General features: G+C 44.6%; 2 protein-coding genes and 2 pseudogenes across 10 annotated transcripts; 2 read left to right on the top strand and 2 right to left on the bottom strand.

Moving 5' to 3' along the window:
* The first annotated feature begins 18,393 nt into the window (after positions 1 to 18,393).
* On the top strand, positions 18,394 to 297,911 carry MYLK (myosin light chain kinase). 9 transcript variants are annotated; one of them, XM_059888917.1, is made up of 32 exons: positions 18,394 to 18,608; positions 107,050 to 107,217; positions 153,227 to 153,434; positions 171,921 to 171,969; positions 173,085 to 173,250; positions 174,165 to 174,330; positions 176,381 to 176,399; positions 177,065 to 177,600; positions 178,116 to 178,322; positions 183,862 to 183,996; positions 187,052 to 187,204; positions 200,903 to 201,040; positions 202,567 to 202,764; positions 203,446 to 203,695; positions 209,466 to 209,537; positions 209,969 to 211,584; positions 218,508 to 218,624; positions 228,348 to 228,440; positions 244,345 to 244,395; positions 245,129 to 245,256; positions 247,204 to 247,357; positions 254,794 to 255,099; positions 265,345 to 265,377; positions 265,473 to 265,566; positions 267,008 to 267,211; positions 272,948 to 273,165; positions 274,754 to 274,877; positions 282,902 to 283,054; positions 285,700 to 285,823; positions 291,607 to 291,736; positions 293,206 to 293,337; positions 295,867 to 297,911. In XM_059888917.1, exons 2-32 carry the CDS (start codon positions 107,053 to 107,055, stop codon positions 296,115 to 296,117), a joined length of 6,390 nt encoding a protein of 2,129 aa, XP_059744900.1. In that variant the 5' UTR covers positions 18,394 to 18,608; positions 107,050 to 107,052; the 3' UTR covers positions 296,118 to 297,911. The 9 variants fall into 9 exon arrangements, with proteins under 9 accessions (XP_059744900.1, XP_059744905.1, XP_059744877.1 ...); XM_059888922.1 differs by lacking the exon at positions 18,394 to 18,608 and adding an exon at positions 76,111 to 76,253 and having other exon boundaries at positions 293,209 to 293,337; XM_059888894.1 differs by lacking the exon at positions 18,394 to 18,608 and adding an exon at positions 76,119 to 76,253.
* Positions 164,078 to 164,810, bottom strand: LOC132345642 (large ribosomal subunit protein eL21-like; annotated as a pseudogene).
* A 965-nt stretch (positions 297,912 to 298,876) lies between the features above and the next one.
* Positions 298,877 to 299,226, bottom strand: LOC784415 (histone H4-like; annotated as a pseudogene).
* Positions 299,227 to 325,762: 26,536 nt separating this feature from the next.
* On the top strand, positions 325,763 to 412,326 carry HACD2 (3-hydroxyacyl-CoA dehydratase 2). Its single transcript, NM_001130757.2, is given in 7 exon segments — positions 325,763 to 325,996; positions 328,957 to 329,074; positions 339,677 to 339,695; positions 384,040 to 384,128; positions 405,256 to 405,377; positions 407,202 to 407,380; positions 412,100 to 412,326. Coding segments are annotated over 7 exon segments (765 nt in total). The 5' UTR covers positions 325,763 to 325,841; the 3' UTR covers positions 412,183 to 412,326.
* The last annotated feature ends 23,720 nt before the right edge of the window (positions 412,327 to 436,046 follow it).

Here is a 436,046-nt window from a genome sequence, read left to right as displayed (position 1 = left end):
ATTTGCTCAAAGCCCCACAGCTAACACCTTGAATCAGGTATCGTGATTCGCCGTTTACTTTCTGCACTATGCTGTCTTCTTGATACCAGTCGAATGTCATGACCACTTGAACCCCTAGGGCCTCAAATCTCTCATTGACTCTGTATGCCATTCTCTCTCTACTGGCATGGTCCAAAAATAAGGAATTCCTTCTGTAATTTATCATGAGGACTGAGTAAGATAAGTGAAAATGCTTTGCAAACTATTGACACTATAATAGTTGGTAATGATCACATTACATGTAGTCGGTGTACATGTATATATGTGTGCATACTATACTAGACATTTAAGGTTCATTTTTGCTTTATGAAAGACACAATGTTCTTAAAGTCTGCTTAACATGTAGCATAATGCTAGTAAAACAATTTTCCCACCTATCACTTGGCCATTTCCATCAAAGGTCATTATTTAAACTTGTTTTTAAAGTAGATGGAAGAAGTTTCATTGGGTTTTCTCTCAACAGCACTGGCATTCACAGTGAGTTTGGACATTATCAGGACCCCAGCACTATCTTCTTCTCAGCTGAAGAGAAAGAGAGCTCATTTTCCATGGAGATCTCAAGGAGACATGTAGAAGTATCACAAGCTATCAAGGAGGAAAACATGGTCCCCTTTTAAGCCAGAGACTTACACAATTGTTCAAATCTAAAATAGAAATGCTGTCCACTGCTCAGTAGGGAGCACACAGCCAAGGTACATATTTTCATCCCACCATCCTTTCCAGATTATTCTTTACTTGGCTGTGAGCTGAGCTCCAGGCCCAAAATGGGGTTGGAGATCAGAACCAAGTATTTTAAATTTGGCAGTTCCAAAACAAGCGAAACAGACCTTTTTGGAGGGTAGTAGTTTGTGGTTTGGCAAGAAGAAAGGAGTAAATGAAAAATAAAATTTTCAATCCAGAGCCTCAATGGATGGAGAGAAAATTAATCTTTTTTTTTTTTTAGGTCAGTACTATCAGACTTGTTGTTTTAGAATAGGGAGATAGATTGATGGAAGATGAGACACAAAGTAGAACAAGCCAGTAAATATTTGAGTGAGTAGGTCCTCACCATTTAGAACAGTGACCTATATGCCACCTCTCCACCCTTCCCCTGCCACAAAGCTAATGATCACTTTTTTCACTGGAGGCTTAGAGCACTTGTTATCACCTCTCCCCACCCCCCCCACCCCCCCCCCCACCCCCACCTCCCCCCACCCTCCCCCCGCCAACCCTTGCCTCCACTCCTTTCCCAACTGGTCTAAAAGCCCATGTGGTTAGATTTCTGTATTAGTGGAAGACTAACACATAAAGCATCTCCTCTTGTCCCCTAACTTATGCAGAAAGAGCCTGAGAATTTAAATTGTAGTTTTGTGTTCTTGGCTAAAGTTTGAGAAAAGGTCATGCTTTCTCATTGATGAATATAAGACACTGGAACAGGCAGTGTTCTATGGGATATGTTCAATGTTCAAAGGTCTATGGGATAGTTCATTTTAATGATGGTGCATTAGAAGAGAATGAGCCCTGGATTGGGAGTCAGGTGATGAAATGAGTCTGTCTTCATGGTCTATGTGACCTTCAACCAGTAATATATTAGCTCTCTGGTGTGTGCCACACTGAGCATTTAAAGACAAGATAAAGTGTGCCTCTGAAGACCTAGAGCCCCAGGACCTGCCGAATGAGGAGATATGATCTCAGAGACTCTTTCCAACTCAAAATGCCATGGCTTCCAAGGAGGAGGTTTGCAACACCAAGAGAACTAGACACACAGCCCTGATGGACATTCACCCCATGTTGGGGTCACACAGAATTTTAGTGTGGGATTACTGTTCTTTCTCTTTTCCTCTAATACTCATCTCTGAGTACCCTCTATATACACTTTCTTCTAGATGAGAACACTTTCAGAGAGCATTTTTGTGTTGTGACTCTCTGAGGACGTGAATATTTTTATTTCACCATCACATTTAAACAATAGTTTCCATTGGATTTCAATGTGAGGATGGAAATATAAGGTTGTCTTTTCCCTCTTTGTAGAAATCAAAACTGACAAAAGGAGTACAAACGCCATTCGTGGGGAAAACTAGGAGATAGAAGTTTTGACTAAATATTTGACCATGAACTTTTAAAACTGATTTTAACAACTATTTATTCAAATCAAGAGCATTGAACAGGGAAGCAAATACTTAGGGACAAGGTGATGAGGCAGCAGAAGGAAGTGAAGCAGGAGCTGGGAGAGTTTAGGCAAGAGATGGAAGGAAAACATTAGGCCACCTCAGAAATGAAAGCAAAATTGAAAGTAAGGGAAAATCAAATTTTTTTAATCAAATAATTTTTGAGGGAAAATCAAATTTAAAACATAGCAGTTTTGATATAATATCCTAGATTTGAACTTGCTTTCCTTCAGTGCTTTGCACAGTACACCATTGCCTTCTGGCTCCCAGAGGCTATGAAGAAGACTATCATGGAGCAGGTCCTTGTTACTTTCAAGGTGATAACAGTTTTCTCCCTGGAAGCCTTTAGAATTTTCTCTGGCTTTGATCTTAAATTTCACTCTAATGAATATTACAGTGTTTTGTTTCTGTTCTTAATGTCTCCTGTTAGTGCTCTATGAGTTCTTTAAATCAGTGATCTTACATCTTTTTTTCTAATTCTGGAAAATTATCAGTCATTATTTCTTCAAAGTTTTCCTTGTAATTTGTTTTTCTCTCTACTTTGATTCATTTTAAGCTTTTACTCCAAAGTTACCTGTCACTTAACTTTTTTCTTACTTTGAACATTTCTGCCTACTCTTAACTCTCCTGGGGAAGGTTTCTTGACTTGATATTACCATTTGTTTCTCGGTTATCCCCTTCTCCTGATAAACTGGACTTCCCTGGTGGCTCAGTTTTAAAGAATCTGCCTGCCAATGCAGGAGACAGGAGACATAGGTTCAATTCCTGGGTTGGGAATATCCTCTGGAGGAGGGCATGGCAACCCACTCCAATGTCCCTGCCTGGAGAATCCCATGGACAGAGGAGCCTGGTGAGCTTTAGTCTACAGGGTCACAAAGAGATGGACACAACTGAAGTGACTGAGCACACATGCACACTAATAAATTAATTTATTAGATTCTTAATGAACTGTTACATGAGTAACATAGTTCTTTTATATAATTGTTTATCTCTGCTTCATATTTCCAAAACTCTTATCTTGTTAATCATATTTATTATGCATATTTTACATTCTTGTCTGTCTGGCCCATTGGTTATTTCCTTTAGCATGGACTGTTAAGCATATGTACCTTGTTTGTATCATTCTTTCCCCCTGAAAGCCCATATTACCTTGGGAATATTAGCTACCAGACAGGTCATGTATATCTGGCTGAGGTGACTAAAGTCCAGCCTTAGACTCTCATTAGTTCACAGATGATGTCTGGTGTCATAGAGTGGTATAGCAGTAGGAAATATTCCCTGCACTGATGACTTCTGTTGTTTTAGTCTGGACTTGATCACTCCCTACTTACCTACCCACGTTAGCTGACTTTTTCTGTATTTCCTCTCTCAGCTCTGCTCTTTTACAAAAGCTTCCTCATTGGGATTAGAACAAGAATTAGGGCTGCTCAGAGTTACAACACTGATCTGCACCTGTTAGCTGCTCCCCAGCAGCCAGATTCCAGCTCTGCCATATGTTGTATGTATATCCAATGGCACTGTGCCGGCATTACTCTTCCTCTCCCCACCGAAGTGATGAGGTGAGCAGTGACTTGCCCAGAACAGTGTGTGTGTGTGGGGGGGGTGGGCAAGAATGTATAATGAGACTATACTGCTACACCCCATCCTCCACCTGCCAGCTTCTATTCTAGACTACCAGTTCCCATATGCATTTGAAACACAGCCACTTCCTGTCTTCCTCAATGTTTCTTGTTTTTATATTATATTATGTTATTCGTTGACCTACCAGTGATTTCTGTAGCAGTTCTAGGGTGGATTCCGAAAGGAGGCCAGAAACTCCTGTTTGGCTGCTATCTTGTCCTCCCCACTAATGTATAACGTCACCTCTGTCACTCACCAGTTCCACAATATATGTGGGTGAATTGCTTCTGTCTCTAGTCTATTTCATTTATGTATTATCTGCCTCTGTGCAATACCACACTGTTTTAATTATTGAAAATTCTTAACATCTTTTAAGAGATGTTATTGGAATATAGTCGATTTACCATAACGTCTTGATATCTGATGTGGGGATCCTTTCTTCTTATTCATTCTGTAAGTTGTCTTGGCTATTCCAGGACTTTTACTCTCCTATGTGAACTCAAGGATCAGTTTATCAAGTTCTATGAAAAATCCTCTTGAGTTATAGGTGAATTGTTCTGAATTTTTAGGTTGGTTTAGGGAATTGCCATTGTTATTATATTGAGATCTCTAATACATTAGTATTGTATAAAGCTCCATTTATTTTCTCCCTAAAGATCTTGTTAAACTTTTGTGGGATTAAGTCCTAGGTGCCTTATAGCTTTTGTTACTACTGTAAGTCATTGTTTCTTTTGCTTTTTTCTACAATGAAAATACCTTTTTTTTTCTGATCATATAAAAAGTGCTCATTGGAAACATTTGATTATTATATAAAGAAGAAAGTAAATCCCACCCATCATACTGAGGTTACATTGCTGGTTATCCTTTCAAGCATTCTTTATGTATGCAGTATACATACCCCAATAAATTTACATACATAGGATCCTGTCATGCTTGCTTTTTTTTGAACATTTATTCTCTACCTCCTCTCCCCTTTTTTATGCCCTAGCCACACACCTGTTACCTATATTCATAACCAATATTTGCTCCATGCTTGTGAAATCCTACATAGATCCTTGTATTGATATTTATAGAGATTTCAGGGAGTTGATCATTGTTTTGAAAAAAATGGGTCATATTATACTCATTTGTACTTTCATTTTCTCACACTTAGAAGTACCTTTGAAAATCTATGTGCTACTACTATAGATTCTACTACGTCATTTATACGGATCCATGATCTGGAGATGCAATACTATAATTTATTCAATAATATGGATCAGTTGTATCTAGCAGGAACTAATTATTTTAAATAGAAAGTGATTTAATACAGGTAATTTGGGACTTAACCAAATCCTTGTGAAAGTGTTAGTCACTCAGTCGTGTCCATCTCTTTATGACTCTAAGGACTGTAGTGCTCCAGGCTCCTGTGTCCATCCGATTCTCCAGGCAAGAATACTGGAACGGGTAGCCATTCCATTCTCCAGGGAATCTTCCTGACCCAGGGATTGAACTCGGGTCTCTGGCACTGCAGATGGATTCTTTACTGTTTGAGCCACTGTGGAAGCCCAAATCCTTCAGTTCAGTTCAGTTCAGTTGCTCAGTCGTGTCAGACTCTTTGTGACCCCATGAATCGCAGCACACCAGGCCTCCCTGTCCATCACCAACCCCCGGAGTTCACTCAAACTCATGTCCATTGAGCCAGTGATGCCATCCAGCCCTCTCATCCTCCGTCGTCCCCTTCTCCTCCTGCCCCCAATCCCTCCCAGCATCAGGGTCTTTTCCAATGAGTCAACTCTTTGCATGAGGTGGCCAAACTATTGGAGTTTCAGCTTTAGCATCAGTCCTTCCAATGAACACCCAGGACTGATCTCCTTTAAGATAGACTGGTTGGATCTCCTTGCAGTCCAAGGGACTCTCAAGAGTCTTCTCCAACACCATACTTCAAAAGCATCAATTCTTCGGCGCTCAGCTTTCTTCATAGTCCAACTCTCACATCCATACATGACCACTGGAAAAACCATAGCATTGACTAGATGGACCTTTGTTGATAAAGTAATGTCTCTGCTTTTGAATATGCTATCTAGGTTGGTCATAACTTTCCTTCCAAGGAGCAAGCGTCTTTTAATTTCATGGTTGCAGTCACCATCTGCAGTGATTTTGGAGCCCAAAAAACAAAGTCTGACACTGTTTCCACTGTTTCCCCATCAGATGCCATGATCTTAGTTTTCTGAATGTTGAGCTTTAAGCCAACCCTTTCACTCTTCTCTTTCACTTTCATCAAGAGGCTTTTTAGTTCCTCTTCACTTTCTGCCATAAGGGTGGTGTCATCTGCATATCTGAGGTTATTGATATTTCTCCCAGCAATCTTGATTCCAGCTTGTGTTTCTTCCAGTCTAGCGTTTCTCATGATGTACTCTGCATATAAGTTAAATAAGCCAGGTGACAATATACAGCCTTGACGTACTCCTTTTCCTATTTGGAACCAGTCTGTTGTTCCATGTCCAGTTCTAACTTTTGCTTCCTGACCTGCATACAGGTTTCTCAAGAGGCAGGTCAGGTGGTCTGATATTCCCATCTCTTTCAGAATTTTCCACAGTTTATTGTGATCCACACAGTGAAAAGCTTTGGCATAGTCAATAAAGCAGAAATAGATGTTTTTCTGGAACTCTCTTGCTTTTTCGATGATCCAGTGGATGTTGGCAATTTGATCTCTGGTTCCTCTGCCTTTTCCAAAACCAGCTTGAACATCTGGAAGTTCACGGTTCACGTATTGCTGAAGCCTGGCTTGGAGAATTTTGAGCATTACTTTACTAGCATGTGAGATGAGTGCAATTGTGCGGTAGTTTGAGCATTCTTTGGCATTGCCTTTCTTTGGGATTGGAATGAAAACTGACCTTTTCCAGTCCTGTGGCCACTGCTGAGTTTTCCAAATTTGCTGGCATATTGAGTGCAGCACTTTCACAGCTTCATCTTCCAGGATTTGAATTAGCTCAACTGGAATTCCATCACCTCCACTAGCCTTGTTTGTACTGATGCTTCCTAAGGCCCACTTGACTTCACATTCCAGGATGTCTGGCTCTAGGTCAGTGATCACACCATCAGGATTATCTGGGTCATGAAGCTCTTTTTGTACAGTTCTTCTGTGTATTCTTGCCACCTCTTCTTAATATCTTCTGCTTCTGTTAGGTCCATACCATTTCTGTCCTTTATCGAGCCTATCTTTGCATGAAATGTTCCCTTGGTATCTCTAATTTTCTTGAAGAGATCCCTAGTCTTTCCCATTCTGTTGTTTTCCTCTATTTCTTTGCATTGATCTCTGAGGAAGGCTTTCTTATCTCTCCTTGCTATTCTTTGGAACTCTGCCTTCGGATGCTTATATCTTTCCTTTTCTCCTTTGCTTTTCACTTCTCTTCTTTTCACAGCTCTTTGTAAGGCCTCCCCAGACAGCCATTTTGCTTTTTTGCATTTCTTTTCCATGGGGATGGTCTTGATCCGTCTCCTGTACAGTGTCACAAACTTCCATCCATAGTTCATCAGGCACTCTATCTATCAGATCTAGTCCAAATCCTTAGAGGGACCCAAGTACCAGATTCTGGCTGGGCCTCCAGTGATGACTCCCACAACAGTTCCATGGAACCTGCCACCCAAGAGAAGTGCAACATCCATCACAGTCAGGAAGTTGATGTCCCAGCTGCTGGTTCCAGAGTCATGCCACCCTAGCTACAACCTGGGGATTCAGGAAGCTACTATCAGAACTGTTGACTCGAGACCCATATCATGTCTGTCAGAGCTACACTTGTACATCTGACTGGTGAAATTAAATCACAGTCTAGAACACTAGCTTCAAGGGCGTCTGGGAATTATGTCTTTAATTTTTCAGACTCTGCAAGTAGACACACAAGAAAAAGGTTAACTAGAGGGAGAGTGGACCAGCCTACCCAATGTGCTGTATACTGTACGTTGCTGCAGATTGGGTTCCCCTACAAACAGTTTCACAGTAAACATATCTGTAATGTGGCCTCATGGGTTCCTACTTATATTCCTAAGGAATAGGGTCCCAGGAGTAGAATTTCTGGAACAAAGTATATATGTATTTTAAAAAATAGACCTTGCTAATTTGCCTTCTGAAAAAATTGTAACACTTTACATTTCTGCCAGCAATGTGTGAGAATTACCTTCATTCATACCACACAATCAGCAATAGGAATGACGGTTTGGTGTTTGGTGTGTGTCTGTGTGTTTGCTTATTGTGGAGAATTTCCAACATGCACAAAAGTAGGCAGAGTGTGTAATGAATTGCAATGTTCCTATCTGGAAGCCTCAACCACCATCCATGCATGTCTGACTCCGTCACATCTACTTCCAATGTTTTATATTATTTTAGAAGAAATTTCAGATACCGTATTATTTCATTTATAAAGATAAGTGTATTTCTAAAAGATAAAAACAATATTATTACAATATCTAAAATATTAACAATAATTATTCATGAACTAGTCAGCCAGTGCTTCCGTTTTGTTTGAGTAAAGATTCAAATGGGCTTCCCAGGTGGTGCTAGTGGTAAAGAACCCACCTGCCAATGCAGGAGACTTGGTAGATGCGGGTTTGATCTCTGGGTTGGGAAGATCCCCTAGAGCTGGAAATGGCAACCCACTCCAGTATTCTTGCCTGGAGAATCCCATGGACAGAGGAGCCTGGCAGGCTACAGTCTATACAGTCACACAGAGTTGGACACAACTGAAGCGACTTAGCATGCAAGATTCAAACAAGGCCCACAAATTGCAACAAATTAAAGTGTTTTGTGTCTTTTAACTTACAGCCTCTGCCTCCATTTTTTTAATTCCTCACAATTTATTTGTTAACAGAACCAGGCTAACGACGCCATGAAGTTCCTTGCAGTCTGAGTTTTCCAGATCGCATCCCTTTGTTGTAGGTGGAATGTTGTCCTAGTTATTTCCTGTGAATTGGGAGTGGAATCCAGAGGCTTGGTCAGACTCGAGTCTGACTTTTATGACAACAATAATGCAGATGGTGTCTGTTTCTCCACTGGGACTCACATAATATCTGGTTCTCTCTCCCTTGTGATGTTAGCAATCACTCGTGGTCAGTGTCCAGATCCACTAGGATTACAGCACCAGCTATCCTTTTTCATCTGTGACATAGAACACATCTATAAAGAAAAATGTCCTCCACTCTGCTATTTGATTACCCGAGTTCATTTACATAAGAAAAATGCTTGATTGTTTCCAGTTTTTTGCCAGTTTTCAAAATAATGAATTGGTTCCCTAGCATCCTCAGTGGTGACTTGTTTTTTTAGCATCACTGTGAATTCATGGATTAAATTTACTTGATGGGTTTCAATCCACTGTAGTTGTGACTCTCACAGATACTTTTAAATTGTTCCACCTTTGATCAGTGGAAGCTTTGCTATGATTGTGTTTGTTCTTGCCACTGTGATAGGTGTCAAACAATTTTACATTACTTTCATTTTTATTTCCCTGATCTCTAGTGAATTTGACCATGTTCTTATGTTTGTTGGGCCTTTTGGCTTTACTCACTAGAGAATTATTTGTATCTTTTGCACAATTTTCTATTCCCATTGTTGGTTTTGTCTTATCAGTTTTAAAGGGTGCTTTGTATAGAAAGTAATCCTTGGTGAGACTATAGTAGCACAGACATTTTCCCATACATATTGATTGCTATTAACTTTGTCTTAGTGAAGTGATGAAGTGATAATGAAGAATATAGTAGCACAAACATTTCCCAGACATATTGATTGCTATTAACTTTGTCTTAGTTCAGTTCAGTTTCAGTTCAGTTGCTCAGTCATGTCCGACTCTTTGCGACCCCATGAATCGCAGCACACCAGGCCTCCCTGTCCATCACCAACTCCCGGAGTTCACTCAGACTCACGTCCATCGAGTCAGTGATGCCATCCAGCCATCTCATCCTCTGTCGTCCCCTTCTCCTCCTGCCCCCAATCCCTCCCAGCATCAGAGTCTTTTCCAATGAGTCAACTCTTGGCATGAGGTGGCCAAAGTACTGGAGTTTCAGCTTTAGCATCATTCCTTCCAAAGAAATCCCAGGGCTGATCTCCTTCAGAATGGACTGGTTGGATCTCCTTGCAGTCCAAGGGACTCTCAAGAGTCTTCTCCAACACCACACTTCAAAAGCATCAATTCTTTGGCGCTCAGCCTTCTTCACAGTCCAACTCTCACATCCATACATGACCACAGGAAAAACCATAGCCTTGACTAGATGGACCTTTGTTGGCAAAGTAATGTCTCTGCTTTTGAATCTGCTATCTAGGTTGGTCATAATTTTCCTACCAAGGAGTAAGCGTCTTTTAATTTCATGGCTGCAGTCACCATATAGTTTCTTAATTCTTGGTAAGGAAAGTCTTCCCAAATCATAGATTGTGTATATAATCTCACAGACAGTTTTCTTCAAGTTTAAAAATTATTTTTCTTTTATACTGAAATACTTAATTTGCTTGCAATTTACTTTTGATTTTAGTGTAAGATAGTAGTCCATTTTAATTTTCTTTCATATTGGTAACCAGTTATGCCTGCAATTTTTTAGTAAAGAGGGTTCATCTTTTTCCCACTGAACTACCATTTTGGCACATAAACATTTCTATTAGTCACTGTAATAATGATCAATTATTTATTCTATTCCACAAATGCATTTTTATATACCCTTACTAATGGCATATTGATTTGAATACATAAACTTTACGGTACAGCTGATATCTTAGTAAGTTCTGTATATACCCACTCTTCATTTTCTTTTATTTTATAGTTGTATTAGCTATTCTTTGGCATTCTTTTGCTACTGAATTTTAGAATCATCTTATCTAATTCCAAGAAAAACATTGTTGGAATTCTAATCAGAACTACATTAAATTTATATATTAAAATTCCTGGAATTAACAGTTTTTTATTGTCTTTCCTTTAAGGATTTCAATTTATTAAAATCCTATTTTGTGTCTTTTAATAGTTTTTTTCCCCTTAGTTTGTTTCAATATAAATCCTAAGTCTGTCTTGTTAAATTTATTTATAAGTATTTAGCATTTTTGTCACTAACATGATTTGACTGGATTTTTATTAACAACATGAAGATTTTATAGGCATAAGAACTTTTTAGACAAACTGTTCAGTCACTGGAACTTGTAATTGAAGTGAAAGCTCCTCCTTATATTATTAGGAAGAAAGGGTAGATACACATCTCTGTAAGACGGTTAAGCATCTGTCTACAATGTGGGAGACCTGGGTTCGATTCCTGGGTTGGGAAGGTCCCTGGGAGAAGGAAATGACAATCCACTCCAGTACTGTTGCCTGGAAAATCCCATGGACAGAGGAGCCTGGTAGGCTACAGTCCATGGGGTCGCAAAGAGTCGGACACGACTGAGCGACTTCACTTAACTCACTTAAGACTATTTAGGTAAGGTCTTGCTGAGAGGTTGGGGCAGGGACCAGATGAGCCCTGGAAGACCTACAAAGAAGAGGAGTCTACAATGTTGCTGTTTTAGCCAGCCTCCTAATATCAGCCCTCATGTGAGGGCTCTTGACTTAGCCAGTTTTACCAGTGAATACATGGACATGTAGAAGACCATTATAAAACATGCTGGGATAATCTAGACTAATTTAATTCTAAATTTAGGACAATCTAAAAATTTCCCAAAAAAGTTTTTCTTCTGTTTTCTTTTTTTTTTTTCAAAATTCCATTTTGCTGTTATGATACAGTTTGTTTTGTTTTTGCAATGAATACCTTTTGGTTGTTGATTTCCCCAGGTAAACAATTACAATAAATGTACTCATTCATTCACTTTGTGTATACAAAAATAATAGAAAGAATTTTAGCCCACTGGAGTCCAGAGTTAATATGCTTTGCAGTACATCTTCTCATTCAATTTTCAAAACATCACCATGAAGTAGACTGAATTTATTTCGTTTGTATCTCGTTTTTAACAACTAGGAACTTAAGGCCCAGAAGAATGTGTTACTTGTCCAAGGTCACACAACTAGTTAATGACATAGCTTCCATGCCAACCAAGTGGCTGACTCAGAAGATCTTATCATTATAGTATTGTCCTTTCACAGAAGAATTTGAGGTAGAAATGTATGACTTAGAACCTCCATTTCTACTTCTACAAAACAAAGGATTTTTAATAGATGGTATCTGGTAGTAGATTCTTATGCAGAAAATTGAGTTTACTGAATTTGTAAATCAAGGGTTTTACATATGCTGCTGCTGCTAAGTCGCTTCAGTCGTGTCCAACTCTGTGCGACCCCACAGACAGCAGGCCACCAGGCTCCCCCGTGCCTGGGATTCTCCAGGCAAGAACAATGGAGTGGGTTGCCATTTCCTTCTCCAATGCAGGAAAGTGAAAAGTGAAAGTGAAGTTGCTCAGTCGTGTCCAACCCTCAGTGACCCCACGGACTTCAGCCTACCAGGCTCCTCCATCCATGGGATTTTCCAGGCAAGAGTACTGGAGTGGGGTGCCATGGCCTTCTCCGTCTGGTTCCTATGAAGCTGCCTTAAAACTTTCAACAAACCACCAAACCTCCCTGACTCTCAGATTTCTTATAACAAAATAATTTAGATGCCCCTAAGGCCCTTTGTGATCTGAAATTCTATGATTTATATATTGTACCACGTGTTCCCTATTTCCCATGTCTAATTCATTGAAAACACACCTCAGTCCTAGCTCCTTGTAAGTGCCCAATAAGGAGAGATTATTTGTTCAAGTCTGTGAATTTTCCAAGTTTTAATCTCTTGTATCACTAAAGTAATGTTCTGCTTTTATATAAGGTAGATTTTGAGTGTTGATTTGATCCATTTTACTAATGTTAATTGAGCACTTTACCACAAGCCAGGTACGGTTTTAGTTGCTCAGAATGGGAAGTGTTTAAGGAGAGCTGTATCAGCCTCTGAGGACTGGAGTATTTGGGATCCACAAGTCAGGCTGGGAGGTGGGCTGGTGGTTGTATGCCTGGGTCTTTGTCTCTAATTTGCCCTGACCTCTGGGCTTTCTTTTCCTCATCTATAAATAAAGAGCTTGGACCGATGACTCTGAAGCCTCTTCCTGCTCTAAAATTCCATGATTCCATGACATAAAATTTAAACAAGATTTTGGAGTAGAGACCTAGTGGCTTTATCGGTGTGCAGGCTATATGAGACTGCAGCCTACCAGGCTTCTCCATCCATGGGATTTTCCAGGCAAGAGTACTGGAGTGGGTTGCCATAAACACCTCAAAATTTTCTTTCCAGTATATAGTTTTCTCAGCTGTGATTTTCATGTGTTCATTTTCTCCTTAAAGGTGGTCTTTGCTTTACTGGCTTTTTATAGTGTTTCCCTCTATGGTTTCTAAGATAACCTCTACAGTGTGTTTGTGGAGGAGGGGAAGCAAATAGAGACCCTATAGGTTATTAGTAGTAGAATATGAGGAAGAATGATAGAATGTGAAATAACAGAATGTGATCACTTGAGTTCTTATTTGTCTATTCATTAAAAGAGTTGTTGCAATTCTTTCAGACTATATAAAACTGGAACCTGACCCCAGTCCCCTCTGCGTTCCCCTGTCACCTCCTTGGAATCTGGGGATTTTGCAGCTTTAAATCATTGGTTTATATCTTAAAATTGATTCTAACATTATAATAACCATAAGAACTTTAAAATAACATTTTGAACTAAATTTTAGAATTATTATTATAATAAGTGATATGATAAAGTAGCCCTTTCCTAAAAGATGCCCAAGAAATTCTCAATAGAGGATACTTGTGGGATTGCAGGGTGCAACTGTGAGGGAGATGACAGGTACTTTTTATTTTCTACCTTCTGTAGGGTTCTTTTCTTCCTTTCTTTATTTTTTATTTTTTAGCTATTATAATATGTAACTTTAATGATTAAATTTTGATTTAAACATTTTTTTCTTGAATTTGAAATGATATCTTCACTGATGGCTTTGTAGTCAAATGTTTTCCCCCAAATATAAGATTTTTCGATGATAAAATGACAGTGCATGACAAAATAGGTTTTAAAGTACAGAAAAGCAATTTATAGTAAATATTTACAGGAACAAACACATTCTGGAGTTTAGTATGTCTGTATTTTCATATGGCAATGACTCTGGACAAGGCACTTGTTTTTAAAGAAATCATTAGCCAAACAAAAGCACCGTTGGTTAATTTCTAAAGTGATCTTTCTGCTGTGGGTTTTATCTTAGCTATAAGCAGTTCTCAGCTCTGATCTCACATCAGAATTACTGGGGAATTTTAAAAAAAACATTCCCCAAGCCCCACTCCAGATCAACCAAATTGATTTCTGTGAGTGCAACCAGGCAAAAGTATTTTTAAAAAGCTTCACAGGTAAGTCCCACCTCTGGCCAGACTTGAGAACCTTAATCCACCAAAAATGATCTAGGTGGATTTAATGAATTCATAAACTGAGGTGAGCTATTTGTTATTTGACACTTGTCAGAGATTAATAAATTATGATATTTTACCTTCTCTTTTTTCCCTTTCCTTCTTCTTTGGTTTTCCTAACAAGGGCCCAGCAATGAAGGGGACCAGGCCAGAGGAGGGATCTGGAGACAGGAAGGAAGTGCAGAGGACACGCACAGACAGATGGAGGCTAGGACTTGCAGATTAAATTTCTTAGAAAGGCAGCAAAAATAAACAGGCACCCCCTCCCCACCAAGCAGAAGGATATTTTCTGCAACTAGTGTTTTGCTTTTGGGCAATGGGGTTAACTTGCATTATTTTAGGACATCTTAGGGAACAAACAGACATTTCTCTCAGAAGTGGATTTACTTAATCTTAACAAACCAGCCTTCATGCACTAGGTTTGTGTGCTTGGACCATGGCGTTTTTCAGGTTCAGTGATATATGTCCTGTAATTTCATGCAAACCCTCTTGATCTCTAGTCATTAGCCATGTTTATAGGGACTGGTACAGCCCAGCTCCCATTAACTCTTAAAAACTGGCCAGCCAGGATTCCCTTTCATGACAGGACTTCACACTAAGGATAAATTTTTGGAAGTAGAATAAAATTGACATAATAGGGCAGGATACAAAAATCAATAAACAAAAATCAGTTGCATTTCTACATACTAGCAATGATCAATCATAAAAGGAAATTAAAAAAACAATTCCATTTTCAATAGCATTGAAAAGAAAAAGTAGAAACAAATTTAACCAAGAACATGAACGATTTTTACAGCAAAAACTACAAAACATTATTAAAAGAAATGAAAGAAGAAAAGAAAGAAAAGAAATGAGAAAGCATCTTGTGTTTATGGACTAGAAGACAATATTGTTAAGAAAACTGTATTAACCAAAGCAATCTACAGATTCAATGCAATCTCTCTCAAAGTCTCAATGATGATTTTTGCAGAAATAGGGAACAAGAAGTCCTAAAATACATATGAGGACTCCCTAAAATTCATTTAGGGACTACTAAATAACCACAAAGATCTCAGAAAAGATGATCAAAGTTGGTAGTGAGAGAGTCAATTCCTAGGCAGGTTGATAAGAAGTCCGGGGGTCCCCAAGGAGAGAGGGGTTTGGAATTCTCAAGGAGGAGGAAAGGACAAACTTTTTTTTCCCTCTACATTCCTTAGGATTATATAACAATAATCTATCCTGCTTGAGGACAGTTTCTGGAAAAAACCTTCTGGCTAATCCTGTTATCTTAAAATGTAAATTATGGGAGTGGATCTAGTAAGGTCTTTACAACCTCCAGACATTCTTTTGATTCACTGTAATAACTAATTAAAAGTACATAACTTCATTGCTGACACTGGTGAGGAGGCACTCTCTGTCCCCCTTCTGATGTCTATGTCAGAAGCTTTCTCTCTTTTATACTTTAATAAAACTTTATTACACAAAAGCTCTGAGTGATCAAGCCTTGTCTCTGGCCCCGGATTGAATTCTTCTCCTCCAGAGGCCAAGAATCCCGGCGTCTTTCATGGTTCAGGAACAACCTTTCAGTAGTCTCACACTTCATGATTCTAAAACATAATACAAAGCTCCAATAAGCAAAACAGAGTAGGATGGTATAAAAGCAGACGTATAGACCAATGGACTAGAAGAGACAATGCAGAAATAAACACTTGCACACCAAAATGGCAAGATTAGAAAGACATAAGGAATCAATGATGAGCATTAAATATATATTTACCTATAGAACTAAGAGTAAATAAGGAAAATTATATTGGGTTGCCCAAAAAGTTTGTTCCCTAAGCTATTAAGGAAAAACCTGAAACTTTTTGGCCAACCCAATAGTATGCAAGACTAGGAGCTGACAACTATTAGAGCAGAACTATAATAAAATGCAGCCATGAAATTAAAAGACGCTTACTCCTTGGTAGGAAAGTTATGACCAAACTAGACAGCATATTAAAAAGCAGAGACATTACTTTGTCAACAAAGGTCCTTCTAGTCAAGGCTATGGTTTTTCCAGTGGTCATGTATGGATGTGAGAGTTGGACTGTGAAGAAAGCTGAGTGCCGAAGAATTGATGCTTTTGAACTGTGATGTTGGAGAAGACTCTTGAGAGTCCCTTGGACTCCAAGGAGATCCAACCAATCCATTCTAAAGGAGATCAATCCTAGGTGTTCATTGGTAGGACTGATATTGAAGCTGAAACTCCAATATTTTGGCCACCTGATGCTAAGAGCTGGCTCATTTGAATAAGACCCTGATGTTGGGAAAGATTGAGGGCAGGAGGAGAAGGGGATGACAGAGGATGAGATGGTTGGATGGCATCACCGACTGGATGGACAGGAGTTTGGGTAGACTCTGGGAATTGGTGATGGACAGGGAGGCCTGGCGTGCTGGGTTCATGGGGTCGCAAAGAGTTGGACATGACTGAGCGACTGAACTGACTGATAATAAAATGGATAATAGATGCAACAAAAGGAAAGTGCAAATGAAGAGACCAGGGAGCACTATGCAATATTTCATAGCAGATGCAAAGTAAATATTAGGCAAGAGGAAAAAAAGTTTTAAAGGTATCCTCTAAATCAATGAGGGATTCTTGACTCACGACAAAGGAAAATATCTGAGGAAACCTGAAGCTAACGTTTCAGAGTAGGAAGATGCCTGGAAAAAAAACCCAAACCAAAAAGCATCCTAAGGAGCATCCTGATTTTACACATTAGAAAACTGAGGCCCAGAGACAGTGAGTGACTCCGCAAGCTCCACAAAGCTAGCACCAGACCCAGGTCTAACACTTGGGTCTCACAATCTGGGACTCTCCACCACAGCACACGTCCTTTCTATTTAATTTTTTAAAAATAAGTAGCTGATTTGAACATTTTTAAGATTTCTCCAGAATATCCCATGATACCATTTCAAAATGTCTTCAAACTTGGATCTTCTGTGGGGAAGGTAAGGTAAGGTAAGTCACTTCAGTTGTGTCCGACTCTGTGCGACTCCATAGATGGCAGCCCACCAGGCTCCCCTGTCTGTGGGGAAAGAAGATACAGAAATGCTTTCACAGAGCTGGGTCTGGTTAGCCTCACAGCAGAGTTGGGTGGGGAATCCTGGTGTGAACCTTCCAGACTGTCTCTAATCTTAGGGCATTCTCTCTCCGCCTTTGATAGCTTCTTCCCCTCCTCTGCTTGCTGCTTGCCTCACCATGATCTAGTTGCCTCTCCCTTAAGTAGATATAGGTTATGTCTGTGCTCTGTGCTGTGCTCAGTCGTGTACACTTTGCAACCCCATGTACTGTATGTAGCCTGCCAGGCTCCTCAGTCCATGGGATTTTTCAGGCAAGAATACTGGAGTGGTTTGCCATTTTTTTTCTCCACAAGATCTTCCTGACCCAGGGATGAAAACCTAAAGCTGTGTCTTCTGTGTCTTCCACATTGCAGGCAGATTTTTCACCCACTGAACTGTCAGGGAGGCCCTAGATATAGATCATACTTGCACGTTTAAAAGTAACTCTGTTAGGTGCTATCCTAAGCGCTTTACCAGGCTTATCTCACTGAAGCCTTACATTCCTGAGGCAGATTTTGTGTCCCCATTTCAGAGACAAGAAAATACAGTAACAGAGATAAGTAACTTGCTCCAAATTTTGCAGCTAGAAAATAAGGGGTAGAGTTCTCAACTCCAGAATCCGCCTAATTTTAAGGACTACGTTATCCAGCCTGAACAAAATTGCACGTTATGCCCAATTCTGAAAGTGAGCACGTTTTTCGCGACACTTTGTCCGAAAACCAAAATTGCATTCATTTGGGGAATCTACTCGATTCGTTGCTGTTTTTGGTAGCCACATCAAAGAAAAAGACGATTAATTTTAAAGTCAACAGTTTTTCCAGTGTGTGGTCTTCTTTTGTGTATCGAGTGGTCTTCCAGGGGAAAACTTGAGAAAACACACTGAAGGCCACCAGCCTGGTGTGCGAGAAGGAGTTGGGGCGGGGCGAGGGAAGGGCTAAGTGGACCGGCGTCCCGCGCCCGGTTCCGCTCCGGATTCTCGGCTCGCGACCCCGGGAGGAGGGCAGGTGGGCGTGGCGGAAGGACCGCAGGTCCATTCCCAGTGCGCTATGCAAATGACATGCAAACCAGCGCGTGTGAGTCCGAGTCCGCAGTTTGAATCGGGATTCGGAGCGTTGGGCTCTGAGGGGCTCTCCCACTTGCTCGCGCTCTCGCTGGGCCGCTCACCCCTGCCCCGACCCGGACGCGCCTCTCCTGCTCCCAGTGCCGCCGGGTTGGCAGCCAGCAGCGCTTTGAGCGCTGAGCCCGCGCTGCGCGCCCGCGGGACGACCCTGCCGAGCGCTGTGCCTCGGCTCCCGGGCTGCCTTCGCTGCGCGGGTGAGTGAGCCCGCCCCACGCTTTTGTCCCGGCGCGGCCCCTGGGAGTCACTCCCCGAAGGCGGGGATCGCGAGGTCGGGACCCTGTATTGGGAGCTTGCTCCATGCTCCACTGTTGGAGAGGGGTTCCTGCGTGCGGCGGAGTTGGGCGCGGGGACGCATAAGGGGGCGACCCAGCACTTCCAAGCAGCCTCGGTTTTCTTTTGGAAGGTGAGGTGCCTGGGGACAGTGACGTCGTTGTCTCTATAGGGGTCATCCGAAAGGGATACCTTTGATTTGAGTGGTGCAAATAGCCGCTAGCCTGCAAGGAAGAAAGGTGGGCTCTTCTCCCAGCTCCCCAGCGCCCTGCAGGATGACTGGGGAACGACAGCTGCGGGGCGGGGGTGCCACGTGAAAGTCCTCCCTGTCTAAATGCAGCCCTGGAAGATATGGCAATGGGTGCAGCTCTGGGGTCCCAGACAAAATTGGGGCGCCAGGCGTTGCAGTCTTTCTCTCCCTCCCTGCTCCTCACTCAAGCCCCTCGCCTGCTGCTCTGCCTGTCTTCAGCCAGTTTTATGGTTGAAAGACTCTTGTTCTCAGATCATTGCGGTTGGAAAGTTTAGGCTAAACTAATTCCCAGGTGTTAGCTGTCAGTGGTTAAGGCAGAACTCCTCCATGGAACTTGTGGCTGCTTACACTCCTCAAGACCCAAAGGACTGAACTTCTAGGAGTGGTGTTGCAGATGTGAAGATGGCTGGTGGGGAGAGTTTTTCAAGCATTTGTTGTCGTTGAGGGGTGAGGAGGGCACATCCTCTAGATAGTAACCTGAAGTAGAAAGACCCAGCTGCTTTGCTGCCTAGCAAGGGTAAAAATAACCATTGCAATGGAAGGAGCTGGGGGGAAGTGGGGGCACACCCAGGCAGTGGGAATAGTACCAGGCCTCAGGCCACTGGTTTCTACCATCCCTCCTCTCCCTGAGTGCAAAGAACAGAGTATGTGAAATCTCCACTTGCCACCCACCCCACAACCTGACTAGTGCTGTGTCCCCTTTCCACCTGGGGCTGTGGGTTCCTCCCTGTTTTAGTGCAGTCATTTGTCAAAATGCACAGCTGGTCAAGAAGTTATTTGTAAATGGTGGGTTTGAGAGGACTGTTTAGGGGACCCTTCACCCTTTAAAGTGTGGGGGATCCACAGATCCAACAAAGTCTCTGGGGGAAGGGCTTCCCTGGTGGCTCAGAGGGTGAAGAGTCCCTCTTGCAAAGCGGGACACTTGGGTTCGGATCCGTGGGTTGGGAAGATTCCCTGGAGTAGGGCATGACAACCCACTCTAGTATTCTTGCCTGGAGAATCCCCATAGACAGAGGAGCCTGGTGGGCTACAGTCCATGGGGTCACAGAGAGTCAGACACGACTGAGCGACTAAGCACAGGGGGAATGGTAGGTGCTTCTGGTAACCTTACTGGCCACCTAAAAGGCATCTCAGGTTGTAGTAAAATAGTTTTGTTTTCTCCTCACTTTATTTCCCTCTTCCCCTCCATCTCTTTATTTTGTCTTAAATTCTCAACCCCCTTGCGTTTTCTCTTTGGTGATCCTGTCTTAGTCTCTTTCCCTTCCCTGCATACTGCAGCCATGTGGAAGGTGACGCTGCTGGCACCACAGTGCCCTGGGCTGGTATGGAATGTTCCTTCTCAATGCCCAGAGTGAGGTGGGCCTTTTGTCTTCCATCCTGACTGGGCTAAGAGCCTTCAGCCAGAGCAAGTGGGAGCCTGGGCACTGGGTCCTGGCAGACAGGGGTGGGGTGGCTGGATGCTGGCTACTGGACTGGGTAATGGGTACCCTGGGGACTTGCACAAGAGCCTTTTCACCAGGATGTGCATATCTGTTCCCTCACTCATGATGCACAAAGATGCTGGTCCTCAGGCACTACTAGGCATGAACCTGGAAAACTGCTCCAGGTGGCAAAGGATTTGTGTATTTGGTTTATTTTGTGTAGTATCTAACTAACTGAGGAGGGGGGAGCTGGGGTTAGGAGAGAGGCCCTTGCAGAGCCAAAGGTGAGAGAGGAGTTTTAATGGTAGCGGGGGGAGGGCGGTCTGACTCAGCCTCAGTGGAATAGATTGTGAATGCTCTGGGATCACCATGGCCTCAGTATCTATAAGATTGCCCTCTTGCTTCACACACATCCCTCCCTCCCCCCAAAAAATATGAATCTGAGTCTGTGAAACGGAACTAGTTGATTTATTGGCACTTTGTCTTTTAAGAGATTCAAGAGGTGGCAATTTGAGAATGCAGCCCTGCCCCGGTAGGGGTTCAGAGACCCAATGAACATGTGGACTCTTACTTAGTATCTTTCTGAAAACACTTCTTGGTGCTCTGGAAATATACACCAGGGCCCCTTGGCAGCCTGACTGCCCTTCCCCCAGTTCAAGCCAACACACTCTGATTGGGAAATTGTTCATTCTTATAAGCTTCCTGTCCTATCCTTTCTGTAATTGTGGAGAATTTTAGAGAAACACCCTTAGAAAGTAAACTTTCCCAACACAAGATGTTATCCTCTCCCAACCTGACTATTGTGTCCTTCTCCTCTGAACCCCAGGGAGTGTACCCAGGGGGCACGAGGTAGGACCATTTGCATGGAAAGCATACAAGTGGTGGCCTGGGGCTGGGAGTCCAGAGAGCAGCGCAGATGTCCCTGGAACAGGCTCCTGTGCCGTGTGACGTCTGCCCCCTTCCTTCCACTCCCCCAGCCTCCTGCTCCACAAGCACAGAAAGGTGACTGTGCGGGCTGGGGTCTGCTGTGTGAGTCACTCACCTCGCCCACCTGTGCCCTTCTGCAGAATTCCCTTGTCTGTCTGTTGAGTTCTGGCTTCACACTTCTCCATTTGTTTTAAGCCAGCAGGTTGAGCACCTGTAGCTCTTACAGCCTGAAGGTGGGTGGACCTCGGGGACTGTCACTACGGCTGCAGATGTAGCCCTCCTGCCGTGTCAGATGCTCCTGCTTGTCGGGGCCGTGGCCCTTGTGAAACGGGGCTGGGACAGGAGCAGAGCCTGGAGGAAGGCCTCCCTGTTTGCTGCTCGTGGGGCTAGGGCTGGACTTCCAGAGGCTCACACTGTCCTCCTGCTCACTGTCCCTTGTGTCTGAGGGCGAATGCTTGTGAGGGACACCCTGCAAGGGAGCTGTGGGAATTTCCATATAGATCTGGCTTCTCGAATATCCCAGTGCTGTCCCCTCCCCCCGCAGTTGCTGCTTTTGTCCCCCTTTCTCCTCTCCCCTCTTCTTTTGGGTCCTGGGTACAGAGCCCTCTGGAGAACAAAAGAAAGGGGTTGAGGAAAGGATCTCCTTTTCTTTCAGATCTGCTGCTTAATTTCCACCTGCTTCCCCTGACTCTGGGCCCCCAGATTGGATGGATGCTAATTTGTGAATGCAAGACTCTATGAGTTAGTTCACATAATCTTTCAGGAACCAAAATGCTTCACAGTTGAGCTTTCATCATCGAGGATGCTGTTTATCTGTTTTGTTTTCAGAGGTTGATATTTCTGTTGCAGAGCAGATCCCCTTAGGAGAGAGAGGAGCATGAGGGTAGAGTAGGCTCTTTGGAGTTAAGCTTGGGCTCAGAGCATCCTGTTCACTCACTGGCTGGCTGTTCTTGGGTATGGTATTTAACATCTGTGGGCTGAGTGCAGTTCCCTCGTCGTGAGGGTGTTTATATAAATGAAGTGAATGTGTGACTATAAAGAGGTATAAAAGAAGGAATAGCTATTATTCTATATATTGAATATTGTTCCCTAGGTCTATGGAATGACCTATACCTCAGCCAACAAGCGTGAATGACAGACCTCCTCTCCATCTAGCCCTGTGGAGGATTATACAAGGAAGGTACTATGCCCAAGGGACTTTGGGTTTTATGGGGAAACAGCGAACATGAATGCAGTATGTAATTAGAAAAGAGGGGTTAGTTCTGTGGTTCAGACTCAATTAGAAGAATTTTGGGTAGCAAAAAATTCAGAGGCTGACGTGACGAGGAAAGGCCGCAAAGCTTTTCCTCAGGGAGCAGGAGAGAGGGTGGTTTCTGGCCTGGAGAGAGGAAGGTGGGAATACATGTTTCTTGTCTCCAAAAGCTCTCCTCTCCTCCTTTGTTAGAACCTGGTGAAGAACCTTTGGCCCTGTGGTGAGCTCTCAACCATGCAGAACAGCTTGTCCTGAGATTTATTTGGGGGGAGTTTTCCCTCTGCTGCCCAGAATGTTCCTGGAACAATTTTGTTTTTACTTTATCCTGGGTCAAAAATTATAAGAAGCAAATCTACAGCCAGAGTGAAAGCCCATCCCACAAAGACTTCTGGGCTCCCAGGGCTCCGTGTTCTTTCCTCATGCTTCATTTCTGTCAGCCCACCTGCCAGCTGCATCATAGTGAGGTGGAAACCCTAGTCTAGGAGGCCAAGACGTTGGGTACAGAACTGAAAACAGCCAGAGTTCTTATCTCTTCATTCTGATGGAGGACGGTGATGGGCTGGGAAGGCCTGACTTTGACCAAAGTGAAAGTGAAAGTGTTAGTTGCTCAGTCATCCCTGACTTTGTGACCCCATGGACTGTAGCCTGCAAAGCTCCTCTGTCCATGGAATTCTTCAGGCCAAAACACTGGAGTGGGTAGCAATTCCCTTCTCCAGAGGATCTTCCCAACCCAGGAATTGAACCTGGGTCTTCTACATAGCAGGCAGAGAAATGGATGTAAATTGGTTCTCTCATCTGTCCTTCTGGTTCCCCAGAGTCTTTGAAGGCTGTCTCCTTTAGTCTGAGAGTGCCCTGGGAAGCAGGTTCCTTCCTTATCTGGCCCGACTCTGCCATCACTGCCATATGCCTGCTGCCAAGGCCCCAGAGTACCCTGTGTCTGCCCACGCAGCTCTCCCTGACCCCTGAAATCCCAACCCCCATCCCACCCAGTACCCAGAGTTGACACCTGGGGCTGGACCTGCCTTGACTCTGGAATGCACCATCCTTTGCAGGAATTTTCACCCCATGAACTGAACATGGAAGCTCTTGCCAGTCTCTACTGACCTTGGAAGGAAAGACTCTTCTCCATTGCCTGGGATGGACTAGGTAGAGGCTATGTGAAAAACCAGGAAGAGGCTGTGGTTTGGAGCTGTGTGGCACAGCTCCAGTGCTGTCCAGGTCTCTGCAAACACATATTTTACTGGAGAGGGGACCTTTTCTCTGCTTGCCTGAGGAACTGTGGGCAGATGAACAAGTGCTTGGTAACCTTTACTTGCGATGGAGTCATAAGTTGTGGTGTCACACTAGGCCATGAGCTCCTGAGGGTAAAGGCCATGGTTTATCTCCACGTCCTTGCTCTTAGTCCAGTAAGTAGTCTTAGTATCTGACACGCCATGGTGCCCGGTCGTCTGTGCTCAAGGCCTGGCTGGTGGGTGAGTTGGAGTGTTCAAGAAAGATCCTCAGGCATCTCCCCTCTGCTGCTCCAGGAGAAGGTACTTTCCCTTATTTGCCTCGCTCCTCCAAAATGTCTTCTTTCTGGTTAGGCATAACTGTTGTGTTTTTCTCCTGAACTCTGTGCATGTTTCCTGTCGAGTACTCAGCCCAACCAGAGAACATGCCTAAAATGCACCTGTTCCTACTGTTCCCCCTCATTCAGGTTAAGTTCTCATTCCACATTTTCGTTTTCATGTCAGCAGAGCATTTCCATAGTCACTTGGTTGGTAACACTGAGGAAGTGGACATGTTCAGGAGAAGACGACAGGCTGTTTCAGTGTACCTGTAACTGGCCTCTTACTACTACGGAAGCTTGTCTTCACGTTCACAGTAGGGCCTCATGCTGGGCATGAGACATTTAATGTAGATACTACTGATTCTACCCCACAGCATTTCAACTGAAGTGTTTTAGGGAGTCCAGGCTTTTTGTTGTGACTGGGCAGCCACCTCGGGCACAAGCTGGTTGCAGATGACCACAGCTGCTCAGCCCTTCTTCCTGTGGTTCCCCCCTCTACAGGTTATCCCAGGCAGAGAGAATCCCTGGGTTTTACTTTCATATTGCTATTGCTCGTGACCAGACCTTCACTACCTCACACTTGGACTATTAACTGTGGCACAAATACATTTTACACTTGACTGCTTTGTTAATCTTAAAGCCCAATCTGGCTGTGTCACTCCACCTTTAGAAACCCTCTGTGGCTCCCTGCTTCTCACAGGAGACCCTTAACCTGAAGCGCAAGGGCCTCTGTAATCTGACCTCCAAGGCAATGGAACTTGTTAATTTATTGTCCCTAAACCCAGTGTGCACTTTCCTGTCTCTCTGCCTATGTGAGCTTATCCTCTCCTGAAATATTCTTCACTTTCCTCCTTGATTGACAAGTCCTTCTATCCTTAAATATTTGTTCAAGGAATGATTAAGTTCCTAATACACGTCAGACACCGTCCCAAAATGGAGACTGCCTTAGACCTCCTGAGTTTCACTTCAGCTTCAAGTTCTCTTCCTCATTTGAACTTCTGTAGAGACTTTGAATTGGTCCCTGTAAATTCTTTTGATTGTGACAAGTCATACATTATTTTGAAAAGTTTACATGTTTAGTTTTATTTATGCTAAAATTTTTACATGTACAACTACCTTGAAAAAATTTCAGAGGGAAGACATGCCTAAAGCTTTTATTTCCTAGTAGCAGTCTTTCAGCTCAGTTCAGTTCAGTTGCTCAGTCGTGCCCAACTCTTTGCGACCCCATGGATTGCAGCACGCCAGGCCTCACTGTCCATCACCAACTCCCAGAGTCTACCCAAACCCACATCCATCAAGTTGGTGATGCCATCCAACCATCTCATCCTCTGTCGTCCCCTTCTCCTCCTGCCCTCAATCTTTCCCAGCATCAGGGTCTTTTCAAATGAGTCTGGTCTTTTCAAATGAGTCAGCTCTTTGCATCAGGTGGCCAAAGTATTGGAGTTTCAGCTTCAACATCAGTCCTCCCAATGAACACCCAGGACTGATCTCCTTTAGGATGGACTGGTTGGACCTCCTTGCAGTCCAAGGGACTCTCAAGAGTCTTCTCCAACACCACAGTTCAAAAGCATCAATTCTTCAGTGCTCAGCTTTCTTTATAGTCCAACTCTCACATCCATACATGACTCCTGGAAAAACCATGAGAAACGCTGGGCTGGAGGAAGCACAAGCTGGAATCAAGATTGCTGGGAGAAATATTGATAACCTCAGATATGCAGATAACACCACCCTTATGGCAGAAAGTGAAGAAGAACTAAAGAGCCTCTTGATAAAAGTGAAAGAGGAGAGTGAAAAAGTTGGCTTAAAGCTCAACATTCAGAAAACTAAGATCATGGCATCCAGTCCCATCACTTCATGGGAAATAGATGGGGAACGATGGAAACAGTGACAGAGGCGGACCTTTGTTGATAAAGTGATGCCTCTGCTTTTGAATATGCTATCTAGGTTGGTCATAACTTGCCTTCCAAGGAGTAAGGATCTTTTAATTTCATGGCTGCAGTCACCATCTGCAGTGATTTTGGAGCCCCCCAAAATAAAGTCTGACACTGTTTCCATAGTTCCCCATCTATTTCCCATGAAGTGATGGGACCAAATGCCATGATCTTTGTTTTCTGAATGTTGAGCTTTAAGCCAACTTTTTCACTCTCCTCTTTCACTTTCATCAAGAGGCTCTTTAGTTCCTCTTCACTTTCTGCCATAAGGGTGGTGTCATCTGCATATCTGAGGTTATTGATATTTCTCCCTGCAATCTTGATTCCAGCTTGTGCTTCTTCCAGCCCAGTGTTTCTCATGATGTACTCTGCATATAAGTTAAATAAGCAGGGTGACAATATACAGCCTTGACGTACTCCTTTTCCTATTTGGAACCAGTCTGTTGTTCCATGTCCAGTTCTAACTTGCTTCCTGACCTGCATACAGGTTTCTCAAGAGGCAGGTCAGGTGGTCTGATATTCCTATCTCTTTCAGAATTTTCCACAGTTTCTTGTGATCCACACAGTCAAAGGCTTTGGCATAGTCAATAAAGCAGAAATAGATGTTTTTCTGGAACTCTCTTGCTTTTTCGATGATCCAGTGGATGTTGGCATGTTGGCATGTTGATCTCTGGTTCCTCTGCCTTTTCTAAAACCAGCTTGAACATCTGGAAGTTCACGGTTCATGTATTGCTGAAGCAGTCTTTCAGAACCCACTAATAACAAAATTCCTTTGGGAGCGTTGTTGGCAAAATAAACCATGCCTCCCAGTCCCTGGCCTAGACTTGGGTGGGGTCAGGGAATCTCTTGTTTTTACAGGGCTCCCCAGGTGTTTACAGTATCAGCCAGAATTGAGAATCAATCTTCAATGCTTTTTTACTAGGTAATTATTTCTTTGATTTGTGTATTAGGAAGGAATCTTCAAAATTAGCAGAAACCAATTCAGCTAGTTGAAGAGAAAAAAAAAATGGTAATAGTTGTATAATGAAAAGAGATAACATTCTCATATTTTCTTGATTTCAAGTTACCATAGGCTATAAGATTTACATCACTTTCCAGATTCTTGGGGAAAAAACACTTCCTTTAATATATACAACTTTAGACAAAGTTTCAATGTGGTTTTAATCATACTGTCTTTCTTCAGTATTATCATAATCAAAGTATTCAGATCCTTCTGAATTGTGTTTTTCTATCAGAGTTATACAAGACTTCAAGATAAAATGCTATTTTGATCATCTGTGCTCATGATTTTTTAATGTTGAGCCATCCTTGAATTATTTTTTTTATTTTATTTTATTTAACTTTACAATATTGATTGGTTTTGCCATATATCAAAATGAATCTGCCACAGGTGTGGGCCTGTGTGTCAGCCCCTTTAGGATCAACAGAATAATTCTGAGGAATATTAAAGAATACCAGGGTTTTATCTACATTTCCTTTAGTTTATACTTTTAGTTCTGGTTTTTCTATAAGAAAATAACATTGCTAAAAGTTAAATATCTTTTTCTGAAAGTTAACTGGAAGCTTTGAAAAAATTATTCAGTACCCAACTTATCACATGTTGCATGTGAATTAGTAGCACCAACTTTCCCTACCTTTGAAAAGTATGCTTTATTTTGATAAATGTAGCAGTTTCTGTTGTCTTTTGATTCCATTGCTTGACAAGTGGTAGACATTGTTTTAGTTACACAATAACTTTTCTTTCCAATGTTGCATCATTATGGAATCTTTTTTAAAACTTTTTTTCACATTAGAAAAACCAAAGTATGATTTTTCTAAATTTTTCTATTTTTTCATACAGTAAAATTCAGTTATTTTAGTGTACAACTTTGCGTTTTGACAAACATAGTCATGTAAGTATTACCATAATCAAGATACAGAATATTTCCCTCACTTCTAAAAATTGCCTTGTGCACTGTCCTGGTCAAGTCTTCTACCACCTGAAGACCTTAAATAGGAATCGCTGATCTGATTTCTGTGCCTATGACTGTGCCTCTCTCAGAATGTCTTATGGTATGTGGCATTTTAAGTTTATCTCCTTTCATTTAGTGCAATGTCTTGGAGACTTATCTATGTTGTTGGGTATACCAGTAGGTCATTCCTTTTTGCTGCTGAGGGTTATGTCATTGTATGTGTTCTCTATTTGCCAGTTGAGGGATATTTGGGCTGTTTCCAGAATGGGGTGATAATGAATAATTCACTATGAGTATTTGTATACATGTTTTTATGTCAACATAGATATTTACACAAGTGAAATGAAAATCTAGGAAGGGATTGCTGGGTGGTATAGAAAAAAGAAAAAAAAAAGTATCTCCAATGCTTTCTTTAAGATGTTTATAGTTTTAGGTTTTACATTTAGGTCTAATCCATTTTGAGTTTTTTTTCCACATGGTGTAAGGTATAGGTAAAGGTTCTTTTTTGCATACAGACATCCGATTACTCCAACACTGTTGTGAAAAGATTATCCTTTCCCTCCTGAATTGCCTTTGTATCTTTGTTGGAAATCAGTTGAGAATGTATGTGTGCGTCTGTTTCTGACTGTTCTGTTCCATTGGTTTATGTGTATATCCTTTCAGCAATACTACACTGTCTTTTTGAAAATTAATTAATCAATTATTTTGGCTGTGTTAAATCTTAGTTGTGGCACAGGGGATCTTCGTTGAGTCATGTGGGATTTTTCACTGTGGTGCACGGATCTCTAGTTGTGGTGTGGAAGTTGTGGTGTGTGGGCTCTCTAGTTGTGGCATGTGGGCTCCAGAGCATGTGGGATCAGTAGTTGCGGCATGCAGACTCTCTAGTTGAATACTACACTGTCTTGATTATTGTAGCTTTGAGTTTTGATGGGAGAAATATCAATAACCTCAGATACTCAGATATCATCACCCTTATGGCAGAAAGCAAAGAAGAACTAAAGAGCCTCTTAATGAAAGTGAAAGAGAAGAGTGAAAAAGTTGGCTTAAAACTCAACATTCAAAAAACTAAAATCATGGCATCTGGTCCCATCACTTCATGGCAAATAGATGGGGAAACGATGGAAACAGTGACAGACTTTATTTTGGAGGGCTCCAAAATCACTGCAGATGGTGACTGTAGCCATGAAATTAAAAGATGCTTGCTCCTTGGAAGAAAAGCTATGACAAACCTAGACAGCACATTAAAAAGCAGAGACATTACTTTGCCGACAAAGGTCCATCTAGTTAAAGCTGTGGTTTTTCCAGTGTGGATGTCAGAGTTGGGCCATAAAGAAAGCTGAATGCCAAAGAATTGATGCTTTTAAACTGTGGTGTTGGAGAAAACTCTTGAGAGTCTCTTGGACTGCAAGGAGATCAAACCAGCCCATCCTAAAGGAAATCAGTCCTGGGTGTTCATTGGAAGGACTGATGCTGAAGCTGAAATTCCAATACTTTGGCCACCTGATGTGAAGAATTGACTCATTGGAAAAGACTCTGATGCTGGGAAAGATTGAGGGCAGGAGAAGGGGCCGACAGAGGAAAAGACGGTTGGATGACATCACTGACTCAATGGATATGAGTTTGAGCAAGCTCCAGGAGTTGGTGATGGACACAGAAGCCTGGTGTGCTGTAGTCCATGGGGCCGCAAAGAGTTGGACACAACCGAGCAACTGAACTGAACTGAGTGGGAATCTTTCAACTTAGTTCTTTTCCAAAGTATCTAGAATAGTCAAAACGATTCTGAAAAGGAAGAATGGATCTATAGATTCAATACAATACTAACAAACCTTCCAGCAGGTTTTTATGCAGAAGCCAATAAGATGATTTTGAAATATTTCATAATCAAGACAATGTGGTATTCAACTAGAAAGCCTGCAACAAAGATATGATGTAGCCAAATAAATAAATTAATTACCTAAGTTGATTCTCCAGAGAGCCCTGGGGCTTCTGCCTGAAAGTTGGATCGGTATGAGGGAGAAGCATACCTTGGACTGCTTTCCTTGTGGAAGGCAATAGCCTGGCCAGGCCCATAGGGTCTGGGACTCTGATGTTCATTCACATCTGCTTCCCAACCTGGTCTGTAGAACAGAGAGTAGAGGGAGTAGGAGTTGCTATAATTTTATGGTGAAAGGGCTTTCTTCCCAGTAATTTCAAGCAACAGTCAACAAAATTTTTCTGAAAAGAGTCAATAGTAAAAATTTTCAACTTAGCAGGCTATATATACTATGTCACAAGTATTCAACTCTTCCTTTTTTGTTTTTGTTTTTTTTTTTGTAGCATGAAAGCAGCCATAGATAATGTTAATGAATGGTCATGACTATGTTTCAGTAAAACTTTATTTACAAAAATAGACAATAGGCTGGATCTGGCCTGTGGGACATAGTTTGCCCAGCCCTGCTATAGTCTGTTCGGAGAAGTCAATGGCACCCCACTCAAGTACTCTTGCCTGGAAAATCCCATGGACCGAGGAACCTGGTAGGCTGCAGTCCATGGGGTCACTAAGAGTCAGACATGACTTGAGCGACTTCACTTTCACTTTTCACTTTCACGCATTGGAGAAGGAAATGGCAACCCACTCCAGTGTTCTTGCCTGGAGAATCCCAGGGACGGGGGAGCCTGGTGGGCTGCCGTCTATAGGGTCGCACGGAGTTGGACACGACTGAAGTGACTTAGCAGCAGCAGCAGCTATAGTCTGTTAATGTGGTGAATTACATTGATTGATTTTTAAATCTTGAACCAGCCTTGCATTCTCAAGATAAACTCCACTTAGTTTAGAACATCTGGTCTGCACCTGTCCTTGTCTTTGTTTCTTAGCTTGTCACTGAGGTGGGAGCTTCTCAGAAGCAGGGCCACAGTAATATCACTTCTTATCTCCCATCAAGCATAAAGTGGTGGTCAGTAAATATTGTGCCTGTGTGGGAAGAACTGTATATGTTCATGGTACCTCTGCTGACCTTGCTTTATGGTTCTCTCAGTGGCCTAGAGGAAATGGGGGTTGTGTGGAGGGTTGGGTCCAAGTGCTGTCACTGCAGGCACAGGCTGATCTTTCATTTCAGAGGCTATTTTGGAAACATGACTTAAGTTTGGTCTGTGGGGAGCTGCTTTCTAATTACTCTCTCCTTTTCCTGAGAGTTGTGGTTGGCACAAGAGTTCAGGCATCCAGATGCCAGCCCCAGTGCTGGTGTTCTGAAAGGGCTTGACTAACTCCTTTCAAGGGCCCTGGTCTCCTTTTACTGAGGGGTTTGCAAGTGTGTGGAAGAGTCAGAGCAGGAGGGGTGGGACAGTCTGCCTACTGAACGTGAGCATGGCTGACCATTGTGTCTCTGGGCAGCTGTGTATTGACCACATTGTGCCATGGCAACTCTGTGCACCAGACAGATTTTGTACAGGTACACAGATTCCATCTCAGCTACTTCTCATTGATTGGGACAGTGGATGTGTGGTTGATGGGAAGGGTCTGGGCTTTGCAGCTCTGCAGACCTGGGTTTGAATCCCACCTCAACAACTTACTAGATGGATGAGCCTGGGAAATTATTTAGCTGGTCTGAACTTACCTTCACTCATTTCTATAATGAAGATGCTCACAACCTCCCAGCATTGTTGCTAGGGTTACATTAAACATGTCAACCCTCTCCTGAGAGATGAGAGGGCACTCTGAAGGATATTAAGTGAGGAGTGGTGGGCAAGTCTATAGAGAAATGCAAAGCAAGTTTCAGACATGATGGGAAAATCCCGTTAGAAGTCTAGGGTATGGAGAGGGGCTATTGGTCGCTTTGTCCCACCTCAGATATTTTTTCCTGAAGGGGCTGAGTCTGAATTTTTTCTGGGGCAGGGAGTGGCTGACTACCTGGTGTGGGTGAGGCCTTGGGTTTTTTGGTGCTTTTATCTTATTGAGCCTGGTTCACTGGGATGGGAACAGGATCCTGAGATTGTGCCAGACCCTGGTTAGTGGAACCAATCACATAATTGCCTGATATTTGACAGTGCCAGGCCTCTAGGACCTGGTGACAGTCATAGCTGCCCCCACCCCACCATTATACATGTGTAGGCTTCACTGGGGGCATGACACATTTGGCCATCCTTACTGCTCCGTAGGCTAAGAGTGGGGTGAGGGGAGTCCCCCCGAAGTGCCGCTGGGACATTCCCACTCTTTGTGCGCTCCAGGGTCTCTGCTTTCCTTTGTTGGCATTCTAGATCCCTGGGTCCAGCTCTTAGAGGGTGAGGCCCCTGTGTTTCCTGCAGGAAGTCAGTGAATTAAGGAAACTGCTGCTTCCAGGCCCATTCTGCCCACACTATGGAGGAATCTAACCAGAGTTTTTATGAGAGCTCATAAAGTTTGTTGAGGATTGGAAATTAAATAAAGTTCCAGTTTTATCATCCTGAGATGATTTTCTATTATTGTACCTTAAGACAACATTAAAACACAGATACGCTTGTAATATCCCTGGTTAAAAAACAATGTTAATCTTTACTGCATGAAAGATAAAATTCTAACTGTTCAACTCGGCATGCAAAATAGACTACAGTTGGACCCCCACCACATAAGATATTCAGTTATCATTGAGTGGCTATAAGTACTTTTCATTTGGATAATGTTTTATAGTTTACTTAATGTTTCACACAGTTTGCATTTAATTTTTATCAGTCTTATGATGTCTTATTATTAATAATATTAGACTTATTAGGCTATTTAGACTTATTAGACTAATAATAAGTCTTATTATTCTTATTTCTGTTTTATAGTTGAGGATCTAAGGCTCAGGGAAGTTAAAAAGAACTTGCCCAGTTTCACATGGCCATAGTAAAGTCACTATTTTGAGCAGAGGGCAAAAAATAGTGGTTACTTGCCACTTCCTAGCTGTGTGACCTTGAATAGCTTTAGCTCTAAAATAAGGATGATACAACTTTGTCATAAGATTTTTGTGAGGGTGAAATGAAATAATCCAACCAAAACACTTGGCGTATTGCCTGCCATATAGTAAGGGCTCAGGAAATGTTAGGTATTATTATGATACTCTCTTTAAACTGTTCTGCAATTAACGTTTCCAGTTTTTAGTCCACAATTCTGAGTAACACTGCTATAAATATCTTTGTCCAAATGGATTTTTTTTTCTGTGTCATTTCCTTGGATTATATTCCAGGAACAGCATTACCAGGTTGAAAGGTATGATCTTCTTTTTTGGCTTTTTTTCCATATCACCCGAGAGCCTATTACTTGAACAATTTTCCGATTAACAGGCCACTCTTGGACCCATGAGAGTGATTCGTCTCCTGCGGATGGTACTTCCCTGTGACCTCTCTCTCAGCCTCTTAGAGGGACCATCAGTCATTGTTAATAAAGGCCAACAGATTCTAGACTGTTTGGAGCCAAGCTGTATAAAACAGGTTGTGCCCACAGCAAGACATAGACCAGGGTGTTCAGCAAACTGTACCCCAAACCCTAGGAGTGGCTGGCCTCTCGCCTGCTCCCTGCAGGCTGCCTGCAGGCTCCCTGGACAGACTTAGCATATGCACTGTTGGTAGATAGGATGGGTGAGGAGTGCTGTTGAGGGAGGTGGGAGCTGCTTCTGAGGGCCTTTCCTGAAATTGTAGGGAGAAAGCCTGTGTATGGGAACCATGAGTGCCTCCAGATTTTTTATATGTGAGGGGGTTACTAGCTTCTTAGGGCCGCTGTAAACAATGCATCACACACTGGATGGCTTAGAACAACAGAAACTTATCCTTTCACATCCTAGAGGCTTGTTGTCGTTCAGTTGCTCAGTTGTGTCCGATTCTTTGTGACCCCGTAGACCCCAAGCCAAGGGCGCCAGGCTTCCCTGTCCTTCACTATCTCCTGGAATTTGCTCAGACTCATGTCCATTGAGTCAGTAATGCCATCCAACCATCTCATCCTCTGTCATCCCCTTCTCCCCCTGCCTTCAATATTTCCCAGCATCAGGGTTTTTTTCCAGTGAGTCAGCTCTTTGCTTCAGGTGGCCAAAGTACTGGAGTTTCACCTTCAGCATCAGTCTTTTCAAAGACTGTTCATGACTGATTTCCTTTAGGATTGACTGGTTTGATCTCCTTGCAGTCCTAGGGACTCTCAACAGTCTTCTCCAGCACCACAGTTGGATAGTATCAATTCTTCAATGCTCAGCCTTCTTTATGGTCCAACTCTCATATCTGTACATGACTATTGGAAAAACCATAGCTTTGACTATATGGACCTTTGTCGACAAAGTGATGTAGTGGCTGGAAGCCTGAAATCAAGGTGTTGGCAGAGCCATGCTCCTTCTGAAGGCTCTAAGAAGCGTCCTTCCTTGTCTCAGCGTCTGATGGTTTGCTGGCAAGCCATTGGCATTCTTTGGCTTGTGCATGCATCCCTCCAGTCTCTGCCTCCATCTTCGTATGGCCATCTCTTCTGTGTCTCTCTATGTTGTGTATGTGTCCAATTTGCTCTCTTGTTGTACGGACAAGAGAGTAGTCATTTGATTAGGGCCCACCCTACTTCCATGTGAATTCATCATAACTTGCAAAGACTGTATTTCCAAATAAGGTTATATTCACAGGGTGCATGGGAAGGCGTAGGATTTCAACATGACTTTTTGGAGGATGCAGTTCAACCCACAACAGAGCAGTTAAGAAGGAAAAGTGGAAAATGTCCATTTCCTGTATCACTGACTGTGTTGTGGAGGGGGCTTGATGGTGTTATAGACAGTGGTAATGCTGTTGGTGGGAGTGCTGGCTGTTGTCTCAGGGTGGTGCTGCTTCTAATCTTGGACCCCCTCTACCCACCTACCACCCTGGTCTTGGACTGGTCTTGGACTATGTCAGTGACAGATGTAGAGATCAGGCGCATGTGGCTGGGGTGATGCAACCAAGGGCGAAAGGGCTTAGTTACCAAGGGAAAGTGATTTTCCAGTATTGAGTGGAGAATAGGAGGAGCTCAGGACTGGGCAGACATGCAGATCTCAGGCTAAGTCTCAGGCCAGCTGGAACACCATGGCTTCTGTTTCTCCACTGAAAGGTGAGGGGGTGAGACTGGATGGCTTCTGCAGGCCCTTCCTACTTTGTCATCATGTAATTCTTGTTTGAGACTTGACATCTTATTTATTTTTTTATTTTGGTTATACCACGTGGCATGTTAGTTCCTTGACCAGAGAGCAAACCCACACCCTCGGCAGTGAAAGCTCAGAGCCTTAGCCACTGGACCACTGAGGAAGTCCCAGAGTTGGCATTTTAGAGAAGCTCCTTGACCCTGAAGATTGTTGTGAGGTCTGTCTAGCTGATGGGGGTATCTGACATGGGAAGGGTGCTTAATAGGGGACAGCTTCAGGACCTGGTATTTCCCATCCAGGCCTTTCCAACAGGACTTTATTTGAGTCACCTTCTCCAGGAGGCCTTTTCCTGGCCACATTCTCTACAATATTAACCCCACCCCTGATATTTCATGGCCTCTCTCCTGGCTTTGTTTTCTCTTCCTTATACTTAACCCATATACAACATGGTTTATATATTCTTTTCTTGTCTCACATACTCTCTGTTTCTCCACTAGGTGGTAAGCTTGTGGAGGGCAGCGATTTTTATCCAATATTAAATAGTGACTGTCACATCTAGGCAATCAATACATTATTTGTTGAACATTGAATAATTGAAGGTATTATAAATTGGATAAATTTTTAAAGGGATGTACCAGTTATAATCTTTGAGGCATATGATCATTTGTCAGCTCCAGCCCCCAGCATTATCAGACTTTATATTTTAGCCATTCTGGTGAATATGTAGCAGTATCCCCAAATGGTTGTAATTTACACTTCCCTAATGGTTAATGATACTAAGAATTTTTTCATGTGCTTATTGACAATTCTATGTCTTTCTTTCTGAAGTGTTATTCAAATTATTCAACTATTTTGTCCATTTAAAAAAATTATGTTTTTTGTCATTTTATTATTGAGTTTTAGGAATTCTTTATTTATTCTAAATACTACTTACTTGTCAGGTATGTGATTTGCAAACCTTTTCCCTAATTTTGGCTTGCCTATTCATTTTCCTTTTTTTTTTTTGGTTGTGCTGTGTGGCATGCAGGATCTTAATTCCCTCAGCAGGGATCAAATCCATGGCCCCTGCATTGGGAACATGGAGTCCTAAACACTGGACCATTAGGAAAGTCCTCTATTCATTTTCTTAACAGTGTTTTCTGTTTTAAATTTTGAGATCTAATTTATCATTTTCTTTGTAAAGTTTTTTTTTCCATGTCCTAAGAAACTTTTCTGACTCCCATATTACAAAGATCATCTCTTATATTTTCTTCTAGAAGCTTTCTAGCTTTAATTTCTATGTTTAGATCTGTCATCCATCTTAAACTAATTTTTGTGTGCCATATGAAGTATGTATGTGTTTGCATGCTCAGTCGTGTCCTACTCTTTGTGACTCCACGGACTGTAGCCTGCTGTGCTTCTCTGTCCATGGGATTATCCAGGCAAGAATACTGCAGTGAGTTGCAGTTATGAATGTTGAGCTTTAAGTCAACTTTTTCACTCTCCTCTTTCACTTTCATCAAGAGGCTCTTTAGTTCTTTGCTTTCTGCCATAAGGGTGGTGTCATCTGCATATCTGAGGTTATTGATATTTCTCCCTGCAATCTTGATTCCAACTTGTGTTTCATCCAATCCGGCATTTCCAGTGAGGTACTCTGCATATAAGTTAAATAAGCAGGGTGACAATATACAGCCTTGACGTACTCCTTTCCTGATTTGGAACCAGTCTGTTGTTCCATGTCCAGTTCTAACTGTTGCTTCCTTCAATAAATGGCATGTTAGTAATTTTTATTAGGTTTCAGTATTTTAAGAATGCGGTTAGTTTCTGAAATATAAAAGACCCTCAGGGAAGCTTGCTGAATTTACAAATAGCCTCCAGAAACAGCCTTCTCCAACTTAAATTGCTCAACTTGGCAATTTGAGAACACGTGGTCAGGAAGTCAGAGTAAGGATTGTGAACTGGAGCTGGTCTCTAAATATTCCAGGTGGCATGGGAGCCAGTCCAGATGGCTGATGCTGAGCCAACAGGGCTAAGGCTTCCTGGGGAAAGAGCAGACTGCTTGCCTGGATTCTGCATGGGATCTCTGTGGGCCTGGAGCTCTACAGGGCGGGGAGGACGCTCCTGCCTAAAGCAACAAGTGAGTGAGAGAGCACACTGCCTGCGCAAGGCTGGCATCTTCTAGTGTTGTTGTCTGATGGATCAGAGACCCATCTCTGTCTCTGGTTTTGAATGGATCCTGCAAGATCTAGCTGCACTTCTTGAAAAACCCATTTAAATGGAGTTTGTATGATTAATTTTGAGTCCAGTTCATTCTGAACGTAAACAGCTAGCAGTGTCAATCAGGTATTTGCTGAGTGCTTGCTAAGTCGCTTCAGTCGTGTCCGACTCTGTGCGACCCCATAGACGGCAGCCCACCAGGCTCCCCCATGCTGAGTGCTTACTGGGGACCAAACTCTGCAGTATGTTAGGACACTGCTCCTGCCCTCCAGGAGCTCTCCATCTAGTTGTGGGGGGTGACACCCATACAAAGAGGTGTGAGATAAGTGCTGAATGACCTGACACATGAAGTGGCCAGAGGACAGCTTCAGCAGAGTGCATGAATAAATGCCTTCTACATAGGTTGTCATATTGATGATAGACATTCAAGCCCTTCAGCATCTGCTCTAACCCACCCCTTCTCTCTTCCAGAGGTGAGAACTGACATTTGAGTGCTTCCTTGGAGAGTGACACTTTAAATGGGTATACTCATTTTCCCCTTCTGATGATCTTAAGTCATGAGCTCTGTTCAGTTCAGTTCAGTCACTCAGTCATGTCCCACTCTTGGCGACCCCATGGCTGCAACACGCCAGGCTTCCCTGTCCATCACCAACTCCTGGAGCTTGCTCAAACTCATATCCATCGAGTCAGTGATGTCATCCAACCATCTCATCCCCTGTTATCCCCTTCTCCTCCTGCCTTCAATCTTCCCTAGCATCAGGGTCTTTTCCAGTGAGTCAGTTCTTCGCATCAGGTAGCCAAAGTATTGGAGTTTCAGCTTCAGCATCAGTCCTTTCAGTGAATATTCAAGACTGAATTCCTTTAGGATGGGCTGGTTTGATCTCCTTGCAGTCCAAGAGACTCTCAAGAGTCTTCTCCAACACCACAGTTCAAAAGCATCAATTCTTCGGCGCTCAGCTTTCTTTATAGTCCAACTCTCACATCCATACATGACTACTGGAAAAACCATAGCATTGACTAGATGGATCTTTGTTGACAAAGTGATGTCTCTGCTTTTTAATATGCTATCTAGGTTGGTCATATATTTTCTTACAAAGGAGCAAACGTCTTTTAATTTCATGGCTACAGTTACCATCTGCAGTGATTTTTGAGCCCCCCCAAAATAAAGTCTGTCACTGTTTTCATTGTTTCCCCATCTATTTGCCATGAAGTGATGGGACTTCATGGTCCCATGATCTTAGCTTTTTGAATGTTGACTTTTAAGCCAACTTTTTCACTCTCCTCTTTCACTTGCATCAAGAAACCCTTTAGTTCTTCTTTGTTTTCTGCCCTAAGGGTGGTGTCATCTGCGTATCTGAGGTTATTGATATTTCTCCCTGAAATCTTAATTCTGGCTTGTGCTTCATCCAACCCAGCATTTCACATGATGCATTCTACATATAAGTTAAAAATAGGTGATAATATACAGCCTTGATGTACTTCTTTCCCAATTTTGAACCAGTCTGTTGTTCCATGTTTGGTTCCAACTGTTGCTTATTGACCTGCATACAGCTTTCTCAGGAGGTATTCCCTGGTATTACCATCTGGTATTCCCACCTCTTGAAGAATTTTCCACAGTTTGTTGTGATCCACAAAGGCTTTGGCGTAGTCAACAAAGCAGCAGTAGATGTTCTTCTGGAACTCTCTTGCTTTTTCTGTGATCCATCGGATGTTGGCAATTTGATCTCTGGTTCCTCTGCCTTTTCTAAATATAGCTTGAACATTTGGAAGTTCATTGTTCACGTACTATTGAAGTCAGGCTTGGAGAATTTTGAGCATTTTGCTAGCGTGTGAGATAAGTGCAATTGTGCAATAGTTTGAACATTCCTTGGCATTGCTTTTCTTTGGGATTGGAATGAAAACCGACTTTTTCCAGTCCTGTGGCTAGTGCTGAGTTTTCCAAATTTGCTGGCATATTGAGTGCAGCACTTTCACAGCATCATCTTTTAGGATTTGAAATAGCTCAGCTGGAATTCCATCACTCCACTAGCTCTGTTAGTATCTCCATATTTCAGATGAGGAAGTGGGGGGACAGAGGTAGCAGGAGACTTAGGCAGGGTCGCTGAGCTGGTCCCATGGAGAGAACCCAGTAGCCTCGGTCCAGAGCCCACCTTATTAGGCCCACGGGGCACAGCTGACTATATTTATGACTCTCCTCTTTCAAATATACAGCAGGAAGGAGGATTCTTGACATTTCTTTCATGATTTTAACATGTAATCAGTGTCCAACCAGTTTTTCACTAAATATAGCCTCCTGTACATTATGCCCTGGCAGTAGTCAGCTGAAATATTCTTAATTTCAGAAGGGAAGGCAGCAAGACTGAACCACTGTGTTTACTGACCAATTTAGACTGTTTCAGGGCACAGCTTTGAGGATTGGAGCATGCCGTGAGTGAATATTTTAACAATCCATGGCAAGATGACAGCATCTTGGGCTCAGACACAAGAATTAGTTTCAGACAAGACTTTTTTCTCTGCCATAACTTTAACCAGCTGGAATTCTTTTTCATCCTATTCAACCTCCCAAAGTCAGGAATTTTGCCTTTTATTGGGAAATCTGCATTTCATTGTATAGACAGAACGCTATGTCCTTGGCTCAGTGGGTCTCGGAGAGAAGCTGGGTCTTTATTTTATTGCAGGCACTGGGTGTCCTGAGGGTTCAAATACCAGCAAGTCTGTTTTAAGCATGAGAGGCCAGAGACATAGCAATGCTCTGATCACAGGATGTGAGAGGGAAACTGTTCACCCTGGTGGAGTCTGAGCCTTGTACACTTGTGTGTGGGAAAGAGAGAGGGGGGTGCTGCTCTGAACCTCATGGGATCCACCAAGCCTTGGATCGGGACCCCAAGCTAGGCCTGCCAGGATGGGTGCAGCCATACCTGCCAAGGGGGAAGTACAGAGCTGGGAGAAGGGTGTCTGAGCCAGCACACCGGAAGTCATCGTCTAAATCACAGTAGTCCTCTTCAGAGAGTGTGTGTTATCACCTCTTCTTTGGGTGGTATTACATGACTCTAAATGTTTTTGGAACTTCAGTTTTAGAATAGTGATTAATAGGTTTAGAACAGTTCTTCCTTCTGAGGGAGAGTTCTGCCTTTTATTTAGCTGCATCTGAAAACATTGAAAATCCCATTACTTTAAAATGTATTTATGTATATCAATTTATTGTTTCTACTACCTGCAAGAAGTTACTGGTACTTTGATTGCCCACATCTTGCCAAAACCAGATGACATCTGTCATTTAAACTTTGGTCAACCTAATGGGTAGTAAATGTTATCTCACTGTTAATTTTTGCTTAACCTAAAGTAAGATTCGGAGAAGGCAATGGCAACCCACTCCAGTACTCTTGCCTGGAAACTCCCATGGATGGAGGAGCCTGGTGTGCTGCAGTCCATGGGGTCACTAAGAGTCGGACACGACTGAGCGACTTCACTTTCACTTTTCACTTTCATGCATTGGAGAAGGAAATGGCAACCCACTTCAGTGTTTTTGCCTGGAGAATCCCAGGGACGGTGGAGCCTGGTAGGCTGCTATCTATGGGGTCGCACAGAGTCGGACTGAAGTGACTTAGCAGCAGTAGCAAGTAAGACTGGGTTCATTGCTGTGGTTTTTGGCTATTTGTAAATTGTCTGTTCTTGTCCTTGGCTCATTTTTCTATTTAGTTATTTGTCTTTTTCTTCTTGAGTTATAGAAGCTCTTTATGTGATAGTGATATTTGGACAGTCTTTTTAACATCTTGTATTATGAAAGTGAAAGTCACACAGTCATGTCCAACTCTTTGTGATCCCATGGACTGTAGCCCACCAGGTCCTCTGTCCAGGCAAGAGTACTGGAGTGAGTTGCCATTTCCTTCTCCAGGGGATCTTCCCGACCCAGGGATCGAACCCTGGTCTCCTGCATTGCAGGCAGATTCTTTACCAATTGAGCTACTAGGGAAGCCCTTGTATTATGACACAGCTTCATCTTTTGAACAAGGGTTAGATTTCTGGAATTGGCTAGCATTGGGCATGCTTAAATCAGGATGAATTATATGTGATAATTTAAATAATAAACACAATTGGCAAAACTGGTTTTGGGGACAAGCCAGGTGACTCTTACAAACAGTTTCCCTGGAAGGAGCAGAAAGTGCAGATAGACTAGAGCATAAGCTAGTCGTCCTTGGAATTCAGTGTGGTGGCATCAGTCAGTCAGTATCTTGTACAGAGTGAATGGGGAATTGTCAAAAGGGTGATTCTGGTAGGTGGAGGTTATTTAAAAGAGCTTCTACTACAGCTAGCACTCATTGAGTGACTGCTATGGGTCAGATATGCTGTGGGCCAAGAGCCCTGCTGCCCCCTCCCAAATGAACATGCATCCTTCAGAAGACAGTGTGTGGAAAGGTCACAGAACTAGCCTTTTCACCTGTCAAAATATGGTGTTGGGATTTCTCTCGTGGTCCAGTGGCTAAGACTCCTCACTCCCAGTGCAGGGGGCCTGGGTTTGATCCCTGGTCAGGGAACTAGATCACACATGCCTCAGCTAAGAGTTCTCATGCCTCAACTAAAGAACCTGCATGCCGCAATGAAGACCCAATGTAGCTAAATAAATAAATATTTTTAAAAATGCGGTGTTGACCTAGTATTACCCAATCCTCCCAAATCTGTATAACTATTATTCATTATAGAGACATACATATTTTACATCCATCTTTTCTGGTTCTTACTATGAGGCTATTTCTGTAGTAGTTTAGTGTATAGCTTCTACATCAAACTGCTTGGTTTCGAATCCTAACTCTGTCATTTACTAGCTGTGTGGTTTTGTGTAAATTATAAGACTTCTCTGTCCCTGATTTTCTCATTTGTAATACAGAGACAATAGCACCTACACTCCTAGGATGTCGTGTGGATTAAATGAAGTAAGGCATACAAAGCACTCAGCATGTTTGTTCTCAGGATGAAGTAGGGAGAGATGTTTTGGTGAGTTCAGGCCCGTGGCTCTCCTAGGCTGTCCAGGGAATTAATAAACAGGACAAGGGGTGGGTGGGAGGTTAGAGCCCATGTGCATTTCTGGGGAACCAGCCCCACTTTCCTTTCCTTAGCGCTTTGAGGCCTTGCACTCTCTCAAGACCTCTCAGTTCTTCCAAGTCCCACTACATTTTTCTGCCTATTATATACCATCTTCAGGGCCAAGGCCCTTACCGCAGGATCTGGGAACCACTGCAAGTGGTAAAAATAAGCTCAAGAAGGAGGAAAATCCTCAGAGCTCCAGCAGCAGCAAAACCACCAAGCCTCAGGGCCCTGACTGAGAAGGGCCCAGAATCGAATGCCAGTAGTGACCCTAAAGTTCTTGCTGCCTCTGTCTGGTTCTGCCTGTAGTTGAGGGTTGTCGGGGCATAGACCCCAGAAGCACAAATGGCAGAATTGAGGTGGAGGGGAAAATGGATATATAAAGCCAGGTGACAGCCCTAGAGTAAGCTGTTTTAGGCTGGCCTTGCCTCAGTATTAAAAACTAGGGCCATAACCTGTAACACACAGTTTCTCTATAGGAAAGAACAGGTGTCTTCAGATTGTAATAACAAAAACATTATGGGTTTTGGAGTCATATCCAAAGTCAAGCTCTAGCCTGGGTGACTTTGAGAAACCACAGAACTTTTCTAAGCCTGTTTTCTCTATTGAAAAATGAACATAATGGTGCCAACTTTGAACGACTAGCTGTTGTGACAATTAAGTGGGTATGTAAAATGCACTGTCATGCATACAGATGGTCTCTATTAAATAGGAGCTGTTATTATCAGTAAATGCTCAATAAATATTTGAATGGGTAGTGCAGCTAAATGGAAAACTGGCTGTGTTAGGGTAGACTTGGCAAAAAGCAAAACCAAAAATAAGCACACAAAGTAAAGCCCTGGAAGTCAGTCCTGAAATTGATGTGCCTCATCTCATTCCCACCTGGTACCCCAGTGAGACCAATTCTGGGAAGTTCCCAGTGGATAAACAGATGAGAGAGTTGCAGTGGTATGCTACAGGAGGGTGCCAGATTGCGTTGTTCCAACAGAAAGTGAAATTTCTCCCTATATGCTCATAGGCAAGGAAGAAGTCCCTTTCCATGGGAAGGAAAGCTACCTGTGTTGTGTGTTTTCCTCTTATTGATTCCAGACTAAGTTATATCCCTTTATTTATCCAGTAACTATTTAAGGACAATGTCACAGACACTGGAGACTCAGGTGTCCATGCCCCAGCATAGCAAGTTCTATTCCAAAAAGTATATGCTATATCAAAATATTTACTGTATTCTCTTTCCATCCCATTCTTTCTACCTGAAGTTTTTACACTTGAATGACTGGGAAAGATTCTATGAGTCTTTCATGTTCTTTCCAAAGTCCTGTTCTGGTTTGTTTGATCAATAAATAGCTTAGATCTAAAAGGAGAAGTTCCCAAACATCCAGGGTAGCTGGAGGCCAAGAGCAGTGGGTCTCTTTGCCTTCCTCACCACACTGTCCTTCTGGACAAAGAAGCTTTAGTAAGTGAAGATCCTTCTCTGACTCCAGAAAGAAATGATAGGCATTCACATATGACCCCCTTGTCCTTTTTTTAAGTTTCATTTTGGGGGTACTTGCAACTTTGGGAAGGAGGACCAGGTTGCTAATTTACATTTTGTTTGCATTTTGGAAACTGCTTCCCTGAATTCATGTCTCTGAGGAACAAAAGGAAAGAGAAAACAAAAAATGGACATCGCCAACCTCAGATGTGAAGTAACCATCTCTGAGGATCACAAAAGAAGAGACTTGCAAAAAGGTGACCGGGGGCTGAAGCTTCTTGTGCTGTGGGTTGGATGGAGGCAGTGGCTGTGAAGAGTGTGGCTCCTATGAAATAAAGGGACAAAAAGTACTCTGCAGACATTGAGAAACCAGAGTAAGGCTTGAAGTGTTAGTCTCTCAGTCATGTCTGACTCTTTGCAACCCCATGGACTGTAGCCTGCCAGGCTCCTCTGTCCACGGGTTTCTCCAGGCAAGAATACTGGAGTGGGTTGCCATTCCCTTCTCCAGGGGATCTTCCCAACCCAGAATTTGGACCTGGTCTCCTGCATTGCAAGCAGATTCGTTACCATCTGAGCCATCAGGGAAGCCACAAGGCTTGAAGTCAGGGCCTTCTGTAAGAGCTCACTGGTCATGAAGGAAGCCTGGGTGTGTGAGAGGGAAGGGAGACTGTCAGCGTGCTGACTGGGACTTAGACGGGAATTGTGGACTGAGGAAAGCAAGGACAAGCGCACAACCTCGCTGCCGGAACTGAGCCCAGCTGCCCGCTGGTTCTATGCCTGCTGCTGCCATGTCCCCGTGGGGCTGTAACACCCACCTGCTTCTGCACTGCGGGCCTGGAGGGCCAAGAAGAAATGGGGTCAGAGAGAGGAACAAAATAACAAAAGTGAGAACAGACTCAGAAGGAACTCGCAGTTCCCAAACTGCAGATCAAGAAACACAAGTAATAGACTCAACTGTAAGAATAATAAATTATCCCAAATGAAATTAATTTTATAGAATAGACTAAAAAGGAAACTTTATAATAAGTAGGTAGAGATGTACCCTGTCCTTAAAAAAAAAGGAAAGCGTAACTTTCATTAGTAATTATGAGGACTTCACAGGAGTCACAGTGGATAAGAATCGCCTGCCAATGCCCAGGAGACAGGTTCAATACCTGGTCCAAGAAGTTTCGACATACCATGGAGCAGCTAAGCCCATGCACCACAACTACTGAGCTCACGCTCTAGGGCCTGTGAGCCCCAACTACCAAGCCTGCATGCTGCAACTGCTGACGCCCATGTGCCTAGAGCCTGTGCTCTGCAACAAGAGAAACCACTTCAGTGAGAAACCCGGGCACTGCAATGAAGAGTAGCCCCACTCACCACACAGAAAGAAAGGCCACACAAAGCAATGAAGACCCAGTGAAGCCAATAGTAAATAAATAAAATTATTAAAAAAAATAAGTAATTATGAAAAACACAAATAAAATAAGATCAGATGTATATATGAAGTGAAGTCGCTCAGTCGTGTCCAACTCTTTGTGACCCCGTGGACTGTATAGTCCATGGAATTCTCCAGACCAGAATATTGGAATGGGTAGCCTTTCCCTTCTCCAAGGGATCTTCCCAACCCAGGTCTCCCGCATTACAGGCAGATTCTTTACCAGCTGAGCCACAAGGGAAGCCCCAGGTGTACATAAAAAATGTGAGATGAAAAATGTAGTTATTCAAATAAAGACACAATAGATAGGGTACACTGATTCCTAGATACCACTGAAGTATGAGTTAACAGATTGGAGAACAGTACACAGAAACTTACCCTGTAAGTTTAGAGATATGAAAGATAAATTGACAGACTTCAGCTTTCTTTGATAAAAGTTACAGAGAGAGCAGAGGGAATGAAAGAGAAGTGATATTTAAATAAATGGCTAGTAATTTTCCTGAGTTGAGTAACTGTGAATTCTTGGATCAAAAGTATCTCTTAGTACTATGGCGGTTAAATAAAAATTGACCCACAATTACATACATTGTAGTGAAACTGTATAATATCAAAGACAGGAGGCAGACCAATGTATGAATCTGCTTGGGCTGCTATAAAAAAATACTATAGACTTGGTGGTTTAAACAACAGACATTTATTTCTCATAGGTTTGGAGGCTGGGAAGTCCAAGATCACACTGACTTATTGAGCATCAACCAGTGAGAAATCTCCATCACAAAACTCTGAAAACCACTTTTGACACATTCGATCAGTCATAGCACTTCTCCATATGCTGCCCAAATCTTTTCTTGTGTTTCAGTTGTGTTTTCACTTTTCTTGAAATGATAAAGCATAATATGCTGAAAATATTGCTTTTTTTCCTTCTATCTTTAATATTAAAATGGCTATACAAAAATTCAACAATTTTGAAAAGTTTTTTAAAAAGCATGCAATATGACAGCTCTCAGAATACAATCTAACAAAATTGTTTTGAATAAAGTTAAAGACAACTAAGGGACCTTCCCTGGTGGCTCAGGGGTTAAAGCGCCTGCCTGCAATGCAGGAGACCTGGGTTTGATCCCTGGGTTGGGAAGATCCCCTGGAGAAGGAAATGGCAACCCACTGCAGTATTCTTGCCTGGAGAATCCCATGGACGGAGGAGCCTGGTGGGCATAGTCCACGGGGTTGCAAAGAGTCGGACACGACTGAGCGACTTCACTCACTCACTCAAAGACAACTAAACGCTGCTAGAGCCATCTTATGGAAAAGACCAAACTAACTTTCTGGCTGACCCAGCGGTTTCTGGCGAGGGCTGTCTTCCTGAATGTAGATGGCTGCCTTCTCACTGTGTCCTCCTGTGGCAGGGAGAGAGAGAATGTGAGCTCTCTCGTGCCTCTTCTTCTATGTACACTAACCCAACCTGATCGGGGCCTTACTCTTATAACTTCATTTAACCCAAATTACCTCCATAAAGATCCAGTGTCCAAACATAGTCACATTGGGAGTTGAAGCTTCACCATTTTCAGGGACACAAACATTCAGTCCATAACAATGAAAAATCAGAGTTAAAAATATGTCGTATATAAATAAATGATAGCTCTTTCAGCAGCAGCAGAAGAAAACAGAACTTATGAGTGCTGGACCTAAAATACTATATGTAGATAAACTATCCTACAACAGTGAGAGAAAAATAAAGACCAAAAGTGTAAACTCAAGTCTCTCACTAAAAGAACCATTAAAAGATATTTTAGAAGGAAAAAATCTACAAAATCAAACAATGGGAAAAGATGCACAAGAAACAACAGCGAACACAGAAATTGATTAAATATGTGTGTTCATTTAAATATTGTTCTTCAGTTGTGTCCAACTCTTTGTGAACCCATGGACTGCAGGACACCAGGCTTCCCTGTCCATCACCATCTCCCAGAGTTTGCTCAGACTCATGTCTACTGAGTCAGTGATGCCATCCAACCATCTCATCCTCTGTTGTCTCCTTCTCCTCCTGCCTTCAATCTTTCCCAGTATTAAGGTCTTTTTTAATCAGTCAGCTCTTCACATCAGGTGGCCAGAGTATTGAAGCTTCAGCATCAGTCCTTTCAATGAATATTCAGAGTTAATTTCCTTTAGGATTGACTGATTTGCTCTCCTTGCAATCCAAAAGACTCTCAAGAGTCTTCTCTGGCACCTCAGTTTAAAGGCATGAATTCTTCAGCTCTCAGCCTTCTTTATCATCCATCTCTCACATCTGTACATGACTATAGGAAAACCATAGCTTTGACTATACAGACATTTGTTGGCAAAGTAATGTCTCTGGTTTTTAGTATGGGGTCCAGGTTTGTCACTGCTTTTCTTCCAAGGAGCAAGCATCTTTTAATTTCACAGCTGTGCTTACTATCTGCAGTGATTTTGGAGTCCAAGAAAAGTCTGTCACTGTTTCCATTGTTTCCCCATCTATTTGCCATGAAGTGATGGGACTGGATGCCATGATCTTCATTTTTTGAATGTTGAGTTTTAAGCCAGCTTTTTCACTCTCCTCTTTCACTTTCATCAAGAGGCTCTTTAATTGGTTTCCTGTCATAAGGGTGGTATTATCTCCGTGTCTGAGGTTATTGATATTTCTCCCAGCAATCTTGATTCCAGCTTGTGCTTCATCCAGTCCGGCATTTTGCATGATGTACTCTGAGTATAAGTTAAATAAGCAAGGTGACCATATACAGGTGACATACTCCTTTCTCAATTTTGAACCAGTCTGTTGTTCCATGTCCAGTTCTAACTGTTGCTTCCTGACCTGCATACAGGTTTCCCAGGAAGCAGGTAAGATGGTCTGGTATTCCTATCTCTTGAAGAATTTTCTGCAGTTTGTTGTGATCCACAGAGACAAAGGCTTTAGTGTAGTCAATGAAGCAGATGTTTTTTTCTGGAGTTCTCTAGCTTTTTCTGTGATCCAATGGATGTTGGCAGTTTGATCACATATTTAATATTTGATTTATATATTAATGTATGTAAAAAAAGTCCTGTGTTGATTTAAAAATATGATGACAATGAAAATTAAGCAACAATAGCAATATGGGGCAGGCTATTGCATGGGGGATGTTAAATCCATATTCAGAGTCAGGAAGATGATAATTATAGACTTTGTAAGAAAAATTATCATGGCATCAGTTGAGATTCGCTGCATAACAAACAACTACAAAACGTAATGATTTAAACATTATCTTATTTAGCTCTATCTTTGGGGTGACTGGGCAGTTTTTAAAATCTGGGTCAATTCAGCTGATCTTGACTATCACACACATCTGTGATGGGCTGGTGGATGGCTAAATGATCTAGGATAGCCTCAGTCCTGTTTGGAAGTTTACTGCCTGCATGCTGGGATGCCTTAGTTCTTTTCCAAATGCCTCTCAACTTCCAGTTTGCCTTCTGAGGCAGCTCACATGATAATCCATGCTTCCAAATGCAGCCAGAGAGCAAGCCTCCTTGTGCAAGCACTTTTTAAGCTTCCGTTTGTATCATATTTACTAATACTAATGTTCTGTTAGTCAAAACAAGTCATGCAGCTAAGTTCAGTTTCAAGGGGTGGAGAAATAGATTCCACCCCTTGGTAGGAGGAAAAGAATTTGTGGTTGCTTTTAGAATCTACCACAGTCTACTCCTTTGCCACAGATTATTCCCATTTCTCCCACATGTAAAGTTTGCTAATCCTCATTCCAGGTTTTCTGTCTCATCCTATTTATACCAACAAGCTGGAAGCCTGTGATCTCATGATCTTATCACATCAGGATGAATGAGGATTCTTAGATGTGGCTCCTTGGGTAAGGCTCCTCTTGACTCAGAGATCTGTGAATTAAAAGTGATAAGTCACCTCCATATGCACTTGACATACAATGGTGAGACAGAGGCAGGTTAACTGAATAGACACGTGACTTCAGAAGGGGAAGATCAGAAGATCTATAGCAGTCACTGGTCTAAAATTTCCCCTAGGCTCTTGATTAGGGCTCAGTTCTGCTTCCTGGAAGTGCCCTTCCAGTCTATTGTCCTCCAAGGCTCTAGACGCCATTCTTCAGTCCCTTGGTTCCCCATCTTGAGAAATCTTTCCTTTATTTCCCTAAGAAACGGCCGTGGTAACAATTCAGTAGCTGTCTCATCTGGCTTCCAGCCCATCAGTAGTTGCGAGCCTAGAGACCTCTCTGCAGTTTAATCAATTTTAGTTCCCTCTAGTTCAAGCTGATGGTGCTTTTGCTGGTATAGTTCTATTTATTTATTTTTAACATTTTGGGCTTTTGGTGTAACAGTTTATAGTCTACTTTATTCAACAAAAGCTGTACCCACAATTATTTTTTCCCTAGATTTATTCACTGTGATTTGGGATCAGGCTCTGTCATACCTTTTTGTCTAGCTGAGAAAGTATGCTAGGCACTTTCTTAAATCTTTCAGAGGTCTTAACAAGTGGCCATACCCTTGCTTTTCTCTTTGTCCTAAGGTCTCCTTTCACTTTGAGAATCTTTTACTTGAAGACTCTTCAGATATGGGGAGACTAGAGATGAGAGTTTTGTTTTCCAATGCAGCAGACCCTGGACCCTCTGTTTTCTATCTAAATTCAGGCTACAAACTGAACATTACCTTCTTTCACCTGTCCCTCTGTCTTGCCATCCTTTATCATATGTAGTAAAGAGCACCCAACTGGCACTTTCCAAATTCTCTCTGGAGATCTACTTAGCTATAACTGACATTTTCTTTCTCTCTCAAGGTACTGCCAACTTCAGGTTTACCAGATGTTCTTTCTGTACATAGTATGAGTCATAATTTTACAAATTTGCTGTAGAATTTCTGCCCCCCCGCCCCCCATTTTTTCGGCCTTTGCAATCTGTTTCCTTACTGAGTTTCTGGTCACTAAACTATTCCAAACCCAACACCACATGTTTTAGACTTTTGTTATGTCAGCACCCTACTCCTGAAATCAATTTCTGTATTAGCTAGCTTATGCTGCATAACAAGCCACCTCAAATTTAGGGACTTAAACTATGGCCATTTTCATTTATATCATTACTTTTTGGGTTGGCTAGGTGGTCTTTTTGGTTTAGACCGGCTCAGGTGATCTCTCAGTTTAATCAAGAAAGGTTTTCTTTCTTGTAGGTGGGTTATTTCAGCTATTTTGTGCAAGGAGTGGGGATTTCCAGGAATTGGGCTACTACCCACTTTTTGGCCTTTTTATGCTCAGCTTTAGAACTGTTATGGCACCTGTGGATGCATAAGTTAGCAAATGCTAATGTATTACAATGAGCATATAATGAGGCTCAAGGTCTACTGAAGTTTGAATGTTCCACCATCTTGGGCCTAATAGGTTCTAACTAGTTTATGTCATATTCTGTTCTTTTTTTTTTTCAATTGGAGGATAATTGTTACACAATGTTGTATTGGTTTCTACCATACACAAACATGAATCAGCCATATATATGTATGCTATGCTGTGCTTAGTCACTCAGTTGTGTCTGACTCTGTGGCCCCATGGACTGTAGCCCACCAGGCTCCTCTGTCCATGGCAATTCTTCAGGCAAAAATATTAGAGTGGGTTTCCATGCCTTCCTCCAGGTGATCTTCCCAACCCAGGGATTGAACCGAGGTCTCCCGCATTGCAGGCAAATTCTTAACCATCTGAGCCACCAGGGAAGCCCAAGAATACTGGAGTGGGTAGTCCATCCCTTCTCCAGGGGATCGTCCCTACCCAGGAATTGAACCAGAGTCTCTTGTACTGCAGGTGGATTCTTTACCAGCTGAGCTACCAGGGAAGCCTATATATATGTATACCTAAGTCATATTCTCTTCTTAATGGTTGTGCCATTCTTTTAATGGTTCTGAAACAGAAGGAAAGGGATCAGGACACAAACTTTACAAGAATGACATAGCCCAAGGACAAGACATAAACTGATTCGAACCAAATAGGTCCAAGATGGCAGACATCCACTAGACCTTGAACCTCAGTATATACTCATTGTGACACATTAGCAAGCTAAGTGACACCCACCAGTGCCATAACCGTTCTGAAGCCAACCATCAAAGATCAGAAAGTGTGTGTTGGGCCAGTTCCTGGAAATCCCCTCCCCTTCCCTAAAACGGCTGGAATAATCCTCCTACTCCTTAGCCTATGAAATTACCCAGCCCATAAAAACTAACCACACCATATTTCAGAGTTGTTCTCACCTTCTGAGATGAGCCACACTGTCTGTAGAGTGAATTTCTCTCTAAATAAACCCATTTCTTACCTTTCACTTTGTGTCTCACTGAAGTTTTTCTGCAATGAGACATCAGTAACTTGAGCTTCAGTAAACCCTGAAACCAGGTGTATGACCTTGTTAAAAAACCATGGGTTCAAGTTCCAATCTGAGATTCATGGTTTCAGCTGTGCCCTGCCCCTCTTCCCTCCTGTCTCAGAGAAACACAATTTTAGGAGGGACTTGATTCATTTGGAGGTAGATAGTTCAAAGCAGATATGGAGGTTCCATGTTGCCATGTTGACCCTGGCTCCTCTAACTTTTGACTCATTTAAACTTAGCTTTTATACTCAAACTTGCTGCCTCGTGGTTGTAAGGTGGCTGCTTTACTTCCAGTTTTATATGCACATTTCAGACATGATGGGGGGAAAATGACAGGTTATGAAAGAGGCATGTACCAACTGAGTTTGCTGTCTTACAATTCAGTTCAGTTGCTTAGTCGTGTCTGACTCTTTGCAACCCCATGGACTGCAGCATACCAGGCTTCCCTGTCCTTCATCAATTCCCAGAGTTTGCTCAAACCCATGTCCATCGAGTCTGTGATGCCATCCAACCATCTCATCCTCTGTTGTCCCCTTCTCCTCCTGCCTTCAATCTTCCCCAGCATCAGGGTCTTTTCCAATGAGTCAGTTCTTCTCATCAGGTGGCCAAAATATTGAAGCTTCAGCTTCATCATCAGTCCTTCCAATGAATATTCAGGACTGATTTCCTTTATGATTGACTGGTTGGATTGATCCTGGTTGGATCAATTGACTGGTATAGATCTGATTATACGTGTACTTGGCAAAGCAATGCCTCTGCTTTTTAATATGCTGTCTAGGTTTGTCATAGCTTTTCTTCCAAGGAGCAAACTTTTTAATTTCATGGCTGCAGTTACCATTTGCAGTGATTTTGGAGCCCAAGAAAATAAAATCTGTCACTCTTTAAATTCTTTACCCATCTATTTGCCATGAAGTGATGGAACCAGATGCCATGATCTTTGTTTTTTGAATGTTGAATTTTAAGCCTGTTTTTTCACTCTCCTCTTTCACTTTCATCAAGAGGCTCTTTAGTTCTTCTTTACTTTCTGCCATAAGAGTGGTGTCTTCTGCATATCTGAAGTTATTGATATTTCTCCCAGCAATCTTGATTCCAGCTTGTGTTTCATCCAAGCCAGCATTTCTCATGATGTATTCTGTATATAGGTTAAATAAGCAGGGTGACAATATACAGCCTTGACATACTCCTTTTCCTGTTTGGAATGTCTGTTGTTCCATGTCCAGTTCTAACTGTTGCTTCCTGACCTGCATATAGGTTTCTGAAGAGGCAGATCAGGTGGTCTGGTATTCCCATCTCTTTCAGAATTTTCCACAGCTTGTGATCCACATGGTCAAAGGTTTTGGAATAGTCAATAAGTCAGAAATAGATGTTTTTCTGGAACTCTCTTGCTTTTTCCATGATCCAGTGGATGTTGGCAATTTGATCTCTGGTTCCTCTGCCTTTTCTAAATCCAGCTTGAACATCTGGTAGTTCACAGTTCACATATTGTTGAAGCCTGGCTTGGAGAATTTTGAGCATTACTTTACTAGCTTGTGAGATGAGTGCAATTGTGCAGTAGTTTGAGCATTCTTTGGCATTGCCTTTCTTTGGGATTGGAATGAAAACTGACCTTTCCCAGTCCTGTGGCCACTGCTGAGTTTTCCAAATTTGCTGACATATTGAGTGCTGCACTTTCACAGCATCATCTTTCAGGATTTGAAATAGCCCAACTGGAATTCTGTCACCTTCACTAGCTTTGTTTGTACTGATGCTTCCTAAGGCCCACTTGACTTCACACTCCAAGATGTCTGGCTCTTTGTGAGTGATCGCACCATCGATCATGGTTATCTGGGTCATGAAGATCTTTTTTGTATAGCTCTTCTGTGTATTCTTGCCACCTCTTAATGTCTTCTGCTTCTGTTAGGTCCCTGCCATTTCTGTCCTTTATCGAGCCCGTCTTTGCATGAAATGTTCCCTTGGTATCTCTGATTTTCTTGAAGAGATCTCTAGTCTTTCCCATTCTGCTGTTTTCCTCTTCCTTTGCATTGATCACTGAGGAAGGCTTTCTCGTCTCTCCTTGCTATTCTTTGGAACTCTGCATTCAGATGGATGTATCTTTCCTTTTCTCCTTTGCCTTTCGCGTCTCTTCTTTTTTCAGCTACTTGTAAGGCCTCCTCAGACAACCATTTTGCCTTTCTGCATTTCATTTTCTTGGGTATGGTTTTGATCCCTGCCTCCTGTACAGTGTTACAAACTTCTGTCCATAGTTTTTCAGGCACTCTGTCATATCTAATTCCTTGAATCTGTTTGTCACTTCCACTGTATAATCATAAGAGATTTGATTTAGGTCATACCTGAATAGTCTAGTGGTTTTCCCTACTTTCTTAAATTTACATCTGAATTTTTCAACAAGGAGTTCATAATCTGAGCCACAGTCAGCTCCTGGTCTTGTTTTTGCTGACCATACAGAGCTTCTCCATCTTTGGCTGCAAAGAATATAATCAATCAGATTTCGATATTGACCTTCTGGTGATGTCCATGTGTAGAGTCGTCTATTGTGTTGTTGTAAGCAACACACTTGCTATGACCAGTGTGTTCTCTTAGTAAAACTCTATAAGCCTTTGCCCTGCTTCATTTTGTATTCCAAGGCCAAACTTACCTGTTACTCCAGGTATCTCTTGACTTCTTAATTTTGCATTCCAGTTCCCTATGTTGAAAAGAACATCTTTTTTTGGTGTTAGTTCTAGAAGGTCTTATAGGTCTCTATAGAACCATTCAACTTCAGCTTCTTCGGCATTAGTGGTTGGGACATAGACTCGGATTACTGTGATCTTGAATGATTTGCCTTGGAAACGAACAGAGATCATTCTATCATTTTTGAGATTGCACCCAAGTACTGCATTTTGGACTCTTGTTGACTATGAGAGCTACTCCATTTCTTCTAAAGGATTCTTACCCACAGTAGTAGATAATAATGGTCATCTGAATTAAATTCGCCCATTCTGGTCCATTTCAGATCACTTATTCCTAAAATGTCGATGTTCACTCTTGTCCTCTCCTATTTGATCACTTCCAATTTACTTTTATTCATGGACCTAACATTCCAGGTTCACATGTGATACTGTTCTTTACAGCATTGGACTTTCCTTCCATCTCTAGTCCCATCCACAATTGCATGTTGTTTTCACTTTGGCTCAGCCTCTTCATTCCTTCTGGAGCTATTTCTCCATTCTTCTCCAGTAGCATATTGGGCACCTACCAACTTGGGGAGTTCATCTTTCAGTGTCCTATCTTTTTGCCTTTTCATACTGTTCATGGGGTTCTCAAGGAAGAATATCTTTAATTACAGAGTATTACTGGAAGTAATACTGTGTTACCTACCCAGTAACTTCCACTTATATGTCATTGGTAAGAAGTATGTCATATGGCACTTCCTAGCTATAACGGAGTCTGAAAAATATAATTTGTTTGTTTTTTTGTTTGGCGTGATGCTTTCCAAAACTAAATAAGGATTATGCTAATAAAGAACGAAGGGAGAACACATACTGTGTAGACATCTATTATTGCCTATACATGTCTATCTCAAGAAGATAAACAAGAAAGGAAATTAACCTTTAGAAAAGTAGAAGTAAGGACACTAAGAAAACAAACAAAATTATATAGAAAGTAATTTAGGGGAGTTATAAAATTGATAAATCCCTAATTAAGTGTTTTTTAATTCAGAAAAACAGCCACAAATAATGTTTTGGAAGAAAGGGAACTATAACTACAGATGTATAATATATAATAAAAATCATAAGATTATACTCTGAAGAATTTTATGCCAAAATTTGGATTGGGAGAAGACATGGTTTTCTAGGTAAATATTTTTTTGCCAAAACTACTTCAAAAAATACAGAAAATACCAATAAAGCAAAAATCATTAAAGAACTTAAACTAATAACCAAGACTTCCTCACCCCAAAATATCATACTCAGGTGATTTACATCTGTACTGTATTCAACTTCAAAGGAATAGATAATCCTAATATTAACAAACTTTTAAAAAAATAGAAAATTAGGAAAATCTTCCCTGGTGACTCAGCTGGTAAAGAATCCGCCTGCAATGTGGGAGACCTGGGTTCCATCCCTGGGTTGGGAAGATACCCTGGAGAAGAGAATGGCTACCCACTTCAGTATTCTGGCCTAAAATTTCATGGACTGTATAGTCCATGGGGTCACAAAGAGTTGGACACAGCTGAGCAACTTTCACTTTCATTCACTTTTACAATGACAATATGACCTAAATACATGAACCAGACAAGAATACAAGAAAGGAAAATTACAGACCAATCCCATTTATGAACATAAATTCTTATGAAATATTTGTAAATCTGTTTCAAATATTTATATCCTAGGAAGAGTTTATGCATGAAATGAAGAATGATCCAACATCAGAAAATGTGTTAATGTAATAAATCATATTAGCCTATCAGTTAATACCTGTAATCTATAAGATACAGAAGAAGCAGTTGTCATAATTCAGTGCTTTATTCATGATTGAATAGACTTTTCAGGAAACTTAGAAGGGAATTTCCTTAACTTGATAAAGAGCAGCTATCAAAATAGTCCAGCAAAAAAAAGCCAAAAGAAGACTCTTGGCTTCTTTTCATTAAAGACACAAAAAAGATTAAGATGCCCTTTCTTGCCATTTATATTTAGCACTGTACAGGAGATTCTAACCAATGCAATAGAATCAGAAAAATGATGTGAATATTGAAAGGTATGTCTGTATTTGCATACAATATGACTTTCTTGAGGTCTGTAAGTAGAAAATATATAGTAAGAGCTTGCCAGTTTCCCTAGACACAGAATCAACATATCAAAATCTTATTAACCAGTAATAGCCTATTAGAAAAATTAATTTAAAAAATTCTATTTTTCAATAGTAATAAAAGCCTCAAGATGCCTAAACGTACGCCTAACCAAAATATGTACAAGAATATTTTTGGAGAAATTGCAGTTATTAAAAGGAAAAAAAAAGAGCCTTAATAAAAAGAAAGCTGCTGTGTTCTTGAACTGGAAGACTCATAAAGATGCCAATTCTTTCCCAATTAATTTATAAAATGAATGCACTTCCAAATAAGGATGAGGAAGTGGAGCAACAGACTCACTCACCTCTGAAAGGAGTGTAGATCAGTACAACAGCTTTAAGAAACAATTTGGTTACACCTTTAACCTAGAAATTCTAGTCCTAGATAGAGTCTTATGTGCATCAGCAAACATGCATTAAAGTATCTATTTCAGCAGCAAAAAAAAAAGAGAGGGGGGGAATGGTTTAAATGTCTATCAGTAGGTGTATGATAATAGTGGTGTACTCATAGAATGAAATACTATATATATTATGTACAGCAGTTGAAAGAACCATCATTTTATTTCCTAACAGATGGATCTCAAAACAATGTTGAATGAAAAAACAAGTTATGGAAGGATGCAAAAAGAATAATGTTTATGTAAGTTTTAAAGTCTGGAAAACAACACTATACAGTATTTATTATGTTTATATATATGTATATATTTAGGAATCCATGCAAATGTGCCTGGGAATGATAAACAATAGGTTTGTGATGGTGATTCTCTAGGGAGAAAGGAAAGGGCTTGAAAAAGGGAAGAGAGGGCTCAAAAAGAGCATCAAGTGTTTCTGATGTTCTTTTTACTGAAGTTCTGTTTGTCTCTATGTTGGAAATCTTTCACCATTTAAAAGATATTTTATCCTAAATGCAATGAGGTATCCTGGATTGGATCCAGGAACAGAAAAAAGGACATTAGTGGGAAAAGTGGTAAAATCCAAATAAAGTCTGGAATTTAGTAAATAATAGTGTACTAACATTGGTTTTGTAGTTCTAACAAATGTGCCATGGTAATGTAAGATGTTATCATTAGGGGAAATTGGTTAAAGGAACTCTTTGCATCATCTTAGCAACTTTTCTGAAAATCTAAAATTATTTCCAAATGAAATGTTTATTCTAAGAAGTGGGGGTTGATTTTAGAATACTCCTAGAGGGCAAGACCAGTCTCTCAGCAAAGTCTGATTTATTCCCATTTTATGTTTGGTACTCCCTTAAGGGCGATCTTAGAGTGGAAAGGGCCTGTAACGGAGCAACCTATCCAGCCGCTTTCCTCTGGGAGGTAAGGCGAAGGAGTTATCTAGAAAGAAACTCCTGGAGACTGAAGAGGCTGAGGAACTCAGTGAGCAGGGATGACGGGAACCCAGAAGTTTTGCCTCCTAGGATAATCTTTGTTCTTCACTGCTTCTCATAATAAAAACAGATGAAGTTGAACAGGTTCCCTTATTTGTTTGTTTTGAAAACTGAAGGGAAAGAATTACACATCAACCAGAAATGATTTAGGTGACCACAAAACAGAAGCTAGAGAAGTCAACGAGAGGTTGATACATCATTTTACCTTTGTGTTATGAGCCTTCCTAAGAGGTTGGAGTCTGCCTACGCCCTGAGGGGAGAGTGAGCTAGGCTGGGAAGGAACTAAGTGTGTAGAAGGCATCTGGGCCTCAGTCCTTATCATCAGACCCACTGGATAGACGTATTTGTTCCCATCTTACAGAGGCAGCAACAGGCTTAGAAAGGTAGAAACCAGCAATATTGCAATTATCCCCCAATTAAAAATAAAATGTTAAAAAAGGGTTAAATTAACTTCCCCAGTGTTATAAAACTATTAAGAGCTATGGGCTTCCCTGGTGGCTCAGACGGTGAAGAATATGCCTGCAGTGCAGAAGACCTGGCTTTGATCCCTGGGTTGGGAAGATCCCCTGGAGGAGGGCATGGCAACCCACTCCAGTATTTTTGCCGGGAGAATCCCCATGGACAAAGGAGCCTGGTGGGCTACAATCCATGTGGTCCCAAAGAGTCAGACACGACTGAGTGACTAAGCACAGTACAGCACTATTGTGATACTCTGATGTAGTAAATTTGTCATGTTTTCTGGAATTAGCTCTTAAAACCGTTGTAATTTCTTAAGTGCTAAGAGCTATATGCACATCTTTTGTTCCTAACTCCTTAAATAGCTCTAGAGCATAAAGATGAAATGGGTGTTTTTTGCTATTCATAACGAGCCTCTTTTGACCACAGAGCATATATTCATGAAGTGATTTTTGGAAAGCCCCTAGAAGACCACTGGAAGAGGACTAGTTGCCAGCAGAACCAGCCAGGTGATTAGAGTTGGAACTTTCAGTTCTACTTCCTGACCTCTGGGGAGGGGAAAAGGGCTAGAGAATGACTTAATCACCAATGGCCAATGATGTGATCAATCATGCCTATGATAGGAAGCCTCCATAAAAACCCAAAAGGATGGTGTTTGAAGAGCTCCTACTTTGATTCATCTATGTGCTAGGAAGGTGGTATACTCCAGACTCCATGAGACAGAAGCTCCTATGCTTGGGACTCTTCAGGACCTCACCCTATGTATCTCTTCATCCGACTGTTTATTCATGTTCTTTAATAGCCAATGTAATAAACTACTAATCTAATAGTTTAGATTAGTTTTATTGAGTTCTCTGAGCTTTCCTAGCTAATGATCAAACTTAAGGAGCAGGTGTGGGAACCTCTGACTTAGAGCCAATTGCTCAGAAGTACAGGTGACTACCCAGACGTGCAGTTGCCATATGAAGTGGGTGCAGTCTGTGGAATCTGATGTTCTTTCCAGGTAGAGAATGTCAGAATTGAGTTAAATTGTAGGACACTCAGCTGGTGTTGCAGACAGTTGCTTGGTGAGGGGCAAACCCATACACATGTGGTGACTAGAAGTGAAGGAAAATGATGTCATAGAGGAGAGAAAATAAAGGAAAATAAAGGAGAATTTTCTTTTTATGTCTATGTTATAGGAAGCCAAGGCTGACTCTAAGAACTCATAATTAAGGAAGACCCGTCTGAGGTCAGGGAGGATAAATTCCCCAGAGCTGACAGCCACTCTTAGAACAGCTGGGGCTGGGAATGATGTAGAATATGAGCCAAGTCAGAACAGCCTGGAACAGACTGAGAAGAGCTTTGAGGGAGTGGGCATCAGGCATGCCAGGGTTACAAGCCTCTGCAGATTCTTCCCTCTGGAAAAGAAAAAGTCATGCGGATAAACTTCCTGCCCTCCTACCCCTCCTTCCTGGGTCCCATCCCAGCTGCAGGGCCCATGTCTGCTAGCCTTCTGGGGAAGGGCTCCCTAAAACCAAAGGCCTTGTTTAGTTACTGTAGAAGAGGCTCATGTGACTTAAGAGGACCCTTCAGGCTTGATTAAGGTGATGTGGGTCAAAGTCAACTGTAAATCTCTATGTAAATGTGGTTATTGGGTGAACAGTGTTAAACCTGGGAGGTTTGTGAGGACAAGAGGGGGGAAAGTGCCTCTTGAGAGAGGTCTCCCAGGAGAATATGAGATTAGTTGAGGTTCAGTGCATTCCTTTGTTGCTCACTCAAGAAGCATATTTGAAGGGATAAGCTTCCTCACTTAGAGCAGAGCATCCCAGACTTGTCTCCATAGTGACAGTGATCAAACAGAGGCTTTGAAACCAGAAAACACCAGGTCAGAGGGATTCTTTTGGAGCTCTGCTTCTCTAGTAGAGGACTCAACTATTGTGTGCTATGGAGGAGAGGGACAAGGAGTTTGAATAGCTTCCCTTCCTTCCTGTCTCTAGCTCTGGGGCTTTTGTTTTGATTTTTCTCTCTGAATTGATGTGGCCTTTGGAAAAGGGCTGCAGAAGGAACTAGTCTTCTTTAAAACCTGTGTCAGAATCTGGAGGCATCAACAATGAACTATCTCAAAAAGAAATTAAGGAAACAATCCCACTTATAATAGCATCAGGAAGAGTAAATAAATAAATACATATGAATAAATTTAACCAGGGAGGTGAAAGATCTATACTCTGAATGCTATAAGACACCGATGAAAGAAATTAAAGACACAAGTAAATGGAAAGATAGCCTGTATTCATGGATTGGAAGAATTAATATTATTAAATCATCCATAGCACCCAAGATGATCTACAAATTCAATGCAGTTCCTATCAAAATTCCAATGACATTTTTCACAGAAATATCAGTAGAACAAACAATCCTAAAATGTGTATGGAACCACCAAAAACTCTAAATAGCCAAAGCACTCTTGAGAAAGAAGAACAAAGCTGAAGGCATTGCAATTCTTGATTTCAAACTATATTAGAAAGCTATAGTAATCAAAACAGCATTGTTATTGTTCAGTCAGTCGTGTCTGACTCTTTGTGACCCCGTGGAGTGCAGCACGCCAGGCTTTCCTATCCTTCACCGTCTCCAAGAGTTTGCTCAGACTCATGTCCATTGAGTCAGTGATGCCATCCAGGCATCCTCTGTCATCCCCTTCTCCTCCTGCCATCAATCTTTCCCAGCATCAGGGTCTTTTCCAATGAGTCAGCGCTTCACATCAGGTGGCCAAAGTATTGGAGTTTCAGCTTCAGCATCAGCCCTTCCAAAACAGTATGGTGTTGGCATAAAAACAGACATGTATCAATGGAACAGAATAGAGAGCCCTGAAATAAACCCATATGTAGATGATCAACTAATCTTTGACAAGGGTCCAAGAATACACAATGGAGAAAGAAGAGTCTTTTCAACAAACGGTATTGGGAAAATTTTGCTTGTCCATATGCAATGAAATGAAAAGGCAACCTATAAAATGAGAGAAAATATTTGCAAATCATATATCTAAAGGGGATTAATAACTAAAGCATATAAAGAACGTATGTATATCTAGCTCAATAGCAAACTGCCCCCACAAGGACATCAAGTAATTCAAAAAATGAGCAAGGGACTTGAATAGACATTTTTCTAAAAATGACATCTAAGTGGCCAAGAGATATTTGAAAAGGTGCTCAACATCACTAGCCATTCAGTTTGGGTCAGTCGCTCAGTCGTGTCCAACTCTTTGTGACCCCATGAATTGCAGCATGCCAGGCCTCCCTGTCCATCACCAACTCCCGAAGTTCACTCAGACTCACATCCATCGAGTCAGTGATGCCATCCAGCCATCTCAGCTCTTCGCATGAGGTGGCCAAAGTACTGGAGTTTCAACTTTAGCATCATTCCTTCCAAAAAAATCCCAGGGCTGATCTCCTTCAGAATGGACTGGTTGGATCTCCTTCAAAACCACATTGAAATATCACCTCAAACTTGTTACGATGGTTGTTACCAAAAAGACCAGTTCAGTCACTCAGTCATGTTTATGTCCAACTCTTTGCGACCCCATGGATGGCAGCACACCAAGCTTCCCTGTCTATCACCAACTCCTGGAACTTGCTCAAACTCATATCCATCGAGTCAGTGACACCATCCAACCATCTCATCCTCCATCATCCCCTTCTCCTCCTGTCTTCCATCTTTCCCGGCATCAGGATCTTTTCTAATGAGTCATTTCTTTGCATCAAGTGGCCAAAGTATTGGAACATCAGCTCCAGCATCAGTCCTTCCAATGAATATTCAGAATTGATTTCCGTTAGGATTGACTGATTTGATCTTCTTACAGTCCAAGGGACTCTCAAGAGTCTTCTCCAACCAAAAAAGACAAGAAGTAATAAATGCTGGTGAGGGTATGGAGAAGAGGGAACTCTTGTACACTTGTTGGTGGGAATATAAATTGGTTTAGCCATTATGGAAAACAATATGGAATTTCCTCAAAAAGTTAAAAATAGAACTACTGTATGACCCAGCAATCCTACTTCTGGGTATTTATCTAAAGGAAATGAACTCAGTATCTGAAAGAGATACCTGCATTCTCTTGTTCACTGCAGCATTATTCACAATAAGTCAAGCCAAGATTGTGAAACAACCTAAGTGTTGGTTGATGGATAAATGGATAAAGCAAATCGGTCACACATAGAGTGGAATAGTATTTAGCCATTAAAAAGAAGGAAATCCTTCCATTTGTGACAATATAGATGAAATTGGAGGACATTATGCTAGGTGAAATAAGCTAGGCAAAGAGAGACTTGTAGAGGTATTCCCCAGTTTTTGAAAGTTTCCTTTACACCACTTCTCTCCATGAAAGAACTACATTAGTACCTGTTTTTGCTAACCGCAAGAAATCCTAAGAGAATTTTTGCTTCTATAAAAAGTGAAAATAGCCCATGTTCGTTTTTCAGTGAACTGTCCAAGAGTCAGCACACACCCTGAGCAGTGAAAGTGGAAATAAGCTCCAACCCTGGGAACTGCACTCAGCATCTCAGCATCAGGCTGCTTTGAACTTTGTCTGTGAACATCTGTGCTTTATCTCAATTTATTTTTGTGCATCTGTTAGCAAGATGTGTTCTTAAGGTAATTGCTTTTTTTGCTTTATGCTTACTAAAGGTTTCATAGAAATGCTCTACTTTGAAAAAGTGGGGGAAACCTGTACTGTATGACCTTAATTATATGTGGAATCTAAAAAAGTCAAACTCACAGAACCAGAGAATCTTGGTTGCCAGTGGATGGTGGGGAGGGGGACTGTGTGGGAAAATGGGGAGATGTTGGTCAAAGGGTGCAAACTTTCAGTTATAAGGTGAATAAATTCTGGAGACCTGATGTGTAACCTGACTCTAGCTAAGGTACAGTGACTGTAGTTAATAATATTGTATTATACGGACTTCCCTGGGGCTCCAGTGACTAAGACTCCATGCTCCCAATGCACGGGGCCCAAGTTTGATACCTGGTCAGGGAACTAGACCCCACCTGCCACAAATAAGCGTTCACATGCCACAGTTAAAGATCCCAAGTGCTGCAACTAACACCTGGCTTGGCCAAATAAATATTAAAAAATAATAATACTGTACTATGTATTTGAAATTAGCTAATTTAAATAGATCTTAAATGTTCTCACCACAGACAAACATGTGCGGTAACTATGTGAGGTGACAGATGCGTTAATTGTTTGTGGTTATATTTTCACAATGTGTACATATATCAAACCATCATATTGTATAGTCCCCCAAAAGAAGCCGGAGGCATCTTTCTTTTTTAGGCCCTTTTCTTTCTTGGGTATACTGTTACCCTGATATTCTGGAACTGGTCTGAGTTCCCTGTGAAGCCAATCACCATGGCCCTGTGCCTGCTAGAACACGGGTCTATTTGCGGCAGGCCGTGTATACGTTCTTCCTTGTCCTGTCCCATAACTCAGAAGGCCCAGCTTTTTCATCCTGCCTCACAGGGAAGGGTAACAGAGCCTTATAACCATGCTAACATATGAGGTGTTGTCACTTACATATCTAGCTTCTTTAAATTGTACCCCAGTTTGCAAGCATGTATTAAGAGAGACGATTGTTTCTTCTAATCTTCTTGGCTTCAAGTACACTTGAAGTGGCCATTGCCACTGCAAAATGACCTCCCAGGCAGCGCTTCCCAGCTGGGGATGACTCTCAGCCCGTCAGCCCGTGTGTGGCTTCTCAGACGCCAGACCTCCAGGCCTGCTCCCAGGGCTTCAATTCCCGAGTCAGGGCTGGGTGTCTGTCTGCCCTCTGCAAGCCTTGCAAACACATTCTTAGGTCAGCGTGGTCCTGCCCATGGGGAAGGAGGCTGCAGGGGAGTAAGGACGCGTAAGGAGTGCATCTGAGGGGGCTGGACGCCATGCTGGGGTCACCTGGCCGAGGGCACCTGGCACCTCCCATGGGCCCCTGGCGAGGGGTGGGAGGCCTGCCCTTGGCGTGCCCAGTGCCGGAGCGGGGAGCAAAGCTAGCTCTGGCAGAAGGAAGCAAACAGCCACGGGAGGCCTTTGCAAGCAGTTGCTGGGCCACCCCGCATTAGGGCTCTCCAGGCGAAAAATGCCAGTTGGGGTCCCTAGGCCCGGGCTCCAGGTGGGCACCCAGGGTGTTCTGCCCGCAGGAGCCGAGCACAGTGCAGACAGGCCTAGGCTCGGGAGCTCTCTCCCGCAGAGCAAACGTGAGGGAACAGCCGTGTGGAGGTTGCCTGGATGTTCCCTGGGAGTGTGGGAGCCCTCCCTGGGCACAGGGCCCCAGGGGCCATCACCACTGCAAAATGACCTCCCAGTTAGCACTTCCCAGCCGGGGGTGACTCTCAAAAGCCCTTGACATTCATCTGGGCTTTTGCAGCTGTACTTTGATAATTTGGTTTCTAGACTCAGGTCTGCTTTGACCCTTGAGAGTCAGGTCTGCTTTGACCCTTGGATGGCTCACTGAGACTTGAGCTGTTAAACTGGCAATAGAGGAGTCTCGATTCCGTCACTCATTCTGGTCCCAAGTCCCTCCCTGGTGAGCCACGTTCCACTCCCACTACAGTATCCCAACACCATAACCCCACTTCAAATGGGGCTTTGCCCACAGGTCCAGTAATAGTGAAGCTCTTCTTTTTTCATTATAAGTCTGCCTGTATGTAACCAGCTCTATCTGAAACAACTATATTGTGAACATAATTTCATTGTGTATTTGAAGACTCTGCTAAGTAGCTGTCCCGTCATACTCAGTCTTCTAATGTCAGCTGATACCTTTCTTATAAGAGGACTTCTGGAACCCATCTGGTGTTTTGCATTCGGACTAAAGCTGCTGCTCAGAGCCATACATGGAATTTGAATTTTGTCAGGTGCTTTTTTTGTTGTTGCATCTAATGAAATGATCACCTAGTTTTTTTCATCTAGTCAGTTGATTAATAAATTATACTGATTGATTTTCAAATGTTGAACTAACCCTACATTTCTAGGATAAACCTCACATGATAATGATGTATTTCTATATTTATGTAAGTGTATATATATATATGTGTGTGTGTATATATATGTACACATACACACATGTGTTGTTTAGTTGCTAAGTCATATCCAACTCTTTGCAACCCCATGGACTGTAGCCGCCAGGCTTCTCTGTCCATGGGTTTCTCCAGGCAAGAATACTGGAGTGGGTTGCCATTTCCTTCTCCAGAATGTTCCCGACCCAGGGACCGAACCCATGTCTCCTACATTGGCAGATGTAGGATTCTTTACCGCTGAGCTACCAGGGAAGCCCATATATACACATACACATGTATAGATTTGAGGCTTTTCTTTTATTCTGATATTAGCATTTGATGCTATAAATTTCCTCCTAAACTTTAGCTACTTAAGCTGTATCTCCTCAAATATGATGTATTGTGCTTTCACATCATTCAATTTGAAGTGTTTTCAAATATCCTTGTGACTTCCTCTTTGATCTATGGGTCATTTAGAAGTGTGGTGTTTAGTCTCCAAATATTTGAGGGCTTTTTCAGATATCTTCTTGTTATTAACTTCTAATTTAATTTCATTATGCTCACAGAACATTTCTATATAATTTCATTTCTTTTAAATTGATTCAGTTCTGCTTGGTGGCCTAGAATATGGCTTCTCCTGGTAAATACTTCCTGTGTACTTGAAAAGAATGTGTATTCTGTCTTTTTAGGTGTAGTATCAATTTAGTCATGTAGGTTGATAGTGGTGTTCTATTCTACTACATCTTTACTTACTTTCTGTATACTTTTTTTCTTTTAATCAGTTACTGAGAGAGGAGTGTTGAAGTATCCAAATACAGTTAGAGATTTACTTAGTTCTCCTTTCAGTTCTAAGGGTTTTTGAATAATGTACTTTGGGTCTCTGTTGTTGGATGCATACACACTTAGGAGTGTTATAGTTAGTGAATTAACCTTTTCATCATGAAATCACTCTCTTTATCACTACTAATATTCCTTGTTCTGAAATCTACTTGTGTGGTATTAATATAACCATTTTAGTTTTCCTTTGATTGGTGCTTGAAGCTCTGGGAGTTGGTGATGGACAGGGAAGCCTGGCATGCTGCAGTCCACAGGGTGGCAAAGAGTCAAACACGACTGAGCAACTGAATTGAACTGCATTTTTAATATTTTTCCCTTTTGTTTTTAACCTATCCCTGTCTTTATAGTTAAAGTGGGCTTTTTGTAGACACCATATGATTGACTCCTGCTTTTTTATCCAATCTGATAATCTTTGATTGGTATGATTAGGCTATTGGTATTTAACATAATTCCGAGAAGGCAATGGCACCCCACTCCAGTACTCTTGCCTGGAAAATCCCATGGATGGAGGAGCCTGGTAGGCTGCAGTCCATGGGGTCGCTAAGAGTCGGGTACGACTGAGCGACTTCACTTTCACTTTTCACTTTCATGCATTGGAGAAGGAAATGGCAGCCCACTCCAGGGTTCTTGCCTGGAGAATCCCAGGGACGGCGGAGCCTGGTGGGTTGCTGTCTATGGGGTCGCACAGAGTCGGACACGACTGAAGCGACTTAGCAGCAGCAGCAGCATTTAACATAATTATTTATATGTGTGTTCATCACTCAGTCATGTCCGACTCTTTGAGACCCCATTGACTGCAACCTGTCAGGGCCCTCTGTCCTTGGGATTCTCTAGGCAAGAATACTGGAGTGGGTTGCCATTTCCTTCTCCAGGAATTATTGATATAGTTGGATTAAAATCTGCCTTGCAGTTGTTTCATTTGTTCTATCTTTTCTTTGTAATTATTTATTTTTATCTTCATTAACTTAATGATTATACTTCCTAAAAAATTTTTTTAGTCTGCCCTGTACAATATACATCTTTAATCACAGTCTACCTTCAAATAATATACCACTTATTGTATAAAAGTCTTAAAACACTATACTCCAAGTTCTTCCCTCTCAACTTTTATATTATTGTCATATGTTTTTCTTTTATGTATCCTATATATCTATAGTATATTACTATTGTTTTAACTTTAAACAATTATCTTTTAGAAGAACTTAGTTTTTTTTTTAAGTCTTTTATATTTACTTAGAGATCTTAGTTTATTTAGATCCAACTTCTTTTTAGTATATTCCTTCTGTTTGAAGAACTTAAAGTTCTTGAAGGACAAGCCTGTTTATAATGAATTCTCTCAGGTTTTCATTTATTTTTAAAAGTTTTTATTTTTCCTTTACTTTTGAGAGAGAGTTTAATGGGTGCAGAATTCTGGGTTAAAAGTTTTTTCTTTCAGTACTCCTAAGTTGTCATTTTGTTGTTTATTGATTTGCATTGTTTCAGATGAGAAGTGTACTTGAAAACTTAATTCTCATCCTGTGTAAATAGTATGTTTCTCCTTTTCCCCAACTGCCTTTAGGATTTTCTCTTTATCTTTTATTTTCAGCAGTTGGAATATGTTATATCTGGATGTGTTTGATTGTTTTTGTTTGGTATTTGTACTGCTTGGAATTCTTTGAACCTTTTGGATCTGTATATTTCATTATTTTTGTAAAATTTTTAGGCATTATTTCTTCAGATATTTCTTTCATATCAGTATCTATTTCTTCTCTTTCTGGGATTCCAATTACACATGAAAGTGAAAGTGAAAGTTGCTCAGTAGTGTCTGACTCTGCAACCCCAGGGACTATACAGTCCATGGAATTATCCAGGCCATAATACTGGAGTGGGTAGCTGTTCCCTTCTCCAGACGATCTTCCCAACCCAGGCATTGAACCCAGTTGTATGGCAGACCAGTTTGATACTATTTCATAACTCTTAGGTGCTCTATTCTTCCCACCCTCTTTATGTCTTTGTGTTTCAATTTGTGTCATTTCTGGTAGCCTATCTTCAAGATCACTAATTTTGTTTCCTCTGTTGTGTTGAGTCTGCGGATGAGACTGTTGAAGCTCCTTATCTTTCATCCACAGAAACAGATAGTAGATTGGTGCTGCCTAGAGCTGGGGGAATTTGAGAGGCTATGGGTAGTGACTGTCGATAGGTACAGGGTTTCTTTTTGGGTGATAAAAATGTTCTAAATGCATTGAGTTGATGGCTGTACAAATCAGTGACTGTACTAAAAAAAACAAGCAAACATTGAATTGTTACTTCAAATGGATTAATGATATAGTATGTGAATTATATCTCAATAAAGCTATTATTGATGACCTAGAGGGGTGGGATGGGGGATGAGAGGAAGTTTCAAGAGGGAGGGGATATATGTATACATGTCGCTGATTCACTTTGTTGTACAGCAGAAACTGGCACAACATTGTAAAGCAATTATATTCCAGTGGGTATTCATTGGAAGCACTGATGCTAAAGCTGAAACTCCAGTACTTTGGCCACCTCATGCAAAAAGTTGACTCATTGGAAAGGACTGTGATGCTGGGAGGGATTGGGGGCAGGAGAAGGGGACGACAGAGGATGAGATGGCTGGATGGCATCACTGACTCGATGGACATGGGTTTGAGTGAACTCTGGGAGTTGGTGGTGAACAGGGAGGCCTGGCGTGCTGCGATTCATGGGGTCGTAAAGAGTCGAATGTGACTGAGCGACTGAACTGAATTGAACTGAACTGAAAAAATAATAAATTAAAAAACAGAAATCTTCATGCTTTAGGTTCAAAGTCTACATTGATATGAATCTGGCAGGAATCAGGGAGGGATAAGACATCTTACTGATGGTGCTGAAGGACAGACAGAACAAAAAGTAATTTTGAAGGAAATGTTACTGTAACTGAAACTAGCAGATGGATAGAGATTACATATATTATTTTATCCTGTGTTGTGTATCTGATTCTAAGTGTTGAAAGCTGACTCTCCTAAGTGCTCTTAGCTAGTCCCTGTCTTTATCCTTTCATGTGTTTTGCTAGTTCCTGTGGATAAAATGTGACTTACGGCTGTTAGTCTTGCAGCAAAAGCTTCCGAGAGCTCTCGTGGCTTTGAGTTCTCCCTAGTATTTGAGCTCCCGTCTACTGTGTATCACAGGGTGTGTGACCCACCGGCTGCTGGTCTTATATGGTGGTGTTACTCATCCACTTTAATGACCTCAGAGTTTCCATATTGCCTCCTCCTTTATAAAACAACTTATAAATACAGCCCTAGTAGAGTTCTCCAAATGGAGAATTTTAGTACAATTTCTCTGTAGGGGGTTCACTGTGAAATTCACAGGAATCATATAATGGCCTAACAGATGCTCCTTCTCTTTAGGGAAGGCACACATGTCCCTGAGGTGTTATATGTTCTTAGACACTTGGAAGTCTTCTAGGTGGTTCTTGATGTGTTTAATATGGAATAATCCCCAAAATATATTAAGTGAAAAAATCAAGATACAAAACAGATTGTGTAATATGCTATCATTTGTTTTTAAGAAAGAAAGTGGGGGAAAAGCGTATATGTACATATTTTTATACATGTCCCTAAGAGACAATGACGTCACGGCTGGATCTGAGGGAAGGAAGTTGGAGCTGAGTACCTAGGAACAGGGGAGGGCGAAAGACCTTTTATTGCATACCCTTTGAATCTTTTGCATTTTGAATCATATAAATGTATTGGCTATTCAAAGAGAAGTACAAGTTTGATTAAAAGCAAAATTCTTCTACCCAGAAATAAACCCACAAGCCTGTGGTCAATTTATCTAAAACACAGGAGGCAAGAATGCACAGTGGAGAAAAGATAGTCTCTTCAGTAAGTGGTGCTGGGTAAACTGAACAGCTACATGTAAAAGAATGAGATTAGAGCATTTCCTCCCACCATATACAAAAATAAACTCAAAATGAATTAAAGAACTAAATATAAGACATGAAAACATAAAGGAGAGGAGAATGTAGACAGAATACTCTGACATAAATTGTGGCTGTATTTTCGGGGGAAATCTAGCTCCTAATGCAAAAGAAATAAAAGCAAAAATAAACAAATGGGACCTAATTAAATTTAAAAGCTTTTGCATAGCAAAGGAAACCATCAACAAGACAGACAATCTACTGAATGGAGAAAATATTTGCAAATAATGCAATCATCAAGGGGTTAACTTCTAAAATATACAAACATCTCATACAACTTAATATTTAAAAAAAAATCCAAACAAGAAATGGGCAGAAGACTTGAATAGACAATTTTCCAAAGAAGACATATTGATGGCTAACAGGCACATGAAAAGATGCTCAACATTGCTATTTATAAGAGAAATACAAGTAAAAACAGCAATGAAATACCACCTCACACATGTTGAGTTGGCTATCATCAAAAAGCCTATAAATAACAAATGTTACTGAAGATATAGAGAAAAGGAAACCCTCACACCTTGTTGGTGAGAATGTAAATTGGTGCAGCCACTATGGAAAACAGTACAGAAGTTCCTCAAAAAACTAAAAATAGAACTATCATGTGATCCAGCAATTCCACTCCTGGGTATATATCTGGAAAAGTATACTTTGAAAAGACACGGGCACCCCAGTATTCATAGCAGCACTATTTACAATAGCTAAGATATGGAAGAAACTCAAGTGTCCATCAACAGATGAATGGATAAAGAAGGTGTGAAAGATGTATGCAGTGGAATATTACTCTGCCATAAAATAATTAAATTCTGCCCTTTGCAATGACATGGATGGACCTAGAGAGTATTATGCAAGTGAAATAAGTCAGAAAAAGACAAATACTGTATGTCATCACTTATATGTAAAATATAAAAAATGAATAAAATACGTATAGCAAAACAAAAACAGACTTACCAGTAAAGAAAACAACCTAGTAGATACCAATGTGGAGAGGGAAGAGGGAGGGGCAAGACAGAGGTATGGCTTTAAGAGATGTAGACTGCTGCTGCTAAGTCGCTTCAGTCATGTCCGACTCTGTGCGACCCCACAGACGGCAGCCTACCAGGCTCCCCTATCCCTAGGATTCTCCAGGCAAGAACACTGGAGTGGGTTGCCATTTCCTTCTCCAATGCATGAAAGGGAAAAGTGAAAGTGAAGTCGCTCAGTCGTGTCTGACTCCTAGCGACCCCATGGACTGCTATGTATAAAATAGACAAGCAACAGGAATATATTGTACAGCACAGGGAATTATAACCATTATTTTTATAATACCTTTACATGGAGTATAATCTATAAAAATACTAAATAACTATGCTGTATACCTAAAACTAATATAATATTTCAATCAACTATTCTTCAATTTAAAAAAAAATACTTCTAGGATGATTAATCTGACTTGAGACTTAAATTGACCCTTGGTAATTCACTCTTTAGTCTCATTTCTCATCACTTAGGTCTTCCTTCTCAGACCCTCCACCTTGGATAATTGGCCTGCAACAGATATGTTGCAACATCCCCCTCCCTCTCAGAGTCTAATAGAGACTCTGCACAGAGGTGAGACAGCATTTCTAAAATATCTCTGGTGACCAGTTGCCATGCTACTGCTACCGCTGCTAAGTCGCTTCACTCATGTCCGACTCTGTTCGATCCCATAGACGGCAGCCCACCAGGCTTCCCTGTCCCTGGGATTCTCCAGGCAAGAACCCTGGAGTGGGTTGCCATTTCCTTCTCCAATGCATGAAAGTGAAAAGTGAAAGTGAAGTCGCTCAGTTGTGTCCGACTCTAGCGACCCCATGGACTGCAGCCTACCAGACTTCTCCGTCCATGGGATTCTCCAGGCAAAAGTACTGGAGTGGGGTGCCATTGCCTTCTCCGACCAACTGCCATGGTTAGCCCTTAACCTTCTAGATTGGTGGTTCTCAAACTTGAGCCTGATTCAGACTCACCTGGAGGGTTTATTAAAACACACCTGGCTGGACCCACTTTCAGAGTTTCTTGTCTTCAGTAGGTAGAATTGTCAACAAGTTCCCAGGTGATGCTAGTTGGGTACCACACTACCCAATTAGTGCTCTCGACTAGATTCTCCTGTGATGTGTTGATGTGCAGTTTTGGTGTCCCAGTTGTATCCTCGCTTACCAGTATGAAAAAATGAAAAGCAGGAGAGGTTTGTCCCTTTCCACAGGCATCCTTATAGCTCCCCATCTTCCTGCTGTCTCCCCAGTTAACAATATTCATCTGGCTCCAACCCCCTCACAGGATGGTCTTCGTGTCACTACCAGCAAGATTGACACATCAGAAGCCTGCATGCCCCTTCATCTGTAGTCCCAGAGCGGACATTCTTGTAATCTTTGCTGTCAGCTCTCTGAAGATTTCACTGGTATTTAAGGCATCAGAAGAGTCGTGCTAATTACTGATTCCTCTTCCAGTGTTTCTCAACGGGGCACAATTAGCATTTTAGATGAGACAATTCTTTATCATGAGTATTCTGTTTAATGTAGGATATTAGCATCCTTGCCTGCCCCCCCAACCCCGTCATTATAGCAGTTAATAATCCCACCACATTTCCTAGTGCTCCTCCACCTCAAACCTTCTTCTTCCCTGAAGAATACATGGTGAGGTGCCCTGAGAACCTCTGTGTCTTTTTTTTAAATTCGTCATTGCTGTATTGCTTGCACACAGAGATAATGCAGAGCGACAGAGAGGCCTGGAGTGCTGCAGTCCATGGGGTTGCAAAGAGTCAGACACAATTGGGTGCCTGAACAACAGCAATAACAATGTCACTGACACTTTATTTCTTTTTTAACTTTTTATTTTGTATTGGGGTATAGCCAATTTGAACTGTGGTGTTGGAGAAGACTCTTGAGAGTCCCTTGGACTGCAAGGAGATCCAACCAGTCCATTCTGAAGATCAGCCCTGGGATTTCTTTGGAAGGAATGATGCTAAAGCTGAAACTCCAGTACTTTGGCCACCTCATGTGAAGAGTTGACTCATTGGAAAAGACTGTGATGCTGGGAGGGATTGGGGGCAGGAGGAGAAGGGGATGACAGAGGATGAGATAGCTGGATGGCATCACTGACTCGATGGACGTGAATCTGAGTGAACTCCGGGAGTTGGTGATGGATAGGGAGGCCTGGCGTGCTGCGATTCATGGGGTCGAAAAGAGTAAGACACGACTGAGCGACTAATCTGATCTGATCTGATCTGATAGCCAATTAACAATGCTGTAATAGATTCAAATGACCCAGCCATACTTATACATGTATCCATTGTCCTCCAAACTCCCCTCCCATCCAGACTGCCACATAACTTTGAGCAAAGTTATATGTGCTAAACAGTAGGTCCTTATGTATGTGTCCATTGCAAACTCCCTAACTATTCCTTCTCTACTCCCTGCTCCCTGCGCTGGGCAACCATAAGTTTGGAGAACTACTCTGTCTTGTATTAAGCTTCTAGACCCTTGCCCAAACCATGTTGCTTTAGCTCCCTGCAAAAATCTCAAGTCATGTTTTAATATTTCCTTGCTTTCGTAAGTGTTGATATTTAAAAGGGGCCAAATAGTGAGTATTTTTTCTGAAAAGCCTATGGGTAGGGAACTTCCCTGGTAGTCCAGTGGCTAAAACTCCGTCCGAGCCTTCAACAGGAGGCCCAGGTTCGATCCCTAGTCAAGGAACTAGATCCCACATGCCACAGCTAAAGATCCCACATGCTGCAACTAAGACCCAGCGTGCATGTGTGTGAATTCATTTCAGTCACGTCCAACTTTGTGCAACCCTATGGACTGTAGCCTTTCAGGCTCCTTGCCAAATAAATGAACATTTTTAACAAGTCTATGGGTAGAATTGTCCGTTCTCTGCAGAGATTAGCCCTGGAAGGTCCAGTTTCTCTATGACATGCCTTTGCATCCTCACAGCATGGAGAATTATGTGACCCATTCTATTTCCCTTTTTTACTGTGAGTGTCATGAAACTCAGGGATAGATGTAATGCTTGACAATTTTGCATAATCCACTTAGGAAACCATTTTACTTGTATTATCAGCTTTTACACAGTTTCACTTTTTAAATATTCAGTTTAATTTTATATTTTCTTGTGAATGACTCTGGGTCCTTTCAGAAACAATCCTTGGTAAGGTTGAGTTGTGAAAGGATTATAGCTAGGAGTAGCCTAATCTGCTGGACAGAAGAATTAGCATAGAATGGGCTCCTCTGTGCACAGGGTAGGATGATGTGGTCTGAGGCACAGGAGGAGGAGGAGCAGGGGAGGAGGTGCCTCCTGCTGGCAGCCAGTGGAGGAGTGGCTGGTGAGGATGAGGTGTCAAGTGTGCTCTGGCTGGAGGTGGAGTCAAGGTCAAGTGGCAGGTGCCTGAGCCCTTTACCAAGGGTGGAGAATCCTTGAGGAGAGGGGCAGCAGATGGACCCAGCTTGCTTGGTTGAGGGAAGTTCTGCTGGGACTTACTGGCTTAGGCCATTAGAGACTCAGAAACTATTACTTACAGAAATGCTGTCCTGCTTCAGCTCCTACCTGGTCCTGAGGGCCACACAGATTATCAGGAAAGTGGGTTCAGATGGGGCCAGCACTCTTGGCATCAGCTTTCTGCTGAAGCTGCCTGTGCAGGTGGGAAAGAAGGTCTAGCCACAGGACTGTAACAGGGTGGGCATTCTACCCCTCCTTGGAGGGCCCAGTCGCTCCCATTTCCACTTCAAAGTACACCCAAAGTCGAGGGTGGGGCACCACCCTAGACTGAATGTTCACCCTCTAGATGTCCTGTGTGATGAAGGGATGTATAAGGACCTTTCCACCTGAAAGTACTTTCTCTGCTTAAATTCCCACCTTGACTATTTAATTTCCTTTGAGTTTACAAGTGAGCAAAGTGAAGTTGCTCAGTCATGTCCGACTCTTTGCGACCCCATGGACTATAGCCTACCACGCCCCTCCATCCATGGGATTTTCTAGGCAAGAGTACTGGAGTGGGTTGCCATTTCCTTCTCCAGAGGATCTTCCCAACCCAGGAATCAAACCCAGATCTCCTGCATTGTAGGCAGACGCTTTACCATCTGAGCCACCAGGGCAGTTTACAAAGATTCCAACTAATAGGGCTTCCTAGGTGGCACTAGGGGTAAAGAACATGTCTGCCAATGAGGCAGACTTAATAGACGCAGGTTTGATCCCTCGGTCAGGAAGATCCCCTGGAGTTGGAAATGGCAACCCTCTCCAGTATTCTTGCCTGGATAATCCCATGAACAGAGGAGCCTGGCAGGCTACAGTCCATAGGGTTGTACACAGTCGGACACTAATGCAGCGACCTGCACAGCTTTACTGATGCACCTTCTGGAAGGGCAGCACATGAAGGGCTCAGAGGTCAGTCATTTGTTCCTGTGATACAGTGGATTTACTGCATGTTCTAGGTATTTGTTTCTCTCTTAAGGAATATATGAGGTTTGCTGCTGGTGGGAAACAGGTTTCTAAAGTGGGGAGAAGGAGTAAGTTTCAGGAGCCTGGGTCAGGCTGAGGGGTGGGCCATGAGGGCTGCCTGCCTGTGGCGTGGATGTGGACTGGGTCCGGGGGCTGTCGGGGTGGGGACTCACTCATTCCAGAGGACAGTCTTCTCCCAGTTGTGGGTACTTTCTCCCTGTGCTGTCAGTAACTCTTCCCCTGGTCATGTCCCTCCAGAGGCCCCAACAGCCTCCCGAGAGGCGTCCCAGGTGGCCTTCCTCCCCACGCCTGCCATGGCCTCTCGCAGACCCTAAAGCCTCACCGAGCTCCATCCTCCCTGGCGTTCCAGCATCGGTCCTCTGTGGAGGAAGAAAGCACCTCGTTCTGGTTCTCCTCGTAACTATTGTTCCTGAACTCTAAACCCATAACCCCCACACACAGTCATAAAAGCAACTATTGTTGTCCTTGGGATGTTTCCACCAGCCACTCCGCTGATGGGCTCCTCCCGGCTGGCCGCTCCCTCTCCCTTTGGTGTGTCTGTCCCTGACTCGGCTTTTCCTGTGCTCCTTTCTGCCAGGCACTGCCCAGGGGGCTGCTAAATCGGCTGCCCCTGCTAGAGTTCAGAACTCTTCAGGAGCATCCTGGCTGAGGTTTCCCCAGCAAGGCAGCCCTCCAGGACTTCTTCCCTTGTCCTCCTGGCCCAGTTGCCACAGCAAACAGCAGAGCCGCCTGTTGGTGAGTGTGCAGTTTATGCTGTTGACTACTCCCCCTCAGCCCACCCTGAGGAGCTGCGGAGAGGGGAACTGTGTGCCTTCCTGGGCAGCCAGGAGGGACCACTGCCCTCAAGGTGAGATGACACCTGGCCAGGGGCCCAGGCAGGTGGCAGTGAGGGGGAAGTCAGGGTGCTTTAGCGCTATCTTCTGACCATGGCTTGGCTGGTCGGAATTCTAGAACCGGTCAGGTTGGTGGGAGCCATCAATGGAGCCAGCTAGGAATCAAGATTGATTAAATGCCCTGGGTGCCCTGGCCTCTACTCTGCTCTTCAGGCTTCCAAACTGCCCCAGACTTCCTCCTCTACTGCTCCAGGAGCCTGCTGTGTTGAGCTCCCCATTCGGTTTTGGTTTCCCCTTTGACTCTGTGGTTCCTTGGCAGGCTGCGCTTGTTGGGGTTGGAGCACAGGTGGAATTCTGCGTTAATGTGGGCCCAGCTATTCTAGGTCCTGACCGAGAGCACCCGTGGCCGCGCTGCACAGGCGTGGCCATCTCCAGTCTGCTCAGTGAGAAGTCCTGGGCAAGGGTAACAGTGAGTGTTTAAATGGTGCCTTCTTTGGACAGCTGTACAATGGTGAATAATTCAAATAACATCCCCAAATATATTTCTCAATAGTATTTCAAACATGTCGGTGATCTTTGCGGATTTCCCATGTGTGATGAGGGGTGGATGGGTTCTTTGCTTTCTGCAGCCAGTGAGGGAGATGGGTTTTCCACTGTCACCATGCTGAGCGTCAGGCTTGGAAGTACTTCAGGGGTCCTCGGCCAGTGTCGGCCTGGGACCATCCATTTGCTCTCCGTGCAAAGGAGGCTGACGGAGCCTTTAACCAATTATGGTGAAGCAAAGAGTGTGAGAAGGAAGAGGAGGGAAAAGAGGAATTAGTGAAAGGAAGCGTGGCCTGTGATTTTATAGAACTGATTGTTTCCCCCACCCCCATGATTCTAAAGCTCCTTTGACCTATGGACCCATCACTGAAGTGAGAGAATAGCCTCTTAGAATACTTGGAAAGACAAAAAAAAGAAGTATGTAGGTGCTGGTCTTTTGTTAATAAAACAAATCTCAAAACTTTAAAGGAATTAAAAAAAAATGACGTGAGGTTGGACTCTAAATTGGCTGATTAAAAAAAAAAAAAAGCTCCTATCACTGCCTGAAGGAAAATACAGAACCTGCAGGTGAGATGGGAGGCATTCTTTTAGGATTCAGGGGGACTGGATCAAAGAGAATACTCTGTATGTCTGAGCATGGCTCTCTTGGCAGGGAAAGCCTTAAAGCCATGACTTTGTGAAGTCGCAGAAGCAGAAGATCAAAGGTGGGAGAAATTAATGCAAGTCCCTTTATTTAAAGGCAGGCTTGCCTCAGCTAAAATAGGGCTGAAGGTAGAGCTACTGGGGCTGAGGAGCGGGCCGTGCACGAAGCCTTTTCCGTGCAGTTACCAGCTTTCTGCTCCAGACAGGGAAGTTCGCAATGACGAAAAGAGGACAAACTTCGGTAGAAGACCCACACCTAGTGTGGAAGGGACTGCAGAAACCATCCAGTACTCTTTTCCCTCCCTGACGAGGAGGGGCCTCGCAAATACAGCTGTGAACCTGATCAGTGCAGAGCACCCAGAACTTGGTGCTCTCCTCCGGGGTCCCTTAAAGTCTGAGCCACGGGGCCCCTCACAGATGATGCACTGACCTTTAGCAAACATTTCCTGATAGACTTCTTAAAAGGGGGAGTAATCTTTTGTAAAAAATTGAGGTGTGGTTGATTTACAAAGCTCTGTTAGTTACAGATGTAGAGGAAAGTGATTCAGTCATGCATTTACATATACATTATGTATGTATGTGTATTCTTTTTGTGATTCTTTTCCATTATAGGTTATTACAAGATATTGACTCTAGTTCCCTGTTCTATACAGTAGGACCTTGTTGTTTATTTTGTATATAATAGTATATATCTGTTAATCACAAGCTCCTAAGTTATCCCCCCTTCCTCTTTTGTAACCCTAAGTTTATATGAGTTTGTTTCAGAAAGTTCATTTGTATCATTTTTTACATTCTACATGTAAGTGATGTCATATGGTATTTGTCTTTCTCCATCCAACTCTCTTCACTTTGTCTAGATCCATCCATGTTCTGGAAATGACATGATTTCATGCTTTCTTTTTTAAATTTTTAAATATTTATTTCTTTGGCTGTGCCAAGGTCTTAGTCACAGCACACAGGATCTTCAGTCTTTGTTGCAACGTGCAGGATCTTGTTTTAGCTGTGGCATGTAGCACCTAGTTCCCTGACCAGGGATCAGACCAAGGCCCCCTGCACTGGGAGCCCAGAGTCTTAGCCACTGGACCACCAGGAAGTCCCTATTTCATTCTTTCATATGGCTGAGTAATATTCCATTGACTGGGTTCCATTGATCTGTACCTGTGGGGGTAACCAGATGTGAAGATCTGACCATCTCTGACTGAGGACAGTGTCTGTTGTGAAACAGCCTCAAAACCCCTAAGGGCTGGGCGCACTGGGAGATAATCTGTGTAGGGAGAGAGCTGAGTTTTCTCATCTCTCTGGGATCTGGGATAAGATTTGGATCCTGTCTGTTTCTTACACAGACATAGTAGAAACAGAGGACCTGTGGGATCACAGGAGAGCTTAGAAGCAGTTTCTGGTTGGGGCACTGTGAAAGCTTTGAAGAAATGGGAGGCCACACTGAGGAGGCAGGACCAGAAGCTGAGAGCCCTCCACAACACAAGGGAGACTCTGGGTGTGGGGTGAGAGTTTAATGTGGTAACAAGCCTACAAACCAAGGACCCATTCCATGGAGTTATCCTGGGAACATATTAATAAGTACTAAACTTTTCTGGGTGATCCCTGATCACGGGGCCTGATAAAGCCCATGCTGACTGCTGAAACGCTGTTAAGATAAAAGCTGCTTTTATTCATTTGGTGTCCATTAAGCCATCACAGATTAATTACTTTTTCAAAATAAAGAAAACTATGTCAGAGTTCTGCAAGTAACTTATGACCAGATGTTGAGGTCTTGGGATACCCAGTCACATGCTTAAAAATATTGTAAGAAATCTTCAGACAGTAAAATCTAAAAATAAAGCTCCCCAAATTAAAAAAGATGAATAAGAGAAAAGCACTGTAGTTCAAGAGATTTATTGGCTTCCTTGTTTTTTTATTTTTGAAAAGAATCATGGTATAATTTAATGCCAGATGCTGAGACCGAGATATAACCAGTTTTGTGGCAGAGAGGGAGGGTGCATATAAGATGCAAGAAAATATCCAAGAGAGAAAATGATGAAAATTCCCGGTCACTTATCTGCTTGGGGGTTTACAGTGTTGCCAGTTTTAAGCCAGATTTCCCAGCAGCCCGTGGGTGTTCTTATCTCTTCTTTCTAACCACACCACTTGGCGTCCTGCTGACCTTCAGCTGTGTCACATCCCATGGGTACACATCCCCACCTTTTAGAGGCAGAGGGGAGTTAGCATGAGAGGCCCACCCAGTGCTCTCAGTAAAGGGGGAAGGGAGATTGGAGAGCCTCCTAGGATGATGGTAGGACTTGCTGTGCTCTTGATCACAAATTGAAGGAAGGCAGAAGCTTGTCAGGAATTTTATACAGTTCAAACTGGTGTCTGGTGCTATGGATGAGAATCTAGGTTTAGAAGGAGGGTCTGCCTGCGCTGGTGGGAGAAGTGAGTGGAGCAGAAGAGACCTTGGCCTGCATTTCAGATAGGGGCGCTTGAAAAGGGGACCTTCAAGTTGGAAAGAAGCTTTAGAAGGACCTCAGTGAATGGAACTTTTGATTAAAATCAGGAAGATGAAAATCAAAATGAATAAATAAGGAAATAAAAATTCTTCACTTAGAGTTCTTTTCAAAATCAGACTAAGTATGGACAGACTGTGATAGGGTTGATGACAGTTAAGATCTTTACTGCAGGGTCAGCGGGGGAGACATTTTGTCATTGTCTCTTCTCTAGGTTGTAGTCAATAATCGTGGAGGGTCTGAGATTTCACCAACTGGCAAGCTAGTGAGTGAATTAGCTGCCGAGGTTTCATGAACACTGGCTAAAGGCGAGCTCTGTGAGTTAGGGACAGCACTTTATGATTCGCAACAATGCCAGTGACTGAAGTACCAGCAATTCCTCTCACTGGCTCTTTGAGCTTCAGTCTCCATAGGCTGACACCTGAACACACAATGGAGAGAAATTCTGAGCTTAGGGAACTCAAATCTTTTATAATGCACAGTAACAGTTGGTCTGCAGAGTTCTACAGGACTTGGCGACTGAACAACAAAGCCTGTCTGTGCTTTGCTCCAAAGGAAGACATTCTCTCTTCCAGGGTTATTTATGATACAAATATTCTTGAAAAAAAAGTCTGGAGCAAAGGTAGTCAGTTCCTGTGCCTGCAGGATATGCAGAATGTGAGATGCCCACGGAGACGGACTCTTAGATGCTGCATCTGTACCCAGGGGAAGGAAGCCAGAGTGTATGCGCTGCTGCTTATGCACAGGTGCTGACCAGGAACCCTCTCATGCCTTACCTCATCAAAGCTCAGAGGTGGTACTGTTGTTTTATGAGTAAGAAAGCTGGCAAGTAATGGAGTATCAGCTGCAGGATTTTTTTTTTCTAATTTATATATTTTAAATTGGAGGATAGTTGCTTTACAGTGTTGTGTTGGTTTCTGCCAGATAGCAACAGGAATCAGCCAGAGGTATACATATGTTCCCTCCCTCTTGAACCTCTGCATCCCCCACCTCCCACCCCATCCCACCCCCCTAGGTTGTCATGGAGCACCAGGTTGAGCTCCTTGTGTTATACAACTTCCCATTAGCTATCTGTACTACATATAGCCATGCATACATTTCAATGCTACTGTCTTAATCCATCCCATCCTCTCCTGCCCCCGCTGTGTCCATAAATCTGTCCTCTATGTCTGAGTCTGTATTCCTGCCCTGTAAATAGGTCCATCAGTACCATTTTTCTAGATTCTATATTAATATGGATTAATTAGGATATTTAATATGCATTAATATATGATATTTGTTTTTCTCTGACTTGCTTCAGTCATCTGCAGGATTTATATATACATTGCAGACATTAAAAAAATTTTTTTTGGTTGCACCGGATCTTAGTTGCATCAAATCTTATATCTTAGTTGTGCTGAATCTTACTGGTATCTTAGATATTCATTGCGGCATGTGGGATTTTTAGCTGCGGCATGCAAACTCTTAGTTGGGGCATGTGGGATCTAGTTCCCCGACCAGGGATCAAACCTGGGCCCCCTGCATTGGTGCAGAGTCTTAACCAGTAGACCACCAGTGAAGTCCTTGCATACTTCTTAGAAGCTAAGCATGGTGCTAAGAAATAGCTGAGACTTTATTAGCTGTTTATCACCTGCCTTGCCAGGCACAGTTACAAGTTCTCCATGAACTGACTTATGCATTTCTCATAACTAAGTTTATCAAGTGCTGCAGAGGAAGCTGTGAAGGAAATTGAGGCATGGGGAATAATGGCATGGAGATTCAAATCTGTGGTTTATTCACTGTGCTCTTGTTTTCTTTCTTTGGTCTGCAGGGTCACACCAAGGGGGTCCTAGTGAAACTAACATGAGCCCAGAGGATGTGGGAGGGTTTGGAAACAATGGCAATTAGGGAGAGTTGAAAGAGCCGAGTGTATTTTGTCTGTAGAAGGATAAGGGATAAATTATTGTCTTCAAATATTTGTAGGTGTGTCTTGTACAAAGGTAGAGTTTATCTGACTCCAGGGAACAGAATTGGGTTCGGTTAGGGGAAGCCATATCATGGCTCAGCAGATCCGACTGTACACAGTAACCAGAACTGTCTGCCCTGCCACCCTGTCCTGTCCCCTCTCTGAGAATTTTCCCCTGTCAGACATGCCCAGGAAAGGTTCCTGCTTGAGTCGGGTGGGGGAGTCCTAACTTTGGGGAACCCCAACCTGCCCTAAAGGGGCAGAAGGAGCTAGTCCCAGCTGCATCCTTGGTCCTGTAGCTCCCGGCATTCTTATGAAGGGACTCACCCTCCATCCCTAATGGGTTTGGTTGCATTCCTATAATCACCAGCCTCATGGCTCGGCCAGGTCCTGGTATTTGTCTGCAAACGTATCAGTCCCACCATTGCCCAGTTTGGGACAGAATAGGGTTCTTCTACTGGATGGGAGGTTGACTTAGAAGATCTCCCTGGTCTCTTAACTGTGTGGTTCTGTGATTTACTCTTTACTTGTCAAGAAGCCCACACTTGAAAAACCAAGTGGGATCAGTGAGTTGGGTCCAGCACTGCTCTATTAGGACCCAGCTCAGGACCCGTGATCACACCCCTGGTCTTGGGCAGCCCCAGTCCTGAGTGGGGCAGGTCTGGTCCAGATGCAGGTCCAGGAGGGAATTTGGGAAGACGGTGAAAAACAGGCAACTGGTTTAATGGCATCTGCTCCACTCAGCCAGAAACGTCTTCCATCAGAAGCTGCAGACACTGTAAATGTGGTCTCAATTAGCCTGTGCATATCTTTGCAGTAATTAATTCTCATCAAAGGGTTTTAGAGAGTGATGTTTAGCCCAGTGTAAAGAGCATGATCGGGATCTGATCTCTGATCCTGAAATAATGTCTCTACTCTCCCCGATGTCAGGAGGAACTAAAAATATACTTAAAACTCTGAGGAATTCTTGGTTTACTGGACCCATCTCCTTTTTCTATCAATCTCCCTCCAGAAAGCAAGAGAACAAAGAAATGAGTCCAAAAGCCTTAATTATCCAGTCTGCTGACATTATTTTATCTGTACCGCTGATATTAAATTTTACAGCATTGCATTTCAGTCACAGAGCTAAGAGCAGCTTCTGTAAGCATGGGCCTTTGTCCTGCTGCGTGTTGTGGCTAGTGCTCTGTTTTTACCCCCGTCCCACCCTCCTTTAGACTTAAATTCCAAAGCTCTCTGTGGCACCGGAAATTATCTGTCTGTGGAATGTCCATACTTTAGGAAAGTCCCTGAACTTGTATGTTTATCCCCTAGTTCCACTTCCCCCAACTCATTGTGACCATTTGTGGTTGAGTTCTGGCCTGTGCCCATCATTGGAGAAACCTGGATTGGTCAGGGGCTTTTTGCCATGTTTCTATCACAGACATAAATAAAATTCTATCAGTTTCTATCATTGGCTTATGGAGAAGGAAGAGAAAGTCTGGCTAGTTTGTTTTTTTCTTCCTTCATATACAAATTTAATTCTCCCTGTTATATCTTTAATATTTCTGGCCCTTCACATGTATCTTCAGTTTCAGTTTGGCTCTCTGGGCTGTGACCTTTCACCTGATTTAATGTTTCCATAATCACGTATTCCCAGATGGCTCAGTTGTGAAAGAATCTGCCTGCCAATGCAGGAGACATCAGAGACACAAGTTTGATGTCTGGGTCAGGAAGATCCCCTAGAGAAGGAAATGGCAGCCCGTTCCAGTATTCTTGCCTTTTTATTGCTACAACTAGGTCACATTTTGGGGCTTCCCTGGTAGGTCAGATGGTAAAGAATCTGCCTGCAATGTGGGAGACCTGGGTTCTATCCCTGGGTTGAGAAGATCTCCTGGGGAAGGGAACGGCTAGCCACTCCATTATTCTTGCCTGGAGAATTTCATGGACAGAGGAGCCTGGCAGGCTGCAGTCCATGGGGTCGCAAAGAGTCGGAGATGACTGAGTGACTTTCACAGGTCACATTTATTGAGAGCTTCTGGTGTGCCAAGGACTGTGCAGAGGGCTTCCATCTTCATAACCTCTTAAGGCAAGTACTGTTACAGTCTTACCCATTTCACAAGAGAGGGCACAGGCTGAGACATGAAAGAGTTTGCTGAAGATCTTACAGCAGAGCTGGAAGGAAGCCAAACATCGTGGTCCCAGAGTTGGCTGATTTCACACCGTCTTCAAACCACCCGCAGGCCCTCTGCTGGGAACACAAGTGTCCCCGTTAGTCCTCTGGGGATTGCAGTGTCTTTTTAAACCCCCTTTCTCAGCAAGTGTTTGATAAGAAGTGTCTGTGCAGGACACCGCCATGGAGATACAATGATGTCCCAACCTGAGTGCTGTCAAAGGGCGGTGCAGAGACAGAGCCTCCATAGAGCTCATGCTGGGCTGAGCAGGGATGCTGTTTCAGGTCCTCTCAGACTCATGGTAGTGATACTGTAAGCTGGAGATGTCTGGGGACACTCCCTGGGCCGTGCTACTTGTGACGACCCCCACAGACATTTCCCCACCTGGAGCCAATGTTGTGACTAGACCGACCCTTGTGGTTCTTATTAAGATTGCAAGACGCACCTCAGTGACAACCATCAGGGGACTTGGAAAAGACAAGGCTTATTACTGACAGGTCCTGGAGGGTGCAAGACTTGCTGGGGCCACACAGAGAGAGGTTGGGGGGGTGAGAGGACGGAGGGAGAGAGAACTGGAGAGTGAGCAGACCTGGGATTCTGTCTTTATGGGGTTGAGATGGGGATACCAAGGGTTTCGGGTGCATGCTCTTCATTGGTGAATTGAAAGCACAAGAGTAGAAATTAAAGCAGAGGAAGGGAAAAGCAGTCAGTCAAAGGTCAGTTATCTAGGTCTCCAGAGTTCTCTCTCTAAAAAAAAAAAAGGGGATGTACATGGGTGGGACAGCCTGCTGTTTATCTAGTCCCATAGCTGGCAGTGTATTTATTCGAAATGGATTTCTTTGAAGTGGAGGCCTCAGCAATCAAAAGCTAAATGTCAGGCACTTAACATCACAATTGAAAAAGCTAATTGTCAGGCGCCTTTGTCCCTTGCATTTACAGCTTGTCTCCAGGATCTAGGGTAGCACCTGGCAGGTAGTGAGCTTTCAAAACATGTGATGAAGGACAAAAAACTGAGATTAAAGGACGGCCTTTTAAATTATGTACAATGAGCTATATGAAAAACTCCAAGTATTGTCTTATTTTCTGTATTTCATCATGGATTGGAAAGCTTGTCCTAGTCGATGCTCAGGAATCCATGTCATAAAATCCTGTTGGGAAGGCCTTAGAGAAGAGGATACCTGAAGGTGAGGGTAGGACTCAACTGGGTAGAAAAGGCTCCAAGGTATCTGGGGCTCCCCCACTAGCAGGATTATAGAGGAGAGAGCAGAGGCCCCATGTTTTGCTTGATAACAATAGTTATTTTGAACTTCATGACTCAGGTTTGGACCCTTCCCTGTCTTGCTCAATACTTGCCTCATTCCCAAGCCTTGCCTTGGTCAGTTATCTAAGTGTGCATCCCTTCCACTGTGCAGGAATCCCTGGGCCTGGCTCATACCCGGCACCACATCAAGGAGCTCAAAGATCAAATTGGGGCTGAGGAAGGAGAGCAAAATAGTTGAGGAGCCATGAGTCACCCCAGGTGCTACATCAACAGAAATTAAGAGGACCTAGATTTGAGAGCCATAAAGATTTCTAACACTTTGACTCAGTAATCGTTATTCTTAAAATATATCTTGAGGAGATATGATCTAGGGTGCAGCAAAATTATGTTCTTGAAAGTGTGACTTGTGACATTGTTTGTTTTAATGAAAGTGGAAGCAACCTAAATGGCATATAAATAACAAGGGCATGATTGAGTAATGGTGGTTCATCCACTTGACGGAATATTATAAAGTCATTTAAAATGAGACTTAGGAAGAGTGTTCTGTAACCAGGAAAAAGGTTGTGGTTTCACTTGGATGAAAGTCTGAAGATGAAGGCAATGATAATGTATATGTATAATTTTTGTTTTAAAAGGTACATACATAGAAAGATACTGGAAAATGTATATAAAAAATAATAGTATTTATGTTAGAAAAAAAGTCATTTGCAACCCTACTTACAGCCAGACTATCAGCATATACTATTTATTATGAACAATGACAAAAGTGGATGGGACAAAAGAATTAGAGTGAGTTTAAAGTTCATGCAAAAAGTCAGCAACCAATGGAGAGGATGAGGAGAAAAGGGAACCCTCCTACACTGTTGGTAGGAATGGTAAAATTGATGTAGCCATTTTGGAGAGCAGTATGAAGCTTACTTAAAAACCTAAAAGTAGAGCTGCCATATGATCCAACAATCTCACTCCTGGACATATATCCAGATAAGCAAAAACTCTAATTTGAAAAGATACATGCACCACATTATTCATAGCAACACTATTTACAATAGCCAAGACATGAAAACAACCCAAGCAATTGGCTAAAGAAGAGTGGTATATACATACTATATATATATATATATATATATATATATAAGACTATCACTCAACATTATTACTTCAAATAATGCCAATTGCAGTAATTTGGATGGACCTATTGTTGTTCAGTCACTTAGTCATGTCTGACTCTCTGCGACCCTATGGACTGCAGCATGCCAGGCTTCCTTATCTTTCACCATCTCCTGGAGTTTGCTCAGACTCATGTCCATTGAGTTGGTGATGCCATCCAACCAAACCAACTCATCCTCCATCGTCCCCTTCTTCTCCTGCCTTCAATCTTTCCCAGCATCAGGGTCTTTTCTAATGAGTTGGCTCTTCTCATCAGGTGGCCGAAGTATTGGAGCTTCAGCTTCATCATCAGTCCTTTCAGTGAATATTTAGGATTGATTTCCTTTAGAATTGACTGGTTTGATTCCTTGCAGCCCAATGAACTCTCAAGAGTCTTCTCCAACACCACAGTTCAAAAATATCAATTCTTCAATGCTCAGCCTTTTTTATGGTCCAACTCTCACATCCATACATGACTACTGGAAAAATCATAGCTTTGACCAAATGGACCTTTGTCAGCAAAGTAATGTCTCTGCTTTTTAATATTCTGACTAGGTTTGTCATAGCTTTTCTTTAAAGGAGCAAGTGTTTTTTAATTTCATGGCTGCACTCACCATTGCAGTGATTTTGGAGCCCCCCAAATAAAGTCTGTCACTGTTTCCATTGTTTCCCCATCTATTTGCTGTGAAGTGATGGGACTGGATGCTGTGGTCTTCATTTTTTGAATATTGAGTTTTAAGCCAGCTTCTTCACTTTCACCTTCATCAAGAGGCTCTCTTATTACTCTTCACTTTCTGTCATAAGGATGGTGTCATCTGCATATCTGAGGTTACTGATATTTCTCTCTGCAGTCTTGATTCCAGGTTGTGTTCATCTAGCCCAGCATTCCGCATGATGTACTCTGCATATAAGTTAAATAAGCAGGCTGACAATATACAGCCTTGACGTACTCCTTTCCAAATTTGGAACCAGTCCGTTTTTCCATGTCCAGTTCTAACTATTGCTTCTTGACCTGCATACAGATTTCTCAGGAGGTAAGGTGGTCTGGTATTCCCCTCTCTTGAAGAATTTTCCACAGTCTGTTAGGATCCACACAGTCAAAGGCTTTGAAGCAGAAGTAGATGTTCTTCTGAAATTCTCTGGCTTTTTCTATGATTCAACAGATGTTGGCAATTTATCTCTGGTTCCTTTGCCTTTTCTAAATCCAGCTTAAACATCTGGAGGTTTTTGGTTCACATACTGTTGAGAATTTTGAGCATACTTTGCTAGCATGTGAAATGAATGTAATTGTGTGGTAGTTTGAGTATTCTTTGGCATTACTTTTCTTTAGGATTGGAATGAAAACTGACCTTTTCCAGTTGTGTGGCCACTGCTGAGTTTTCCAAATTTGCTGGCATATTGAGTACAGCACTTTAACAGCATCATCTTTTAGGATTTGAAATAGCTCAGCTGGAATTCCATCACCTCCACTAGCTTTGTTCATAGTGATGCTTCCAAAGGCCCACTTGACTTAACATTCCAAAATATCTGGCTCTGGGTGAATGATCACACCACCATGGTTATCTGAGTCATTAAGATTTTTTTGTATGGTTCTTCTGTGTGTTCTTGCCACTTCTTCTTAATATCTTCTGCTTCTGTTAGGTCCATACTGTTTCTGTCCTTTATTTTGCCCATCTTTGCATGAAATGTCCCCTTGGTATCTCTAATTTTTTGGAAAAGATTTCTAGTCTTTCCTGTTCTATTGGTTTTCTCTATTTGTTGGAATTGTTCACTTGGGAAGGCTTTCTTATCTTTCCTTGATATTCTTTGGAACTCTGCATTCATATGGGTGTATCTTTCCTTTTCTCCTTGCCAATGGCTCAGATGGTAAAGAATCTGCCTGCAGTGTGGGAGACCTGGGTTCCATCCCTGGGTCAGGAAGGGAATGGCAACCAACTCCAGTATTCTTGCCAGGAAAATTCCATGAACAGAGAAGCCTGGCAGGCTACAGTCCATGGGGTTGCAAAGAGTTGGACATGACTGAGCAATTAACAATTTAAGTTTAATAAATTCTCTTCTTTTCTCAGCTATTTGTAAGACCTCCTCAGACAACCATTTTCCCATTCTTTTTCTTGGGGATGGTTCTGATCACTGCCTCCTGTACAATGTTACAATCTTTCATCCATAGTTCTTCAGGCACTGTCTATCAGATCTAATCCCTTGAATCTATTTGTCACTTCCATCGTATAATTGTAAGAATGGACCTAGAGGATATCATACTAAGTGAGACGAGTCAGACAAAGATAAATACTATATAATATCACTTATATGTGGAATATAAAAAAAGTACAAATGAATCTATATATAAGACAGAAATAGACTCACAGACATAGAAGACAAACTTATGGTTACCAAAAGGGAAGAGGCATAAATTAGGAGTATGGGATTAACACATACAAACTACTGTACCTAAAATAGATAAGCAATAAGAATTTACTTGTTGTATAGGACAAGGAACTGTATTCAGTATCTTTTATTTATAATGAAATATAATCTGAATAATATACATATAACTGAATCACTTTGCTATATACCTGAAAGTGACACAATATTATAGATCAACTATACATCAAAAAAAAAAAAAGTCGGCAACCAAGACACTGATGGTCTAGAAAAGGAGTAAGGACAGATATGAGAACATATCCAAATATAACCCAGTGCATGAAATAACCTAACAATTTCCTAAACCAAGGGCATGTGAAGCATGTGCTTGGCCAGAACAGAGTGAACGTGGCCAGAGAAGACATCCTTGAAGTCATGTCTGATATTCAGATTTAGGGTAGAAGTGATTAGGGTGGTCATATGTAAATTTTGGTTGGTTCCCTTGGACAGACCCGGGGCAAGCTTTAGTAGCGCCTCTCTTTGTTTTCAGTAGAGTCCTGCTTGGGGTAATATGTCATGTGGTCACCCTAGTTTTTGAAAAGGAAGGAGGAAGATGTTCTAAGTTGATGGTAATTGCTCTGCTGGGTGCCTCTAGTGCTTAAGGTTTCCTGATGCTGAGGCAGGCCCAAGCTGTATGGAGAAGTGGTTAATTTGAATATAGCTCTGCTTCCTGATTAGTTATAGGACAATCAAAGGTAGTTATTCCCAAGCTGCCCTAGCATGTGGCTAGAATTCAAATTTCACTCTGACCTAGGAGCTCCTCTTCTACTTCCACCCTCCCACACCTATCCCACAAATTGAATACATGACCATTAAATTTTCCAGTGAGCAGAAGAGTATCTATAGTAAGAGTAGGTCATTTGCCTGCTGAGCCAGCCTCCTAATTGTAAATCTGGGAACAGTTCTCTCTAGAGAAGTTCTTAACTTTTAATAGACGAGCCTATGTATGGCTAGTGCAAAATATGTTCAAATGGTAGAAAATGATAGCTTGAAGTAAGTAGAGACTTGGCCTGGGTGGGCCCTGTTTCTTTCCTGGTGTCCTCCCCCGGTTCCATTGGCTTTGTTAAGGCTACCTTATTGGCACCTCCTTCCTGAGCAGAGCACTGAGTTGACCATTTCTGATTCAGCCTGGGAGCCTAACCTTAGGTTCAACTTGTAAGAAAAGTGGGTTTGTCGGGGAGGCCTCGGAGGCTTCTCCCCTGTGCCCACAGGATGATTGGTCTGACCCCAAGCAACCAGAGATGCCCACCTGGACATTGCAGCACTTGGGAAGTGGACACAGGGGACATCCTTCAGGCAGCATCTCGTTGGAGTCTCAGCTCAGACGGGCTTCCAGTCAGCAGGGAAACCAGACATGCAGCTTACTCTGTGTACGGTCGGACCAATGCTTCCAGGATTTCAGAAATGAAGAGATGGCCAGATCTTTTGTAGATGTTTTGTCCTGTTGTTTGGTTGTGGGTTGTTGTTTGGAGGTGGCAAAGTGGGAATAATCTCTTTGGCTTTCCCTGGGCTTAAGACATTATCTTCTGTCACCCTGGATACTATTTTATTTCTCTAGCTAAGAGATGCAGGAAGGGGTATGGGGAAGCATTGTCTCAACTAAGGTTCCTTGCCAGGAACCTGCCAAGATCAGTCGAGAGAGTGTAAGTACACGCTTGTGCCAAATCACAGCTTTCCAGAAGCTCACTTGGGCCTAGAAACCAAGAATGACAAAGCCATCAAAGAGACAGAACTCAGCCCCGGCTAACAGGTGTGAGAAGGAGCAGGATTCTTCAATATCATGTCCTGAATTTCCTGCATTAGACACTGGACTCTTGGAAAACCCAAGGGACTGCATTCTGTTAAGAAAAATCCTGAACTGGGTAATCTAAAAAACCAGAGTGAGAGTAAAACTGATTCTTACTTCAAGCATGAATGATACATTATTTCATTTGAACGCTTAGAAGTACATTATTAATGTAATGGTATATTTGGTATGGACAAGCACATTTAGTAGTCCCTTTTTGTCCTAATCCACCAACCTGGAGAGGGCTAGCTGGTTAGCTGTGATGCCCACTGGATGGAAGCTTAAATGTTCTAACAACTAGGATGGGCATTTCAAAGCTTTGCAGTGATGGTAAACAACATACTTCTCCTTAGAGTCCTGTTCCCATCTTATTACTGCAGGGGAGAGAGAACACTTAACACCCAATAAACACTAAGCCCACATTCCCCTCTAAGCCGAATACTAAGAAATGCTGATTTGTGTTGGTTGAGCGTCCTGAGCAGGGTTCAGAACTGTGGGGTTCAGGAGTGGAAAAATATGGAAGATTTAATGGCCTGTGAACACCCCAGGGCCCCACTAGCCACTTTATTCCCAATCCCACTTTCCTGCCCTGTGGTTACAGTGTTCTCTTGTGTTGACCTGGCCTCTCCAGGAGGATTCCAAGTCCCCTGTCTTCAAGATGTGTACTCCCTGTCTAGGTGTGAGCCCAGCTGACACTTGGAGTGGCCCTTCATCTTCCTGCTGGCCCCCTGTTCCCGAGTCAGGATTGGAGGGGCATGGGGCTCTTTCCTCCCAACTTGGGCCAGATGAGCTGGCACCTGTGAGCCGAGTCCTCTCTCCAGAGGGTCACACACATGGCCGTGTTCCTGCTGATATACCGTACTCTCTGAGCCCATCAGTTTTCTCCATGCCCTTTCCTCTGGGTTCCCAGGGGCCACCATTTTTCTCAACAGTGCCCCTCCAGAGCGGGTTTGGGGGCGAGAGAAGAGACGACGCATGTTAGCCTTGTCAGTATTTTCAGTGAATGATGCCTGAGGAGGAAGTGAGGTAGACATGATTGGTGGAAAAATTCATCAAGGGAGAAAATGCATCACTCTCTATTGTCATCCACTGTTGCAGTATGGTAAGAACCGGGTGTTCTCAGCAACATCCCTAATCCCCTGCTGAGATGGGGAAGCAGAGGGTGTCTGCTTTGGGAGGGAAGCAGGCTGTGGTGCAGAAGGGCCTCAAGCTATAGCCCAGCATGAGGGTCGCTGCAGAACAGCCGAGGCTCTATGTGGGTGCCCGGCCAGCCCTGCCACAGACAGCACATCTACACTTGAGTGGGTTCTCCTGCTTTCTCAAGGGGTATGAAAGGCAAGCTGAGAGGGGATGGTCTGCCAGCCTCTGGTGAGTGTCCTGGGTCCCAGAGCCTGTCTAGAGGAGGCGTGAGGGGCTCCCCTGTCAGCAGCTCCATGGGGTGTGGGATAGGCTGGGACCATCAGGTAGGGGCTGTGTGAACTTGAAGTCGCTCAGCTTTAAAGAGCCGCAGCTGGAGGAGACACTCCGGAACCTGCAGAGCCGCATGCTCCAGGGAGCAGCACCAGTGTGGGTGTGAGCAGAGTAGCTGGGTTGGGCTGGGGAAGAAGCAGGCAGGCAGCCATAGGTGAGCCACCTTCACCTATTAATTCTCCCGAGGGCTCTTCCCCAGCAGGCTGAGGTGTCCTGATGTCCAGGACCCTCCTCAGGGACAAAGTGAGGAGTGCTGACCCTCCAAAGGTGCTCCCCGAATCTCAGCTTTCTCTCTCTCCTGTTTCTCACTCCCTGATGCTCTGATTCCTTCCTCTGAAGGCATGAATCCTCATGGGGTCTGGGACGGAGCTGGGTAAACACACAGTGATGGGTGTGCAGACATACTGTGCATTCTGACCTCTCAGCCGGGGCCCCTCCTGCTCTGCAGGGAGTGCAGTGTTGATAAACCTGGCTTCATTGGCTCTGTATGGATACCACTGGTAATGTAAATATTCTAAGTAGTCACAGAGGAGTCACGTCTTTTCAGCCTGTTTTCTCTAGCTTTGGAGTAGGCTTTTGAGATGAACATCAGGGGCCTGAGAAGTTGGGATCTGGAAGAAGGTTCTTATAGATGGAATGAACCGCAGGAATGAATGAACTTCTGGAATTTCCTTGCTGAGGGGGGTGTGCGTGCTTGTGGCTGTGGCTTCTGGCTACTGTGTATACATTATGCATCCTGGCATACAGGGCTTAGCTAATGACTAGCAGCCTGGTTGATCAATTCAGAACCCAAGCGACTGGTAATTGTCAAGTTCCCTGAGCATGCCTCATCCAGCCCCCTGGCAAGAGGTTAAGTAAGGGTAGCTTGTCTGAGCTGCTGTCTGCAGACCAAAGGGAGTGAAGCCCCTGAGGTGCTCAGGCTCACAAAGGCTGACAGGATGTGTGTATCAGGTTATAACTGGTACATCCAGGAGTGATGTTAGAGGTCTTCTAACCCCAGAAATGTTAGGATATTCCCCCCGGGCCCACTGTCAGCAGATCCTGCCCCTGAAATTCAGTGGCTCTTGTCTTAAGTTAGATGCTTCTGTGTGAGCCTCTGGTTTTCTTATTGATAGTCTGAGGGTAAGCTAAGGCCCCCTTGTGTTCTGATGCTGTGTGTAATCTAGGACAAGACACCACCAGCCTGGACTCTGACCCACTCTCAGCTCCTCCCCATGGCGTCACTAACAGTGTGACATTGTCACCTGGCTCTGAACCTTGGAGTCAGAGGCCTGGGTTCAAATTCAGCTGATAAGAAGTAGCTGTCATTGGTAGCTTTGCGATTTTGGATAGATTGCTCAACTTCGGAGTCTCCTTTTCATCTTTAAAGTGATAATCATACCTCTTACAGAGTTGCTTTGAAAATGAAAGTTAACTTAGGCAAAACTCTCAGTACAGTGCCTAGCTCCTAGTAGGCATTCAGTAAATGGATTATTTCGATTGTAGACATTATGGTTTGTCAGCACTTCATTTGGCTGAGTCTGAGGTTTCCTTACTGTGTGATACTGGGGTTGGGTGGAACCAGTGCTTCTCTGACCCTCCCGTCCTCAAGAGAAGTGGAAAAATAATAGTATTCTAAAGGTAGGGGCTGGGAATGTAGCCTGAAGCAGCTTGCAGAAAGCAATCACATTTCTTTGAAGTCTTAGGATGACTTGTAAAATCAACTTATAATTGTCATTCAGTACACCAATGTGAATGCATTGGTTCTCACATAAAAATGCTTCTGCCAAATCTTTAAGTATAATTTATGCACAAGGATAAGTTGCTCCACTCTGAGGAAGGGGGTGTGAGAGCAGGATTTTTAAGATCCTTTCCAGCCCTAACATTCTAGGTTCCCAGGGTAAGTGAGTCTCCTCCACAAAGGACCTGAAATTGGTATCCAAGAATCCTGAAGGGACCTTGGGGAGGTAGGCTCCCCTGTGCCCCTGCCCCTCGTGAGACTGCACGGTGCCAGGGGGGTGCCACTGGTGGAGGAGGGAAGATGACGCAGCCCCTCAGAGTGAAGACTGAAGAAGCCTGAAGGAGGAGCAGGGCTGTGTCTGAGCCTGACTTTCCGTCCTTGGGCTGATATGTGGCTGAGTTGGGTTGGCAGCTCTCCACCACCCCAGGTAAACTTCAGGAAACAATAAACCATTGTTTCTCATCCAGAGCTGGGGGCTGTCCTGGAGACAGGACCTCCTGTCACGGGAGGGCAGGTGAGGGCAAGGGGTGAACTCCATGTGGAAGCACAGGGCTTGTCACACTGCCAAGGTGTCCTCTGGGCAGTTCCGATGCAACAGCCAAGGCCAACGTCTGGGGCTGTGCCTAGCCAGTGGGAGAACAGAGGGGAGTCTGGAGAAGAGCTGCATGCTCTGGGGGAGAACACAGAGATGTTTGGCCTGTGAATGGGAAAAGAGAGCCTCTCTGTGCATGGGGCGAGCTGTACCTACTGATGGTGGCTTGGGTCCTGCATAAACTAGCTGAAGATTACCCAGTAAGCATGGTCTTTCCCTCAGGCATGAGGGGTTGAAAAGAAGCCATCCTTTTGTTTGGGACAAATAATAAGGGGCTTTCCCTAGGTAAGGGCCTGACTACATTAGTCAAATTTGTACCCATCAGATATCATTCCAATTAAATCTAAAGGAATATCAACACAGTGCTATACTGAAAATTTCCTGTTGGGCATGGTGTTTATTATGATAAGATCGAAAATATCTTGCTAAATTCTCCCGGAAGATATTATTGAATTGAGCTAGGATTTGGAGTGAGAAGGACTGGACTCTAGTTCTGCCTTATTAGTTATGTGACTTTAGTCAAGTCACTTGGTCTTTGAGCCTCAGATTTTCCATCAATAAAATGGGATCGTCATGTATCTCAGTGTGTTGTGAAATTCAAATGAGATCTTGATTGGGAAAGCATCTCGTAAGTTGTCAGTATGTGGAAGTTTATTGTAAATCGAAAGTCTTTTGATAGCATTATCTAAGAGCATTACTACTTTCTAGGCCCTCTGCAATCTACTCTCAGTCAGTTTAATGACTATATCCTTCAGAACCTCTCTTGACCCATCCGTTTTCCAGGTCAGTTTCCTTGCTCTGAGACGTGCTCCACCATCTCCCCTGCCCAGCTCAGCTCTCTACCACAGGACTCACTTGTTTAGATGGTCATGGTTCATTCTCTCTGCCTTGCAAATTTCAGAGATCTCTGGCCTACTGTCTTTGAGGATACATAGGTCTATTTTGTATCCTGGGCCTGTTTCCTCATCTGTAAAGTAAGAGGATTGGCCTAGATGATCCCCTACCAACCCTCACCTTTTGTGATCCAACCACATTCCACTGTGGTAAAAGGAAACGTGAATTGAAATACATCTTGTCTAGCCAATGACAAGTAACTGATAAAAAGACATCAGTGTAGGAGCGTGAATTAGTAAATTACTCTCTGTGATAGATAAGGCAATGTTTGCAGCAATATTTCAATGAGCTTGAATGTTTAGGTGATAAGTGATACCTCTCATTGGTCCTCAGAGGTGACTGTTACCAGAAAGCTACCATTTGCTGAGTGCTCACTGCGTGCTGGGCATGGTTAGAAACTGCATTACAGTTACATTTTGTTGGGTACTTTAAGTATCTACTTTGTGTGAGATACTTGACCTTCCCTTTAATCTCCACAGAGCCCCACAAAACAGATATACAGATGGGAAAATTGAAGTTTAGAGAGATTAAGTAAATCACCCATGGTCACCCAACTATTAAGCAGCAGAAGCAGGCTGAGGTGACGTATGTCTGCCTACACAGCCTGTGAGAGATGGCTCACTCAAGTCCACTGGCTGGCATCACCAATGAGCTCACTCTTAGATTGTCACTTTCTTGTTCCTAGTGTCCCAGGACTAGCGATTACCCCAGCAGTGTTCTTGATCCAGTTCTGGGCTTGCCCTTAGAGTAGGAGCTGATCGTTGGAAAACCCCACCTGGATATAGCACCCTCCCTTCTCTAGCATGTTGGAGACACCCAGTCTTGGCTCCTTCCTCCTTCCCTTTCTCTATGCACCTGCCCCCTGACTCAGTGCTAACCAAGAGTGGAAGAGAAACTAGAAATCCATAACACTGTTGGCTGGGTGGGCCAGTGGCTACAGCCAGAGGAGACAGGTTTTGTCTCTGGGAGTAATTAGAAAACAATTAGAAAGCAATTGCAAATTTGAATATCAAATCCAGAACCTATAGAAGTTGGTGAGGCAAGTCAGCTTGTCTCATTTTCTTGTTCTGTGTCAGGGTTTGCAAAAGAAGAATCCCCACGCTGCTCAGTAAGGAAAGCTTGGGAGAACCGGGGATGTGCTCAAGCCAGTAGGGTGCTGCCAACTGCTCAGGCCTCAGGAGGTTCTGCAGGAGCTGCAGACACTTGCAGCCAGAGACAGTTTTCAGACTCAGCCCTGGTTCTTATCAGCGACCACATCTCTGCAGCTCCTCCTCTCGACAGTGCTTCCCACTCCCCCTCTCCCTGGAAGACACTTTTTCATTAATTTTGCTGTTAGTATTTGCTGCTCTGCTAAGGGAAGGCACCTTAAGTACTCATTCTACTCCTGACACCTAATAAGTGCTCGTTAAATAGATTCCTTTTTTCCCCTGGGATTTCCCTTTAGCTCCTTCAGCCCCAGTCCCTCTCTGGACAGACATCATAGAATCAGAAGCTGGACCTGGGAGGGGCCAGAGGCTGAAAAGCTAAGTGCATACACATTCATTCCTAACACAGGTCAAGTCTTCAGAGTCTTCATGGCCTGTGCCCATGTCCCACAGGTGTGCCCTGAGGACCAGGTGAAGGTGAAAGTCGCTCAGTCGTGTGTCTGACTGTTGCCATCCCATGGACTATACAGTACATGGAATTTCCAAGCCAGAATACTGGAGTGGGTTGCCGCCCTTCCCTTCTCCAGGAGATCTTCCCAACCCAGGGATCAAAACCCAGGTCTCCTGCATTGCAGGTGGATTCTTTACCAGCTGAGCCATCAGGGAAGCTCCTGTCTAATTCAACTGCCAGCCTGTGAAGCCCTGTGTGGCGGGCCTGGAACAGAAGCCTCTCCTTTCTCCTCTCCTGGTGTCCTGAAACATCTTTTTCTGCTCTGGGCTTGGCTCCCCCTGCTGGAACCTTTCCTACCTGCCCAGGTAGCCTAGCACAGCCTGCAACAGTCCTAGAGTCACAGGTGCTTCCTGTGAAGCAGGTTCAGAGAGGAAGGTTCAGAGAGGCCCTTCAGGTCAGAGCGAGAGAGAAGAACCAGAGACGGGAAGTGAGTTTCTTAAGGTCACACAGCTGATTAGGGCACAGCCACAGTGAGCACCGAAACCTCTGATTCTCCTGAACTATTCAACTGTCAGATGCCGCCTGCCGATTTCTCCTGAACTGGGCCCCTCCTTGGCCAATGCTGCTTCTATCCTCTGAGTTCTGTCATAAATCTTAAAACAACAACGACACTGCCATTAACAGTAGCCACCTCTATGGACTGAACACTTATCATGCGCCAGAGACGGGGCCAGGCTGCTCTTACATGCATGGTTGACCCTCATAGCAATCCTGCAGCTCTGAGAGTAGTAGCAGTAGCTCCACTTTACAGATGAGTAAACGAAGACTCAGAGGTTGTCCCTTTCCTCAGGCCACACAGTTTCACAGTGGAGAATGCATGTCTGACTACGTAGCAGTCTGCTGCCCGCTAAGGGGCATCCTGTGGGTGGGAGCCACGAGCACCGTTCCTCCTCCCCAGGTGGATTTCCTGCGTTCCTGCGGACGAGGTAAGGCTGCCTGAGTCCTCACAGTGCTCGTCTCACAGGCACATGAGTGGGGCTTAGCAGGATGGAGGGAGGAGGCCAGGTCTTTGAAAAGGGGATGGATGAATAAACTCTCCTGTGACCCCAAACTGACTTCTGCAGGGATGATACTGGTAATGAGCTGAGTGAACTTTAGGATGTTGCTAGACTGTGATAGGAATGCACATATTGCTAATTTAATTATAGTCAGGGGCTCTGGCTCAGGCTTTGATTTCTTTTTGCATGTGACTTTTACTGCAGAAAGCTTCTCTCAGCTGGTCTCATTAAATCTCAAATTAAGCAAGAATCCCAACAGGAAGAGAGCAGCTCCAGGAGACCAGACCTCACCCATTCACACTGTACGTTCGGTTGGCTGTGTTTATTTGGTTTGATCCCCTTTAAGAAAATTAAAAAATAACATTCTGCCAAAGATGTGGGCACTCAGGGTACAGCTGCTGAGTGGATGCCCTCCTCGCGCCCTCGGTCTGCTGTTCTGCTCATGTGGCCGGGCTGGTGAGAGCAGCTCCTCTGCTTGCAGAAGCCAGCCCTCCTTCATTGTGTCTTTCAAGAAGAAAGGCCCAGGACATTCTTGGGGAGGGAGGGGCTGTCGGTGGGTTCAGAGAAGAACTCAATTGTGGTGGGGTTGGGGGAGAAGTGGGCTGGCTTTGCCTGATTTCCCTTAGGAACCCAGGAACCCATCAGAGTCTTTCAAGGATGCCAGCAGGAAGCCCAGAGAGTGTACCCAGGGTGTGGTGTAATTGTGCTCACTTCACACCCAGCAAGCCTGAGAAGCTAAGTGGAGAAAGGATGTACGACTTCCATGCCAGGACTAAAGCCAGGACTGGCACCTGTGTGTCTGGAACCAAATGCCAGTAGGCCCCAGGGGATAGATTTTTTTAATTGTTGTGGCCTGCTCACCCATTCCTTTCCCTACATCCTTTCTCTCACACTCACATGTGCGCTCCACAACAAAATTAAGTAGCGCCTTAGTTTGGAAGTGATGGTTTTTAAGTGCTTTTTTTTAGCCCAACTTTCAATTTATTCATGTATTTCACAAGCACTTATTGAGAGCTTACTGTGTGCTCATCTGTATTCTAGGCATTAGGGATACAATAATGAATGCAACACACAGAACCCATGACCCGTTGCAGGAGCTTGTGTTCCAGTGGGGGAGACAAATGTTCATCAAATAACCACATGACTACATAGGGGCCAACTGTGATGTGTATGATAGATACACCTTCCACGATTTTGTCCAAATTACCATCCTTGGTTCTGTCCAGTTCAAAATAACTTTCCAGCCCTGTTGCCTTCCAAGAGACCTCTGTCTAGGAGACCTAGATCTCAATTCACCTCTGTTCCTCAGGGGTGAGTAGCAAGTGTTTTTTTTTTTTTTAATTCAATTTCTTCCTTTATTATCCATAAAATACTTGAATAACTGGCATGTGCAAAGTCTAAGGTCTTCCAGAGTCTGGGGTGCATATTCAGTCTTAACCAAGAATTCAGTTAACCTGAAGGTGTTACCTTCATCTGTCTCTGTCTTCAAATCTCTCTGGTCCACATGTGTTTAGCCTTTCTCCTTGGGAAAAAAAGATGGGATAGAATTAGGTATTGATTCACCTTCTTTCCCATCTGCCCCTCAAAGCCACACACCAATACTCCTATAAAACCTCTTTTCCCTTTTCACTTGTGTGCTTTTCAGAGGACAGAAGAGGAGATAGTGATGACGGAGTTGGTACAGGGGAGGCTACAGCAACAGTTCTCAAAGTGGGCCATGCAGACTTTGGGGGCCCATGAGGTTCTTTCACGGGCCCAGGAGGCCCAAAGGTTTTTTGTAATAAAATGTCATTTGCTTCTTTCACTCTCTTTATGTCTCAAGTGACGTTTTCCAGTGGTTGCAAATAGTGTGATGTTATAACTAGCTGGATACAGAAGCAGACATAAAAATCTGTCTTCTATTAAAGAAATAGAAATTACAAATGAAAGGAATTTTCAAAAATGAACAACTCTTCTTACTAAACTTTTTCTTGGTTTTATTTTAAAAAATATTTTTTTCTTTAAAAATTATTATCTATGTTAATATAATGAGATCATTATTAATGTTTTTGAATGAATTAGTATTTCTTTACTAATAGTACAGTAAATATGTAATACAGTTACTATTGATAGCAGCAATTCACACATATAAGCTCTTTGGGGTCTTCAATAATTTTAGGAGCATGAAGGGCCCTGAGACCAAAACATTTGAGAACTGCTGAGCAAGAGGCTAAGGAGTCAGCTAGGTGTTAGGAGAAGACCAGTTACTCAGGAATCAGACGTGAGCCAGCAGAACAGCTTGTGTGCATGCTAAGCTGTTTCAGTCATGTCCGACTCTGTGTGATCCCAATGATTGGTTCCTCTAATTCCAAATCCTTATTTCTGATTTGGACATCTGCAGTCTGTCCCAAGGTGTGAATTGTATAGGACGAAAGATTCCTTTGGAACTATGGAAATACATTCTCTCCTCCAGAGGAGAGGGACTGGTCTGGACATCACCTTGCTACCGTGCTTTAGAAGTATGCACTAGGGACCAGTTCTGAAGCTCTCCAGGGGTCGGGACCAGCACTGCTAGATCTTCTCAACATGAACACAATCTGTGGAGTGTGGGTCAAATCTCAGCCCAGATTATTTAAGATGGTTGCAACACAGGAGTCCCCTGTCCATCTGCTCTCTGGGCTTGCTCCCACTCCAGGGATCATAAACCAGGCTTCTTCAATTCAGGGAGGAGGGAGCTGGGTCTCAGGAGGCAAGGGTCCCACCAGCCTTGGGTAGTCATCCTAGACCACATGTTTCTAGAGCTGGGTTGTATTCCAGGCCAGATGTGGAGTTAGGGGTGGGTCCAGCCCTGCCAAGGATTCAGCTCTTGGCTTGACAGCGTCCTCCGTTTGCTCTACACTCGGATTGGAACGTGCAGCTCTGAACAAGTCAAAACCTGTGAGCTTCCACTCTTGGTTTCCCCGGGACTCCACTCAGAGCCTCTGCAGCTGGCAGCCAGGGGTTTCAAAGGTCACCCCAGCTGGGCGGATTGAAACAACAGATCTCTCTGACCGAGTGAAATTGGCTGCCCAGTGCAAGGCAAGTTGCAACATCTGCGAGCAGTCAGCCAAACGCCCCTTAACTTTTCAGCCTGGCCCTGGGTTCTGCGGCAGCCCTGGCTCTCCCTCACTGTCCTCCTTCTCGGACAGACCTTGGACAGGCATCTCGGCGGTACCTCAGTGGTGAAGTGGCCGCCCACGCGTATCCTGACTCCTGGGAGAGCTGCCCAGGGAGAGGCCACGGTAAGGCGCGTCCATTGTCTGGCTTGTGGCCCTGTCCCACTGCCTGCTCCCGTGGGTAATGGCAAGTCAGCGGGCTCAGCCCACAGCCGAGGAGCAGCTCGTTCCAGGATTAAGAGCGATTAGGGCATTTGTCGGGATTTGAGGGCTCTGAAGAGAGAGGATTAAGGTGGAGAGAGCGAGCTGTCATTGCTGGGGGCATTTGCACCTGGGTGGTTTGCTGTGTCTGCTGTGTGCCCGTGGCTGCGTGGGTTCATAGCCAACTGCCCGGCTTCCAGTACAGAGCCCGCTGGGAGCCCTTCCCTGTGGGGAAGGTATTATATTTCCAGATGCCTTGCTGCCAGATCAGGAGCTTAAGGACAATGAGCATTTGAAATGTGTGTACTTTGGGTGGGGAGGGGGCAGCTGGTTTCTCTAAACTTCTGCTGTATAACAGGATTCTTGATTTAAAAAGTCTGAGTCTTTGTGCCTCAGTCTTTTTGCCCTCTCTTTTGGCCGTCGTTCCATAGTTGAAAGGGTTCCTTTCTGGGTTCAAGAGAGAATTTGAAGTGCTTTTGATCAAATTAAAGTCAAATTAATGTAGTGCTGCTTTGAATGATGAAAAAACTCTGCTACTTATGAAAACCCTATTTGGAGGTGAGCTTTGGCCCATGCCTTGCGTGTGTGTGGCAGGGTGTGGCTTCCAGCTCTCAGACCACTGCTCTTCTGATCCCCTCTTCTTTTTTTTTTTTCTCTTCTTCTATTCCTTTGATCTGCATTTAACTCGTGTTGAATGGAACCCCCTAGCTAGGTGTATTCAATTCTAGTCACTGAGCACTGCTCTGCTGGTAGAGAAATTACTGCAGAAACCACCCAGCCCCGCTGGTGCTCTTGATTGGAATGTGGTCCCTGGGCTGGATGAGGGATTAGAAGGGAACAAGGGTGTTTTGTATTATTATTGTTACTATTATTATTATTCTGATCGAGCATTCCAAATATGTCAGTAATCGTTCACTGGCACTGTGGACAGGATCTGTTTATGTGGCTGATGGCAGGGGGTGGAGCGATAGGCTGAGCAGAGCTGCTTGGTGTACCTAACCCAGCTTGGGAGTGGGCTCTGGTTAGTAACCAGCCTGCTCACCCACCCTCACTCCTCACAATGCACTTGCTGCACTGACTTGCCTGTTCTAACCTGAAGCCAGACTTTCCCACCTGGCCGGGGATAGATGACTTACTTCTGTGTTCTGTGTTTGAGGCTGAGCATATTCCTTTTGCTGATAGCATCCAAGACCTTCAAGAGACCTCAGAAGGTCAGAATCAAGAGGATTAATAGAGAGGATTCTGAGCCTGATGTCACTACTCTTAGTTTCCAGCTCCCCTGAAAGTAGAGAGGAAGAGTCTTGTGTCTTCCAAAGCCAGAACTGAGAGCAGAAGGGAGTGTTACACTCCCCCTCCCACTTCCTTTGTGCAGATCCAAGCCTCTGCCTATCGCATCTCCCCATTACTGGGGAAAGCAGGAAATGCCTCCTCTGAGTCTGGGGCCCTCCAGGAAGCCCACAGGGTATGGCTGCGATCAGAATTCAGTTTGGTTTCCACTTCTTAGCTCTGTGACCTTGGATTACTTGGAGTTGACTTTCTGAGCCCTGGTGTCCTCATTTGTGAAAGGAGAATAATCAGAACTGCCTTGTAGGACCAGGGATTGAGCGAGATTAGGGCCCAGCATGATGTTGGGTGCCCGCACCCTGCCTCTTCATTGCTGGGACAAATAGAACAGTGTGCGGGGGCTGCCAGGGCCCCCAGTCCCTCCTACCCACCTTCTCATGGTCTGCCAGCTGCTTCCCACTGCTGTTATACAATAACCGCATGCAGATACCCTTGCTCTGAGGACAATCAGGCTGACCTGGGCTTGCCGTCCTTGGTGGAAAGGATCTATCCTACAGGGTGGGAGACTTGCTTTCCCTTTGGGAGCTGGATGATGATGTTGACAGCTAGCATTTACTAAGTGCCTCTTATGCTGCCCTGAGTGGTTTACATACACTCTCATTCAAATCCTCCCCTCAACCTTGTAAAGTTATTATCATTCCCATTTTACAAAAAGGGAAACTGAGGCCAGGAGAGTTGAAGTACCTTGCCCAGGCCACAGCTGAAACGTATCAGTGCCCTGGATTTGTGGCTGGGCATGACCCCTGTGACACCCGCCCTTACTCGACCTGATCACCGCTGTGCTGGCAGCCCAGTGTGTCTGCCCTCTCACTTCAGAGGCAGTGGAGGAGGGTAGATGGAGAAGGGCCCCTCTGGGGCATGGTCCTGGCAGGCCCTGCAGGATGTAAGAACCCCATTCCTCCTCTACCCCATGTTACCCCACTCATCACACACACGTATAATTGTGCACTGCTGTATCCCTTGTTACACAGCAGATGTTTAATAAATATATTTTAAATGAGTGAATGACTATATCCTGATTCTTGCCATTAAAATTATATCATGATTACTTGGAAATGGTTCTGCAAACACATACACAAACACAATGATATAAATATGGCAAAATAGTAACTGTTGAATCCAGCAATAGGTATTCAAGGTACTCACTTTTTACCATTCTTTCTATTTTCCCGTTTGAAGTTTTCCATTATGAAACTAATTTTTGGCTTAAAATTTCTATGTCAATCAATTCCTATTATTATTTTCCTTGTAAATATATACTCATATAAATGCCTGATATAGTTAACCAATTCTCACTGTTGGGTATTTAACTGTTTTTTTCTATTTCTGTTTAACTAGATTATTTTTCTATGTATTTTCCTATAAATAATGTGGTAAACATTCTTTTATGTAAATTTGGAACTATATCTCTGATTTGTTCTCAAAAACACATTTCTGAATGTAGGATTATTGGGGAAAGAAATGGACTGTTTTTTTCAGAATCTTTTTTCCAAATTGCTTTCTAGAAAGATTGCATCCGTTTATACTCCTCCAAAGCATATGAGTGGTATCCATGGTCTCACTAGTATTTGTTATCTTTCTTTTTAAATGTCAGTTTGGTTATTTTCTAAAAACAATGACTTCTTCTTAATTTGCACTCTTGGATTCTGGTTGAGGCTAGACAGCGTCCATTTGTGTTGTGGTCATTTATCTCCTGTGAACTGTCCAAGTGATGGCTTGCTCATTATGTCAGCTGTTTTCTTGTATATAAAGTATCCTAATCCTTCATTCTTTTTTGTTGTTGTTTGTTGTTTTTAAATCCTGGGGTGCTTTGTCACTTGTTTATCTGACTGTGTTGGGTCTTAGTGGCAGCACATGGGATCTTGGTTGCCTCATTCAGGGTCTTTTGTGCGGCGCCACAGGCTCTCTAGTTGCGGTGAGCGGGCTCAGTAGTCGCAGCACGGGAACGCCAGAGCACACTGGCTTCAGCAGCTGTGACACACGGGCTCGGGAGTTGTGGGGCGCTGGCTCAGTTGCTCTGCAGTATGTGGGATCTTAGTTCCCCAATCAGTGATGGACCCATCTCCCCTGCATTGCAAGGCAGATTCTTAACCCCTGGACTACCAGGGACGTCCCAGTCCTTTATTCTCCTTGAAAGCATTGTATCCCAGATCATCATTCCCCTTTTAATGTTGTCGATGGTATGCTATGACACACAGAAAGTCTCAGGTCTATGTGTGTGTGGTAAGAGATCTCCGCTTGTTCCTTTATTACCTCAACCTCAAACACCCTTCCCACCAGCCAACTCTGACTGCTTACAGGAGGCAAGAGGACCCAGTGGTTAAGAATAAGTGCCACACACCTGGGATCAAATGCCAATTCTGCCCCCTGCTAAATGCCATGGGTGCATGCTAAGTTGCTTCAGTCGTGTCCAACTCTTTGTGACCCCACGGACTATATAGCCCTCTAGGCTTCTCTGTCCTGGGATTCTCCAGGCAAGCACACTGGAGTGGGTTGCCATTTCCTATTCCAGAGGATCTTCTCAACTGAGACTGAAACCACATGTCCTGCGTCTCCTGCACTGGCCGGCAGGTTCTTTACCACTAGCGCCACCTGACCCTAAGCAAATTTCTTAATCTCACTGGGCCTCCATTTCTAATCTATAAAATGGGGGTGATGAGATTCTCTGTCTCCTAGTATTGTAAGGAGAAATGAACTATTGTTTATCAAGTGCTTAGAATAGTTCCTGGTATATAGTAAATGCTACATAAATTTGGGGGTTTTTTTTTGTTACTTACTGCAGTGAACCTGTGAGTCTTATCATTTTGAAAGGATTTTGTTTGCAAAGCTGATACCTCATCAGTGAAAGAGAAAGCTAGGTTTATCAAGCAGGGGATGTACCCATTACAAACAAACCTAGGTCTTTGCTATTTTAACTTGTACTTCTAAATACATCTCTCTTTTATTTTTGTTAGATGTTATTAAATTTAAAACTAATTATATGCCCAGACACTACTGTTAATCTCTGTCAGCTTGTCCCATTTGGCATGGGACTTAAGCCTGTGACTAAAGATCCCAAGAAAGTGAACAGAAAAATAAAAACTAGAAATACTCTTTAGTTTAGCAGGTATTTGTTAAATTGCAGTCCTCTGATAGGTCAGGTATGTGGATTCCATGCTGAGTAAGAGTGGACACATGGTCCCCAGTGTGGGTCCCCAGAATGGAACCATCCCAGCCTGGTGAGGCACCCACCTGGTTTAGAATCTGGAACAAGGATACTTGGGACACACTCCAGGGGGTGGCACGGGTGTCCAGCAACCTTGGCTGGGCTCTGACGACCTGGTTTCTCTCCACTGCTGCCTGTTTTCCCAGCGTGCTGCTCCAGCCTTCCTGTGGACTTCAACAGCTTTCCCACTCCCCATCTTTCCAACATATCCCTTCTCCTTTTATGAGACCCAGAGTCCATTTCTGAAGTTTGCAACCAAAAACTGGTTCACACCTGTTAATGATTCCATTTCTAGAACTAACCCGAAGGAAGTCCCTTTGTTCCAACTGACCTGCCAGCCCCCACAAACAGCGAGGCCCTGGACCAGGTTTTCTTGTCAGTGATGCCATCATTGTGCTTTGTCTCTTTGGGCGAGTGACTTAGCTCCTCTGGGCTTTGCTCATAAGTGGAGGAGTGAGCCTGGATAACCTTAAAATGCCCCCTTCTCTGATGTCCTGTGGCCTTTGAGGCTTTTTCGCAGTCTGGTCCGCAGAAATGGGATGTCCTCCCCAGCCTTGCTTCCTTCCCTGCTTTCAGCTCCACACTCTTGCCTCACCTCACCCAGACTCCTTGCCGTATTAACCTCAAACTCTCTCCTTCCTGGGAGTATGGATCCCATTTTTCTTTAGCCTAAGAGTCCTCACAGTTCAGGCAAAAGCAGCTTTACTTCCTACCAAGAGTGCCTAACGTGGATACTGATTCTGAAGATTGAATACTATTCGGCACTGATTTTAGATACCCATTGTAAGAGCACTGAGAACCATCTGGTTTTTCTGTTCCTGCCCCAGCTGCCCCTCTCCTGAAAGTTCTCCATAGGATTTGGGGGAGCCCAGGACACGGCCCTGGGAGCTGCTGTCTGGGGTGGGCTGGGCCTTACTCCTACAGCTTCACGAGTTGAGGATAGAGCCTCTGGTTCCCAGAGAGGAGCTCCAGGTAGACCCTGACCTAGTGAGTCTCCCCGTAGAACCCAACCAGCGCCCTGGGTACCCGGCCGCCTATAGGGAGGACGGGCTGTACTTTGTCTGACCAGATCTTCCTTCTTGTTTGCAGACCATGGGGGATGTGAAGCTGGCCGCCCAGACACACGTTTCCAAAACTTCCCTCACTGTGGATCACTCGAGAGTCAGCTCCATGCCCCTGACTGAGGCCCCTGCTTTCACTTTGCCCCCTCGGAACCTCTGCATCAAGGAAGGAGCCACCGCCAAGTTTGAAGGGAGGGTAAGCAGTGAGGCTGTGTGGGTGGCTCGGGCGGGGAGTGGGGCGGTGGAGGTGGGGGTGCTTGGGTGGGTAGGGGGGTGGGGAAGTGGAAGTGGGCTGGGTGGTTGCTTCTGTTCCAGCCTTCTCAGCCGGCTGACCTGGCAGAAAGCCTGCTTTCCTTTGGACCCTCATATAAAATGAATACAAGTCCATTGGCCCTATTTCTTCTGTTTATAATTGACTTTGGGTTGTGTTGGAGAATTGGGGGTTGGGGAGGGACATCGAGATGTGTTGCTATTTATGCAAGTCATGCTGTGGTTCATGCACCTGATTATAGAAGGGCAGTGTGATGGCAGGAAGTGTACAACTTGGGCTTAAGTGTATGTGTTAGTCTCTCAGTTGTGTCTGAATCTTTGTGACCCCATGGACTGTAGCCAGCCAGGCTCCTCTGTCCATGGGATTTTCCAGCCAAGAATACTGGAGTGGGTTTCTATTCCTTTTTCCAGGGGCTCTTCCCCACCCAAGATCAAACCTGGGTCTCCTGCATTGCAGTGAATTCTTTAACATCTGAACCATCAGTTTAAAGATGTGCCCTCAAATCTGGACAGTGGAAAATGAACTCTCACTTTTCTCTTACTTCCTACCTGGAAGGAGTATTTGGCTAACAACCTCTTGTGTATCAATCTGGTACATCCAAAGCAGTGGGGGTAGGAGATCATACTCCTCGTTTCAGTTCTGTCACCTTTTGCTAATAAGTATTGGTCTCTTGCCCTTACTGGGCATCCATTTCTTCCTCTGCAAACAGACAATGATATTTCCTTGTCCACCTTGTACTAGAAAGGAGAAGAAGATGGGAAGACTATCAGTAAGAACATTGAGGTTATGCCCAGCTGGACAGACCGTTAGTAAGCTGCTGGCTCAAGCCATCAGGAAGTCAGATCATCAGCTTGACTTGGAGATGCACATGGAAGTTAGGAGGTTTGCAAATAATATTTGTCTTGGATTTAACACAAGCAGTCTTCCCCCAAGAAATGCTTTAGAAGCTGGAAGGCTTTGAGCAAAAGACAGTTGAGATGATGAACTCACAGGTTGCACTTTGAGCCTACAAGTTAAGTCTGTGGATGGAAGGGGTCCTGGATGTTGCTGGGCCTTGTCTTTTGGCTGTGTGGTCATAGGTAGAGTATTCAGAGGTATGTTATGTTATCTATACAGGCCTGTCTAGTTAACTGTTTGCTGGTAGATCTGATGTTCCTTGTCATATTGTGTCTTTTACTTAAAGAAGGGGAATGTTGGTGATGCCGCTGAGGGGTCTGCTCTTCTCTCTGAGGTCTATCAGGATGAATGCTCTTTTCTGTTGCTCTGACTGTGGTCCCCCATACTCCCATTCCCATAATTGGAAGGAAAGAAACAACAGGAAAAGTCTCTGGGGATTTAGAAACATGAGTAAAGTTTTAATATATGATACAACATGATGAACACTGAAAATGAGCATGCTAAATGAAAGAAGCCAGACACAGAAGACCACATATTGGATGATTCATGTATCTGAAATGTCCAGAAAAGACAAACGTATGACAACAGAAAGTAGATGAGTGGTTGCTGATGGCTAGGGAGGAGGAGTGGGGAGTGACTGTTGAAGGGTGCAGAGTTTCTTTTGGGGATGGTGAAAATGTTCTGAAATTAGGTACTGGTCATGGTTGCACATGGTTGCATATGGCTGCACATGTTTGGATGGCATTATCAACTCCATGGACATGAGTTTGAGAAAACTCTGGGAGATAGTGGGCTTCCCTTGTGACTCAGCTGGTAAAAAATCCACCTGTAATGAGGGAGACCTGAGGTCGATCCCTGGATTAGGAAGATCCCCTAGAGAAGGAAAGGTTACGCACTCCAGCATTCTGGCCTGGAGAATTCCATGGACTATATAGTCCATGGGGTCACAAAGAGTTGGACACAACTGAGCAACTAAACAACATGGTTGCACAGCTTTTTGAATATGTTATAGAACACTGGATTTACACTTAAAAAATTAAAAGTGAACTTTTGAAAAAAATGGCTTAGCGAAATTGATCCATCTTAGCTTCTGTAGATGGAGAGGTGTTGTTTCATTTGCTGACTGTGGAGGTCATGAAGGAGCTGAGCCTTTGGGCTGTTTGATTGGAACCTTTGTAGAATGAACACTGACCCAGGAGTCCACACATTGGAGTTCTCTGTTGCTCAGTTACCCTCAAGTTGGCAGGTCAGACCTTCTCTGGACCTTGATTACCTTATCTGAGAAGATACAACTAGTTGTTTCTATATTTTCTGGCCTGTAGGGATGTGAAAAGAAAACAAATTGAGGAAGAAAATGGTAAAAGCAGTTCATAAAGTCAAAAAGTATAGTAGTAACAGTATTTTTTTAAATGAGGTAACATTCAAATATGTAAATTTGACTATCTTAAACAATTCAATGGCATTTCATACATTCATGATGCTGATTGCAGTATTCTTAAAGCAGAGCATTCTCTAGGTGAGCATTTTATTTTGCTTATATTGAGAAAATAGTTGACTTTGTATGTTACATGTGGGCTGTAGGTCAAAGTGAAAGTGTTTCTTAGAAGTCAGCCTGTGGAGCTCCGTTACCACTCATCAACTCCCTGGAATTAACCCAGAACACCACCATGACAGCATGCTGGTGCATAGTGGACACAGAAGGAAGAAGATTCCAGAGAGATGTTCGGCGGAGTGTCTGGGCTTCATCTGAGAACTTCCAGAGAAAAATACAGAGGGAAGGTCTTTCACAGAAAGTGCTTTATAAACTAGCGTGTTGTGAGTGTGTATTATCACTGTAGCAGAGGACACAAAGGAATGCCTTGCATCAAGGTAGAGCCATGTCAAATGACTCCAGAATGAGGAAGTGGTTGTTTCGATACCAAAATGCGGTTGCGCAGTGAATGCACCTGATCTGGCAGCCTCAGAGAAGGGAAAGGTAGAGTCTGAGTGACACGAGCAGGAATTTTCTGTTTTAAAAGACCGAGCACCAAATGGGGCCACCTCGTCATATCCTTTAGGCTTTTTCCACTTTGTGGCAGATGCTTTGGGCCAACATGTGACCCACAACCAGCCCCCTTCGCCCTTTGCTTTTCTGTTCCAGAAGCCATTGCACAGTTTGCCTTTGCAGCTTAGAGTGGCTCAGTGACACATTTGGCTGAAGTCTGCTTGTATATTTTTGGGAAAACTCTCGCTTTTCTGATTAAAACAAATCACTGGTTCTCTCATATTCCACCTCACCCTTGCTTCCTATCTTAACTGCTGATTTGATGCCTGGAGCTCAGGCAGTCATATTGAAACTATGAGGGAACAAGCCAGAATACAAAGGGTTGGTCAGTGTGGGCATGGGCAATGTGCATGGTGGTGGAGGGCACAGCAGTGGAGGGAGCAAAGACACAAAAGTCCTAAGGCTTAGGGAGTTTCCCAGATAGGATCTTTGACTATGGTCATTCACACCGGAAATTTTACAGAAAGTGTTCCTAACTGATAAACACCTAACGAGATGTACATGGAGATACTGTCTCTTTAAATGATGGGAATAAATAGGGGAGAAGACACAGCACAGAGAAGAACCAAAAAACCCTTTCAGACCCTTACCAAATCTACCAACAGTGAGGGAAGTACTTGAGTTGAATGTGCTGCGCAGATAAAGCATCCCAGAGAGATTTGCTCCTCCTTGGCTATGGCCATCTGGCTTAAACCAACAGGGTCTAAGGCTTATTAAGAGGAAGTCAACCATATGGTGTTAAGTGATGATTTAATGTCATTATAGAAAACTACTATTTGATCAGGGTCTACTGCTTAGGCCAAAGCTACCTACCCCCTCCTCTTTCTGTTTTGGCTCTGCCAGCTTAAGAAGATTGTATTTTCCCAGAACTCATTCAACTTTGGATCCATAGCTCATCAGTACCACATTTAGACAACCTGAACCCACATTGTAGAAACCTGTTTCGTCATCTGAACACACCGTCACGTAAGAGCAGGGCCTCTTGTCTGCCCAAGGGATGCACCCAGTGGAACCACGCCAACACTCACGTTCTGAGCACCCAGAACTCTGAAATTCTCTACCAGAGGGCCCTGAGCCCACTTCTAATGCCATCACGGGCCTCTTCCCGTGAGAAGGCTTTCCTGGGACTGAGTGGGACGATGGTCAAGGAGAGCGGTTTGCTTAGGGGACTAAAAAGGTAGATGAAACTCAGGTGTGGGGATCTGTTGTCCACCCACGGGCATAGGAGGGCCAACAGTGCAGACGCAAGTAGGGTGTGGTGTGCCGCTGCCTGCGGGGTGTTACTGGGCCCAGGGTGCGGGCAGCCTCCGTGGACAGGTAGCCAGGCGCCCACACATGCCAGCAGCTCACTGAAATGCCCCCTCCTGTTCTGCTGCCCATGAGGGCAGCCCAAGTGCCAGCAGACTGCCTCCCCCACACAGAGCCAAGTATGAAAGGAGTGAGATGGTAGGAGAAAATGCTGGAATTACTGGAGATTTATCCCCTTTTGCCCTGGAATTCATTCTTATCAGACAAAGCAAACATGTTGATAGGCCCTGGCTGTGCTGTGAATCAAATGAGCTGATATTTGAGTGCCTCTGAAGTACAGCCCAAATGAGGTTTCAGTCCAGACTGAGGGGCTCAGTGTTCACTGAAGGGGCTTCACAATAAAGGGCTGGCCTGGCCTCATCATGGAAGGTGGAGGAAGGGGCCAGAGAAGACTTGATCCATGACAACGTGAATAACTCCTCAGTTTCCACTTTAACCAACAGTGGTATCCTTCCCCCATTAACTTCTTCCCAGTTCACTTCTAACTCAGAAGCGCTCAACCACTTAGAGAAATCTGAAGGAAGCATCTAGTGTGCTTTCTGTCCTCAAAAATCTTTTTGGGGGGAAGGGGGGGCGGGGCTCAGCTTACAGAATTTTAGTTCCCCAACCAGCGATTAAACCCAGGCCGAGGCAGTAAAAGCTCCCAGTCCCAACCACTGGACCGTCAGGGAATTCCCTGTGCTCAGAAGTATGAGTAAGTTTTAACCACAGGTTCTTAAGAAAAACTTGTGTGTATAAAACAGTAGGATATGACAGTATAATTAAATGCATGAAATAGTACAATTAAATAGTTTGTACTATAGGAATTTAGAGGCGATTAAGATGAGGTTTGCAGTGGTTTGGAAACTGATTTCTTGCTTCCAGACTTCGGTCCTTCCACTTCGTCCTTACAGCCTTACAGGTCTGCCTGTCACTTCCCTGCTTAACATCCTCGAGTCTGCGATGAGGTTCCTCAGCGCTGCCCACAGGCCCTTCTGGTCAACTCCTGGCTCTCCAGCCCTGAGCCCTTTCCTCCTTCCTCCCTCTAGCATCGCTTGCCCAGCCCTGCTCACCCACACAGATGCAACATGGATACTTTGTTCTGCTATCACCTTTGTGAGAAAGGGCTAACAAGGAAGGCATTTTATCTTCCCTATTGATTAGGAATGGGCACAGAGTGCACCGGAAGGGAACCAGCATTTGTCATTGCCTTATTGGTGTCAGGCATGTGATCTTGGTCCTTTTGTCCTCATGGCAAAGTAGCTTTGTCCCCATTAAAAAAATTTTTTTTTAATTTATACAATTTTTAAATGTTATACTATGCTTATAGTCATTTCAAGATATTGGCTATTTTTGCCATGTTGTATAGTACATCTTGGTAGCCTATCTTACACCCAATAGTTGTACCACTTACTCTCCACCCCTAGAGTGCCCTTCCCCACCCTCCCAATTGGTTCAGTTCAGTTCAGTTCAGTTCAGTCGCTCAGTCATGTCCGACTCTTTGCGACCCCATGAATCGCAGCACGCCAGGCCTCCCTGTCCATCACCAACTCCCGGAGTTCACTCAGACTCACGTCCATCAAGTCAGTGATGCCATCCAGCCATCTCATCCTCTGTTGTCCCCTTCTCCTCCCACCCCCAATCCCTCCCAGCATCACAGTCTTTTCCAATGAGTCAACTCTTCGCATGAGGTGGCCAAAGTACTGGAGTTTCGGCTTTAGCATCATTCCTTCCAAAGAAATCCCAGGGCTGATCTCCTTCAGAATGGACTGGTTGGATCTCCTTGCAGTCCAAGGGACTCTCAAGAGTCTTCTCCAACACCACAGTTCAAAAGCGTCAATTCTTCGGCGCTCAGCTTTCTTCACAGTCCAACTCTCACATCCATACATGACCACTGGAAAAACTATAGCCTTGACTAGACGGACCTTTGTTGGCAAAGTAATGTCTCTGCTTTTGAATATGCTATCCAGGTTGGTCATAACTTTCCTTCCAAGGAGTAAGCGTCTTTTAATTTCATGGCTGCAATCACCATCTGCAGTGATTTTGGAGCCCCAAAAAATAAAATCTGACACTGTTTCCACTGTTTCCCCATCTATTTCCCATGAAGTGATGGGACCAGATGCCATGATCTTCGTTTTCTGAATGTTGAGCTTTAAGCCAACTTTTTCACTCTCCACTTTCACTTTCATCAAGAGACTTTTTAGTTCCTCTTCACTTTCTGCCATAAAGGTGGTGTCATCTGCATATCTGAGGTTATCAATTTGTTCTCTTATATCTGTGAGTCTGTTTCTTTTTTTGTATTCACTAATTTGTTGTATTTTTTTAGACTCTACATATAAGTGATATCATGAAGCATTTGTCTTTATCTGACTTATTTTAGCATAATGCTCTCATATCCCCATTTTTATAGAAGAAGAACCCAGGGGCTCAGAGTAACTACAGACGTTGCCAAGGTTATGTCAGTAAGTGAAGGAGGCAGTACTTTTGGGTCCAAATCTTGTATTCTTCTCACTGTATGATGTCATCCCTTTCACATGTGGCATCTGGTTCCTTGAACTCAGTGGTTGTTTCTTATTCATCTTTGTGCCCCAGGAGTAGCACAGTGGCTGCCACATGACAGGTGCTCAATAAATGTTTGGTTTCCTTGAGAAGGTGATAGGGTCTGACTCCAGACCTCTTGCCAGTCAAGTTCATAGGCATTTGGTCCCATGTTTCTTAGCGGCTGTTGTCCCCACCCCCATCCTCCATCCTGTTCCCTGCAGTGTTCCTGTCCATATCCATGCATCCCTGCTCCCTTCTTTACCTCAGGTCATGCCTTTATCAAAAATACCCTTCCTTCTCCCACACCATCTTATTCAGCATCAAGGTCTATTTAAACCCTACCTCCTTCAGGCTACTTTCCTTAAGTATATTTTATCTTTAAAGCATTTTATTAGGGGACAGAAGAACCATGGTAATAGGATGTAGAAAATTCCCAATAATCACATAAAATCTTTCGTGAGTAATAACCACAGGAAAGAGTTGACTACCTTGGCCTTTTAAAAATGTATTATTCATTAATCATCTCTGTGCTTATAATTTTATTATAAAGAAAATAATTATTTAAATGTTAAACTATTTTCAAAACAAGCATTCCAGCAAAAGTAAAAATGTTCTGTGCCTTGACCCTTACTTCCAGAGGTACACACTATTAACAATTTGGGTATCCTTCCAGAAATATTCCATGTAAATATAAGCATAAATCTGCATATGATTTTGCATATACAAATGGACCCATGCACATGCACTGATCTGCAACTTGCTCTTTTTGCTTAACATCTCTTGGCATTTCTTTTTAGATGTTAGCACATAGATCTACACCATAGGTAAATCTGAGCTAATTCTTAGCTTTCTAGCCCTCAATTGCTTCCCCCTCTGAATTCCTATAATACTTATATGACTCATTTTTTAAAATTAATGTGCAGCTTTATCAGTTATTGTTTATTGTCTTTTGCTTCCTCATTGCGAATGAGTTGTTTGAGGTCTAGAACTGCATTGTCCAGTACAAGAGCCACATGTGACTACTTAAATTTTCAGTGCTCAATATCCACATGTGGATAATAGCTACCGTGTTGGGCAGCACAGATTATTGAACATTTCTATCATCACAGAAAGCTCTATCAGGGAGGGCTGATCACGGCCTCTCTTGCATTTAATTCAGTCCCCATGTAACCAGAGATCCACAACTAGAAGATATATTGATAATAGCTGTTCCATTCATAGTAGAAAGTAGACATTAGATTCTTGAGAATTTTCTTAGGGCATAAAATTCATTCAAAGAAAAATATAATCCCTGATGAATGAATCTTTGTCTTCCACTTTCATTGAAGAGTGGTAATCTTGGTGTTCCAACAAGCTGAACATGTTCCCAAAATTTCTGTGGCCATCTGTTCCAAGTGATTCCAGAATTCTCATGACAAGGAGGCTGGAGGTGGGTTGCCTGGTGTCAGAGAGTTCCGGAAGTATTCGGAGAAAAAGCAGCAGAATGGAAATGACAGGACAGGTCATGCTGAAACTACAATTGTCAGTAGTTGGTGGCTGCTCTGATTCAAAATGTCAGGCTGAACAGATTTGTTAACTTCTCCTCCCTGCAAATATGCCATTGAAATGAGCAGCAAGGGTTAGAAACAGTTAATTTAGAGTTGTACGGAGAACAAGAGAGGGGAATTAGTGGATGAGGGGTGTCCATGCTGTAACATATGAGAGCCATATATTTGAAATGAAAGGATTTGGAAACTAAGAGTGAACTGTAGGGCAGGTATCAGGATGGCTAAGGGATGTTTGTTTAATATCTCTATGGAGAAAACCAAAGCTCATGGTGTGGATAGTAATCAGTATCAGAAAGTCTTTGTGCTTTGCCACCAGGTAAAATGTGTTGGACGTCCAGTTGCTGTCCAGTTACTCCATGCCCAGACACTCCAAGTGAAGCCCTCCAGTAGACATGCCCCACTCAGGGACATGGAGCTTGCAGTCAAGCCCCTCACTGAGGGAGATAAGACTACACCCAGGGGATGGAAAGCCTACATTTGGAAACTAGTTCATCAGTCATAGATTGTGAAGAGTTAATTCATGGCCACCAGATGTTTGAAGAAAATATCTGTACAATGTAATATTGCTATCAAGAACTTGTTCTTTTTGAAAAGTCAACCTTTAGACAAAGCTCAAAAGTGTTAGTTATAGTTACAGAACAGAAAGTAAACTCTGTAAGCTTTGGCAAGCCATAAGTAAAGGAATGGTGAATGGTAAGGTTGAGGAGAGGAGAGGAAGAGAAAACTACAAGGGCACTACAGTCCTCATCTTACATGGTGGGAAGTGAGATGCCATCTAAAACAGATGGATCAAATAACAGAGACCTGGGCGTATGACTTAAAACCATAATGATAGAGGTAGAAAATGGTCAGCCCATCGGCCATATTTGGCACACAGACCTTTTACATTTGGTCAGCAGTATTCTCAAAAAAATTTGAGCTAAGATTTACAAATGGAAAACTTACACAGACAATTCATTTCTGAATGGCTTTTCTCAAAAACTATCAGGCAGCACTTCCACGTGGCAACACTTGGTCAGTGGACACTATCCCTACATCTAAGCTCATCTTTGCCAGGTTTTTATAGTCTCCCCCCACCGCCCACTCCCAGTCATCTCCCAACATGGGCAAGAATCTGTTGCCAGTTATGACTTTGCTGTTTCCCTAATCACGTTCATGTTAATAGGGGAAAAGCTACAGATGGGTAGGAAGAGCCTCGTGACATTTCTTGTCCCCACTCACTTTCTATACATGTGTATGCTGCCCAGACTCTCTAGGCATTTGAATTTGTGATCTTGCCGTAAATGTACAATAGAAGACCTAAAAATCAAAAAATGATTGGTGAGAGGGAGGCAGTTCAAGTCATTGAAATTTCTCATTTATTGTAGGTATCCACTAAGTGCTTTCTAAATTTTTAGATCAAGAAATAGACCCAGAGTAGATTATCTAGCATTACAGAGTTTAATGATAAGAAGACTAGAAAGATTATTTCAATGGTTATATTTGGTAAGTGATACCATTGCAGGGAGGGCAAAGAGCGAGAGGGAAAGAAACCTTTCATCATTTTGTACCTTCAACTTTTACCTTTTACTTTATGCATGTTTTTATAGCTTGAATTTTTTAAATAGTAGGCAGGAATTACTTCTGTGATTTCTAAAGGGCACAATAAAATTGCCTGTAAAAAGATGTGGTACCTGAGTTCAGTGTCCAGATTCTAACTGATAAATGGTCAAAGATGAATACACAGTTTGCACTGAAAGAAACATAAAAATATATGTGGAAAAATGTATGTGACTTCCCTGGTGGCTCAGACGGTAAAGCGTCTGTCTACAATGCGGGAGACCTGGGTTCGATCCCTGGGTTGGGAAGATCCGCTGGAGAAGGAAATGGTAATCCACTCCAGTACTATTGCCTGGAAAATCCCATGGACAGAGGAGCCTGGTAGGCTACAGCACTGCATCAAAATACCCGACACTGCCTACAACTAGAACACTGGAAATTAAAATAACTTGAAAAATATTTATGTACCTGAAAAACTATTTAATAGCAACATATTAATGCCGAGAGCCCAGCGCTGGGAACTGAGGAAACAAGAAAGCATGCTGGGAGCACCCATTGTTGGTTTAGCCTTTCTGGGGCCCAGATTGATAGAATGTTACAGGCGCAATAAAACACGGATGTGCTTTGTCAAGAATTCTGCTTTTGACACTGTAAGTTAACTCTTGAAGAAGGAAAGAAGTAGTTTGTACAAAGATGTTTGAACCAAATATGATAAAACAGGAAGCAGTTTGTGCTCAAAAGGAGGTACTTAAACAAACACATCATTATGGGAGCTATGCCCATCAGTGGAAATGTGTGTGAATAACACAAAGTGGAGAGAGAAGTAGAGTGAGGAATCTGAGCAGTCTGATCACTGCCACATAAAAGCATGTATGTGTTCACTACCTAAAATTAGAAGAGGATTTGGAACCACGTAAATAGAATTTTTTGTTGTTGTAAGTTCTCTAAGTGTCTTGTGTTTTTTAATTTTGTGGTGACAGTTTACCTCTCAAGGAAGAGAATCTGAGTGCTACCTAGATACATCTGTCTCTACTAATAAGGCCTTTGGGCTTCTGTTATTTTAACATGTTTCTGATTAGTTGACTGTTTGCCTTGAAACGGAAATAAAATTGTGTGGCAAAATGAGCACTGAGAAATGGAGATGCCAGATTAGGGTTTTCTTACTCTCTGCTCACGGTGGCGTGGAGGGACAGGTGTGCGGTGCCAGTTTGGCGTTCATTAGTAGGGATCTACATGGGAAGGTCTGGTTTATTTTTTCACATAGACACAATGTCTGAAGAACCCCAAGGTGTTCACATTTCTTATAATACAAAACTTTCTTCCAACTTTAAATGAAGTTAACAATTAAGTTGGAACTTTCTTAAAAGTTGGCCAAACTGAGTCAAGTTTCCTCTGTACTCTAGATCTTGAGACTACACAGAAAAAAAATGGAATCAACATCATCAGTAAGCTTGCACCTAATGGATTATCAATTTTGGTAATGGAGAATTAAACTTTTCTCTGAAGCCTTTTCTAGCCCCTACAGTCCATTGTATTCTTTTCTATTGCCACAGTTTAGAAGGGTTTTATTCTGCACTCTACAGTTTAGAATTCAATGGGATGAAAACATAGTATGTGGTAGAAAGAACTCTGGACTAGGGTTCTGGTTCCTATGCTGCTGCTAAGTCACTTCAGTCATGTCCGACTCTGTGCGACCCCATAGACGGCAGCCCACCAGGCTCCCCCGTCCCTGGGATTCTCCAGGCAAGAACACTGGAGTGGGTTGCCATTTCCTTCTCCAATGCATGAAAGTGAAAAGTGAAAGTGAAGTCACTCAGTCGTGTCTGACCCTCAGGGACCCCATGGACTGCAGCCTTCCAGGCTCCTCCATCCATGGGATTTTCCAGGCAAGAGTACTGGAGTGGGATGCCACTGCCTTCTCCATCTGGTTCCTGTGAAGCTGCCTTAAAACTTTCAACAAACCACCAAACCTCCCTGATTCTCAGATTTCTTATAACAAGATAATTTAGATGCCCCTGAAGGCCCTTTGTGATCTAAAATTCTATGATTTGTATATTGTACCACGTATTCCCTATTTCCCATGTCTAATTCATTAAAAACACACCTCAGTCCCAGCTCCTGGTAAGTGCCCAATAAGGAGAGATTATTTGTTCAAGTCTGTGAATTTTCCAAGTTTTAATCTCTTGTATCACTAAAATAATGTTCTGCTTTTATATAAGGTAGATTTTGAGTGTTGATTTGACCCATTTTACTAACGTTAATTGAGCACTTTACCACAAGCCAGGTACGGTTTTAGTTGCTCAGAATGGGAAGTGTTTAAGGAGAGCTGTATCAGCCTCTGAGGACTGGAGTATTTGGGATCCACAAGTCAGGCTGGGAGGTGGGCTGGTGGTTGTATGCCCGGCTCTTTGTCTCTAATTTGCCCTGACCTCTGGGCTTTCTTTTCCTCATCTATAAATAAAGAGCTTGGACCAATGACTCTGAAGCCTCTTCCTGCTCTAACATTCCATGATTCCATGACATAAAATTTAAACAAGATTTTGGAGTAGAGACCTAGTGGCTTTATCGCTGTGCCCACCAGCTGACCCCAGCTACTACATGAAGCTGTGACACTCAGGAAGGCTGACCTGAGTGGGCTGTTTACAGGTGAATTCAGTTCAGTGAACAGTAGCTTTGTGCAGGCTGTTTGTGCACTGGGGGTAAAATGATGTCAGAGAGGATCAGGAGACTGTCTCTCCGTTCAGGAGCTTCATACTGTCAGTCAGCTGAGGCTGTGAATCCACTTCTCCACACCCAGTCCACACACACCAGTCCCGCAACCCGCCTCTGCTCAGGAGCACTCTGAACTGAGACTGTGTGGGGCACAGTGATGGTGAATAGATGTGTCCTGACAGGGCTGGCCGAGTGATATGAGAATAAGAAACAGGCTGTCATGTTCTCTGATGGGTGACACCCTGGTCCCTGAGCTACTTCTCTAAGAGACGCATGTCCGTTCCCCTCAGAAAACTCCCTCAGAAAAAAAAAAAAAAGAAAACTCCCTCAGGATTCAGGGCAGGCTGAGGCAGTGGGAGCAGGGTGGGGGCCTGTTGAGCGCTGGAGTGTGGATGGGGCTGTGGGAAGGGTTGTCTGTGGAGTGTGAAGGACTTGGCTCGGCTGTCCCCCCAGCTCTGGGAAGCCTGACAGGGGAGTGAAAAATGAGCCTGGAAGAGTTGGAACCAGAAAGGCAAGGAAAAGCAAATCAAACCTGGATCCCAACTTTAAAGGCGTGAGGCTGAGGGAGCCAGGCACCTGGACATACTTTCCACAGCCTGTCACGCTGGCCTCACCTCCTTGGTGAGCACTGAGGGGAAGTTGAGGCCATGGAGGCTGGTTCCCTGGGCTGCGGCCCCCACAGCCAGGCTTCTTAGAGACAGACACTACCCCAGTAAACGCCATACTCTGTGGGGCCAGAGGACAGGGACACTTGCCACAGTTTAGTCCAGAGAGGAGAGGGGAGACCTTGATTTCTGGAAGTGGGGCACATAATGACCTAGAACTGGTGGGTTCCTCACACACATGTGAGGAACTCTGGTGCCTGATTAATGACTTACCTGGGGCACAGCTCTTGTAAAAGCCAAGTCAGTCACCAACCCATCCCAACCCTTTCATTTTTAACAGCCAGAGCATGACTTTTTGGAGTTTGGGGTAAGACCTGGATACCTAGGTGCCTGAGTCATTGGTGGAGACCTTGTGTAGTGTAATAGTAGTAGTGAAGTTGCTCAGTCGTGTCCAACTCTTTGTGACCCCATGGACTATAGCCCACCAGGCTCCTCCATCCATGGGATTCTCCAAGCAAGAGTACTGGAGTGGGTTGCCATGTTTCTCAAAGTAGGGTCCATCAGAACCCAGCAGAATGCTTGGAAATTCCCATCCCAGCCCCACTGAGGTGAGACCATGGAATCCTCATCTGAGTACACTAGCCCTATACACAGGTTCTTCTCCAAGCCACTGACATGAGATTATTGGTCTCAAGAGATGGAACCAAAGGTTACAGCTGCAGGTTTGAGCTGTACAAGGGTGGCAGAGCTCCTGGGTGTGGCTGAGGCCATGAGACAGCAGGGGACTGGACTTGCATCTGCGTGTCATTTACTTCTGGGAATGATGCGTCTGACAATCTTGGGTCAAGGGAAGGTGTTCACTTTATTGCTCGAGCACAGGGCTGACTCATAGAGGTCAGTGGTTCTCAAGGATATACTCTTTCTTTATGAACTGTGTGTATATAGTGCTTTATACATATAAAGAGTATGATTTCTCTCCAAACCAATTTTCACCCCTTTAGGGGTGATATTGCCACCATATAAATTAAACTTTATAATGCTTCTAATCCTCTACTAGGGTGGAGGTGAGAGATCAGAAAAGAGCAAAGAGAAAGTATGGGGAGGGAATAATGGAACCTGGGTAAGATAAACACCAGAAATTCGTGGTGTACAGTCTTGTAGAGTTGATCAGGATGGGCTTCACATGTGACTATAAGCATCCTATCCAACCAGTCCAAGCTAAAGGAAATCATTCCTGAATATTCATTGGAAGGACTGATGCTGAAGCTGAAACTCCAGTACTTTGGCCACCCAATGCGAAGAACTGTCTCATTTGAAAAGACCCTGATGCTGGGAAAGCTTGAAGGCAGGAGGAGAAGGGGACGACAGAGGATGAGATGGTTGGATGGCATCACCAACTCAATGGACATGAGTTTGAGTAAGCTCGGGGAGTTGGTGATGGACAGGGAGGCCTGGTGTGCTACAGTGCATGGGGTCACGAAGAGTTGGACACGAATGAGCGATTGAACTGAACTGAACTGATAAGCTTCCTAAAGTCATGATGGTATGAGACTCATTTGTCCTTCAAAAATAAACTCATTCACTCAGGAGGTGTATTCACAGGACATAACTGGTAGGAGTTCTCTTATGCTATGTACTTGGGAATATGTGTACATTTCCTGTGCATAAATAAGGAGAACTTTCTAAATTTTAAAGCCAGTAAGAGATGCTATAAAATATAGCTGTGAAAAGAGATGTGAAAAGCAAAGGACAAAAGGAAAGATACACCCATTTGAATGCAGAGTTCCCAAGAATAGCAAGGAGAGATAAAGCCTTCCTCAGTGATTGGTGCAAAGAAATAGAGGAAAACAATAGAATGGGAAAGACTAGAGATCTCTTCAAGAAAATTAAAGATATCAAAAGAACTTTTCATGCCAAAGATGGGCACAATAAAGGACAGAAATGGTATGGACCTAACAGAAGCAGAAGATATTAAGAAGCGGTGGCAAGAATACACAGAAGAACTGTACAAAAAAGATCTTCACAACCCAGATAATCAAAATGGTGTGATCACTCTCCTAGAGCCAGACATCCTGGAATGTGAACTCAAGTGGGCCTTAGGAAGCATCACTACGAACAAAGCTAGTGGAGGTGATGGAATTCCAGTTGGGCTATTTCAAATCCTAAAAGATGATGCTGTGAAAGTGCTGCACTCAATATGCCAGCAAATTTGGAAAACTCAGCAGTGGCCACAGGACTGGAAAAGGTCAGTTTTCATTCCAATCCCAAAGAAAGGCAGTGCCAAAGAATGCTCAAACTACCGCACAATTGCACTCATCTCACATGCTAGTAAAGTAATGCTCAAAATTCTCCAAGCCAGGCTTCAACAATACATGAACCATGAACTACCAGATGTTCAAGCTGGATTTAGAAAAGGCAGAGGAACCAGAGATCAAATTGCCAACATCCACTGGATCATTGAAAAAGTAAGAGAGTTCCAGAAAAACATCTATTTCTGCCTTATTGACCATGCCAACGACTTTGACTGTGTGGATCACAACAAGCTGTGGAAAATTCTGAAAGAGATGGGAATACCAGACCACCTGACCTGCCTCTTGAGAAACCTATATGCAGGTCAGGAAGCAACAGTTAGAACTGGACATGGAACAGCAGACTGGTTCCAAATAGGCAAAGGAGTACGTCAAGGCTGTATATTGTCACCCTGCTTATTTAACTTCTATGCAGAGTACATCATGAGAAATGCTGGGTTTGATGAAACACAAGCTGGAATCAAGATTACTGGGAGAAATATCAATAACCTCAGATATGCAGATGACACTACCCTTATGGCAGGAAGTGAAGAAGAACTAAAGAGCCTCTTGATGAAAGTGAAAGAGGAGAGTGAAAAAGTTGGCTTAAAGCTTAACATTCAGAAAACTAAGATCATGGCATCCAGTCCCATCACTTCATGGCAAACAGATGAGGAAACAGTGGAAACAGTGTCAGACTTTATTTTTTTGGGCTCCAAAATCACTGCAGATGGTGATTGCAGCCATGAAATTAAAAGACGCTTACTCCTTGGAAGTAAAGTTATGACCAACCTAGACAGCACATTAAAAAGCAGAGACATTACTTTGCCAACCAGGGTCCGTCTAGTCAAGGCTATGGTTTTTCCAGTAGTCGTGTATGGATGTGAGAGTTGGAGTATAAAGAAAGCTGAGCACTGAAGAATTAGTGCTTTGAACTGTGGTGTTGGAGAAGACTCTTGAGAGTCCCTTGGACTGTGATGAGATCCAACCAGTCCTTCCTTAAGGAGATCAGTCCTGAGTGTTCATTGGAAGGACTGATGTTGAAGCTGAAACTCCAATACTTTGGCTACCTTGTGCGAAGAGCTGACTCATTTGAAAAGACCCTGATGTTGGGAAAGATTGTAGGCAGGAGGCGAAGGGGATGACAGAGGATGAGATGGTTGGATGGACATGAGTTTGGGTAGACTCCGGGAGTTGGTGATGGACAGGGAAGCCTGGCGTGCTGCAGTCCATGGGGTCACAAAGAGTCAGACACATCTGAGTGACTGAACTGAACTGAACTAGGAGATGCTATTGGGCCAAATTGTGAAGGATCCTGGCTCTGTTGTTGTTCTCTGGTCTACAATCCCTTCCTCCCCAGAACTCACGTCACCCAGCTATCTGTTCTCCTTGCTCCTAAACCAGTTCAATGCCCCCCTGCCCCTGCCAGTTGCTCCTCACCCCATCTCCCTGTGGTCCTGAGCTCTCTGTGCTATATATGGTGATGCTTCTTGAACCTCCCAGTGCCCACTAGTCAGGCATGATCTCTCCAAAGTTTCAGGGCTTAGAGGGATATGGGTCAGGAGATGGGACACCAGCTATGGCAGAGGGCGGGTAAGTGCCTCTGGGAGGCCTAGTTCATCTTGCCTTCATCAAGAAGCAATGGTCAGCCCAGTGCTTGTAAACGTGGCCTTGCCAGGGCTTAAATGGTCATAAAATATAGGGTAGGGAACCTTCGGGCCATAGGGCAATGGGAGGAGTAGAAAGGGCACAGACTTTGCAGCCAGGAAGTCGATTCTCTAAGCTCCATAGGGAGCTGGAAATAATAATTCCTGCTTCAAAGCATTATTGTTGGGAGGGTTGATATCAGTACATAGTAGCTCCCTAATAAAATGGTGTACATTACACTGGTAATATGATCAGGATTACTCATTTGTCCAAAGCGCCACTCTAAAAATCATTTATACGCTCCTAAAACCATCTATACATCATTTATACTGTTTTGCATCCTGCCTTTTTCCCCCCAACATATCATTTTTCAAATCACTCTGTCAATATAATTTTAATGGTCAATATTCCATTACATTTGATATGTTACAATTTACTGAATCCATTGGTGATTATCTAGGTGGTTTCCAGTATTTCCTTTTATAAATTAAATTCTGGTGAACATCTTTATACGTGAAGGTTTCAATTCAATAACTAATATTTTATTTTTGGAGTTGATTAGTTTGCAGTAGAGGGATTATGAGGACAAGGGCTTTGGGCATTTTTAAGCTCAAGTGCTTTCCAAAAGACTGTTTGGCTTGACATAGCTCCTTCGTCTGGGAGATGCAAACTCAGTTTGTCAATTTGTCTCCACCAGCTTCTTGCTGCCTCAGCTCACAGCCTGATTCCTTTCTGTATCTGCCAAATTGCTGTCTGAGCCAGGATCCTTCTCAGGGCCCCAGTCTGCATCTGCCTCTGCATTAACCTCCTGGTGCTGGCTTCCTTTTCCTGGTGTCAGACACAAAGGGATGGATTAGATCTCATAGTTTCAGGCTGGAAGATTCCACCGACCACACAGGGTCAGGCCTTGAACTTCTCCTTGCTTTTCTTTTTCTCTTCTCCACACATCGCTTTTCTTCTGGACTACATATTTACTCATTTTAATCTTTCACTTTGAATCATACCCTTATTCAGAGTATATTTGTCTTCATTGGATCCCAGAGGGGAAGACTTAGAGGTGGATACTGTCTGTTCTAGAAGAAAGGGGGCTTCCCAAGATAGGGGCTGGGTCATCTGTGCTGACTCTAACATAGGTGTACACCAGAAACTGGGGTAGCTCCTCGGCGCAGAAAGCACTGAAGACTCATTTCTTGTTCACCAAGCACTGGTGCAGCCTGATTAGGGTGGTGAAATGTGTGTGTGTGCACTTGCTTTCTAAGGTTTCCTATGTTGGATCTGTCTTCTCCATCTCCTCTCTGAGAGAGAGTTCTCCCTGAGACCAGACTAGTTCATAATCATGCATGTATCTCTTACAAATGTCTGGCACAGTACCAGGGAAGGGTGCCTTATAGGCCTTTGTCAAGTGAGTGAATGAACAAACCCTCCTCAGTAAATGAGACCTAATGCCCTTTGGTCAGAGTATAAAATACTACAAAATATGTAATAAAAGCTATTGGCAAGAAGCACTCAGAAGACCTCATGGAGAAAATGGGATCCATCCTAGATCATTCTCAGTTCAGTTCAGTTCAGTCACTCAGTCGTGTCCAACTCTTTGTGACCCCATGGACTGCAGCACACCAGTAGTCATGTATGGATGTGAGAGCTGGACTATAAAGAAAGCTGAGCACTGAAGAATTGATGCTTTTGAACTGTGGTGTTGGGAGAAGACTCTTGAGAGTCCCTTGGACTGCAAGGAGATCCAATCAGTCCACCCTAAAGGAGATCAGTCCTGAATGTTCATTGGAAGGACTGATGTTGAAACTGAAACTCCAATACTTTGGCCACCTGGTGAGCTAAGTCATTTGAAAAGACCCTGATTCTGGGAAACATTGAGGGCAGGAGGAGAAGGGGACAACAGAGGATGAGATGGTTGGATGGCATCACTGACTCGATGGACATGAGTTTGGGTAGACTCCGGGAGTGTATTCTAAGAGTCACTAATTTATTCTGTTACAAAATAAGTCTGTGATGCTTAACTTAACTGTGCTCTCAAGAATACCCTGGGAGTAGAGGGGTACTGGTGAAATATCTTGCCAAAAGACTAGATGGTCTTGTAATAGCTTTGTGATATCTGACATTTTCTTGCCTATAATCCTGTTTGACCTCCTTGAAAGGCTGTAGTGGAAAAATCATGAATCTGGGGACCTTGTGCAAATGACTTATCTTCTTTGAACTTCATTTTTATTATCTGTAAAATTAGCATAGCAGTGCTGACCTTCGGAGAAGGCAATGGCACCCCACTCCAGTACTCTTGCCTGGACAATCCCATGGATGGAGGAGCCTGGTAGGCTGCAGTGCATGGGGTCGCTAAGAGTCAGACACGACTGATCGACTTCACTTTCACTTTTCACTTTCATGCATTGGAGAAGGAAATGGCAACCCACTCCAGTGTTCTTGCCTGGAGAATCCCAGGGATGGGGGAGCCTGGTGGGCTGCTGTCTATGGGGTCACACAGAGTCAGACACGATTGAAGTGACTTAGCAGCAGCAGCAGCAGCAGTGCTGACCTTCCAGGGCCACTGGGAGGATTAAATGAAATGATATGTGTAGTGTGGTGTATACATTGTGAGGCGGAATGTCCAACCCTTCCATCCCTGTGTAGCAGGAACAGGCATGGCCTTGGGAAGCCTGTACTATGGTCTCTGCTGACCCTGCAAAAGTGCTTTCACCCCAGCATGACCTACTGGTAGGTTGCTTAGGAGAGGAGCTGAGAAGTGACAGGAAAAAGGTTTTGTGTGCAGTTCATGAGTTAAGAGAATATTACTTAATTGCGGGTTTGATGGAAAACATTATGTGAGGTTGGTTCAGACCTTTCCAGAGGTCTGCCAGCAACCTCAGAAGTGGAGCCTTATTGAAAACAGCTGGAGAGGAGGCTGGCGCCCAGCCTCCCCTCGCTTTTCCATGCCCAGAGCTGTCTCGCTCCATGGACAGAGCTCAGCCCCAGGATTCTGCCAAGGCCCTGGCAGCTTCAGCTGGGGACAGCAGTGGCTCTACCCAGATCCAGACTCCAGCTCAAAGGTTGAAACCAGTTAAGCCTGAGAGAGGAGTTGGCCAGGACTACCAGTTGCTATCTCACTCAGGGCTTGAAGTTAACCACTGATGTGCATCTTTGCAGGATGAGTTAACCAACGTGAGATTCTCTGGGCAGGGGTGTTGGGGTGTGTGCTGCCTGCTGGGCGAGTGATGGATGGACTACATAGTCCTTTGAAGTCCTTTCAGAGGTCCTGCTGGACACCAGCTAGGGAGTGAGGGACACTGTTCAAAGCTCCTATTCGGAAGCCTCTGCCCCTCTGCTGCGCAGGACCTTCTGTGAAGAATGTTGCCAGCTTTGCTACAGCCGAAGCCCATTTGGTCTTTTTTCTAGCTGGTCACCAGCCATGCCGATTTCAGCTGGATTTTCTTACAGACAAAAATGGCATGCCATCCCCTCAGTCTTCCTTTCTGAGTGGATTTCTAGTCATAACCATTCCCTTTTTTTAATTTATTTGCCAAAAGATGGCTTCCTAGAAAATCTGCATAATTCAAATTTCAGTAAGTTAGGTTTTAAAATATTTTTCATGTTATTCAAGAAAGTAAAAGACATTCACTTTGAAATTGGAAATATAGAAAAAATTGGAAAAAAAATAAAAAATATAAAAAATTAAAAAAATATTTTAAAAAATTGGAAATATAGAAAAGTATAGGAAAAAAAAAACAATCCCCCCACTGGAGATAGAAGCTGTTTACATTCTTGTATATTTCCTTTTAATTTTTCCTCTTTTATAACAGGAAGAATGTATATGGTTATTAAACACCATATTATACATATTAAATAATTGTAGTTTTATAAGTTGCCTTTTTATGTAGATTAATATTTAATTGATGTTTCCTCATGTGCCTCAAGATGATCGTTTTTAATAACTGTATAGTATTTCCTCCTATTGTACCATAATTATTTAATTTTAATTAATTTTTTAATGTTTTAGAAAAATTCTTGAACTAGATTTATTTTGCTCTCAGCCCATGATTGTTCAATTAAATTTTTCTTGTAAAAATAACTTACAGCAAGAGAATCGTTGATACACATTCAAAAATGACGCATGTGTGTGTGCTCAGTCGTGTTCAACTCTCTGTGGCAACACGGACTGTTGCCCACCAGGCTCTTCTGCCCACAGAATTTTCCAGGCAAAAATAATGGAGTGGGGTGCCATTTCCTCCTCTAGGGGGCTCTTCCCTACCCAGGGATCAAACCCGCATCTTTTGCATCTCCTACATTGGCAGGCGGATTCTTACCACAAGCACCACCTGGGAAGTCCCATTCAAAAATAGAATATCCGTATTCTTCAGTGTTCCGTGAAGGGAAAGTCTGGTCTAAAGAACAGATATGACAAAAAGTATGTTTTCAATTTTGGCTTCTCTGTTTTAATAAGCAAAGAAAATTTTTTGTTGTTTTCATCTTGGTTTTAGCATCCTATCCCTTTTCTTCCTCTAAATTGATCTGGCATCCAAAACTGATTTTTTACATTAAAAAAAAATGAACATTTCAAAGCTTTGCAGTTTCCTTCCTATAGACAGACTTCTCTGGTGGCTCAGATGGTGAAGAATTTACCTGCAATGCAGGAGACCCAGGTTCGATCCCTGGGTTGGGAAGATCCCCTGGAGAAGGGAATGGCTACCCACTCCTGTATTCTTGCCTGGAGAATCCCATGGACAGAGGAGCCTGGCGGGCTACAGTCCATGGGGTCGCAAAGAGTTGAACACGACTGAACGACCACACTACATCCATCCTCATGGACATCTTTGATAATTCCATAGGCAGATATTAGACTTATTGAATCTTTTAAAATCTTTGATAGCTATTTCCAGATTGTTAAGATCATCATTACTATGAAACTTAATAGGTAAGAAAAATGAAGTTCAAATTGTTACTCTCACATCAGCAATGTTTAGGAATTTAATTTTTAACTTTTAATTTTTCTATCCTCTCATAAGCACTGGTTATCACTTTAATTAGCAAACTTTAATAATGAATAGTATCACATTTGATTTCATATTTGCTTGATCACTTTTAAACTTCTTTTTATGTTTGGCTGTCTCATGAGCTTTGGCTGTCTCATGAGCTTCATACCCTTTACTTTTTTCTTTATGTACTCATTTTATTTAGTAATATAAATTATATATATATATATATATATATATATATATAAAGAGCTTCCACCTTTGTTTTCTACATATAACTCTAATATTTTTTGTTTACCTTTTAATTTTGGTCATAATTGTACTTTTGTACAAAAATTTTAAATATAAGTGCCTAAATGTCTTTATGGTTTCTGCTGTTGGTATCATACTTGAAATCTCTAAGCTTATAATATGCATGTCTTCTGGCCTTTGTTACCTTTAAAATTTTAATTGAAATGAATGTTTCTCTGTGTAGTATGAAGTAGGGACCTTAAATGTGATTTTTAAAAAATTATACATATTTACTTAATTCATTCTTTTATCATGCATTTTAAGGCACTTTTATCATATACTGAAGTCACATGTATGGAGATTACTTTTGGATTTTCTGGACTGTTTTATTAATCAATATGTATATTTTTGTATCAGAACCAAAATGGTTTTAATTATGACAGTGTTTTAACATTCCATATTTAATAATATAATTCCACTGATTATTTTTAATCTAATGACAAAGTATTTTTCTTTATTTATTCAAGAGTTGTCATATGTTGCTTGGAAAATTTGAAAGTTTGCACATCTTAAGTTTATTCCTAGATGAAGTGTGAGTGTGTGAACGTTTTCTAACTAGTAACAGCTACTAAATATGACAACAATCTTGCTTTTTGAGTAGTTTATAACCAGCTAAAGCCAATATCAGAAATATACTCATGTCTTTAATTTTTTATTATTGAACAAAAATATTAAATATTAATGAACCAAGCATTCAACTCACAAAATAAAATAATAGAACAAACCAAAGAAAATGATTTATTTATATAAAAGAAATGAGTTCATTATAAAGTAGAAAAATTATATTAATGAATATATTTAAGGGCTAGTCTTGGAAATAGGAAATAGCAAATCCAACCAGATCAATCAAAGAAGACCAGAAAATATAAATAAAATTTAGAAATGAGATTCTAACCACAGATCTAGAGTTGACCAAAATTCAACTCTGACAATATTTTTGGAAATTTTTTTTTTTTTTTTAAACTAATTCTTTTTAAAGAATTAGTTAATTTATTTATTTTTGGTTGTGCTGGGTCCTCATTGCTGTGCAGGCTGTCTCTAGTTGCAGTGAGCAGTGGTGGGGCACATACGTCGTTGCAGGGGGCTCGGTCATTATGGCTCTCAAGCTCAAGAGCTCAGGCTTGGTAGTTGTGGTACATGGGCCTAGTAGCTTCATAGCATGTGAAATCCACCAGGCCCAGGGATCGAACCCATGTCCCCTACATTGGCAGGTGGATTCCTATCCACAGGACTGCCATGGAGGTCCCCATTTGGAAATTTTGAAAGAAATATATATATTTTGAAGAAGATAGAAATTACCAAAATTGACTAAAAGAGAAATTGAAAGCATGAAATATTTAGTGGAAGAAATTAGAAGGGTGAGGAGATATCTCCTGAAAACATGCTGAATCCAGATAGTTTTGTGGGTGAGTTCATTAAATCCTCCAAGGAACAGATCATTCCAAGCTCTATATTCATAGCACAAAGGTATGCTATACAAAAAAAAACAGAATCTTTCTTTCCAAGTTCTCTCAACTTTATGCATTCAGCTCTGTTAAGTTCTTAGAAGACTAAGGTTTGGGGTGGAAGGCATCTTAGAGGGTATGAGGTTTCCCTTGACAAGATCCCAGCCCGATGGTCCTCCCAGCGTCCTTGGGAAGACCTCTGGGGATGGGGATCTATCATGTTACACTTGGCCCCTTTCATTTTTCAGGCATTGTTACCCTTCCTTGTATCAGCCTAAATCTGCCTAGATTTTGGACTTTTACACCCCTTTTCTGGAGCTATGCAGCACATAGATTCTTTTATATGAGAGCTCCTCATATATTTGAAGACAGTTATGTCCTCCTTGTGGTGCGTTTCATTCCAGACTAAGTATACCTGTTTCCATCAACTAGCCTTTATGTTCCTTCAGCAAACATCTGCTGAGCACCAGCAAGCTGCCTGCGGGGCAGTAGGCATGGTCATCACGCCACTAGATCATGAGCCCCTTTATCGGTGTCCAGCTAACCTGCAGTGCCTGTATCTGAGAGCATGCTGTCAGTAGCAGTCAGGCAGCATGGCATTGCCCTCTCCTCATTCACACACCATGCTCTGTTAATACAGCTCAAGGTTAAATAAAGTTTAAGGGACTCTTGCCCAGCTGCTTTTACACGGGAGCTGCCCCCGCCACTCTTGATTTTGTCTAGTTGAGGATTTAGAACCTTCGCAGTACTTGTTCTCTGCTAACTTTCTGCTTATTTGGACTTCTGTTCTCTCAGGATGTTGATTCTGTTAGCCTACACGTTATGCCCCTGGTATTGTTGCCGCCTTTAGTTCTCACGAGCAGCTTTGCAGTCTTCTTTCAAGGAATTGATTAAAATGTTGGTGTAAAGGAGAAATATGAAGTCCTGGGACTTACCAGAGAGACCAGGTCATTAATTTAAACATACTGTTTGATCACCTACTATGTGCCAAGAAGATAGAGTTGCTGATGAGCCAGATCTCTGTAGTTCTTTCCACACGCAGCTATGAGACAGGTGAAAGTAACTGCATACAGAAGAAATATGAACTGTGATGAGGCCCACTGAAGGAAGAACATGGGGTGCCCTGAGAGCATAATAGCATGACCTAGTTTGGGACAGTTGTAGAAGGCAATGGCACCCCACTCCAGTACTCTTGTCTGGAAAATCCCATGGATGGAGGAGCCTGGTAGGCTTCAGTCCATGGGATCACTGAGAGTCGGACACGACTGAGCAACTTCACTTTCACTTTTCACTTTCATGCATTGGAGAAAGAAATGGCAACCCACTCCAGTGTTTTTGCCTGGAGAATCCCAGGGACGGGGGAGCCTGGTGGGCTGCCATCTATGGGGTCGCACAGAGTCGGACACGACTGAAGCGACTTAGCAGCAGCAGCAGCCGCAGGACATAAAGATGGGAGAGGAGAGACATCAATCTACCCTCTACTCTGTAGTGGATTTAGTAGTCCTGCTGGACATGGAGGGAACTTCATAACAGGCATGGTGTCTAGGCTCCCCCTCTCAGATAGCTGACAGTCTGTCAGAGAGTTCTGCCGAATGTGCCTGGAATAAACAGAAACATAACCTGTGTTAATGGCATAGGTGCTCTCCTCTCAGATTGTTCTGAGCCATTCTGATTCAGAATATTCTCATTTTTTCCAGTTAAGTCATCCAAATATCCTTGGAGTTCCAGGATTTTGAAGTTGAGACTTTATAACACCAGCTCCTCCTTGCACCTGGAGGCTGCCCATGAATCTCCTGTCAGATAATGTGTCCTGATTTTATATGGAAAGTATGGTCACTGTGCTTGCTGTAGGGCAGAAAGAAATATGAAAGGTGATGTCATGGTGATTAGTTTGCCCCAGATTTTCTAGAACAGGCCTGATTTTAAACAGATAAATGTCTGCTGGTTTTTAAAATGTGGTCACTTTACAGAATACTGTAAGGGTTGAAAGCTGGGAGGTAAGAGAGATGAGAAGGGCCTGGATACTTGAGGAGACTCTAGAGGGAGAATGAGTGGTCTTAGAGGAGGTGGGGGGGAGGGTATCTCAGAATTGCTCCTTGCTTGGTCCCACTAGCTGCACAACTCTACGGTTCTTGTTTACCTAATGGTGTATGTGAGCATTTAAAAAATATTTTTATTTATTTGGCTGCCCTGATTCTTACTTGTGACATGCAGGGAATTTAGTTGCAGGGGTCTAGTTCCCTGACCAGGGGTGGAACCTGGGCCCCCTGCACTGGGAGTGCAGAGTCGTCGTCACTGGACCACCGGGGAAGTAGTCAGTGAGCGTTTTAAAAAGGAAAAAATCAGGATAAATCTGATGCATGACACATCCTACAGACAGACAGAAATGGAACTTTGCTGCTGGGAGATGAATGAGAATCGGTTGTATTGGCATTTAACATGGCTGGAGGATATTTTCTTCATCTTTTTTAAAATTTTTCTTTCTTGGGCTCACTTCACACCTCGTGGCTTGCAGGATCTTAGTTCCTTTATCGGGGATTGAACCTGCCTCCTCAGCAGTGAATATGTGGAGTCCTAACCACTGGACAACCAGCGAATTCCCTTTTTTTTCAACTTTTAGAATAAATGCCACCTCTTTAGAGGTGGAGCGCTGTCCCCAGCCTGCAGTCTACAGGTGTGTTTAGAAGTGGGTGTTCTGAGGCCAAGGTGTGGGGTGGGGTTGGGAGCATCAGTGGTCTGAGCCCTGAGTGGTGTCAGGGGTCTTTGCCTTAGAGAAGGCCTGGGAAGGTCACACGGGTCTGGTGTTCCAACTGCACAGTTGTAACTGAGGACTCTGACTCTGCCATGGCCTGCAATCGTGGCTTGCATGTCTACTCTGGGGGCAAACCTTGCCAGGGGCAGCAAAATCAGCTCCAGAGAAGCTGAGGGCCAAGGCAGTGCTGGGTTTTTCCGCTTCTCCCTGTCCAGCAAAAGGAAGGGAAAAACACCAGCCTTAGAAATGGAACCCTGACCTAATTAAACTTAAAAGCTTCTGCACAACAAAGGAAACTATAAGCAAGGTGAAAAGACAGCCTTCAGAATGGGAGAAAATAATAGCAAATGAAGCAACTGACAAACAACTAATCTCAAAAATATACAAGCAACTCCTGCAGCTCAATTCCAGAAAAATAAATGACCCAATCAAAAAATGGGCCAAAGAACTAAATAGACATTTCTCCAAAGAAGACATACAGATGGCTAACAAACACATGAAAAGATGCTCAGCATCACTCATTATCAGAGAAATGCAAATCAAAACCTCTATGAGGTACCATTTCACGCCAGTCAGAATGGCTGCGATCCAAAAGTCTACAAGCAATAAATGCTGGAGAGGGTGTGGAGAAAAGGGAACCCTCTTACACTGTTGGTGGGAATGCAAACTAGTACAGCCACTATGGAGAACAGTGTGGAGATTCCTTAAAAAACTGGAAATAGAACTGCCTTATGACCCAGCAATCCCACTGCTGGGCATACACACTGAGGAAACCAGAATTGAAAGAGACACGTGTACCCCAATGTTCATCGCAGCACTGTTTATAATAGCCAGGACATGGAAGCAATCTAGATGTCCATCAGCAGATGAATGGATAAGAAAGCTGTGGTACATATACACAATGGAGTATTACTCAGCCATTAAAAAGATACATTTGAATCAGTTCTAATGAGGTGGATGAAACTGGAGCCTATTATACAGAGTGAAGTGAGCCAGAAAGAAAAACACCAATACAGTATACTAAAGCATATATATGGAATTTAGAAAGATGGTAACAATAACCCTGTATACGAGACAGCAAAAGAGACACAGATGTATAGAACAGTCTTATGGACTCTGTGGGAGAGGGAGAGGGTGGGGAGATTTGGGAGAATGGCATTGAAACATGTATATTATCATATATGAAACGAGTTGCCAATCCAGGTTCGATGCATGATACTGGATGCTTGGGGCTGGTGCACTGGGATGACCCAGAGGGATGGTACAGGGAGGGAGGAGGGAGGAGGGTTCAGGATGGGGAATGCGTGTATACCTGTGGCGGATTCATGCTGATATATGGCAAAACCAATACAATATTGTAAAGTTAAAAAAAAATAATAAAGTTTTTTCTGACATTAAAAAAAAAAAAAGAAAAGAAATGGAACCCTGGCCCCAGCCCTGGACCCAGCTGAGAGTCTCTGGACAGAAAGTGGCTTGGGAATAAACACTGCTCTCATGCTTGTGTCCTGCCACTGGGAGCAGTGGGCTCTGGGCCCCAGGCATGCCCCTTCCTTCTGGGTTGCAGACTGGCTTGCCTTCCCTTGGGTTTTGGGGCAGGAATACCCTGTCCTGCTCAGGTGGGCTCCAGTGTTGGTGAAACACCATGGGAAGGTGTAGGTGAGAGGCAGAAAGAGTTTCCAGAATTTCCAGAGGCCAGGAGTTCCCTGAGAAGGTGTGTTTAGAAATAGGTGTGCTGAGGCCAAGGTGTGGGGTGGGGGTGAGAGCCCTGAGTGGTACTAGCAACAGTTAAGCTTCTCCAGGCTAAAGTGGGCTCTTAGGGGCACAATAAGTTTACAGACCCTTCTAGTATCCAACCTGAAGCTGACCCTTTTTGTAACGCAAAGTATGAGCCAGGCCATCTTTTTCAGCAGCCTGCTTTCCTGAAGGCACCCCTCAGGCACCATTCGTCTGTGTAAATTGCTTCTCCCTGCCACTTCCTGACACTCCCCAAGGGACTGGCAAACCCATTCTTACCTTTTCCCCATCCCTCAAGCCTGGAGGTGTCTATAGCCAACTTGTCTAATTCCTTAAATACCTTACTTATTAGGGTGACCCCTGTGTCTGTCAGCACATCCACTCCTGTTTAGCAGCTGTGTGAGCTGCACCTGGAATGCTCTGAGCTGGGTGGTCTGAGCAGCTACCTACAGTGAGGCCGCGGCCAAGCCCTGCCTACAGGCTCCTTGACTCCGTGCTACAACAGTGGCACCTATTGAGTTTCCTACAATTCTCTGTGATTAGAAAGGAAAGCAGATGCCCAGACTTTTTGTAGACTGTTTACCCTCCTCCTTTCACTGAGGATATTCTAGGACATGGGGAGAAGGGCTCTTTGGGCTACAAAACTTACAACACAGGAAGCCCTCAAGCTTCTCTTGGAGCAGTCTGGGAAATGGACTGATTTTGAATCTCTCTCAACCAGCCAGGGGTTGGTCTGCTGATGTCAGGCACACAACTTTTGGGGGCTGGGGAGGTATCCTAGCATCTAGCCAGTGATGCTGTGTATGGGGCTCGCCTCCTCTGGGGATGAACATGCTTGGTGCCAGCTCAGCTGGGGCCCAGCCTCCATGGATCCCTGAGGATCACATTGTTGAAAGGGACCTTGGCAGGAGAGGGGAAGGAAAGTTTGAGTTTTGTTTTTACTAAATAACTGGGCAACTTTTCCCTCCATTTTTCCAGATGCTTCTTCAGAAAAGAAATTTCAATGGCTTGGACTGGGAAGTCTAAATCTGCTTTAAATGTGTGTTTCGAAATAGGACTCAAACCTCTTTGGCATTCCCTGCCCCCAGCATGCCACCAACAGACACCCAGACAAGCACGGCACGCACAGGCTTGCTCACAATGGGACCTTCTAGGAGGGTCCTGGGATTTGCTTCTGCTCTCTTTCCTGTGTCCCCTGGGGCCCTGCCTTAGAATTCCTGAACAATATCTTGTGCAAGAGCTTCCCTGCATGCAACTCATTTGGCAAGAGTCATGAATCAGGCAGAAGTGGCCGAGGAGCATGCCCCGGGTGACACTAGGGTGTTTGTGGAGGGAAGTGGGAGGAGGGTAAGGAGCCCCAAGGCTCCTGCCAGGCTGTCCTCCCACTGCCCTGGCCTGCCATCCATCTCTGTTCACCCCTCCTTGAGCCCATCCCAGGTGGGGACCCTGAGGGACTGCCACGAAGTCAGCAGAGTTACCAGGAACCATCTGCTGTCCAGTCAGACTTGAGTGGCTGGTTCTTACACACCCAGCTCTATCAACCACCCACCCCCGCTCCCTGGGGGCTGATGCTGTACTGGAAGGTGGTCCCTGGAATCCTGCTCAACTCACCGCAGCAGCACCATATGGGGCTCCCGACATCCTCCCTGTACTCCTTCAATCCTCAGTCCACACCCCTTCTGCAGCCCTGACTATGTGTGCCCTGTCATCTTGCAGGCAGGGAGCCACTCCAAGACGGAGTGCCTGTTGTCTCCATCTTTTTCCTGGCATGGAGAAGAGGCCTGTGTGGCAGGGGTACAGTGAGCAAGGATGGAGCAGAGAGAAAGAGGCAGGGGCCAGGCCACCCAGGGCCTTGGGAGCCGTGGTAATTGGGCTTTATTCTTAGTGCAATGAGAAATTGTTGGAAATTTTTAAAATAGAGGAGTGACTTTGGTCTGATTTATGTGTTTTCAAACTTTTATTTCTTGTTTTAATACCTAACATAGAGCTATTGTACTAAAGGCAATGTAGTATTTGGCAGAGGGATAAACACACGGCTCATCGAAACAAAACAGAGTTCAAAAGTAGATCCACATATATTTGGCTCATTGATTTTTATTTATTGCTGTAAAATATACATGGCATAAAATTGACTGTTTTATCCATGTTTAAGTATACATACAGTTCAGTGGTATTAAGTATATTCATATTGTTGTGTAATTAAACTCCACCACCCATTTCCCAAACTTTTTCCATCTTATAAAACTGAAACTTTGTACCCATTAAACACTAACTCCCCATTTCCCTCCTTCTCCCACTGCTGGCAACAAGCATTCCATTTTCTGTTTCCATGAAATTGATTATTCTAGATCTTCATCTATGTGAGGGTTGGACCATGAAGAAGGTTGAACGCCAAAGAATTGATGCTTTCGAATTGTAGTCCTGGAGAAGATTCTTGAGAGTTTCTTGGAGAGCAAGGAGATCAAACCATTCAATCCTAAAGGAAATCAACTCTGAATATTCACTGGAAGGACTAATGCTGAAGCTGAAGCTCCAATATTTGTCCATCTGATGCGATTAGCCAACACATTAGAAAAGACCCTGGTGCTGGAAAAGATTGAGGGCAGGAGGAGAAGGAGGTGACAGGATGAGATGGTTGGATGGTATCACTGACTCAATGGACATGAGTTGGAGCAAACTCTGGGAGATAGTGAGGGACAGAGAAGCCTGGCGTACTACACAGTCCATGGGGTCACAAAGAGACATGACTGAGCAACTGAACAGCAACAGGTCCTTATCTAAGTGGAATCATACACGGTTTGTCCGTTTGTGCCTGGCTTAATGTCCTTTAGGTTCATCCATGTTGTAGCATGTATTATAATTTCCTTCCTTTTAGAGGCTGAATATATTTCATTGTTTGTATATACCACTCTTTGTTTATCCATGCATCTGTTGATGGACATGGGGTGCTTCTGCCTCTTGGATATTATATAAATAGTACTGCTCTGAACATGGGTGTGCAAATGTCTATTCATGTCCCTTCTTTCCGTTCTTTTGGGTTTATATCCAGAAGTGAAATTGTCAGTCATATGGTAGTTCTATTTTTAATTTTGGGGGGAAACCACTATACTGTTTTCCATAGCAGCTGTATCATTCTATTTTCTCACCATCAGTATACAAGGATTCCAGTTTCCCTACATGCTTGCTAATTTTTTTTATGCTACCCATCCTTAAAATGAGTTTTTATTAAAAGAAAAAGAAAACCTACAAGGACAAATAGAATGAAAGAGAGACAACAGATGAGTAGCAGATGAGCCATGTCAACAAATTGGTGGATGATGGAAAATGAGTAGATGATTGGGTGGCTTGGGTTTTAGCTTCTGTGTTGTGCTATACCCATATCTAATAAAAAAAAAAAAGTAAGCCTGCTTGTGCCAACACAGTTTCTATAAAAGCTGAGAAGTTGGTGGCAACACGAACTTTGAAAGTCTGGCTTGTGGACCTAAGCTGAAAATTGGAGGATTGGTTAAAAATGTAATAACAAGCAGTTAGGGTCTCAAATCCCCTCCCATACTCCATGTGTCAGGCCACTGCTCCTCTCTTGCACTGAAAGATCAAAGTTTATCTGAAGAGAGACTGAACTTAACCAACTCTCAACTCCTGGGCATGAGGTACAACTGCAGGCAGGAAGAGGTGTTGTACTCAAAAGGGAGAGGGGCTAAGTAGAAATCAGTGTATTGAAATGAGTCCCCTCATGGCCTTTCCTCAGTCAAAGTCCCAAATGCTGGCAGACAGACCTAATTACTGTGTCCAGACCACCACCCTCTCAGCAGGAAATCAGAAGTTCCTCTCTGTGGAACCTGATCGTCTCAAGACACTATACTGTTTTCCATAGCAGCTATATCATTCTATTTTATAGTTGAGCATTTTTACCCATTCACTCTATTGGAAGATCCAACAAGTTGACAAGGCCCCACTTGCATGAAGCTGTTAATTTCTTCACTCATATATGTGAAAAGTCAGTGACGGATCACTAGCTATTCCATGGAAGCCTCTGTTATTAAAAAGACAAAAAGAATCAAAAAAGAAACCAAGTAGGAACAGAAGACTACAGAAAATGTTGAAGAAATTTTGTCATACCTCAGAGATAAGAAGTTGCTTTCATTAAACAGAAAGGAGATTATTCAATGCAGTTTTTAAAACATTTGTTTATATATTTGGCTGCTTCGGGTCTTAGTTGCATCATGTGGGATCTTTCACTGCAGTGCACGGACTCTCTAGTTGTGGCATGAGGGCTCAGTATTTGGGGCACACGGACTTAGTTACTCTGAGGTATGTGGGATCTGAGTTCCCTGACCCGGGATTGAACCTGTGTTCCCTGCATTACAGGCAGATTCTTAACCACTGGGCCACCAGAGAAGTCCCCTCAATGCAGTCTTGAAAAACCAAAAAAAGAAGATTTTTTTGAAATTAATGATAGCCAAAATAATAACTTCAATAGATTGGTTACACGATAAAGGTGAAATCTCTTCAGTTCAGTTCAGTTGCTCATTCGTGTCCGACTCTTTGCGACCCCGTAAACTGCAGCACGCCAGGCCTCCCTATCCATTACCAACTCCCGGAGTTTACCCAAACTCATGTCTATTGAGTCGGTGATGTCATCTAACCATCTCATCCTCTGTCATTCCCTTCTCTTCCTGCCTTCAATCTTTCCCAACATCAGGGTCTTTTCCAATGAGCCAGCTCTTTGCATCAGGTGGCCAAAATATTGGACTTTCAGCTTCAACATCAGTCCTTCCAATGAACACCCAGGACTGATTTTCTTTAGGATGGACTGGTTAGCTCTCCTTGCAGTCCAAGGGACTCTCAAGAGTCTTCTCCAACACCACAATTCAAAAACATCAATTATTTGGTGCTCAGCTTTCTTTATACTGCAACTTTCACATCCATACATGACTACTGGAAAAACCATAGCCTTGACTAGGTGGACCTTTGTTGCCAAAGTAATGTATCTGCTTTTCAATATGCTGTCTAGGTTGGTTGTAATTTTCCTTCCAAGGAGTAAGCAAGTGTCTTTTAACTTCATGGCTGCAATCACCATCTGCAGTGATTTCGGAGCCCCAAAAAATAGTCAGCCACTGTTTCCCCATCTATTTCCCATGAAGTGATGGGACCAGAAGCCATGATCTTCATTTTCTGAATGTTGAGCTTTAAGCCAACTTTTTCACTCTCCTTTTTCACTTTCATCAAGAGGCTCTTTAGTTCTTCTTCACTTTCTGCCATAAGGGTGATGTCATCTGCATATCTGAGGTTATTGATATTTCTCCCGGCAATCTTGATTCCAGCTTGTGTTTCATCAAACCCAGCATTTCTCATGATGTACTCTGCATATAAGTTAAATAAGCAGGGTGACGATATACAGCCTTGACATACTTCTTTTCCTATTTGGAACCAGTCTGTTGTTCCATGTCCACTTCTAACTGTTGCTTGCTGAACTGCATACAGGTTTCTCAAGAGGTGGGTCAGGTGGTCTGGTATTCCCATCTCTTTCAGGACTTTCCACAGTTTATTGTGATCCACACAGGCAAGGCTTTTTGGCATAGTCAATAAAGCAGAAATAGATGTTTTTATGGAACTCTTTTACTTTTTCAATGATCCAGCGAATGTTGGCAATTTGATCTCTGGTTCCTCTGCCTTTTCTAAAACCAGCTTGAACATCTGGAATTTCACGGTTCATATATTGCTAAAGCCTGGCTTGGAGAATTTTGAGCATTACTTTACTAGCATGTGAGATGAGTGCAATTGTGAGGTAGTTTGAGCATTTTTTGGCATTGCATTTCTTTGGGATTGGAATGGAAACTGACCTTTTCCAGTCCTGTGGCCACTGCTGAGTTTTCCAAATTTGCTGACATATTGAGTGCAGCATTTTCATAGCATCATCTTTCAGGATTTGAAATAGCTCAACTGGAATTCCATCACCTCCATTAGCTTTGTTCATAATGATACTTCCTAAGGTCCACTTGACTTCACATTCCAGGTTGTCCGGCTCTAGGTGAGTGATCACACCATTGTGATTATCTGGGTCAAGAAGATCTCTTTTGTACAGTTCTGTGTATTCTTGCCACCTCTTCTTAATCTCTTCTGCTTCTGTTAGGTCCATACCGTTTCAGTCCTTTATTGAGCCCATATTTCCATGAAATGTTCCCTTGATATCTCTAATTTTCTTGAAGAGATCTCTAGTCTTTCCTATTCTATTGTTTTCCTCTATGTCTTTGCACTGATCACTGAGGAAGGCTTTCTTATCTCTCCTTGCTATTCTTTGGAACTCTGCATTCAGGAATATCTTTCCTTTTCTCCTTTGCTTTTTGCTTCTCTTCTTTTCACAGCTATTTGTAAGGCCTCCTGAGACAGCCATTTTGCTTTTTTGAATTTCTTTTTCTTGGGGATGGTCTTGATGCCTGTCTCCCATACAATGTCATAAACCTCCATCCACAGTTCATCAGGCACTCTGTCTATCAGATCTAGTCCCTTAAATCTATTTCTCACTTCTACTGTATAACCATAAGAGATTTGATTTAGGTCATACCTGAATGGTCTAGTGGTTTTCCCCACTTTCTTCGATTTAAGTCTGAATTTGGCAATAAGGAGTTCATGATCTGAGCCACAGTCAGCTCCCTGTCTTGTTTTTGCTGACTGTATAGAGCTTTTCCATCTTTGGCTGCAAAGAATATAATCAAAAATTCCTCAAAATTGAAAGATATGCATTATCTACAATGAAAAGACCTATTACCAAGGATCTAGTACAATGAGTGAATAGAGATTTACATACAACAAAGCACCTCATCATGGAGTTCTAGGCTGTCAGGGATAAAGAGAAGATTCCAGAAGCTCTGAAGCAAAAAACCCACACACATACACTGGGTCATAGAGGAAGGATCGGCATGGCATTATACCTCTTGTATCAACACTGGATGCCGACTTCAAATGCCATGAAGCAATACCTTCAAAATTCTGAAGGAAGATTTTCCACTATAATTCTTTTCCTAGATAAACTGCCAGTTGAGTATAAAGTAGACTATTGACACTTTTGGAAATGACTTTTGGAAACTTAAAGATTTAATCTTCCTTGCATTTGTTCATAAGAAACCACTGGAGGAGGACATGTTCAACCAAAGTGGTGGCGCCCAAGAGGATGGTAAAGGAAAGTCCCCAGAGCACTATGCACCAGGCCTAGATAGCATTGAGTTCAGATTTGGAGCACAGCAACAGAGTGTTCCAGGAGAGATCTCTCCAATGGAGGAAAAAATAAAAGTCACCGAGATATTTGACAATTGCTGAGATGACGCTTACTCCTTGGAAGGAAAGTTATGACCAACCTAGACAGCATATTAAAAAGCAGAGACATTACTCTGCCAACAAAGGTCTGTCTAATCAAGGCTATGGTTTTTCCAGTAGTCATGTATGGATGTGAGAGTTGGACTATAAAGAAAGCTGAGCACCGAAGAATTGATGCTTTTGAACTGTGGTGTTGGAGAAGACTCTTGAGAGTCCCTTGGACTGCAAGGAGATCCAACCAGTCCATCCTAAAGGAGATCAGTCCTGAGTGTTCATTGGAAGGACTGATGTGAAGCTGAAAGTCCAAAATTTTGGCCACCTGATGCAAAAAGCTGGCTCATTTGAAAAGACCCTGACGCTGGGGAAAGACTGAAAGCAGAAAGAGAAGGGAATGACAGAGGACGAGATAGTTAGATGGGATCACCAACTCAATGGACATGAGTTTGGGTAGCGTCCGGGAGTTGGTGAGCCTAATGTACTACAGTCCATGGGGTCACAAAGAGTTGGACACGACTGAGCGACTGAAGTGAACTGACTGAGATGAATTTTATAGTTCTCTTCAGAAGTTGCATTCTTAAAAAAACCAATCAAACCAAAAGTAAGGCAGGTATTAACTCCAGGGGAAAAAAATCTATTGATAATTGTAATATACTATGTAGCTTGTCAGTGAGCGAAACTAAAATAAAGCAAACACTAACACACTGGCATAATAGAAATTGTCATTAGTTCCTGGGAATAGGGGAAGAGCTTATGGGAAGGTTGAGAGCTAAAAGCTCGTGTTTCATATAGGGAAGTTAAGACATAATGTCTAAAATTTGAAAGAATAAAATAGTTGTGTAAGGTTGTTACTTAGAAACACTGGAGAAGAAAACAGAAGGAATGGCTAAAAGAGTTGAAGATGATTTCCTGAAGGAAGTGGAACTTGGGGGTGGGAGGGGTAGAGCAGAGATCTGCTTTTTTTTTTTAATGACTTACTTATTGACATTTTGACCACATACATGTCTTGGTGAGAGTGAAAACATTTTAGAAAAGCATATTGGGTTATGTTTTTCAGCCTGGTGGCCAGCCAGACACTGACACTGCACAGGAAACAACTTTTGATTTCTTATCTGGCATGATTCTCTATGCAGATGAGGGTGCCTTTGGGCAGTGAGGTTTGGGGAGAACATTCTGCTATTAAGTAGCAAACTCACACTGCTGCTGTCTGCTGCTGGTGCAGATATTTTTGACAGCATCACAGAGGCACTCTCCCGACCACGTTGATGCAGGCAGCCCCAGAGGTCCTGCCATCCAGGCTCCAGCTGCTCACCCCGCTCGCTCACAGCCTGCCACCTGGGAGAGCGAAGCGGAAGGCAGGCTTTGTGTGGCGATGTGCGTGCACGTGGAGCAGGTGGTCAGCAGCCGCCGGAGAGACAGCAAAGGTGAGGGAACCAAGCCGAGATGTTTTCGGTGGCGGGGACCCTCTGGTCACTTTTGCCCACCTTTGCTTTTAAATAGAATTGCCTCATATTCTCAGGGAGTCCTCAGAGGATGGGACCTTCCCAGGACAATCTGTGGCCGGATTGAGTCTTGTGCATTTTTGAGTCTCGTGGTGTCTGGGCTCTACTCTTTGAGGAGTCAGAAGCTGCTGCCAAGTGGCCTGTGTTGTTTGGGGAGAAGCCCTCTGCTCCATCTCTCCTGCCAGCAAAGTATGTCTCTCACTCTCCAGATTCAACTATGACAGGCCAGAAACTCCAGATTTATTACCCCAGATTTATTTCCTTCCCGAAACTTGCCCGTGCCCTTGAAATTCCAAGGCTGCATTAGTCAGTGAGGCAGAAATCAAGGGGATGGTCTGTGTCTTGAAGTTTCACATGATATTATGGAGTGGGATGATGGTACAGGCAAAACTACAGATGGGATATTTGTTTTAAAATGTGTTTTTTCATATTACATAAAATCAACAATCACTTTTCAAAAGGGGTTTACCCTTCAAATAAAAATAATAAGCCAGTTCCACTAAGGCAAAAGGTGTTCTCAGTTAAAGTGTTAGGTTTTTAATCTAATTAAGGGTGTGACACCTTGAAGTTGTCTATAAGAATTCGAGTTGTGTAAGAGGAGGCTCAGCAAGCCCAGAAGTTCACAAGTACTGATATTTCTTAGGGCAGAAGCAGTTTCATGCTGTCAAAGCTTTGAGCTGAGTGGATGCTGCTGCTGCTGCTGCTAAGTCGCTTCAGTCGTGTCCGACTCTGTGCGACCCCGTAGACGGCAGCCCATCAGGCTCCCCCGTCCTTGGGATTCTCCAGGCAAGAACACTGGAGCGGGTTGCCATTTCCTTCTCCAAGGCATGAAAGTGAAAAGTGAAAGTGAAGTCACTCAGTCATGTCCGACTCTTTAGCAACCCCATGGACTGCAGCCTACCAGGCTCCTCTGTCCATGGATTTTCCAAGCAAGAGTACTGGAGTGGGGTGCCATCGCCTTCTCTGGAATGGAGGCTAAGGTACCTTATTACAAGGAATCACTCACCTCAGAGAGAAGAGACAGAGGACCTAACCTTTTGAATTTCTTAATGCACTGTTGTACATGTTTTTTCTCATTTGATCATAAACTTATTCATGGAAATAGATACTGATATAGTTCCATCTTACAGTTGTATAAACTGAGGGCCAAGTAAGTTAAGTAACAAGGTCAGGCAACTGGTGATTTCTACAGCCAGCACCCACACATGGCTCTGTCTGATTCCAGATGCCATATACCTTCCTGAATTAGGACTCTTGTTTGCAAGTGACAGAAACCAAGTGCATGGGTTAAATGAAAGACAGGTATTGTCTCATATGACCGCGTGGATCCTAAGTCCACCGCAGCTCTGCCTGCCATGCGTCCATCTCCTTCCTTCTCCACTGTGTATGTGATGTCTTACTGTGCACATGGCTTGCTTCTCTTAGGTGGAGGCAAGGAAACAGAGGTGGGAATGGGGAAGGATGACTGCCCACAGGTAGCTTCAGGCTTACATCTTCCCAGCTTAGGATCGCTGTGAAGAGACAGTTTCAAAGTGAAAGTGAATTCGCTCAGTTGTGTCTGACTCTGCGACCCCACAGACTGTAGCTTACCAGGCTCCTCCGTCCGTGGGATTCTCCAGGCAAGAATACTGGAGTGGGTTGCCGTTTCCTTCTCCAGGAGATCTTCCCAACCCAGGGATCAAACCCGGGTCTCCTGCATTGCAGGCAGATGCTTTACCATCTGAGCCAACAGGGAAGACAAGAGACAGTTGGTTTAGTCTTGCTTTATTCTAATTGAAATTGTAGGGAAGAGTCCTGATTGGCTGACTTGGATCAGGCTCATTGTGGAAGCTTGAGTGCTTTGGCCAGAAGGCAGCTACTGATGCCTCTCCACTAGACTCACCTGAGGTGGGCAGAAGGGAAGGGAGCAGATCTTCAGAGGGGCTTACCCTGGGAAAGGTGGGCAGGAGATCCTGAGCACATCAAACAAAACCAAGCCACAGCGCTAATTTGCTAAACTTCTGTGACATCACGCACCTCTTATTAATATTTTAACACATCTGAGAGTATGTCTCAGCTCAGTATTAGAAACTGGAGGGTGAGCTTAGCTCCTGGGCCAGCCTCACCAGCTGGAGACGCTGGTTCCGTGGAAGCCTTTGTTAGGGAAGGTAGAGCCAGAACTCAGGGCTTTGTGCAGAGGTTCCCAGTAAGGCTGAAATCCCACAGCCATCCCACAGGGACTGGTCTCAAATGGAAGGACACTTGTTTTCATAGGAAAACCCTGAATTTGGAAGCACTTGGAAAACATCAGTGTCAGAGGTTCCTGATTACATTTAGAATTCTGTTTCTTTGTTAGACTGCGCCAGAGTTTTAAATGCTTGTGTCATTGAAAGGGAATCAAAAAGTTGCACACACTGATAAGCTTGAGCTAGATAAAAGGAAATCAGACTTCTTGTTTGAAACAGTCAGAAGGGCCTGAGGTATAACCTAAGGCTGCCAAGCTGTAACCTGTCTCATGCTCTTTGTGGAAATTACAGTGTGTTCTCTGTCTGGCAGGTGTGGGGGTGTGGGGGTGTCTGTGTCCTGGGCCAAAGGAAAAGAAAACTTGCCACAGGAAGTGAGAGCGGCTGATCACAGAGAGAGACTTCCGGCATCTTTCCTGAAGACCTGGGTGGCCTTCTCCAGGCCGGTGTGAAGAGTGCTTCTCTGCATTTTGCTTTTGTTTTTCATGGAAATGCTTCAGTTCCTGCTGTTTCACAACTTTGGACTTAAGGGCAGAGAGGGTCCAGCAATTTAAGCCTCTCACTAATTGCTGCTTTTAGCTGGTATGATCTCTTCCTGAAGATTCTGTGGGTTCAGTCAAGGCTTTTGACTGTTGGTAATGGGATTATTCAAAGCCTTAATTAAGTTCCTGCCCATCCAATGGGCCAGGTGCCGGGTGCTGACACTGACCCAGGCCCCTAAACTGTCATGTCATAACTATGGTTCACCCTTCACTCTTCACTCTCATAATATATCCATGATGTAAGTTTCATAGGCATTTTCTGTGGTCTAATTTGCTGGGAATGTTAATATTTAAATTCCTTCTGTGCATCCGTGTCCATTTATTATCTGGATGAGCTTATACTTGGAGATGGGACAGAAGATTCGTCTTCAATGAATTCCTCAGGATCATTGGTGTCTTTGCTATTATTTTCAGTTTTTAAATCACCAGCTCTGTCCTAGTCATTTATCCTAGGAGAATTTATTTATGTAGGAGAAGATGCCTTGAAATAGGGCAAGAAGTTCAGAGTGATGGGCTATAGGCAGGCTGGCAATCATAGGAAGCATGGAGAAAGTCGCGTTGCAGAATCAGCTTTGTCTGTCTTGAGGAGGGGGACATCTGTCCAGCAGGTTTCCTTAATTTCCCATCCTTCAGGCTCAGCCTTTCCCAGCATTGATTTTGGTTACCCAGTAGGATTCAAAGAAGTACTTATGGACAACCCCTTCATCTATTATTCCCAGCCCCAAGGATTTCTCAGCTCACTGCTCACATCTTCTTTGTGTATCTTTCCAACTCCCCAGTGTCCCGCTGAGCAGTCCCTTTTCACCCTGGCTTTAGTGTAACCCTGGTTTCTCTCTCTCTCTCTTTTTGGTCTCCCTCCATTCTCATCATGAGCAGAGCTTCAGTTTCATGTCTTGCCCAGCTCGGCACTGCAGCTGTGTGGCTTGGCAGTGTGCACACAGGGACAGGTCCACCCAGGTACAAAAGACATGCAGGAGATCATCAAAAACAGGAACATCACCCCCTTTCTACCTCTTACCAAGCTGAGAAGGCAGATGTGTAGCTCTGAGTCTTGGGGGTATGGCGGTCAGAGAAGCTGACTTTGCTCTGGGCTTACACCCTGGTAGCCTGTTCCAGGCAACCCGGAATTGACTGCAAGCCCTTCACACACATCAGAAAAAAATCAAAAGATAGGTTCGATTCCTGGGTCAGAAAGATCCCTTGGAGGAGGGCATGGCAACCCACTCCAGCATTCTTTCCTGGATAATCCCATGGACAGAGGAGCCTGGCAGGCTATAGTCCATAGGGTCGCAAAGAGTCAGACGCAACTGAAGTGACTGAGCACGCACACCCTTAAGAATGTTTCACTTTCAGTCATTAAGTAGATCTCTAAATAGCACCAGATTCTGAAAAACTTCCCAGCATGGCAGGCAGATGTGACACGGCAGCAAGCAGCCGCCTGCCTGCAGCCCAGCTTTCTCCTCACCAGCCAACACACGCAGAACGAGCCCCCACTCCTTTTAAAGGTCTTTTGAGGCCATAAAGGCTCTTGGGGACATTTTATGGAACTGAAGCACAGTTTTACTATTTTAAATTATTATAGGGGTTATGGTGACTCTATCTTTATTTTTATGACAAGTTGTCAGATATGCCCTTGATTTATTTGATCCCAAGCTTTTAAGAATACAACCTCCAATTAAATGTGGTTACTGTGGCAAAAAATATGATTCTCCTTAGAATGACCCTCTTTGGGGCCATTTCCAAAAACTCATTATGGTGAGAAGTCAGGGCTGCCTACTCATATTCACAGGCATCTCTCCTTATGGTTGCTCGGTTTTCCCTTATGGAGGATTAGAGAGTATTAAAGCTGTGGGCTGGGCCCAGGGGAGACTGAAAGGGGAAGAAAGAATCTTCCCCCAGAAGCTAAGTGGGTCATTATTTAATTCAGACTACTTCAGGGATAGAAGGACCTGAGGCATCAAGAACTGTTTTATCATCAATGAAAGGAAGGCATTACAACCTGAAGAGGTCAGGAAGCCAAGCCAGACCTGGGACACAGGCCTGGGTCTTATGTCATCTGTCTTCTCTGTCCCACACGGACTCTCCTAGGGATGTCTTGGGCACATGCATGGCACCCATCCTATCTGTCCTAGGCCGTTGGGTTATTTCTGCTATAATGGAAATACAATAGATGGGGTGGTTTAAACAACAGAAATTTATTTTTCACAGTTTTGGAGACTGGAAAGTCCAAAATCAAGGCCCCAGCAGATTCAGTGTCTGGGGAGATCCAGCTCCTGGTTTGTAGATGGCCAGCTTCTTGCTGTGTACCCACATGGTAAAAAGGAGTGAGGGAGCTCCCTGGAATAGCTTTTGTAAGGGCACTAATCCCATTCATGAGGGTCCCACCCTTCTGACCTCATCACTCCAAAGGGCCCGCCTCCTAATATAATCATATTAAGGGTTAGTATTTCAACATGAACTTTAGAGAGACACATTTAGTCTATGGCACTGTCCTTTGTTGCTCCAAGGAAACAGCCCTAGACTTGCTTTTAGCATGGCCATGACCATTGACATTTTTCCCAAGTGGGGAACAGATATTGCTTTAACATAGGGGAGGTTTAAGGTCTATAAGGGATAGACATTTATCAATGCTTTGGGTTCTATAGTATTTATCTTTCCAAAAACATAAATTTACAGTGAGGCACAGAGAGACAGCTACTCAACTGATAGACCAAAATTGTGGTCCCAGATCTGTCACTTGATCTTAAAGATAGCATATCGTTCACTTCTCCAGGCCTCTTTCCTTAGCTCTCAGGGCTTAATAATATGATTGTCCTTGCATGCTGTCACAGACACTCTTGGTACCCCACCCAAATCACCTTCACCAGGCTGCTACACCTGCTCCTAGTTGCTCTGAGTGTCAGTTAAGGGCTTGGCTTCCTGAATCCTTATCTCAGGTTCTGCTTCTGCTTCCCAAGACACCTCCATTATAGCACTGCAAGAATCAAATAAGATTCTCTATGTGGAAGACTCTGAAAACTGAAGTATCACTGGGCTTTTATTGCAGTTTTGACTGGGCTGTAAAAGTCCCAGCTGTGGCTTCTTGGCAGAAGGCCCATGATGAAGGCAGATAAGACGTCCAGGGAGGGGGGGGCTGTTGTCACACACCCAAGATTGTGGGTCTGGGTTTCTCTTCTTTCCCCACCTAGGAGCCCAAGATAGTGGGAAGACAATAAAAACGAGTTTACTTGAAGCTGAGTAATTTTTAGGTAAGGTTAGGTAGTGACTGAACAAGTTTTTCCATATCGGGAGGATAAGAATTGGAGCTGCGGATTATTCAGACCTTGGAACAGAAAAAGGTCATAGAAATTCCTGCTTTTGCTTCAGATACAGGCTGTATAAAAGTCCATTGCAAACTGCAGTTTTCTAAGTGGCACTAGTTTCAGCATTAAAAAAAAAATCCTTGGATACTTACTTTAAGGGCACTGCAAAGGTGGATTTGGTGGTGTGGGGTGGAGGGGAATGTCTATGCATATAGAAAATGAGAGGAAAATAGAAAGGGAAATAGGGATCTGTGTCCTCAAAATCTGGAGCACTTGCAATGTCCCCAGTTAATCATTGATGCCTCCAGCCCTGATGGCCCCAGAGCTGGCACCACTGCAGGGGGCCAGAGTACTTGCTCATGGAATGCTAAGGATGCATTTGGTGAAGTTAATGATTCATCACCTCCCCCCAGTCCCAGGGCCCTACATCCCTTTCTCTGACACTGACAGAAGCTTACCTGATCATTTTCTGGAGGTGAGGCTGGCCCTGCCTCTCACAAATTCACTGTAAGACCAGATTCCCAAGGGGCTTCCTTCTGTAGGAAAGTTTCTTTCCTTAGCTGTTTCCTGAAGATAAGCTTCAAAGAAAAAAAGAATGTGTTGCTAGAGTGATTGTCTGATATTCCTTGGCATGAAGTTTTATGCCAAGAGGGTACCACAAGATGATATGTTTTTTATATGGATTATGCATTATAAACATGCATAATGTTTATTTGTGTACCACTGTTAATTCCAATTCTAGATTTAGGTACCTTGAGGGGCTCCACAAATTAATAAATGGTTGTGCTATACATTTATTATGTGCATGTGTGTTAAGTCACTTCTGTTGTGTCTGACTCTCTGTGACTCCATGGGCTATAGCCCACTAGGCTCATCTGTCCACAGGATTTCCCAGGCAAGAATACTGGAGTGAGTGCCATGCCCTACTCCAGGGTATCTTCCTGAGCCAGGAATCAAACCTGCATCTTCTGTGACTCCTCAGTGCAGGCAGCTTCCTTACCACTGAGCCACTGGGGAGGTCATATATTCATTATACAGACACACTAATATGAAAGGAACACATATTTTCATTTAAATTTTTTTCTGTTTTACAAAGATCAAGTGTGTTATTTGCAAGAATATCAGAAAATGATAGTTAAGTAAAAGGAAAAGGAGCAACCCAGAGGTGATCTCTTTTTGTTTCATATCACAATAGACATTATAATATGCATGTGGTCCCCTTCAAACCCATCACCCTAAGATAGGATATGTGTGCTTGGCAAGGCTGCAACGGTCCAGGTGTGAGTGCGCAGCCACCTACCCTCCCCTTGCTCCCACGTGCTGATAAAGCATCCTCTCTGACCTCGCTGAGGCATGTGATGAGAATTATAGTTGCCAGTCACTGAAGGCTTTCTTTGTAAATGCAATTTGGGGTTATCCAGTGAATTTGGGTTTTGCTGCATCTGTACCCATGCTCTCTTGTCTTGGAAGTGGATACATGTGTAAAAGCTACCGCTGCCACCTATTTGCAACACCAACAGTTTCTTTCTCAGGAGGGTTCTATGATGTCTTCTGTGCATTTCCAATGCTAAAATCCCCCAATTCAGGGCCCCAGGGTTTGCACTGATGGGCCAGTCTGAGCCCTGCTTCTCTGAAGAGGAATCCATTCTGAAGGGCTGATTGAGTTTCTTGGTTTTCAGGGCCCTTGGGGAGCTTTTTCTGAAACTCAAAATGATTTCTTTTCTTGGAACTTATCTCTCCCTGCATTTCCCCCTCAATGGGGAAACAATTTCTCTCTGAACAAGTTGCTATGAGGCTCAGATATGTTAAGTATTTAGAAAAGTGCTTAACACTTAGCACTCAGAAGATGTTAGCTGCTAACAATTCGTAGAGAGAGTGGTCTCGGGTAGCACTGCCTGATAGACACATTGAGCAAGGCACATATGTAGGTGTACCTTTCCTAGTAGCTACATTAAAACACCAAAAAGAAACAAGTGAAATTAGTTCTAACAATATATTTTATTTAACCCAGTATGTCAAAGTTACTATCTTTTCAATATGTAATCAGTATTTCTAAATTATTGAGGCATTTTACATTCTTTTTCATACTAACTCTTCAAAGCCCCTTGTGTAATTTACACTTACACTTACGGTGTGACTCAGGATCAGCCACGTTTCAAGCATCTGGTCACCACGTGTGGCTAGTGGCCACCGTACTGGGCAGCTCAGATCTAGAACCTTGCTACCCAGGGTGAGTTCTAGGGACCAGCAGCCTCAGCAGCATCTGAGAGCTTATCTGAATGGCAGAATCTCAGGCCCACCCCAGACCTATAGAAGTAGAATCTGCATTTTTAAGAAGTATCTGTTGCTTGTTAGAGTGGGAAGCATCGGTCTAGAATCCCCATGTTCAGTCCCCACCCCTGGGGTTCTGATTTAATTGGTCCAAGGTTGGACCTGGGCACTGGTATTTGCTTTGAATCTCCTGCAGTGATTCTAATCATGTAACCAGGCTTGAGAGACATCTGTGTGGTGGGTTCTGAAGCCAGGATGCCTGACTTGGCCACTTTCTATCTTCAAGGCCTCAAGAAATCTACCAAAACCCTACATCTCAATTTCCTCATCTCTAAAATGGAGATGAAAGTAATATTTGTTTCATGGGCTGCTTATGAGGATTATATGAGTTAATACATGTAAAGTACCCAGAACAATATCTGATACATAGGAAGTGTTCCTTATATACACGCTCTCACCCTTTCTTCTTTTCCTTGAAGGTTCGGGGCTACCCAGAGCCCCAAGTGACATGGCACAGAAACGGACAACCCATCACCAGTGGGGGCCGCTTCCTGCTGGACTGTGGTCCCCGGGGGACTTTCAGCCTTTCGATTCGTGCTGTGCGTGAAGAGGACAAGGGAAAGTATACCTGTGAAGCCACTAACGGTAGTGGTGCCCGCCAGGTGACAGTGGAGTTGACAGTAGAAGGTGAGTCCCAGGAGGTGAAACCCCTGGGGAGAGATAAGCTGTCACTTTCCTGTGGCCTGCAGCTCCTGCTTCAGCCCTCTCTTGGGAGAGGAACCCACAAGAGAAAACATCCGCATATCCCTGAACTCAGGACCTTGTCGTCTGATGGGGGAAATGTGGTCCCCGGAACACGGAGGCATCCAGGAGACAATGTCGAACTACACATCACCTCACTCCCCAGTTTCAGCCTTCCCTTTGCTTCCCCTCACACTGAGACTGAGACTGGATGGACTCCTCATCATGGCCTTACAAGGCCCAGTGCACTCCTGCCTGGCTCTCCAGACCCATTTCCTTCCGCTCCTCCACTGTGCTCACTGCTTGCTCCACTGTGGTCACACTGGCCTTCTGCTTCTCCTTGAGCAAAACCTCAGGGCCCTCGCCTGCTGTTCCCTGTGTAAAGAAGTGCTCTTTCCGCAGCCCTGCCCCTGACTCGGCCCCTCACTTACTTCAGATCTCTGCTCAGACATCCCCTCCTTGGAGAACCGTCTCTGATGTTTCATCCCCAGGGCTCTCCCATCCTCTCACTCCATCCCAACTTTTCCTTCCAGGGCTATCACTGTCTCCTATTTTACTACTTCCTCCATCCAAATACCCCCTAACTGGAAGCTCTAGAGGAAGAGGGATTTTTATCTGTTTACTGCTGTATCTCCAGCATCTAGAAAACTTCCTGGCATGTGATACTGAACTATTTAGAGAAAGAACAATGTTTATTATCATCATTATAAAGTAATACATGCCCATCATAAAAAGCTTTGTAAAACTCAAAAAATATATAGGAGATAAACATACCAGCTTGTTAACACTGATTATTTTGTTGTTTTTCTTTTTCCTTTGTACTTAAAAAATTTTTATTAACTTCAAAAGTTCCAGGAAAACATTTGGCTGTAAGTAAAACTATTCCTTTGTGGCTGGTATATCTCCCACATGCTAAAGACACTCCACCAGTGAGAACATTTCCAGTTCAGGCCACTGGCTCCTGCTTAATGGCCTGACATCTTAAAGGATATGGGCATTCATCAGACCCTCAGAAGTATAACAAAATGTCCCTCCACCCTTTCTAAGGGGTTATAACCCAGAGGGTCAGACTCATTTTCTCCTTTCTCAGGAAACAGTCCTCCCAACCTTGATTTCAAGGGGCACTGTGTGCCAGAGAAGGTTTCAGAAGGGGGTGAGGTGTACCCAGGCCAGTGTTTTTCCTGTTTGCTTGCCTCAAGAAAGGACAGACAGGCTGTTTCACAGAACAGGATATGCATAGTTTGGATGCTTTCCCCAAATTCTTCAACTAATTGACTCATTCTTTTTAATGGCCTTCCAGTACCTGTGGGCTGGGGTATTCCATGTGGAAAGTGGTCCCTAGTCAGTCTCTGAATAGCCCCTATCTTGGCCAGTTCTGGTCCTGTATTTTCCCCTACATTACGCACCTTTCATGCCCAAACTTGAGTTGAGGCCCACAGATAAAAATTACTTTATCCTCATGTGTTACTCAGCCCAGGCTGCCATAACAAAATACCACAGACTGCATGCCTTAAATAACAGAAATTAATTTTCTCACGGTTTTGGCAGCTGGAAGTTCAAGCTCAGGGTCCAGCAGGATTTGGTTTCTGGTGAAGGCTGTTTCTGACTAGCCGCCTTTCTGCTGTGTCCTCTCATGGTGGAGATAACTCTGATGTCTCTTGATCTTCTTATAAGGGCACCAGCCTTATTGGATTAGGTGTGTGTATGTGTTAGTCACTCAGTCCTGCCCAACTGTTTGCAACCCCACGGACTGCAGCCCTCCAGGCTCCTTTGCCCATGGAATTTACTGGAGTGGGTTGCCATTTCCTACTCCAGGGGATCTTCCTGACCCAGGGATAGAACCCTCAGCTCTTGCGTCTCCTGCATTGGCAGATGGATTCTTTACCACTGCACCGCCTGGGAAGCCCTCTTGGATTAGGGCCGCACCCTTATGACCTCATTGAACCTTTGTCATGTCTTCAAAGGCCCTGTCTCCAAATACAGCCACATGGGGTGAGAGTGGGGGGGATTAGGGTTTCAATATATGAATTTGGGTGGGGACACAACAATGTTTAAAACATCCCTTTTATGATTTTCTTTTTGGAACCGGGGAAATGAGGAATCTGAGGTCCAAGGTTCTGGTCCCAACTTTTGCCAATAAATGTGTGACTTTAAATTCCATATCTCTGTTTCTGCAGAATAAAGGGTTTGAATTCTCTGGTCTCTACAGTCTGGGCTAGTCCTTGTTTTCTATGATCCATTTTAAAGGAATGGAGTTGGTAGAAGTGTAATGTGTGCTCAGTCATATCTGACTCTTTTGCAACCCCATGGACTGTAGACCACCAGGCTCCTCTGTCCATGGGATTTTACAGGCAAAAACTGGAGTGGGTTGCCATTTCCTTCTCCAGGGGAATCTTCCTGACTCAGGGATCAAACCCATGTCTCTCGAGTCTCCTGCACTGGCAAGTGGATTCTTTACCACTAGCGCCACCTGGGGAGCTATATACAACCCAGGTCACATGAAACCTTTTTTTTTTTTTTGATTCCCATCAGTGAGGACATTAGATCTGATGTCTCAACTAAGCAGGAAAAGTTTTATTAGGTCATGGTACTTGGGGAGGGGAAAGGAAAGCAGGAGAGCTGTTAACAGAAGGGGAAAACGCTAAAGCTCTCAACCCTGTCCCCTCCTCTTTGGCTTCAATATGGGGAGACCATTGAAGATGTTTTATTCCTTCTAACACTAGGAGATAGAGAATAACCTAAAGGCCATAGGCCCTTTGAATGTGAATGGCCTGTATTCCCTTTTGCTTCTACATCAAAGGCCAGTTTTGGCCCATGTGTGGTTTGGGACCACCCCATAGACCCCAGGCCTGAAAGAATCCGCTCTGGTCCCTTATGCCATGGATAAATTGTCAACAGTGCTATGCTAGCCCAAAGGGAATCCCGCAGCGCCCCCTGCTTCTCACCAGCTTTATAGCCTATGCTTTTTACTTATGCTTCATATTTAGAAAGAGCAGAGCTTCTGGAATTAAGAGTATGATTCATATGTGGAGCTTTTTAAACCACCTAATGGTGAAGTTTAGTTGGCAGTGTTATCCAATGGTCCTGGATTTTAGCTCCACTAACTTCTAACTATGTAGAAATTAACCTTTTAAACCTCATTTCCTTTCCCAGAAACAGATGCTAATGGCTGCCCCATGGACTGTGTAAGGATCAGCACAGCACTGTCAAATATCAGGCTCTCAGTACATGGTAGCTTTGTGATTCAAACCTGGCATTAACATCCTAAGAACTACTCGCAGAAGGAAATCCTTGCATGAAGAGTGGAAGAGAAAGCTTTCTCCTCTGATTTCCTTTGGTAACCAGGGCCAAGAAACATGCAGTATCTCCCAAGAGGGCAAGCATCTTAATGACAGGACCATTCACGACCTTGTGCAGTGGAATTAAACCCTAGGCTGAACCCTGGAAAGGGTCTGTGTAGCCAGCCCTGACGCTCACCCACCTCCAGACAGCTTGTCACAGAGCTTGGTGTAAAGCAAGGGAGAGATGTGATGCCTGCCCCCTTGGGAGCTTCTCTCTAATGGAGAGGCCATGGGCTGTTCTCTAGCCCCACACTGTCCAGAAAAATACAGTTGATTCTTGAACAGTACAGGTTTGAACCTTGCAGGTCCACTTATACAGGGATTTTTTTTTTCAGTAGTAAATACTACAGTACTACATGATCTGAGATTGGTTAAATCTGTGATGTAGAACTGCAGATACATAGAAACCGCATGTGTATGGAGGGCTGACTATAAGTTATACATGGATTTTCCACTGTGGGGAGGATGGGCACCCCTAATTCCCAAGTTGTTAAAGGGTCAACTATATAATACTGGGAAATCCCATGGACAGAGGAGCCTGGCGGGCTACAGTTCATCAGGTTGCAAAGAACTGGACAAGACTGAAGTGACTTAGCACACATATAATGTGAGCCACATATGTAATCTTATGTTTTCTAGTAGCCACATTTTTAAAGTTGAAATCAATTTTGATAAAATATTTTACTTAATACAATACATTCAAGATTTATCATTTCAAAATATAATCAATATGAAAATTATTCCTAAGATATTTTATGTTCTCTAACATTTGCAGCATATTTTGCATAGTAGCGCATCTTAATTCAAACCAGCTGTATTTCAAGAATTCAGTAACGACTGGTGGCTAATGGCTACCATGCCAGACAGCAGAGCTCTAGAAACTCCCACGTGAATAGGGATAAACAAGGTTTACATGGAGAAAAGAGAAGAGAAGCCCACAGGTATAAACAAGGTGGTGGCTTGTCCAGGGCAGTCACTCCATAGTGTGAACCTCGGGCGTGGGGTCGGGTGAGGGGTGGGGAGATATGCCCCTCACCCCATGCTGTGACTCTGAGAAGGCCCTTTGTGTCTCAGGGAACAGATAGTCACTTAAGTCATTTCAAGCAATAGACGGTTAATTTTAAGGACTTGAGCTCAGGAACCCAGGGAAAGCCAAACTGGTCAGCCCAGAGGTGATCCGACCTCAGAACTGCTCAGACTCACCCTTAGGCATGTTTAACGCAAATGCAAGGGCACCCAGATCACCTGGGGAATCTTGTGAAAACGCAGATTCTGGTTCTGTAGGTCTGGAGTGCTGCGCACATGCCTACAGTTCTAACCAATTCAGTTCAGCTCAGTCACTCAGTCATGTCCAACTCTGCAACCCCATGGACTGCAGCACGCCAGGCCTCCCTGTCCATCACCAACTCTCAGAGTCTACTCAAACTCATGTCCATTGAGTCGGTGATGCCATCCAACCATCTTATCCTGTGTCCGCTTCTCCTCCTGCCTTCAATTTTCCCCAGCATCAAAGTCTTTTCAAATGAGTCGGTTCTTTGCATCAGGTGGCCAAAGTATTGGAGTTTCAGCTTCAACATCAGTCCTTCCAATGAATATACAGGACTGATTTCCTTTAAGATGGACTGGTTAGCTCTCCTTGCAGTCCAGGGGACTCTTCAAGAGTCTTCTCCAACACCACAGTTCAAAAGCATCAATTCTTTGGCCCTCAGCTTTCTTCAGAGTCCAACTCTCATATCCATACATGACTACTGGAAGAACCATAGCTTTGACTAGATGGATCTTTGTTGGCAAAGTAATGGCTCTGCTTTTTAATATGCTGTCTAGGTTGGTCATAACTTTTCTTCCAAGGAGCAAGTGTCTTTTAATTTCATGGCTTCAGTCACCGTCTGTGGTGATTTTGGAGCCCCCCAAAATAAAGTCTCTCACTGTTTCCACTGTTTCCCCATCTATTTGCCATGAAATGATGGGACCAAATGCCATGATCTTAGTTTTCTGAATGTTGAGCTTTAACCCAACATTTTCACTCTCCTCTTTCACTTTCATCAAGAAGCTCTTTAGTTCTTCTTCACTTTCTGCCATAAGGGTGGTGTCATCTGCATATCTGAGGTTATTGGTATTTCTCCCAGCAATCTTGATTCCATCTTGTGCTTCTTCCAGCCCGGCATTTCGCATGATGTACTCTGCATATAAGTTAAATAAGCAGGGTGGCAATATGCAGCCTTGACATACTCCTTTCCTGATTTGGAACCAGTCTGTTGTTCCATGTCCAGTTCTAACTGTTGCTTCCTGACCTGCATACAGGTTTCTCAAGAGGCAGGTCAGGTGGTCTGGTATTCCCATCTCTTTCAGAATTTTCCGCAGTTTGTTGTGATCCACACAGTCAAAGGCTTTGGCATAGTCAATAAGGCAGAAATACATGTTTTTCTGGAACTCTGTTGCTTTTTCGATGATCCAACAGATGTTGGCAATTTGATCTCTGGTTCCTCTGCCTTCAAATCCAGCTTGAACATCTGGAAGTTCATGGTTCACATATTGCTGATGCCTGGCTTGGAGAATTTTGAGCATTACTTTACTAGCGTGTGAGATGAGTGCAATCGTGCAGTAGTTTGAGCATTCTTTGGCATTGTAGTTCTAACCAGCCGCTGGTGATGCCCGTGTGGCTGGTCCACAGGTCACACTTTGAGTAGTACGGAAGAATTCCATTACAGATGTGATGTATTTATCCTAGTATGAGTGATTCTCAAGGGTGAGCATGCATCAGAATCACCTGGAGGGCTTCTGAAACCACAAACTGCGAGGCTCTGCCCCAGAGTTTCTGGGTTAATAGCTGTAGGATGAGCTGAAGAGTTTTCATTTTAAAAGTTTCCTAGTGGTGTTGATACTAGGTTGATGCACACTGGGTCCAACACTTTGAGAACCAGTAGGCTAGTGCCTCTACCTACTATGTTAGTTCTCCAGAGAAACAGAATAGATCATATGTATATGTGTATAAAAAGATTCACGACAAGGAATTGGCTGTCACCATTATGGGGGCTGACAAATCCCAAGATCTTCAGTCGGCAAGCTGGAGAACCAGGAGACCTGATGGTGTCATTCCTGCCCAAATGCTAACACCTGAGAATCAGGACAGCGGATGATGTGGTTTCAGTCCTAAGCGGGAAGGCCCTATAGGTGATGGTTTCTGAGGCTGCTCCACTTGTCTCTGTTGAAAAGCAAAGACACATCCTGATCCTGGCATGTCTCCCAGAGCTGAGAGTGTGTCCCTCTGTCCACACAGCCTTGTGCACCACTCTGTCCCTCTCTGGGCCAGGCCCATTTCAGATAGGCTCCCCGCCCTCTCGAAGTTTACCTCCTACTGGGAAAGAGACTACAAATAGATAACCAATATAACTTGTAGAATTAAGTACTCCCTGACCATGTGTGAGAAACAGAGCCAGGTGGCAGGCCACCCAGAATGTGGCAGCAGAAGGGAGAGTGACCCCACGTCACGGAGTTTAAGGGGGAAGAGTGGCCTTAGTGACCGCTAGCCTAGCTATGCTGGGGTCGCTGACACCAGTGTTATCTGGTGATATTTGGATTTGTAGGAAATGCTTTTACACTATGTTTTGCTACTACCCTTTTTTCGGGGACAGATTTCTCAGATCCCTTTCATTTTCACATTGAATTAGATTGATGACAATATATATTTTGAGACTGTGTCTATTTGCAGTGGCTGAGTTTTAAAATTACTCTATTCCTCAAGAACGTCTGTTATGATTCTCCTTTTGTTGTGTTGTTCTCTTCTTTCATACCATCTTCTTTTACCGAAATCTTCTACCTCCTTTAAAGACCATAATTATATTTCTCATTTGTATTGTTTATAACCTCTTTTCAGTCCATAACACTCCCGATCACTCTCCTTTTTGTAGGTATATATGCCCTATTTTTTTTCTTACCCAGTCAGAATATTAAAATGCTCTGAATTTTTGTCCTTTTCTATCTCATCAAAGTTAAATATATAAACGTGGTAGAGATAAAAGTATTTTTTTTGCTCCTGCAGTCTCACTGGTAAACAGTTGTGTGTCAAGAGTGCCTTGGCAGAGGGCTCACGTGTTTACTACATGGAAAAGTTAGATGACAAAGGACTCAGTCTCATTCTCTTCTTGAAGGATGACTTCCACATCCTTGTCTCCCTTCCCTCAGCTGTTTCCACCTTCCAGTTTGCCTCCAAAATATATGCCAGCACTGCTGACTGGCCCAGTTTTTACTCCTGATGGTGCCATCTTTTCTCCTCATCTCTTACTCCTCCATCTGGTTCTCCCATCTCCACCCCAATCCCCCTATACTTTCCCGTTGCTTGTAGTCCTGGCCTCCTCTCCATTCATCAAGCTTTTTTGCATGTGCTAACTTTGTGCTGTTATCTAAGAGCAACAAGACTTGGTAATTGCTCTCAAGAGGCTGACTTTCTTGACCTCATATTTCATTGTTATGTGATGATTAGGCAACAACATCAGGATGCATTTAGGAAGTGCTGACTTTGTGTGGTGCCGTGTGGGAGACAAAATACTTTGTCAGATCCTTTCTGCAAGAACCTGGTTGGTCAGATAAGATCAAGACATGTTGAAAGCTAAGTCAAAACACAATCCCAGTCATAAGATAGCATTGGTTTATCTGCCAAATGATTGGCACTTCAGCTCTGTAAGCTTAGAGGAGGACGAGATCTCTGGAGGCTGAAATGGTCTGTGATGTCTTCTTGGTGGAGGAAGGACTTGGTTAGTCCTGGATGGATCAGGTCAGATGGATGCCATTTGGATGGCAGAATATGATACTAATGACAGGGATGGGAGAACAGTGGAGAGAATTAAGGCCTGGGGTGGAGGGCTGGGCAGGAGCAGAGATAGTGGGAAATGAAACTGAAGGAGAGATTGGGAGGAGACCATGGCAGGTCTGGAGCATGAGGCCAGGTGGTTTGTAGAGTCATATCCATCTCAGAGTATGAGTGGACAGTTCTGCCCTTCATCATTGCTTTTCTATTTTCATACTTCATGTCGCTCTCCAGGTGAAAGGAAAAGAACCCGAACTGTTGGAGCCCATTCCCTCTGAATTCATGGCCTGATGGGTGTAAAAATAAAGACCTGGACTATAAAAAAAAAAAAAAAAAGAATGAATGAAACCTTAAAAGAAGATAACATGGCAAGACAAGTTACAGACCACTGCTCCCCTTAGCCACAGCTAGGACAGACATACTATGTGCTTATTTCTGCTTCAGGAATCTTCTAACTTATTTTTATTTTTCTGAACGCATGGGTTTCTACCACACGTGATCACAGATTTTTCACATGTTCCGTGTTTGATACACCATCATTTTGCGTGATTCCAAGCAAAAATGGGTTGCTTATTAGTACAATGAATTTCTCCAGAACCATGTTTAAAATAACCTTCCCATACACTGCACTTGCCCACCGGGTGGTTTCTGATCAGACATCCATATAGTAGCTGCAGCCAAATTACTCCCACCACATCAGACCCACAAATGCGGAGGGGCTCAAACCAGAGGTGACTTTCTCTTTATTTCCTTTCGGATAAATTTTTATAAAATCAGTCTTTATGACTTAAGTACTAAAGGGAACACCTGCTACTTGGCTTGGTGTTTTGTGGGGCGGAATCACAATGGAAAGTAACTCTTGAGAAGTGAGCTGGGATGCCTGGGAGTTTTGGCCTCAGAAAGAAGACTGTAAAGGAAATAGCCATTTTCTCTCTTTAGAGGATCTAAATCCTTTTCAGAGTACTTATTTAAGACAACTTAGAGATCACTGGTTGCCATTTATTGAATTATTCCTCCCTCCAAAATGAAAACATTTGGTAGGATATGACTACCTTATCCATCAATGACTGGGAAGTAGTTTGTCTTCTAAGTGGTGAATATTTTATTTCAACCCCTTGAGGAATAATTGGTTCTTTAGTGCATCAGTTCCTGGGGACCCAAACAGAACTCCTGAAATGTCAACTTGATGTCCTTGGATGACCTCCTTAGCGTTATGGAAGGATGAACAGCTGACCCTTGAACAACACAAGTTTGAAGTGTGTGGGTCCACTTATACATGGATTCTTTTCAAGAAATAGTATTTTCATTTAATTAAGTGTGGGGAAAAGTTTGTCTTTGATTAGAGATCACAATAATCAAATCAAAAGAACTAGGGTTTGAGTCCCAGTTCTGTACAAGTCATTTCAACTTACTCCCCTTGGGTGAGTTGTGTATCAGTTCCTTCATTTTTGAGACAGATTAACAGTATGTGAATCTTCTACTACATGGGGTTGATGCCCCCAATCCCCATGTTCTCCAAGGGTCAACTACTTGTTATTGAGTGTCATTGTATAAGAATAATGCACACGTGTACCTTCTGTGGAGAATGCACTGTGGTGTGGCAGTGACCTCCAAAGCTCACTGATGGGAGGCAGTAGAGTAAACCATTTATATGGGGTGAGGCCCCTGCTTATACAGGGACAGGCAGCCCCTGGGATAGGCCTGTTAACATGTATGGTCAGGACTTTCATGACTCCTGGAAGACACAGCTAAGACCTTGACAGATGACAACACAGACCTTCTTGGGAAGGAAGGCAGCCCAGCCACCTCGTCATCCTGAAGTCCCCCCTCCCTCCCCTTCCCCAGTCCATCACCAGATTCTGCTGGGCCAGCTCATTTGTCCCCACTGCCACCATTCCAGCCCATCATCTCTGTCCTGTTGCATGGATTCCCAACTTGTCTCCCCAATTCCACACATCAGTCAGTCAGTTCAGTTGCTCAGTCACGTCTGACTCTTTGCGACCCCATGAATTTCCACATTGCTGCTAAAAAAAAAAAAAAAAATCAAACGTATTTTATCACTCCCTCCCTTCAAATCTTCCAACAAGGATTTCTACTTTTAAACTGAAATTCAGGATCTTCAGCAGGCCCTGCACTGGAATGTCCCCTCCCCTATCTTTGAAGCACTTTGTCTTTCTCTTAAGGCTCAAGTTTTATTCTGGCTTTTATTACACACACCAGTCTACTGGCTGGAGCTCTAGCTAATGCCTTATGCATAATAGGGACTGGATCTGCGTTTTAGTACAGATGAGGTCTCAAGGATCCCATGTCATTAGCAGAAAAGTGTTTTGACACCACACTTACAGTCATTTCCCCCATTTTTTCCACTTCTGTGGTCTGTCACTTGTCTTGCTATGTTATCTTCTTTTAAGGTTTCATTCTTTTTTTTTCTTTTACAGTCTAGGTCTTTATTTTTACACCCATCAGGCCATGAATTTATAGGGAATGGGCTCCAACAGTTTGGGTTCCTTTCCATTGATCCTCACAAAGTGTGCTTCTTTGGGTGGAGCAGGCTGGCACTTCAGATGAACCCAAGTCCCTTTCTTTTTGGCTTCCTTCTTTTTCTGAACATTTTCGTACACGTGTTTCAGGAAGCTATCTCAGCTCTTAGAGTGCTTAATATGCTTGATAGGCACATTGATTCTCTTGGCAAGAGTCTTGCCCTTAACTTGTTTGTTTACAATGATGCCAACATCATGGTAGGTGACACTGTAGACTCTCCCAGTTTTGCCATGGTCACATTTGTGGGGCAATCCTTTTTGAATAGTACCCATTCCCTTGATATCTACAATATCACCCTTCTCGTTGATTCACATGTATGTAGCCAAAGGTGCAACTCTGTGTTTTCTAAAAGGCCTAGAGAGGATGCAGCCCCTCCTCTTTCCCTTCGTGTTGGTCATTTTGGCGAATTACTGGAAGATGGCAGTTCCAGCCGAAAGGGCTCATTCTTTTTTTGTTTTCTAATATGTGTTCTGTTATTTATCCTAACACTACTTTTTCTTTTTGCTATATTTTTTTTTCTGCTTTTTTCTCTTTATTGAGATGCAGTTGACATATAACGTTGCTAACACTACTTGTTATTCTGGTGTCTACCTGTATACCTTTGTTCCTTTATTTCCATGACTACACAGTGTTTTGTGATCATTCACCTTTAAATCCAAACATGCATATGAGTCAGTGCAGGCATCTGTTTTGTTATGTCTTCTAATATGCCTGAGCATTTACATTTTGAAATAGTCATACTTGAACATCTGTTGATGTTCAATATTGAAATTTCTTATTGAAATAAATATTATTATAATTTACTTTCTTTTTATTTCTCCTTAATCTGTTACTTAGGGTTTTACATTCGTTTTCTCTTTGAAATTATATAGATAGATGGTTAGTTTCAAATATTGATTCAGCATGGCACAGGGGACCTTGCTAAATACATGTTATAAAAAGTGGGCACATGTTCTGATTGAGTGAAGAACCACTATTTTAAGCAATCCTCAGTATCTACTTTGAAGTTGCCTACAAGTAGGGTGACTGCTCCCTGGTTTGTCTGGAACAGTCATGATTTATTCCTATTATCCTGGCAGAATTATTAATTATGTCCCTTTCATTGTCCAGAGACCCTGTTTAGATAATAAATTGTATCACCACATGTTTTTAGAAGCATTTCTTCTTTTTACCATCATGATCATAGTATTTCCCTTTTCAGCAGTATTCTCTGTGTCTAGTCAGCCTTTGACAAAAAGTGCTAGGTCCCTCCACTATTGAACTTTTCACTCCTAAAACCTTCCAGTATTCTCTTTTACTCATCCTTGAAGAATCTGAAATTACTGTTTAAATACCTTTGGTGCCTTTTTTTCCCTCTCACTAACTTGAGCCTGTCTTCATCAATTCTCTTAACTTACTCTTCTATTTTTGGCATTTCTACCTTAATCCCCTTTCCACTTACTTTTTTTTAAACATAACCTTGCTGTTCTGCCAGATTTTCATACTTTCACAAAATTAATTTTGCCTTATCTGACAATTTGCAGCTTCAAATTTTTGCCTATAAATAGACCTTGTTAGCTATTTTAGTACAAATTCTCTTTTTGCTTTGATGTATTTCTTTGGTGTTGACACACATTAAAATAAGCATTCCTCAATTCCATTTTTAGCTGACTTCTTTATATGTTACCTTTGGATTGTACCATAAACTGCTCTTACTCTGATATACAAGTACCTCCAAACAGCATTCTTTTGTTACACTTTGAGGAAATGCCATATTTTTGCTTTATTTTCTTTTTTTTAAGGTGTAAAGAAATTTTAACTTTTGGATTAAGACATTTGGCTCCCAAGAGTTTTAAAGATGCTTAGTCTAACTTTTTTTTTATTGTGATAAAATACACATTACATTAAATTTGCCATTTAAATAATTTTAAAGTGTACAATTCAATGGCATTAAGTGCATTCACAATGGCGTGCAGCGGTCAGCACTGTCAAGCTCCAAAACTTTCCATCATCCCAAACAGAAACCCCACACCCACTGAGCAGTCACTCTCCTTCCCCCTCCCCCAGCCCCCAGCACATATTCATCTGCTTTCTGTCTGTGGATTTGCCTCTTCTGAACATTTCATACAAATGGAATCACATATTTTGTGTATGTCTGACTTTTTTCACTGAGCATAATTTTTCAAGGTTAATCTGTGTTGTAGCATGTGTCATCATTGTATTCCTTTGTACGGTTAAATAGCATTTCACTGTACAGATAGACCTTATATTGTTTATCCATTCATCCGTTGATCAGTCTAATTTTTATTAAGTCTTTACTACAGCATGAAATGAGTGGTACAGTATAGCATTATAAGTGCAGTGAATGGTACAGAGATATTTTATTTTAAACTTTTAATTTTAAATATGTATACAGCTGATTAACAATGTTGTGATAGTTTCAGGTGGAAAACAAAGTTACTCAGCCATATACAGGTATCCCTTCTCCCTCAATGGCACCCCACTCCAGTACTCTTGCCTGGAAAATCCCATGGGCGGAGGAGTCTGGTGGGCTGCAGTCCATGGGGTCGCTAAGAGTCGGACAAGACTGAACGACTTCACTTTCACTTTTTCACTTTCATGCATTGGAGAAGGAAATGGCAACCCACTCCAGTGTTCTTGCCTGGAGAATCCCAGGGACGGGAGAGCCTGGTGGGCTGATGTCTATGGGGTCACACAGAGTCGGACACGACTGAAGTGACTTAGCAGCAGCAGCATTCCCCCTCAAACGCTCCTCCCATCTAAGCTGCCACATAGCATTGAGCAGAGTTCCCTGTGCTATATAGTAGAAACTTGGTTATCCATTTTAAATGTAGCAGTGTCTACATGTCCATCCCAAACTCCGAAACTATCTCTTCCCCTCATTCTTCCCCCTGCTGGTAACCATAAGTTCATTTTCTAAGTCTATCAGACATTTTCTGTTTTGTAAATGAGTTCATTTGTATCGTTTCCTTTTAGATTCCACATATAAGGGATATTATATGATATTTCTCTCTCTGTGTTTGACTTACTTCACTCAGCATGACAATCTGTAGGTCCATCTAGGTTGCTGCAAATGACATCATTTCATTCTTTTTAATGGCTGAATAATATTCCGTGTGTGTGTGTGTGTGTGTGTGTGTGTGTGTGTGTGTGCTGTATCTTCTTTATCCATTCAGTACAAGGATATTTTAGATGAGAGTCTTAGTGGTTGACATGTGACTAATGCTGGGGATAGAATGTGTATAAGAGGTTATAACATTTGGATATATTTTCTTCTGGGTATTTTATATTTTTTTATGTTTGGGTCATTTTACTATGTTTGGGTATTTTATTTCACTTTTACCTGCTTATGATCACATTGATTAGAAAAGTTTGCATGCTGCCCCTTTTTACATAAAATTCATTTGTTTAACAAATATTTGAATGCCTATAATGTGATGGGAACTAGTGTGGTTACCTCTGCTGGATACAAAGTTCTGGTAAAGATATAGTTTGGAAGTTATCATCTTATGGGTATTATTTAAAGCCATAGGACCAAGACCTCCCAGGGAAGGGTCCATAGAGCTGAGGAGAGGACCCAAGAATCAGCCCTAAGGTTCTCTTGGTGATAAAGTTCCAGGAAAGAAGGAGGTTGAGGAAGAACAGGCAACCTGTTAAAAGCAGGAGAGTCTGGAGGAAAAAGTGTTGGAGGGAATGGCCCCTGGTGTCAACTGCTACTGAGTGAGATGGGGAAGATGTTGGACCACAGGGTTTAGCAAGGTGGTAGTCAGAAGGGAGCTCAGTGGAGTGGAGAGGATCACAGTGCAGCTGGAGTGTGCTAAGGAGCACATGATGTAATATTTTAACATAGTTCTGAACATTTCATATATTCTGAAACATAATTCAGTGGCAGAAAAATATTCTAATTGTACATTTTAACCACTTATTATCTCCCTATCAACGTGTGACAATTGCATCATTTACAATATTTACTATTACCAACAAGACCACAGTGAGCAGCTTTGTAAACTTTCTTTCCTACTTTTAGCATCATTTCCTTTGACTAGAGAGACAGAAGGGTAGATGCTGGTCTAAGAGCAGAGCAACTTTAAAGCTTACAATTCTCATGTGCTCAGATACTTTCTGAAAGAACTGACTAGTTGGCATTCCTCCAGTGTTATCCGGCATCTTGACTGCGATTGTCAGTTGAGGCCTCCCGGAACAGGTCTTTCCTTTTATCTGCCTATAACTTCTTTTAACCTTGAAAAGAGAATTTAATGAGAAGAACTAAACCCACATTATGGGGTGAAAAATATACACAGCTAGTTTAGTTCAGTTCAGTTGCTCAGTCGTGTCTGACTCTTTGCAACCCCATGGACTGCAGCATGCTAGGCCTCCCTGTCCATGACCAACTCCCGGAGCTTGCTCAAACTCATGTCCATTGAGTCAGTGATGCCATCAAACCATCTCATCCTCTGTCGTCCCCTTCTCCTCCTGCCTTCAATCTTTCCCAGCATCAGGATCTTTTCAAATGAGTCAGTTCTTCACATCAGGTGGCCAAAGTATTGAAGTTTCAGTTTCAGCATCAGTCCTTTCAATGAATATTCAGGACTGATTTCCTTTAGGATGGACTGGTCGGACCTCCTTGCAGTCCAAGGGACTCTCAAGAGTCTTCTCCAACACCACACTTCAAAAGCATCAATTCTTCAGCTCTCAGCTTTCTTTATAGTCCAACTCTCACATCCATACATGACCACTGGAAAAATCAAAGCTTTGACTAGATGGACTTTTGTTGGCAAAGTAATGTCTCTGCTTTTTAATATGCTGTCTAGGTTGGTCATAACTTTTCTTCCAAGGAGCAATGTCTTTTAATTTCATGGCTTCAGTCACCATCTGCAGTGATTTTGGAGCCCCCCAAAATAAAGTCTGTGACTGTTTCCACTGTTTCCCCATCTATTTGCAATGAAGTGATGGGACCAAATGCCATGATCTTAGTTTTCTGAATGTTGAGCTTTAAGTCAACATTTTCACTCTCCTCTTTCACTTTCATCAAGATGCTCTTTAATTCTTCTTCATTTTCTGCCATAAGGGTGGTATCATCTGCATATCTGATGTTATTGATATTTCTCCCAGCAATCTTGATTCCAGCTTGTGCTTTACCCAGCATGATATACTCTGCATATAATTTAAATAAGTAGGGTGACAATATACAGCTTTTATGTACTCCTTTCCCGATTTGGAACCAGTCTGTTGTTCCATGTCCGGTTTTAACTGTTGCTTCTTGACATGAATACATATTTCTCAGGAGGTAGGTCAGGTGGTTCAGGTGGTATTCCCATCTCTTCAAGAATTTTCCATAGTTTGTTGTGGTCTACACAGTCAAAGGCTTTGGCATAGTCAATAAAGCAGAAGTAGATATTTTTCTGGAACTCTTGCTTTTTTGATGATCCAGTGGATGTTGGCAATTTGATCTCTGGTTCCACTGCCTTTTCTAAATCCAGCTTGAACATCTGGAAGTTCACGGTTCACGTACTGTTGAAGCCTGGCTTGGAGAATTTTGAGCATTACTTTGCTACTGTGTGAGATGAGTGCAATTGTGTGGTAGTTTGAGCATTCTTTGGCATTGCCTTTCTTTGGGACTGGAATGAAAACTGACCTTTTCCAGTCCTGTGGCCACTGCTGAGTTTTCCAAATTTGCTGACATATTGAACGCAGCACTTTCACAGCATCATCTTTTAGGATTTGAAATAGCTCAACTGGAATTCCATCACTTCCACTATCTTTGTTCATAATGATGCTTCCTAAGGCTCACTTGACTTTACATTCCAGGATGTCTGGCTCTAGGCGATTGGTCACACCATCATGATTATCTGGGTCATGAAGATCTTTCTTGTATAGTTCTTCTGTGTTTTCTTGCTACCTCTTCTTAGTATCTTTTGCTTCTGTTAGGTCCATACCATTTCTGTCCTTTATTGTGCCCATATTTGCATGAAATGTTCCCTTGGTATCTCTAATTTTCTTGAAGAGATCTCTAGTCTTTCCTATTCTATTGTTTTCCTCTATTTCTTTGCATTGATCACTGAGGAAGGCTTTATCTCTCCTTGCTATTCTTTGGAACTCTGCATTCAAATGGGTATATCTTTCCTTTTCTCCTTTGCCTTTCCCTTCTCTTTTCACAGCTGTTTATAAGGCCTCCTCAGACAACCATTTTGCATTTCTTTTTCTTGGGTATGGTCTTGCTCACTGCCTCCTGTACAATGTCATGAACCTCTGCCATAGTTCTTCGGGCACTCTATCAGATCTAACCCCTTGAATCTATTTGTTACTTCCACTGTATAGTCGTAAGGGATTTGATTTAGGTCATAGCTGAATGGTCTAGTGGTTTTCCCTACTTTCTTCAGTTTAAGTCTGAATTTGGCAATAAGAAGTTCATGATCCGAGCCACAGTCAGCTCCCGGTCTTGTTTTTGCTGACTGTATAGAGCCTCTCCATCTTTGGCTGCAAAGAACATAATCAATCTGATTTTGGTGTTGACCATCTGGTGATATCCATGTGTAGTATTTTCCCAGCTAGCTAAACAGTTACATTAAGGGGAAGCACAGGTCCAACAATTGCCCACCCAGATGGAACCACGGTGTGAATGTGATGCCACTCTTGTTATTAACTCTTTTTCGCTGAGGTCTTGGTATAACCTTAAACCAGATATGGCTGAGGAAAGTGCTCAGCCATGAGCTTCGTCCTCCACTCCTATGTGCCTATGCATTCATGTAAGTGTGATCTGTGCTGGGATTTAAGAAAGTTTCCCCTTTTCCAGGAAACCCCCTGCAGATCTCCCACTGCAGCTGCCTGCTGTTATCAGGGAATGACTTCTACCCTTTCCATGCATGCTTTGGGTGGAGTTTTATAAACATTCCCAGCCTATCACAAAAAGATAGCAACTTTCAAGCCTATTGTCATCTCAAAAATTTCCTCCTCTCCCCTTCCCCATTCCTCAAAAATATCCTAACCACTTTGTGGCCACTTCCTGGTCACATTGTGAGTTGCTCCTACCAGCAGCAGCATTTAGATAAAGGAGGTGACACCAGCCACCTGGGTCTGCTATTTAACTGCTTCCTACCCAGCACAGCAGCACCACACCCAGGACCAGCAGTGCCCAGTGTCCTGCTGGTGCAGGTTCTGGGAGGTACCGGCATCACTGGAGCCCCTCTCCAGTGATCTGCTTGTTCCAGCTGGACAGATACTGCTGTTTGCTGGGCCTTGAGTGGGGCAGTGAGTGGGTCCGATGGGAACAGACTTGGCAAGAGTGATGCATGTGCATCTCCCTGCTCCATTCAGTTGGCTCCTTTTCTGGAGAGGTCCCAATTTCCACAGGGCATCCCCAAAGTGGAAGGTCCAAGAACATGTAACTGCTCAGCAGAATGGTGGAGTGTTCTAGAACAGGCAGATTGGGATGCTTTCTTGTACAATTACTGGCTCTGTGACTCAAGAGGGTGACTTCATATCTCTGAATCTCATTTTTTCCCACCAGCTTAAAAAATATAGAAGGATTATGTGATACCAGTCTCCTTAAATTATTGCAGGAAATCCATGCACTGATACATGTAAAGTGACCACCATAGAGCCTGACCCAGTACAGGCTCAATCAGGGTGAACTGTTACCGTCATTATCTCACCCCATACTCCTTGTTGACTCCCTGACTTTTGTTGCTCCAAGTTGGTAGCTCAGACTTGGCTCTTCAAGCCTTTCTCTTTGTTTTCTACTTGCAGGGAGCTTTGTGAAGAAGCCTGGTCAGCCTGTTGTTTCCAAAGCCTTGGGGTAAGTTCTGGGGTGTTCAACCCAGGGTAAGGGCTGGATTGGCTCCTGTTGCCTTGACACAACAGCCTGGGGAGCAAGTTTTCTCAAGCACCCCAGGTTGTAACTAAAGCAGGAGCCTACTGGGGTTTGACATGTCATTCACACAGCCCTCCCGACCCTGTGGCCTCTGTGGATCGCTCCTTTGGTCCAACTAAATGGAAGTGGGCTATATGGACATAGTCTGCAGGAGTCTCTAATAACCGAGACCAGAGTCAGAAGACCTAAAATAAACAGACTTAGAAGAGGCAATCAATATGTGACTTTTCTTATGGCAAGTAAACCTATATTGGCAAGGGCAAATAAAAATGGCTGCTGTAACAAACAAGCCTCTAAATCACAAAGGCTTAACACAAGCAAAGTTTCTTTCTTACTCAAGCAAAATCAGTTCATATTTTCTCAGACAAGTGGAGAACCTTCCAACCAAATTTCAGGGACCCAGGATCCTTCCATTTTGTGGCTCCATCATCTCTTCGGCAGAACCCTCTGCATCTAGCCAGAAGAGAATCACATAGGAGGTTTTGAATAGTCCAGCCTAAAAGTAGCACATAGTGCTTCTGCTTTCTGTTCACAGTCTGTTGGCCAAAACCTAGGCTTTGGCCAGAGTTCGGTAGAATTCAGGTGTACCTAAATTCACTGGACTTCCCAGGTGACTCAGTGGTAAAGAATCCACCTGCCAATGCAGAAGTTGCAAGAGACATGGGTTCAATCCCTGGGTCAGGAAGATTCCCTGTAGTAGGAAATAGCAAACCACTCCAGTATTCTTGCCTGGAAAATCCCATGGACAGAGGAGCCTGGCAGGCTACAGTCTATGGGGTCACAAAGAGTTGAGCATGACTGAGTAACTGAGCGGGAGGAGGAGCACAAATTCAAGGGGCTAGTAAATGAAGACTAGCCGAATGCTCAGGAGGTAGAGGAAATAGGTTTTGGTGCCACAGATATTTTCCAGGAATGTATTTGAGGCACAGAATTGGGAAGGTTTCCCTTTGCTGGTTTCTGAGCCCATCTTAAGTGACTTGGGTGGGAATAGACAGAAAAGGATCTGCATTGCTGTGGATTTCCTGCTGATCTTTTCCCAGGGACAGATTTGCACCCCCTGCCATGGAGACCCGTCCTAGCATCTGGGGAGAATGTCCACCAAAATTTGCTACCAAGCTGGGCCGAGCGGTGGTCAGAGAAGGACAGATGGGGCGGTTCTCCTGCAAGATCACTGGCCGGCCCCAGCCACAGGTCACCTGGCTCAAGGTAGGGTTCTGTCTGCCCTGACTCTGGGTGAGATCCCTGGGCTAGTGGGACTCTGTCTTCCCAATCAGTCCCTGCCACTTCAACTGTAGACGGCCCTCGAGTTTCTCCTGGCTTTGGTAGCCATGCCTCTTCTTGCCCCTGTGCACGTACTCTCCCTGTCACTCAGCCCACAATGTCCTGTAATCCACACGCTCACAGAACAGCATAAAACTTCTGAGTCAAGACAGACCTGACCATGTCAAGAGAGTGGACTTTGAAGTCTGGGGCTGATTTCAAGCCATAGCTCCCTGATTCACAGAGCATGTGATGCTGGGAAGACATTGGTCTTTTAGAACCCAGGTTTCCTTATCTGTGAGGCAGAGATAATGCCACCAACCTCAAAATACTGTTGGGAGGCTCCACGTGGGCATGCTTTATAAATCACTGGGGCTAGACACTGTGAAGACAGAGGTGGGAAGCAGGGGAGAAGGGGATGAGTGGGTGTAAACAGGGCAGCGAGGAGGTCAAAGCCAGGGAGAGTAAGCTTTTCACGGGTGGAACTCCTGGATAAAAATGAGCGATGGGTGCCTTTTCCCTGTGTCCTGATTCTCCTGTTCTGACCCTAGAACATCATTAAAAGGAAGAGGGAGGCAAAGGAGAACTAAAGCGAGGAATGTAGAATTTTCCACCTCAAACTCAGACTCCTTTCAAACAGGTTCCATGTACCTTCTCTCAGCTGGACAGAACACCACAGCGCATCCATAGAGCAGAGTCAGGGCCCTTGGGTGGCCCTCAGGCTGCTGTCTGAGATGACAGAGCCCAGAGAAGAGGGCCCTGCTGCCTACCTGGTGTCTGTCCCATGCTGATTGGCAGCAGACAGGACAGAGCTGAAAGGTGAGCAGTTTTTCTGACCAAGCTGCCTGTGCCATCCACAGGGAGATGTTCCCCTGCAGCCCAGTGCTCGTGTGTCTATGTCTGAGAAGAATGGGATGCAAGTCCTGGAAATCCACGACGTCACCCGAGATGATGTGGGAGTATACACGTGCATGGTGGTGAACGGGTCAGGGAAGGCCTCCATGTCTGCTGAGCTTTCCATCCAAGGTACAGTCCAAGCTCTCCATCCAAGGGCTGTGGGAGGGCTATTGCAGAGCTGTCCCTTCCGGGGTCCCTAAAGGACCTAGAAGGAGCTGCTCGTTCATTACACATCTGTGTGTTACATGTGTCACACTTATGTACTCAGGTATCCATCCCCAGGTCAGCATCTTGAATCAAGAATGGGTGGGCGAGTAGCACAGATGCAGCGAAGGAGGAAGATACTTCACCCGTGTCTGCACATCTGGGTTCAGTTTTTCCTTCTTGCTCAGACTCCTTTTTTATTTACATTTCTAATTGCCTTTTGGAAGAGTGCACATTGCTAGTGTCTTCCCATCACCTCGTATTTACCCAGCCTAAAATTTATCTCAGCGTCCTTCAGATCAGGTGCTCCCTCAACTTAACTCTTCCCTTCTCACAGGACTGGGCATTTCAGACCAGCTTTGGCCCCTGTCTCTTCCTTGCTACAGTCATCAGCCCCAATTAGCTCTTCTCTTGAAATCTCTCTGTGTATGATTCCCCATTCCATTCCCCTTGGTTCTGCCAAGTCCAGCCTGGGGAAACTGGGATGTGTGGACAGAGAGGACGACTGAGGTCACTCCATTTGAGTGGGAACCTTAAGTGGGTTGGTATTTATGGATCAGGGAGTAAGACAACCCTCACTTTCTATTCTTCCTTTCTTACCCTTATCTCTTGTATGACTTTCCTCTTCTCCATCTCCTTCCTTCCTCAGAAAGTATCCCTCCATGCTCTCTTCATGTTTTTGGCCCAAGTATTTTTACTACCCACAGAAACAAATTTATTCTACATTGCAACCCAGGATGTGTGTGTGTGTGTGTGTGTGTGTGTGTGTGTGTGTGTATGTGTATGCCTAGTTGCTCAGTCATGTCCGACTCTTTGTGACCCCATGGACTGTAACCTGCCAGGCTCCTCTGTCCTTGGGCATTCTCCAGGCAAGAATACTGGAGTGGGTTGCCATGGCCTCCTCCAGGGGATCTTCCCAACCCAGGAATCTAACCCAAGTTTCCCACATTGCAGACAGATTCTTTATCATCTGAGCTACCAGGGAAGCGATATATAAAAACATATACATATACAAATACATATACACATATATTACTAAAACCAGTTTCATGAAACAATCCTGAGTATTATATACAATACGTGCTGGCATTTTCTCTTCTCCTCTACTTCATTAAGGGGAAAAAACCCTTTTTCAGACCATAGGCTTTGGCTTCACAACTCACTACGGTCTCAGGATCCTACCGTTTTAGTCTCCCTCTTCTACTCTCCCCAGCACTGAATTAAAGAACTGATCCCTTCTGATGCAATTAATGCCAGAATGGTGTGTTTCCTGGGATGTGTTTGAAAATACTCCCAGAAAAAGTCCCTCAAAAACAAAACAGAGAGATATAGATAAGATTGGCAAAATGTTGCTATTTGCCTCACCGGGGTGTTGGCTTTCAGTGTTTGCCATATTCTTCTCAGTACTATTGTACATTTTGCAATTTTCCATAAAACATTTTTCAAAAATAATGTGGTAGAAAAATATATCTAGTAATAGTACGTTTTTTTCTTTGAAGAACTGAATAAAATTACACTTTTTCTGTACGTTTTAAAATGAAGCAGGTATTTGTCAAAAATTATTACCTTAAGGGGTTCTTTAGAGGGCCACATGCAAGTGGAACCGTGTGGGTTTGAAGTTTTGGGTAGGTGTTTATTTTTGTTTGTCTCTCCAATGGTTTTTGTTTCCTTCTTTGGGCTAGAGAACAGGAAGCTACTGTGCCCAGGGTGGGGCAGCAGAGGCTGTACATAGCAAAGGCCCAGGGCAACGCTGGTAACTTAAGAGTGTCTGCAGGGCTCAGAGGAGTTTATCAGATTAACCCAGAAGTTCAGGACCAGGGGAGCTGAAAGGAGAGGGGGCGGAGGGCCACAGAGGAAGGTGAGCGCTTAGGAAGCCAAACTCTGTCATAAGTGAGAGATTCTTGTTTTATCACTTCCTGTTCCTGGTGTATACAACATTCCACTAACCGTCTTTCTACCTTCTCTCTTTTTCCAGGTTTGGACAATTCCAATAGGTATGTGTAGGCTTTGTGACTGTCATCGGTCCATCTCGAAATGCCCTGTTATAGAAAAGAGGGATTGTAATCAAGAAATGCCCTAAATTTCTGAGTCATCATATAGTGGGGAGAACCGCCTGTTTGAGGGGCGTTGTTTTATTTGGAATGCTTCATTTTCTATTGTAATTTGCTGCCGAGGTTCTGGGCCAGGCTTGCCATCAGTATTGAGACTCTTGAAGGCCCTGCTCAGTATCTTTACTAGTTAGCCATCATTAGGAAGGGCACTGCTCTGCAAGCATGCCCTCCATGTTCAAGGCCAGAATCCACCTGCTTGTTTTCTGGCTGGAAACTGAGCCAACTGCAGAGAAAGACTTTCGCTCTTCAGTTCAATTCAGCTCAGTCGCTCAGTCGTGTCCGACTCTTTGTGACCCCATGAATTGCAGCAGGCCAGGCCTCCCTGTCCATCACCAACTCCCGGAGTTCACTCAAACTCATGTCCATCGAGTCGGTGATGCCATCCAGCCATCTCATCCTCTGTCGTCTCCTTTTCCTTTCTCTCTTACTCTGTCCTAATTAGTGGGCTTTCATAATTCCTGGAGCCCGTGCTTGTGATGAGTAACTAGATGATTGTTCTCTTCCTTCTTCTTCTTCTGCCCCACCATCCATCCCTCACCACCAAACAGGTCACTCGTGAGAGGAACAAAGGTGGCCGGTACGGACATCAGGAAGGAAGTGACCAATGGAGTCACTCAGGGGTCCAAACCGGATGGCCTGGATGCTGCTGCCGAGAGTAAGAACCGCCCCAGCACCCAGCGAGGCGGCTCCCCGACCTGGGCCACAGGGAGCCAGCCTCAACCCCCCAGGGAATCTGAGCTGGAACCACTGGGGAACTCCCCCAGAAAGGGCCAGAGGGCCCCCGTCCTGCAAAAGACCTCCAGCACCATCACCCTGCAGGCAGCAAAAGTCCAGCTGGAGCCCAGAGCGCCAGTCCCAGGCACGCCCTGTCCTTCCAGAGAAGAGATGGAGGGGCCAGCTGCGTCCCCTCCAGACACCCTCTCCACCAGGCGGTCAGGCCTGGGAAGCCAGGACACCATGGGCAAGGTTGCTACCAGGAAGGTCCCCATGGAGAGCCAGAGGGACACCATGTTTCCCAAATTTGAGAACAAGCCCCAGAGCCAGGAGGTCAGTGAAGATGAGCCAGTCGAGTTCAGATGCGAGGGTGAGTAGAGCGGCCTGAGGTCTCTGGTATGCATCTAGTAGCCCCTCGGGCGGGGGGCCACTCCCTTCCTTCAGCTCAGTGGTCGGAGCCTCCTGTATCCACCATCGCCTTGGACTAGAGTCCCCCACCCCGGCGAAGCACTTGATAGGGGTCTCCCCTCAGGAGATGCTCCCTGCAGTGGCCCATTGTTCATGGTTGAAGAGAGCACTGACCCCGAACCCTGATTTTTAGCCCCCACCATGGGAAACCTGTCACCACCATGGCCACCAGGAACAAACCCCAGGGTCCCCTTCTGCAGGCTCTGGCTGGTCTGGAGGCCTGGTGTGTCACTTGGCACTCTCCTCTCAAAGCGCCCCGGCCTCTGTCTTGGGGAGGAGGGGGAGGGTAAGCGAGTAGGTTCCAGCCAGAGGGCAGTGGCATACCAGCTGAGCCCGCCCTCAGGCTCAGTCCCTTCATCACCCACTCCACCCCACAAGCACTCTTGGGGGCCTCACGTCCTTCACCTGGCCATGTAGTTTCAGGGATCCCAAAACCTGAAGTGACCTGGTTCCTGGACGGTGTCCCCGTGAGGAGTCAGGAGGGCAGCATCGAGGTTTACGAAGCTGGGGGGACCCATTACCTCTGCCTGTGGAGAGCCCGGGCCCGGGACAGCGGGAGCTACAGCTGCACAGCCACCAATGTCCGAGGCCAGGCGTCCTGTCGCTGGACGCTCCTGGTGAAAAGTGAGTACGTCCCTCAGGGTCCCCTGGCTTCTCTGTGGGAGGACCTTCATGGGGTGCTTCACACATGGCAGTGATGTCATCTCCTGCAGTCCCCTGCCCAGGGGGTACCACCCAAGAGAAACCATTCCTGCCTACTGGCTAAGGTCAAAGGCATTGCTCCAAGGGAGTGATTCCTGATGGGAATTCACAGCAGATCACCTCAGAATAGACAGGCCCAGCCCAGCTGTGAGCTACCTTTTTCTAGTTCCTCAGGTGCCTGTCTGAGGGCGCACTTTGAGCCAGACAGACACACTTAGAGTGACGTGAGGTGATGTGGGTGCCCCTCTCTTCTGCTCATCGTAGTATCTGTTTATAAAAGTAGTGCATGTGCAGTGTGAGGAATTTAAACAATGTGCAATCGTATCGCTCGGAAATAAGCGTTTTTTTAATTTTTAAAAATAAATTTGGCATTATGCTGTTTGTAAACTGGTTGCTATTCTAATTTGTTAATGTTCCATAGGCATTTTTCAGTATTCTTTCTATACTTATTATGTCATTTGAAAACATGCTTTGTAATGACTATATATTTCCTAAAATGATGTCTAGCCATGGCCTTATTGTTGTTTCCATTTAGATTGTTTTGACTGTTTCCAGTTTTTTCCTACTGTAACAAAACTGTTTTCAATAGTCTTCAGTTCAGTTCAGTTGCTCAGTCGTGTCTGACTCTTTGCGACCCCATGGACTGCAGCATGCCAGGCCATGCTGTCCATCACCAACTCCTGGAGTTCACCCAAACTCATGTCCATCGAGTCGGTGATGCCATCCAGCCATCTCATCCTCTATTGTCCCCTTCTCCTCCAGCCCCTAATCCCTCCCAGCATCAGGGTCTTTTCCAATGAGTCAACTCTTCACATGAGGTGGCCAAAGTATTGGAGTTTCAGCTTCAGCATCAGTCCTTCCAATGAACACCCAGGACTGATCTCCTTCAGGATGGACTGGTTGGATCTCCTTGCAGTCCAAGGGACTCTCAAGAGTCTTCTCCAACACCACACTTCAAAAGCATCAATTCTTCGGTGCCCAGCTTTCTTTATAGTCCAACTCTCACATCCATACATGACCACTGGAAAAACCATAGCCTTGACTAGACGGACCTTTGTTGGCAAAGTAATGTCTCTGCTTTTGCATATGCTATCTAGGTTGGTCATAACTTTCCTTCCAAGGAGTAAGTGTCTTTTAATTTCATGGCTGCAATCACAATCTGCAGTGATTTTGGAGCCCAAAAAAATAAAGTCTGACACTGTTTCCACTGTTTCCCCATCTATGTCCCATGAAGTGATGGGACTAGATGCCATGATCTTAGTTTTCTGAATATTGAGTTTTAAGCCAACTTTTTCACTCTCCCCTTTCACTTTCATCAAGAGGCTTTTTAGTTCCTCTTCACTTTCTGCTATAAGGGTGGTGTTATCATCTGCATATCTGAGGTTATTGATATTTCTCCCAGCAATCTTGATTCCAGCTTGTGCTTCTTCCAGCCCAGCGTTTCTCATGATGTACTCTGCATATAAGTTAAATAAGCAGGGTGACAATATATAGCCTTGACGTACTTCTTTTCCTATTTGGAACCAGTCTGTTGTTCCATGTCCAGTTCTAACTGTTGCTTCCTGACCTGCATACAGGTTTCTCAAGAGGCAGGTCAGGTGGTCTGGTATTCCCATCTCTTTCAGAATTTTCCACAGTTTATTGTGATCCACACAGTCAAAGGCTTTGGCATAATCAATAAAGCAGAAATAGATGTTGCACCCACCTATCTCTCTGTGAGATTTCCCCCTACTTTAAATGCTATTTAGGGACCCTAGAGCCATGTCCTACTGTTGAGGAAATTAGTAAACCGCAGGGGTAGAGCCAGCACATTTCAGGCTGTTGGAAAACTTATGAGACAAATAACCTTCACTTACTTTTTCAGCAAGTAAGTTGCAAACAAAAAGGAAAGAAGGGACAGCCTGTAAGAAACTTAACTGAAAAGACACAGGAGACACCAATAATCACAATACCTGGACTTTGCATGGATCCTGATTGAGATACCTTAAAAAAATTTTTATAAGAAAATCAGGAAAATTTGAGCATTGATAAGATATTCAATATAAAGGAATTAGTGCTGTTTTTAAGATGTGATGATGGAATCTGTGGTTTTTTTTTCAAAGTCTGCATATATTAGATATATAAGTTGAGTTACTTACTAGTGAAATGATAGAATTTCTGATCATATCAGAATCCATGTGTGTTGAGACTTGGTGTAGGGTATGAATGAAGTGAGACTGGCCATTATGAAAGTTGAAAAACAAGTATATGATGATTCATTAGACAACTTTTGTATGTTTCTGTCTACTGTTGTGTGTGTTTGAAATTTGTTATAATAAATGTTTCAAAAAAAAAGAACCTAGTTCATTCACACAGTAGGATGCTGTGCAGCCAGTGGAACAAACGGGCCTGACCTGTAGACTCTGGTGGTGAGACCTGTCCAAGTGGGGATGAGCCAAGCGCAGAGAGGATCGTGTGTATCATATGCTGCTTGCGGTAAAGGGGGGGAAATCTATGTACACAAAGCAAACTGATGCTTGTATGTACATAAACATTTCTGGGGAGGCCCCCAATTTCCTTTAGGAAGAGAAAGTAGGGGTCTGTAGGAAAGGGTGAGAGAGAGTCTTGTTTTTCACTGTGTACTATTGACTTGCTTCTTAATTGGGAATTTTACTACATTTGTGAATTCCTTTGCAAGGAATATTGCCCATTCATTTGGAGGTGGAAGTGCCTGTAGGCAGAGGTCCCAGGTCAGGAAACCTGACCTTCATCTTTCGGGGCTATGTGTTAGGGTGGGGGACTCACTTGGCATCATGGCCACCAAAGGTTAAAAAAACAACAGGCTTTGGTTGGAGCATTAGCTATTATTATTAAATGGAAACTATGCATTGAGCCTGTACCTACACAAATTGGGAGTGGAAGACAATGTTGATTTTAAGCCATCACAGAGCTGAGGGAGAGGGTAGAAATTGGGCATGCCACAAAGCTTGCTGTTCTTACCAAGATTCAGCTGCATGATCGTTTTAGAATGAAAGTTCCTCAGAATGCTGCAAGTCTTTGGTTAATTTCCAGAGTTCTGAGAAAGCTGATGTTGAGTACTTTGCCAGGGCTCTTGCTCCTTGTCTGGTGGAGAACTTAATGGGAGTCCTAAGTCCTCCATCCCAGAAGTCTGGCTTGCCTGCCTTTCTCCTTGGCTGTTCTGAAGTCTCCAGAAGGCTTCACCAAGATGCAGGCATCTAACACCTCTTTCTCTTTCTTCCTATCACTGCAGAAAAGCTGCCTGCTTCCCTTACCAAGACTTCTTCCATCCTTCCCAGGCCCACAAGAAATCAGGTCTAATAATGATTGACCTTCCCACCATTTCTTCAGTCTCTCCCCCTCTCCTTATCTAGAGACCCCTTTCTCCTCCCTACAGGCATGATCTGGTCTCACCTCATCTAAAAAGGAAAAGAAAATCTTCCCTCTGCCTCACTGCCCCTTAAGTTCCCAAGTTTTCTACTTCTTTTACCCCAAAACTTGCTGCTAGTCCAGTCTCTCTGTGCCCAGCTTCCATCTGATGATAAGAGCTAACACCGCCCTGAAAGCCTGTGGAATGAGTCAGGCTTTATGCTCAGACTTTACTTGCATGACTTCATTTGGTAATCTCAACAATCTTAAGAGATAATCACAGTTACACCCATATTCCAAATGAGAATACTGAGCTGTAGTGAGGTTAAGCGACTTGCCCAAGGCCCCGTGCCTTGTAAAAAAAAAAAAAAAGCATATTCCTAACCCATGTTGGTCTGACACAAAAGCCCATGTTGTCTGCAGTGCCTGCTAAGGGGATTTCTCTAATGAGGGAAGTCGAGGCCTCCTGGGAGCAAAGGGGTAGAGGTGGTGTCTCCCCTCACTTGCCTAGGTAAGCTAGCATCCCTTCACCCTGTACCTGTCCATTCAGATGCGCCACATTCTGACTGTAGCTGTGTTCCCACTGCCTGCTCTCCTTTTAGGGTCCCCCTGGGCTAGAGGAGGAGGTGTGGATGTAGAGTCAGAGAACTGGGTGTGAAGCCTTGCTTCACCACTGGGCTTGACTGTGGGAAATTATTAACTTCATCTGTAAAACGAGCTAAAGATAGCAGTCTCGTGGCATTGTCACTGTCACCTCTGGAAAAGTACCTAGTAAGCCCTCGAATGTTAGTTTTTGCCCTAAAACCTTTGTACTCTCAATATAATAGAGTTTTCCCCTCATCACTGTATTGACTAGCTTCTCTGAAGAGTACCACTGGGCTATCGTCTCATCACAAAATCCAGTTGCCTTAAATCAGCCGCCTGGACTCTTCTGCAGCATGTTCTGGTTGTCGTAGAAAAGGTTTTCTATCCCCATTGCTCTTAATTATGGCCCCCAAGCAAAACGTTCTCCAACTCACCTATGCAGAAGTCTTCTGTAGAGTTCAGCTCAGTGGTTCTCAATGAAAATGTGGGGGATTGAGGCCCCCAGTGCTTCTGAACTACTGGTCTAGATTAGAAAACTAGAACTCGTGTAAGTCCTTGTCATTTGATCCTGTCTTGGACTTGAAAAAAAAATAACTATAATAATTTAAAATTGAAATGTCCTCACCAGTGGGCATGTGGTCTTTCCAAGTAAAAAGATATTCACAAGAGTGTTCAGGGTCTTTTTGTTACATACAATGTTTTAGTGTTCATCCTTGTATCTTTTGAGTAAACCATAACAGAATACTTCTAATGTATAAATACATTTTGGGGGATTTTTTTTGTTTTTTTTTAATACTTTAAATATATGTGGACCATTTCTAAAAGTTTTTATTGAGTTTGTTACAGTATTGCTTCTGTTTTATGTTTTGGGTGTTTGGTCACAAGGCATGTGGGGTCTTAGCTCTCCAACCAGGGATCAAGCCCATACCTTCTGCATTGGAAGGCAAAGTCTTAACCACTGGACTGCCAGGGATGTCCCTATAAATTGTTTTTTGAGTCAGTTTACGTGATTTATGTTTTCCTTAAAAAATCTATTTTATCCATGTTTTCAATCTAATGAAACATTTCAGCCAAGGATTTTTAAAATTTAAAAAAAAAAAAAGTGTGCAGGGTCTGATGGGACACTTCAACAACAATATAAGACAGGAGAAAGTAGAATAAGACCAAGATAAGGGGATGAAGGAGCTCGGTGGATGCTCCAGGACAGTGAAAGTCCAGACAAGACAGGAGGGACCCGCGTCCTGGAGAAGAGGCTGGCCTGGTCCTGAGTACTTCCAGACGTGGAGTGTCTTGTGATGATGAAAAAGACCCTGCAGTCACCCTGCTTCAGGCTCCAAGTCTCCACGTGGTGGTACTGCCTGCTTCCCTGTGTGATGATGGGTGAGGCAAAGCCAGGCCACTGAGAAAGCAAGCCCTGGGTGCCCAGAGCAGTGAGGTGGCTGGCTGTGGTCAATCCGCAGCCTGGGCCGGTGGTCATCTGAGATGGCCTGTCTGTCCTTTGCCCTCACAGAGCCAGCCGTGATGGAGGTGGCCCCGTCATTCTCCAGTGCCCTGAAGGACTGCACCGTCGTTGAGGGTCAGGACTTTGTGCTGCGATGTTCAGTGCAGGGGACCCCATTGCCTCGAATCACTTGGCTGCTCAATGGTGAGACCCCCTGCTCCAGCCCCCCGAGCCTTTGGCCTTGCCTGAATTCCTGCTTAGCTTCCCCATATATCACTCTGAATTATTTATGCATGAGAAAGAAGCATGGAGTATAGAGCGAGCATGGGACCTGGGAGTCTGCCAATGCCTGGCTGGGGACACCAGGCAAGTTTTACCCCTCTCTGAGCCTTGAGCTCCTCATCTACAAGAATGAGGCCACCTACCTTTCAGGGTGCTGATTGTGAAAGTCAAATTAGATTCCTTATATACAACAGTTGATGAGATGCCTGGCACATAGGTGCACAAGCAATTTAGCTTCTTTTCATACAGCCAGGCTCACAAGTAGGCTCTCAGTAAATATTTGTTGAGTCAATAAGTGAACAAAAAACCCACAAATTAATGAACCACACTAGCAGTTGCTCATGGGATCTTGCCTTTTATTTAGTGGCAGGTGGTTTAGGGGCTCATAGACCAGTAATTCTTTTTAACAATATAGTCCTATGGAAACATCTCAACTTTCTTTTTGCCAAGTAAAGTCCTTTGGACAAAAAAAATAATTATTACATATTATCACCCTTCTCTCTCTCTCTTTTTGTTTTAAAGAAAAAAGCCTTTAAGTTCCAAAAGTGTGTATGGGAGAACTCTATCACTAGGACTGAAATAGTCCATAAAATTGATGAAGTTGAATTGCTCTGCTTTTGGGGGACCTTAGGGGAGGCTGAAAGGGCACCTGCCCTTGTCCTCCTCTGTATTGAGTGGTTGGGTGACCCTGGATGCCCCACTTTACTGCCCTGGGCATCAACCTCTTTATTGGTGTGGAGATGGATTGGAACAGAGGTTTAGGGTCTCTACCAGCTCTCGCAGCTGATGGAATGAACGCTTTAAGGGGTCGGCAGCCCATCACCCGTGCACCAAATAGTCCCCGGGCATCTCTGCACTGTTGCCATGTTGTCGTGAACCTGCCTCGTCAGTATGGTTTGCTCAGGCTTTGCTAGAAATGATCTTTAGTCAGCGTAGGAAGTGGCCTTGGTGTCTCCCTATCTGTGGACTTCTTGGGCAGAGAGGTGAGAATGGGGGTCTCCTCCTCCACCCCTTACTACTGACAGAGCTCCTGCTGGATCCCACGACTGTCGGCACAGAGGTGGCCTCCTTGCAGCTGGAACACAGCATGGATGTTAAAGGCTAGGAACAGATCTGAACAAGAGCGTTTCCCTCCCGGCTTGGCTCAGGGTCCAGGCCAGGCGTCAAGAAACATTGTCTATAAAGGGCCAGATGGTAAATGTGTCCAGCTTTGCACGCCACACAGTCTCTGTCACAACTACTCAATTCTGCTGTCATGGCACAAAACACAGCCAGAGACCATATGTAAATGAACGCAATAAAACTTATTTATAGACACAAATGTGAATTCATATAATTTTCACACACGTCATGAAATATCCCTCCCTTGATTTTTTCCCAACATTTAAAATATGTAAAAACTATCCTTTACTTTCAGACTGTACAAAAACAGGCTTCAAGTGGGATGTGGCCTAGGAGTAGGAGTTTGTTGACCTCTGATTTACGCTTCTCCAGACTGAAAGACAACCCACCTTCTTCCTCTTGAATCGTGGTATTTTCACACTGATCCCACTAGAGGGCGATCATGCACAAGTCGGGGACCCTTGGCCGCCAACTCTGGTTTTACCAGTCTTGGAGCTGTGTCACCCAATTCTGAGTGCCCTGAGCCAACAACTCCTTTCTGGGGCCACCGTTGCACCCCATGCTTGAGGAGTCAAAATGAGCTATGCTCCAGTAAAAGGGGAGCTCTCAAACAGCTTGCCAGTACAGATTTCGACAGCAGAGGCATTTTGCTGGCAGTTGGGGAATATACTGGCATTCTCAAGAAACAAGAGCTTTTAGGGACACACACACGCACACACACAGAGCAGTGTTCAGTCCTGACAGTAGCAGGATCCTGGCCCCTTGGGTCTCCCAGCCCCCAGCCCCACCTCTGTGAAGTGCATCGGGCCAGCGGAATCTCTTCCCTCTGGCCCTGTGGCTGGCTTGGCAGTCTCTGTCTTGGAGATATGAGTGTTGCTATGAGCAGAAGAAAACACTGCATCGTGCAGAGAAGACCTCCTTCTGCCCTTTCTCCCTCTCCCGATGCCCACCCCTGTTTTACGAAGTGCAAACCAGGACCCTGGGGCTGACGGGAAGGAGCTGATAGCTGCTTCCTATATGGTGAATGGACACATTCCTGCTCTAAGGCCAGGACCTTCAGTAATGAAATTTTCTTTTTTCCTGGAAATGAAAACTCACATCCCGAGATAATAAAATCCTGGGAATGTATAACATTAAGGAAACCACTGAATTTCATGGCACACACTTCTGTCTCCATGTAGGACTTTATGGGACCTGAATAAAGGGCCTCTCATGCAAGGGACTCTTGGACGAAGGGGCCAGAGTTGTTTTTTTAATCCCCTGTCTTTATCTTTTCTGTGAATCCTAAAATGCAACTCATTGCAGCATTAGGTTGAGGGCGAAGAATCGCTTCCGATAAATATCTGCAGTGGGAAATAGGCTCATTGTTTCTGGAAACATCTAAAAAGAGCTGGGAGCCTCATGTGCAGTCTGGGTGAGGTCCATTCTGCCTGAGGCTGGGCTGTGGGCCAGGTGACCCTGTGAGATTCTTTCCAGGCTCAGAATAATGTGAAGTCTAGGATGTGTATCTGGGGACTATTTATTTAAACAGAATGCACAGAACTCTGTCCCTTTCCTGCTTGTATTCTAAATGCCTCTAGAATCTCTCCTCCAAGTCCTACCAGCCCCAGTCTTGTTCCTCCACCCTCACAATCACCCCTTCTCCTTCACCTCCCTGGCTCCTGCCTCTTTCTCTCCCCCTTGAGCTTCTGTCCAGCTGGCTGGGGGTGGTCCTAACACATCATGAACCCTCAGTGGGCCTGAGCAAGTGTGGGGAACCCCAGCGTCATGACAGCAGCCACCCTGCTGAGGACAGGACTCCCACCCCTCTGCCAGCTGCTCCCTGGCCTGAGACCTCCTGTGCTTCTCTCCCCAGGACAGCCCATCCAGTACGCCCACTCCACCTGCGAGGCTGGCGTGGCCGAGCTCCACATCCAGGACACCCTCCCAGAGGATGATGGCACCTACACCTGTCTGGCTGAGAACACCGTGGGGCAGGTGTCCTGCAGCGCCCGCGTCACTGTCCAGGGTAGGAGCCTCTGGGCAGCCCTCTGTGTTGGCAGAAACACCTTTCCTGCCAACACATCTGCTTTGGAGAAAGGGCACCGCACCTGAAGGCAGGCAGGTGGAGGCAATGGCCTCCAGGAGCTCACAGTGTCCAGGGTCTGCCACCAGAGACGGATGTGCAAGCCCAGTCCTCCACCCCCACCCCACTGTGGCTGAGGGAAGATGCAGGGGAAAGAGGCAAAGACACCCTTGGTTCTAGAGGCTTCCAGTCTGATAGGCAGAAAACCACACCCACTGAGAGAGGACGAGCTCCTGTAGGACTCAAGCTCTCACAAACGACCCCTCATGCACTGGGGGATGCGGGGACACCAGGTAACAGGTGCCGGTACTGAGGCTTCCAGAGAGCCCGTTTGTCCCCTGCTTCCTTCTGCCCTCCCTCCTCCCTGCCACCCAGGCTTGCTCTTGCACCTCAGCAGCCTGGTATCCAGTAATCTGATTAGCATGGTCATCATGCATTGATCAGTGCCAAATGTTTAGTCCCAGAAGTCCCGGGGGGGGGAGCCACAGACTCAAGACAGCTGTCTGGGCTGTGGCATTGGCGGGCATGGTGACAGAGCTGGAGAAGGTCTTCTTGGGCAGGGTGTTCAGGTAAGCCTGATTCCCCACCCTCAGCTGGGCCCGGGCCCCCAGGTCCCACAGTGACTGGGGACTGAGTGCTTAGACCGTGCCCTGCTTTGCCAGCAGCTCAGTAGGAGACACGCCATCTGGCTCTGTTCCCCCAGGCTCAGCCTCTTGGGGAGAGTCTTCTTGTATCTGAGCAGCAGCCTTCCAGGGGGACTTAGAGGTGGTTTCGCTGAAAATGGGGAGGGAAAATCATATGTTGGTTACCTCACTAGATACTGTCACCTCACCTGTATTTTCTCGATTCTCAAAAACCCCAGAAGCCGGGTTGGAGGGGGCAGCGCTCTTCCTGTCTTTCACAGAAGGGTCTGGAGGTCTCAAGAAGTCAACGTCACTTGCCTCGTGAGCCATACTGGCCTTTGGAACCCAGATCTCCAAGCCCCTGCTCACTCCCTGTCCTTTTCCAGAGGGCAAGTCCCCTGGCCCAGACTGGGGATGACCCTCACCCCAGGGGCTAGGCAGTGTCACCCCCGAGGGGTAAAGGAACGGCACTGACAGCCTGTCTGCCTAGGAGGGAGACACGCTCTCCAGCCTCTCTGATTTCTCTGTGATTCCTCCCGAGTGCCTGACATGGAGTCACCACCTGGGGACTGGCTCTGCCTCTTCCCAGGAGGCCCTCGCATCCCTGCCTGACTGTGGCCCCAGGAGCTTGTCAGCCTCATTGTAGTTTACAGTCCATCTGTTCTTTCCTCACGGATCTCGCTCATGGCTGATTGAGGGGTCTGGGGAAATCTTGGATCCAGGCCAGAGTTGCTGCTCCCACCTTCCCCCACCCCTGGGCTCTCCTTGGAGGTCCAAGAGGCCTACCCCAAAGTGGTAGTGGTGGAGAGGGTCAGAGAGGTGCATGATGCTTGTGTGGTCTGAGCCCCGCTGGCTGGCTTCAGCCAAGGGCCCTGCTGATCCAGAACCTGTCCTGGGCTGCCTGTGTTTAGATTGGATTAGAGGGATCCCACTGAGCTAACAGTCCCAGTGGAGGTGGGGGTCCCCAAAAGAGGGGCAAGAAGACTCTGGGGCCATCCTCCTCGCCCCCTAGGTCTGTGGGAGGAGTGGGACCTGGATGGTTGCCCATCCGAGCATGTTTCAAAGCAGAAACAGAGAGGTCCTGTCAAGGACTCTGCCAGAGCTGTTTGGATCTGCTCTGAAAACAGCCCTGTGTGAGCAGGACATCCCTCTAGCCCCCCCGCCCAGTGTGGGGTTTGACTGGCCTGTGAAGGCCAAACAGAGGCTCAACTACCATAAATGGTGAAGGAGGCTGTAAGACGTGGCCACGCTCTGGCCGCAGCGCTGGGCTGTCTGCACAGGATCGGGGAGGCCGAGCCTGGCACAGTGACACCCCTGGCTCCATGCCCAGGGCACCCGGGGGGCTCTGGTCCACGTCCCACACTGGCCTCAGCCATGGAGTTTTTCTTACTTTATTGGCAGCTTGTTTGGCTGCAGTCTCTGTGGTGGCTCAGAGGGTGGGAGATGACCGTAGTGGAGGAGTTTGTCCCATGCAGTGCCAACCACTGTCCTGGCCTCTCCCTCAGCTGCCCAGACCTGGCCTTTCTGTCCCCTCTGTGTGGCCACAGGCCACAGCTGAAGTGTGGACCAGGCTCCCTGGCTGTAAGTCCTGCCACTAGGCTGCTGCGTCCTGCGCTAGTGACGTGGGACGTGCTCAGGAGTCCCAGCCTTTAAGCAAGACGAACTCTTTCCAAATGGCAAGTCTAAGGAGCGGTGTTACCAAAGGATCAACTCTGCTGCACTGGGTGGTTGTTTTTCTGTCTGTCTGGTTGGTTTTGGTAAAAGGAAAGGAGAATCAGAATCAGAGAAAGCCAGTGTTGGGCCAGACGCTAAAGCCATAGTCTGAGCACCCTGTTCAGGGAATTCTGGCCACAAGAGGGTGCCATTCATCAATACCTCTCCCTCCGCTGTTCTTGTTTCCAGGGAGGAGGGGTTCTAGGGCAACTTTTGCTGGAGGAGAGTTTAGCAGATCCTGCTGAAGGCCAGACATGGTGCTTTTTCTCACCGCTTTAGCCTTTTGCCAAGGTTTTGGCAGCATCGAGAAGATGCTCACTCAGCATTCTGATGGACCTTCTGCACCCTCTTTTCCCTGCTCTGTTCTCTCCTCTGTAACCCCCTCCTCCCCAAATCTGACTAACTTCTTCCCACAAATGTCACTTCTCTTAACTGCTGTACCTCTCTTATCACAGTACTTACTTACAAGCAAATTTTTCCTGAGCACCTCCTTGGTCCCAAGCATTGTTCTGGGGAAGCTGCCATAAACAGAAAACAGGTCCTGTCTTCCTGCCTTTTACATTCTGATGGATGGTCCAGAGCTCGCTTAATCCAGTATTGACAAGTGCTATTAAGAAAATGGAAATACAGAGGCGGTGGAAGGGATCCTTTCTTAGGTGCGTGCTAGAGGAGACCTCCTGGGAAAGGTGACATTTGAGGGGAGACCTCATGAACTGGAAAAAAGACTGCTCCAGGCAGGTGGTACAGCAAGTGCAAAGGCTCTGAGTTGGGAACAAGAGCAGCCTATTCAAGGGCCAGTGAGGCTGCAGCCAAGGGAGTGGGATAGGGGCAAGTGGTAGAGGTTAGGTTCACCAAGAGAGGCAGGGGTACATCATGCAAGTCTCTAGAAGGGCAATGAGGGGAGAAAGCGTTTTGTCCTAACATGAAATTTCCTCTAAATGCCTGTTCAACTGCCTTTTTTGCTAACCTGTTAGCTCCCTGCAGGCAGGGACCATGTCTCATTATTGCATGTAGCACATGTCCTACTGTGTGAACATGTGTTCAGTGAATGGATGAAGGAAAAATGGAGGTGGGTGAGTCTCTGTGGTAGTGCAGGGGGCATTCCCTCCACCTCCTCTCTTGCCTGGTGGCTCAGGGCTCAAGGAGGGGCTCAGCAAACCTACACGCTAGCTCTCAAACGTCCCCCCAACAAATATTCCTGCTTTCCTCCTCCCGTACTAGGAAACAGTCCCCAGTAGTTAACCAGGCCATGAAAATCTTCCCTCCTGACCCAGGATAGAGCCTAAAGGATGATTAATCTAAATTCCTGCAGAACCCAGGAAGATGAGAGGAGAGTAAATATTTCAGTGTGTATGCATTGGTCATTGGTGCGGGGGCTTCCTTAGACTAGAATCTTTTTAATTTCTCTCACCTTGGAGTATCTTTGTCAAGGCTAAAATTCTTAAGTGACTATAGATTTATTAACCTGCTAATGTGCCCATTTAGACAGAGTGTCTCAGCCTAATGGTTTGTTTATTTAAGTGAAGGCCTGCTGGGCTCTTAAAGCACCAAAGGACATAAAATGTGGATAAGTTAAATTTTTAAAAACCCTGATTTCTAAAATAAAAAATGAAATGTAATAACCGTATTTACTAGAGTGTTTGTTTTGATAAAGAGCCTCTAATGAAAGTAATGGGCACCAGGGAATCAGCCATTCTCTGGACAGTGAAAGCATCAGTAAGAGCCCAGCTGGCTTTCAGATTAGTGACAAGCCCTCTGCGGGGCAGCTTGGAACACTCATGTGTGTGTGTGTGTGTGTGTGTGTGTTTAGTCGTGTCCGACTCTTTATGAATCTGTGGACTGTAGCCCACCAGGCTCCTCTGTCCTTGGAATTTTCCAAGAATACTGAAGTGGGTTGCCATTTCCTTCTCCAGGGGATCTTCCCAGCCCAGGGATCGAACCTGCATCTCTTGCATCTCCAGCACTGGCAAAGGGATTCTTTACCACTGCACCACCTGGAAAGCCCCTTGCTTTAAGCACTGACAGCCTCTTAAATGTACTAAAAAAGAAAGTTCTGGGGGCTGGTGGTAAAGAACCTGCATGCCAATGCAGGAGACATGATTTGATCCCTGGGCTGGGAAGATCCCACATGATATTGGACAGCTAAACTCATGCTGCACAGCCACTGAGCGTGTCACACCACAGCCTCCTTCTACAGTCACTGCAGGCCATCTGTAGCATTTTTTTACTTGGAGTCCTCGGTCAGGAATGCCATCCAGAATTACGGTTTTGTGTTCCTAATGGCAAAATGCGATCCGTGCTTTGACAGTGTGGTGGAGAGTGTGGTTTCCAGAAGTGCCTCCAGAGGACACATGGGCTGGTTTGGATGGTTTGCCTCTGCGTTTAGAGTTTGATTATAACTCCTAAGGCACTAAGAAGGCTGTGGTTATAATATAGTCCCACTTCCCATCTGGCAACCCTATCATTACTGGTCAGAGATTCTTTGGGAGGGGGAGGGAGGTCATATGTCGTTGTTTCCTTTCATTCTTTTCCTTTCTACTTCTTCACATTTGCTTCTTAGGGTCTGGAGAAATCAGTGGGGAGAAGGAAAACCAAAAGAGAGGGCACGGCTATGGAGGAAAGGCTTTCTTTTCATGCCCAACAAGTAGACCATTTGCTGACTCTCCAAGTCGGTTTATTTAGTTAGACAGACTTTTTTTTGGGAGAGTGTTCACAGACATCCCTGGAGAGGGATTTGTACTGTATGTAAATGCCCTGCCGATGGGGAGCGGCTGGGCAAAGGTAACCCTGATGAGCCCTTGAGTCAACAGTCCTGGAGCTTAGGAAAAGGAGGAGGCCGGACTGAGACCCCTGGACGCTGCTGGATTTTGAGCACCATATCAAGGAAGGAGGGAGGGTTGCGCTTCCGGAGCTGTCTTTCACTGGTGATTCACTGAATGTCCATAGTGTAACAGGGTGAATAGTATAAAAGTGTGTGGAGTGAATTGGATTTACTGTTGGAAAGATATTTTGCATTTTTATGACTAAACAAAATATTTCAATTTCAAAACTTAAGGAAAATCTTTAGTAGCTCAGAGATGAAGGCAATAATTTTCCCTCTCCCTAACTGCATCTTCAGGAGGTCCATGTGTATGCACACCTGAGAGGTGTGGGGGCAGGGGATGTAGGAAGTAGGGGAGGGCCCTTCCATGTCCATTTTTTTTTGGTGACAACCTGTGGATCCAGGGACATGGTGTCAGAGCAAGGAAACTGCTGACAGACAGGGCCTGAGGCTCTGACGGCAGGACTTAGTGAAAACTGTGACAGGCAGTGCTCCCTCTTAGGGGGAGCCCTGGGGAGCTCTTTAGATGGTAGAGAATTCTGTCTGTTTCATATTGGTGTCATCATCTGTTTAAACACTTAAAGGTGACATCCTTAATTTTTTATTTTAATCTGACACAAGTTTTGAATGAGCTGGGAACCTTCTAAGGGCCATTTTCAAGGCAAACTATTCATGTACATTTAATGTGAATTCAGTCCATAAACATGGGGCACTTTAGAGAGTGGTAACTTAGCTGGTAAAAGTTGACAGGTGGAAAAAACTTCCAAGAGAAAGTGTCTAAGGAGAAACTCGGAAGTGTTTTTCTTGCTAAACCCTTGTAAAGTGAGGAAGGATTCAGAAGGGAAGAACAAGGGAATGATTGCAGTACAAAAGAAGACACTTGGATCCACACCAGCACCATAACAAAGCTGTAGGGGCTTCTTAATTTTCAAGCCCAAGAAAGCCCAAGGCCTTGCTCATGTCTCCAGTTTTGATGAGCAAGTTTATACCAGTTGTTGTGGTTGTTCAGTCGCTCAGTTGTATCCGACTCTTTGCAACCTCATGAACTGCAGCACACCAGGCTTTCCTGTCCTTCACCATCTCCCAGAGCTTGCTCAAACACATATCCATTGAGTAGGTAATGCCATCCAACCATCTCATTCTCTGTCACTGCCTTCTCCTCCTGCCTTCAGTCTTTCCCAGCATCAGAGTCTTTTCTAATGAGTCAGCTCTTTGCATCAGGTGGCCAAAGTATTGGAACTTCAGTTTCAGCGTCAGTGTGACCAAAGTATTGGAGCTTCAGTTTCAGCATCAGTCCTTCCAATGAATATTTAAGATTGATTTGCTTTAGGATTGATTGATTTGATCTTGCAGTCCAAGGGACTCTCAAGAGTCTTCTCCAACACCACAATTCAAAAGCATCAATTCTTCAGCGCTCAGCCTTCTTTATGGTCCAGCTCTCACATCCATATATGACTACTGGAAAAACCATAGCTTTGACTGTCTAGGCCTTTGTCGGCAAAGTGATGTCTCTGCTTTTTTAATACACTGTCTAGGTTTGTCATAGATTTGCTTCCAAGGAACAAGTGTCTTTTAATTTCATGGCTGCAGTCACCATCTACAGTGATTTTGGAGCTCAAGAAAATAAAGTCTGTCAGTGTTTAAATTGTTTCCCCATCTATTTGCCATGAAGGGATAGGACTGATGTCATGATCTTAGTTTTCTGAATGTTGGGTTTTAAGCCAACTTTTTCGCTCTGCTCTTCACTTTCATCAAGAGGCTCTTTAGTTCCTCTTTGCTTCCTGCCATAAGGGTGATGTCATCTGCATGATATACTAGTTATTGTATGAGAATTAATGAGAAAAGTAGCAAATAGCACCTGTTGTGTGGATGCTTAACTTCCTCTAAATAGAGCTTTTCAAAACCTATAATGAGGATTATATAAGTTCCTGTAAGTGTTAAAACGAGACCATCAGTTATCATTTTTAATGAGGAACATTGTTTTGATAAATGATCTAATCAGTTAAAGCCAGTTTGTTTTGTTTAATTCCTGTAACGACTCCACACTCTGCTTTTGAATGAACTCCATTCTACAGATGAGGAAAACCAATGCTCAGACGTCAGGTCAGCAGCCACAATACGCCAGCTCACAGGCAGCCCCTCTAGGCCTCCAGTTGCCTCAGCCCACATGCTCATTGTGCTGCTCTGGGTCTCTGAGAAGTCATTTGTTTGATACTTTTGCTTCCCCAGAGCAAGAGTTTTATGTTTAAGTTCATGACTAGGGACTGTCTTCAGAAACAGTTTCTGATGAGTCAAAACGGAGCATAAATGGCCAAGGAGGGAAAACTTGGAGGGCTTGTGCTGTGCTTAGTCACTCAGTCATGTCTGACTCTTTGCGACCCCCTGGACTTTAGCCTGCCAGACTCCTCTGTCCATGGAGATTCTCCAGGCAAGAATACTGGAGTGGGTTGCCATGCCCTCCTCCAGAGGATCTTCCCAAGCTAGGGATCGAACCCAGGTCTCCCACATTGCAGACCATTTCTTTACCATCTGAGCCACCAGGGAAACCCAAGAATACTGGAGTGGGTAGCCTATCCCTTCTCCAGGGGATCTTCCCAACCCAGGAATCCCCCCAGGGTCTCCTGCATTGCAGGCAGATTCTTTACCAGCTGAGCTACTAGGGAAGCTCTTGGGGGGTCTATATAGGCTCAAAGAGTGGTCTCTCTCTCTGTCTTTGTCTCTCTCCTTCCTTCTCTCTCTCCATGTTCCTTTCTTCTCCCACCTTCTCTCTCCTCTCCTCTCATTCCTCTACCCCTTTCCTAAGTCCTGCTATAGTTTAATCTACATGACATCATTTTTTAGTTGTCAATAAACTGCTTATGGGGTTCCCTGGTGGGTCAGACAGTAAAGAATCTGCCTGCAATGCAGGAGACCCAGGTTCGATCCCTGGAAGATTGGGAAGATTGCCTGGAGAAGGGGATGGCTACCCACCCCAGGATTCTTACCTGGAGAATCCAATCAACGGACAGAGGAGCCTGACTGGCTACAGTCCATGGGGTCACACAGAGTTGAACGTGACTGAGCATGTGCACTTCTTATAGCCGCTCTTAATCTCAATTCTTGTCTTTCCCACCAGAGGACAATCCTGTTCCTTTTCCCTTCTCTCAGTGTGGAACAGAGCCCCCAACACCCGGGTACCCAGTTAATGGCAGAGAGAGCCAGTGAGCGAGTGGAGGGCCATTGGCTAATTGACCAAGTACCTGAGCAACAGACAAGTTCACTTCAGAAATTTAGTCCTAGGCCAATAAATCAAGGAGCCTCAGCCCGCCCTAGATTCCAAAGAGAAAGGGCCCTGTGGGCTTGGTCTCAGCAGACCAGAGGAAGCACAGCTGTGGGGGAGACCTGGGGTATATTTAATCCAGCCCCATTTGAGCTGGGTTGCAAGTCTGCCATTGCATCCCTCCTCCCTTGGTGTACCACAGCCAGAGTCTGCCCTCCCCAAATGAAAAAGGCTCAGGTTGCCTGAGGTGCTGTGACCCCGGGGGCCTCTTCCTTCAGACCCTGGTCCACCTACCCTGCCTGAAACCAGGACTGCACCAGGTGCCAGCTAAAGCAGGACTCCAGGAGAGTCTCTAGAGAACCAGCAACTCTGGGCAAGAGCACAAGGACAGAAAGCTCCCAGGGGAATCTAGCTGACTGGCCTTTGTTCTCAGGTCAGGAAGGCAGCATCCAGACCAGGACCCCATTGGCCATGTCAGCTTTTCTGCCAGCTTCCTTCTCTGAGTCCCAGCTCATTCTGCTGTAAAATGAGGGCACATTCTTCCCGACTTCAGAGGGTGTTGAACATAAGCTGAGAGCTGCGGATATTCTTTAGAATCGTTAAGTGCTGACCTTTGTAAGGCATTGTTATAATGTTATCTCAGTGGCAGCTGAGACCTTTCAGATCTCTGACCAATTATATGTGAATACCCTGATTTGAGAGGACACCATATTGTATCATTTCTCATCATATCAATAATTATTGTCGGATTGAGTTTGCCTAACCAAAAACAGTTGGATTAGGAAAGGCACAAAACATTTATTCTTGTACTTATTATGTGCCAGATATCCTTTAGCTGTTTTACATGTGTCATTTCTTTGAATCATCTGAAAATCCAGCAGTATTTATCATGCATTATACTAATGATGTGTGTATTACCCTTATCACTTGGGCATTATTGTCAGTAACTGATGATAACTGTATCCTTATCAGTTTAGAGGAGAGAACCCTGAGGCTTAGCTTGGGGGACTTGCTTCAGATCACACAGCTCGAGCTAGAAGCTCACAACATCCATTTCCATCCATCTCTTCTTATTGTATCTAAGTCCACGCAAGAGGGAGCATAAACTGATATGTGATCTATCGGCCACAGATGAGCCGGGATAAGTTGTGTATGGCTTTGGAATTAAATGACCAGCACACACCTTGCCCTTTGCCCTGACTTTCCCTGCTCTGTGTTAGCTCTTCTCCCTTGTCAGGTGTCTAGAATGGGGGTCCACATAGCACATCTGTCCTCATGGGGAGTCCAGCACGGCCATCCCTGCAGGTGACTGGCTCCCTTGGAAAAGACAATCTCAGAACACCTTGGCCTCATGGTCAGGAGGCCTGGGTTTGAGCTCTCAGTCTGCCTATCACTGGCTCGGGGACCTTGGGTACCTTTCTTCACCTGAGCATGTCCCAGCCTCACTCCAGTAAAGTTGGGTGGTGGGCTTGGGACTGGGGTTTCAGGATTCAAGTTAGGGCTGCTTTTCTGGGGTTGCCTAAGGAAGTTGCTTGCCCTAAAACGGACATCCTCATTGGCTCCGGGATCTGAGCCCAGAGTGTGTTTGTAGGGGAGGTTTGGTTGTTTTTCTCATTCTGTGAAGGCTCTGGGGCGGCAACTGGGGCTGAGCCCGGCTCTCTGTGGCTCTAGTCCCACGTGACCCTGAATGGCAGGCTTGAGAACAGGTTCATTCTGCACATTTGCTCCCTGTCACTTCCCTCTGCTCTCTGTTCTTGCTGTGGGGCCCTTGCTGGGGAGGCACCAACAGGCTCAGAGACGATGGGTGACACTGGAACTAAATGCCTGCCTGGGGCAGTTTCCACAGATTCAGACACTGTCACTCCTCTCTCTCTGAAGGAGTGCAGTGAAATTTTATTCTCAAAATTTAGATTTACTTTAGATATATCCATATTTTTAAGCAACACATTTGTATTCTTAACAGTATTTCCCTTAGGTGACATAAAAATGAGAATCTTTAATCCTGGGGTGAGGCTCCATTTGTTCTTCTGCTGCTGATATACCCACCAGGTAATTAAGCCCAAGAGGTAGATGTGAGTGAGCACTCATGCCAGCCTCACACACCTGCAAATGTGGATGATGGGTAGCTGGAGAAAGTACTTTCATATATTATCTCTTTAAACCCCCCAGGTCCTGTAATAGTACTATTATTCCCCTAAATACAGTTGAGGGAGTTGAGCTTTAGAAAGAGAGAGTGCCTTGCCCAAGATCAAGTCCCAGCCTCAGATCCTACATTTCAGTGGCTTTCAGAACCAGTGAGCTGTCACGTGGGAGGCAGTGCCCAGGACACCCTGTCAGGGCAGGGAGGTGCAGATAGGCATTTAGTTGCACTGGCTGAGACCTGTAGGGTGGCTTGGCTTTGCCAAAGCCCAGGCCTGGAAACTGAGCGGTAGGAAGACCTAACACATGGAGGGGTCAAAGAGGAGCTGTCAACTGCTTGCAGGAAAGGGAGCTGGAGGTTTTGATGTTCCTGAAGCATCTGGGAATGAGAGTCCATCTGCAGGGAGCTCTGTGAAGCTGGGACTCTGGCCAAGACAGTGGAGAGGCGGGAACTGGGAGGGCTCTGGACAGGCGAAAACATTTTGTCCTTGAGCCTTCTCGTTCTATGCAAGAGGAAATTCCTCAACTCTCCCGAGGCAGCCTGCTTGCCCAGGGAGATCTAAGCATTCCCAATATTGAGTCCCTCAAGCCCACCGGTTGGGCCTTCTGCCAAGGGTGTCTGACTGCCCCTGTCAGAAGGAATGATGCCAGAGCGTGGGTCCTGTGTCCCCTTGCACTCTGGCTCCAAGCCCTTCACACAGCCCCTGCCTTGGGGTAACTTGTCCTCCCACCTCCCTGGTCTTCCCAGCCTCTCCCACTCAGTCCCAGAGGCTGTGCTGGGCATGTTCTAAGTATGCCATATTTTGTTTTCATTTAGTGGCCAGTTTGGAGTTAGGCCTTTCCCAGGTATGTAAATCAGCCTAGAAATGTATTGTCATGGCCACAGGCTTCCAGGAGAAGATCTGGTTTGTGTGGCTGTGGGCTAAAAAGAACTCTAAATACCACAGTCTCCCTGCCCCCAAACTTAGAGTTTACCTTAGCGATACCATAACCTTCTTTGTCTCTACCCCTGCCCGCTTCAGACCCGCCACCCCCCCCCACCCCCACCAAGACAAAACCAAAAAGACTGAAAAAGTTATTACTGAAGATCAAGACCGTGTGGCTCACAGGACGAAAGGCAGGGTCAGAGACTGAGCAGCTGGGAGCTGTGGGAAACAGATACCAACTCACCTCTCCGCTGCCCCTTTCCCTTTGGCTCTCATGAGGCAGGTCAGAGCCCAGCTTAGGGAGGATTCTGAGAATGAAGGAAAGCCTGTTTATTACCCTACCTCCCCCAGAGAACAGAATGGGGGTGAGTGGGCCAGCCCTGAACCCAGAGAGTTGTTCTAGTTTCTGTCTTTGGCTAGCTGGGACACTCTTTCCCTCTCCTAGAGAGAGATTTTCTCCCCATTTTGGCTGTACGACAAACTACATATATTTATGGTGTTTACTTTGAACCTTCGTGCATGAAACCTTCACCACGATTTTAAGAAATGAACATCTCCATCACTCCAAATGCTTTCTTATGCCCCTTTACAATCTATCCCCCAACCCCTGCCCCAAACAACCTGTCGCTATATTTTGCTTTTTCTAGAATTTTATATAAATGGAATCATCCAGTATACTTTCTTGGTCTGCTTTCTTTCATTCAGTGCAATGTTGGTGAGATTTGTCCTTGTTGCAGTGTTTTTGTTAGCGCTGAGTAGTATTCCATTGGTATGGATACATCATAGTATGTTTATTCATTTACTTGTTGATGCGCATTTGGGTTTTTTCCAGTTTGGAGCCATTAGGAAGAAAGCTGCTATGAATGTTTGTGTACAAGTCTTTGTTTGGACATGTGCTTTCATTGCTCTTGTGTAAATACCCAGGAATAGAATGAATGGATCATGTGCTAAATGATTAACTTTTCAAGAAACTGTCAGATTGTGTTCAAAAGGGTCTGAACTATTTTGCACTCACACCAGCAGCGTAGGAGAGTTCTGGTTGTGCCACATCCTTGCCAGCATGGTACTTAGGATGATCAGTCTTTAATTTTAGTCATTCTAATGATGTAGTGTCTTTGACTTTCTTGAAGTGCTTAAAATCTCAGGCGATGGTAATGGAGCACCATGCAGTCATAGAAAACAATGAAGAAGCTCTCCAGTTCTGTTTTATGAGAGACATCTAGATATGCAGTTCTACCTGTGTACCTGCGGGTTCTGCATCTGTAGATTCAAACAACCGCATATCAAAAATATTTGAGAAAAAAAATTCCAGAAAGTTTCAAAAAGCACAATTTGAATTTGCTGTGCTGGCAACTATTTATATAGTGCTTACATTATATTAGGTGTTATAAGTAATCAAGAGGTGATTTTAAAGTATATAGGAGGATTTTAGGTTATATGCAAATATTATGCTATTTTTTTTTTATATAAGGTACTTGAGCAGCTGCAGATTTTGGTATCAGCAAGGGGTCCTGGAACCAATCCCCTGCAGATACCAAGGGATGACTGTATTGTTAGATGAAAAAGCAAGGTGCCAATCATTGTATATAGTTTGCTGTCAGTCTTTTAAGAGAAGACAAATAAAAGTGCATACCTATGTGCTATTGTGTGTTATACACACGGACCATCGTTGGCATGATGAACAAGAAGCTGGAAATTGGTGGCCTCTGGGGAGAAACATTTGGCCAGAGGACAGGGGTAGAAGGGAGACTGTACACATACTCTATGTACCTTTTGAACTTTATGCCATATGAATGTGTCTTATTCAAAAGAGTAAATAAAATTTAAGGGGTAAAAATCTCATAGGATGCCAAGCGTTGGCTCTCCCCCACCACTTCCATCCCCCAGAAGTGCTCCTGGGGACCCAGAGCCTAGGTTGGACATGGCTCTCCAGAGGCCTCATCCTTTCCTGCTGGGAGGCAAGAGCACCGTCATGCCATGCAGGGAAATGGGCACGCCTTGTTTTGAGGGGTCTCCTGGGCCTCCCACACTCCTCATCTGGCAGTAGTCGGTTTCTGGTGGGAACATGAGCCCAGCACGTTCACATGCTGAGTGTTCCTTTAGTCCGTGTCTGTGGAATGAATGAGTGAATGTTCACCCCACATTCTGTTTGCCACACAGAGAAGAAGAGTGAGGAGAAGAGCGAGTACCTCCTGCCTGCAGCCCCCAACAAGCCCGTCGCGCCCCTCTTCCTGCAGGGCCTCTCTGATCTCCAAGTCATGGATGGGAGCCAGGTCACCATGACAGTCCAGGTGTCAGGTCTGCCCCGTCTCTCTCCTCTGGGCATACGTGAAAATGGGCATGGTTGCAACATGGGCATTGCTCCCCAACATCCTGCACAGCTCATTGATCCATCAGAAAATCAGCCTGAAACTGTCAGTCAACGGACCTGCAGAAATGAAGCCTCTTGGCCCCTCGTTTCTGCTTTTTCTGGGCAGGATTTTCTGGACTCAAGGTTAAACGGTTCAGGGGGGGAAAGATGGCCATGCTAGAGAGGTGGGGGATTAATTGAAAACATAGTGTGGCCAGTGTAACTGGAGATTATAAACACTGGTCCAAAACCAGATGCTGTGAGAACTCCCAGACTCTCGAAAGATAGTTGCTGTATTCAAATGTTACGGTGAGAAGATGGAACAGAGGCCTTCTCACATAGGGATGGGATGGCAAGAGCATGGGATGAGCAGCCCAGTGGAAGACGTCACAGTCCTTGCTGGAAGCCAGCAAGCAAAGCTTGGGGAATCTCCTGGCACGGTCTTAATGACATAGACTTGTGCTGGCCTCTGATAAGTCCTGCTGACAGCCTGGAGGTCCTCTCTGGTTTTACAGTTTCTTTGGAGCGAAGGTGATAAGGACGAGCTGGGAGAGGACCCGTGGTCTCAGGGTGAACTCCCTGCTCCCAAAGGCTGGATGCAGTCCCTGGATAATACAGGCAGAGGCTGGGTCCCCTCCCCTGCACACACTCCTCAAGTTTAGAAATCAGAGGCCCCCTGGCCTCCAGACACAGGGTTGGCTACCCCATCGAGGCAGGTGGTGGTCTTCACTGTCCTTGAAAGAGCCTGACACCATGCAGCTATTCCCAGGGTCTTGCTCCCCTGGAAGCAGAACACCATGGCTCAGCTCTTACCACAGAGGAACTCTCACAGGTGGCTGGTGTTTTATGGCCCCCCCAAAAATTGCTAGAAGCTACCCCCAGGGAAATAGACTAGCAAAAACTGAAAATGCTATCCACCAAGAGCTGGGTCTGGAAAGCCTGACACCCATCTTCACCCTTGGACATTTGTATGGTACCAAAATGAAGTGCTGATGGAGCCTTTCCTTGGTGAAAACTGACAAGGGAGTTTCTGTGAAGGCCTGTGTGAGGTGTGCGGGGCAGGAAATGAGCTGGAACCCACCGATGCAGCTACCGCTCAGCATTATCAGTCTGAATTCTGATTTTAAAAGCTTTTATACCAATATGTTTTTCATCTCTGAAATTGTTTTGTTTTTCTTTTTCCACTTCTGGATTCTTTCTGGTTTCCCCAAATTTGTTGTTAAGCAATTATAATGAACATGTATTGAGTACTTTCTTTGTGCCAGGTGCTGCTCTAATCTGCTTTTCTGGTGGGCTGCTGAGGGGGTGGTATTAATTTATTTAACCCTCCCAGTAAACCTATGAGGTAGGTTGGGTTAGAATATTTATGGATGGGAAGACTGAAGCAATGCAATGCCACAGTACTAAGCAGAGTTGCCCATAGCCCAGGGAAGCACCTCTCTGACTAGCCCCCTTGCTGCTCCTCTCTGTTCAGGAAACCCGCCCCCGGAGGTCATCTGGCTTCACGATGGGACTGAGATCCAGGAGTCCGAGGACTTCCACTTTGAACAGAGAGGCACTCAGCACAGCCTGTGTATCCAGGAAGTGTTCCCAGAGGACACGGGCACTTATACCTGTGAGGCCTGGAACAGCGCAGGAGAGGTCCGCACACAGGCCGTGCTCACCGTGCAAGGTGGGGCTGACCTGTGACCTGGTGACCAGAAACAGGGCAGGGACGGGGTAACTATGTGGTTACGGTCTCTCCAAAGATGATCTGGAGGTGAGGAAACCATGTGGGCCTACTTTGTTACCATCTCCTGTGCTCCCTTGGTTCCATCCCAGCCCCAGTGGCCAGCTCTCCGTCCTCCATCTGAGGCTCTGGCTGAGTGGGGCCACCCTTCCCTGCCTTTGGAAGCTCCTGCTCTCCCTGGATTACTGGTGAGCAGCTGCCTAGAGTGCTAGGAGAGAAATCTCCTGATACACTAACAGTTGGCAGTGACAGCTTTGGAGGTGAGGGCCTATGAGGGCCCTTGCCTTTTGAGAACCCATATTTAAGAGGAGAGACAAGTTAAGCACACACAAGCAGGCGACAGCTCTTCATCACACGGATCACTGTCCTAGCCCAGTGCCCCTGTACATTCTAGGTGACCTCCCCTTGCTACAAGCTCATGTTAATTTTGCCCTCTGAGAAGCAACCAAGACAGATTCGCCATGAGAAGGAGGTGTTCTCCCTGAGTGTTCAATAAGAGTCATTTCTGGATAAGCTGTTCTTTGGGTAACATGCTGTCTTCTGACCTTCACCACCTTGGAGAGTTAGGTGGATGCTCTCGGCTGAAAGGCCTTCCTCTCTAATTCAACCCTCTGCTAACTTCAGAGCCGCAGGATGGCACCCAGCCCTGGTTCATCAGCAAGCCCCGCTCAGTGACTGCCTGCCTGGGCCAGAGTGTTCTTATCTCCTGTGCCATAGCCGGCGACCCCTTCCCCACTGTGCACTGGCTCCGAGATGGCAAAGCCCTCTCCAGGGACACTGGCCACTTCGAGGTGCTACAGAATGAGGACGTGTTCACCCTGGTTCTGAAAAACGTGCAGCCCTGGCATGCCGGCCAGTATGAGATCCTGCTCAAGTAAGTCTGCATGCCCTGCTGATTTCCTCTAACCCCTCTCCACCCAGTCCCTACCTCCTGGCAAAGTCGCTACTTGGGACTGGGAAGCCAGAGGAGCCACAGAAGAATGTGGGGCTGGGCTTCAGGGAAAAGAAAGAGCAGGCTTGGTGCTACTGACAAGCTTTTGTTCTTCCACCTCAAGACAGCAGAGGTTTATTGAGAGCCTTCCCTTCTGAGCGCAATTCCCCAGAGTCCTCCATCTTATTACATCCTTGTTTTGTTGCCCCCATTATTTGGTATATGAAGAACATGAGGAAAGATGGGTTAAAATTGGGAAAGCAGCATTATCTATTGTGAAGGGAATATGCTGTGCCAAGTTGCTTCAGTCACGTCTGACTCTTTGTGATGCCGTGGACTGTAGCCTGCCTGGCTCCTCTGTCCATGGGATTTTCCAGGCGAGTATACTGGAATGAGTTGCCATTTCCTCCTCCAGGGGTCTTCCTGACCCAGGGATCAAACCCTGGTCTCTGATGTTTCCTGCATTGGCAGGCAGGTTCTTTACCACTGTTGCCACCTGGGAAGTCCCATGAAGGGAATTTATTTGTTATCTCTCACCCCCATATTGCTTGAGACACCAATAATATTCTCACAGTTTCTATGGGTTTTGCCTCAGGCTTTTATACAAGGTTGCAATGAAGATGTCAGCAGGGGCTACTGTCTCTGAAGACTCGACTGAGGCTTGAGAGGGTCAAGCCTCTCAAGATGAGGGTCCACATCTATGATGGCTCACTCACTCACAAGGCTGTTGGCAGGAGGCCTCAGCTCCTGGCCATGTGGACCTCTCCCTAGGGCTGTTTGAGCATCTTCATGACATGGCAGCTGGCTTCCCCAGAGCTGGTGGTCCAAGGGAGACAGCTAGTTTCAGTCTCCTGTGACCATTCTTCGGCAGTCGTTACTTCTGCCACATTCTATCCATGAGCGGTGAGTCAGTACGTATAGCCCATATTCAGGCAAAGGGGAATTAAGTTCTCCTCTTGGAGAGAGGAGTATCAAAGAGTTTGTAGACATTTAAAACCACTAGAGGGACATTAACTACCCCCATCCATTTCTCCTCCCTTTCAAGGTCTTTCTAGGGAACATGGGAAGGTGAGCTCCATGAAGGCACATTGCTGTGTTCCCAGTGCCTAGAGCATTGTCTGCCTATAGTTGGCATTTGGTAGCTATTTGTTAAATGGATGTGATCCAGAAATATTTTTCTACCTTTAAACTGCTCTAATTCTTGACTCCATGTCCACCCTGGGTTGATGGGGACAGAACACTAGCCCCTAGGGTTGGTATTAGCACTGAAAAAGAGCACTTTTCTGTACCATGACTCTGCAAACAGATTTGCCACATCCTGAAGATGGTTGGACTGCTCTGGCTCAGGTGCCTGGCCTCTTTACAAGGGACTTGTTCTCCTGGATCATTCATTTCCCTGTACTGAGCCCACGGTGTTCAGGGCTCTGAGCTACAGACAGGCTCTGTAACCACATGCCAAAGCTACTGCCATGATGGAGCCTTGTTCTAAGTAAGGACAAAACCTAGCATGTGCTCCATCTACTTGGGTCCTTTCTGGGCATTGCTTTATACTTGAATTGTTAGCTTCTGCTGCGTAACAAACCATCAAACAAAAAATATTTGGTGAGTTTCAGTAAAATAGCCACTTATTACTTCTTGGGCATCTTTGGATCTGCTAGGAAATTCTACTTAGCTGGCAAACCTCACTTGAGGTAATACCACATCCGTGGCAGCTGATGAGATGGTTGTGGGCCAATTGATTATCCTATCACCATCAGCAATATGCTCAGAACACACTGATGGCCTTAGCCTTGTTCCTGAACTAGTTATTATCAGGAAGACCAATCTGCCTCCACAATAGAAAATAGTTTCTTCCTCTCAGCCGTGCAAATAATGGAAACTGATTCTGTGTTAGAATAGAGCTTGTCTGTATGAAAGGAATGATGCTTTGAGACAGTACTCATGTACTCAAGCTAGACATCCTAGAAAAGATGAGTTTTTGTGGGATTTTGAGGCAAATGAGGCAAGTCTCATTGGATAGACTGAATGTGAGAGGGTAGGAAAGAGCAAAGCAAGGCTGTGGGAAGCCTGCCAGGCCAGAGTGGAGGGTTGCACTGGGAGGTCGGCAGGCAGACTGTCTGGGCCCAGCTGGGGACAGTCATAAAACTTAGACTGTCTTAGCTGGAAGGGACCTCAGAAGTTATTGAACTGCCTCCTTGTTTAATAATGGGGGAAGCTGAGGCCTCAGGGTCATGGCCACCCAAAGGTGAGTAGCAGAGCCCAGACTGGAACTCTCGGCTCTGTCTTTAAACCAGATGTTCCTCCATTCTTTGTTTCAGTGCACTGGGAACTTGGGAAACCTGGAACAGGATGTCACACTGGGGTCCCCAAACTTGCATCCCTCACCCCTCTTCCCTCCCCTGCGTCCAGCCTCTGCATTCCTTTGGGAGGCTGCTTCCTGGCCTTGGCTTTTTCCCCAGTAAGGAGGCAAGTCCATGGAAAATTGCCCTGGGGAGTGTGTGCCAGGCCTGCCAGGGGCTCCTCTGACTTTTCTCAGACCCAGACCTAGAGAGAAATCAGACCTGTGCCCAGGACAGAATGCCTTTCAAGGACAGAGACTGGGAGGAAGCTGGGCTGAGGGCGGGAGTGGGACAGGTGCTGTCTGTAGCTGCGGGAGCTGGGGGCACATGCGTGGCTGAGTCCTGCCTTCCCTTCCCTAGCTCTGAACTAAATGGGCAAATGTCAAAAAATCAGCTCCAAATTCTAACTGAAATATTTGAAAGATTGATACTTGCCAGGAAATTAGTTCTTTAATTTTGCATATAGAATCCATTCTAGGGGTGGGTGATTCAGTGTGGGGCAGGGTCCAAGATTTTGTAACCAGAGAGTGGGCTTCTGACTCAGAGCTTAGGAGGTAGGGAACACAGAGGATTCTGTTGGGTGCAAAAGGTGTCACTTACAGAATGACAGCCCCATACCTCTGTGGCAGCACCTGGGCTGGGCATGGGGTTGGGGCCTCAGCCTCAGGCCTGACTTTGTAACTGAGTCTGTGCCGACACCAAAGAGGCCCCAAGCAGCTGATCAGCTGATTAGGTTATCTGGGATGTGGGTCCCAGGTAACCTGCCTCTCTGATTTTTCCACATGAACCCATGATTTGCCCTAAAAGTCTAGCCAAATATTTTAAATGGATAACCAACAAGGACCCACTGTATAGCACAGGGAAGTCGGCTCAATGCTATGTGGCAGACTGGATGGGAGGGGATGGGAGTTTGGGGGAGAATGGACACATGTATGTGTATTGCTGAGTCCCTTTGCTGTCCACCTGAAACTATTAATTGGCTATACTCAAATTGTTAATTGGCTATACTCAAATACAAAACACAAAGTTAAAAGAAAAGAGTCTCGCAGAGATTTTGGTGTGTGGCTGTAGAAATAGTGACCCCCAGATCATGCCAAGAGATGATCTCTTTAGTGGGACTGCTGTAGTATTCCCAATTCTGTCCCTTCAGACTGTCTGGGTGCCCCCGCATGAGGCCTGGAGAAGGGGTGGGCAGCAGGCTGCCTGCACCCCCTTCTTCAAGGCAGGTAATAGAAAACAACAGAAGCCCTTGCCAGCTTCCCCTGTGGGGAGCTGGCACTCACTTCAGCTCAGGGGTCAGGGCACCCGACCATTGAGAGCCTCTGAGGGGCTTGGTTGGGGTGAAGCCTGGCCATGTGGTCAACATCTGCTCCTAAATGTGCATCTGGGCTATGTTCTATTTGTGACAGGAGGAGACTCAGCAGAGACGTCAGAAAGGGCGCCCCGGAAAACATGGCCCCAGGGCACCCTGTCCTCATGCTCCATGCCCACCCCAGACCCTGCACCCTGTGCTTACAAGAAAAGTGGGAACAGAGTGGGCCCTACTAGCCAGCAACCTCGAAGATGCAGGGTGCTCAGGGGCGAGGCCTCAGCCACAGGTGACCCCCATGGCTATTCTGTGAGTCACCCGAGCCCTGGTAGTTTTCTGTGCTGAGTTCCCAGGATGCTTTGAGGGCCTGAGCCTTCCCAGAGCCTGGTGCTGAGAAGGCACCTAAGTGCTGTCTATGGAAGACAACCAGCAGGTACGCAGTAGATGAGAGAAGGTTAGGGAGCACGAAAGGCCAACCTCTCCTCTGTCAAGCGGGTTCCCAGTGTCGAGGAGCAAATAGTGACCCCCAGGACCCTCAAGGATCATCTGCCACACCATGGGCTGCCGGTGCCTGACCTGGAGTTGGCCCTGCATTGGGAGGGAGGCCATGCAAAGCAAGGTAATTGCTTGAGTGCATTGGCAGAGCCACAGGAACATGTGCTCAGCTCTCTGTCCATGTGGGGGTAACATACACATGTTCCCAATCATGGACTGGCAGGTACAGGTGCCCGTCAGGTAGATCCCATCTACATGTGGTCGATATACGCATGTACACATAGACACACACAAACACACACGTGTCCCAGGATAGATTTGTACTGAAGAGCACTGCAGGGTGGGATGGGAAAATTACAAGTCAGGTTCCAACCCTTTTCCCTACTAGCCAGCCCTGTGAGTTTAGGCAAAGTTACTTAACCTTTATAAGCCTAGTTTTTCTCACCTGTAAAAACAGTTGCTGACAGCCACCTCACAGATCTGCCATGAGTAAAGGAGATGGAATATATGAGATGGATTAGGTCTATGGTGGGACCTGGGGCAGGTGCCAGCCCCTGAAGTGCACACGACATGGACAAGTGCAGGAAATGAGTGGGAGACCCCAAGAGCCCAACACTGCATCCTGGAAACCCTGAGCCTCCCCTTCTTCCCTTTACAGTGGGCACAAGAATGCTGGCACAACCTCCCTGGGCTGTTGGGGCAAGAAACACAGTGGCTGTGAGTCATGATAGGTGGAGGGTGCTACATAAAGCATGGTTATTAGCAGGCAGAGTTACCTTTGACTATCACATCTGCCTGCACAGCTTCCCCCAGTCTGAGCAGCACCTTATTGGGCTCCTCAGAGCCCAGACCTGCCAGCAGATGGCAGCCTTGTGGGATCTGACGGCTGATCTGCTGTAAGCCCAGCACAGCATGGGTATGGTACAGCCCCTTTCCTGAGCCCCTTTCCCCAGCTGGTCATGGACAGTATTAGCAGTGGGCTAAAGAATCCCGAGCTCTCTCTTTGTTACAGAAGAAGAAAAAGGGTCACTTTGGTAGGGATTAGAGGGTGTTTTCATTTCACGAGCAGGTGAAGGGGACCCTGCAGATGGGGGCACCTTGTGAGTAGAAGGAATGACCACCTCAGTATTAAGGGGGCATGGAATGAGACTCAGGGTCACTGGGCAAGGTTAGTGGGGCCACACAGTCTAGACCAAGCAGCTCCATCACAGCCCTCAGCAGCTTTAGTCTTTACTCTTCCTTGACTGAGTGTCAATTGTATTATTTTTATGATATACTTACAGAAAAGTATTCCTATTTCTGGATGCCTACCTTAGCTGATTCTTTTTTTTTTTTTCCTTCTTAATCAAGAGCTGGAAAGATAAAGGGTGACCAAGGTCGGGGAGGGCCCTGCCTGAAACCTAGGTCTGGTGTGGGTGTGTTAGGGTCACAGCTCAGTCCATGGTCCCCTCTTCCCTGGAGCCAACCTGTGGCCAAGTTCCTGCCTGCCCTGCCCTCCCTACAGCCCTAGATCAGGCAGGCCCTTGGCCCAGAAAGCCCTTGATCTGTACTGATCCCTTGAATTCTTCAGGAACCGTGTTGGCCAATGCAGTTGCCAGGTGTCCCTGATGCTACAGAGCAGCCCGGCCAGAGCGGTCCTGCGGTGAGTGTCCCCCGGGGGTTGCCAGGCCAGACCCTGTGTCACTATCCACCCACCTTCCTCCTGGTCCCAGCAGGCCCAGCTCGGCAGCCCCAGATTGTTTGTATCCTCTAGCTGAGGCTGCCGGAGCCAAGACAGAGAGACTGGAAGGGGAATGAGGGAGGGAGAAGGGGGGGGTGGTAAATTTTTTTCTTTTTTTTTTTGCACACACCCTTATAAGGCTACTGAAGTCATTACCGATGTAACAAACCAACTAAGCAAGCAAGCGCCTCTCACCAAAGTTCCCTTCTATAAACACGGCCTGGCCAGCCCCCCTGGCCTCCCCTTTCCTCCGCCCTCCCTCCCTCCCTCGGGGATTTGCTCTCCCTGACGTCTCTTTCTTACCCGGCCCCTTTTCCTCCTGCTACTTTCCTTTTTCCCTTCACTGGTCGCAGGGGGAGGGAGCCTGCCAGCTGCGAGGGCCTCTGTGGCCGAGGAGCTGGTGCTGATGGTGGTGGTGGTGGTGACGGCTACGGGAGCCTGAGGCCTGGCTGGCCGGTGGCGAGAGGGCAAGGTGCCCCCGCAGAAGACGACGGCGAGGACGTGCGTGGGGTGCTCAAGAGGCGCGTGGAGACACGGCAGCACACGGAGGAGGCCGTTCGCCAGCAGGAGGTGGAGCAGCTGGACTTCCGCGACCTCCTGGGCAAGAAGGTGAGCACCAAGACCTTGTCTGAAGAGGACCTGAAGGAGATCCCAGCCGAGCAGCTGGACTTCCGCGACCTCCTGGGCAAGAAGGTGAGTACAAAGACCTTGTCTGAAGAGGACCTGAAGGAGATCCCAGCTGAGCAGATGGATTTCCGCGCCAACCTGCAGCGGCAGGTGAAGCCGAAGACCCTGTCAGAGGAGGAGAGGAAAGTGCATGGCCCCCAGCAGGTGGACTTCCGCTCTGTCCTAGCCAAGAAGGGGACTCCCAAGACCCCTGTGCCTGAGAAGGTACCCCCTCCAAAACCGGCCACGCCAGATTTTCGCTCAGTGTTGGGCAGTAAGAAAAAATTACCAACAGAGAATGGTAGCAATAACACTGAGGCCTTGAATGCCAAGGCAGCAGAAGGTCTCAAGCCTGTGGGCAATGCCCAGCCTTCAGGGTTCCTGAAACCCGTGGGCAACGCCAAGCTGGCTGATACCCCCAAACCCTTGAGCAGCACCAAGCCAGCAGAGACCCCCAAACCCTTGGGTAATGTCAAGCCAGCTGAGACCCCCAAACCCTTGGGCAGCACCAAGCCAGCAGAAACCCCCAAACCCTTGGGCAGCACCAAGCCAGCAGAGACCCCAAAACCCTTGGGTAACGTCAAGCCAGCTGAGACCCCCAAACCCTTGGGTAACATCAAGCCAACTGAGACCCCCAAACCCTTGGGCAGCACCAAGCCAGCAGAAACCCCCAAACCCTTGGGCAGCACCAAGCCAGCAGAGACCCCAAAACCCTTGGGTAATGTCAAGCCAGCCGAGACCCCCAAACCCTTGGGTAATGTCAAGCCAGCTGAGACCCCCAAACCCTTGGGTAATGTCAAGCCAGCTGAGACCCCTAAACCTGTGAGCAATGCCAAGCCAGCCGAAACCCTCAAACCTGTGGGCAACGCCAAGCCAGCTGAGACCCCCAAACCCTTGAGTAACGTCAAGCCAGCTGAAACCCCCAAACTTGTGGGCAATGCCAAGCCAGCTGAGACCTCTAAACCCTTGGATAACGCCAAGCCAGCTGAGGCCCCCAAACCCTTGGGCAATGCCAAGCCGGCTGAAATCCCAAAACCCACTGGGAAAGAAGAACTTAAGAAGGAGATTAAGAATGATGTGAACTGCAAGAAGGGCCATGCAGGGGCCACAGATAGTGAAAAGAGACCAGAGAGCCGAGGGACAGCCCCGACCTTCGAGGAGAAACTACAAGATCTCCATGTGGCAGAGGGTCAGAAGCTGCTGCTCCAGTGCCGGGTGTCCTCTGACCCCCCAGCCACCATCACTTGGACACTGAATGGAAAGACGCTCAAGACCACCAAGTTCATCGTCCTCTCCCAAGAAGGTAAAATGGCTGGGGCCGGGAGGAAGGGAAACCCTGTCCTAGCCACCGTCAGCTCCCAGAGCCCTGCTTGTTGACGGTGCTCATAGCCCAGAGCCGGGTGGGAATGGCCGCTTTCTGCGCCCCTCACCCACAGGCTCAGTGCCCACCCTGGGCCTGGGGCACACACTCCATTGCTGGCAGCCAGAGGCTGGAGTCTGGTCCCAGGGCACATTCCCAGACCTCAGCATCTGTCTGGCAGAGCCCCCTCCTGGCACCCCTAGGCGTGGCTCCTCAAAGGAGCCCTGGGTCTGGGCTGATACCCCATCTCTGGCCCAGAGAGGGCTCCAATCACAGGCTTGGACATGGGGGCACCAAGCTGGGGCTGGCCGGGGGCTTGGGGCTGAGAGCTGCCTTTGAAGCAGCATTTTCGGTTCAGGGCAGGGTTTGTAGTGATGGGATGTGATTTGAGGTCAACAACAACTTGAGTCTTGATAACACTGGATTTAAAGGGACCTGAAGGGGAAGCAGCCAGGCGGACAGAGCCACTCACTTCCTAATTTGGATGAGGCTTGTTTGCTGGTATTTCACATTCTTGGGTTGTGGAGAGAAGGGGGGTGGTGCATAAATCCTGCCATCTGGGGCCTTTCAGCATTTGGAATTCTCAGATGGGCCAGTTTATACCTAGAGAAGAGATGGGGATGAAAGGGTCTCTTCCCTGACCCCTCCATTTGGTTTGAAATGTTTTCATAAATTCCAGTCCTGAACGAGAGCTCCAAGGATAGCAGGCTTCCCACACCCCACTCTCGTGGCCGGCGCTGGAATAGAGTCTGGCCTGAGCTCAAGGCTGAGGCTGGTGGCCCTGGACGGGGCAGGGTACATGGCTCCCTGGGAAGTGGCACTTTACCCTTGGTGAGTAGAGGGCAGCCACCGCAGAGGCCCTGCAGGACAAGTCCTGTCAAATCCTGATCAGCTGAGACAGAAGCACTCCCCTGGCTGCACTGCCCTCCTCCTACCCTCTGACAGCACCCCTCTCCACCCCCTCCCTCACCCTTCATCTGGCTTCCTTCCTTCCTCTTAAAAACCCTAATGAAGTACTTGAAGATAGCATTATCCCTCTCAGCTCACGATAGAGTTTCTCTCTTCACTCTGCAACTCAGACAGCAAATCTGGGCTGGCTGAGCATTTTGAATCTAACTGCTGAAGGAGTAAAGAGGAAACTGGCCCAGAGAGAGAAAAAGGGTTTATTTTCTGCTAATGTGTTGACATGATAGCTTTTCCACGTGAAAATCCTCAGTTTGGTAGGGGCCTCCAGAAGTCATCTCATCCATCCCCCTGTCTCTGCTCATTCTGGCCGTCCACACATAGGAGGGCATGGGGGATCACCATGAGATGATGATGATGGGGGATTATCTGAGATGTCCAGAGCAGTGGATGCCAAGCCTTCCCTGCCACCTCTGTCGGCCTGTCCTGGTTGGAAAGTGTAGGCATAAGACTGACTCCAAACCTTGACCAGGAGTATTTCCCATCTTATCCTGTGGTGACCTCTCAGAGCAGGACGGAAAGTGAGCTGCTGCCCTCCTGGGGACAGGTGTGGTCCCACAGGTCTGCTCACGGTGAGGGGCATGGCTGCAGCACCCTTAGGGAAGCCGAGGTTAGGACAGCTGAGGACAATATCCACAGCCGTACAGCTGTTCTGGGACCTGCGTGGAAACTGCAGAGCCACCAAGAGTTGCTTGTAAACAATTCACTGGACGAAGCAGTGAAAGCAGACCTCAGCCCTGGTCTCAGACACACCCCCAAGCCCTTAGACACAGGCTGCTCATACCCAGGGTGCGGGGTGGGTCATATCTGCTGGGCACCGAGAGCCTGGCTACTACAGTATTGCCTCCCACAGAAACCACCTCAGACGGACAGTTTAGGTCCAAAGCTGAAGAAGAAGAAATGATTTTAAAAGGCCAGCACAAGAAGTTTGGTAGAGGGACAGGATTATAGAGATAGCCCCAAGTCCAACCTTTAAAAATATTCTAAATATTTGTAATTCCTCTTTGAAAAATAAGAATAGCTTGGATTAATTGAACACCACGTGCCAGACACTGACCTAGGCATGTTATTCTTTTCACTCATTTAATCCTCGTAACCAGTATACTGCCCACGTAACAGAGAAGTTAAGGGCTTTACCAGAGGTTGCACAGCTAATTAATAACAAAGCTGGTCTTGGAATGTAGGCAGTTGAGTTCCAATGCCTAGACCACTCTGCTCCATCACCTCTTAGTTATTATAATTCTTGTTAGCGTGTCAGCATGCTGGCCGTTCCCTAATCAACTTCCCCGAGATCATTGCCTGTGAAGGGAAAAGGCTAATGGCTCTTCATTCCTCCACACTGTCAACAGCTGTCAAGAGGCTGGAAGACTGGTGGTGGGCTCTGGGCTGGTGAGTTTTGGTGTTTTCACTGCAGTGGAGGAAGCGGACCTTGACACGGGCCTATTGCCTTGCCAAGGTAGGGAGGAGGCTTGGTCTCAGAACAGCGACTGCACTCTGTCCACCGTCCCTTCACTAGCGCTTCACTCTCCAAATCTTCAGGTGCCCAGGTCAAACGCAGACCCAGGAGAAAGCCTGGGGAAAAGCCTTGTCAGTGACCACTTCCACAAACCCCACTGCAAGGAGTAGGGCCTCTGAGAGGTGTGAGTGAATCTGCTCTCAATAGACCTGGAAGAGTGGACACAATCGCACAGTGATAAACCTCTTCCAGCCAAGTGCCGGTGATGAGCAGGAGGAGAGGGAGGGAGCTGAGTGCTGGGCCACAGGGAGAGGCTGGTGGTGAAAGGGCTGGACCTTGATCTGAAGCGTGGAGGCGGGCAGGGCTCCCAACAGGAGAGGGGGGGTGTGGGCTTCCCAGATGGAGGAGGCTGGCTCCCAGCTGCCAGCATCCTCCAGGCTGGAGAGGGGGGTGAGGTCCATTCCATCCTCTATCATGCTGAAGAACTCAATTCTAAAGACAGTAGGAGCCCTTTAAGAGTTGGGAATAGGAGTGGTAGACACAAAGCTGGGGTTTAGGGGCTTTGATTGATTCTGTGCCCAAAGACGAGGAAAGGGCATCCTGAAGAGGCTGCGGAGAAGTATGGTGGGGCCTGGACTGGCAAGGTAGCCATGGCCACAGACAGGAAATGACTGGTTTAATAAGCAAGGGCAGAGTTAACAGAACCTGGTGCCTAGGTTGAAACAGGGTTGAGGGGGCAGGGGTTTGGTAAGGAAGAGGAGGGTTTCAGGACCACTGAGTGTCTGTGTGGGGGTGACTGGGTTGCAGTGATGGCGTCAGTGGAAATAAGGAAGCTGGCATTTTGGGGTGTTTGTAGGGAGAAGGGGGTTGCTAAGTGGGTTCTCCATCCTTCCCACCCCTCTGAGTATCCTCTCCACCCCACCTCCCTGACTCAGCACCCTTCTTGCTCCTCTGCACTGAACCATGTGCTGTTACCTTGGCTAAGATCAAGGTTCCCTTCCTCCAAGCCTCACTCCCAGACTGTGGTCCCCAGGCCTTTGGCCATGACAGACCCCTGTGCTCTCCCGCCAGCAGTGTGCATGTCTGTGACCCGCTGCTAGTGGATACTGTTCATAGGTTTCAGGGAGCTTCTCTGAACGCTGTAGCTTGAATAGGGCTCGTAGCCCACGGGCCCCACAGAACATGATTATGTTCACTCCATCTAGTGCCAAGAGAGCAGAAGAGGTGTGCTGACAGTCAATTGAATAGACTGCATTCTTGGAGGGACATGTGGAGGTGTCCTTGCTTTTCCTGCATCTCCCAGAGCTACAGGGCAGACGGTGCTCACTTACAGCAGCTGGGCCTGCCCTTGGGCCTGCAGGGTGGCCTCACCAGGCCCTTCTGGAGCAGAGCTGCTCAGGCCTTGGCCCAGGACTGGGAGGCCCGAGGACAGACAGGGAGCTCTGCGCTGCTGCTGAGAATTTCTTTCATCTTTATGCCTTATTTTCTGTCCCCAGACCAGGTTTCTTCCCCCGGCAAACATTTCTCCTCATCTATTAATGAGGATTCATTTTTGTTGTGTTGTCAATGGGTGATTCATGTTTTATTGCCATCAGTGTGGGATCTTGCAAAGGCTTTTTAAAACCTGTGTAAGTCCATCCCACAAAACAAGGATCTACGCCACACTTACTATGTGCAAGGACGTATTCCAGCCCGTTTCATTGGATGCATAATCCACTTGAAGAATTCTGAGCTAAGAATTTCTTTCCCTTTTAGAAACCATATTATCTCTTTCAAGGGTCAGTTATGTTTGATTAAGTGTTCATGACTTTTTCTTACATATATCCTACCAGATCACCTGTTCCAGAAACTATGCCTTGGTCATTCTCAAAAAAAAATTTTTTTTTAACTGACGGTATTCCAGGCTCAGGAAAAACATTCACAATAGTCACAGGCACTGCCCTCCAACAGCTAGGGTGGGAGAGAGGCACGTGTTTTGTAATGGCCTTGGGAAGTGAACTCAGGGCATAGAAGAGGCCCATCCACGGCTGGGGGTGCTTCAAGATGGCCCTGTCCCTGAGGAGGTGACCCGGAGCTGAGTAGCACTGTCCTGGTGAGCCAGGGGCCCTGACACAGAGAACAGCCTCAGCAGAGCCTCTGGGGCTTGGGGCCACTCCCTCCCCCTCACACACCCCATCTCCCCTCTCCCCACACACTCAGAACCCAGGCAGGATGGGGGGAGGGCCTTCAGACTCTGTGACCTTGAGGGGCTCTCCCAAGGCGGGTTCTAGCTGAGCCATTCATTGGATCCCTGGTTCCCATCCCCCTCACCTTCTTCTCAAAATTCCCCACCAGTCTGAGGCTTCTCAAAAAAACTCTGGGAAATGGTTTTTCTTCTGGAGGTCAGGAATAAGCTGTCCCACAGGAAATACCAGATTTCTTCAATCTGGGCTAGCCCAGCCTCCAAGCCTGCCGGGGCCCTCCCCCAACCCACACACATGGCCAGGGGTCTAGGCTGTGAGCAGCTAGGAAAAGCTGCCTTTATGATATCCCACCCCTCCCCCCGCCTCCCACCCCAGCTCCCGCCGTGAAGGGCGAGGGCTGTGGTCTACATGTCCCACCTCTTCTGGGGTCTCACTACTGTTTTGTTCCATTTTGGTTTAAGGCTGAAGGCAGCTAGGGGACTGAAGTTTAGAGACAATCAGAGACTCAACCAGGAGGTTCGCTGGGAGTGGGCCTTAGCCTCAGACTGAGGAAAAACAGCAGGATGGGGTCTGTGTCTTCTAAGCCTCAAGTTTGGAGGCCAGAGGTCATCTTCTCATGCCCCTGCCTCTCGGATGAATGGAAACTTCTCTCTTTAGAAGATAGTTTCTCTCATTCCCTGATTTCTGTGCCTCATAGTTCTCACTTTCATGACAGAATTCCTGAAAATCCAGCCTAAATCCTTTCCGTGGCAGTTTCTGCAAATTCTGTGCCTAAGCACAGGGGACAGAGACCCTGAGGCATTGCGGTACCATGTAGGAGAGTGGAGGGAGGCCCTGCTGAGGGATGGGGTCTAAATGAGAGTGTAGGAGGGGGTGCAGATCAGCCTGCCCCAGGGACTTGGTAGAACTGAGGTTTCCCTGTTGAAGACTTCACCCAGGTGCCAGGAAGTAAACAACGCTTCTATCCTGCTTTCTCCTGCAGCCTTGGTAAGATTCTCTGTGCAGAACAGATGCCGCCCTTCCTGTCTCCGAGTGTCCTTGTATTTGTCGGTCCAGTCTGTGTGTCTGTCTAATGGGGGCGCAGGTACTTTTTCCATCAAAGGCCGTGCCTCTGCACATTCACACCTGGGACGCACAGAGCTCTGCCAGCTCAGGACCAGTGATTTGTGCCGAGCAGTGTGGTGGAGAGGGAGGTGGCTGGAGCCAGTGGCTCTAGATGGCAGGATGCACACGGCTCTGGCTGTGTCCTCCTCCTCATGTGATGACAGCTGCCATGACAACAGGGCAGCTTCGAGCAGGATGTCGTGCGGCTGGCCTGTGTGTGTGTCCGATGGCAGGAGCGAGGGCACTGCTGCCCCCCTGCCTGGCCCAGCAGGTCCAGTCCTCAGGCGATCTCTCCCCACACCCTCAGGGAAACTCCCCAGAGGGGCCCTCAGAGAAGGAGCCAGCCCTGGGATGAGAGAGCCAAGGTGGTCAAGGACCAGACTCCCAAGTGTACACCCAACCTGACCCTTCTTTCCCTCAACCAGGCCGGAAGAGGCATGCTGGGGCAAGGGCAGACCCGTAGAAAAGAGAGCTGTCCCATCCCTCTCTGAGGGGACCAGAAGACCCTACCCTGGGGGAAGCAGCCCCGAGGTGCCCCTCTCCCAGCCCAGGGCCCCTCGTCAGCCAGGAGTGTCAGCTCACATACCATTCCTGAAAAGCCAACTCCAGAGTCTCTGGCTGGTCTCTGTCTCCTTCCAGCAGGTCTGCCCACAGGCCAGTGTCCCTGCTGGGCAGGGGTTTCTGCCCTCTTCCACTCACCTGTTTGTTCAGAACGTCCTTTTCCAGAATGCATTCCCAAAATCATCACAGTCAGCTGGTGGAGCGTACTCACCTGCCTCTGTCCCTGCCACAGTCTGGGGACCTGAACTTGTCTCTCTTGGTGATGTCCAGTGCGAGGGCCTGGTCCATCTGCCCCTTGCATTGTGCTACTGCTCTCCAAGGTCAGGGGCTATTTCTCCCTCTTCTTCTTACCTTGCTATTGTATATTTCTATGAGAGAACTCACTAGAAGCGGGGGTTGGGTGTATTTAGGGATCAGTTATTTTGGATCTGGGTTATCTGTGGGCTTTGATGAGGAGAGTGGGTTGGTTCCCACAGGACCTCTGACTTCTGGGCTCCTGAGGATGCCTGTGTGAAGCGCACTCGCTGTGATACTCCCAGTGCCAGGCAGATGTTGGGCTCAGACCTGGTCCACTCAATACATCTTCCTCCTCCCCACAGGCTCCTTGTGCTCCGTCTCCATCGAGAAGGCACTGCCCGAGGACAGAGGCTTATACAAGTGTGTAGCCAAGAACAGTGCCGGCCAGGCTGAGTCCTCCTGCCAAGTCACCGTGGACGGTAGGTGGTGTCCACCCAACACAGCCCCACACAGAGTCCCACTTATCAGCGCCCACCGTCCCTGAACAGATCTGCCCCCAAAGCGGCCATCCCCACCAGAGGCATTCTCATCGTGGATGAGAAACCATCTTTTGCAAGACGAGGCAGGAAGGGAAACAGCAGCTCTGCTTGATGGTTCCTCGTGGCCTTGCAGCCCTGCCCTCAGCTGGGAGGAGGGCTGCTCACCTTATGGGCCCCCTCCCCGGTCCTAACCACACTCCCATGCTAGGCAGGGAAGCTGGACACAAGACAGGAGGAGAAAGGAGAAAAGACACACCCACAGGAAAATGACTACATAGTATTTTACAAGCCGAAACAAACAAGTGTCAGTGCTGGCTGGACAGACCCGTGAGGCGGGAGCAGAGTGGGGTCCAAGTGGGGGCACTTCTTCCAGGAGGTGAGTCGGGGGCTGAGGGTTTGGGTAGAGGGGCCAGGCCTGCCTCTGTGATTTGAGAGGAATAATCATAATGTAACAGAGGGAGGGGATGAGAGGCGTGAGGGCAGAGCGTCCTGCCACGGCTGAGTGGAGCTTCCCGTGAGGAGGGGGAGAGTCCAGTCCTGTGGGGATTTGTCCTAAAGACACGCAGGTAGCGTGTGTGTGAGTCTCCTGCTCTCCTCCGCGTTTTGGAAGGAAACTAGATGGTTTAGGCCCCCGCCTCCACTTGACGTGACAGGACACCGGGCTCCCAGGGAAGGGAGAGCGTCCCTCGTGAGGTTTGCTGCTCTATTAGGGCCAAGCTAGGGCCGGAGTCCCATCTGGGGACTCACAGTCCAGGGCCCATTCTTAGTATTTTGTTACTTGCCTGCAATGGCCTACAAAGGTAGTTTGGGGAAACAATTTCGTGCCTTTGAAATGCCTGGCTAGTAACTATCAGTGACATGTTAAAAGCTAGTGTCCAAATAAGGCATCTTGAAGACCAGCTTTGTTGTTCCTCTGCCTGTGAACACGATTGCTTGACTTCTAAACTCCTAACCTGTTTCACAAGATGTGGAATCGTTGTCTCTGTTCTGGATATTGTAATGTGATTTCCTGATCATGAAAGCCGAGATCATGATACACAATGAGCGGGAGAAAAGGAAGGAGAGTCTTAACAGCCAAAGTCTTTAAACACACACACACACGCATACACAATGGCAACACAAATTAAATTGTCAGTTGCCAATAGTAAACCTGAGATTGTAAAATGCTGTGTGTGTCTCCCTGGAGTTCTGTGAATGTGTTTGTCACAGATATTCTGAGTTCAAGGGAGAAGATTCGATGGGTCAAAGTATACAGTCAGTTCAGAAGGGGGTTTGAAGCACGTGTTTTGAGACCAAGGGGCTGCTGCTCCTGATTCCTCTTGTCACCCACCCAGGTCAGATCCTGTTTCTTTCTAGACAGGTGCTGTAGAATAGTGTTCCTGGAAACTTGGCTTCAGAAGCCTATTTCTAAGAGCCCATACTTGGGAGCCATGCTGATTTCCGAAGGAAGCCCCTCTTGCTGATGAGGTTATATGCTTTTGGAATCCCTGGCCTCTTTGGGTCCTATTCACATGTCCAGCTGAAGGCAGGACAGCAATTCATTCTTATCTGCAAAGTGTCAACACCTTCTCCAGAAAGAGCAAAATGGTTTATTTTTAAAACCAAACTTTGTTTTCAAAGTAAAATGTCCTTTTTCCTTACAGAATACATTTGGGGATATTTTTAAAGGTTTGGGGAATTCATCCTGCAACTCAAGGCGCTTTTGTTGCCCCTAAGTTGGTCTTCTTAGTAGACTCCCTTAGGAGACTAATAGACTCCCTTGCTGTCTCCATGAACGTTGACCATCATAATTTATCTGTGGTTCCTTTGGAGAGACCCTTGCAGGGTTTGCCCTCCAACTACAGATTGGGAGTTGGGTCTTAGGAGAAGAGCTAGGAAAGGGATCAGAGGGAAACCAACTGAGATAACAGCGCTGACTCCAGGTTAACTGGGTTTCAGTTTATATTTTTTCAAAGAGAAAAAAGGGCAGCCCCTTCCACACCCACTTTCTTTTCCCTGTTGCTACACATGGAGATATGTTCTTGTCCTGCATGTGAGTTGCTTTCTTGCCACATTTAGCTTTATCTTTCCATCAAGAGCCACCTCTAAGCACATAGTTAAGGACTGCAGACTTCTGAGCTGCTCCCTGGCCCCCTTTCAGCATCTCTCCCACTGTGCTTCTCTCAGCTGAATAGGCTTTGAGTCCTGCTCTGTCCCCCGATCCTCTCAGCTCTCCCCACTCCCTTACTCAGTAAGACCTGGTGGTAGTACCCAATGGGTCCACGAGCCCTTTGATCTTATAGGCAAATTTCTGTGTGTTTGTGGATTAGAGCATTTTTTAAAAGATAGAGTCCATAGTTTTTAACCATATTCTTAAAATGAGTCATGAATTAAAATAGAGTGAAGAACCACTTGCCCTAAGAAGTAACCTTGACTGAACTTTTAAGCCCAGTCATTGTGCAGGGTCTTCCATTTCTCTCCATCTGCAGCTTCCCGCTACACCTCTGGATAAGACATGTCTTGCATCCCTCCTAAGGGGCTGCAAGGTCCCTCTCCACTAGGGGTGAGGAACACAGCTGCTGCTGATGTCAGACTGGCCTCGCCCCCGACAGTCACTCACCATCACTCGGGTAGCCTGTGCTGGACACCACTTAGACTCTACATCTGTGGCCAATAGAATGATATATTTCAAGACCTCATGAAAATGACTTTGGTTCATTGGCTGTTCTGTATTAGCCACACTGCTGCCTCCCTCAGAGGGAGGTAGCCTTTATATTGCAGCACATCTGGCTCATTTAATCCTGCTGCTTCGGTTGTTTCCATAAGAAAAAGGGTGCTCTGTGCACTGTCTTGATTATGGTCATGCCGCTGTTCCATCCGAGGTAGCAGCAGGCATGTCAGCTTGTACTGCAGAAAGCAGCTGAAGCCTGCAGTGGGTAAGGATTTGTCAGAAAAAAAACCCCAACGAGGAGAAAAGGCTGGGCTTCAAGGCCTGCCATGGCCAAAAACTCTTGTGCATTTTTAGTTTATGCAACAATTGGGCAGGGTAGCCTTCTCATTGGGAAAACCCAGGTTCAGTGAGGATCAGAAGCCTTCCCCAATCACTCAGTACGAGGGGATGCCACGTCCCTGACTGTCTCTGATTCCAAAGCCCAGGCCCTTTGAGCCACCCTGCTCAGGGAGTCACAGCATGAGTTACCCTGGCAGGACTTGAACCCAGGTGTGTCTGGTTCTAAAGTCTGCACCTTTCCCTGGACTGTGTGGTGCCCCTGAATAACACTGAAGTTTCCACTGTCTGAGAGAGCCAGGTCTCCCTTACTAACAGCCTTTCTTGCTGGGAAGCCCTGCACCTCTGTGAGTGGCCCAGGTGAGAGGTGAGAAGGCAAAGCCCTTTGTAGGCCCCAACTCCAAGACAGGGCAGCTCTAGCCACCCTGCCCAGCTGCCCCACCAAGGGCTTCGGGCCTCAGCCACCTGTGAGATCAGAGGTTTCACAACCATGGAGGGTGGTGTGTGTGTGTGTGGTGGGGTGTAGCGTTCCAGTGGGCATTCGTTCAGCCAGTACATCAGTGCCCGCCCTGCCAGGCACTGCCCCGGGGGCTGGGGTTCAGAGCAGTGAATGAAACAGAGGCTCCTGGTCTCAGAGCCTTTACACTGGAGTGAGGGAGAGACAAAAACACGGATGAGCAGACAAGTCCTACGATCTCAGGCGATGACACGTGCTGTGGAGAAAGCAAAACGGGGCAATGGGGAGGGGAGGCCTGTCTGAACAGAGGCCTGAAGACGTATGGGAAGGAGTCTCAGCAATAGGAAGGAAGAGTAAGGGCGGGAAGCTCAGCCCTGAGCTGAGGCTGTGAGCAGGCGCTCCCAGAAAGAGAGGTAAGGAGGCCAGTGTGGCTGAGCACCAGGCCAGGGGCAGAGAGTGGGAAATGAGGCTGAGGACCTGCAAGGTCACGTGGGCTGCAACAGGACACCGGATTTTATTCTAAGTGAGATGGGACAACACTGGACGTGGTAAAGGATCCCTCAGGTGGTGACCGGACCCAGGAGGAGGACGAGGAGAGCAGGTGTGAGGTGGCCATGATGTCCAGGGAGTTTAGACTCATGGGAGAGGTGGGAAATGACCAGACTGATCATGTTCTGACAGTACAGCTGATAGGAGTTGCTGAGGAACTGGAAGAGGAGAGAAAGGGAAGTCAAAGGTGACCCTTAGTTTTTGTGAGAGAGCACATGTCAGCGGTGGTACCAGCTACTGGGGTTAGAATGTGGGGGGCAGGGTGGGGGCGGAGTCAAGCATGTGGAGTTTAAGGGTATAAGACATCCATAAGATATCCAAGGGGGCTTGTCACGTTGGCCGACATTTAGACAAATCTGGAGTTGAGGCAGGAGTTGGGGTTGGAGGCAGGATATGAGGAGTCAGCTGCATGAGGCCATTGAATGTCCTAGGATTACATGGGGTCCCTAGGGGTGGATGTGGATGGCAGAGAAAAGGAGAGAGCCCAACACTGAAAAACAGGGCTGGACAGTGGTCTGCAAAGGAGACACAGAGGACTGGCTGCAGTGAGACAGGAAGAAATCGAGGAGAGAGGGTTGCTCTAGAGGCCAGAGAGCGATCATTTCAGCAAGAAAGGATGATGGAGGTCAATACGTCAGATGCCTCTGCCAAGTAGAATAAGATGAGCCTGAGCGTTGGCCTTTGGGTTTGGCAACTTGGGGTGATTTGTGACTGTGAGAAGGGAGCTTCAAGCCTAACTTGCGGTGCATGCAGCTAACTACCCATTGGCTCCTAACTGCTGCAGTCCACCACCACTATGGCCCGGTAACGCTTCTGATTGCTGAGTTGACTTCGACCCACTCTTTTCTTGGCTTCGATCTGCTCCCACTCCCATTTGTTCTTTGTATTGACTCAGGCAGCTAACGTGTATTAGGTTGAACTAAATCAAATTACCATTTAGCAGGTCAAAAGCACCTGAATATTGGCAAACAGTGGAGAAGGAAATGGCAACCCACTCCAGTGTTCTTGCCTGGAGAATCCCGAGGACCGGGGAGCCTGGTAGGCTGCTGTCTATGGGGTCACACAGAGTCGTACACGACTGAAGCGACTTAGCAGCAGCAGCAGCAGCAGCATTGGCAAACAGTATGGTTCAACCTGAAACATGAGTATAAAGTACTTAGCATCATACCAGGCATGGACTGGGGCTTCCCAGGTGGCACTAGTGATAAAGAACCTGCCTGCCAATGTAGGAGATGTAAGAGACGTGGTTCAGTCCCTGGGTTGGGAAGATCCCCTAGAAGAAGGCATGGCAACCCACTCCAGTATTCTTGCCTAGATAATCCCATGGGCAGAGGAGCCTGGTGGGCTACAGTCCATGGGGTTTCAAAGAGTCACACACGGCTGAATCGACTTAGCCCAGACGCCCAGGCATGGACTAAGTACCCAATAAATGCCAGCTGTTACTCCACATCTCATCTCCTCCTCTGGGAGGTGTGGCTATTCTCATTTTCCTGGTGAAGAAGATCAGGAGCTTGCCCAAGGACGCATGGTCACTGGCCTGCAGAGCTGGGAAGACACTCATTCTGGTTCGACTTCTCTCTCCTGGCCTTGCCAGCATGCTGCTTGCTCCAAGGCAGAGAGAGAGGCCAGCCCCTCTGCCCTACCCATTCTGGGGGCTCCTGGAAGCTCAGACACTCTCCCAGAAGCCTCCCAAGACATCATTCTCCCTACTGAGAGTTGCAGCTCTGGGAATGACCTCTCTTGGGGGAGACAGAAGGAGAAAGGCTGCAGTGGAGGCTGAGCCCAGAGCTAGCCCAGGAGTGGAAGGGTGAGGCGTTGTCCATATAAGGATGTGTATTCCTCTCTGTGTCAAGGCCCCCCATCTCCCCACACCACTACCTTCCTCCCCCGTGCTTCTCTGGGGGCACAAGCAGTCCAGCAAAGGACTTCCAGCCCTGGGGCCCAGATCGAGAAATGGAGTTCAGTTTCATCACAAGCTGATTAAAATAGACAGAAAATACACGCTGCTCTTAAACTTTTATAACTATTATTTTTATCCCCTGGGCAGGCGTGTGAGCACAAAGCTGGTTCTGATTAAGCACATGGTCCTCCCAGCCCACTCCTTGCTGTGGTTCTCACGGACAGACTGATAGTTAATGGCTTGTGGTACAGGCACAACCCCCAAGGGGGCAGGGGTGCTGAAGAGGAAAGAGGGGGCTCCTCCCACCCCTTCAGTGCTCCATGTCTGCAGGAGTGCCTGGTTTGACAGTGAAAGTTGAGCCCCTTTCCCCAGGGCCAGATGGAAAGATAAGCGCAGGGAACGTCTACAAACAGAACTCAAAGCACAAGACTGTCGTCTCTGACTCTTGGTGACCCCAAGGACTGTAGCCCGCCAGGCTCACAGGTCAGTGTAAAGCAGTCACCCACGCTCTGAGGACGGATGCAGGGGCAGGAAACATACAGCAGGGCCTCCGGGAGGGCTTTCTGAAGAGGGAGGATCTTAAAGTGGATTTGGGAAGGAGGCCAGACAATGTGGCAAACAGGAGAAGTGAATGAATAGGTAAATGATCACCGTTGCATGCCTTCTCTCCCTAGAGTCTTGCAGTGCTACAAGGCAGAGAAAATAAGTGTCATTTCCTTTGTACAAATGTGGAAATAGAGACCCAGGGCATGATCCCAGGATTCCTGATGACAAAGGCAAAACTAGAGCCCTCCTCTCTCCTTCCTGACTCTGATGGTGCTCAGAAGCAAAGCCCACCACAACCCCTCAAGAAGAGAAGGAATCTCAGTCCCTGTCTGCCTTCTTTCAGGCACTCAGGGAAACTGGCCCTCTCATCCTTTGCTTGCTTGGGCCTCAGTCTCCCCATTATTTACATAAAAAGTTTTGGCCCTTCTTTACCTCCCTCCTCTGATGCCCTGGAACTCACTGGGAAAAAGATGGTGAGAAGAGTGCTGATGCCAAGGGAAAGAGGGCTGTGTGCACCTACTCTGTCCTCACCTCCTCTTCCTTAAAAGGGGAAAACAAAGAAGTGTCTGGGTGTGCCTTTCTTTGAATTGTTATTGGTGCTGTCGCTGCTGGTCTGGAAGGAAGGGAAGAAGGGAGGGCCTCAGACAAGGGAAACTAGACTCATCTCCTGACCTTAGTGTATGGCAGCCTCATCCACAAATGTCAGGGAAGTATGGACAGGTTTTCCTGACTCTAGCGGTAGTCCCTGAGACCCGCCCCTACCTCTGCGCTCACCCGCAGACACCCCCACCTGAGCAGAGAGACTAGCAGTTTTCAGCCTGGCGGCATATTATTGACACCAACCCCCACACACAGACCAATCAAGTTGGGATCTGGGGAGTGAGATACCAAGGTACAGGTGCTTCTAATGAGCAGCCAAAGTTGAGAACCAAAGGCTAATAAACATGTACTAAGGATTTTTCTGGAGAAGGAAATGGCAACCCACTCCAGTATTTTTGCCTGGAAAGCTCCATGGATGGAGGAGCATAGTAGGCTACAATCCATGGCGTCGCAAAGAGTCGGACACGACTGAGTGATTTCACTTCACTTCAAGGATTTTTCTGTAGATGACAATGATTTCTATTTCTGGGGAGAATACCCAATAAGAGAAAATGAAATCATCCCTTCCCCATGGCACTTCCTGCTGAGGAGACAGGACACAGGCCATGTTGGTTATGGATGGTGGGGGCCCTGGCTCATCATCTGGGGCTTTTTGGCTCTTACGGAAGGCAGCAGAGGATAACACTCAGCTGGGGATGGCAGCAGGGCAGGGGGATTCCTGGATTACCCAGGTAACAAAGAGTGGGCTGGCCTTGGTTTAGGAAGGAAGCCTATTGATGTAAAGGAATACATAGGGAGAGACCCACATTCTAGAGCAGGAAAGGAACCCAACGCCATCTAGAAGGAGCCATGCATCCTGAGAGGAGCACTGAGTCTGCATGCCGGGGAATCGTACGCGCCCAGCCCCTAGTTCTGTGCTTATGTGCCCACCCGCCAGAGGCCCTAGTGTCCAGTCTAGGGGAGAGCACGTGTTAGCAGCCAGGATTGCCCCACCTTGGAGGAGGGACAGGGAGATGGCCCTTCCTCACCAGCCAAGCCACAGGAATGTGGCCAAGCCTCAGCTGGAAAGTCCCACCCGCTCCTTTCTCCCTCGTGCTTCCTCTTCAGGGTCAGGAATAGGATGCACAGGAAGGGGCTCTGAGTGGGGGAGGCTCCCTCCTAGCACAGCCTCTGAAGGGAGTTCCTTGTGGGGAAAATGCTGGAACCTAGTGATAGCAGCACAGCCAGCTCCTTCTTATCCTGGTCCTCGGGCAGTTTCCCTGCAACTTGCTCCAGTCTGGTCTCTTTAAGGCCCAGTGAGGGCCTTTTCCTTTTCCACTCAGCCCAGCCTAGCACCTTGGCAATTAAAAAAAAAAAAAAGCGTAACGTGAGAGTTGCAAGTTAAGCTTTATTTAGCGCAAAATGAGGACCATAACCCAGGAGACAGCACCTCAGATAGCTCTGAGAAACTGCTCCAAAGAGATGGGGGCGGAAAGGTAAGTATATATGAAATTTTGGTGAAGGGTGAATACATGCAATCAAGCACATATTTTTCCAGAAGGTTTCTGCTAGTCTCGTGAAGCTTGTGCTAGTCACGAGAAACCGTCATCACCATGAAGGATTTTTAGTGTTTTTCTAGATATGAGGAGATACAAGAATTGGGCTCCTAAAATTTGCTCCTGAAAGTATGTTTATCTGAAGTTGTGTCCTGCGAGTTTCCTACCCGCTGCCCTCCCAGAGTGCAGAGTGCCTCGGCTCTGCTCTCCCCGCTGAAATTCTTTCGGGAGGTATTGGAGGTCAGCAGCACCTATTGAATCTTTGTGGAGGTAGATGGCAAGAGCCCATGGCAAATGCCAGTTTGTAGTTGACGCCCTGCTGCCAAGGGAGGGCTTCCCCTGGCATCATCCACACTTGGCGTGAACGTGAAGAGGGATAGTGGAGGACAGGCCTGAGGAGTCATGTAGCATTTCAGCTCTGCCCAGAGGCTACCGCTTTGGGGTTCCACTGGGTCTGCTTTGGGGAGAGTGCAGAAGCCCCCATGACAGGTCCAAGTCCAGGGCGAGTGAGGCATGCCGACTGCCAGCTCAGAGGCCTCCATCTGATCTGGAGGTCTGACTGTCAGTGCCCTTGTTCCAAGGGAGTTAGAGAAAATGGAGGCTTCAAGACCCCTCCAGATCATGAGCCCAGGGGCAGCCACCCTGTGCCTTGCTTCCTCTGTTTAAGAGACCTCTCTGTACAGAGCAGGCTTCTGGAAGTCCAGAATGTTTAGCCCAAGTGGGTTAAGACCCAGTGAAGGGAAAGGCGGTGCCTGGGTGAGCAGAGGGGTCCTGCTGATGCGGTTCTGCTGGCCCGCACCCACAGCAGAGGTGGAAATGCTCACCAGCTCCCAGAGAGGCCTGTCCATCCATCTTCAGGGGGACTTTGCTCTGCACTTGATGTATAAGGCCTGGTGGCACAACTGCTCCGTCTTTGGTGCTCTTGATGCCAGCCCAGGTGCCATCTACCCCGTAGCACGAAGGGCCCTCTGAGTGGAGCAGGGTGGGGAGGACTATCGTGGTGGGTGGTGGAGGTGGGATTTTTATTGCAACGTCTCTTCTGCTTCTTTCCCTGGGCGGCTGCTGACTCATGTTTATTGTTCCCATTTAGTTCCAGATGCCCCCACCAGTGAAAATGCCAAGGCCCCGGAGATGAAAGCCCGGAGGCCGAAGAGCTCTCTTCCTCCAGTGCTAGGAACAGAAAGTAAGTACCTGTTCAGCTCTTCCAGGCAAGCCCAGGACCAAGGGCCGCCACTGCCTTGCCCGTGCTCTGCAGAGCCTGGCCCCTGTGCTCACCCTGGTACCCCATGAGCCCCTGGTGACCCTTCTTCATCCCTCCCATGTCTTCCGGCCGAAGGATATCCGTGTCCTCTGTCAGCCCCAGTCAGGCCCCTTCTGCTTCCCACCAAGACCCCTGGGAGACCATCCCCTAGTCTCTCTCAGCTGTCTTTCCTGCCAGATGCACCTTCTCAAGGGGGGCTCTGACCAGATCAATCCCAGCTGGAGTCCCCAGTCGCCCACAGAGCCCACCAGCCCTGTATGAGTGAACCTTTCCAGGTGGCCACCCTGGCACGCCTGCCACACGTGCACACACTTTCTGACATCGCACCTCAGCCTTCCCATCTGAGTGCTGCCCTGCCCCCCAGCTCCTTTCCCGTGTTTTATCCTCAAGGCAAGCTGAGCTCCTCCGCGCTCCAGCCAGCCCTGTGCTCCTCCCCTCGTGCCTTTGCTTGGGCATCTCTGTCTTCAGACAGACTCCCACGGAAAAGCCGTCTCATCCCTGAGTTTGTACTTGCTGTGGCTGAAAGGAGCTCTTCTCTCCTGTGAGCCCCTGTAGTACTCAGCACCCACTTCTGCCAGAAGGCTGTCTCCTTCCCAGTGTCACGGTGACATGTCTGTCTCCTCCTCCCTCCTACTTTGTAAGGTGACTGGGCCAACTCAGGGGTGCGCCTTTCAGGATGACGGTCCTGTGACCTGTTCATAGAAGGGCTTTACCCACATCTTTTGGAATCAGCTTGCAGCTGTGGTCTAAACAGCTGAGCAGGAATGGGGCTTTTTCTGTGACTCTGCACAGCTTTCTCCCTCTTTTTGAATCTCGGCCTCTTCCAGGACCCCCTCATCTTATGGGGGGGCTTTTACAGTCCCACAAAAATGTTTCAATATCTTATAAAATTAGGAAGAAAATTAACTTTTAGATCAAAGAAGATGTTTTAATTTTTAATATTAATATTCATCTTTATACCAATGCAGTTATAAAATGTAACTTACATATATACAGATACATATATTTTTTCTTTAATGAATGAAGGGGCCTTGAAAGGCAAAGGTGCTTAGAGTCCACAAAGATCATAATGCAGCCCTGGCTTCCCCTGCTGCTGCTGCTGCTGCTAAGTCACTTCAGTCGTGTCTGACTCTGTGCGACCCCAGAGACGACAGCCCACCAGGCTCCCCCGTCCCTGGGATTCTCCAGGCAAGAACACTGGAGTGGGCTGCCATTTCCTTCTCCAATGCATGAAAGTGAAAAGTGAAAGTGAAGTCGCTCAGTCGTGTCTGACTCTTAGCGACCCCATGGACTGCAGCCTACCAGGCTCCTCTGTCCAGATTCTCCAGGATTCTGGAGGCAAGAATTCTGGGATTCTCCAGGGATTCTCCAGGCAAGAGTAACTGAGTGGGGTGCCATTGACTTCTCCTGGCTTCCCCTACTGATGAAATATTGTCTAATTTTGTTAGAACTTTGCCTTGAAAGCTCCAATGTTAACAGGAGGTATGGGGTTTCCTGGACATCCCAACATGCTCTTTCTGTGTTTTAAACAGCAAAAGACAAGACAAACTCCTGAATACCTGTGCTAACAAGGGAAGTGAGCGAGGGTAATTCACAGGCTGCCTCCGCTTTTCCATTACAAGGCAGTGATCTGGAACTTAGTTTTATTCGCATCTCATCAAAGCAACATATATCCCTCCCCAGTGAGGAGCTTGGGTTCCTCATGCACATACCAGCTAGGCTGTCAGGGGGCCCTCTCAGCCTGCAGTATGCTGTGCCAACCGAACTGGAGCGATAATTTCTCATGGATATCTAACTACCCAGGAGCCTCTGAGTATCCAAAGTAGGCATTTAATGAGTTGTTGGAAATGCAGAAACAATTCTTTTAAAAAACCTGGTGAGAAGGGGTTAGTGATTTTACCTTCTGACTTGGGCCTGTGCTCTTGGTTATGGGAGCAAATCAGCAGGAGAGCCGTGGGCTCTTAGAAGAGCACCAAGTGGCAGTGAACTGGTCTGAGTGACTGTTCTTCCCTCGTAGGGGCAGAAGCAGGGATCCCTGGGGTTCCAGCTGGGAGGCCAGCAGTCTCCTGTCCTCCGCCCTGGCACATCCATTCCAATGAGATCCCCAGGGAAGGGAGGTGGGGTGGGAGCAGAGTTGTGAAAGAGAGACACAAGCTGGAGACAGTGAGCAGCCTCGTGGGTTTGTGGCCTAGAGAAGTCTTCAGAAAACCCCAGTCGAGTTGTCATCATGCACTTCTAGGGAAGGGGCTTGCAACCCTGGCTGCATATTAGATTCACCTAGGGACCATTTAAAAATGCTGCTGCCTGCTATACCCCAGACTCATTGGATCAGAGCCTCCTCTGGTGGTGGACAGCTTCAGTATTTGTTTCAGCTCCTGGGCCCTCCCAAGGAGGAGGAGCTGGCGAGCAGCTGCTCCAGAGGGAAGCCTGGTGCTCTTGCTCCGCTGGTCTTGAGAAAGCAGAAGCAGGTCTTCTCTACTGCCTCCCTTAAATGTGGAAGCACCTGGGGGCTCCTCAGGCCCAGGTCCTCAGGGTCTTCCAGCACCCGCCTTTACAGAGGGAGCAAGATGCTCTTGGTAGAGGCTGAACCCCATGGTTCTTTCCCCTGCAGAGGGCTCAGGGAATGGGGCTCAGCGGGCAGTGCTTAACAGGAGGGGCGGGGCTGGCTGAAAGTGCTTTCTCTCCCTAGCAGACACACACATCTGTGATAGCATTAACTCCAGCCAACATCGCTTGTCTGCTGAAGGGAAATTTCACTCTGTGTAGAAAAGTCTTCAAGTTGGAGTCACAGACAGATGTCTTACTCCCAAAAGGATGGAACTGTGTGTCTCCATGTATGGTAATGGCCACGCTGAATCTCTTTGCTGGCCCACGACCCCTGCCCCCTCATTACCCCAGCCGTCACCCGCTGGGATGCTGAGAGCATTAGCGGGGTGATTCCTTCAGAAACGTGCAAGTTCCCAGGGTACCTGCGCGCTACCCTAGGGCTCCCTTCCCAGGAGGCTCCTGAGAAGGTAGCTGCCCAAGACAGGAAATGAAGGGGATGTCTTTCAGGGCTGCATCCCGAGTTCTTTTCTTACTTTGGGGGATAATTTGCATTATTTTTTAATTACATACATTAAATATGCCTGTCTTCTTGTTCAAATATTTTGAATAGTACAGAAGTTTACCCAGTGCAACATGAAAGCCCTCTTTCATCTTACCCTAATCCTACTCACCTCTTTAAATATATTCACAATTACTGTTTTATAAATATTCTTATATACACATGCAAATACATCAGTTGAATTTTTTCCCACAGAAGTGGAATTACGCAGTCTGTGCACCTCTTCAACTTGTCTTATTCTGTTAGCATTGCCATCCTCTGCCCCAGGCATTTCTGATTCCATGAGAAAGCCCAGATTCTCATGTCGTTGAGTGGTCTGGCTGTGTATGTGTATTCATTTTTGTCTAGGACTGGGAAGTACCTAATGTAACCAGGAAATACATCTTTCCTCCAGTGGCCAAGGGAAAGCTGAGTGGTTTCCTTGTCAAACAGATGGTGGCCAGATGCATGTCTGGTGGCCTCCCCTTCCCAGCTTGAGTGTTTGGTCCTGTGAAGAGCTGTCAGCTATGAGAGTAGATGGTCCTCGTCCACACATTGCCTAAGAGTCCCTGGGGCCACCGCTGCAGCCAAGCTCTGGGGAACATGAGGGAAAAGCCAAACTGATTTGCCCAAACCCAAGGGGCTGGATGAGAGAAAACTGGTGGAAGTAGAAGTTAACCTGCTGGACAACCAGCTCACAAGTACAGAAGTGAGGAGGCTGTCAGATTTGGGAAGTGAGGAAAGATTTCTGAATGAGGGAGATGGTGAGCCAGGTTACAGATGAGGAGAGAAATGTGGTTTGGTTGATGAGGAATAACATTCCTCTTATTGAGGAAAGACTAGAGGGAGAAATGCGCAAGTGCTACAGAAAATCACAAGGGCCTCTGATTCAGTCATCCGCCCATCGCACCAAACAAGAGTTTTCCTGAGCACCTGTGTAGCAGGCATCATCTTAGACACTCGGTCTGTGTTGCTTCGGGCAAGTCTCATTCCACTGAGCTACGATTAGTTGTTCCATTTTACAGATGAGCTGAACTGAGCCTTGAGAGCTAAACTGCCCTGCCCAGAGTCTGGCAGCTGGTAAGATGTGGGCACTGTGAGGGCAACCCTGACCCACACTCCCCCCACACCAGTCTGCACCTTCCACAGTCTCAGGGCCATCCTTGTGCTATCCAAACAGCGGAGGCACCATCCTCCAGGGGACACGGGTCTGACTGCCCTCAGAGCTGCGGGGAGAAAAACATGACAGCTGGTATGCTTTCCTGGTTCTTGAGACCTGTCAGGGTCTTTGCTGCATGCCTCTCAATGGGAATTTTTTTAATAACTTTATTCTGGTATAATTTCAAATTTACAGAAAAGGTGCAAGAACAGTATAAGAAACTTCCATTATTTACATTTTGTCCTATTGTTTTGTCATTATGTATAAACTCATATATATACAGTTCAGTTCAGTTGCTCGGTCATGTCCAACTCTTTGTGACCTCATGAATCGCAGCACGCCAGGCCTCCCTGTCCATCACCAACTCCCGGAGTTCACTCAGATTCACGTCCATCGAGTCAGTGATGCCATCCAGCCATCTCATTTTCTGTCGTCCCCTTCTCCTCCTGCCCCCAATCCCTCCCAGCATCAGAGTCTTTTCCAATGAGTCAACTCTTCACATGAGGTGGCCAAAGTACTGGAGTTTCAGCTTTAGCATCATTCCTTCCAAAGAAATCCCAGGGCTGATCTCCTTCAGAATGGACTGGTTGGATCTCCTTGCAGTCCAAGGGACTCTCAAGAGTCTTCTCCAACACCACAGTTCAAAAGCATCAATTCTTCGGTGCTCAGCCTTCTTCACAGTCCAACTCTCACATCCATACATGACCGCAGGAAAAACCATAGCCTTGACTAGACGGATCTTTGTTGGCAAAGTAATGTCTCTGCTTTTGAATATGCTATCTAGGTTGGTCATAACTTTCCTTCCAAGGAGTAAGCGTCTTTTAATTTCATGGCTGCAGTCATCATCTGCAGTGATTTTGGAGCAAAAAAAAATAAAGTCTGCCACTGTTTCCACTGTTTCCCCATCTGTTTCCCATGAAGTGATGGGACCGGATGCCATGAGCTTCGTTTTCTGAATGTTGAGCTTTAAGCCAACTTTTTCACTTTCTACTTTCACTTTCATCAAGAGGCTTTTTATTTCCTCTTCACTTTCTGCCATAAGGGTGGTATCATCTGCATATCTGAGGTTATTGATATTTCTCCCGGCAATCTTGATTCCAGCTTGGGCTTCCTCCAGCCCAGTGTTTCTCATGATGTACTCTGCATAGAAGTTAAATAAGCAGGGTGACAATATGCAGCCTTGAAGTAATCCTTTTTCTATTTGGAACCAGTCTGTTGTTCCATGTCCAGTTCTAACTGTTGCTTCCTGACCTGCATACAGATTTCTCAAGAGGCAGGTCAGGTGGTCTGGTATTCCCATCTCTTTCAGAATTTTCCACAGTTTGTTGTGATCCACACAGTCAAAGGCTTTGGCATAGTCAATAAAGCAGAAATAGATGTTTTTCTGGAACTCTCTTGCTTTTTCGATGATCCAGCAGATGTTGGCAATTTGATCGCTGGTTCCTCTGCCTTTTCCAAAACCAGCTTGAACATCAAGAAGTTCATGGTTCACATATGGCTGAAGCCTGGCTTGGAGAATTTTGAGCATTACTTTACTAGTATGTGAGATGAGTGCAATTGTGTGGCAGTTTGAGCATTCTTTGGCATTGCCTTTCTTTGGGATTGGAATGAAAACTGACCTTTTCCAGTCCTGTGGCCACTGCTGAGTTTTCCAAATTTGCTGGCATATTGAGTGCAGCACTTTCACAGCATCATCTTTCAGGATTTGGAATAGCTCAACTGGAATTCCATCACCTCCACTAGCTTTGTTCGTAGTGATACTTTCTAAGGCCCACTTGACTTCACATGCCAGGATGTCTGGCTCTAGGTGAGTGATCACACCATCGTGATTATCTGGTCATGAAGATCTTTTTTGTATAGTTCTTCTGTGTATTCTTGCCACCTCTTCTTGATATCTTCTGCTTCTGTTAGGTCCATACCATTTCTGTCCTTTATCGAGCCCATCTTTGCATGAAATGTCCCCTTGGTATCTCTAATTTTCTTGAAGAGATCTCTAGTCTTTCCCATTCTGTTGTTTTCCTCTATTTCTTTGCATTAATCACTGAGGAAGGCTTTCTTATCTCTTCTTGCTATTCTTTGGAACTCTGCATTCATACACCATTCATCAAATATTCATATCTATATTTATAATACCATATATATGCTATATCTAGTCATACATATTCACCATTCACCATATAGAGATGGATTTCCCTTGTGGTTCAGCTGGTAAAGAATCTGCCTGCAATGTGGGAGACCTGGGTTCGATCCCTGGGTTAGGAAGATCCCCTGGAGAAGGGAGTGGCTACCCACTCCAGTATTCTGGCCTGGAGAATTCCCCCTGTATAGTCTATGGGGTCGCAAAGAGTCAGACAAGACTGAGCGACTTTCACTTTCACGTAGAGACAAATATATATACTGCCTACAAACAGACATCATGCTCTTGACCTCTAAATGTCTTATTGTGTATCTTCTAAGAATATAACCGCAATGCAGTTCTTAAAATCAGGACATCTAACACTGAACTGATACTGTCTAACCCACAGTCCCATATTTGACTTTTGTCAATTGTGCATTCTTCTTTCTGGCCGCTTTCCCCCCTCCTGATGGAAATGTAGTGTCTGCACTCCTGGAAAACTTTACGCACATCTCCAGCCCAGAGAGGGTTGTCTCCCACCTTTGAAGAAGGAACAGGAGAGGAGCGTGGGCTGGGGGAAAAACATCTTCCACCTGTGGGGGTGTGGGGACGTCGGGGGCTGCAACACCCTTCCTTGTCAGACCTCCAGATGCCCCTTTACTGTGTGTGGCCCATGCTGGGCCAGCACTCAGGCACAAGGTACCACCAGACAGCCCTTGGGGTGGAGAGCAGAGAGTGAAGGTTCTTGGTTCTGCCTCTGTGAATGTGGCCTTGACCTTGGTCAAAGCCCCTCCTCCTTCTACAGTGTTAAGTGGGGACTTTCTCCAACTGACCCCAGGCCTTTTCTAGCTCTGACATCAGGCCATTCAATAGAATGCTGTTCTTTGGAGTGAAGCAGGGTTGGCTAAAGCCCTTCGCATCATCTGGTGTGTGGAAAGTGGAAGCTCCAGCAAGTGTGAACACACAGCAACAGAGACATCCAGACAGGAGGGAGGCTGTATGCATGGGGTCCAGGTTTAGAGTGTTCCAGCTGGAGGGGATCTGACGAGTTTTGTGTGAAAGAGACATTGCTGGGGCTTAAGGAATGGCTTAAGAAAAATACAGAGAGGCAGGATCCAGTGATTAAGACTCTGAGCTTCCAACATAGAGGGTTCGGGTTCAATCCCTGGTCTAGGAACCAGGATCCCTGGTCTAGGATCCCACTTGCTACATAGTGTGGCCAAAAAGAAAAAGAAAATACAGAGAGACACTGTGGTAACAGGCCCAGGGATTCCTCCTATCAGTCTGTAAAGCTGATGATCTTTTAGAAAAGACAGAAACATCCATAGGGCACATGTACGATTAGGGAATAGGAACCAAGGCCTGTCCATCTCTGAAATTTCAGGGGCTGGTCTGAAATAGGGATATAGTAAGTATTTCCCTTTTGAAGTGTCCTCATCAGTTCCCATGTTCCTGGGATCTGGAGATGGTGAAGGCGGAACACCCCTTGTGTCCTATGCCTGGTCTTGGCCTGAGCTTCACCCCTTTTACCAGTCTCTTTGACTTCTCTCACTACTGTCCCAGATTATGATGCTCTTAGATGTCTTTGCCTTGGTCCCCTGAATGTGTCTGTCCCTGAAACCAAAAGTCGATCACCTTGAAAGCATTTTTGGGTATCAAAAGCAGTGTCCAATTATCTTGAAGGGTTTCTCCAGGATCCCATCTTTCTTTTCAATATGCTCTCCAGGAGTCAAAGGGCTGGAAGGAAATGCTGGAGAGGTTAAGACTTGGCATTGAGACTTGCTCGACAGGGAAAGTTGTGGGACCCTGGGAGAGAAGCAGGGCTATTTCCATGAATGTCTTTGAAAGCTGAGCCAACTCCTGGTTACTCCCAACCAAAGTATTGGTCTTGGTGCTCACGCCGCCCTCCAGCACACTGTGTGTGTGGACCTGTGCTTCCACCCCTGGGCTGCTGGGTCTGTCTACTTCCCTGCTCTTCCGTCGTCTCCCACGAGCCAGTTCCATGGCAGGGTGGGTCCTCCCAGGGATGCCCTGGAGGGTGCCAGTCAGACAACGCTCGTGCTGCTGTCCCGGCCACGCGGGCTGCCCCTTTCACAATGGCCCCAATGTTCTGTGTCCCAGCGGCCTGGGGCTGGGTGTTTGCAGTAACAAGAGGATCAGTGTTCCTCTAGAATCTTATGTGACGGCCTTTGCTGTGAGGGAATGTGTACAGGAAATTTGCCCAGAGATGTTCATTCTGGGAAAATGACCAATGTTTTTCCACAAGTTTGTAAGGAGGGGCTGGAAAGGGCCTGATGTGTGTGGGGTGGGGGTGGAGGGGGACAGTGTCGAGGGTGCTGTTTAAAGCCCCCTGGAGCCCTGAGCCTGCCCCGGTGCAGGACAGTGAGATCTAGCCCCATCCCCAGATCCTCACCGCCACCCCCTGCTGTGACACAGCCTGCAGGGTGGGTGCTCCCTTCACATGTCACCCAACCCGTGTCCCCTTCAGGAGCTTGTGGCAGAAAGTGAATGCTTATTTGGGGAATTGTGAAGGGTTTGATGTCTATTTTTAGCTAGCTACCTAAAAAGGGAAATGTCCCCAGAGAGGCAGAGATCCAGGGACCTCCCTGGACCCAAGGCTACTGATACTACCTCCCCAGTTTCCTCCAGCTCTTCATTATCTCAGACCCTTTGGAAGCTGTGAGATCCACCTTCGGGCTCTGTAAATATCTCTCAATGGCTGACTCTGATCTTTCTGCTCTGTGGATTCACTGGAGAGACAGACTCATGTGTCTTCAAATTGAGCAGCGTGGAAACTCCTGTGGGGTGCTGACCTCCTCCCTCCCAGGGCAGAAGGAAGGTTCATGAGGCCAGGACTAGCTGGGTGTGGACAGGCTGGGGCAAAAGCAAAAGATGCCTTACCCACACGATTGGAAGCTAGTCTTTCCAGCCCAGCTCCAGGTTTCCCAGGAGGCTTCTAAATTCAGTGTTTTGACTTTGATGTTTTTATTGGGCTGCTTCACTTCTTCCAGACTCAGTCTCCTGTCTGGGGTGGAAGGCTCAGCACCTGGCCACTTTGATCTAAATTGGTGACAGAGCTAGGGGCCTTCTCCTTTTCATGGAATGTTGCACAGGATTCAAGCCAACGGGCTTCATCTCTGAGCATCAGAGCCCAGGGCTGTGATGAAGTGTTCTCAGGAAATTCCGTGGTAGCAGAGTTCCCTGGGGATTCCACTCATTCCTTTAAAAGGTATTTTCTAGCCTGTTCCCAGTACTGAGCAAGGCCTGGGGATACAGAAGATGAACATGATGGCCCTGTACCTGTCCTCAGGGAACTTGCAGGGTATATGCGTAATGGGGGCAGGTTTCCGCAGTTGCCATGCCTTGTGATAACTGCTGATGAAACCACCTCAGAGGGGTATGGGACCCACCCGGCAGCAGTGATATGTGAATGAGTCAACAAAGAGCTGACAGCAAAAGCCTGGCACTGTAGAAACTGAAAGGCCTTCAGTGTAGTATACGAAGCGGTATCCCCAGAAGGCACAGGGATCAGCAGCATCCACACCCCAAGGAAGGTCAGGAATCTGTGGTTTTAGTAATTCTCCTGGATGATTATTATCAGGCAGGCTAAATTTTGAGAACCACTGCCATTGAGCATAGAAGGCATGGGTGAGGGTATTCCCCAAGAGTTAGAAAGAAGGCTGGAGATGAAAGCTGGGGACAGATCTCGGAAACCCTTGTCTGATGAGTTGGACTTGATCCTAAGAGGCAATGGGCAGCCACTGGAAAAGTGTAAACAGTGGAGTGACATCAGATGTGCTTTTGACAAAGATCACTTTGGCTCCAGAGTGATGGATGTACTGGGGTGGGGACAGGGGACCACAAGTGTGGGAGGTGGTACAGTAAGGACTAGAATGGTAACAGTGGGGATATGGATAGAGGAACCAAGGAAGTTATTTTGTTGATGGAATTGAAAGATGTTAGTCAGTGTCTGGAAATGGGCAGGGGTGGGTGGGGGGCTTGGGAGAAATGGAGATGAGCAGCAGTGTGGGGAGAAGAACTGCATTTGGTTTCAGATGTTGGGTTTACAGTATGTGCCTGGGGAGATGGTGTCAGGTAGTGGGATGTATGGGTGGGCTCAGGAGAGAGGTCTGGGCTCCAGGGAAAATGAGGACAGCAAACAGAGGGATAAAGAGAGGAGCTTAGGGTAGTTTGGGGAGCTTGAGAGTTTGGGGGGCAGTGCTGTACCAGGAGGGGTATACTGCCTGGGACTGGCTGTCTGGGAGAGGGACAGACCCTGGGCAAGGAGAAGGAGGATGCTCTGCTCTCCTTACAGGCCCTGTGGCCAGAAGCCACCATGGGGTTTGCAAGGATGGTTACATCTTTTTCTATTTCTGTGAAACTCCTCTCTTACAGTGGCTAATGCAGAAAGTTTAGGATGTTGGAGTAGAAGGTGGGGGACTAAAGGCTGACAGCAATAGTAAGATAATAAGAAGAAAGCATCCAGAGGAAAAGAAACTGGTTAGTGACCCAAGAGGTACTGAGAGTTTGGGCATCTGGACCGGTGAGAATTTTACCTGTACTGAGGCCTCTCTCAGCAGGAGAGAGCTCATATAGGTATAAAGCTGACCTGGCCAGCAGTGCAGGGACTAAACAGATGAAGGAAAGTACAGAGAAGTCCTTTGGGGATCTGTTTGGGGAAGAAAGGAGAATGGTCGGGGGAGAAGCTGGGGAGGGGAGGGTAAGACTGGTGTTGGAACATGTACTTTATGCTATATCTTCACGGACACAATGGACATGGGTTTGGGTGGACTCCGGGAATTGGTGATGGACAGGGAGGCCTGGCGTGCTGCAGTTCATGGGGTTGCAAAGAGTCAGACACGACTGAGTGACTGAACCGAACTGAACTTTATAACATAGCTTAATTCTTTACAACAAATTTTATTTATTCTCCCCACATTCTTTGAATGGGGACACTAAAGCTCCAAGAGGTTACATAGCAAGTTTTAAGTCACACCCCTTAGGGAGTAACAGGGCTATATTTGAACCCAAGTCCAGGGCCAGAGCCTATGCCCATTGCATTTCTGCAAAGAGACAGAGAAGGGTTTTAAGGCCCTGATTTGAGGATGGGGGAGAGTGTCCAAGGGAGTCAGGAGACAACAGGAGAAAAGCAGCCACATGCTGGGCAACAGAAGGCTTAAGTCCTGTTTCTAATTCAGCCACATGTCATTTTATGAACCCAGCAAGTCATCTGACTTTTATTCAAATCCATCTCCTTTTTCATGAAATGGAAACAATGTGAAGTGCCCTACTTGTGTTTGGTTGGGGTAAGAACCCAGTGAAAAAAGGATGATGACATCATGGATTAGAAACTCAGCTTGCTGAGTCTAGCTCTCTGCAAGAAATCAGGTGCTAGAATCCAGTAACTCTGCTTTCTAGTCCATTAATCATGTTCTCCTAAGCCCAGAACATATATTAATGAATTTCAGCAGATGGGCCTCTAAAGTATACATAGACTAGGATACAGAACATTGTTAATGTTTAAAATAGCTGTGACTGATGGGAACCAAATCAGTTTCAGATGCTAATGAATTCAAACAGGAGATGCTCCAAATTTATTGAACAACCAGAAAACTTTGGCCTTCAACCATATTTAACTATAACACAGAAAGACAGATACTAGTTCAGGCTCTGCTTCTGGCCATGTAAGTTTACCCACAGGCCCCAAGATAGTATAGGGGGAACTTTGGAGTCCTCACTTTTACTGTATGTCATCTTTGCCTCTTTATTAACTCCTCACCCACGGCTCCAGAGGCAGGCACCCTGCCCCCAGAGCTTCTCCCCAGTTCCACCAGTGTGCACAGACTGGGCGGCCTCAGCGTCAGCGCTGTGTTGTCTCACAGTTCTGAAGGCGGTTTCTCCTGAGGCCTCTATCGCCTTGGCCTGCAGGGGGCAGCCTTCTGTTCGTGTCCTCACGCGGCCTTTGCTCTGTGCGTGTCTTCCTGGTGTCTCTCCATGGGCCCAAATTTTCTCTTATAAAGACACCAGTCAGTTTGGATTAAGGTCCACCCTAGCAGCCTCCTTTTAATTTAATCACCTCTTTAAAGTTCCTGTTTCCAAATATAGTCATATTCTGAGGTACTGGGGGTTTAGGGCTTCAATGTATGAATGGGAAGCGGGGGGCGGGGTGCAGCTCAGCCCATAACAGCAGCCCTCCGTGCTCTCCCGCTCCCAGGAGGTCAGGTCCTGGCTCTGGGAGGAACCCCCTTTTCCTTCCCAGAAGGGTCACTCTCTTCCAGTTGGGCCCTCCCCCTTCCCATCTGCCCTGGGTGCAGGTGGGCAGGGGCTTCATGGCTCAGCCCATCCCCAGGGTTCTGTACCCCCTCTGGTGCCCACTCTGAGGGGTCTGGGAGTGCCCGGGAGCATTTGCTTCCTAGCATCTCCGGGCTCTTCCTCTCCTAGTCCTAGCCTTCTGCTTTCACATCTGGATTCTTCTCTCTCACTGTAGAAGAAACCTTAGCTTGACATTTCTTCTTCTGTCACCCTGTCTCTCTGTGTCCCTCTCATGTTGGGAATTCTTGATGGGTTAGCTGACTCACTACCTGTTTTCTTGAGAATCTCCTCTAGAGCAACTTCTGACCCCATATCCTGCCCTCTCAAACTGGAGGTGGCGGTGCCTCTCCTGCCCACGCATCACCCGATGTTGGTCGTACCTTCTTAGTGCCCTTCCTCCTCCGTGCTGGGTCTCAGGGACAGTCCCTCCATAGCCCTTCTGCCTCATCCCAGCTCCTTACTGGTGGCATCACCTCGGATAAGACCCTTTTTCATCTTTCACTGTACTTTCCCCCCAAAGAACTGACCCATCCTCACAGTTCCCATTAATGACTGCATGTTTGATCCTGTAATCTTTCTCTTTCACCTTCCACCAACTCTTTCTAGAATTCTGATCCTGGACTTCTAGCCTATATACTGTTTAAACCCTTTTATCAACCGCATTCTCTTAGACCAAGCCAAACTCCTCATCTTTTACTCCCAAATTCCCTATTGCATCAATAAAAATTTTTCCCACTTATTCAAGCAAGAAATCCCTGAGGAATCTTTGTTCCTGTCTCTTGTTTAGCCCTTAAAATCTTTTAAATTTTCTTCCATCTCGTATTTGTATTTTATTTTCTGGAGGCTTTACCAAGGCCAGACCTGGATCAGTTTCTTCTAAGAGTATGGCAATAGCCTCCTAATTGGATTTTCTCATGCCCTGGAATTGGAAAGACCTCCAGAGGTCCTCTAGACTAGCTGGACTCTTGTTTGAGTCAGGACGCCCTGTTACTCAGAACAAAGACCTAACTCGCACATTCATTATAGACCAGAACTGTCCAGTAGAATTTTTCTGTGATGATTGCAATGCTCTCTATCTGCACAGTGGAAACCACTAACCATGTATGGCTGTGAGCACTTGACATGTGACGAGTGTGACTGAGGGACAGAAGTTTTCTATCTTCTTAAATTCTCCCAGCATCTTCATGCCACTGCTCTCTGAAACCAGCCCTGTGCTCTAGCCACCTCCCACCAAACATCATCCTACTGATCTTCCACCAAACATCATAAACAGGACTCTCTACTCTGAGACACTCTGTTCCTAATCAATAGGACTCTTCTCTGCAGGTCAGATCATCACAAGGGACTTCCCTGGCAGCCCAATGGCTAAGACTCCGCTTCCACTGTAGGGGGCAAGGGACTGATCCCTGGTAGGAGAACTAAGGTCCTGCATGCCACATGGTCTGGCTAAATAAATAAGATTATGCCTGGAAATGTCAGTTAACAGAAAATATGCTACCATGAAGAAAAAAAATTTTTTTAAAAGATCATCTTTCAGGTCCACTGTTCTGTGTCCCACCTTCCAGCCATCTCACCAGACACTGTTCTCTCTTTCTCCTTCTTTTGAACAACTACATCATGTTGATGGGACAAACATTGTTTAACTTTCTGTTTAACTTTTATTTTGAAATTTCAGAACTAGAGAAAAGTTGTACTATTTAGTACAAATAATCCTTGTATACCCTTCACTCACATTCTTCGAATACTGATGTTTTATCATGTTTGCTTTATCATATATTCTCTCTCCTCTCTGTTTTCCACTTATCTTTCCTTCTACCTCTTCACAAACATATACACATATACATACATGCACTTTATTTTTTATGAGCAGTTTGAAAGTAAGTTTCACATATGGTATCCTCTACATCTATATACTTCAGTATATTCTTCCTAAAAATAAGGACAATCTCTTATAAAACCACAGCTATTTGATGTAGAGTGGTTCAGGAGGATTGCATTGATTAAGCAACTCTTTCCCCTTTTTCATATTAAGGTATAATTTATGCACAATAAAATTCACCCGTTCTATTGCACAGTCCTTGACAAATGTTTATAGTCCTGTGACTACCACCATGACCAAGATACGGCTTCACACCTTAAAACATGTCCTTATGCCCCTCAGTAGTCAGCCCCTCCCACGCCCACCTTTTCTCTGTCCTTATAGTTTTGCCTTTTCTAAAACGGCCTACAGAGTTATACAGTACATAGCCTTTTTCTTCTCTTAGCGGAAGAGAAGGATGAATCATTAAGATTCATCATGCTGTGTATAACAGAAGTTTGTTCCTTTTTGTTGGTGAGTGAGTGGTATTTCCTCATGTGGATGTACCACAGTCATCCATTCTCCAGTTGAAGGGCAGGTTTTGGGCAATCACAAATAAACCCACTACAAACAATCACATACAGATGTTTGTGTGAATGCAGGTTTTCATTTGGATAAGTAGGTTAGATAACTTTTGAACAAGGACCTGAAAAAAATATGAAAACAAGCCATGAAGATAGTTGGGAATATTTTTGCATAGTCACCATATTACTACTTAGACCAATGAATAGTTTTGTGCTGCAAAACTGGTCTGTTTGGGTCATTTATCTTATGTGAGTTATTTGGAGAGTGTGGCCTTAAGAATGGAGGGGACCATTGATTGGTTCCTTCATTTGTTCATTCATTCACTGATCCATTCAACAAACATTAAAAAAATAAATAAAAGCCACCAATCCATAGTCTGTTACAAAAAGGAAGCCTGAGACCCTTGGATCCACACCAAGGACTAAATTTAGTCAGTTTATCTGACATAATTTCCTTTATGAGTTTCCTGAAAGTTAGGGTAAGAGAAGAGTTAGTGAGTTTGGGATTATCCTCACTGAAATGGAGAATGGACACTTAAGCATTTTTGAAGTGTTTATCCCTATGGAGGTTCCAGGGATCCCTCTGGAGGCCCCCCGAGAAGGGATATTCATTTGCTCGTGAGGTTGTCCATGTGAGTCTGCAAGGTCTCCAAAGGCATATTCAAGTGAGGGCTCTGTCTGGATGAGCGGCCAGAGGGTAAGACTGCGCCCTTCCAGGACTTAGGAGCCTTGTGAAAACACAGAAGATAACCTGTGAATGTCTTTGTTTCAGGTGACGCAACTGTGAAAAAGAAACCTGCCCCCAAGACACCTCCGAAGGCAGGTAATTAGTCACAGCAGCATTTAAGGACAAGGGAGTCATCTGGCGTGAGGGGTTTTCCCTTTGCTCTGCTAGACTGATCACTGGGAATGTGGTCCCAGGAGACCACACCCGACCCTGGATTCAAGCTCTGCAGTGGTTGGGCTGAATTTTCCCTGAGTTTCTGCAAGTCTGGGTCCTCCACCCTCTTCCACCACTTGCCTTTTCTCCTTCTCTCCTGGCATAAAGCCTGCTCACCGCTCTGTCCCCTGGTCTGCCCTTGTGGAGATGATCCACCTGTGCTGTTCTCATGGTCTGCTCTGTAGGTCCCTGTCATAGGAAGCACTGTTTGTTTTCCATGGAAAGACGTTTGAGGATGTGAGCCAGTTTGAGCCTGTCAGCCAGAGTGACCCGGATGTTAGATGGCAAGGCACTGCATAGTTAAGAAAGGAGTTAAGACACAAGATTCAAAAAATTAGGGGAAATCACAAATACCAGAGCAACCAACCAACCGAGAGTCATGCTGTGTAAACTGTATGGGTCGCTTCTGTTGGAATTAGGATCAAGAGACCAACAGACCTAGCAGGCCCGTCAGCCTAGGTATGTGGAGCAAAGGTCACTGCCCTCAGTCTCACCCTGAAGGTTCCGGAAAGTGAGAGAGGAGTCCCAGACCAATATGACCGGAAGTATCAGATGGTATCAGAGCATTTGAGGCTCCCTCCTCCTCGAGCTCACTCTCCCTCTTGTCCTCCCCCAGCCATGCCGCCTCAGATCATCCAGTTTCCTGAGGACCAGAAGGTGCGAGCAGGAGAGTCTGTGGAGCTCTTTGGTAAGGTGGCCGGCACCCAGCCCATCACCTGCACCTGGATGAAGTTCCGAAAGCAGGTCAGTCCCAGTGGCCCAAGAATACCCTGCACAAATTCCAGAGCAACTCTGGGCCAGAGGGGATGCGAAACATGATAGAGGGAGCATCACTGTTCACCAAGGGGGCCTTAGACATGCGAGAGCCCCTCACCACCATCACCCACCCACCAAATTTGAGCTCTTAGTAACCTTTTCTTCAACACCTAGCAGGAATGCCTGTTTTATAGACAATTTGTGTGATAGAGTATGAAGGACATAATAGAACAAACCACCCATGGCTCCCACCTGATTTTGATATCTCTGCCTAGAATTCTACTCGGAGTCAGGAAAATCAAACCAGTGACCTGAATGACCTCTCAGACCCCTGAGCTTTCTGTGATTCTGTGCCAGCTTACTGAGCCCTATCTGTGGCAACCACTTAGGCTTAACCGCGTGCCGGAGAGATAAAAGTGCGTCCGAGTATTTGAATAGATGACTTGTACGTTAAACAGAATTTTGGCTTCCTGACCCAGAAATCTAACTACCGTTTATAAGAACGGTCCTATGGGAAAATGTCTGAATTTCCAAATAACTGGTTCCTTTTAAAGGAGCTTGGGGAGCTTATCCGTTCCTCCAGTCCCACGCTGGCAATGTGTACCCACATGCATCATCAGCAGAGACCCCGGAACGGCAGGCTGGCCCTGGGTCAGGAACCCCACAGAAGGTGTTATGACTTCTTGAAGCCTCTGTTGCTCTGTTCCCAACCCATTCAAACTGTCCTAAGGCCCAGAGGTAGGAGGCTAGTACTAGGGAGGAAAGAAGGGTTGTTCTCAAAAGACAAGAAGAGAAGCTGGCCTTTTCCCAAAGCGTGTTTGCTTGGGTTTTGTCTGGGTTAGTGTGTCTGAAGTGAGATGCAAATCTCAAGCCTCTTCAGAGACATTTAGCCAAGTCCCAGCTCCATCCAACAGAACTTTCCGTAGTGATGTCATTGTTCTGTATCTGTATCTGTATCTGTATCTGTATCTGTTATCCAGTATGGTAGCCACTAACTACATGTGGCTATTGAGCATGTGAAATGTGACTACTGCAACTGAGAAACTGAATTTTACATTTCAGTTAGTTAAAAATGGTTATAACAGTTTTGTAGAGATAGAATTCACACATCCGAAAATTCACCCTTTTATAGTGTACACATATTCACAAGGCTGTGCAACTATAACAATTTTCTAATTCCAGAACATTTTTATCACCTCGAAAGGAAAGCCCAGATCCAATAGCAGTCATTTCTTCCCTTCCCCCAGACTCTGGTGACCCTAACCTATTTTCTGTCTCTAAGGATTTGCCTATTCTGGGCATTTCTCATAAATGGAATCATATGTGTTCCTTTGTGTCTGCGTTTTTTTTTTTTTTAACTTAGCATAATATTTTCAGGGCATATCCATACTGTAACATGAACCAGTACTCCATTCACTTTTATGGCCAAATAATATTCCATTGTCTGGGTGTACCACGTTTTCTTTATTTGTTCATTCACTGATGGACATTTGGGTTATTTGCCATTCAACTAAGATTTGAGTAGCCACATGTGATCAGTACTGGTATTTGACAGCACAGAGGAGGTCGGAACCTTCTGGGTGGGCTTTGTACCTGACTTTGATCAAATGTGTTCTCCCACCCTCCCATCCCAGAGCAGGGGAGCGGGCTGGGATGTTTCTCGTTTCCAGTCTAGGGCAGCGAGTGAAGGCATAGCTTACTCCCAACCCCCAGACCCTGCTCAGCACCCTCCCTGCCTGCCCAGATCTGGGCACTTTCAGAGCAGCTTGGCTCTGGATGCAGGAGAAGGGGTCCTGAGTGGGAAGCCCAGAGTGCAGACAAGACCAGCCCCACACCACTATCCAGCTGCATCTCTTAGGGGGTGTGGGGCGTGGCTTAGAGCCCCCTTCCTTTCTGGCTCAAGTCTCCAGCGCCTGCCCCACTCTCTGCCCCCAGATCCAGGACAGCGAGCACATCAAGGTGGAGAACAGCGAGCAGGGCAGCAAGCTCACCATCCGGGCGGCACGCCAGGAGCACTGTGGCTGCTACACCCTGCTGGTGGAGAACAAACTGGGCAGCAGGCAGGCCCAAGTCAACCTCACCGTGGTGGGTGAGTCTGGGCAGGGGCGTGCAGAAGGCAGGATGGTGGGCTTCCAGGCCTCCCCTTTGGGGTACTCCCCCAGCACACGTGTTCCCTCTGCCCACGGCCTTTCTTTCTCTTCCTGTTCTCACACTGTGGCTGCCCTTCCTGCTTGTTGAGAATCAGATCTTGCACATACAGTGTTTTCCTTTTTCTGTGAATCTCCTCAGGCTTCCCTCTCTAGCCTTGGGAGACCCCAAGTTCCACCACCACAGCTCTCCCTAGCTAGCCCCTGTGACACCCTCTCCCCTGGTCCTGTCCCCTCCCAGTCCCCTGGCAGACCCTCACCTGGAATCAGCGCTGCTTTTCACCTTCACTGCCACTCTGCCTGAGCCCGTGGTGCAGCAGGGAGATGACATCAACTCACAGCCTCAGCCCTGGGCTCTGTCAACATCCAGGCTCAGCAGAGGCATTAGTGCTGGTCAGCGCTGTCTCCCACTTCCCTGTGACAGCCATTCCTTGAGACTCTTTACCCTGCAGGCCTCAGCCTCTGGCCTCTCTTAGACATAGGAGGCATGAGGCATGAACTTGCTCAGCTTGATGGCCCCACACCTGCAGGCGTCTCTCTGTCCCCATGTTGACTCCACCCTCCAGGCTCTGGGGGTTGCCCACCTTTCTCCTCAGACTCCAGGCTCCTGAGGGCTACAAGCCCCCAACCCTCATAAGTCCCCAACCCTTCTTTTTTGCAACTTCTCTTTTTCTCCTATAAATGTTGCCAAGGCTCCCCCATCATCTTCCCCATGTTTACAGGCACAACTCTTGCAGTATCTCGTCTCTCTGGCCACCCTAGTGTCTTTCTGCTCTCTCTCCACAGCCAAACCCTCTGAGAGAGCCAGTCTCTACTCTGAGTCTGCTTCTTCGCCTCCCTGGCAACACTCTTTAGCTCCCTGCAGCCTGGCCCCCAGGCCCTGTCCGACTGTGGGGACTGCCCTTCTGAGGCCACTGTGGCCTCCTAACCCCTAGGCCGCTCCCTTTTTCTTGTCTTCTGCATCATAGGACTGAGTTCAGAGTCTGTCTCCAGACTCTTCCCTCTCCACCTCAATTGCTGTGCTTTTCATGCTCGGGTCTACTCTTTCCTGAAATAACAAGCAAGCTTCCTAACTGCCTTCCTGCTGTCTGTCGTGTTCAGCCCACTGTCCGCTCACATGGCAGGCATTCAGGACCTTGAAGGAGCAGCAGATGGACAGCAGGCAGTCCCTGCACAGGTCCCTGCTCAGGTGGTCCCAGTGCACTCATGGGCCTTCACACGAGGTGCACACGAAAGCCTTTCTCCTGGCATTCATTGATTTTATCCTCTTGTGTTTAGTTTCCTTGTGCATGCATGTGTGCGTGCTCAGTCACTCAGTTGTGTCTGACTCTTTATGACCCCATGAACTGTAGCCCGCCAGGCTTCTCTGTCCACGGGATTCTCCAGGCAAGAATACTGAAGTGGGTTGCCATGCCCTCCTCCAGGGGATCTTCCTGACCCAGAGATCGAACCCACATCTCCTGCATTGCAGGCAGATTCTTTACTGCTGAACCACTGGAGAAGCCCTTGGTTTCCTTAGGGCAGGAGTTTTTCTCCCTGGGAATGCCAGTGGGCCAAGGTCTCAGGGAACAGTTTCTCATCTATAAAAGACAGCAGGGACCCTTGTCCCCCTCGCTGTCTCTTCGGTGACTCCAGATGCTTATTCTAATCCGTTCCTCCTGGAGTCAGGAACACTCTGGTGGGTGGGCAGTTGGTACTGGTGATCCAGTTCATCTTTACCCTCAAATCTGTGCCTGAAGTATCAATTTGGCCCCATGCCCCACCCATCAGCAGGCAGCGGTTTCCAGTTTTCCTTGGTGTTCTCTCTCATCTGCCCTGGCTGGGGGAGCTTTAGGGTCAACTCCTTGGAACTGCCCTTCTGCGGCCAGTGCCCCCAGCCCTCGCACTCCGCACAGTGCCACCAGCTCCCCGCCCCCATCACCACCGCACGGCCTGCAGTTGTGGCCTTTTATGGTCTAGTTTCTCATTCTCCTCGGCCAGTGCTGACAGGGCCATTGGCGTGGCTGCCCGCCAGCTGGCAGGAGCAGCATGTTAAATGCCGTCCTGGAAGGGGAATGGAATGGAGGGGAAGGGCTTTCTGTCTGCCTCCCTCTCGGAGAGCTAAGAATAGAATTGCTCAATAAAATGAGAACTTGCATTGATGGACACAGCAAATCCGCATTCATTCAGAGCCTGTGGATTTAGACTCAGTCCAAAGTAAACCTGGATTAAGCCCAGATTTACCTGCCTGTCTCTAGGGACATCTGTGTATTATCTGATCAGGGTTGATTAAGTAGATCTAAAATGTAAATGAGAAGAAACAGAGTTTGTTTGGCCTACTCTGGGCTGTTTCCAGCACTTCGGATGCATCCATTTGTAAGCCCACTAAATAAGGCCGATTTAGCACAACTTCTACTAATTAGCAGTAAACTTCTCCTCTGTATGTTCTTTAAAATACCCCGTTCTTTTCAGGTAGTTTATGACTCCTAGAATTAAAAATCATAAACTATCTGAAAAGAAAGGAGTACTTTAAAGAACATACAAGAAGAGAAGTTTACCACTAACTTTATGACTCCTATTTTTTAAAAAAAGGGCTTCCCAGGTGGCTCAGTGGAAAAGAATCTGCCTGCCAGTTCAGGAGACCCAAGAGACGTGGGTTTTATCCCTGGGTTGGGAAGATCCCCTGGAGGAGGAAATTGCAACCCACTCCAGTAATTTTGCCTGGGAAATCCTATGGGCAGAGGAACCTGAGGCGCTACAGTCCACGGGGTCACAAAGAGTCGGACACGACTGAGTGATTGAGCACACAGCACACGGTTTTAAAAATGATGATCAAAATTAGCCTTTGCCTCAGTTACTTTAAAAGAGTGATGTTTAGCTATTTTGAAGGCTTATTATTATTATTATATGTTAAAGGACAGATAGTGGAGAAAGGGAAGCCTGGCGGGCTACAGTTCAGGGGTCGCGAAGAGTCCCACACGACTTAGCAACTGAACAATGGCAACGAAGGGCAGTGCAGGGACGTGTGGTGCTCAGAGGGCCGCTGCCCGTGCCCGGTCTCCAGCCTCAGCCTGGGAAGGGTGAGGGAGGGCCGCTGCCCGTGCCCGGTCTCCAGCCTCAGCCTGGGAAGGGTGAGGGAGGGCCGCTGCCCGTGCCCAGTCTCCAGCCTCAGCCCGGGAAGGGTGAGGGAGGGCCGCTCCGGTCGGAGAGAGCAGCTTGCCCCAGACGAGGTCCTCATGTGACTAGTCCAGCACAAGACAAACAGACCACTCTGCAGATCTTTAAAGGAGACGAACACAGCAGAGAGGTTCCCCAGGTACCCAGTAACCCCCCAAGGCTATCTGAGCTAGGAACTCGCATGATTTTTAAGGACAGGTGATTTCATTTCATAACACTTGGCTTGGGCTTGAGCAAGATGCTTTCTTGATCTTATGTGGCCTGATAGCCTAGAAAATAACAGGCCCCTGGAATGAGGGTTTGGAGACATTTCGAATCTCCTTTTGGCTCCGCCACTGGCCAGCTGGGTGTTCTCGGTAAGCACAGCACCTTGCCTAACCCCAGAGGGCCAGGATTACCCAGGTGCACAACCTAGGGGCCCTCGCAGCCCTGCCAAAGTTTAAAAGCTGCAGGTGCGTGCAAAGGGAGGTCAAGGTGGGCTTCGATCCAGTCAAAGACCATCTTCAAATGCACAGGTGCATAGAGATTGTCAGCAGAGAGAAGCATCAGAGATGAGATCCTTCGATTTCCCAGAAGTGAGAACATTTACTAAACATTTTCTAATCCTGGATCTATTGCCACCAAAGACCCTTCCCTTAGACTCAGCATTTCCCATTCGGCTAGGCCAGTGTCCAGGGAGTTATGAGAGAATTCCACAGAAACATGGAGCTCGGGGCCCCAGTCACCGAGCCCACCTGGCCTTTGCCAGGCCGTGCCCAGGCCTCCCTCCCAGACTGAGTTTGTCTGCGTCATCCCCAGCTTGTCCAGCCTCTGTGTGCACTCTGTAGGTTGGAAAGAACAGAAGGCATCAGGCACAGCCCGTGGCTCTAAGGGCAGTCGCGGAGGTGGGGGCTTCCAATCTCCCATGACTTCAGACTTGCCTCTGTTCTGAACTCCCTAATTTGGCATCAGATTCCTTGAAAGCATTGAGGTTTCACTTGGAATTAAAAATGTTCTCTCCAGTTTTGCATCTTCTCTTGTGCTTCAGGCCATGACATATGACTGGTGCCTGTTTTTTCCTCTTTCAGCCAAGAGACATTTGGAGCAGGTTGGGGGATTAATAGTACCTCTTCCAAAATAGCCATTTCTCAAAGTTTTCTCTTTTTCACTAAAGCAGGAGGGGAATATATCAGTCAGTAGAGTGTATCTATATTTGTTGTCTCAAACTACAGGACACTGAACGTGTCCAGTCAGAAGTTTTCCAGGCATATCCTCTAAAGGAGGCAAGGAGTCTGTCTTTCATCCTTCTTAGGTCTTTTTACTTCTTTTGCTGGATCTTAGAGGATTTGAATCACTTGCCTGTAAGAGAGTTTAGAGTAATAAACATCTTAGCCAACACCAGAAATATTTATAAAAAGACCAATATATCTTTTAGAACAAACAGTTTTTCTAAGAGAACATGTTGAACAACCAGTGAAAGTGGTTCCATCACAAGAGGCCTCCAGAGTGACTGTCACCAGCAGGGAGGGGCTGTCACAGCCCCAGAGTCATTCCAGGGCGAGTCAACCCAGATTTGGGCTGCAGGGGATGAATGGCTTCCAGGCAGTGCATTCCTGGCTGGAATGAAGAAGCAGCAGGATTTGGAGGGGAGGGGATGAACATGTATGTGTATAGGCATGTATGGTATGTATGTGTATAGGTACATGTGTATGCACACGTATGTGTGTATGTGTGTGTTTATATGTATATGTATATACACACATACACACACAGAATGTTTTTTTTTCTTCTCCATGTGCTTTGGTCATCTGCAGGAATTTTCTTTGGCCTTCCTACCTAGCTGAGGGGTAGGAAAGTAGGAATCAAGTACATTACCTGGGTTTGCTTTATTTGATGCTCGCAAAACCCCTGAGAGACTGATATATAACCCCACTTTCCAAATGAAAAAGCAAAATAGTCTTGAAAGTTAAGGAATTAGTTGGAATTCACATAGCTTACAAATTCGCAGAGCATAATACATGACCTTTTTTGTTTGAGAACTCTAAAACTCAGATTGCCTTGGAGGAGATGAAGGTTACTGAAGATCTGTATCTGTCACTAAACCGACTACCTACACAGACTAAATCTGAAAAATAGGAGAATTTTGTTCAGAATTTTGTTCAGATGTGCTTAATCATGCTTAGTTGCTCAGTTGTGTCTGACTCTTTGCAACCCCTTGGACTTTAAACCACCAGGCTCCTCAGTCCATGGGATTTTTCAGGCAAGAATACTGGAGTGGGTTGCCATTTCCTCCTCCAGGGGATCTTCCAGACCCAGGGATCAAACCCGCATCTCCTGTGTCTCCTGCATTGCAGGCGGAGATGAACAACTGTCAAAAATCTCAAAACTCAAGAACCTCATTAATGAACATACTGGCTGCTGTGATCTGCCTTGAAGTTGGCAGTGTTACTGGTTCTTAGCATTACTGGTCTGAATAGGAAGGTGGCCAGCCCAAGGGACTGCTCCTAGTTTGTATCTTTGGCTCATTTTCCGGCCCTTAAAGATGACTGTGATTTGCTACTGTGGTTTGCTTTGAAATTCTCTATCTCATTTTATACCAGTCCTAGGAGGTTGGAGGGCTTCCCTGGTAGTTCAGTGGTAAAGAATCTGTCTGTGATGCAAGATACCCAGGTTTGATCCCTGGGTCAGGAAGATCCCCTGGAGGAGGGTATGGCAACCCACTCCAGTATTCTTGCCTGGGTAATCCCATGGACAGAGGAGCCTGGCAGACTACAGTCCATGGGGTCTCAGAGTCGGACATGACTGAACAACTACGCAGCAGCAGCAGGAGGATGAAGAGAGGGTGGGAGTAATGTTTTATAAAGTCAGAAATGAACTTCTGCAGTATTGATGACAGCTGCTGCTGCTAAGTTGCTTCACTCGTGTCCGACTCTGTGCAACCCCGTAGATGGCAGCCCACTAGGCTCCTCTGTCCCTGGGATTCTCTAGGCAAGAATACTGGAGTGGGTTGCCATTTCCTTCTCCAATGCATGAAAGTGAAAAGTGAAAGTGAAGTCGCTCAGTCGTGCCCAACTCTTGGCGACCCCATGGACTAGAGCCCACCAGACTCCTCCGTCCATGGGATTTTCCAGGCAAGAGTACTGGAGTGGGGTGCCATTGCCTTCTCCGATTGATGACAGCAAGGCTACTCAAACAGGATGTTTTCCTAAGAATATCTCATGACAACCTTGTGATCCAATGCTGTTATCATGCACATTTTCAGAGGAGGAAACTGAGGCACAGAGGCTGAGAAGTAGTGAATGAAGACAGAGCTGTATTCAAGCCCTGTGTGTAACTTCAGCGCTCACTGTGCTGTACTGACCCTCAGCAGGGCAGGCGTTTCCCGTGTCCCAGAGAAAGCAGAGACTGGTTCCTGTTATGTCTCAGGCCACTGGCCTCAGGCCTGGAGGAGACACATGCACATACACACATTGAACTCTCTTTCGAGACATATTTTTGATGGGAAGCAGTCCACACCTCCTGCGGAGCTTCCTAGATCTGTTTACACTGAGAAATATGTTTATGACTTGGGCAAAGCACAGGAAATCATGACGTGTAGACTAGAAACTAGCCAAAAAAGACGGTATATTCAAGCAAATAGTATTTGTGTTTGTTGGGCTTTCCACATAGACAGGTGTTTGCATAGGTGTGACTGTGCAGAGGAGGGAAAGAGAGCCGGGACCAGGGACCACAGCTGCTTCTCCCTCGTTGTTGTTCAGCTGCTCAGTTGTGTTCGACTCTTTGCAACCCAGCAGACTGCAGCACACCAGGCTTCCCTGTCCTTCACCATCTCCTGGAGCCTACTCAAACTCATGTCCATTGAGTCAGTGATGCCATTCAACCATCTCATCCTCTGTCTCCCCGCTTCTCTTCCTGCCTTCACTCTTTCCCAGCATCAGGGTCTTTTCCAACGAGTCAGCTCTTTGAATCAGGTGGCCAGAGTATTGGAGCTTCAGCTTCAGCATCAATCCTTTCAATGAATATTCAAGATTGATTTCCTTTAGGATTGACTAGTTTGATCTCCTTGTTGTCCAAGGGACTCTCAAGAGTCTTCTCCAGCACCACAGTTCGAAAGCATCAATTCTTCGGCATTTAGCCTTTTGTATGGTCCAGCTCTCACATCTGTAAATGACTAGCTAATTCAAAAACCTTCTCACCCTGCAATTCTGCACAGCTGAATGATGCTATGCTTCTGTTTCCCCAGACAAGCCAGACCCCCCAGCCGGTACACCTTGTGCCTCTGACATCCGAAGCTCCTCACTGACCTTGTCCTGGTATGGCTCCTCGTATGATGGGGGCAGCGCCGTACAGTCATACAGTGTCGAGATCTGGGACTCAGTGGACAAGACGTGGAAGGAACTAGCCACGTGCCGCAGCACTTCTTTCAACGTCCAGGACCTGCTGCCTGACCGAGAATATAAGTTCCGTGTGCGTGCAATCAATGTCTATGGAACCAGTGAGCCAAGCCAGGAGTCTGAACTCACAGCCTTGGGAGAGAAACCTGAAGAAGGTAGGCTGCCTTCCTTTCATCACTGGCTTGAGATAAATGTACATGACTTACCTTGTGTGTGTAGAAGTCTGAATGGAGAGTGGTACAGGGGAACTGACAAGACTTTGCTGGTGACTGTCAGGGTCTTTTGGGATCTTGCTTTCCAATGTATATACTGAACCATACTCTAAAAGGGGTACCTGTGATCTTTCAAAAAATATTGAACCAGCAATTTTGATACACTGCCACCAGGGGGCGATGGTGTGTTAATCAGGAGTTCAGTTCAGTTCAGTCCTCAGTCCTGTCTGACTCTGCGACCCCATGAATCACAGCATGCCAGGCCTCCCTGTCCATCACCAACTCCCAGAGTTCACTCAGACTCACGTCTGTCGAGTCAGTGATGCCATCCAGCCATCTCATCCTCTGTCGTCCCCTTCTCCTCCTGCCCCCAATCCCTCCCAGCATCAGAGTCTTTTCCAATGAGTCAACTCTTCACATGAGGTGGCCAAAGTATTGGAGTTTCAGCTTTAGCATCATTCCTTCCAAAGAAATCCGAGGGCTGATCTCCTTCAGAATGGACTGATTGGATCTCCTTGCAGTCCAAGGGACTCTCAAGAGTCTTCTCCAACACCCCAGTTCAAAAGCATCAATTCTTTGGCACTCAGCCTTGTTCACAGTCCAACTCTCACATCCATACATGACTACAGGAAAAACCATAGCCTTGACTAGACGGACCTTTGTTGGCAAAGTAATGTCTCTGCTTTTGCATATGCTATCTAGGTTGGTCATAACTTTCCTTCTAAGGACTAGGCGTCTTTTAATTTCATGACTGCAGTCACCATCTGCAGTGATTTTGGAGCAAAAAAAAAAAATAAAGTTTGACACCGTTTCCACTGTTTCCCCATCTATTTCCCATGAAGTGATGGGACTAGATGCCATGATCTTCGTTTTCTGAATGTTGAGCTTTAAGCCAACTTTTTCACTCTCCACTTTCACTTTCATCAAGAGGCTTTTGAGTTCTTCTTCACTTCCTGCCATAAGGGTGGTGTCATCTGCATATCTGAGGTTATTGATATTTCTTCTGGCAATCTTGATTCCAGCTTGTGTTTCTTCCAGCCTAGCATTTCTCATGATGTACTCTGCATATAAGTTAAATAAGCAGGGTGACAATATACAGCCTTGACGTACTCCTTTTCCTATTTGGAACCAGTCTGTTGTTCCATGTCCAGTTCTAACTGTTGCTTCCTGACCTGCATACAGATTTCTCAAGAGGCAGGTCAGGTGGTCTGGTATTCCCATCTCTTTCAGAATTTTCCACAGTTGATTGTGATCCACATAGTCAAAGGCTTTGGCATAGTTAATAAATAATCAGGAGTACAGTCCTGGAAAGCTGGAATTCAGGTAGACCTACATACAGTTTCAGCATCTTCCCCTACCATCCCTCTCCCTCCTTTCTGCACTCCTATTTGAGGGCCTACTCAGTGTCAGGTACCTGGGAAATGAAGACCACTAAGAGAAGAAGCTTAAAATCCAACAGTGAAAATCTAACAAAGTCTATAGTGAAGACCATAGTTAAGACTAACTATCTTGAGATGGGCCACATCCATTTGATATTATAGCGGTAAAAACAAATTGTGGAGATACAGCAGAAAGCATGAATAGTTTTGCCATAAAGCTTGGGAAAGTCTTCCTAGAGGTAATACTTACATTGAGTCTTGGAGAAAGGAATAGGATTCCAAGAGACAGGTCAGACAGAGAGAAGCATTCCTCACAAAGGAAACACCGTGAGCAAAGTTACAAATTGGTAGAAACCACATTTTGAGTCTCTCATGTGTGGCCAGGGGAATATGCTGCGTGAGGTAGAATAGGAGGAAGCAACACAAAAAGATAGTCTAGATAAAATTGTGAGCTATCAAAGGTTTTCAAGTAGGGGCTTGATATAGTTAGGTCTTTTTTTTTTTTTTTTTTTTAGAGTTTGAGGAAGTGTAGACCTTTACAACTCAAGGTGTGGTCTGGACCAGCAGTCTTGGGATCCTGGGAACTTGTTAGAGATGCAGATTCTCCATGCCCGCCCCGTCCCCACCCCCCCACCCCACCCCCCGCCACTTCCCTAATACCTTTTGAACCTTCATTTTAACATCATCCACCCTCAGCCCCCCATGGATTCATATACACATGAATGTTTGAGAAGCACCTGAGCAGATGGGGTGGGGGGTGAGATTGAAGTCAGTAAGATATTGATTGGGCCTCTCTGTTGTAGTCCAGGAGAGGATAGTAAGGGAACCTTAGGAGGTAGAATTCACCATTCCTAATCACTTCTTGGGCAGGGAAAAGTTAGAAGACTCTAAGATTACTCCCACATCTTGGCTTGTAACTAAACACAAATTCAGGAGCCATTTAGAGATTATTATGTTTTATGGTGGCTAACATATTTAACACTTGCTATTAATATATAGCCAGATTAAAGCATTTTGCATGCATTATTTCACACATCTAACTCAATGAAGTAGATACTATTATTACCCCCTTTTTACAGATAGGGGTGCTGAGGTTTAGAGGAATGAAGCTACTTGCCCAAGGTCACAAAGCTTGAGAATGGTGTGCTGAAGCTTGAACTCAGAGCCGTCTGGCCCTGAGCCTGAGTTCCTTTGGTTACACTGATGGAGGAGGTTAGGCTGCCTCTTAGTGATTTAGAGGTTAGATAGCAGGGAGTCCCAGAGGAGGTGGAGGCTCTGGTTTTGAGGTGTCTGAGGGCTGTCCACAGGGAGGTGTCTTCAGACTGTTGAATGGTTGAGTCCAGAGCTCAGGAGAAAGGTTTAAGCTCGAGCTGTCTTCACTGTTGAATTGGTAATTGAAGCCATGAGCATCAGTGAGGGCACAGAGAAGTTGGTAAGGAAAGTCAACACTGATGCAGAAATGAAGAAAACTGCATGACCGGGAGAAAGGACGAAGAGGGGAAAGAACCAAGGGGGGTTGCTGTGTTGCAGAAACACAGGAAGCAGCAAGTGGCAAAGAGGAAAGAGATGAGGGTGCAGGAGGATGTCTGGGTTTAGCCCTTTGCTGTGCAGTGATCTTTGAGAGCAAAGTCCATAGCTCTTCTGTGCGTGCTCAGTCACTCAGTGGTGTCCAGCTCTTTTGCAATCCCATGGACTACAACCCATCAGGTTCCCCTGTCCAAGGACTTCCAGGCAAGAATACTGGAGTGGGTTGCCATTTCCTATTTTGGGGGATCTTTCCGACCCGGAGATCAAACCTGCATCTCCTGCATTGGCAGGCGGGTTCTTTACCGATGAGCCACCTGGGAAGCTTCCATGGGGTAGAAAATAGTTGGCCTGTGGCTAAGGAATGAATGGAAGAAGGAGGCCTGTGTGGAATGTCACTTCAAGAAGCTTCCTGTGAATAGAAGAAAACAAGTGCTGTGAATTTAAGATGGAGAAAAAGTTGGGGGCAGGAAGGGAAGGGAGAGGGAAAGCAAGCAAAAGGGTTCTAGGAGAGAATGAGCTTTAAGATGCGAGGCAGAGAGGAGACTAATGGACCAGTGGCTCAACAGAGCAAGAGCCTGAAGCCACCCTGAGAGCCAGAGGCATCATAAGTGTGGAAACTGTCATGACACGGTTACCCTCTTTAGTTTTAAAATTTAGGGTTAATATAGAAATTAAACTTTACTCTCAAGTTAAACAAGGGCTCCAGAGAGAAAGTTTGGAGGATGCCAATGGAAAACACACCAAATTTACGCTGTCTTGGGGGCCTTTGCCCCGGTGAACCCTGGAGATATGTGGAGATCAGGTCTCCTTGAGAGCTACAGCCTGCTGGGTGGGGTTGGGGGAGACCTGGCCCAGGCCCAGGGCAGCCCTGCCAGCCTCTGCAGTTTCCGGGGGCTCCTGCCATTAGCTGCTCACAAATGCCTGCTGAGAGAAGCAGAGCCACACAACTGCCGTCTGCAGCCCTATGACGCCCCCCTTCGATGTGAGCAGAGTGGGAGCAAAGTGGGTGGAGTCGGGGTGCCAGGGCAGGTGGCCAGGCTCCAGTCTGCATGTTTTTAGAATATTACTTTGTCCAAGAAGACGACTCCCCACCTCTTGGAAAAGTGACAGAAAGGGGATAACGTGGCAGTGAGATGCACATTAGGGGGGAAAGGAAAGCTTCCAAGGTCCTTTATAGCATACACCAGGAGAGACTGCAGAATCCCTGATGAGCCCCACACAGAGGGCCGGAGGCCACAGAAGCTGCCAGTATGGCTCCTAAGAGGCCTGGACAGCAGCTTCCAGGACTGCGAGGATAGTCTGTGGAGAGAAGGGGCTGAGATCACTTGGCTCCAGGCAGGTGGCCCCTCCCTTCTTCCCCACAGTCAGTTGAACCCCCCACCCCCACCCCTACATACACACTGTGGTTCTTAGATTCTCCTCCTGGGGTCCATCCTGGCTGGGAGCAGACAAATGTTGAAATGTTGAAATCTCCTGCAATCCAGAGGGGGTCCAGTCCACTCAGGGCTTCCAGGCTGGCAGCTCGCACCCTCAGAGCCAGATGAATGGTCTCAGGGGGAGGAAGGGGAGGGGCTGATCAGCGTGTCCTCTAAGGGACGGAGGATGGGAGGATGGGAGGATGGGAGGATGGGAGGATGGGAGGGGGAGGGTAAGGGGGTGGGACTTCCAACTGAAGCTCTCTGTGGACTGTTCAGATGCCTGTTAGTTATAGCCAGGGTCGATTGTCTTTTTTCTTTTTAAAAGTGCCATGGGTCTCAGTGTAAATGTGTGTGTGTGTGTGTGTATACATGTACATGGGTAGAAGCAGGATGGGGTAAGTAGGTGATTATGGTAGGTTATTGCTGCGAGCCAGTGGGGTCTGGTCATCAGAAAGGCAGTACCAGGGAGCCCTACTTACTCTAAGCCCCACTCACGTTGATCCTCATCTTCCCCAGAGCTACCACGGCCCCTCTTCCCACCACTTCAGCAACTGTAGCTTTTGGCTTCATCCTGACCTCGCAGCTCCGTCCCAGCCCTCACTCTGCGTTCGTGCAGTGTGTCCTTCACCTGCCCTGCACTCCCGGCGCTGAGGGTGCTGGGGATACAGCGGACGCCACAGCACTGCATAGAGGCCCCCACCCAGCTCCAGTGGCCTCCTTATGCCTGGGCCACCTCTCAGACAGGCTCCCTAACCTGACAGCTCTCCTCCTTGACTTCCCAAACCTGGGTAAACTAGCACCTCCCCTTCCCCCTACCCCGAAAACAGCCGCTCTCTCCCATCCCGCCCCCAGGAATCTCCACTCCCACCCACTCCATCCACCCCACCCCCTCCCCCGGAAGCTCCACTCAGCTCTAACTCCTAAATCCACACTATCCTTGCTCCTGATCCGAATTTGTTCTAGTCTGTATGCCTGCATGCATGCTCAGTCGCTGAGTTGTGCCTGACTCTTCATGACCCCATGAACTGTAGCCCGCCAGGCTCCTCTGTCCATGGGATTTTTCAGGCAAGAACACTGGAGTGGGTTGCTATTTCCTCCTCCAGGGGATCTTCCTGACCCAGGAATCAAACCTCTGTTTCCTGGTAGGCAAATTCTTTACCACTGAGCCACCTGGGAAGCCCTCTGGTCTGTATAGTTGTTAGCAAACAGCTGTGATAGAGGCATCTTGCAGAGGAAGGGCTTCCTTGAGCCCCAAGGGTAGTTAGAGATGTAGAGCCCCCAGAGATATAAGGAAGATCAGCAGCTCACCCAGTGCAGGGGGTGGGGTGCTGACCATGGCCATCCTCCTGAAGACGGGGGCGCCCTCTAGTGTCCACTGGGCACACAGTGGCACCTGGCTGTGCAAAGGGACCACTGTGTCCAGGGAGCCCACTGAGCACAGGCCCTGTGAGGGCAGGAGCGCTATGCCTCTCCTCTCCCAAACGCCACTCCAGGGGGATGGGACTCATCTGACTGCAGAAATATCTCAGAAACATATTCCAAATAGTTCTTGCACTTAACTCTTGCATCTCACAGCTCTGAGTAGGTTTTTTAATATTTCATTGAAGTTCTTCCAACTGCAATTTAGCTCCTTCCTCAGTGGAAAGATGGATGCCGAATGGCCACCTCTCTCATTACTGCCCCTTGATGCTCAGAGAGCTTGACTAATTGAACTGTGGTCTTTCCCCCACTCCTCTGGGACTGTTCCTCACCTGACCGTTCCCCCTGCAAACAGAGTGGAGGCAGGACAAAAAGGAAAAGGAGGAAGGGAAATGTCTCAGCCTGGAGCCTTGGTCCACGTCCCACACAGAGGAAGAGTTGCCATGTAGCAGTGAGACAGAGACAGGCGGGGATTCCCCGAGCCTGAGCTGTGTCCCTACAGCCATGGATCAGGAAGGCGCTCCGCGTCTTGACTGCTAGGGAGAAAGGCAGGAGGTGAGGGTAGGTGTGGTGTTTGAGGTGACGGCAGCTAACTCCACTTCTAACTGGTGTCAGAGAGATGGGGAGAGGCGAGTTCTAGAACTGCCTGCTCTTTCAGGGCAACCTGGAAGATGCCTCTGGGGGACAGGTTGTCGGAAAGTCCCTCGAGGGCTCACAATACTGCTGCTGCTCCTTCACTAGGGGAAGACAGACCATTTTTCCTGGAGATTCCAGGTCAAGAAAGCTTGCCTCTCTGTCCTCTCCCACCCTGCTGCTCATTTCACACCAGCATGTGTGGTGTGGGCACCGAAAGGTCAAGACAGGTCAAACCACTGTCTCAGTTGGGGCCTCCTGACTATGCCCCATCAGGACAATGGAGTTCCCTGACACTAAACGTAGCTATTGTCATTAATATTTTGTCTCTAAGTCCCCATCCAGTAACTGGCATCCACGGGTACTTAGTGATTGAATGGATGTTGAATCTCTTGCTTTCTTAAAGTCCTGTGTGAAATACCATTGTTGAACTCAGCTGAACATTTCTTGAACCTGTTTATTCTCCTTATGGTAACTCTTGAGATGTGATTTCCATATGCCTACAGCCTTCCTCCTATATGGGGTGTAACACTAATTTGTTCTCCCAAGTTACAGTATTCATTAGTTGGTGAAAGTTCATAACCCTAACCTTACCCTTGGCTATTGTGATTTTTGTCTTTACTCATGTCTGCTTTAGGCCCCTTTCCCAACTAGAGAGGCCTAACCCTTTCTGACTGTCTTCACATGGCAGCTCTTCCTGTCAATGACCCATACTTCTTCCAGCTCCATCAAGACTAACAGCCAGCGTTCCAGGATCACAGGACCCCAGGTTCTACCCAGGGCGGAATAATAATACCTATTTGCAGCCAGAGCACATTTCCCCAGTGACAGCATTCTGTTGGCCAGAGCAATTGGCTGAGGAACTGGGCTCCCATTTTTGGTCCTAACTAGATACCCCAGGACTTGTCAGGCTGAAAGTGTGAATGATCTGATTCTCCCTGACAGTGTGACTCCATCGCCACCTTCCAGGTGCCTCACTGTCACGCACGTTCTGGTCGGCTATGACTCTGGCAGTCTCACTCTCAACTCTCAAATCTGTGATTTGATTTGATCAGTTATACTCACATCCCGGGAATTTCTGTGAACCCTACCACTACTCTGAGAGTCCCCACTGATCGTGTTGTATTTTTATTTTTCCCTGGCATTTTCCTTTATGGAATAAATATTGCTTCCAATCCCACTTGTGTTCTAAACTTCACCCACAGTGTTTTCAGAACTCTATACAAATCAGAGCCTCTTTTGTTCCTGGTCATGTGCTTATAATCTCTTTCAAGACTCTTTTCTAGTAAGGGGTCCTTGTCTGGTATGGGAACTGTGTGGCTTTTCTCGGGTTGTCTGCTTAGATTTCGGTCATTTGTTCTGCCCTCAGCTGAACAGAGGGGCTCACTGTCCACAGTTCTGAGCTGCACCTTGTCCCTGACCCGCACCTTCATCCCATTTGTGAAGCTGAGCCCACTCCCATACAAACCCTCCCTGCTGGCCAGCATCTAACAAACCCCTCCACCCATCTGTTCTGGTCTTCCTTCTACCTGCCGTCCACTTCCTATCCTCAGTCTTGCTCTGCTGGGACTTTCAGCAAATCATACCCTTTTCCTTCATCTTGTGCGCACACACACACTCTAGAAATCTTTGTCCTCCCTCTCTGGCTTCGCCGGATCCTTCCACATATTCTGGAAGCCTCCCTTGGCTCCCGCTGTCAACTGGGACACAGTCCACATCATGGCCAAACGGCATCTAGAACATCACAAAGCATGGACCCCAGGGCTAGCCAGGACCCTAGAAATCACCCAGAAATACAGCGCTTTCCTTTTACAGATGAGGAAACTGTAGCCCAGGAAGCAAAAGGTACTTGGCCACGATCAAGAAGCCGCAATGGCCCTTTAGGAACAAATTCAGTTCAGTTCAGTCACTCAGTCTGACTCTTGGCGACCCCATGAACCACAGCACGCCAGGCCTCCCTGTCCATCACCAACTCCCGGAGTTCACCCAAACCCATGTCCATCGAGTCGGTGATGCCATCCAATCATCTCATCCTCTATTGTCCCCTTCTCCTCCTGCCCTCAATCTTTCCCAGAATCAGGGTCTTTTCAGATGAGTCAGCTCTTCGCATCAGGTGGCCAAAGAATTGGACTTTCAGCTTCAACATCAGTCCTTGCAATGAACTGATCTCCTTTAGGATGGACTGGTTGGATCTCCTTGCAGTCCAAGGGACTCTCAAGAGTCTTCTCCAACACCACAGTTCAAAAGCATCAATTCTTCGGTGCTCAGCTTTCTTTATAGTCCAACTCTCACATCCATACATGACTACTAGAAAAACCATAGCCTTGACTAGATGGACCTTTGTTGGCAAAGTAATGTCTCTGCTTTTTAATATGCTGTCTAGGTTCATCATAACTTTCCTTTCAAGGAGTTTTTAATTCCAAGTGTCTTTTAATTTCATGGCTGCAATCACCATCTGCAGTGGTTTTGGAGCCCAGAAAAATAAAGTCAGCCACTGTTTCCCCATCTATTTGCCATGGGGACCGGATGTCATGATCTTAGTTTTCTGAATGTTGAGCTTTAAGCCAACTTTTTCACTCTCCTCTTTCACTTTCATCAAGAGGCTCTTTAGCTCTTCACTTTCTGCCATAAGGGTGGTGTCATCTGCATATCTGAGGTTATTGTTATTTCTTCCGGCAATCTTGATTCCAGTTTGTGCTTCCTCCAGCCCAGCAAATTATGCTAAAGCAAAGGAAAACCAGGACCTCGGGACTGGGTGTGTTCCTCTGGACACTCATGTCCCTCCTCCCACCCTGACACAGCTGTGTGAACGGCCAGCATGGGCTGCTCACGTCCCTCCTTGCTGGTTTCCTGCATAACATCACCCTTCTCACTGTATTCCATTATTTCCTCTAAGACACAGCTCAGTGGCTCCTTCTTCCCAGATTAATTGCTCTGACTTTGTACTTATCCCACTTGGGTCACTTTCCTCCATTGTCTACTTGGTTTGTGTGGCAATACCATGTGCTTCCCCATATAACACTCATAATGGGTATTTCAAGTATATGTATATTTGCCTCTCCAACTAAATTATAAGCTCCAAGAAATCACACCATGATGGAGAGATCACACCATCTGTATTTTGTTTTGTATACCCACAATCACTGGCAAGATATCTGGTACATGGCTAGAATTCCAGAAAAAGCTCAGTAAATGGATAAATGGATTTGATACTAGTAGAAACTATAAGAGGAGAAGGCATTGGCACCCCACTCCAGCACTCTTGCCTGGAAAATCCCATGGATGGAGGAGCCTGGTAGGCTGCAATCCGTGGGGTCGCTCAGAGTCAGACACAACTGAGCGACTTCACTTTCATTTTTCACCTTCATGCACTGGAGAAGGAAATGGCAACCCACTCCAGTGTTCTTGCCTGGAGAATCCCAGGGACAGGGGAACCTGGTGGGCTGCCATCTCTGGGGTCACATAGAGTTGGACACAACTGAAGTGACTTAGCAGCAGCAGCAGCAGCAGAAAGGGACTATCCGGGTTGTCTGTAAGTTCTAGAAACTAGAAAAATGTGAAGATGGACATGTCTAGGAGACCTTGAGGATAGAGAGGTGGGGATGGAGGAGGGGCTGGGTGGGGTGAGGAGGCCAGGGCCTGTCAGTGAATACGTGGCCCTGTTGCAGTGTGAAGCCTCTGATCCCATGGCGATGCCCAGAGCTCTGGGCTTATAGTCTCGTGCTTGGGAAGGCTGAAGCCAGACAGGGCCCCCAGCTTGCTTAGCTCACGGGGCCTTCAGTATTAATCACCTGTATCCTCTCTGCCCCCAGAGCCGAAGGACGAAGTGGAGGTGTCAGATGATGGTGAGTGCTGGACCCTGTCCTTGGGTAGACTCGAGGGGTGGATGGGGGTGAGGAGGGATCTGATGGCTCACACTCACCCTGCCCCAACCCTGCAGATGAGAAGGAGCCTGAGGTCGACTACCGGACCGTCACGGTCAATACTGAGCAGAAAGTGTCCGACTTCTACGACATCGAAGAGAGACTAGGATCGTAAGTGGAGTGGGCCCCCTTCTGGACCCCAGACTGAGGGTGGCGCTGGCCCCAAGGTTAAATTCCATGCCTCCTCTTCCCGTCCTTCCCTGGGTTCTGCCAACTCCCCAGACTGAGGTTCCGGGAAGACTTGACCTGCGAGTACCCACAAAAGCATCACCAGTCCAGGGCTCTCTTAGGAGCTGCTATGCCCGGGGCTCAACTCCGCAAGCTTGAGCAGGTCCTTCCTTCTCTGCGCCCCCGCCCCCTTCCCTCCCCCAGGACATAACAGGGCAGCTGGGCTGGCTTGGCCTGTCTTTAAGATCCCTTCCCTTGGATCTGTGCTCCCATTCAACCGGTCTAGCTTTAGTGCTGCAGCAGAATATGCCTGCTGGATACACAGTTCCCATCATCACCCCTCACACTGCGAGCTTGGTCCAGAGTCTTTGCCCAGGCTCTTCCCTGGGTTGTGGAGACACCAATGGACTCAGACCCCAGCACTGAGGCCTGGGCACAGCCAGGCTGTCCCCGCCAGCAGCAGCAGCATCCAGGGCCTCCTGCCTCCCTCTGACCATCTGTCCTTGGAGGAGGATGGAAGGTGGAAGAAAAAACAATGGGGCTCAGCTTTTATTTCCGGAGGGTTTCTGGCAAGTAAAGGAGTGCCATCAACCTCATAAGAGTCCCAAACAAAGACCCTGTGCTGTGGCAGGAGTGAGGTCAGAAGAGTCACCACCCATCACCGCACAGGGAAGCAGGGCCTTGCTAGGCTGTCTCCACGACCCTGGTGCTGAAAAGTGTGTGGAGGGAAGGCAGTTGCCCAGAAATTCTCTGTATTTGGGGAGGACTTCCTCAGCCTGATGTCATGGATCCCTCTGGGGGGAAAGGAAAAAAAGTCTGTTGCCAAGACTGAGGCCTCAGCCCAAGGAAATGACGGTCCTAAAAGAATAGCAAGGACTTCCCTGGCAGTCCAGTGGTTAAGAGTCTGCGCTTCCACTGCAAGAGGCATGGGTTCAATCCCTGGATGGAGAGCTAAGATCCCACATACCATGGTGCAGCCAAAAAAAGAAAGTATTTACTAATAGAACAGCAGGACTAGACAGAGTTTGGGTAAGAATGTGGGGCCAGACACGGGCTGACATTGACCAGTGACGGAGAGCAGATTTGTTAGCCTTAGCAATGTGCTCCATTGATCTAGAGCAGGGACTGGCCAGCTTTTTCTGTAAAGGGCCAGATAATGAATATTTTAGGGTTTGTGGGCCAATTCGGCACTGCAGCTCCTGTTCTGCTCCTGAAACCCAAAGGCAGCCACAGACAATGTGGGCACAAATGGGCGTGGCTGTGTTCCAGGAAAACTTTATTTATAAAAAGAGGGGCAGGGGCCACATGTGTCCACCAGGCCGCTGCTTGACCATCCCCATTTGGTGGACAGCTGGGCTAAATTTCTCTCTTCTTTCATTCACAGTGGGAAATTTGGACAGGTCTTTCGACTTGTAGAAAAGAAAACTGGAAAAATCTGGGCAGGGAAATTCTTCAAGGCGTATTCGGCCAAGGAGAAAGAGAACATCCGGCAGGAGATCAGCATCATGAACTGCCTGCACCACCCCAAGCTGGTCCAGTGTGTGGACGCCTTCGAAGAGAAGGCCAACATCGTCATGGTCCTGGAGATGTGAGTGGCCCGGCGAGGGGTGGCCCTGGTGCAGTGGGTCCGGGAGGCCCTCCTGTTCCTCCCCTACTGCCCCCCCACCCTACCCCCGCCCCCCAAGATGGAGAGCACTCCAGGCAGCACTGGGACGTGCACGACACTCTGCAGCCCGTCTGGCCAGGTGCTGACCACTCAGAACAGCCCACTGTGCACGGTGCTGCTCCCGGCCCACTGCCCTCCCCTGCCCTCTGCTCGGCTCCAGAACACACTGTTGGGTCCTTGAGGACCCCTTTGCCCCTCACCTCCCTGTGCCTCCTTGGTTTCATTCGGGGCATTCTGACCTAAGGTGGCTTTAGAGCAGAAGTGGGGGATAGAGCCTGTGAGGGAGAAGGGGGCCCCGCCTTGCCCCTGCCCTCTGCTCTGTCCCGCGTGCCCCTGGCCCACGCTGGTTTGCTCTCTCTTCACCTCTCACTCACCCAAGAGCAGTGCTTTCTGAGCTGGCTTGTACAGAGGCAGGGAGATGATCAGATGACATTCAGCCAAGGCTTCCCTGGATTCTGTTGTTTCTTCAAGTCCCAACCTTCTCTTTCTTCCCTCTGAGCTGCTGGTCTGCGTGTGCACAAACACACACACACATACGCATGACAGACACATACACACAAACACACACACAAATGCGCATACTAGAGTCGGTAAGCCAGGCCTCCTCCACAGTGTGTATTTTTTAAGCATTTCCTCTCCTTTTTATAATCTGAATTTTAAAAGTATATGATACAATCATATCAAAAAATATAAGAAAATATACAATGAAAGTCTCATTCCCACACCTGTCCCCCATCTACCCCTCATCACCCTGGTAATGAATTTTGTTAGTTCTGTGTCCTTCCAAAGTTTCTTTATTGAAATGCAATCATTTATTATTTATAGATATGGTGGTGCTGGTTTGGTGGTGATGGTTTAGTCACTAAGTCGTGTCCGACTCTTGCGATTCCATGGACAGGGGAGCCTGGCAGACTACAGTCCATGAGATTGTCCAGGCAAGAATACTGGAGTGGGTTGCCATTTCCTTCTCCAGGGGATCTTCCCAACCCAGGAATCGAACCCGGGTCTCCTGCATTGTAGATGGATTCTTTACCAACTGAGCTACAAGGGAAGCCCACTTATAGATATAATTCACATATATTTTCATATTTCTCACCCCTTAACCCAAAGAGAAACTGCACTCAATATTCTATACTTGGTTTCTTTGCATTCAACAGTGTGCCTTGGAGAGGCCCATACCAGCAGCCAGTGGTTCCTCATTCTGCCTTCTCCCTGAGATCTCATCATGTACATAGACCACAGTTTATTTGTCTTCTTTTGATAGGGGCTTGGATGTTTTCCAGGCTTCTGCTTTACAAAAAGGCAGTGTTTGTAACCTTGTACATACATCTTTACCCTCATGCCTGCTTTACATCCGTAGGATAAATCCCACGAAGTGTGGGAGTGCTGGAACAAAGGAGATGTGCATTTGAAAGCTTTGGCAATATTCTGAAATTGCCTCCAGCATCCTTGAATTGCTCATGCCCAGACTCAGGGATCTCAGTCCTTTGGAGAGGACCCTGTTAACATCTCAGTGTCCTTTCCTAGGAAAGCCGAGGCCAGCGAGGCAGCCCCAGTTTGAGGGGTGACTCCCTGCACTTCTTGAGCCTTTTGGTGTGTTTCCTTTCGGTCTGTGCTCCTCGGGGAGGGTAGTCACGGTGAAGAGACAGACTTGAGTCTGAGCAACCTCACTCCAATCCCTGCTCCGCCTCTTGTTGCATGACCTTGAAAAAGTTACCCAAGTGTGCCAGTTGTTAGTTTTATTATCTGTAAAAGGAGGCTGTAAACCACCCCATGAATAAAGTGGGGCTTAGATAGAATAACATGTGTCAGGCAGAGGCTTTATAACTGAGAGTTATTCTTAGGAGTATGATGCATTGACTTTTTCTATATCCCAGTCTTTTCTCCACTTAAAATTATTTTGTGAGCATTTTAACACACAACCGAATGTGTGGAAATCCTACTTTTCAGGAAGCCCGGGGGCAGCTTCTATGACTGTTGAGCCATGATTCTGTAATTATGAAATCCTTCCACTGAAGAGCAGTATTTGATGAGACTCCCTTTTTAAATTCTGCAGTTCTGTGTAACTTTCACACAGATTCAAAGAAAATCCTCATTCGTCGGTTGGAATCAGTTTTCAACCCCCAATTCAAACTTCGCTCCACACTTCTAGGGAAGATTCAGCCCGAGTGCATGGCCTCAGTCGTCATGCCCCCACAGCAGCCCTGTGGGCTGCTGCTGTTCACATTTATTGTACAGCAGGTTGCTTGGTCCAGGAAGTGTGGGCATGTGGGGACATGTGAAGAAATGTCTCATCTTTAGAAATCAAACCTTGAGCAAGTTCATGAGAAGGTGCAGGAGTGGGTAGGAGGCAGCCCAGCCTGGGTGAGGCCGGGCAGCAGCACCAGTGGGCAGAATACCATACTTAGCTTGGAATTGGGACTTGGCAAGCTGGATGGAAAATGTTGGGAGAAAACGTAAGAAGGCTTCATCTGGTCTGGCTTTCATCCCTCTGCCCCACGCCTCCCCCATGGACAGGAGTGAGTCTTCCATGCACAGACACCAGATGATTCTCCTGCACTTGCAGTAAGGAGCTTGCCCCTTGATAGGAGCTCGACTAAAGTTGAAGGAGTAGATTGATACTCCGTCTGTCCTTCCCTTCCAACTTAAATAGACCTGGCATTGACAGGAAAAAGGTTGGCTTTCAGCAGTACAATTTGTTCTTCTCCTTGTTTGATGGATAAACAGATTAAGAGAAGGACAATCCCTGGTGATACAGAAAAATGAAACTGTATTCCAAGGTCCCAGCTTTCAGATCAGTTGCCTCATATACACTGAGAAAGCAGAGTTAAAGTATCTTCGGCCTTTCTAACCTTTGATTACAGGACAAGCCCCCACCATTGTAGCAGTGTTTCTCTGTTACAAGGGTTCCTTCAGACTCCTCTTCAGGGGGTCAGGGATGGTCCTTGTGGGACATTCCAAGTGGTGGTAGGACCCTGAGCACCCAAGCAGATGCAGCTTAGGCTGAGTCATCCATTGCCTGTCTCACCTTTGCGCTACCATTGGCAAAACTGATCAAAGGAGAAGCAGCTGGCTGCCATGACACAAGGGCAGGGGCAGGGTGTGGAGCCCCATAGAGTAGCATCCTTCTGGCTGCCAACGAGGGCTGGCCATTATCTACAGTTGGGGGATAAATACAGTCCCTTGGGATAAGGTGGGTATTCATTAGTTCATTCACTCTCGCTCTCACTATTTATCTATTAAGTATACATTTCCTTGGCCCAATCTTGGCCTGTGGCTTTATCCCATTTCTGTGGATGGTAGCTTCTTTCCATCCACAGTCTTGAGCATTTGGAAGATAAACCTATACAGAAGCAATAATCCTATTTGTGTAAGCCCTACCATCCTTGAAAATGAACCACAGGAACAGTTTTCAAAATACATTAAATAGATTTGAATTGGTGTGAATCTGTATGCACCTTTGTTGAATAGACTACCTCTAGAAGTGCAGCAGTAACCATCTCCATGGCTCAGATTTCTACCACTCATTGCCACAGACATTCCCAAGGACGCTACAAAAAATACAAAAAAAAAAAGGTTGCTTGCTTTTTCAGAATATTTAAAACCAAACATTTTGGGATACCTTGTCTGTGCCAGATATTGCCAGGTATAAACAGGGGTCTAGAGATGAACCAGACTTTTTCCAGACATTTTCACAAACAACATTAAAACAAAGCAGACTTGATGCAAAAAGTTCAGAGATGAGACTATGGGAACCCACAGAAGGAATGATCATATGATGAAATCGAGAGTGGTTTATCAGGGGACGTGAATTTCAGCTGGCCTCCCAGGGGTGGTAATTGAGTACACCAGTATTTCTCAAACTTATCTGATGGTAAGAATGACCTGGGGTACTCACTGAAAATACGGATCACAGACCCTGACAAGATTTTCTAAATCAGAATCTACAGGAGAGAAGCTTGGGAGTCTGTATTTCAACTATAGCCTCCTCTGCAACTGGTTGTTTTAAAATAATAATTAATATTACTGAGCACTTACTATATGCCAGACACTTTTCTAAACACTTTACCTGAATTAATTCACTCAGTCTTCACAGAAACCCTGTGAGGTGGCACTATTTTTACCAACACCTTGCAGATAGAAACGGGCTCAGAGATGTTAAGAACAGCCCGAAACCTAGGAACTTATGAAGGGAAATTAGAGTTTGATTTAGAGCCTGGGTGGAGAGCAATAGAAATGAAGGGCTTGAGGACAGAGGCGCCACCTCCTGGCTGCGCAGGGACCTCCTTTTCAGTTGGTTCTAAAGTGTTGGTTCTAGCGCCCCCCAGTGGCCACTGGAACAAACCGACCTTTACCAGTTCAGAAGTGAAAGTCTGTCCTGTGGTGATGGAAGCCTGCAAAGGCTTCAGTGGTCCCATGGGCCCCATTGTGCATCTTTGTCTGTCTCTCCCTCAAGGGCCAGTAAACAAGATCAATTTGACCCCTTTAAGGTTGTCAAATGATAATTAACATGTTCTGAGCACCCACTGTATGTCAGGCATGTTTTACCGAAGTTCCCTTCACTCCTAACTATTATGGTGTAGGGACAGGTGAGGAAACTGGGGCTCAAAAGGGTTAAGTAACGTGCCAACTATCACACAAAGTCAGGGTTCAAGCTCGGCTCTTGCTCTTCTTTATGATGACTTCCCTTAGAAGAGGGAAGGCCCTTGGAAGAGGACAGGCCTAGAAAGAAGCCCACTCAGCCTTGTTCAGCTGATGGATCTATAGGCCATTGTGGAAAAGAGCGTACTAGTGTCTGGATGCTACATAAGTTACCAAGGAGAGCTTTAAACTTTCTGAGCAAGGAAGGTGGGTTGGAGGGCTGGGAGAGAGGCCCCATGCATTTGCACTGAAGGGAAACATGTTGGCTGGCTGTAGCCTCCGGGCCAATCCTTAGCAAAAGGTGCCCGCTGCAGGCCCCAGAAGCACCATGGCCAGGATCCAAAGTCTATCTAGGCAGGAAGGATGTACTACACTCCAGCCTGAGCCAGGGAGCCAATGAGACAAGTTAGTTATGGATGGAGGAGTAAACTGATGCTATAGGCCTAGCCAGAGGAAGCAAATTGGTCACAACTGCAAGTATTAATATGAGTTACAGCCAATTAATTTTAGAAAATGTGCTGAAGCTCCTTATTATTGGAGATATTTTTCTGTTTCTGGCTTTGTGAAGCCACTGCTTATAGAGACAGTGAGTATTTTAAGCTTCAGTTCTTTACGGCTGAAAGACATGGCTGGAGAACAGGATGGTCCCTCACATCTACAGTTATCTGGGGGAAACAGGCTACCTGGCAGTTACCCTTTCTGCTCAGGAGAGCGTTGTGGATCTCTCAGCTCATGACCATCTCTGAAATTGTCCAGCATAGATGTTTCCCTGAATCCCCCCAAGGCTTAGCAAGCACAGGCAGGGTCCCCCAAGCAGGAAACCAGGAGGCCTGTGTCCTTCTAACACAATGGAAGACTGAGACCCACATAATGAGGCAGTGGCCTAGAACTCAGAAAGCTGCAGAACATGCCCAGCACCCCCAACCCCTGGGCATTCCTGCCCTTGACCTCTCCCCTAGCCTGCCCTAGGCCAGTTTCCCCGCTCCTATGGTCTGAGTGCCCGCTCTGTCCCCACAGCGTGTCCGGGGGTGAGCTGTTCGAGCGCATCATTGATGAGGACTTTGAGCTGACGGAGCGGGAGTGCATCAAGTACATGAAGCAGATCTCAGAGGGGGTGGAGTACATCCACAAGCAGGGCATCGTCCACCTGGACCTCAAGCCCGAGAACATCATGTGTGTCAACAAGACAGGCACCAGGATCAAGCTCATCGACTTCGGTCTGGCCAGGAGGTTGGGTAAGGCTGAGCTGCCTCCCCTGTTGTCACCAACGCGTCATGGCAGTGGCTGTTTGTGCTCCATTCCGTGGGTGCTAAGGGGGATGCCCCAGATTGGAGCTGAGATCAGAGACCGTGGAGAGTGCCCCTCCCACTTGCTAGCTGTGGGAACTTACATCTCAGATTATCTGTAAAATGGGGTAATAATGGTACCCACCTCATAGAATTGTTAAGGGAATCAAATGAGCTAATACATTAGAATGATAAGAGCAGTGCCTCGGGCATAGTAAGCACTGTATAGTGAAAGTCGTGTCGGACTTTTTGTGACCCTGTGGACTATACAGTCCGTACAATTGTACAGACTATACAATTCTCCAGGCAAGAATACTGGAGTGGGTAGGAGCCTTTCCCTTCTCCAGCAGATCTTCCCAACCCAGGGATCAAACCCAGGTCTCCTGCATTGCAGGCAGATTCTTTACCAGCTGAGCCACAAGGGAAGCCCAAGAATACTGGAGTGGGTAGCCTATCCCTTCTCCAGTGGATCTTCCCCACCCAGGAATCAAATGGGGATCTCTTGCATTGCAGGAGGATTCTTTACCAACTGAGCTATCAGGGATGCCCGAGTACTTATAGGGTCAGCTATTGGTTTATATTATGATGATTATTTTCATTCTGGCGCCTTCATCAGCAGAACATTCTGGTGACGGTGCATCCTGCTGTCCAGTCTCCAGAGCACTTTCACATCCTTTCCTTCATTTGATTCTCACAGCAACCCTGTGAGGTAGGCAGGGCAGATTTGTGAGCCTCAGTAATAGACCAGGAAGCTGAGGTCCATGTAACTTTGCCCAGCAAGTCCCACCACGAGCTGCAGTGGAATCAGGCCCTGGGTCTAGGCCAGGGTCCTCTGAAGCATCTCTGCTGTTCCTGCACTTGCAGGAGGCAGGGCATGACAGGGGAAGGCAGACGGGGACTTAGTACCCAGCCCTGGAATCATTTTGGTGGGTGATGGTCCTTTAGGGCTCAGAGGCACCACCTAGGGGTTATGGCTTTTCCTGACTAACCTCCCGGCAGCTCCTGGGAGGAGAGAAGGGGCGCGAGGTTCAGGAGTCAGACTACTGGGTTAGGTCCTGACCACCATTAACTGGGTGGGCGAATCAGTCCCTGGGCCTCCCTTTCCTCCTTAGGAAATGGGGGTCATGCTCCTTCTTAGGCAAGAGTATTAAATAGGAAAGTCCTCATAAAGCAGGCAGCGGAGCACTCACGACAGAGTGCACAGTGGAGGTTATTGTCAAGCACAAGTCACAACCCCTGCATCGGGAAGCTCGTGGGAGAGACAGACGCACAGAAGGCCATTCCATCCGGGGCAGGGCTGTCACAGTCTCTCCCCACTTCCCCAACCTCACCCTAGACATCTGAGCTGCGCGTGCAGTTTGTCCGTTTTACTGGTGTGTCTGTGCACTTTTTCTGTGAGGAGACCATTGTCTCTGTGCCATTTTACAAGGGGAGAGCTGCTGAAGGCCGGCCTGACTTGTGTCCCTCCTGGCATTAACTCACCTCGGGTTGGCTTAGGGATGTTCCAGTGATTGATCGCTCTCCATCCTGGTTGCAGAGAATGCGGGGTCTCTGAAGGTCCTCTTTGGCACCCCGGAGTTCGTCGCACCCGAAGTGATCAACTATGAGCCCATTGGCTATGCCACGGACATGTGGAGCATCGGGGTCATCTGCTACATCCTGTGAGTCCTGGGCCGCACGAGGGAGGGCCCCAGGCTGCCCTGATGTTGGAGGAACCAGGGCAGGGCCTGACGGGCAGCCCACCCAGAGTCAAGAGGGCCACAGGCTCCCAAGCCCCTCCTCACCGCCCTGCCTCGCTCCTGTGCTCCTGGTGACGTCCACAGCCTGTGTCACACTTCTGTGGGAGGGTCTAGCTCCATGCACATGGTTCCCATTCTGGGTCCATCCTCATCCCTAAGGCTGGCCAGCCTGGGGCCTTTGGTCAGGAGGGCAGGAATATGGCTGCTGCTGCTGCTGCTGCTGCTATGTCGCTTCAGTCATGTCCGATTCTGTTCGACCCCAGAGATGGCAGCGCAGCAGGCTCTCCCGTCCCTGGGATTCTCCAGGCAAGAACACTGGAGTGGGTTGCCTTTTCCTTCTCCAATGCATGAAAGTGAAAAGTGAAAGTGAAGTCACTCAGTCGTGTCCCGACTCCTAGCGACCCCATGGACTGCAGCCTACCAGGCTCCTCCATCCATGGGATTTGGCTGGTGCTGTGTAATTTACCTTCGCATGTGTTTGTGGGTCTGTAGAGAAGCAGAGAGGGAGCCTAGGTACACATCTCCTGTGGGTGTCATCCTCAGGGGACTGCACCCCATCCTCATGGCAGCAGGACATCACTGCCAGCCTCATCTCTGAGTTCAGTATATGGACTGATTTGATGACAGAGCCTTTAGTGGGGCCAACAGACAATGGAAAGCTACTGTATAGTAATTAGAAGTGGGAAATTAGGTGGAAAATAGGGAGTCATTCATTTACAAATGCTGCAGAAAAACAAGGAGGCCAGGGATTCAGACCAGGTCTGCACAGACGGTAATCTGCGTGAATCCCCTGGGCCTCTCCTTAGATCACAGGTTCCGATTCAGAAGTTCCGGGGACCCGAGAACCCACATTTCTGACAGGCTACAGGTATCTGATGGTTCTGGTCTGAGCTCTACACTTTGAGCAACAGACCGTAGAGCACACCCTCTTGCTGGAATCTGGCTGATTCAGTCTCTGAAGTCCCAGGCTGCAAGCAGGCATTAACCTCAATGGAAACCTGAGCTTTGTGGCAATGCACAGTTATGGGCTGGTTTCCCTGAAACTGCAGCTGTGCATGTAGTCATTTTGAAAAAAAAAAAAAAAAAAAACTGCTGTCATTAAAGCAAAAGGACAAATTAAACATTCTCATAGAAAACCTGAAGGAGACCTCTACAGGTACTTTCTTAGATCCCCCGGGTCTTTGGACCCCATTGTAAGAAATGGCTTTAGGTGATTCTGTTGCACAGCCAGGTTTAGGAACCACAGTTACCAATGCTTTAGCAGAAGTGGAGTGATTTTTTGGTGCAGTGAGGCGTTTACATGTGCTCAGGAGTCTGACTCTCCCGGTGGCGTGTTAGGACGGCTTCACTCCATTGAACCTGTGTCACGGGTTCTGGACCCCAGAGAGTCATGTTCTTCTTTGCTCGGGGTCACCCCCACAGCACAGCCTCCCCCTAGGGCAGCAGAGGAGAAACTGTGGCCAGGAGTGCCTCTCCAGGAGAAAGAGAGCTGAGGAGCAAAGAAAACTACACCAGACTCTGGTTCTGGCCCCTTGGTAAATAGAGAGAGCCAGGCAGCCAGGGCTGCACCAGGCTGGATGGTGCTCTCACTGGGTCTTTCCCTGGGAGAGACACCTGACTCTTGAGAAAGCCTTTTGTCAGCTACGTGTGGCCTGGCTCAGTCCCTGGGTCCCCCTGCAGCCATCGAGGAGACTCATCTTGCTGTCTCCATCAGTTTTCCCACTGGTATAGGATCCGGATCATCAGTTTGGTCCTCAGGACAAACCTGGGAGTGGGGCGGGGCAGGGAGTTGATCATCATTTGATATTCGGTTCACGGGGCCCACGGAAGCCCACAGGGCCACCCACTTCCATAGTCCTAGAGGGTGGCCGGCTGTCCCAGTTTATCATCACTGCCAGGTCTCCCAGGACACAGGGCTTTCAGTGCTGAAGTGAGGACCATCCTGGGCAAACTAGGAAGACTGGTCTTCATGCAGGTCAGGGCCAGAGCAGTGACTAGATGCTCAGTGAATGTGCTGAGTGAACACAGCTATACCCAGACCCAGCAACTGCCCACTTGCAGCCCTCCCAGTAGCCTGGCTCCAGTCACCCTATCAGGGGTAGCCTGATCCCCATTCTAACATCGTACACCACGATCGCCTGTTCTTGAACTCTGCATAAATGGAATCACACAGAAAGGCGTATCTGGCTTCTTCTGCCCCACCTTGTTTGCGAGCCCCATTCGTATCCTGCTGTGAGGCTTTAACTGGTCCTTCCCAAGGCTGTGTAGTGTGCCGCTCTCTGAACCTCCTCCAGTTTCCTCATCCATTCTATGCTGATGGGCTCTTGACTAGATTCCAGTTCAGGGTATCGTGAGTATCCTGGTGCGTGTGCTTTAGTAAATGCCTTCATGCGTTTCTGTTGGATCTAGATCTAGAATTACTGGGTCACAAGAGCACTTTATTTTAAAATGAAAATTCTTTGAAGAAATAATTTGGATATCACGTGACATGGTTTGCTAGATTACTTTTAAAGCTGAGACTTAGAAATGGGGAAGGATTTTTTTGAAATGGGGAGAAAATAATTGTGATGAACAGGGCACCAGCCTAAAGGGATCTGGATGGGGTGAAAGGAGGGTGGAGAGGTGCGTGTCGAAGGGAGGCAAGCAGGCAGTAGGGGAGATGACACAGGCCAGCCCTACACAACCTCCCCATATCCTGGCTCCTGCCTCCTGCCCCAGCCGGCTTCTCTTCCCCCTGGGACTTTTCCACTGGCTTCCACAGTGGGGATTGAGGTCTGGGAGTCTCCCTCCTGAACTAGGGCTCTTCGTGGGGATGTGGTGTGAGAACAGAAGGTGGAGCAGCCAGCCAGGTGACTTCCTCTCAGCCCTGCTACGTGGCATTCTGCAGCTGCTGCTGGAACCCCCCCACCTCGCCCCGCCCAGGCAAGGTTCTCAGGCGGCCCTCTTGTACCTCCATCCCTCTGTATGGAGCTTGTTTGTCTGTCTGGCAGTCCTTATCAGGGTTACCTTCCTTGTTAGTTCCAGAGGACCCCACCATCTCCTTCCTGGGGCCAGTGAGAGATGGAAAGTTGGGGGCTGGGTGAGAAGAGATGTATCACTCAGCACATATTTGGCTAGCACCTCCTAAGTGAGCAGCCACGCCCGGTAGGTTGTTCTGACTTTGCTGAAGGAATTCCTCCTCACACCTTTGGAGAGATCAGGGCAGATCCTGTTACAGCACAGGAGACCCAGCCCCACGGCCAGCCCAGGGTCCCCAGGCAGGGCAGAGATGCAGCTGGCGGGGTTGTGGGGCCCCCACCCTCTCACCCCTGATTCTGAAGGGAGAGAAGAGATTTCATGAATCTGCTGAGACTTCTGCTGTTAGCAGTCCCCGTGTGGTTTCTGGCAGGAGGAGAGAGGGCTGGGCTCTCTTGGCCATACTTCAACCTTAAAGACATTCAAAGCCTCCTTTCCTCTCCTGTCTCCTTTCCCCAGTTTCCTGAGGACTTGGTGTTCCTCTGCTGCCTGTGGAGACCCATCTCTGTGTCCTGTTCTCATCCCTACTCCAGAATTCCTTCTCCTCCTTCCCTCCCTCACACCTCCAATCTGCTTTCTCCTCCCTAGCATCTTCCTGCTGTGCTCAGCAGCAGACTTCCCATTCCCAGCTAATTTGCGAGCATGCAGCATGGTCCAAGGCTCAGCAAAGAATCCACCTGCCAATGCAGGAGACACAGGAGACACCAGTTTGATCCCTGGGTTGGGAAGATCTCCGGGAGAAGGAAATGGCAACCCACTCCTCTGTTCTTGCCTGGGAAAATCCCATGGACATAGGAGCCTGGTGGGCTACAGTCCATGGGGTCGAAAAGAGTTGGACACGACTGAGCAATTAAGCACACACACACACACTATAGTCCAGAGAGCCAGGTCCATCCCATCTGGAGTGTGACTTCTGGGGACAACATCCTTGTGAATGGGGAGAAGTCCCACTGCCCAAGCATTGGGTACCTACCCAGACTCAGATTTGGATGCAGGGCTCTTCACAGGGATCCAGGAGCTCCACCCAGGGCTACCTCTGCCCTCTTAGTCCCTGAGTCCAGACATGCTCTCTGACTCCAGCTCCTGTGACCTCCAGGCACCCCATAGCCACACCAGGTCCAGAAAACACCTGCAGGTTTTGCTCCCCAGGGACCGGGGCTGTGGTTAACATGACTAAACCCTGGGTTGCTGTTTCGTGGGCTACTGCACAAAACAATGCCCAGCTCTTCCTCTGGGTGCCCCCAGCTCTCTCAAATCTTCCCAGCGCACCAAGGAATGAGTATCCCAAGGCTAAAATGGGAGAAAAGACTAACCCCTTCCTAAGCACTCAATAGTTCTGCTGGCAGATATGTGGTCCCCTTTGCTGACTGTTCATACAATAGGGTCATCTGCTGTTTAAAAAAATTATAGATAAAGTGTAGTTTAAGAGGCATTTTTGCCTGACGTTCTGTCCTGAGAGCAGAATGGGTCTCTGCATCTGGTGAAGTTTGGCTGCAGTAAGAGATTAAGAATTAAAAAATCAGAACACCCTGAAGTCATATCCTTTGCTGACTCATTAGCACAAAGACTAATATTTAGCCATTAAAAATGAACATGAAGACTGTATACACTTTTGAAAGACAATGTCAAGTGAAGACATAGAGGATCCAAGAACTTTCCCACATTGATTACAGTTTTGTGAAAACCAAACAAATTCATTGGTTATGTCAGGAAGGAAAAAACTTTCCTTTACCCTTTTAGATTCAGTTCTTGGGGGCTTGGAAATCAAACTGACAAAAGGCAGATTAACAAAAAGAAAACAGATTTAATTATGTACATATAATAAATGTTCATAATGGTGTTTATAAAGAAATGTGACTCAAGATGCATTTAAAATTTGGAGCTTATATACTACTTTAACAAAGAGTGATAAATTGTATAGAAATGACTGGACAAAGGAAAAAGGGTTTGGAGCTTCCGGAGGGGCTAAATTGTGACAAGGTGAGGAGGAAATGTATAGAGACTGTTTAGCAAGATCTGATATGCAGATGAGGGTCTTTCTCCTCCTCCTGATAAGAGAAGAAATGGACAAACAGACCAAATGGAAATTCATGTCACCTTAACAAAGAGACATTTGTGTCCTACTTTTAGGTAGAAAGAGGTGGGACAAAGAGTTAATTGCCTTCAGCTCAATGCAATGTTTGTACCAAAGTCCACCTTTTGGGGTGGTGTACTCTGATCTCCTTCAGTTAAAAATTAAATAAGACCAGGAAAAGAGGTGAGCTTCTAATGATAAAGTTATTATGTTTGTTGGTTGGATTGAACAACCCAACCACATATGAAGTGAAGTGAAGTGAAGTCACTCAGTCATGTCCGACTCTTCGCGACCCCATGGACTGTAGCCTACCACACTCCTCCATCCATGGGATTTTCCAGGCAAGAGTACTGGAGTGGATTGCCATTTCCTTCTCCAACCACATATGATCCTATGCAAATTCTAGCACTTAAAAAAAAAAAAGTCCAAGAAAGAAGGTTTGAAAATTCTGCAAAATCCCACCACCAAGAAACAGGATTACTAAAATTCCAATGCTCTCTTCGTCATCATGCTCTGCATATTGTGCAAGTTTTATTTTAGAGACACATTCTCTTTATCAGGGGGAGTTCTGGGGAAGCTGGGGCAGTTGAGGAGGCAGCCAAGGCTCAGGGGGATCTCAGATGGAGGGGCTGCCAGGAAAGAGGACTGCCAGAGGCCAGAGACCAGGAGGCTGTCCCCGACTGTGAACATCACACAGAGATTAAGCCCTATTTTTGCAGGATTGCAGTTCCTAATTAGGAAAGGAGGTTTACAGAAGGGGGCCTTTCAGCATTCCACAGTGGGGTTGTTGGCTTTCCCGCAATCTCTTGGCACACTGCAGGACTTTCCCCTTTGTCTCAAATGGAAAATGCAGAAGGAAGGAAGACAGAAGGAAGCACGTAGCTGAGGGGCAAGAGTCAGGCTCTATCTTAATGGGACTAGTCAAAGTCACCCCAGGGTCAGAGAGCCAGGAATGCTGGGAACCCCTAGGAATTCTAGCCCAATGCCCTTGATGTGTAAGGAGGGACTCAAAGGCCCAGAGAAGAGAAATGAGTATTACATAACTGCTGAGACTCCCACCCTTGCCTCACTGTGAGGTGATCAAGAGTGATTGTCTCCATGCCATCTCAAAATGTAAATTACTGTCTTGCTTTAAGACATTTTAATGCCATCTATAAAACTTTCTTATTCAAAAGCACAAATATGTTGATTAGGGTGAGATCAGTCACTCTGAAAAGCCATTTTTTTTAATGAAGATTTTCACCGGAGGGTTCTTCTTCCCTTGGCAAGATTTCCTTGCAGAAATGCAATGGGTTTTGTTTTACAAAACTTAATATTCAGGGACGGGTGTATTTCACAAGCTGAGGCCTCTTGAATGGCAAAACAGCTCCCGAAGGGTTTGCATTATTGTTTATGATGATGGATTTGGGGCAAGGGATGTTAGTGAAGCCTTAACTGTGAAGGTTGATGGCACAATACATCTCGAGGGACAGACAGGACTAGATACATAATTTGTGGGGTCCAGTGCAGCATTAAAAAGTAGGGTGGCTTGTGCAACATTATTAATAATTTCAAAATTATGGCAGCAGAGCATTAAACCAAGAGTGGGGCTCTTCTAAGGCCTGTGAGGCTAGCCCTGGATCAAGGTGGAAGGCTGGAGAGTTGGGGTGGAGATGAGGTGTCCAGAGGTGAGGCTAGTAAGCCAGAAGTCTGTTCCATTTGACTTTGAGATAGTTCACCTTCCAAATTCTATTTGGCTTGAGCTATTGGTAAATGAATCATTCCCGGGAGCACAGATTGATGAGGCAATGGGGGTGAAGTATGTACAGAGGAGCTGTGTAATAGCTATGGTCACAGACCAAGCTTTTTATTGCAGACCAGGCCTCCTGCCAGTGCTCTAGGCCGTGGCTGACTTCATCTTTCCAGAAATGATTGTACAAAGTAGCAGTTAAGAAAGGGGCTCACTGACTGCAAGACCTTGGGCACGTTATTTAACTCCACTCGGTGTGGCAGTTTCCTTATCTGTTAAACGAAGTGATGAGTTACCTGGGTTAAAGAGTGGTGTCAAGACTGAATCTACTTTAGTTCTCTGCCCAGTGCATGGCACATAGTCAGTGTTTGATAGACATCTGCTGTCATGATGAGGACGCAGGAGAAAGAGAACAGGGAGAGGCAGCGTGGCGACCACTCCATAGTTCAGTAGCAGGTTGTCCATCTGATGGAGGAGGAAGCTGACACACAGAAATCGGGGTCCAAGGTCACCCGGCAAACGAACCGGCCTTGGTCCCTTGGAGGGAAGCTTTCTGGTTTGGCCTAAATGCCTCAGGAGCTTTGAACTCAAGTGTAGCTGGATCCCCAGACTCACACTGCAGGCTTGAGGTTCACTGTCCCTGGAGAAACCCTTGCTGAGCCCTTTGTGGGCTGGCCCTGATCTTGGTGCTGAGGGTGAAAGGTGAGAGGCGGGACAGGGCAGGGTGACAAGTGCTGTGTCACGTGACTACAGGGTGTGGGGAGGGGCCCCGGGGAGGAGGGGACTCGTCCTCCAGAATGTTAGAGAAGGTTCTGTGGGGCCACGTTCTAGCCTGGGCATCCAGGGAGAACAGACGATAGGGAGGAAAGCCCTGCTGTATTGTGCGGAAATGGTCAAGTGAAGAAAACTCCTTCCACCTCAGCTTCACAGGCAGGGGATGTCAACAGGTGGGGGGCATCCCAGAAGTACAGAGAGTGAGGCTGAGAGCATGCCCTCTTCTTTCCCGGGTGGGAGGAGAGGCGGGGGTGCTGGCGGTGCCCTCACCTCTGACCTCAGTGAGCGCTCCCCTGGGGGACCACCCTCTCTACCGGCCTCCCCCACTCACTGCTCTCCTCTCTTATCCCCCAGGGTCAGTGGACTGTCCCCCTTCATGGGTGACAATGACAACGAAACCTTAGCCAACGTTACCTCAGCCACCTGGGACTTTGACGACGAGGCCTTCGACGAGATCTCCGATGACGCCAAGGATTTTATCAGCAACTTGCTGAAGAAGGATATGAAGTAAAGAGTTGAGCTTTTAGTCTTTTGGGGCTCCCCACACCCTGGACTGGGGTCCAGAGGCAGTGACTTCCTTTCTCTGTGGTGGGCTCTTTTGCACCCCAGGACAGGAGGATGGGCATGGTGTGCATGAGGGCCCAGAAAGGGGTCTTCCTGGGCCCCTGCTCCCTGGGGCCGGACACTGTCCTGTCTTTAGAAGCACAGACACCTCTCTTGAAAAGCAACCTTTGACTGAGTGTTGAGGGAAAGAGGCAGCTCGCGTATGAATAACAGCTCCTTTTAGTTTCCATGTACAGCTGTGGCCAAGAGCAATCCTGCTAAAACCTTCTAGGCTTTCAGGGAAGAGATCCTATTTGTGGGGCCTGATCATACTCCCAGCTGTTCTGGCTTGATGCTTATTTAGTAGCTATAATATGTAGGAACTGCCTGCCCGAGTACAGCCAGGTGCCTTCCACCACTGGTCAATGAGACTGCTATCCCAGCTCCGTCTCTGTCCCACTAACAGTGCAGCCTGTGCGGTTCCCCAGCCCCACCTCGCAGGGCTGCACAGAGCTGCCAAGGTGGTCAGTGGATGACTGTATAAAACATCTGCAGACATCAGGAGGCTGGAGCGTTCAGGCATGTAGACAGCCTCAGGCCCAAAGTGCTTGTCAGTATTTCAGTGAGAGAAGCTTGGAACAGTAGAGGAGGCTAGAGCAGAGGAGGGGTCTTGCACGTGGCTGGACAGGATTCAGTGGAGCAGGGAAGTGGCTCCCTCACAGCAGGAAGGTGAGTGGGGCTCTGTGTGTGCAGGGAGGACTGTCCTGCCCCAGGGAAGGGAGCAGTGGCAGTGTTAGGTGGGGACAACTGGCTACTGGACTCCTCATCTGTGAACAGGTGGCCAGATGACGCAAGGCCTGGTTCAAACACGGGGTGTTGCTTTTGGCAATAGGAGCAGCTCTAGGCATTTCCCCAGAAGATGGTGAAACTCGCCCCCACAACTCCATACCCCTGCCCCTCCAAGGCTGTCCCTCAACTTGCCTACTCTGGAAGAAATCCTTTTTGGGATAGAAGAGTACAGTTGCTAAAGGAATGAGGTTAGGGGGTCTCTTAAGTGGTTCTGTCTGGTTTTCTGGTTATGCGGCCACCTCTTAGTCCTTTGTAGCCAGCTCTGGGCCAAACTCCTCACCAGAGGGGACAGTCCACGGTCTTTGACAGTGAGGTCCTCTTAGCGTCTTGCTGTCTCTGTCTTTATATCAGAAGTAGGCCCGACCCAGGGAAGATCCGGATGTTGTGGGGGGCCTGGATTTCCTTCTGGTGTGAGGGATCCCCACTTCCAAGGTGCCCCAGGGAGATGGAAGCCTCCCTTCTAATGACTCTGGTCCAAGGATGGCTTCTGTCAACCAGGCTTCGTTTACCTGCGGTTTGGTAAATGAGGTATTGTTTATATCACCTATCTTCTCATCTGACCTTGAATTTATTCAGTAATGTGCTGGCTCCTCTGTGCTTGTAAAATGGACTCACCCAAGAATTGATTTCATATAGATCAAGACACTAGATTCCCATAAACTCAAACTCAGCATGTCTTCAACCAGAAATCTCCATCTATCAGCACTTTAAAAAATGTTTTTTATTATAAATAAATATATATAAATTGTACAAATTTTGAATATATGAAAGTTAAAATAATCCCTATCCACTTATAAAGATCACTACATTTTTCTATATTTAGCAAATTTACTTTTACTCATTATGTTAGCACTTGGTGCTTTGGATTTTACTAGTCCTTCTATCGGAGAAGGCAATGGCACCCCACTCCAGTACTCTTGCCTGGAAAAACCCATGGACAGAGGAGCCTGGTAGGCTGCAGTCCATGAGGTCGCTAAGAGTTGGACACGACTGAGCGACTTCCCTTTCACTTTTCACTTTCATGCATTGGAGAAGGAAATGGCAACCCACTCCAGTGTTCTTGCCTGGAGAATCCCAGGGACGGGGGAGCCTGGTGGGCTGCCGTCTATGGGGTCACACAGAGTTGGACACGAGTTGCTGCTAAGTCGAAGCAACTGAAATATGTCTAGATTCCCAGAGCTTTCAGAAAATTAAATGAATTTCAGTGGTCTAAGGTTGTCATAATTCATAGGTTGAACATAAGACATACCTCTTTTGAGTTTTAATAGGCAAAAATCTGATGCTCCACCACACCATAAGACTTGAGAGTTCACTGATTCTCGAAGATTTGGACTTAAGGTTTCACTCTTCCCTCCATCAGACAAACAGGTAGAAGGATCCGGCATCCACAGCTCCCAGCCCTCATGTGACCAGCAGAATGACCCCACCCTGGAATATGGTGCCCGTCATTCCAAGACATGTCTGTCCTCCAGCACTTAGCCTCTCTAGACCCCAAGGGCAGGTCATGAGACTCCAGCTGCCCATCAATGTTTAGGCCTGCTTAACACTAATCTATCCTGGGTCTAGTCATTGTAACCCAGACCAAGAGAGGAAAAAGGTTAGGATCACCATGATTCTCATCACAGTGGATGGATTGGGAGCAGACAGTCATGGGCTCTGCCCCATGTTTCTAGGGACAGGTGACCTCCTGTTTCTGGTCTGACCAGCAGTCTCTGAGATCCCCTTCTGCTCAGAAATCCTCTGATCTCTGCCTCTATCAGAAACCGCCTGAACTGCACCCAGTGCCTTCAGCATCCATGGCTAATGAAAGACACCAAGAACATGGAGGCCAAGAAACTCTCCAAGGACCGGATGAAGAAGTACATGGCAAGAAGGAAATGGCAGGTAATGGCAGGGGTCACTTTGGACTGGTCTCTTGCCCCTCATAATTGCTTTATTCAAGCCACCCTCATTCCCAACTTGCCCTGACCTCACTCCATAAAAATGTTTACATTTATTTCTGAAATAGTCTGGGACCAAGACTGACATTTCATGTCTTTGTGGGTAGGGAGGAGCAATGTCACTTGCAGGACTATTTGGCAACCCTGGAGAATGTGATCTTGTTATAGGCAGTGTGATGGTTTTAACATTTCTCCACCATGAAGGAGGTGGGCATGTGATCTACAATGAGAGACATGGGGGGTTGTGCGTTACTAGCTGCAGATCCTTAACCAAGTTACTTAACCTTGCTGTGCCTTCATTTACTCATCTGTAACATGGGGATAATAGTGGTACCAAATCACAGCATCGTTGAGGATTATATGAGATGATCATCATCTAACCTCTAGTACATTAACTGGCACATAGTAAGTGTTCACAAATGAGATCAGTAGCTAATATGTACAGAGAGCTGGCTCTGTGTCAGGGAACATTTAAAGCACTTTCTATGCAAATTATCTTTTAATCCTGGGAGGCAGGTACTACTGTTATCCCCAATTCTCAAACAAGGCCGAGAAAACTTAGGAAAGTCACCCAGGATCACAGCTAGTAAGCATGGGAAAGCCAGCATTCAAACCCAGAGACTAGCTCCAGTTACACAGTCTTAATGACACACAATTTAATGACACAAATTGCTTCTGATTGTTAGCAGATGGAGAAAATTATCATCCAAATCCATAGAGAACTTATCATCCTCTATTTTATTTTTATTATCACTGCTGGTAGTGTAAAATTCCTGGGCTACTGGAGGGTGCATGGTTTCTATACTCAGTGAGTATATAGTAAAGCAAATAGACATAAAAGGACATAACACACAGCTAGAATTATAAACGATCAGTATAGTTTTCCATACCCATATATGTGAGTGTGGACAGAGGATGGAGCCAATCACACCAGACTTGGATGTGGTTGTCAGGAAAGGCTGCCAAGGGCAGGAGTTTGAAGTTGGCCGCGGAACATGGGTGAAACACAGAGAGGAGGGGAATACAGCACAGACGGAGGAAAAAGCTCAGAGCTATGAGCCAGCCCTCACCCTGGTCATGCCGGCCTGACAGGAGAAGTCTTTTAGCTGGGCATTCAGGGGACCAGGGCTTTAGACCTTGCCTCTGTGGCAGAGAAAAAGAAATCACTATTCTAGGGGCAACTGGGACACTGGTGATTTGCCACACAGAATGCCCAAACCACAGGCCATTGAAAGGCTGAGAGAAGCAGGAGAGCCAGGGGCTTCGGGAGTGAGGGTCTGAGGGACGCCGCCCCCTGTGCATCTCAGCAGACCCCCTGCAGTGGGATTCAGTTCTTGGTTATCCCCTCCTGAAGTTGAGTGATGTCCTCACTTCGCTCAAGTACCTGGTGAGTGGGAATGCAGTGCTGCTTACCTCACCTTCTGGTGCCAGTAGGGTCCAGTAAACTCAGAGGAGCACATGCTCTTAAAAAAAAAAAAAAATGGGGGGAGAAGCCACAAAATCAAGGGTTGGCTTTATGAATGATCCTGTGGCCAGTAGATCTCAAAGAAATAGCAGTATTTCTGAGGTGCATAGGGTGACTGGTGTAGGGGTGGGGCCGTTCTCAGAGCAGGAAATCTCACTGGGTTTTGCTTGGACGAGGCTGTGGGTTAAAGGGCAGCCTTATCATGTCAAGCTTCTGGGAGCATCCACACATCTGCTGGTGAACCAAAGCCAGAAAGAGCCTAAACCCAAGGGATAGGCGCAGAGAAAAGATATGGAGATTCCAAAGGAAATAAATGGAATTTTTCAGTCAGATGGGTCAGGAAACCATAATTTGTGGTGATATTTTAATCACTTACGTGTTTTCTTGCTGTTTATAGTGTGATTAGCCATAAGGTTTTTTGAAAATGAGAAAGAAAATGAAGAATTCCAAGAAGGAACATTAACTTCCTATTTTAATATAGGTAGCAGCATTTGTAAATAGCTTTTCCACAGAAACAGTGGTTAGGCTTCATAAAATTGCATAGAAAAGTAGTCTACCAAATCCCATTCAACACATAATGTCCCTGAAGCTGGTTCAGCTGCCTCTTACCATGTTGTGTTACATTTCTTCCTTAGGAAAATGTTTTCCACATTTTCAGCTCTGGATACCAAGACCTTGGTACCCCTGGAGTAGGGGTTCCCTCTTGGAGCAGCTGAGGCTCAGTGTGGTGAGGCAGAGTACAGTGGAGGGGGATGGAAAGGGGTGCACTGTGATGGAGGGAGAGGGGCACATGGCCCAGACTCTACAACTGCATAAGAAATGGTTCCTAGTTATCATCTGGGTGTGGTTTTCATAAAAGGGGAAGGTAGTGACATGGGAACAAATCCTAACAAGCAAGGCAATAGATGGATGACTAATCATATTACTGATCTTAGAATGAAGTTATTCTGAAAGAGAGTAGGGTTGGTTTTATTTTTTTAATTTATATCAAAAGAATGTTGAAAAGACATGGTGAGTGGTGGCATTGAGGGTGGGCAAGTTGAGCAGGACCACAGGGCTTCTGCATTGCAAAATGGAAGCAAAGGACTATGAATTGGAGGCTTGTGGGCAGCTCTCTTTGTTCTCTGAGAACCACAAAGACTTCAGTACTATGAACCAAAGGGCCCTGGGGAAGAAGGCTTTTGACTCAATATTGCATGGAGTACTCTTGGCCCTTGTTGTTGTTTAGTCACTAAGTCCTGTCTAACTCTTTGCAACCCCATGGACTGTAGCCTGCCAGGCTTCTCTGTCCAGGGATTTTCCATGGAGTGGGTTGCCATTTTCTTCTCCAGGAGATCTTCCCAACCCAAGGATTGAACCTGCATCTCCTGCATTGCAGGAGGATTCTTTGCCACCAGGGAATACGGCACTCCTGGCCATTACATTTAGATAATATGCATTCTCAGGGGAAATTGTAGTCTTGGGGCTGTCGGTGTATAGTTAGGGCCCATGATGGCTACCTGACTGTAGGGTGATCACCTTGCCTGGATTTTCCAGGGCCTGTCTCAGCTTTATCCCTGAAAAACTCTCATTGCGGGTAATCCCTCAGTCCTGGGAAACCAGGCTGGTTAGTCATCCTTGCTGCCTTTCCCAGGGGAGGGAGTCTGTGCTGTGTTAGGAAAACCATTGACAGACTCTGCCCGCCTAGAACACAGAAACCCAGTGTAGGCAATTGCTCTCCAGTAAGAAAAAAGGCTTCCTCAAAACAAGGATGGGACTTCTCAAGAATTGAAACCTCCTTTGATGATGGTTTAAACATTTCCAAAAGTCTTGGGTAGCAAAGCAGCAACCTATTTTTAGCTCAAAGGCATAAAACTGGAAGGCTAGAACATACATTGTTCTTTTCCAGTTCTGATAATAACTTCCCTACCAACTTTTTTTCTCCATGAATCAGCTTCCAAAGATTGACTTCTGATGTGTAGGTTATTTTTAAGATTTTCTTTATCGAGTGCTTACATTTCTCCCTGTTTTAGAAATTATATGGTCTATCGCTCCATCTGATGGAAAATTTCCCCCAGTGTGTGGTCTATTTGTTTGTTATTTGCTGCCTCCTCTGAAATGTAATGGTTTGATTTGCCTTGTTCTCATAGCTTCCTGTGAGTCATTTTGTTAATAGAAGAGGAAAGACTTCACTTTTCTACACCATACACATAAAGACAGTCCTGCCCCAGGTTCTTTGGGATTAGAGAGCCCATGGATTCAAGGGGAGCATTCCCTGCTACCATTTGTATGTCTGAATCATAGTCTTTCTGTAGAAGACTAGAGCTGTAGGGAGATTTGAATCTTCCCGTCCAACTATAAGGCCCAGTGAGGGGAACTGACTTGTACAAGGTCACAGCATAATCCGTGGTTAGAGAACTAACCTGTCCTTTGTTAGGAATGAACCGTCTCAGTTTAGAGATTCCAGCCTAGGGCAAGCTAGTCTGTGTTGGATGAAGGCAATGGAGAGCTGAGAAGGGCTGGTTAGGAAGTAGTCTAGTCCAATGTGGACTCAGTAGGGAGGGCTGCTGTGGCTGACACCGCCTCTGAGCCATTCCTGAGGTCAGGTTAAGCTCCCCTTGGGAAGAGCTGGGTCTCCCCACACTCCAGCTAGCAGAACAAACAGATCAATGATGTCACCAGTAACCCAGTAACAGCTTCTCCCAGAAGAGTGTGCAAGTTGCCAGGTGGTCTGTCTGCCAGGGCATGCTCTGCAGGGCCACAGTCCTTCTGCATACAGTGGGTCATCATCCCTCACCTTCTTCTCTCTTCATCACCTCCCCCTGGGGCCTCCTGGGTTCCTTTTAGAGTAATCTAGCTTCACTGTGGGCCAGAGGGCCAGGGGCACAGTGTTATGTGAGAGGGTGGATGACCAGAGGACAGGGCGAGATGGAATGCCTGTCGAGAGTGCGTGAAAGGAGTCTACAGCCAGGATGGGATGTGACATAACAGGAAAGTAACTGTGGTTACAGGAGTAGGTCTCTGCTTAAACCACACACACACACACATTTTCTGTATGATTCCCTAGTACTCTGAAATTCTTTACTTTTGAAATAATTTTTTAACTGAAGTATACTGGCCTGCCTGAAATGCTTTAGCGTGTGAAGTTAATTCAGGAGGAAATGGCTTTTCCAGCACAGTTTGAGGTTCAGTGGGTAAGTGCCAGCCGTTGCCTTTGCACAGGCTATTTCCTTCCTCTCTCAGTAGCCAGTCTGTGGTGACATCTGCTCCCTGGATGCCCAGCATCTGGATTCTTCAGAAGATGCTTCAGGTGCAGGGCTGGAAAGCACTGGTTATGCTTTAGTTTCTTATCTTAGTCTTTCATTCCATTGACCTTAGGAAAGGGGTAGAATCTTAAAGGTGTGGTTGGGGACTTCTTGACCTAAATCCTGTACTGGGTAGAATTTTCACAATACAAAGAAAATGTTCAAGTCCTGGCATCTTTTTCAGTAGGGATTCTGTCCTCACCCAAGGCGCCCCAACTCAGAAAAGCCAAGAGCTGTGCTTTTCGTTTCTTCGGATGCTGGTTTTTGATGCCTGGGTGTATGTACCTCAGGGAGGAACACCCCTCCAGAACTCCACTGAAGACTTGTGCTGGGGCCAGCAGAGTGTTTCCCCAAATCTCCTAAGTATCTGAATCATAAACAGAACTAGATGAGACCTAGATGAGACCTTGGAGATCATCTTGTCCAACCCCCTCCTTATAAAGAGAAGGAAACTGAAGCCCAGCGAAGTTAAGCCCGAAGAGGCTACTTGCCTATGATCAACAGAAGGCTTTTTGGGTTTTTTTTTGTCTTTCCAACAGGACCTGTGGGATCTGTAGTAACTGTTCTCTTGCCCAATTAAAATCCTATCACTAGCATTGTTTTATGAGAAACAGCCCCACTGCGCCCCGTCCGCAATAAGTCTTTGGAGCTGTCTCAGCCCGCAGTTGCTTTATATAAACTATCCCTTTTATGGGAGTTGAAGCACAGTATGAAAAGGGTTTTTGTCTCATGTTGACCTTGTTTAGTCACATTAACGCACGCATCGGTTCCAGGCCCCATTCCATTCTCCGAACATCTTCTGACACGCTGATAGTGCTGAGCAGAGCAAGGTTGGGCTCACTCCTCTGGTGGAGCTCAGCACTCGGGAGGCCCTCGTCTCAGGGACAGCTGCTTCTCCCGGGCTGGGCTTTTCTCCCTGAGCTGCTCAGCTGGAACCAGGGACACGGCCTGAGCCCAACGCCAGTGTCTATTTTCCAGAAAACGGGCAATGCTGTGAGAGCCATCGGAAGACTGTCCTCTATGGCAATGATCTCAGGGCTCAGTGGCAGGAAATCCTCAACAGGGTCACCAACCAGCCCGCTCAATGCAGAAAAACTAGAATCTGAAGGTAAGGGACTCCAGAGAGATTTTCTTCAGCCAAATGGGGAGAAAGGAAGGGTTGGGGTTGGAGGGGGATTTAGAGTTGTTTTTCTTTTTTAAGGTGGGAGATTGATTTTATTTTTCATTAATACAACCTACAAGGAAAAATTCAAAACTACTTTTACTTTGCCCTGACAATAATTACTAAATCTAGTAATTGCTTTTTAACTGTTTCACCTGAGGTTGAACTATTTTCAGAGGGAAAGTTATTCTTTGTCTAATACAACTAGATGGTCTTTTCCTTATACTTTACCCAAGAATTAGCAAAAACTGCATGAAAAGTTTCCTTCTTATTACAAAAGCAATGTTTGTATGACAGGCAGACATAAATAAGTCGCATATAGTGGTGTACTTTTTAAAAATATGCTTCAATTTTTTTAATGTGTCTTTGTGGTTGTCTTTTAACAAAAATTGACTCAGATAGTCCATATTTTTTGGTAGTTTTCGTGATGCTGAAACATGTTGTTTGAATTGGATAGACAGGGATTGGCAGGGCCCCTCCTAAAGTCCAACGGGGTTAGTTGCTTGCCCACTGTCTTAGAGATGCTACCCCATCTATCTCCTCAGTGAAGGCCTCGGCCTCTTCCTGCTTTGATACATGTAGGGTCGGCCTCTATCATCTTGAGCTGCCTCATTTAGCCGGAGATACCACCTCCCCGCTGCCTGATGCCTTTGGTATCCAGAGGCAAGAAGCTGAGTCTAGACCCTGTTGTACACAAGGGATAATTGATCAAACTGCTTACTGAGCTGCCCTGATGTACCCGGGGACCGACTGCTGCACATGGACCTGCGCCCTCCTTCTCTACCCCTGCCCCCCCCAGACGACCTAGAAATAGCCTGAAGGGGAAGGAGAGGGTCAGGAACCCCTCCAAGTTACGGCTTTTCCCTGGACCCATCCCAAATCCTGGTCCAGAGTCACACACTGTGAAGGCAGTATCCTTGTGGAATAGACTGCTCCACAGCAGGCAATAGGCAAGTCGACAACGCCTCTAAGATCTGTCTCTTCCGTCCCAAGGAGCAGATGAAAAAGGCCTGCTGCTGCCACCACGGGAGGAGGGTAGGAGGAGGCCCGAGGGCTGGTGGCCTGGTACGCTCCCGTGCTTCTTAGATACCCTCAACTGGATCCTGAAACGGCATGAACTGCAGCCAAAAATCCTTTTTAAAGATTATTTCCTTTTCCAATGTGTCAGCATAAGGGAGGGGGAAGTCCAAACATTTCCCCAGTTTGGTCACAGTTCTCTCTTCTGCCAAAACCATTTGGCAGCAGGCTACCCTGCCCCCAGAAGAAAGGTGTGCTTATGATTCAGTCCTCTAGGCTGCATTATTTGCTAAATCATAACAACTTGGAAAAAACAAAAAAAGTCAGCTCTTTTAAACCAGGGAAGAGGAAAGAACAGGGAATAAAGAAATGGCCATATCCTCTTCCCTCCCTTCTAGAAGATGTCTCCCAAGCTTTCCTGGAGGCTGTCGCTGAGGAGAAGCCCCATGTAAAACCCTACTTTTCCAAGACCATTCGTGACTTAGAAGTTGTGGAGGGAAGTGCTGCTAGATTTGACTGCAAGATTGAAGGTAAGTCTCCAGCTGTCCTTCCCTGTACAGGGAGTGTGGTGGGCCGGTGGGCCCCTACTGTGCGCTCTCGGCAAGATGGCAGTTCTGGAACAGCCAGGCTGTGAGGAAAAACGGGTCAGAGGGAGTTGGCCCACTGCCCCCCTCCACCCACTGAAGAACAGTGCTGTTTAGTCACTCTGATATTTCACCCACTTACATCAGCCACTAGACCCAAGTTAAAAGTGGTTTATCATGGACCTATTTGGCTCTGGAACGTGCTTATTGAAATGAGCTTTGCAAGCTTCTAGGAGGCATGTGAATTGACCACAAAAGGCTCTCACAGGGAGGCTGGTGCAGAGCATAGTATGGGGAGAAGACATTTCTGCTGTTAATCAGCGGCCCTTGTGACCTGGGGCAGTGTTTTAGCTCTTCTGAAGCCCAGGGCCTCCTCTGTAAGACAGTGTCTAATGCTCTGAGTAGACTCTGTGAGATGACACAGATAGAAAGGGGAAACCTTTCCAATCTTTTAAATACGTTATGGAGTCATAGGGGAAAGTTGTGGGACTGGTTAAGTGCAGAGAGAGCCTGCAGTATGACTTTAGAGAGAGGAAGTTGGGATGCAGGCCTCTGGCCTGTCTGCCCTGTGCTTCTCTGCCAGCCAGAAATAACGTGGTCACAGTGAGTCGTTGGAGCTCAAAGAGCCCTAAGGGGTCTTAGCATAGCACCTGAGGAGTCAGCAGTCTTGGTGACACACAGCATTTAAGTTTCCACAGACTGCAACATTCTAGAAAGAGAAGAGGTATGATAAGACAGGCCTCTCTGCTTCGAGTCTGTGACTGTCATGTGACAGAGTTACAGGGCTCTCTGCCACTTTCAGTCAGACTGACTGCCCCAAGGCAGCAGAGCACCGGACAGCAGAAAGAACAAACTGTGCCTTCCACATTGTAAGAGTCTCCAGCAATCTGGCTGGATGATGCCTTTTGGGTAAAATAGCCCAAAGGTAGGAATGAAGAAACAATTTTTCTCCTGCATCACTGTATTATCAAGTTGGCTTATAAATGCCTGGCCTACCATCATCTTTCATGTTTTTCATCCAGTTGTTTCAGAGTGGATGTGCTGCCTTTGCTAGTGCAGAAGTGCTCAGATAGGGGGCTCTGCTGAGAGCTTTGGGGCCACGGCTTGTAGCTCTTGCCATCACCACTGTCTTTGGGTCTTAAGTTCTTTTTCCTTAATTTGTTTTAGAAAATATTATATAATTATTATCTTTTTGCTTACTTTTCTCTTTGGAATTATTTTCTTGGTATTTGCATTGCTTTGACTGAAGTGCCGAGGGGAAATTAAAGCATATGGATGCTGTTCAATAAAAACAAAATTCTACTCAAAAAAAATGTTAGAATTCTTAAGTTGTTCTGTGTAATTTTTATTCTAGTTGGAGATACAATTTTGTCCTGTAAAACAACTTCTCCAAAAATTTAAAAACAAGTCAGTTAGAAGGCAGAAAACATTTTTATTGCTGAACTTTGCAGCAGTTTGACTAATACATAAAATGAGACTAATCAGTGTGGTCAGTGTCTGTTTATCTACAGGCATATTATCTGTCTTTGGATCAGAGTAAGACAAATACTGCTTTCTTTTTCTTAGCAGTATTATCAGTTCCTCCAATTTATGTTTTACAGGTCATTATCACCTTCAAATTATAATTTATATACCATAAAATCCACCCATTTTAAGTATACAATTCAATTATTTTTATAAATTTACACAATTGTGCAGTCTTCATCAGAATCCAATTTTAAAACATTTCCAACACCCTCAAAAGATCTCTTGCACCCATTTTTACTGACTCTCATTTTTTTAAATTTAAATTTATTTAAGTTCAACTTTTTTTTTTTTTTTTTAATGGCTACACTGGGTCTTTGTTGTTTTTTTTGCAGGGCTTTCTCCAGTTGCTGCAAGAGGGGCCTACTCTTTGTCACGGCATTCAGGCTTCTCATTTTGCTGGCTTCTTTTCTTGGGGAGCTCGGGCTCCAAGTACTTGGGCCTCAGTAGTTGCAGCATGCAAGCTCAGTAATTGTGGGGTGTAGGCTTAGTTGCTGCATGGCATGTGAAATCTACCCGAACCAGGGGTTGAACATGTGTCCCCTGCACTGGCAGCCAATTCTTACACACTGTGCCTCTAGGGAAGTCCTTAAGTTCAACTTGTATACAGGAAAAAAAAAAAAATTTCCTTTTAATCCAAGAAGATAGTTCTAGGGATGTGATTAGAGTTGTGGCAGTGTTCCAGAGAATAATCTATTTCTGTATTAAGGTGGGAGGTGGCACAAGCCCTACATGGATGAGAAGTGGGATACATGCACAATACCTGATGTGAAGTTTCAGACATTAGTATTTACAATATACGCCCATATTCAAGTGTAAATATCAAAATAGATGCTAAAAGCTAACATATCTACCCCCCATCCCCTTAATCATTAGAGGTAGCTCAAGAGTTTGTGTGGGAAAACCTTAAATAATAATTTCTGCAACTTGTGTTCCCTCCCTGTGATGCAGGATACCCGGACCCTGAAGTCGTCTGGTTCAAAGATGACCAATCAATCCGGGAGTCCCGCCACTTCCAGATAGACTACGATGAGGATGGGAACTGCTCTTTAATCATTAGTGATGTCTGCGGGGATGATGATGCCAAGTACACCTGCAAGGCTGTCAACAGTCTTGGAGAAGCCACCTGCACAGCAGAGCTCATCGTGGAAACCATGGAGGAAGGAGAAGGAGAAGGGGGAGAAGAGGAGGAGGAAGAGTGAAACAAAGCCAGCGAGAAGCAGTTTCTAAGTCATATTACAAAGACTATTTCTCTAAAGCTCAAAAAAAAAAAAAAAAAAAAACCCGCAAGATAGTAAAGCACCCGCTGTGATAGGTTACTTAGTTAGGTTATTCGGGGGTTGATTCTTCAGCAGCAGTGGTTGACACCCAGCAGTGTTATTGATGGGCATTACTTTAAATTAGCTGGCACCTTAAGATACTAGTACAGCTAGATTTCATTTGGGGAAATCACCAGTAACTTTCTGACTAACTGATTTTAGAGAAAAAGTAATCAAAAGGGAGCTTTATCTGGGCAAAGTCATAAATTCCCCAACTGAAAGCACTCATGAAAAATAAGGCCCTCTGGTCACAGCCAGCCCAAGGGTCCCTGGATATGGGGACTCCCCAGCTCCTCCTCCAGGGAACTGGGTCTCCTCCAGGCCTGTGGCACTTCATTCTGCAGGCAGTTGAGCCATTTTAATTTATGAGGCACATTATTTCCAAAGTATACCATAGACATTTGAACTTTTCATTTCCATCCCCTGTTCTACCTGCCAGTTTTTCTGGATCTGGACTTGCCATGAGTTTAAGCATTAGGGACACTTCCTAGATTCTGAAGACATATATCCTGCTCTCATGGATGACTGGCTTCCTTAGAAAAATAAAATCTCCTTTCTTCCAAAATCAGTAGAAAATCTAAACTTATCCCCTCTGAAGATGTCTAGCAGCTTCAGACATTTATATAAGAACCTATGGGAAAAAAAATCCTTGATAATGTGCTTTTTCCCCCTGAAACCAGGATTCATATTTGTGCTGTTTAGAATATCAGCTCTGCATGTGTGGTAAAGATTTTTGTGTTTGAATGTATGAAAAAGCAGTTTGCTGAGAAGTTAGTCTTAATTATTTATTGGCCACTATGAAACAGATTTCAACTGAAGAGCTATAGAACTCCATGTACTTTGGAATCTCAGCCAGGATAGTCTTGAGTTTAATATACCTTCATTTTTAAACATGTTCCAAACAGCTCTGTCTACCTTCTGGGTTCCACAAGGTTCTTCTTGGGTGTGCATCGGTCATGCCTTGCCCCCAACCTTGAAATATATTCTTAACCTGATACATGCACTCAGACTTGCATCTTTAGGAATTTCTAACTTTCTTTCACTACATTGGCACTTAAATTTTTCTTCATAAAACTTTTTGCAGGTCATAAACAAAGGCCATAAACTGATATGCCTAATACATTTCCTCTGTGTGTGTGTAACATTCCAAATATTTTTTTCTTTTCATCCACTATTTGTAAAGTGCAGCAATTTAATATTTCAAGGGACTTTTAAAGAGTTCTGTAAGAACCAATTTTAAATTACTTCAGTGCAATCCTACACAATATCAGCATTAGAATTTTGATGTTACTTAGTCTTATGTTATCTTCCATTCTATTTTTATCTGCTTCTTGCTGCTAGTTTCAAATCGCCAGTATTTTGCTTTTTAAGCAGTTACAATATTTTTCATAATAGCCACAGTATTGCCACAGTTTATTATAATAAAGCATTTTAAAGTTGATTTAGAGCATTCAAAGCTTTTCTTCATCACTTTTCATTGTATTTAGACTATAACCTTCGTGTGCGTATGTGGTATATGTGTGCGCATGTGTGGTGTGTCTTTTTGTTTACAGGTTTTTTGATGCCTTCTTGAAGTTGTGTTAATGTTCTCCCAGTTTATTATGCCATCGGATGGTAAATGAGAACACTACAACTGTAGTTAGCTCACAGTTTTTAAATAAAGGATACCACAGTGCATGCCGCTTGTTCAGTCTCTGCAGCCTTCTTTTCCTTTCCACACCACCAGTTGCGGATGACCGAAATAGATCTCAGAAACTAGTAACAAACGCTCTGCTGTGTACATGCTTTATGTGGTTCTCTTTTACTAAGGAACAGAATGACTTAGGCAGTTCTAGTTTGTACTAGGTAGCCTCATTTGCACATTTACTTCAAAATTTCTCTCGAGCATCATTTTGGTTCAATTACATTCTAATATCTATAGTACCCTCATAGTGCTAAAATCTATCTGACATTTTTAGTATGCCACAAAATCATCATCATAACTAATATTTCTTACCAGCACTTGGTCTGCATTTGTAACTGTGGTGCAGTTTGTTATTGGCAGCCAAGTACTATCTTTGCATGTCTTGATATTGAAGCATTTGTTCTCAGGAAACCATCATTCCTGTAAGTCTGTTATCAGAGAACAGATGGTGGAGTCCCCCCATGTCTTGAGTATTCAAACAGTATTGTAGATATTCTAGAAAGAATCAAGACATATTATTAAATGCTGGACTAGATGATTCTATGATTCCACAGTATAGTCTGGAAGGAATCCATTGTCCGATAATGTTAAATTGTTTCATGTTTTTTAAGACAACCACAATTTACAAGTGTTCCTACTCAGGAAATTTTATTTTTAAAGAAAAAGACCTTTTATTCCTTGCTAGTGAAAAATGTACCTTATGTTCTGAAAAATAACAAATAATTTATTTTTATCCTGTTCTCACCCTAAACATATTAAAAAAAAAAAACACATTGATTATTCCTTACATTGCAGAGCTTCATATTAAATGAATTTCTATGTCAGCCCTAACTTCACTTATAGAAAGTCTCTTTTTATCAAAATGTTTGAGTTTTACTTCCCACATTTTACCTGCTTTTATTTTTTATTTATTTATTTATTTATTTATTTTTTGCGGCCCTGAAAAGGGCCTTTAGTTTTTCTAAACGTTTCAAGCTAGATGCTTTGCTCAACCACCAAAACCGTAAAGGGTACGGCCCTGACGTTTGAGCGCGTAGACCACATCCATGGCGGTTAACAGTCTTGCGCTTAGCGTGCTCCGTATAGGTGACCGCGTCCCGGATCACATTTTCCAGAAACACTTTCAGCACCCCACGAGTCTCTTCGTAGATAAGACCAAAGATACGTTTGACGCCTCCACGACGAGCCAGACGCCGGATAGCTGGTTTAGTAATACCCTGAATGTTGTCCCGCAAGACTTTGCGATGGCGCTTAGCACCCCCCTTGCCGAGGCCTTTGCCACCCTTCCCACGACCAGACATGGTTGCTGTCGCAATCTACCTGCTTTTAATACATCTGTGCTAATGAGTATTAAGGAAGTGAAGAATAATTGAATTTTAAAGAAACTAAAATCTCCACATTTCAAGAAAACACAGATAACACTACATCCTTTACCCCTTGGGAACTCCTCTGTTTTTTGCGAAGGAGGCTAACATCTGTGACAGTCGTTACTGAGGCTATTTGCCCCCAGCACATGATCAGGACCACGTTCCCGCCTCCCTGGCCAGGTAGGGCTGTGTGTCTAATCCTGGTCAGTGGTGATCCCCTCCGGTCCAGAGAATTTAAGTACTGGTGCAAGACTCTCCATAATGATTGTCAGATGGTGGCTACTTTATCCACCTGGGTCCCAAGCCAACCCCAAGTGGGTACATAACACAAGCAAGAAATAAATCTTCGTTCTTATAAATCGCCAAGATATTAGTGTTCTTTGGGGCTGGAACATAGCCTAGACTATCCTTTTATAAGGTCATTACCATATTCTAGATCTGTTCTGACCAATATCATAGCCATGACTCACCAGTGGCTATTTAAACTTAAATTAATCTAAATAAAATTTAAAATTCTGTTCCTCAGTTGCACTAGCCACATTTTAAGTGCTCAATAATTACGTGAGACTAGTGGCTGGCTACCTTATTGGACAGCACAGATTAGAACTTTCTATAAAGTTCCACCAGGCAGTACTGTTCTACATGGACTATGAAGAATAGAGAAACTCCAAATTTTACCTTAACTATGCATATTGCTTTTCAAATTATTGTGAGATTAAAACTTAAAAGTTGGTATGAAATCAATCTGGAGAGTATGGTCTATAATTTCATGAATTGTATCAAATAACAGTTTCAACATTTACATTATTGTGTTTGATTATTTATATTCACATATTTTTTCACTTTTTAAGACATTTAAGAAGCACCAGTTCTGTGCTTCTCACCACAAAATCTAAATAGATGTGCAATTTATGAGCAATTACTGAATTACTTGTGATATGAAGCAACCAGTTAGGCCAAAAATCTCTGGTGTTTTTGGAACTTGGAGCTACTTGGGATAGGGGAGCCTCCAATGAGGATCACTGAGACAGCAGAGAAAGAGAGAGAGAGCATCTCTGGGGCAAGATTTCCTTGACAGTGAACCAAAAGGAACCAGAAGGGGCCATCCTGACAGCTAGAATCCTTTCAACCTCAATGGCTTTGATCATAACTCCCTTCCCGTTGGAACCGGAAATACTCAGGAGACCTACAGCATGTGGAGACAACAGTCAATTTCTAACTGCTGGTTGTATGAAATTTTAGCTCATAGGCCTTCTGGTGTTCCAAATTCTTGTACACTGCAGGGAGGGCTTCATGCCAGAGACCACAGCCCCAGTAGTGACCACACAGAACTACATGATAAATCTTCACATTATTTGATTCTCTGGGACTAGATTTCTTCCAGCTGGAGATAACTAAGGAAGAAGAAGGTTACAAATTAACCTGAGTCAATTTCTTATTATTAGCTTCTTTGGGGCAGACATCAGTAGCTTCCAACGGTTAAGAGACAGGTTAAGCTATGGGACTTCACCATAATCTTGCTCCAGATGGTATGTTACAGTGAATGATAGACTCTGGTCAAATTCAACAAACATTGATTAGCAAGCCAGTATACAACCTATTCTGTAAGCTCCACGACATCCTAGCTCTATCTCTCCGCAAGGCACCTTACCTGTTCACTGAAGGCAAATGCTGCAGCGTACTAGGGTATGATCTAACTAACCAGGTTAATCAGCCAAGTGGAGTCAGTTACAGATGTGCTTCTCACTGGAGCCCTGTAGCTTGTGCCTAAGTTCCCTCATCTATAAAATTAAAGTGATAATAGTTCCTCTCTCACAGATTGTTATAGAAATTAAAAGAGCTGATGCACAGTACCTGATACTTATGGAAAGCTCTATTCTTCTAGCACTTGGAGACACTGAGATGTGTCAGAAATATCCTCTACCCTCAAGGAACTGATAAAACTTCTGTAGAAGCAAAACAAATATGTGGAAAAGTTATATACTAATGAAAGATGGAACAAATTATTTCAATTCCACCCCTCCAAAAAGAGGATCTTTGAAACTGAAAGTGCCCATCCAATTGTACAAAACACAGTTGTTTTGACTTTACGAAATGTTACAACTGCCCTGTTTTCAGGAAAATTTAACTTCCAGTCTCTAAGTACTCTCTTCACAGTCAAAGGAGAAAAGTTTATTTGACCTTTGGAGATGGTCAGATTTCCTATTTCCTGAGGAAATTTCTCACGATTGGCTTGACTTTAAACTCACATTTAACATTTAATCCCCAAATGTTTGCTAATTATAAATTCGTATTTACAAAAGCTAATTTACATTGACTTATTTCTGACTATATTAACCACAGAACAAATAGGGCCCTGCTAGGCAGTTCCAAGAAGAGGCTGTGTAGATGAAAGCTTGACATGCTTCTGTTTTCTGGAGAACTAAGAGATAAAAGGTTTAGAAAACAGGAAGTTACCATAGTAGAGAGAAGACCAAACATGAACTCCTGAAGACAAGCAGTAACTCTGCTCTCTTCAGAACCCCATTAAACTGAGAATAAAGGAATAATGTTTTAAACTTATAAACCCCTCAAAGACAAATACAGGACAAGAAAGAAAAAAAATCAGAATTTTAGAAGATGGAAAGCAAACAGACAAATGGGTAACTCAGAGCACAGAAGTTAAAACCTGCCTTCTTGCAGGGAAGAAAGCCAATAGGAAGACAAGTCAGTTTTCCTCTGAAGAAGCCCCAAAGGTTAGAAACTGAGGAACTATGTGCCTATGAAGGGGAACCTCAAAAGCAATGTAAGGTAACAAGTCACTGATGTCAACCAAGGTCACTGAGGTCAAATCAGATAAAAATTCCACCCAGGAGATCAGCGCAGAAGTAGGATGGGACACTTAGGAGTTAAGACAGACAAGGGTCCAGAGTCCAGGAAGTCAGTCTGAATATGTCAGTAGTACCCATGGTCATAATACAGAAAATAGCCTGACTCTAGAAAGGCATTTGCTTGCTCAAGGAATTTTTGAAGACAGATAAACTCATTTAAAGTTAAACTGGTTGTCCAAGAAACCAAATCATTTAGACTTTTAATAATGTACTCTGTTAATGAATGTTGTACTCCTGCCTGGAAAATCCCATGGATGGAGGAGCCTGGTAGGCTGAAGTCCATGGGGTCGGTAAGAGTTGGACACGACTGAGCGACTTCACTTTCACTTTTCATTTTCATGCGTTGCAGAAGGAAATGGCAACCCACTCCAGTGTTCTTGCCTGGAGAATCCCAGGGACGAGGGAGCCTGGTGGGCTGCCGTCTATGGGGTCACACAGAGTCGGACACGACTGAAGTGACTTAGCAAATGTGGAAGCATAGTTAACTAACTTCCATTTAATCCAACTTGCCTGACTTAACCACAACTTTCATTCCTTCTGTAAAATAAATTAACTGATGCCCACATCCTTCTGTTCTACTAACTTATGCCCACTAACTGAGTAGTACTATTTACCAAGAGTCAGTTGGATTTGTTCTTAAACTTCTTTATGCCAGTTGTACAACTGTAGTTTAATTATTATATAAGTCAATAAAAATGGAGTGCTAAAGGGAAGAGAAGCTGTTTCTATGGAAACTAAATTGAGACTAGTGGTCATTCTTGGCAGGTTGGACACTTGCATTTATCTCCTGCCTCTCAAAATCTCACTAAAATGAAGGTAAAGGCACAAAAGGCATTAAACCCACAGGGCAAAGAATAAGAGAGGTGATACATTAGACTTGAGTTGTTGACAGAATTTTTGGATAGACTAATTGGTAATTAATTTTGTTTCAACTTGTTCCACTCTGCAAGCATCTATAGGGGTTATTGTTGTTGTTTACTCGCTAAGTCATGTCCGACTCTTTGCGATCCCATGAACTGTAGCCCATCAGGCTCCTCTGTCCATGGGATTTCCCAGTCAAGAATACTGGAGTGGGTTGCATTTCCTTCTCCATGGGATCTTCCTGACCCAGAGATCAAACCAGCATCTCCTGCATTGACAGGCAGATTCTTTACCACTGAGCCACCAGGAAAGCCCATCTGTAGGGGAGAAAACCTCTAAAAGCAAGTTGAGTCTTAAATATAGCTAGATAGTACACTTTAGTTTGAAAATCCCAGGAAGCCCCAAAATGTAACCCACAAAACTGTTGTCTCCTATTCCTTTTGAGTTTCCCACCAAAGATTCAACTGACACAAAAATATAAAAGAATTTACTGATTTTGTAAGGAAGGTAAATAAGGGAGTTCACATTGGTCAGCATTTCATTTGAAAAATCCTCCCAGGTCTGTCTCTTCTCCTAGGTTTCTCTCTTCTTTACTCCACTCATGATGTTTTTATCTTTCACTCTCTTCCTTCCCCACTCTGTAGACCAATTTAAGTATGCCCAAGATAGGGAGAGAAAAAAACCAACACGTCACTGATAACTATCCTCATTAGAAGACAGGAAGACATAGGGCTTCCCCAGTGGCTCAGATGGTAAAGAAGACAGAAAGGGATTCATTTTTGAAATTTTTTAAAAAAAATCACTCAAAAAACCACTCATTGGGGAAAAAAAGCAAAAGACATACAAATGGAAAGACCATTTAGAAAAACCCTAATGCCTGACCAAAGATAAACACTAATAATATATTGGTATATTCCCTTGCAGATTTTTTCTTTAAAGACAGATACATATAACCATCATAAAAATGAGATCTTAGTACACAGTATGTATAGTCCACTTTTCTACTTAATATCTTCTAAACAGTTTCCACATCAAATGTATCTCTGCATTATTATTTCCCAAGCTTTTTAAATGTTTTTCAAACTTGGAGAAAGGGTGAGAGAATAGTTCAATAAACATCCTTAAACCCCTCAGTAGAATATTGCTCTGAACATCTCACTTTTCTGCACAATTCAGGTCTTCTGAGCAAAAGCATTTACAATCAACTCAAGAATACTTGTATAAGGAGCTGAAGGAGATCAGAATGTGACACCCCTGAATATGCCACATTGACATAAGGACTATGTTGAGCTGAAGGCAAGTGAAAAACAGCAGATGCAGAAAAGGCTCTCCATCCTCCCCCAATCTGCCTAAATACAAGGCATAAATTTCCCTTTGTGAATGCGTCCCCCTCCTGTCTCTTACATCAGGAAGAGCAGAATAACTCTTAATCATCAGACGCAAGTTGACTAAACTCATCAGAGTCCAGAGATGGCAGCTACATAACAAACTTTACCAAAAACAACACTTAGTTTCCATTAGTTTTCCCCACATGCTTACCTTCTCACAATTTACTACCCATAAAAACCTAAACCCACTTTCCTTTTTCTTGGCACTTCTCCACAAATTTATTGCTCTTTGTTAAAATGGTATATAACCCTCTGGGTCTGATCACCTCTTTGGGATTTTTCACTTCATTTCTGTTAGGCCTCCCATATGTATATGAAGTAAACCTTTTTCTCCTGTTAATCTTTTGTGAGTTGAATTCAAAGGGTGCCAGACACTGAACCTAAGAGGGTAGAGGACAGAGGATATTTCCGCCCCCCCTACAGAGACATTCCAGGGTAGTAAAGCTTAGATGTTTTTCTCTCCCCAGAGATGGTTCAGAAAAGTAAAGACATCTCCTTCCCCTCTTGGAGAAGACTGCCTTACATTCTAGAATAAAGACAAGGTCACCAGCAGCCAAACATCAGAGTTTCCTAATTTCAGGGCTTGTCTCCTGTAATGCACCCCACTGCATAGGCAGGTGCCGTCTGGTCCCCACTATGTTGCCCTATGTGGATGGGACTTGGGAACCAACATAAGATACTGCTCTGGCTGCTGCTTTTGCCATAAGTAATAAACTGTTTGTGCTTTCAGACTCAGAGGGCTTATTATTTATATTGAACATATATATATATAATAGTATAATATCTGTATGTATAACATTTACAGCTTATATATATACGTTCCAAATAGGAAAAGGAGTTCGTCAAGGCTGTATATTATCACCCTGTTTATTTAACTTATATGCAGAGTACATCATGAGAAACGCTGGACTGGAAGAAACACAAGCTGGAATCAAGATTGCCGGGAGAAATACCAATAACCTCCGATATGCAGATGACACCACCCTTATGGCCGAAAGTGAAGAGGAACTCAAAAGTCTCTTGATGAAAGTGAAAGTGGAGAGTGAAAAAGTGGGCTTAAAGCTCAACATTCAGAAAACAAAGATCATGACATCCGGTCCCATCACTTCATGGGAAATAAATGGGGAAACAGTGGAAACAGTGTCAGTCTTTATTTTTCTGGGCTCCAAAATCACTACAGATGGTGACTGCAGCCATGAAATTAAAAGACGCTTACTCCTTGGAAGGAAAGTTATGACCAACCTAGATACCATATTGAAAAGCAGAGACATTACTTTGCCAACAAAGGTCCGTCTAGTCAAGGCTATGGTTTTTCCTGTGGTCATGTATGGATGTGAGAGTTGGACTGTTGAAGAAGGCTGAGCGCCGAAGAATTGATGCTTTTGAACTGTGGTGTTGGAGAAGACTCTTGAGAGTCCCTTGGACTGCAGGGAGATCCAACCAGTCCATTCTGAAGGAGATCAGCCCTGGGATTTCTTTGGAAGGAATGAAAGTGCTGAAACTCCAGTACTCTGGCCACCTCATGCGAAGAGTTGACTCATTGGAAAAGACCCTGATGCTGGGAGGGATTGGGGGCAGGACGAGAAGGGGCCGACAGAGGATGAGATGGCTGGATGGCATCACTGACTCGATGGACGTGAGTCTCAGTGAACTCCGGGAGTTGGTGATGGACAGGGAGGCCTAGCATGCTGCGATTCATGGGGTCGCAAAGAGTCGGACACGACTGAGCGACTGATCTGATCTGAACATACACATCCTCTTCCTGCCCCTCTATCTGGACCCACCCACCCGCACACACCCTAAGTCACAAAGTGCACCCTGAGAGAGCAAGCTCTGCCCTGCTTCTCTTCCTGGGAAACCCCACATTCTATCTACCTAGTCCAGGCCCCAGTTCATGTGTGCCCCCATGGTGTTCAAAAGAAGAGAACGTCTCCTCATTGAGAGCCTTGGGTGGAGAAGCCAGCTCCCTCATCACTGGGTGCTGGAACTTGGGCTGGGTAACAGAGAGCAAAGCCTTGAGGTTGCCCTTTGGGAGGAAGGCCCCTCAAACTGGCAGTAATGGTCTCCATGGACAAAAATCTGGGCCCCTTGCTGCTGCTGGGCCCTAAAAGAAAACTATATATTAAAATATGGGAGTGGTGGGGAGAGGGTAGGCCACCTTGTTAGCTTGCAAACAGAGTAAAAATTTCAGACCTTTTATAGTTTGACTTAACAATCATATCATTTGCCACATTTGCCCTTTGCTCACAATTTTTCGTACTTGTCCTCTCTGTTACACACACATACACAAACACACACATGAACAAACGCTCTCTAGTTTTGCTGAATCATTTGAAAGTAAATTTCTGCAAAATCATTTTAAAAGTCTGGATGGTATACTGTTTTAAACCTCTATCATAATTTAACCAGTCTGTACTGTGAACATTTATTTATGACAGTTTGATATTATAAATAGCACTGTGATGAGCATTCATAACTAAATCTTTTTCACATCCTAAATTCCTGAAGATAAACAGATTCACAGACACAGAGAACAGACTTGTGGTTGCCAAGGGGAAGGGGAGCAGGCAAGGGAAGGATTGGGTGTTTGGGATTAGCAGGTGCAAACTATTATACATAGGATAGATAAACAACAAGGTCCTCTATATGGGAATGGAACCTAAAAAAGGGTGGATACACACACACACGTCTGATTTATCTTGCTGTATAGCAGAAGCTAACACAACATTGTAAATCAACTATACTTCAATAAACAATTTTTTTAAAGTTTAGCTAAATTCCTTGAGATAAATTCCAAGAAGTATAATTATTGGGTCAAAGAACATTTGTGGTTTGAAGGTTTTCATATGTATTGCCAAGCTGCCTTTCAGACAGTAAATCTATCAATCTATACATTCAGTAGCAAAGTTTAAGAATACCCATGTCATTATATCCTTGCCAACAGTATCATTTTTAAAGAAAAAAAGAGGGCATCTACCTCATTATTTTAATCATTATTTGCTCATAAATGTTATTGATCTTCATTGGTGAGTTCATTCACCATTTACAAGGAGACCCATTGCCTGAAGCTGATCATAGAAAGTCGTCAAGTACTAAAATAGTTATCTCACAGCCTCTCATAGAGGGCATCCTCGCTCCACATTGGCTCAGGTGTCAGTTTCCTCAAGCTCAAATTCTCAAAAGAATAATGTGATACAACCTTTTCATGTTAGGTCATATCATTGGCCATTCTATGGGCTAGCTAACTGGAAGTTTAGAGTGGAATTTAGAGCGTGAATTCTTTTATTCACCCCTCCTTTTCTCCAAGTTTTTGTATGATAGTGAAACTAGATTAGGAAGGTGGGGAATGACCTCAGAACTATCGCCCAAGTGGCCGTTAACACAGAGTCCTCCACTTGAAAAGATGCCCAACATCACTAATTATTAAAGAAATGCAAATCAAACTACAAGGAGGTGCCACCCTACATCGGGCAGAATGGCCATCATTAGAAAGTCTACAAATAACAAATGCTGAAGCATGGGCAGAGAAAAGAGAGCCCTCCTACACTGCTGGTGGGAATATAAATTGGTATAGCCACTGTGGAAACCAGTGTGGAGGTTCCTTAGAAAACCAAAAATAGGATTACCATACGATGCAGCAATCCTACTCCTAGGGGAATACCCAGACAAAACTACAATTCAAAAAGATACTGGCACCCCTTTGCTCATGGCAGCACTATCCACAGTAGCCCAACCATGGAAACGACCTAAATGTCCACCAACAGGTGACTGGACAAAGAAAATGTGATACATATATAAATGGACTACTCAGCCATAAAATATGAAATAACGCCATTTGCAGCAACATGGGTGCAACTAGAGAGTATTATACTAAGTGAAGTAAGTCAGAAAGAGAAAGACAAATACCATATGATATCACTTATATGTGGAATCTAAAATACAGCACAAATGAACCTCTCTACAAAAAAGAAACAGACTCACAGACATACAGAACAGACTTGTGGTTACCAAGTGGGAAGGGGAAGGGGGGGAGGACTGAGAGTCTGAGATTAGCAGATGTGAACTATTACGTACAAGATGGAAAAACAAGGTGTTACTGTATCACATAGGGAACTATATTCAACATCCTGTGATAAGCCCTAAAGGAAAAGAATATATATAAAAAGAATGTATGTCTATAACTAAGTCACTTTGCTGAACAGCAGAGATTGGCATTAACATCGTAAATCAATTATATGTCAATAAAAAGATAATAAATTTTAAAACTCCAGAGAGCCCTATAAGGGTATGTTTTGGAGTGTGTGACCAACCATGAAGAATGCTGACACTTGGATGTCCACCTTCCTGCATTGAAGATAGATTGTCCAGTAGTACAGGATCAGAATTACACCCCTCTTCCCTATCCACAATCACAGGCAGAGAAACTAGGAAAGAGAGAGAATGGTGCACTGAAGCTTCAGTCTGGCTGCCTTTCAATTTATGACTCTGCGCACAGTCTCTCATCCCCCAGTTAAAACATGGCCCAGTGGATTTCACAGATCATAATCATATTACTCTTTCTTCTTCCCTGTGGGACCAGATATATTTTTTTCCTGATATTTCCTGTGATGGGTATCTTTCATTTTTGGTCACCCAGTATCTAAACACACTTCCTATTTGAAGAGAATTCCAATAAAGAAGCTCAAGTGTAGGGAGATAACCCCTTTCCCAGAACCATATGCTCCTACCTAAGACCTTGACTCTGGAGTAACACGGAAATAAATGGCAGCTTAGAATCTTTCTGGAGGTGATAGAGGAAGCAATAATGGCAGCATCCAATGCCCAATGACAGCTGTGCCAATGACAGAAGTTATTGGATACTGACCAGATTCTTCCTGTGCATTGATTTTTAGATGCCTAATTTCCCTTGGCTCCTGTTGATGTTTCAAACCGTATTCTTCAGCTTTTTCATCAATTTTGTGAGCTGCCCAATGTCCGTTCAATACACCCCTCTTCTAACTAGTCTGTTTTGGTCTTCACTGTTTCGATTCATACGTAACCCCTTCTGGACAGAAGTTGCCTTTTCTATGGAGATGACAAGATGATGGAGAGGGGTGCCTCCCTATCAACTGCTCCTGGGTCATGTGCCCAGCTTGAGTCCAGAAGTATCGACTGTCCTGAGTGTGTGATAACAGTCTTAACATCTCTATATGCATTCTTATCTGTAGTCAGAGGGATGAGGATCATAGGGTACAAAATATGTCTACTATCTGTTACCAGGTCTTTGCCTGCCTTAACATCTTTATTAACCCAGATTAACTGCAATAGCACCTTAGAAGATCATCCTCATGCAGTATTTCCTAACAGGATGTATCTCTCCATTTATTTAGGTCTTCCTTACCATCATTCAATAATGTTTTATGATTGTCTACATAAAATTGGAACAGTAGCACAGAGGCCATGTAATTAATTATACATACACGTTCAAAATTGTTTTCCTGGTGAACAGAACAGTTCATCATTATGAAAGATTTTATCTCTAGTAATGCTTTTTGGCTGCCATCAATATAGATGTATTCAATGTAGTAGTTTTCAATTACTGCAGTAACAAATTATCAATACCAAAAACTTAGTCGTTTAAAATAACACAGATTTATTATCTCACAGTTCTATATGTCAGCAGTCCAATAGAGGATTCACTGGGGTAAAATCAAGATGTTGGTAGGCCTGCAATCTTTTCTGAGGCTCAAGGGAAGAATCTATTTTGTTTTCCAGATTCTGGGAGCCCTCTTTCTCCACCTTCAAAGCCAGATAAAGATGCATCTCACTATTTCTTCCATAGTCACACCCCCTTCTGACTGATTCTGATTCTTCCTCCACCTCCCTTTTATGATTAAGGGGACCCACCCAGATAATCCAAGATTATTTCATCTCAGGATCCCTGACTTAATCACATCTGCAAGATTCCTTTTATCAAAGAAGGTAACTTCTACGGTCTGACTGTCTATGAACCCCCTCAAAATTCATACGTTGAAATCAACGGGTAATGCCCTAGAAAACTCAACTTGATCAGTCTCTTGGTCGATCCTAGCACTGGTATTAGCATTCTACCTTCACAGAAATCCTGGCTTTCAATTTTACCGATTACTGTTCTAGTTTCAATTTATTGTTCTTCACCATCACCAACAAAAGTCCTCTCTCCACTTCTGATCCCCACTTTAGAGATATCCTTTAATGATTTCCCACAAACTCATCAATTATTTACAAACAATGCTTATAATTTTTCTAATCTTTGGGGTTTTACCTCTATCAGTCTCAGTCTGTCTCTTTGGTAATGGAATGTGATAGGCTGAATAACAGCCCTGCCCCAGATATGTCTGTGCTTTAATTCCTATACTCTTATTTATTCAGTAAAGGGGACTGGCCATGTGATTAAGGATCTTGGGATGGGGAGATTATTCCTGACTACCTGGTTGGGTTTAATGTAATCTCAAATGTTGCTATAAGAGAGAAGCAGTGGGATAAAATCAGAGAAGGCGTTCCAACAACAGAAAGAGAGATTGGAGAGATGGACCTGTGAGTTAAGGAACGCCAGCTCCTAGAAGCTGGAAGAGGCAAAGAATGGATGGAGCCTTCAGAAGAACCAGCCCTGCCAACACCTTGACTTTATCCCTGAAAGAATCATTTTGGACTTCTGACCTACAGAACTTTAAGAGAATCAATTCCTGATGTTTCAAGCCACTAAGTTTGTGGTAATTTGTCACATGGGCAGTAAGAAACTAATAAATGGGAGTTGATTTACTTTACAGATAATACTTTTAACCTATAACTATTTAAGAAGTTGATTCATTATTGAGTCTTAGTTCTTAAATTCCCCAGTCTAGTACTCAAGCCTCAACTATTTATTTAAACTCATTTTTCTCACTTCACCTTGGTTATCCTTCTGTAGACACATGGCTGTATCCTATTACATTTCTTACCTTTTATCTTCTCTCACTTTAATGACATTCACCCTTGTCGTAACACCTCCCTTACTCTCTTTATGATTACGTTGGAGACACATCTTCAAGAAGCTTTTCCTGACCTCTCTGTCCTCACAACAATACTGCTTTGTGATTCTCAGAAATGAGTGTTTACTTAGACCTCTCTAACTTGTTTAACATTCTTGATTATTCTTTGAATGTTGCAATTCTCTCAATAGGAGACTGTAAGATACTCGAGGCAGATAACATGCATTCAGGATCTGTTGTTATATTGGCTGTGTTTGTTTTCTGTTGCCACTGTAATAGATTATCATAAACTGGAAGATAATCACACTTCACAATTCTGTGAAGTCTGAGATCAAGGTATAAAAAGGCAAGTCTGTACTACCTCTGGAGGCTCTAAAAGAGATTTTTACATCTTTCAGATTCTGGTGACTGTCAACATTTCTCAATTTGTGGTTCATCACTCCAGTCTCTGCCTCTGTTGTCACACTGCTTCCTTCTCTGACTGCTACTCTCTTTTTCTCCCTGTGTCTATTCTGTAAGGATAAGCGATTGCATTTATGGCCCACCAGTATAATCCAAGATTATCTTCTCATCTTAAGATTTTTAATTTAATCATATCTGTAAAGACCCTTTCCCCAAATATAGTGACATTCAGATACTTGACATCATTGGTGGGTGGGGGGTGGGCATTTTTCAGCCTACCATAACTGCCCAACATCTATTCTCATCTTCTGGTAATGACTCCCTTAATACTTTTAACTGGTAACACTGTCCTGCAACTAATACATTGTCATTTCACCTGACTCCCTCTACATAACCTTTGAAAGACCAAGTACTTATCTTTCATTTAGGACCATGAACCCCAGTGCAACCTCACAGATGCTCCATAAAAAAAAAATATTTGCTGATATGAATAAAGAAGTATTGTATACCACCATATGTACAGTGGGTTCCCTGATAGCTCAGCTGGTAAAGAATCCACCTGCAATGCAGGAGACCCCCATTTGATTCCTGGGTCAGGAAGAGCCACTGGAGAAGAGATAGGCTACCCATTCCAGTATTCTTGGGCTTCCCTTGTGGCTCAGTTGGTAAACAATCCGCCTGCAATGTGGGAGACCTGGGTTCGATCCCTGGGTTGGGAAAATCCCCTGAAGAAGGGAAAGGCTACCCACTCCAGTATTCTGGCCCAGAGAATTCCATGGACTATACATTCCATGGAATTGCAAAGAGTCGGACACGACTGAGCGACTTTCACTTTCATATGTATAGTAATTAAAGAGATGTTTCAGTTCAGTTCAGTCGCTCAGTCATGTCCGACTCTTTGCAACCCCACAAACTGCAGCACACCAGGCCTCCCTGTCCATCACTAACTCCCAGAGCCTACCCAAACTCATGTCCATTGAGTTGGTGATGCCATCCAGCATCTCACCCTCTGTTGTCCCCTTCTACTCCTGCCCTCAATCTTTCCCAGCACCAGGGTCTTTTCAAATGAGTCAGCTCTTCACATCAGGTGGCCAAAGTATTGAAGTTTGGGTATCAGGTAATTGATGGTTAAGAGACTTCCACAAACCAAAAAAACCCTTTAACAAAGCAATGAACAGAAAGAGGGGTCTGCTGGTTGAAGCAGTTTCACTGTCCTGGTTTCCTCAAGCAGACAGGTTTTCCGTGTGAGCCAACATCCCTCTAACATAGAATACTGTAGTGGAAAGATGTTCACTCCAATCGACACCTTACCCTTAGCCGACTGCCTAATCGCATTATCCTTGACCTGCTTCGGTGACAGGTGAGCCTACGTGGCATCGGGCAGGAAGATGAATTGGACATACTTCAGACCCTCAAGAATGACATTGGATCCTAAGTCACACAGGCAACTTTAATCGAATAGGAAAAGGGCATACTTCTCGCTGACCCTGAAGGAAAGTTACATGGCTCAAAATAGCCTGGAGTTTAAACTCCCCTCCAGGTCCTCCCCACCATTCTATGCAAAACAAAGAACTCTCTCACCCAAAGGGAAAAAAAAAAAAAGGACATTAAAGTTGATTACACCCAGCTCCTAGCCGGTCCAGCCTCTGGCCTATCTCCAGAATTCCTTGCCCCAGTAGTTTAAGAGATAATTACTCCAAACAACCTTGGAGAAGAACAGGCCCCCTTAAGACAGTAGATTTCCACATATATGCCTATATATGTTTACTCTTTTCTTGGGTTAGTGCAGCAGCTCACTAATCTGACTGCTGCCCCTTCTTGCCTCATTAAAGATGATCTGTTCCTGTGAAATGCCGGTCTCTTTCTTTTTCCAAACCTCGCCTTCTCTAACTCCCTAACCCTACATTTTTTGGTGCCAAAACCCAAGAGGTTGAGGTTCCTTCTCGTTCTCCATGGCCAGCTCTTCAGAGCATGGAAGCCTGCTGAGCTCACTTTTCTGCCAGGGCTTTCAAGACCTCCTCGAGAGGACGCCCTGTGCCTTCGTGAGCGGTACAAGTCCTGTGTACAGGGCTTTATTGGTTTTCCACGTGACCTGAGGAATACTGGCCTCTCTCTCTCTCCCTCTTTTCTCTACATTTTCTTTTCCGCAAGACGGACCAACTCCAGGACAGAGGCCTTTTGCCATTTGACCTCCCTCCATCCACCACGAATTCTCGCCTGACGCAGTAGCCCAGGTAAGCCATAGACTATTGTCCTTTCCGGATTCCCAAGGAACCCTCCAGCCAAAAGGCCTTCTGGAGAGGCACTTGAGGGATACCCCTCCCTCCTTCAGAGTCTCTCTCTCTCTTTGTCCAGTCAAAAGATTAGGTGACGACCTTTCTCTCGACCGGAGAGTCGCTAGCCATTTGCTATGGGGTCAAGCCAATCTGACCCATGGGACTTTCCCTTGGCCTGCGTAAAACAAAACCTCAAACCTCTACTCTTGATCGATCTCAAGGTTCATAAACTCGAGTCACTTTGCACTCAAATTTGGCCTCAATACAAACTGGATAACCAAAACCGCTGGCCTGAGTTAAGGACTTTAAATTTCAATATTTTATCAGATCTCACTAACTTCCTCAAACGGAATGGCAAATGGTCGGAGGTCCCCTATATTTAACCTTAGAAGCTGTCCTTCTCTCTGCAAGGACTGTTCTACCTATCAAATCCTCCTCTGCTCTCTCTCCCTCTCCATTACGAAAGAATCCAAATCTAAAGCCCCTAAAAGCCCCCCTAAACCCTCAGTCCCCAATTTTGATCGGGCAGATGAGCCTCCTCCCTACCGCCCTGGAGAGAAAGCTTCTGGAGACGAGATTCCATTCACTAGCCCTTCCTCCTCCAAAACAGGAAGTGATGACTCCAAAACCCCAAGAGATTTCCACCCTCCTCCATCAGCCAGGACCCGAAGCAAACACGTTTCCTCTCAGAGAGGTAGCGGGACCGGAGGGCCCTACACGGGTTCATGTGCCTTTCTCAATTTCTGATATGAGCCAAATTGAAGAAAAATTTGGATCCTTTTTAGAAAATCCTACTAGATACAGAAAAGAATTCCTCCGCCTTACACAAGCATATCATTTAACCTGGAATGATATTTCAGTTCAGTTCAGTTCAGCTCAGTCGCTCAGTCATGTCCGACTCTTTGCAACTCCATGAATCGCAGCACGCCAGGCCTCCCTGTCCATCACCAACTCCCGGAGTTCATTCAGACTCACGTCCATCCAGTCAGTGATGCCATCCAGCCATCTCATCCTCTGTCGTCCCCTTCTCCTCCTGCCCCCAATCCCTCTCAGCACCAGGGTCTTTTCCAATGAGTCAACTCTTCGCATGAGGTGGCCAAAGTACTAGAGTTTCAGCTTTAGCATCATTCCTTCCAAAGAACACCCAGGGCTGATCTCCTTTAGAATGGACTGGTTGGATCTCCTTGCAGTCCAAGGGACTCTCAAGAGTCTTCTCCAACACCACAGTTCAAAAGCATCAACTCACAGTCCAACTCTCACATCCATACATGACAACTGGAAAAACCATAGCCTTGACTAGATGGACCTTTGTTGGCAAAGTAATGTCTCTGGTTTTGAATATGCTATCTAGGTTGGTCATAACTTTCCTTCCAAGGAGTAAGCGTCTTTTAATTTCATGGCTGCAGGCACCATCTGCAGTGATTCTGGAGCCCCCAAAAATAAAGTCTGACACTGTTTCCACTGTTTCTCCCTCTATTTCCCATGAAGTGATGGGACCAGATGTCATGATCTTCGTTTTCTGAATGTTGAGCTTTAAGCCAACCTTTTCACTCTCCTCTTTCACTTTCATCAAGAGACTTTTTAGTTCCTCTTCACTTTCTGCCATAAGGGTGGTGTCATCTGCATATCTGAGGTTATTGATATTTCTCCTGGCAATCTTGATTCCAGCTTGTGCTTCTTCCAGCCCAGTGTGTATACAGCCACATTACATCCTAAATGCCACTTTAACCCCTGATGAAAAGGAACGGATATGGCAGGCAGCCCAGACTCATGCTAATCAGCTCCATAACCAAGATTTAGGACTAATCCAGTGGCTGATGATACAGTCCCTTTAACTGAGCCATGGTGGACATATCAAGCATCATATGATCACCTGCATCTTATGGTCACCTGTTTACCAGAAGAAATGCTAAAAAGCTCTCACATTCATGTTAACTATGTTAATATTAGGGAAGTGACTCAAGAAAAAGATGAAAATCCTGCCCTTTTTCTTTCACGGCTTACTGAGACAGTCCAAAAATACTCTAATCTAGATGTTTCCACTCCCACCAGACTTCTGTACCTACAAGTCTGGTTCATAAGCCAGTCAGCCCCTGGTATTTGCCGAAAACAATGCCAGTTAGAGAAGGGCCCCGAAACCCCTCAGCGAGATCTCCTAGAAATAACCTTTAAAGTTTTCAACAATAGGGAGGAAGAAGCGAAAAAAGAAAAAAAGGAAAGAAAGGTCAAATATGCTTTATTCATTGCAGCTATCCAAGGAAAAAATTCAACCCCTTTGGCCTATCAACCTTGGCCCACCCCTATGGGACCTAACCCTCTAGGCCCCTGCTTCAGATGTAACCAAACGGGACACTGGGCTAAGTTCTGCCCAAATCCCTGGCCACCCACCAAACCCTGCTCCACCTGCAAACAATGGGGCCACTGGGAAATGGATTGTCCTCAGACACTAACCACCAAATCTCGGGGTCCACCCCAGGCCCAACAACAATGGGCCAGAAACCAGACTCAGGGAAGCCCTGGCACCCCAGACCATGGTTCCTCGGATGAGGTTAGAGATGATCCAATTGTGCCTGAGTTATTCCAGTGACAGAGCCCAAGCTCCAGACCCCAAGTCCGCCCCATACGGACGGACTCGGAGCTTTGGGTAATTGGCATGGTGGCCGGACACAAAGTCTCATTTCTAATAGACACTGGAGTGGCCTTTTCACTTTTAACCTCCTTTAAGGGGCCTCTCCAACCTTCAGAAGTAGCCATCAAAGGGGCCTCAGGCATCCCTTTTTATCCCAAAATAACCCCTCCTCTCCTTTGTTCCTTTGGCGAAACAACACTAACACATTCTTTTATAGTAGTTCTCCCATGCCCAATGGCACTGATGGGACGCGATCTTCTGGCTAAGCTGCAAACTTCTATAAAACTCCCATTCTTAGATCCCATATCAGTTCTTTACATCCAAATGGCACCCGAACCCCTGGCCAGCCCTCACTCCCAAAACCTGTCCCCTGACCTTCCCCCGATAGATCCTCAGGTCTGGGACACTGAAACCCCATCAATAGCCAGACACCATTCCCCCGTGCAGGTCTTTCTTAAAAATCCCTCTCAAGTAATAACCCAAACTCAATATACCCTGACCACAGAATCCCAACAAGGACTTAAGCCAATAATCTCCCGACTGCTCAAAGCCGGCGTTTTGCGGCCTATCTGTTCTCCTCATAATACTCCTATACTGGCAGTCAAAAAGGGACCCCACTCCTGGAGTCTGGTCCAAGATCTTCGCAAAATCAGTGAGGCCATAATACTCGTACACCCCGTGGTCACTAACCCTACACCCTTCTCTCACGTACTCCCCCTGACACACTCTATTTCACAGTATTGGACCTCAAAGATGCTTTCTTTACTAGACCTCTACACCACTCCTCACAGCCCCTATCTGCCTTCACCTGGACGGATCCAGACACATATCAATCTCAACAATTAACTTGGATTGTTTTACCACAAGGGTTTAGAGATAGCCCTCATTTTTTCAGTCAAGCCCTTCAAAGAGGCCTACAAACTTTAGACCTAGACTCTATTACCTTACTCCAATATGTAGACGATTTATTGCTATGTAGTTCCTCTCGCCTTAACTGCCTAGTCCACACTGAGATGGTATTAAATGCCCTTAGGCAACTGGGGCTACAGAGTCTCATTCTCCAAAACACAAACGGCTTCCACCACTGTCCATTACATGGGATTACTTCTCACTCCCACATCCAAAATAATCCCAGCTCAGAGACTTCGAGCCTTGACACAGATCCCCAAGCTCCAAACCAAGAGAGAACTTCTTTCTCTATTAGGTCTATTAAACTTCTTCCAAATATGGGTCCCAAATTTTGCCTTCCATGCAAAATCTCTCTACCAAGCTACTCAAGAAAATTTAGATGAATCCTTATTGGCCCCCCACCTCTCTCCACACTCCAATACAGACTCTTATCAAACATTTACTACAGGCCCCTTCTCTTTACTTACCTGATTACACCAAGCCTTTGTTCCTTTTTGTACATTCTCGACAAAGACATGCCTTAGGGATTCTGTGCCAAAAAGGGGGGTACATATGGGGCCCTCTAGCTTACTTATCTAAACAACTCCATCTTATCATGCTCGGATGGCTACCTTGTCTCCAGGCCTTAGCTGCAACCACCCTCTTAATACCTGAAGCCCAACAACTAACCTGAAATGCTTCTCTAAATATACACTCACCTCATTCCTTCAACGGAGAAGGCAATGGCACCCCACTCCAGTATTCTTGCCTGGAAAATCCCATGGACGGAGGAGCCTGGTGGGCTGCACTCCATGGGGTCGCTAAGAGTCGGACACGACTGAGTGACTTCACTTTCACTTTTCACTTTCATGCATTGGAGAAGGAAATGGCAACCCACTCCAGTGTTCTTGCCTGGAGAATCCCAGGGACGGGGCAGCCTGATGGGCTGCCGTCTCGGGTCGCACAGAGTCGGACATGACTGAAGCGGCTTAGCAGCAGCAGCAGCATTCCTTCAAAGATTTACTCTCTCATTGGGCTTTCCTTTCTCTGTCCCCTGCTTGACTACAAATCCTCCACACATACCTCCTTGATACATCCCTTTCTTTCATGCTTTGTAAACCTCTTAATCCTGCTAGCTTACTCCCTACACCAGATCCAGAAGCAGAACACCTATCTCATGACTGTATTCAGACCTTAGATATGACACTTAATCCATTTGAACATATAACTGATCAGCCCCTTACTGACCCCAAAGTCCCATCCTGGTTCACAGATGGCAGTGCCCAGAAACAAGCCTCATTTGGGGCTAGATATGCTATAGTTCAGGACAAAGCCAACAAAGTTATCCCCCCTCACCTCATCAGGTCAACCACACTCCCAGCTCACACATCCTCACAACAGTGAACTGATAGCTCTTACACAAGCTTTGACTCTAGCCAAAAACCAAAAGATAAACATTTACACTGACTCCAAATATGTCTATAACATATTACATTCTAACATAATCTGGAGGGAGAAGGGATTCCTCACTCAGAAGGGCACACCTATTCTCAATGCTTCTTTTATTTCTGAACTCCTCCATGCGGCTCAGCTCCCCAAACAAGCTGCTGTAATACATTGCTGGGGACATCAGTGACATAGTCCTATCTCATTTTATAACAATATAGCAGGTTACAAAGCAAAGCGGCAGGCCGCCTATTAGTTCTGTCTTTACTATAGCTCAAATTGATGAGCCTAACATCCACACATTACTTTCATATTTACGTTCCCCCTCCCCCCCCCCCCGCCCCCGCAACAATAGTAGACTTAAGACTTTCCTTCAGGACTTTATTGAGTTAACTAAGGATGATGTGACTTATTTAAATAATCTCACCCAAACTTGTACCATTTGTCAGTGGACAAATCCTAATTCTAACATTCACCCCCCTCCTTTCCCCCCCACCAAATTCACGGACATCTTCCCACACAAGACTGGCAGGTAGATTTCACCTACATGCCACCTGTAAAAAGTGCTATATTTCTCCTAGTCTTCGTAGATATATTTTCTGGATGGATTGAAGCTTTCCCAACTACTAACAAATGAGCCCCTACTGTGGCTCAGCCTATTCTTACTGAAATCCTCCCAAGATTTGAAATGCCTTCCTCCCTCCAGTTTGACAACGGGCCCAAGTCCACATCCCAAATCACCCAGAATATTGCATGAGCCCTTCAAATTCCTTGGAAGTTGCACATTCCTTATCATCCCCAGTCTTCTAAGGTTGAGAGAGCCAACCAAGTCCTAAAAGAAACTCTGACCAAATTAATGATCGAACTTTATCAAGACTGGACTAAACTCCTCCCTTTAGCCCTCTTAAAGGTTTGGGTCTTACCAAAAAAACCCTTAAATATCAGTCCATTCGAGGTCATGTATGGGAGGCCCATAATACCTTTGGGTCTTCTCCCTCCCAGGACAGTCCCAAACTGCCTTCCCACCTTCCTTTTCCTTTACTTGCCCAGATATGAGATGCCCTTTGCAACACATAGATGACTTACTCCCTCGACCACACCCCAATCTTCCATACCCATCCCTTCAAATAGGAGACAAAGTCTATATGGCAGTTCAGTCCCACTCAGATCTAACCCCAAAATGGCAAGGACCCTACATGGTAATTCTGCTGACCCCTACCGCTGCAAAAGAAATCACCCCTTGGGTACACATCACCTGATTAAAAAAGGTTATGCAGCCCAATGATGAAAATGCTTGCCAGACTAATACTTATCAAGTTTCTCAAATAGGCCCTACAACTCTAAAGTTCTCATGGCTTCCACAGACCCCAAGTGGTGACGGATGAGCCTGTCAGTTTCACGGCTGCAATTATTCCTGGAACAACTTCTGGCAGATATCTGGGTCTGAAGTCCTTAAGGATCCATGCTCGGACACATTGAAGATTACATCTCCACCATGTGGCTACAGGGAACCTTTTATAACTTTTACCCCTTTAAAATCCAATTCTTTCCCATAAAAATCTATCTTATACTCACTTCCCCAAATGTTGTTTAACATCTTCTTATCTTCCCTTCTTCCTCTGACCCACGAACTCCTTCAAAATCCTAACCTCAACTATCTATTCTGGACCCTTAATTTAACCCATACCCTTCTCAATGCTTCTAACCCACAATTGGCTAAAGACGGCTGGATATGTTTATCCGTAACTCCTCTGGGAGATTCAGCCCTCCCCACATCCATCCTCGACTGGACCACAGGTAACATGTCCCTACACCACTCATACTGTGGAGAGCCTTTACTCGTCTCATATCTTAAATATCTTCACACTAGTGACCAAATCAGAAATTTAGACATACTCTTAAAATCTTTACTCACCAAATTTCCCTCCTTCAACAAAAAACCTCCAATAGGAGGCCCTATTGCCCAGAAATTAACACTGTTACAACCAGCTCCTTTTTACATATCCAGAAATTCCCAAAACAGTTCATATGCCCAATCCATGGACACAATCCCTAACTCCATGTGCATCCACACCCCCACCTTACTCTTTGCCACTGGAAAGGCTATATGTAATGTTTCTGGTCCTACAGGACACTCTTTAACCTTTACAGGGCGGGTTCCTTCAACATATTCCTCCACCTTTCCCATCGTTGAGGCCACCTTAGCGGGGTGTCTGAGAGTCCTTGAATGAACAATCAAAACCTCCCCTTGACTCCTCTTCACCATCGACTTCAGCTGTTGTATTACAAAACCTGGCTTCTATTTCCTGTGTGGGACGTCTACATACCTCTGTCTACCTACTAATTGGACCGGGACCTGCACCCTTGTATACTCCAGTCCAAACATTTTAATAACCCCCAATGATCAACCCTAGCCTATTCCTCTCATCCACAAATGAATAAAATGAGCCATTCATTTCATTCCCCTCTTAATAGGACTAGAAATAGCAGCTGAAATTGGAACAGGAACCGCCAGCTTAACCACCTCCATCCAAAACTATCAGACACTATCTAAAGACCTATCAGACAGCTTCCATGAAATAGCTCAAGGCCTAATAACTATCCAAAATCAACTTGATTCCTTGGCTGCCATAGTATTACAAAATAGAAGGGGATGAGATCTACTCACTGCAGAGAAGGGAGGTCTAGCCTTTTTCTAGACGAATCCTACTGTTTCTATGCCAACCAATTAGGTATTGTCCAAAGAGCTGCAAAAAACCTTACAGATCAAGCCTCACGAATCCGCCAGAGATTAAGCAACTCCTGGCAGTCATGGTTAACAGATTGGAACTAGATGCCTTGGGTTTTACCCCTCCCTTCTCAGACCATTCATTTTTATCATCCCCCTACTTATCTTTGGGCCTTGTTTGTTTAATCTTTTCCAGGGATTCCTCCAAGACCGAATCCAAGACATTTCCCGAGACCAAGTCAAGACTGTTCTTTTGCTTGAGACCCTGACGGCTAGAATAGAAAATCAACACTACGGGACTTAGACTTCCTTCCTCCTGGACCACAAACCCCTGACCCTCGTTTATCAGCACAAAGAAGCCCTGAACATTAACGGTGCCCACCTCTCTTTCTCTTTTTGTATATATTCCTTAGGGTCTAAAATGAAGGAAAGTTACATGGCTCAAAATAGCCTGGAGTTTAAACTCCCCTCCAGGTCCTCCCCACCATTCTATGCAAAACAAAGAACTCTCTCACCCAAAGCAGGGAGAAAAAAAAAAAAAAAGGACACTATGGTTGATTATGCCCAGCTCCCAGCCAGTCCAGCCTCTGGCCCATCTCCAGAATTTCTTGCCCCAGCTGTTTAAGAGATAACTACTCGGAACAACGTTGGAGAAGAACAGGCTCCCGTAAGACAGTAGCTTTCCACATAGATGCTTGCTCTTTTCTCGGGTTAGTGCAGCAGCTCACTTATCTGACTGCTGCCCCTTCTTGCCTCATTAAAGTTGATTTGTTGCTGTGAAGTGCCAGTCTCGCTCTTTTTCCGAACCTCGCCTTTAACTCCCTTACCCTACAGACCTCCACTATTCTAGTGTTGTAGCCACGGGTTCCGGGAAACAAACTCACTCAGAAGGACAATGCAGATAGTGAAATGCAGTTTATTACAACGGCGGGCCCAAGGCAGAGTCTCCTCTTAGCCAAGGACCCCAACCAGTTTTTGTAAAAACTTTATATACCCTAAGTATACATGCGCAAAACCACCTCCCCAAATTCCCCAAAACTAGTCTGAACAAAGGAAGAGAAAGATACAATCAGAGTTAACCTGTGATTCATATGCCTTAGGCCTAGGTAGTTAACAGTGGACAATTATCAATAGGCCTGTGGTCATACCCCAATAAGCATAATAGAATTTATGATTCTATTTGGTTACACAGATAATTAGGGTATTCTTTTAGGCAATGGAGAGTCTAGGTATGAGCCCTGGGGTTCTTCCATCTGGGGGCCTGGTTTTCCAGTTAGTATGTCATTTTCATAGATACTGGGCATATAGCTCAAAGTCCACAGTCCGGCCCAAGATGGAGTCCTGCTTTCAAGATGGAGCCTGTTCTGTCTGTTTGAAGAAAGTAGGGAAAATCATGAGACCATTCAGGTATGACCTAAATCAAATCCCTTATGATTATACAGTGGAAGTGAGAAATAGATTTAAGGGCCTAGATCTGATAGCTAGAGTGCCTGATTAACTATGGAATGAGGTTCGTGACACTGTACAGGAGACAGGGATCAAGACTATCCCCATGGAAAAGAAATGCAAAAAAGCAAAATGGCTGTCTGGGGAGGCCTTACAAATAGCTGTGAAAAGAAGAGAAGCGAAAAGCAAAGGAGAAAAGGAAAGATATAAACATCTGAATGCAGAGTTCCAAAGAATAGCAAGAAGAGATAAGAAAGCCTTCTTCAGCGATCAATGCAAAGAAATAGAAGAAAACAACAGAACGGGAAAGACTAGGGATCTCTTCAAGAAAATCAGAGATACCAAAGGAACATTTCATGCAAAGATTGGCTCAATAAAGGACAGAAATGGTATGGACCTAACAGAAGCAGAAGATATTAAGAAGAGGTGGCAAGAATACATAGAAGAACTGTACAAAAAAGATCTTCACGACACAGGTAATCATGATGGTGTGATCACTGACCTAGAGCCAGACATCCTGGAATGTGAAGTCAAGTGGGCCTTAGAAAGCATCACTACGAACAAAGCTAGTGGAGGTGATGGAATTCCAGTTGAGCTATTTCAAATCCTGGAAGATGATGCTGTGTAAGTGCTGCACTCAATATGCCAGCAAATTTGGAAAACTCAGCAGTGGCCACAGGACTGGAAAAGGTCAGCTTTCATTCCAATCCCAAAGAAAGGCAATGCCAAAGAATGCTCAAACTACCGCACAATTGCACTCATCTCACATGCTAGTAAAGTAATGCTCAAAATTCTCCAAGCCAGGCTTCAGCAATATGTGAACTGTGAACTTCCTGATGTTCAAGCTGGTTTTAGAAAAGGTAGAGGAACCAGAGATCAAATTGCCAACATCTGCTGGATCATGGAAAAAGCAAGAGAGTTCCAGAAAAACATCTATTTCTGCTTTATTGAATATGCCAAAGCCTTTGACTGTGTGGATCACAATAAACTGTGGAAAATTCTTCAAGAGATGGGAATACCAGACCACTTGATCTGCCTCTTGAGAAATTTGTATGCAGGTCAGGAAGCAACAGTTAGAACTGGACATGGAACAACAGACTGGTTCCAAATAGGAAAAGGAGTTCGTCAAGGCTGTATATTGTCACCCTGTTTATTTAACTTCTATGCAGAGTACATCATGAGAAACGCTGGACTGGAAGAAACACAAGCTGGAATCAAGATTGCTGGGAGAAATACCAATAACCTCAGATATGCAGATGACACTACCCTTATGGCAGAAAGTGAAGAAGAACTCAAAAGCCTCTTGATGAAAGTGAAAGTGGAGAGTGAAAAAGTGGGCTTAAAGCTCAACATTCAGAAAACAAAGATCATGGCATCCGGTCCCATCACTTCATGGGAAATAGATGGGGAAACAGTGTCAGACTTTATTTTTCTGGGCTCCAAAATCACTACAGATGGTGACTGCAGCAATGAAATTAAAAGAGGCTTACTCCTTGGAAGGAAAGTTATGACCAACCTAGATAGCATATGCAAAAGCAGAGACATTACTTTGCCAACAAAGGTTCGTCTAGTCAAGGCTATGGTTTTTCCTGTGGTCATGTATGGATGTGAGAGTTGGACTGTGAAGAAGGCTGAGCGCCAAAGAATTGATGCTTTTGAACTGTGGTGTTGGAGAAGACTCTTGAGAGTCCCTTGGACTGCAAGGAGATCCAACCAGTCCATTCTGAAGGAGATCAGCCCTGGGATTTCTTTGGAAGGAATGATGCTGAAGCTGAAACTCCAGTGCTTTGGCCACCTCATGCGAAGAGTTGACTCATTGGAAAAGACTCTGATGCTGGGAGGGATTGGGGGCAAGAGGAGAAGGGGACGACAGAGGATGAGATGGCTGGATGGCATCACTGACTGGATGGATGTAAGTCTCAGTGAACTCCGGGAGTTGGTGATGGACAGGGAGGCCTGGCGTGCTGCGATTCATGGGGTCTCAAAGAGTCAGACACGACTGAACGACTGATCTGATCTGATCTGAGTAACTTAAAAGGCAGGGAATAAACCTTTGGAGACTGAAATCTTCAACCTAGCTACGAGTTAACATAAAGGGCAGTTCCTGCCTGCCTCTGGGGATGATGGGAAACGAAATGTGCGTCAAATGACCTGACTCAAAACGGAAGGTTTACTCCGGCCGTATTACGGGAGAAGATAGGACCACTGGGAGAAGTCACGATGACAAGAGAGAATCAAAGAATCATTTAATCCAGTATGGAGGCGGAAATTATAGGAAAGAGAATAACCACGGACGACGATGCATCTAGATGGTAGAAACAGCGACCCTGCCCAGCAAGGCCAAAGACAATATTGACCTATCAAGATGGCGCGGGAGGTTATTCTCGGGAGGGCAAAAGCGGCGGTGATTACTCCGTTCCAAGATGGCGGTGGCGACGGAGGCTCGCGGAGGGGCGGAAAGCGCCGGGAGCGTCTTTGCCCTCCTCCAAGATGGCGGCCGCCGTGGGCGTTGTCCCTGGCTCCGCCCCGCGGCCTCCGCTCCGCCTCTCCCGCGTTCTTCCCCCCCGCCCTCTCGCTGTGGCCAGTCGGGGCGGTGGGGCTTACGCGAGGAGAGTGGATGCCCGGCACTTGACATGGCGGCAGCGGCGGCGATTGCGGCGTCGAAGGGGAATGGGGGCGGCGGGGGCCGTGCCGGGGCCGGCGAAGCCAGCAGCTCGCGGAGGAAGAAGGGCCCAGGGCCTCTGGCCACGGCATACCTGGTCATCTACAATGTGGTGATGACCGCGGGGTGAGACTGGGGTTTTTGAAGGCGGGGGAGAGCCTGGCCGGGGAGGGGGTTCTGCGGCCAGAGGAGCGGCCCGGCTCGGCCCGCCACGCGCAGCGCAGCCCCGGCGGCGGGAGTCCGGGCCCCGGGACTTGGGCGCTGAGGGCAACGAGGCTGGATCCTCCTCCCCTGTGCCTACCCAGGACTCTCGCCCGGGCCGGGGACCGAGCAAGTTCCCAGGCACCGGGTGTGCCCGGAGCTGGAGTTTCGAGGCTCCATGGGGGCTCGGGGAAGGCTGCCTAGGTGGTGGTTCGGAGGGCCTTGGGAGGACAGGTGGGCTGGCCGCACGTCCAGGTCTGGGGGGCGGTGTGCCGGGCGATCCTGCAGCGCGGAGAGCCCAGGCGGCAAGTCACGAATGGCGAGCTGTTCCCTCTAAAGGGAATGGAGGGAGCTGTGGTTGCAGAGTGACCATTTGTTTCCGCGGCTGTTTTCAAAATCCACGATGAGCTTTAATGTGAAAGGTGGTGTCAGAGCGTTCAAAGTTTTTGCCCAGTGACATGAGCAGTTCTGTGCTTTAGGTGAATTTAGACTTTATAGGTCCATGGGGTCGCTGGAGTCGAACCCGACTGAGCGACTTCACTTTCACTTTTCACTTTCGTGCATTGGAGAAGGAAATGGCAACCCACTCCAAGTGTTCTTGCCTGGAGAATCCCAGGGACGGGGGAGCCTGGCGGGCTGCCGTCTATGGGGTCGCACAGAGTAGGACACGACTGAAGCGACTAAGCAGCAGCAGCCGCAGACTTTATAGGATGGGTTGGAGCAGGCAGGACTCTAGAGATGGAAGGCAGAGTTACTGGGGAGGAGGGGAATAGACCCTGGAAACAGATTTTACCCTCTCTTGTTTCTTATTTCAGTCCATCCCTTGTCACAGCGAGTTTTGAGTTCTAGTTATGACACTGACTAGCTGTGTGACCTTGGATAAATCATTTAATTTCTCTAGACCTCCGTTTTTTCATCTGTAAAAACTAAAGAGTTGAGCTAGGCGCTCTCCAAGTTTCTCCAATTCTTTCATCTCCTGATTTTTGATCACAGGATCAGACGAATATATAGATTTTTAAATTGTATTCATTTGTAAAAAATTTTTTTTCATTTTATTTTGAAAATTTTCAAACATACAGAAAAGTTGAAAGAACTGTATAATGAACATCTAGTTTGATTTATTTTTAAACTAGATAATACAATGGCCAAATGCAAAATTGAAAATATATACAAGGGCATACAGTGAGAATCTACCCTCCTATCTTCCCTTTCACACAGGTTTCCTCCCTAGAAGGCAGTTAATTTTGTCTGTCTTTTAAGATACTGATACTAGCAAATTGTATAATCATACCCCACCCCTTTTTAAAAATACAAATTCTAATCTATTAGCATTTCAGCACCTTGCTTTTTCACACACACACATGCACAAAACGTATCTTGAGAAGATCATAGGGGCTTTATGACTATTGCTAGAAATAATATTGAAACCTAGGCTCAGAGAAGTTGTGACTTGCTTATCTTGTTTGAACTCACAGAACTTGTTAGTAGTAGTTCTGGGTCTAGAACCCATGTCTCTTGACTCAAAGACTAATGAAGAAATATCACATGCAAGCTTACTTTATCACATAAATGGTCACAGTGTTTTTAAAAGAATATTCAGGAGTGTTATGTGTGTGTTTATATATAAAAATTCTTGTCATATTAGTAAGGGCATTGTACTGAAGATAGATTTTTAAGATACATTGGGGAAGGTGAAAAGAGTATTTTTAAACCATTAACATAGAGAATAGGGTGGTGGGTAAGAAATGGTATCTTAAACCAGGAAGACAAGTTGGGGGTATGAGAGTAAAGTAAGGTTTTTTCTAGGCCACTAATTGGTAAAGAATCTACCTGCAATACAGGAGACCCGGTTTGATTCCTGGGTCCGGAAGATCCTCTGGAGCAGGAAATGACTACCCACTCCAGTATTCTTGCCTGGAGCATCCCGTGGACAGAGGAGCCTGGCAGGCTGCAGTCCATGGGATCGCGAGAGACACGACTTAGCAACTAAACCACCACCACCAATACTGAACCAGTAACACCATTAAGGAATTAATTTCTTTCTTTTTTTTTTTTTACAAACTCTTGTTTGATGTCTTTGCATGATAGTTTCTAGAAATAACAGACCACATTCCCCATTGCCTAGTTAAGATTGTACACATAAATAAGTCTGTTAGCACCTTCAAGGAGACATACTTTAATAAAGGTGTACAACATTTCAGTATGGAACTTAACAAATAAAAAGCTACAAGATCTGAGAAATTTATTTTGGAGGAGAGTAGAACAAATGTGTGTTCAGAGCCATATGCCTAAATGCTTCCCTTTTGCATTTTGTATTGATCTGACTTTCTTTACTGAATTGATTTTGAGACTCTCAGCTTAAAAGCCTTTTATTCTTAAAAAAAAAAAAAAAAAGCTATTTATTCATGTCATTTGTAGTCTTTTAAAAGAACGGCTTTTAAGGTACCAGTAAGATACTTACATATATAGTTTAAAACATCTTATCTTCACCCTGTTATTATTACAGACCCTTTAACTGCACAGGGCATTAAATTTTCCTGTAATAGTTTCTTTTGTCTTGTACTTTCTGGCACCTAATATAGCCGCTCAAGGACCAATTTAGCTTATTCCCTTCCTTTTGGCCTTGTTCTCAATAGGCAAGGTTGCCAAAAAGCCGAGCTCCAGATGGGTGAGGTGCCACTGTGCTTTTACAAAAGCACTCTTGGTAGGATGTTGCTGATGGTGCAGCATTTCTGTGCATTACATACAGCTTGGCATTTGAGGGTGATAATCCATAAATCCAGGACAGATTCTTGAGGTCACCTTTGGCAGTATCTGTCATTGCCATGTCTTTCTATTATAATCCTACTTAACTTTTTTTTTTTCCTGATTGCTCTTTTTCTTAGGTGGCTCGTTATAGCAGTTGGTCTGGTCAGAGCATACCTGGCTAAGGGTAGCTATCATAGCCTTTATTATTCCATTGAAAAGCCTTTGAAATTCTTCCAAACTGGAGCCTTATTGGAGGTGGGTCCTGAGATTTGTTGCTGTTGATTTCTATTGTTAAATTAAAAACAAGCTACTAAATAATACTGAAGTAGCCATGTTTCTTTTGGATTTGCTTTAAATGTTAAAAACTTGCCTCATAGTATGCTATGTATAATGTTGATGTCTGATTTATCTCTTTGACCAGGTAAAGTAGATCTCATTTAACTTGCATTACCTGGAATGTGTTTTACATTCAACTTCTATTGGAAATCAAATTAAACAAACTTATATTAGGATTAAAAAAGTTCCAGGAACATTCTAGGGAACTGCTAGCAAACTCGGATACTCTTGGGGCCTGGCATATAATGGGCACAGTGAAGTTGGTAAGTGTAGGATGTCAGGAGTGATAGATATAAAAAATAGTAGAGACTGTCTAGAAGCCTCCAAAATTTTTTTTAAAGAATAGTTTACTAATTTCCCTGTATTAAGAATAATGTATATATCCATTCCTGTCTTCTGGGTTAAGTACGTTAGGATTTTTGAGTGGCAAGTGACAGAAGCCCAATTCAAATTATTTTAAGCAAAAGGAAATTTATTGGCTTCCATAGTTGGTAAAGATATAGGGTTAGCTTACAAAATCAAAGGAACCAGCTCAGGAATGAGGAATGAGAACCAAGGATTTGATGTTGCAGACTCTCTTTCCATCTCTCATCTCTGCTTCCCTGTTTCTCTTTGAATATTGGTCTTAGGCTCTCCTGCACATTGCCTTCGCCACATGGTGGGAGAGAGCTTAGTTTTCTTAGCATCAGGGAAGGATTCTGGTTGGCCTTACTTAGAACAATTACTCTTGCCAGTGATGTGAGATACTTGATTGGTCAGATCTAGGGCACATCCTTCTGGCCAAGAAACTGTAGACTTTGTTGATGGAAAAAGGAAGATGAGATAGCTTTGGGCACACACAATAGCTGTCATAGTTCATTATGGTGAAAATTTTTCAGGTTGCAGAGCAGATCTGGTATTCAGTTTCATTTCACTTAGCCTCTAGGCCAAGCCCATCATGATGTTTGGAAGGATATTTAAGAAAAGACCATTTATCTCTATGAAATAAAATGTGTTACTTCCACCTCTCCCCTAATTTTTGAAAGCAGAAAGTTAACAGTTTTTGTTTTTTTTTCTCTCAGAAAGCAGAGAGATTTTGATACTGTCCTTCCTTATATATTTAAGGTAGATAGTACGATGTAGAGAGCCTCCAGCCTGAGCTTGAGTGCCTTATTCTAAGCATGCTAGTTTTACTAACTTACTTTGTGAATTTGGGTGTGTCATTTATCTCTTGTCTGCCTCTTTTTCTCATTTGTAGAATAATTAGGTGGAAGTGGATTTGTAAAGTTCCTTTCTACCCTAATAGTTTAAGGAAATTTTAGCGAATAGTTGAGGCCATATTTTAAACTTGGAGGCTGAAATTCTTTTGGAAAGAGGCAGTAGTAAATAAGTAGAACTTGTCTCCCGGACCTTTGGCCCACACAGTTCTCTAAAGCTACAGAAAAGCAAATTTGGAATCAAGACCATTAGAAACTGCCTCAGTGCTTGATACAGTAAGAAGTTGTACCCCATTGGAATAATGAAATAATTTAAAGGGGATTCTGTCTCTGTAAGACTTGGTAATATTAGAGGTATAATTTTTAAAATTTAAGAATATCTTAGGGAAAGTAGTGACCTTAAATAGTGTGATACAAAAATCCACTTAGGAACCAAATCTTAGCCTGGGAGGGATTAGCCCATTTATCCTTATAGAATTTTTAATAGGGATTTAAGAAAATACTTTGGAGTTTTGGTTTTATCTCTATTATCCCCAGTAAAAACCAATTTGGTGACAAATCCTAGATTTGATTCTGGAAAAGGTACTCTGCAAAATGAATGAAGACTCCCTGCAATGTGCAGTGTATTAGCTTTGTAGATGGCAGCGGTGGGAAGGGACCCCCTCAACTGGGGAGAAGAGATCAGGCTTGCTAGAACAGCGTTTCCTGAGCTGTCCATTAAGGAATGTTTTCTTGCCTACCCAGCCTAGATGGTATGATAATTACATGTGCTTTGTATTGTTTAGTTACAGATAAGTTGTCCTTTTGTGAATTATTAGTGCTTAATAATAAACCCTGTTTATAGGAGGAACAAATGTGTTCAGGGAGGTCAGCCACTCACTTGTACCTCTGTAAGAATATTCTGAATTATAATTTGTATGATTATTCCTTAGTAGGTTCTATGAGAGTTTGCTTTCAGAGGAAATAGACTTTACTTGTTCTCAAGAAACTTCGAATCTTCTCAGGAAAATATAACACTTTGCTTTTTAAAAAATTTAAAAACATTTACTAAGCATGTGTAAATGGACATGTAGTAATGTAATATAGAAAGACTTTCTGAGGAAATTAAATGAAGTTTTGCAAAATATGTACAAGATATATTGAGTTTGTGAAACAATAATGTAGCTTTTTAATAAAATAGAAATCCTAATTTTTTTCCCACATACTCATACAAGAATGTCTTGAGTAATTTTTATGGATAGTTTTCCAAAATATTCCACAGGTGATAGTTAAATAAGTATGTGCTTGAGTCACTGTGATGGGTACCATGGAGACTGAACCCTTGCTGATAAAGATATTAAAATTTTATTGAGTAGATAATTATGTTAGGACCGTTGGCTAGAGATTATAGAAACCTCCTTGACTGACTTCATCTGTAATAAGGGGAATTTGTTATAAATGTATAGTATGTCCCATGGACCCCAGTGGTGGGGCTGCATCTGGGACCTAGTAATGGCCTGGAATCAGGGACTGGAGCACCATTGGGGACCCAGGAGTTCTTGCTGTGTTTCTTTACCATGTTCTCTCTCTTTCTCTGAGTCTTCTCTTCCTGCAGACTGGTTTTTGTTTTTGTTTTTTTGGTTTCTTAGTCTATGTGGCAGACCATGGTAACAGAAAACTCCTGAGATTGTAGTTTCTGCAATCAAGAGAGCAGCTAATTAAAAGCAATCTTATTTGCATTTCCGTATTCCGAGTGAAGAGCCTAATTGTCCAGCTTAAATTAGGTACTTACTTCTGGTCCAGTCACCTATAGACAAGAGCAGGATCACATTAACCATATAGAAGTTGGAGGGAAGGGACAGTCTCTAGAAAAGTGGCTTTAGGCAGCAAGCCCAAGAAAGTGTGTACCAAAGTCATGAGACACAGTACAGTGAAGATAATGAGATATGAGATGATTTATAAGTTGATAGAAAGTAAAATGCTGATAACTTTGTGAGCCAAGAGATCAGTGTGTGAATAAATACATTGTTTCTTGAGTTGAATCTGGAGTAATCCTGGGAGTTAAATAACATAGGTAACAAAAGTATATTTTTTAAATGCCATTCATAGATAAATAAAAGATGGTATCTCCATACTGTAAAGTGAATGAATTACTGGTACTTGTTACAACATGGATGAATCTTGAAAACATGCTTTGTGAAAGAAGCTAGAAACAAAAGGCTATGTGTTTGATTCCATTTATATGAAATATCCAGAATAGGCAAATTCAAAGAGACAGAAAGTGAATTAATGGTTGCCAAGGGCTGTGACTGCTTATGGGTACAGGATTTCTTTTTAAGGTGATGAAAATGTTCTTGAATTAAATGGTGGTATGGTTGTACAACCTTAGAAACATAACTGAAAATCACTGAATTGTATACTCTAAGTGAATTTTGTGATATGTGAATTATATCTCAGTTTTTAAAATACCATTCATCTATAATGACCTATGGATAAATTTTCTTTTTACTTTATTCTTTTCTGAGGTGTCCATGATAGTCCTGGATAAGGAAGGACTCTCTTTCCTGTTGAGAACTGGGTTAAAATTAGAAATTGGTAGATTGATCCTACATTATGGCACTTTAAACTTATTTCTAACAGAATTTGGATTTCTAAATATATTTAGTTAACGTAAGACTGTAATTACCACAAAGACACTTTCAGGTACTTGTAATTGGATGTGCCTCTGTGATTGACAGTGAGGATTTCAATAAGGTAAGGACTGCTCTGCAGAGACATTCATTGTTTTTGCTAAATAGACCATCTTCCACACATGTCCATCAGTACATACACCATTTACCAGCCACTGTCCATCTTGGACTGTCTAATGGACCACAGGCACCCCTTTTCCTTCTTATTGTCTTCCAGATCCCTCTAATGCTTGGAACCCTCTTATCTACCAAAAAAAGAAAGAAAGAAAAAAGTTTCATTTGTTATCTTTTCTCTTGAGTTGATTTAGGGTTGGGTCTGAAATGGCCAAACTGGTTGGTTCTGGGGAAGGAAAGAAGACAGTTTTGTTGTTTTCTAAGTCCCATCTCTGTATTCTGCTCTGACTCTTATACCTCACCTCACAACTCTCCTCAGATCCTTTAATGAAACAGGAAACTGATTTGGATATTTCTCTGAAATACAGAAAATTCTTAAGAACTTGTAGTATCCTTAGGAAGAGGGCTCCAATCTTGTCTCCCTCCTGCGTTTTTGTCTTTTTCAACTACTGAGTTTTTTTTTTTTCCACAGAAATATTAGGTGATTGGTTTCTGTGATGTTACTAATACAGTCATACATTTTAGGCACATTATCTGTTAAGTTTGCTTTTCTGAACTCATCTGGGTACCTAACCATCACCTGTAATGTTTTTCTTCTTTGTGGAAACATGCTGATTTCTCAATAATGATTTTTAAAAGGAACTTCTGAAACAAGCTATATGCACATTTTAGACTACTTTTTTTCTGAGCCCTTGTTTTGAGACACCAGACCTCCTAGTCTTCTGAAGAGCAAGCAGAGCAAGTCATAGTGGAGCTACCTGACACAAACGGGAATGACAAGAAACCAGACAAACCAGCTTCAGAAACTGAAAACCAGAGGGGAACAGAACTTGGGTATAATTAATAAGTGTCACAACATCAGAAGGGAAGAGGGAGACTGTGGGAAACAGGAGTCCGCCCACACAGGCCTCACTGCTTAACAACTCAAGCAAATAGAAGCAAATTGATATGGTATTCAGAGAAGACAGGTAATGGCTGTAAAAAAGAGCATGCTGATTTTTTTTTTTTTTTAATAAAGAGAATGAAAATATCAATGGTTGCAGTTCAGGACAGGAAGGAGTGTGCAGTGCAGAAAAGTATGTAATATGTACTGAAGATTCAAGAAAGGCAGGAGTTCCTGGTTATGGTCTCAGATAAAATAGATTACAGAGCAGAGACCTTTGGTGGACTAGCTAATATATAAATGATTATCAGTACCACAGAAAAAGCATACAGGAAAGTAGTGGAACTTAACAGACTAATAGTGTAGTAGAACCAAGATATCTAGAAAAGAGATTGAGAGTATCGAACCTGTCAAGATATATGGCTACCAGAAATAGAAAAGATTGGAAAGTATAATTCAAAAATAATCAGGAAAAATTCTAGAAAATTATTTGGAAGTGAAAGCCCCTCTCAGTGTGATTATTGAGAGTGTGTGGAGTAATACATAGGAGCTGTTTTTCAAGGGAAAAACTCTTCCCTTCCTGAGTACCTGCTTGTTAAATTTTTAAACTTAAAATGAATATAAGTGATTTCTAACAGAAAAGAGAAAATCTTCAGATGTAATAGTAAAACAACTTGGAACCTTAGACTTTGAAAAATAAAAATATTCTTATGAAGCCAGGAGAATGCATAGGTCTCTGAATAAGAGACCATGCAGTTTCCTACAGATGGAGACATTTTGAAAACACTTACCAAAATAATAGAACTTTTAAAGAATCCCATCAAAGGGTTTCTAACTGATGTATAAATAAATAAAATTAATTCTTTAGACCGGCATTGTCCAGAAGAACTTTTGCAATGATAATACTTCAAATCTGTGCTATCTGTCCAATACACTAGCTACTGTTGAGTCCATGGGGTAGGTGAGACTGAGAAAATGACTTTCTAGTTTTATTTCCTTATAATTTAAACTGAAATAAGCTCTACTGCATTGGCAGCATAGCTTTAGACCGTGGTACAGATTGCAAGTCTTCCCTGTAGCTCAAATGGTAAAGAATCTGCCTGCAACTCAGGAGACCTGGGTTTGACCCCTGGGTCGGGAAGATCCTCTGGAGAAGGGAATGGCAGTCCACTCCAGTATTCTTGCCTGGAGAATCCCATGGACCGAGGAGCCTGGTGGCTACAGTCCGTAGAATCGAAGAGTCGGACACGATTGAGCAACTAACAGTACTACTACAGCAATAAGGGTGGAATGACCCAAACCTTCATTCCCAAGGAGTCCGAGTCCTTAGTCATTCTACCTCTGTTTGGTTTCTGTAAGTTTTTCATTAACCTTTACTATTGGAAATACTAACAGGTGCCTCATATCTGGCTTCTGTACATAGTCCACTTTGCCTCCATTCCCTATGGCAACGTGATCTCAATCAGGATCAACCATTCCATCCATCAGTAAACCCTGTTTTTGTTTATGTTCAGTAGCATAAATAAGGAGCCCAAAATGGCCAGGGGGCAGTCTAATCTTCCAGTTCAGTAGAACCATTGTTGTGTCACCTGGTGCAGCCAGTAACCTGTGGAGACTAAGATCTTTTAAACCAGTAGAGCTCAGCATTGCCAGAATGGAAAGCAAAAATTCTTCAGGTGAGTGAACAGGGGTAATAGTGAGAGTAGCCACTCCTGCTTCCTCCTCTGGATTCTTGGAACTTTGTAATCCGGTTGTGAGGAATACAGCATCTGTGATTCCAAGTGTAGACAGTGTCCTGTGAGGCAGAACCCCATTATCTGAAGGTAAGATTCCCCAATTGGCATTATAACTTAGTCTTCAGTAAAGCATTCTTCCTTTCAGCTAAGCCAGGCATTTCTGGTTGATGAGGTGTGTGGTAAGATCAGATGATTCAGTGGGCCTGAGCCCACTGAATGATGTATGGATTTCTTTTGCTGTGAAGTGTGTTCTTTGACCAAACACAGTACTGTTGGAATGCCATGATGGTGGATAAGGCACTCTGTGAATGTATAGATGGTAAGGCTGGCAGAGCCATTGTGGTCAAAGAAGGCAAACCATATCTAGAATATGTGTTTATTCCAGTAAGTACAAATATCTGCTCCCTCCTTGATGGACAAAGTCCAATGTAATCAACCTACCATCAGGGTGTATGCTATCCTCCTGGGAAATGGTATTTTATAGGGCATTTAATGTTGATCTCTGCTGTTAGCAGATTAGGCACTCAGCAGTAGGGTTAACCAGGTCTGCCTTGCTAAGAGGAAGTTCATGTTGCTGAGCCCATGCATAGCCTCCATTCTTGCTGCCATGGCCAATTTGTTCATGAGTCTATTGAGGAAACACTAGGGTGGCTGGGAAAAGAGGCTAATTGATATTAATAATGTTTATCATTTTGTTCACTCTTATTAAGAGTCTCCTTTACAATGGATGCAGTTTGGTGAGCATTCATGTGAGATAGGCTTCCCTAATAGCTCAGTTGGTAAAGAATTCACCTGCAATGCAGGAGACCCCAGTTCGATTCCTGGGTCGGGAAGATCCACTGGAGAAGGGATAAGCTACGCATTCCAGTATTCTTGGGCTTCCCTTGTGGCTCAGATGGTAAAGAATCCGCCTGCAATGCAGGAAACCTGTGTTCGATCCCTGGGATGGAAAGATTCCCTGGAGGAGGGAAAGGCTACCCACTCCAGTGTTCTGGCCTAGAGAATTCCATGGGCTATTCAGGAATATATTGAATATCTTGTTCCTTGAATACCTTTGACTTCATCTTCTACCACCAGCCGGAGAAAACTGCTTTTAAAAGACTGGCCCGGTTGGATCAGGCCTATCCATATAATCTCTGTACCTGAAAGTCCACTGACTTCAGACTTCTAACTACATTTGCAAAATTCCTACCCTGTGGTTCCTTGTTTAGTGTTTGATTGGATAATTTAGGAACAGGAATCTCACGGGAATCATCTTTACTATTCTACCACAGTTGGAATGAAGAGGGAACTTAACTGAAATAAAGATATCTCAAAATTGAGTAATTTGTTCACTCTGCACATTCTGTTCTGTAAGCATTATAGCATTTTCAGCTGGCATAGTTAGTTGAAAAGGATTTCAGTTGCAATAGTGTTATAACTGCAAAAGCAATGAAACTGATTGAAAATATGAAACAGACTTGAGATTCCTGTTCAGACTTTAGGTTAATGGCAACACATGTAATGTAGGAATCTCATTCAATTTCTTTAATATAACTACTTTAATAGTATTTTATATTGCCTTTGTTTGAATCACTTTCATCCTAAAAGTATTCCCAGTCTATTACACAACCACGTTATCACATCATCTTGGTATTTTCTTTGGTTTTTTTTTTTTTTGTCTAGTCCATATTCTTTTCCTTGTCTTACCATTCAAAGTATATCATCTCCAAGTTCTTTTTACAGACTAGGCACAGGTTATATGTCTCAATGGGATTTCAAGTGAGAAGGATACGTTTTTGGTGATACTTTCCTACTGCCCTATCCTGGGACATTATCTAGGGGATTATTTTGACATCACACAAATAAATAAGACCTAACTTGATTTGTGATAATGTTTATGCTTCCTCATTTCCTCTACTTTGTTATTTACTTGCTGTCATTATTCTAACTTCAGTTAAGATTCTTTCCCTATGTTCATTATTGTTTTAATACTGTTTCTTTTCTAGTGCTGGCCTGTGCCTCTGCTCTGTTATTTTCCTATTCTTGCCCAAAGTGCTTTCTGATACTCTTATTTTTAAATCCAAACATATTAATCATAAGTTGATACCTGTATCTGAGTGCTTCATTATGTCATTGTGTCCCCAAGCATTTATATGTGGAAATACACGTTTTTTTAAATAAACAACTTTCTTCTGATTCCTAATTAACATATCAGTTAGGATGTTGTTTATTTGTTTTCATTTTTGTATAGGTGAGTTATACCATCTCTGAATTATATAATAAAGGAGGCAGTATAAAATATGTGATTAAAAGGGAGAGGTTGGGTCTCATGTGACTAAGATCTGTTGTGTCACACAAAGAAGATATGAGTGGCCTTAAGGGTTATATGTCCTTTTCTGCAGTGTCCCTGTTGTGAATCAGCAGCCTGGCTGTCTTGCCACATACATGAATAGAGTAGGTTTTCTGTCTAGGCATTATCATCTGTTACGTCTCAAAGGATGCTGGTTGCTCATCTTTCATTCCATTTCATTTTAATCAGCATGTAGCTTAGTTTTCCTTGATCTTGCAACAGGAGGTTCAGCTTATCTTGTAATATTCACACATTTGAGATTCTTAGTAGTGTTTTCTTTTGAAAAATGTAAGATTTGAAGTTTAGTAATTCTTTTGTTCTCTTATCAGTTATCAACAAATTTGTGCAGCTTGATTTTTTTTTTTTTAATCCAAGCCACCCTCTGCCCCACTGTCTTCAAAAAAGACTTAGCAGAATAGTAGACTTGAGTACAGAATCTTACTAGGCATGTTGTAGATAAAGTTAAGTCTTGTCAAGTTATAGTTTTTTCAGATATAACTAATGTACAGTGAAATGATAGAAAATGCAGTAGACTAGAAATAAAATCTAGGTTCTTGATCCTGAATATCACTTACTACCTTGTTTAAGTTGGACAACTTTTCTAAGTCTTTGTTTTTTCATCTGGAAATAGAGGTATATGTCCTGCCCATCTGCCAGGGTTATTATAGTTTCAAACAACACAATGACAGCTACAGAAATGTTAATTCTAAAATGCACTGCAATAGTTGTTAGTCTTATTGTCCAGAAAAACTTTGGTCATTAAATCAATCTTATAGATGGCTTCAAATTACTTTAGTATTACCACCCAGGTTAAGGTGCTAGATACAGGATGAATTAGAAGGGGATTTGGAAAAACCTAATTGGCTGGTTAGATGGCCATTGAGGTAGAGAGGAGATAGCAGTCTCGTCTATGCACTGGAAATAAAAAACTGGGGAAGATGTGCCAGAAGCATTGGCAGGACTCGGAAACTTGCTTGATTTGGGGGTGAGGGAAAGGAAAGAGCAGTTGAATTGAGAGTGGGAGGTTGGTGAAGAGGCAGGTAGGTATGAAAGAAAGAGAGGGTGAACTCTCTGTTGAAGCGTGCCAATCTAGCTTTAGATGTCCAAAGGAATGTGGGGCTGGAGTTCAAAGAAATCTGGGATTAGAGATTAGATGGGGCCCAGGGGTGGAGCTTTGTAGAATGAATGTCTGTGCTGAAGGGCCTGCCAGGCAAGGAAGGTGTCTTCTGATTCTGTGCTCCACAGTCTGTGACAGTTCCGTACAGTGTGGCTCAGGGGACTTGGACACTACTGCTCTTGCTAGTTTCTGTCTTACAAAAGAAGTCACTGCCATCTGCTAAGCTATAGGGTGAGATGTACTCCCTAGCAAATCCTCCACAGATAAATAAACTAAAAATGAACAAAAAACTGAATAAGAATTTGCATTTTGTTAAATACCCTGTAATGAAGTTTAAAAATAGAATGTTCATTTTTAAAATTCAATACTGCTGGCAGACACTGCTCTATTCTGAGTGAAGGCTAATTTGTATGAAATAAAGCTATTAATATAATATTCTTTACTAATTCTCTTTCCCCCCTTTTTTCTCTCCAGATTTTACACTGTGCAATAGGTAAGTATAGAACCCCCCCACCTGCTACTTAGATACTGTGAATTCTGCTTTTTTTTTTTAAAGTCATAAATGATAGGTTGATTAGATTCTTACTGAACATTAAAAAAACTAAACTTGAATGATTATTTATAAAATTGCTTAGGCTCTTGGCTTCTAAAGTCATAGGTACTATTTAGATGTTCATTGAACATTTTATTAAATGCCATGGCTATTTTTCTGTGTCATTTTAAAAAGGTTTCTCCTACCTTCTGAATAAAGGATAAATAGAGAAACACTAACATATTTATAACCATGTGACTTGGAGTGCTAGACTTTGTTGAAAGCCCTCTTTGATTACTTAAATGTTATGTTCTCTGCCTTATCTCTTAAAATGGAGTACTGTGTATATTGCCTACCTCATAGATGAATATTTAATGTATGTGAGAGGGATTGGAAAGTACAAAGGGTTATACAAATGTGAAGGATTTTTACTAAAAGCAGATGCAGTGTGTTTCCCTTTGGGAGAATGGGGAAGGTTATCAAATTCTGCTGTAGAACTGAGGCAAAGCTTCTAGTCTCGCGTGGCTAGACTCCTCTCAGCAGAAATCAATTTTGGAAAGTTGATAGACCCTGCGGAGTAAGCCCATGGTGGTTGCTGTCTGTATATTTGGATTTCTTACTCCAAGGGAGGATTCAAAGTTGATAACTCATTGAGAAGCACCAAAGGTCTGAAAACTCCAAAACTGTGCACTCAAACCATTAGGGCCCTGGTCAACATAATTGATAAATGAAATGGGCATTTATTATATTTGGGGCTCTGAGGAATTCAGAGATGAGGAGACTTACAGTTTAGGTGGAAACCGAGCAAGCTCTCCACCGTGGGCCGTAAAGGGATCACTCTGATACCTGGACTCCATTACTTTTAAAGAAGACAGATATCTTCTTTATAAAGAATTGCACCTCAGTTATTTTCTCACTAGAAGGAGGTCTGCAATCAGGAGTTTCTGAAATGATTTGCAGAATTTTGTATGAAGGTGTCTATGTTTATTTGGGAAGGTAGGTAGCATTCATAGCTTTCATAGATTCTCAGAGTGAGTATGTGATTCAGAAGGTTAAGAAAGACTGCTTTAGCACCTTTAAGCAAGAGATTTGAAAGGAGCTTGGAGACTCATTTATTTTCAAATGGTCTGAGCTTTACCAGAGAAGTTAAGGGACCTGGACCAGGTCACATGGTCACTAAACGGTACAGCCTCACTTGGGACCTGGCCAGTCTAAGCCAGAGCCCACCTGCCTGACTATTTTATGATGATTGGGTTTCAGCTGGTGTATAGTCTTTGGTACGTTCTCTTTTTAGTCCTTTATCTATAGTTTTGAGACGAAAAATGTGTCCCTTCTTAAATGCTTAAATTTGCAGATTGGGGATTATATTCAGCCAGACAGAGTTCTGGAACCACTTCAGCCCTCTCCACGTGACTCAGCCCTGTTCCCCAACTCTCTTAACCTTCAGCTGCCTCTGTGTAAAGCTCTTAGATGTGTATTTTGCATATTTTAGTATTTTAATTATTATTTAACTGTATTTTAATACCCAAATCTCTTGCGTCTCTCTTATAATATATTCTCAGGCCTCTTTATAAAATTTCTACTCCTAGAAATAAGATTTTGGGCAAGTATATTTATTCATTCACACCAGGAACTTGATTGAATGCCTCCCAGATGGGGCAAGACACTGATGGGTAGTGGGAGTAGGGAGGTAAATAGGCACAGACTTGGGCTCAGGAGGCCCACAGTCAGATGGCCCCCCTCGGCGCTTCTGTAATGGGATGCACTCCGAGGACTAGCATCTATGTCACACTCTGCGCTGACGGTTCATTGACCCGTGTCCCTAGGTCTTCGTGTGGTGCATGACACACAGGAGATACTTTAAAATTCCTTCTTATTTTCTCAAGAACCTTGTTCTATCAGTGAGTCTGTCTCTTGCATCATCACCCTTTGTCATCTGCCTTTTCCATCTCAGCTCACAAGAATGTTCCATCCTGAAAATAATTGTTAACCTCACCTTTGACCCTTCCTTCCCCGCTTGTTCCTGTATAATTCCTCTGCATCCCTTTGACCAGGCTCATCAATGCTGCACCCTCTCCCTTACCCACACTTCCATAGCCAGGTGGTCATCAGGTTTGCTCAGTTCTGTTTTCTAAATAGTTCTGAGTCTCCTGTTTTTTCCAGTCCTATTCAGGACCTGAGTATGTCTTATCTGGATTTCCATATGGATCTCCCTGAACTTGTAGGCTTATGATATTAATATTAGTAATAATAACAGCGATTAATATTAATATATTAATATTATTAATAATATAATAAGTGTTTACTGTGTCCCAGTGCTTTACATTTATTATTTGTTTACTTCTCAATTTACAGTTGACAAGACTGAGGCGTAGAAGGTTTTATATCTCTCCAAGGTTCATGTAGCTAATAAGCCCTAGAGCTAGAAGTTGAACCTATGGCTGTGTGGCTTCAAGTCTGCTTACATCTCTCAAGGGATTTAGTTAAAAGATAATTCTGAGCATGTCACTTGTGTGCCTAAAACCCTTCACTGGTTTAAACTTCTTCATGATTTGGACCCTGCCCTCCTCTCTAGCCTTACCTGTGTCCCTGCCTCCCACCCCATGCTTCAGCAACCCTGACCTCATGGTATCCCACACCCGGCCCACTCCCCCACACACCCCCCAATAAGCCATGCCGCTGCGCTTTTCTTACCTCTGCTCTGTGCCCAGGCTTTGTGCTCTGCCTGTAGTGGTAGCCCACCCTCTGCAGCAGGCAACTTCTCCTAGTAAACTCTCCTGCCACCCACTGGCTAGATTATATACCATTCTTCACTTTCCTCTAATACCCTGCAACTCTTTTATTGCACTTTCCACAATGTATTATGACCTGTCACTGTACCTGTATCTCTCACCAACATCACTGAATGTTTCTGAGAATGGGAACTGTTTCCTGTTTTCTGTGTCTTAGCGCTTAACAGTTTATGGCTCCTAATGGGAGCTCGGTGAACTTAATCCATCTTGGTGATCATAATGCTACTAAATTCTGGTGACATTTTCCAAAACTTGTTTCAAAATGTTTTCAGTTCCTTAAAATTCAATAAGAATAATCATAAATAGGCTGTTTTTAGCATTGGCCTAAAGGCAGTCCTTTATTATTATTATTATTTTTTTACTCATGATTTGAGTTTACTTTTGGAATGATGGTTTATTTTCCTGTGTCTTTCTGCAACTTCACTGTACCAGCTTGGTCTTTTAGAAACTTGTTTTAGAGCCTTGCGATGTCTTTAGTTTGCATATTGTTGATAAGAAATCTAGACCTCAGTCAGACCTGGGTTACTTACTAGCTGTGACTTTCAAGATGTCACAACTTCTGTGTGTCTTCCTTTCTTCATCAATAAAAGGAGGATAATAATACCCACCTCTAAGGTTATTGTGAAAATGAAATAGGACATGCCTGTAAAACATGCATGAGAAAATGGCAGCTATTAACAATACTAATGTCATAGAATATTAAAAGTTTTATTCTGTCCCTAATGTAATGTTCCATATTTAGATTAATATAACTTTTCCATATTCTGACTTTTCCTCAATTGCAGTTTCTGTGTAAGTGAGGACTTAAGGGCGGCCTATTCTTAGTATGGGTTGGAGTTGCCTGTTCATAGTTTTGACAGTGAAACAGTAACCTAAAATTCCACATGGGGGATTCATTTCTGTGATAAAGTCAAGCCTCTGTCTTTCCAAATGTGTTTCTATGTCCCAGATCCTGATAGTGCAGGAGCAAGATTTCTTTTGGTGAGGAGCAAATGATAGCCCATTTAAACACATGTTGAGGACATATTTTTTTAAATTAAGGTATAATTGACATCTAACACTGTACTAGTTGCAGGTATACAACATAATGATTTTATATATGTATATGTCGTGAAATGACCACCACAGTAAGTTTAGTTAACGTCCATCACCTCGTATATTTACAGTATTTTTCTTGTAATAAGGACTTTTAAGGTCTGCTCTCTTGGCAACTTTCAAGTATGTGATAGAGTGTTACTGACTGTGGTGGCCATGCTATGTGTCATACGCCCAGGACTTACGTATGTTATAGCTCGAAGTTTGTGCCTTTTGCCCAGCTCCATTCATTCCCCCTGTCCCAGGCCCTGCCTTTGGCAACCGCCAGTCTGTTCTCTGTATCTGCGAGTTTGGGTTTTTTCCCTGGATTTCACATACAAGTGAGATCATACCGTGTCTTTTTCTGGGATAGTTATTTCTTAAATTCTGTGGTTGCAGCCCTCAGCTCAAGATTTGTAGTGCTTTTATTTGTGCAGTGTTTTTCTTTCTGGAAATGAGGATTTTAAACCCAGTTGGTACACATCTTTTACAAGGCTACAAAGAAGAGTTGTGGTTTTCTTAATCATGTGGTACAGTTTATATTGAAAGAAGTTACCTGCTTTTCTGTGTTTTGCTCGGATTAGATTGTGGAAGAGGCATATTGGATATGAGTGGTTCCCAGCTGACTCCAGAGTATGGTTACCTTACTTTGTTGGGATAGAAATTAGAGGTAGAGGGATAGGAACTGGTGACACTGGTAAGATGTGACATTGTGCGTTTGGTGAATCTTTGTGTTGAAACTTGTTCTTCGGTTGCTCAGTCATGTCTGACTTTGCAACCCCATGGACTGTAGCACGCCAGGATTCCCTGTCCTTCACCATCTCCCAGAGTTTGCTCAAACTCATGTCCATTGAGTCAGTGATACATCCAACCATCTCATCCTCTTTCATCCCCTTCTCTTCTTGCCTTCAATCTTTCCCAGTATCAGAGTCTTTTCTGATAAGTGTTGGAACTTATACTGTCAGTATAAATAACTTTAGAAGTTCTTGATTGAAAAACTGTAGAACAGGAGCTCAGTCATAGCCCAGAGGGTATTGTGTCTGAAGTTGAGTATTAGTACTCTAATATCATCAACAGACAAGGACAGAAGCCCTCACTTAGCTAGGCCAGATTTGTGGTTTTAAATATTTGCTGTATGTTCTAGCTTGCACACCTCTCTCAAACTGATGACACTTCTGTTTATTTTTAAAAAGTGAATTTTAAGAAATTTGGTATTACCTTACAAAGGTGGCATATGGCTTCAGACTGATTTTATTAAGTAACAAATGATGCCAAGGAGGAAAGGGGCAGCTGCTGAAGAGACAAGTACCAGAAGACCCAATCTCCTCCCACCAGAAATCTCTTCCCTCCCACCAGTGACAGAGAACTAAGTCCTCTCCAAACTGCACACCTCCCATCTCCCCCTGCCCCACCCCCCAGAGGGTCAAGCATTTATCAGTCATTTCCAACGCAGTGTTGTGAAAGAACAACCCTCAAATATCACAGAAGCCAGACCCAGAACCCTCCACAGTGCAGCAAAAGAGAACTCTGAAAGGAAAGCATCGTGGAGGGAAGGGGTGATTCCCCCGGGTCTGCTCACCTGGAATTCTGCTTTCACCCGCATCCAGCCCTCATAGGTATGGCTGGGCACAGAGACAAAACGGCTTTCCTTGGTTCCTCTTAGCTTAGCTGACATTTTAAAAATGAACTTGACCAAAAGTGAGAAAGAACAGAAACGGAATGAGTATCAGAAATACAAACAATATAAAAATAGTCATATTCCCAAAATACAAATGTCTGATCCTGAGATCTGTCTCCCGTTTTGTTGCTGGGAGCTGACATGGGGTCGCATGGACCTTGCTGGCTCTCTGCCACCCTGTTCTTACTGTGTTCCACCCTGGGACCCGTTTTCCCAAGCGCATTTTCCTGGCTGGGGGAATAAAAGATGGTTCAGGTTTCCATTCAGAAGCTGCTTTCTGCCTGGGGGCATGCTTAGTGGTGGTACTCGCAGGGGAAGGAGAAGCCCTTTGAGGTGGGGAAACGACTTGACCTTTCCCAGCAGGCCAGCCTGAGTCCATTGCCTGGAGGGCTGTCTGGGTGCAGTGGGGAGGTTAGAGGCCTGGTCAGCTCCTTGCAGTTCTTTCTTTGTCGTTTATTAATGAGCATAGTCATTTCCCAGCATCCTCACACCAGAACTCCACCATGGCCATGTTCAAACCATAATCTTTCCCAGATCACTCAAGCCATTCAGACCAGCCTAGCTTAGTCTCCCTCTGCTTTGGTACTTTGATTAGTCTGTTGCCTCCTGACCACATTTTGCCTCCTCCTCTCTAGACAGAGAGAGAAGAGGAAAGAAAGATAGTTTTAGCACCTGCATCTTCTGCTCCTGGATGCCCAGAGTTTCACTGTTCTCTGAATAAACTTTGCATTTTCACACTCCATAATTTTGTACATAAAATGTCCTTTGCCTGGAACACACAGCTCCCTAAGTTGTTCCCAGCTCTGTGTGAATGTACTGAGATGAAGGTAGAAATAGGGCATGCTCATCAGGAGCCCAGAGTGCCTGAGCAGGGGAGGTGGGGGACTTACCCAGAGCTCATGCACACTGGGCTTAACCAGAACTCAGCGGGTCCCAGGGTTGAGCCAGTGAGAACAGGAGGGAAGAGAGCCAGCAAGGTCCATGTGACCCCATGTCAGCTCCCGGTAACAAAAGGAGAGGTAGCTCTCAGGATCAGAGAGCCTCCTGGCACCTAGCAAGCACTCAGTAAGCTGTAGTGGCTTCTCCATTGATTATTAGTGGGCAAAATGTAATCCCTGAGAGTTTCTGTGTTCACTTGGAGTTCAGAAGGGAAAGCCATGAAGAGAGCCTAGATCAAGGAGTTTTACCCTTTGCCATCTTTATAGGAACAGCTTTGGGTTTGGTTTGAATTGAAAGCTGTTATTGAGATATTTAAAATCTCTTCTCTGTGAGGTAATATTATCTTGTTTTCCAGGCCATCAGGAATCAAGCTAAGGCAAACCAACCCCACTGGAAATATCACTAGCTGTGTGATAAGTCAGCCATCCTCCCCCTAGGTGTTAGTTTTCACATCTGAAGAACTAGGAGTTGGACTAGATAATAGATAATCTCTTAACATTCCTTTCAGTGGGACGATCTGAAATGCTGTGAAACTATGAAGTAGCTCTAGAGATGTAGGTCAGTTATCTGAGCGGTGATATAAAAGGAGGCTGCGTGTGTGCTTAGTCACTTCAGTGGTATCTGACTCTCCGCGACCCTGTGGGCCATGGCCTGCCAGGCTCCTCTGTCCTTGGAAATCTCCAGGCAAGAATACTGGAGTGGGTTGCCATTTCCTTCTCCAAAAGGAAGCTACACTAGATGTTTAAATATACCTGTGTGTTTGTGTGCTAAGTTGCTTCCGACTCTTTGTGGCCCTATTGACTGTAGCCCACCAGGCTCCTCTGTCCATGGGATTCTCCAGGCAAGAAAACTGGAGTGGGTTGCCATGCCCTCCTCCAGGGGATCTTCCCAACCCAGGGATTGAACCCACATCTCTTAGGTCTCTTTCATTGGCAGGTGGTTTCTTTACCACTAGCGCCACCTGGAAAATCCCGTTTAAATATACCTATGATATGAATATTAGGAAACTTGTTTAAGTATAGTAGTTTTAGTACATTTTCCCTCTCAGTGCATTTTTTTAATTGAAGTATAGTTGATTTAAAAGTTGCAGGTGTGCAATATAGTGATTCACAGTTTTAAAGGTTGTACTCCATTAATAGTTATTATAAAATATTGGCTGTAATCCCTATGCTGAACAATATATCCATATAGCTTATTTATTTTATACAGAGTAGTTTGTAACTCTTAACCCCCCTACCCCAATCCTGCCGTTCCTCGTTTCTGTCTCCCCACTGGTAACCACTGGTTTGTTCTCTATTTATGTGGGTCTGTTTCTTTTTTTGTTAAATTCACTTCGTTTAATTTTTGATTCTACATATAAGTGATTTTATACAGTATTTGTTTTTTTCTTTCTGACTTACTTTACTTAGCATAATGTCCTCCAAGACCAACCATGCTGCAGCAAATGGCAAATTTTGATTCTTATTTATGGCTGAGTAGTATTCCATTGTATGTCTATAGCACATCTTTATTCATCTGCTGAGGGACATTTAGGTTGCTTCCAGATCATGGCAATTGTAAATAATGCTGCTGTGAACATTGGTGAGTATGTATCTTTTCAAATTAGTGTTTGGGTTTACACCAGGAGTGGAATTGCTGAGTCATATGGTAAGTCTATTTTTAGTATTAACAAGAAACCTCCATACTGTTTTCCACAGTGGCTGCACCAATTTACATTCCCACCAACAGTGTACAAAGGTTCCCTTTTCTCCACATCCTAACCAACATTTGTTGTATTCTTTTTGATCATAGCTATCTGACAGGCTTGAGGTGATATCTCATTGTGATTTTGATTTGCATTTTCCCTTTGATTAGCAATGTTGAACATCTTTCCATGTGTCTGTTGGCCATTTGCATGTCCTCTTTGGGAAAATGTCTGTTGAGTTCTGCTCACTTTTTAATCAAGTTGTTTAGGTTTTTTTTTTTTTGATGTTGAGTTGTATGAACTGTTTGTCTATTTTGGACATGAGCCCCTTATCAGTTATCTCATTTGCAGATATTTTTTCCAATTCAGTAAGTTCTGCTTTCTTTTTGTTAATGGTTTCCTTTGCTGTTCAAGAGGCTTTATGTTTAATTAGGTCCTATTTGTTTATTTTGCTTTCTCAATGCATTTTGAAAGCCCCATCAGAGAGTGGAATTAGAATCATGAGAAGGACACTCACATTCTATGGCATACATTTACCCATGATCATCACTAGATGGCACCCTTGTATTAGTAAGGAGATACACTGCCCTAAAGGACTCCTGGAGGACGTCTAATAAAAATAGACAGTAATGAGTCAATAGCTGAAACTGAGGAATGAGCGAGTTAAGAAGAGAAAAGAGAAGTGGATGTTTTTCTATCACTGTCTCATGCTGCTGCTGCTGCTGCTAAGTCACTTAAGTCGTGTCCGACTGTGCGACCCCATAGACGGCAGCCCACCAGGCTCCCCTGTCCCTGGGATTCTTCAAGGCAAGAACACTGGAGTGAACATTTCCTTCTCCAGTGCATGAAAGTGGAAAGTGAAAGTGAAGTTGCTCAGTCGGGTCTAACTCTTCGAAACCCCATGGACTGCAGCTTACAGGCTCCTCCGTCCATGGGATTTTCCAGTCAAGAGTATTGGAGTGGGGTGCCATTGCCTTCTCCACACTGTCTCATGACTTGATCATTAATATTTTAGGTAATGAAAAGCTGAAACTTCCTGCATTGCCCTGGAAATTCTCTTATAAATATTTCTTAATTATAGGCACAAGGTACCTTTAAAATTAAAAATTAGCTTAATTTGGTTAATTAAAAAGCTAGAGGAAACAAAAGTATTTTAGAAGATCTCTGGTCAGATGGTTTGCGAGAGTCTGAAGTCAATAAACCTTCCATTTATGTTCTTAGCTTCAAAAGCAAAGTTAGTCCAGCAAAGCTGGAAATACCATCTAGTAACCGAGTTAACTCCATTGAACCAAAAAGTGGAAGTTTAGCAAAAGAATTCCTTGGTTTGTGAGTCCGTGTTAGGAGTTAAATGGTAAAAAATGTGTTAATGAAGGAAGCAAGAACACTTTGGAATATCTGTATGATGTAGTATGTCTGACTTTTATAGTCTGTACAGCTTTCCTGGGAAAGGAATTTTTTCCTCTTCGTAGTGAACATCTTCCCACTAGTATTTTTCTTTTTTTTTTTTTTAGTATTTTTCTTTTAATAACAGTTCCTACCCCTCTATGTTCTTTCAGTTAGTAGTCTACATTTGAGATTCACCCATTTCTTCACATGGTTTGAAAGTTCATTCTTTGTTATTCCTGAATAGTATTCCACTGTAAGAATGTACAGTTTGTTTATCTGTTTACCTATTGAAGGACTCTTGATTGCTTCCAGTTTGGGATGGTGATGGATAAAAGTGCTGTGAATATTTGTATGCTGGTTTTGAAGGGATGCATACATTCTACTTCATGTTTACTGTCAACATATAAAATTCAGTATTTATCTATAAGCTTGGTCTAGATTTTTTTAAATCTTTTATATCCTCACTTATGTTTTGTCTGAGTGATCCATCTTGCACTGAGTGGTAATGTTAAAGTCTCTACTTATTAATGTGTTTCCAGTTTTCCTGCCTTCTATAGCTTCTACTTTAACAAACATGTTGCTTTATTATTTGGTAGTATATGTTTGTAACTGTTGTAACTTCATTGGGAGTTACAGCTTTTAGCACTTAAAAAAAAAGTCTTTTATGTATGGCCTTTCTGAATCACTTTTGTATTAGCATAGAGTTGGATCTTGTTTTGTGACCCAATTTGAAAAATCTTTCCTTTAGTAGGTGAATTAAACACATTTACAGTTATCCATAGGGCATGTTCGGTGTTACTTTGTTGCATTTTTGTTGTAATTGCTACATATACTATTATTATTACATTTATCTACATGATACGTTTTCTTTGCTTTTTAAAATATTTATTTTGGTATTTAGAAGGTTTTGCAGTTGTTCTAGTGGTTACCTTTGTATTTTTACCTTTCTAAAGGCCCTTAGTTCTCTGTATTCTTATTTAACCTGTTCCTGTCTGGTTTGTCAGGTTTTAAAGATTTGTTTTGACTCTCACCTATTGCCTGTGCAGTCAGTAAGCTTATCTACCTTCTTTTTTCCCACTCCCTTCCCCTCCCATTTTTTTACTTGCATTATTTCCACTTTGTCAGAACCTGTAACATTAGGAGCCCGGCGGGCTGCAATCCATGGGGCCAGAGAGAGTCAGACACGACCGAGCACAATGATGATAACATTTACATAGTCTCTCCCTGCGCACCGCCCCCACCCCGCCCGCCGCCCCGTCCTGATCTTTGTTTTAGTTCACGCTTTAAAATATCAAATGTTTACTGTCAGTCTTTCTCCCGAAGTTTTCTGTTATCTTTTAGTTGAATGAAATTTACCCTCTTGTAGTGTTAGGAACCGTGAAGGGTCTGAGGTTTTACCCTACTTGTAAGCTAGCTGGTTACCGTGTCATGGATGGTGGCAGCACGTAGTGGTCTGTGTTACAGGAGAGGACCATGGAACTTGGGGAACCTATTGCTTTTATGGTAAGTAGAAGCAGACTTGCTCTTTGTTTTTTTTTTTTTTTTTCTAATTTTATTTTATTTTTAAACTTTACATAATTGTATTAGTTTTGTCAAATATCATAATGACTCCGCCACAGGTATACATGTGTTCCCCATCCCGAACCCTCCTCCCTCCTCCCTCCCCATACCATCTTTTTAAGGGTAGATACTACCTTATCCTTCGGGGTTACTCCGTGCAAACACAAACCTAAGAAATGACCTGGGTAAAAAGCAGTCAGGCCTTGCTCTTTTGGCAGGTATATTCAGGGATGCTCAGGGCTCATGGCAGATTGCCTTTCCCAAAAAGCAGATTCTTAAGAAGAGCTTGTGGGCACAGTGTTTCCCTAGTTCATACGTGTTTAAGACTTTTTATAACCTTGATATTTAAAGGGCTAATTTGTTCAATATAAAATCCCTAGTTGACACATTCTTCCCTTAAATTTCTTAAAAATGCTGTTCCATTATTGCCTTGCTTATATGTTTCTCCTGGGAAGTCTGATATCTTGCCCTTTTAAGATATTTTGTCTTTTTATCTGAAAACCATAAGGATTTTGTTTCTACCTTTATTGAGATATTAAAAAATATGTGTATTTATAGTACACAGTATGGTTTTAGTATGTATGCTGCTGCTGCTGCTAAGTCGCTTCAGTCGTGTCCGACTCTGTGCGACCCCATAGACGGCAACCCACCAGGCTCCCCCGTCCCTGGGATTCTCCAGGCAAGAACACTGGAGTGGGTTGCTATTTCCTTCTCCAATGCGTGAAAGTGAAAAGTGAAAGTGAAGTCGCTCAGTCGTGTCCGACCCTCAGCGACCCCATGGACTGCATGCAGCCCACCAGGCTCCCCCGTCCATGGGATTTGCCAGGCAAGAATACTGGAGTGGGGTGCCATTGCCTTCTCCGTTTAGTATGTATATACATTGTTAAACGATTGCCGCACTCATGCTAATTAACATATCTGTTCCCTCACAGTTATTCTTTTTTTTGGTAGTGAGAACATGTAAGATTGTTCTCTTAGCAGATTTCAGATACACAGTATACTGGTATAACTAGTCACCATACTGTACATTAGTTCTCCAGAACTTATTCATCCTGCGCAGCTGAATCTTGGTATTCTTTGACCAGCATCTCCCCGTTTCTCCCGTCCCACAGCTCCCAACAACCACCATTTTGTTCTTTGCTTCTATGAGTTTGACTTTTCTTAGATTCCACCTGTGAGTGAGATCATGGAGTATTTCTTTCTTGCCTGGCTTATTTCACTTAGCTTAGTATCCTTCAGGTTTACCTAGGTTGTCCAAATAGCGACTTCCTTTTTTAAGGCTGGATAATAAATGGGTGTGTATCACAATCTCTTTGTTCACTTATCCATCGATAAACACTTAGATTGATTAAATATCTTAGCTGTTGTGAATGTTTCTGCAATGAACAAGGAAGTGCAGACATCTCCTCAAGATACTGATTTCATATCCTTTGGATGCGTACTCAGAAGTGGCTTCACTAGATCATATAGTTACTCTATTTAAAAATCTTTGAGGAACCTCCATACTATTTTCTCTAACAGCTATACCAATTTATATTCCTATCAACGGTGTGTAAGAGTTCTGTTTTCTTCACATCCTTGCCAGCACTTGTTATGTTTTGGCTTTTTTAAAATAGCTATTCTAATAGGTATGAGGTGGTATCTCATTGTGGTTTTGATTTGCATTTCCCCAATGATTAGTGGTAAGCTTTTTTCATATACCTATTGGCTGTTTGTATGCCTTCTTTTGAGAAATGCCTATCCAGGTCCTTTGTCCATTTTCTGTTTCGGTGTTTGTTTTCTTGCTATTGAATTGAGTTCTTTATATATTTTGGATATTAGCTCCTTATCAAATACATTATTTGGAGACATTTTCTCCTATTAGACAGGTTGTCTTTTCATTCTGTTTGTCATTTCTTTTGCTGTGCAGAAACTTTTTAATTTGATGCAGTCCCATTTGCCTTTTTTTATTTTGCTGCCTATACTTTGGGGGTTATAGCCAAAAAACAATCCCCCAGGCCAATGTCAAGAAGCTTTCCCCCTGTGTTTTCTTTTTTAAATTTTTATTTATTGATTGATTTAATTTTTTATTTTTTAGTTGTAGTGGGTCTTTGTTGTTCACGTGGGCTTTCTCTAGTTGAAGCAGATGGGGACTACTCTTGACTACTGTGGCAGGCTTCTCATTGCGGTGGCTTTTCTTGTGGAGCACAAGCCCTAGGCGCCTGGGCTTCCGTAGTTGCAGTGCATGGGCTCTGTAGTTGTGGCACACAGACTTAATTGCTCCATCGCATACGGGGTCTTCCCAGACCAGGGATCAAACTGATGTTCCTTGCATTGCAAGGCGGATTCTTAACCACTGAATCACCAGGAAAGCCCTCCCTATGTTTTCTTATAGGGCTTTACAGTTTCAGATCTTATATTCTATTGTCTTTGATCTGCCTTGAGTTGACGTTTTACATGGCCTGAGATAAGGGTCCAGTTTTATTCTCCTACATGTGAATATACAGTTTTCTCAGCACTGTCATTAGAGAGACTGTCCTTTCCCCAGTATGTGTTGTTGGCAACGTTTTGTTGACCATAAATGTGTGGATTTATTTCTGGGCTCTCTATTCTGCTCCATTGGTCTATATGTTTCTTTTAATGCCAGTATCAGGTTGTTTTGGTTACCAGAGTTTTATGGTATATTTTGAAATCCAGGTATGTGCTGCCTCCAACATTGTATTTTGTTTGTTTTTTTTTTTGTTTGGAGTTGGGTGGTTCGCTCAAGATTGTGTCAGCTTTTCAGGGTCTTCTGTGGTTCCATATGAATTTTAGGATTTTTGTTTTCAGTTTCTGTAAAAAATGCCATTAGAATACTGCAAGGGATTGCCTTGAATCTATAGATCACTTTGGGTAGTATGGACATTTTAACAATATTAATTCTTCCAATCCATGAATGCAGGATATCTTTCCATTTATTTGTATCTTCAGTTTCTTTTATCAGTGTTTTATAATTTTTAGTGTACAAATCTTGTATCCCTTTGGTTAAATTTTATTTTGAAGTACTTATATATATTTTGATGCTACCATAAATGGGGTGATTTTTTAATCCCTTTTTGGTATAGTTCATTATTAATTAATGAACTATTAATTAATAGTAATCAGTTAATTATTATTGACTGATTTTTCTGTGTTGGTTTTGTGTCCTACAGCTTCACTAAGCAGTTTTGTTTTGGTGAAGTTTAGAGTTTTCTATATATAAGACCATGTGATTGCAAACAAAAACAGTTTTCCTTTTCCTTTCTGATTTAGATGCCTTTTGTTTCTTTTTCTTACATAATTGCTCTGGCTAGGACTTCCAGTACTATATGGAATAGAAATGGTGAATGCTGGCGTCTTTGTTCCTTATCTTAGAGGAAAAGCTTTCAACTTTTCACCATGGAATATGATGTTAGCTGTTGGTTTGTCATATATGACCTTTATTATGTTGAGATACATTCCTTCTGTACCTAATATGTTGAGTTTTTGTCATGAAAAGGTTTTGAATTTTGTCAAATGCTTTTTTGCATCTGTTGAGATGACCATATTATTTTTATCTCTCATTTTGTTAATATGGTGTATCACATTTATTGATTTGCATATATTGAACCATTTTTACATTCCAGGTATAAATCCCACTTGATCATGTATGATCCTTTTAATGTGCTTTTGAATTTGGTTTGCTAGTATTTATTGATAGTATAATAGTAGTAGTATCATTTTTGCATCTGTGTTCATCAGAAATATTGGCCTGTTTAGAACTATTCACTCCTTTTTCAGTTTTTTGGAAGAGTTTGGGAAAGACTCATATTAATTCTTTTTTAAATGTTTGGTAAATTCACTAGCAGAGCTGTCAGGTCTTGGGCTTTTCTCGTTGGGAGGTGTTTGATTACTGATTTCAATCTCCTTACTCGTTGGTTTGCTCAGATTTTCTATTTCTTCTTGATTAAGTCTTGATACCTTGTATTTCTAGGAATTTATCCATTTCTTCTAGGATGTCTAGTTGTTGGCATATAAGTGTTTGTAGTACTCTTTTCGGAAAAGGCAATGGCACCCCACTCCAGTACTTTTGCCTAGAAAATCCCATGGAAGGAGGAGCCTGGTAGGCTGCAGTCCATGGGGTCTCTAGAGTCGGACATGACTGAGTGACTTCACTTCCACTTTTCACTTTCATGCATTGGAGAAGGAAATGGCAACCCACTCCAATGTTCTTGCCTGGAGAATCCCAGGGACGGGGAAGCCTGGTGGGCTGCTGTCTATGGGGTCGCATAGAGTTGGACACAACTGAAGCGACTTAGCAGCAGCAGCAGCAGTACTCTTTTATGATCCTTTGTATTTCTGTGGTATACATTTATAATTTTATTTATTTGAGTGTTCTTTCTTTTTTTTCATAGTTTAGCTAAAGATTGGTTAATTTTATCTTTTAAAAACCCCAACTATTAGTTTCATTCATCTTTTGTACTGTTTTTCTAGTCTCTATTTGATCTTTGATCTATTTGCTTTGATCTTTATTATTTTTCTTTCCTTCTGCTAACTTTGGTCTTAGTTTGTTCTTCTTTTCCTAGTTCCTTGAGGTATAAAGTTAGGTTGTTTAAGATCTTTCTTAGTGTAAGCACTGTTGCTAATTCTTCCCTCTTAGAACTACCTTTGTTGTATCCCATAAGTTTGGTATGTTGGGTTTTCATTTTCATTAGTTTCAAGGTATTTTTTTAAATTTCATTTCTAATTTGCCAGTTTTATTCCTGATATTGGCTCTAACTTGATAACCATTGTGGTTGGAATAGACCCTTGATATGATTTTAATCTTCTCCCGTTTTTTTTTTTTTTTGGTATTTAAAGTCTAATAGTTTTACTATAGTATACCTTCAAGTTGACTGTTACAGGGCAATTTCCCAGGTACCCAGTAGCCTCTTTTGATATGTAATTCAGGCCTTCTTTTATTCCTGAAGAGTTTTCCTGAATCACCTTATAAAACTTTAGTTCTGTTTCATTCTTCTGTTTTTCTTTTTCAGGAACTCCAGATACATGTATGTTAGGTTTTGTTCGCCTCCCCTTTCAGCCACTTTCTCTCTTATCCCTTTCACTTTCTTTAACCTCATTTTTATTCTCTTGGTTGTTTGCTTCCTTTTCTTCAGTGTCTTTTGTTTACTTCTCATTTGAATCTATTCTGCTTTGATCACCTTGAAATTTAAGTAGTCTTTTGTTCATGTATCATTTCATCTTTCTCTTCCATTTCTGTCCTGAGGTCAGCTTTTGTTTCACCTCTGCCTGCTTTGGCCCATTTCTGTTCTTAGTTTTTGAACTTCTGATTAAAAGTAATTTTTCATATACTCCAGTGCTTATTTAAGGGTATTCAGTTTGGAGTGTTAAAGTTTCCTTTGGGATTTTTTTTTTTTTAGTGCATTTTCAGTAGCTAAAATATTTGATCTTTTTTTTTCTTCTGATAGTAGTTTTGTGTAGTTGTAAATTGCTTTCATATATTCATTTTGTGGATAGTGTTGGAAGTTTGGTTTGGTTTATAAGATTCCTAGCTTGAGGGCTTTCCTGGTGGCTCAGAAGTAAAGAATCCGCCTGCCAATGTAGGAGACAAAGATTCCATCCCTGGTCTGGGAAGATTCCACCTGCCACAGAGCAGCTAAGCTTGTGTGCTACAGTTATTGAGCCTGTGCTCTAGAGCCCAGGACCCACAACTACTGAGCCCTCGCACTGCAACTACTGAAGCCCGCACATCCTAGAGCCTGTCCTCAGCAACAAGAGAAGCCACAGCATGAGAAGCGGCTGCACAGCAACTAGAGAGTAGCTTCCACTCACTGCAGCTGGAGAAAAACATGAGCAGTAATGAAGACCCTGCACTGCCTAAATAAATACATAAAAATTTTAACAAGATTATTAGCCTGAGAACACTTTTATCTGTAAACATAGTGAAGTGTAGTCTCTTCAAAGGATGGCTTTTTGTTTGCGGAGATAAGAAGAGGAATTGTATGCCTGTCAATTGTTTTGAGCTCTCATTTGTGTTACAAGAGTACAGATTTCCTCCTATCTGTTTCCTCGTTCACCATCCACTCACCAGAAGACATCTCTCCTTTCCTTTTTTACCCATTTCTTGCCCAGAAGTAATGCCTTTTTGAGGTTGCCACTCGAACCCCGCACACAACTAATTCCCTTCTCTGTCATCAGTGTTCTAATTGACAAGGTGTTTTTCTCAGTGTTTTTATAGTTAGGGTGGACTGCCTCTTCCTGGGGGAGTTTTTAGCTCAAATTTAAGCCCTCTATTCCTCTCTCTTTGCTAACATGCCATTTTTCCAAGCTCACTTTCCATAAAAATTTGCATTGGAAGCTCAAGACATGCCTCTGCTGGAATTTGGTGTTTATACTTCTACTTACATGTGATTCGAGTCTGTAGTCATCTATATATAACTTTTAGTTGTCCTGAGGGTATAGATTTCATAGTTTTATTTGTTGCTGATGGTCCATATAGATTTTTTGGAGGATGTATAGAATTCATTATATAGACATATTGTGATTTTTAAATCAGTGCTCTGTTTGTTGAATATTTAAAATATGCAAATAACTGCATCTGTAGCTAAATCTGTACGCAACTGTGACTATTCTCTATGGATAAATTTATAGAAATAAGTCAAAGATAACATCATATTTCAGGCTTTTATTTCCCATTGCCCTTCAGAAAACCTCCCAGCATTTATTGGGTTTCTGCTGGGTAACAGGCATTGCACTGACTAAAGCACTGAGTACAAATATCAGCAGACCCTGGCCTATTCTTGAGACAGGGTTCAAAGGGGTATGGAAGCACAAGAGAGGTGACAGTGCTTTTTGGAACCCTTTCTTATTGGAGGCAAATTCACCTCTGTCTTCACAGAATAATTCCTCAGCTTTCTTACCTTAATGGAAACCTCGCTCTACCTAAGGACAGCACCACTATTTCTGCTCCTGAAAGTGGGGCTGTTCACTCTTTCACATGCCCATTCTCTGTCCTAGCTCACTTCCTGTGCCTTAGGTCATGGGCCCCTGTCCTTAGAATCTTTCATGGGCTCTCTTTTCTCTCTCTGTCCCTCAAATATTGGTATTCCTTGTGCTTTGATTCTTAGCCTTCTTCTTCCCTTGTGCAGTTTCCCTCCTTGACCTCACCATGCCTTCCCCGTAGCTTCACTGGCTCCCACCTAATCTCTTCTGGGCCAGACCCATCTTCTAACTTTCCAACCCAACTGCTCAATTGATAATCACCACTTGGTTACTCTGTGTACACCACAAACTCAACGTGTATAAAGCTTAACTCCTCATTTTATCTCAGACCTGCTTTTTCTCCTATCCTCTGGATCTGTTAGTGGCATTCCCAGTTTCTACTAGATGCCTAATCAAAGCTCAAACCAGTCAATCCTAAAGGAAACCAACTCTGAATATTCATTGGGAGCATTGATGCTGAAGCTGAAGCTCTAATGTTTTGGCCACCTGAGCTAAGAGCCAACTCACAGGAAAAGACCCTGATGCTGGGAAAGACTGAGGGCATGAGGAGAAGGGGTGACAGAGGATGAGATGGTTGGATATCATCATTGACTCAATGGATATGAGCAGACTTCGGGAGGTACTGAAGGACAGGGAAGCCTGGCATACTGCAGTCCTTTGGGTTGCAAAGAGTCGAACATGAGTGAGCCACTGAACAACAAGTGGTGACTGCCCTGCTGCTTTGCCTTTTACACCATTTATCCCCATCCCGCACAGTCTCTTGCTCTCTTGCTCTTGGTCTCACTCTCGCTCTTTTCCTTGAAGGAAAGTTGTTTCTCTGTCTTTCCATATTTTTATTGTCTCTGTGCTCTCATGTCTTACTCTTAAATCTCTCTGCTCCTTCTCTTCTTCCTTGCCTTTTCTTCCTCCCCTTCTTGCTCATTTTCTTCATTTCTCTTTTTCCACTTTCTTCCCCATTATTCCTTCTGCATTACCTGTTTTCAGACTCTCTTCAGCCCTCATTGCCCAGCTTTGATCATGCCTCTGCTCTTCTTCCTGGAGAGAATTTGAGTTAGGATGAGACAGCTTGCAGCCAGAGTACCATTCTTAAGCCTGAGGCAGGGGAGAATAGTGTGGGCAAAGTATCAAATCTTTCGAGACTAGAAGCCAACTTACCGATTTCTCCTTTCCCTTCTACAACAAGAGGTACACTAGTGTTTGTCTCCTGGGCATACATGGGTTTCCAAATAACAGCTCTGGAGTGTCTTTGAAAGCCACAGTTAAAAACAGTGGTGTAAGAAACACCCCCAGAAAGGCTTCAGTCTGATAAAAGAGACCTAAATGATTAGGTATGAGGACTTTAAAGGAATGTCAATCAGTGAGCATCAGCTGATCTTGGTGTGTGTGATGGTGGCTCTTTTTCACAGCCTCCTTGAGATTTGGTTCATCTTTAGCTTTTCTCACAGTTGTAACCTTGAGAGGCACAACTAACAATTCCAGGAGGCAGTTGAGTTGAATAAAGAGTGTTTTGAACTCCTAAGTTATTCTGTTAATGACAGCTACTCAGAAAGGAATCAGGAGTCTATAAATAATGACAGATTAGCACCTTGAATAGACTGTTAGGAATCAAATAGACAGCTTGTTCTTATGATAGATTTTTGGGGCTGGATGTATTATTTCTTTATTGACTTACAAGAAAAGAGAAAAAGTAGAGTATATGATAGCTTAAGGCAGGAATAATCTTTCTACATGTATGTATAATATATATTGTTTAATTTTTTAATAAGTAAGTAGGGTAACTTTTGAAAGGACATTGGGGATATGTTGTTCTCCCCTTCCGCCGTGATTAAAATGGGGTTACTCTTTGCAGGGAATGAGCAGATAGTCAAAATATTAATTTATGATTACATATAATTATGTAATTATATATTCCATGTAGTTACAAATATATGTTTGACCACTTCCAATTTGCCTTGATTCATGCCCTAACATTCCAGGTTCCTATGCAATATTGCTATTTACAGCATCGGACCTTGCTTCTATCACCAGTCACATCCCCAACTGGGTATTGTTTTTGCTTTGGCTCCATCCCTTCATTCTTTCTGGAGTTATTTCTCTACTGATCTCCAGTAGCATATTGGGCACTTACCAACCTGGGGAGTTCCTTTCAGTATCCTATCATTTTGCCTTTTCATACTGTTCATGGGGTTCTCAAGGCAGGAATACTGAAGTGGTTTGCCATTCCATTCTCCAGTGGACCACATTCTGTCAGACCTCTCCACCATGACCCGCCTGTCTTGGGTGGCCCCACACGGCATGGCTTAGTTTCATTGAATGAGACAAGGCTGTGGTCCTTGTGATCAGATTGGCCAGTTTTCTGTGATTATGGTTTCAGTGTGTCTGCCCTCTGATGCCCTCTCGCAACACCTACAATCTTACTAGGGTTTCTCTTACCTTGCACATGGGGTATCTCTTCACAGCTGTTCCAGCAAAGCGCAGCAGCTGCTCCTTACCTTGGAGGAGGTCACTCCTCCTGCCCTTGAACCTGGAGTAGCTCCCCTCGGCCCTCCTGCGCCTGCGCAGCTGCCGCTCCTTGGACCTGGGGTAGCTCCTCTTGGCCTCCTCCCTGACCTTGGGCATGGGGTAGCCCCTCTCAGCCACCGCCCTGACCTCAGACGTTGGGTAGCTCCTTTCCGCCGCCACCCTGACCTCGGGTGTGGGGTAGCTCCTCTCTGCTGCCGCCCCTGACCTCAGACATGGGTAGCTCCTTTCGGCCGCCACCCGTGACCTTGGACATGAGGTTGCTCCTCTCAGCCACTGCCCCTGACCTCGGACATGGGGTCGCTCCTCGCAGCCACCGCCCCTGACCTTAGACGTGGGGTAGCTCCTCTTGGCCGCTCCTGCACCCTTGCAGCCTGGCGCTCTCCATCACTGCCCCTGACCTTGGGCGTGGGGTAGCTGTTCTTGGCCGTGCTTCTCTGTGGTCCGTCGCAGCCGCCGTGCTTCTGGAAAGAAGCACGTGAACATTTCATGCAAAGATGGGATTAGCATGAACATTTCATGCAAAGATGGGCTCGATAAAGGACAGAAATTGTATGGACCTGACAGAAGCAGAAGATATTAAGAAGAGGTGGCAAGAATACACAGAACAGTACAAAAAAGATCTTCATGACCCAGATAATCACGATGGTGTGATCACTCACCTAGAGCCAGACATTCTGGAATGTGAAGTCGAGTGGGCCTTAGAAAGCATCCCTACGAACAAAGATAGTGGAGGTGATGGAATTCCAGTTGAGCTATTTCAAATCCTGGAAGATGATGCTGTGAAAGTGCTGCACTCAATATGCCAGCAAATTTGGAAAACTCAGCAGTGGCCACAGGACTGGAAAAGGTCAGCTTTCATTCCAATCCCAAAGAAAGGCAATGCCAAAGAATGCTCACATTACCGTACAATTGCACTCATCTCACATGCTAGTAAAGTAATGCTCAAAATTCTCCAAGCCAGGCTTCAGCAATACATGAACCATGAACTTCCAGATGTTCAAGCTGGATTTAGAAAAGGCAGAGGAACCAGAGATCAAATTGCCAACATCTGCTGGATCATGGAAAAAGCAAGAGAGTTCCAGAAAAACATCTATTTCTGCTTTATTGACTATGCCAAAGCCTTAACTGTGTGGATCACGATAAACTGGAAAATTCTGAAAGAGATGGGAATACCAGACAACCTGACCTGCCTCTTGAGAAACTTGTATGCAGGTTAGGAAGCATCAGTTAGAACTGGACATGGAACAACAGACTGATTCCAAATAGGAAAAGGAGTACGTCAAGGCTGTATATTTTCTCCCTGCTTATTTAACTTATATGCAGAGTACAGCACGAGAAATGCTGTGCTGGAAGAAGCACAAGCTGGAATCAAGATTGCCGGGAGAAATATCAATAACCTCAGATATGCAGATGACACCACCCTTATGGCAGAAAATGAAGAGGAACTAAAAAGCCTCTTGATGAAAGTGAAAGAGGAGAGTGAAAAAGTTGGCTTAAAGCTCAACATTCAGAAAACGAAGATCATGGCATGTGGTCCCACCACTTCATGGGAAATAGGTGGGGAAACAGTGGAAACAGTGTCAGACTTTATTTTTTGGGCTCCAAAATCACTGCAGATGGTGATTGCAGCCCTGAAATTAAAAAACGGTTACTCTTTGGAAGGAAAGTTATGACCAACCTAGATAGCATATTCAAAAGCAGAAACATTACTTTGCCAACAAAGGTCCGTCTAGTCAGGGCTATGGTTTTTCCTGTGGTCATGTATGGATGTGAGAGTTGGACTGTGAAGAAAGCTGAGCACTGAAGAATTGATGCTTTTGAACTGTGGTGTTGGTGAAGACTCTTGAGAGTCCCTTGGGCTGCAAGGAGATCCAACCAGTCCATTCTGAAGGAGATCAGCCTGGGATTTCTTTGGAAGGAATGATGCTGAAGCTGAAACTCCAGTACTTTGGCCACCTCATGCAAAGAGTTGACTCATTGGAAAAGACCCTGATGCTGGGAGGGATTGGGGGCAGGAGGAGAAGGGGACAACAGAGGATGAGATGGCTGGATGGCATCACCGACTCAATGGACATGAGTTTGGGTAGACTCCAGGAGTTGGTGATGGACAGGGAGGTCTGGTGTGCTGTGATTCAGGGTGTCGCAAAGAGTCGGACACGACTGAGCGACTGAACTGAACCTGAACAAATGTATGTGGGTATATTAAGTTATATGTATGTTATATATATAGCAGACATTGTATATGTATATACATAGTTACATATAATTATAGATATATGGTTATGCAATTTGTATAATTATATAATTACACATTAATTACACAAATTGTTATATTTTTATACAAAATGTATCAAAATATAATTTTATATTGAAAACATGGTTCTGTGTTTACTGATACATTAAAACTACCCCAAAACCAAGTGACTTAAAATCACAAACATTTCCTATCTCATGGTTCTGTGGGTCTGGAATTAAGAAGCAGCTTAGTCAGGTGGTTCTGGCTGTCTCTTGCAATTATACAGTCTGATGCCAGCAAGGACTGCAGTCAGCTAAGACTTGACTAGAACAGAAGGCTATGTTTCTAAGATAACTCACTCACATGCCTATTGGCAGGAGACCTCAGTTACTCACCACTTGGTCCACTCCATATAGGGCTGCTGGAAAGTCCCCTATGATGTGACAGCTAGTGTCCCCCAGAGTAGATGATCTAAAAGAGAAGGCAAAGAGGAAGCCAAAGTGCTTCTTATGATCTAGTCCCTAACATCACACACTATTACTCCTATTTTTTTCTTTTTGTTCAAAGCAAGGCACTAAGTCCATCCCACACTCAAAAGGAAGAAAAGTAGGCTACCTCTTAAAGGGAGGAGTATCAGAGAATGTGTGGGCATATTTTAAAACCATCCATGGGTTTGTTTTATTTGATTTTCTCTTTGCTCTGATTGGAGATAGTGTAGCATAGTAGTTAAGAGCATAGACTGTGAAGCCAGACTGCCTGGTTTTGGTTCTGGTTGTACCACTTACTTGTAGTGCAAGTTACTTATCTTCTTTGGACCTTGGTTCCCTTCATCTATACAATGAGAAAAATAATAGCACCTACTTCATAGGAATTGCGGGAAGTAAATTAGTTAATATAAGTAAAGGATGTAGAACCATAACTGATGCATAGAATACTCTCAGTTAATAGATTTTCATATTACTGTTGTGGTTTGAACAACATAGCCTAATTTGTGTCTCCTTTTACTTCCATATAATTTAAAATAGATCATGTCCTAACAGATACCACTTAGTACAGATTTGCTGGTCATTTTGGCAAGTACTTTGGGAATACACGGCAGGAGCAAAATAAGCTGGTGCCTTATTGTATGAATAGTGTGGACTCCACCTATGGTAGAATAGCCTGTGAGGGCTTTAGCTTCATAATGACACACCATAGGGAAATGGCATCCCTCTCTGTTCTGAAACTCTAAACATGAAAGGGTTTTCTCCTAAACTTTAAAAGAATCTGCTCTGGGATGTATGATCTGTGTTCGTTATTCTTAGGGTTCATTCATACATTCAGCCCATAAATATTTACTAAGTATCTTTGGAGGTCAAAGCAAACTGATTCTTCATAGCACCTTGTTTACTGTGGAGTATCAAGTAAAATACATATTTTCTAGCTCTCTGAAGTTTATCTGCCTTCATATAATATTTTCATCTTAGATCTGTGGCTGATTTGCTTAGATGGAGTATGGTGCTTATGGATAGAGTTTTTCCTTGAAGTAATCTCTGTAGAGGGAATAGGGTAATTACATTTCCAACACAGTTGAAGAAAATGGTTTAAGGGCAACCAACTCTTTATGATTGTTAAATACTTCAGTAAATATTGCATTTATATCTGCTAGATATTGACCTGGCATTGAGTTGCCCTGGCTCCAGAAAGATGTTTTTAAAAGATGCTCATGAATACCACATGTCAAAATTGCGAAAGAGAGCAGATTATAATGCTTTTGATTTTGGACATTAAGTATTAGTGGGTTGGTTTTTTTTTTTTTTTTTTTTTTTTTAGATATAAACTTAGGTTTAGAGATGATTTAGGAAATCGTTGACCAGGAGGAAATACTACACCAAAGTTCACCATCTTCTTTCATACAGATGCCATTAGTCTTCATGACTGGAAAAGTATAATTGGAATAACTTCTTTTTAAAAGTGTTATCTTGTCCTGCACTTTGTTGTTGCTGTTCAGTCCCTAAGTTGAGTCCAACTCTTTGCAACCCCATTGACTGCAGCAAGCCAGTCTTCCCTGTCCTTCACAATCTCCCAGAGTTTGCTCAAACTCATGTCCATTGAGTCAGTGATGCCATCCAACCATCTCATCTTCTGTTGCCTCCTTCTGCTCATGCCCTCAATCTTTCCCAGCATCAGGGTCTTTTCCAGTGAGTTGGCTGTAAACATCAGGTGGCCAAAGTATTGGCGCTGCAGCTTCAGTATCAGTCCTTCCAATGAATATTCAGGATTGATTTCCTTTAGGATTGACTGGTTTGATCTCCTTGCTGTTTAAGGGACTCTCAAGAGTCTCTCCAGAACCACAGTTTGAAAGTATCAGTTCTTCAGCATTCAATTTTCTTTATGGTCCAACTCTCACATCTGTGCATAACTACTAAACTTTTGTCAAAAAAGTGATGTCTCTGCTTTTTAATACGTTGTCTAGCTTTGTCATAGCTTTTCTTCCAAGGAGCAAGCATCTTTTAATTTCGTGGCTGCAGTCATCTGCAGTGATTTTGGAGCCCAAGAAAATAAAACCTGTCACTGTTTCCACTTTTTCCCCATCTATTTGCCATGAAGTGATGGGACCAGATGCCATGTTCTTAGTTTTTTGAGTGTTGAGTTTTAAGCCAGCTTTTTCACTCTCCTCTCTCACCTTCATCAAGAGGCTCTTTAGTTCCTCTGCATATCTGAAGTTGTTGATGTTTCTCCCAGCAGTCTTGATTCCAGCTTGTGCTTCATCCAGCCCAGAATTTTGCATGATGTACTCTGCATATAAGTTAAATAAGCAGGCTGACAATATGCAGCCTTGACATACTCCCTTCCTAATTTTGAACCAGTCCATTGTTTTATGTCCGGTTCTAACTGTTGCTTCTTGGCCTGCATACAGGTTTCTCAAGAGACAGGCAAGGTGATCTGGTATTCTTATCTCTTTAAGAATTTTCCACAGTTTGTTGTGATCCACACAGTCAAAGGCTTTAGCATAGTCAATGAAGCAGAAGTAGATATTTTTCTGAAATTCCTTTGCTTTCTCTGTAATCCAGCAGATGTTGGCAATTTGATCTCTCCTTCTGCCTTTTCTAAATCTAGCTTGTACATCTGAAAGTTCTTGGTTCACATACTGCTGAAGCCTGACTTGAAGGACTTTGAGCATTACCTTGCTAGCATGTGAAATGAGCACAACTGTTTGGTAGTTTGAACATTCTTTGGCATTGCCTTTCTTTCGGATTGGAATGAAAACTGACCTCTTCCAGTCCTGTGGCCACTGCTGAGTTTTCTAAATTTGCTGGCATATTAAGTGCAGCACTTTCACAGCATCATCTTTTAGGATTGGAAAGAGCTCAACTGGAATTCCATCACCTCCACTAGCTTTGTTCACAGTAATGCTTCCTACGACCCACTTGACTTCACACTTCAGGATGTCTGGCTCTAGGTGAGTGATCACACCATCGTGGTTATCTGCGTCCTTAAGACCTTTTTGTATAGTTCTGTGTATTCTTGCCGCCTCTTCTTAATCTCATCTGGTTCCACTAGGTCCTTGCCATTTCTGTCCTTTATTGTGCCCATATTTGCGTGACATGTTCCCTTAGTATTTCCAATTTTGTTAAAGAGATCTCTAGTCTTCCCATGCTGTTGTTTTCCTGTGTTTCTTTGTATTGTTCACTTAAGAAGGCTTTCTTCTCTCTCTTTGCTGTCCTCTGGAACTTTGCATTCAGCTGGGTGTATCTTTCCCTTTCTCCTTTGCATTTTTATTCTCTTCTTTTCTTAGCTATTTATAAGGCCTCCTCAAACACCCACTTGCCTTCTTGCATTTCTTTTTCTTTGGGATGGTTTTGACTTCTTAAGTCTAACCAAATGCCCTTAAGATTTTGGGTTCGTTTTCTCAGCTGTAAAAAAAAAAAAAGATATGTAGAATTGCATTTGGCTGTACACACCAGAATTGTGACTACTGTGCATTAGCCAAATAGAAGTTTCTTTTTCCCATATAACAAGAAATCTGTCTTTCTGCTCTTACCATTCATGAAGATGTGTCACTTTTGTCTTGGTGTGTGTGGTCCTATAGTTGTAACATGGCTCTTATGAGTTACGTGGTGTCATGTCACATTACAGGCAGAAGGTGGCTGCAGGCACAAAGTGGCTGCACAGCAAGGCTTTCCAGAAATAGTTTCTTTTTCATTGGTCAGGACTGTGCCACATGCTTTCTCCAACTGCATGGGATTCCAAAGAAGCTAGTGTTTTAGCCCGGTACCCTGCTATTCCACATAAGATCAGTGCTTTGTTAGTTAGGAAAAGAGAAAAATCTCAGTGAATAATCAACTAGTGGTGGTTGCCACAAAGGATTTGAATGGTTTAGTCTTGAGCCAGTAGAGTGATCCATGAGTCCATCCACTTGGCAGCAGAGTATAGTAATATTAGAGTACTTGATGTGAATAATCAGTCTGCTTTATATTTTAAAGTTGGATTTGAAAAGCATAAACACAGGTTGGTTTACCCCTACATCATATTCAATATGAATGGTCACAAATCTCAGTATCCCTAAGTAATACACATGGTCATGAATCTCAGTAATGACCTTGTACATGATCAACTCCTCCTGCCAAAGTCTTCATTAGAATAAGGAGTACCTGAATAAACTCAAAAGCTGTTTTCAACTTGGATTTTTTATTATATATATATATATTTTTTTTTTTTTGCCAAAATAATTGTAAATCAGTTGTGTGTGAAACAAGGCAGGGGGAATAGGGTTTCCTATTGTTTTGTTTGAATTTCTACCCATTTTTATTTTTAACAGAATTTGTACTATGGTGGCTATTAAGTCCTGTCTTGATGACATTTTTAAGTTTAAAGGCCTATTTCTATATAAAAGTAACACATGTATATTCTTTTAAAGGTCAGCTATTTAATACTGAAAGACTTGAAGAAAGTAAAAATCACTTTATTTACCCAGAAATAGTTATCATTACATTTTGATATACACTTTTGTGTATATAAAGTATTTGTATTTTAGGATAATGTATTTTAGATATTTAGGTAATATATTTTAGAATTATTTGTGAACATAGTACAGTGTAAATATCTCTTGACACAGTTTGGAAGACTGGGTAAGAAATTTCATTTCAAACTTGAAAAAGTAAATGAAAGTTACTATTTAATTTTCATTATTCATAGCTGGAAAATTTTAAGTAATATTTCTGGAGAAGTTTGGCATTAATAAATCCTCACTAACTTTGATTTATAACAAGAAATAAAAAAGATTCTGCTCTAAGCCTAGGATTTCTATATTCATCCTTAAGTCCATTTATTTATTTGGGAGGTTCACAACTGAAATATATTCAGGTGAATAGCAAATAATTAATATGAAAGTTGAATTTTTTTTTTACAATGACCATTTAAAGTTCTGTGTAGGTTGGGTCTTTTTGTACCTGAGCATTCATTTGCCTATCGTTTTCATGCTGCAGATATATTCCACCTCTCAAGTTAAATTTAGCTGAGGAATTGTTAGGTTCAGATTATAATTGCTCTTTCTCTTCTCTTCACTTTCCCAGCCTCTGCAGTACTTTGACAAGCTTCACTCCTCCTGAGGCAGTGTTTTCAGTGTGTCTTTTATGCACTGTCGACAGGCTTTTTCCATGTTCTGCTGGCCTCCTACTCAGTGAATGCCACCACCGCCTCCACCCCCGCATTAGTGCCAGAGTGGGAGAGAGCTGGGCAGAGTCATTGAACTTTTAACATCTACTGTATGAACAGCCCCTCAGTAGACCCTTTCTTTTATCCTTCTTAGACCTCTTGCTTACAGTAAGAGTCAAGTTACCCCCAAATGGTTCTTACTGCCTTGATTATGGGCTCAAGGTTCAAAAAGCTGGGCTTTCATATAAGTATGGGTAACAGAGTGAAAATACTATGTTTTCCATTTAAATGCCACTGTAACATTATTTATTAGACAAATAACATTATAAATATAACAATGGAATTCATTTTAATGAAAAGAAAAAATGCCCTAAATTCTGCAATTCTGGTCAATAAGTTTGTTTTTCTGTGTTTCCTTCCAGACCTGGTCTATGTGTTTATGCAGTTTTTGCATTATAATCAGAGTGGCTACCATTTGATTTCTGAGTTTTTCCTTTAATATAGCCATTTTTCTGTTGTTTTTTTTTTACATAATCTCTATGGTGATACTTAAATGAGTCTATTTTTCAAATGGCTACTTCACTAAAGGGTATACAGTGATAGGTGAGCCCCTGTTCCACCATCGTTCTCCATTAACCCAGTTCCTTTCCCACTTACCTTAGTTTCTTGTGATGTAACAGGATATATATATATATATATATATATGTTCTTTTTTTCAGGCTTGATTCTTTCCCTTTATTTACCAGTTTTCGAATAATGTGTTGGTTTCCCAGAATCCTCTATAGAAAACCAGTACAAATTTGCTGGATTTTTTTCCTATATACAATATTTTTTATTCTTTAAAATGATTTGGGGTTTGGCTTTAAAACAGGCAGCAATGTTCCTCATCAGCCTGACAGCTCTCTTACCATGTCACACTGGCTTCAACTAGCAATATTTCATTAAATTCAAAAGGAAAAAGCAGTTTCAATGTTGAGGGGAAAAAATCCAGTTCTGAGAATAGTTAACATTAGTTTGTAAGTTTAAATGAGAGCTAGGTTTCATGTTGCTTTACACACCCTTGTCCTCCCATATAGAACTGGAGATGTCATTTACCTGACCCAGGCAGGCACTGATACTAATAGACACACTCAGATACATACACACACACACACACACACACACACACACACACACACACATTCACCCCTTCCTCCAAACAGCATAGATCAGGCCATGTCAAAGGGACAGTGAAGGTCTTTGCTTCTTATCATTGTGACCTCATGAATTTTAGCATATTTGGTGTTTTTCAGTATGTTGTATCTCTTCTTTTTAGTGCCCAAAATGGCCATCCTTGGCCAGTGGGAATATCTTCACATTGTCTTCCAAGTTCTCTATGATGGAACCTTTGTCATCTTTTTAGTGTCGTTGCTTTCTGATATGACAAGATGTTTCAGGTTTATCTTGTATTCACTGGTATTTTTTTAATTACAAAATATCTTACTGAATTAGATGTATTATTATGCCTCCCAGTGTAAAATGTTCAGGTTGTTCCCATTTTTAAATATTAATTTTTCAACCAGTATCTGATATGTGATTTTTTTTTTAGTCTTCAGATTATGCCTTTTGTGTATATTTTCACATATAATTACTAATCCAGAGTATAAAGATTCATTTAACTCTTAAAAATATTGCCAAATTGAATTGCAAAGGATTATTTTTAATATTCACTAAGATAATCATATAAAATGATAAATTACTCTTGTTTATCATTACTGTTCAGTCGCTCAGTCGTGTCTGACTCTTTTACAACCTCATGGACTGCATCCCACCAGGCTTCTCTGTCCCTGGGATTTCCCAGGCAGGAATACTGGAGTGGGTTGCTATTTCCTTCTCCAGGGGATCTTCTGGACCCAGGGATAAAACCTGCATCTCTACATTGGCAGGCAGATTCTTTACCACTGGGCCACTAGGGAATCCCACTCTTGTTTAGTACTTTTTTTGCTAATTATGAAATTATGTATACTTCTGTATGTTTGTTTATTATGTTGTTATAATATTATGTGAATTATTTACTTATGCTGTTTGTTTTATTTGCCCATTAGGGTCTTGATTTTTTTAAAAGACAGAAACAATTATTTCTTTATATGCTTCGAATGTTAACCTGTTGTCATATTGGTTGAAAATACTTTAATTCTGTTATATGTTGACCAATAATTAACTTTTTTGAGAATAATCACCAAATTTTAAACATAAATATTAATTTGTTGTATTCGGTTATCATATAAGCTTGGCAGTCACTTTACTTCTTCAGACCTCACTTTCTTCATCTGTCATGTACTGAATTGAACTTGATCTCTTAGATCCTTTCCAGTGGTGACAGTTAAGATTTTCTTAGCTAAAGATCACCGTATTTGAATAACCCTTGTGGTTACTTGCTCTTTTAAATAGAGAATCTTTCCCAAGGAAGCCTTCTTTCACAACTTTCTAGTGAAATTAAACTTTAGTATTCCTTCCCTACCCACAGGGTTTGGTAGAACTCTGAGAACATGGTTTGACAGAAGTGTATTTTTTGGTTTGCTTAAGTGAGATCCTTTGATTGTTGGTTTTTTAAAGTAGTAAGGAAATGATTTTACTCTCAAACTTGTTAGATCTTGCATTATTTCCAGTAAATGACAGATTGGGTTCAGCCTTTTGAGAAAGCTTTATGTAATAGAATTTTCAGAAGTATATTGAGACAAAACTTAGTAAGTTTAAAAATAGAGATACTAATAAGTCTTTTTTTTTTTTTAAGAAAAACTTATTATGTAGCTTCGCTAGGGAAAAATATATGAACTATCCCCATTTCAAAGCTACAATTAACAGTTTGATCTAAAACACCTGCAGTGACCACTAAACCTAATCAGATGGTAATTTACTATAAAAATACTGACTATAATACAGATGTTTGAGTAAGTTTCCATGACTTACACTGACTTTTTGTGTCCTCTTTGAGAATGGCTTCTAATACTTCTATGTTTTCATCTTTTTTCAAAATGTGTCACCCTTTTGTGTTATCCTCAGAGTGGTTGGAAATATGTCATTTTTTTTTTCACGTTTATATTTTGCTCTCATTCAGAGATTAGACTTCCAGTAACTTTGTTAAAAAATAGAGACCCCCCAAAGTAAAGAAAGTGAAATCACTCAGTCATGTTCGACTCTTTGTGACCCTATGGACTGTAGCCCACCAGGCTCCTCCATCCATGGAATTTTCTAGGCAAGAGTACTGGAGTGGGTTGCCATTTCCTTCTCCAGGGGATCCTCCCGACCCAGGGATCAAACCCAGGTCTCCCACATTGCAGGCAGACGCTTTACCGTCTGAGCCACCAGGGAATTCCACAAATGGATATTTGATAAAGCATGCAGGAGCTCATTTCCTTTAGAGGTCTCTCAGACTTCTAAGGCTTCTCTTACAGCCAGCTTATTGTTACTTTTTACATGTAAGAGCCTCGATTAAGTGGAGATTCTTAATTAGTGGCAGAGACTCTGACCACTGGCCATCTGAAACAGAGGAAACAGTAAAGGCATGTAAAGACATCCAGTAAACTTGAAATCACTACTATAGTCAAAGCCATTTAACATGTAAGTACATGGCTCAAAAAACTGGGCATGTTGGTTCCAATTTTTTCATGTACACTGAATTATACATGGATTGTTTTCTCTCATTACATCTGTCATAAAGGAGCTCTAAGCCAAGTTTGGGTTCTGCCCCAAGCAAGTGCACAAGCCTTCTCCATATCTGTTTAGGTATTAATTTCTCTGACGGTTTCAAGTTATTTTTCCTACCCCTATCTTCTGTAGGCTCAACTTCCTACCTTATATCTTTGTTATATATCATAGTGCTTTTCCAGCTTTTCACAAGTTTGCCTAATACCTGTAAGAAGTGTAATTCCACTGTAAGAGGTTTGAGAGTAAAGACCAAATAACTTGCCATAAATATCGAACACTTTTGAAGTTCCCTTCTTTATGTTTTAATGTAAAAATGGATTTCCCCTCAGAATTTCGGGGAAAAATTAATGAATCATGAAAATACATTATATGTATATCCTGTGACGTTGTCTCCTAAAGTAGAATTGGTTATGCAGAAGTAAAATTTCAATGAAAAATACCTTAAATTGTCCATATAATACAATATAACTTACTATTGATTCTCAGTGAGTCCAGCACAGGCACTTTTTCCTCCAGTGTTGAAAGTGTTTACTCTTCCACATATAGCAGTTGGCTTGCATTTGGGGCCTCGTTGTTCAGTCGCTAGGTCTGTCCAACTTTTTGCCACCCCCATGGACTGCAGCACGCCAGGTTTCCCTGTCCTTCACTATCTCCGGGAGTTTGCTCAAACACATGTCCATCAAGTCAATGATGCCATCCAACCATCTCATCCTCTGTTGCCCTCTTCTCCTCCTGCCCCCAGTCTGTCCCAGCTTCAGAGTCTTTTCCAATGAGTTGGTTCTTTGCATCAGGTGGCCGAAGTATTAGAGCTTCAGCATCAACCCTTCCAGTGAATATTCAGTGTTGATTTCCTTTAGGATTGACTGGTTTGATGTCCTTGCTGTCCAAGCGACTCTCAAGGGTCTTCTCTAGCACCACAATTTGAAAGCATCAATTTTTCAGTGCTCAGGGCCTCATTGGATGACTATTACATTATCTTTGACTGTAAAATCACAATCAGCATGGCCAGGAGACCTGAGACCACCACTCACTCTGTTCACACTGTGAAATCCTGGGTAGAGTTGCCTGCTGCTGCTGCTAAGTTGCTTCAGTCATGTCCGACTCTGTGCGACCCCATCGACGGCAGCCCACCAGGCTCCCCCGTCCTGGGATTCTCCAGGCAAGAACACTGGGGTGGGTTGCCATTTCCTTCTCTAACGCATGAAAGTGAAAAGTGAAAGGGAAGTCGCTCAGTCGTGTCCGACTCTTAGCGACCCCATGGACTGCAGCCTCCCAGGCTCCTCCATCCATGGGATTTTCCAGGCAAGAGTACTGGAGTGCGTTGCCATTGCCTTCTCCGCAGAGTTGCCTACATGAAGTTATTTTTCTATCTTATTTACTTTGGGTTGAGTTCATACTTGATTGCTTGTGGGATGTTGCTGGACTGGACCCTGATGCACATCTTTCACATATACATGCCCCAGTTTGAGAAGCACCTCTGTATTTAAAATTTTGTCATGGAAAGGGAAAAGATTTCTTTCTAACTACATAGTCCTTCCCAATGCTAGACACATGAAGTATTCTTGTGCCTGATTTTATATTCATTTCTGTTTTGTGAAAAAAATAAGCATTTAGTAACATTATCCTTTTAACACAAAATGTAATGCCATCGTATAGTTCAGTACATCTTTTTGAAATGCCAGCCTCAAATCTAGAGCTTATCTTAAGAATACCATAATTTTGCTATTGATTTCAGTGTAAGACACAAATTTCTTTTGTCAGAGGCTCAATAAAGTAAGTGTGCTTATGTTAAGTATATTGAAAATTGCTTTCTGGGAGGTCAGGTGCTGCAACTCCAAGAGGAATGGCCAGTTTTCTATATCCCAGGAAAAAAGGAAAGAAAACTGCCTCTCTGTCAGTCCTTTAAAAAACAAAAACAAAAAAAGCCAGACATCTTCCTTGAATTTCATACTCCCACCCTTCTCTTCATTTTGGTCAGAAATATTTTCTGTTTCCCTAAGATTAGCTTGTACTCTAAGAGAAAATATTTAAGAAAATTTCTGTTTAAGATTGGAATTAGTTCAATTTCAGAATTATCTTTTGCTGATGCCAAATGTTTAGTCTCTTGTTAAGAATGATGATTTTATTAGTTTAAATTTTTTAACTCTTATTTTTTATAAGGAGTTTAAGTAATATGTAAAAGTACATAAAGTTTAAAAATGATTCTAGATTCTACCAGTAGTGCTAATCCTGACTAATATTGGATAAGCATCATTCAGGAAGCATTCTCTTTACATATATGTTCATACAAAGAAAGAAGAAGTTAATGAATAGAAGAATCAAGTTGTACAGCTCATGCTATACATGCTATTTTTCAGTAAAATTACTGGGTTTGTAAAAAATAAATACATTGTAAAACCTTTAACCATGAGAAAAACATTATTTATCAAAAGGTCCCTTAAAGTTTAATAAAAAGATTATGAAAAATTTAGATTAAACTTACATTTAGCTATATTTTAGGCAATATTTAATTCTGTTAAGAGAATTAGTATTGCTATTTGTTCTTCCATCAGTTCTTCCCTGACTCCCATTTTAAAATTGTTACTAATTTAATATTAGGACTTCCCTCTAGCTCAAACAGTAAAGAATCTGCCTGTAATGCAGGAGACCCAGGTTTGATCCCTGGGTGGGGAAGATCCTCTGGAGAAGGGAATGGCAATCCACGCCAGTATTCTTGCCTGGAGAATCCCATGGAAGAGGAGCCTAGCAGGCTACAGTCCATGGGGTCACACAGAGTCGGACACGACAGAAGCGACGTAGCACAGCACAGCACACTCTGTTCTATGACCGTAATTACCATAGTTGTTTAGTTTTAGTGTTGTATGTGAATGGATTCATTGCCTACAGTGGACCCCTTTAGCATGACTTTTCTACTCCTGAGTTCTTTATCTTGATTTATGTCTAGTTTGTCTGAATTTCTGACACTGTGTGTTTCTCAGGGTCAGTCACATAGGCATTATGTGACAAATTCTTAAATATTTAGTGGTGTCTACCTTTTGCCAGTGACATCTTGGCTGGGTATCATATTCTTGAACATACTTTCTTTTCCTCAGACCTTTGTATTAGTAGTGTTGCTTCATCGTTTATTGACATTGAATGTTGCTGTGGAGAAATTTGAAGCCAGGCTTATTTTCTTGCCACTTTGTAGATAACTTGTTTTTTTTTTTTTTCTCCTTGGATCCCAGAAGTATTATTTTTGTAATCAAGAAAGTTCTCGGTTTTACTTTTTCACTGTTCTTTCTGTACAAATGTAATTCTTTCGTTTCTTGAACTATACCCTTAAATACGTTTTCTGTTCTATTGTTGGTTTCTCTACTTTGAGAATAGCAATTATCCTTGTGTTGGATTGTCTCTATCTTCTGTAATTATCATCTTCCTTCCAATTGCTTACATCTTTGACTTTTCTCCTAAATTCAATGCTTGGTTTATTTTTTTAATTTAATTTTTTGGCTTAAATTAGCACCTGTTTATTAGCTCTTAGGTCAGAAGTTCGGTGGGCTCAGGTGTGTTTTTGGCTTGGAAGTGGAAGTGTTAGTCATTCAGTCATGTCCAGCGTTTTGTGACCCCCATGGACTCACCTGCTAGGCTCCTCTGTCCATGGGATTCTCCAGGCAAGAATACTGGAGTAGGTTGCCATTTCCTTCTCCAGGGAATCTTCCCAACCTGGGGATCAAACCTGGGTCTCCTGCATTGCAGGCAGATTCTTTATCATCCTAACCACTAGAGTGTTTTCTGCTTAGTACTTCACAAAGCCAAAATCAAGGTATCAGCTGGGCTGGATTCTTATCTAGAGACTCTAGGGGGAAATCTGCTTCTAAGCTTATTGGCAGATTTCAGTTCCTTGTGGTTACAATGCTAAGATCCAATTTCCTTTCTAGTTATTGTCCTTAGGTTGCTCCTAGCAATTGGATGATGCTCTCCCGTCTTTGCACATGGCCTCTCCATCTTCATAGCCAGCAGTGGTGCCTCAGATCCTTCCTGTGCTTCAGATCTGTCTGACCTCCTTCTGCCAACAATGCATGCTTTATTTTACTTGCATTGTGTTCATGTGATTGCTGTGCCTTTTGTCTTGTGAGCAGCTCTGTCCAGCCATTTTCTTTGCTCTGATACAAACGTTACTGACTCCGCCCTGACCGCATTTCCACAATGTTTAAGATTCAGTTGTTTTTCCCTCTGAGCTACAGTTCAAGGATGGAGGTTTTCCTGATTTATGTATTTTTCTACACACTGAGGATATGGGAGTAGGGCTTAGAGAGTATATGGATATTAAAACATCAAGCCTTAATAATTAAAACTGTATGCATGTATTGATATAGAAAGATATTCAGGATATTTTTTTTCTTATTTGTTCATTGGAGTATAATTGCTTTACAGTGTTTTGTTGGTTTCTGCTGTACCACATCATGAGTAAGCCATGTGTTTACATATATTCCCTCGTCTTGAGCCTACTTCCACCCTACCCCATCCTACCCATCTAGGTCATCACAGAGCACCTAGCTTAGCTCCGTGTGCTATACAGCAGCTTCCCACTAGCTGTATTTTACACGTGATAGTGTATATGTGTAAAGACTGCCATCGTGGAAACAATTGGAAGAGTGTGTATAAATGCATCTTTACACATTGACTCACGTATTTGCTGTTGATTGCCTAAACTGTATCTCTGGAGTGATAGACAAAGCATTAACTGGTTGCCTGTAGGAAAGGCACCTGAGTGGTGGTAGGATGGATTTGGGAGGGAAGCTTTTCTCCGTGTGTCTTTTTACACTTTAAAAGTTTTGAACAAGGTGAACGAATTACTTATTTAAAGACTTATTTAAATTACTTATTTTATTTAATTTAATTTAATTTAATTTAAATTACTTATTTAAATGAGCTCTTTCTTCTGAGACTTAATTACTCCATCCTGGAGTTCTTCAACCCTGTAGAAATTTGGCAAAACTAATACAATTATGTAAAGTTTAAAAATAAAATAAAATTTAAAAAAAAAAAAAAAAGGAAAGTATATCCTGTCCCCATAGGGAACTTTGCACTAGTCTTCCAACTCTGGGGGGGATCTGAAAGGCTTAGCATCAGTGAGTGGCTCCCAGTTAGTCATTTCCCCGTCACTTTCCAGCCTCCATGTCTGTCACACTCCAGTCAGAAATTTGTGTTTCTCTCCAAATCTAGGCCTGTTAGTGGAGATTCTTGCAATTTTTTTGATTCACCAGTATCACTTTTGGGGGTTGAGGACAGAGTAGGAGGTATGCAATAATCCCTTCTTTCTTGGCTAGCATTTTTTAAAATGTGTGACATAATGTTTTACCCGATTCCTTTCTGGTTACTGCTAGCCATTTTTGTTGTTGTTATTTAATGTTCATTATTTTTAGTTCAGTGGATTTGGAATTTGGGTAGGGAGATTCTGATTTCAGTTTCCACATTTAATTTAATTGCTGGCACCAACTTTGTGACTCCTGTCTTTCTTTGGTAGTGGGCTCCATCTGAACACTACCCTGCTCTGCTCCTGGCCTGTGTTGCCTTTCCTGTACTTAGCTTTCATCCTGGTCTTGGTCATGTGTAGCTAGTCTCCAGTCCCACTAACCTGGCCCATGTGAGGGATGCATCAGGCAGGAAGGATTTCTCAGTGCTACTCAGCTTCGCAGGGATCAGGTGGTTGGAGCATCCTCGTAGCACCCTGGTTCAGGAGAAATGAGAAACTGATGGCCAGCTCCCCTTTATACAGCTTTTGCTTAACACATCCACACACAAGTGCCTGCGTTTCTTTTACCTGCCAGTGTTTTGCTTCAAAAGTTTATCACCCTTTCAACATAAATTCTCATAATTATTTCTCAATTTATAACCTTGCTTTGCCAAAGATTTGCAGTGCTGACAGAGATATCTTTCTGAAACTGAGAAGCAGTCATGCCATTTTCCTGTTTACAAATGTTTTACTAGCCCCACATCAACTTCAGGGAAAATGTGCTAAAAATAAAAGCTATTCCAAAGCAAATCAGTTATAGCCTGAGAGTGTAAGTTCATGGGAGCAGGGACTTTTCCTTTCCTGTTGTACCCCCAGCATGAAGAACAGTACAGAGTAGGTACTCCAAAAATATTTGTTGAATTAAGTGATAGGTTCCTCTCAATACTTCTGTCCAATAGATAAATCTCATGGACCAAAGAACCTGGCTAACTACAGTCCATGGGATCGCAAAAAGAGACACAACTTAGCTACTAAACCACCCAACAACAATATATACCTAGTAATCATTTTGAATGAATTTTGATCTAGTAATAGCTTACTGATCAGGTTGTAGAATCTCTCTTTGTCATTTGGAAACAGCCAGTTGAAGCAGTCATCCACAGCAAAAGTGTGCAGTTTGGGTAGTTTTAATATGCTATGTTAACGAGCACTGTGTTCAAATAAAGGGTAATGGTATAACAGATGTGATCACAGTGGGACTGACTGTTACAAGTCGAGAAAAGATCTGCTGTCATGAGGGTCAGAAGTGCTGTATACTGGGTGACTGGTTAAGGTAGGTTCTGTGCTGTAGAAACTAAGTAAAGTGAGAGTTGGTATAGATGGCATCACTTGGAAGAATTTCAGGTGCCTAAATAGCAAGATTCTCTGGAACAGGCATATAGGAGCACCTGCAGGCAAAGCTAAAAACATCTGTACATCTGTGTCAAATTAGAAAGCATTGATCGGCTTTTTATTTCCTAACTTACTCAAATTTAAATTTACTGCTGAGGCAGTGCTAAAGCAGGCATGCTTCCATGCTGCTGGTAGGAGTATATATTGATACAACCTTTTTGGAAAGCAATTTGGTGGTATATTTCAAGAGCTCTAAAGGCATTCATGCCATTTGACCTAGTAGTTACACTTCTGGGAAGTGTCCCAAGGAAATAATCCTTTTTTTTTAAAAAAAGGGTCTAAGCCTCAAAAAAATTTTAAGTGTTATTTTTAATACTTAATTACTTCATTTATAGTATCAAGAAATTGGAACAATATATATGTCTCACAGAAGGAGAAGAAATAAACAAATACATTCCACTCAAAGGGATATTATGACTCAAGTTAAAATATTTTTAATATGTTGTAAGATAGAAAATTTCTTAAAATGTTAAATGAGAAAAGCAAGCAACAAGAGTATAAACAATAGAAGTTGAACTGTATTTAAAAACAGAAGAAAAGACCGGTGGGAAATTTACCAAAAAAGTAAATCTTTATTTTTGGTCACCCAAACTTACTTGTTAAGGAAAGCAGTCAAATAATTCTTGTTTAGTGCTTTTGAAAGGGAAACATATAAATATCCATGTTTCCTAGGAAAGGGAGCTTTGTAGTAGAGAAGGGATAATTAGTAAAGCTGTATATAGTTGAACGATGATACTCATCTCCAGATCTCCCAAACCCCTCTGTTTAAAATCACACTTCCAAAGCAATTTTGCAAAAAATGCACCCCTAGATGAGGGTCTCTCAAATCCTAGTCATTCAGTTATTATAAAGGCTGTGCATCTATTACAAGTGAATAAATTGACATTTTGGTTTGTTAGCTAGTCTCCTATGAATTTGATTAATGAGTTGGTTTTTCCCAAGAGACTAATTCTTGCTCTTAAGTGACATAAAATCAGATTTTTGAACTTGGAAGTCTGAGGGCCAGATCCTGGATTTTTTTGATCCCCAACCAAATATAGCAGCAGCCCTAGAGTACTGCTCAAACCATTAGCTGTCTAGCCTGTTGTTTCAGTGATAAAAGAAGAGCAGAAATTAAAGGAAAAAAATATTAATTTTTACATGATGAGCTGGTCTATGAGTTAAAAAAAAAAAAAGAAGCTAGAAAGAGTGGTGGTCTTTCCTTAAGTGACAAGTACTTGATAACTCATTTAGGAAAACCTTTGATTGTCAATGTTTTTTAGTTTTTCTTATTGGAATTGTGATCTGGCTAAGTATATTCACTTAATGTTTGACTTACTAATTAGCTTCTTTAGCAGTATTACATATTACACCATCAGGCTCTATACTTCATTTGTGCATTTGTTTAAATAAAAGGTTTATTCACATACCATTCGCTTCATTCATTTAGAGTGTACAGTTTTAGAACATAATCAATTTTAGAACATTTTCATTACCCCAAAACAAAACTGTGTACCTACTGACAATTACTTTCCATTTTCTTCCTAACCTCCTAGGCCCAGGTCACTACTAATCTCCTTTCTGTCTGTATAATTTTGCCTACTCTGGATATTTCATCTTAATTGAATTATATAATACATGCTCTTTTGTAACTGGCTTCTTCACTCAGCATCATGTTTTAAGGTTCATTAATATTGTAGCATGTATCATTACTTCATTTCTTTTTTCTATTACTATTTTATTTCTAATGTCCCATTGTATGGCTATGCCACATTTTATGTATCCCTTCATCTGTTGATGGACATTTTTAATATTTCTACTTTGGGGCTAATATAAATACCACTATAAACATTGGTCGGAGAAGGCAATGGCACCCAACTCCAGTACTCTTGCCTGGAAAATCCCATGGATGGAGGAGCCTGGTGGGCTGCAGTCCATGGGGTTGTGAAGAGTCGGACACGACTGAGCGTCTTCACTTTCACTTTTCACTTTCATGCATTGGAGAAGGAAATGGCAACCCACTCCAGTGTTCTTGCCTGGAGAATCCCAGAGTCAGGGGAGCCTGGTGGGCTACCATCAGTGGGGTCGCACAGAGTCGGACACGACTGAAGCGACCTAGCAGCAGCAGCAGCAGCAGCATAAACATTGGTATAAAAGTTTTTGTATGGGTATATATATATAGATGCTTTTGAACTGTGGTGTTGGAGAAGACTCTTGAGAGTCCCTTGGACTGCAAGGAGATCCAACCAGTCCATTCTAAAGGAGATCAGTCCTGGGTGTTCATTGGAAGGACTGATGCTAAAGCTGAGACTCCAATACTTTGGCCACCTTATGTGAAGAGTTGACTCATTGGAGAAGACTCTGATCCTGGGAGGGATTGGGGGCAGGAGGAGAAGAGGATGACAGAGAATGAGATGGCTGGATGGATGGCATCACCGACTCGATGGACGTGAGTCTGAGTGAACTCCAGGAGTTGGTGATGGACAGGGAGGCCTGGCGTGCTGCGATTCATGGGGTCACAAAGAGTTGGACATGACTGAGTGACTGAACTGAACTGATACATGTTTTCATTTCTCTTGGGTATATATATTCTAAGAGTGAAATTTCTGGGTCATAGGATAATTCTGTATTTAACATTTTGAGCATTTTGAGGCAGACTGTTTTCCAGAGTGGCCGCACTATTTCCTAATCCCGTCAGCAATGTATGAGGGTTCCAGCTTCACATCCTCACCAATACTTCTTCTTATGTTGTTGTTGTTCAGTTGCCTAAGTCATGTCTGACTCTTTGTGAGCCCATGGATTGTAGCACACCAGGCTCCTCTATCCTCCAGAATCCCACGGAGTTTGCTCAAATTTGTGTCCATTGAGTCAGTGATGCTATGTAACCATCTTATCCTCTGCTGCCCCCATCTCCTTTTGCCTTCAATCTTTCCCAGCATCAGGGTCTTTTCCAGCATCAGGGTCTTTTCCAGTGAGTCTGCTCTTCAAATCAGATGGCCTAAGTATTGGAGTTTCAGCTTTTACAACAGTCCTTCCAATGACTATTCAGGGTTGATTTCCTTTAAGATTGACTGGTTTAATTTTGTTATTATATGTCTTTGTAATGGTGGCCCTCCTAGTGGATGGACTTCCCTGGTGGCTCAGATGGTAAAGCGTCTGTCTACAACGCAGGAGACCCGGGGTTCGATCCCTAGGTTGGGAAGATCCCCTGGAGAAGGAAATGGCAATCCACTCCAGTACTATTGCCTGGAAAATCCCATGGACAGAGGAGCCTGGTAGGCTACAGTCCATGGGGTCGCAAAGAGTCAGACAGGACTGAGCAACTTTACTTTCACTTTCACTTTCCTAGTGGATGTGAAGTGTATCTATCTCATTATGACTTTAATTTTCATTTCTCTAATGATGTTGAGCACCTCTTCATGTGCTTATTGACCATTTGCATATTTTCTTTGGAAAAATGTCTACTCAAACTCACTTTTAAATTGGGTTTTCTTTTATTATTGAATTATAAGAGCTCTTTATATATTTTACATATAAGCTCCAGATTATACATATATATTTGTAGATACTTTCTCCTGTGGGTTTTCTTTTCACTGTCTTAATGTCCTTTGAGACACATACGTTTTTAGTTTTGATAAAGCCCAATTTTATTTCTTGTGCTTTTGTTTTCATATCTGATAAACCATGGCCTAATCCAGAATCACAGAAATTTACATCTGTGTTTTCTTCAAAGAGTTATTTTGCCTCTTACATTTAGATCTTTGATCCATCTGGAGTGATTTTTTATATTTGGTCTAAGAAAGTGTCCCAGCTCCATTCTTTACCATGTGGATATTCAGTTATCCCAGAACCATTTGTTGAAAAGACAAATATTTTTCCACTGATTTGTCTTGGCACTCTTGTTGAAAAATCAAGTGAATATGAATGTGAGGGTTTACTTCCAGACTCTCAGTTCTATTCCATATATTTATATGTCCATATGTTTATATTTTTATATTCATTCTGTTTCCCTGGAGAAGGAAATGGCACTCCATTATTCCCCACTCCAGTATTCTTGCCTGGGAAATCCCATGGACAGAGGAGCCTGGCAGACTGTAGTCCATGGGGGTCACAAAGAGTTGGACGCAACTGAATGGCTAACACTTTGATTTTCATTCATTCTATAAAGGTTTATTGAGCATCTTTATATGCCAAGCATTGTGCTTGACATGTCCATTTTACTTGCTTTTGAAAACCAAACCGTACCTCTTCAAAGCCCACATCTTTAAAACTCATTCTAATAGGATGTAGCATCTCTTTTTCTTAATGAGATATAAAATAATTTCTTTCATAGCCAAACCTATAGAGGTAATTTTAGCTTCATATGATTGCACATATGTCTTTTGGCAAGTTGTAGTTTGTCCAGCTATATAAATGCCCAGAAGTCTGAGTGATTTTAGAGGGCTTGGAAGAATGAAAATTGATCAGGGATAGTCCATTGAATGTATTGAAGATAAGGTTAGTTTTAAAGTGGATGAAGAATTTACTGCCTGTGATAAGGGGTTCCTGGCAAGTGTGGAGTTGCCCACATGGAATTTGACAGGTCTGGGAAGTTGGTAAGTCTAGTTACTAATAGCAGTATGACCAGAGAGAAATGGTGGAGGGGTTATTGGACTGGATACCCATAATTCTGCTTCCAGATTTTATTTTTGTAGCAGTTCCTTGCCAATGTGAAGTTACAGAGAGAAGAGAATATTTTTAGATAATGAATTATTACTCGGTTTAAAATGAATTAAAGGAGGGAAGATTTTTATATAATGGTGGTGGCTGGTCTCTAGATACAGACTGGTTGTAGGAATTGAAGGGAGAAGCCAAAGAAATGTAAACTTAGCAGAACTTGATAATTATCAAAAATAACTAAACATGATTCTAGCGTTATAACTTGAGGACATTGGAAAGATAATTGTACCAGTGCTTACCCTAATGAATAAGGTGAGAAAAAATGGTGTATAAACTTTGAGTTTGTCTGCTTGTTGGCAAAATATAAAAAATGCCAACCTGACTGTTAGTGTATCATATCCAGTCTGAAAGCCAGGAGCTTTCAACATTCTGTTGACACAAACTATTGATTTTCCTTTCCATAGTTGCCTATTAATTTCTGAAACCCATATTGTAAAATGAGCTTTCAATGTCTAATTTTAAGCATTAAGCAGTAGTTTTATTTTCTCTGCCTGTAAAAGTATTAAAAAATACTGTACTTTGTCAGTGACTTTGAAAGACCTAGGAAAGTTACCTAGATTCCATGATTTGCAATTACCATTAACAATATTATTGTTTTGAGGGAGGAAAAAGTTTTAATATTGACTACACTGAAAAACATAGTCTATATAGCAATGTAGACGCTCATGATGGCTTTAAACATTAAAATGTGGATGTTTTAGGAAATCTATTACATTTTGAAACTCACTACAATACATTTATTTACCCATCCTAAATTTTCTTTCAGGAATTGTTCCGTCTTCTGTTGTCCTGACTTCTTTCCAGGTGATGTCAAGAGTTTTTCTAATATGGGCAGTAACACATAGTGTCAAAGAGGTAAGCATTTAAATAGACAAAAATAAAACAATGTCAGCATTAACAAGCTTCAGTCAACTTTTCTTTCTCACACGTGTATTATTGCTAAAGATGGAACTCCACAGCGTATCAATATAGCCCAAATAAAATTCACTTGTACTATAGGAATTTGGTTACTTGTGGGAAACATACCCCAAATATACAGAATTGAAAAAAGGAGACTGATTACACTAAGACCTGAAGTCTCAGTTCCCTCTGAGATTTGGCTGGTGTGGCTATGGTCTGCACCTCAGTTATATTTTTCTGGTTCCTTGTTTGAATTCAGCACCATAAACTCTGGACAGCTCCATCTTTGTAGTGGGACTGTTGGGGAAGTGAGGGACATAAATTCATTCCCAGTCCAATCTTTGTCAGACCAGGGTAAAGTAACAAATTTGTTCCTACCCAGTCCACTTGCATTAATGGACTTCCCAAGTGTGCTGAGTCCAATGGTTCAGGGAGATGAGTGCTCTTCTGAGGGTCTGAGGCAGATGCCCAGCCAGGCCAGCTTCTTATAAGAACTGGAGGGAGGAAACCATCATTACCATGGCTATAAATCCACAGCTCTCTTTCATTGTCTGGTATTGGAGAAGGGAATTGTTTTCCAGTATGTTTTTTGCTTTTTAAAAGTCCATTATTGTTAATGTCACCATGAGGCAGAGTACTGGTACCCACCAAGAAGATTCAGATTTCAGTTTTCCAGTCCCAGTAACTTACCACCAGCATTATGGGGTACTTTAGCCTCATGGAATGCACTTATCTATTAGCATTATCCTGGTGTTTTCTTTGTCTTCTATTACTCTGAAATCCCTGTCAAAACACTTGGTTTTTCAGGATTTATTTAGACAGTTTCATTTGTTTTTTAACTAGTGATTGTTTTTAACTTTTTATTAGCATGTGGTTTATACATTAAAAAAATGCACATAGTTAAGTTTTTAATGAAAATTGACTAAGCTAAGGTTGTTGTTCTTGTTACAGATCCGCAGAATTTTTCTTTTAAGCTCATTTACTCCTCGAAGATGTCTGTTTACACTTTCTGTGTAGGAAGGATGTAAAACAATCTGATACTTTTACATGATCTCTTTTTAGAGTGGCCACATTTCTTTAAAAAAAGAAAAAGTCAAAAACAGGCAAGTAAATCCTAACGTGACATATTGCCCCTTGTTGTCATTCTTAGTTGTTTCTGGAGTAAGGAAAAGTTACTCTTCATTGGCTTCAACGTCCTTTCTATAAATCATAATAACCTGTATTTCTTCCTTCTTTCCTTTCCATTTAACCAGCAACTCATAGTTTTAACTTCCCAATAGTCTTAAGTGACCTAAACTTTCTTCCTAATAGTAACTCATTTATATTCTTAAACAAGTAATTATGTACTTCTAATAATTAAATGTTAGTTACATGAAGATAGAGTGTTATCAACTGTGGAGTGTAGTTACATGAAGATAGAGTGTTATCAACTGTGGAGTGTTTATAATCAGCCAAGAGAGTCAGATACTAGGTGTTCAGGAGCTAATGCTCCAGCTGATGGATTATTCATGGCCTCTGCTTCTCCTCTCTTCTGCTTCAGTAACCACTCCTGCTTATTTGCACTTCTGGCAAAGAGTATAGACAAGTAAATCAAAAATGCTTACAATTCAAGTTAAGCAATTGTTACCATATTGCTGTTACCAACATTTCCTAGAATTTTCTGGGCAGAGCAATAAGACAGCTTGGCTTAAAAAGCTATTAAATGTCTCTGTGGATTACGGTATGCAGACCTGGCCATTGCCCTTAGTAATCACCCACCTGACAGATGCACAGACTTGCCATTTAACAGATGGTTTCACATGTAGTGTCAACACAGTAATTTCAGTTATATGCTTGTTATGTTTGCATATTCAAAATTGTTTCTCTGCAGCCAATGTTACCCAATTCTACTATCATTAACATATCATTTTCTTAGGAATGTAGTAAATCTTACTGTCTTTCTGTCACCTCTTCTGTTTTCTTTTCGTGTATACCTATTGATTGACTTATTCCTTGCTCATGTAAATAGGATTCATTGTTCCTACTGCTCCATGATCACACTTCTTGTCTTTTCTTTGAAAAGAACCCATTCACTGTTTTGTTTATGGAAGTAGATTCCCTCTTGACCCACCCCCAGTTGCTGATAGGTAGCTTGAAGACCTGTTAGTGTGGCATTTCAGAGGCCAGTTTGCTGTCCGTCACCTGCTCCTTACCCCCCTTCTCTTAGCAAAGGCTATTTTTTCTGCTGTCAAGTTTCATGTTAGCTATAATTTAGTTTGTCCTATACAACATTATACATGGCTTCCCTGTTAAATGTCCATTCTTCTCTTTACTGAAACATATTTTAAATATCATTATTTTCCTTATATTCAGCTTTATTTTTAATGGTGAGAACCACACAACTAATAACTAAATTCCCAATAACTAATGCATAGGGAAATTGATTCCAGAAATAACTGCTTAATAAAATATATCTCACTTTATCATATTAATGTTCAAATTCTTTTTACAGTACGTTGCTTTCATCCTCAGTTTCTTTTCTTACATCACATGTCCTCTAAAGTGGACACACATGCCTTGTTCTCATAGCATTACATTTGGGTTTGGACTCTTGCCCCACCCTCTTTGGCCTGCCTGGATTTTTCTACATTCGTTCCTCTTGTTTTCTGTAATTGTACATGATGTACTAAGGTATAGCCTATATACATTTTAGGACTAGATACTACGTTTTTCATATTTGAGGTAGATTTTCTTTTAAGAGGCCCTATAGAACATGCATTCTTACCTGTCATTTTTATTCTCTGCTGCTGAGAACAGCAGAGAATAGAACAGCAGAGAACTAGTCACATAAATGTTGCCAGGTATATCAGAGAACTAAAAGAGGATCAGATGGTTTTCTTCTCTGACGTATAAGGATCCACCATCACTAGCAGAACTTCTTGATGAGCAGGATATTAAAGATAAAATGTCTCTATGCTCAAAAGCTTTTTCTTGACCTAACATAGCAAATAACCTCCCCACTTCTTTCCTTTTAAAGGGACTCTTTATATAAGCAAAGTTAAGCTTCTGATAACAAGTTCAGGGTGAGATATAGGGAATGTGGGATACAGGAGGAATCAGAAATTCTAGTTAACCTGTTTTCTTTGCAGTTTTTCCACCTGACCCCCAGAAATGAACTGGCTTCTGCGTTAGCCAGGATGGCAACTGCTACTGCCACATCAGGCTTCTGTGGGCATTTATTCCCCTCACCTTCTGTTTGGGTCAGTGTCTTTGTCTCTTCATTGACCTGAAACAGAATTGATGTTTTTCAGAGTGAACTGCAGTAGGAAATGCCACCTTATGTCCCTTACTATGATCCCCCACCCCCCACCCCTATCCCCCATCAAAAACAGAAGTCCATAGCACACATATTCTTCCTTCTCTAAAAGTAGCTAAGCCAAGCCCCAGATTCCTGGACACACAAGTAGGCCACTGTCCCTTTTCTTGGCCAACCCTCTTTGAAGAAGCCCCCACATATCCTCTCCTGAGTTCTCAGTGTGAGATTGCTGTGTTCTTGAGCAGAAGTCCCAGGTTACCACTGTGAGCAGCAGTTAAATAAGAAGTTGTTGGGCTCTCACTGTGACTTAGCCTAAGTGCAGCGAACACCTTCAACACCTTACTAGGTGGGGTAACTTGTGTAAAATAGAGCTTTGCCCTGGATTGCTGAGCCGTCTCTCCTTTCTTCCTTACCCTTTGCCATCATTAGAGAAAAGGATGTTTTCTCACATTCCTCTGGAATGTCCTGTGAGTTCTCCTGATTTCACCAGTCAGCTGATTCCCACTTCTCTCTGGCATGCCACTGGACTTTGTGACACTCAAGTTGCCATCATTGTTAACTTCTCATCAAGCTGCCTACAAAAAGTCTGTCATGCATGTTTAAGAAAGTAATGTCCAGTTCTCTATCATTATGCTGGTTTTGCTGTTTGTTGCATTACACTTTACAGAGGGCTTTATTAAAATATAATTATTCACTCTTGACAGTTGTCTCTTGGGGTAGGTTGTAGATTCCACTTAAAGCTTGGAAGCTAGAGCGGCAAACGACTGTCTGTCAAATGGCAGAGTTGAAAGTAAACTTCTGAATTCAAAGTCTTCCTCCTGCATTAAAGCTTGCTCTCACCAGTTAGAAATGTGATGCAAACACATTCTTACTTGTGTATGCTAATCATACTCTATCCCGTGTAGAGTTGAAAACACCCATTTCAGTTACCCATTCCAGTATTCTTGGGCTTCTCTGGTGGCTCAGACAGTGAAGAATCCGCCTGCAGTGCGGGAGATCTGGGTTGGGAGGATCCCCTGGAGGAGAGTATGGCCACCCACTCCAGTTGCTTGCCTGGAGAATCCCCATGGACAGAGGAGCCTGGCGGGCTGCAGTCCATGGGGTCGCAAAGAGTCAGACACAACTGAGGGACTAAGCACATCACATCTCGGATGCAGAAGCACCTTTCCTCTTCAGCAGTTCTGTCATACCACATGCATATTGAAATACTGTTCTCTAGTCAGATGGTTTATACATGAAATGTACAAATAATCGCAGGCCCTGGGTGCTTGTCTGCAACACTTTGCCAGTGTGCTTCTCTGCTTCTTTAGTGCTCATTTTAGGGCTTCTGATATATCCCTCCAGTTAATTGACCTTTCTTCTTGAAAGTTCCAAGACTATTTTTCATACTGGCATATGGACTATTTAGAGCAGAATTCCCCGGAAAGCTTCTTAGAAATGCACCTTCCAGGTCCCACCCCATATTTGATACAGGATTTTGAGGAGTGGAGACAGAGAACCATCACTGTTATTAAGCTCCTTGAATAATTTGATGAGATCTAAGATTTGAGAAATGCTCTTAGATACTGTAATGTGCTGTAATTTTCATTCAGCTTTCCTTTTTCTTCATTTTACTTCCTATCTCTGCTTAGTTTCCTGTAGGCATAACCAAGTCTCCCCATCTCTGTCCCTAGTTCAAGAGCCGTAGTCTTGTTCTTAGAGAATGAACGCCTGGAGTTCCCTTACCCAGCTAAGCGGGGGCACTGGAGCTTCTCGTGTAGTCTTCAGAATCCACTGTCCGTGGAACTGCAGCTCAGGTACATATAAGAGGAAGCTTGAGGGCCACCTTGCAGGCAGAGGCAGATTTGAAAGCATGGCAGGAAGAAAGTTAAAGTGTCATTTGTTTTGGGGGTGGGTTGCAGGGAAGGGCTGTATCGTGGGCATGTGCTCCTTGTTGCCTGGCAGTGCCACCTGGTAGGTCATTTATGACAACTTCTACGCAGGGAAATACTGCATCTCTTCTTGGGTTTTCTCAAGAAATATTGTTGTAGCCACATGTTCCAGGAGACAAACTCACTCAGAAGGACAATGCAGATAGTGGAGTGCAGTTTATTACACCAGCGGGCCCACGGCAGAGCCTCCTCTTCACCAAGGACCCCGACCAGTTTTTGTGAAAACCTTATAAACCCTAAGTGTACGTGCCCAAACCCACCTCCCCAAATTCCCTGAAACTAGTCTGAACAAAGGAAAAGAAAGATACAGTCAAAGTTAACCCATGATTCATATGCCTTAGGCCTAGGTAGTTAACAGTGGACAATTATCAATAGGCCTGTGGTCATACCCCAATAAGCATAATAGAATTTATGATTCTATTTGGTTACACAGATAATTAGGGTATTCTTTTAGGCAATGGAGAGTCTAGGTATGAGCCCTGGGTTCTTCCATCTGGGGGCCTGGTTTTCCAGTTGGTATGTCATTTTCATAGATACTGGGCATATAGCTCAAAGTCCACAGTCCAGCCCAAGATGGAGTCCTGCTTTCAAGACGGAGCCTGTTCTATCTGTTTCCTCCTTCAATATCACCTTCCTTGGATAGTTTTTTATTTTCTAGGTAAGTCAAACACTGTATTCTAGAACATGGAGGCTGAGCAGCCATATCTTATATGAGGGTTGGTGAGGGTGGACTTCGGCAGGCACTTACCTTGTGGCTTAGGACAAAGTACTTCACCTTTCCGAGCCTTGTTTTTGTCATCTGTGACAGAGTAATACTAGTATCTGCCCTGCTCATGTCACAGAGTTTTTATGAAGATTAAGTGACAGGACTATATGAAAACAAGGCATCAGTGTTTAGAAATATCAGGGTCTCTGGCTTGCAGTGTTTTTGCTGAGCAGCTTCTGAAACCCTAATGTATAAAGTAGTTTCACTTCAGAAGGAATGCTGCTGCTTTCAGAGATGAAGCACAGTTTTCCTTGTCTTCCTCTTGTCCTCTTCTTTTTCACTCTGTGGAAGCTAAAAGACCAGGTACAGTGATATCCTGTACTATGCTTCTGTTGCTGTTGTGTTGTGTTGTAGGTTTCTTCCTCTGCTGGGTACTCCGGCTGGGTTCGCAGCGCGCTCTTGCTCTTTGCCACCTCCTGGGGTTGCCTCCCTTGTCAGCACATTTCCTGTCGCTGCACATGCTCCTCAGTGTCCCCAGTGGCCATCCATGAACTCGGCCTTTCAGTGGGGGAGGCAGGGCACCTTCTCATCCCCATCGTTCAGATGGGAAGCTGAGAGGCTGTGTCTCTAGGGCACGTTGTGCCATGCCACTGTCTTCTTCTCAGGGACCTTTTTCCAGTGATGTTTCAGCTCTGCCAACAAAAGACATTGGGATACATTCAGTATCTTTTGGCCCCCTGAGTGCTGAGTGTCTAAAGTTCTCCACCCTACTCTATCTATTCCCTTACTTTCTATTTTAAATATTTCTGTAGGTGGATTTGCATCACCTTCACTTTTAAAATTAGCACTTCTCCTAAAGGTAGAAAAACTTCATCATTTGATAGCTAATCAGACGCTGTCAGACTTCAGACAACTCCAAGACAGATGTAGCAGTAATTTAATGCCACTTCTGCATCTGTTAATAATGGACACATAAAGAAAATGTTACTTTTCTCCTTGCTAGATGGTTCACTCTAACATTGTGTATATTTAGCTTAGGTGATTTGAGCAAAATCAGGTTGTCTATTTTTCTCTGAGTGTTTTTCTGTCCCTTTCCAACATTTTCTTGAACTGTGTATAAAAATTTTATTTCAAAATATTGAAAAATATTTGGACCCTTTTGGGTTCTGTGTCAGCTCACTTCTGACACCTCATGCTGCACCTTTCTCCCATTGCCTTGGTTCCTTTGTGGCCCTTGGAACACTCCGGTGGAACTCCTTTGTTCAAAGTGTATTATACTTTTTTCTTTGATGATTAAGTCAGTTTTGTTTAAAATAAAACATCTTAAACCATGCAAGCCAGAATTACCACTACACCCTACAAGAACATAGCCCCATTTTTCAATTAAGAATTGAATGGGTTCCAGGCTCAACAAAATCAGGAAATCAGTTTCCTTTGTGTTTAATGTTAATCTTTTTCTCTTCTGGCCACTCCTCTTCACCCTTCTCCGTTGGTGACCCTGCCCTACAAACACCCTTACACTTGAAGTTTCTCAGGACTTTCTTTTGCTCTCTTACCCCAAGGGCTGTCTCTGACATCCTTCGTTCCCGTTTCTCAGTTCTGGCATGAGGGGGAGCAGTTACATCAGACAAATTCCCTGCAAGACTGCATAGTTATCCTCATTTGGGAGGGTGTCACGCAGGGCAGGAAGGGCTAGGGCCTGACCTGTCAGCTCAAAGGAAAGTGTCCCACTGTCAGGAGGTTCTTCTGGGACCCAAAGCCAGACCTGCCTGCCTGCCTAGTCCAGACTGCCCAGCACGTGCCCGAGCCCTTCAGGCTGAGCAGTGTTGGCCTCTTCCTTTCCTTCTGCTCCAGAACTTCCAGATTTTTTGTGTCCCCAAGATTCAGTTAGTCTTTTAAAATATTATGCTAATACCCTTCTATCCCCATTTGACTCATGTTCTGGATGTGTCAGTGGTGTCTCCTACTTTCCTCCTATTTTTGATAATGAAGTTTTTAACAAAGAAACTTGTTGGTGGAATTCATCCTCTTCGGGCATAAGATGTTTTCAAACTATTGGGTAGTATCTTAACATATGTAATTGCTGCCACTTACAAACAGTAGGAAGCCTATTTAGAGCCAAATCTGGATAGGTGAAGTCCTGAGATTCACAAAGATGTTTGACTCTTGGCACGGGAAACTCGCATGGAAAAGAAATAAGAGTGGGAAAAGAAAAAAAAGTGTTACCTTTGTTTCCCAAAGAAACAACTGAGATGATATTTACACTGAAATTTCCCATGAGAGCCTCAGTGGTTTCACCTTGGTTGTCTGTTCAGCTTAAGTTGAAGAATGGCTCAGGGAAGTAAGCCTGTTGTTTGAGCTCTGCTGTCAACTTGCACTGTCAGTGGAGAGTTACCAATAAGTCAATTCTGACATGAAAACCAGTTTTCATCCATGATTTGAGAGTAAAGTGAATTCAGATGTTTATTTCAAGCCAAAAAGGGTAATTTTTTGCTTCTGTATAGTGATAGAAGCATGTTGGTTACAAACATTTTTCTTTTGAATATTTCTTCTATCCTGGGACTGTCCATAGGAATTTTTAGCAATGAAAAAAATGTTCTGTGCCTATGCTGTTCAACATAGTAGCTCCTAGTTGTATGTGTGCACATATTGAACCCTTGAAATAACCCTGAGTGACTAAGGAACTGAATTTAATGTAATTTAATTTCAAACAGCCACGTGTAACTGGAGCTTACTGCATGGGACAGTGTAGCTGTAGTTGTTCAGGGTAATATTATTGGGTTGGCCAGAAAGTTCATTCGAAGTTTTCTGTAACATCTTATGGAAAATCTCAAACTTTTTGGCCAACACAATATTTACCATTTTCTTTATTTCAGTCAATTAGGTTTTCATATGTTTTATCTCATGTACAAGATTGTATGATTTAAAAGAAAAAAAACAAGTAGCCACAGGAAATTTATATGACATACTTGGTATGCTGTGTTCTTTAAATCCAGGAATTCTTTTAGTACTCTAAATTAAACTCTTTTTTCTTTTTTTTTTTTTTACTGTTGTTCAAGGCTAGATTAAACTCTTATAAAAATCCTGATTGCAGGTGTGGGAAACTGTGTGGTATTCTCATCTGTTGCAAAGATAGCAGTTCATTAACTGGTGAGGTAGGAGGTCATACAGACTCCACCTTGCAGAGACCTGGAGTTGGGCCTTTGCAGTGGAGTCACCATGATACCATGTCCCACGTCTGGCTTTGCTGAAAACCATTTCACAGACCTTGCCTCTCCTATTTGACTTCAAGGATACCTTAGAAATATAGTCAACATTATTATCCCTATGAGCTCAAAGATTCTCACCTCACACTGTAAAAGATGATTGGCATGCATCGTGAGCATTGCTAAAATATATCAGCAGAGTCAAGGAAAGTTAAAAATTATTAGCAATAAACGGCTTTTAAATAGGTGTGCTCCACGGTACAATAAGTGGAATTTTTAAAGCATTGATTAATATTCATTTGAAAACTTTTAATATGTAGGAGGAGGAACTGTCTCATAAATTATCTGCTCCTTTGCCAAAGTGGTCCTTTGTATACTGTTGCTTTTTTAATATAACTATATTTTCAGCATGAATGTGAAATATCAGATCATTTAAAAATACATAAATTGACAAGAATACCAGTGCATTCAGTCTCTTGGCAGTTGACGTGCACAGTGAATGCAGCAGGTAACTGGTCTCGGTGGGAACCTTGAAGACAACAGGGGAACCTGAAGAAATCCCCATTCCCCTGCTCCCATGAAGTATCTATGAAGTATATTTCCATGGCTTCCAGGAGGAGGACTCAATAACCTTTTTTACCTACCCATGTCAAGAAGCCCTGTATAGTCAGGAAGCTCTCATTAAAAGCTGTGATGCATTACAGATAAAATTAAGCATATTACTAAGTCGTCTGCATTTTCCAGAGAATGGAGCCCTTTCAAGTCTGAAGTGAAACCCTGGTGCACTTCGGGAATTTGTAAGACGTGACTTGATAGCCACATGTGGATGTGTGTGGAAGCATGCTGAGGATATGCCTGCATTTGAAAGGGAGGGAGGAGACTAATTATTAGGCTTGATGCATTAAAGACTTGTAACTTATCTTTTCTTTACATTGCCGCCATAAACATTTGTTTTTAACAGGATGAGTTTTGGTATCTTCTCCCCTTTACTGTATTTTGCTCTGGCAAAAATATTATCACAATAGCTGAAAACCTGACAACTATGCCTCTCTTTTGCCTTTTGCATTGGTGCTGTCTTGTTAAGCCAAGTTTAAGGAATCTTTCTTTGAGGTCAGTGTTTCAAAGCAGTACATGTTGAGAGCCTCAAGTGTAAACACTAATCAAATTAACCAAGTTTTTAATATACTAAATACTTTTTTTGATTTTAGAGTTTTTCAAATAGTCATGTTACATTTATGTAGCACCTTGCCATCAGTAGCAGAGCTTATCAACTGGTATCAGATGTCTGTCCCCCAGGTGGGTGTTAAAAGAAATTTCAAGAAGAATAGGATGACTAGAACATCTACATCATCTCAGAACAAAGGTGGTGCTCACCTCAGCTAGTAATTGGCAAATTGATCTAGTCTTATGCAGTCACTTTTTTTTTTTTTTAAGAAAAAAGCATAAATACAGATTTTTTTAATGTGAAATCTCTCAACTTAAAAAACTGGCTCAAATATTTTTTAAAGCACTGTACAAACTCAAACAAAACATTTGTGATCCAGGATTATGGGCATTGTTTTAATATTTATGTTCCAAGAGATGATATCAAAGCCTTTGTTTTTATTTTCTGTCTTACATTTTTGCAATTATTAAACCATCATAGAACAAAAGAACCATGACATTTCACAGTGTATATTGCTCATTTCATGTTCTTTTGACCACATCAGTTACACTTCTGACAGTGATCCATCTTGTCCCCTCTAGAGTGTTGAGTAGGCACACTGGGATGATGCATTTAGAGGTCTGGGGGCAGACTGTGGGGTGACTGCACCAGCTCTCCCCATGAGACCACAGTAACCTTCTGCTGGGCATATTGATCTCAGGCTCTCTTGGCAATAAAGGACTGTTGCTTCATAGAATACTTAGGCTGTATTGGATATATATGGTCAAGGTGGAACTAATTAATGACTGTTTTCTGATGCAGTCCTTATACTTGAGTTTGGTTGAAGGTAATAATAGTTGCATGAAAACTGTTAATAACATGCTCTTTGGAGCTGAGAGAATCAAACTGAACTTAGGAAGAACATTGGGAAAGGCTAGCAGCTGGTGAGATCCTTAGACATCCCAGATTTGGTACAGGCTAATGCTTTAACACTTAACAGAAAACACAATGACAAAATATTATTTTGGTAATTAAGCCTAAGAGGCAGCCACCAGCCTGTACTGGATCCCAGCAGTGACTAGCATAGATAGTAGAAACTTAATAAATGTTTGTTGAATTGAATTTTTCTTTCATGGAATAAAAATAATAACTGCTATGTATGAATGGCTAGCACTTTACTCGGAGAAGGCGATGGCACCCCACTCCAGTAATTTTGCCTGGAAAATCTCATGGGCGGAGGAGCCTGGTAGGCTTCAGTCCATGGGGTCGCTAAGAGTCGGACACGACTGAGCGACTTCACTTTCACTTTTCACTTTCATGCATTGGAGAAGGAAATAGCAACCCACTCCAGTGGTCTTGCCTGGAGAATCCCAGGGGCCGGTGGAGCCTGATGGGCTGCCGTCTCGGGTCGCACAGAGTCGGACACGACTGAAGTGACGTAGCAGCAGCAGCAGCAGCAGCAGCACTTTACTGAGTCCTTGATAGGTTTTTCTAACCTCATGTGAACCCATGCAAGGGCAAATATGTTACCTCAGTTTCCATATGAGGATGTTGAAGCTGGGAAAGGATAAGGACATGCAGCCTGGAAGCCTGGAGGTCTGTTTGGTTCCAGAGTTGCAGTGATTGAAGAAGAGGCTAGTTGTAGGAAATTGCCATTCTTTCTTCATATTTCCCGGGAAATGGGCTGAGCAGATAGTAGCATCAAAGTTGGACTAATGGGAACATTTTAGCTTTCAGACCTGCATGTCTGATTTTGTCATAAATGCAGAAATGACTGTGCGTTGCCTATTTACTGCATGCTTATACATTTTTCTCATTGCATGTTCAGAAAAGTTAATTTCATGACCAAGACTTGTTTTGGTAAGCCAAAACATTTAACTAGGCCATCATCCATATTAAAGAGTAGTTCTTAGTTATTGTGTTGTAATGGAAATAATTTTTAATCAGTCCCCCTTGTCATTGTTGGTTAAGAAAAATCTATATAGTTGCATATTTTTCTCTCCTTTAAAAGGGAAGTATATTAATATAACTCACATTTTCCATATAAAAGGAGTATTATTTTCTGGTTTACTGTGTATCCTATCATAAGTTTTTATTTTATTTTTTAATTGAAGGATAATTGCTTTACAGAATTTTGTGGTTTTCTGTCATACATCAGCAAGAATGAGCTATAGGTACACTCTTGTTCCCTCCCTTCCGATTCTCCCTCCCCATCCCACCCTTCCAGATTGTCGTAGAGCTCCTGTTTGAGTTCCGAGTCATACAGCAAATTCCCACTGGCTGTCTATTTTACATATAGTATTGTAAATTTCCATGTTACTCTCTCCATACATCTCACCCTCTGCCTCATCCCTTCCCCCTAAACATTAAATCATGGATACTTTACATATGCAGTTGCCATGTGAAAAGCCCAACACTTATCCAGACATTTTTTTTTTTTAACCACCACACGTCAGTATTTATTACATTTCAATTTCTTATCAAGGAGGACATTCCTTTTAAGTAGATAACTAGATGAGTTACATTTTTGTTCCAAAAAAATAAAGTTATGGAAAGGACCAGGATTGTCGTCAGAACCGTCCTGTGCCCCAACCCAAACCTTCTGCTGACGTCACTCTCAAGGCAGTAGCCCTGTGACCTCACTCTCCCAGGTGCCCAGCCCTCCTCACCCAAGGCTATTCCAGCCAAGGCAGAGAACGTGCAGGCCAGGCTGCAGACAGGTCAGCAAATACTTATTCAATGCCTTGTCTGCTCTGGTATCGTGCTCAGCACTAGGATGCATGGAAAAGAGAAATCACAGGTGCTGCCTTCACAGGGCTTGCTCAGGAGCAGAGTCAAGCAGTGCCTTAGAGTAGGGTAACTGACAAGGCAGGAAAGACAGGCTGCTGGCACCACGTGTCACACTCCAGCTGCCCAGCTGAGGGGTACACCAGCCTGGTCCAGCTCCTAAGGAGCTGTTCTAGTCTCCCAGGCCCACTTGTTCCTCCTCATTGGGTGGTCCTGGAGGTACAATGTGTTAATATGTATAAAGCATTTAGAACAGTGCCTGGCACTTAGTAGGTGCTCAGTAAATGTTAGTTACATATTAGCTATAATGTAACCTTGTCTTTTCCCAAACTTTCAGTGACAATTTTTATATAACTGTACTGAATTCTTCTCTGTGTCCTGAAGCAGAGATATAATTGACTTTTAAAACAGATATAATTGACTGTTCACATAGGAATGAATTCTTTATACTTATTAAAATAGTTTCACAGTTAGCTGGTGAAGATTTATACATAATTACTTTTACCATACTTAAGGGATAATTAGCCCTGCTAATGGGAGTTATCATTCTCTTAATCATCATTATTATCCTAATCTAAGGCATTTATTGAAAATCTCATTTTGCCTTTTAAGTAAGCTAACCCCTTCTTCAAAGGGAGTTTTTGGACCTGCCCTTGGGGTACTTAAAGTATAAGACAGCAGTAATTCGGATGCCAGTTCAGCCTCAGCATTAAATCTATTGTTCTGTCTCAAGTGTGCTTTTATTGACAGTTTTTGTTATAAATGTTTTTACATATTCTTTTATGGTTATGTAGCCCGCCTCTTCCAGCAGATTCAGATTCTTCACATCAAAGGCAATTTATAGAAACCAGGTGATATTGTTTGCTTCTAATTATGTCCCCAAAGTGGTTGCTTACTACTCAGGTGATATTTTAAAATAATTTATTTGAAAATCACTTCAGGTATACAGAAACTTTAAATTAGAACAGTACAAAAGACTCTCATGTTTCCTTCATTCAGATTCTCCAACTATTGACATTTTACTACATTTGTTCCATCACCTACTCCTCTGTATTTGCATATCGTTTTTTCCCTGAACCTTGAGAGCAAGCTGTACATGATGTCCTGTCCCCCCTAAATACTCAAGTGCGTGTTTCAGACACTCTCCTACATCACCTGCATACAACCCTCCAGTACGGAAGCCAAAACTGATAAAATACTACCATCCCCCCAGACTTCACTCAGGTTTCACTAACAGTCTAAACAGTGTCCTTTTTTTTCCCTTTGTGAATGGCAAGTTTGGCCTTGGAGTACTGGAAGTAGAGGAAAACAATAGAATGGGAAACATCAGAGATCTCTTCAAGAAAACTGGAGAGATCAAGGAAACATTTCATATAAGAATTGGCACAATAAAGGACAGAAATGGTACGGACCTAATAGAAACAGAAGAGGTGGCAAGAATACGCAGAAGAACTATACAAAAAAGGTCTTAATGACCCAGACAACCACGATGGTATGGTCACTCACCTAGAGCCGGACTTCCTGGAGTGTAAAGTCAAGTAGGCCTTAGGAAGATTACTACGAACAAAGCTAGTGGACATGATGGAATTCCAGCTGAGCTATTTCAGATCCTAAAAGATGATGCTGTTAAAGTGCTATACTCAATATGTCATCAAACTTGGAAAACTCAGCAGTGGCCACAGGACTGGGAACAATCAGTTTTTATTCCAGTCCCAAAGAAGGGCAATGCCAAAGAATGTTCACACTGCCATATAATTGCCCTCATGTCACATGCTAGCAAGGTTATGCTCAAAATCCTTCAAGCTAGGCTTTAGTAGTACGTGAATTGAGAACTTCCAAATGTACAAGCTAGTTTTCCAAGAGGCAGCGGAACCAGAGGTCAAGTTGCCAACATTAACTGGATCATGGAGAAAGCAAGGGAATTCCAGAAAAACATCTGCTTCATTGACTATGCTAAAGCCTTTGACTGTGTGGATCACAGCAAACTATGGAAAATTTTTAAAGAGATGGGAATACCAGACCACCTTACCTGTCTCCTGAGAAATCTGTATATGGGTCAAGAAGCAACAGAAACTTAGGTGGAATGACTGACTGGTTCAAAATTGGGAAAGGAATATGTCAGGGCTGTATATTGTCACCCTGTTTGTTCAACTTGTATGCAGAGTACATCATGCGAAATACCAGGCTGAATGAATCACAAGCTGAAATCAAGATTGCTGGGAGAAATATCAACAACCTTAGATATGCAGATGATACCACTCTAATGGCAGACAGTAAAGAGGAACTAAAGAGCCTCTTGATGAGGGTGAAAGAGGAGAGTGAAAAACCTGGCTTAAAACTCAGCATTAAAAAAACTAAGGTCCCATCACTGCATGGCAAATAGAAGGAGAAAATGGAAGCAGTGACACATATTATTTTCTTGGGCTCCAAAGTCAGAGGACAGTGACTGCAGACATGAAATTAAAAGACGCTTACTCCTTGGAAGAAATGCTATGACAAACCTAGAATAGTGTTAAAAAGCAGAGATCTATCTCACTTTGCGGACAAAGGTCTGTATAGTCAAAGCAATGGTTTTTCCAGTAGTCATGTACAGATGCGAGAGCTGGACCATAAAGAAGGCTGAGCACTGAAGAATTAATGCTTTCAGATTGTGGTGCTGGAGAAGACTCTTGAGAGTCCCTTGGACTGCAAGTAGATCAAGCCAGTCAATCTTAAAGGAAATCAACCCTGAAAATTCACTGGAAGGACTGATGCTGAAGCTCCAATACTTTGGCCACATGATGTGAAGAGGCCAGCTCATTGGAATAGACCCTGATGCTGGGAAAGATGAAAGGCAGAAGGAGAAGAAGACAGAGGATGAGATGATTAGATATAATCATGGACTCAATGGGCATAAATTTGAGCAAACTCCAGGAGATAGTGGAGGACAGAGGAGCCTGGTGTGTTACAGTCCACAGGGTCAGAGCTGGGCACAACATAGCAACTGAACAGCAACAACATATACATATATGTATACTCATACACATGTACATCTAAAAGTATATCATTGTGTGTATAAATGTGTGTAAATATATATTCAATGTATAGTTTATATATGTATATAAGTGTATAAATCTGTGTTATAAAATCATGGGCTCATACCAGTTCCTCCAATTACAATCCAACACCATGGTATTCTTTCTAGAGTTCTCCCTTCCATGTTTGTAAATACCTGTTCCAATGGCAAGAAGTCCCATTTTTTGAACTATATTGTTTTATTTACTCGGTTTATTTATTTACAACATGTAGCTGATTTTCCGTCCACACTAGCCATGTCTTCAGCCTGCCACCTCTGTGTCTCTCCCTCACCTCCTCATCCTCAACTGCAAGAGGGATATTCTCCCCACAGCAGCAGGGGTATGTGTGTGTGTGAACCCCAGGAAGACAAGTCAGAACTGTTCAGAGTTTGGGGGCACAGGCTGAGGTCAACATGTGTAAACCTCATTTTTCCCATCTGTAAAATGGGAATTCGAAGAGGTAATATATGTTCAAAAGTGCTTGGCATATAGTATGAATTCAGTTATACTATTATTCAATTATACTGTTATGTAGAATTATTTTTACTGCGGTTGTCATCATAATTATTAAAAAGATTATTTCCCCCAAAGTTAAAAATGAGCAAAAGATATTTCTCAAAAGAAGATACACAGATGGCTGATAAGTACATGAAAAAATGCATACCAACACTACAGTGAGATGCCACTTTGTACTCATTAGGATGGTTACTGTCAGGAAAGAAAAAGGAAAATAGCAAAATGGTGGTAAACAAGTGAAGAAATTGGAACCTTTTTGCACTGTTGGTAAGAATGTAAAATGATGTAGCCAATGTGGAAAACAGTTTGGCAGTTCTTCAAAAAGCTAAACATAGTATTATATGACCTAACAATTCCACTTCTAGGCATACCCAACAGAATTGAAAAAACAGGTGCTCAAATAGATATTTGTACACTCATGTACATAGCAGCAGCCAGAAGGTGGAAGCAATGCAAATGTCCATCAGTAATTGAATCATTAAACAAAGTGTGGTATTTACATACAGTATAATATTCAACCTTTAAAAGGAGGGAAATTCTGATACATGGCTTCAACAGGGATGAACCTTGAAAACATTATACTCAATGAAACAAGCCAGATGCAGAAGGAAACATAATATCATTCCATTTAATTGAGGCACCTGGAATGAACAAGGAAAAGGGTCCTCACAAGGAAGCAAGCATGGTGGCACCCTGCTCTTGGAATTCTAAAACTGTGAGAAAAGACGTTTCTACTGTTTGAGCCACCCAGACTATGGTGTTTTTTTATGGCAGCTAGAGGAGAAAGATAAACATACTCTTCACAGTTCTGCCAAGAACGGACTCTAGTCTTCATCTCCTAGAGTTTACCAGAATCTCTTCTCTTCACAAATGAAAGGGGTATCAAGAAGAGAGAAGTCTTACCAGCAAGCTTGATCAGGGGATTTCTTTGAAATAACCAGAGTGGTGAGCAGTAGGTTCCAAAAGGCTAAGAAGAATAGGGTTTCTTCATAGAGATTTGCTTGTGTGGCACCATCTGTTTTTCTTTGAATGTAATAAAAATGACAGCTTTTCATGTACTGATACTCCCTGAGCCTTTTAAAGTCCAACATATGATGCTGTTTGTGTATAAAGGTTTTTCTCTTGTGCCCATTTATTTCTCAAGCTTGAATTTCTGTGTAAACTCCCTTGGCTAAATTACACAAGCCACCCACTCCCCATGCCTCCTCTCTCACTGTAGAGCAGGGGGCTGAAACCTGCCGTCTGCAGTATGGAGGGTCCAACACACAGCTCACTGCCCCAAGCAAAGGAAGATTTCCTGGCTGAACTGCTTGCCCCATGCCCACATCCTCATTTGTGCTGTGAGTAAGGGCATGCAGCTTTGAAACATGGCTTCAAAACATTTTTGGTCAACCTAGCCCAAACTGCTCATTTGTCTCTTTAACTCATTAACTCATTTTAACTCACTCCATTCTACCCCTATTTTGTGTTACTGGATCAGTTCAGTTCAGTTCAGTTCATAGTTATCTGCAAATTAGACAAGCTTGATCTCTGACTTTATATGAGCTCCTTCTTAATAACATGTTGTACTTCCTGTAGATCTGAAGATATCATTTGTGCAAAACGGTCATTTTCCCTATCCTTAGGCTTTTAACGGAGAAGGCAATGGCAACCCACTCCAGTACTCTTGCCTGGAAAATCCTGTGGATGGAGGAGCCTGGTAGGCTTCAGTCCATGGGGTCGCTGAGTCGGACATGACTGAGCGACTTCACTTTCACTTTTCACTTTCATGCATTGGAGAAGGAAATGGCAACCCACTCCAGTATTCTTGCCTGGAGAATCCCAGGGACAGCGGAGCCTGGTAGGCTGCTGTCTATGGGGTCTCACAGAGTCGGACACGACTGACGTGACTTAGCAGCAGCAGGCTTTTTAAAATGATGACATGGTCTTCACAGCTGGATTCTGGGAACAGACTGTTTTCACATTCCTCCTGAGTCTGAGTTTGTCGCAGTCCTTTTGGTCTAACTGAAGGTGTGTGTGAATCAAATACCTTCTAGACTGGACCAGAGCAGAAGGCTGGGGGGCTTGCTTGTCTGCTTCTCCCTATTTAAAAGCCTCCAAGACTACACAGAAACTAGTATCAGGTATCAGAGCACAGGCAGCTGATTAGGATTGAATTGTTTTGCTCCACAGATATCTGTTGAGCTCCTACTTGTGAAAAGCACAAAGTGCTTTTGGGAATCAAAAAATGAATAAAACACGCTTCCCGCTTTCAAGACTATTACAATGCACAATTTTAGAGAAGAACTTCTATTATAGCCTAAAGATCTTTGAGGAAGGCTTTCAGCCCATAGCTGTAAAAGTATATCTCCTTAAGATGAGGATTACAAAGTATATCAAAAAAAGGCAAAGTGTGCTTTGAAATTATATTTTGGTATAGATGGGTTTTAAGCAAGGATTTGCGGACAGACTGAAAAATGAAACATGAAAGCTTTAAAGGGGTTTAGCTTTTGCTTTACTTTGGCTAATATAAGAGCACCAGGAAAACAAAAAGTATTCTCGCTCTTGACAGTATGAAATTCTTACTCTTTTAGAGAATAGTGACTGTGGATTTATGAAGTTCTTTGTCAGAGCAATTTAGCTAATCGGTATGTAAATGACTGCTTATTTCATTGTGTAGGCAGATCGTTCCATGTTCACTTTCTGAGGAAGAATAGAAGTGCTCAGTAACATTCCAAATGCAGAGAAGCAAAAGTTAAGGTTACAGTGCCGTACTTGTGTTATATTAGATGTTAGGAGTAAGACAGAGGAGATCTTGTAAATGATATTTGTTTGGTTTGCTCAGTGGAATTTCTTATTCACATACAACTCTCTAACTGCCCTTTTTGGATGTAAGAAAATATAAGTGAATTGAGGTGCAAGGTTGTTTCTTATTCTTACTATTGGTTTTCAAGCGTAAAGGATCATCATAAACTTAGCTGGAGTGGGAAGGCTGGGTGTGCTGAAAGTTAGTACCACAGTAATAAATGTTCTTGCAAGATTTGCAGTCTGAGGCATATCATGAGAACATCCCCTAAAATGAAAATACCTAAGAAGTCAGTGAGAGACTTTATTTTGGGGGGCTCCAAAATCAATGCAGATGGTGACTGCAGCCATGAAATTAAAAGACGCTTGCTCCTTGGAAGAAAAGCTATGACCAACCTAGACAGAGACATTACTTTGCTGAAAAAGGTCCATCTAGTCAAAGCTATGGTTTTTCCAATAGTGATGTATGGATGTGAGAGTTGGACTATAAAGAAAGCTGAGAACCAAAGAATTGATGCTTTTGAATTGGTGCTGGAGAAGACTTGAGAGTCCTTGGACTGCAAGGAGATCAAACCAGTCAATCCTAAAGAAAATCAGTCCTGAATATTCATTGGAGGGACTGATGCTGAAGCTGAAACTCCAGTATTGGCCACCTGATCTGAAGAACTGACTCATTGAAAAAGACCCTGATACTAGGAAAGATTGAAGGCTTGAGGAGAAGGGGGCAACAGAGGATGAGATGGTTGGATGGCATCACCAACTCAATGGCCATGAGTTTGAGTAAGCTCCAGGAGTTGGTGATGGACAAGGAAGCCTGGCATGCTGCAGTCCATGGGGTCGCAAAGAGTCAGACACAACTAAGTGACTGAACTGACTGACTAAGGAGCCTTATTAGAAGCATATTGGTTTTTCAGCATGAAAACAACTTCAGAGGAGGCTGAGAATTCCAAAATTCTTCTGGCTTTAGCCACCTCCTGTGATCAGCATGGAAGCCTCTGTAATCCCTGAGTTAAACCAGGCTCATCTGGGATCAGAAGTCACCAGTGGGGGAGAATAAATGGACTTGCCTCATAGACGATCTCCAGCTTCCCTGACATGAATTCATCCTGCCCAGGGAATTAGCTTCATCCTCAGTTGTGTTTTTATCATTATATTGCCCTTCTCTGAAATTTCTTTGGATTCCAAATTGTCATGGAAATCAAATTAAAATTCTTATTAATGGATCCCAAGCTTTTCACCAGTTTACCCTTCTACTGTCTTGCCTAAGTGTTCTTGGCTCCCACAACACCGGTTCACATTCTCCACATCATGTCAGCAAGCAAACATGCAGAACTCCCTCATCGTGTTTGTTTCTCCCTGTGGGCTCCAGCTCAGGTAATCCCCCCTCCCTGTATCTCTTACTCATCAGTAAGCCGAGTTTCTTCTCACTTGCCCCTCGTCCCTTGGCTCTGCAGTTGTTGTCATAGACATGTCTGTATTCTTTATGTGGCAAGCTCTTTCTGTGCTGTGGGCCCTGAGGTTACAGACAAGGAGCTGTATTGACTTCAACCCCACCAGCTCAACAAGGGGGAAAGGACTCCGCTCTCCACATTGTGAGTGCTTCTTTGTTAAAATGTTTTGTGTGTTTGCTTTTTCCTTTGTCTTCCTTTTCCTACAGGTCCAGAGTGAAGACAGTGTCCTCCTGTTTGTTATTGCCTGGACCATCACAGAAATTATCCGTTACTCCTTTTATACATTCAGTCTGTTAAACCATCTGCCTTACCTCATCAAATGGGCCAGGTAAAGAAGTACAGGAATGAAGACTAACTTTTGAAGTGCTGTACTTTTTCTTTATTGCCTAAATACTGTTTTTTATTTCTAAAACTTGTGTGAGGTAGGGGTTGGATAAAATTCTGCTCTGTGGATTTCATCAGGGCAAGTGACTATGTAACTGTGATTTATAAAAACACTTTTAAATTTTTTATCTCTACTTAAGTGATTTATTTGGGATCAATTCTCTCAGTTAAATTATTCAATAGAGATTTGATAGAGCGTCTCTTTTTTGTCCATAGAAAACTGTACCGATGAGCTTCTGCCATTATGATGGTTTTTTGGGACCAAGTCCAATTCCTGTCTCAGTTTTTCCAACACAATGATTCTTAAATTACTCTTTAATTAATAACAAGTGTTACAGGGCACTTTTAGCATATTACCAGTTTAGTTTGCTTTGATTATTTTTAACAATAGTATTTGTTATGAATTTGGTGAATTTCTGATCATTCATCTGATTATCTGAACTAACCTGTGACACAGTTGTGAGCAACTTTCTGAGTTAGAAATGACTACAGGAATGAGTGACAAAGCCAAAGGCTCAAAATTGTCCTTGGGGCCAAAGTGCCTCATTTCTTAAAAGGAAAACGGTGGTTCCTAGACAATTTGTGAGTTTAATGATTAAACAGAGACATAAACCAAATGTTTCCAAAGCATGGGAACGTCTTTTTCTTTCCTTTTTTTTTCACCCCCCTCCCCCACCCAGTAAACATTTGTATTAGGAAAAGAGGAGAATGGGAAAAGTATAGTGGTTTCTAACCAAGTTGGGCAGCAAAGCTGATAGGAAAATAGAAAGCTGTCTATCCTAGTTATAGGGCAAGTTTATTGACCAAACCCTGCTTTTAGTATTAGAGAAAGATTCCCTCTGTGGCCCCTGCAAGAGTCGTGCTTTTCCACCCTCCTAAGGATGGCTGAAGGTGACAGCGGAGAACATATCTTTCTTTCGTCAGCATATTTCCTGTATGTGGAGGTTTAGAGTCCAGTATTTACTGTCAGCCACAAACAGCCAAAGGCTTTTTAAACATGAGCTGATGATTTATTTAGCAATACTTACACCTCAGAATGGCTTCCAGTTAGTTCCATAGGGTGAGCCTCTCCAAAATTCTTTTTAAAGCATGAGAAACTCCTTTTTAAAGTGAAGAAAATTGTGTAGAGTCACCCATGTGATAGTAATTGGTTTTTTTTTGGGGGGGGGGGACTGGAAAATTACATAATGACCAAAGCTATCATAAAATTTTTAATATTTTTTAAACTTAGCATGTATTTTATTTTTCACAATAGCATGCACAGGCTTTTGAAAACTTTGCAGAATATACACATTGGATATGCTGCTTTTTTTTCAGTCCAGAGACCAGAATTGGTGTGCATTGTAGGGATTCTTGGACACCTTGTTTCAACACCTTCCCCCCCGAAACCCACACCCACCTATGAGGCAGGACCCTTCAGTATGAACCATGACTCCATGCCCCTGCTTTACCAGTATTTGACATCATCTCAGTTATTTTAGGGGGTTGTTTTGAAGAGTTGTTTATTTAGTCAGGCCAGATTTTGAGGCTGACCAAATACATTTTATTTTAGAACATTCAGAAACATACCTGCTTTGGCCCTTTTCAAAAACTGGCTTGTAAAACCTGAATTTAAGCAGTGGGTAAACAGCAAAGTGTATAAACAGTAGCTTTCTACAAGACCAGTACTGATTACTTACAATCAGTACTGGTTGTGGGGGTGGGAGGGTGCATCTTTCTACTGAAGCTGGCTTCAAACCTCAGTAATGAATATTTTGTTTTGTTTTAGGTACACACTCTTCATTGTGCTGTACCCAATGGGAGTGTCCGGAGAATTGCTCACAATATATGCCGCATTGCCCTTTGTCAGGCAGGCTGGCCTGTACTCCATCAGTTTACCTAACAAATACAATTTCTCCTTTGATTATTATGCATTCCTAATTCTGATAATGATCTCTTACATTCCACGTAAGTAGATATTTATGCATATATTTATTTATGTTTTAAAAATTGGCTCAACAATAGCTAGAGTTAAATGCCTTTGGTTGTTTTTACACCATAAATCTAATTTATCGGGGACGCTTTGGTTTTCATTGAAGCTGACTGCCAGAGAGTTTTCTCTGGTAGTAACTGAATAAAGATGAATTCCTCTCAGCTGCTAAAATGCAGCCCTTAGTGTGTGTGTGTGACACAGTGAATGCCAGCATAGGTTAACTGCCTATTGGAGGAAAGGACTAAGTGGAAAGCAAAAAAAGAAACCATTAGAGACCTTACCTTGACTTTTTCAGTCTCTTAAAAGCTGCTTGTTATGGTATTTGAAAAACACTGTAGAGAGAGTTTTACACTTTCGCTATATCAAAATAAACATTACTTCACTTTTAAGGAATTGGTAGTTGACTAGAAACAAGTAAAATAAAAATAGATTCATTGATTAATTTTTCTTTATTTCTTTTTTGGAAATAAACACTTAAAGTCATCTGAACAGGACGTAGCATTCTCTTCAGGATAGTTTCCGATTATTTTAATAGTCCTGCTGAAGGTTTAAATATATAGATACTCAAATCTGCCTACCAGCACATTAACAGAGAGAAAAGGCCACGTTTGAGGCTTCCCTGAAGTGAGTCTGGTTTGCTGAGGATGAAGAGTTGTTTACTCCTTTACTCAAATTCTGATGTTCAGTTTCTATCCTATAATTGATTTCCACATATCCAAAAGTACTGTTTTACCCAAGGCCAAGTAAACTGAATGCTTCTTCTCCCTTAGCTACTTCCGTTGGCATTATGACTCTGAATCTTATTTTAGGCTGTAAGATGCTATATTCTCCCCTAAACCTCAGGTTAAATTCAGACTGGAAGGTTGGATTTTTCTTCAGCCCACAGCATTAACTGAATGAATCATCCTAACAGTCACAGGTGACAAGCTTGTGTCCCCTTGTGGGAAAATGCATTTCATACACTTTGAGGGAAAAGAACGACATCCCAGTTTCTTGTGAACATTTATCTTGGAGAGGTTCTTGGACGCACTTCTGCTTTGTGATTCCTTTTACACCCTTTAGTAGCAATCAAGTCCTCCTCTCTGTTGCTGGAACCAGGGTGGCTAAAGGCCATCTCTCTCCAAATGTAAAAGGTAGTTGATTTTCAAACAAAAGATAAATATGGAAGAGTGTAAAAATTTAAGTAGTAAGAATTAACTTAGAGCTTCTCACCTTTCCGATTGTGTTTCATTTCCAGTCTCTAGAGCAACAATTCCTAACTGCAGTTTTGCCACACCCAGGCTAACCAGTATTATCCTGATGAGCACCACAAGATGTATTTAAATTCAGCATAAGTCTTTAAATGGAGATAAATGCTGTGTTGGATAACTGGGAACGGGGCCAGGAGACTATCATGAAATCAAACCAGTAACGAAGTGCTGCCCCATTAATGGAAACCTGGGCCCTACCTCAGAGGTGCTGCCAGGTTTCCGGTCTGTTGCAGGTGGGGCTGTATTCCAGGAGCAGTTCTCCGGGAAGCTCAGGGCACTCTGCACCTCCTAGTCTCTTTGTGCCACGGGGGCCAACCAGAGCCAACCTTTTGCCTCACCCTGCTGACCTCTCGGTAGAGAAGGGGCCTGGTCAAGCACAGGATGACAGGATTCCTGGAGGAAAACAAACCCAGTTCTGTGGGATTTTCCTTCGTGGCCTTAGAAGAGAAGAGAGCACAGACCTAAGAGTCAGCTGTCTTAGAGCAGGGAAACTCCTCTCAGCCAGCGTCTGCTTTCCGTACCTCAGTCCTTCCCCCTTCTACCATTCTCAACCTCTTTTTAATGAGAGAACTTGGCTTGGTTAAAGTCCATACTCTTTCATTTCTAAGGTAGCTTAACTCCTGTAGGACAAAAAAAGGATTCATTTCAAGGACAGAGATTAAAAGGTTCCCTTCAAATCCCTAACTCCCCACCCAGGCTCAAGATGGCAGCGCAGACCCTGTACTGCTGCACATCACTCGTGTCTGCTGGCGCTCACTGTGCTTCTGGCCTGAGCCAGTGGCCCTGAATGTTTTTAGTAGTTTATGTTGTTAATACTGAGACCAGTTTGTACAGTTCATTCCAGCCAACTGCACGTTTCCAACTTTCCAAAACTTTGTATTTATAAGAAGAAAATGCAGTCAGGAGAGGTTGCTGTTGCCATGCAGCCTTCTTTACCAAATCTGGGTTCCCTTCCACAACTTAGGTTTCTTTCAATCCCCTCTCATGGGACGTGGGTGATGTACATGTCTTAGAAAGCAGCACCTCTTCGTTATGGCCCTGACCAGATGTTGCACTGTCGTACCTGCAGGCCATGTTGTGCGTGGCCTGTGAGCCGCAGCCCTGGGAGTTTTCTCATATTGGGGTGCTTTGGATTCCCTTTGGGGTGTTCCTCTCCTCTGCTGCAGCTGCAGTATGAGTATGGACAGTATCTGTTTACATTACCTGCCCTCCCCCTTTTGCAAATTGGTGAAAGCTAGCTGCAGGGCTGGGGTTTAAAAAAGGCAGAGAGAAACGAGAAACAGTGATAGAGGGTAGGGTCACCAAGAAGCAGGGCACTGTCCACGTTGTCAGTAACCATAACCGCCCTCTGATTATTAGAGAAACAGAAGGAACTTGCCCCAAACAGAGTGTTTCCAGTTGCCCTCTGCCTTCAAGTCTTAAGAGCGCCCTTCTCCTTACAGGAAGGTGTGCCCAGTGACACTGCAGCCACCCACCCACCCACCCTCCGGCACAACAGGACAGACACATGCATAGCCGCCATCTCCATCCTACATGTCCTAAACTATAAGAGCAGAGGCTAGAATTCTGAACAGCCTGTTGTCAGGTTGAGATTTTCAGCGTAGTTAAAAGCAGGCAACCATGCATCTGGAATTATTTCAGTCACTGTAGCTGGTGTGACCATGTGAGTAATTGAGATGGAGACAGTGTCCCCCAAGTTCTGGTCACCAGGGAGTCACTGCCAGAGGAACAGAGAATCTCTAGCCCAAGTACTCCCATTTTCCCCGTCTCCCCCACACATTTCTTTCTCCTGGGCACTGAGCAACTTCTGGAAGAATACAACAAAATGAAAGGGCCATATCTGCTCCCCAGTCCTGACCAGGAGCCTCGTAGCTGGCAGGCCCTTGCATGAGGATGAAGGTGTATTTAGGCATCTGGTTGCCACTAAAGGCCTATTGAATGGCTTTTGGATTGTTGTCCTACGTCAGACCCTGTGGGTCCATAGCCACACTTTATATGAGTGACATAATCACAAATGCAGCCAGTGGAAAAGTCCTTAGCGTTCTTTGCTGCAAAGTTTCCCTTTACTAAAGTATATCTATAGAAATGTGACTAGCCTCACAGTTTTAAATGATTACAATTAGCATTCCTTATGGTTTAATTATATCCTTACTTCCAGTTTTTAGATTATAGAGCTTGTCAAGTTTTCTGGTGTTCATACCAAAATAGTTCTCTCACTGTTGAATTTTATGCACAAGCTGGGTCTTTTCTGTGAATAACTTCCTGCCTGCAAATAGTGAGTGGAGTGGATGGCAGCGCTGTTCAGCGCCGAGGCCTCCTCTGCAGTTTATCAAATCTGTGTGCACACACCCACTGATGTCTTGGTACTTTGGGAGGATCGTTTGACATTTGGCCAACTTGGAACCCATTTGGAAAGAAAGAAACTGTCAGAGAAGAGTTGGCAGTAGTAGAAATCACCTCCCCCAAAACACAGGTTACTGTCTAAAATACAGAGAGTGGAGCCGTTGAGAAGGGAAGGTGGATGGTGTACGTCCAAGACCATCTCACTGGAATATTTTATGTGGTTTTTGAACCCCCAGTTTACAGTAACCTTGTGAAGGTCAGATAGCTTAAGCTGGCATCTCCCAACAGGGACACTGTAGGCCTTTGGGATGGGACAGCTCTTAGTCACGGAGGACTGTCACGTAGTGTGGATGTTGGCATTACTGGCCCCTTGCACTGAATGCCAGTAATATCCCCACTCCATCCTCCCAGGCAGCACCACCCTGTTCAATCGAGAGCCAGTCCTTTTTAAAGTAACTTATGAAATGACCAAGAACAGAATCTCCAGTGCGTAAGGGTTTGCTTTTCACATCCAAACGTGGCTTAGTGGTGTTCAGATCAAACACCACTCCGCGGTCTTCCCAAAGAACAGCATTTCTCTGGAAGTACCTTTGGGACATCCTCCTGGGTGACAGAGCAGGGGGACAGGGAGGGTGAGACTGAGGGTCAGGAGCACGGAGCCTGGTCCTGACTGTCAGTGATTTGCTGTGAGACCGCAGGCAAATGCCCAGCCTCTCTGAGGCTTCCATTCCTCCTCTGTGAACAGGAATAGTAACTCTAGCACTAGAATTCACCCCCCGGTTGTTGGGAAATCAGAGAATAAGTGTGCAGATAGCATGAGCTTGTGTAAAGAGTATTATTTGGCAGCTCCGTGGCATCCTGATTGGTAATGCCAGTGGCAGTGGTATCTGACACTCCAGTCCACGTTACCTTCCCCCTCGGCTAAAGCAGGAAACGAAGTTTCTTTGTGTTTTTCTTCTTTCTCCAAGCCCGTCTTGTTACCATCCTTGGTTGCTGGGAGAGAAAGTGGTCGGAGTCAGAGAGGACCTCAAGTCCATGTGCTTTACGTAGAACCTGTGGTTTTAAATCATCTCCTTAACCAGTTCTCTCTCTTCTTTGCAGTTTTTCCCCAGTTATACTTCCACATGATACACCAGAGAAGAAAGATCCTTTCTCATACTGAAGAACACAAGAAATTTGAATAGTTCCTTCTTCCTGCACATCCCCAGAAACAAACTTTCCAATGACAAAAAATGCTGCAGACTTTTTCAGTTCCCAATACGTTTCATAGAAAATAAGTAAGAACTATTTTTAAATACTAAAAAAATAAATAAATAAACCAAAATCCAGTGTCATGTGGGCCTGGGGTTTTCTAAAAAACAAAACAAAAAAACGAAAGCTGTTACATAAAACATCCTGGCCGGTCCATTTCAGCATGCTCTTTCAACCAGAAGTTCCCAATATTTATGATGGCGCTGGAAAGGGATTTGGCATTTTATATCCTCCTGTTTCCTTCACATGTCTGATAAATAAAAGATCTGTAACACTAAACACTTGAGCGTTACAGTCTGACCCATGAAGTTGCGCCCACTGAATGCCCAGCTTGGAGCAGGTACGTCTCAGTCTGCAGTGTGTTTAGCATCCCCTCTCTAAGCGCTTGACTGCATGCTGGAAGCCGTTTGTTCTCTGGCATGCTCTGAAGTTATGGCTGGGACCTTCCCCTCATATCTAGTGAATGAATTATACAATGTACATGTCTGTGAAACTTTGGGGTAGTGCCTATAATCAGAAAACAACTAGAACCGTTTTGTTTTCATTCGAGTCATTACTGCTTGCCACTACGAAATGTGCTTGAATTTAATAAGTATGTGTATATTGTAGAGAAGCTACCTTAACTGGGGCTCAACCTCAATCCTATTTTAACAAAACTGGACAGTTCTGAGGAAGGGAAAGCTCAGTAGCTAGTCAATGACAGGTACCTTTCACAGTACCATTCTCAGAACACCCTGAGTAAGGAGTTTGCCAGGAACTATTCTTGCTTAGGGACCTGAAGCCAGTCTAGTGCACAGAAGTAGAGAATCTGTTCTTGAAAGCACATGGAAGGTGTTACTCTAGAAATGGAGTTTGGAAGAACAATCAGGAATGGGTTTATGTACCCTTATTATTTTACTTTCACGTTCTTATTCAGCTCTTCTGTTTGTATACTTTTCCTTATTATGGTGCTATGTAATTCCCACCAAGTTGTAAGTCCAGAGGCAGTGAAATGTTCCAGTTGGGCAGTCATAAACTAAAAGTAGTATCGTCCCCGCATTTTGGAGCAGCCAAGAAATACTTTGGACATATGGACATTGTCTAATTAACGTCTTGTCTACATACTATAATTGCTAAACTGTGCATTTAAGACTTTTCAAGAGTTGGATGAAAATGTAAAGCCCAAGTTTAGACATGCATTAGATTTTAAATATACAGTGTTCTTTACGGAAACATTTTCCCTTTTTTTTTTTTAATTGGTTGATCTTTTAAAAGTCTAGCTTACTAGCTTACTGACTGGTTATCAACTAAAGTATAATTACGAATATTAGAAGGGTGTCATAATGGAAAACTTTTAAATGCTCATTTTAATAGAAGCTTGAAAATAAAGATGAAAATGAGAAGAAAATATGCAGCCTGAAATTTAATGCAAGCAGATGTATAATACATTAATTTTGAATTGATCATTAAAATTCTGCTTCTTAAAGGCAGCACTCTTGACTTGGGTGTGGTGAGATTAGAATCTATTCCTGTATTTGATAAACAAAACATGTGGGAAGATTATTTTTCATGCCTTTTTCTCTTATTTTTCCAAAATGTTTTTCTACCATAAAATAGAATCAGTGTGGGTTATATTAGCCTTATTACTTAAGTTGAGTAAGATTTTTTTCATTTGTGTTTGAAATAGTTACAGAAGATGGGATGAGAAATGCAAATTTTCCAGGACTGCTGGATTGGGAGTTTTATTCAGTCCTCTCTATTATAATTTTTCACTATTTATGAAAAACAATCTGTCACAAATAGTGGTCATGCATCAAATTGAACTTTGACAGCAAGAACGCAGTGAACAACTCCCTTCTCAAAAAGGGTCTCAACCCCAGTGTGTGTTTTTGTCCGTCAACATTTAAAATGCTCATTGCAGATAAGTAAGGCATGCACTGTGTCCTTCAGTCACCTCTCTCAGTAACTGGTTTCTTTATCTCTAATGTGAATTCATTTCTCTTTGGAAGTGGTGGTGTTCGTTTATGGACTGAGAACATCTAACCCCACCGGATATCACATCTTCTTATAAGGTGTGGATGAGGAAGGTGGTGTTTTGGTGGGTATTTTGTCAGACTTAACCACTTTCATTTCCGGGCAGAGTCAAAGGCATCATCTGCCCCCCTCCAACCCCTACCTGATTGGGTGTTTCAGTTCCCCCCCTTCGGGGACCACCTTCTGGCAGAGAATTCTTTGAGATATGCAGTAGTGCTGTATCGACACAAGCTGCTAATCTGCATCTTGCTGTGTTCTGTTTGCTAAGGTTGGGGTCATTCATTTAACACGTACTGACAGTTTTCAGAGGCTCCGTATAGAGTTAGTCATGGAATAAAGCACATCCACCTGTTGGAAACGTTTCTCTGGAGCAAACTTCCAACAGGAAGGGCTTAGAAGGTGTAGCTTTGAGGCATGTGAAGAGATTGTGCCCTCACTTCCACTTGTGTTTTTGGTTATTCATTTATAATAAAAGGTTGGCATCGATGTGGTACAACCTACAAATTAGTTTCAATTCTGAGTTTTGGATAAAGCATTGTAAGACAAAATCGGTACATACCGCTCCTTTGAAATTTGGGTAAAAAATTATACAACCATATATAAAGTCATTTTTATATTTTTTCTATGTTGTGAAAACCAAAACTGTAATTTTATAAGTCTTTGATTCACTAAAATTATATAATTTAAATGTATTTTTTGTATATTTAGAAATAAGGAGTTCAAAGACTATGCTTAACTTTCTATGCATGCATTTGGAAGCTGTTTTTACCTGATAATGTAGTAATAAGTTGTATTCATAAAATACTGATCTGTGTTGCATTTCAAAATAAAATAATGTGTGCTCTGCCTGGATTTGATATTTGACCAGTAGATCTGGTGATTTTTCACATTGAGTTGGCCTGAAAATGGTATTGTAGGATTATGGAAGTTTCAGTTCCATTATAGATTCTAGCTCTTTCTTAAAAGTTTTTAAATCGATTTCTGCTCTTCATAATGGTTCTACACTTAAAGGAAAAGCAGACAAATTATATTAAGAGATTTCAAAAAAATCATTCTTCCTAGCAGTCAGTCTTCAAGCTTACCTAGCTAGTCTCCAATCTGGCTGCAGAGGGACAAGACAGATTCATCATATAGGTGACCAGGAGAAATAAAAAATTAATCAGTAAAAGATGGAGGGCACTTGTCTTACAGTGTGTATGTATGTGAGTTTTAATCTAATTTTTCTAATATAAGTTGAGAGAGGAAATACTGTTGCCCAGCAGTGTTCACCTTATAAAACAAGTACTCAGTCAAGCGGTCCAGTACCTCCTCCTAAAAACACCTCCAAGCACAGAGCAATCCTAGAAACTGCTTTACACACAGTGACAGGCGGGGAGAAAGACTGAGAGGATACTCAGCTCGGCTTCTCCAGCCCGCGAGTTCTAGACCCCGGATTTCCTCACCTCAAGCGTGCTAGTGTGTCCATGTACCAGTCCCTTTCTAGGTATTTCTCTAGGTGGTCTCAGGATGCCTCAGCAGGGGCATGAGCCCACCTGAGTCACCCTTGTCCAGGACTGTGGAAAAATGTTCCAAAGAGGAGCATATTTTTTCTGAATGCTGTCTGGTCACAGTTAGAAATTACCAGCATAGTGGTTAGAACAGCCTCTCTCCTCATACAGAGTTAATCTACTTCGGAGATAGGCACATTTATGAAAAGAAAATTATTTCAGCTGAAACTGAGGAACAGATGGTAAAGTTAATAGTAGAGGCTATCCAGAAAATACAACCTTTCCATCTTAGAGTGGCAATGGGAAACCAGCCAGGTCTTTGTAATTTGTCATTGTCATATTTTATGGCAATTATGTGTACTATGTTAACATAAGCTCCAGCCTTAGGAATTACCATTGGTATAATTTAGACCCACTGTTACACACGCAGTATTCCGAAAATACCTCTGTGTTGTTCTGTTGCCTTTAACAAGAATGAAGAAACTAGCTTTGCAATTCCTTATATTTTTTTATCCCAGCATTACAAATAGACTGGTTCGTTGTTATACAGTTTAGTGGTGAAGAAACTGTTCTAAACATCTATTTCCAAAAATAGCTATACCTATTAACATTCCCCTGCCTGCAACTAGGAACCAGAGTTGGAAGAGAGCTGTGTGGGTTTTTTTGACCTACACTTTGATTTAAACATGTGAGAAGCTAATCTGGGTTGGTTTTTTTTTTTTCAAATTTAGAGAAATACCCCTTTACTGTTACAGGGTAAGATCTCATTACCAAAAATAATCTTTTTTCCCCCCACAAAAAAGGCAGTTCACCCTGAGTCACTTGATAAGCAAAAATAAAATATGTGAGAGGCAGTGTACTTTAAGCACCTAATACCCGTTTCATAAATCTGTTTATGTTTGGAAATTGTGTTTTCTGTTCGCTAATTCCAGAACATGGACTTATTACCATGGCAGCGCTTCCACATCTATCTATGACCGTGAATGCAATCCAGATGCTTTTTCATGCTGGACTTAGTAAAGCCCTAAGGCCATTTCCGCCTCCGTGTTGTCGTAGCTAGGTGGCCCCACTGGGGGGCAGCACCTCACAAGCGATTGGGGGTCTGGGGAATCCAAGGCGTTTGGAACACAGCTTTGACCCAAGGGCAGAAAGGCACACTAATAAAGGTCAGTCACAGACTTCTACTGTCCATATAAAGTAAAGGCAGCCTCATGTTCTGGAGGGGTACAGGAAATAACAGTTTTTTAGAGCAAAAAACCCCAGTTTGGATTTGAGCTCTGAGGCTCCAGCTGTTCTCTTCCTGCGGAGACCTCCCTGGCTGGGACTGCGCAGGCTGCCTGGTTTTGAAATAAGAGATATTGGAGCTGGTCATAAAGCAGGTGTTAGTGCTCCTGCTTAATGGAGAGCCTGCTTGTTAATCTCTGAAACATTCAGGGAGGTCAGTTCCCGCTCTTCTTCTGTCCCTGGATATTTTTGGAGGGTGGCCTGGGCCATGAGAAAATATCAGGCCACCTTATAAGGCCGCGTCTGGCCCCGAGAATGCTTGTCTGCAGCATGTCCAGTACACTCTGTGGGTGTGAGTTGACTCTTGGACTGTGAGTTTTCTCACAGATTTAAAATACTTCTATTCATGCCAGGGATTATTCTCACTCTTTAACAGGCTTAAAGTCTTCCTCAAGAGCTGTTCAAATGACACCAATTTTGGCCATACCCAATAGATCACCCACGGCATATGTAATCCCTCACAGCCACACTAGTTGTGCCAGGGCAGATAGTCTCCTGCAGGTGGTTTATTTATTTTGCTAGTGTATGTCAAAGTGGAATCCACACAATATTAGTTCTGGGGGCAATGGGAGCACAAGTATATTAGGGAGTGGGGCGAAGGAGTCTGTGGTTTAAAAAGTTGAAATGAAGAGTTTTCTCTCCTGCTGGACTTTGTATCTTTTCGCATGTGAATACAGTTTGTGAGTCTCAAGGAAGGGGGAGCTGATACAGGGCCAAAGCCACTTTCAACCTTATCCTTGAAGCATCTTCAGGGCTAAAGCTCCTTGAACACCGTGAAAAATACTAATCTGTTGGCAGCTTTCCCCATCAGAGAACGTTAATGCATCCTGAGGGAAAAAAAAACAAAAGAGGGCTTAGCCTGGGATCTGGGAAGATTTTCCTTGGTTTTTTGTCTGTTTGTTTGTTTTTTAAAAAACAACCATCCCAAATAGGTAAGTGAATTACACGTTAGATTGAGAACCCAGATGTCAGCAGCCCTGGATGGAGTCTGCCATCCGCTCGTTTCTGCTCCTCTAAAGGGAGCTTCCCAGTGGATGAGAGCTTGTCTGAGAAGACCCAGATGGAACTGCAGCCCCAGATTGGGTCAGTCCAACTCCCACTCCCCGTGTGCCCACACCCCAAGTTTATTAAGCTCCTGCTGTCAGAGCCCTTTACTCAGGCTCGTGTCCCTGAAGCTCCTGGTGTCTTCCTGACTTTACCGTCAATCCTGAATACCCCCAGGTGCTGGCTACTTTGTCCTGGTGTGCCCTGTTACGTGACAAGGCCCCAGAGTTCCTTTTGCTCTGGGCCCTTGTCAGTTGGCATCTTCCCCATGTCAGCTCACCGTGTTCATAGATCCTTAAAGCCAGGGAAGACATCAGTCTCTGCGCAGAAGAAACTTGGGACCTGAGAGGGCATGTGACTTTTCCAGGGCCACACAGTGAGACAGCTGGGACCAGCTCTCTGCCCCACCCACACAAGGGCAGCTCCAGGGCTGTGCCCTGCCCTCTGCTGCCCACACCCATCATGGCTTTGCTGGAGCTCCTAACCCTCTCTAGTTCCCCATCTCCCTATTCCCCAGTCTCTCATGCCCATGACCCCTCAACCTTCCCGACCTTCTGCCAGACTCCACTGTTTGACCACTGTAATCAGGAACTCCCATGCCCCCTGCCCTCCCATCACACCCTCTTGGCAAAACCCCAAGCTCGGGTCATGTGCCTTCTCCCCTTGCCCATGCCTCACCCTGGGGGCTGCCTGCCTGGCACTGCCCAGGATTCTCTTAAACTCCATCCTCCTTAGACCTCTGACTCACTCCCAGTCCCAGATTGCACCCCCAGTTTGACAGAAATCTGCAATCAGGTAGCAATTGCTTCGGCTTTCTATTACCACACCTAGAGACTTACCTATACGGAGCATACCCTTTGCTTTACCTCCTGTTAGAATGGATGGGGCAACCCTCTGTCCAAAGTTAATCCCTTCCTTGTACTCTAGATGTTTCCACCCGCTACGCTTCGGGCCCTCACTGCAGCCGTCCCATCCTCTCTGTACTTTGTCTCGGCCATCTCCTCCCATAGAGTTTCTCCCCATCTTGGCTCTGACCCTGGGCCTCCTCCCTCTCTCCTCCTGTTCTCTGGGAGAGGCCCTGCCAGTGCTCCTCTAGTCTTTTCACCTCCCACTCTTCCCATCTCTCCCACCACTCCTCCTGCTGGTGCGGCTCTCTTCCAGGTCACTAGTGACCTCCTTGTTGTGAAATCCAGTGTAGACTCTGTGGCCTTTATCTTAGGGTTGAAATTGGGGTACTACTGGCTGAATGTTAGAAATAATGGTATGGCTTTGGAGTCGTACCAGTGGGGGCCCAGTAGCACTCCATCCTCATTTTCCCTCCCTGCTCCTTGGGTCTCTAATGAAGGTGTAGGCAAAAGAAAGGAGGGAGAACCAGCCAACAAAATGTGTAGTGGTTAACTGAGTTGAGCCCCAGGAGAGCATCCTGGGAAGCTCCTCACAGAACACTCATGATTTCTAAGCTAGTAAGAGGTAGTGGTTCAGACTAAAAGGCAATTGTGAGGCCTGCTCAGCTTACCTCACCATATTCTTGTTCATCCCAGATCTTAGAGCCTACCACTGTGATAGGGAGAAAGGCTGACCCAACACATCACCAGTTCCAGGGAAGGGAGGTTCAAAGATGGTGTGCATGTGCCACCATGCTTGGCACCAGGCTGGCCTGGGCTGGGAAGGACAGGTAAGCATCCAGGCAGAAAAAGCAGATCCGGCTCTGCTTACCACTTCATGGTGAGAAGAGCCAGAAGAGAGCCCCTCACCCCTGTACACCAACCTCTTAATGCCCATTGACTCCACTGCCTCTCACGAGCAGATGGAGCTCCATCAGAATCTTGAACCTGAGCACGAAGATTAGCATTCTTCTTCCTTGGGAAGGAGCCAAGACATGCTGGGAGAATGAAGAGGGACCTTGGATTCCCTCCCGGGAAGCCAATGTCGTTCTTGAAATGATCTTTGCTCTGGACAGCCTGTTCTGGTTTCCTCCTTCCTCCTTGACAAAATTTGCTCAAGTCTCACTCAAAAGTTGAGTGTATTAAGAATCACTCAGGGTGCTGGACAAAATCAGATTTCTGGCTCCCTCAGACCTACTGAATCTGAATCTCTAGAGACAGAGACTAGGAGTGTATTTTTATCCAAGTCATGGGGGGATTCCAGTCCAGAGGCTTACTTGGAAGAACATGCCTTGGGGGTCCTTGCCTTTGGGGTCCTCACCCTGAGAGTTCTATTCTAACTCCTCTTCTCACTTCAAACCCAAGTTCTCCGACCAGGTTCCCAGCCTCTGGACCAGATTTGGCTCTTGAATGTGATCTGTTTGACCCGTAGTACTTGTTGCAACTGAATCAGAAGATGAGGCAGCAAAAGTTCACCTTCCCATATACTGGGCATCGGTGAGGACCAGAAGGGCTGCCCCTTGGATCAGGTACTTGGAAGGGATCAGGCTCAGGCCCCAGTGCCCCCGCCCCTGCCCAGCCAGGCCCCCTGGCATCTGATACAGGAACTGGAGAGGAGGAGCCGGGCTGCCTGGGCTTCAAGCTTCCTCTCTGTACTGAGGACTGCAGCCTCCAACTTAGGCCTGCCTCCATTCTAGAGCGCCACCAGACACCTTTCCTTGGGCATCTCAAAGGCACCCAGAGCTCAGCCTATCCAAAATGAAACTCCCCTCCTCCCCCAGCCACACACCTCTTCCTGCTCCCCCCTTCCTAGTCTTTCCCATCTCACTAGATGGCACCCCAGCCACCTGCTGGTCAAGCCAAGAACCTGGGAGTCATCTCCCTTCTTGTGCTCCGTCACTAGCCCTCACTTAGCTTTCAATCAGTTGCTAAATCCTACTGTTTCTATCTCCTGAGGATCAGTTGAACACATCAACTTCCTTCCTGCACCGCCTCTTCTCTTATCCGAGCCACCGCCGTCTCAGCTGGACAGCAGCAGTAACCTCCCAGCCAGCTCCTGGCTTCCACGCCAGGCTCCCCTCAAATCCATTCTTAACACAGCAGCCGAAGTCTCCTTTTAAAACGCAGGTATTATCATGTCAGTCTCTGTTTCAGCCTTCAGTCCCTCCCTGTCATTCTTGGTATGAATCCAGACCCCTGAACATGACCCAGTGACCTTCTGAGACTGTTGTCCGCTCCTCCTCTGTCCTTCTGCACCCCACATTTGTGAAGGCCTATCAGGCCCTCAGGGCACCTGGCTCTCACCTCCTGCCCTTTGTACCCACATTCCCTCTGCTAAGACTCTCCCTCTCCTCCCTGGAACTCCTCACTGTCCTTCAGGAGTGTCTGCGGCGTGGCCACCGGGAAGTGCCTGCCCGAGGTCCTAGGACCGGCCCTGGTGCACCTCCTGGTGCTACCACAGTGGAGCAGGGGGGCGGGGGGAGCAGGGCAGAAAAATCAGGAGACTGGCAAGATGAGAATTTCAGGTAACAGTGAAGTATGCCTCACAAAACAGTGTCACTCGTGAAGACCTGTGACTGCCCACATTGCCCTCCAGGTTCCCACCGCCATCTTCCCTCACCTGTTCGCCTGCTGAGACTACAGACTCCACAAGACGGGGACTCCCCGGCTTGTACACCACTGTATTTCTCAGTGCCCAGCCTCACACTAGGGTTTGGGGGATTGGCAGGAAACATAAGTGATTAAACAGGGCATTTCAGATACCAGTAAATTCTTTAGAGAAACAGGAAGGCCATGTGTTTGGAGGGGCCTAGGCCTCTGAGCAGTGGCAGAGGCAGGACTGGATTCAGACCCCACAGACCCTGAAGCCCACAGCCGTTTCCGACCACCACCTTGCCTTCTTGCTCCCCAGAACACAGGGGCCTTGGTGGGGGCAGGAGGTGTCTCACCCAGAAAATCTCTCAAAGGGCACAGCTGCTGGCTCCTTAGAGACTTTCAGCCTTCCTGGCACCTTGAGGTCCCCTGGAAACCCCTTGGACTGGATCCCTCAAGAAGCCTAGTGGGAGGTTGAAATCCAGGAAGGGGTCTCACCTCCCAGGTTACAGCCTGCAGCACCCTGTCTGACACATCTGGTCTGAGCCCTGGGGTCTAAACTTAATACCGCCCCCCCCCAGCCCCTCCCCACCCAGACTCAGCCTTTTCTTTAGTCACTTCTCCAGCAAAGCTGTTGACAGCTAAGAGTCTGGTTACAAAGGATTCTCGCAGGCCTGCTGGTTTCTTATCTGCAGCAGAGGCCAGAGCTGCTCCCCAGAGCTGGACTGGGCCTGGCCCACCGTGTCCACATGCCATGGGCATCTCTGTCCACAGCCTAAAGCCTACATCTCCTTGCTTATCTCCCCAGCCTTAGGATAGCTGACCAGGTTGAAAGCTCCAGGCACTGATCACAGCCTGCCAAAGGCTTGGGGCTGCTTCAGTTCATACCCAAAGTCAGAAGATGAACCTCCCCACCTGCTCCGTGGAGAGCTGTCACCGAACACCACCCACCTCATACCTTCCCAAACCTCCTGCCCACGTCGCACATGAGGGAACTGTGACCTGTCAGAAGCGGGAGGGGCCTCAGACTAGCATCGTCACCTCAAGGCTCCACTTGTCCCAAGTTGGAAACTGGTTCCAAGGAGAGAAGGGGACACAGGTGGTCAGTGGCAGAACTGGAACCCGTGTTCCCAGCCTGCAGCACGGCCCTGCAGGCCACTTCCGGGTGTGCAGTGATGGCATTTCATGCTCCTTCCAGGGACTTGAAGTCCCTATCCACGGAGGCAGAGCCTCAGCTCCCAACACTGTATCAGGTGTAGACTTACAAGGAGATTGGAGAACTGGGGGAGATCGACCCTCCCAGGCTCTGGAAAGGATGTCACAGACACTGCCCATACCTGGAAGCCTGAAGGACACAACGGGGGAAGGGGGGTGGTCTGTGGTGGTGGTCTGTGCCAGGCAGACCTGTGAAGGCTGAAGGCAACAGGAGGAGGAATCTGCCTTGGGGTTAGAGGGGGTCTCATCTGGCCACAGAAGCCCCCTGGTTGTACAGGCCCAAGAGGGTACCCCAGAGTTTCCATAGGTATTTACCCAAGAATGAAAGTTGGTGGCACCTTCTGCAAGTCCCAGCTCCCAGCATCAGCCCCTCTTCCCCCTGCTGGAGAAGCAGAGCCCGGGATGCAACCTGCAAATGCTGGATCCGAGGCTCGCCCAGCCTCCTGTCAGGAATCTCAATTCAGAGCCAGGCAAGTTGCCTTGCCTGGTATATTTAGAAAAGTCAGGCTCCGGTTGCTCCTTGTTCCCTTACAAAGTGTGAACTGCACCCATCACATGGAAATGTGATTCACTTCTCAGCAGCCAGGCAGAGCAGCTTCCCACCGCCTCCAAGCAACCCTCCCTCTCTGCCCCTCTCAGCCCTCTGGCACCCGCAGTTTCGTGTACTCTGCACGGAGCCCAGGGCCCTGGGAGTGCTGTAGCCACACAGAAGATGTACAAGGTACCTCCAGGGTCAAAGGCAACGTACCTCTCTTGTATCTTTCTGGCAATGCATCGGTCTGACTCAGTCTGGTTCCTTTCTAGAAATCTGTATGCTTCTTTCTCACAGCCCTCAATTCTCAATCCCCCCAGGGCACACTGCTCCTCCCGCAGCTGTAAGCCCTGGGGACGCTCACAGTTTGATGGTGAGACCCTCATGGAAATAAGTGCAGTAAAGCTGAGGTCGCATCCTGGCAATCTATGAGCTGAACTTTTTTTTTTTAATTTTTCCTTTTTCTAAAATGATATTCTAAACTGTTTTGGTTACTAACATCTTTAAATTAAGAGTGTTGACATTAAAAAAGTTGATTTCCTGCTTCTCTTAAAAATAAAAGACCTGGTGTTTTCTGGCCTAGCCCTGCAGGGCTCATGTGGTTACACGTGATCCCTCTTTGGACAGGAGGGTTCTCTGGGCCACCCTGCCAGGCCACGTGTTCGCTTGTGTTTCAGACAGGTAGCCCCACACATCTAGGGTCTCCTACTCTAGCAGGCCTACACCTGGAGGTAACTGTGTACAGCAGGTATAAGGCAGGTGTATACCCCCTGCCAAAGAGACACAAAAGAGATGTAATTTTTCCCTCTCTTCCTCTAATTTCTCATTCTCACAATCCTCAATCTCCTGAATTTATCTCCTTTTTCTCCCCACCCCTCTGCAGTGCCCTATATTATTGGTTTGTGTGGTTCTATTTTCGCCCCGCACCAACCTCCCCAATCCCTGCCTGATTCCTTAGAGAGAACGCATCGTGGAGCTTCAGGGTCAGGCCTGAGCCTGATTCCTGCTCCACTTTCTGCCCTCACCATTTCCCTGAGTGTCTTTGGCATACAAGATGGGGATGAAATAATACCTAGTTTGTGGGGTTGCTGGGAGGATTAAATGAGTCATCGCCCTGCACATTAAATGACTGATGGGGCTTGAGTGTGCTTCAGTGGAGGGCAGAGCAGAGGCTGTGGGAACCTCAGCCACTTCCCCACCTCATGGTCCTAGGAAGGAAGGAGTCCAAGTGCCTGGCTGCTCCCCAGGGGTGCTGGTGCCTCTGGTCCCCAAGGAAAGAGCTCCCCTAAATGATGAGTCTCATCTGGTTGGAGGACATTGGAGGACACTGCTCAGGCCCAGGCTGGGCTGTATGCCAAGAAGCCAGTCCAGCAGGACAAGCCAGGGACTCAACCACGGTTCCCCTCCTTCCCCAAATGACCAGCTCCGGTGCCTGCCCAGGGCTGTAGGCACATCCACCTGGGGTCTTGACACTGGAGCCCAATCACAGACTGAAGAAACCATCAGCAGAGGCCTGACCAAGGCCAGGGTGAAGGTAAACACCTCTCCCCAATCTGGGAGACGCCAGCTTGGTGAAAGTGCACTGGGCTCTGTAACGGATCGGTCTGTGCCCCACCCCATCTCCCCAGGATGTCATCTGCCCTCAGGCAGCATTGCCCCAGGGTAGATTTTTGATGGTATTTCTGTGATGAAAATGTTCCCAGGGAACCCAAGAGAATCAAAACCCAGAGACACTTCCTCCAAATGCAGAATGACTAACCCGTGTGCTGGTCCCTAATGCAAGGGCGACCCATGGACAGTAACAGTAGCCAATATTTAGCTCTTACAGCGTGCCAGGCACTGTTCATATTTTTCATGTATATTAAGCTGTGTATTTCTCCCAAGAGTTCTATGAAGTCAATACTGCTAGAGTCCCATTTTATAGATGATGAAACTGAGACATAGAAAGGGTAAGCAACTGAGCCAAAGTTACCTGGCAGGTGAGTGGCAGAGCCTGAACATAAAGAGAAATCCTGCATACTTCATGACTACACTGATTATATTGCTTTTACTGTTGCTCCAAGGCTATAGGAGCCCCCAGCCCCACTCTCTGAATGCCAAAGAACTGATGCTTTCTAACTGTGGTGCTGGAGAAGACTCTTGAGAGTACCCTGGACAGCAAAGAGATCAAATCAGTCAATTCTAAAGGAAATCAACCCTGAATATTCACTAGAAGTAGTGATGCTGAAGCGAAAGCTCCAGTACTTTGGACACCTGATGTGAAGAGCCAGCTCATCAAGATTGAAGGCAGGAGGAAAAGGGGGACAGAAGATGAGATGGTTGGATGGGTTCATCGACTCAATGGACATGAGTTTGAGCAAACTCTGGGAGATAGTGAAGGACAGGGAAGCCTGGCATGTTGCAGTCCATGGGGTCACAAAGAGTCAAACCTGACTGAGTCACTGAACAACAACAGACCCTCTCTCACCATCTGAACTCATCTCCAGCTGCAGCCCCTAACCCGTTTCCTGAGATGGTGACCAGTGAACACCACGTGATGCATGCCCAGCAACAGGCAAGTGCCTGGGTTTGACCATCATGAAGAACTAACCCCCTCTCATTCTCAAGTCAATCCCTGATCCTCTTTCCTTTGCAGTCACAGAGAAACATCAAGTATCCCACTCAAATACCCACAAAATGAAAAATCCCCACATCTCTCTTCTTCATCGTTGTCATCCTGCTCAGTCCCAGCCAAAATGATTTCCCTCAAATGCCCGAGGCAGCTCCTTGCAACCCAGCAGCCTAAGTCCCCTTCGCAGAGACTGGAGGGCCTCTTCTGCCCGCCCCCCCAGGGGCAATGACAGGAGACCTTCACTCACAGAAAGAACATGCTCAGAACCAGACACAGTAGAGCCCCATGGCCTCCTTGCTTGGACCCTGGTGGGAGTGTAGTAGTTCTTCTGGAAGGGGAAGTCATGCCAGGTGGGGCCAGTAGGCGGAGGGCAGAAGCAAAGAAGAGAGATCTGCTTGGATGCTGACTCTCTGACAACACCCCTAGCCCTGCAGAGCCCAGAGCGGGCACTCCACACCCCTGAAGGGTAGTTCCTCCAGGAACTCTGGCTGCTGCTTGGGGCTCCCACTGTTTTCTTGAGCCCCTTGTGTCCCTGTGTTAGCTCCCAAGCACTCAGGGGCCTTAGAACAAGCAGTACAATCTCTATTCCACAAGCCCTCTAAATCCTGTCGTTCCCCATCTTTTGGGTTCCCCAGGCTTGATCACTGCTCCCATCTCCCATGCAAGCACTAAAGTCTCTCACCTGCTCCAGTATTACCTGGCTTCCCCAAGGAGAAGCAAACAGTCCCCAGCCTTCTCTGAGAATCAGGACAAAGGAGTGAGGACACGGTGGAGCTGCAGAACCACACCCCTTGCCAAGCCCCGAGAAGGCCTGGCCTGCCCCACTGGAAGACCTGCTGTCTAAGTGGCCAGGAGCCTCCTGATCGCAGATTATAGGTCCAGACAAGCCTGCCCAGTGAGCCTCCCTTCTCCCCTGCAGGACTGATGCCCAGGTTTGCAGCCGGTGGAGAAAACAGCAAGATCTTTCCCCCAAGCAGGAACTCAACCTCTTCACTTAGAGGCTCAGCCTCACAGAAGCACTCCATCACACACACAGTGACCACAGGCCCTGCTCACTCTTGAAGCCAGGCTGTTCCTGGTGGGCTGAGCACACACCACAGGGGCTGGCAAGTCTGGAACCAGGTTCCCGGGGTCCACCGATGGCCATGCAGTGAAGGGAGGTGGCTTACCCACCCTTGATCTGGATCTGAAGGACTTTGGGGGCCCGGGGGGATCACTCACAGTGGCCCAGGCTCTCCAGAGGACAGCCCATTGCAGCACAGGCTTCAGCCAGCTCTGAGTAGGACTGCGCTCTCTCCCAAGGCTCTCACAGACCATCCTCACATGTCTCTTCTAGCTTCTGGGGGCTTTAGTTGCCTTGGGCTTATGGTCCCAGAACTCTAGTCTCTGCTTCTGTCTTCACGAGGCCTTCTCCCCCATGTTATCGTCTCACATCCCTGTCTCCTTTCCTTTCTCCCATAGGAACACCAGTCATTGGATTCAAAGCCCATCCCAAGTCCCAAATGATCTCATCTCCAGGGCAGATCATAATCTCATTTTGTTCTCAAAATATCTTAATCTTTAATTATATTTGCAGACCTTATTTCCAAATAAGGCCACATTCACAGGGACCAGGGGGTAGTACTTGGACATATCTTTCTGAGGGACATCATTCAACCTGCTACACTCAGTTGCCTCCTCTGTAAAATGGGACAACAGTAGACCTGCCCCACGATGCGGTGAGGATCACGTGGGTTAAGACAGACACAGAGCTTATAGCAGGACCCGGCACCCTGTAAGTGGTCAGTCAGCGCTAACTGCTGCTATTACCTCTCATCCTTCCAAACACTGCTGGGTGCAACTTGCTCTGAGCTGCACCCACCCGCTTCTCTCTCAACCAACAAGAGCCACTGCTGTTCCATGGCCTCTGCAGATCCCTCCAGCTTTATCCCAGGACCTGTACCAAGCAGGATGGAGGCTGGTCTCCTCTGCCGACCCATTGGCTCCTTTTAAAATACTAAATCTTATTCATCTTTTTAAAGAATAACCTTTTTTGAGTTGTATGAAAATATCCCACGTGTGGAGACGTCACAGAGCAAACATATCTCATCATCACGAGCCCAGATGTTTCTGTTTTCTCCTGACAATGTTACTGATACCCTCACCTCTGTCTCTCTAGCATCTGATACAGAGCCTGCGATGTGGGAGTGGGGCACAGATATTTGTTGATAAATTGAAGGAGGAAGGCAGCCTGAAGGTCAGATCAGAAGTAAAGGAGCTAAATGTACAGCCAAGCACTCCATCTCTTGAGGGGGACTCTGGTGTGTCCTGCGGTGATAGGATCATGGAAGGACAGCTCCAGGCCGGGGGAGCTGTCCAAACCGGTAAAATGGGTGTCAGTGATCACATATGATGAAACAGTACCTGGTGTCAAGTAAGCTCTTAGCCCAGAGCCATGACACATCCTGGAATGGAAACGGAACAAGAGACAGGCCATAACCACTGGCCTGGCTGTGTTAAAGCACATCACCTTTGTTTGGCTTGTTTACTATTTACTACTAATTATTATGTAGCATAGTAGCAGTATGTATATAATTAGGTGGCAGATTAATTTTGTTATTAGTTTCACTTAATTATACTGCTTAACTCTGTTTACTGTCTCCACTACCCGCTTGAACAAAAACAAAACAAAACAAAACAAAAAACCCTCTAAGGCCCACTGCAAGGAGATCCAACCAGTCCATTCTGAAGGAGATTAGCCCTGGGATTTCTTTGGAAGGAATGATGTTAAAGCTGAAACTCCAGTACTTTGGCCACCTCATGTGAAGAGCTGACTCATTGGAAAAGACTCTGATGCTGGGAGGGATTGGGGGCAGGAGGAGAAGGGGACGACAGAGGATGAAATGGCTGGATGGCATCACTGACTCGATGGACATGAGTCTGAGTGAACTCCAGGAGTTGGTGATGGACAGGGAGGCCTGGCGTGCTGTGATTCATGCGGTCAAAAAGAGTCAGACACGACTGAGCGACTGAACTGAACTGAACTGAACTGAAGGCCCACTGCTCATGTCTGTTTTCACAGTTGGAGGAGGTGGGGGGCGGTGCAGCCCCGCCTTCACAATGCAAGTGGGTCCCTGGCCAGAGTCACCCTTTCAGCTGCTGCTGAGAAGTGTCTCATCCTGAGCCCTGCTGTCCTGGGCCAAGGGGCTCCTCTCCATCAGCCCTGCTGATTGACGCCCATGTAACAAGCATGCTGCACCAGACTCTAAAAGCCTCAGAGGGGGTCAGTCCCCTCTATGTGCCTGGGGTCGGGGAGGGGTCATCTGGCTCCAGAGCTGGGGGATGGCTGGGATAACCTCAGAGCCTCTGCTGGGTGCCTGCGTTCACTCCAGGGAAGTCCACCCTGCCCCTACCCGCCCTGACGCCCGGCTCCAGCCAGCAGCTCGGCCACTAGCTCGCCTGTTCCTTCCCCCACCATCCTCAGTTCTCTTGTTCCTTCTGTGCCTCCTGTCCCTGGTTTCTAGAGTGACAAGCACCACAGAGATGCTGATGGCTCCTCGGTTCCAGTCAGAAAGCTGGGCTGGGAGGAGGCAGGAAGCCACAGAGAGAAAAGCCATACAAGGTGTGTCTCAACGCTGGGCCGCCGTCACTTCCAGAAGAGAGAAGTACCCCGAGGAACCCCTGCAAGACCTGCATGGGCTCCAGCCACCCTTGGGCTCCATTCTCACTGTGAAGCTCTTCTCTCATCCAGCCTCATTCTGAGTTCTCACGTAATAGGACAGTTCCCTCGGCCTCCCTTCTTGGTGAGATTAAACCACAACCAGCCAGCCTCCTTTGGGGAAGCCCCTTTGGAGCCCTGGCCTCTATCCCCTCCCCTCCTCTGCCCTCACACACCAAGGCCTTCTCAAGACTACACATCTCGGGTTCCTTCCACAACACAAGAAGCTGAGGTTCACAGGGCATGATGGCCACTGTCTGCGCTGATACCTCCAGACCTGGTCTCACTTGCTCTTCTGGGGGCCCCGTGAGGTAGATGCTTTCATTCCCTGTCACTGATCCACAGGTAAAGAGGATGAGGCTCTGACAGGCTGGGAACTTGCCCAAGACGCACAGCTGGCAAATTCAGAGTCAGGATTTGAAACCAGGTTTATGCTGCTCTAGAGCCCATACCCATTCCAGCACTCTTGCCTGGAAAATCCCATGGGAGGAGCCTGGTGGGCTGCAGTCCATGGGGTTGTGAAGAGTTGGACACGACTGAGCGGCTTCACTTTCACTTTTCACTTTCATGCACTGGAGAAGGAAATGGCAACCCACTCCAGTCTTCTTGCCTGGAGAATCCCAGGGATGGGGGAGCCTTGTGGGCTGCTATCTATGGGGTCGCACAGAGTTGGACACGACTGAAGTGACTTAGCAGCAGCAGCAGAGCCCATGCCTTTTTTTTTTTTTCCCAGCACTGCGTGGCATGTGGGATCTTAGTTCCCGGACCAGGGATTGAACCCATGCCACCTGCAGTGGAACCATGGAATCTTAACCACCGCACCACCAAGGAAGTCCCCCCATGCTCTTAACTGCTGCTTTCTAGCTCCTCCTCTCCTGTCATCATTCAGCAAACACTGGGAAGCATCTCTTCCAGGCTGGATCCTGCATTAGGTGCTGAGGATGGGCCCACGAACAAGGCAGAAACAGACGAGATTTTGTGGAGCCGACACCCAGGCCCACCCAGCAGGTGTGAGCTTGTTCTCCTGGGTCTCTGAGAGGCCTGACATGGTGGGAATCTGCAGCACTGACTCTGTTCTCTGCTGAAGAGGCAGATGACTGGGAATAAGCAGTCTGTCACGGAGCAAGCTTCAGGCAGCTGCTGCTGCTGGGCCTCAAAGCTCCCTATATCCTAAAGCTTGAACATCAGCTGGGCCTTCCTCCTTTGGGGTTGGCTCTCCAGCAAGGGAGGAAGGCAATCCTTCCCTTTGGCTCCCTCAACCAGATATCATTCCAGCTGGAAAATGAGCCCGCAGAGCTCTCCAACTCCCCTCCCTGCTGCCCTTTCACCTGACCGGGCAAATTACCTGGTCAGCAGGACTACCTCTCTGGGCTGGTGGAAGGCAGACAGAAATACTGGGGGTGAGGGTCTGAAACTGGCCGGCCAGCCTGCTCTCCCTCTAGGCAGAACAGCTGAGGAGCCTGAGGGCAGGGAAGGGATGCTACCTCCTCTGAGAGTGGCTTGGTGCCAGAATCATGCTGCACTGGGAGCCACGAATCCCTTTGACAGGTGGGTGTCCAGCGAGGCTCTGATGGGAGGTTACCCCTGAGACAGCAGTGCTTCTCAAGTGTGGTTTGGGATGGCTTCCATCTCATCAACAACTAATTCAAGATTTGGGGCGTGGGGTTCAGAGACCTGGTTTTCAGAAGCGCCCAGCTGATTCTGAAGCACACTCAGGTTTGTGAAGCAGGAACCAGGGGACTGAAGTCTAATCCAGACAGCGAGACCACCCAGGGGATGAATTCATTAACCTAGAAATTGGGAATGAGCTAAACCTGCACCTTCCCCATTCGCGTACATCAGAAGGAAAGACCGGAAGGCCCCCCATGGCTCCCTTCAAGGAGTGGGGTCCCCTTCCCTCTCCACCTCATTTTCAGATTTCATCTCAAACACCCATCCTCAAGGAAGCCCCACTCAGTAACCTCTGGCTTCCAGTTCCCTGCAGTCGTTCTTGTTGTTCCTTATTTCTTTCTTCAAGCCCTAGTCAGGTGGCACGAAATGTGTGGGTGAAGTTCTGTGGCGCCTTCTAGAATACAGACTCCAAGAGGGCAGGGGCTCTTGCTTTGTTCACAGCAGTATCTCCAGAACTCACACAGTTTGGCATGTAGTAGGCGCTCCTGGAGGTTTGTTGGATGCTTGGCTCAGGTTGCAGAGCTGGGAGAAGTCAACTCAAGCAGAAGGGAAGAAGTGGGAAGACAGACTGCATCTTGCGGTCTGCAGGGCCTTGCTGCAGGGCCAGCTAGGGATTGCTCAGCCTGCGTAGGAATTTCACAGGGCCGCGGAATCCTCCTGCCATGGAATCAACCCATCCACCTCCCAGCATCTAAGCCCTTCTGCTGTTCTTCTCAAAGATCCCTGCCAGTGAACATTCCTCAGCACACCTTCTCCCTTACTCGTGACGGTGGGTATGCTCTTTTCTATGGGAAGGTCTTCTTTGATCTGACTCCTGTGTTTCCTACACCATCTTTATCCCCCTTTCCCTCCTTTGGAACACAGACTCTAATGTTACCAGAACTAGACAGGAGCTTAGAGATGACCGAAGAATGCAGCTTTCAAGGCTTTTTTTTTTTTTTTTTTGTCTCTTAAGTAGGAAAAACCCTTTTCCAAAAAATCAGAGTCTGAATCCTGAAATGTGAGGCCAACAAAAGGGGAGCAGCTCTGATTTTTATAGGGGGTGGAGGAGCTCGGAGGAACCCAGTTTGAAAACAAGTGATAGGCAACATTAGGGGCGCTCAGCAGTTGTGGTTTTTAGAAAGTGTGTTTTGGTATCATTTGGGGGACTATGCAATGGCACCCCACTCCAGTACTCTTGCCTGGAAAATCCCATGGATGGAGGAGCCTGATAGGCTACAGTCCATGGGGTCGCTAAGGGTCGGACACGACTGAGCGACTTCACTTTCACTTTTCACTTTCATGCACTGGAGAAGGAAATGGCAACCCGTTCCAGTGTTCTTGCCTGGAGAATCCCAGGGACAGGGGAGCCTGGTGGGCTGCCGTCTATGGGGTCGCACAGACACGACTGAAGCGACTTAGCAGTAGCAGTAGCAGGGGTCTATGTGTTTTGTGTTTTCTCCTTTATGGTTTCTTTTTGCCAAGAAATTGGCAAAGTTATGCAAACATGTTTCCCAAATCTCCAAATCTTTGAACAAAGATGGTCATCATTTTCTCAAACATTTCCACACAGGGCTGCAGAGTAAGGCCCATCTTTTTTGTATTATTTACTTATTTATTTCTTTTGGAGTGTGTTTTGAGCACAAACCATGCTATCTCAACAGAGATCCAATTGGAATGAGAAATGGTGGCGGCCTTGTTGCTGGGACTCATTAAGCCTTTCAGCCCCAGGGGCTTGGGGATTTTCATGGAACCAAATTCCTTCTTGGGACTGTTAACATAATCCCATAATTAGAGCATTAAGGGACCTATTAGCTGCTGGCTCAGTGCTCTAAGGGAGCTCATTCCCAAGGACCAGGAGGCAGGTCTAGGCACCTTCGTGGTTTCCCATGAACTACAGGCTCTGCCTCCCATCCTCACCTTGCCTTCCACCTTCAGCCAGCTCCCAGACCCCAGTGCGAGGGAGTGTGAGGGGCCTCAGAAGAGTGGGGGCAGCAAGACCCGGACCGTAACAGTTCTCACTGTTCACCCATCCTCCATGCGCCACCCTTAGAACCTTCGTCAGTATACTCATACTTTGTTAGTCAATGCAATCATACTTTGGGTGTGTGCATGCTCAGTCGTGTCCAACTCTTTGCATAGACTGTAGCCCACCAGGCTCCTCTGTCCATGGGATTTCCCAGGCAAGAGTACTAGAGTGGGGATCTTTCTTCTCCCAGGGGAACTTCGTGATGCAGGGCTCAAACCTGCATCTCCTACGTTTGCATTGGCACACGGATTCTTTACCACTGAACCACAAGAAAATCTCTAATCATCCTTTAGGTGCCATTTATTAAGCTTCTAGTATGTTCCAGGCACTGTGCTAGTTCATCTAATGCTGATGACAAGAAATGATAATGGTGTTATCTTCATTTTGCAGATGAGAATACCAGTTTTTCAGAGGAGCCTGAGCTGAGCCAAATCTTATTTCATTTGATATTTGCATATATTATTTCTTCTAATACTAATAGTGGTTAACTCTTTTTGAATGTTCACTATGTTCTAAGAGCTTCACATGTATAAATTTATTTATTCCTCAGGACAACCTTATGAAATTGAGTATTATTATCATCCCCAGTTTGTATATGATATAACTGAGCCACAGAATGGTTAAGAATCTTGCCTGAGGTTAGTTCCTCAGCTCTCAGCCTCATCACCAGTTCTAGGTAGTCTCAGCTCACTTCAGGCCTTGACGTGTTCCCTCCACGACTGGGGAAAACAGCACTGGGAGTGGTTAAGAGCAGGGACTTTGCAGTCAGACACACCTGAGTCCCAATTCCAGCTCTGTCTGCATGAGCGTGGGTGAGTGGATTAGCCGTCCATTGCTACGTAACAGAGTGCCCCAGCATTTGGCTGCTTAAAACCACAAACATTTACTATCTCACGGTTCTGAGGATCAGGGATGGGCAAGCAGCTTCCTGCGTGGTTCTGGATGGGATCTCTCATGACACTGACATCATCCGAGGCTGCAGGCATCTCCAGGCTCACTCGCGGCAGGACTTATGACCAAGTTCACTCACTGGAGCCTCTCCACAGGACTGCCTCACCACCAGGCAGCTGGCTTCCCCCAGGGACAGTGATCCCAGAAAGCGAGAGAACACCCAAGATGGAAGCCACCATCTTTTATAGGACTCAGTATCAGAAGCAAATTTTGTTAATTTTTATCCTATTCTAGTCATTAGAAGTGAGACGGTAAATCCAGCCCACGCTGATTTTGGGAGATTACACAAGGATGGCAAAAGTGAGGAGGAGAGGAAGATTGGGTCAGCTTAGAGGGCCTGCCATGGGCTTCCATGGTGGCTCAATGGTAAAGAACCCACCTGTCAATGCAGGAGACCTGGGCTTGATCCCTGGGTTGAGAAGATGCCCTGGAGAAGGAAATGGCAACCTACTCCAGTATTCTTGACTGGGAAATCTCATGGACAGAGAGGAGTGGCAGGATACAGTTCATGGGGCTGCAAAAATGTCAGACATGACTTATCTATACAAAGGGAATCAGAGTCCCTGCCTCAAAGAGTTCTCTTAAGGCCTCAGTGAGATAACACCTTTATAGGCAGATCGGAACAGTGTCAGCAAATAGGGAGTGCTCCACAAGTGTTGGGTGCTCTCACCACCAAGGCTGTTAGTTACTTGCGGGCAGGGACACTGCATCTTTCTCGGTCACATCTGACCCTTCAGTGCCTGCCTAGCTCAGCACCTGGCATGTCCTTTCACTGCAGAGTGCCAGGCACTGACAGCACGGGTGCAGGTGGGGGTCAGAAGGTGCACACTCTTTGCACCACTACCAAGGCCTGTGGGAGAGGCCTCTCCAGGACATCAGGAACTTCCTCCAAGACCCAGCCATGGCACCAGGGCCTCTGGCTGCTGCTGGACCTCAACCTACTCTACCCAAAGATGGTCAAGCAAAGCAAAGACCACGAGGGGCTAGTCATGGGTGCAAATCTGCCAGACCTGCTCCTGTAGGCCCTGATGTGGCAGAGCCCCCAAACACTGCCCAGACCGCTCCTGAGACCAGCTGGCCCAAGGGCAAGGAGAAGTTCCAGAATGTTAGACCACCTGTGTATGGTGACAGTAACTGTTGATGGCTCCCTGAGGTTTGTCATCAAGGAACAACATGTTGCCCTCTAAGTGCTTGTCGATGGTGGCAGCTGCTGGCATTTCAGACCTGGAGCTCCGGGAAAGGGGCAGAAGGGAGGGGACAGGGAGAAAGCCAAATCCTTGGCAAAGGACCACATACCCAAGCAGGCTACAGACCAGGAAAAGAGACCAAGCACAGCAGAGAAGCAATGGGCTTCTGAACAGAAAAGACACAAGCCACAGAGTCATGGGTTTGACTCATGGCTCAGCCGCTTGTCCACTGGATGGCTCTGCACAGGCTGTGTAATTTCTCTTCATTTCTGGAGCCTCATCCATGAAATAGCCTTCCACTTGGCCCAGAGATTGTGAGAATCAACAGTGTGAGGTGCGGTGTGTGGCTCATGGGAGGTGTTCCGTAAGTGGAACCATCATTATTATCTGCAGGGGTGGGGGAAGAGGGAGGGTGCTTAGAGAAAGACTGAAAGCTAAGTTGTGTGCTTCATTTTGCACATTTAATTGATATATATATATACACATTAAAAGGTGCACGGATCATAAGTGTACAGCAAGACGAAAATTCCCAACATGTAACCACATACATGTAACCAGCGTCTCAGTCAAGAAACAAAGCACAACCAACACCCCAGAAACCCACTTTGTGTTCCTTATACC

This window comes from Bos taurus, chromosome 1, assembly GCF_002263795.3.
Source record: "Bos taurus isolate L1 Dominette 01449 registration number 42190680 breed Hereford chromosome 1, ARS-UCD2.0, whole genome shotgun sequence".
Classification (NCBI taxonomy): Eukaryota; Metazoa; Chordata; class Mammalia; order Artiodactyla; family Bovidae; genus Bos; species Bos taurus.
This window is presented reverse-complemented; position numbering and strand designations above follow the sequence as displayed.

Bases quoted from the DNA above. Each gene is read 5' to 3' on its own strand.
- MYLK (XM_059888917.1), top strand. From the start codon at position 107,053: ATGGGGGATGTGAAGCTGGCCGCCCAGACACACGTTTCCAAAACTTCC. The intron at 177,601-178,115 runs GTGAGTAGAGCG...CTGGCCATGTAG, and splicing joins AGTCGAGTTCAGATGCGAGG to TTTCAGGGATCCCAAAACCT. The intron at 203,696-209,465 runs GTAAGTCTGCAT...TGAATTCTTCAG, and splicing joins CAGTATGAGATCCTGCTCAA to GAACCGTGTTGGCCAATGCA.